The sequence below is a fragment of the Phoxinus phoxinus genome (assembly GCF_949152265.1).
Source record: "Phoxinus phoxinus genome assembly, chromosome: 25".
Taxonomy (NCBI): Eukaryota; Metazoa; Chordata; class Actinopteri; order Cypriniformes; family Leuciscidae; genus Phoxinus; species Phoxinus phoxinus.
In genome coordinates, this window is record NC_136900.1 from 15,746,616 (window position 1) to 16,323,331 (window position 576,716).

The 576,716-nt window shown below is 38.2% G+C and overlaps 22 protein-coding genes and 1 long non-coding RNA gene across 50 annotated transcripts; 9 read left to right on the forward strand and 14 right to left on the reverse strand.

Annotated features, from left to right (window-relative positions):
• Positions 1-66,573: 66,573 nt before the first annotated feature.
• LOC306993947 (putative polypeptide N-acetylgalactosaminyltransferase 8) lies at positions 66,574-75,259 on the reverse strand. 2 transcript variants are annotated; one of them, XM_079604162.1, is made up of 11 exons: positions 74,996-75,259; positions 74,247-74,475; positions 73,529-73,695; positions 73,122-73,233; positions 72,840-73,037; positions 71,321-71,435; positions 71,038-71,223; positions 70,789-70,926; positions 70,562-70,657; positions 70,317-70,484; positions 66,574-67,399 (listed from the first exon to the last, which is right to left on the reverse strand). In XM_079604162.1, exons 1-11 carry the CDS (start codon positions 75,177-75,179, stop codon positions 67,265-67,267), a joined length of 1,728 nt encoding a protein of 575 aa, XP_079460288.1. In that variant the 5' UTR covers positions 75,180-75,259; the 3' UTR covers positions 66,574-67,264. The 2 variants fall into 2 exon arrangements, with proteins under 2 accessions (XP_079460288.1, XP_079460287.1); XM_079604161.1 differs by having other exon boundaries at positions 73,122-73,305.
• Positions 75,260-76,185: 926 nt separating this feature from the next.
• On the reverse strand, positions 76,186-82,059 carry ndufa9a (NADH:ubiquinone oxidoreductase subunit A9a). Its single transcript, XM_079602870.1, has 11 exons — positions 80,933-82,059; positions 79,745-79,915; positions 79,551-79,648; positions 79,374-79,465; positions 78,663-78,804; positions 78,359-78,461; positions 77,998-78,068; positions 77,145-77,221; positions 76,944-77,039; positions 76,539-76,605; positions 76,186-76,456 (listed from the first exon to the last, which is right to left on the reverse strand). The coding sequence occupies exons 1-11, from the start codon at positions 81,066-81,068 to the stop codon at positions 76,286-76,288; spliced, it is 1,224 nt and encodes a 407-aa protein (XP_079458996.1). The 5' UTR covers positions 81,069-82,059; the 3' UTR covers positions 76,186-76,285.
• On the reverse strand, positions 82,051-107,715 carry dyrk4 (dual-specificity tyrosine-(Y)-phosphorylation regulated kinase 4). Of its 6 annotated transcripts, none has more exons than XM_079602861.1 (14): positions 107,505-107,715; positions 93,992-94,075; positions 92,086-92,229; positions 90,689-90,827; positions 90,343-90,506; positions 89,309-89,445; positions 88,531-88,671; positions 87,399-87,537; positions 86,069-86,150; positions 85,519-85,691; positions 85,172-85,232; positions 84,691-84,820; positions 84,445-84,605; positions 82,051-83,943 (listed from the first exon to the last, which is right to left on the reverse strand). In XM_079602861.1, exons 1-14 carry the CDS (start codon positions 107,556-107,558, stop codon positions 83,675-83,677), a joined length of 1,878 nt encoding a protein of 625 aa, XP_079458987.1. In that variant the 5' UTR covers positions 107,559-107,715; the 3' UTR covers positions 82,051-83,674. The 6 variants fall into 6 exon arrangements, with proteins under 6 accessions (XP_079458987.1, XP_079458986.1, XP_079458991.1 ...); XM_079602860.1 differs by lacking the exon at positions 107,505-107,715 and adding an exon at positions 97,264-97,929; XM_079602865.1 differs by lacking the exon at positions 107,505-107,715 and adding an exon at positions 97,650-97,903.
• A 27,470-nt stretch (positions 107,716-135,185) lies between these two features.
• On the forward strand, positions 135,186-148,538 carry ferry3 (FERRY endosomal RAB5 effector complex subunit 3). 3 transcript variants are annotated; one of them, XM_079602867.1, is made up of 14 exons: positions 135,186-135,253; positions 135,723-135,906; positions 136,034-136,179; positions 138,181-138,362; positions 139,062-139,161; positions 139,260-139,381; positions 139,795-139,901; positions 142,073-142,270; positions 142,363-142,491; positions 143,452-143,523; positions 143,596-143,798; positions 145,690-145,747; positions 146,805-146,872; positions 147,488-148,538. In XM_079602867.1, exons 2-14 carry the CDS (start codon positions 135,729-135,731, stop codon positions 147,578-147,580), a joined length of 1,656 nt encoding a protein of 551 aa, XP_079458993.1. In that variant the 5' UTR covers positions 135,186-135,253; positions 135,723-135,728; the 3' UTR covers positions 147,581-148,538. The 3 variants fall into 3 exon arrangements, with proteins under 3 accessions (XP_079458993.1, XP_079458994.1, XP_079458992.1); XM_079602868.1 differs by lacking the exon at positions 135,186-135,253 and adding an exon at positions 135,274-135,359; XM_079602866.1 differs by lacking the exon at positions 135,186-135,253 and having other exon boundaries at positions 135,581-135,906.
• Positions 148,539-150,601: 2,063 nt separating this feature from the next.
• Positions 150,602-174,891, forward strand: LOC306993224 (solute carrier family 45 member 3). Of its 2 annotated transcripts, none has more exons than XM_079602871.1 (6): positions 150,602-150,726; positions 164,701-165,044; positions 169,541-170,368; positions 172,086-172,351; positions 172,842-173,267; positions 174,142-174,891. In XM_079602871.1, exons 2-5 carry the CDS (start codon positions 164,897-164,899, stop codon positions 173,250-173,252), a joined length of 1,653 nt encoding a protein of 550 aa, XP_079458997.1. In that variant the 5' UTR covers positions 150,602-150,726; positions 164,701-164,896; the 3' UTR covers positions 173,253-173,267; positions 174,142-174,891. The 2 variants fall into 2 exon arrangements, with proteins under 2 accessions (XP_079458997.1, XP_079458998.1); XM_079602872.1 differs by having other exon boundaries at positions 174,179-174,308.
• A 458-nt stretch (positions 174,892-175,349) lies between these two features.
• Positions 175,350-182,027, forward strand: fgf6a (fibroblast growth factor 6a). The gene is made up of 3 exons (XM_079602873.1): positions 175,350-177,351; positions 177,900-178,003; positions 180,017-182,027. Exons 1-3 carry the CDS (start codon positions 177,015-177,017, stop codon positions 180,191-180,193), a joined length of 618 nt encoding a protein of 205 aa, XP_079458999.1. The 5' UTR covers positions 175,350-177,014; the 3' UTR covers positions 180,194-182,027.
• A 3,498-nt stretch (positions 182,028-185,525) lies between these two features.
• On the forward strand, positions 185,526-187,860 carry LOC306993933. Its single transcript, XR_013796575.1, has 3 exons — positions 185,526-185,818; positions 185,894-185,997; positions 186,414-187,860. It is a non-coding gene; the product is annotated as an uncharacterized lncRNA (long non-coding RNA).
• Positions 187,861-193,974: 6,114 nt separating this feature from the next.
• Positions 193,975-196,804, reverse strand: tigara (TP53 induced glycolysis regulatory phosphatase a). The gene is made up of 6 exons (XM_079603200.1): positions 196,591-196,804; positions 195,941-195,978; positions 195,698-195,819; positions 195,214-195,291; positions 195,014-195,124; positions 193,975-194,681 (listed from the first exon to the last, which is right to left on the reverse strand). Exons 1-6 carry the CDS (start codon positions 196,620-196,622, stop codon positions 194,292-194,294), a joined length of 771 nt encoding a protein of 256 aa, XP_079459326.1. The 5' UTR covers positions 196,623-196,804; the 3' UTR covers positions 193,975-194,291.
• Positions 196,805-197,201: 397 nt separating this feature from the next.
• On the reverse strand, positions 197,202-345,309 carry ccnd2a (cyclin D2, a). 6 transcript variants are annotated; one of them, XM_079603196.1, is made up of 7 exons: positions 345,050-345,296; positions 247,513-247,557; positions 230,009-230,045; positions 215,184-215,399; positions 210,430-210,589; positions 205,732-205,880; positions 197,431-201,323 (listed from the first exon to the last, which is right to left on the reverse strand). In XM_079603196.1, exons 1-7 carry the CDS (start codon positions 345,088-345,090, stop codon positions 201,147-201,149), a joined length of 825 nt encoding a protein of 274 aa, XP_079459322.1. In that variant the 5' UTR covers positions 345,091-345,296; the 3' UTR covers positions 197,431-201,146. The 6 variants fall into 6 exon arrangements, with proteins under 6 accessions (XP_079459323.1, XP_079459322.1, XP_079459325.1 ...); XM_079603197.1 differs by lacking the exons at positions 215,184-215,399; positions 230,009-230,045; positions 247,513-247,557 and adding exons at positions 276,128-276,211; positions 278,063-278,209 and having other exon boundaries at positions 197,202-201,323; positions 345,050-345,309; XM_079603199.1 differs by lacking the exon at positions 215,184-215,399 and having other exon boundaries at positions 345,050-345,307.
• Positions 345,310-347,694: 2,385 nt separating this feature from the next.
• kdm7ab (lysine (K)-specific demethylase 7Ab) lies at positions 347,695-374,792 on the forward strand. The gene is made up of 20 exons (XM_079603452.1): positions 347,695-347,853; positions 358,983-359,068; positions 359,335-359,452; positions 360,441-360,601; positions 363,429-363,570; positions 363,688-363,874; positions 364,371-364,533; positions 366,892-366,979; positions 368,071-368,177; positions 368,291-368,382; positions 368,794-368,880; positions 369,254-369,505; positions 369,590-369,714; positions 369,981-370,162; positions 370,963-371,060; positions 371,141-371,310; positions 371,404-371,552; positions 371,672-371,730; positions 372,445-372,712; positions 373,616-374,792. Exons 1-20 carry the CDS (start codon positions 347,756-347,758, stop codon positions 373,702-373,704), a joined length of 2,721 nt encoding a protein of 906 aa, XP_079459578.1. The 5' UTR covers positions 347,695-347,755; the 3' UTR covers positions 373,705-374,792.
• A 3,735-nt stretch (positions 374,793-378,527) lies between these two features.
• On the forward strand, positions 378,528-399,631 carry cnot1 (CCR4-NOT transcription complex, subunit 1). 8 transcript variants are annotated; one of them, XM_079603365.1, is made up of 49 exons: positions 378,528-378,665; positions 383,440-383,742; positions 384,291-384,398; positions 384,507-384,605; positions 384,718-384,786; positions 384,871-384,925; positions 385,026-385,229; positions 385,356-385,524; positions 385,758-385,884; positions 385,991-386,104; positions 386,558-386,728; positions 386,830-386,957; positions 387,056-387,296; positions 387,382-387,501; positions 387,622-387,744; positions 388,583-388,734; positions 388,829-388,979; positions 389,080-389,281; positions 389,409-389,531; positions 389,932-390,056; positions 390,170-390,456; positions 390,567-390,645; positions 390,779-391,030; positions 391,112-391,252; positions 391,349-391,528; positions 391,632-391,748; positions 391,862-391,972; positions 392,076-392,153; positions 392,241-392,418; positions 392,497-392,645; positions 392,737-393,033; positions 393,140-393,280; positions 393,373-393,477; positions 393,568-393,687; positions 393,771-393,965; positions 394,218-394,360; positions 394,451-394,559; positions 394,634-394,803; positions 394,894-395,125; positions 395,223-395,468; positions 395,939-396,102; positions 396,359-396,476; positions 396,741-396,842; positions 396,933-397,106; positions 397,226-397,420; positions 397,561-397,741; positions 397,825-397,957; positions 398,536-398,670; positions 398,756-399,631. In XM_079603365.1, exons 2-49 carry the CDS (start codon positions 383,641-383,643, stop codon positions 398,832-398,834), a joined length of 7,194 nt encoding a protein of 2,397 aa, XP_079459491.1. In that variant the 5' UTR covers positions 378,528-378,665; positions 383,440-383,640; the 3' UTR covers positions 398,835-399,631. The 8 variants fall into 8 exon arrangements, with proteins under 8 accessions (XP_079459491.1, XP_079459495.1, XP_079459492.1 ...); XM_079603369.1 differs by having other exon boundaries at positions 397,226-397,375; XM_079603366.1 differs by having other exon boundaries at positions 392,503-392,645.
• Positions 399,632-400,724: 1,093 nt separating this feature from the next.
• Positions 400,725-404,993, reverse strand: setd6 (SET domain containing 6, protein lysine methyltransferase). The gene is made up of 10 exons (XM_079603376.1): positions 404,760-404,993; positions 404,514-404,652; positions 404,277-404,360; positions 403,494-403,638; positions 403,263-403,404; positions 402,990-403,184; positions 402,022-402,148; positions 401,763-401,943; positions 401,536-401,678; positions 400,725-401,224 (listed from the first exon to the last, which is right to left on the reverse strand). Exons 2-10 carry the CDS (start codon positions 404,538-404,540, stop codon positions 400,898-400,900), a joined length of 1,371 nt encoding a protein of 456 aa, XP_079459502.1. The 5' UTR covers positions 404,541-404,652; positions 404,760-404,993; the 3' UTR covers positions 400,725-400,897.
• Positions 404,994-405,832: 839 nt separating this feature from the next.
• Positions 405,833-410,871, reverse strand: LOC306993525 (cytochrome P450 2F2-like). Its single transcript, XM_079603374.1, has 9 exons — positions 410,619-410,871; positions 410,365-410,527; positions 408,372-408,524; positions 408,079-408,239; positions 407,530-407,703; positions 407,259-407,397; positions 406,885-407,072; positions 406,673-406,814; positions 405,833-406,588 (listed from the first exon to the last, which is right to left on the reverse strand). The coding sequence occupies exons 1-9, from the start codon at positions 410,778-410,780 to the stop codon at positions 406,395-406,397; spliced, it is 1,476 nt and encodes a 491-aa protein (XP_079459500.1). The 5' UTR covers positions 410,781-410,871; the 3' UTR covers positions 405,833-406,394.
• A 502-nt stretch (positions 410,872-411,373) lies between these two features.
• cyp2x9 (cytochrome P450, family 2, subfamily X, polypeptide 9) lies at positions 411,374-414,900 on the reverse strand. The gene is made up of 9 exons (XM_079603375.1): positions 414,703-414,900; positions 414,379-414,541; positions 414,040-414,192; positions 413,794-413,954; positions 413,439-413,612; positions 412,289-412,427; positions 412,024-412,211; positions 411,811-411,952; positions 411,374-411,723 (listed from the first exon to the last, which is right to left on the reverse strand). The coding sequence occupies exons 1-9, from the start codon at positions 414,862-414,864 to the stop codon at positions 411,530-411,532; spliced, it is 1,476 nt and encodes a 491-aa protein (XP_079459501.1). The 5' UTR covers positions 414,865-414,900; the 3' UTR covers positions 411,374-411,529.
• Positions 414,901-416,671: 1,771 nt separating this feature from the next.
• Positions 416,672-425,588, forward strand: e2f4 (E2F transcription factor 4). Its single transcript, XM_079603377.1, has 10 exons — positions 416,672-417,269; positions 418,382-418,491; positions 419,272-419,433; positions 420,076-420,119; positions 420,258-420,322; positions 421,440-421,740; positions 422,170-422,319; positions 423,431-423,475; positions 423,619-423,663; positions 423,931-425,588. The coding sequence occupies exons 1-10, from the start codon at positions 417,114-417,116 to the stop codon at positions 424,044-424,046; spliced, it is 1,194 nt and encodes a 397-aa protein (XP_079459503.1). The 5' UTR covers positions 416,672-417,113; the 3' UTR covers positions 424,047-425,588.
• Positions 425,589-427,570: 1,982 nt separating this feature from the next.
• On the forward strand, positions 427,571-445,531 carry elmo3 (engulfment and cell motility 3). Its single transcript, XM_079603378.1, has 21 exons — positions 427,571-427,872; positions 430,700-430,801; positions 432,239-432,279; positions 432,388-432,460; positions 434,067-434,117; positions 434,279-434,448; positions 434,552-434,651; positions 434,916-435,067; positions 435,582-435,660; positions 436,573-436,623; positions 437,359-437,481; positions 437,570-437,692; positions 437,774-437,878; positions 437,988-438,096; positions 438,392-438,528; positions 442,147-442,310; positions 443,136-443,248; positions 443,335-443,439; positions 443,547-443,626; positions 443,768-443,848; positions 443,983-445,531. The coding sequence occupies exons 2-21, from the start codon at positions 430,724-430,726 to the stop codon at positions 444,193-444,195; spliced, it is 2,148 nt and encodes a 715-aa protein (XP_079459504.1). The 5' UTR covers positions 427,571-427,872; positions 430,700-430,723; the 3' UTR covers positions 444,196-445,531.
• A 270-nt stretch (positions 445,532-445,801) lies between these two features.
• Positions 445,802-451,624, reverse strand: fbxl9 (F-box and leucine rich repeat protein). 2 transcript variants are annotated; one of them, XM_079603379.1, is made up of 8 exons: positions 451,241-451,624; positions 450,505-450,606; positions 450,068-450,382; positions 448,850-449,521; positions 447,502-447,720; positions 447,194-447,406; positions 446,671-446,888; positions 445,802-446,594 (listed from the first exon to the last, which is right to left on the reverse strand). In XM_079603379.1, the coding sequence occupies exons 1-8, from the start codon at positions 451,265-451,267 to the stop codon at positions 446,426-446,428; spliced, it is 1,935 nt and encodes a 644-aa protein (XP_079459505.1). In that variant the 5' UTR covers positions 451,268-451,624; the 3' UTR covers positions 445,802-446,425. The 2 variants fall into 2 exon arrangements, with proteins under 2 accessions (XP_079459505.1, XP_079459506.1); XM_079603380.1 differs by having other exon boundaries at positions 445,804-446,594; positions 447,194-447,352; positions 451,241-451,607.
• A 2,537-nt stretch (positions 451,625-454,161) lies between these two features.
• On the reverse strand, positions 454,162-458,389 carry LOC306993894 (E3 ubiquitin-protein ligase TRIM35-like). Of its 2 annotated transcripts, XM_079604060.1 has the most exons (7): positions 457,803-458,389; positions 457,613-457,708; positions 456,103-456,333; positions 455,826-455,848; positions 455,353-455,471; positions 455,193-455,257; positions 454,281-455,092 (listed from the first exon to the last, which is right to left on the reverse strand). In XM_079604060.1, the coding sequence occupies exons 1-7, from the start codon at positions 458,187-458,189 to the stop codon at positions 455,042-455,044; spliced, it is 972 nt and encodes a 323-aa protein (XP_079460186.1). In that variant the 5' UTR covers positions 458,190-458,389; the 3' UTR covers positions 454,281-455,041. The 2 variants fall into 2 exon arrangements, with proteins under 2 accessions (XP_079460185.1, XP_079460186.1); XM_079604059.1 differs by having other exon boundaries at positions 454,162-455,257; positions 457,803-458,388.
• Positions 458,390-463,851: 5,462 nt separating this feature from the next.
• LOC306993895 (zinc-binding protein A33-like) lies at positions 463,852-468,586 on the reverse strand. Its single transcript, XM_079604061.1, has 6 exons — positions 467,894-468,586; positions 467,714-467,809; positions 465,506-465,736; positions 465,243-465,265; positions 464,818-464,936; positions 463,852-464,731 (listed from the first exon to the last, which is right to left on the reverse strand). Exons 1-6 carry the CDS (start codon positions 468,278-468,280, stop codon positions 464,196-464,198), a joined length of 1,392 nt encoding a protein of 463 aa, XP_079460187.1. The 5' UTR covers positions 468,281-468,586; the 3' UTR covers positions 463,852-464,195.
• A 346-nt stretch (positions 468,587-468,932) lies between these two features.
• On the reverse strand, positions 468,933-488,964 carry LOC306993980 (uncharacterized protein). Its single transcript, XM_079604239.1, is given in 37 exon segments — positions 468,933-470,473; positions 470,877-471,069; positions 471,225-471,371; positions 471,471-471,589; positions 471,720-471,803; positions 471,972-472,069; positions 472,183-472,342; positions 472,436-472,577; positions 473,089-473,211; positions 473,304-473,368; positions 473,462-473,548; positions 473,876-473,926; positions 474,015-474,223; positions 475,176-475,367; positions 476,026-476,180; positions 476,421-476,519; positions 477,933-478,086; positions 478,337-478,565; positions 478,567-479,147; positions 479,521-479,554; positions 479,878-480,142; positions 480,984-481,043; positions 481,783-481,923; positions 482,016-482,295; positions 484,087-484,111; positions 484,194-484,266; positions 484,365-484,425; positions 484,531-484,640; positions 485,188-485,278; positions 485,388-485,412; positions 486,088-486,193; positions 486,287-486,315; positions 486,431-486,533; positions 486,610-486,673; positions 486,828-486,849; positions 487,207-487,285; positions 488,834-488,964. Coding segments are annotated over 36 exon segments (4,665 nt in total). The 5' UTR covers position 487,285; positions 488,834-488,964; the 3' UTR covers positions 468,933-470,263.
• Positions 488,965-491,524: 2,560 nt separating this feature from the next.
• mmp15a (matrix metallopeptidase 15a) lies at positions 491,525-501,341 on the reverse strand. 2 transcript variants are annotated; one of them, XM_079604235.1, is made up of 11 exons: positions 500,995-501,341; positions 500,748-500,915; positions 499,367-499,515; positions 498,822-498,944; positions 498,441-498,745; positions 498,079-498,240; positions 495,562-495,821; positions 495,193-495,331; positions 494,332-494,479; positions 493,517-493,632; positions 491,525-493,158 (listed from the first exon to the last, which is right to left on the reverse strand). In XM_079604235.1, the coding sequence occupies exons 2-11, from the start codon at positions 500,862-500,864 to the stop codon at positions 492,719-492,721; spliced, it is 1,959 nt and encodes a 652-aa protein (XP_079460361.1). In that variant the 5' UTR covers positions 500,865-500,915; positions 500,995-501,341; the 3' UTR covers positions 491,525-492,718. The 2 variants fall into 2 exon arrangements, with proteins under 2 accessions (XP_079460361.1, XP_079460360.1); XM_079604234.1 differs by having other exon boundaries at positions 500,748-501,178.
• zpd (zona pellucida glycoprotein d) lies at positions 501,157-505,374 on the reverse strand. 3 transcript variants are annotated; one of them, XM_079604236.1, is made up of 9 exons: positions 505,060-505,374; positions 504,924-504,972; positions 504,749-504,853; positions 503,920-504,128; positions 503,683-503,840; positions 503,373-503,615; positions 502,152-502,335; positions 501,969-502,074; positions 501,157-501,881 (listed from the first exon to the last, which is right to left on the reverse strand). In XM_079604236.1, the coding sequence occupies exons 1-9, from the start codon at positions 505,081-505,083 to the stop codon at positions 501,769-501,771; spliced, it is 1,191 nt and encodes a 396-aa protein (XP_079460362.1). In that variant the 5' UTR covers positions 505,084-505,374; the 3' UTR covers positions 501,157-501,768. The 3 variants fall into 3 exon arrangements, with proteins under 3 accessions (XP_079460362.1, XP_079460364.1, XP_079460363.1); XM_079604238.1 differs by having other exon boundaries at positions 501,349-501,881; positions 505,218-505,279; XM_079604237.1 differs by having other exon boundaries at positions 501,375-501,881; positions 503,683-503,837; positions 505,060-505,227.
• vac14 (vac14 homolog) lies at positions 505,333-514,746 on the forward strand. Of its 2 annotated transcripts, none has more exons than XM_079604233.1 (19): positions 505,333-506,421; positions 506,797-506,947; positions 507,091-507,258; positions 508,656-508,718; positions 508,807-508,914; positions 509,015-509,124; positions 509,222-509,343; positions 509,418-509,555; positions 509,720-509,860; positions 510,737-510,800; positions 511,002-511,146; positions 512,249-512,314; positions 512,396-512,510; positions 512,648-512,780; positions 512,927-513,101; positions 513,199-513,317; positions 513,558-513,637; positions 513,703-513,853; positions 513,954-514,746. In XM_079604233.1, exons 1-19 carry the CDS (start codon positions 506,318-506,320, stop codon positions 514,114-514,116), a joined length of 2,316 nt encoding a protein of 771 aa, XP_079460359.1. In that variant the 5' UTR covers positions 505,333-506,317; the 3' UTR covers positions 514,117-514,746. The 2 variants fall into 2 exon arrangements, with proteins under 2 accessions (XP_079460359.1, XP_079460358.1); XM_079604232.1 differs by having other exon boundaries at positions 505,773-506,421; positions 512,396-512,543.
• Positions 514,747-576,716: the final 61,970 nt, after the last annotated feature.

The following is a 576,716-nucleotide window of genomic DNA, read 5'->3' on the forward strand; positions in this document are numbered from 1 at the left end:
TCACAGCGCAGCCAAGAAGGAGCTCCCACAGAGGTCCGACACTTTTTCACTTTATTTGCTGCTTTATAAAAGTTTGATAAAATTCCAGCAGGAAGAGCTGTCACAGCATAAGCCATGTTGATACCAAACCAGAGCCCAGATGAAGTTGTCGGAGGTAGCAACAGTAACTAAGGGGGCGGGGCTTAGCCAAAGGTGAATTCCCGCAGGGGAATTTGTAGCGAGCAAGGGTGTATGGAATTGCAGTAATAAAAAAAGTAGGTAAGGTCAAAGCAGAAGTTTTGAAATGTGTATCTTTACCTGTATATAGGCTACTGTTTAATTACATAATAAAAAAGTATCTGTGTGTGCACACAGTATACCTGTATATATACATTTTTATTATGTAATTAAACAGTAGCCTATATGATACCTCTGGTTTGGTATCAACATGGCTTATGCTGTGACACCATGGTGTCATTTTATTTTAGCTTTAATTTAACAGCAGTTGCTTGCATAAACCTATAGCCACCAAGTTGTCTTAAAAGGATAGTTCACCTAAAAATAATTTACTCACACTCATGTTCCAAACCTGTTTCACCTAAAAATTAAAATTAAGTTTCTTTCTTCTGCTGGACTAACGTTTGACACAAAAGAAGATAGTTTAAAGAATGTTGGTAACCAGCAGTTGACGGCATGACTTCCATGGTATTGTTTTTCCAACCATGGAAGTGAATGGCTACCGTCAACGGTTTGATTACCAGCATTCTTTAAAATATCTTATACTACAGGGCCGTTGAATGCTTGAATCTGATTGGTTGACATATTCAGGGAACCGCACGGCTAAAGTAGTTCCGGCAGGTCTTAACCATATTACAGTTCTATATCACTGCGCGTACTTAACTGTAATAACGGAAAAGAGGATACTGCCATCAGGGCCTCATTTATAACCGTTGCGTACGCACAAAACAGGCCCTGAAAGAGGCGTACGCCACTTCCGACGCATAAGTTGTGATTTATAAAAACAAACTTGACGGGAAAATGTGCGCACCTGCACGCAAACTCTGACCCATGCGTACGAACGTTTTGGAGACGGAGCAGTTTGGCGACACCGATGGAGAGCTGGAGTTAAATGTCTTTTTGGTCACTTTTAGACAGAAAATCTAAAAAAAATTATACATATACAGAAAGATAAAACAAATATAATTTCACTCACCAAGCCTATCACTTGAAGCAAATATCCACATCTTAAATGTCCGCGCCAGCGAGCGCGTTGGGCCGTTTAGTGAAACTGACGCATAGCCTATCTAACGGCAGATGAAGTAAAACTTTAAATCTTCATTATGAGTCCTAATCATACATAGGCTACAGTTTATATAAAACAATTATTTAAACTATGTTTTATTTCTGATATAAACATTTAGATTAAACATGCCATTCTCAATAACGGAGTTAAACACTTAAACTACATGACATTTACTAAAAAGTAAAAAAAAATAATATATATATATATAGGCTAGCCTATATATAGGCCTATATATAGCCCATAAATATTTGTTGTGGATGCAATGCTTTTGAACACTTTTCCTTTGGCATGCTGTGTTTCAATGTTTTAACTACAGAGATAATTGCTTATCATGATAATAGCAGATTGTGCAAATATAATGCACAACAAAGTCTATCTGTTTCCATTAAAAATATAAATCAATTAAAAAGACTATTTGGCCAGTGGAAAAGATAGAGAAAAACTTTCTCTGAAATGTATTTTACACTATTTTATTTATTTATTTTTTTAAAAAAGGCAAGGATAGGCTACTAAATGATCTTTATTAATGTAATGTGACGGCACATCCGTATTTCATATTTTCCTAATGTCTTGTACCGTTAAACATGTTATCACGTGGATGAATAATCATATGCAAATTATATGCAGATGAGGATATGCATAGTAAAACTAGGCGTTGTAAGCTCCATATATGGTTATTTCGGGGAGGAGACTCATGTGCGCACAATCTTCCGCTGATTAAATTTTTGTGTGGATGGAGCTTAACTGCCATCAGTTTAAAGAATATTATTTGCCTTTTAATCATGATAGGACAGTATGGGATAACATTTTTTTTTGTTTTTTTTTGGTGACCCGGGACCTGAACTCCCATTATGATAGTTGTTGATGTAGTGGCTTCATAAATGCATATTTTATTTTGTGTGGGATGGAGATTACCTGGCACCAGTGTAAAATAAATATATTTTAGAGTTTTTGCCTTTTATTGTGATAGGAAAATATGTGATTAAAAAAAGTCCACGAGTCGGGACTTGAACTTGTTTCACCTAAAAATCATCAGCTCTTAAAGTCAATGCATCGACCACTAGACTGTGGAGGTTTTTTTTTGCCGTCGGATTCTGTTCCCCCTGTAAAAAAAACATCTGTCGGAATCCGTTCCCCACTCCCATTATGAGAGATGTTGATGTAGTGGCCTAAAAAATGCTTATTTTATTTTTGTGTGGGGATGGAGCTTACCTGGGACCAGTCTAAAGAAATATATTTAGGAGTTTTTTACTTTTATTATGATAGGAAAATATGGGATTAAAAAAAGACCACGAGCTGGGACTTGAACTTGTGTCACAAATCACCAGCTCTATATGTCAGTGAATTGACCACTAGGCTATGGGGCCCAAAAAATGAGCTGGACTTTGATAGATATTAGAAGATCCTTCTCGTGTAAGAAATACAGGGGGAACGGATCTCGACGGCTGTTTTTTTGCCGTCGGATTCTGTTCCCCCTGTAAAAAAAACAGCTGTCGGAATCCGTTCCCCCACTCCCATTATGTGAGGTGTTGATGCAGTGGCCTAAAAAATGCTTATTTTATTTTGTGTGAGGATGGAACTTAACTGGGACCAGTCTAAAGAAATATATTTAGGAGTTTTTCACTTTTATTATGATAGGAAAATATGGGATTAAAAAAAGTCCACAAATCAGGACTTGAACTTGTGTCACATACAAATCACCAGCTCTATATGTCAGTGAATTGACCACTAGGCTATGAGGGCCTAAGGTTTAGCAATACTTTGATAGATATTAGAAGATCCTCTTTGTGTAAAAAAATACAGGGGGAACGGATCTCGACGGCTGTTTTTTTTTGCCGTCGGATTCTGTTCCCCCTGTAAGAAAAACATCTGTCGGAATCCGTTCCCCCACTCCCATTATGAGAGGGGTTGATGTAGTGCAGGGGTGTCCAAACTTTTTTTAGTGAGGGCCAAATACAGAAAAATAAACAAAGGGCCGGGCCACACACTATATTGACACATGAATACTGCATTTTTACGACCTGGCTTGTTACTCAAGGTCTCAACATAAAAAGGAACAGGAACAAACAATTTAGGTTTTAAAATTTAAAATGAATAAAGAACTGTTTATTATTAAAGTAAAAAGTGTGGTATGAATTAAATACAATGTCAGTTGTGTGTGTTTGCAAAGAGTCAGGTAGGTTAATAACTGGAACTGCACTGCTCGTGCACTGGAACGACAGGCCTGCAGGTGGCACATGAAAACATGAACATGTGTAAACTGTAAGGTTGACCATATTTAGCAGGACTTGTCAGACTAATAATCTGAGGCAATTTCAAGAGACTGCTAATTCGCCTAAAGAACAATTCTCACAAATAAAAAATACTTCAAAACTAACGCACACAATTCAAAAGCGAAAACGAGGAAGGTGCAGCAAGACTCGCGCAACAACCAACTCACAGCGCTCGCCCCCGGGGGGAAACGCGTTCATGTGGCAGATCTCTGTGCGGCGCCGATGTCCGTGGTACTAGGTCACACGCGCGCTGCTTTTAGCTTTATTGCTAACAGAGTTGAGCTCAAGCTTCTTGTGTGGGCCATATTCAATTATATTTTCAAAATTTGCCGCGGGCCAATAAAAACTGGACCGCGGGCCGCAGTTGGCCCGCGGGCCGTAGTTTGGACACCCCTGATGTAGTGGCTTAATAAATGCATATTTTATTTTGTGTGGGGATAGAGCTTACCTGGCACCAGTGTAAAATAAATATATTTTAGAGTTTTTGCCTTTTATTGTGATAGGAAAATATGGGATCAAAAAAAGTCAGTGAGCCGGGACTTGAACTTGTTTCACATAAAAATCATCAGCTTATAAAGTCAGTGCATTGACCACTAGGCTGTGGAAGCCTAATCGTTTTCAGCACTTTGATAGATATTAGAAGATCCTCCTCGTGTAAGAAATACAGGGGGAACGGATCTCGACGGCTGTTCTTTTGCCGTCGGATTCTGTTCCCCCTGTAAAAAAAACATCTGTCGGAATCCGTTCCCTCACTCCCATTATGATAGTTGTTGATGTATTGGCTTAATAAATGCATATTTTATTTTGTGTGGGGATAGAGCTTACCTGGCACCAGTGTAAAATAAATATATTTTAGAGTTTTTGCCTTTTATTATGATAGGAAAATATGGGATTAAAAAAAGTCCACGAATCAGGACTTGAACTTGTGTCACATACAAATCACCAGCTCTATATGTCAGTGAATTGACCACTAGGCTATGGGGGAATAAGATTTAGCAGCACTTTGATAGATATTAGAAGATCCTCTTTGTGTAAAAAAATACAGGGGGAACGGATCTCGACGGCTGTTTTTTTGCCGTCGGATTCTGTTCCACCTGTAAAAAAAAATCTGTCGGAATCCGTACCCCCACTCCCATTATGAAAGGTTTTGATGTAGTGGCGTTTAAAAATACATATTTTATTTTGTGTGGGTATGGAGCTTACCTGGCACCAGTCTATAGAAATATATTTAGGAGTTTTTTACTTTTATTATGATAGGAAAATATGGGATTAAAAAAAGTCCACGATCAGGGACTTGAACTTGTTTCACCTAACAATCACCAGCTCTATATGTCAGTGAATTGACCACTAGGCTATGGGGGCCTAAGATTTAGCAGCACTTTGATAGATATTAGAAGATCCTCTTTGTGTAAAAAAATACAGGGGGAACGGATCTCGACGGCTGTTTTTTTGCCGTCGGATTCTGTTCCCCCTGTAAAAAAAACATCTGTCGGAATCCGTTCCCCCACTCCCATTATGTGAGGTGTTGAAGTAGTGGCCTAAAAAATGCTTATTTTATTTTGTGTGGGGATGGAGCTTACCTGGCACCAGTCTAAAGAAATATATTTAGGAGTTTTTTACTTTTATTATGATAGGAAAATATGGGATTAAAAAAGGTCCACGAACTAGGACTTGAACTTGTGTCACATACAAACAACCAGCTCTATATGTCAGTGAATTGCCCACTAGGCTATGGGGGCCTAAGAATTAGCAGCACTTTGATAGATATTAGAAGATCCTCCTCGTGTAAGAAATAAAGGGGGAACGGATTCCGACGGCTGTTTTTTTGCCGTCGGATTCTGTTCCCCCTGTAAAAAAAACAGCTGTCGGAATCCGTTCCCCCACTCCCATTATGATAGGTGTTGATGTAGTGGCTTAAAAAATGCATATTTTATTTTGTGTGGGGATGGAGCTTACCTGGCACCAGTCTAAAGAAATATATTTAGGAGTTTTTTACTTTTATTATGATTGGAAAATATGGGATTAAAAAAAGGCCACGAGCCAGGACTTGAACTTGTGTCACCTACAAATCACCAGCTCTATATGTCAGTGATTTGACCACTAGGCCATGGGGGCATTACATTTAGCAGCACTTTGATAGATATTAGAAGATCCTCTTTGTGTAAAAAAATACAGGGGGAACGGATCTCGATGGCTGTTTTTTTGCCGTCGGATTCTGTTCCCCCTGTAAAAAAAAATCTGTCGGAATCCGTTCCCCCACTCTGGTTATGAAAGGTTTTGATGTAGTGGCGTTTAAAAATACATATTTTATTTTGTGTGGGTATGGAGCTTACCTGGCACCAGTCTATAGAAATATATTTAGGAGTTTTTTACTTTTATTATGATAGGAAAATATGGGATTAAAAAATCTCCTCGAGCCGGGACTTGAACTTGTTTCACCTAAAAATCACCAGCTCTATATGTCAGTGAATTGACCACTAGGCTATGGGGGCCTAAGAATTAGGAGGACTTTGATAGATATTAGAAGATCCTCCTTGTGTAAAAAAATACAGGGGGAACGGATTCCGACGGCTGTTTTTTTTGCCGTCGGATTCTGTTCCCCCTGTAAAAAAAAACAGCTGTCGGAATCCGTTCCCCCACTCCCATTATGATAGGTGTTGAAGTAGTGGCTTAAAAAAATGCATATTTTATTTTGTGTGGGGATGGAGCTTACCTGGCACCAGTGTAAAATAAATATATTTTAGAATTTTTGCCTTTTATTTTGATAGGAAAATATGGGATCAAAAAAAGTCCACAAGCCGGGACTTGAACTTGTTTCACCTAAAAATTATCAGCTCTTAAAGTCAGTGCATTGACCACTAGGCTGTGGAGGCCTAATCATTTTCAGCACTTTGATAGATATTAGAAGATCATCCTCGTGTAAGAAATACAGGGGGAACGGATTCCGACGGCTGTTTTTTTTGCCGTCGGATTCTGTTCCCCCTGTATAAAAAACAGCTGTCGGAATCCGTTCCCCCACTCCCATTATGATAGGTGTTGAAGTAGTGGCTTAAAAAATGCTTATTTTATTTTGTGTGGGGATGGAGCTTACCTGGGACCAGTCTAAAGAAATATATTTAGGAGTTTTTTACTTTTATTATGATTGGAAAATATGGGATTAAAAAAAGGCCACGATCCAGGACTTGAACTTGTGTCACCTACAAATCACCAGCTCTATATGTCAGTGATTTGACCACTAGGCCATGGGGGCATTAAATTTAGCAGCACTTTGATATATATTAGAAGATCCTCTTTGTGTAAGAAATACAGGGGGAACGGATTCCGACGTCTGTTTTTTTGCCGTCGAATTCTGTTCCCCCTGTAAAAAAAAACAGCTGTCGGAATCCGTTCCCCCACTCCCATTATGATAGCTGTTGAAGTAGTGGCTTAAAAAATGCATATTTTATTTTGTGTGGGGATGGAGCTTACCTGGCACCAGTTTAAAATAAATATATTTGAGAGTTTTTGCCTTTTTCTATGATATGAAAAAATGGGATAAAAAAAAGTCCACAAGCCAGGACTTGAACTTTTGTCACCTAAAAATCATCCGCTCTTGAAGCCAGTGCAATGACCACTAGGCTGTTGGGGCCTATTAAACAACAGCACTTTGATATATATAAGAAGATCCTCATTGTGCAAGAAATACAGGGGGAAAAGAATCCGACGGCAAAAAAACACATGTCGGAATCCGTTCCCATTATGAGAGGTGTTGATGTAGTGGTTTGAATAAAGGTTGATAGTATTTTGTTTGTGGATGAAGGTTAACTGTCATCGTTTACATTTAAGCATTTGGCAGATTTTTGATCCAGAGCGACGTAGATTGAATTTCATGGTACACATTTTGTATTCTTATCAGTTTCTGCTATTCCTGGAAATTGAACCTTGGCATTGCAAGCATCAATGCTCTACTGTTTGAGCTACAGGAAAGCTATTTAAATGAGTGCATCAGTTTAAGGAATAATTTTATGGAGTTTTTGCTGTTGATTATATAGCAGAGTACAGGATCAAGAAAAATCACAAAGTGGGACTTGAACTCGGGTCACCTATAGCCCTACACTTCTTAACAAAAGTGTACTGACCACTAGGCTATAGGTGTCAATATATCAACAACAGTTTAATAAATATTAGAACCTCATTGTGTATGAAATACAGGGGGAACAGAATCCGACGGCAAAATAACAGCTGTCGGAATCCGTTCCCCCACTCCCATTATTAGAGGTGTTGATGTAGTGGCCTAAAAAAGCTTATTTTATTTTGAGTGGGATGGAGCTTACCTGGCACCAGTTTAAATAAATATATTTTAGAGTTTTTGCCTTTTATTGTGATAGGAAAATATGGGATCAAAAAAAGTCCACAAGCCGGGACTTGATCTTGTTTCACCTAAAGATCATCAGCTCTTAAAGTCAGTGCATTGACCACTAGGCTGTGGAGGCTTAATCATTTTCAGCACTTTGATAGATATTAGAAGATCCACCTCGTGTAAGAAATACAGGGGGAACGGATTCCGACGGCTGTTTTTTTTCCGACGGATTCTGTTCCCCCTGTAAAAAAAACAGCGGTCGGAATCCGTTCCCCCACTCCCATTATGATAGGTGTTGAAGTAGTGGTTTAAAAAATGCATATTTTATTTTGTGTGGGGATGGAGCTTACCTGGCACCAGTGTAAAATAAATATATTTGAGAGTTTTTGACTTTTATTGTGATAGAAAAATATGGGATCAAAAAAAGTCCACAAGCCGGGACTTGAACTTGTTTCGACTAAAAATAACCAGCTCTCAAAGGCAGTGCATTGACCACTAGGCTGTGAAGGCCTATTCATTTTCAGCATTTTGATAGATATTAGAAGATCCTCCTCGTGTAAGAAATACAGGGGGAACGGATTCCGACGGCTGTTTTTTTGCCGTCGGATTCTGTTCCCCCTGTAAAAAAAACAGCTGTCGGAATCCGTTCCCCCACTCCCATTATGAAAGGTATTGATGTAGTGGCTTAAAAAATGCATATTTTATTTTGTGTGGGGACGGAGCTTACCTGGCACCAGTGTAAAATAAATATATTTGAGAGTTTTTGCCTTTTATTGTGATAGGAAAATATGGAATCAGAAAAGGTCAGCAAACCGGGAATTGAACTTTTTTCACCTATAAATCGTCAGCTCTTAAAGTCAGTGCATTGACCACTAGGCTGTGGAAGCCTAATCAGTTTCAGCACTTTGATAGATATTAGAAGATCCTCCTCGTGTAAGAAATACAGGGGGAACGGATTCCGACGGCTGTTTTTTTGCCGTCGGATTCTGTTCCCCCTGTAAAAAAAAACAGCTGTCGGAATCCGTTCCCCCACTCCCATTATGATAGGTGTTGAAGTAGTGGCTTAAAAAATGCATATTTTATTTTGTGTGGGGATGGAGCTTACCTGGCACTAGTGTAAAATAAATGTAGAATTTTTGCCTTTTATTGTGATAGGAAAGTATGGGATCAAAAAAAGTCCACAAGCCGGGACTTGAACTTGTTTCACCTAAAAATCATCAACTCTTAAAGTCAGTGCATTGACCACTAGGCTTTGGAGGCCTAATCATTTTCAGCACTTTGATAGATATTAGAAGATTCTCCTCATGTAAGAAATACAGGGGGAACGGATTCCGACGGCTGTTTTTTTGCCGTCGGATTCTGTTCCCCCTGTAAAAAAAACCAGCTGTCGGAATCCGTTCCCCCACTCCCATTATGATAGGTGTTGAAGTAGTGGCTTAAAAAAATCATATTTTATTTTGTGTGGGGATGGGGCTTACCTGGCACCAGTGTAAAATAAATATATTTGAGAGTTTTTGCCTTTTATTGTGATAGGAAAATATGGAATCAGAAAAGGTCAGCAAACCGGGAATTGAACTTTTTTCACCTATAAATCGTCAGCTCTTAAAGTCAGTGCATTGACCACTAGGCTGTGGAAGCCTAATCAGTTTCAGCACTTTGATAGATATTAGAAGATCCTCCTCGTGTAAGAAATACAGGGGGAACGGATTCCGACGGCTGTTTTTTTGCCGTCGGATTCTGTTCCCCCTGTAAAAAAAAACAGCTGTCGGAATCCGTTCCCCCACTCCCATTATGATAGGTGTTGAAGTAGTGGCTTAAAAAATGCATATTTTATTTTGTGTGGGGATGGAGCTTACCTGGCACTAGTGTAAAATAAATGTAGAATTTTTGCCTTTTATTGTGATAGGAAAGTATGGGATCAAAAAAAGTCCACAAGCCGGGACTTGAACTTGTTTCACCTAAAAATCATCAACTCTTAAAGTCAGTGCATTGACCACTAGGCTTTGGAGGCCTAATCATTTTCAGCACTTTGATAGATATTAGAAGATTCTCCTCATGTAAGAAATACAGGGGGAACGGATTCCGACGGCTGTTTTTTTGCCGTCGGATTCTGTTCCCCCTGTAAAAAAAAACAGCTGTCGGAATCTGTTCCCCCACTCCCATTATGAGAGTTGTTGATGTAGTGGCCTAAAAAAGCTTATTTTATTTTGTGTGGGATGGAGCTTACCTGGCACCAGTTTAAATAAATATATTTTAGAGTTTTTGCCTTTTATTGTGATAGGAAAATATGGGATCAAAAAAAGTCAGAGAGCCGGGACTTGAACTTGTTTCACCTAAAGATCATCAGCTCTTAAAGTCAGTGCATTGACCACTAGGCTGTGGAGGCCCAATCTTTTTCCGCACTTTGATAGATATTAGAAGATCATCCTCGTGTAAGAAATACAGGGGGAATGGATTCCGACGGCTGTTTTTTTGCCGTCGGATTCTGTTCCCCCTGTAAAAAAAAACAGCTGTCGGAATCCGTTCCCCCACTCTCATTATGATAAGTGTTGAAGTAGTGGCTTAAAAAATGAATATTTTATTTTGTGTGGGGATGGAGCTTACCTGGCACCAGTGTAAAATAAATATATTTTAGAGTTTTTGCCTTTTATTGTGATAGAAAAATATGGGATAAAAAAAATCAACAAGCCAGGACTTGAACTTGTTTCACCTAAATATCATCAGCTCTTGTAAAGTCAGTGCATTGACCACTAGGCTGTGGAGGCCTAATCTTTTTCAGCACTTTGATAGATATTAGAAGTTCCTCCTCGTGTAAGAAATACAGGGGGAACGGATTCCCACGGCTGTTTTTTTGCCGCCGGATTCTGTTCCCCCTGTAAAAAAAAACAGCTGTCGGAATCCGTTCCCCCACTCCCATTATGATAGGTGTTGAAGTAGTGGCTTAAAAAAAATGCATATTTTATTTTGTGTGGGGATGGAGCTTACCTGGCACCAGTGTAAAATAAATATATTTTAGAATTTTTGCCTTTTATTTTGATAGGAAAATATGGGATCAAAAAAAGTCCACAAGCCGGGACTTGAACTTGTTTCACCTAAAAATCATCAGCTCTTAAAGTCAGTGCATTGACCACTAGGCTGTGGAGGCCTAATCATTTTCAGCACTTTGATAGATATTAGAAGATCATCCTCGTGTAAGAAATACAGGGGGAACGGATTCCGACGGCTGTTTTTTTTGCCGTCGGATTCTGTTCCCCCTGTAAAAAAAACAGCTGTCGGAATCCGTTCCCCCACTCCCATTATGATAGGTGTTGAAGTAGTGGCTTAAAAAATGCTTATTTTATTTTGTGTGGGGATGGAGCTTACCTGGGACCAGTCTAAAGAAATATATTTAGGAGTTTTTTACTTTTATTATGATTGGAAAATATGGGATTAAAAAAAGGCCACGAGCCAGGACTTGAACTTGTGTCACCTACAAATCACCAGCTCTATATGTCAGTGATTTGACCACTAGGCCATGGGGGCATTACATTTAGCAGCACTTTGATAGATATTAGAAGATCCTCTTTGTGTAAAAAAATACAGGGGGAACTGATCTCGACGGCTGTTTTTTTGCCGTCGGATTCTGTTCCCCCTGTAAAAAAAAATCTGTCGGAATCCGTTCCCACACTCTGGTTATGAAAGGTTTTGATGTAGTGCCGTTTAAAAATACATATTTTATTTTTTGTGGGTATGGAGCTTACCTGGCACCAGTCTATAAAATATATATTTAGGAGTTTTTTACTTTTATTATGATAGGAAAATATGGGATTAAAAAAAGTACACGAGCAGGGACTTGAACTTGTGTCACCTACAAATCACCAGCTCTATATGTCAGTGATTTGACCACTAGGCCATGGGGGCATTAAATTTAGCAGCACTTTGATATATATTAGAAGATACTCCTTGTGTAAAAAAATACAGGGGGAACGGATCTCGACGGCTGTTTTTTTGCCGTCGGATTCTGTTCCCCCTGTAAGAAAAACATCTGTCGGAATCCGTTCCCCCACTCCCATTATGAGAAGTGTTGATGTAGTGGCCTAAAAAATGCTTATTTTATTTTGTGTGGGGATGGAGCTTACCTGGGACCAGTCTAAATAAATATATTTAAGAGTTTTTTACTTTTATTATGATAGGAAAATATGGGATTAAAAAAACTCCAAAAGCCGGGACTTGAACTTGTTTCACCTAAAAATCACCAGCTCTATATGTCAGTGAATTGACCACTAGGCTATGGGGGCCTTAGATTTAGCAGCACTTTGATAGATATTAGAAGATCCTCCTTGTGTAAAAAAATACAGGGGGAACGGATCTCGACGGCTGTTTTTTTGCCGTCGGATTCTGTTCCCCCTGTGAAAAAAACATCTGTCGGAATCCGTTCCCCCACTCCCATTATGAGAGGGGTTGATGCAGTGGCCTAAAAAATGCTTATTTTAATTTGTGTGAGGATGGAGCTTACCTGGGACCAGTCTAAAGAAATATATTTAGGAGTTTTTTACTTTTATTATGATAGGAAAATATGGGATTAAAAAAAGTCCACGAGCCAGGACTTGAACTTGTGTCACATACAAATCACCAGCTCTATATGTCAGTGAATTGACCACTAGGCTATGGGAGGCTATGGGAGCCTAAGGTTTCGCAGCACTTTGATAGATATTAGAAGATCCTCTTTGTGTAAAAAAATACAGGGGGAACGGATCTCGACGGCTGTTTTTTTGCCGTCGGATTCTGTTCCCCCTGTAAAAAAAAATCTGTCGGAATCCGTTCCCCCACTCCCATTATGAAAGGTTTTGATGTAGTGGCGTTTAAAAATACATATTTTATTTTGTGTGGGTATGGAGCTTACCTGGCACCAGTCTATAGAAATATATTTAGGAGTTTTTTACTTTTATTATGATAGGAAAATATGGGATTAAAAGATCTCCTCGAGCCGGGACTTGAACTTGTTTCACCTAAACATCACCAGCTCTATATGTCAGTGAATTGACCACTAGGCTAAGGGGGCATAAGAATTAGCAGGACTTTGATAGATATTAGAAGATCCTCCTTGTGTAAAAAAATACAGGGGGAACGGATCTCGACGGCTGTTTTTTTTGCCGTCGGATTCTGTTCCCCCTGTAAAAAAAACATCTGTCGTAATCCGTTCCCCCACTCCCATTACGAGAGGGGTTAATGCAGTGGCCTAAAAAATGCTTATTTATTTTGTGTGGGGATGGAGCTTACCTGGGACCAGTCTAAAGAAATATATTTAGGAGTTTTTTACTTTTATTATGATAGGAAAATATGGGATTAAAAAAAGTCCACGAGCCAGGACTTGAACTTGTGTCACATACAAATCACCAGCTCTATATGTCAGTGAATTGACCACTAGGCTATGGGAGCCTAAGGTTTAGCAGCACTTTGATAGATATTAGAAGATCCTCTTTGTGTAAAAAAATACAGGGGGAACGGATCTCGACGGCTGTTTTTTTGCCGTCGGATTCTGTTCCCCCTGTAAAAAAAAATCTGTCGGAATCCGTTCCCCCACTCCCATTATGAAAGGTTTTGATGTAGTGGCGTTTAAAAATACGTATTTTATTTTGTGTGGGTATGGAGCTTACCTGGCACCAGTCTATATAAATATATTTAGGAGTTTTTTACTTTTATTATGATAGGAAAGTATGGGATTAAAAAAAGTCCACGAACCAGGACTTGAACTTGTTTCACCTAAAAATCACCAGCTCTATATGTCAGTGAATTGACCACTAGGCTATGGGGGCCTAAGAAATAGCAGCACTTTGATAGATATTACAAGATCCTCCTTTTGTAAAAAAATACAGGGGGAACGGATCTCGACGGCTGTTTTTTTGCCGTCGGATTCTGTTCCCCCTGTAAAAAAAAACAGCTTTTGGAATCCGTTCCCCCACTCCCATTAGAGGTGTTGATGTAGTGGCTTAAAAAATGCATATTATATTTTGTGTGGGGATGGAGCTTACCTGGCACCAGTGTACAATACATATATTTTAGAGTTTTTGCCTTTTATTGTGATAGGAAAATATGGGATCAAAAAAAGTCCACAAGCCGGGACTTGAACTCGTGTCACCTAAAAATCATCCGCTCTTGAAGTCAGTGCACTGACCACTAGAATGTGGGGGCCTATAAATTAACAGCACTTTGATAGATATTAGAAGATCCTCATTGTGTAAGAAATACAGGGGGAAAAGAATCCGACGGCAAAGAAGCGTATGTCGGAATCCGTTCCCATTATTAGAGGTGTTGGTGTAGCGGCTTGAATAAAGGTTGATAGTGTTTTGTTTGTGGTTTGAGGTTAACTGTCATCGTTTACATTTCAGCATTTGGCAGATTTTTGATCCCGAGTGACATAGATTGAATTTCATTGTACACATTTTGTATTCTCATCAGTTTCTGGTTTCCCTGGGAATCGAACCTATGACCTTGGCATTGCAAGTACCAATGCTCTACTGTTTGAGCTACAGGAAAGCTCTTTAAACAAGTGCATCAGTTTAAGGGATCATTTTTATGGAGTTTTTGCTGTTTATTATGATAGCAGAGTACAGGATAAAAAAAAATCACAAACTGGGACTTGAACTCGGGTCACCCAAAGCCCTAAATTTCTTAACACCAGTGCACTGACAACTAGGCTATAGGGGTCAATACATCAGCAACAGTTTAATACATATTAGAACCTCATTGTGTAAGAAATACAGGGGGAACAGAATCCGACAGCAAAGCACAGCTGTCGAAATCCGTTCCCCCACTCCAACTATGAGAGGTGTTGGTGTAGTGGCTTAAAAAATGCTGATTATATATTTTTTTGTGTGGGGATGGGGCTTACCTGGCACCAGTGTAAAATAAATATAATTTAGAGTTTTTGCCTTTTATTGTGATAGGAAAATATGGAATCAGAAAAAGTCAGCAAACCGGGACATGAACTTGTTTCACCTAAAAATCGTCAGCTCTTAAAGTCAGTGCATTGACCACTAGGCTGTGGAAGCCTAATCATTTTCAGCACTTTGATAGATATTAGAAGATCCTCTTTGTGTAAAAAAATACAGGGGGAACGGATCTCGATGGCTGTTTTTTTGCCGTCGGATTCTGTTCCCCCTGTAAAAAAAAATCTGTCGGAATCCGTTCCCCCACTCTGGTTATGAAAGGTTTTGATGTAGTGGCGTTTAAAAATACATGTTTTATTTTGTGTGGGTATGGAGCTTACCTGGCACCAGTCTATATAAATATATTTAGGAGTTTTTTACTTTTATTATGATAGGAAAATATGGGATTAAAAAAAGTACACGAGCAGGGACTTGAACTCGTGTCACCTAAAGAACACCAGCTTTATATGTCAGTGAATAGACCACTAGGCTATGGGTGCCTAAGATTTAGCAGCACTTTGATAGATATTAGAAGATCCTCCTTGTGTAAAAAAATACAGGGGGAACGGATCTCGACGGCTGTTTTTTTGCCGTCGGATTCTGTTCCCCCTGTAAAAAAAACATCTGTCGGAATCCGTTCCCCCACTCCCATTATGAGAGGTGTTGATGTAGTGGCCTAAAAAATGCTTATTTTATTTTGTGTGGGGATGGAGCTTACCTGGGACCAGTCTAAAGAAATATATTTAGGAGTTTTTTACTTTTATTATGATAGGAAAATATGGGATTAAAAAAACTCCAAAAGCCGGGACTTGAACTTGTTTCACCTAAACATCACCAGCTCTTTATGTCAGTGAATTGACCACTAGGCTATGGGGGCATAAGAATTATCAGGACTTTGATAGATATTAGATGATCCTCCTTGTGTAAAAAAATACAGGGGGAACGGATCTCGACGGCTGTTTTTTTGCCGTCGGATTCTGTTCCCCCTGTAAGAAAAACATCTGTCGGAATCCGTTCCCCCACTCCCATTATGAGAAGTGTTGATGTAGTGGCCTAAAAAATGCTTATTTTATTTTGTGTGGGGATGGAGCTTACCTGGGACCAGTCTAAATAAATATATTTAGGAGTTTTTTACTTTTATTATGATAGGAAAATATGGGATTAAAAAAACTCCAAAAGCCGGGACTTGAACTTGTTTCACCTAAAAATCACCAGCTCTATATGTCAGTGAATTGACCACTAGGCTATGGGGGCCTTAGATTTAGCAGCACTTTGATAGATATTAGAAGATCCTCCTTGTGTAAAAAAATACAGGGGGAACGGATCTCGACGGCTGTTTTTTTGGCGTCGGATTCTGTTCCCCCTGTGAAAAAAACATCTGTCGGAATCCGTTCCCCCACTCCCATTATGAGAGGTGTTGATGTAGTGGCCTAAAAAATGCTTATTTTATTTTGTGTGGGGATGGAGCTTACCTGGGACCAGTCTAAAGAAATATATTTAGGAGTTTTTTACTTTTATTATGATAGGAAAATATGGGATTAAAAAAACTCCAAAAGCCAGGACTTGAACTTGTGTCACATACAAATCACCAGCTCTATATGTCAGTGAATTGACCACTAGGCTATGGGAGGCTATGGGAGCCTAAGGTTTCGCAGCACTTTGATAGATATTAGAAGATCCTCTTTGTGTAAAAAAATACAGGGGGAACGGATCTCGACGGCTGTTTTTTTGCCGTCGGATTCTGTTCCCCCTGTAAAAAAAAATCTGTCGGAATCCGTTCCCCCACTCCCATTATGAAAGGTTTTGATGTAGTGGCGTTTAAAAATACATATTTTATTTTGTGTGGGTATGGAGCTTACCTGGCACCAGTCTATAGAAATATATTTAGGAGTTTTTTACTTTTATTATGATAGGAAAATATGGGATTAAAAAATCTCCTCGAGCCGGGACTTGAACTTGTTTCACCTAAACATCACCAGCTCTATATGTCAGTGAATTGACCACTAGGCTAAGGGGGCATAAGAATTAGCAGGACTTTGATAGATATTAGAAGATCCTCCTTGTGTAAAAAAATACAGGGGGAACGGATCTCGACGGCTGTTTTTTTTGCCGTCGGATTCTGTTCCCCCTGTAAAAAAAACATCTGTCGGAATCCGTTCCCCCACTCCCATTACGAGAGGGGTTGATGCAGTGGCCTAAAAAATGCTTATTTATTTTGTGTGGGGATGGAGCTTACCTGGGACCAGTCTAAAGAAATATATTTAGGAGTTTTTTACTTTTATTATGATAGGAAAATATGGGATTAAAAAAAGTCCACGAGCCAGGACTTGAACTTGTGTCACATACAAATCACCAGCTCTATATGTCAGTGAATTGACCACTAGGCTATGGGAGCCTAAGGTTTAGCAGCACTTTGATAGATATTAGAAGATCCTCTTTGTGTAAAAAAATACAGGGGGAACGGATCTCGACGGCTGTTTTTTTGCCGTCGGATTCTGTTCCCCCTGTAAAAAAAAATCTGTCGGAATCCGTTCCCCCACTCCCATTATGAAAGGTTTTGATGTAGTGGCGTTTAAAAATACGTATTTTATTTTGTGTGGGTATGGAGCTTACCTGGCACCAGTCTATATAAATATATTTAGGAGTTTTTTACTTTTATTATGATAGGAAAGTATGGGATTAAAAAAAGTCCACGAACCAGGACTTGAACTTGTTTCACCTAAAAATCACCAGCTCTATATGTCAGTGAATTGACCACTAGGCTATGGGGGCCTAAGAAATAGCAGCACTTTGATAGATATTACAAGATCCTCCTTTTGTAAAAAAATACAGGGGGAACGGATCTCGACGGCTGTTTTTTTGCCGTCGGATTCTGTTCCCCCTGTAAAAAAAAAACAGCTTTTGGAATCCGTTCCCCCACTCCCATTAGAGGTGTTGATGTAGTGGCTTAAAAAATGCATATTATATTTTGTGTGGGGATGGAGCTTACCTGGCACCAGTGTACAATACATATATTTTAGAGTTTTTGCCTTTTATTGTGATAGGAAAATATGGGATCAAAAAAAGTCCACAAGCCGGGACTTGAACTCGTGTCACCTAAAAATCATCCGCTCTTGAAGTCAGTGCACTGACCACTAGAATGTGGGGGCCTATAAATTAACAGCACTTTGATAGATATTAGAAGATCCTCATTGTGTAAGAAATACAGGGGGAAAAGAATCCGACGGCAAAGAAGCGTATGTCGGAATCCGTTCCCATTATTAGAGGTGTTGGTGTAGCGGCTTGAATAAAGGTTGATAGTGTTTTGTTTGTGGTTTGAGGTTAACTGTCATCGTTTACATTTCAGCATTTGGCAGATTTTTGATCCCGAGTGACGTAGATTGAATTTCATTGTACACATTTTGTATTCTCATCAGTTTCTGGTTTCCCTGGGAATCGAACCTATGACCTTGGCATTGCAAGTACCAATGCTCTACTGTTTGAGCTACAGGAAAGCTCTTAAAACAAGTGCATCAGTTTAAGGGATCATTTTTATGGAGTTTTTGCTGTTTATTATGATAGCAGAGTACAGGATAAAAAAAAATCACAAACTGGGACTTGAACTCGGGTCACCCAAAGCCCTAAATTTCTTAACACCAGTGCACTGACAACTAGGCTATAGGGGTCAATACATCAGCAACAGTTTAATACATATTAGAACCTCATTGTGTAAGAAATACAGGGGGAACAGAATCCGACAGCAAAGCACAGCTGTCGAAATCCGTTCCCCCACTCCAACTATGAGAGGTGTTGGTGTAGTGGCTTAAAAAATGCTGATTATATATTTTTTTGTGTGGGGATGGGGCTTACCTGGCACCAGTGTAAAATAAATATAATTTAGAGTTTTTGCCTTTTATTGTGATAGGAAAATATGGAATCAGAAAAAGTCAGCAAACCGGGACATGAACTTGTTTCACCTAAAAATCGTCAGCTCTTAAAGTCAGTGCATTGACCACTAGGCTGTGGAAGCCTAATCATTTTCAGCACTTTGATAGATATTAGAAGATCCTCTTTGTGTAAAAAAATACAGGGGGAACGGATCTCGATGGCTGTTTTTTTGCCGTCGGATTCTGTTCCCCCTGTAAAAAAAAATCTGTCGGAATCCGTTCCCCCACTCTGGTTATGAAAGGTTTTGATGTAGTGGCGTTTAAAAATACATGTTTTATTTTGTGTGGGTATGGAGCTTACCTGGCACCAGTCTATAAAAATATATTTAGGAGTTTTTTACTTTTATTATGATAGGAAAATATGGGATTAAAAAAAGTACACGAGCAGGGACTTGAACTCGTGTCACCTAAAGAACACCAGCTTTATATGTCAGTGAATAGACCACTAGGCTATGGGTGCCTAAGATTTAGCAGCACTGTGATAGATATTAGAAGATCCTCCTTGTGTAAAAAAAATACAGGGGGAACGGATCTCGACGGCTGTTTTTTTGCCGTCGGATTCTGTTCCCCCTGTGAAAAAAACATCTGTCGGAATCCGTTCCCCCACTCCCATTATGAGAGGTGTTGATGTAGTGGCCTAAAAAATGCTTATTTTATTTTGTGTGGGGATGGAGCTTACCTGGGACCAGTCTAAAGAAATATATTTAGGAGTTTTTTTACTTTTATTATGATAGGAAAATATGGGATTAAAAAAACTCCAAAAGCCGGGACTTGAACTTGTTTCACCTAAACATCACCAGCTCTTTATGTCAGTGAATTGACCACTAGGCTATGGGGGCATAAGAATTATCAGGACTTTGATAGATATTAGATGATCCTCCTTGTGTAAAAAAATACAGGGGGAACGGATCTCGACGGCTGTTTTTTTGCCGTCGGATTCTGTTCCCCCTGTGAAAAAAACATCTGTCGGAATCCGTTCCCCCACTCCCATTATGAGAGGTGTTGATGTAGTGGCCTAAAAAATGCTTATTTTATTTTGTTACCTGGGACCAGTCTAAAGAAATATATTTAGGAGTTTTTTACTTTTATTATGATAGGAAAATATGGGATTAAAAAAACTCCACAAAGCGGGACTTGAACTTGTTTCACCTAAAAATCACCAGCTCTATATGTCAGTGAATTGACCACTAGGCTATGGGGGCCTTAGATTTAGCAGCACTTTGATAGATATTAGAAGATCCTCCTTGTGTAAAAAAATACAGGGGGAACGGATCTCGACGGCTGTTTTTTTGCCGTCGGATTCTGTTCCCCCTGTAAGAAAAACATCTGTCGGAATCCGTTCCCCCACTCCCATTATGAGAAGTGTTGATGTAGTGGCCTAAAAAATGCTTATTTTATTTTGTGTGGGGATGGAGCTTACCTGGGACCAGTCTAAATAAATATATTTAGGAGTTTTTTACTTTTATTATGATAGGAAAATATGGGATTAAAAAAACTCCAAAAGCCGGGACTTGAACTTGTTTCACCTAAAAATCACCAGCTCTATATGTCAGTGAATTGACCACTAGGCTATGGGGGCCTTAGATTTAGCAGCACTTTGATAGATATTAGAAGATCCTCCTTGTGTAAAAAAATACAGGGGGAACGGATCTCGACGGCTGTTTTTTTGCCGTCGGATTCTGTTCCCCCTGTGAAAAAAACATCTGTCGGAATCCGTTCCCCCACTCCCATTATGAGAGGTGTTGATGTAGTGGCCTAAAAAATGCTTATTTTATTTTGTGTGGGGATGGAGCTTACCTGGGACCAGTCTAAAGAAATATATTTAGGAGTTTTTTACTTTTATTATGATAGGAAAATATGGGATTAAAAAAACTCCAAAAGCCGGGACTTGAACTTGTTTCACCTAAAAATCACCAGCTCTATATGTCAGTGAATTGACCACTAGGCTATGGGGGCCTAAGAATTAGCAGCACTTTGATAGATATTAGAAGATCCTCCTTGTGTAAAAAAATACAGGGGGAACGGATCTCGACAGCTGTTTTTTTGCCGTCGGATTCTGTTCCCCCTGTAAGAAAAACATCTGTCGGAATCCGTTCCCCCACTCCCATTATGAGAGGGGTTGATGCAGTGGCCTAAAAAATGCTTATTTTAATTTGTGTGAGGATGGAGCTTACCTGGGACCAGTCTAAAGAAATATATTTAGGAGTTTTTTACTTTTATTATGATAGGAAAATATGGGATTAAAAAAAGTCCACGAGCCAGGACTTGAACTTGTGTCACATACAAATCACCAGCTCTATATGTCAGTGAATTGACCACTAGGCTATGGGAGGCTATGGGAGCCTAAGGTTTCGCAGCACTTTGATAGATATTAGAAGATCCTCTTTGTGTAAAAAAATACAGGGGGAACGGATCTCGACGGCTGTTTTTTTGCCGTCGGATTCTGTTCCCCCTGTAAAAAAAAATCTGTCGGAATCCGTTCCCCCACTCCCATTATGAAAGGTTTTGATGTAGTGGCGTTTAAAAATACATATTTTATTTTGTGTGGGTATGGAGCTTACCTGGCACCAGTCTATAGAAATATATTTAGGAGTTTTTTTACTTTTATTATGATAGGAAAATATGGGATTAAAAAATCTCCTCGAGCCGGGACTTGAACTTGTTTCACCTAAACATCACCAGCTCTATATGTCAGTGAATTGACCACTAGGCTAAGGGGGCATAAGAATTAGCAGGACTTTGATAGATATTAGAAGATCCTCCTTGTGTAAAAAAATACAGGGGGAACGGATCTCGACGGCTGTTTTTTTTGCCGTCGGATTCTGTTCCCCCTGTAAAAAAAACATCTGTCGGAATCCGTTCCCCCACTCCCATTACGAGAGGGGTTGATGCAGTGGCCTAAAAAATGCTTATTTATTTTGTGTGGGGATGGAGCTTACCTGGGACCAGTCTAAAGAAATATATTTAGGAGTTTTTTACTTTTATTATGATAGGAAAATATGGGATTAAAAAAAGTCCACGAGCCAGGACTTGAACTTGTGTCACATACAAATCACCAGCTCTATATGTCAGTGAATTGACCACTAGGCTATGGGAGCCTAAGGTTTAGCAGCACTTTGATAGATATTAGAAGATCCTCTTTGTGTAAAAAAATACAGGGGGAACGGATCTCGACGGCTGTTTTTTTGCCGTCGGATTCTGTTCCCCCTGTGAAAAAAACATCTGTCGGAATCCGTTCCCCCACTCCCATTATGAGAGGGGTTGATGCAGTGGCCTAAAAAATGCTTATTTTAATTTGTGTGAGGATGGAGCTTACCTGGGACCAGTCTAAAGAAATATATTTAGGAGTTTTTTACTTTTATTATGATAGGAAAATATGGGATTAAAAAAAGTCCACGAGCCAGGACTTGAACTTGTGTCACATTGTTACGAACCCATCAAATGAATTATGGATCAACATAACATATAAAAGACCACAGAGATTCGGTGACAGTGTTAATAAATTATTTTAATCAAGTAATACGTCTTGACGTAGGCAGAGCATGGTGGCAAAAATAAGCAAAACATAAACAAAAGAAAACCCTGACCCACACTACTCTTCTTAGCAGATGAAACTTGCCTGCCTCCCGTTCAAAACAAAAGACAGAGTTTGTGTGAGTCTTCCGGGTCCTCTTTCTCCTGCTCTTCACTAAACTCTACTAAATAATATGCAAAAACCCATCACCAGTTACCACCAGCTCTAAATAAATATAATAAACAAAAAGCAACAAACAGAACTCCCATATCGGGATCGTGCTTGTGAACCCAACATTAAATCAATCTCTATCAAATTCCAAAAGGAAAACAAAGGCCCAGCACGCAGCGGAGCTAGAGTGCTCCGTCTGCCACCAGGAGCGGATGGGAAGTGAGAGAGAGCCACGGTCTCCAGACTGGGCGTCTTTAAGGCAGTTGGCCCGCCCACAATCACAGCCGGCGGGAGCTCACGTGACCTGTATAGAAAATTATAAACAGTAACACGTAACACCCCCACCCTTAAAGAAAATAAATTGGTTTAAATAACAATATAGAAATATACAAACCATTAACGTTCAGCAGAAAAATAAACCTTGCTAAACTGAAACAGAGAAAAAAAATTAAAGGTGCAATCAATACACATTTGTTTTAAACAATTTATTTACCATAATTTCCATCAAGCACGGGACAATGCATCTGCAACTACATTGTCGCGTCCTCGGATGTGCCTAATCTGCAAGTTGTACCCTTGCAAAATCAAGCTCCACCGCATTAAGCGCTGGTTAGAATTGCGCATGCGATCGAGAAAAACCAGTGGGTTGTGGTCGGTGTATACCACAACCGGACATACGGCACCTCCGACATAGACCTCAAAGTGCTGAAAGGCAAGCACAAGAGCAAGGGCTTCCTTTTCTATGGTCGAATAAGCACGCTGATGTCGGTTAAACTTGCGCTCCCAGATCGCTCGCATCAACAGCGAGGGAAAAAGGCCGAGAAAAGTCAGGAGCGGCCAGCACAGGCGCAGTAGTCAGCAATGCTTTAACGGACTCGAAAGCCGCTTGGCTCCGTGAAGTCCAGTCGAAGGTTACTTTTGAACTGAGCAAATCAGTGAGGGGTGAGGCAAAAGCAGAGAAATTTTTGCAAAATGACCGGTAGTAACCTACCATGCCCAGAAAACGGCGGAGTTCGCGACGAGTGGTTGGAGGAGGATAATTCAAAATCGCCTCAATTTTTGACTGGACAGGACGCACCTGCCCACGGCCAACCACTTTACCCAAATACACCACGGTGGCTTGGCCAAACTCACATTTGGCTAAATTGATGGTTAAATTAGCTTCTGATAGCTTGCGAAACACAGTAGAAAGATGGGCCATATGCGAAGGCCAGGTGGCACTATAAATGACTAAATCGTCTAAATAGGCCTCGCAATTAGGCACACCATCAAGAACGCCATTGATAAGCCTTTGAAAGGTGGCGGGAGCGTTCCGAAGGCCGAAGGCCATGGCGGTGTACTGAAGGAAGTGATCAGGTGTCACAAAGGCTGAAATCTCTTTGGCACGGAGTGTCAGCGGAACTTGCCAGTAACCCTTCAATAGGTCGATTTTACTGACAAATACCGCTGAGCCCAAACGATCAACACAGTCGTCAATACGTGGTAATGGGTAGCTATCAGCCTTGGTAACGGCATTCACCCTCCTAAAATCCGTGCAAAAACGCATGGAACCATCACTCTTTGGAACAAGCAAACAAGGCGAACTCCATGGGCTATTACTAGTTTCTGCAATGCCATTTTTCAGCATGAATTTTACCTCATTTTGAAACAACAACCTTTTATGCGGATTTGTACGATACGGATGCTGTTTAATTGGACATGTAACCCCCACATCAATGTCATGTTCAATTGCCGTTGTTCGACGAGGCACATCAGGAAACAAACTCTCATTTTTTTTAATCAAGGAGATTAAATCGTTGCGTTCGAATGTTGATAAATTAGACAAAAATACATCTAAATCATTAAGAACTTCAGAATTCTTCATTCTCCCTTCAATAACCTCCATCGATGGAGTACGACCCTCATCTTCAAGGAAAGGACTCGCCACAGCACCGTGTTGTACTGACAGAGACGCATTTTCTCCTTGTCCCACAACCGCCAGTGAAGAAACAACTTCAGCACCACGCGCCTTGGACAGCGCCGGTTTAGTTGCGCAAGCATTTTCACGGACAGTTGAAGCGCAAGGCGGGGTGAGTTCCGAGATTGAATCTTCTCCTCGATCACAGTACAATTTTAAACGGTTAACGTGACACAGTGTGGTCCTTCTCCTTCGGTCTAGAGTAGAGATGACATAATTCAAATCATTCATTCTGCGAGCAACGCAATAAGGTCCACTATAACGAGCATGTAAAGCGGAACCCATTCCCGGAATCAGCACAAGAACTTTATCACCAGGACTGAAACTTCGGGAAACAGCCTTCTGATCAAACCTCTGTTTCATTCTCTTCTGACAAAGACCTAAATTGTCTCTAGCCAACTGACATGCACGGCTAAGCCTGTTACGCATGGTGGACACGTAATCAGTCAAACTGGAAAACTCTTTAGGCTCGGCGAGCCACGACTCTTTCAACAGTTTTAAAGGTCCACGAACCGTGTGTCCGAAAACCAGCTCTGAGGGGCTAAAACCCAAACTCTCCTGTACCACCTCACGTACAGCGAAAAGAGCAAGCGGTACACCTTCATCCCAATCACGCTGAAACTCAAGGCAAAAACACTTGAGTATACTTTTCAAAGTCTGATGGAACCTTTCAAGTGCGCCTTGAGTCTGTGGACGGTACGGGCTGGAGGTAACATGATGGACAGCGAGCTGACGCATAGCTTGCGCAAACGCACGGGACATAAAATTAGTACCGCGGTCGGTCTGAATGGTTTTCGGAAGCCCAAAAACAGAGAAGAAACCCATCAGGGCTTTAATAATGACAGGAGCTGTAATTTTACGGAGCGGTATGGCCTCTGGAAAACGAGTCAAGCTACACATTATGGTGAGTAACCACTGATTCCCAGATTTTGTTCGAGGCAATGGGCCAACACAGTCTAGTATAACGCGTTCAAAAGGCTCAGACGTAACCGGAATCGGCTGTAAAGGCGCAGGCGGGATCACCTGGTTAGGTTTACCAGTGACCTGACATAGATGACATGTTCGGCAGTATCTCACGACATCCCTTTTAATACCTGGCCAGAAAAAATGGCGTAAAACTCTGTCAGTAGTCTTATTTACGGCGAGATGACCCGCGAAGTGATGGTCATGAGCTATACTCAAAACTTTATCACGAAAAGAAACTGGGACAACAATTTGAAAGAGAACTCTCCACTCATCTTGCGCTGAGGCCATAAGAGGTCTCCACTTGCGCATTAAGACACCATCTCGTAAAAAATAGCCGTGCGGCGAATGCTCAATGTCTTCTTCAGACATCGCATCTGAAAGGAGAGAAGACAGAGACGGGTCAATTTTCTGTTCCTTAATAAGCTGCTCTCGACTCATAGAAAAATTAGGAACAGAGGAAAACGACAGTGAAGCAGAATTCAAAGATAAATCACTATCGCTAGAGAGTGAAGGTCGAGCAATAAAAGTATCACTAAGATCAAGTTGATCCTCAATTTCATCTTTTTTTATCTTCTTCGCCATCGCACGAGTAACCACGCTAGAGGTGAAAACCTCAGGGAAATTAATTGACAGGTCATCGGTACAAGATTTTGGTAATGCATGAGACACTATTGGACAAGGTAAAACTTTTCCACCACACAAATCGTTACCAAGCAGCACAGCTACTTTTTCAACAGGCAGGGAAGGGCGTACACCCATGGTAACTTTGCCAGTGACTAAGTCAGACATAAGAGAAATCTCATGCAGAGGGACATTAACATAACCCATTTCAAATCCACGTACAAGAATACTATCCCCAGTAAAAGTCTTCTCACTAAAAGGCAACACATCTTGTACGATAAAGCTCTGTGAAGCGCCAGTGTCACGCAGAATTTTTACAGGAATTTTTGAGCGTTCACCGGGCAAAGAGACAAAGCCATCCATTATAAAAGGCGCAAAACTGTGGTTATCAGTATCAGTGTCGTCCCTACTCACAGGCAAGTTCGAAACACACAACCCTACCTCTGATCTACCAGAAGCTGGTTGACTCGCTACCTTATTCTTACGTTTCAGAGAATAACACTCTGCCAGAACATGACCACGTTTCTTACAGTACGCGCAGGTCGGAGCTGTAACGTTAGACCCCGACGGACGCCAGTCTGAAGAGCGGCCAGAAACAGGCACGGTTTCTCTAGAAACCTTGGACACATTTGGATGACTAGAAACGTTTTGTGAAAATTTTGAATTAGAAGGAACACGCTTGTGTGTGAGTACATATTCATCCGCAAGTACAGCTGCACGAGCCGGAGTCAGATTCTGATGCTCACTAACATGGGTAGCGACTATTTGAGGGAGACCGTTTTTAAAATCTTCAAGAATAATTAAATCACGAAGAGATTGAAAAGTTGTCACTTCTTGCGAGCTAAGCCAGCGATCGAATAGCATTTCTTTTTCTCTAACATACTCGACATGTGTAAGAGCTTCAGGTCTATGATAATTACGAAATTTCTGTCGATACGCCTCAGGCACAAGAGCATAAATGCGCAAAACAGCATGCTTAACTTTCTCGTAATCTGCTGCGTCTTCCAGAGTTAACGAGGAATACGCTTCCTGCGCTTTCCCAGTAAAAACACACTGCAACGTCATGGTCCAAATTTCTTTGGGCCATTTAAATGTTGTTGCTACGCGCTCGAAATGTGCAAAAAACTTATCAACTTCGCTCTCATTAAAAGGTGGAACAAGGCGAATGTTACGAGTTATGTCAAATTGATCTTGCCTAACTGAAACACCAGCCTCACGAGCCTTCAGCTCGAGCTCTTTGATACGTAATGCTTGCGCAAACTCAAGATCTTTCAATCTAAATTCATGTTCTCTCTTCTCCCGTTCTCGTACTGTCTGTCTATCAGCCTCTAATCTAGTTTTTTCGCGTTCCCATTCAATTTCCTTCTCTCTTAACTGTAAACGTTTTAATTCTAGTGCTGCTTTACTAGGTGAAGGTGGAGGTTCAATAGGAAAACGCTTACCCTCAGGCAATGTAGATGCATCCGGAGACACTTTCAAAAATACTCCAAGTTCTCGCAAACCTTCAAGAAGCCTATCCTGAAGTTCAGCCTTGGAAGGGTTACCACTCACCTCAAGTTTATAGTGGCCAGCAATTCTTACAAGATCATCACGCGTAGCAGTTAAGAAAACCTCCTGTGAAGGAGCGAGAATGAAGGCATCTAAATTAAACATTGCGAAAAATACGGAATAGGTCCACCCTAAACGAAAAAAAATTAAATATACTATAGAAAAGTCACCGAAAATCCACGGCATAATTAACAAAGGGCGATCACAGCAAACTAATGCGCACTCACAGCACGCAGTGCGACCACCACAGAAAAAGATTTTCACTAAGAGAAAATCGAAATTACAAAAATGCCAAAAAAAACATTGACAAATATAGTTCAAAACCCGGCTAAGCGAGCCCCCATTTATATGTTACGAACCCATCAAATGAATTATGGATCAACATAACATATAAAAGACCACAGAGATTCGGTGACAGTGTTAATAAATAATTTTAATCAAGTAATACGTCTTGACGTAGGCAGAGCATGGTGGCAAAAATAAGCAAAACATAAACAAAAGAAAACCCTGACCCACACTACTCTTCTTAGCAGATGAAACTTGCCTGCCTCCCGTTCAAAACAAAAGACAGAGTTTGTGTGAGTCTTCCGGGTCCTCTTTCTCCTGCTCTTCACTAAACTCTACTAAATAATATGCAAAAACCCATCACCAGTTACCACCAGCTCTAAATAAATATAATAAACAAAAAGCAACAAACAGAACTCCCATATCGGGATCGTGCTTGTGAACCCAACATTAAATCAATCTCTATCAAATTCCAAAAGGAAAACAAAGGCCCAGCACGCAGCGGAGCTAGAGTGCTCCGTCTGCCACCAGGAGCGGATGGGAAGTGAGAGAGAGCCACGGTCTCCAGACTGGGCGTCTTTAAGGCAGTTGGCCCGCCCACAATCACAGCCGGCGGGAGCTCACGTGACCTGTATAGAAAATTATAAACAGTAACACGTAACACACATACAAATCACCAGCTCTATATGTCAGTGAATTGACCACTAGGCTATGGGAGGCTATGGGAGCCTAAGGTTTCGCAGCACTTTGATAGATATTAGAAGATCCTCTTTGTGTAAAAAAATACAGGGGGAACGGATCTCGACGGCTGTTTTTTTGCCGTTGGATTCTGTTCCCCCTGTAAAAAAAACATCTGTCGGAATCCGTTCCCCCACTCCCATTATGAGAGGTGTTGATGTAGTGGCCTAAAAAATGCTTATTTTATTTTGTGTGGGGATGGAGCTTACCTTGGACCAGTCTAAAGAAATATATTTAGGAGTTTTTTACTTTTATTATGATAGGAAAATATGGGATTAAAAAAACTCCAAAAGCCAGGACTTGAACTTGTTTCACCTAAAAATCACCAGCTTTATATGTCAGTGAATTGACCACTAGGCTATGGGGGCCTAAGAATTAGCAGCACTTTGATAGATATTAGAAGATCCTCCTTGTGTAAAAAAATACAGGGGGAACGGATCTCGACGGCTGTTTTTTTTGCCGTCGGATTCTGTTCCCCCTGTAAGAAAAACATCTGTCGGAATCCGTTCCCCCACTCCCATTATGAGAGGTGTTGATGTAGTGGCCTAAAAAATGCTTATTTTAATTTGTGTGAGGATGGAGCTTACCTGGGACCAGTCTAAAGAAATATATTTAGGAGTTTTTTACTTTTATTATGATAGGAAAATATGGGATTAAAAAAAGTCCACGAGCCAGGATTTGAACTTGTGCCACATACAAATCACCAGCTCTATATGTCAGTGAATTGACCACTAGGCTATGGGAGCCTAAGGTTTTGCAGCACTTTGATAGATATTAGAAGATCCTCTTTGTGTAAAAAAATACAGGGGAAACGGATCTCGATGGCTGTTTTTTTGCCGTCGGATTCTGTTCCCCCTGTAAAAAAAAATATGTCGGAATCCGTTCCCCCACTCTGGTTATGAAAGGTTTTGATGTAGTGGCGTTTAAAAATACATATTTTATTTTGTGTGGGTATGGAGCTTACCTGGCACCAGTCTATAGAAATATATTTAGGAGTTTTTTACTTTTATTATGATAGGAAAATATGGGATTAAAAAATCTCCTCGAGCCGGGACTTGAACTTGTTTCTCCTAAAAATCACCAGCTCTATATGTCAGTGAATTGACCACTAGGCTATGGGGGCATAAGAATTAGCAGGACTTTGATAGATATTAGAAGATCCTCCTTGTGTAAAAAAATACAGGGGGAACGGATCTCGACGGCTGTTTTTTTGCCGTCGGATTCTGTTCCTCCTGTAAAAAAAACATCTGTCGGAATCCGTTCCCCCACTCCCATTATGAGAGGTGTTGATGTAGTGGCCTAAAAAATGCTTATTTATTTTGTGTGAGGATGGAGCTTACCTGGGACCAGTCTAAATAAATATATTTAGGAGTTATTTACTTTTATTATGATAGGAAAATATGGGATTGAAAAAAGTCCACGAGCCGGGACTTGAACTTGTTTCACCTAAAAATCACCAGCTCTATATGTCAGTGAATTGACCACTAGGCTATGGGGGCCTTAGATTTAGCAGCACTTTGATAGATATTAGAAGATCCTCCTTGTGTAAAAAAATACAGGGGGAACGGATCTCGACGGCTGTTTTTTTGCCGTCGGATTCTGTTCCCCCTGTGAAAAAAACATCTGTCGGAATCCGTTCCCCCACTCCCATTATGAGAGGTGTTGATGTAGTGGCCTAAAAAATGCTTATTTTATTTTGTGTGGGGATGGAGCTTACCTGGGACCAGTCTAAATAAATATATTTAGGAGTTATTTACTTTTATTATGATAGGAAAATATGGGATTAAAAAAAGTCCACGAGCAGGGACTTGAACTTGTGTCACCTAAAGAACACCAGCTCTATATGTCAGTGAATAGACCACTAGGCTATGGGGGCCTAAGAATTAGCAGCACTTTGATAGATATTAGAAGATCCTCCTTGTGTAAAAAAATACAGGGGGAACGGATCTCGACGGCTGTTTTTTTGCCGTCGGATTCTGTTCCCCCTGTAAAAAAAAATCTGTCGGAATCCGTTCCCCCACTCCCATTATGAAAGGTTTTGATGTAGTGGCGTTTAAAAATACATATTTTATTTTGTGTGGGTATGGAGCTTACCTGGCACCAGTCTATAGAAATATATTTAGGAGTTTTTTACTTTTATTATGATAGGAAAATATGGGATTAAAAAAAGTCCACGAGCCAGGACTTGAACTTGTGTCACATACAAATCACCAGCTCTATATGTCAGTGAATTGACCACTAGGCTATGGGAGCCTAAGGATTCACAGCACTTTGATAGATATTAGAAGATCCTCTTTGTGTAAAAAAATACAGGGGGAACGGATCTCGACGGCTGTTTTTTTGCCGTCGGATTCTGTTCCCCCTGTAAAAAAAAATCTGTCGGAATCCGTTCCCCCACTCCCATTATGAAAGGTTTTGATGTAGTGGCGTTTAAAAATACATATTTTATTTTGTGTGGGTATGGAGCTTACCTGGCACCAGTCTATAGAAATATATTTAGGAGTTTTTTACTTTTATTATGATAGGAAAATATGGGATTAAAAAATCCCCTCGAGCCGGGACTTGAACTTGTTTCACCTAAACATCACCAGCTCTATATGTCAGTGAATTGACCACTAGGCTAAGGGGGCATAAGAATTAGCAGGACTTTGATAGATATTAGAAGATCCTCCTTGTGTAAAAAAATACAGGGGGAACGGATCTCGACGGCTGTTTTTTTGCCGTCGGATTCTGTTCCCCCTGTAAAAAAAACATCTGTCGGAATCCGTTCCCCCACTCCCATTATGAGAGGGGTTGATGCAGTGGCCTAAAAAATGCTTATTTATTTTGTGTGGGGATGGAGCTTACCTGGGACCAGTCTAAAGAAATATATTTAGGAGTTTTTTACTTTTATTATGATAGGAAAATATGGGATTAAAAAAAGTCCACGAGCCAGGACTTGAACTTGTGTCACATACAAATCACCAGCTCTATATGTCAGTGAATTGACCACTAGACTATGGGAGCCTAAAGTTTAGCAGCACTTTGATAGATATTAGAAGATCCTCTTTGTGTAAAAAAATACAGGGGGAACGGATCTCGACGGCTGTTTTTTTGCCTTCGGATTCTGTTCCCCCTGTAAAAAAAAAATCTGTCGGAATCCGTTCCCCCACTCCCATTATGAAAGGTTTTGATGTAGTGGCGTTTAAAAATACGTATTTTATTTTGTGTGGGTATGGAGCTTACCTGGCACCAGTCTATATAAATATATTTAGGAGTTTTTTACTTTTATTATGATAGGAAAGTATGGGATTAAAAAAAGTCCACGAACCAGGACTTGAACTTGTTTCACCTAAAAATCACCAGCTCTATATGTCAGTGAATTGACCACTAGGCTATGGGGGCCTAAGAAATAGGAGCACTTTGATAGATATTACAAGATCCTCCTTTTGTAAAAAAATACAGGGGGAACGGATCTCGACGGCTGTTTTTTTGCCGTCGGATTCTGTTCCCCCTGTAAAAAAAAAACAGCTTTTGGAATCCGTTCCCCCACTCCCATTAGAGGTGTTGATGTAGTGGCTTAAAAAATGCATATTATATTTTGTGTGGGGATGGAGCTTACCTGGCACCAGTGTACAATACATATATTTTAGAGTTTTTGCCTTTTATTGTGATAGGAAAATATGGGATCAAAAAAAGTCCACAAGCCGGGACTTGAACTCGTGTCACCTAAAAATCATCCGCTCTTGAAGTCAGTGCACTGACCACTAGAATGTGGGGGCCTATAAATTAACAGCACTTTGATAGATATTAGAAGATCCTCATTGTGTAAGAAATACAGGGGGAAAAGAATCCGACGGCAAAGAAGCGTATGTCGGAATCCGTTCCCATTATTAGAGGTGTTGGTGTAGCGGCTTGAATAAAGGTTGATAGTGTTTTGTTTGTGGTTTGAGGTTAACTGTCATCGTTTACATTTCAGCATTTGGCAGATTTTTGATCCCGAGTGACGTAGATTGAATTTCATTGTACACATTTTGTATTCTCATCAGTTTCTGGTTTCCCTGGGAATATGACCTTGGCATTGCAAGTACCAATGCTCTACTCTACTGTTTGAGCTACAGGAAAGCACTTTAAACAAGTGCATCAGTTTAAGGGATCATTTTTATGGAGTTTTTGCTGTTTATTATGATAGCAGAGTACAGGATAAAAAAAAATCACAAACTGGGACTTGAACTCGGGTCAACCAAAGCCCTAAATTTCTTAACACCAGTGCACTGACAACTAGGCTATAGGGGTCAATACATCAGCAACAGTTTAATACATATTAGAACCTCATTGTGTAAGAAATACAGGGGGAACAGAATCCGACAGCAAAGCACAGCTGTCGAAATCCGTTCCCCCACTCCAACTATGAGAGGTGTTGGTGTAGTGGCTTAAAAAATGCTGATTATATATTTTTTTGTGTGGGGATGGGGCTTACCTGGCACCAGTGTAAAATAAATATAATTTAAAGTTTTTGCCTTTTATTGTGATAGGAAAATATGGAATCAGAAAAAGTCAGCAAACCGGGACATGAACTTGTTTCACCTAAAAATCGTCAGCTCTTAAAGTCAGTGCATTGACCACTAGGCTGTGGAAGCCTAAACATTTTCAGCACTTTGATAGATATTAGAAGATCCTCTTTGTGTAAAAAAATACAGGGGGAATGGATCTCGATGGCTGTTTTTTTGCCGTCGGATTCTGTTCCCCCTGTAAAAAAAAATCTGTCGGAATCCGTTCCCCCACTCTGGTTATGAAAGGTTTTGATGTAGTGGCGTTTAAAAATACATGTTTTATTTTGTGTGGGTATGGAGCTTACCTGGCACCAGTCTATAAAAATATATTTAGGAGTTTTTTACTTTTATTATGATAGGAAAATATGGGATTAAAAAAAGTACACGAGCAGGGACTTGAACTTGTGTCACCTAAAGAACACCAGCTTTATATGTCAGTGAATAGACCACTAGGCTATGGGTGCCTAAGAATTAGCAGCACTTTGATAGATATTAGAAGATCCTCCTTGTGTAAAAAAATACAGGGGGAACGGATCTCGACGGCTGTTTTTTTGCCGTCGGATTCTGTTCCCCCTGTAAAAAAAACATCTGTCGGAATCCGTTCCCCCACTCCCATTATGAGAGGGGTTGATGTAGTGGCCTAAAAAATGCTTATTTTATTTTGTGTGGGGATGGAGCTTACCTGGGACCAGTCTAAATAAATATATTTAGGAGTTTTTTACTTTTATTATGATAGGAAAATATGGGATTAAAAAAACTCCACAAGCCGGGACTTGAACTTGTTTCACCTAAAAATCACCAGCTCTATATGTCAGTGAATTGACCACTAGGCTATGGGGCCCTAAAAATTAGCAGCACTTTGATAGATATTAGAAGATCCTCCTTGTGTAAAAAAATACAGGGGGAACGGATCTCAACGGCTGTTTTTTTGCCGTCGGATTCTGTTCCCCCTGTAAAAAAAAATATGTCGGAATCCGTTCCCCCACTCTGGTTATGAAAGGTTTTGATGTAGTGGCGTTTAAAAATACATATTTTATTTTGTGTGGGTATGGAGCTTACCTGGCACCAGTCTATAGAAATATATTTAGGAGTTTTTTACTTTTATTATGATAGGAAAATATGGGATTAAAAAATCTCCTCGAGCCGGGACTTGAACTTGTTTCTCCTAAAAATCACCAGCTCTATATGTCAGTGAATTGACCACTAGGCTATGGGGGCATAAGAATTAGCAGGACTTTGATAGATATTAGAAGATCCTCCTTGTGTAAAAAAATACAGGGGGAACGGATCTCGACGGCTGTTTTTTTGCCGTCGGATTCTGTTCCTCCTGTAAAAAAAACATCTGTCGGAATCCGTTCCCCCACTCCCATTATGAGAGGTGTTGATGTAGTGGCCTAAAAAATGCTTATTTATTTTGTGTGAGGATGGAGCTTACCTGGGACCAGTCTAAATAAATATATTTAGGAGTTATTTACTTTTATTATGATAGGAAAATATGGGATTGAAAAAAGTCCACGAGCCGGGACTTGAACTTGTGTCACCTAAAAATCACCTGCTCTATATGTCAGTGAATTGACCACTAGGCTATGGGGGCCTTAGATTTAGCAGCACTTAGATAGATATTAGAAGATCCTCCTTGTGTAAAAAAATACAGGGGGAACGGATCTTGACGGCTGTTTTTTTGCCGTCGGATTCTGTTCCCCCTGTGAAAAAAACATCTGTCGGAATCCGTTCCCCCACTCCCATTATGAGAGGTGTTGATGTAGTGGCCTAAAAAATGCTTATTTTATTTTGTGTGGGGATGGAGCTTACCTGGGACCAGTCTAAATAAATATATTTAGGAGTTATTTACTTTTATTATGATAGGAAAATATGGGATTAAAAAAAGTCCACGAGCAGGGACTTGAACTTGTGTCACCTAAAGAACACCAGCTCTATATGTTAGTGAATAGACCACTAGGCTATGGGGGCCTAAGAATTAGCAGCACTTTGATAGATATTAGAAGATCCTCCTTGTGTAAAAAAATACAGGGGGAACGGATCTCGACGGCTGTTTTTTTGCCGTCGGATTCTGTTCCCCCTGTAAAAAAAAATCTGTCGGAATCCGTTCCCCCACTCCCATTATGAAAGGTTTTGATGTAGTGGCGTTTAAAAATACATATTTTATTTTGTGTGGGTATGGAGCTTACCTGGCACCAGTCTATAGAAATATATTTAGGAGTTTTTTACTTTTATTATGATAGGAAAATATGGGATTAAAAAATCTCCTCGAGCCGGGACTTGAACTTGTTTCACCTAAACATCACCAGCTCTATATGTCAGTGAATTGACCACTAGGCTAAGGGGGCATAAGAATTAGCAGGACTTTGATAGATATTAGAAGATCCTCCTTGTGTAAAAAAATACAGGGGGAACGGATCTCGACGGCTGTTTTTTTGCCGTCGGATTCTGTTCCCCCTGTAAAAAAAACATCTGTCGGAATCCGTTCCCCCACTCCCATTATGAGAGGGGTTGATGCAGTGGCCTAAAAAATGCTTATTTATTTTGTGTGGGGATGGAGCTTACCTGGGACCAGTCTAAAGAAATATATTTAGGAGTTTTTTACTTTTATTATGATAGGAAAATATGGGATTAAAAAAAGTCCACGAGCCAGGACTTGAACTTGAGTCACATACAAATCACCAGCTCTATATGTCAGTGAATTGACCACTAGGCTATGGGAGCCTAAGAATTAGCAGCACTTTGATAGATATTAGAAGATCCTCTTTGTGTAAAAAAATACAGGGGGAACGGATCTCGACGGCTGTTTTTTTGCCGTCGGATTCTGTTCCCCCTGTAAAAAAAAACAGCTTTTGGAATCCGTTCCCCCACTCCCATTAGAGGTGTTGATGTAGTGGCTTAAAAAATGCATATTATATTTTGTGTGGGGATGGAGCTTACCTGGCACCAGTGTACAATACATATATTTTAGAGTTTTTGCCTTTTATTGTGATAGGAAAATATGGGATCAAAAAAAGTCCACAAGCCGGGACTTGAACTCGTGTCACCTAAAAATCATCCGCTCTTGAAGTCAGTGCACTGACCACTAGAATGTGGGGGCCTATAAATTAACAGCACTTTGATAGATATTAGAAGATCCTCATTGTGTAAGAAATACAGGGGGAAAAGAATCCGACGGCAAAGAAGCGTATGTCGGAATCCGTTCCCATTATTAGAGGTGTTGGTGTAGCGGCTTGAATAAAGGTTGATAGTGTTTTGTTTGTGGTTTGAGGTTAACTGTCATCGTTTACATTTCAGCATTTGGCAGATTTTTGATCCCGAGTGACATAGATTGAATTTCATTGTACACATTTTGTATTCTCATCAGTTTCTGGTTTCCCTGGGAATCGAACCTATGACCTTGGCATTGCAAGTACCAATGCTCTACTGTTTGAGCTACAGGAAAGCTCTTTAAACAAGTGCATCAGTTTAAGGGATCATTTTTATGGAGTTTTTGCTGTTTATTATGATAGCAGAGTACAGGATAAAAAAAAAACCACAAACTGGGACTTGAACTCGGGTCACCCAAAGCCCTAAATTTCTTAACACCAGTGCACTGACAACTAGGCTATAGGGGTCAATACGTCAGCAACAGTTTAATACATATTAGAACCTCATTGTGTAAGAAATACAGGGGGAACAGAATCCGACAGCAAAGCACAGCTGTCGAAATCCGTTCCCCCACTCCAACAATGAGAGGTGTTGGTGTAGTGGCTTAAAAAATGCTGATTATATATTTTTTTGTGTGGGGATGGGGCTTACCTGGCACCAGTGTAAAATAAATATAATTTAGAGTTTTTGCCTTTTATTGTGATAGGAAAATATGGAATCAGAAAAAGTCAGCAAACCGGGACATGAACTTGTTTCACCTAAAAATCGTCAGCTCTTAAAGTCAGTGCATTGACCACTAGGCTGTGGAAGCCTAATCATTTACAGCACTTTGATAGATATTAGAAGATCCTCTTTGTGTAAAAAAATACAGGGGGAACGGATCTCGATGGCTGTTTTTTTGCCGTCGGATTCTGTTCCCCCTGTAAAAAAAAATCTGTCGGAATCCGTTCCCCCACTCTGGTTATGAAAGGTTTTGATGTAGTGGCGTTTAAAAATACATATTTTATTTTGTGTGAGGATGGAGCTTACCTGGCACCAGTCTATAAAAATATATTTAGGAGTTTTTTACTTTTATTATGATAGGAAAATATGGGATTAAAAAAAGTACACAAACCGGGACTTGAACTTGTTTCACCTAAAAATCACCAGCTCTATATGTCAGTGAATTGACCACTAGGCTATGGGAGCCTAAGGTTTCGCAGCACTTTGATAGATATTAGAAGATCCTCTTTGTGTAAAAAAATACAGGGGGAACGGATCTCGACGGCTGTTTTTTTGCCGTCGGATTCTGTTCCCCCTGTAAAAAAAACATCTGTCGGAATCCGTTCCCCCACTCCCATTATGAGAGGTGTTGATGTAGTGGCCTAAAAAATGCTTATTTTATTTTGTGTGGGGATGGAGCTTACCTGGGACCAGTCTAAAGAAATATATTTAGGAGTTATTTACTTTTATTATGATAGGAAAATATGGGATTAAAAAAAGTCCACGAGCAGGGACTTGAACTTGTGTCACCTAAAGAACACCAGCTCTATATGTCAGTGAATAGACCACTAGGCTATGGGGGCCTAAGAATTAGCAGCACTTTGATAGATATTAGAAGAGCCTCCTCGTGTAAGAAATACAGGGGGAACGGATTCCGACGGCTGTTTTTTTGCCGTCGGATTCTGTTCCCCCTGTAAGAAAAACATCTGTCGGAATCCGTTCCCCCACTCCCATTATGAGAGGGGTTGATGCAGTGGCCTAAAAAATGCTTATTTTAATTTGTGTGAGGATGGAGCTTACCTGGGACCAGTCTAAAGAAATATATTTAGGAGTTTTTTACTTTTATTATGATAGGAAAATATGGGATTAAAAAAACTCCAAAAGCCGGGACTTGAACTTGTTTCACCTAAAAATCACCAGCTCTATATGTCAGTGAATTGACCACTAGGCTATGGGGGCCTTAGATTTAGCAGCACTTTGATAGATATTAGAAGATCCTCCTTGTGTAAAAAAATACAGGGGGAACGGATCTCGACGGCTGTTTTTTTGCCGTCGGATTCTGTTCCCCCTGTGAAAAAAACATCTGTCGGAATCCGTTCCCCCACTCCCATTATGAGAGGTGTTGATGTAGTGGCCTAAAAAATGCTTATTTTATTTTTTGTGGGGATGGAGCTTACCTGGGACCAGTCTAAAGAAATATATTTAGGAGTTTTTTACTTTTATTATGATAGGAAAATATGGGATTAAAAAAACTCCAAAAGCCGGGACTTGAACTTGTTTCACCTAAAAATCACCAGCTCTATATGTCAGTGAATTGACCACTAGGCTATGGGGGCCTAAGAATTAGCAGCACTTTGATAGATATTAGAAGATCCTCCTTGTGTAAAAAAATACAGGGGGAACGGATCTCGACGGCTGTTTTTTTGCCGTCGGATTCTGTTCCCCCTGTAAGAAAAACATCTGTCGGAATCCGTTCCCCCACTCCCATTATGAGAGGGGTTGATGCAGTGGCCTAAAAAATGCTTATTTTAATTTGTGTGAGGATGGAGCTTACCTGGGACCAGTCTAAAGAAATATATTTAGGAGTTTTTTACTTTTATTATGATAGGAAAATATGGGATTAAAAAAAGTCCACGAGCCAGGACTTGAACTTGTGTCACATACAAATCACCAGCTCTATATGTCAGTGAATTGACCACTAGGCTATGGGAGCCTAAGGTTTCGCAGCACTTTGATAGATATTAGAAGATCCTCTTTGTGTAAAAAAATACAGGGGGAACGGATCTCGACGGCTGTTTTTTTGCCGTCGCATTCTGTTCCCCCTGTAAAAAAAAACAGCTTTTGGAATCCGTTCCCCCACTCCCATTAGAGGTGTTGATGTAGTGGCTTAAAAAATGCATATTATATTTTGTGTGGGGATGGAGCTTACCTGGCACCAGTGTACAATACATATATTTTAGAGTTTTTGCCTTTTATTGTGATAGGAAAATATGGGATCAAAAAAAGTCCACAAGCCGGGACTTGAACTCGTGTCACCTAAAAATCATCCGCTCTTGAAGTCAGTGCACTGACCACTAGAATGTGGGGGCCTATAAATTAACAGCACTTTGATAGATATTAGAAGATCCTCATTGTGTAAGAAATACAGGGGGAAAAGAATCCGACGGCAAAGAAGCGTATGTCGGAATCCGTTCCCATTATTAGAGGTGTTGGTGTAGCGGCTTGAATAAAGGTTGATAGTGTTTTGTTTGTGGTTTGAGGTTAACTGTCATCGTTTACATTTCAGCATTTGGCAGATTTTTGATCCCGAGTGACATAGATTGAATTTCATTGTACACATTTTGTATTCTCATCAGTTTCTGGTTTCCCTGGGAATATGACCTTGGCATTGCAAGTACCAATGCTCTACTCTACTGTTTGAGCTACAGGAAAGCACTTTAAACAAGTGCATCAGTTTAAGGGATCATTTTTATGGAGTTTTTGCTGTTTATTATGATAGCAGAGTACAGGATAAAAAAAAATCACAAACTGGGACTTGAACTCAGGTCAACCAAAGCCCTAAATTTCTTAACACCAGTGCACTGACAACTAGGCTATAGGGGTCAATACATCAGCAACAGTTTAATACATATTAGAACCTCATTGTGTAAGAAATACAGGGGGAACAGAATCCGACAGCAAAGCACAGCTGTCGAAATCCGTTCCCCCACTCCAACTATGAGAGGTGTTGGTGTAGTGGCTTAAAAAATGCTGATTATATATTTTTTTGTGTGGGGATGGGGCTTACCTGGCACCAGTGTAAAATAAATATAATTTAAAGTTTTTGCCTTTTATTGTGATAGGAAAATATGGAATCAGAAAAAGTCAGCAAACCGGGACATGAACTTGTTTCACCTAAAAATCGTCAGCTCTTAAAGTCAGTGCATTGACCACTAGGCTGTGGAAGCCTAAACATTTTCAGCACTTTGATAGATATTAGAAGATCCTCTTTGTGTAAAAAAATACAGGGGGAATGGATCTCGATGGCTGTTTTTTTGCCGTCGGATTCTGTTCCCCCTGTAAAAAAAAATCTGTCGGAATCCGTTCCCCCACTCTGGTTATGAAAGGTTTTGATGTAGTGGCGTTTAAAAATACATGTTTTATTTTGTGTGGGTATGGAGCTTACCTAGCACCAGTCTATAAAAATATATTTAGGAGTTTTTTACTTTTATTATGATAGGAAAATATGGGATTAAAAAAAGTACACGAGCAGGGACTTGAACTTGTGTCACCTAAAGAACACCAGCTTTATATGTCAGTGAATAGACCACTAGGCTATGGGTGCCTAAGAATTAGCAGCACTTTGATAGATATTAGAAGATCCTCTTTGTGTAAAAAAATACAGGGGGAACGGATCTCGACGGCTGTTTTTTTGCCGTCGGATTCTGTTCCCCCTGTAAAAAAAAATATGTCGGAATCCGTTCCCCCACTCTGGTTATGAAAGGTTTTGATGTAGTGGCGTTTAAAAATACATATTTTATTTTGTGTGGGTATGGAGCTTACCTGGCACCAGTCTATAGAAATATATTTAGGAGTTTTTTACTTTTATTATGATAGGAAAATATGGGATTAAAAAATCTCCTCGAGCCGGGACTTGAACTTGTTTCTCCTAAAAATCACCAGCTCTATATGTCAGTGAATTGACCACTAGGCTATGGGGGCATAAGAATTAGCAGGACTTTGATAGATATTAGAAGATCCTCCTTGTGTAAAAAAATACAGGGGGAACGGATCTCGACGGCTGTTTTTTTGCCGTCGGATTCTGTTCCTCCTGTAAAAAAAACATCTGTCGGAATCCGTTCCCCCACTCCCATTATGAGAGGTGTTGATGTAGTGGCCTAAAAAATGCTTATTTATTTTGTGTGAGGATGGAGCTTACCTGGGACCAGTCTAAATAAATATATTTAGGAGTTATTTACTTTTATTATGATAGGAAAATATGGGATTGAAAAAAGTCCACGAGCCGGGACTTGAACTTGTGTCACCTAAAAATCACCAGCTCTATATGTCAGTGAATTGACCACTAGGCTATGGGGGCCTTAGATTTAGCAGCACTTAGATAGATATTAGAAGATCCTCCTTGTGTAAAAAAATACAGGGGGAACGGATCTTGACGGCTGTTTTTTTGCCGTCGGATTCTGTTCCCCCTGTGAAAAAAACATCTGTCGGAATCCGTTCCCCCACTCCCATTATGAGAGGTGTTGATGTAGTGGCCTAAAAAATGCTTATTTTATTTTGTGTGGGGATGGAGCTTACCTGGGACCAGTCTAAATAAATATATTTAGGAGTTATTTACTTTTATTATGATAGGAAAATATGGGATTAAAAAAAGTCCACGAGCAGGGACTTGAACTTGTGTCACCTAAAGAACACCAGCTCTATATGTCAGTGAATAGACCACTAGGCTATGGGGGCCTAAGAATTAGCAGCACTTTGATAGATATTAGAAGAGCCTCCTCGTGTAAGAAATACAGGGGGAACGGATTCCGACGGCTGTTTTTTTGCCGTCGGATTCTGTTCCCCCTGTAAGAAAAACATCTGTCGGAATCCGTTCCCCCACTCCCATTATGAGAGGGGTTGATGCAGTGGCCTAAAAAATGCTTATTTTAATTTGTGTGAGGATGGAGCTTACCTGGGACCAGTCTAAAGAAATATATTTAGGAGTTTTTTACTTTTATTATGATAGGAAAATATGGGATTAAAAAAACTCCAAAAGCCGGGACTTGAACTTGTTTCACCTAAAAATCACCAGCTCTATATGTTAGTGAATTGACCACTAGGCTATGGGGGCTTAAGAATTAGCAGCACTTTGATAGATATTAGAAGATCCTCCTTGTGTAAAAAAATACAGGGGGAACGGATCTCGACGGCTGTTTTTTTGCCGTCGGATTCTGTTCCCCCTGTAAAAAAAAATCTGTCGGAATCCGTTCCCCCACTCCCATTATGAAAGGTTTTGATGTAGTGGCGTTTAAAAATACATATTTTATTTTGTGTGGGTATGGAGCTTACCTGGCACCAGTCTATAGAAATATATTTAGGAGTTTTTTACTTTTATTATGATAGGAAAATATGGGATTAAAAAATCTCCTCGAGCCGGGACTTGAACTTGTTTCACCTAAACATCACCAGCTCTATATGTCAGTGAATTGACCACTAGGCTATGGGGGCCTAAGAAATAGCAGCACTTTGATAGATATTACAAGATCCTCCTTTTGTAAAAAAATACAGGGGGAACGGATCTCGACGGCTGTTTTTTTGCCGTCGGATTCTGTTCCCCCTGTAAAAAAAAAACAGCTTTTGGAATCCGTTCCCCCACTCCCATTAGAGGTGTTGATGTAGTGGCTTAAAAAATGCATATTATATTTTGTGTGGGGATGGAGCTTACCTGGCACCAGTGTACAATACATATATTTTAGAGTTTTTGCCTTTTATTGTGATAGGAAAATATGGGATCAAAAAAAGTCCACAAGCCGGGACTTGAACTCGTGTCACCTAAAAATCATCCGCTCTTGAAGTCAGTGCACTGACCACTAGAATGTGGGGGCCTATAAATTAACAGCACTTTGATAGATATTAGAAGATCCTCATTGTGTAAGAAATACAGGGGGAAAAGAATCCGACGGCAAAGAAGCGTATGTCGGAATCCGTTCCCATTATTAGAGGTGTTGGTGTAGCGGCTTGAATAAAGGTTGATAGTGTTTTGTTTGTGGTTTGAGGTTAACTGTCATCGTTTACATTTCAGCATTTGGCAGATTTTTGATCCCGAGTGACATAGATTGAATTTCATTGTACACATTTTGTATTCTCATCAGTTTCTGGTTTCCCTGGGAATCGAACCTATGACCTTGGCATTGCAAGTACCAATGCTCTACTGTTTGAGCTACAGGAAAGCTCTTTAAACAAGTGCATCAGTTTAAGGGATCATTTTTATGGAGTTTTTGCTGTTTATTATGATAGCAGAGTACAGGATAAAAAAATATCACAAACTGGGACTTGAACTCGGGTCACCCAAAGCCCTAAATTTCTTAACACCAGTGCACTGACAACTAGGCTATAGGGGTCAATACATCAGCAACAGTTTAATACATATTAGAACCTCATTGTGTAAGAAATACAGGGGGAACAGAATCCGACAGCAAAGCACAGCTGTCGAAATCCGTTCCCCCACTCCAACTATGAGAGGTGTTGGTGTAGTGGCTTAAAAAATGCTGATTATATATTTTTTTGTGTGGGGATGGGGCTTACCTGGCACCAGTGTAAAATAAATATAATTTAGAGTTTTTGCCTTTTATTGTGATAGGAAAATATGGAATCAGAAAAAGTCAGCAAACCGGGACATGAACTTGTTTCACCTAAAAATCGTCAGCTCTTAAAGTCAGTGCATTGACCACTAGGCTGTGGAAGCCTAATCATTTTCAGCACTTTGATAGATATTAGAAGATCCTCTTTGTGTAAAAAATACAGGGGGAACGGATCTCGATGGCTGTTTTTTTGCCGTCGGATTCTGTTCCCCCTGTAAAAAAAAATCTGTCGGAATCCGTTCCCCCACTCTGGTTATGAAAGGTTTTGATGTAGTGGCGTTTAAAAATACATGTTTTATTTTGTGTGGGTATGGAGCTTACCTGGCACCAGTCTATAAAAATATATTTAGAAGTTTTTTATGACCATAGGTGACTATGGTCATGAGCTTTGGGTCATGACCGAAAGGACAAGATCCCGGATACAGGCGGCCGAAATGAGCTTTCTCCGCAGGGTGGCTGGGCGATCCCTTAGAGATAGGGTGAGGAGCTCGGTCACTCGGGAGGAGCTCAGAGTAGAGCCGCTGCTCCTCCACATCGAGAGGGGTCAGCTGAGGTGGCTTGGGCATCTGTTCCGGATGCCTCCTGGACGCCTTCCCGGGAAGGTGTTCCGGGCACGTCCCACCGGGAGGAGACCCCGGGGAAGACCTAGGACACGCTGGAGAGACTATGTCTCTCGGCTGGCCTGGGAACGCCTCGGTGTCCCCCCGGAAGAGCTAGAGGAAGTGGCTAGGGAAAGGGAAGTCTGGGCATCTCTGCTTAGACTGCTGCCCCCGCGACCCGGCCCCGGATAAGCGGAAGAAGATGGATGGATGGATGGATGGAGTTTTTTACTTTTATTATGATAGGAAAATATGGGATTAAAAAAAGTACACGAGCAGGGACTTGAACTTGTGTCACCTAAAGAACACCAGCTTTATATGTCAGTGAATAGACCACTAGGCTATGGGTGCCTATGAATTAGCAGCACTTTGATAGATATTAGAAGATCCTCCTTGTGTAAAAAAATACAGGGGGAACGGATCTCGACGGCTGTTTTTTTGCCGTCGGATTCTGTTCCCCCTGTAAGAAAAACATCTGTCGGAATCCGTTCCCCCACTCCCATTATGAGAAGTGTTGATGTAGTGGCCTAAAAAATGCTTATTTTATTTTGTGTGGGGATGGAGCTTACCTGGGACCAGTCTAAAGAAATATATTTAGGAGTTTTTTACTTTTATTATGATAGGAAAATATGGGATTAAAAAAACTCCACAAGCCGGGACTTGAACTTGTTTCAACTAAAAATCACCAGCTCTATATGTCAGTGAATTGACCACTAGGCTATGGGGGCCTTAGATTTAGCAGCACTTTGATAGATATTAGAAGATCCTCCTTGTGTAACAAAATACAGGGGGAACGGATCTCGACGGCTGTTTTTTTGCCGTCGGATTCTGTTCCCCCTGTGAAAAAAACATCTGTCGGAATCCGTTCCCCCACTCCCATTATGAGAGGTGTTGATGTAGTGGCCTAAAAAATGCTTATTTTATTTTGTGTGGGGATGGAGCTTACCTGGGACCAGTCTAAAGAAATATATTTAGGAGTTTTTTACTTTTATTATGATAGGAAAATATGGGATTAAAAAAACTCCAAAAGCCGGGACTTGAACTTGTTTCACCTAAAAATCACCAGCTCTATATGTCAGTGAATTGACCACTAGGCTATGGGGGCCTAAGAATTAGCAGCACTTTGATAGATATTAGAAGATCCTCCTTGTGTAAAAAAATACAGGGGGAACGGATCTCGACGGCTGTTTTTTTGCCGTCGGATTCTGTTCCCCCTGTAAGAAAAACATCTGTCGGAATCCGTTCCCCCACTCCCATTATGAGAGGGGTTGATGCAGTGGCCTAAAAAATGCTTATTTTAATTTGTGTGAGGATGGAGCTTACCTGGGACCAGTCTAAATAAATATATTTAGGAGTTTTTTACTTTTATTATGATAGGAAAATATGGGATTAAAAAAAGTCCACGAGCCAGGACTTGAACTTGTGTCACATACAAATCACCAGCTCTATATGTCAGTGAATTGACCACTAGGCTATGGGAGCCTAAGGTTTCACAGCACTTTGATAGATATTAGAAGATCCTCTTTGTGTAAAAAAATACAGGGGGAACGGATCTCGACGGCTGTTTTTTTGCCGTCGGATTCTGTTCCCCCTGTAAAAAAAAATCTGTCGGAATCCGTTCCCCCACTCCCATTATGAAAGGTTTTGATGTAGTGGCGTTTAAAAATACATATTTTATTTTGTGTGGGTATGGAGCTTACCTGGCACCAGTCTATAGAAATATATTTAGGAGTTTTTTACTTTTATTATGATAGGAAAATATGGGATTAAAAAATCTCCTCGAGCCGGGACTTGAACTTGTTTCACCAGCTCTATATGTCAGTGAATTGACCACTAGGCTAAGGGGGCATAAGAATTAGCAGGACTTTGATAGATATTAGAAGATCCTCCTTGTGTAAAAAAATACAGGGGGAACGGATCTCGACGGCTGTTTTTTTGCCGTCGGATTCTGTTCCCCCTGTAAAAAAAAATCTGTCGGAATCCGTTCCCCCACTCCCATTATGAGAGGTGTTGATGTAGTGGCCTAAAAAATGCTTATTTTATTTTGTGTGGGGATGGAGCTTACCTGGGACCAGTCTAAAGAAATATATTTAGGAGTTTTTTACTTTTATTATGATAGGAAAATATGGGATTAAAAAAAGGCCACGAGCCAGGACTTGAACTTGTGTCACCTAAAAATCACCAGCTCTATATGTCAGTGAATTGACCACTAGGCTATGGGGGCATAAGAATTAGCAGGACTTTGATAGATATTAGAAGATCCTCCTTGTGTAAAAAAATACAGGGGGAACGGATCTCGACGGCTGTTTTTTTGCCGTCGGATTCTGTTCCCCCTGTAAGAAAAACATCTGTCGGAATCCGTTTCCCCACTCCCATTATGAGAGGGGTTGATGCAGTTGCCTAAAAAATGCTTATTTTAATTTGTGTGAGGATGGAGCTTACCTGGGACCAGTCTAAAGAAATATATTTAGGAGTTTTTTACTTTTATTATGATAGGAAAATATGGGATTAAAAAAACTCCAAAAGCCGGGACTTGAACTTGTTTCACCTAAAAATCACCAGCTCTATATGTCAGTGAATTGACCACTAGGCTATGGGGGCCTAAGAATTAGCAGCACTTTGATAGATATTAGAAGATCCTCCTTGTGTAAAAAAATACAGGGGGAACGGATCTCGACGGCTGTTTTTTTGCCGTCGGATTCTGTTCCCCCTGTAAGAAAAACATCTGTCGGAATCCGTTCCCCCACTCCCATTATGAGAGGGGTTGATGCAGTGGCCTAAAAAATGCTTATTTTAATTTGTGTGAGGATGGAGCTTACCTGGGACCAGTCTAAATAAATATATTTAGGAGTTTTTTACTTTTATTATGATAGGAAAATATGGGATTAAAAAAAGTCCACGAGCCAGGACTTGAACTTGTGTCACATACAAATCACCAGCTCTATATGTCAGTGAATTGACCACTAGGCTATGGGAGCCTAAGGTTTCGGAGAACTTTGATAGATATTAGAAGATCCTCTTTGTGTAAAAAAATACAGGGGGAACGGATCTCGACGGCTGTTTTTTTGCCGTCGGATTCTGTTCCCCCTGTAAAAAAAAATCTGTCGGAATCCGTTCCCCCACTCCCATTATGAAAGGTTTTGATGTAGTGGCGTTTAAAAATACATATTTTATTTTGTGTGGGTATGGAGCTTACCTGGCACCAGTCTATAGAAATATATTTAGGAGTTTTTTACTTTTATTATGATAGGAAAGAATGGGATTAAAAAAAGTCCACGAACCAGGACTTGAACTTGTTTCACCTAAAAATCACCAGCTCTATATGTCAGTGAATAGACCACTAGGCTATGGGGGCCTAAGAATTAGCAGCACTTTGATATATATTAGAAGATCCTCCTTGTGTAAAAAAATACAGGGGTAACGGATATCGATGGCTGTTTTTTTGCCGTCGGATTCTGTTCCCCCTGTAAAAAAAAATCTGTCGGAATCCGTTCCCCCACTCCCATTATGAAAGGTTTTGATGTAGTGGCGTTTAAAAATACATATTTTATTTTGTGTGGGTATGGAGCTTACCTGGCACCAGTCTATAGAAATATATTTAGGAGTTTTTTACTTTTATTATGATAGGAAAGTATGGGATTAAAAAAAGTCCACAAACCAGGACTTGAACTTGTTTCACCGAAAAATCACCAGCTCAATATGTCAGTGAATTGACCACTAGGCTATGGGGGCCTAAGAAATAGCAGCACTTTGATAGATATTACAAGATCCTCCTTTTGTTAAAAAAATACAGGGGGAACGGATCTCGACGGCTGTTTTTTTGCCGTCGGATTCTGTTCCCCCTGTAAAAAAAACATCTGTCGGAATCCGTTCCCCCACTCCCATTATGAGAGGTGTTGATGTAGTGGCCTAAAAAATTCTTATTTTATTTTGTGTGGGGATGGAGCTTACCTGGGACCAGTCTATAAAATATATATTTAGGAGTTTTTTTACTTTTATTATGATAGGAAAATATGGGATAAAAAAAGTCCAAAAGCCGGGACTTGAACTTGTTTCACCTAAAAATCACCAGCTCTATATGTCAGTGAATTGACCACTAGGCTATGGGGGCCTAAGAATTAGCAGCACTTTGATAGATATTAGAAGATCCTCCTTGTGTAAAAAAATACAGGGGGAACGGATCTCGACGGCTGTTTTTTTGCCGTCGGATTCTGTTCCCCCTGTAAGAAAAACATCTGTCGGAATCCGTTCCCCCACTCCCATTATGAGAGGGGTTGATGCAGTGGCCTAAAAAATGCTTATTTTAATTTGTGTGAGGATGGAGCTTACCTGGGACCAGTCTAAATAAATATATTTAGGAGTTTTTTACTTTTATTATGATAGGAAAATATGGGATTAAAAAAAGTCCACGAGCCAGGACTTGAACTTGTGTCACATACAAATCACCAGCTCTATATGTCAGTGAATTGACCACTAGGCTATGGGAGCCTAAGGTTTCGGAGAACTTTGATAGATATTAGAAGATCCTCTTTGTGTAAAAAAATACAGGGGGAACGGATCTCGACGGCTGTTTTTTTGCCGTCGGATTCTGTTCCCCCTGTCAGAAAAACATCTGTCGGAATCCGTTCCCCCACTCCCATTATGAGAGGTGTTGATGTAGTGGCCTAAAAAATGTTTTTTTTATTTTGTGTGGGGATGGAGTTCAAGGAGCCCTCCTTGAACTGCCACCTTAACGTGGTGGAGGGGTTTGAGTACCCGAATGACCCTAGGAGCTATGTTGTCCGGGGCTATATGCCCCTGGTAGGGTCTCCCAAGGCAAACAGGTCCTAGGTGACGGGTCAGACTAAGAGCGGTTCACACACCCCCTTATGATGAACAACAAATCGAGGACCGTGACGTCGCCCGGTATGGCGCAGCCGGGGCCCCACCCTGGAGCCAGGCCCGGGGTTGGGGCTCGTATGCGAGCGCCTGGTGGCCGGGCCTCCCCCCACGGGGTCCGGCCGGGCTCAGCCCGAAGGAGCGACGTGGGGCCGCCTTCCCGTGGGCTCACCACCTGCAGGAGGGGCCATAAGGGGCCGGTGCTGAGAGGATCGGGCGGCAGTCGAAGGCGGGGGCCTCGACAACCCGATCCCTGGACACGGAAACTAGCTCTAGGGACGTGGAACGTCACCTCGCTGGCGGGGAAGGAGCCTGAGGTTGTGCGTGAGGTTGAGAGGTTCCAACTAGAAATAGTTGGTATCACCTCTACGCACGGCTTAGGCTCTGGAACCACACTCCTTGATAGAGGATGGACTCTTCACCACTCTGGAGTTGCCCATGGTGAGAGGCGGCGGGCTGGTGTGGGTTTGCTTATAGCCCCCCAGCTCAGCCCCCATGTGTTGGAGTTTACCCCGGTGAACGAGAGGGTCGTTTCCCTGCGCCTACGGGTCGGGGATAGGTCTCTCACTGTTGTGTGTGCCTACGGGCCAAACGGCAGTGCAGAGTACCCGGCCTTCTTGGAGTCTTCTGTGCTAGTTACAGTTTGTCCATAACGAACACCATGTTCAAGCATAAGGGTGTCCATCAGTACACGTGGCACCAGGACACCCTAGGCCGTAGGTCGATGATCGACTTTGTGGTCGTTTCATCTGACCTGCGGCCGTATGTCTTGGACACTCGGGTAAAGAGAGGGGCGGAGCTGTCAACTGATCACCACCTGGTGGTGAGTTGGATCCGATGGCGGAAGAGGAAGCTGGACAGACTCGGCAGACCCAAGCGTACTGTAAGGGTCTGCTGGGAACGTTTGGCCGAGTCTCCTGTCAGAGAGATCTTCAACTCCCACCTCCGGCGGAGCTTCGACCGGATCCCGAGGGAGGCTGGAGATATTGAGTCCGAGTGGACCATGTTCTCCACCTCCATTGTCGAAGCGGCCACTCGGAGCTGTGGCCGTAAGGTCTCCGGTGCCTGTCGAGGCGGCAATCCCCGAACCCGGTGGTGGACACTGGAAGTAAGGGATGCCGTCAAGCTGAAGAAGGAGTCCTATCGGGCCTGGTTGGCTTGTGGGACTCCTGAGGCAGCTGACGGGTACCGGCAGGCCAAGCGAACTGCAGCCCGGGTGGTTGTGGAGGCAAAAACTCGGGCCTGGGAGGAGTTCGGAGAGGCCAAGGAAAATGACTATCGGCTGGCCTCGAAGAGATTCTGGCAAACCGTCCGGCGACTCAGGAGAGGGAAGCAGTGCCCCACCAACGCTGTTTACAGTGGAGGTGGGCAGCTGTTGACCTCAACTGGGGATGTCGTCGGACGGTGGAAGGAATACTTCGAGGATCTCCTCAATCCCGCCGTCACGTCTTCCATTGAGGAAGCAGAGGCTGAGGGCTCGGAGGTTGACTCGTTCATCTCCCAAGCTGAAGTCACCGAGGTAGTCAAGAAACTCCTCGGTGGCAAGGCACCGGGGGTGGATGAGATCCGCCCTGAGTACCTCAAGTCTCTGGATGTTGCGGGGCTGTCTTGGCTGACACGCCTCTGCAGCATCGCGTGGCGGTCGGGGACAGTACCTCTGGGATGGCAGACTGGGGTGGTGGTCCCTCTTTTTAAGAAGGGGGACCGGAGAGTGTGTTCCAACTACAGGGGGATCACACTTCTCAGCCTCCCCGGGAAAGTCTATGCTAGGGTACTGGAGAGGAGATTACGGCCGATAGTAGAACCTCGGATTCAGGAGGAACAGTGCGGTTTTCGTACCGGCCGTGGAACACTGGACCAGCTCTATACCCTCTACAGGGTGCTGGAGGGTTCATGGGAGTTTGCCCAACCAATCCACATGTGCTTTGTGGATTTGGAGAAGGCATTCGACTGTGTCCCTCGAGGCGGCCTGTGGAGGGTGCTCCGGGAGTATGGGGTCCGGGGTCCTTTGCTAAGGGCTGTCCGGTCCCTATACGACCGGAGCAGGAGCTTGGTTCGCATTGCCGGCAGTAAGTCAGACTTGTTCCCGGTGCATGTTGGACTTCGGCAGGGCTGCCCTTTGTCGCCGGTTCTGTTCATAATATTTATGGACAGAATTTCTAGGCGCAGCCAGGGGCCGGAGGGTGTCAGGTTCGGGGACCACACGATTTCGTCTCTGCTCTTTGCGGATGATGTTGTCGTGTTGGCCCCTACACACCAGGACCTTCAGCATGCACTGGGACGGTTTGCAGCCGAGTGTGAAGCGGCTGGGATGAGAATCAGCACCTCCAAATCCGAGGCCATGGTCCTCAGTCGGAAAAGGGTGGCTTGCTCACTTCAGGTTGGTGGAGAGTTCCTGCCTCAGGTGGAGGAGTTTAAGTATCTTGGGGTCTTGTTCACGAGTGAGGGAAGGATGGAACGGGAGATTGACAGACGGATCGGTGCAGCTGCAGCAGTAATGCGGTCGTTGTACCGGTCTGTCGTGGTGAAGAAAGAGCTGAGCCGCAAGGCGAAGCTCTCGATTTACCGGTCAATCTACGTTCCTACTCTCACCTATGGTCATGAGCTTTGGGTCATGACCGAAAGAACAAGATCCCGGATACAAGCGGCCGAAATGAGCTTTCTCCGTAGAGTGGCTGGGCGATCCCTTAGAGATAGGGTGAGGAGCTCGGTCACTCGGGAAGAGCTCAGAGTAGAGCCGCTGCTCCTCCACATCGAGAGGGGTCAGCTGAGGTGGCTCGGGCATCTGTTCCGGATGCCTCCTGAACGCCTTCCTGGGAAGGTGTTCCGGGCACGTCCCACCGGGAGGAGACCCCGAGGAACACCTAGGACACGCTGGAGAGACTATGTCTCCCGGCTGGCCTGGGAACGCCTTGGTGTCCCCCCGGAAGAGCTGGAGGAAGTGTCTAGGGAGAGGGAAGTCTGGGTGTCTCTGCTTAGACTGCTGCCCCCGCGACCCGGCCCCGGATAAGCGGAAGAAGATGGATGGATGGATGGATGGGATGGAGCTTACCTGGGACCAGTCTAAATAAATATATTTAGGAGTTTTTTACTTTTATTATGATAGTAAAATATGGGATTAAAAAAAGGCCACGAGCCAGGACTAGAACTTGTGTCACATACAAATCACCAGCTCTATATGTCAGTGAATTGACCACTAGGCTATGGGAGCCTAAGGTTTAGCAGCACTTTGATAGATATTAGAAGATCCTCCTCGTGTAAGAAATACAGGGGGAACGTATTCCGACGGCTGTTTTTTTGCCGTCGGATTCTGTTCCCCCTGTAAAAAAAAATCTGTCGGAATCCATTACCCCACTGCCATTATGAAAGGTTTTGATGTAATGGGGTTTAAAAATACATATTTAATTTTGTGTGGTTATGGAGCTTACCTGGCACCAGTCTATAGAAGTATATTTAGGAGTTTTTTACTTTTATCATGATAGGAAAATATGGGATTAAAAAATCTCCTCAAGCCGGGACTTGAACTTGTTTCAACTAAAAATCACCAGCTCTATATGTCAGTGAATTGACCACTAGGCTATGGGGGTATAAGAATTAGCAGGACTTTGATAGATATTAGAAGATCCTCCTTGTGTAAAAAAATACAGGGGGAACGGATCTCGACGGCTGTTTTTTTGCCGTCGGATTCTGTTCCCCCTGTAAGAAAAACATCTGTCGGAATCCGTTCCCCCACTCCCATTATGAGAGGTGTTGATGTAGTGGCCTAAAACATGCTTATTTTATTTTGTGTGGGGATGGAGCTTACCTGGGACCAGTCTAAATAAATATATTTAGGAGTTATTTACTTTTATTATGATAGGAAAATATGGGATTAAAAAAAGTACACGAGCAGGGACTTGAACTTGTGTCACCTAAAGAACACCAGCTTTATATGTCAGTGAATAGACCACTAGGCTATGGGTGCCTAAGAATTAGCAGCACTTTGATAGATATTAGAAGATCCTCCTTGTGTAAAAAAATACAGGGGGAACGGATCTCGACGGCTGTTTTTATGCCGTCGGATTCTGTTCCCCCTGTAAAAAAACATCTGTCGGAATCCGTTCCCCCACTCCCATTATGAGAGGTGTTGATGTAGTGGCCTAAAAAATACATTTTTTTATTTTGTGTGGGTATGGAGCTTACCTGGCACCAGTCTATAGAAATATATTTAGGAGTTTTTTACTTTTATTATGATAGGAAAGTATGGGATTAAAAAAAGTCCACGAACCAGGATTTGAACTTGTTTCACCTAAAAATCACCAGCTCTATATGTCAGTGAATTGACCACTAGGCTATGGGGGCCTAAGAAATAGCAGCACTTTGATAGATATTACAAGATCCTCCTTTTGTAAAAAAATACAGGGGGAACAGATTTCGACGGCTGTTTTTTTGCCGTCGGATTCTGTTCCCCCTGTAAAAAAAACATCTGTCGGAATCCGTTTCCCCACTGCCATTATGAGAGGTGTTGATGTGGTGGCCTAAAAAATGCTTATTTTATTTTGTGTGGGGATGGAGCTTACCTGGGACCAGTCTATAAAATATATATTTAGGAGTTTTTTACTTTTATTATGATAGTAAAATATGGGATTAAAAAAAGTCCACGAGCCAGGACTTGAACTTGTGTCACCTATAAATCACCAGCTCTATATGTCAGTGAATTGACCACTAGGCTATGGGGGCCCAAGAATTTGCAGCACTTTGATAGATATTAGAAGATCCTCCTTGTGTAAAAAATACAGGGGGAACGATCTCGACGGCTGATTTTTTGCCGTCGGATTCTGTTCCCCCTGTAAAAAAAAACAGCTGTCGGAATCCGTTCCCCCACTCCCATTAGAGGTGTTGATGTAGTGGCTTAAAAAATGCATATTATATTTTGTGTGGGGATGGAGCTTACCTGGCACCAGTGTACAATACATATATTTTAGAGTTTTTGCCTTTTATTGTGATAGTCAAGTCAAGTCAAGTCAAGAATATTTGTATAGCGCTTTTCACAATACAGATTGTATCAAAGCAGCTTCACAGTATTAAATTAAAATAATAATAAAACGTCCATGTTTGGCAATTCTAATCAATAGTAATATTGATTGATTCATTAAATTGAATATCCCCAACTGAGCAAGCCAAAGGCAACAGTGGCAAGGAAACGAAAAACTCCATCAGGTGACCCAATGGTGACCTAAAACTCCATCAGGTGACCTAATGGAGAGAAAAAAAAACCTTGGGAGAACCCAGGCTCAGTCGGGGGCCAGTTCTCCTCTGGCGGTTATGAACTAGAGGCCGGATTTAACTGTAAGATTAAAACATTTATATGAATGCCTGGTTAAAGAGATGCGTCTTTAATCTAGTTTTGAACTGGGAGAGCGAGTCTGAGCAACGAACAGTATCAGGAAGGCTATTCCAGAGTTTTGGAGCTAAATGTGAGAATGCTCTCCCTCCTTTGGTGGACTTAGATATCCTAGGTATAACCAAAAGCCTCGAATTTAGCGATCTTAAAGAGCGCGATGGATTATAGGGCGATAGAAGATCCGTTAAATAAACTGGAGCTAAGCCATTTAGGGCTTTATAAGTCAGTAACAATACCTTATAATTAATACGGAACTTTATAGGTAACCAGTGTAGAGATGATAAGATCGGTGTTATATGATCATATTTTCTTGATCTGGTAAGAACTCTAGCGGCTGCATTTTGGACTAACTGTAGCTTGTTTATTGAGGATGCAGGACAACCAGCTAATAGAGCATTACAGTAATCTAGTCTCGAGGTCATGAATGCATGAACTAACTTTTCTGCATCAGAAACTGATAGCATATTACGTAGCTTAGCAATTTTTCTAAGGTGGAAAAATGCCATTTTTGTAACATATGAAATATGATTTTTAAAAGACAGGTCGCAGTCTAGTATGACACCCAGGTCTTTTACTGTAGAGGATAAAGTAGCAGGACATCCTACTATGTTAAAGTTGTATTGTGAGAGGTTTTGTGGGCGTTTTTTTGAACCGACGAGTAGTACCTCCGTCTTGTCTGGATTTAATAGAAGAAAATTACGCGTCATCCAATCTTTTATATCTTTAACACACTCTGTCAATTTTGATAATTTAGCGTTTTCATCCGGCCGTGATGAAATATATAATTGAGTGTCATCAGCATAACAATGGAAACTAATTCCATGTTTCCTTATAATATTTCCAAGTGGCAGCATATATATTGAGAATAATAGAGGGCCTAGCACAGATCCCTGCGGCACTCCATAGTTTACTGAAGATATGATCGATAGGAAAATATGGGATCAAAAAAAGTCCACAAGCCGGGACTTGAACTTGTGTCACCTAAAAATCATCCGCTCTTGAAGTCAGTGCACTGACCACTAGGCTGTGGGGGCCTATAAATTAACAGCACTTTGATAGATATTAGAAGATCCTCATTGTGTAAGAAATACAGGGGGAAAAGAATCCGACGGCCAAAAAACATATGTCGGAACCCTAAATTTCTTAACACCAGTGCACTGACAACTAGGCTATAGGGGTCAATACATCAGCAACAGTTTAATACATATTAGAACCTCATTGTGTAAGAAATACAGGGGGAACAGAATCCGACAGCAAAGCACAGCTGTCGAAATCCGTTCCCCCACTACAACAATGAGAGGTGTTGGTGTAGTGGCTTAAAAAATGCTGATTATATATTTTTTTTGTGTGGGGATGGGGCTTACCTGGCACCAGTGTAAAATAAATATAATTTAGAGTTTTTGCCTTTTATTGTGATAGGAAAATATGGAATCAGAAAAAGTCAGCAAACCGGGACTTGAACTTGTTTCACCTAAAAATCGTCAGCTCTTAAAGTCAGTGCATTGACCACTAGGCTGTGGAAGCCTAATCATTTTCAGCACTTTGATAGATATTAGAAGATCCTCTTTGTGTAAAAAAATACAGGGGGAACGGATCTCGATGGCTGTTTTTTTGCCGTCGGATTCTGTTCCCCCTGTAAAAAAAAATCTGTCGGAATCCGTTCCCCCACTCTGGTTATGAAAGGTTTTGATGTAGTGCCGTTTAAAAATACATATTTTATTTTGTGTGGGTATGGAGCTTACCTGGCACCAGTCTATAAAAATATATTTAGGAATTTTTTACTTTTATTATGATAGGAAAATATGGGATTAAAAAAAGTACACGAGCAGGGACTTGAACTTGTGTCACCTAAAGAACACCAGCTTTATATGTCAGTGAATAGACCACTAGGCTATGGGTGCCTAACAATTAGCAGCACTTTGATAGATATTAGAAGATCCTCCTTGTGTAAAAAAATACAGGGGGAACGGATCTCGACGGCTGTTTTTTTGCCGTCGGATTCTGTTCCCCCTGTAAGAAAAACATCTGTCGGAATCCGTTCCCCCACTCCCATTATGAGAAGTGTTGATGTAGTGGCCTAAAAAATGCTTATTTTATTTTGTGTGGGGATGGAGCTTACCTGGGACCAGTCTAAAGAAATATATTTAGGAGTTTTTTACTTTTATTATGATAGGAAAATATGGGATTAAAAAAACTCCACAAGCCGGGACTTGAACTTGTTTCACCTAAAAATCACCAGCTCTATATGTCAGTGAATTGACCACTAGGCTATGGGGGCCTTAGATTTAGCAGCACTTTGATAGATATTAGAAGATCCTCCTTGTGTAAAAAAATACAGGGGGAACGGATCTCGACGGCTGTTTTTTTGCCGTCGGATTCTGTTCCCCCTGTGAAAAAAACATCTGTCGGAATCCGTTCCCCCACTCCCATTATGAGAGGTGTTGATGTAGTGGCCTAAAAAATGCTTATTTTATTTTGTGTGGGGATGGAGCTTACCTGGGACCAGTCTAAAGAAATATATTTAGGAGTTATTTACTTTTATTATGATAGGAAAATATGGGATTAAAAAAAGTCCACGAGCAGGGACTTGAACTTGTGTCACCTAAAGAACACCAGCTCTATATGTCAGTGAATAGACCACTAGGCTATGGGGGCCTAATAATTAGCAGCACTGTGATAGATATTAGAAGAGCCTCCTCGTGTAAGAAATACAGGGGGAACGGATTCCGACGGCTGTTTTTTTGCCGTCGGATTCTGTTCCCCCTGTAAGAAAAACATCTGTCGGAATCCGTTTCCCCACTCCCATTATGAGAGGGGTTGATGCAGTGGCCTAAAAAATGCTTATTTTAATTTGTGTGAGGATGGAGCTTACCTGGGACCAGTCTAAAGAAATATATTTAGGAGTTTTTTACTTTTATTATGATAGGAAAATATGGGATTAAAAAAACTCCAAAAGCCGGGACTTGAACTTGTTTCACCTAAAAATCACCAGCTCTATATGTCAGTGAATTGACCACTAGGCTATGGGGGCCTAAGAATTAGCAGCACTTTGATAGATATTAGAAGATCCTCCTTGTGTAAAAAAATACAGGGGGAACGGATCTCGACGGCTGTTTTTTTGCCGTCGGATTCTGTTCCCCCTGTAAGAAAAACATCTGTCGGAATCCGTTCCCCCACTCCCATTATGAGAGGGGTTGATGCAGTGGCCTAAAAAATGCTTATTTTAATTTGTGTGAGGATGGAGCTTACCTGGGACCAGTCTAAAGAAATATATTTAGGAGTTTTTTACTTTTATTATGATAGGAAAATATGGGATTAAAAAAAGTCCACGAGCCAGGACTTGAACTTGTGTCACATACAAATCACCAGCTCTATATGTCAGTGAATTGACCACTAGGCTATGGGAGCCTAAGGTTTCGCAGCACTTTGATAGATATTAGAAGATCCTCTTTGTGTAAAAAAATACAGGGGGAACGGATCTCGACGGCTGTTTTTTTGCCGTCGGATTCTGTTCCCCCTGTAAAAAAAAATCTGTCGGAATCCGTTCCCCCACTCCCATTATGAAAGGTTTTGATGTAGTGGCGTTTAAAAATACGTATTTTATTTTGTGTGGGTATGGAGCTTACCTGGCACCAGTCTATATAAATATATTTAGGAGTTTTTTACTTTTATTATGATAGGAAAGTATGGGATTAAAAAAAGTCCACGAACCAGGACTTGAACTTGTTTCACCTAAAAATCACCAGCTCTATATATCAGTGAATTGACCACTAGGCTATGGGGGCCTAAGAAATCGCAGCACTTTGATAGATATTACAAGATCCTCCTTTTGTAAAAAAATACAGGGGGAACGGATCTCGACGGCTGTTTTTTTGCCGTCGGATTCTGTTCCCCCTGTAAAAAAAAACAGCTTTTGGAATCCGTTCCCCCACTCCCATTAGAGGTGTTGATGTAGTGGCTTAAAAAATGCATATTATATTTTGTGTGGGGATGGAGCTTACCTGGCACCAGTGTACAATACATATATTTTAGAGTTTTTGCCTTTTATTGTGATAGGAAAATATGGGATCAAAAAAAGTCCACAAGCCGGGACTTGAACTCGTGTCACCTAAAAATCATCCGCTCTTGAAGTCAGTGCACTGACCACTAGAATGTGGGGGCCTATAAATTAACAGCACTTTGATAGATATTAGAAGATCCTCATTGTGTAAGAAATACAGGGGGAAAAGAATCCGACGGCAAAGAAGCGTATGTCGGAATCCGTTCCCATTATTAGAGGTGTTGGTGTAGCGGCTTGAATAAAGGTTGATAGTGTTTTGTTTGTGGTTTGAGGTTAACTGTCATCGTTTACATTTCAGCATTTGGCAGATTTTTGATCCCGAGTGACATAGATTGAATTTCATTGTACACATTTTGTATTCTCATCAGTTTCTGGTTTCCCTGGGAATCGAACCTATGACCTTGGCATTGCAAGTACCAATGCTCTACTGTTTGAGCTACAGGAAAGCTCTTTAAACAAGTGCATCAGTTTAAGGGATCATTTTTATGGAGTTTTTGCTGTTTATTATGATAGCAGAGTACAGGATAAAAAAAAATCACAAACTGGGACTTGAACTCGGGTCACCCAAAGCCCTAAATTTCTTAACACCAGTGCACTGACAACTAGGCTATAGGGGTCAATACATCAGCAACAGTTTAATACATATTAGAACCTCATTGTGTAAGAAATACAGGGGGAACAGAATCCGACAGCAAAGCACAGCTGTCGAAATCCGTTCCCCCACTCCAACTATGAGAGGTGTTGGTGTAGTGGCTTAAAAAATGCTGATTATATATTTTTTTGTGTGGGGATGGGGCTTACCTGGCACCAGTGTAAAATAAATATAATTTAGAGTTTTTGCCTTTTATTGTGATAGGAAAATATGGAATCAGAAAAAGTCAGCAAACCGGGACATGAACTTGTTTCACCTAAAAATCGTCAGCTCTTAAAGTCAGTGCATTGACCACTAGGCTGTGGAAGCCTAATCATTTTCAGCACTTTGATAGATATTAGAAGATCCTCTTTGTGTAAAAAAATACAGGGGGAACGGATCTCGATGGCTGTTTTTTTGCCGTCGGATTCTGTTCCCCCTGTAAAAAAAAATCTGTCGGAATCCGTTCCCCCACTCTGGTTATGAAAGGTTTTGATGTAGTGGCGTTTAAAAATACATGTTTTATTTTGTGTGGGTATGGAGCTTACCTGGCACCAGTCTATAAAAATATATTTAGGAGTTTTTTACTTTTATTATGATAGGAAAATATGGGATTAAAAAAAGTACACGAGCAGGGACTTGAACTTGTGTCACCTAAAGAACACCAGCTTTATATGTCAGTGAATAGACCACTAGGCTATGGGTGCCTAAGATTTAGCAGCACTTTGATAGATATTAGAAGATCCTCCTTGTGTAAAAAAATACAGGGGGAACGGATCTCGACGGCTGTTTTTTTGCCGTCGGATTCTGTTCCCCCTGTAAGAAAAACATCTGTCGGAATCCGTTCCCCCACTCCCATTATGAGAGGTGTTGATGTAGTGGCCTAAAAAATGCTTATTTTATTTTGTGTGGGGATGGAGCTTACCTGGGACCAGTCTAAAGAAATATATTTAGGAGTTTTTTTACTTTTATTATGATAGGAAAATATGGGATTAAAAAAACTCCAAAAGCCGGGACTTGAACTTGTTTCACCTAAACATCACCAGCTCTTTATGTCAGTGAATTGACCACTAGGCTATGGGGGCATAAGAATTATCAGGACTTTGATAGATATTAGATGATCCTCCTTGTGTAAAAAAATACAGGGGGAACGGATCTCGACGGCTGTTTTTTTGCCGTCGGATTCTGTTCCCCCTGTAAGAAAAACATCTGTCGGAATCCGTTCCCCCACTCCCATTATGAGAAGTGTTGATGTAGTGGCCTAAAAAATGCTTATTTTATTTTGTGTGGGGATGGAGCTTACCTGGGACCAGTCTAAAGAAATATATTTAGGAGTTTTTTACTTTTATTATGATAGGAAAATATGGGATTAAAAAAACTCCACAAACCGGGACTTGAACTTGTTTCACCTAAAAATCACCAGCTCTATATGTCAGTGAATTGACCACTAGGCTATGGGGGCCTTAGATTTAGCAGCACTTTGATAGATATTAGAAGATCCTCCTTGTGTAAAAAAATACAGGGGGAACGGATCTCGACGGCTGTTTTTTTGCCGTCGGATTCTGTTCCCCCTGTAAGAAAAACATCTGTCGGAATCCGTTCCCCCACTCCCATTATGAGAAGTGTTGATGTAGTGGCCTAAAAAATGCTTATTTTATTTTGTGTGGGGATGGAGCTTACCTGGGACCAGTCTAAATAAATATATTTAGGAGTTTTTTACTTTTATTATGATAGGAAAATATGGGATTAAAAAAACTCCAAAAGCCGGGACTTGAACTTGTTTCACCTAAAAATCACCAGCTCTATATGTCAGTGAATTGACCACTAGGCTATGGGGGCCTTCGATTTAGCAGCACTTTGATAGATATTAGAAGATCCTCCTTGTGTAAAAAAATACAGGGGGAACGGATCTCGACAGCTGTTTTTTTGCCGTCGGATTCTGTTCCCCCTGTAAGAAAAACATCTGTCGGAATCCGTTCCCCCACTCCCATTATGAGAGGGGTTGATGCAGTGGCCTAAAAAATGCTTATTTTAATTTGTGTGAGGATGGAGCTTACCTGGGACCAGTCTAAAGAAATATATTTAGGAGTTTTTTACTTTTATTATGATAGGAAAATATGGGATTAAAAAAACTCCAAAAGCCGGGACTTGAACTTGTTTCACCTAAAAATAACCAGCTCTATATGTGAGTGAATTGACCACTAGGCTATGGGGGCCTAAGAATTAGCAGCACTTTGATAGATATTAGAAGATCCTCCTTGTGTAAAAAAATACAGGGGGAACGGATCTCGACGGCTGTTTTTTTGCCGTCGGATTCTGTTCCCCCTGTAAGAAAAACATCTGTCGGAATCCGTTCCCCCACTCCCATTATGAGAGGGGTTGATGCAGTGGCCTAAAAAATGCTTATTTTAATTTGTGTGAGGATGGAGCTTACCTGGCACCAGTCTATAGAAATATATTTAGGAGTTTTTTACTTTTATTATGATAGGAAAATATGGGATTAAAAAATCTCCTCGAGCCGGGACTTGAACTTGTTTCACCTAAACATCACCAGCTCTATATGTCAGTGAATTGACCACTAGGCTAAGGGGGCATAAGAATTAGCAGGACTTTGATAGATATTAGAAGATCCTCCTTGTGTAAAAAAATACAGGGGGAACGGATCTCGACGGCTGTTTTTTTTGCCGTCGGATTCTGTTCCCCCTGTAAAAAAAACATCTGTCGGAATCCGTTCCCCCACTCCCATTACGAGAGGGGTTGATGCAGTGGCCTAAAAAATGCTTATTTATTTTGTGTGGGGATGGAGCTTACCTGGGACCAGTCTAAAGAAATATATTTAGGAGTTTTTTACTTTTATTATGATAGGAAAATATGGGATTAAAAAAAGTCCACGAGCCAGGACTTGAACTTGTGTCACATACAAATCACCAGCTCTATATGTCAGTGAATTGACCACTAGGCTATGGGAGCCTAAGGTTTAGCAGCACTTTGATAGATATTAGAAGATCCTCCTCGTGTAAGAAATACAGGGGGAATGGATTCTGACGGCTGTTTTTTTGCCGTCGGATTCTGTTCCCCCTGTAAAAAAAACATCTGTCAGAATCCGTTCCCCCACTCGCATTTTGATAAGTGTGGATATAGTGGCTCAAAAAATGCATATTTTATTTTGTGGGGGGATCGACCTTACCTGGCACCAGTGTAAAATAAATATGTTTTAGAGTTTTTGCCTTTTATTGTGATAGGAAAATATGGGATCAAAAAAAGTCAGCGAGCCGGGACTTGAACTCCTTTCACCAAAAGTCATCAGCTCTTAAAGTCAGTGCATTAACCACTAGGCTGTGGAGGCCTAATCATTTTCTGCACTTTGATAGTGTTGTAGCAAAAATTCATCAAACAAACATCACTGCGTAAGGGAGACTCAGAGTCAAATTATAAAAATAGAAGTATTTATTCTTGCAAGAATAGGAGCAGTCTAATACACAGCTGTTACCCTGTGCAGAAGAGAGACACACCCCCAGACAGACTGAACCACCTTTTATCTATAAGTTTCAAGGCCTTCTCCGCAGAGCCTTCCTCTCACAGTAGTTTTCCATCCAGTGGTTTTCCATAGACAAGGAAGCCATAACACTAGTTTAGATTCGTCAAACCCCCCCCCCCACACACACACACACCAAATGGCCTTCTGACATCTAGGTCAGAGGTCCTTGTTCGTCTGTTCTCTGGAGTGTCTCCCCCTTCTGCCTCCCCAGGTACATAAAAAGAATCTTCTCTCACTACAAGTGAGAGTCACACATGTGACATTCTGTTGAATCATCCATATTTTACTAAATATCAATGAATATCATGAAATCGCCACTACAACTCCTCACTTTTTATCATTATTAATCAAACATAATAATAATAATAACAATAATAATAAATGCAAGTTCAAGTCATTACATCACACATCATAAAAGATCACTCTCCTTGAACCTGTGAAGAAAAAGTTTAGAATGAAGAAGCATAAGGCTGTTTTTGTTGGGGAAAGCCCCTTAATTAATTAGCAAGCAAGTTAACAATTTACTAATGCCGGGCTGAACGGAAAATCTCTGTTTTCACGCTCTCGAAACTTCAAACCCTCAGTCACACTAGTAAGGAATAAATAGTTATAGCACAGTAGGAAAACAAACAGATAAAGTATAAAAAAATAAAAAATCCCTCAGTTTCAAACCCTGTCCTTGTACGCCATCTCGTAACACAGATGACTGCTGCTTTTAACCCTCTTTACATATCAATCGTTCTCAGAAAGAAAAAGAAAACATCAACACATTTAACTGTAATCTCTACTTGAATCATCTGCATAATTTTGTTCATCATCATCATCATTCAGATAGACTGTCATTTTCACCAATTGAACAGACATTCCAGTTTTCTCATTCACCCATGAATAACAAAATGATCAGAATAACACATACAATCATAACTCCTACACATTCAACATTTTCCCCATATACATTTCCCTAACCATATTTTGTTCTTTTACTTTTAATTCTTTTAATTCAATCAGGCAGTGGTTCTACGTAATAAGCTTCCATAATAATCCCTATAATTTACAATAATTAATAGATCTTCTTTTCCTGAAAACATTTTCCTTAAATATTTTCTGTATATCAATACTTAGCCCTATTTTGATATAATCAAATAAAATCCTCAAAATCATCACAAAACCACATTCTTAAACCATTAGATTGGCCAACATCCTCCTGGCTTGAATAAGTATTCTGTTTGTGGATGGAGGTTAACTGTCATCGTTTACATTTAAGCATTTGGCAGATTTTTGATCCAGAGCGACGTAGATTGAATTTCATGGTACACATTTTGTATTCTTTTCAGTTTCTGCTTTCCCTGGGAATCAAACCTATGACCTTGGCATTGCAAGTACCAATGCTCTACTGCTTGAGTTACAGGAAAGCTATTTATATAAGTGCATCAGTTTAAGGAATAATTTTTATGGAGTTTTATTATGATAGCAGAGTACAGGATCAAGAAAAATCACAAACTGGGACTTGAACTCGGGTCACCCAAAGCCCTACACTTCTTAACACCAGTGCACTGACCACTAGGCTATAGGGGTCAATATGTCAGCAACAGTTTAATAAATATAAGAACCTCATTGTGTATGAAATACAGGGGGAACAAAATCCGACGGCAAACAAACAGCTGTCTGAATCCGTTCCCCCACTCCCATTATGAGAGGTTTTGATGTAGTGGCTTAAAAATACATATTTTATTTTGTGTGTGGATGGAGCTTACCTGGTACCAGTTTAAAGAAATATATTTAGGAGTCATTGACTTTTATTATGATAGGAAAATATGGGATAAAAAAAGCCTGCGAGCTGGGACTTGAACTTGTGTCACCTAAAAATCGACCAAATTTCATATCAGAGTGCACTGACCAGGATGTGGTGGCTTGAGAACTAACAGCACTTTGAAAGATCTAAATAAAGACACTTTGACGTATCTAAATTACGTCATATGCTCTCAATGAATAATGCAGAACAATTAGTTCATGCGTTTATGACCTCAAGGCTAGAATAATACCTAGAATATCAAAATCGACTGCTGGCGGTAGATCCTTTTCCTACTTAGCACCAAAACTTTGGAACAGTCTTCCTACCATTGTCCGGGAAGCAGACACACTCTGTCAGTTCAAATCTAGACTAAAAACACATCTTTTCGGCCTAGCATACACATAACACATTTTAGACTTATATAATTCAATGTTAGGCTGCATAGTTTAGAACAGCCGGGACCGGGAACACTTCCCGTAAATCCTGATGTACTTGGTACATCATAAGAAGGATGGCGTCTACGCTAATATTAGTCTCTCTGTCTATACCGAGGTTTACCGCTGTCCACCGGAACCAGGCCGTATCCAGATCTGATGAAGGACCAGCGCCAGGACACGACGACGCCGCTGACCTGAAGTGTCAACCAGTCTCTCCTCCTCTCCACTCCGACTTCAACCAACCGGAACTGGACAAATACTCTGATTCATTCTGAACTTCATACACTGTTCACTCATTGGCCAGAGGAGAACTGGCCCCCGACTGAGCATCCTGGGTTCTCCCAAGGTTTTTTTCTCCATTCTGTCACCTGATGGAGTTTTGGTTCCTTGCCGCTGTTGCCTTACCTTCTGGCTTGCTTAGTTGGGGACATTTAATATTCAACAATATTATAGATCTGCCTTAAAGGTGGACGATGATGAAATTGTTTTTTGTATTATTTTCATGTTATCACTGTGAAGCTGCTTTGATACAATCTGTATTGTAAAAAGCGCTATATAAATAAAGGTGACTTGACTTGACTTGACTTAGGCCCTTGCTCAAGCGTCCAACTTGGGTTGTTACGCTTAACATAGCTCGGGGGGCTACGCACAGATTGGATCGCGCAGGTACGCCGCTCTGCCATAGGTTCGTGCAGTTACAACTGACCAGCCAATAGTGTGCGAATAGTCTCTGCACTGTTATGGCTGTGCAGTAGCACTGCGTTAAATACAAAAGGCTTCAGTATTCTGAGAAAAATTTGTTTTCCCGATATTGCTACGCAATATTCGTTCCCTTATTTCAGGGAACCAAGGTTACATTAGTAACCGAGTCATTATTGTTTGGGCTTTAACGAAGTTGTTATATGGGCGACTGTAGGGGGCTTCGTGGGTACTTTTTAATAGGGCTGTAACGATTAATCGCGATGAATTGAAATCCAAAATAAAAGTTTGTGTTTACATAATATATGTGTGTGTATTGTGTATAATTATTTTGTATATATAAATACACACACATGCATGTATATATTTAATAAAAATGTGTTATTTATATATAAAAGAGTTATATTTATATATAATATAAATCATGTAAAAATATATATGCAGTATATAAATGCAAATATTTCTCAAATATATACATGCATGTGTGTCTATTTATATATACAAAATAATTATACACAATACACACACATATATTATGTAAACACAAACTTTTATTTTGGATTTCGATTAATCACGATTAATCGCGATTAATCGTTACAGCCCTACTTTTTAACAATAGCAGCAAGCATGTGTGGCAGCATTGTTTAACTGCTTTAGCCATAACCTCTGGTTATCGATCAGACTGGAGAGTTTGTGACCGTGAGATAAACGGCCAGCGGCGAGACTCTCTGAGCGACAAAGATTCCTAATGAACGGGTAAAATAAAAAGTAAAGAGTGAAATAGAACAATCAACTGTATTGCTAAACTATTATATACATGACCATAGCCAATTGGCATTCTAACCTAAATTTGAGGTCGTGATAAAATGGAGTCAGATAAAAGCTTAGTTAGAATCAAATTACTTTGCCACGCGGAAAAGATAGTAATGTGCAGAGACCTTCACCCATTCTATACCGCCATTGGGCCGATTTAGAAGGGCTTATCCTGTTAAAAAACACAGACCTCACAGTAACAGCATAATATACATTCGGCATTAAGTTTTATTGTTTCAAAGTAATAAAATAACAGTCACATATCAGGTTAAACTGGCAGTTAATTTTAACTTGTTACAGGGTGACAAACACGCACACACACAAGAGGGAATCAGTACACAACCAGTACACAATGCCATAACCTTCAGACATTGGCTTTTTTGTGCATTTTTTATTTGTTTAGTAAATTACTGTAAAAAAAACACAAAATTACTTTATAATCTAGCATTTTTATTTATGTTACACACTAACAATGTTATTATATTGTAATAGTTGTATCAGTGTTTGAGGAAACCATTGAATTAATTTTTTTAATTAATGAAAACTTGTCACCTATCAGGTTAAACCAGTGGTTAACCGTTAAACTGGCAGATAATTTAAACTTGTTACAGGGTGTGAGAGAAACACACACACACACGCACACGCACACGCACACGCACACACACACACACACACACACACACACACACACACACACACACACACACACACACACGCACACACACAAAAGGGAATCAGTACACCATTTAATACATTTTTTTAATTAATAAAAACTTGTCACCTATCAGGTTAAACCAGTGATTAAACTGGCAGTTAATTTGTTACAGGGTGTGAGAGAAACACACACACACACATTTATTTTAAGGTTTGTTCTTCATTTATTCCCTTTACAATATTACCTTTTAAAAGTCTTTGATGACATGTTGTATTGTCCATTTTTGTCCTGAGCATGTCTGCAAAATGAGATGATAGTAGGAATCCTCTCCTTGGCCGATCTCGAGACAACGGTTTGTGTTTCGATTTCTGACTGCATTTCCCTAAATTTAAAACAAACACATGAAATTAAGTTTGACTGAGTATCTAAATTATTAAATTATATATATATATATATATATATATATATATATATATATATATATATATATATATATATATATATACATACACATAAAGAACACAGAATAACCACACACTTAAAAAGTTTTTATTTTAATTTTTTTATACACATTTCTCAATACTTAGGTCACATTTTCACAGCTTTCACACAACAGCAGCTCCGTATTACGGTGGCCGAGAGAGCGCAAGGCGCTGCAACTGAAGAAAACACATGCAAATAGAAAAAAAACACCCGCAAATTAAGAAAACATCTTCATCAGTTTCACAACAAACGTGTGCTCCAAATACTCACAACACAACCAAATACAGAAACGCGCTGCAAAAGTTCACAACACAACCAAATACAGAAACGCGCTGCAAATAACACAGACCACAACAGAAATGTTTCCAGGGGAACCAAATAAGTGACGAACCCGGCTGGGGCGTGCTTCAATATACGTTCTTTGTTACAGCTAAACATACAGAGATTACATTTTTATGACATACAACTATACAATATACACAACAATATGTTTAATGTCATCAAATACATGAGAAACGATCCATGAGCTGAAAATTTAAATAAATAAATAAAAAAGATAGAGAAAAAGAACACGAGGGAAAGATATTAATTACACTGTATAATTTTTTCATATTATATTTAAATTTTCATAAAGACAATTTTCATTAGAAATGTAAGGTAATGTAGGGTCTAAAGTTTTAAAGTTGAGACATTCACACAGATATATAAGGCATACAAGTTGTTTTGTAAAAATAAATAAATAAATTATTTGCAACCGTTATGTTAACGGCATTAAGAACAGCTATTCATCTGATAGACACACAATTGTCATGGGAACATCCCAGGTGAAAATAATGAGGAAATTCGCCTTTGGCTAAGCCACGCCCTAGAATGTAGATTGACCAATCACAGCGCAGCCAAGAACTAGCTCCCACAGAGGGTCTGACACTTTTTCACAGCGCTCCATTGACTTCAACGCAGGAGGCTCATATTTTTGGTCTCGGCACTGTCGGCAGGCTATTACGTCGTCGTTTTATAAAAAATATGGTTAAACGTTGTGCCTGGGGCATTTGTAACACAGATACGCGTTTCCCAGAGAGGTTGGAGGGGGGTGTCCGTTTTTTCCCCTTCCCAAAACCGAAGTTAAATACTGACAAGTGTCGTCTTTGGATTAAACTGTGTGGACGTCCTCAGTCAGCGAAACCCCTCAAGGATCAACAAGCTCACTTTTGCTCTAAGATACATTTACCTTTTAACCTTACTGTGAAGTTATACTAGTTAGACAGTTTTATGCTGTTTTATGTTATGATTTCGGTTCTCTGCCCTAATTGTTGATACGCTAGCACACGCTGCTAATAAATACAACTTTATACTCGTGTAGTCCGTTTGCTTTGTAAATAATAACGATTATAGAAGTGAATAGAGGCCTACCCAGCTTTGCATGAACAGTGTAGTCCCAGCCTCTGTCTCGATTAGGATATGCGGTGGTTCATTTTTTGACTGTGACCGTTATGCTTTTGCCTCTATTTGGATGCCTTGTTGTTGCTTGCGTTTCACCGTATGTCTTGAATAAAGCCTTCAAACGCACACTGCAGCCCCTTTTGCCTACTTCTATCGGACACTTTATTTGCTGCTTTATAAAAGTTTGATAAAATTTCATCAGGAAAAGCCGTCACAGCATAAGCCATGTTGATACCAAACCAGAGCGCAGATGAAGTTGTCGGAGGTAGCAACAGTAACTAAGGGGGGCGGGGCTTAGCCAAAAGTGAATTGCGTTGTCTAGCGTTGCTCCCTTCATCAAGTGCGTTCCCAACAGCTACATAATGGCACACTAGAGCCGTGCTCATTCCAAAGTCCCACTTCTAGGGCTCTGTCGTCTGCCCTTCGAAGGGAGTAGGGCATAGGGATGCTCATGAGCAATTAGCGCGCCCCATGCAGCCGAGTTCGTCACTTATTTGGTTCCCCTGGAAACATTTCCGTTGTGGTCTGTGTTATTAGCAGCACGTTTCTGTATTTGGTTGTGTTGAGTATTTGGAGCACACATGTGTTGTGAAACTGATTAAGATGTTTTCTTAATTTGCAGATGTTTTTTTCTATTTGCATGTGTTTTCTTCAGTTGCAGCGCCTTGAGCTCTCTCGGCCACCGTACTACGTGGGCTAAACAGTGGATCATTTATCATTGCTTTGGCACAAAATGCAAATTGACATCTTTCAATTTGCATGCATTTTTTTTCTCACAGACACAAACACCACCAAAACTTTAAGTAGCCTACTGGAAAGGCCAATTTGCACGTTAACATTCTCTTTTCTTTTCTTAAAACTGTTAAACTTAAGTTTTAACAAACAAAACCTAGCACAACACAAAACTAATAAGACATAAATCTGCACAATTTCTACAGTAATACGATATTGAAATATATTCTGAATCAATAAATCAAAGACAATCAAAGCAATTCGATGGAATTGAAGACATGCACAAGTCTTTCAATTTCATTAGCATCCACTAAAGTAAACATTGTACACTACCTGGATGCTAGTGTTTTATGATTGATAAAGTGTGTTTGTTGGCTGAAAACCTTTGCAAGTGCTTTGGAAGAATGAGTTGATTTGAGAAATGTATGAAGTGTTTTGGTCATTTTGGTAGTAAAAAAGAAAAAAAAAGACCTAAGTATTGAGAAATGTGTCCTAGCGATTGTATTATATATATATATATATATATATATATATATATATATATATATATATATATATTTTTTTTTTTTTAAGGGGTAAGCAATGTGGTGTGAAATATTCCATAAAAATAAAAAAAACGAATAAAATGCAGAGCAGGATCATACCTGAGTGAAGTCCCAGTATATATTCAGTTCTTTCTCCTTGGCTTGTTTACAGTCATGTAACCCTGGTGTGCTTCCACTACCGGGATCCGTTAGACAACGGTTGGAGTTATATGTGTGAGATTTGATTCCTCCAATGTATATCTCTCCATTACTGTTGTAGTAACAATGCTGTAAGAGATGTTGAAATGAAGAGTGCATTTTGGACGTAGCTATTCACAGCAAAGGTTTACGCTTGCATACAGTACCTGTGAGTCATAGTAATGACAGTCATACAGAATAGGTACACTTCCAGGAACAGGGCCTTCATCAACACAGTAGTCTTCATGAAGATCATTCTTCAACTGTCATGAAAATAAACAGCAGCAGTTTTGGAATAACTGGGTTAGATGGACCAACTATAAACTTGATTTATGTATTTATATCTCTTCTTGGGAGGGAAATGTTATATATTAGAAGACTTTGAGCAACTTACCACGCCATAACCTATTATGTCGTTCCATTTGTCTAGCAGAGGATATACGTTTTCCAGATACCATTTAAAGGGCTTACATTTGAGTTTCTCTCGTAACTGTTTTCTTTCAGTTACATCACCAATATCAATCCCATGACCCTAGAGGAAAAACGGTCATTTTATTAACCAGGTCCAGTGTGATGATATGAAGATCAATGAAATGAATAGTTCTAAACTAGACCTTGAAACAATGTTTGCTATTACTGTTACCTTTAGAGGGATATTCCAGGCAATATTCACATTTGATTTATATTCATCCAGCCAGATTTCAGCCACTCTCAGAGCATTTCGAATCATGGGTTTGTTGAGATCCAGTGAATAAGGCTTATGTGCTCTTTCAATGTGCGCAATCTTTGAACATGGCACCACTTCAATACTCCCGCCACAGAGCCAGACCTGATTTATTAATTAAATATCAGATATTGATCAAATTCAAGCATTTTTTACACATTATATGCATTTTTTGGTGCCACGATGTGCAGGAATAACTTACACGTATTGCTAGTTCAACATTTTCACCCCCATAAATTGTCATTCCTTCATCCAAAACTCCAATTTCTCCCAGGAATTGACGATCAGCGACAAGGATACCCATGATTGAGTAACTCCTAACAATACAGAAAAAGTAACTGACTATTTGTTCTACTTCAGTCAAATGATAAACTGCAAACTGTAGCCTATTTATTGAAGCCGGCATGAAATGGAAGTTGTGATAGTCCTTTTCCTATTGTGATGTATATCAGAGAGAAACGGCTCCTCAAACAAGAAAAAAAATTAGGGTGGGACTTGATTTTGCCCTTTGGGAATTGATTGGAAGGTTGTAATTTTAATTACAATTTTAATTTTAATATTGCTGTGATGTCATGTGAGTGACAGGTTGTCGCGCCAATAAACATCATCAGAGAAGGTAGAGATGTCGCTGACTCTATGCAAGAGGGAGGGAAATTTATTTTGATTAAAGATTATGAGGTCACATGAATTAAAGACATTTGAATTATATTAATAATTATTTTTAAACAAATAGCTACTGGAATTAAAAAAAACAGCAACAAAAAAACAAGAATTGTCCATTTAGATTTCATGGTGACTTTAAGTATGTTAGACATGTCCTGGGATTATTATATGGGAGTAAAAACTGCATTTTTTTTCTTTTAAAAATGTATCTGTCACATTGCAGGGACATTTAACTCTTTCCCCGCCAGAGTTTTTTAAGATGTCACCCACTGCCAGCATTTTCTGGATAAGATTGAGAATGATGATCAAAACACAGATGGGGTCCCAGACAGCGACGTAGTGTCGGCCCAGATCCAGGCCACATCATGTGGATTCCACACGTACCAGATGTGGGCCGGATCTGAGCTGACACTATGTTGCTGTCTGGGGTAGACCGAGTCCATCAACACCCCAAAGCTTCACAGTCCTGTACCTTATCCTTGGTTGACATTTCATTCAGTAATATATATTTTTTTTTTAATATGCTGTTTAATGTTTATGATTGCGTTATTTTACATATGCATATGCTTACATTTACATGTAATTTACATTTTAATTACATGTGTTTTGATCTGAAGATTCAGTACTCTTTCAGAAGATGTGTAATAGCGCCCCAACCGTATAACAGTGAAAACACGGAAAGGCGTAGATTTCCATCAATCACGGGGAAAGAGTTTTTAAAAAAAAGAGGAAATTAAAGTGGTGCGTCCCATCTGCACTATTCTATGCAGTTTTGTAGTATAGAGCGAGTAGCACACGTACATCACAGAGACGTCTATTTGATGTGGATGTTTTTATCTGGAATACTTTTTATGTTAAATAGACATTTAGAAAATGTTTTAAGAGGTTTATGATTTAGAATGCCGATTTCCATGCATAGTGGAGGGGGAGAGTCTGTCAGACTCCGATGTTAAATTACAAAATAACCTTATTAAAATTCATACACTACACGGTTGAGTGCAAAGTAATGTATCATGAAACTAAACTGTTTAAAATGGTGAAAAAGTTACACCACTTACTTCCCTGGTTCTGATGGGTCGTTCATTTTGTACCATTCTGGTCGGAAAGACTCGTACATACACCAAAGGTTCCAGTCAAACCCATGAGCAGAGGGTTCATATTCAGAAATCTCCAGGGTGTCAAAACACACTTTGTCAAACACTGGCGAAAGCACAATTGTCCTGTCGGCTTTGATTCTTGCAAGCAGTGGCTCTGCCCTAGAACAATAAGGCAGTCAAATATTTATTTGGCAAAGATAATACATCGCTCGATATTATAAAAATCAGACTGGTAGTATTTACCATTGCTTGTGAACCTCAATATGGGCATCCAGAATGGCCACCACCTGGCCTTTGGCCGCTTCCCAGCCTGACACTCTTGCCTTGGCAAGACCCATCTGCCTTTTGTGTCTCACTTTCTTGATTAAGCCAAGTTTGTCTTTATTAATTAGATTAATATATTCATCTAGAGCCATTTGCAGATCCTCTGTCGTAAATTAAAATATGCATTTTTAATTATAAATATTTATTATATAATCAATGATAATATTTAATAGAATAATTCATGCCATGTGTCAATATTTTTCTTAATCAGTGTTTTTGTCTTTTAGCAATTTTTCTAATCGTTATCTTTTTAGAAAATCTACTATCTTTAAATATTTGTTATATTTTATTTATTTGAGAAGTAAAATTATTTGAGTAAAACTAACCATTCGAGCTGTAGTCGTCCACCAGGATGATTTCTGTAAGTAGATGAGCAGGCGTTTTGTCAATGATGCTGCAGATTGCCCTTTTAATGACTGACAGAGCCTCATTTAAATAAATCAGAACCACACTAATAGATGGCAGGTCGTTTGGGTAGATCTTCAAAGCACATCTGTAAATATATAAATATATATATGCAAATGAGTTTATAAATACACTAGTACCAGCAAGTTTGGAGTAGAGTGATCAACAAGCCTGCATTTATTTGATCAAAAATTCTGGAGAAAAAAACAGTTTTATTGTGAAATATAAAAAATAATGGTTTTCTATTTTAATATAGGCTACATTAAAATATAATTTATTTTTGTGATATAGCGATAGAGATTTAAAAACAAATATTAAGCAGCACAACTTTTTTTGAAGGATATGTGACACTGAAGACTGGAGTAATGATGCTGAAAATTCAGCTTTGCATCACAGAAATAAATTATATTTTAAAGAAGCCTAAATTAAAATAGAAAACCGTTATTTTAAATTGTAATAATGTTTCACAATAGCACTGTTTTTTTCTGTATTTATTTTATCACGACTCGATGAGCACAAAAGACTTCTTTCAAAAAAAAAAATTATATTCCTGAAAAAAGCAGCGCAGCTGTTTTCAACAATAATAAGAAATGTTACAGGAATTTTTTTTTAAATGTCTTAAAGTTATGAAGGTGTTACCTGCGATCTCGAGTATCGGGAATTGTTCTGTTCACCGGTAATCTGTTACTGAGGAACACATTGTATCCGTACTCCTGAAACTGCCTCTCTGCTTCCATCTGTTCCTCTTCTGTGAGTTCAGCTCCCCATGAACTGAACAGAGGCGATTCTGGATACAACTTCTTAACCTCAGTTTTCTGCTCCACAACAGCCTCTTTGACTTTTTGGTTTTTGACCTCTATAAATTTGGCTGAAAATTAAAGTATATAACATTGGAGATAGTGCCACAAGATAATGAAAACCTTTCACGAGATCACACTTGCATGTAATTGAATGTAGTAGGCTATACTAAAGAGTATGCGTATTTAGCGTGCTTCCCGAACTCAAAATGTGTCTCGAACTCAGAGTGCTAGCCCCTTCTCTGGCTGGCATAGGAACAGATGAGAGTGGGCTATGAATTGGGGTGGAGGGATGCTGGATCATTAGGATCGGCTAATGATGTTTTATTCACAAAGTTCGGGAGTATTATTAACCTAATTACACGGGAGAAGCTCATCAAGTCAACTCAATAGCATCAGGAGGTATAATCAGCAGACTACCTTATATGACAGTTTACAGCATCCCCATCGCCTCACTTGTAGGCTACTCTGGGTTCGGGGCTAGTTCGAGCTCGGAGCCCTCCCCGGACAACACGCCAAATAGCCTACGCATAACCTTTAGCCTACTCTATTTGATTAAGTTTAAACTCGTGTGTATATGTATAAACTCACCTATTTTATCAACTTGATCTTCTATTCTCTTCAGTCTTCTAAGAGTCTCCAGATCTTCTGGTATTTGTAACCTGTTGCCATCATTAGGTAGCCTACTCCTCTCCTGTCTGATAAATGACATGTACATGCGACTGAAAACTATGACGCCAATAACTATCACACTAATTCTTGCAGGAACCCTCATGTTCAAAATGTCCTTGCCGTTTGGGATGGCTTGAGGGTAAGTATGAATGCCTATTCATGATTTCGCATGTATACAAGGTGTAGTTCTGGTTCTGACACCTCTGATAGGTAATGGGAGTGGTTAATGTTATTGCTGATTTTATCAGAAGCATGAAGTCAAAGTTCTTGCAGAGACACTGGGTTAGTGTCTGACGTATGATAGGGAGTTGTATATGATTTATATTTTATATGTCATTTTATTTATTTATATTTCACCGTGGGTTAATTAGTGAGAAACGCAATTTCGATTTCTTTGTATGTCTGGTATATGTCAAGAAATTGACAATAAAGTTGACCTTGATTATGCTCACAAGGCTGCATCTATTTCATAATTTTTTTTGTTAAAAGTATTTAAAAAAAGTAACTGAAAATGTTAAGACATTTGAAAATAATTATTTTAAAATGTTTATTTATGTGATCATGCAAAGCTGAATTTACATCATCATTACTCCGGTCTTCAGCGTCACGTGATCCTTCAGAAATCATTCTAATGCACTGATTTGCTGCTCAAGAAACATTTATTATCTATGTTGAAAACAGTTATGCTGCTTAATATTATTTTCAGCTGTCTTTGATAAATAGAAAGTTCAAGAGAACAGCATTTATTTCAAATAGTCTTTACTCTCAGTTTTGTATTAAAAGTATTAATTTCTTTAGTCTAAAATATTTTAAAATAAAATGTGGGGATGAGCAACACAATAAAACAAAACTTAAAGTATGATCTTCACCTCAGAATGACGTAAGCCAACATCAGTCAAGTGATCAATGCTAATTTCTATTGAAGTAAATCACCTACAATAATTTGGACAAGATCACAAGTCATTTTAAAAACATTGAATATTTAGTAGAAACAATTTTTCATAAAACTTTTCACATTTGTTATAATCACATCCCTTCCATCTGTAATGCGTTCTACATCAGGCAAATATGCTTCTCACTCCCCTCAAGAAAAAAACATGATCCAAAGCTATAGGTTGAATATCTTTATTTATGTACAGAAAAAAGTCAAACTAGACAAAGTGAGGACCAGCAGAGAGCTGACTGGACACAGGAGCGACCACCGCATGCTTAAAAGCTGACTGTTTTGGCGGGCTTGGTCTCTCCGAGCTCAGCATCCAGATAACGGAAACGGCGATGGCGACGCAAGGTTTCGATGGCCTTCTGCTCGATGGAGGAAGGTGTGATGCCCAAGTCTTCCAGTCCTGGGAGGTCGGAGCACTTCATGTCCGTTGTGTGGAACTACAAATGAGGGTTTAGATGACTTGGTAAGCTCTTTATAATAAACTAAATATATTCTGCTGTAATGCTCTGACACACATACCCGGTCGACTTTATCACGGGTTGTCCAGGGCTCGAAAGGGTTCATCTCAAAAAAGCTTGCGACAAGGCTAAAACCAGAGAACATGAAAGTGAATATGAGGCTGCCAAAGTAAACATCTGTAAAGGTTAAAGGGTTCACTCACGAATATAGTAAACAGACACTATGTGAATAAAAGTTTAAAATGAATCCATTCATCATATAAAACGATTGTGTCTCTTTAGAAGACTTGGATTAAATCACTTGATTCATTTGGATTTTTTTTCAATCGGTTTATGAACATTTTAATGCGTCAGAGTTTTGGGTGAATACATTTCCAATGGAGAGACATTTGTGCTCTGAAGTCTTATGGGTTTGGAATGACATGAGGGTGAGTAATATATAGTGAATTCTTTAGGAAATGCTTACTGATAGAGAGGACGAGGCAAGGGATAAGCCAAAAATGGTCTGTGTGCCAGTGCGTACACATACTCTACCAAGTCATGCAGTAGATACCGGTTGGGCCTGTGGAGCAAGAGATTCAAGTTTTCACAATAAATCAGATAATGGAAATACATAATTTTTTGAAAAATTAGAAGGCAGTGAAGGAGAAATGGGGCTGTTTCTTACCCAACTAATGCATACGTTTTCCCATTAGCATCGAGGTCTTTCACGACATTGACAATGGCTTTGGCCACATCCACCACCTTTAAAAAGTAAACAAGGGTCAAATATTTAACCTTTTAACCTGAAATAACAAGAGAACATGATCATGTAAATTTAAAGTGCCGCTATATTCCTAATTTTGTTTCGAAGGTCAGGTTTACATGCATCCAAGTTCGAAAAACTTTTAATTTTCTCATAATATACATTCCAGCATCACCTCTTTTCTCACAGTGTCTAAAATATTTTGATAAATGATTCAGTCTCTCTAAACCCCTCCTTTTTGAGAACCTGCTCTGCTCTGATTGGTCAGATGGCCCGGTCTGTTTTGATTGGTTCAGACATTGGTACCATACCTGAATTTCGACAGTGATACGAACAGTGATGATGCCGTCGGTTTTACCATATCAATTTGAGTCCTCATACCTTGGAAGCGCATGCAAAGTGGATTTGCTTTCGCAGCGCAGAAAACAAGATAATCTCGACAACACAAACCAAACTTCCAGGCCTACAACTAAAGTGTTTGAGTGCGAGTCAAAATAGAGGTTGTTCAAGGGCAGCCAATAAAGGTCATAGGTGGGCATCATACAAAATTGTTACAAACATTCGTAGGTTTGTGCAGGAAGTGAGACTGGAATAAGTGAGTTCAGAATCACTTGTTTCTTTTGGGAGACAATAACTTTGTGTGAACTTTGATATTTGAACACTTTGCACATTCACAAACAGCTCTATTCCACACTACATGAAAGGCAATGTCTGAAAAGGCATAATAGGTGCACTTTAAATAAGATGTGTTCTTGTGTTCAAGTTTGATACTTACATGAACAGGCTGCTTGACTGTCTTCTTGCCCATTCCAATTAGAGGTACAGCTTTGCCAAACCAACGCATGTCTAAACAGACAATTACAGGAAATATTATGGATTCAACAAAACAAGGTTGGGTTGGGTACAAATTTGCTATTTGTATTTGGCAGAAAATAGAATGTCTGGTTTTGTGCTAACTTTTTTTACATTTATATTGAGTTTATTGATAACAGAGCTTTGCAAAATAACAGAACTCTCATTTTGGGGTGAACTGTCTCTTTCAAACAGATCTACCACAAATTCTAGCACATAAAATGAAGGCAAATATTAAATTGTTACAATCAGTAACCGTTTTCAGGATGCCGTCAGATACCTACTAGCAAAGTGGTTCAAGAATCTATCTTCTCTTCCAAAGCACTCCGAGGGTTTCATAATGATGGCATTAGGGAACTCTTCCCGCACCGCTGCCTCTCCTACAGCCTGCAAGAGTTGAACTCATTACAACCAGTGATGACACAAGAACATTGTAATCATCATACTTTATCATTCAATCACCTATATTAGCAGCCTAAATAGCATTATGGTTATCGCTTAAGATGATTTTCCGCATAGGTTTTGTGCAGAAGTTACACTTTAACTCTATGCACACCCATTGGTTTTGAATAGGGATGTTACCGTTACCTTATTCCTTAGATACTTGGAGGGGCTGCGGATATCTGCATTAAGGTGGGACATGTGGATAAATTTTTTTATTCCGGCTTCACGAGCTGCCCTCGCGATCTGCTGGGGGATGGAGACGTAGATATCTTCAAACTTGTAGTTCCTTTAACAGAGAGATAAAACGTTTTACAGAAACAATCTACATAAATATATCTGTAGAACACATCGAGGTATCCAAGTTAGAATTTCGTTTAGCTTAGGCAGAATTTAGTTTAATAAAAGTGGCTGATGATCATTTCATTTTGAGATATAGAAAAACTCGTAAAAAGAGACGCTTTAGTGGCTCCCTGCCGTTTTTCATCAAAATAAAAGTTTCATGGTTTAACATTTGAGAATAAAGAATATTTGTAGACATCCATAAATATTAGCATTGAAATTTTACAGTTGTAATGTATTTTTTTATTTAAATACTCGATATTTCATTTTACAGTGAAATATTAAAACGGTCATATTGCTTTGTTTGTGTTTATTCATTTTATATAGTTTTTATAGTGTTGCAGTAATATTTTATTATTATTATAGACGTATTGATATACAATCAAAACATTTTGGCCAAATTATACAGTCCCACAAACCTAGTATAGACTGATAGTAAGTCAATATCACAATATTTATCAGAAAAAAAATAATATAGATTTCCCCCCCAAATCACAGAGCCTTATTTTCCTGTACCTGGTCTCCCACTCTCTTCCCACAAGGTTGATCACCACGTTGGAGTGAGCGATCGCTCTTTTGATCGATTCCTTATCTTTTGCATCCCATTCCTGTAAAAGCATATGCTTAGCCCACTTTCATTAGAAAGAAAACTCTTCCTCTAGAAATAACTCACATGGTTATGGGTGTACTCACCATAAAGATGATCTGGCCGAGATCGCCCATAGGTCTGAGGTACATAAGATCGTACTGGTCACATCGGTGAGGAATCACGATCTGGGAGCCCATACGTCCTAAAACAAACCCCAGCAACATTTCAAACGAATGAAAGGGCAAATAAGTGAATGAGGTTCATTCTGGCTTTTACGGTGAACGATATGTGGACTCACCGAGTCGGTTGACGACATATCTCCCAAGGAATCCAGTGGCTCCAAACACTGTCGCAGCAACTCCACTGGAGGACGAGCGGCCTCCTTTTCCTTTCGGCACCACGGCATGATGGATCTTCCTGTGCTGAACAGTCACAGGCCCAGCCGCCAGCAACACTGGAGAACAGGTGCCTGGCGAACAGAGGAAATAAACCATGCCAGAACAAATGTCTATTAAAATATTATAGACATAAAATGTTTATTGATTATTGAAATGATTATTGGAATAATTCAAATGCACAGATGAAACCCTATAAAGTCTACTGTATAACATATACATTATCAACATGATCAAAACTTTGCTGGAAGACCTTTTGTACACAATCCATGTCATGCTTTTTGTCATCTGATTGATAGCTTTTACTTTTATAGCAAGTAAAAAGCCTTTGAGTGTAATTCTAAAAGTGTCCACCTTCAGGTCAAGGTACATGATTTTTATAAAGTAAGTTATGCACGAATAACTTATATAAACTACAGAGTTTTGATAATATAACTAAGCATTTAAATATTATCTTACTAAGACATATTACTGGGAGATACAGAATGGCAATATATTTTGTCTACAGGTTCAATAAACTGTAATATATATTATATATATATATATGTGTGTGTATATGTATGATTTTTATAAACAGGGTTAAATGTGATAAAGGGCAGTACGACTTGATGCTTCAGAATAACAATATTTGCATAGAAATATAGCATGCTAAATGTTGCAGAAAGTATTAAATTATAGAAAATAATAAAAGATGCATTTCGGGCATCTTATGTGCGCCTGTAATGTAAATAAACAACATCTAGGTGGGGAGCTCACTGTGTTTTGAGACATACTCACGGATTATGCTAACGTTACACTGCATGCGACAACTGCATTAAGCTGAAAATTATCAAATTAAAAGTCCTGCAATAAAACGACTCGTTTATATAGTTTTAAATGACACAGTAGCACATTTATACTGCATACTGCATCTATTCTAGTGCACAAACGAGGCCTGATGTCTTCAGCCGGGGTCACAAAACAAAAGACAAAGATTTCCTTTAAACATGATCTAATCGCTATATTATTCGTCCTGTTAACAGCCTCAGCCATAACCGTGTTATATACAGTCACACTGTCTGTGTGGTAACGTAATCTAACGGTGAGCTCACCTGAAAGCTTGGGAAGGACACCGGCAGGACGGCAAAGCAGAGTGACAGCCGCCATGATTCTGGACGTCAGCGCGGAGGACGGAAGCTGAGGAGGGTCAAACGCAAAACTCGAATGTTGAGGGTACGGTAAGAACATGTAGAAAGCATTTTCTTTTCTTTAGGCATTTTAAGTACGTAAAAGAAGCAAAAACTAAGCTATAAATACATTAAACTAGGAAAACAGAAAGCTTCGGACGCTAATATAAAGGATTTTTCATTTGTAGTATTGGCATTACAAGTTGTTAGGCCTAGCTTAACGTTAGAGGTAACGTTAAACCTTTAAAGGCTAGCCTACATAACGTTATACAAATATGTCATAGTTATTTATTTATTTTTTTAAACTTATTTTGTTTAAACGTTTTATAAGTTAACTCTGTATGCCTTGTCTATAATAGCCTACATAATTGTGTGGTGACGATAAGACTCCACATATGGCCAGACAACTTCATACTTTAGTGAAAGTAGATACTAGCCTAACGTTACTCGTCAAATATTAGGGTAGGCTACTCCGTTACAAGTAAAAGTTGTAAAGACCGATTTTTACTTAAGTAAAAGTATATCAGTAGGCTACTTGTTTTTAAAAGTAGTCTACTTAAGTATCAAAAGTAAAAAGTAAAATTAAATGCATTGTTTTATTATTGTTGTATGTAAAGTTTACAGTAGCCTACCTTATGCCTCTGAATCTATGTCTGCCTACCTACCCTCATATCAATATCAAATTTATTTCTAGAACACATTTCCAGTAGTGTGGGATTGAATGTGAGATTGAATATGCTAAGTGCATTTAATAACGTCCACAATGGTTTCGGACACCCAAATGGCTGTTCCCTCAAATAGTCCCCTATTTATTAATTTTTTGGCTTTTAGTATGAATATGTTAGCCTTACTGTGTTATCTATATGATAGTGTGCTCAAAAATCAATGTAAAAATTTGCATTTAGAAGACCAAACACGTTGAAAATTGAAATCAGGTTGATGTGAGAATCCAACGCCAGATTGACAATAATCTTCTATCTACATTAGACAGACGTTGTATTGTGGCTGTAAATGAAAATCGGGTTGATCAGAAACAAACATCATTCGGGTTCTGACGTCAAACTGACTTTATTTTCCAAACGTACGTTACTACTTTCTACTCAAGGACCTTGACAGAATTGTAGTGGAGTAAAAGGTATACGATATTTTTCTTTCAAATGTAGTGAAGTTAAAGTAAAAAGTTATTTTTGCTTTAAATAAAATATAACTTAAAAAGTGTGGAAATATTCAATTTATCTGAATATCGTTATTTTAAGTAGTACACATCCCTTTGATACACATAAATGCCATGTTTGTTTGACTAAATAAATTAAACAGAATAAAATAAAGACAGATCATGTTGTGCATTTATACATTTCACAAACGGTATTACATATTTATTGTCATATATATGACAGTATATTACAGACATTATTGAGAAGACAACTTAGATGATTTAATTCTAATACTGAAAGGCACTACCTAACACCCTTGATCCAAGACTTTCTTCTAAAATCCCATAACCAAAATTGTCAAGAAACAACAAGGGGGAGAGATAGCATATGGTAGTAAAAATCTCTTTTTCAATTATGACAGATAAACAATACAAGAACAAGTAAAACCTTGTCTAATGTTTACATGACTTGGTGCCATCCACATAGGGTGGATAGTATTTACCTTGAGAATTCTATATACAGGAAAATAAACTATTACAATCCATAAAATGTTGTATTTTCATTCTGTATGAACATACAATGATGCACTCATTTTACTTTAAACAGCCACTTTAAAAACATCATTCTTGACCTTCCCTCTGAATCTAAATAATGATAATCATAACCGTCTTCATCAACAACAATATTGCCGTCATTATCAGTCATCATCAATACACTCACGCAAGTTTTGTGCACATTTTGATGATCTAGTGTGCTTTCCGTCTGATGATGTTTCTCTACAACAAAAATGAATATGATCAATCTCTTTGGCTCAGTAATAATTGCACAGCTTAAATAACTCATAGAAACAATAAAAAAAAACTGGCAAATGACAACAAAACATACAAACACTGTTAATTCATGCAGTAATATTGCACAATAAAGCAGCTTTGGGTTTCAAGGTTAGCTTGAGCTCTATTTTTGACATTGCTAATAGCTTTGATACTTTAAAAAAGCACACTAGACCCAATAAACATGCACATAGCATGATGCTCAGCAAAATATGCCAGTGTTTCACACAATTTCATAGCAAATATCCTTTCAAAATACAACACAAGCACCAAAATGATACCAAGTCATTCACTTTACTTATAAATCAACAAAACGTTTGAATAGACTATCGCTCTTTAACTACTAATCTAATTCCTCTAGACTGGAAAGTGAAGGTGAGGTTGCACTATAGACGATCTATTTTATTTTATCATTTGTGATTTATTTATTAATAAAAAACCGAAGCATTACAACATCACATCATCTTGCCAACATTTATCGCAAAATAATTTTGCACGCTCAAACTCTATTGTGACCGCACCTTTACAGACCACACAACAAAGGTTTTATTTGTTTGACATTTTACTTTTCTTGCCATACAACAAAGTCAAACTTAGTCTAAGCCGCTAGGTAAGTCCAGACCAAGCGGCTAAAGTAGAAATCAGACGCTATAAAGACGTTACTTGTGCTTTTCTTTGGGGTGTTAGACAATAGGGGGGAGGTACTGAGGCTCCTGTCCTTCCGAAGAATCGGAGCTTGATCCTTGTTCAGATTTGATGATGATCTGAACGGACCGCTCTCCACTAGAGTCCGACTTGCTGTCTTTGCTCACACTTTTGCCCGAATTTTCGCAGTTTTCTTCCTCGGCTGAGGCTCCTATAGGACGCAAACGCTCTTCTGATACCGTCTTGCCTCCTTTGCTTGAAGTGTCACTGACCCTCTTAAGTTTGTCGTCAGCTCCAGATTTATCGGCTATGGAAAGAGAAAAGACATAAATTATATTATGCAAAAGTTTAACAAAACATTTTTTTTCATTAAAAAATAAATAATTCATAAATAGATTTAATTATACTATTACACAATAATAATTTAATTCCATATAATAATATAAATATAAAATAAATAATTAAACATTGTATATTATAATTATCGCAAATGTTTTGCATTCCCTCGAGAAACTTTTCGCAAAACTTTTCAGGAAAACTTTTGTGTAAAAAAAAAAAAAAAGATTTGCTGTCGAAACCAAAGTTTCTTGGGGGAATGTAAATGTCCCTTTAGGGGCTCTGTAATATTTTAATTATATTATATAACATTTTATTTAAAATTCTAACTAGTAATAAATGTATTAATTCAAGACATTTACATTTTTAAGCATGATTACGTGTCGAAATATTTTTTAGGTCACTGTATATCATTATCAATTCAATTGTAATGATCAATCATTACTCTACAAGCACATATGTTGACCCTTGCCTGTCCTGTTTGAAGTCGCTTTGCGGTAAGTGAAGTCATAATTGTTGTCAGTGTCTTTCCGCATAGGTCGGGGTTTAGGATGGAGCCTGTTGAGACGGCCCTCTGTAATCCACTCGTGCTGCATCGCTTCATCAGGTGTCATCCGTTTTGTGGGATCCCACCTACAAGAACGCAATGGTACATGTTAAAAAAACAATTTATGTGTGTTGTGGTGATAACAAATAGTCATTTCATTACTTTACATACACAAGGCAACGTCGAATGAAGTCAAGAAATAGAGGATCGTTGGTCTTCAGCACACTGGCAAGATCTTTTGAGTTGGGTCGACGTTTTTTCCCTTTGCTGTTGGTGATATTCCTTGGGTTTCCTTTGGAATCTGATTGGAGCATTATAAAGGTAAGATGTCAATCAAAATGAAACCTCTAATGCATAAACAAAATGCCTTTGAAATCAGATGTTATTTTGGTAACACTTTACAATTAGACCCCATTAGGTAATGCATACCTAAAATTAATGAACAATGTGCAATTTATTTGTTACAGTATTTATTCATCTTTGTTAATATTTCATCAAATAATATTAACAGATACAACTTCTTTTAAAATAATGTATTAGTCAATGCTGAAATTAACATGAACTAAGATTAATAAATGCTTTAGAATTATTATGAACCTTATCATAAAGTGTTACCGTTATTTGTAAGAAATCATGTATTTAGTCATTTTACCAAAAAATAATCTTCGTCTTGATGCACTTTGAACAAAGTCATTTTGAGGAAGTCCCATGATCTACAAAATCAAAAGCAATTCTTTTCAGCAACCAATGCATTTCGAATAACTATCGAAGAATCATTAAACAACATGAAGTTATTTAAAGGACTTTCTTTCATCTATAGAACACAAGGGAGAACATTTCAAGACTTATTTACTATTTTGTTTTTTTCATGCAATAACAATGAACTGTGAATTAAGTTTTTACAATACTTTTATTCTATTTTGTATCCATTTTTGAAGTGAAGTGTTTCACAGAAGAAAGAAAGTCGAACTAATTCTAAGTACTAATAGAGTCTCTCACCTCCATGATACAGGCGATCTGCTCCACTTCACTCTCTCCTGGGAAGAGGGGATAGCCAGTGTACAGCTCTGCCAAAATGCAGCCCAGGCTCCACATGTCTATGGCCATGCTGTACGGGTGGCCCAGAATCACCTCTGGTGAGCGGTAGAAGCGGCTCTGAATGTAAGTGTAAACTGTAGATGGGAATACAAGCGGCCTATTAAAGCTACATAAATTCAACAGTATGAATTAGCTTAATGCATCAAATAGCACAATATCATTGTTTCTCAATTGATGGGTCACTCACAGGTCTGTTTTAATGGAGGGAAAACAATGCTAAATGCAAGTGATAAAATGCACGATAAGCACGCATAGTTAGAACAGCTAAATAAACAGCCATTATTAATACATTTTATAAAGAGAGCATTTAACGCTTCCCAAATTCTATGTCAAAGGTGTCTAATCAAACAATTGCAGATTTTGCTACACTAGTCTTACTCAGTGCAGAGTAACTGACAGAATCGGGATAAATCTGGGGGATGTGTTCATTACACAAGGGTTTGGTAATTACCTCTTTGTTGCTCATAGCAGCTTGATCCAAAGTCGACCACCTTGATGTTTCCTTGTCCCCTCTGGGACAGGAGTATGTTCTCCTATTAAGAGATAAATAATAACGCTTTGTCATGATGGTCGTTTCACTGGTGAATGCATTTGTATATCTTTGAACTGAAACTGAAGACAGCTAAAGGAGTTATCTGGCTGAATGTCCAAGCTGCAAAATTACTACTTTTCTATAACATTAAATAAATAATGAAGCATTTTATATAATATTATATATTTTATAATATTACATATTATATATATATATATATATATATATATATATATATATATATATGTGTGTGATGTTCACAATTCATAATTCACAATATTATTGTTGTGAGTTGTTTACATATCATAGTAGTATTTAATGTACCGATTTTAACAAAAAAAATTTAGAATAATACTAATAAATATAATTATTTTCTTATTTTCTTATTTTTCTGTATTTTTTTTTTCCTTATTATTTTCATAATGTTATATATTTTAATATGTACTACTGTTAAAAACACTTTGGGGTCAGTAAGGTTTTTGTTTTTGAAATAAGTCTAATGCATTTATTTAATAAAACTACAAATAACAATTACAATTTAAAATTTTAATAATTTTAATATATTTTAAAATGAAATTTATTCATGAATTTTCAGCATCATTACGCCAGTCTTCATTGTCACATGATCCTTTAGAAATCATTCTAATATGATGATTTGGTGCTCAAGAAACATTTATTATCTATCTATAAATTACAGGAACTGCTAGACAAAATGAGCGTTTTCTCAGAGTTCACTGTGTAGCCTGCTCCAGCCAAGGTCTGAACCTCCCCTGAATCGTCACGCTTATTCATTTGTGGATGTTAACTGAATCTATAAGTCAGCTTAACGTTATCGTTTTCTCAGAGTTTAGGCTACTGTGTAATAGTAGCCTAGGCTATTCAGCAACTCAAACATACCAAACTAACAATGACTAAAAACACACATTTTGCAGGGGCACTTTGCACTAGTTATTATCAATGTTGAAAACAGTTTTGCTGCTTAATATTTTTGTGGAAACTAATAAATTTTTTCATAATTCTTTGATGAATAGAAAGTCCAAATGAATAGCATTTATTTGAAATAGAAATCTTTTATAAATCTTTTGCATACTTTTTTTTTTTTTAGAAGTGAAATGTGCTGAACTGTCAATATAGTAATGTTGTAGTGGTCCTATAAAAAAAACTATTTTGTATTGCAAAACATTTTTCTTATATTTGCTTTTCATTTTGGGGTGATTAACATTTGACAAACTTCAGTGGTGGGGTTTACCGGTTTAAGGTCACAGTGGATGATCTTCTCCTTGTGCAGCATCTGGAGGCACTTGAGCAGTGAGTGAGCAAAACGCCGAATCAACCCCAGACTGAAGCCCTGGAAGTTGTTCTTCTTAATAAGCTCATAGAGGTTCACTCTGTATGGAGACAACATAGACAATTAACATATCTGTGACGATGTTACAGGGTGATGTTCATGGCTAATACCTTGTGAACTACTAGGATTAAAGTAGGGATAAAAAAACAGTATGACATGTATCTACATGCCTCTAGAGGGCAGCACATTAAATTTGGCCCTATACCTCACGCTGAACTTTCCACAAACACATTCACTCAACAACATTTACTCAACATGTCACTCAACAACCTCCTGTCTTTAAGCACGACCATAAAAACAAAATCTCACTATTAGTCTGTGTTAACCGCTAAGCATTATGCTAAAGAGCCCTTTGAGAGGGAAGCCATGAAAGTCATTATCTTTGGCAGTAAGGGGGCCTAAAACGGCAGCTGTGAACAGCCTAATGTAATCGGAGACTTCACACCATGAGTGGGCAAGGAAAAAGATAGGGGCCTAATCAAGGCATTAACTAAAGGATTCTGTGACGGTAACCGAAGACAGGGACGACGCATCTGATGTCCTCTAAAGGTCAGGCTGGCACAGATGAAGCTGCTTTTCCTGCAAAGTGTCTTTTAATTGATCACTTTACCCAGAGCCCAAAAGGTCTTGAGTGGGAAACTCTCACTTCACACCTCAATATGGCCACCGTTGGAACAAACCATCGCGCCGGTTGATAAATCAGAACTAATATGACATCTAACTAATGATTCATAACTAATATGATGATCTACACTAGTTAATGTCAACATGAAATCAAAAAGGACTATTAAATAAATAAATATTTGTAACAAATTAATTACAATTAATTATTAATTTAAAAAAATCTTGAATATCCTGTTCCACTCATAAATATGAAAGTAAAATGGGTTCATAATTACTTTAAATAGACGTCTATAATAAGCTGTGGTTACAGGGAAGTATTCTATTTAATTTCAGTCTGTGATGCCCATGTTTAACGTGAGTTACTATACAGGTTTATAAATTGAAAGCGCTCCAGTTTTTTTCCACGCACCCCAGCAGCTCGAAGGAGATGCACAGGTGGTTGCGGAAGTAGAAGTACTCCTTCATGTGAATGACGTTGTGGCAATTATCTCTGTCTCTTCTCCGCACAGCATCCAGGATCTTTAGCTCTACAAGAGCCTGATGATGGAACCTGGAGTTCAAAAGAAAAATAACTTACTTATGATCAACTTAATCATGCTGCTAGTTTGTACTCTTTTTCTATTGTACAGAGCAGCTTTACAGTATTCAGCACTGAGCTTTGCATTTTGAAAGAGTTTTAAGTTAAAGCATCAGTCAAAGTAGTGCGATGGCAGTGGAAGGGCATGAGATCAGTTCTGCCCAGACACGTAATGTGATACACAACAGACAACTTTTAACACCCTACAGTGTATCAGGTCCAGTGTAAACTATGACCTGATTGAGCACTAATTAAAGACCTTTTGATTGTATATTGTACACTGTAACTAAACAGTTGATGACTTGGGGGTATCAACTGTTTGGCTATCTCTATTCTTCAAAATTCTTCTTTTGTGTTAAGCAGAAGAGAGAAAATGATAAAGGTTTGGAACAACATAAGGTTGGGTAAATGATGACAGAATTTTCATTTTTGGGGGAACTCTCCCTTTAAGTTTAACTTGTACTTTTTGGTCTTCTACTTTATATACTCAAACAATAATTGACAGACACCTTGCAGTACCACCACGGACCCCCTAGGGGTCGCTGTCCGCAATTGTACTAAAGATTGCATGGGAATGAGAATGAACACATGGACTGGAGGTTCGTTTTACCTCTTCTTATTTCGAATGATCTTGATGGCCACCATCTCATTTGTCTTGTGATCCAAACATTTCAAGACTTGGCCAAACGATCCTTTCCCAATAACCTCCAGGACTTCATAGCGATAACCTATATGGTCATGCTGGACCTGCACAGAGTATTTAGAGGACAGAGTCAGCTGACAAACAGGTCAGCATAATTATTTACATCTCCTTTGCAGTGGCAGACTTCCTCTTACTTGGAGAAACACTGCAATGGTCATATTGAAATGCATAAACGCTCCTTATTTGTTTGTTTCCCAATGACCATTCAGGCACTTTTCTAGACTGTCAGACATGTGACATTGTTTACATGTTTTGACTGCAACTTTCAGCTGTATGACTCTTTAAATCGTCAAGCATGAAGGCATTCAGTCCAATGTCCAGTAATCCTGAGGAATGTCATTCTGAAAAGGCACATTTAAGGAAGATGGGTTGGGACAGCAGACATTAGGGTCTGGCAGCTTAAATCAGCTGAATTCGCCAGCCTCGTGCTGTAATGCAATTTCATCATTTATCGAGAAGTTGAAAATGAGGTCAATGTGTCACCCGGTAAGCTGTTTGCCAGAAGCCAAGTATGTATTTTTATTTATTCATATACACATGTGAATAAATAAATTGACAGATTTTAATACACACACACACACACACACACACACACACACACACACACACACACACACACACACACACACACACACAGTATATAATATATCAATATAATAATACATTTACACACAAATATTATGTAAAAGAAAAATAATTTGACAGCACTAATAATAATATATAATAAAATGTAATAAAATACTATATAGTAATATTTAAAAATATGAAAATATAAAAATACACCCAACAAAATTAAATAAAAATAAAAACATACAATATAAAAAAAGAAGCTAATTCAAAATTGAAATAAAACCTATAATATAATCTCAGTGATACTAAAATAACACTGCCAGGGAAAAGTAATGTAATCACAGAAAGATATATGATATGTCATATCTAACCTTTAAGTAGCTGCCATGCTCATCGTCATAGCCTGAATTCTGTGGGGATCCCTGGGAGCCCTCAATCTTCTTAGTGTCCAAGCCCAGATACCAGATCTCAGAGTAGTCCATGATCTCCTCCCTCTCATATTCTGTTAGCTGGTTCTGGAAGTGCTTTAGTGCCGCTGTTTAACAGATGAAGGAAGACACATAAATAGTGGACATATAATCCAATTAACCAGGGAAATATCAGACCATTAAAATTGCAATTTTTAGTTATTATTTACGATTCAGCTTGAAGAGCAAAAATCCATCTATTAATTTCTGAATATATGATATGCAAACAGAAATCCAGAGCACTTCATACTTGTTGGAGACATAGGCAGCCTCTGTCCTTCATATGTCCTGATCTTCTCAAACTTATTGATGATGCTCCTGGTTAAGGATTCGGAGAGGTTTTCCACCGACGAACCAAAGCGATTGGGAAACTGCCTCGGCCTCTCCTCCTGAGTTACAAGAAATGGACGTCAGACTGAAATAAGTTTTTATGTGGCCATTATATGAATTGTTCACTAAATTGTTTTATTTGTACTCGCCCTCATTTAATTCTAAACCCATATACTGTTGTTTTTTCTCAAAAAATAATACTATATAATTCACTATATTCCAATGCCCGGTTGCATAAAGCACCTTAAGTTTTTCCCTTAAGTATGACACTTAAGGGGCGATTTCCCCTTACCTAAGAGAATAACTTAAGGGTGTTGCATATAATCTCTTAAACGATTCTCTTAGGTAAGGGAAACATTTAAGTGTTTCACGACAGCGATCCTGGATTCACGTTATAAAAGTCTGTTGTTGCCATAGATACGCAAAACACTAACACAAGCGGGAAAGAGCCCCCGCAACCCGGTGAACCACTCTGCCGACAGACGATTTATGAACGTGGAAAACATCTCCCACTATCGTCTGAAAACTCCCAGTTGCAAAAAAACGCAGTGCTATAAGCAGTTGTAACACCGCAGGTAAAGAGTGGTTGCGATCTGTGACACGGTCAAGGTCGCCGTCTAGTTTGTTAGTGATGTCAAATATTGCGCGTCGATCAAATCGGTATTCATGCAACAATAGGGTTCTCCCTATCCCTACAAATTATTCTTGGCACATAATTATCTTCAGCTGGTTCCATAAATTCAGCCATGTCGTCTTATTTTTTGTCCGCGTTACTCTTAAGGTTACGATTTCCAAACCTTAAGTTATACTTAGGGAAATGACCGTTAAGGGGTTTTATGCAACACTTAACGCTTTTTAAGGGATTACTTAAGTGAAAAAACAGCATTTAATGGAAATTCTAAGTGTTTATGACGTTTCACTTAAAAAAAAACGTTAAGTAACACTTAAGGGTATTTTTCTGCAACACCCTTAGGTTTAAGGGAAACATAAGGGCGAACTTAAGGGAAAATTTCACTTAAGGTGCTTTATGCAACCGGGCACAAGTCTTTTGAGGAACAGACACTATTTCGGACACTATTCTAGTCCTCTGGGATATTTTTTTAATAGAATTTCTGATGGGCTATTAGTGGTTTTTGGAGATTGACAGACATGATTTCTGTTAACTGATGATATATGAAAAAAAGGATGCATCAAAGAGTCTCATTTTGTGTTCCACAGAAGAAAGAAAGTAATTTGGGATTGGATATACTGTACATGAGGGTGAGTAACCAATGAACGGATTAAAATTTTTGGCTACACTTAAGAGTGTTATCCCACCTGATTCCCTTGAGTGCTTTGCACCAACTGTTTGACGATACTGGGTAAGGTTCCATTCGAATGAAGAAGTTTGCCATTGGTCACCAAAACTTGCTTGACTGGAGCCTCTAGCTGGGGCAAAGTACCAACTCCCGTCCCACACTTCTAGAAAAGAAAAAAAAGACACAATACTATGAGTACCGTTCAACGTGAAAAACTCTACAAATCAGTAACAAGGGCCAAACAGGGGGAAAGATATGTGAGCTTCACACAAGCTGAGTGGCTAACGGCCCCATGTGAACCGGACCCCCTGCATAGAGGATGGAATTTCAGTGGTGGTTGAGACCGAGGTGGGGGAAAAAGCAGCGATAGGGCAGTCTTTTACAACCCATCAGACCAATGAACATGTACTAAATCTTACATTTTGGGTGTAATAACAGTGAATGATACAGATTTTCCCCAACGCGGTTCCTAGTTTTGTCAATATCTTCTCTTAGAAGGAACAAAAAGAAAGGTTCCCTTGCCATGAAACAAATGTAGGGCACTGCACACGGGAGGGGCTTGTTCATAGCTTACAGGTTTTCCCCCATCTCACGGTTCAAAGCCAGTGCTCGACAAACTTCTGGGCTGAAAAAAGAGCAAGTGCGTCTATAGATAGATGCGATATTCAATCTCATATGTTCTGGGGATACTGCGGCATCTGCCAACTTGATCATGACGCATAGAAACAGTAGCTAAATATAGCGTATAGGGGCACCTGAAGAGACCTGCAAGAATACAGTAGGCTGTGCGTAAACAACGTTCACCGTTCAGGTACCGCAGATACATTAAAACCCCGATTGAGTCTAGGGATTTTGACATTAAGAGGCACTATGCCAAGCACTTTATTATAAGCGGATGTTAACACCTGCGAAGAGATTGCTTTTAGTTAATGACAACTGTTAGGGGGTCATCTCATATTCAACATTAAAGATTTAACACAAGCGCTTTCCATAGGTGCTGGAGGGATCATGCATTGTCATCAGATAGCGGACACACAATAGAAGTGCCTACATATCTTGTAAATACTGGTGTTTATTACTAAGTCAAATGTTTAATGTTAAATTGACGCTAATGTCACAGAATTTATACATGCTTCACCTTTAAGATATCTAGATTGTCAAATGTTAGATTGATATAATTTAAAAAATGTTGTTAAAATTAGTTAAAAGGGAAATGTTCCCCATAATATCTATGGTGGTTACAATTCGTGTTAAGTCTACTTAGGATCCCTGGGGTAGCTGTTTGTAATGTACGATTAAAAAAAAGAAGTATAATGTGAAAAAAAGAGAGAAGTGTATAGGCTAAGCATATAGGCCAATCAGCTAGTGGTATTCTAAGCTACTATGCTGGGTTGCGTTTCTCAAAACCATTGTTAGCCAACTTTGGGAAACGTACACCTGTGCGGTTAGCTAGCAAAACATTAGCTAACTGAAAGAAAACAAAGAATTATAAATGTTCAATTTAACAATTTATTTGTATTTATATGCTGTTATATGTTACAATTAAAAGACATTAACAGTCGTAATAACAGTTCAATAGCACACACTTATGTATGTGTATCCTCGCTGAATAAATGTATTACATTCTTTCAAAAAAAAAAAATCATACTGATCCCAAAACTTTTGAACGTTAGTGTACAACACAAAGCTATTTTGTAGGATTTCTAGTCAGGCACTGAATTCAATACCCATTAAAAGTTCTTTCAGCCAATGAAACTGCTTTGCGTATTCCATTCAACTGGTGGACCGAAAGGTCCAAAACACCCTGCACCCATCTCCCAGACAGAGTTGCTCTTACAGTAGAGTGATTCACACACCCTTTGCGAATCAATTCGAATGAATCATCACTGTTAAGTAACCTGTTTTCTCTGTGAATAAGGGCTCACCTGTGAGTAGGTGCAGTTGGGTCCTATTTTTGTGTTCTCGGGCCGAGACATGTGTGGGTGAGGGAAAGCCTCGGATCTGGCTGACTGTGAAAGAGAGCGGAGGAAAGACGTCATGAGCGTGAGGAGTGGGCACACTCTTGCAGCCCACATCCACAGCCATACGTGTGGGATTCTGCGTATATAACTTCAGGCATCATCTCTGCTTGCGCGGTGTTATTCAACACAGCTGATGACTCATGTTCGATACACCAAGGTTGCTTGTTTTTCATTCAAAAGCACGTTAATAACATTTCGCTGATGCCCACCATGTCAGATGATGCAGTTTGACCTCATAGTAGAGGACAGTCAGTCGTGATGTGCAGACTCCTTCACTGGTACTTCACACTCACTGCAATCATCTCCCAACTGTCTTCCACTTCTGCACGAATGCTTAAGGGTATCAGGGGACCTTCGATGACCACAATCATTCATGATTGCGGACATATGAGGAAACGGGCCCTCATCCATCTTAATCAGGTGGAGCGTGCGTCAATAGTGGTGACAGACAGCATAAGGACAGATGAAAAGCTCTAGCTAAACTTAGAGCCTCTCGGGTGGGGGCGAGATACAAACTGGCGGGCAAACACGTGCCGGTAGCAGAAGTCAAACAGATTGGCCAAGAAACACACAGACAATGGGATGGTCTCACCCATACACACCTTGGAGATTTATGTGGCTCGCACAGCCTTAATCCACTGGCTGATTATTTGCAGAGTCTGAAACATATGGCGGTTTTTGGCCGAGCGCATCTTCCCATCGGGGGGGTTAAGCTATTCGGATGTGTTGGGTCTTAACTACTTTCATTCACAGTGCAGTGAAGAATATACAGGCTTATAGAGGGATCAGGGAGTACATGGACTTCAATGAGCCAGCAACAAAGAGATGCATTTAGAAAACAGGCAGTCAAAATTTGTTACACTTAGACTGCGGGCGGTCAGCTGTGCAATGTGAGCCCAGGGCTTTAAAAGACTCATTCAAATATTAACACCTTTGAGTTTCTATGTTCAAGGCTTTGTGTTACAATGTGGGTCAGTGTGCAATGCAAGAGTGAGAGATACGTTTCTTAAAGTCAACATGAAAAAAGGAAATCAAAATGGACAAATCTAGTTTTTTTTAAATAATGGAATATTGCAGTATTTATCATAAATGATTTATTTGTGCACATAATTATTATTAAATTAAATATTAATGTGAATGCCCTTGTAATATTTAATCGTTTTTAAGGCGAGTTTTTCGATGCGAGGGTGGGACAACCTGTCACTTACATGAAATTGCAGCAATGGCAAATGACAATGATCCAATCAATTCCCGTTGGACAACATCAAGTCCCGCCCTACATTTTTTCTTATTCGAGGAGCCGTTTCACTCAGATATACTAATCAGTCAGCTTCATTCGGTTGTAAAATTATCACATTAATTTCTTTAACTTAAGTGATGATTTTAAATTTTTCTGATCTATATTGATTAGGGATGCACAATATTTTGGTAGGATATCTGCAGATTTTTTTATTAATCTGTATAATTTTTCCTATTTTTATATTTAGATTACTTTTGCCATCATCGGACGTTCACTTAAACACTCACTTAATCTTAAAAACACTAATCATTTAACAACACTGAAATGTAATCCTTAGCTCATTTTCAAAATGAATATCCATTTTTCATACTTAAATTATGTTGTGATGCCTAAACTCACAATTGATTTTAGTTTTTAAATTGTAATTTATTTAAACCAAATAGTATAGAATTTTAATATTGGTATATTGCAAAAATGTATGAATGTACAGTATGTGAATCTCTAATATAGGCCCTATTGTGACAACTCTAGCTAAACAATAGGCTTTCACTCTACAATATACCAAAATATTATATCCTGTGCTACATATATATTGGTGTTTAAGCCCTAAACCAATGTTTTTTACACATTTTTTATCACATACACAGACAGACCAAAGGAGGATTTGGGTCACCTCAATTAAGTAGAAACTATGGTCATGGGCAAAACACAAACCACACCCGGGATCAAAAATACATCATATGCCGTTCTTAATACTCAGGACTGAATGCCTTTCATAGTAACTTTGAGCTCAGTACTGAATCATTTGCTGACAACCACCTTAAAGGATAGTTCATACTTAGACACTGGCTTGAGGATTTTTAAGCAACCTAACCATCACATGTTCAGGCCAAATATACTCGTGCACAGTTATAGGTTTAATGGGTGCTTTAACTAACATCAATCTTTGACAGAACAGACAGAGACAATGTATTCTGTCAAAATGCAATTCAGCAGTGGGAGAATTCTCATGAATATCGGATTGGGACTTACATAATTTATTGTAAACTTGAACTAAACATCACCTATAAAACCGAAAATACACAGAACGGAGCGCAATCAAATCTCTCGTGTTACTGTGAGTTACGATTCTTAGAAGGCAAAGAGCAATGAAACCTGAGCAAATAACCAAATAAAAAAAATGTGAGGATGTTATTTATAGTCCCTTACAATTATTACCATGGTAACCAGATTCTGCCTTTGAAAAGTAGGCTATATAATACTATGTTATATGCACACATATATTCTGAAATATATAGGTCTATTATATAGGCCTACATACAAACATTTGCTTTTGATAACAGTGAAAATAATGTCACATTATCATAACCAATCACTGTAGCCTATGATGCCTAACATTAAATGTTAGAATCTTTTATACCGGTAATTATGGGTAAGCATAGTTTGCGCAAAAATATTTTAATATTTAAAATATATTTTAATTTTAATAAAAATATTATTAATAGATGTAAGTTAACTTTTTCATAATATTTCTGCATTTTGTTTTAAGAAAAGTGGAGGCTGATACCCAGTTACCATGTTTAAAAGGCATACCTAAATAATAACATTAAATAAGTGCAAAATAACATTAAATAAGTGCAAAATATTGAACTAACTAAGAAAACCATTAGGCTACATTAGACAAATACGTTTTAAGTAGCCTAGGATATAATAAAGCCTATAGCCTATGCATCAATTATTTAATAGGTTATATAAAATCATTTTTAAAACCTTAATAATAATCATTGTAAACTTTAGTGCAACCAATAGAATCAAATATACATATAAAGCCTATGAATCTAAATATGCTTCAAAATATTATAAAGTTTTTAACAAGAGTTGGTATTCATAAGTGCATGCAAATTAATACATAGCCTAGCTACTCTTCATACATTACCTTGTTATTAATTTCAGGAAACATGTCGCTTTTTGACACGTGGATATTCAACACATCCAAGTCATAAGGCATAGGGCTTAAGAAAAAAAAAGAACGGACTCGCTATTAAATCCAGCAGGAAACTTGCATGTGCATCTTAAGAATCCTGTAAGACACCGGAACCCGTCCTGTCAGCACTGGAAAATACCAGGGAGAACTTCGCGAAATGAAGTGTTTCCCAATGAGGAGGAGAGAGGTTGAAAAGCTTTCGTCAGCAGGAGATTAACGGAAAGACGCAAGCTGTCCGTCTGCCCCACTTGACGTGTAGCCTATGTCCCGAGATATGCCACCTGTTCAGGTTTTCCAGCCTGACTGCACTCTATATAGATGTGTTTACGTGAGCTTACCTACTGAACCCATATTCCTTCCATCCTAGCACAGTGCATTTGTTTGCCAAGTCATGGCGATACTAAAGTGGAAATCCAGGGCAGTTATTGACACAATGTCCGAATGTGCAGCGGCACAAATCAGCCTCTAATAACACAGTTGTTTTGTCAGTACGTGCCGCGCGAGACGCGACTGCCTCCGCTCACTATATGTCCTCGCTTCGACACGAGCTTTGAGTATGCAACGGCACCGCCTTCGGCACTATCTGTTTACTGCCCTCTCTTTAAGTTTCCATCTGTCAACGAACGATGGGACCCCAATAAATAACGCCTATCAGTACATCGTCATTCGCAAAACCTCATTTCAAAATGTCAGAAGAGCAGTGGGCGAGCCAAGAGCCTCACTCAACCTTATTAACTCCGTGATTAATTGGGCTTTGATTTTGAATGGGAGATTGTGTATGTGCATAACAAAAATGTAACTTTTTACACCCCCAAGTCAAGATAAATAGTAGGCCTACTGGTGACAAATGTCTAGATGTTTAGATAAACAACAACAAAATAAGACTGTGTAAATAAAGCAGTTACATTCTACATAAAGGACAAAGGTGGTCTCCCTTGTGGCAGCCATGTTGAGATTATAAGGCCCCCTGCTATTTGCTTACAAAATAAATTATTCATTGGTTATAAATACATCTGTGAATAGGGTCATAGGTAAATTAAACTTAATTATGATGAATTACTAAACAATCATTTTAACAAAAGAAAAAAATAAGCACAATTATAGTAAGAGTAAAATCTATACTTAAATATTAAACTAAAATAATAATAAACATGCTCACTGACTGAGCCATGCATAGTATATATAAAGGGACTTTCCTACCAACAAAGCGCAGACTCCGCAGTGTACCAACTTCACGTTAAGTTTTTAATAATAACTGAGCTGTTTTTAAGTTGACGTGGCATCTTGGTGAGACGTTAGCACATAGTCTAAATGTTTCCGACGATTAAAAAATCTCACAGAGGGAAAGTGCAAATGTGTGAAGAGCCCCCAGGTCTACATTGGACAGATACATCTTGATTGCAAAATGGATTTCTGAGCTGTATACTAGTGATTTATGTTTAATATATATTAAACAAAACAATATACCATGCACTGACTTGAATTATTATCAAATGTCCAAAAGCCCAACATAAGTCCATTTTACTGGACTTAGTTTGACTTATTCTAGCTATACAAAACACTTTAAGCCTTCACAAATGGCAAATATAGAAGGTAGCAAGTTGACACTTTTTTTCACACCTATTCCCGACTGCACTGCTCACATAACAAGCACAGCAGAGGCGGAAGCTGTGCACTGTATCTCATACAACGTGACTCACCATGTAGGCTTATTATCAAACCACCTTTCAGATTGTCAGATTCAAACAGCCTACTAATTTAAGACAAATAGTGATCGTAGTTCTGAAAATGAGTGATAATATTAGGTAAAAAGTGGAGAGCATTTTGTTTTGATCGTGGTAATCTATTTCCATACATACTGTTATTTTTTCATTGTAAAAGTAGAATTTTGAAAGAGAAATTTTTAATAGATCCATATAACAGTTAAGCCCTGTATAAAAGCAGCCCATATAAAACAAAATATGGGTTTAAAAAGACATGAGGTTGAGTAAATAATGACAGAATGTTCATTTTTGGGTGAAGCTTTTCAACTACTCCCTTGAGAGAACAAACTAGACTGTCTACTAAAGCAAATACAGAGATACATAGACATAGAGACAAAGGTGTGTGAAAGAAGAACACTCTCACTATGGTGGGAGGAGGGGAAAGAGGCCTGATAATGATTAGTGTTTATGTTACATAACACGGAAGCACTCTAATAATCATGGTGAGCTATGGGGATGAACTATTCCTGATGGAGTGCTCGTTCAGCACAATGGGGCTCAGAGAGACATGTGCATGACAACTCTTTCCCAGCCCAATCCCCATCAGCCTGTCAGAATCTCTGGTCCATCCCATTCAAGGCTTCTTTATTAAAGAAAATAACAGCTCTGCATGACTGAAACCAGTTATGAAAACGTGTGAGGTAAATCCAACCACTCCCACATTCACTGTTATGGATGTAGTAATGATTAAAAGGTGATAGACTGCCATGCTTATTTACATTTTATAATCAGCCATTTGAAGAAGAATTTACTCACTTTGGTAAATAATTTCAGTCGCATAAGTATTTAATATATGACTATGAAGGCCTTTGCTAGCACAGGCAAATGCTACAGAGAACTTTTTTTTTTTTTAAAGGTGAGTGAGGAAACCTTGAATCATGATCCAAAATGTTTGTCTTTGAGAGATTCACCAAATGAAAACTCAGTCATCATCCACTTCCCTTGCTCAAAACATGTAGCCTTTTTTCATTGAACATAAAAGTAATTAGAAATAGTCAAGGCTGCTCTTTATGAAAGTGTGTGACTGCAGCTGTCAAGCTCCAAAAACTACAAAATTGTATCATAAAAAGCAGCCCATATGACTCCAGCACTATATTTCAAGTCTTCTGAAGACATACAATAACTTTGTGAGGAACAAATTGAAATGTAAGTCTTTATGGTACTTTTCTGGTGCTTGACATGCTTTTAAAAAATGTGGGAAAAAAATACAGTACAACAACTTGCCACAGGAGCAGTACCCTAAAAAGGGCATCTTTAAACCTTATTTAATTTAAAACACAAGTAGTACATTACTACTCTAAGGCACTAACATGGACCTTTTAGGAGTGCCTTTTAAGGGTACTGCCCCAGTGTACCTGTAAGGCAGGGTTCCTCAAATCTGGTCCTGGAGAGCCCCCCAAAGGTTATTTTCTAGTGATCCTGAAGACCTTGATTAACTTTTTCTAAACCCTTTTTGGGTTTGGAGCTAAACTCTGCAGGGCATTGGCCCTCAAGGGCAAGATTTGATTAACCCTGCCGTACAGGTTACATTTTTGCACACCTTTCCTCACAGTGCAGCAAACAGCCACTGTGGGCAAAAGAGCATAACAGGCATTTTGCAAGGTAATATTTTTTGTGCCTTGTGAAGAAAAATGTTTAATGTGTTTCATACTGAAGTAAAAGTAAAGACTGGACTAAAAATCTGGTATGTGAAAAAAGCATCTCCCCAAAGGTCTACTGCTATATTTACTGTTACAAATGCACTAAACCTGCAGAATTTCAATTTAGTTAATCTAGAGTTGTAGGTACACTTATCCATGATTCATTAACAGGGGATTGACATTTTAGGAGACACCACTTACTGTTGGCAGAACACCGCAAATCTTTACCTCGGGTTGAACTCTCCTGTTCCTGTGACTCTGTCGGGTGCCCCAGCAATTCTGGAGGATCTCAAAGCCACAGCAAGGTGGTGTGGTCCCTTTTCCACCCATAATGGGGTCTCCCCATGCTGCAGTAACCACAGGCCTCAGTCCCACCACATCATGTCCACCTGTCGGTAAGGTAACCCTGAATTTAACCAAAACAACTTTGGCCTTTGATGATCTTCTAGAGCTCCATGGTCCAGACTGAGCAACCCGATGGGATCCTTTCCTTTTAGACTTCTACAGACATGTGCTTGTCCAAAAGATACACAATCTCTGGTTCTAGGAGGATGTGGTCGCACTCATTTCTCTTCACTGGATCTAAGAGTCCATTTCACATGCCATCTCTGCTCGAGGAGATGTGTTTAGGCAGGGATAAATGGGTGGTAACGTGGAGTGCACAGGGAGAGGCTGTGACGTGTGGATGAGACTCCACAAGGGAGCCATCCTGAGCCGGAGGCTGAGCAGTGGGGGCTCTCAGTGCCATCTTCCTCTTCCTCAATGGAAAACATCAGGGGAGTGATCCCTGACAGTAGAGCTCCACTCAGGGGCAGCAGAAGCGGCTTCTGTTGGGACTATTGGTAACTCCTCCATCCCAGAGGCCGTCTCCTGGAGACAGTCGGATATATTTCCTCACCTCCGCTGCTTACATTCCCCCAGGACGCTGACAAACAGCAGCGAAGTGCAGAGAGGAAATCTTATCTCCCAGCATGCACACATAGGCTTTGGTTTCTCCTGCTATAGCACGGAGAGAGTGGGAAAGCTAGCCCTGCCCTTCATAGTGATACCTCCGCCATTTGCCTCCATGGATAATATTTCTGACTGTTTCATCCATGGGGACGTGGGATCTAATGTGTATACCCACATCTCTCACCGCCACTTAGGAGAGGACAAATTGGATCTTGAGCACCTGCCATCAACTGAGAATGGGAATGTGTTTACCAGCTTTGTGTTTACATTGTAACTGACATTTGGAAGACCTTAGACATATCACTTAAATCATGTCACTCAATGGTTATGTAACAGATGTTTCGCCTGCAATCACATGGCCGCTAGGGTTTTTAATGTGAAGTGAATGTGTTACAATCTACTATGACATTACAGGCCTTCTGGCAACAAATAGAACAACCGGGAACTGTCGTTAAATAAATTGACCTCTTCTATCGAATTTCTCCAAAGGTAACACAGATATATTTGGATTAGGATCAGCTTTTGTAAAAGATTTTAAAACCAATATACAGGGGTGTCCAATCTTGCTCACGGGGGCCACCATCCTGTAAAGTTTAGCTCTAACACACCTGCCTGAAAGTTTTGAGCGATCCTCAAGACTTTGACTAGCTGTTGGAATGTGGCCCTTCAGGAGCAGGAGCAGGATTGGACACCCCTGCAATACCCACATTCACAGTACATTTATGTCAGGGGTCACCAATCTTGGTCCTGGTGGCCAACTTTACCTGCAGAGTTTAGCTACAACTTGGTCCAACACACCTGCCTGGAAGTTTCGATTGATCCTGTTGCCCTTGATTAGCTGGTTCAGGTGTGTTTAATTAAGGTTGGAGATAAACTCTGTAGGGAGGTGGCCCTCCAGGAACAAGATTGGACACTCCTAGTTGTGAACACAGTTGGGAAATATCATATCTTAAAGTATATAGAAAATTCACCCAGACTGTATAATATTTAGTTCCAAGTTCTTATTCTAGAGGAATGTTATGGCAGTAAAAGAATAGAAGCAATTCCTGTGAACTGAAGAAAGACTATACTATAATAAGAAATTATTTTGGCTATATAGTCATGGAAGCAAAAGAGTGCTTTAGACTTACTGTGGCCCAAAAAAATTACATCTAAGCCACTCTTACAAAATCATGAATATTGGTACATAAGCTAATCAAATAGGATTAAAAATCCAGTGGCTTCAACAAATTATGCTAGACCTTACACTTTTCTAGCCTTGCTATTTCTGGCTCATCTAATGATGCGTATATTGTGCAAACTGGTTGTAGTTACTAAGTCAGTATCACCAATGATACTACAAATGTTTAACCATGTAAATTCATAAATGCAACAGACTGATGGCTAATGACCTAGCATGCAGATGTGCAATTTAAGCATATGTAGCGATCAAGAAGTGGATTTAAGTCGTTCAGGTGAGAAAAGGGTCATCCAATAGCAGGTGTTATAGAGTAATGGATTAACCACATGTGACACGTTTAAGAAGCCAAAAGATAAAGTAGAGGTAAAGTCTTCACCTTTGCTAAGACCTTATTTCTGCACATGACCATACATATGTGCGCCTTATTGAGACTACAGATGGCAGTCTATTTTAACCGGTTAAGTATGTTGATGACCAATTTAAGCCTGCACTTGCCCTAATAAAATTAAACAGTATAAGCAGTTATGTATGTAGCAGACAAATAGTTACTTAGGTCACCTAGTGTAGCACTGTCATTTTTAATAATATTACATAGAAAAAGCGAAATATTTAGGGAGATCTTAAGGAAGCCATGTATATATCTAATTTGGTTGGCTTATGAGACACACCTTTGAAAGTCTATTTTTATCTATTTTTAAAAAACGCAACACGATCAAAAAACAGCACAAGCCTTGGCACAAAGTCCAAAGATGTCAGCCTGAATATAGCCGCAACAGCACTCCAGTGAAGATGCATTTAAAGGCACAACTTTTGTGGGAGGGATTTGCCATGCAAACCATCTAAAGGCCCGTTAACACTAAGTACGCTAACTATATCGATACAGATATAGTCGTTCTAAATTTAAAAGGATTGCAGAGTCCACACCACAACTATAACGGAAACTGCACAGAGAAACTATATTGTTGTAATCACTTTCAAAAATATTTTTTCCTGCTGATGAATGATAAAAAAAAACATTGACATTAAAGAGCTGACAGATGTCCTACATTGTGCACTTATAGTAAACAGAACGTTATCGTCCATTGGTGTGGATACGAATATAGTTATCGTTAGTTTTCTTGATAGGTATCATTCTTGGTGTGAACAGGCCTTATTAGCTTAGGCTTTCAGCATGCTAATTAAATCATTCATTCTGTCCCTAAAAGTAACTTATAACCTGTACTATTGGTACACTTTTAAATATTCTATGTTCAAAAAAACTTGTGCTTATCAAGTTCTTAAATGTCTGTGCAAAACTTTCCGCCAAGATGCTGTGGGATGTTGTCTTGCCAGGGCATTGCTCTGTGGTTGCTAATCTGGAGTATTTTTTAGCATGTTGCTATGCGTTTGCCAGGGTGTTCTGGGTGGTTGCTTACCCCTATGATATTTGAGAAATGTCTTAGATCTCCCTTTAACTGTTTAAGTATATGGGACTTTTATCTCGTTTTATCATCTACTAGGCAAAAATAACATACCTATAAAAGTAATAACACACCTTTTGCTGTATCATTTACATTTGCTGCACTAACACCCAGGACAAGTTGCATGCTAAAACCTTGTCCTTAGGATTATGGGGTTTATTCTAAACCTTAGCAAGCACCATTGATGGAAATAAATGAATGAATAAGAACAACACTCCAATCTCTCACGAATACAGTTGGTATTTACTGATGCTAGAGATATACAGATGTCCATGTTCAACAGTAGAGTATAGTGCAATGAGTGGGCAGAGAGACAGACTGACAATGCCCCACTCACTTATGCCAGCATAAGCAGCATGAGTAACATTATCTATCAAGGTCAGCTGTCTGGGCCAGGCCTCACATGGGCTAATCCTTATCACACACACAAATACACAAACCCATATGCATACACACAGCGGATGGGACAGGATGGCAATGATAACATTCAACATCTATTCATGTTTAAATAAAAAATTCAGCTGACATCTAATTACTCTGAGAAGCTTTGCTTTTGTTGCCCGGGATTTCATTTTTGCTTTGACCAAACGTGCTGGATCTGAGCACAGATGCCCCGTGGCCGTGGGCTGTCTAGGCCAAGGATTGAGTCACAATGACCCTACTTTTAAATTTCAAGCTACTTTTAACTACAAGCTTGTACTTAACTTTTTTAAGTTACTAACATTGAAGATGTTAAAGGTATTACAAGTATATGGGTAGTATAGTAATCACTAATTGACAAGTTTTGATTTATAGACCTTTATTATTGATCACTTTACATATTATTTGATAATTACATTACATATTGTTTGTCTTGTTGATTCAGTGGCCACTCTCACAGATTTATTCAGGGAGTTAATCCAGTAAAAGTTTCAAGAGTCTGATACAAACCGGGAGCTGAGTTTGTACGTTTTTTCTTTAAAAGAACTGACTTGAAAAGAGTAATTTCTTTATAAATCGGACTACACTAGTCGCAATGCATACATTTTTGTTTTTGCGTGCAGTCATCGCTGACAAAAACTCAAGATGTGTTTTCTTTGCTATTTTGCGCTACAATCCCTTTGGAAAAAAAACTAAAAAAAATTTGACTGCAAGCTAATCAGGTAAAAATATAATTTAAATAGTTGAGAAACCTGTGAACTGTAGAGGATAAAGCGGTTTGATGAGCATCTTTTTACATGAGGCTTCTGATTGTTTTCTGCAATGAAAAGTTATGTAGTTGATTAGTGTATTTGTTTTATAGATATTGAAAGGGTGTGCTGAGCGTTGAATGTGGTTTTCTGTCCTCTGTTTGAAACTAATGAAACTAATCCAACTTTTTCAGCTGTCAGTCACCTTGAACTTGATCTTGAGCGTTAAATCAAGGATATAAATATGCAGATTCATTTCAAGGCTATGACACAACATTGAAGACATTTCCCATTACCAAAGGAGGTGGAATCTGATATCAACATAGGAACAACACTCACATTTGGCCGACACACTTTATTTTACAGTGTCAGTATTACATGTAGTTACTACAGTAATAACTATAAATTATGCATAATCACATTCAACTAACCCTAAACCAAACCAAACCTTAATCATAACCCTATAGTAACATTACTTAATTTCACTCAGTACGTCAATGTACAATTTCAGTGTAACAAAGACACCTTAAAATAGTAACCGCACTTTATTTTACAGTCCTGTTTCCTTGTACATACTATGTGCTTGTTACAGTAATTGCAATAACTGTGTAATAGGTATGTCATGATTCTGCCCTCGTGTCCTTGCTTTTTCTCTGGTCTTGAGGCAGGATCATGACAGAGCCATGTTTTGTGTGCAAGCACATGGCCTTGTGTTTGGGTTGTGTGCTTGCGTTGTCTCGTCACTTACCCCGCCCCCTTGTTCTCCTCGTTAGCCTTCATTGTTTTATCAGTTTCACCTGTTGCCATTTATTAGTTTCTCCCTATTTAATCCCCTTGTGTTTGCTGTCCTGTGCCGGTTCATTGTATATCATACATTGTCAAACTTTGTGTGAAACTACCTGTGAGTTACCTGTTGTAAGTCTTGTCTGGAAAGTAGTTTTTGATCTTGTCTTTACTGTTAGTTTAGTGTCTAGTTTATTTTCTGAGTCTTAGTCTTATGTTGTCTGTCTCAAGTAGTCTTTTGTTCCTGTCTATGTTTTGCCCCCTCGTGGGTTTTGTTTTCCCTGTTTTTGTCTTTAATTAAACATTGTGTGTTGCATACTGTCTGCGCTTGGGTTCATCTGCTATCCACATAACAAGGTACTAACCCTGAAACTAGGCTACTCCTAAACCTAACCTTAACCCATACTTTATATTGCCAGTATTTTCTTAGGAAAGTACAGTACACTGCAAGTACACATAAGTGCATGCACTGTAAAAAAAATTATTCTAGTGACTGATAACATCTACATTTTTCACTTAGTCTGACATATTATTTCTCATTGAGCCAATGTTAACAGACTATTGCAACAATTCATTCAATTTATTTTACAGAATTTCAATTGGGCCAATTAAAAAATTTAGATGTGACAGTCACTAGAATATTTTTACTTGGAGAGGTTAAATTTTTTTTACAGTGTGCACTTTAAAATAAAGTGCAACCATAATTCCTACAGTCTGCAGGTAAAGATGATTATCTTACAGGATTATGGGCATCAGTTAACTAAGCTCAAGAGACTAGTTACCTCAGTGTTCTCTGGTTGCCCGGTGAAGGGAGAAACCTCAAACCCTAGAGACACCAAGCAAGGGACTATCTTGTTATTGCAAAAAGAATATTCCCCCATGGTTTACCTTGGTTAGCTTAAACTGAATTACAAACGCATGAAATCAACACAACCCCCTTTCTTTAATAAATTCAATAAATGCCACTCAGTTTGGTGTGGCATATCCAAATATTTTGGGGCAACATTGTGAACTGCTCAGAGCTAAAGTCTACAACCCATGGGATAGACACTCTTTCACTCTTAATGCATAATAACGCTCTTTTTTTTTTACCTTGGTCTAAGACAGTTTAATAAATGACATACCGTTTTATCACAAGTTGAAAATTCACAGCCCTAAAGGAATTGCAATCTGACACCACAGCATCACATACCTTCTCATTACATAGCGTTCTTCCACATCTTTTATCATCCTGTTCAACATCTTACCTTCTCTCCTCTGTTTTCTCCTTCCCCTCTTTCTGATTCTGCCCTCGGGCCCATTTCTACTTCAGGCAAGGTAAGGGTAGAGCGTTCGGATGAATCCAGGGAGCAAATGAATTAAGAAATCCAGTTCTAGTATGGACAGCAGCTACAGCGTGGGCTACGATGGCGCTGTTTGGGTGCTGTGACACTTCAGCCAGTGAGCTTGCCGTCTAGTGCTGACATGCTTGGCCCGGACAGGGAAGCAACCTGACGATAAGGCATTGAGTGATGGAAGCAGATGCAGTCAGGCCACCACGCGCTCATCTGATGCCATCCGCCAGGTTCGGTTGTATTGCACTCGCATTCTTGTGCTCTTCAGAAACACATTGCATGTCAGTGTCACGTTCAGGTAAACATGGAGGTTATTTTATTGTAGACAAATTACTTTCTTGGCATGTACGTATAATAGCTGTGTTTTAATATGCTGCATGGATTTTTTTTTTTTTTTAAGTATTATGATTTTATATATACACATTTTATGTGATAATACGATTGATTAATTAATGAAAGGATTTTGAAGATTGTGTTATTAAAGACACTATACAGTGGTGCATCGTGGGTGGTTAAAGATATATCTGTTTACTAACCACTTTCTGTGCCACTCGACCATTGGCGACCAAAGGAGTTGTCTGTCACACAGGTAAGCTGAGAATTGTTATGTCACTGTCTGTGCATCCTTAACACAATCATACAGTACACACACGTAACAACATCAGTCAGAAGGCAAGGTGATCTTGCTTTGTAACAGACACAACACAGAATCTAAGCCTGTACACAAGTGGGCATTTCACTCAAAAACAGATGAATGCAAGTTTGCAGTTGAGTGTTGAGATGAGGGGTTGAAGCAAACTAAATATTGAGAAGTCCTGCATATTTCACCAGACAATTGAGTTATTACATCTTAATTTAACATTACAAGGTCAAATTTTTTATTAAAATGAAACATGCACAGATTAATTGTCCTCAATAAGATCTAGGCCTATATTTATTAGTAGATAGTGAATTTTCATTTCATTCCAGCTTTAAGTAAAAAAATATTGATATACACTTATTTAACTTGTTGCTGTTCAATAATACAGTTGTTGACTTTGACGGTTAAAAAAAATGTGTAACTATTTTACATTTTGGCAAATTGATATCGGATTTGTCTGACCTCAATCAAGCATTTTGTACAATCTACTTAAAGGACAAGTTCGGTATTTTACACTTAAAGCCCTGTTTACAGATCGTATCTGATGAAATAGAACGGTTAAGATAAAAATTTGGACACATGCTCCTGTCCCGAGAATTTTAGATTTATTTTGCCCCCCCCACCCCACCCCACCCCCACAATAGTTGTCTATGTGCACTGGAAGATTCCTTCCTAAAAACACATTAAACTTTCGTTTACAAAGACGTGAAACTCACTGAGTGGTCAGGGGTGTTCACTGATACGGTCCCAAAAACAATCGCTGAAAAATATGCATTCCAACAGGTTTTATCGTTTTATCGTCCAACTCCATTGACTTGTATTGAATGTGCTGTGTGAGGTACGGTATTACTCCGCCGCTTCTTCTTCTGCTTCTTCTGTGTATTCAATGAAATGCCAGCGGTTTGCTTGCAATTGGCAAAGGTGCATTATCGCCACCAACTGGGCTGGAGTGTCTATTATTCAAGCTCTCAACGGAAGAATCACGGGTGTGGCGCGTTTGGCAAAATAGGTCCACAAAAGCGAAATAAACCTAAAATTCTCGGGACAGCAGCATGTGTCCAAATTTGAATCTTAACCGTTCTATTTCATCAGATAGGCTACGATCTGTAAACAGGGCTTTACGTGTAAAATACCGAACTTGTCCTTTAAAGAGATAGCCTAGTTCACCCCAAAATTACAATTCTGTCATCATTATTCGACTCAAAAGAAGAATTCGTTAATGAATCAGACATTGCTATAGGCAAGTTAAACTTTTGAATTTTCCAAACAAAACTAGAGGTTCTGTTTAGCACCAAAAACCTGAATCAGGTGCTGTTTGGAACCATTTTAAGAGATCTGCGTTAACCAAACACAATCCTTTTTAAAACCACATTAGATCATCACCATTCAGTTGATGACATAACTAATACAACCTTTCACTGTTTCATCAAACAAGCTCCCATTTGTAACACTTTCAGGTGTGCGATATCCCAGTGGTACATCACATGGAAACACACACCTCTACGACAGCTTATCATAGTGACACATCTCAAGATTTAATCAACACACAATTAATCAGCACTGTTTGCGTGACAACGGCTCCATCACCAGTGTAGAACAGGTGATCCCATTATATATTAATCACCATCCTATGATGATGTAACTCCAATATTTGTTTATAAACAAACATCTCTGATAAACATAGTGAGATGGATTAGATGAGGCATTTCCATGAATAAAGAACTGGTAACAGCCTATTATGTAACAACATTCCTTGTTTGATTGTTAGACAGCGCAATTGTATTTGTTGTGTGCTTCTATAATTGTAGAGTTTGAGTGCGTCAACACTAGTGAAGTTTACTCTAACAAACACACAGCCTCATTAAGAGACTCTTGAGTCAGTAAATCCCCTACAAATCCAATTATGCCTTGTTAGGGTGAAGATGCAACCCAGCTGTCCAGAGCTTGTGTTAGCCCACTGAAACAATGGGATAGATAAAAGAAACACTGGTCACAGACAGGGCATCCTAGAAACAAGCCCATAGAATCTACTCAATAAAATAACAATTTGTACTCAATTTGTTTGAGGAGATTTCATCCCATGTGATTCTTGAACGAATCATTCTTTCAAGCCAGTAACTGGAATCGAACTGAATTGAACTTTAGTTTTGATGATGCAAGATGCACATCTTAAGGAGCTGCACGCTTTTTGCGCATAAACATGTCGATAAACATGTCCAGAAAAATGAACGAATCAATCCTACAGGCAAAGTTGAAAGTCAGCTTTTCGATCATGTGTGACTCAAAAAGAACCGCATAAGCCTGTTCTGTCGGCTCATTCATTTTTGTTGTTGTTGTTGTTGGTTCTTTATGATTCATTCATTTCTACAGGTTCTTTAGTTCAACAATCCGTCTGGTTCATTCGGTGCTGTGCAAGGAGCGTGTGTGCTACTTCGGATGTGTGACTTTCCTTAGCCAGCCCTATGCAAAGCATTCTGGCAGCTAAAAAATCCACTGCCCAGTTTCAGGTAATGCTACAGAAATACCGGTAGTCAAACTCAGTTCCTGGAGGGCCAATGTCGTGCAGATTTTAGCTCAAACCCCAAATTAAACACACCTAAGGTCTTCAGGATTATTAGGAACTTCCAGGCAGGTGTTTTGGAGCTGGTTGGAGCTAAAGCAATCTTAACTTCTTTTACATATTTAAGTAGATTAAACACAATTAAATTAAGAAGAAACAAAATGTTTAGCAATTGTGTTGCTTTAACTAATTTTTAATTCAAATTAACAAGCCTCAAAAATAATTTTTACAGCTTAAGCTGCATGCTGTACTGTTACAACCCTTGCAAAAACATCACCGCAGACAGGTGGACAAAAGAAAAAACAGGCTGTTGGCATGCTGTCCACATGGCTAGGGATGATCCAGAGGGCACCGGTAGATGCCAAATAAATTCATTCATAAACTGCCAGTCAATTATTCAGAGAGGCTGATACTAATACAATATGTTGGCTTGGAAAGAGAGGGGAAGCATAATTAAGAAATGGTGTCATATTTTGTATTATGCTGACTGTCTGTTAAAGACAGATATGCTTTCACACTTAAATATGCTAGCGTGAGTGTGTAAACACTGGCTGGTCTTGTCATGTAAATCAGGTGTGTAGGGTGAAACCCGCTGCTCTCTGACACATCGAGGTGAATTGCCTGGTTTAATTTGGAGTATCCAGTATCATCAGGAGCGCTGCAAGCTCCCGGCCATAAGAAACATTATCGGGTGAGAAGTTCATCTTGATAATGGCTAGGCCTATATCATCAACGCACACTCGGTTAGAGAGCCTTCCAACACTTAGTTTATCAGACACCAAATCCACACGAGTCAACAACATATTCCATATGAGACTAAAATGCATTTGAGATTGATATCTCAACAACAACATGGCTGTTTTGAATTCACTGCTTATTAGCATAAAATGTTAGCATAGTATATTGAAAATGAAGTCTGTGTTACTAGCAGCACTAAATAGAATTGCAAGCCGTCTGTTTATACTGAACTGTTTTCTGGAGATATATAGGCCTAGCTAACTTTAAACTACTGGAGGCTAAAGCTCAGGGCTGGTAACTGGAAGGTTGCTGGTTTGAAGGACATAAAGCACAATTGTCATGATCTATCACCTTTGTGCCCTTAAGCAAGGCACTTAACCACAAAGTGCTCCAGACGGATTGTAAGGGGTTAAGGTTAGGCTGGTTAGCATGATCCAGTAAGCTCCTGCTGATAGACCTTAATGGCTTTTACACAGAATGTGTTTTTTTTTTGGTAAACATCCGCTACACGGACGTGTTTGACCATTGCGCTTAAGTCTTGTGACTTTTGTAGTGCCTCGTGCAGGACACTTGAGTTCTAAAAATGCGGTGCTCAAGTTCAAAGTAGGTCAACTTTTTAAAAAACGCATCTCTAGACCATGCTTTTTAAAATTTATTTGCATCCCATTGCACTTATTTTCCATTGTTTTTCTATGTAAATATGCAATAAACGTACGTGTTTGAAATATGTTTTATTAAGCTCTTGTTTTTTTTACTCATTTAAAATTATTAATTCATAATATAAATACTATGTGGATTATTCAATTCAATTTGATAAAATTGTACTATTAATTGAAATGTGTAAATCTTGAAAAAAAAAAAAAAATTTTGAGTGTATGTCTCTCGTTTATAAACGCAATAAATGGCCCCAGAAGCATCTTTCTCCATTGAAGGATACTTAAAATTAGCCCTGCATTTGACTAAATAATGTTTTGCAAGCAACATATAAATCATTACATTTTAGCAGATGTTTTAGCAGTTTTATGGATGCCTTTTGAAATCGTTTGCTGCCTTGCATTTTGGATAGTTGCTATTAAAAGGATTGAGGCTATGTGCATTTGTGCTGACACTGCTGTTTAATATTCGCATACAGTCATAAAAATTCTTTAAACCTAATCTTAACAATACATATACAATTGCAAAAAAACTGCTTTTCACACAGTCTTTCATTAATAGCTTGCCATAAATCTTCCCAAGCTTAAATTAGAAAATATGTAGCAGTAAGTACAGATGGACGGTATGTTCCACGCACAAACTGGAGCTAATGATAGTACAGTGCCATGTCCAGATGGGCCACATTGAGTAAACCTCCCCTGCAGTCGAAGGAATGGTGGGAACGCAACACCTCCACTAAAAGAATTGAAACCAGCACCAGTCCACCGTTCCAAAGTAATACATTCAGTAGCACATTCAGTGCAACAGCTGTTTCCATGGCAGTGTGACTTGTTGAGCAGAAGTGGGCTCTTTCTCAGAGACTCGCCTCACAAGGTCTTTACTGCTTCTCACTCTTATTGAAACGAGCTTCTTCAGAAAACAAATGGTCTAGTTCTTCTGCCAGCTGACGTATTAAAGGGATGCGCTGTGAGAGTCTTGTGCAGATTTAAAGCACAGATGCACAGCTTCTAGTAATACTGTTTTACAGACAGATTTAACAAAAAAAAATCAGTCTAACACTAAATCCATGACTAATCTTAAGCAAATTCTAGTCTATTCTTCAAGCAAAGAAAGCAATAGTCACTCAAGACAAGAATATCTTCAAAAAATAATTGATTTCACATTTCAGGTTGGATCCTGGGCTCATGATTTCTGCAGTCTATTGTGTATTTTACATTAAAATAATAGTTCTTCCAGTTAATCAATCACTTGTTGGTGTAATAAAGTGCACAAAGGAGTGGAGAAACAAAAACAGCCTTTAATAAATTCAAAACAGAAAACTCCCAGGAGAATAAGTTAACGCAACCACATTAACATTGCCGTTACCGGACCATGAACTGAACAAAATAGGGAGAAGCAAACAAGTGAACTAAATGGGACACAGGTGTAATTAGTCAGGAAACAACAATGAATTAAACAACAAGGAAACAGCGTAAACCCAACTAAGAGTACGTTTACACGACAACGATATGCTTAAAACGGAAAAGTTTTTCCTGTAAGTTTTCCGCGTACAGAGGACACCATTGTCAAAACGATGCCCATTCTCACGGATCCGTGAAAACGACTAAAAGCGCTGTATTCTGCTGCCAGGCCTTTAGAAGGCAATGAAACACTATAGACTGAACACATGTAATACGCATGTGCATGACATCGTTTTCACAGATTCACGTTTTTGTTGTTTACACAAAGACCATTTTCAAAAACTTGCACTTTGAAACCCGTTTTTAGAAAGGTTGCGTTTTTTAGGCACTCAAAACGCAGTTGTCATGTAAATGAATGGCCAAAACGCATAAAGTCTTCCGTTTTTCGTTGAAAACGGTTCCGTGTAAACAGCCCATAAACAAACTAAAGATAATTGTGATATACACCCTCATGTCATTCCAGACCTGTTTAACTTTGTATTTCCACAAAATATGATGTTCTTTCTTCCATGGAACACAAAAGATTTTTAACAGGATGTTCATGCTGCTCTCTTTGGATATAAAGAAACTGAATGGTGACAAGGGGCTGTCAAGCTAAAAAAAAATAAAAACCTTAAATAAAGTTATATAATAACCTAGGATATTATAATAATATCCTTTGTTTCTTTCTTTTGTATAGAAAAGCTTGAACATTCTGCTAAACATCTTTTGTATTCCATTGAAGACAGAAAATCATACAGATTTGGAATGACATTTGGATGAGTAAAACATGCAGTGCTAAATCTGGAAACGGGAGGACATTATTCTCTCTAGCAGAACAGGTCAGCCATTAGCCAAAGTGCCCCCAGTGTTCCTGTTTTACAGATACATTACAATAATCTGAGGACAAATGTCACCAACCTGTCATCCATTAAAAAAAAAAAAAAAAACGAATGGCAGTTTTTTCAAAATAGATGCACGGGTAGTTGTAGTATGTCAGCAGAAACAGGCACCCACAGTTTCATAACTTCATGTTGTAACTGCTTTATGGGTTTACCGTTGCATCAGTGTTGTGGTATTGGCCACACCCACCCAATATTGGGTATTGGGTACCTATGCAAATTTTTTCATCTGCCATTGGTCAAACAAACAGATAGTTCTGCCCCAAACTTGAGTCAATGGTGCTTACCTAGGCTATATGTTATGAGTCATCCCTTTGAACAATGTAGCCTATTAAATTCACTTACCTTTTTCACCAAAGGAATAATGTTCTTCTCCTTTATGAGGGTTTCTAGTTTCTTCCTCGCAGCTTTTCTGTTCAAAGAAAAAAATATCTATGTTTTAGCAAACGCTACACTGAAACAAATGGTGCAGTTGAACTTCTTTTCATTCAGAAATGACTGGTATATTTCATAAATAATTACATAGAAACAGGAATTAACTAATTGATTTAAACGTGTAATTTTGAAGTAAAAAAGACTGAAATAGTATTTTCTTGTAAAACTTCAAATATCTTTGTTTTATTTTATTGATTCAAATGTCTTTCATTTTACAGTGTAGGCCTACACTACATGTAATATAAAAACTATATCTATATATCAAAACTATATAGAAAAATATGCATAACACTCATTTATAAAGGATATAGAATTATGTGCAGTTTAATGTCCAGTGTATCATTCAGTCTGAGGATATGAATAGTGCCGGAAGCTGCGAGCTACTAGTGACCCCAGCTGGTTAAAAAGGTATTTCATATAACGTTAGCCTATTTCTTTTCTCTAACGTTACAGATTTGTCCTCTATTCACTCTGTGTAGCATCATAAGCCTTAACATATTTTTGCAGATGTCATAAATCTTCTAAAAATGTATAGGCTAACTTGCACAACTTCATGCAACTAGGCTACAAAAACGAAAATTGGAAGAATGCTTTACAAACTATAAACGTTGTTGTCTACTAACGTTACTTACTTTTTGTCCATAGTCAGATGCCCTCGTTTAAAATGGTCTACGGAAATTCAAACATTTCTGTCCATCTTCTTCACATCGAGTAGCCTGTATTTGATGGATTACTGTAGTAAACGGCAGCGCGCAGAGTGAAACTGATGAGGGCGGCAGGCAGGTGGCGCGCCTCCCACGCGCGTGTTCCCTCTTGTTGTAGTGGCCGCCGTAACCATGGTGACAACGTTACAACGCAGAGATTATACAACGTCAAATACGATTGAAAGTTTTGTTTTCTGTTTAAAGGGAAGTAAAGCTACAGTTGGATGTTGCTTCAACTTTGGCCACTTTAGGTGTGTGTTTTAAAAAAAAAGAAAAATCTCTCTAATTTTTTATATTTTTATGATTTTTCATTTAAATAAATAATTATAGCCTAGTATATACATATTAATATGTTTATGATTCAAACAGTGAGTGCAAACCATTTCAATATTTATCACGTGAAAATGATTTAGACTGTAATTTTTTTAAGACTGTCCCTTTCAACACAACCAACAACGCCACTAAAAACTATTTCTCGAAAGTTGTTTACAACAGTCTCAATGAAAAGCTTTAGAACTAACGTTATATATTTGTAAAAAAAAAAAAAAAAAAACGTGTGAAGAAAACAATGAAAAATATTTACTGCATGCAATTTTGTCAAAACTTGCAAAAGGTGTGGAAAATATTATGTTAATATTATTTGTTGTATACTTTTTTTTTCTTTACTATTTATATTATTTAGGCTATGACACATAAAGTCAGCCATTTTTCCCCCAAAACTACTTAAAATGTAATTTCCATCACAGAATGTCCTTAACAAATCAAATGAGATGTTTAGGATATAGCCTAAGATATGGTGACGAATGTTCATGATTTTCAGAAAAGCTGACAAAATGGCAGAATTCTTCTGTGATGCCTCTATGTGCTAGTTTTATACAAGTAAAATGTTGATTATAATATCAAGAACACAAAATTAAATGAAAATGAAAATTACGTTACACTACGTATCTATTTTCTTTCAGTTCTATTTAGTCAAGCAGGCTTTTTTTAAAACTCAGGCCACATAATTAAGCGATGATGTCCTAATTTTTTCTTCGTGAGTAATTGAAAAGAGACAGTGTCGTGCGTGATTTAGGCTTCAAGAGACAAAGAGCTCAACAAATGTGTCACTCTACTGTAACTGATACACCATGCATCTTTAATAGAGGTCTTGTCTATGTAACAGAGAACAAATCCTGTATTCACACCTCATGCTTCTGTTCAATGACAACAGTGTCCCAACCTAAATGATACAGTGACACAAAATACTACTATTAATATTACACTATTGCAGCACGAAAGGAATTTATATTATTCAGTGGACCATTTAGTTCCTTGAGTGCCATTATAGGCCCACACAAAGGCTATTATATATATATACATTATTGAATTAATTATTATCTTAATTAAGATAGCCTATATTATATCTGATAAACATGATAAACACATGTCAAAGATTTCAGGTCTACATGTAGTCAAACATTTTCATATTGGCCTACAAGAATAATCAGATTTTGAGTGAATAATATGCAGCAATAAAAATAAAAAAAAATGCAGCAATTAACATTTTTCACAACAAATAGGCCTAATCGATTTTTGCTTACTGTGCAAGAGAGGACTCAAATATTTTATGTTTTAATTGGACTAAATGAGATCCAAAATAACAGTAATAACTTATATTGAGATATTTACACTACGCACTATAGAGATACAACCACTGATATAAATGATTTATGGATACAACCTTATGCTCGTGAATCGTGATCCAGCTTTAGTAGTTAAAACTATAACTAAACTACAGTTTGTGTTGAACGAAGCACTTTCAACAAATAATATTTGGGTAACTTTTGGCCAGTATGTTGGTCTGAAATATTAAATGATAATTATTGAGAAAGAAATAATTATAATAAATTAAAGCTGCAAGCAGCATTTGTCGGTGTTCAAGCTTTTAAGGCCTTTAAGGCCGTTAAGCACATTAACGTTAAAAGACATTATGATTTATTTAGCAAGCATTTAACCACTGACATCATAGATGGAAAAACACCATTTACAGCCAATACAGACAGTTTACCATAGGAAATATATGGTTTAAAAGCTTTTTAACAGTTATAGCGCCACCTATGGTCCGATCTCCATAAAATTTTGCATGCTTGTTAATGATGTTATTGCACATATGCTCACCAATTTTTGTGAAGTTTTGAGTTTTTATTTAGGATTTATAGGCTTTTGAGTGTATTTTGACACGCCCCTTTTCTTAATATACCCTCTTATAGCCATCCAAATGCAAAAGTTCAACTTTTTTTTAATAATTATTGATCTAGAGAGTCCAGAGAATTGTTCTAGACTGGTCTGGTTCCGATCGGGCGAAAAACCAGGGACTAGTTCGCAAAAGTAGGTTTTTAACGTAATTACGTATAATTAATGAACAATTCAATTGACAGCATTAGTTCTAGAGGCAAAGTTGTTCAGCATGAGGAGATCTATCAAATGATATGCATATTCTGACGATATTTGTAACACCACGTGATTACAGAGCCGTAAAACTCGTTAGCGCCACCTAGTGGCCGATTTCTTTCAAAACTCTTACAGACCTTTAGGGCCATGAGTTGAACATGGCCATCGAGTTTCGTTACGATTGGCCTCCGTTAACCATGTCTAATGGGTGCTTAAACTTCATTGGCCAATGGCGGCCATTTTTTTTTTAGATACGCCAATATCCTTCTAGACATAGATGGCCCCTTGGGCCAAGACACTTCATACCAAATTTCAAGTCAATCGGACTAACGGTCAGGTGTTTATACGTTTTTTCTGTGTTATAGCGCCACCATGTGGCCAATCGACGCGGTTTTTTTATCGTGACCTCAAATTGACCTCCTACACATGTGTACCAAGTTTGGTGAAGTTATCTCATTTACTACTTGAGTTATAGGCGTTTTAGTAATATAGGCTCCGCCCACAACGTTAATTTTACGCCCCCTAGCGACCGTTAATCGATAATTGAACTTTTTTTCAATAATTATTGATTATCAGACTCCAGAGAACATTTCTGCATTGGTTTGGTTCCGATCGGGCGAAAAACCAGGGACTAGTTCGCAAAAGTAGGTTTTTGACAAAATTCAAAATGGCGGAAAATCTATCATGGCGGAAATTAAATCGGAGATATACGTTTTTTACGTCAGGTGGTCAGCTTTCCAATGATATAAGACACTTGAGTCTACGACATACGGTCTAGGAGTTATGACCAGTTTTGCGCAATTGATCGTTATAGCGCCACCTATGGGCCAATCGGGGTCATAATTTGATAACCTCTCCTCGATTTTTGTACTACCATATGGCAAAGTTTCAAAGCTCCAGCACTTACGGTTTGGGCTGCACGATGCGTTTTACGGCAGAAGAAAAATAATAATAATAATAATAATTAAAGCTGCAAGCAGCATTTGTCGGTGTTCAAGCTTTTAAGGCCTTTAAGGCCTTTAATCACATTAGCTTTAAAATACATTAAGATTTATTTAGCAAGCATTTAACCACTGACATCATAGATGGAAAAACACCATTTACAGCCAATACAGGCAATTTACCATAGGAAATGTATGGTTTTAAAGCTTTTTAACAGTTATAGCGCCACCTATTGTCAGATCTCCATAAAATTTGGCATGCTTGTTAATGATGTTATTTCACATATGCTCACCAATTTTTGTGAAGTTATGAGTTTTAATTCGGGATTTATAGGCTTTTGAGTGGATTTTGCCACGCCCATTTTCTAAATGAGCCAATTATAGCCATCCAAAGGCAAAAATTACACTTTTTTTCGATAATTATTGATCTAGAGAGTCCAGAGAATTGTCCTAGACTGGTCTGATTCCGATTGGGCGAAAAACCAGGGACTAGTTCGCAAAAGTAGGTTTTTAACGTAATTGCGAATATTTAATGAACGATTCGATTGACAGCATTGGTTCTTGAGGCAAATATGTTCACCATGAGGAGATCTATCAAATGATATGCATATTGTGACGATATTTGTAACACCACGTGATTACAGAGCCGTAAAACTCGTTAGCGCCAACTAGTGGCCGATTTCTTTCAAAACTCTTACAGACCTTTAGGGCCATGAGTTGAACATGGCCATCGAGTTTCATTACGATTGGCCTCCGTTAACCATGTCTAATGGGTGCTTAAACTTCATTGGCCAATGGCGGCCATTTTTTTTTTAGATACGCCAATATCCTTCTAGACATAGATGGCCCCTTGGGCCAAGACACTGCATACCAAATTTTAAGTCAATCGGACAAACGGTCAGGTGTTTATACGTTTTTTCTGTGTTATAGCGCCACCATGTGGCCAATCGACGCGGTTTTTTTATCGTGACCTCAAATTGACCTCCTACACATGTGTACCAAGTTTGGTGAAGTTATCTCATTTACTACTTGAGTTATAGGCGTTTTAGTAATATAGGCTCCGCCTACAACGTTAATTTCACGCCCCCTAGCGACCGTTAATCGATAATTGAACTTTTTTTCAATAATTATTGATTATCAGACTCCAGAGAACATTTCTGCATTGGTTTGGTTCTGATCGGGCGAAAAACCAGGGACTAGTTCGCAAAAGTAGGTTTTTGACAAAATTCAAAATGGCGGAAAATCTATCATGGCGGAAATTAAATCGGAGATATACGTTTTTTACGTCAGGTGGTCAGCTTTCCAATGATATAAGACACTTGAGTCTACGACATACGGTCTAGGAGTTATGACCAGTTTTGCGCAATTGATTGCTATAGCGCCACCTATGGGCCAATGTGGCTCATAATTTGATAACCTCTCCTCGATTTTTGTACTACCATATGGCAAAGTTTCAAAGCTCCAGCACTTACGGTTTGGGCTGCACGATGCGTTTTACGGCGGAAGAATAATAATAATAATAATAATAATTAAAGCTGCAAGCAGCATTTATCGGTGTTCAAGCTTTTAAGGCCTTTAAGGCCTTTAAGCACATTAGCATCAAAAGACATTAAGATTTATTTAGCAAGCATTTAACCACTGACATCATAGATGGAAAAACACCATTTACAGCCAATACAGGCAATTTACCATAGGAAATGTATGGTTTTAAAGCTTTTTAACAGTTATAGCGCCACCTATTGTCAGATCTCCATAAAATTTGGCATGCTTGTTAATGATGTTATTTCACATATGCTCACCAATTTTTGTGAAGTTATGAGTTTTAATTCGGGATTTATAGGCTTTTGAGTGGATTTTGCCACGCCCATTTTCTAAATGAGCCAATTATAGCCATCCAAAGGCAAAAATTACACTTTTTTTCGATAATTATTGATCTAGAGCGTCCAGAGAATTGTCCTAGACTGGTCTGATTCCGATTGGGCGAAAAACCAGGGACTAGTTCGCAAAAGTAGGTTTTTAACGTAATTGCGAATATTTAATGAACGATTCGATTGACAGCATTGGTTCTTGAGGCAAATATGTTCACCATGAGGAGATCTATCAAATGATATGCATATTGTGACGATATTTGTAACACCACGTGATTACAGAGCCTTAAAACTCGTTAGCGCCAACTAGTGGCCGATTTCTTTCAAAACTCTTACAGACCTCTAGGGCCATGAGTTGAACATGCCCACTGAGTTTCGTTCTGATTGGCCATCGTTAACCTTGTCTAATAGGTGCTTACACTTCATTAGCCAATGGCGGCCATGTTTTTTGAGATACACCAATATCCTTTAACACATACATGGGGCCTTGGGCCAAGGCACTGCATACCAAATTTCAGGTCAATCGGACAAACGGTCAGGTGTTTATATGTTTTTTCTGTGTTATAGCGCCACCATGTGGCCAATCGACGCGGTTTTTTTATCGTGACCTCAGATTGACCTCCTACACATGTGTACCAAGTTTGGTGAAGCTATCTCATTTACTTCTCGAGTTATAGGCATTTTAGTAAAATAGGCTCCTCCCACAACGTCCATTTTGCGCCCCCTAGCGACCGTAAATCGAAATTTCAACTTTCTTTCGATAATTATTGATCTTCAGTCTCCAAAGAACATTTCTGCACTGGTTTGGTTCCGATCGGGCAAAAAACCAGGGACTAGTTCGCAAAAGTAGGTTTTTGACAAAATTCAAAATGGCGGAAAATCTATCATGGCGGAAATTAAATCGGAGATATACGTTTTTTACGTCAGGTGGTCAGCTTTCCAATGATATAAGACACTTGAGTCTACGACATACGGTCTAGGAGTTATGAGCAGTTGTGCGCAATTGATTGCTATAGCGCCACCTATAGGCCAATTTGGCTCATATTTTGATAACCTCTCCTCGATTTTTGTACTACCTACTGGCAAAGTTTCAAGTCTCCAGCACTTACGGTTTGGGCTGCACGATGCGTTTTACGGCAGAAGAATAACAATAACAAGACAAATTAAAGCTGCAAGCAGCATTTGTCGGTGTTCAAGCTTTTAAGGCCTTTAAGCATTTAAGACATTAAGTTTTATTTAGCAAGCATTTAACCACTGACATCATAGATGGAAAAGACTACGTTTTAGCATGATTTACCATGATATCCCACATTTTAGTGTGATTTTTCATGATTTACCATGTTCCAGTATGATTTACCATGAATCTAGCATGATTTACAATAGTTTACCATGATATACCAAGTTCTAGTATGATTCACCATGATTTACCCTGTTTTAGCATGGTTTACAACAATTGAACACATTCTATTATGATTTAATGATTCTAGCATGATTTACCATAGTTTACCATGATTTATCTTAGTTTACCTTGATTTACCATGTTACAGGATGATTTACCATGATATACCACATTCTAGAATGATTTACCAGGATTCTAGCATGATTTACCCTATTTACTATGATTTACCATGTTTCTAGAGTTATTTACCACGATTTACCACGTTGCTGGCAATTATGTGAAGCATCAGAACAAATGAAATGTTAAACTCTGACAAAATATGATTGTGTTATAATAGTAATTGTTATAGAAGGTATTTTTTAGTGTCTAAATATATGAATGCAAAAGCACATGTGAAAAGACTGTTAATAATTAATATGGCCAGCAGAGGGCAGTAGACGACCACTTATTGGCTCACTTTCATTTTGAACTACTTGGTTTCACCAGTAATCTGCATGCTTACAAACACAAACACACACACACAATTTTCATGCTTCTTTATCATGTTATTTCACATGTTCTGACCTGTTTTTAAGAAGATCTGAGCATTCATTGAAGATATATAGGCTTTCGGGGACACTTGGTCAAGGCTACATATTAAAGTGACCCTATTATAGCCATCCAAATACAGAAGTTCAACTTTTTCTGATAATCATTGATCTAGAGAGTCCAGATAATTATTCTGCACTGGTTTTGAACATTATGATATGAACATTATTTGATCATAGATGGAAAACACCATTTACAGCCAATACAGGCAATTTACCATAGGAAATATATGGTTTTTAACTGTTTTTAACTGTTATAGCGCCACCTATAGTCCGATCTCCATATAATTTTGCATACTTGTTAAGGATGTTATTTCACATATGCCCACCAATTTTCGTGAAGATCTGAGTTTTTTTTTAGGATTTATAGGCTTTTGAGTGTATTTTGACACGCCCCTTTTCTTAAATGACCCTCTTATAGCCACCCAAATGCAAAAGTTCAACTTTTTTTTAATAATTATTGATCTAAAGAGTCCAGAGAATTGTTCTAGACTGGTCTGGTTCTGATCGAGCGAAAAACCAGGGACTAGTTCGCAAAAGTAGGTTTTTAACGTAATTGCGTATAATTAATGAACGATTCGATTGACAGCATTACTTCTAGAGGCAAAGTTGTTCAGCATGAGGAGATCTATCAAATGATATGCATATTCTGACGATATTTGTAACACCACGTGATTACAGAGCCGTAAAACTCGTTAGCGCCAACTAGTGGCCGATTTCTTTCAAAACTCTTACAGACCTCTAGGGCCATGAGTTGAACATGCCCACTGAGTTTCGTTCTGATTGGCCTCCGTTAACCATGTCTAATGGGTGCTTAAACTTCATTGGCCAATGGCGGCCATTTTTTTTTAGATAAGCCAATATCCTTCTAGACATAGATGGCCCCTTGGGCCAAGACACTGCATACCAAATTTTAAGTCAATCGGACAAACGGTCAGGTGTTTATACGTTTTTTCTGTGTTATAGCGCCACCATGTGGCCAATCGACGCGGTTTTTTTATCGTGACCTCAAATTGACCGCCAACACATGTGTACCAAGTTTGGTGAAGTTATCTCATTTACTACTTGAGTTATAGGCGTTTTAGTAATATAGGCTCCGCCTACAACGTTAATTTTACGCCCCCTAGCGACCGTTAATCGATAATTGAACTTTTTTTCAATAATTATTGATTATCAGACTCCAGAGAACATTTCTGCATTGGTTTGGTTCCGATCGGGCGAAAAACCAGGGACTAGTTCGCAAAAGTAGGTTTTTGACAAAATTCAAAATGGCGGAAAATCTATCATGGCGGAAATTAAATCGGAGATATACGTTTTTTACGTCAGGTGGTCAGCTTTCCAATGATATAAGACACTTGAGTCTACGACATACGGTCTAGGAGTTATGACCAGTTTCGCGCAATTGATCGCTATAGCGCCACCTATGGGCCAATCGGGGTCATAATTTGATAACCTCTCCTCGATTTTTGTACTACCATATGGCAAAGTTTCAAAGCTCCAGCACTTACGGTTTGGGCTGCACGATGCGTTTTACGGCGGAAGAATAATAATAATAATAATAATAATAATAAAAATCAGTACAATTACAATAGGTTTTCAGCACTTCGTGCTTGAACACCTAATTAAAGCTGCAAGCAGCATTTGTCGGTGTTCAAGCTTTTAAGGCCTTTAAGGCCTTTAAGCACATTAACGTTAAAAGACATTAAGATTTATTTAGCAAGCATTTAATCACTGACATCATAGATGGAAAAACACCATTTACAGCCAATACAGTCAATTTACCATAGGAAATATATGGTTTAAAAGCTTTTTAACAGTTATAGCGCCACCTATGGTCCGATCTCCATAAAATTTTGCTTGCTTGTTAATGATGTTATTGCACATATGCTCACCAATTTTTGTGAAGTTTTGAGTTTTAATTTAGGATTTATAGGCTTTTGAGTGTATTTTGACACGCCCCTTTTCTTAAATTACCCTCTTATAGCCATCCAAATGCAAAAGTTCAACTTTTTTTAATAATTATTGATCTAGAGAGTCCAGAGAATTGTTCTAGACTGGTCTGGTTCCGATCGGGCGAAAAACCAGGGACTAGTTCGCAAAAGTAGGTTTTTAACGTAATTGCGAATAATTAATGAACAATTCAATTGACAGCATTAGTTCTAGAGGCAAAGTTGTTCAACATGAGGAGATCTATCTAATGATATGCATATTCTGACGATATTTGTTACACCACGTGATTACAGAGCCGTAAAACTCGTTAGCGCCAACTAGTGGCCGATTTCTTTCAAAACTCTTACAGACCTCTAGGGCCATGAGTTGAACATGTCCACTGAGTTTCGTTCTGATTGGCCATCGTTAACCTTGTCTTAAACTTAATTGGCCAATGGCGGCCATGTTTTTTTAGATACGCCAATATCCTTCTAGACATAGATGGCCCCTTGGGCCAAGACACTGCATACCAAATTTCAAGTCAATCGGACAAACGGTCAGGTGTTTATACGTTTTTTCTGTGTTATAGCGCCACCATGTGGCCAATCGACGCGGTTTTTTTATCGTGACCTCAGATTGACCTCCTACACATGTGTACCAAGTTTGGTAAAGTTATCTCATTTACTACTTGAGTTATAGGCATTTTAGTAAAATAGGCTCCGCCCATATTAACGTTTTGACGCCCCCTAGCAACCGTGAATCGAAATTTCAACTTTTTTTCAATAATTATTGATCTTCAGACTCCAGAGAACATTTCTGCACTGGTTTGGTTCCGATCGGGCAAAAAACCAGGGACTAGTTCGCAAAAGTAGGTTTTTGACAAAATTCAAAATGGCGGAAAATCTATCATGGCGGAAAAAAAAAACCTGCGCGATTTTTTGTTCGTCTTGAGCCAAGGATTCCAATGATATAAGACACTTGAGTCTAGGCCAAAGGGTTATTGAGATATAAGCAAAATAGTGAATTTTTTTTGTTTTTTGCGCTATAGCGCCACCTATGGGCCAATCGAGCTCATAATTTGATAACCTCTCCTCGATTTTTGTACTACCTACTGGCAAAGTTTCAAGTCTCTAGCTCTTACGGTTTGGGCTGCACGATGCGTTTTACGGCAGAATAATAATAATAATAATAAAAATCAGTACAATTACAATAGGTTTTCAGCACTTCGTGCTTGAACACCTAATTAAAGCTGCAAGCAGCATTTGTCGGTGTTCAAGCTTTTAAGGCCTTTAAGGCCGTTAAGCACATTAGCATCAAAAGACATTAAGATTTATTTAGCAAGCATTTAATCACTGACATCATAGATGGAAAAACACCATTTACAGCCAATACAGGCAATTTACCATAGGAAATATATGGTTTAAAAGCTTTTTAACAGTTATAGCGCCACCTATGGTCCGATCTCCATAAAATTTTGCATGCTTGTTAATGATGTTATTGCACATATTCTCACCAATTTTTGTGAAGTTTTGAGTTTTTATTTAGGATTTATAGGCTTTTGAGTGTATTTTGACACGCCCCTTTTCTTAAATTACCCTCTTATAGCCATCCAAATGCAAAAGTTCAACTTTTTTTAAATAATAATTGATCTAGAGAGTCCAGAGAATTGTTCTAGACTGGTCTGGTTCCGATCGGGCGAAAAACCAGGGACTAGTTTGCAAAAGTAGGTTTTTAACGTAATTGCGTATAATTAATGAACGATTCGATTGACAGCATTAGTTCTAGAGGCAAAGTTGTTCAGCATGAGGAGATCTATCAAATGATATGCATATTCTGACGATATTTGTAACACCACGTGATTACAGAGCCGTAAAACTCGTTAGCGCCAACTAGTGGCCGATTTCTTTCAAAACTCTTACAGACCTTTAGGGCCATGAGTTGAACATGGCCATCGAGTTTCGTTACGATTGGCCTCCGTTAACCATGTCTAATGGGTGCTTAAACTTCATTGGCCAATGGCGGCCATTTTTTTTTAGATACGCCAATATCCTTCTAGACATAGATGGCCCCTTGGGCCAAGACACTGCATACCAAATTTTAAGTCAATCGGACAAACGGTCAGGTGTTTATACGTTTTTTCTGTGTTATAGCGCCACCATGTGGCCAATCGACGCGGTTTTTTTATCGTGACCTCAAATTGACCTCCTACACATGTGTACCAAGTTTGGTGAAGTTATCTCATTTACTACTTGAGTTATAGGCGTTTTAGTAATATAGGCTCCGCCTACAACGTTAATTTTACGCCCCCTAGCGACCGTTAATCGATAATTGAACTTTTTTTCAATAATTATTGATTATCAGACTCCAGAGAACATTTCTGCATTGGTTTGGTTCCGATCGGGCGAAAAACCAGGGACTAGTTCGCAAAAGTAGGTTTTTGACAAAATTCAAAATGGCGGAAAATCTATCATGGCGGAAATTAAATCGGAGATATACGTTTTTTACGTCAGGTGGTCAGCTTTCCAATGATATAAGACACTTGAGTCTACGACATACGGTCTAGGAGTTATGACCAGTTTCGCGCAATTGATCGCTATAGCGCCACCTATGGGCCAATCGGGGTCATAATTTGATAACCTCTCCTCGATTTTTGTACTACCATATGGCAAAGTTTCAAAGCTCTAGCTCTTACGGTTTGGGCTGCACGATGCGTTTTACGGCAGAATAATAATAATAATAATAATAATAAAAATCAGTACAATTACAATAGGTTTTCAGCACTTCGTGCTTGAACACCTAATTAAAGCTGCAAGCAGCATTTGTCGGTGTTCAAGCTTTTAAGGCCTTTAAGCACATTAGCATCAAAAGACATTTAGATTTATTTAGCAAGCATTTAACCACTGACATCATAGATGGAAAAACACCATTTACAGCCAATACAGGCAATTTACCATAGGAAATATATGGTTTAAAAGCTTTTTAACAGTTCTAGCGCCACCTATGGTCCGATCTCCATAACATTTTGCATGCTTGTTAATAATGTTATTGCACATATGCTCAACAATTTTTGTGAAGTTTTGAGTTTTTATTTAGGATTTATAGGCTTTTTAGTGTATTTTGACACGCCCCTTTTCTTAAATTACCCGCTTATAGCCATCCAAATGCAAAAGTTCAACTTTTTTTAATAATTATTGATCTAGAGAGTCCAGAGAATTGTTCTAGACTGGTCTGGTTCCGATCGGGCGAAAAACCAGGGACTAGTTCGCAAAAGTAGCTTTTTAACGTAATTGCGTATAATTAATGAACAATTCGATTGACAGCATTAGTTCTAGAGGCAAAGTTGTTCAGCATGAGGAGATCTATCAAATGATATGCATATTCTGACGATATTTGTAACACCACGTGATTACAGGGCCGTAAAACTCGTTAGCGCCAACTAGTGGCCGATTTCTTTCAAAACTCTTACAGACCTTTAGGGCCATGAGTTGAACATGGCCATCGAGTTTCGTTACGGTTGGCCTCCGTTAACCATGTCTAATGGGTGCTTAAACTTCATTGGCCAATGGCGGCCATGTTTTTTTAGATACGCCAATATCCTTTTACACATACATGGGGCCTTGGGCCAAGACACTGCATACCAAATTTCAAGTCAATCGGACAAACGGTCAGGTGTTTATATGTTTTTTCTGTGTTATAGCACCACCATGTGGCCAATCGACGCGGTTTTTTTATCGTGACCTCAGATTGACCTCTTACACATGTGTACCAAGTTTGGTGAAGCTATCTCGTTTACTTCTTGAGTTATAGGCATTTTAGTAAAATAGGCTCCTCCCACAACGTCCATTTTGCGCCCCCTAGCGACCGTAAATCGAAATTTCAACTTTCTTTCGATAATTATTGATTATCAGACTCCAGAGAACATTTCTGCACTGGTTTGGTTCTGATTGGGCAAAAAACCAGGGACTAGTACGCAAAAGTAGGTTTTTGACAAAATTCAAAATGGCGGAAAATCTATCATGGCGGAAATGAAATCGGAGATATACGTTTTTTACGTCAGGTGGTCAGCTTTCCAATGATATAAGACACTTGAGTCTACGACATACGGTCTAGGAGTTATGACCAGTTTCGCGCAATTGATTGCTATAGCGCCACCTATGGGCCAATCGGGCTCATAATTTGATAACCTCTCCTCGATTTTTGTACTACCATATGGCAAAGTTTCAAAGCTCCAGCACTTACGGTTTGGGCTGCACGATGCGTTTTACGGCAGAAGAAAAATAATAATAATAATAATAATTAAAGCTGCAAGCAGCATTTATCGGTGTTCAAGCAGTTAAGGCCTTTAAGCACATTAACGTTAAAAGACATTAAGATTTATTTAGCAAGCATTTTACCACTGACATCATAGATGGAAAACACCATTTACAGCCAATACAGGCAATTTACCATAGGAAATATATGGTTTAAAAGTTTTTTAACAGTTATAGCGCCACCTGTTGTCCGATCTCCATGAAATTTTGCATGCTTGTTAATGATATTATTGTACATATGCTCACCAATTTTTGTGAAATTCCGAGTTTTTATTTAGGATTTATAGGCTTTTGAGTGTATTTTGACCCGCCCCTTTTCTAAACGAGCCAATTATAGCCATGCGCAAAATGCAAAAGTTGCACTTTTTTTTGATAATTATTGATCTAGAGAGTCCAGAGAATTGTCCCAGACTGGTCTGGTTCCGATCGGGCGAAAAACCAGGGACTAGTTCGCAAAAGTAGGTTTTTAACGTAATTGCGAATATTTAATGAACGATTCGATTGACAGCATTAGTTCTAGAGGCAAAGTTGTTCAGAATGAGGAGATCTATCAAATGATATGCATATTGTGGGGATGTGTGCAACACCACGTGATTACAGAGCCGTAAAACTCGTTAGCGCCAACTAGTGGCCGATTTCTTTCAAAACTCTTACAGACCTCTTTGGCCACGAGTTGAACATGCCCGACGACTTTTGTTTCGATTGGCCTCCGTTAACCTTGTCTAATAGGTGCTTAAACTTCATTGGCCAATGGCGGCCATTTTTTTTTTAGATACGCCAATATCCTTCTAGACATTCATGGGGCCTTGGGCCAAGACACTGCATACCAAATTTCAAGTCAATCGGACAAACGGTCATGTGTGTATTTGTTTTTTCTTGATTACAGCGCCACCATGTGGCCAATCGACGCGGTTTTTGTATCGTGACCTCAAATTGACCTCCTACACACGTGTACCAAGTTTGGTGAAGAAATCACATTTACTTCTTGAGTTATAGACATTTTAGAAAAATAGGCTCCTCCCACAACGTTCATTTAGCGCCCCCTAGCGAACGTGAATCAATAATTCAACTTTTTTTCGATAATTAATGATCTTCAGACTCCAGAGAACATTTCTGCACTGGTTTGGTTCAGATCAGGCAAAAAACCAGGGACTAGTTTGCAAAAGTAGGTTTTTGACAAAATTCAAAATGGCGGAAAATCTATCATGGCGGAAATGAAATCGGAGATATACGTTTTTTTCGTCAGGTGACCAGCTTTCCAATGATATAAGACACTTGAGTCTGCGACATACGGTCTTGGACTTATGACCAGTTTCGCGCTTTTGGTTGCTATAGCGCCACCTATGGGCCAATCGGGGTCATAATTTGATAACCTCTCCTCGATTTTTGTACTACCATCTGGCAAAGTTTCAAGTCTCTAGCACTTACGGTTTGGGCTGCACGACGCGTTTTACGGCAGAAGAAAAATAATAATAAAAATCAGTACAATTACAATAGGTTTTCAGCACTTCGTGCTTGAACACCTAATTAAAGCTGCAAGCAGCATTTGTCGGTGTTCAAGCTTTTAAGGCCTTTAAGGCCGTTAAGCACATTAACGTTAAAAGACATTAAGATTTATTTAGCAAGCATTTAACCACTGACATCATAGATGGAAAAACACCATTTACAGCCAATACAGGCAATTTACCATAGGAAATATATGGTTTAAAAGCTTTTTAACAGTTATAGCGCCACCTATGGTCCGATCTCCATAAAATTTGGCATGCTTGTTAATGATGTTATTGCACATATGCTCACCAATTTTTGTGAAGTTTTGAGTTTTTATTTAGGATTTATAGGCTTTTGAGTGTATTTTGACACGCCCCTTTTCTTAAATTACCCTCTTATAGCCATCCAAATGCAAAAGTTCAACTTTTTTTTAATAATTATTGATCTAGAGAGTCCAGAGAATTGTTCTAGACTGGTCTGGTTCCGATCGGGCGAAAAACCAGGGACTAGTTTGCAAAAGTAGGTTTTTAACGTAATTGCGTATAATTAATGAACAATTCAATTGACAGCATTAGTTCTAGAGGCAAAGTTGTTCAACATGAGGAGATCTATCAAACGATATGCATATTCTGACGATATTTGTAACACCACGTGATTACAGAGCCGTAAAACTCGTTAGCGCCAACTAGTGGCCGATTTCTTTCAAAACTCTTACAGACCTTTAGGGCCATGAGTTGAACATGGCAATCGAGTTTCGTTACGATTGGCCTCCGTTAACCATGTCTAATGGGTGCTTAAACTTCATTGGCCAATGGCGGCCATTTTTTTTTTAGATACGCCAATATCCTTCTAGACATAGATGGCCCCTTGGGCCAAGACACTGCATACCAAATTTTAAGTCAATCGGACAAACGGTCAGGTGTTTATACGTTTTTTCTGTGTTATAGCGCCACCATGTGGCCAATCGACGCGTTTTTTTTATCGTGACCTCAAATTAACCTCCTACACATGTGTACCAAGTTTGGTGAAGTTATCTCATTTACTACTTGAGTTATAGGCGTTTTAGTAATATAGGCTCCGCCTACAACGTTAATTTTACGCCCCCTAGCGACCGTTAATCAATAATTGAACTTTTTTTCAATAATTATTGATTATCAGACTCCAGAGAACATTTCTGCATTGGTTTGGTTCCAATCGGGCGAAAAACCAGGGACTAGTTCGCAAAAGTAGGTTTTTGACAAAATTCAAAATGGCGGAAAATCTATCATGGCGGAAATTAAATCGGAGATATACGTTTTTTACGTCAGGTGGTCAGCTTTCCAATGATATAAGACACTTGAGTCTACGACATACGGTCTAGGAGTTATGACCAGTTTCGCGCAATTGATCGCTATAGCGCCACCTATGGGCCAATCGGGGTCATAATTTGATAACCTCTCCTCGATTTTTGTACTACCATATGGCAAAGTTTCAAAGCTCCAGCACTTACGGTTTGGGCTGCACGATGCGTTTTACGGCGGAAGAATAATAATAATAATAATAATAATAATAATTAAAGCTGCTAGCAGCATTTAGCGGTGTTCAAGCTTTTAAGGCAGTCAAGGCAGTTAAGCATCAAAAGACATTAAGTTTTATGTAGCAAGCATTTAACCACTGACATCATAGATGGAATAGACCATGTTTTAGCATGATTTACCATGATATACCACATTTTAGTGTGATTTTTCATGATTTACCATGTTCCAGTATGATTTACCATAGTTTACCATGATTTATCTTAGTTTACCTTGGTTTACCATGATATACCACATTCTAGAATGATTTACCAGGATTCTAGCATGATTTACCCTATTTACTATGATTTTCCATGTTTCTAGCTTTAATAACTATGATTTACCACGTTGCTAGCAATTATGTGAAGCATCAGAACAAATGAAGTGATCAACTGACAAAATATGATTGTGTTATAATAGTAATTGTTATATCAGGGATCTAATATATAAGGGATATATTAGTGTCTAAATATATGAATGCAAAAGCACATGTGAAAAGACTATTAATAAGTCGAATGTCCAGCAGAGGGCAGTAGAAAACCACTTATTGGCTCACTTTCATTTTACAAGTCTTGATGTTTACCAGTATTTTGCACTAAAGAAAACCAGTTTTTCCATGTTAACTCCATTATGCATGCTTACACACATTACACGTCCATCAAAATAACAAATATATAGCTTTAAGCATTTGTTTGTTAGCAAATGCTGAAAGCTGATATAAAGATTACAAATATAATCCTGCTGCTCTCTCTAGTGGACAACAGTGGTACAGCCTCCATCTTATAGTTGAAGTGAATGAATGAATGAATGGAAATTTGGTTTTTCACTTATATTTCGGGAACGAGAAGGCGAAAAAATCTGAAACTCGGAGCTTAGATAGTGCTCGAGGAGCCCTGTGTAATGAGACCATCCTGGTGTTGGTGGGCGATTGGGGCCGGGAGTAATTCCCGTTCAAATGCAATCCTTTTTTGGCTTATATCTCGGGAATCCCCAGGCCAAATCGCACCAAAATCGAATCGGATCTAGATGAGGACGAGCCCTTTCCAACAAGCTATTGTACAAGAATCGGGGTGGTCTGATTCGGGAGTTACAGTCGATCAAAGGTCGGAGGTCTCGCGAATTTGACATTCGCGGGGGGGGCGTTCCCGAGCTCCGCGAAATAGATTTCGATTAAGAGCCTGAAGAGGACCTTACCATCAAAATTTGAGCGCGCAACGACTTTCCGTTTTCGAGATATGAGTGAATTTGTACTGGGGGGGCGTGGCCACCGTTATAGTTTCGCTTTCAGGCTTCCCATTTCTCAGTGTGACACAATAGTAATACAACAATAGATGAATTTTGATAAAATGTGATTGTAAATGTTAAAATACTGATTTTATAAAGTCTAAATATGAAATATATAACAATATTAGGGAGTAGTATGATGAAATGACAGCAGGGGGGCAGTAAAAGACCACTTATTGGTTTAATATGCTGTTGTTCATATCATTTTCATCTTTTTTAACTGTTATAGAGGCAAATTTCGTCCGATCTCCATGAAACTTTGCATGCTTCCTCACCATGTTAGGACACTTATGCTCGGCAATTTTTGTGAAGTTCTGAGTTTTCTTTTAGGATTTATAGGCTTTTGAGTGCTTTCTGACACACCCATTTTCTAAATGACCCACTTATAGCCAACCAAATGCAAAAATTCAACTTTTTTTCGATAATTATTGATCTAGAGAGTCCAGAGAATTGTCCTAGACTGGTTTGGTTCTGATTGGGCGAAAAACCAGGGACTAGTTCGCAAAAGTAGGTTTTTAACATATTCGTGAATATTTAATAAACGGTTTGATTGACAGCAGTGGTTCTTGAGGCAAATATGTTCAGCATGAGGAGATCTATCAAATGATATACATATTGTGACGATATTTGTGACACCACGTGATTACAGAGCCTTAAAACTCGTTAGCGCCAACTAGTGTCCGATTTCTTTCAAAACTCTTACAGACCTCTAGGGCCATGAGTTGAACATGCCCACTGAGTTTCATTCTGATTGGCCTCTGTTAACCTTGTCTAATAAGTGATTCAACTACATTGGTCAATGGCGGCCATGTTTTTTGAGGTACGCCAATATCCTTTTACACATACATGGGGCCTTGGGCCAAGACACTGCATACCAAATTTCAAGTCAATCGGACAAACGGTCAGGTGTTTATATGTTTTTTTCTGTATTATAGCGCCACCATGTGGCCAATCGACGCGATTTTTTTATCGTGACCTCAAATTGACCTCCTACACATGTTTACCAAGTTTGGTGAAGCTATCTCATTTACTTCTCGAGTTATAGGCATTTTAGTAAAATAGGCTCCTCCCACAACGTTAATTTTGCGCCCCTTAGCGACCGTGAATCGAAATTTCAACTTTTTTTCGATCATTATTGATTTTAAGATTCCAGAGAACATTTATGCACTGGTTTGGTTCCGATCGGGCAAAAAAACAGGGACTAGTTAGCAAAAGTAGGTTTTTGACAAAATTCAAAATGGCGGAAAATCTATCATGGCGGAAATTAAATCGGAGATATACGTTTTGTTCTCCAGGTGTCCAGCTTTCCAATGATATAAGACACTTGAGTCTAGGCCATACGATCAGGAGTTATGACCAGTTTCGCGCAATTGGTCGCTATAGCGCCACCTATGGGTCAATCGGGTTCATAATTTGATAACCTCTCCTCGATTTTTGTACTACCATCTGGCAAAGTTTCAAGTCTCTAGCTCTTACGGTTTGGGCTGCACGATGCGTTTTACAGGAGAATAATAATAATAATAATAATAATAATAAAAATCAGTACAATTACAATAGGTTTTCAGCACTTCGTGCTTGAACACCTAAAAATCAGTACAATTACAATAGGTTTTCAGCACTTCGTGCTTGAACACCTAAAAATCAGTACAATTACAATAGGTTTTCAGCACTTCGTGCTTGAACACCTAATTAGTTTAAACATTTATTTTACGACAAACCTCCTGTCGAGAAGAATCTGCTGTTACCAATTGCACACTAGCTGATCAGCTGACATCTAGCCGAGTACAAACAAGCGGAGGTAAGCCGGAAGTGTCTTGCAACCAAATAATATTGAAAAGTTTATTAAAAATGCACGAATAATAGCCGTGTATTTCAACCACACTTGATTTTAAAACATACTTGAGGTTGTATGTGTTTTTTTAGTCTTCTGGGACGAGCTCGTTTCCGAACACTGAATTTATGCGTGTGATGTTAGCTGTTGTTGAAAAGCATTTGTTATTTTTAAAAAAACTTAATTAAAACGATGTGCTTAGTTATGAACGGATATTTGCCTCCATATTTTCAGTATTTGTCAAACGAGAATTTCTGGCTACATCACGATGGCAGAGTTATTTGACGTGCTTATATTTCCAGTCCATCTCTGCAGAATCTATGGCTGTGTCTCAAAACCTAGGGAGCTGCCTAAGTTACCTAGACAGCATTCATTCGTCTGCATCTGTCGTCTATGCTGTAACTCCATTATTTGTTTGTCTGTCTTCTGAATGCAGGCTAAGATGAGGAAAAACAAAGGGAAAACCAATACAATTGAAAAGGAGTTTGTGTTTGAGTTTAAGGCAGGAAACCATCACTGTGTCCTCAAAGTACCACTTCAGTTTCCACTCAAAGAAAATGTCAGTGATCTTCATGGGCGGATCATGCTGCTTCATAAAATCCCCTGCTTTGTAGAAAATGGTAATGTATTAACATTTATTTGAGTATCAGATTCAATCCTCAGTTTATCAACACATTATTTTCAAGTCAATATGTCGTAAATATGAATTACTGTGTAAACCCTCTAACGCTTCTGAATTGATTTTAGACTTGAAAAACAGACTTGTTAGTTTCATAAAGAGGGAAATGTTAGCGGATTACGACCGAGAAGCAGAGGCAGCCCTGCAGAGACTCACTACTGGAGAGGTTGACGTCAACAAACTTACAAATATATGGGCCAAGGCCTATTCTGAGGTAAGAGCACAGTCTCAATCTAATAATTACATTATTTCATTATTATTACATTCCTTCTACATCTACACCAGCACCATTTTATTAATTGGCATGATTATTTGAAATTTTTAAGGCCTATTTATTTGTATTCAGATATTTTTTGGGAAACAACATACTTGTCTTATTTATAGTTTTCTCTGAAAATTAACATTAAGAAGATATTTTTACATGAAAACATACACACTTCAGCTTTTAATAGTCATTATTCAACTCAATACTGGTAAATGTTGATTCAGGTAAGTTTAATAACAGTGTGTATGTTGCAAAGTTAGTGTCTTGCCGCTAAACCGAAGTCGTAAAATGAATAATCAATTAATTAATCTGATTAATGTAATAATCAACACTCAAATAGCTAAAACTTGAGTTGTACAAACATTTAAATTACACTTAAGGTAGTTTTTATATCAGTATTTTATTAACAGAATTGTTTCTACTTAATTTTGTTGGTGAAATAAACCTTTAAACGACAATAAACTGTAATAACTTGTTTTCATGACAGATTTATTAAAACATACAATAAATAGGCTAATGAAGTCTTCATTAATAGGTTAAGTAAAAACTGAACACAAAACATGCAATCAGAGAAGTGATATGGAACTGTAATGCGGTCAAGACCTGCCTGGAACTACTTTAGCCCCGCGTTTCCCTGAAAATAATTGCATACCTTGGCTTAGAACGTTCATCAACCAATCAGATTCAAGCATTCAACTGCCCTGTAGTATAAATGTCTTTTTCGGTCACTGATTTCAATCCTCCAAATCCATTTCGGACTGAAACTGAAAATAGCTACTGAAAGTATTTTTTTTCTGGAACGACATTTTGCCAGCTGAACAATTATGTTTTATAAACAACAGTACAATACATTGAACGCACTGTAATTCTATCCCTTTCTTATTTTCATTCCTGTCAAAAATGAATGATGGCGCTATGCTGATTATTACTCAGCTCAATTATTTAATCCGATAGCATCAATGCAGTTAAATCAATTGAATTACTCGATATCAGTCGTCTTTTAATTTGCTAATTTGTCTTTTAAACCAATAAATCACACTGGTTCTGCCCACACAAATAATTCCTTTGAAACAGAATATCTGTCCTATTTCCGCATTTAAGAAGGTCAGCCTGACCATCTGCATTAGCACTTCAAAGTATTGCAGTTTAAATTCTGCTTCCACTTGCTCCAGCAAACTTATAAAAAGAAAGCAGAATCCGCCCCCCTCCCTTTTCTATGAAGCGCTGATGGCTCACAGCTATGCACACAGGATAACCATTAACATTTTACAGCAGCCATACACAAATACACATGGATGCTCTCCAATCTATTTCAAGCCCATCAAATGGCCTTTTAACGACCACCTGGTTGTTTGTGTAAAAATATTCTTATGGTTTTATTTGTAGCGGTTAATTAAGCTTCCAGGTCTTTCTGCGTATACAAGGTATGTAGGAAAAAGTTCATCTAATGTATAAAAATAGGTTAAACAACCTATTATTTTATTTAGGAAAACCATATGAACTATAAATATTAATAAAAACATCAAGATTCCCCCTGTGGGGAAAAAAAATCTAGTTTTTAATGTTGTTTGTATGTCTGTGGGTCGAGTGGATCAGGAAGTCTGAGCTGGTGTGATTGAGTCGAGATGGGGACTGATTTGCATATTCATGGATTCGCCCGCATATATTTATTGAATCGAGAGTGTAGAGTTACATTCAAGCTATTTTAAGGCATGAAAATATTATTTTCACAAAAAAAATTAATGTTTAGATTGGTCATTTTGATTATCTAAGATGAGTTTTAATGGATACAATTATTGACTGCAGGGACAAACAAAAGCATTTAGGGAAATAAATCAATTTATGTAGTTCCAGTAGGTGACTAGATGGTACAGAACAAGTACTCAGCAAGTCGATTACTCTTGTGCCACCCTGGTAAGTGTGTCTGTTCTGTATCATTTCTGTGTGTAGACTACACTGGAACATGCCCGTCCTGAAGAACCCAGCTGGGACGAGGATTTTGCGAGTGTCTATCATGAACTGATCCACTCTCCAGCCTCAGAGACCCTTCTCAACCTGGAACACAATTACTTTGTCAGTGTCTCTGAGCTCATCAGTGAGAGAGACATGGAGCTCAAGAAACTTCAGGAGAGGTTTGTGTGGGAGTTTGCAGCGAGATGGAATTCTGTTTTATGAGGCAAAATGCCAGGGAGTGCAATATGGATAATGAGCTCTGAACGTAAATGCAGAATGTCTCCATATTCAGTCAAAAATAAGGTTTGTTTAATTGCATAATAGTGCAGATGGACTACTTTTATATGTGTACTTTTTTGCATATTTTTTCTTGTAAAGATAATGATAATAAGAATTGTTTGAACAGAAACCTTTTGACTAAAATGCAAGTCAACATTTGGACACAACTTTATTCTTTATTATGACTATTTTTTTACAAAAATATAAAATTTGACTATTGAAAATGACTATTTTGTGTGTGTATATATATATATACAGTATATAATATATATATATATATATATATATATACAGTATATAATATTTATATGTATGCATACATACATGTATGTATACACACACACACACACACACACATACACACACACACTGTACATACAGCATATATATAATTGTATATAAATATAATAATATATATATACATACACATGTGTGTATATATATTATTATATGCAATAATTTTAGATTTTATTAGTCATAAACACAACTGAAAATACAGGAATACTTATCTACTACACTTGAGCTTCTTCATAAGAAACATCTCCAAAAGTCCAAAGCGAAATATGAAATAGATTAAATATTAGAATTTGTCTTTACAGACAGGCTGTTGAGATGAATAAAGTCATGCAGGAGCTGGGGAAGAGCTTGTGTGACCAGGATGTGAATACCGTGGCTGCCCAACACTTTGATGCACAGCAAGTAAGACCAAACTGTCAGTCAGATTGAAACAAACTATAATAATGCAAAACATATGAATGACTCCAGACTCTTCTGTTTGGTGTTTTTGTGATGGGAAGGTGCTTGAGAACAAGTGGGCCAGTGAACTAAAGCATGTCACAGGCATCCAGAAACACGAGTACCAGGAATGGGTGATGAAGCTTCACCGGGACCTACAGAACCCCAACAACAGCACAATAAAGTGAGTGAAAGAGAAGGATGTAAAAATACTGATAGCATTAAGATTATGAATCCTTGCAGAGGAGATCAATGATTGGGTCTGGTGGTGAAGTGAATATAAATCAGACACAGAGAAGTTGAAAGCTGCCCATGTGCGAGTAACATACTCAAAGCAATTCTTCTGGTTCTGCTTTAGGAAATTCTGTCTTAGACATTTCATTCAGTTTCATTGGCTGTGAATGTTTTTAACACCACTTTAGATGCGGTTTCATTTCTAACTGATTTTTACTGCATCCCCGCTTTGACACATTGACACCGTCTAGCACATGAGTGAATAGTGTTACACTTGAGCCAACGGCAAAACAGCTGTATTTATCATTGTGATTGATGGACGGCGAGGAACTTTAGAAGTTGAGCTTGTTATTTGTGTTTCAGCGAGGAGATCAAGGTGCAGCCCGGTCAGCTGGGGGAGGCAGGGGAAGCGGGGGCTCGGCTCTTCGAGGAGCAGCGACAGCTGGAGGAGAGCTTCACCATCCACTTAGGTATGGCGTTTCCTTGGAAACATTGGGCGCTACAAAACTGCACATAAAAATACCCACATACAACAAACCGGCTCGGGGATTTACGCCCACTTCCAATGTGTTTTCAGTCTGCCTCGGTTTTCGGTCATTATAAACAACGTTTTGTTCACATGTAGTGGACATGCTGAATTAATGCATTTTGTCTCGATTTAAAACGTATTTTTGTGAAATGTTTTGCTTGAAATATTATTTGCCTTTATGTTTGATAATTTAGTATCTAATATAATGACATTGATGCACATTCATGCAGTTTTAGTTGTGGCTTAACCAAATATTTTTCGGGCCACTCTACATAAGTTAAGGATGCACCCATTTTTTTAATTCTGGGAAAGAATGTAATCTGATAATTGAAATGTAAATTCATGGCCTTCAAATGAAAACTCATTTTAAATAAGTGTTTTATAGAGTTATAAAGTCAAATTGTGTTGTGAGATGGAAGCTCATTTTCTCGCCATGAGTTAATATCTCACAATTCTGAGTATATAATTAGCAATCGCGAGAAAAAAAAAGTCCTTTATATCTCGCAATTGTGAATTTATATCTCACAATTCTGACTTTATAACTCGCAAATGCAAGAAAAAAACATCAGATTTGTGATAACATTTTAGATAAAAAGTCGCAATTACCTTTTCAAATTTTTTATTCTGTGGTGGAAACAAGCTTCCATAGAATTTAGATGCCACAACACTATAAAGTACAGTATAAAAATGGACATACATTTTGAGATTAGCTAAAGATTACAGCGGACAGAGTACACAGCTTCATTACTTGAGTAAAAGTACAGATACCCCTTGCTAAATTTTACTCAAGTACAAGTAAAAGTACTACAGTCAGATGTCTACTCAAGTAAAAGTACTGAAGTACTTGTTTTTAAAAGTACTTGAGTATCAATAAGAGTACATTTTCTAAATATTGCATTACTACTGCCACAGTGCTTATATTTATGTACAGAAACGTCCTACATGGAGTTATGAAAAATGTTAATGTTAATACCTTGGAGAATGTAAAAGGAATTGAAAGTAAAATCAAGTCATCGATTTTCATCTTTTTACCATGTTGCTTTATTTAACATTAAAATAAAGGCAATACAAGCCAATAGCACAATGACAACGCTCTGACAAACCTCTGCTAGAGTTTTAATGGGTTTTTTGCACCCACATTTGAACCTGACTGTGTTAAACACACCGCATACTCAAGAACATCAAAGCAAATGCTCAGCTTACATTAATGTGTAATATCAGAAATGAAAATTCAGCTAACAATTGTGTGTACATGTGAGTTTCTCTGTTTTTTCATCAATCAAATCAATAAACCTAAACCATTGCAATATAGCAATGTTCTGACACACCTCTGAACCTGAAAGGTGATTGCTGATAGGCTGTCCCAATCAGTGACGCCTGCACAATCCAGTCACGTTTGAGAGGGAAACAACAAATTGAGGGTTTCCAAGATTTTTTTTTTTTTTTTTTTTTTTTTTAAAGAAGTACAGTAACGGGTACTCACGGTTATGGATAGAAATGTAGTGGAGTAAAGAGTACAATATTTGCCTCTCAAATGTACTTGAGTAAAGTCATGAGTACTCCCCAAAAATAATACTCATACAGATCCCTCAAAATTGTACTTAAGTACTGTACTCAAGTAAATGTACTGCGTTACTGTCCGCCTCTGCATTTAACAGTGTTATTAAAATATTAATGTAAATAAATATGAACTAAAATGTTAACTAAGTGAGCATTAGAAGACAGCAACATATAAAATATCATAAATATTTGATATCGACCAGTATACACTACTGTTCAAAAGTTCAGTCTTCAGGATTTTTATTTTATTTTTTAGAAATAGTAATACTTTTATTCAGCAATAGAGATATTTATGATGTTACGCAATATATTTATTTCCAATAAATGCTGTTCTATTAAACTTTCTATTCATCAAAGAATCCTGAAAAAGGATGTTGGAAACTGTTTTCAACATCGATATTCACTTCTTTCGAAAACATAAAAAAATCTTACCGACCCAAAACTTTTGAACTGGTAGAGTATATCCAATATTAACCGTACATCAAAACATTTATTTTTTAAATAAACATATACAAAAAGCCATGATGTGATGCGTATATTTCTGTTTTTCAGGGGCTCAGCTGAAGACCATGCACAATCTCCGTCTGCTGCGATCTGATGTCCTGGACTTTTGTAAGCACCGTCGGCACAGCAGCAGCGGGGTGAAGTTACGGCGACTGCAAACTGCCCTCTCGCTCTACTCCACATCGCTCTGCGGCCTGGTGCTGCTGGTCGACAACAGAGTCAACTCGTACAGTGGCATCAAGAGAGGTAGCGTTTCGTTGCAAAGTTAAACAAAAGTCAAAATTAAAGACAACTTGCATAAACAACAATAACATCTTCAATTGTTCCTATGGCCTCAGACTTCGCAACAGTGTCTAAGGAGTGCACAGACTTCCACTTCCCCAGAGTGGATGAGCAGCTGGACATCATCCAGCAGGTGGTGCTGTACGCTCGAGCTCAGCGCAGCAGCAAGCAGAGAGAGCAGCCCGGTGAGTGACACAACAACTGTGTGTGTGTGTGTTTATGTTTGTGTCGGTCCAAAACCAGCACCTCTGCATTGCACCATCGCATATCCAACTTCAGTCCCACCACGAGGAAGTGTTCGGTTTCATTCGACAGGGACTATGACAGGCTACAATGAAACTTGATACACATTTTTTTTCAAGATGCACAAATGTTTTGTCAGAAAGTGGAATGCACTGGTACGCACTTTTCATTTTGCTAACTGTTTGTAATAACTGTTGCATATTTAATTAACACAGTGACATAGCTTTGATTGAAAGAGAACTCTTATTACCATGATAATATCTTTTAGAGTTTTGTTAAGTCATTTGCAGTGAATTTAAACCACTGAGATTCAAGAAAAATTGTGTGGTAATTGGTACAATAAGAGGCTAATTTTAAAAACATTAAAAAAATCTAAATTATTCCAAACTTTTGACCAGTAATGTATATACATACAGGGGTTGAACATTGTACATATACATGACGTATATACATTTCACCCCAAAATCAAAAGGAAATAACATGAAACATAAATGTATTTACTTATTTAAATTAAGCACATCCTTCCACCCCAATTCATAGCAGCCTGCTTTTGTTTTATTAAAATAAATATTTACTTTTTTGTTGCCTTTTATTTTTTTTTGTAGAAATATTTTTTCTACAAATATATAGTATATGTAAACTAAGCACATTTTCTCCCAAATTCAATTACTATAATGCAAATAATTTTTTTATAATTTTTAAATTGTAAATTGTATTTATACATTATTTGTATGTATTTGTTGTACTGACTTTAATGTGTGATGATTAGAATGGAAAAAAAATTGTGTCCAATAAATCTAATAACAATCATTGTTTAAAATTATGATAATTACAAACTCAAGAGTGAAGTACAACATATTTGGATGCATTACACTAATACACATCTTGATTTTGTTTTCTAGAGATGACAAGAAATGGGGGAAGTGAAGACAAAAATAAGATCATAGATAGGAATTCCTCCAATATCCTCCCAGGTAATGCAAACATTTCCGTATGCTGTTAGCGCTCTGTTTGATTAGTCCTAACATGCTGTGGTTTTTCATAAGGTGAATTCTACATCTCTCGCCATTCCAACCTGTCTGAGGTTCATATTGTCTTCCACCTCTGTGTGGATGATAACGTGCGTTCGGGGAACATCACAGCCCGGGACCCGGCCATCATGGGCCTGAGGAACATCTTGAAGGTCTGCTGCACCCATGACATCACCACCATCACCATCCCACTGCTGCTGGTGCATGACATGTCTGAGGTAAGAGTAGATAGATGACATTTCATTTCATTAAAGACAACATTTTTATTGCTGAACTATTTTGTAAACATTTACAAACAATGTCTTGTTTTTACATTATTTAAGCATCTGTGAAGTGAATCATGGGAGTGAATTATAGTGTCCAAAGCCTGATTTTTTGAGCCGCTAGACACAATTTTGATTGGAACGTCTGTAATAATTGTAGTTTTGGACTTAAATATGGTAGGGTGTTCAAAAAGCCAACTGAGCCTCAACTTTTCTATTACTGGAATCTATAACAATCTGTGTGTTCCAGAGCATTCTGCTGCCAACTACCATCATTAAGATGTTTTTGTGGGAATGTTGGAGGCTTTGGCCCTTTACATTGGCATCTAGTTCTAGAACATGCAAACAAGAGGCCAAACAAAACAAAACATTCCAGTTCCATTTTAACCACCTGCGTCACGCTACATATATCTGATATATTTGCTCTCAAGAAGCAAAAAAGCATTTTTGTTCACTTATGATCGGTGTTCCTATTATTCAGCATGCATTTGTTTTCCTTGAAAATGTTGCTTCATTGTGCACGCTTAATTACTGTAATTTATTAACGAGCCAAAGCATGTGATCTGGCTTGCATTGATGTGTGGAAAATGAAAAAGGGTCCTATTGGGCCATGTCCTATTATGCAAAAAATTCCATTTTACTTAAAATATGAACACATAAATAAATAAATCATAATTTTTAATCCTAAAAGTGATTTAGGTAGTGAAGGGAAATGCTTAGCAAAATTTTACAGTGTAAATGCAATGAAAACCCATCCAAAACGTGGATAAAAACACATTTTACAAACCATTTCTACAAATAATTTAAAACCATTAAATATGAAGTGTCTGTATAATATAATATTTAATAAATTGTTGGGCTTTTATGGTGAGCTTGGTTAATCAGGCCAATAAGAGACTTTTAACTACAACTTTTCCTTATTATACAAATGTGTCATTAAAAATGTCTATAAATTCGTAAAACTATATAGACACTGGTTTATGTGTTCACAGAGATCATTGCCCCCTAGCGACAAACCATTGAAATTTCTTAATATTTCGAAACAGTTATGACATAACGAAGCCTCGTTAACTAAAATCCTGTTTCTTTAAACGTTTGAAACATGTTGCGAATCACTGGTTCAAAACAAATTATTTGCAAGGGTTTTGAAGCCTCACGAAGCGCCAATAACTAAGTTTAGACATCACAACATTAAAAATTGTTTTGGTTTTTTTGGAGATGTAACTTATTATTTAAAAAAAAAAAATTAACTGTGAGAGAACATAAGGTGACAGCAAAGGTAATTGACCATGTAAAAAAAGAGGAATATGCAATAAAATATCCAATATCAGCCATTATATATCCAATGTTGACATATAATTTAAATAATTAACGATAACCAATGTGGTACCGAGATTTTGTCCTGATTAAATTGAACTCTTTAACTTTAGGTTAAATTTTAACTTGGATGCTCAACCTCAAAACTCGTCTACTTTAGAAATAGTCTTTGGATCAGGCCGTCTGGATTGACCAGTGTAGTTCTGGGTAAACGGAGGCCTCAATCACAGCCTCTCTGACCACAGGCCGATGTTGAGGAATGTTCAGTGTTCAGGAAATGTTTTTCATCTGAACAGGATCTGTGTGTTCTCCCAGCCAAAGGCCAAGGATGCTTATAAGACTGAGGTCTTAAGCCCTTTTGGGACAGGATTCGTTTTTAGGACGTATATGTCTGTAAAGTAATTGTTACTTTGGACATCTGTAATGTTTATCGTCCACAAAGAGTGGTTTCGTACTTTTGCATCCCGGTTAAATATCATCTCAGTCCCTGATTTTATCCCTCTCTTCCTCTTCCTCCACTTCTGTACAGGAGATGACCATTCCCTGGTGTCTGAAACGAGCTGAGCTGGTCTTCAAGTGTGTGAAAGGTGGGCATGCAAAGAATGTGCAGAAACTGCCATTGATTATCAACATATTCTATCAATAGCCTATACTGTATATAATTGGTTTACATTCTGATTATTTTTGTCTGTAATGTTGGTTTTAAAGGCATATAATACTGGGTTGTAAAATATTTTAGTTGAAAAGATTCCCATCCCGTTTAGTTGCTTGTGTAAGACCAGCCTTAATGTGGATATTTTTCCCTACTAGTAACAAATATCTCTATTATGCTTTTTTACATTTTCAACTTTCTTTAATGTGTAATGTTGCTGTTTGAGCATTAAAAAGGTCTGCAAAGTTACAAAGCACAAAGTCCACTCCAAAGGGAGTTATTCTCTATATCAGCAAGCACTTGATCGCAGTCTTCAGTTTTCTTCTGGGAATGTAGACGTCACAATATTCCTCATTTAAATAACTCCCGCCGAAGGCATATGAGTTGTGTTAGTGTGTTGAAACATTTGGTTATTGGTATATTGGTATATATTGGTATATTTCCGTGATATTTCTGAAACCCGCTCAAAGTGGTTGACTAATCAAACACACTGGTCCAGCTGACCAATCAGAGCATATTGCGCTATTCGGAAGGATTGGCTTCATAGAGACAGGAACTAAACAGAACGTTACTGACAGACTGGGAAGAGAGGTGCTGCAACAATGTCAAATATCTGAAAAATAGTGTGTTTTTGAACATTCAAGCTTGAAAACCTATTCCTGTAGACCCTTAAAAAATATATATATATATATATTAAAATACTATATCTAAAATATTTTGCAAGACAGTACATTATTCTTTACCTATTATTTGGGAACAACGTATTAAAGTAATTTCCAAGGTCCACCCTTTAGAGGATAGAGCACAAAACAGACACACACACACACACACACACAAAATAAATTGGTTTACCTTTGAGGGCCAATAAGAGTTGTATAATCAATCAATTTAGTCGAGTATTGTTGTTCATATTTACTTATCTTCTGTGTGAAATAAGAAGTAATTTTCTCCATTATCTCTACTTGAAACAATATAATGCCTTTTTTATTTAGGTTTTATGATGGAAATGGCCTCCTGGGATGGAGGAATCTCACGGACTGTTCAGTTCCTTGTTCCACAGGTTAGTTTTAGCCTCATTGACAGTACAACAGTGTCTTTTTTATCTAATAAGTGACTATTCAGGAAATTTACTGGTAATAGAATAAATAAACCATAATATTCTAACTGTATTCTCAAACAATAGTGTCCATCGGTTGACAAATGCTTACAGGCTTAGTGGACTCTTCACATTCACAGCTGCCTGTTTTACTCTTTAACACCTTTTAAAATAACTCCTCTAAACTAAACCCTGTTGTCTAGATGCCAAACACACTGTATATATATGTTCACTATCATTCAAAAATATGAAATTTTATCAAAATATAGTAAAAACAGTAATATTGTGGATAATGTAAAAAAAAAATCTATTTGAAAATATTGTAAAATGGTGCGGCGACGCTGAATTTTCAGCATCATTACTCCAATCTTCAGTGTCACATGATCCTTTAGAAATCATTCTAATAGGCTGATTTGCTTCTCAAGAAACATTGTGAAAGTCTAACTTTTGGTCAATTGAATGCAAAAAACATACTGACCCTATAAGCCTCAAAGTCATTTACTAACAAAGTTACAGTGTTTAGCAATTTATTAAAGAATGTGGCATCAATCTGTCTTTCTGATTGTCTTTTACCATCAGAGTATCTCAGATGAGATGTTCTACCAGCTGAGCAACATGCTGCCTCAGATCTTCAGAGTCTCCTCGACGCTTACGCTAACGTCAAAACGCTGAACACACAGCGTATTACACCTCAGCTGGTGTCTTGTCACTTTAGGTTCTTAATTTTCAGAGACGCACAAACCGTAAGCTGTTTTGATATGCACTGTCATGTGATCAACACAATCCTGTCACAGGAGGCTTAGCACCATGGCCTGATTATTTCAGTCATGAATTTTCACTGGAATTCATAGATCTGTGCATTCTACATAAAAACACACGTTAAATATCAGAGGGAAGTGTTCCGAGTTTTAGCTGTCTTGCTGTGACTGCCGTTCACTTAATGCTTCATGGGAAACAGCAGGTAATGCCAAGACAAGCTGCGTGTTTGTGCTGCATTGCAGTCAACCACCTTTGGCCTCTTGTGTCATCATTCCTCTCCACAAACACAAGATGGCGCTTTATTCGGTAGCATTTACATGTAGTTTGAGGTAACCAAAGCTGCTGATTGCAAATGTCAAATGAAACCAACCTTCCAAGCATTCTAAGTGATTTACCATGTGTTTGTATATTAGGTGGCAGTTGTAAGCCCTGGCATGTGTGCAGTTATATTTGAACGGTGTAATCTTTGGAAAGTGGGTCATTTGAAAACGGTATCATCTGTTTTTATTGTAAATCTAACTTAACAGGATTCTAAAAACTGTATATCTACATAATATTAATCAGGCAAGCAGGAAAGATTTTTAGAGCTTTTACAAAGAAAATCTACATATTAACTGTTTTCTGTTAAGCCTTTTGTTGGATTTCCCCTAATGAGGATATTACCATATGAAGTAACAAAGTAGGGCTAATCTGAGGGTTAAAGTATTTGCATCCATATTAGCCTTTTGTCTGATACTACTGACGTGTTAATTATACGTTCATTGCTAAATGTGAATGCTTTGTAATTAAAGTACACTTCAATTTAACCCTGAATTTGACTATTTGATAATGCCAAAGTTGTATTAAAAATGTGTTGGTTTAGTTCAACTGCAGGTCTGCTTCCTCTATTGCTTACTATTATTTGATCATTAACGGATCATTTGCTCACCCTCATGTTGTTCCAAACCTGCATGAGTTTCTTTCTTCTGTTGGACACAAAAGAAGATATTTTAAAGAATGTTGGTAACCAGACAGTTGACGTAGCCAATGTAGGAAAAAAGACTACGGAAGTCAATGGCTGTTCCATCAACTGTCTGGTTACCAACATTAAATTATTCATTTTAGGACCATTGTGTGTTTTTGGTCAGCAGGGTTTCTTTCATTCTTGGCAAAACTGATGCAAATAAGTTATTTTAATTTGATGTATGAATCAAACAGGTCACGGAAGAAAGGGCAACAAAACTTCTAGACTGTTCTGCTGTCCCTGCCAAAGTGAACTCAATCAGTCTCTAATGGCCCAGCAGTCTCGCTGTCATTGGTGCTCAACTCAGAGAGCTTGTGCTAAGGAAATGTGTCACTAAATGTCTCACATTCTTAGTATCAGTTAGTGGCAGAATCTGGTCTCTGGTTACCCCTGTTTTGGGTATAGGGGACAGAGGTGCATGCTCAGCAGCGGCCCCTCCAGCACAACCACCTCCCCCCTCTTTGGCTTGCTGTTTTATCGGCCAGCTCTTTAGCCATCTGAGCCCTTATCATCCGACAACTGTGCCTGACAGAGCACTGTTTATTCAGCCCGGGTGAAACATTGAACGGCCTCCCCTGATGGACTGTCCTGTTTGTGTGATTGTGTGATCCTGAGTGTAGGATGTTCATTTTAATTGGAGCTCATCGTCTGCACTAGGGCTGTTAAGCGATTAATCACATCCAAAATAAAAGTTTGTGTTTACATAATAAATGTATGTGTACTATGTATAATTATTTTATATATTTAAATACACACACATGCTTGTATATATTTAAGAAATATTTGTATGTATACTGTATATAGATTTATATATAATTTATATTATGTATAAATTATAAATATTTTATATATAAATAACACATTTTCTTAAATATATACATGAACGTGTGTGTATTTATATATACAAAATAATTATACACAGTACACAAACATTTATTATGTATACACAAACTTTTATTTTGGATGAAACCTATATTTTATTTTTGCGATTAATCGTTTAAAAGCCCTACAGTGCACGCTGTCTACATGTGTCGTCGATACATAAAACCATAGAAACAATAATTGGAAAGTTGATTCTCCTCGTGATTTAAGTTTTAAAAAGAAGCTGTCACTCAATTTAATAACAGTTTTCTGCTATGTATCATTTGAACACCATAAGCCAGGCCCAGACATTCCTCATGGGATCAGAAAGTGGCACGGCCTGTTCTGTTAAAGTTGTGATATTCTTTCTTTCCTATTGTGACGTATCCGTGTGAAACGGCTTCTCAAACAAGAAAAAATGTAGGGCGGGATTTGATTTCGTCCGTCTGGAATTGATTGGATGATTGTGGTTTGCTCTTGCTGTGATCTCATGTGAATCACAGGTTGTTCCACCAGTAAACATTTTGAATTTAATTATTTTGATTAAAGATTACGGTACAAGATTTTTGTAATTTTCATTTTTCATTTTTTTCAAGATTTTCATTTTTACAAAATAATGACATGCACAGATAAATAATTTAGCCTATAATATATAGGCCTAGTGCAATATTCCATAAACATTTGTCCATTTTGATTTATGGTGAAGTATGCCAGATGGATGGATGGATGGATGGATGGATGGATGGATAGATAGATAGATACATTTACAACTGATATACAACTGTAATATAAATTTTACTAAATTAATTTACAATAGAAATGTCGGTTTGTTTTAAAAGGTCACATTAGAAACTTGTTTTTCAGATGCAAATTCAGGCATTTCCATCTATGTTGAGCCAAATAAGAAAATCAAGAACTTTTCCTTTTAAAAAACGGTCTTTAAAACCTAATGAAAATCACGGATCAGACTCTAAAACGAAGAAACGGAAATTCCATGCACTTTTTTTCTCTTCTTTGGTGGTTGACCTGAGCTCAATAGGAGGATTTAACCCATCCTCTACACCTCCCGGGTCCGTGCATTGATTCAAGCCTTTCCCCGGATAATTTCAGCACGTCACTGAGTCCTTCCCACAAAGTTGGGAAACAGTGGAGAGTCCGTGAATGCAAGCGGACACACGAGAGCCGCGTCTGGAAGGTAAGACCAGCATGTTCTGTTCTGTATATAAGTGATTATATGCTATATTAAAGCTTTACTTTGTGCCATTTATGCGGTCGAGCTGAGAGAGGTTTCTAAATGAGTGATAAACGCAAGAAACTTGTTCATTGAATTAAAATCACTTCCGCTTCCTGCATGATAAGCTCGCGCCGCATAAAATCACTAGAGGAGAACAGCAAACATGTTTGTACCGTTATACAAACACGTGAGACGCAAGACTAGCATTGTTCGCATGAGGTTGATATTTGCTTCATTTTTTCCCAGTAATGTCCACAACATAAACAGTGCGTTTCTTTAGAAGTAACGTATAAACTCTGACTCTCATTTAAACTCTGAAACTTCTTCTCTGCCTTTCCAATATAGTTGTATGGGGTCCCAAGTGCATGGTGTTAAACGATTAAACGACTGTTAAACGATTAGAGTTGATTATCTTTCCCCCCCCAAATGAAGCATTTGAGACCCCCGCTGTTTTGACACATGTCTGTGGGGGAGGCAAATACTTAAGTATTTTGAGACTTTGTTTAGTCTACCTCATGTTTTTGCTGTGTTTCAAAACACAGCGAGTTGCCTGCCTAGACAAATTTTGTTGCGTCATTTGGCATATTCTGCATTTTATGCGCGTTCGGAGTCCCGCTTCATAAACGAATCTCCTGTGTGGAGTCTACCTTTTTCTGAATTATAACTTACTGACTCTTTGAACCATGAACTGTCTCTTCAACCACGTTTGACTCGCAGTCATCCTCGTTTACAACTCGCCGACTCACCGAACCGAGAACTGTCTATCCGACTCAAAATTATCCAGATTAGCCCACCAACCCTTTATTGTAATTGAAATAGACTTTGGAACATTTTTAAGTATGTAATAAACTAAACAAACATGTAATTTAAAAGTCGATTATGTTATATTTTTAGGTTCAGTTGTTAATTTTTTTTTTTTTAACTGAATGAACTGAGGCTGCAAATTTGGTTCCATCCACCAGCACAGTTATTATGAGTCACTGCTGACAGCTAGACAATATTTATGGGGAGTCTAGACAAGTATTTATTTATAGCAGTCTCTCTTGACATTGTTCGCCTGAAATTTAATAAACAGAAAATGGCACATTTAAAAGCACATTGCTCAGTGGGAGGGTGGAGTGCATCCACTGTTTCTTTTATACCAGACAGACAAACATAATAGCCTACATTTAATAAGAAATATTTTTCCCCCATTAAGTTTAGCTAAGCATGAAGATGCTTTAGGGCTTAAGATCCAGCTCTCATCTGCTACTTCCTTGAGAAATGTTCCTCACCCGAAATTCCCTTGCTAGACCAGCTGCACTACACAAGATCATGCAACCTGCAGAGCCTCTTAAGCTAGGCAAGGTGTTTTGTTTTCTTATGCTCCTCTTTCAGCCCTCCAGACTGCATAAGCACCTTTACCACTAGATTTATTTTATTATTAATATTATTATTTAAGTAGGTAAAAAGTTATACAATTTTACTTTTATTGTTATAAAAATACTATTTTCAAATTGTATGTTATATATATTTTCCAAAACACATTTTACTCTAAAACTGTGAGAAAATCAAAGCCATAAATCTAAACAAGCTGTGTGTAATTTGAGGTTGATATCTCAAAAGATGAGATTTCAGTAAGATTTTGTTTGGTGGCAGTTCCAAACATTTCCAATAGATGAAATTCGTCTCCCATTCATTTTCAATGCGGTCATTTTTGACTGCAGACAATTCAAGTGTGACTATTGTTTTCAGGACCATTTAACCTTTTCGAATCATGTCCATGATTTTTTTGTGTTCACACAGCAAGTGCCAAAACCTTTACCAAGTTTCGTACTATTCCGATTAAGTAAAATAAAATAAAAGGTAATTTTTTTTCACTCAAAAATGACCAAACAGCTCCAGACGGTTATTGTTATTATGCATAATTATTAATATAAAGAGAGAGAGAGAGAGAGAATATTTATATTTAATTATTATTTCTATTATTTTTTTAACTCTTGGCTGGCCAAATAGACTGCTTCAGAAACAAGATTATTTATTGAGCCTTTTGCATATTTGTCTGTCCTCAGTATACTTAGCCAGTATTAGTTACCCCGTTCCAGTTACCCATTATTGTCACGAAATATATTTATAGACACGAAACGGTTGACATATGGAATTTAAGTTGCTGTCACTCACCTAGTAACTCAACTAGTTGGTGGTACTCAAATTGTCGTTAAAAGACACAAAAGCATGCCAGAAAGCCTCCCTTTGCCACAAGGTCAGCGTTTACACCGCTAACCTGTAATACTGAGCTATTGCCAGCTGGCTTAAGGTGAATGATGTCTCCACGTCTACACCGAAGGGCCAAGTTCGCAAGATTCGGATGGCTGCCAACCAGCTTTGGAAAGTCACCTTCCCTCCTCTTGGCTTGGTTTATTCCTTTCAAGTTGTTCATTCCTTTAATGTTTGCTGGACTGGATTTCAGTAAATAATTGGAGCTGCCAACTAAGACCAGACTGAGCAAGTGATGTCTGCTTGAGTTGGAAAATGAAATATATACTCCGATTGATGCGGTGTATTCTTAGGACTGCAAGACAATGGTGGTGAATGCAGATTTTGTGATGAAAACACTTTCTATTGCATGCCTGAGGCATTGGGTTTTATTTGCCTATCATCAAGATTGCCGACAAACCCATATTACCCATCTTGTGTAAAGAATCAAGAATGATTTAAAGGCCATTCATTCAGATTCATTAATATTTAGCTTTTTCCAGTCATGGCACCCTCACACTTGTAGAATAAGATGACAAAAGTGATAAAAAGCCACTGAGTATACCCACAGAGTATGTGGGAACACTGTGTTTCACTGCCGCTTTACCAGCTCTTTTTTTTTTTTTTTTTCTCTGCGTACGTGGTCTCAAAGAACTTTCATTACAAAGAACTGGGGAGTTGCAGCCTTGTAGATGGGATATTTTTGGCATCCTTTAAAAAGATGCTGTTTGGTGTAGTCGCAACAACTGACAAGAAAGTATGACTACTTTTTTGTATGTCCTTGAACAATTTGCCTTAAAGATGATAGTAATGCTTGACATTGTTTTTCAACAAAAGTGTGTGAATTTATATACACAAGAGTCAAGACAGACTGATATTCTTTAGGCACTCCAATCTAGGTCTTTCCATTGTCTCAACTGTTTATGTCTTTGGTTATGAAGAAAAATTAGCCGAGGTTTGCAAACCTATCATCATGAATGCTTTCCTAGGGCTTTTAAAAGCTGCATTTAAGGATTTGTTTGTAAGTTAGAACTGTTTAATGTGCCTCTGCCGCTCATCAGCAACGTGGCTGCTAGACATTCTGCATCTTAAACGTCCATTTTGTGCATAATTCAATTTAGAACCCTCTCAGAGTGTTTTCATGGAGGCCTCATTACCGGTAGCAAAAAAAGCAACCACAAATTTAATGTCTGCAGTGGAGGCTCCAAAGCTAAGCTTTTTTTCTAATAGCAAGAAATACTTTTATGCAGAGTATCAGGTCAAAATCACAATGGTGTACATGGGGCCCTGAGGACAGGATAAATGAGACTCGTCTTGAAGCATTTTCCCAGAGTGATAATGCCAGATGTTGGTAGAGAAAAGCCACATTGACTGAAGTGTGGGAGAACAGCCTCGTATATAAACACGGATGCTTCGGTTGAATAAACAGATTCTGTATTTGCCAGGAAACCCCAAGTTACGAAAAAGGAAGGGGATGAAATGAATGTTTATGATTTACTGTCCCTTCAAGTAAGTCAATGTCTGGGCGACAGTGAGAAATATGGGTTGGGGGAGAAGGTCTCTTTCATGTAGTGAAAAGGATAGAAGAGGACCTTTGATATTTGAGATGCACTGAACTCTTTGAAAGGATAAACTGTGATTTAAGTCAGTATGGCCATGCGCTTTGATGATCATTTCAGCTTGGCTATTGTTGCGTCATAAATGTTTTTAAAATGTCTCTGCGTTTTGTTGATTCAGTGAATGTTTGAGAGCCTTATGTGAGTCTTTTTGACTACACATCCACACCCAAAGTTATATTCCAGTGCCTTTTCATCTGGAAATTCTACATGAAAAGAACATTGCACTGTAAGTTCAGCTGTTTCCAAAACAATGACATTATCGTCTACAAGAATAGACCAGGTGAGTTTTAAGAGGTGCAGGCAGTAAAAAGTCAATCCCTGGTTATGCATGGGCACGTAAAAATAGAAAGAGCTCCTGAACGATTGTAATTTCCCTGTGTTTCCAAATTGCGTCTCCTGCATGACGGAATTTTCCACTCGGGAATGGCTGCAAGGCTGCGTCTGCTACTGTAGCACCATTTGTTCTATTCCCTGTTTAAACTTCATCTAATTTTGGGATTTTCTGATTATACAAATTCTTTTTGAAATAGGAGGAGCAACAAACTTTGGTTAGGCTACTGTACTGTCTACAGCATCTTGAAAGGTTTAGGTTAGGGTAAATTTTTTATACTCAATATATAAACTGTGACTCATTTGGTGAATGTCTATATCCTTACATGACTTGCATGGAACTTTAAATTATAGAGGTACTGACTATTGACCATGGTTACGTGGCTCTCTGGAATATTTCATTTTGATTGGCCAATCATTCTGTAGTCAGACTGACGGACAAATGACCAGTGACAAACAAGCGCAACCAGTGTAATTCTTGACTTGAACAAATGATTATAGTGAGCCGGTTCAGCCTGAAGGATGAATCCCAAACAAATGACTCTTATGAGTCTGTTCTTTTTCCAGTGTAGTCTGATTCCTGAGCAAACAACTCTAGTGAGCCGATTCTTTTTACTGAATCAAATACATACAACATGATTTGTGCAGCCAGATTTCCGAACGAATTAATCTAATGAGTCAGTTCTTTGTATCAATGAAACATACAGCTTACAACTTAGAGATCTTAATTAGTGTAGTTTACTAATATGTATCCCTTAAATGTACTAAAATAATTGTTAATGAATCTGTTAAAGAAAGGGAACCAGACTTGTTAATTTCTTTACTATTCCCATTCCTACTCTGTTTCTTTCTTTCCACATAATAAAATCATTTTAACTAAAATATTTATTTATTTTAGTTATTTAGTAAGCAGCCATATACTAATAACCAGGATAATCCAATATAACCCCCTTCAGGGTGATTTAAGGTGATACTGCTCTTTTAAGAAAGACTGACCAACAGTCACTGACTGTATTTATCCCTTACTTCTTTTATTCACACTTAATATACCCAACAGATCGAATGATTCATAGTCATAAACAGTCCTGAGGGCTGTTTTCTCAGGAACTGGGAGTGCGTGTTGTCTTCCTAGAAAATTTCATCATTCCTTCTGCTAACATAATCACTATTTAATGAACCAAAGATAGATGTCAATAAACGTAGTCATTGCAATAAGGAGTGATCCGTAGGGAGGAGTGTAGGCACTCAGCCAAAGATGTACAACAGACGATCCCAGTCACAGGTTTGCTTTAAGGTTCGCTTGATCAACAATACTGATGACATTTTACATTTGTTTCATATACCATACCACAATAACTGTAGCTGTTCGTTGTAGCGACGTTGATTCATACATCTTAGCTTAAAGACAGTCTAATGTCGTTCCAAACAACTTGTATGACTTTCTTCTGTGAAAAATGGCTCAGTATGTTTGTGTCTGTACAATAAATTGGGTCCATATTTGTTTTGGACTCAATTGACTTTCAATGTTCATACAAAAGCAGTTAACATTCAAAGTGCGTTAGGGTGCGGATTAGCATAGGGTACGTTTTGGTGTTGAGGTAATGTTGGGGGGGAGTTGTAGAATATTTTGGCCTCGGGGTTGGGAGGTAGAGGTGTGAGAAAGGTCTGTCCTTATGTGCAGTTTAACCTGATCTGGGCCATTATTGCAGGGTTTTTTGGCTGGGAAATGAGATGAATGGGGGTAGGTGGGTGGGCTGGACAAGAGGAGGGTATAGAGAGAATAAAGTCCTGAGGTGGAACTGATATGAATCTGTTCTTTGTTTTTCGTATCAGTGTTGGGCTGCTGTGCTGGGGGCCATGTTTAGTGTTGTTTGGGACCTGAGATAACTGGATTTTGATGTCTAAGAAGAGGATTTCTGCCCCAATCAGGGGGTTTAACATCACACACATGTCGGGGTAAAGAAGAAAGAGCTTTATAATGGGAGAATAAGGGTGAGAATGAGTTTAAAGGTAGCAGAAAGAATTGTGTACTGTTTGGTAAAGGCTTCTGAATTTTTATATGTCCAAAACACTTTTGTTATTCATATTGCCTTAGAGCAAATTGTGCATGCGGTGAGAGAAATGTGTGTAATCTGGCTGCTTTGAAAGTACAAAGGCGATGAATTCATGCTTTAGCTATACCTATAGAAGAATTCCAATCTTTGGTATTTGCTAAGGCTATGAATGTTGATGAACTCTGCAATGCTTCACATACTTCTACATTTTTCCTCTTTGTTTATATTTTAAATAATATGCACATTAGTACTATTTATTTAATAAGTACTGTGAAGAAATAACATAGTTGTGACATTGTAGTGATATTCCATTTCAAGTTTTGACTGAAGAAGTTACATTTAAAGATCAACACAAAATTTAGCTAGTCTGCCTAGTCTTCAGCTAGCTGATTTGAAGTCCTTCCTTTCCAGAACTTTCCGGTAATTTCATAGCACTCCATTAGAGAGGATCAGCGCTTGCATTATTGTGTCTCTCAGGTCATCGGCAGCCCACATTCCTCTCTCTTTTGACCTGATAAGTGTCTTTCTGTATCAGATAGCTGAGCGCTCCTCTCCCGGGAGCTGCATAAAGCCTGAGTGTGAACAGCCTCTACAGATTGTGTGTCTGCACCTGAACCTGATACCATTGGGTGAGAAAGTGTGGGATCTTACAGTTCAGAGAAGACAACTTCTCGCTTTTGCAATGCATTGCTAGCTGGGCGAAGTAGCACTGAAATTATATCCCGATATTATCAACCCTTTGATGACATAAAGTATATCTCTCTTATTTTGTTTGTAGGCCTACAGATTTGTTCTAAAATTAATTGATTTCAATTGATTCAAGAACCATTATTTTAGTGGATTCAACGCATTTCATTTAGAAAGTAAAAGTACAGTAAAAATCTATTTAAAATGAATTCTGCACTGTTTTCACTAAATTAACAAAAACAATTATACTTATTTTTTATTTTATATGCATAATGAATTGAAATAAACAGTAATATTTACTTATGTTTTACTAAAACATTTTACTACATAAAATGCTTCCTGGGGACTGAACACTTTTGAGTTGACCCTCATTGAATCAGATTTCAGAATTTATTATTTGAACGGAATCACGGAAGTGAATCATTGTGATATTCACATTGATACTTAATTTCATATAACCAGAAAATAGCTATACCATCAAAATAATTTTTGAGTAATTAATTTACTATTTTCTATTTCTATTAGGGGTCAGGGTGTAACAGTTTTCGGTAAAATATCTAACCAAACTGCAAAATCTCAAATCTGACGTAAAACAATGCAAATGAATGTTTCTGTCGATGGATGCGCTGTCCAATCAACTGTTAATATGTAAATCTATTTCTGACATAAAGGCCCAAGTACTTACGGTAATTTTCCTCATTCTGCTCCGTCTCATGCAATGTTGAGCACACAAGCTTTTCAAAGTATACTTTTGGCCATGAGCGCTGAAAGATGCTTTCTAGTGGACTTTGTTTTCAAGCGCTCAAGTTACTCGCACATGGGCTGTTGTATGTGCACCCTCCTAATTACATAAATTGCATATTAAGTATTATTATTACTAAAGTTACTTATAATTAAGTAACTGAACCTTGAGTATTTCAAACCATTACACCCATACCTTCTCATTTTAACAAATAACTACATTTCTGTGATATTTGATGTTTAATCCAGATGTTTTTCTTAAAACAACTTGAGAACAAACTGTCAAACTGCTCTGTGTCTTTGAGGGAAGGTTTATCACACGATCGGGCCGAGTGCCGACGTCAGGGATTGCTCTAACGGATGCTAGGAAAAGATTCCATGCCTTCAGGTCATGCCATTGTCATGTGATCTCAGTTAAGAGAAGAATTACGCCAAGACCATCCCTACGATCAAGACCAGGATTCTTCATGGTGGGAGTGCCAGATAAAGTCCGAGATTTTAAGTCGACTGCTAAATAGCTTGTGTACGTGGAATGTTAATTGTGGGATTAGAGCTCCAGCGTCGCCTCGGTCTCATCTCACTTTCAGCCAAACCACTGTTGAACATCATTTGAGGTTTTTGGTTGGACGTCCGCTGTTGCTTGTGGTTCTGATGTCACTCTGGAGAAATGTTCTCCTCGGCTTTAAGTTCAGACACTCGCGCTGTTGTTAAGAGTGTTTCTAAGACTCTTAAGACTTGATAAAAGCTTAACTGAAAGGGCTTGATTCCTCAGTATATCAAGTTACTAACATTGGCTCAATGTTCACAAAGCCTGTTTTGTATGGTAATAATGCCCTTCAGAGCCATTAAAGCTTATCTGCGGGGGCAGAGGGGGTTGCGGTATTGAATAGGTCTGGGATTGTGGTGTACGAGAGGAGCAATGGCGGTGTCAAAAGATCCTTAACCTGGTATGCAGTGCTCAAACCATTTCAGATCAGTTGGTTAGAGCATGTTAACAAGAAACGTGCATTTCGATGATCAGTAGACATGATGAAATGGTTTTGGAGATGTACAAATGGGGCCGTTATTCTGGCTGATTGACCCAGTGCCTTTGCTTAGCGTGATTCATGTCACGGTAAAGGCACGCCAGGTTTAAAGCAAACACATGTGGCTTTCATTTGACACATCATTTAAGGCACGTCAAACATGCTGCTAAATTCTATACGGTAGCTCTGCTTATAACTCCCAGCTTCCCCTGTGTCTCTGAACCATGATACCACTGGAACGATAACACTTTTAAAGCCCCTTGAGTGACACATCTCCTTGAATTGTCACTTTTCATTATGTCAAATTCTCCCCTTGGTAACAAGGGTCTGAAATTAACTCTGGTAACACAATCCTTCATGCTGTCCTTAGTTTGCATTGCTTAAAAGGAATGTTCCATGGCGAAGCCGAATGTTAATCACCAAAGCAAATAACTTGGACTCGTTCCATAATAATTTGAAGAAAATTAAATATTTTAAAGAACAATTGGTAAGACTTTACAATAAGGTTTCATTTGTTAACATTGGCTAACTAAATTTCATAAACTAAAAGTGTAAATTATTTCTAAAGCATAAATGTTCATTTCAACATTTTATTCAATGGACCTGAGCTAACATGAACTAACAATGAACACTTTTTTTAAATGAACTAACATTACCAAAGATTAACAGATACCGTAAAAAAAAAGTATTGCTTATTGTTTGTTTATATAACTTAAAGCATTAACTAATGTTAACTAATTGAACCTTATTGTCAAGTGTTACCGAAAATGTTTAAGTTAAAAGTAGAAATATGAAGCTCATATTTATGTTTCGGCTCTTGAATTAATTATTCAGTAAAAAGAGTTAGTTTTGGATTTATGTTGTCTAGATCATTCTTTTTGAGCTGAAAAATACTTTTAAAGTAAATGTATCTAGTTATGGATTACCAACATAATTAGCCTACTGTGAAGTATGCGTCAGTAATTTGTTGGATGGTTACATCACGTGTCCTGGTTTAACAGCTTTACATGGTTGTCGAAGTAGAATAATTGGATTTGGATACTCATACAAGGTCAGTCATAATGGTACATTAGTCTCGAGCTTTTTTTAACAATATCGAATGATGAGTGACTGTCTTTTTTAGAGAGTCGTTGAGTGATTTGTTCAAAAACATTGATTAATTTACACGTGATGTATTTTTGAGTGAGTCATTGAATCAACTCAGCTGATTCATTCAAGATACCAATTCATTCAGGAAAAAAATACCACTACTGTGCAGAACAAACAAGAACTATGTGCAGAACAATAGCGGAACAAACAAAATAACACAATGTTGTGCCTAAAGTTACTCAATTTAAAACTTCCCTTTTATTGATTTATTTTATGAAAACAACTGAGATTTTACTGTTTGTATCATATGTTTACATGTTCTAAACAGATTATCAATCTGCGTATTATTTGTAGGTTACATCGATTTTCATTCCCCCATTCAACAAGTGTCTTTGAATCATTTGATCAACCTATTTGTTTAAAAGCACAGATCCATTCAGAACCAAAGCAAGTGATGTCTTTGTGAGTTATTGAATCAAACTGATTTATTCGAAACTGATTCAATTAGGAAAGAAACTCCGCTACAACAATGGCGGGGTAACAAAATAACCTGCAAAAATGTTAGTTACATAATATAACTTAATGTTTACTGAATTGTTTAATAAAAACAGAACCAGACTTGATTAAATAATGCTTAATTATGTCTCAAATGCTGTTGGAGTTTAACTAGTTAAAAACAGAACTAAAGGAGATGGTGGGATAATTCAACCCATCTACATCAGAAAAGTCAATTAACTTCGACGACGGCATTAATGTGCCTCTCTTTTGTAATAAGTCGTCAATAAGGATGACCTTGAGGGCTAGAGGAGGGGGAAGTTGTAATGGGATGGGTGAAAAGCAGGGGGTTGTCTAGTCATTGGGACAGCAGGGTGGAGGTCCTACAGAGATGGACTGGGATAGACCCCTGATGGGCTCCTTTCAGGACTGAAGGAATGGGTGTGAAATGGTCGCGTCTGTGGAGCCCCATTTTGGCATATGCTTTGTGCTGAAGTATTGTGGTTGTTTTTTCTTTGACCATCCATTAATGGACCATATGATGAGATCGTTATGAAATATTTCACAAATTCACACAATCTTGAGCCATTAATTCAGAAATGGGCACTTTTTGGTGGTGCAAGATCTGTAGACTTCACTATATTTAGATTTAATTTCCTTGTTTATTTGAATGCTTAAAATAAGTCCACTATGAGGCATAATACAATAATGAAATACAGAATGCAAATTAAGTCCTTGTTATATATTTGGTTTGTTTTGGTCTCTTGACTATCGTCCTATTTAAAAACCTGTTTAATGAAGCTGTTTAATGCAAAAGGAACTCGTATATATGAATCATTTCAGCAAAGTTTCTTATATATTCTTCAAATGGAGATGATATGCTTTCTGTCTGCCAATGTTGAGCAGATGGCTCACATGGATGGAGGAATGTAACACTAAATATGAATTTAGCACCTGGTTGTTTTTCATCCTCCTGAAAGGTGGCGGGCGGCTGCTCTGAGTGTTCTCACACATGTCTCATAATCAGATGGCAGGGTGACAGTCATCTTTCAGAATCAGAGACTCAAAACTCGCCGCCGCTCATGCTTAATATCTGAGCTCAGGAAGAGCTTGATGTAATCTAGAGAGTCTCAGCACTTTAAACATTATCGAGAGCAATTTGGAAGCAAATCAAGTTACCTGAAGTGCTTAGAGAGAAGTAAGTGATAGAATATTATCTGTTCTTGTTGAAATAATGTTTTTAGTCTTTTTTTCTAGTGCCTCTTATTCAAGTTCTAACGACATTCATTTGCATTTGAAAAGCAAATAGCTTCTCTCTACAAGGTCAGAATGTGAAAAATCTTGTTGTTGGAAGTTTCTTGTCATTTTGATAGAAGACGTCCTTCACCTGATTGACATGTCGTGCCCAGGAGAGTTGTGGGAGGAAATGATATTCGGAGAGGGAGTGCGTTGGTGTTGTGTTTCGTATAGGAGATGCTTTGTTTGTACATGTATGGAGAAGAACGCCGGGTTGTGGATGAAGTAAATATTGAAGCTAGCTGACTGATTTGATTAAAGAAATGAACAGCTTGGCATAAAAGAAAGGGTTGCAACTAATGATTATTTTGATAATCAACTAATCTAATTAGAAGGATTTATTGACTATTCAGGTGATTAATGAAACAATTAATCAACAGCTTTTAATGTACTATTCAGTTTATGCCTTTTCCTCAGAGGTTGTGTGCTAAATCAAGATTACAAGATGAAGTATCCATATTTTGGAAATACTTTTAATAAACCTATTAATAATTATGGCCAACCTACTTCAACAAAAATTTTGAAGAATTTTTTTTTTCCACGTAAGTTTCCTTATAAAGGTTAAAATATGTATTCCTAAAATTGTTAAAATCTATAAAAGCAATATAAAAAATGTTTTTAAATAATTCAAATATTATTTAAGTATATATATATATATATATATATATATATATATATATATATATATATATACATATATATATATATATATATATATATATATATATACTTTTTATTTAAAATAGTGCTATCTTTATTATTGATTTTGCATCAGTAACTGTTTTGTATGGAAGCCCATTTCTGCCTACCGGTAATCATGTTTTGGGAAATCATGAAAAAGTCATATAATTATGACTTATAAGTAAAAATATGGCATACTAGGCCTAAGTTATAATTATGACGTAAAAGGTCAAATTTATGACAAAGTCAACATTGACAAAAACTCAAAATGAAATAAGTCATAATTGTGAGAAGTCGAAATTATGACAAAGTAATGACAAAAAGTCATAATTGTGACTTTTTATATATATATATCACTTAGTATTTCATAATTATGATTTCCTGAACAGAAAACTTTCCAATAACATATTGGTCTATTATTCTGTATTTTCACATAAATTGCTAATAGTATTTGACATTTAGAATGTAAATACATTTTGCCACTCCTATGTTTGGAAATGAGCAAATCTCAAGCTATAGATTAGTTTGCTGAGTATTATATTTGTTTGCTCAGTAGCTAATTAGCTGGATAGATTTTAACCTGAATCTACGTGTCACGACATGGATAGCTCTGTTAATTTGTTTTCTAATAATCAAATTTAGTTGAATTACTTGTAAACTTCAGTTCAGACTCAGAGACTTGAATATTGTGTGTCTCACTGGAATGTTCCAGAATAAGCTTGAGTGACCTGCTGAAGAAAACAAACCCTGATATTAGTCATACAAAATTCATAATTGCACAATCTCCCCCGGTGATTGAAAAGCAGCCACAGAGTAACGCTCTCAATGCTCGGTTCTCCACTGGAAGCAGTAAAATCTGACTCCTTAATGTTGCTTTTCATGAACAAAGGCTGCTAATTAGAGGTGGCAACTGCATTGAGGAACTGCGTGAACGAGCTAATGACTGAGAGCGTAGAGAAGGCGGGCTTCAGACTGGGTGACCTTAGTGTGGTCTGCGGTGAAGAATGGGGAGAAAAACCTCCGCAGGAATGCGTTTCATACTGTCCATCACACAAATGGTTCATGCACACCTTTTGTTTCGTTTAAATGACGCTTAAAATTCAGTAAGATTGTCGATTTGATGACACTGACTATATTGGATGAGAACAAAACTGACTCGAGCTGAAAAATTACACTATTGTCTTCTGTAGAGCTGCTTATAGCAGAATTTAACTTGTTTCATAATTGATGATGTTTACACAGTTATTGAACTGAACTGAATCAACAATGAACTGACTTGAGCTGAATAACGACACTATTGTCTTCTCTAGAGCTACTTATAGCAGAATTTAAATTATTTTATTATTGAACTTTACACAGTTATTGAACTGAATCAACAATGAACGGACCTGTGCTGAATAACACTTGTCTTCTGTAGAATTGCTTATAGCAGAATTTAACTTGTTTCGTAATTGAACTTTACAGATATTGAACTGAACTGAATCAACATCAACAATGAACTGACTTGAGCTCAATATTGACCCTATTGTCTTTTTAGAGCTGCTTTACAGCAGAATTTGAATTTGTCTCATATTTGATGAAGTTTGCATCATTTATTCTGTTTATTACTGTGAATCTGCTTTGAAACAATCTGTATTTTATAAAGAGCTATATAAATAAAGGTGACTTCACTCTTTCTTTTAGATCAAGAATGTTGAAGATACGATGGATCCCCTAGTTCATCTGAGCCCGTTGAGAGTCCGCATCTCTGCTCTCCCGCACCCCACGCGCCCTCCTCGTCCCTGGGCACCCAACCCTGCGCCGTTCTCCTTCTCCAGCAAGCTTCAGTAGACTTTTCACACCGACACACGGGAGAAAGGTAAACCCTTCCTGTGTAAATATGACTGGATGGAGGTCTCAGTGGCGTCTGGTCCTACTGAACTCGCTGACTTGTGGCCTGGAGATCTGCGTGGCAGCTGGGATCACCTACGTGCCGCCTCTGCTGCTGGAAGCTGGCGTGGAGGAACAGTATATGACGATGGTTTTAGGTAAGGCTTCATCTTGGCTTCAGTGTGGAATGTCAATCCAATGTTTAAACCAAGGGCTGCGCTGTAAACAGCAAGTCAAGGTTGTTTCCCATTATGGAGTTGATCCTATAATGGGGGTCATTATCATAATTACTGGCTAAATCACTCGCTGCCCCATCCAGGTGGTAATCAGGTGCTAATTGGAAGGCACCGGGCTGCAGGAAGGGGCCCAGAGGCTCCAGGGGTCAGCAGCTGTATGGAAGCTTGTATAGTTTTACTGCGTCCTGTTAAAATTCTGTAGGACTTTCAGCAGATAATATAGTCATCATGGGCTGCCTCAGAGTCAGTCGAAGGAGTTATTTAAATGCGCACATTTTCCATTTCTCCTCATTTTTTTTAGGGGTCTTGAGATGCATTTTAAAAAATGTCACTTCGATTGGAACCTTTAAAAACAGCGAGATGCAGCTCTACTCTTCAGTGGTCTTTTTTTTTTTTTTGAGTCATGCTTTTTAAATTTAAAAAAATATAATTTATTACTAAAAATAGAAATTACGGTATATATATATATATGATATAAATAATAATTATTAGTTTAAATCTTTATACACTACCATTCAAAAATTTGGGTCAGTAAATATTCTTTTAAGAAATGTATGCCTTTATTCAGCAAGAATGCATTCAATAGATCAAATGTGACCAAATACTTTATTCTGCATACCGGTATATACAGATTGTTTTCTCTTTTTGAAAGAAATTAATACTTTTATTATCAAGGACCTATCACTTGGTCAAAAGTGAGAACAAAGACATTTATAATATTATAAAAGATATACATTTAAAAAAAAATAGATTGGTTTCCAAAAATATTAAGAAACTGTTTTTAACATTGATAATAATAAGAAATGTTTCTTGAGCAGCAAATCAGCCTATTAGAATGATTTCTGAAGGACCATGTGACACTGAATACTGGGGTAACCTGCTATCAAAAAAGGAGTAAATTACATTTCAAAATAAATTAAACTAGATAACTGTTATCTTAACTGTTAATTAAATTAGATAACTGTTATATTAATTTGTAATATTTCACAATATTAATTTTTTTACTGTATTTTTGATCAAATAAATGCAGCCTTGATGAGTCTAAAAGATGTCTTTAAAAAACAATAAAAACATTTTGAGCAGTAATATATGTAATATATTAATTAAAAAACATTTTCATCTATTTTTATTATATATATATATATGTATGTATATATATGTGTGTATGTATGTATATATATATATATATATATATATATATATATATATATATATATATATATATATATTATATATACAATTTTTAGATGGCTTTTATGTACTACTAGGCCACGGCCTATTTAATTTGTGTCAAGAGAATCATGTGTTTTTGTCCACTAGAGACATTGTCCAGGAGAAATAAGTTTAAATACAGCGAGGTGCGTGATTGTTTTTGTTCTTTTTGTCCTAGAACAACCAGACCTACAACTCTAAATATTTGGCCTCTGTGTTTGAGATTTTTCAACGTGCCATATGCATTACAGATGCATTATTTTGTGCCCACAAATGGCTTCCACATGGCTTTTGCTGTAAATGAATCTCTCTCCAAGACTATTAGCCTTGCAACCAAAACAGAAGGAAAGCAGTTCACAAACGTGCATGTGGTCACTTCACACCAGATGGACGGAAGATATTTGGTGTGTTAATACATACTCCACACCGCTCTCTTTGTCAACAGCTGCAGTGGGAAAGCAAAGAAAAGATCCTTTGTGCTCATTTCCATTCACAAGCTTTATAAACTCTTAATGTCGTTGCCATTAAGTGCTTTCAAAACCACCAAAAGGCCATTGCTGCTCATTTGGAGAAATTTCATGTGTGGTTGTATGTGATTCCAGAGGTTTTGCTGAACTGTTTCTTAACGGAGTGGGTTTTGGAGGCATTTTATACATTTTTCTGTTATGGTGACCTGAGAAGTACATGCCTGGGTCTGAGCTTTTTGGACCAGTTTGATGGACATGTGTTCAGTTGTTTTGAGACCTCTTTTTGAACTAACAGTGCACATTTTTCTCTTGAAATTAAACCCATGACCTTGCTGTTGTTAAAGCCATGCTTTTCCATTTGAGCTACTGGAACAATTAGAAATGACTGTAATGAATTACACCGTGTAGTAGGCTATTTAAAAGAGTAAAATGATTAATTGTCTCAAACTGTCGCAAACAGCACAAAGGCACCTTTAAAAGGAAGCCCACTCGTCCTCCACTTTGGGAAAAACAGCATGTTGACTTACAGGCGCTGTTGACCGACATTGTTAAATAAAACATTTTATAGGCACTTTCCTTCCATGGTTTCTCTTCGACAGTATTCCTCACATGGTTTGTCAATACCTGCTCAATGCCTTAAAAAGTGGTTGCCTTAATATAGTTTTAGGTGTAATATTCCTCACCTGCTTCCACTTTCCGGTTTAAATGGAAAGGTTCTCTTGCGGAAATGTGACGTGTGTGTTTCATTTATTTGCAAACGTTATTATTTCTTACCATGATTCACCATTAAAATACACTGCCATTCAAAATTTTGAGGTCCGTAAGAAAAAAAGAAAAAAAAACTTTTTCGCACAAGAACACGTCGTTAAATTTATCAAATGTGACAGTAAATACATTTATAATGTTACAAAAGATTTCCATTTCAAATAAATGTTCTTTTCATCATGAAAAAATTATCATTGTTTCCATAAAAATGTTAAGCTGCACAATGCTTTTCAACATTGATAATAATAAGAAATGTTTCATGAGCAGAAAATCAGCATATTAGAATGATTTCTGAAGGACACTGAAGACTGGAGTAATGATGCTTGTTGACAAATTCAGCTTTGCATCACATGAATAAATTACATTTATATTCAAATAGAAACAGGTCAATTAAGTTGTGATAACATTTCATAATATTGCTGTTTATTTTGATCAAATAAATGCAGCCTTGGTGAGCATGAGACTTCTTTAAAAAAATCTTAAGGACCCCAAACTTTTGAACACTAGTGCCGTTGAATGTATTGTTTCAGGCATTTTGGTGTCTGTACACTGTACACGTATGTTAACATACACATAATAAAATATACAAAACACCATACAGATTATAACAATAACAAAAATAGTAAGAAACCAAACTATTTAGGCATAAATAAGGGATAACCGAATGCAAACCAGTATGCAAAGACTTCTGGGAATGTCCTTTTAGTTTTTTCATGAGTTATTCAAGTATCTGTTTTGTAAATTATAAGGTAATTTAACTTAATTTTAATTTACATAAATACTTTTATTTAATAATGCATTGTCCTGTTAAATGTAATATAATTTGTCAATTAGTTCATTGGTTTTTACAGCATTTTTACATTGCTTTATCATTAAACTAGCTAACATTTTTACAGTGTGCAGTGTGTAAATGAACTCTTACATTTTAATTACATTTTGAACATGTTCAAGGCATCTTTCCACCACGCACTTGAATAAAAATAGCTCCTGAAGATCTAGACATGAATCAAAATGGGAATCTGTGCCAAACCAGTGGACTGAGTCATCTTCTTTAATTAGAAAAGCTGTGGAGACGAGGAAACTGGGCCAGAGATTGGTCACCTTAAACTACAGGCAGCTTTACAGCAGGCTTAAGACCAAGCCAAGAGATGAAGGAATGGAGGCCACAGCTGTGATTCTCTGACATAGATGTTGTCTCCAGTGACTATTTCTCTTTTAGTTGAAGGCGAGAAACTACAGGCAAATCATTATTTTTTTCATGCACTGGTCAGTTGTGAGATTTTGGGCTATTTGGCTTTTCATAATGTTTTTTTTTTTTTCATAATGTTTTAAGTTTTTTCTCTCCAGTGATTCCATGGAAGAACCGTTTTAAGTTCCCCAATGAACCATTCAGATCACACTTCTTAAAAAACGTAATGTGAAGAACTTTTTAAAAATCTAAAACTTTTTCCACTAAAGAACCTTTTATGCATTAAAAAGGTCCATGGATGTTAAATGTTCTTAATGGAACAATCAATGCCAATTAAGAACCTTTATTTTTAAGAGTGTAATGGAAAGAAAAGGCACAAATTGACTTTAAAGTTTTTTTTTTAATTCTACTACATCTATTTTGCATCTATTTAAAAGCCATTTCTCATAAATAAGTTGTTTTTCTCACAGAGCCAGAAATCTCCAATTCAGTTGCACTTATACCAAACTTTTACTGTTGTATTCCTATCTACATTCTGAAGGTTTTACATATATAATTCCTGGACCTTTTATTTCTAAAAACATGGTTAAAATGTATTTGGTTTTGAACCTGGTTTTATCCAATGTTCAGATTTCTGTTCTGGAAATGTTTGCAAATGAGTGCTTATTTAATTATAAATATATATAATCAATCAACTGTGGAAGTATGGAGATGTCTGTTAGTTAATGCTTTACACTATTCACCTGGGGTGTCTTGCCTTAATATTCATGTGATATTTTTCTTAGGTATTGGACCTGTTCTGGGACTTCTCTTCATCCCCCTGATTGGCTCAGCCAGCGATCACTGCAACAGTAGCTATGGCCGGCGTCGACCCTTCATATGGCTGCTGTCGTTGGGAGTTCTCATAGCCCTCTTGATCATACCACATGCTGACGTGTTGGCCGCCAACCTGAGCTGGGGCAGCACCCGCCGCAACCAGGCTCTCCAGGTGGGCCTGCTCATCCTAGGCGTGGGCCTTTTAGACTTCTGCGGGCAGGTGTGCTTTACACCACTGGAGGCGTTACTCTCGGACCTCTACCGCGAACAGGACGACTGCGGTCAGGCTTTCGCCATGTTCTCTTTTATGGTTAGCCTTGGAGGTTGCGTGGGCTACCTGCTACCCGCCGTGGACTGGAGCGGCGGGCTCCTGTCCTTCTACCTGGGAGGTCAGGCTGAGTGCTTGTTCTCCCTCCTCATCCTCATCTTCGTGGTCAGCGTGTTAGTCACCATGAAAGTGTCCGAGGAACCCACGTCCACCACGGAACCGGGACCGTCGGAGCCTGGGCGGTGTTTTCCGCGCTCGTGCTGCTATCTGTTTCAGTGTAAGCTGCGGGTTCTAAAGTCTGGCCCGCTCATGTGCCTGCTGAGGACTTGCTGGTCCATGACACCGGTCATTTATCGCAGCTACTGCCACGTGCCGCGCGTCATGCGACAGCTGTGTTTGGCGCAGCTCTGCAGCTGGATGGGTGTCATGTCCTTCATGCTATTCTACACTGATTTCGTCGGCGAGGGACTGTACGAAGGAGTTCCCAGCGCTGCTCCGGGAACCGCTCTCCGGCAACGCTACGATGAAGGCGAGTAAGACTTAGTCAACATAACATTGACTTTCTTAAGGCACATTTCTGGTCTTTATTGTAAGCGATTCATTACTGTAGTTCATTTTTTTTCACTCATGTCGTTTAGCCAGGCTATTGTTATAGTTAGAAAAAAAAGAAATGATCCATGTTTAGTGTGCTTGTTTGTAGGGCTGCACATTTTGGCCAAAAATTGTGATTACCACATTGTTGAGAGAAAATTAGAAAATTAAAGAAATAATGTATACCATTAAATAAAATGAAACGTTTACAAACATTATAAACATGTTTAAGATGGTAAAAAATAACTATTTGTTTTGTCATAATGTTGCATTTCATGTTCATTTCTTGATTCCCCAAGAGATTAATGATTACTGATACTTATTTCAGATTGCTCTCCGTCTCATGCGTCATACATTCCTATTCAAGAGGCATTTCTGTTAAGGAACAATAATAATGAACATTAACAGACCTTCAACTCATTTCACTGTCTGTCTATGGCCAAAAAGCTTTTTCCCCCTAAGGAATCATTTTCACTGTCCATGAACTTGTTTTCCTGGTATTGGTGGCCTTTAATTTCCGTCTTCTAGCCAGATCGTCTGTCTCAAGACTGTGAACTTGTGTTCACCTCCACATGTGGCCTCCGTCAGCTTTGTGCTTAAGTTTCCAGCAATGTTCATAAACACGAATGCATGTCCTTAGCTAGTCAACAACGGGCTTACAAAATCTACACCCATCTGGATGCCTCCCACTGAGCTTTGACACCAGCAGAACGCTCCTTTAGCAAAACATTTTGACAGATGTGGTCAAGATCAGTGTGCAAACAAATGAAGTCTGTCAGTGCAGTCGACCGCAAACTGTGTTACTGCACCATGTAACGAAAAATGTTTGAGATACTTGCTCAGTGAACATCTCGGCCCTCTGCAATTGTGTTTAAATGATGAATTCCTACTGTGAGGAAAGTTCCTGGCTTGTTTGAAGTACAACGCCAAAGCCTGCAAACACATGCCTTAGTCAACATCACTCGTAGGATTTAGTCAAAGGAAGCATTCTCCATTATGCTCAAATGGTCAAAGCAAACCGTTTGAAATGACCTCATCTGTCAAATCCGCAAGGGCTGGGGAATGTTGTTTACCTGGACATGCAGTTGTTGAAAAGAATGGTGTACTCACTGAATTTAAAGTATAATAAGGTCAGTTAACAATATATGTAAGGAGTAATGATACACAATAACTAAAAATACATAATCATTTATAATGAATAATTGTATGTATGTATATATATATATATATACATACACAAAGTGGTTTTTTTAAGTACCGGTAGTCTCTAAAGCTCACCAAGTCTGCATTTATTTGATAAAAAAATGCTGTAAGAACAGTAACATTGTAAAATGTTATTACATTATAAAATAACCTTTTTATTTGAATATATTTTAAAATGCAATTTATTCCTGTAATGGCAAAGCTGAATTTTCAGCATCATTAATCCAGTCTTCAGTGTCACATGATCCTTCAGAAATCATTCTATAATATGCTGATTTAGTGCACAAATGACGTTTCAAGCATATTTAAGCGGCATTATTTAAAAAATGTGATTGTACAATGCTGCGATTCACCAGTTAGAATCAAGTGCTGATTGTGAATCAATACTTTATTGATTTTAAATCAGAATTAAGTAGTATCTCGTGTGAAATTCTCCATTGTCACCCCTACAGGTATCCGTATGGGCAGCCTGGGCCTGTTCCTGCAGTGCGCTACCTCAACCTTCTTCTCGCTGGCCATGAGCAGGCTGGTGCGCCTCTTCGGGTCCAGGACGGTCTATCTGAGCAGCATGGTGTGTTTCACCATCTCTGCTCTGGTCATCTGCTTGTCCAAGAGTGTGTTGTTGGTCACAGCTATGTCGGCCCTCACTGGCTTTGCCTATGCAACGCTGCAGACACTGCCTTACACGCTCACCTGCCACTACCACAAAGAGAAAGAGGTAGGCATTAAATGTTTATATATACTTATATATATATATATTCTCTCTTAGCTTGTATAGAAAATACATGTTCTGTATATAGAGTCAAAATATTTTTGTAAGTAGTTTTACCTTTAGAAAGGTCAGTTAGAATCCAACTTGCAACATTTACTGATATCATATTTAAAAAGTCCATGTAAATTATAAAAATAGTACAAATATATTTCTAAACTTTCTTTCAAAAACACTGTGAGCCTCTCTCTCTCTATATATATATATATATATATACACACACACACACACACACAGTACATACACACACACAGACACACACACAGTACATAATAGGTCTTTAATATGAATACAAACACAAATAAACTGTAAAACTAAGACATTTTCCTTATCATTTATTGTCATCCTTGTATGGTGCCTATAAAATTACAAGAAGCCCTAAAATAAAAGCTAGACATATTTGTCGTATATGTGATGTCTCACTTGCTTCTCATCGCAGGTGTACATGCAAAACAGCAAAACCAAAAAAACGCACACAAATGGATTTACCATCACAAGGGATTCTGTTTGTCTGACACTAGACAACGGCCCTGGAGATCTCAACCACAAGAGTGGCGTTTCCAACGGGCATGCTCCTCACAAGAGAGATAAACCAGAGTATTTCCCGCCTCTGCACAATCAGAACGGTCTGGAATCAGAGGACTTTGAGAAGCGTGGAGTGGGACTAGACTTTGCCATTCTGGACAGCACCTTCCTTCTGTCTCAGGTCTTCCCTACCCTCTTCATGGGCATGATCGTCCAGTTCACAGAGTCCGTCACCGCGTATATCGCCTCCTCTGCCATATTTGGTGCAATTGGCATCTATTTTGCCACCCACATCATCTTTGACCAAAAGGACCTCAGAAGCTGAAGAAGCAGTGATCATGTGAGTCATTTCACTGTCGACCTTGTACCAAGCATCATATTAAATGCTACTGAGTAATCTACGGAGCCCCTAAAGGGACAGGGTGATTGGAGGAAAGCTTAGCATTCTCTTGCAAAACATTTGCATTTCTGTTCGCTTGCTAAACATTTTCGTTCGCTTACAAAACATTTGTGTTTTCTTGCAAAAGTATTGTATTCCCCCAACTTTGGGTTCACTCGCAAATGGATTGTGTTCCCCTGAGAAACTTTGCATTATCTCACAAAACATTTGCATTCTCTCGCAAAAGTTTGTTTGCTCACAAAATGATTTTGTTCGCCCGAGAAGCTTTGCGTTCGCTCGCAAAACATGTGTTCGCTTGCTAAACATTTCTGTTCACTCGCAGAGGTTTGTGTTTGCTCACAAAAATATTTTGTTCACCTGAGAAGCTTTGCGTTCTTTCGCAAAACATTTGCGTTCTCTCGCAAAAGTTTGTTTGTTCACAAAATGGTTTCGTTCGCCCAAGAAGCTTTGTGTTCGCTCGCAAAACATGTGTTCGCTTGCTAAACATTTTCGTTCATTCACAAAACGTTTGAGTTTTCTTGCAAAAGTATTGCATTCCCCTTAGAAACCTTTGCATTCGGTCTCAAAAGCACCGAAATAGAAATATCTATTCTCGGAGGAACACCATACTTTTGCAAGAGAAACGTAAAGTGCCTCTGGGGGAACGCAATACTTTTGTGAAAGGGACTTGTGGGAATGCAGTATTTTTGCAAGAGAACTAAAAAATATTTCATGTCCTCTTAGGGGCTCCGTACCAGACCAACCTTAGACACGTTTTTGCTTTTTCTAATGCAAGTCCTTTGTATGTACTGACTGATTGTTATTTTCTTCATAGGTCATGTTTGATATGAGGATACATTTTGCTTTTTCAGATCTCTATAGGACCAATGGACACATGGACTTGATGTAATTCCTGTTGTGTTTTAAAGACTTTTTGTAAAGACCTATTTTGTTGTATATATATTTTTATATTGATAATATATACATATATTTATATCCCTATGGGAATTTTTATGCAACCTGTTCTGCCGAGGTCTGTATTTATGTAGTATTCTAACCTTGTTGTTCTAAACTTGAACAAATGTGGCTTAATTTTTTTTTTACCTGAAATTTGGTCAGTAACCAAGACTTACATTATATTCATGTATACAATCTTAGTCTGTTCAAAATGACAATCTGGGATACCTTTCTACAGGTGACTTTACACAGACCTAAGCTATTATGTGTCGCAAAGCATCATCAGCTATATTAAAATGACATTTCTATGGTGTGACTGAGTTACATAGGTTGCTTTTACAAAACTGTAACAGTTACTATTTAAGTTATTTATCTGTAGGTTCGCTCGCTGTTGGCCAGAGAGTGTGTATGTTGAGCCTTATTTGTGTTAGTGTTATGTGACATTGTAAAAAGCGGTAAGATTCTCAGGATGGACGTGTCGTCCAGTTGAAAAATCATCTGTTCAATCACAGCACAATTAAATAATAAAAGAGGTACTGATATTTTAATTGCTGAGAATGAGAATATTTTTTTATTCTATCCTGTTTCATTTTGGGTGAACTATTTTAAAAGTGGTGGATTCTCACATCTGATGCAGCAGCCTAGGCTTTTTCTTCTGCTCGACATGATCTTCATCAAACTAATGCCATGAACGATTTTGTTTACCGGTAATTTTCAGATGAGCATCAGTTCCTGCTTACAAATTTTTTCTCATTAAACAGTCTCATTAAAAGTGAATTGGAGTGCAAATGCTGTAACTTGCAAATTTCTCTGAATTTTGGATCTTGCTTTCTCCCTCATTGGATTTTTTCCCACCAGAGTTGAGTGGCTGACAAATCTATAAATAAATTCTGAAAAACAAAAAACACTACATCATACAACTTTAGTTGTAAGTGCCTAGAAAGCCACTGAATTAAATATTTGTCATTTTTGAGAAAAAAAATCAAGCACGCTCAAATGTTTTTCTGTCTGTTCCTGAATGGGTAAATGGTGTTTGGTTAATCTTATATGTAAACCGAGGATAAAACCTTCCAATTACTGCACTAATTGTACTGGTGTGATTGTCATGTTATAAAGTGGATGCAGTTTCAGCACTCAAGTGTCATGATGCCGCCTCGTGCAACTACTCCACATTCCCTTTTGTTCCTTAAATTAGACTTCTGAAGTGTTTTGACAATTAATGCTGTAGATAAATGGGTCAGGATTTTGCATTGAAAAAACAAACTGCATTGAGCTTTATCATGGCATCCTTAGGGATTATGTCTGACTCATTTTTAATTATGGTTTATTCATTACTTTATAGGCCAAGGCTGTAAATTCATAGAAATAATTATTTGTCTCCATTTAGAGATGATAAGCTTAACATCTTTAAAAAACAAATATAAAGAAGGGATTGAGCAATGATACCATAATGCTACTCATCTGGTCTTCTTCCCACTGTATTCCCCTTTTTATTACATATCATATTTAAAAATTAATGTTGATATTTTGGAAACTTATGTTCCCTGTAAGGTTGATTTAAATTGTACACCAATATTAACATAACGTAATATAACTTAACATTTTGACTGATTTAGGTTAATTAAATTTGAGAAGTGTTGTGAGTCTTAAATATCATTAATCCCCAAGGAAATTAAAACAAATTGCCTATTTCTTCCTTTAAAATAATCTTAAAGGTTATTAACAAATCTATTGCATTTGCCTCATATACTCTACAAAATGATTGTGCTATACAGAATTATGCATAAATGATCAAAATGATAGTAATAAATAGCCTAATATACAAAATATATATATATAAAAAAATACTTGACAAGCAGGGTGTAATTTCTTATAGGTTATTTGATTGTAACATTATGATAGAGCGCACCCTGGTGGACACATACTGTCTTTTATTTTTGTGTACCTGCCAGGTGTAAAAAATATCTATCTATCTATCTATCTATCTATCTATCTATCTATCTATCTATCTATCTATCTATCTATCTATCTATCTATCTCAATTAGGTTACGTAAGTGATCAAAGGAGTTCAGCTCGCGCTCGGACGTGCGTTGCGTCCAACTATGTGTTTTTACCCACATTAATAAATCACGGGGGCATATTCAAAATATATCTTAGTGAAAGCTTCCTGAGCAAACAGCGCAGGAAGTGTTTTGCGAGATTGACATGGCCCCGCGGTGACAACTGGTCTGTTTTTACACCTTCCTTCTAAATAAGGAAGCGGCCCGTCGGGCATATGACCACAGGTCCAATTTGGGAGCTGCCAACGAAGCCCATCGCGCACGCCCCGTGTTCTCCCGCGAGCTCTCGCGCTCACTGTCCCCGGGGCCGCTCGCGTGGATCGACAGCGATTGGGTTCTCGCGTTCGAACTGACCCCCGGTCGCGGTGAGGTCAGCGTGATGTCATCCTGAAGGTGAGTGATGTCATCCCGAAGATCTCCCAAGCAAGGTGAGCTTGCATTTTGGTGAGTGTGTGGTGCTTCCCATCCAGAGAGGTGAAACATGGTAATCATCATCTCCACCACCACCGCCACCAGCTCAAGCTCTGCCGCCCTGCTCTTCTCATCTACCGAGGGGCTTATTGTGTTACACGCGCGCAGCCCCGACCTGCCTTCCAAAAATAAGCCCCTGCCACCATGCCGAAAGAAGAAAAACAAGAGTGGTATTTTTAGGGGCATTAATTTTGACCACGTGCCCCGAGGGTAAACCGGATGGCCACTGCGCAAAGGTTCCTCATCAGTATGTGCGAGAGCAGCGGGCGCTGGACGTGGACTGCGGTTGTTCTGCTGGGCTTTCTGCTTGGGATCGTGTCCTCTTACCCCACCTCGAACAGGACTAATGCAACTCCACTGGAGAAAAGGTGGGAGACGCTCTTCTCCCGCTCCGTTTTGGGGATCTCGGTGGAGAAATCGGACCTGAACTGGGAGAGTGACTATTTGCTGGGCATTAAGAGAGTGCGGAGGCTGTACTGCAACGTGGGCATCGGGTTTCACCTGCAGGTCCTGCCAGGCGGAAAGATAAACGGTGTCCATAATGAGAACCCGTACAGTGAGTTGCATCCAGAAATGTCATGCATGACTCGTTATAGCAGAGATGCAGAAGGATTGAATGAACAGCTCAATTATTATTTTAATTTCAGAATATAGACCTATATATGGGCTATAATAATATAATATTATTTTATATTTATAATTATTATTATTATAAATTAGCCTATATTATTTTCTATATCATTTTATTATTTTTAAATATTATTATTTGTATTATTGCATGTGTCCTAAAGCAATGACATATCTGTTCAAATAAACCCTTAGTGTCAATCACTGCCGAGTTTCCCGAGGCTCAAACATGACACGAATGCATGGACGAATTTAGACGTCAACTAATTTTACACAGCGTCCATCTGCTTGTCGTACATGCCAGAACTGCAGGGCTTTTTTTTCCCTTTCATGTCACTGTAGCCTATATAAAAAAATTAATGTGCCAGCATGGGAGAAAATGCAGAACAAAGGCTTGTGCAGAACGCATCCCGCAGATAAATGAGCTGTCGTGTGCCACATTGTCATGTGTGTAACACTGATGTTCTGTTCAATCAGGTCTCATTGAAATCTCAGCGGTAGAGAGAGGAGTGGTTACTCTATACGGAGTGAAAAGCGAGATGTTTGTCGCAATGAACAGCCGCGGAAGGTTATACGGAACGGTAGGTATGCCTGTCGTTTGATTTCATTGTATTTGTGAAGAGAACGCCACTTCAGTTTTACTACGGTTTTAAATGGGTCAATGGCAAATAAGGATTCTGGTTTGAGGTGATAAAAATGCTGATCTTTTCACATTAGTGCCAAGTTCTTAGAATTAATAGGCTTGTCTTTGTAGGCCTATGTCATATTCTGACACATTCTGATTCTTAAAAAATAACAATACACATTTATTTGCTTGTTTTTCTTCTTAAATGTCAAGTGGTATAACCATTAAGTAAAAAGTAGGCTATACCTAAATATTTTCCTGGCACCCTGGATACATGAAACCCATTTTGAATGATTGTGTTCACAGCAAACAGGCCATCATAAATATCAGGACTTATATATAAATAACTGTGCACTGTAAAAAAAATGAATTATCAAAAAGTTAAGACAACATAATGTTTTACATTGCTTTATCTAATCAAAATAGCCTGAGACATTTTTAAGTTAGAGCCTAGCCTACAAGATTCGACTTATTTTATAAGTCCTTTTAATTTAATTTAAGTTGAAATTACTTAATCGTTCAAGTTGATTGTACTTAAAAAAAATAAGGCAGCAACTTTTATAGTGTGGTAGGCCTACTGGCGTTATGAAATCAGGATTAGAAGCGTAACCTTGCTTACGCAAGAGCTGGAGACTGCGTGAAACGCGTGATGCTGTAAACTTTAAAGCCATGCGAGCGTGCATCGGAGCGATCACCTTGTAGAAAAGTAAAAGTTACCAGACATTTACTGACATTAAATTAGGCTACATTAATAATACATACAGTACATTGATATATGATTCGCTGACGAGAAAAGCGTGTAGAAAATAGTTTTAGGTCAATATGCTAGAAAACCACAATCCAACCATCAAACTGAAGGTTTTGTAATCTTACCGTGCCGAAACGTGCACATATGGAAATGCAAATGTAGCAGTTCCTTACCGTGCTCAGAACGGTTCGGCCTAATGATTCAGAAGAGTGAAATAAAAAGCATTTATTGTAGGCTATATTTGAAAAACTTATGGATTCTGATGGAAAAAAGATCGTCATTGACCCACATGCATGAGTGAATGTGTTTGATTAATTTGAAGTTGACTCAAATATGAGCATCATTGCCTGGATGGAATATGTCATTTGCTTTGTTTTGTTTTTATGATTCCTCAGCTCTAGGCCTAGTTGATGATGCATTGAATACATTGGCTTGTCATTCATTTTTAATAACTGTTGGCTCTGAGCAGTGGAGTGTGATGTTGTGCATGGCTTAAATGTAATTTTGACCTACTTTCAACTCGCATTACTTAGATGCCAGATCTCACCATGAGTAACACATTATCTTTTGATGACATAGACAGAATCATCAAGCAAAAGTGCTTCTCAACCTTTGTAACTCCATGGTATTCTATTGTCAAAGTCAATATTCACACACATTCCGGTTAAAAAAAAAGATAAATAAAATAAAATAAGGATGAAACAAAGCTGTATTGTTGTAAGTTATCCCAACATAATACAAATTACCCATGTATACATTTGTTTACAATTCTAACTGTTTATTATTATTATTTATATATAATTTATTTATATATTTTTAACATTTTTATTTAATAGAATTCCTGTCCTAGTAAAAATGTTTAATTAGCTTCTTTCTTTTTTTTTCTTCAAACAAAAATTGTGAACAAAGCTTTGTTTAGCATACAGAATATGTGCATGTCATTGAAAATGAATCTAACCTTGAATTCACGTGTATGTTATGTGATGACTGTGAAAGTTTAAAAATTAATTCACATTGAGAAGTTTCGAAGCTTCTAAGAAAACTGGGAATGAGTTGCCTGGATTTTTAAAGCAAAGCTTTTGTCAGTTAGATCATTATTTATTTAAGATGAACCGGTGTGAGTTTCCCTCAGATGTATATTGAGAGTATGTGATGGAGAAGTGTTGGGTGGGGTTTAGGAGGAGGATATCAAACTAACTCTCTAATCCATACCGTTTGTAGAGGGCCTTCCATGACGAGTGCAAGTTCAAGGAGACGCTGCTGCCCAACAATTACAACGCATACGAGTCTTCCATTTACAAGGGATTTTATATTGGCCTCAGCAAACATGGCCGCTTGAAGCGAGGCTACAAGGCTTCCCCAGCAATGACTGTCACACATTTCCTCCCACGTTTATGAGCAAAACTGGCAATAACACAATAATTTGCACATGTTGGATGTTCTCGTAGGTAACCCAAACATGCTAAGAGGTGAACTGAAAAGAACTAAAATAACACTTACGGTATTTATTCTCATTGAAATAATAATAATAATAATAATATATGTATATTTCGGTAGCTTACTTTGTCTGAACTTTGTGTACATGCCATTCTTTGCTGCTTATGATTTCTATTATGAATATATGAGAGCTTTTTTTTTGCCCTCTCACTTTTTATGGGTGCTTGCCATAACTGGTGTAAACCATACCTGGCGTTGGACTAACATCCTCAGCTTTTTAGAAGTGAAATGGATACTTTTTATTACCTCAAAGAGCCACGTCCGCATTGGAAATATTAGGGAGGGAAAAATAAATATCAGTTTACTCTGATCTTCATCTGTTGCGCCATTTTACGAGGGAGATGAAAGCACTTATTTTTCGGGAGTTACTCCTTTTTCATGATTTGGTGGTGCCTTAGCCTCTGCTATTTTGCCTCCTTTTGTGCATGCAAGAAAGAGGTTTTTGTTCCTTTTTTAGATCAATAACTAAAAACTGATTGCATGCATACTTATTGGGAGTTAAACTCAGAGAAGGCCATTTTACGCCTCATGTAAGGTCAGAATTTGACTGGGACGGCTTGACCTGTAAGGTTTGTGTGCTTCCATTTGAACGGATAGTGAAAACTGGTCAAGCTAGTGAAATGCATTATGTGGCACGGTTATATGAAAGCATAGCTGTTGCTTAGTAATAAGGAAACCTCTCATTTTACTTATCAGATTAAATATAGCGTGCGATTAAACTTCTTTTGTTAAATCACAGATATGTGTTGATACTAGTCAGTGGTGTCTCTGTTTTACCTCTACAGTCAGTGATCTCCAGTGAGGGCTCATTCACCAACATGTTGACTGCATACTTGAACTCCTCCTTAAAAACGTCTTTGGAATGTAAAAACCAATACAACCGTCTTAATCTGTTCGAGATAACGTAATTTGCTCGTTACTTTATGTTTGAATACCAGACATAGACCCAAACACCTGTGCACACTCTTAAATTCCCAAGTCAGTTGACTTTGTCTAGAGAATTTGGTCGCACTTGAAATTGAATTGAACTTCGGTATTTAGGCATTCCCCTAGCTCTAGAATTAAAGGAATAGCAAACACTGTTAAAAAAAATATATATATGATCAATAAGTTATGACAACATGTTTTTACATTGCTTTAACTCATCAAAATAAGTTAAGCAATTTTTAGATTTAACTATTTTTTTTTACATTTAGTTTAATATGATAATATATCCAAGGTGATTGTACTTTAAAAATTTAAGGCAGCAACTTTTCTTTTTTTTTACAGTGTAGATTAAGAGAATCTGTTCATTTTCCATAGGTCGCAGCTCAGACTGCAACAATCAAGATCTGTTTATATCTTTGCTACAATACCCTTTTATCTGTTTGGTAATCACTGCAATACTAGTACACATAAACCTTTCTTTCTCTTGCATTAATGCTTCTACTTGACATTTTGAGACATGTTAATGCTACAAAGGAGAAGGATGTTATTTTTATAACAATTATGGCTGGGATGTTTGAGCCAGGTACACTGATATTTACACTGTACTATCATGGAGTGTGTGTGAGACTTTTTCCTTAAAGTTATATAGTTCACCCAAAAATGAAGATTTCTGACCCTTATGTCGTTCCAAATCTGTGTGACATTCTTTCTTCTGTGGAACATGAAAGAATACACTTTGAAGAATGTTTTTGTTCATACAATGAAAGTCAATGGGGTCCAAAATGTTGTTTTTGGACCCCATTGACTTCCAATGTAAAATGATGTTTCACAGGTTTGGAACAACACGAGGGTGAGTACAATGACAGAATCTTCATTTTATTTCGGGGTGAACTAAGCAAAACTGAAACAATATGGGTATGGTCATTTTTTTGTGTGTGTTTTGGGTATAAAGAGAGATTTTCAGCTGCGTTATGTTGATAATATGATCTATCTATCAGTAATGACAACTACAGATTTAAAATTCTTTGTACCCCAAAAATGGCATGCAATGTTATTGCTTTAATGAAACTGTCAAAATGACTGCTTTTTTATGTATGTGATGACTGATGTTAATTTATTGATATGTATCTTCACTGTACCCTGTCCTCTGTTACATTTCTGATCTCTTTATATTTAGGTGAATAGAATTTTGCATGGTTTTTAATGCAAAATGTGGGTTGGAAATGTTGTATCTAGAAGTTAGGCCCTCTAAACTAAGTGCTTATGCAGAAACCGCTATTTCTCATGTAAGTTCCACCAGTTTCTTTGTACTGTACTTTGTCTCCAGCTTTGAAATGGCCCCATTTGCAGCTTGCGAGATGATTGTAAGGGGTAGTGCATGTGTGCGTGTCCTTGTACGTATGCAGCCTTTGTTTTTCCTCAGTTTTGTATTCCTGCACTGAGGGGCAGACGTCCCCTCCAAATTCCCCTCCTATTTTCTAACATATACCTCACCTTCTGCCTTAGTTCCAATTTGTTGAAATGATTGTACGATTTGTTGGAGACAACAAACTTTTTGCCAATCATTTTGTTCTCTGAAAAAGAAAAATGTAAAAAGAAAAAAAAAATGAGTAAGAATTCTAATATATCAAGAAAATGTTTCCTTTTATTTTTATACGTATGTGCTGTGCACAGCAGCCAACTGTATTACTGAAATGAAAATAAAAGGTTGTTTTTTAGCCTCTGTTTTTGCAGTATACTTTAATTGTGTTTTAATAATGTGGTTTTATTTAGTCCTACATGTGAGATTTAGTTTGAGTTATCAATAAAAAAAAGTGGATGGTATTTGTTGGGTTAGAGCCTCCTCGTGTGGTCAAAATCCGAAATGCATGAGATTCCCATTTAATTGTGCTTTATATTTACGTAAAATTACCATCCTGTGTATTTAAAATGTTATTTCATATGCCTGATTATACGCACAGAGCACATGCAACTGGCAATGAGCAAACAAATAAATAGTAAATAAATAAAATAACAAGGCTGCATTAAGTCAACAAAATTGGGACACTTTTTGGTAAACTGTGTATTAAAAACATATAAAATTGTCTCTTGTATGAAAGTCAATGGGTGTTAAGTAACTTTAGATTTGATATAAAGGTGCAGGTCTTTTAAAATAACTATTTACATCACTATACCATTTACAACATCAGCTTTTTGTTTAGCTCTTACAAACTAAAAATGGTAATTTTATCTGAAATGCTGTTTTTCTTAAGAATTATTCTCACGTCTGTTAATATATAACATTACAGATTTTTGGCCATTGTTATTTTTTACATTTTTGTTTTTACATTCTTATGTAGGCCTATATTTAGATTCTTTTTTCTTTTTTTTCCAGTTTTTTTCTTCTTCTTTTTTACATTTTTAAAATTTTATTTTTTACCTCACAACAGATCTTGGATCCGTTTAGTAACTTTAGATTTGAGGAAAACAGGGCAGGTCTTGAAAAATATCTCCTTATATCACCACTATATTATCACTATTTACAGCATTAGCTTTCTACTCATTTTAGAGAATTCTGTTACAAACTCATCTATGTTCAGTTCATGTGTTATTGCTTTTTCAAGGTGGGCCAAGCTTCTGATTGGGTTGGCCCCCCGTGGAGCCGGGCCTGTTTGTGTGTGTGTGTGTGTGTGTGTGTGTGTGTGTGTGTGTGTGTGTGTGTGTGTGTGTGTGTGTGTGTGTGTGTGTGTGTGTGCGCGCGCGCAAGTGTGTGTGTGTGTGTGTATGTGTGTGTGCGTGCGTGCGTGTGTGTGTGTGTGTTTTTTTAATGATAGGCCTACATTTTTTTATTTATTCTACTGCCGTTTTCAGGTAAATTGGGACACATTTTCATCTAGTTTGTGCTTGGATAATACAATTACTTACAACAGGATATTGTACTTTTTTTCAATATGCAAACAGACAAAAACAGACACATTAGCGGATTGTGTTAATAATGATGATGATGTTTCTTGCTCAATTCTGGTTCCTATAAAAAAAAAAAAAAATGGTTTTGGAACCAGTTGTTTTTGGTTTTAGAAAACAATTTAATTCCACTAGCTTTTGCATATTCCAATTGTTGCACATATCTGCGAAAGAAGCTTTTGTTTGCCAGTTCCATGGTTTTCTGACAGAGGCATGACTACATCCACTCACAACTCTTCACTCTTTTTTTTAAAGGTGGATTTTGGAACACACTGTGCCCTGGCCAAATACGAAGTCTAGGTTCCTGGCCTTCCTCCACTCTTACCCTGTACTCATTGATTGCCCTTTTCATTCTTACTTCACCATTGATTATGTTTGTTTGGCTTTTTTTCCTTTCTGCCTATAGCTTTCTGCCATTTTCTGAAAACAATTTCTCACATTAAGCAATGCATTATCTTTTTTTTAATAGGATGTCCCACTTTAGCTGAATGCTACTGTCCCATTTTATCTAACACATAGGCTACAGGTAAATTGACAGTAACAAAACTTAATAAAAAATAGAACAAAGATGAATTATCACTTGAACATATGTAATACAAATTTATATTGCATATTGAAATACTGTTTGTATTAGAATTTACATTTAATGCATGAAAAAAAAAAGTATACACAAAAAGTTTATTTGTCCCATTTTAGCTGATGTCCCACTTTTGCTGAGGTGGTGAAGGATAAACATCGTCCCCCTCGAAAACGTTTCATTCACTTGCAAAACCCCAAATGTTTTGCGTTCCCCGAGAAACATTATGTTCCCTCGCAAATGTTTTGCGTTCCCCCGATAAACTTTGCATTCACTCGCAAAACTTTCTCGGGCGAACGCAAACATTTTGCGAGAAAACAAAAAAAGCATTGAAATATATTTTTTCCTCCCATCTCATATTCTTTTCCCTCATATTCTTTACCTGGTGAAGAGAAAAAAATATATGAGATGGAGGAAAAAATATTTGTCAATGCTTTTGCGTTATCTCGCAAACGTTTTGCGTTGCCACAAGAATCTTTGCATTCCCTCGCAAAGAGCTCAAAAGGTTTTACGAGAGATTATATATTAATATTGGCTATACTATGCTAATGTTTACAAATGAAACCTTATTGTAAAGTGTTAGCAAATAAATGACAATAAAAACTACAAAAAAGGACACAACTTGTGATATAGGCATTTTAGACTTTAATAACTTAAAAGATGTTGTAAAAATATGTAAAATTCCCAAATAATAATTTGGATACCCAGGATCACTTGACAGTAAAATAATCCGGTTACAACTGCCAGTTGCATGTGCTCAACAGTAGCCTAAAGTTCATAGTTGGCAAACATGACCTTTGAACTAATGTTCCCCCAGTTATATAAACCAGCAGTGAGATGCCTCACTGTATCCTGAGCTCTTGCCTGATCCAGACTGATCATGCACATGCTTCATCTTCTCTGTCTGGCAGCTCTAAGCATCTGCACACTAATAACTTGTCATCCTATACAAAAGGAAACAATCCAAACAGATTTAATATGTGGAAATCTGAGAGATATGGAGGCCAAGATCAGCAGCAAGTTCCTGATGATTACATTTAGCAATAGGATGAGGAAAGCCATTCATCAACAGTCAAAAGGTAAGATGATTTTTTACATAAACTGAATATTTTTTACTTATGATAATATTACTGACACTCTTTTATTTCATAAAGGTGACATTTTACTGAAGAAAAAAAGCAAGGACTGCTTTTCCGTACTTGATATTAAAAATAATAATATAATGTGTTTGGATACAACCAAAAAGCCACATATTTCAGTAAGTATGATTTTTTATTTATTTATTTTTTATCAATATTAATCACAAATAAATACCTTTTACAGCTATTGATATATACTTAGACATTTGCTATCATAATTACTATGTTATGGATTAATAGACAGATTTATTACGACTAAAAGCCCTAAATAAAAAATAATAATAACAACAATAAATTCCAATACCAAATACTTTTAATTACAGTACTGTTGGGGGTGAGTTTTTTTATTTTTTATTAATAAGAATTGGTTAGAAACTAACACTTTTATTCAGCAAGGATGCATTAAATTGATCAAAAGTGACAGCGAAGATATTATAATGGTTCAAAAGATTTCTTTTTCAAATAAATGCTGTTCTTTTGAACTTTCTGTTCATCAAAGAATCCTGAAAAATAAAATTTGGTGTGTTATCCTCAGGTTGATGTCATTAATAAGGACTGCTTTAAAACAATTGAAAGAAAGAATTCCTATCAATCTACACGGAAGAGTGATGCAATGATCAAGCTTTTGGGAGCTATGAGCCACACTGAGGCTTATGCAGAATTACCTCTGCAATCAAACAACCATAAAACACATCTCAGGCAGAGAAGAAGCCACAATATTGACCCATCTGATCCTTTGGGATTCGAGAACCCCAAGTCGAAAACCAGCAATTATCGAAGACTAAATCGAGAGCGAGAGCGCAGCAGTAATGTTTCTAAAGAGACCATCACTTCCTATGATGACCCTTTACACGTACTGCTTTCCAAGAGCCCAGTCAGTCCACATTTACAAAAAGAAAAGAAAAATAAGCAAGTTGCACCATCTGATCCATTCTGAACGAATTAGGTTCCTGAACGGTTTTACAGCCGCATGCCAAAGAAAACCATCCGTGAATTAAACTACATGGGATGGTTCCCTTTTTGGATGATAGCCCACCTAAAAACAAACAATACACCGATCTGAAGACCTTCTAATGTAAGGTTAAGAAAGCAAATGGTTCCATGGAAACAAATAACCATCAACTGATGCAATCCAGGGCCTCTTTTTCAGCTCAGTAAGTGAGGCTAGTTTAGGTCACTGCTTGTCAGTCCTTTCACCTTTTTAAGTCAGTTAAAATTTAAACTACTCTGCAATGCTGTGGCAATGACGTTGTTTTCATCAGAACTGCGCAAGAACCTTTTTCATTGATTGATGTGGGTAATATCATGAAATACTAAGAATCACGTGCATTTGGCAATTATTGTATTGCAATGTTTGGGGTCTGCAATTTGTATCATTACATTTCACGCCGAAAGTAGGCCTAAATATCATAGTTTCAAACATATATGAGATGGTGCTGGCCACCTCTGCTGAATTATTTATTGAAGAAGTATTGATACGTTTTTATTTATTACATTTTATATTGATGTCTTTAATCTAAATCGAAAAATGATCAAATTTCTATTTATCAAATGTGAAAGACATTTTTTAATTGTATGCTTTAGTTCAACAATACCCTTCAATTAAATCATCTTTGTAGGAAGTATTAAGAAAGTACAGGTTGAGAAAGTACATATTGATTATAATGTATAATTTATTGAGCAAAAATGTAAAACAAAAAATGAATTCAAACAATAAAATTATTGGGTTACATTTTTTTTGGTTCCTGTTCTTGTTAAAGTTTTATGTTATGAAATGAGTGTCACATATTTCCCTATTAAATCTCTTTAGTTTCTCACAAGTTTCTCAGCACATTATATAAAAACAATCATCGGTGTTATGTTTAAATTGTTTTTTTTGTCAGGTAATGATGCTTTTATATTTTTGAAACAAGATTTTCTAGATCTCACGATTAATGGTGGATGATGATGATAATCGAGTACAAGGACAATAAAAAATATCAATGATAAACGGATGTTTCGTTTGATTGTGTTTGAGGGGTCCTTCACACACTAACTTGTTTTGGCTGTTCATTTACACTACAACAGCGTGTTGGGGGCCTGAAAACACAAACTTTTGAAAACGGGTTTCAAAATGTACGTGTTTGAAAACGACACTGATATTCTCTCCGAGTAAACTACAAAAAAACAGGCAAATTTGTGAAAAATGACAGGTATTACACGTTCAGTCTATTGGCGCATAGTTTTTCTTTACAAAGTGGCATCGCCAACTACTGGCCTGGCAGCGTAATACAGCGTTTTTATTCGTTTTCGAGGATTCGTGTGAACGGGATTGTTTTCTCCAGTCAATTTTTTACCGGTCCAATCAGCGAACAGAGGGAGTGGCTGAGAACGATGACGTTGAGGTTGTGCGCTAGTTTGAGTCGTCACACGTCACGACCAAACGTTAGCGATTGGTTATGGCAGATCCAGAGTGGCTCTGGGCAGATCCAATAGTTTTAACTTCTACAGAGTACCCGTCTTCAAGGAAGTTAACGTTTGTCAATGGAGAGAGGCCAGACTCTCTGTACAAATGAAATGTACGAGAGTCTGGTAGAACCAAGCTAGTCGTCTGTATGTGAAAAACGCAAAGAAAAAGCTTTTCTGTTTTTAGTACATCGTTTTCATGTAAACTTGCTCTTAGTTTGGTTTTCCATGTTCTTGTTTGCCTGATTTCTAGTTCCTTGTTTGTTTCCATTGTTTTTTTTAAATTAAGTACCTGTTCCTCTGTTGATTATCTTCCCTTGTGTATTTAAGCCCTTGGTTTTCCTCAGTTCCTTGTTGTGTCCATAATACTTTATGGTTCTTATCTTAAAAGTTATTTGCTTGTTTGTTCTGTGTCACGCATCTCTCTTGGATTATCTACACACGACACCCCATAGGCCATTCTACAGAATTGGATCAAAGTCAGAGTTGGAAACGTCTTGAAAAAAAGGTGTATTTTTCCACAAATTTTGTATGGATCCAAATTGTATAATATCCAAGGTACACATTTCTAGTAATTGTGCAGTTAATTATCATATTGTATTTTCAGAAAGTTTTGGAATATTATTCCTCTCCCCACATTTGTCACTACCCAAACACAATTAATAATTTAAAAGGCTTATATTAACCTTTTTATATTTTGTTTACATCAACCTTGTAAATATATTTTTGTGCTATTTTTATAAAAAAAAGTTTTCACAGGTAAATCAATATTTCAAGTGTAATTTATATTTGTTGTATTTTGAACCCAATCTTTTTTTTGTAAAAGGCATTAAGTTTTCATACTGATATCAAAGTTAAGGATTCATTAGTTTGAATATACATTGAACCAAACACTATAATAACATCTTAGTTGATAATTCAAAAATAATACAAAAAATGCATGTTTTGGTCGTGACGGCACATTTTCCGTATAGTTACAGTAATGTTTTGGTAGCGACCACATCACATTACAGAATTTTAACTCGCATACTAAAACACTACTAAAACATACTAAGTTTAAGATACTAATGATTTGCATAACTGTACAACATTTTATTTTATTTCCCCCAAATAAATGATTATGTGTTCCCTTTTGTCACTACCAAAATAATGATGGCATGAATGTTTCGGTAGTGACAGTTTAAGATACTTGAGCCTAGTTCAAAGATGATAACCAGCACATGGTAACCTAGCACAGTTGTACACACATACAAACTAAATTTTATGGAATTACACCCAAAAAAGTTAGCTTAAAATTGCAGATAAAAGGTGTTTGGTAGTGACGTCCCTTAAAGTTACACACAGATTGTCAGACCTTTGAACACATTTCCTTCAAAATGATGGTAGGCTACACATCTACAATGAGAGAGAAGGACGGGAATATTTCCTGATCAAAAATGTAGGGGTGTGGTTAAAATCAGTCTCAGCCAATAGACTAAAACACTCACTGTTTTGGTAGTGACATGAAAATGCGGGACACTTTTTGACACGGGTCATCGTTTTTTTTTTTTTTTTTCAAACTTTCCTAGCATTGTTAAAAGGCAAAAGATATTCTTTAAACTGATGGCAGTTAAGCTCCATCCACAAAAAAACTGATTTCAAGTCCCGGGTCATGTTTTTTTTTTTTTTTTTTTTTTTTTTTTCATACTTTTGGGATTTTGATGACAGGTCCCGGGTCATCGTTTTTTTTTTTTTTTTTTTCATACTTTCCTATCATTGTTAAAAGGCAAAAGATATTCTTTAAACTGATGGCAGTTAAGCTCCATCCACAAAAAAATTGAGTTCAAGTCCCGGGTCATGTTTTTTTTTTTTTTCATACTTTTGGGATTTTGATGACAGGTCCCGGGTCATCTTTTTTTTTTTTTTTTTCATACTTTCCTATCATTGTTAAAAGGCAAAAGATATTCTTTAAACTGATGGCAGTTAAGCTCCATCCACAAAAAAACTGATTTCAAGTCCCGGGTCATGTTTTTTTGGGGGGGGTTTTTTTCCATACTTTTGGGATTTTGACGACAGGTCCCGGGTCATCGTTTTTTTTTTTTTTTCATACTTTCCTATCATGGTTAAAAGGCAAAAGATATTCTTTAAACTGATGGCAGTTAAGCTCCATCCACAAAAAAATTGAGTTCAAGTCCCGGGTCATGTTTTTTTTTTTCTTCATACTTTTGGGATTTTGACGACAGGTCCCGGGTCATCGTTTTTTTTTTTTTTTCATACTTTCCTATCATGGTTAAAAGGCAAAAGATATTCTTTAAACTGATGGCAGTTAAGCTCCATTCACAAAGAAATTGAGTTCAAGTCCCGGGTCATGTTTTTTTTTTGTTTTTTGTTTTTTTTCATACTTTTGGGATTTTGACGACAGGTCCCGGGTCATCGTTTTTTTTTTTTTTTTTCATACTTTCCTATCATTGTTAAAAGGCAAACGATATTCTTTAAACTGATGGCAGTTAAGCTCCATCCACAAAAAAATTGAGTTCAAGTCCCGGGTCATGTTTTTTTTTTTCTTCATACTTTTGGGATTTTGACGACAGGTCCCGGGGTCATCGTTTTTTTTTTTTTTTTCATACTGTCCTAGCATTGTTAAAAGGCAAAATATATTCTTTAAACTGATGGCAGTTAAGCTCCATCCACAAAAAAATTGAGTTCAAGTCCCGGGTCATGTTTTTTTTTTTTTTTTTCTCATACTTTTGGGATTTTGACGACAGGTCCCGGGTCATCGTTTTTTTTTTTTTTTTCATACTGTCCTAGCATTGTTAAAAGGCAAAATATATTCTTTAAACTGATGGCAGTTAAGCTCCATCCACAAAAAAATTGAGTTCAAGTCCCGGGTCATGTTTTTTTTTTTTTTCATACTTTTGGGATTTTGACGACAGGTCCCGGGTCATCGTTTTTTTTTTTTTTTTTTTTTTTTTTATACTTTCCTATCATTGTTAAAAGGCAAAATATATTCTTTAAACTGATGGCAGTTAAGCTCCATCCACAAAAAAATTGAGTTCAAGTCCCGGGTCATGTTTTTTTTTTTTTTTTTTTATACTTTTGGGATTTTGACGACAGGTCCCGGGTCATCGTTTTTTTTTTTTTTTCATACTTTCCTATCATTGTTAAAAGGCAAAAGATATTATTTAAACTGATGGCAGTTAAGCTCCATCCACAAAAAAATTGAGTTCAAGTCCCGGGTCATGTTTTTTTTTTTTTCATACTTTTGGGATTTTGATGACAGGTCCCGGTTCATCGTTTTTTTTTTTTTTTTCATACTTTCCTATCATGGTTAAAAGGCAAAAGATATTATTTAAACTGATGGCAGTTAAGCTCCATTGACAAAGAAATTGAGTTCAAGTCCCGGGTCATGTTTTTTTTTTTTTTTTTTCATACTTTTGGGATTTTGACGACAGGTCCCGGGTCATCGTTTTTTTTTTGTTTTTTGTTTTTTTTCATACTTTTGGGATTTTGACGACAGGTCCCGGGTCATCGTTTTTTTTTTTTTTTTCATACTTTCCTATCATTGTTAAAAGGCAAAAGATATTCTTTAAACTGATGGCAGTTAAGCTCCATCCACAAAAAAATTGAGTTCAAGTCCCGGGTCATGTTTTTTTTTTTTTTCATACTTTTGGGATTTTGATGACAGGTCCCGGGTCATCGTTTTTTTTTTTTTTTCATACTTTCCTAGCATTGTTAAAAGGCAAAAGATATTCTTTAAACTGATGGCAGTTATTCACAAAGAAATTGAGTTCAAGTCCCGGGTCATGTTTTTTTTTTTTTTTTCTTTTTCATACTTTTGGGATTTTGACGACAGGTCCCGGGTCATCGTTTTTTTTTTTTTTTTTCTTCATACTTTCCTATCATGGTTAAAAGGCAAAATATATTCTTTAAACTGATGGCAGTTAAGCTCCATCCACAAAAAAATTGAGTTCAAGTCCCGGGTCATGTTTTTTTTTTTTTTTTTTTTTTTTTTTTTTTTCATACTTTTGGGATTTTGACGACAGGTCCCGGGTCATCGTTTTTTTTTTTTTTTTTCATACTTTCCTATCATTGTTAAAAGGCAAAATATATTCTTTAAACTGATGGCAGTTAAGCTCCATCCACAAAAAAATTGAGTTCAAGTCCCGGGTCATGTTTTTTTTTTTTTCATACTTTTGGGATTTTGATGACAGGTCCCGGGTCATCGTTTTTTTTTTTTTTTCTTCATACTTTCCTATCATTGTTAAAAGGCAAAATATATTCTTTAAACTGATGGCAGTTAAGCTCCATCCACAAAGAAATTGAGTTCAAGTCCCGGGTCATGTTTTTTTTTTTTTTTTTTCATACTTTTGGGATTTTGACGACAGGTCCCGGGTCATCGTTTTTTTTTATTTTTTTCATACTTTCCTATCATTGTTAAAAGGCAAAAGATATTCTTTAAACTGATGGCAGTTAAGCTCCATCCACAAAGAAATTGAGTTCAAGTCCCGGGTCATGTTTTTTTTTTTTTTTTTCTCATACTTTTGGGATTTTGACGACAGGTCCCGGGTCATCGTTTTTTTTTTTCGTTTTTTTTTCTTCATACTTTCCTAACATTGTTAAAAGGCAAAATATATTTACAGTGTTTCATAATTAAAAAAAATGTAACAACTTTTTAAAAGAAAGAAATATATATATTTAAAAACAACAATGAAAAAACAAAACAAAAAAAAACATTTCAATATTTTCACAAGTTGAAATTTAGGGGTTAGGGTTCGGGACAGCCAACTCCCAGTTGAAAGTACCCAATAAATTATGATTTTATATATATATTAAGCTTACTTATATTTTAAATATTATTGTGGGATTCAATAGATAATAGAAGGATCTTAGTAAACATCTAATATTTCAATACTTAAATGCTTTTTAACTGTGTTTTTTGGTCGTCGGACAGCAGTTTGCACCAATTCTGTAGAATGGTATACTGATTACTGACAATCTGTTTAAAACTTGTTTCCATTTGCATTGGACTGGAATCAGCTGGACTTGTTGATGTTTGTTTTTACTGATTATGTAATTTTAAGAGGCAAGTAGGGCATAGAACCAACAATTTATCCTTTCTTTTGTCAACAGATTTGGGTGCATGAGTTAATTCAAACCTTCACTCAACAAACACCTTAAAACAAGGTCAGAGTAGCTGCATTTCTTCAATATTGACTGTTCTGTGCTGCTGAACATGTCAGGACACTCCACAACTCTTATGCAAATATGAGGCACAAAATGCATAAAAATATTGTGTTCTTGCATATAATTTTAAAAGTCTTTACACAAGCAATGCATGGTTTCGGGTTCAGTAATAACAGGTCATGACATCATCCTTTAAAGATGAAAACAGAAGTTCACCTAAATAACTTTAGTTGGAAGATATATTGGTAAGAAAATATTGCAGAATATTATGGCACATGCAGTGATTTCAATGAGAATAAAATAAAAATTTTCCAGTCGTATATTTTGTCATTGAAGATTTCTTAAAAATGGTTAAAATAGTCTCGTCCCATTCCCGAGAACCAAATATTGCGTATCATCTCGTCTCGTCTGCCAAGTGTTTCGTCATACCCCTAATAACATATAATTTCCCAACAGCAAAATTGTGGCTATATATAAACACAACAACATAGATGTATGACATATTTATTTAGTTAACATTTACACGTTTATACCATTCAAAAGTAACTCAATAACTTACATACACACATCTCCCTTGCAGAAAATGAATAATCTTCAAAAAACAATATTTAACACTGCCAGTGTCTGAATGGTATACAATATAGGATTCATGAGTTATATTGTAAAAATCAAATCAGATATTTGTAAAGGTTGTCTTTCCAAAAGTCGATATATCACAAAATTCTGTATGAAGAATCAGGGGTAAAGTGCTTGAACTTTGACATGCAAACATTTGATTGCCTTTTCTATTCATATATTGTTGTTCTTAATCAGCCTTGACGTGATCTCTTCTGTTGATGAACACACATTTCATGTCTGAAAGTTCAAAACCCGCATTACCACATTTCAAAGTGATAATAAAACGGCACATTCCGGTGTTCGGGCAGATGGAAAACTGTTGAGCTGGGTCTGAACAACGGCCCACGGGGCACTTTAGGTCCTCAAAAAAATGGCGCATCATTATGCTCATATAAGCCCCGTGGCCAACAACCAAGGCATGGACAGAAACATTCAAGACTCCGTCATCTGGGAGTCCTGCAGGAGCCCAACTGGTTTCATCAGATATGGATGTCTCATCATCTTGTACTTTGTCTTGATGGTCATTAGCTATTCGCTGCATCATAGCCTTGAGAAAATCCTTGATTCGCACCTTCACCTGAAAGGAATATAATCATATATATATATAGTAAAAATAACTAAATAAAATGTGCCTCATTTAACTCATTTAAAGACAGTAAACAGAAGTTTAGGATGACAATCAGATTTGTTGTTTTTTGTTGAAAATGTGAAGAACTAAAATGTTGATGTATTGATCATTTACATTTTAAAATATTATATTAAATACATGGGACACAGGACATGGACTGTTATATTCTATTCTATTAAAATATAAACTAAATATTGCCATTTAAAGTGGCTGTTTTCTTTCATCACAAACCAGCTATATTATTATTATTTATTTTTTTACATATGTGCCATAAATTTTACCTGCTCCACGGTTTCTCCCTCGGGTGGAGTGAACTCTGGTAAAGGCTGCCCGGCTGCTTTAGCCATGTTTTTCATTTCTATGACTCGACCTCCCTCAGCTATACCAAAACTCTGGAGAGAAAAATTGTTCTGTGATGCATATGAAAAGTTGCTCTTATCAGACATTTTTCTAATATTATCAAGCTGTACTCTGTACTTACTCGCTCTTTGAGTGATTGATCTGCTACTAGTTCTATATCATGGCAGGTTCTGTTGTTCCTCACAATAATCTCCGCAGTCTGTAATTTTACAAAATAACGTGATTATTCATCCTAACAAACGAATACACACAAGGAAAGTGATATCTGTAACACGAAACCAATAGGACACACTAGTTAGATATGATTATAACTTCAGTGGGCATGTGCAACATTATAACAATAACATGTGCATATTGCAAGTTAACAGATCTTGTCTGTTAACATATGGTTTCTTTATCATGTTCAAAATAGACTCACATAGGTATATATCGCTTTAATGCTTACTGACTCTTATCCAGGGAAACATGCATTTCCAGCTCAAATGACCCACATGAGCACTGAACAGAATAACCTAAAAAGAGTTCATTTTATTTTGGGGAGAAACATTTCCCTCTACCTGTGGCAAACGTGTATGTTTCTACTAGACTTGAACTATGTTACTTACCTGCTTGGCACGTTTCATGTCACTGACAAACACATTTGTGAATTTTACATCCCTGAGGTACTGGCCAGCGGCCTCAGATTGCCGTATCCCAATTTCAGAAAGCGGTGAGTCTATTTTCTGACCTAAAAGCAAAGAAATTATAGCTATAGTTTGTGGAGCATGTGCTGAGATGTCTGCTTAATGCCTGAAATAAATGCAGGGGTACTGATATGGATAAAAAAAAATTCCCCGTGAAAAAAATACCTTGTAAAAGGCCATCTTTGTTGCACTGCGTCTCACCACTGGTAAACCAAAACAGTAAAATGATCAATAAACACTTTATTACTAACCAGCACAGTTGTAACCAATAATTTGAATTCAAAGAAAACTAGTTGTAATTGTGACTAGAGGTGTTCCTGACTTCACACGTTTATTATTTTAGTTTGTATTGAAAAAGAAAGGAATTTTGCAAAACCTCTTTCAATGACGACAACATAACTTAAATGTCTAACTTATTTAACATGGACAGTGAGGGTAGGACTTTTTTTTTTTTTTGCCTCTGACCTTTCACTGGAAGAGGGATTCGTATTGCCCTTTAAACATAAGTTACAACAGACATTAGTAATATGATATGAGGAGCCCAGTAAAGTTTAAACTAAATTCCCACTAGCATATTTAAACTCTACTAAATGTCAGACAGCCCTCGTGTATTAATATCGTTCTATAACGCCATGACGTTCAGATACAGAGCTATATTTAGAACTACTTTAGCAAAGTATAATTAAAATATCAGGTCACTTTAATTTACTGAATCAATAATGCAGTGATTATCAGTTGGTAATGTAGAATGAATAGGTAACGTTATAATGAGATTTTTTTTTCATTGAGCAAACAAGACAGAAAAGCCAACTTACTGTCGGACTATCGTTAAACCAAAAGCGAGCATTGCTGCAGCTATTACGGTGCAGTTAACAGCGTCGTGAGGTTATAGATGTTCATCCATTGATCCAGGAGTCTGTCACGGCAATTGCGTTTTCAAATATGCGCTGCTGTGGTGACAGCACTTCCACTGACACCGTACTTGATTTAGCCGGAAGTTCGTACGCATGGCTGATAGGTCCGACTCAATTTCCAAAATGTAAGCAATATTTGCTATCCTTTTAAATGTTGTTTATAAGGGTGCTTATTGAAATTGAATTGATCCCAGTTTTAATTTTGATGTAGTTGAAACATTATTAAAATGTATTTTCTTGGCTGAAATGGTCGTTGCTTTTTTTAAATAAAAAGTTTGTTGATAAAGCTGTCATAGCTGATTAAGTCATATACATTTTTCCAGTGTGTTTAACATTCGATATTCGAGACATAAACAAATCGTTCAGATTTGTTTTGCACTTTTGTATGCACCAGCTCAACCGAATCCTTGAAAAGATCCGATTCAAAAGAATGATTCGTTAACGAATCGGACATCGGCTCACCCCTGACTGAAGCTTGCAGTGACTCATTGGCGCCAGTGGCGCGTGGCGGGATTTGAAATTGTATAAAGTCTGTCTGTCACGGTTTTCTTTTGGACTGTATCTCATTTGGCATTGGCTACATTGACTCGACATAGGCATTTTATTTTAATTATGATATTTTTAAGCACTAACCAGCTGTTCCTTAGTAGTAAGATATAAAAGTTGATAAAAAAAATTCACCACAGTAGGCTACAGTAGCCAACTGAAATAAGAAGAGGAGGCAGAATACTTTTTTCATGGTAAGTTTATTGACCTTAGCATACAGTATGTCCTCTCCTTTAACTTCATTCATGCTCTCAATGACAAATTATTTGAGTTCAACAGAAATCCAAAGAATATCCACAGAGTTGCCAAGCCCTAATGACTTTACCCTATAATTCATCTCTTATTCAGCTGTAACAATTTCCAACTTATTTAAGTTATAATTATTTAGCGGATAATTATGTAAGGAAACATGGTTGAATATACAAGTTCAACCTGTTCAAATGTGTAATTTTTACCCAGTCTGTGTGATTATCCACACTCAATCTTTACAGTCATTCTCTACCAGGTTATAACATGCTGGATAGATTCCCATTGTTATTTTCACCATTAACATTGCCAGTAAAAGGTTAAGAATAACATAGGACCAACATAGCACCACACTCTTTAAAGCAGATATTTATTGAACAGAGGTTGTGCAACAGACATAACTGAGGTACATGATATGGTTATAGTGGAGAGAGGAGGCCTTTACTCACTGTTGCTTATTTTATATTTACAGGTTTATATTCACTGAAATGGGCAGGGTACACAAGGCATTGTCAATCGTTTGTCACCTCCTCCATCCACTATTTCTGACGTCCAGGTGGGAGCCTTGTAAGCTTTCTATTAATCTACATCGAAATTCAACTGTATTTACTACATCAGACATATCATAACCTCTTCTATGTGGTGTCCTTTCCAGGTTCCCGAAAAAACTGTTGTGAGTTGTGTGAGGTAATGGAAAAAGTATTTTATGTCCAGTAAACCTGAGGTATAGAGATACCATACTTACAGAATGGGACAGAGAAAGAAGAGGAGGAAAAGACTAAAAGGTAAAGACACATGCCTTTATAAGAGCACACTGTACAAAGAGCATTTCCAGTCGAATACTCGTTTCATGTTTTTCTTTTACCCTCTACTTCTGTATTCTCAAAGTATTCTGTAAGCAGTAAAATAATTATAATACAATTGTTTATAAAATAGCAGCACACTGATGTGACATCACAACTATGTAATGTTATTTTTGTGTATAAGATGAAACAAACAAACAAACAAAAAAATCATAGCTTTTTAGCAGCGGAAAAAACAATAATAACTCAATAACAATATTGACACTAGATTGATGTCTTCACACCCTTTCCATCTCATCACTTTGGAATAAAGTATCATACCCCTTAATGAACGTAACTTCAGTCCATATTCAAAGTCAAACAACATAGCCACCCATACAATCTGTTAACAGTACTGTAATTCATTTTCAGAGCAGAGCTGTGAAAATATTAAGACAGACTAATTTAATACAATAAGATTGACAGGGGTTTTGGTGTGAGGATGGAGGAAACGTGACTTGTGAAACTCAAGCATCACTAAGAACTGTTTCTCGGCAAAGGAAACGTACGAGTACACGCAGAAATCTCCTTTACACACAGAAAGACATGCACACAAACACACACGCATATGTAGACGAACACAAACCTAAGCTTGACTGCCCCTTTTCAAGGTAAGCTATGAAAATTCAGCATATGAAATCCGTTTTGTGCCGATGATGCACCCTGTTTTTGGACACTGTGTAATGACTTTTGGAAGTTTTCAAATCCCATGCCAGTTCAACCTTTGGAAGCAGCATATTTTGGATGGCTTGGTAGTGGATCTTATGCTTAAGCTCTGCAAAACAGGGTGAAAGTCTACATCAGACTTAAGGCACTGTATAAAAAACAATGTTTCTGCAATGGCGCAGTTGCACAAGTAAATCTTTTCAAATTTCAAGAAAACTGCCCTCGGATCGTGCAAACCAACAAACAATTGATTTTCTTCCATTTTGATCTGTTTTCTGTCTTTTTGTTGTCTGGTTTTTGGTCTTTTTTATTTTGTTAAATTAACGTGCCTTATTATTTTGTTGCTGTTGTCATACATTGGTTTCCAATGCTTTAACACTATAATGAACCCAACATGCAATGATCAAAATATGGGAAACCAGCCCCCCCCCCTCCACAAAAAAAAAAAAAAAAGACTCCTTAATCATAACCATTTGTTATCCATGGCAAATACGCTCTCTAAACTGACACCGATGGAGTAACCTTCCCCAGTTATGAGCTGGCAGTATCAATGAAACTGGTGTAGATACTGGTCTGTAATTCAAACACGAGACAAAAAAAAAACAAATGAAAAAAAAAAAACCCTAAAGGACAAACAAATAGATTAAAGATCTTAAATATTAGGTGATTTATGGAAACCATAATAGCTGTTGTTTCTCCTTTGGCCTCCTTTCCTGCTTCTCCAAACTCCATATCATCATCCTCATCTCAGCAGCATGCTTCACACCTCAAACTAACCAAGCTTCATCATCATCATCCTCGATCATTCTTGCCTACACATTCCTTAACTGCTAATCAAATTTGCACACACTTGTTTCTCAATGACTCTTCTCTTGGTCCCTGGTTGGACCAAACACAAATCAGCCTAAGGCTCCTTCAACACACTCACAACAAAATACGTAAATACAATAAACTGTATACAATACAACTGTAATATTTAGTGGGAGGTTGCCCCAAAGGACAACCTTACCCACAAATTTTAAAAACAACTCTTCTTGCCTTTAGAAGAAATGAGGGAACGTAGCCGTCTCACTCCGCTCCCTTTTCTTGCCTCCTCTTGTTCTGTGCACTGGGTTGGGCTCAGCCCTCAAGCAGTTTCCAGGCCAGTAAATAAAAGCATTTAATATAAGGCACTGTTACAGGAGGCCCTCAAAGCATCGTGGAATCATTTGCTATCCCTGTCCAGACCATGTGCCTACCACTGAATCCGTCTCTATGACCAAACACTTGCAGATAGATGATTAAACAAAGCCCAAATGATTCACACAAGAGTGCCTGATAAAGGGTAACTTGTACACGCTTGCACATGAGCCAACATACACCACACGTAAATGCATGCACACAAGCAGCTTGACAAAAGCTTATTTGAAGTGTCTGTAACTTTAGCATCAAGAGACAATAACTTGCTTGTTTAACAGGAATAATAATAATAATCATATTAAAATTATATTAATAGTCTATTGTCGTGATATAAGCCCCTGTTGCCCTAGCAAAAGAGCTCTGCGTTCTTAGCATGAGACTTGTGTCTCACCGCTCCTTTTTAATCCCCCTTTTCTGGTCCTAATGCACCCTTAGTACACAGCCAAGTGAATGGGTGCGTTCATTCAGACTCATGGCACCTCAATGTGTGTTCAAGTTCAGGCATTCCAAAATGAACCAAAAAAAAATAAAATAAAAACATAACAACAAAACAGAAAAAAAAAACATAGCCCCACTTTTTGTACCCTTTCAAGCCAGTCTGATACAGTAGACTCTCTAGTTTGAAAAGCCCTTGACGCTATCACTTTTGCATTAAATATCATATTATTATGTTTACACAATCAAAAGAGTTTGCAAAATACTACACGCTTCCCTTCTAAGAGTCTGAGGCACCGTAGAGGTTTTTGCATCATTATCAAATCATTTAAAAAATATCTATTTTTTGTATCTAAAATAGCTTAGATTTTTTTCTTCTTTTTTTTGTCATTTACGGGAGTATTTTTTTATTGGAAAATGAAGATAAAACTCTACAAAGACTAGCAAGCACTTTTTGTTGGGGTTGTTTGTTTTTTTGTCATTTTTGTTTTTTGTTGTTTTTTTCTTTTCTTGAAGACTGATCACAGCATTCCTGCAGCAAGCTCACAAGTTGATGTCTCGTACATCGGTTGGGGTGCTGGACTGGTCCTGGTCATCAAGTGCTTTGCTGCGCGGGCCACCCTGTTCCTGCTGCTGCTGTTTCTGCTGCTGCCGGCGACCCTCCCTTAGGTTATTCATCAACACTCTCTCAATCTGCTCCTGGCATTCCTTTAACACATCCTGGAAAGCATCAGACACATAACGTTAGAAAAGCAGGTCACTTACATCGCTGCAATTTCTGTCCTTATCCAGAATCTCTTCATTAGTAGTAGTTAAAGCAAATGCACACTCAGTTAATGGATTAGGTCAAACAACAAGATTTAACCAAAATTCTAACCCAGATTTTTCTGTCTACTCCAAATATGCATCTAAAACAATAGAAGTCGCCCTGCAAGCAGAGAAAAAAAAGCTTTACCACAGTTTCCTATGTTAATTAGATCTATATCCCATGGATAAAACAAGGTAGTGTTTCACTTGTTGTTGTTTTTATACGCGTTCATCTTCACAACAGCATGTAATGACCTAAGGGAATCTCACTTGAGTCCACCAGAATCTTCTTCCTGCTCTGTATAACTAAGAACAAACTAAATCTTCTTCTTTTTTTTTCTTTTTGATAAAATATGAGAAATGCTCAATGCAACCCTGTGGGTGGCTCCAAAGAGCATAAGACATATTTAAAATGGCTTTCACACACTGTCACCAACATGAGCAATGATGCCCTCTAGTGCAACTAAATGGATACGGTGATCAAAGCTCTCCCTCCTATTTAGTGGGTATGTCTGAGACACAACAGGCATCTGTGGGAAGTTTGCTGTGAATGGCCCATGGGGAGGGCCTGTGGAGAATGTGTTGCTTGTGGAGAGGCTGCATTCCTTTGACATTTACTGCTAATTAAAAGCTGATGGGCCAAAGTCTGAAATTATGTTATGCATGGCTACTGGGCCAGGCTAGTGTTTCTTGCCTGTAGAAATCGCCTGTCTATCGTTTATCTTTTTAAAAATGTATTATTGTTGAAGAATAGCTTAGTGTCTCTAGGTTGTTTTCTTTCATCGTGGATGACAATGCCACCATCCTAGAGATCTCTTGTTTCCCACCACGATGAGCCATTATTAGTCATGAAAAATAAATTCCTTCTAGTAAATTAACTAAAGCATAAAACATGTAAAGGAACTGCCTGTGTCTTACCACAAGAATGCCAGGCCCGACTTCTTAAAAGACATTTCCCTGTGCGCTGGTCTTTATAGCTGCACAACCAAATTCATGCCAAGCCCCAAAGGCTTAATTCAGGCAACTCTAATAGCTTCAATGTGTGACTACTGGTAAAACCAGGACTTGCTCTAGAAGAGCTTCTCAATGATTAGATCCAGAGGAGGGTGGCACTTGGTGAGCTGCAGGATGGAGTGGGTGGTCCCTGCTTAATCCAACCTTGCCTTGATCAAGAACACCCTCTATCTCACTGGAGCATGGCTACGTTTGTCAAAGTCAAACAAATGAAAAAAAAATCGGTCGAAACCACAAGAAAGATGGTCTACTGAAGAAACAGCAGTTATTGTGACATCACTCACTGTTATGTGTGTGCCATCTTAGACAGAAGAAGCCTAGAAGCATAAAGGGGAGACTTAAGTAGCCAAAAAAAAAAAAAAAAAAAAATGGTGTCTGTTTTTTAATGGGAAGTGAAAGCAAGGATTGCCGGGTTCAGAGCAAGGCCATCACAGCATTGAGAAATGAAAGGGATTAAGATGTCCCAGAGGCCTAATGCAAGAGGCCAGGGGGCCTAACACATGATCTTATGTACCAAAAAAGCCTTGAAGTTCTTCTCTAAATAATTTGCAACTCTTCAGCTCCAAATAACATTTCGGTTGCAAATAACAACGTCCTTATGACATTATGACTTTAGGCAAAGGAGCATTCTCAGCATACCAGACCCAAAGTTTCTAACATTTCACCTACTTTTAGAAACTGCGGTATCTCAAAAGAGTTTTTACTGTGCACTTTCTCTTCCTGATTAATTTTTATAACTGCAGATCTTTAGCTTGTATAAAGCTTATATTATAAGTATTCTAGAGGAGCACAAGGACACAAATTAATGCCTCAACATAAACAAATCAGTCAAGGCCTCATTTAAAAGAACTGATAACTCTGAGACCCTGGATGCCTACAACATCCCAAAGAGCATCATTTACTGTATTTACTGTAGCTACAGTAACAAACTACTAACACCCAGTATCAGACACATATTTAGTGTCTTTTGCTTCTTTCTTAGAGAAACCTTTGGGTGTTTGTGGAAACTTCAAGCCAATTTATCAGCCCTCTTGGTTTGGCATGCATGTGTGTACCTTACTGCTGCACAGAGTATGCTTCACCAGGTGTGTCTTCAGCTACACACACATTCCAAGGACGACTGGAAGAGGCTGGCTGCCCCTATCATATGTCTACTGGAAACTACAGGCACTGGACACCACAAATGTCAGCAGGGTTCCTGGTTCCAGGCTGGCAGCATCGTTTGGCATTAGGTTGACTTTCCTTCATACTCTGTCTGACCGCTCACCTCCCAACCTCTGTCTCAATATGGAAGGTCCTCATACACTAAGTAAAAGTTTAGTACACAAAAACCTTGTTTATTGAAGACTAGGTTTTTCTACTTTACTTCTGCTATAGATATCTAGATAGGACCTCTAAGAGTCCTATTAATTAAAATAATGCAATAATGCCTAATAATAATGCCAAAACAATTCTAATTGGTAAAATTAGTTATTCGTCCCAAACAAATTCAGTTCTCAATTAAATATAAGGTTGCAATCACACATGGTTCAATTGCTTGGTCCGAACCCAAGTTCGATCCCCCCCACCTGCTCCCGCTAAATTGTGTACATTGTCCTGCGCGGTATGTTTGTCTTATCTGAAGCTGCAGCTGTTTACCCCTTGTTGCTAGGTAACGGCAATGCAAGAGAAGGCAGCAAAATGCATTATGTTGCCCGTCTCACTTTTATAGTTTGATTTTGTTTCTAAAGAACGGGGGAGTCTATGTTTGCAGTGCGGCAGTCCCGCTTGTCAGGAAAGTGTGTTAGAACATGATTCTGTAAAACTGTCTGTTTGTATTATATGTCATTAATAGCCTTTCACTTCCATGATTTACTATGATTACATTCATATCAGAAACATACCGTACTGGAGTTCACATGAACCATACCCCACTAAAGTGGACTCAGGTTCAGTTTGTGGGTGCGAAACCAAAAGTGCTAGTATGAAAGCACTTTAAGATATAGCAGACATACCTGTCGCACTGCTAGCAATAACCCTTACACACGTGATTCTATAATGTCACAAAAAACATACTGTTGAAGTCAATTTGCATCCTTGGCAAGACAAACTGTTTAATTGCCTTCCTTTAAGGGACAGTTCACCCAAACATTTTAGTTTTGTCATAATTTGCTCACTTTAATGTCATTCCAAACCTATATGTCTTTCTTCTGAGGAACACAAAAGAAGATATTTCGAAGAATGTTGGTAACCAAATAATTTAAGTATTTTTTTGGCAAATAATTTACCATTTACTTCCATAGGATAGATAAAAACACTGAGACATTTCTCAAAATATATTTTTTTATGTTCCACAGCAGAAAAACAGTCATATATGTTTGAGGGTCAGTAAATGATGAAAGAATGTTCATGTTGGGTGAACTATACCTTTAATTTTTCTTTAGGCTTTATAGCTCAGTGCGAGCAGGGTAGCGTGCATACACCCTACCTGCATGTTTTCAAAGGTATGGCTTGTTGGCATCCAGCAATGTGACGAGTTGTTCATGGAGCAGGCAGTTCATTCCTTCTGCCCTGGACCTCACACTCCTCAGACACTGAGCACCTTTACTGCTGTGGAGGACTATTTGTTTTTCCTCTGCTATGGTGCACGACTTCACACACCACATGCTGGGGCAGCAGTCATTCTACCAGCAGCAGTGCACTCTAGGGTATCTTGGGGAGGGTTGACCTCTTCAGGTCAGGACAGGAATTAAATGCGTTTCCTGGGTTATTCTCTTAATCCTAATTTTCGATTCGCTTTGGCTTTCACTTTCCTCCCTAAAGAGATACTAAAGGACCTAAAAGAAACTAAATGACCAAAAGGTGGTCCCTCGTGCTACAGTATGTGTGAATTTGTATGCAAATCATTTGCATAAAGCCATAGTATCCCTGACACATTCCCCTAGCCCTGTGGATTCTCTCTTTACAGTCTCTCAGTCAGGGTCAATCCCATTTCATTTCCAGTAATTCAGTGGCTGAATGTGAAATTGAATTGGAGCTGGACCCAAGCCCATTGAGTAAATAGGGGAAATGCACAGCCTCCTCTCACAGTCCTACAGGCACAGCAACACTTATCCCACAGATTACCAATTGGTAAAAAACAAGGAATCTTCTTATCATGGACGCTGTTTTAAATTAGATAGCATCCCTATATGATCACTCCACTTTAGAATATAAACAAACTGTGAGGTAATATGTATAAGCACACTGGCCTGCATGGAAGTGCCATGTATCATGACTCATTAAAAGATGCATTAGTAAAATGTATTGTCAAAGCAACAATACTCACAACTTCTGTGTTTGTGATCTTGGCGAGCAACTCTGTAAGGTTGTCTCCCCACAGTGAGCGGTTAGTGCTGTTGAGCTGCAGGCCACAGATAGCTGCTGCCACGCTGCCCGTTGCAATCATGGATGGAGGGGACATGGCAAAGTTGAAATCTGAGGAAAGAGCAAACCAGGCAAGATCGGTCAAACTTTGAGTTATTTTTTTTTTACTTTATCACACTTATACAGTATTTTGAATAGTAATGTCAGATATTATTAAATTGATACAAAAAAAAAAAATCATAAATACAGATGAATGAAGACCCTTTCCATTAGGTCTGTGCACAGTCCTTTGCTAATGACTGCAGCCCAGGATAATGAGGGTTCACTTGGCTTGAAAAGAATCTAAAAAGCACCCCACCCCCACCCCTCTCCTCCAGTCACCCTTTGCAGATCGGCCCCTTTTCTTCCAGCTCCTAAGTAAATCGTGTGCTCCCTGAAAAAAAAAGCCCTATAGCCTTTGGAAAGGATGGAATAAAGAGCCACAGTCCCCCTGCCAATGCTCACTGCTGTAGGTCCTTTTTCCACGTGTGGTCACAGGCGTACATCTCAAAGACCAATAACCTTGTTAGCTTTCTCACTGTCATTCATAATGCAAATAAGACAGCTTGTGAACGGGCCTGAAACCCCAAAAGACGACTGACTGCAAGAAGGGGGAGAAAGAAAGAGGAAAAGAAAGAACCAAACAACTTAGGCTGTCTGCCCCCTGCCTCATTGATTTCCATCTTTCTTCTTTTTCTACGGCTCCCCCTCTCCCTATGTTCAGACTGTTTTTCAACACTTTTTTACCCTCAGACACACACCCCTAAAGTTGAATAGCATACATGTCATTGTTGTAACAACAACTCGAGATTTGTGTCAGCGTTGCTTCTATCTTTTGGCATATTGAGTGTGGCCACTGGTGGACGTGGGTCTAGTGAGCAAGAGAGTGTGGCCTCATTGTCTGAAATCATCACCTCATCCAACTGAGAAATGCAACATCAAGTCCTCTCTGTGGATTCAAATTCAACCTGACAGCCGCACAAAAGATGGGTGTTGGGGGAGGGTGTAGTTGGGTTTTAGACAGCAGGGCCGGCTGAGGGGGGCACTAAGCATCATTCTTTAATCAGTGTCCAGACCTTCGTAAGGTTTTGGCAGAAGAAAAGACCCTCCTACCCACCTCATTCCCCCCATGCCATTCCTCTGATGCAGGGCCACCTCTGGGCTCATGGTCCCACACTCCCTGGCAGTCTTTACATTACCATATTGCCATATTCAATTGCAAAGCAAACTGTGTGTGATGGCTCTGAGGGTGATTTTTCTTCCCCTTTCTTTTTAGGAAAAAAAATTCAAAGCCCCGGGCCCTTTGATAACTGACGAGCATGCCTTCATTGCCTTTTTAACATTCAAAGCCAGTCATTTTCTCATTTTGCGGCTCAGTGTTGACAAATAAATGAACTTATTATACACTCTTCTCTTTGTAGTTTTTGCCGGGCCAGACAAAAAATGTATAAAAAGACAAGTTCTGGTCAAGCAGAAGAAGACAAAAAACGCATTGCAACTCTTAGGTCTTTTGGGGCAGGGAGAAAAAACAATGGAAAATAGATGCCCACACACCGCTTGCGTGTGCTGAGTGGGTTGCAATCTGACTTTTCACACTCTAGACAAGACAAGTTTGTCGGGGGAACAAGAGTATACGCGTGCTAGTGGCAGAGCTGGACGCTCTGGTTTGTGAGAGTGGTAAGGGAAGAATGGATGTATTCTGCACGCCTTCATTGATATTCATGCTGAGTATAAACAGTGTATGTAGCTGAGTGGTGACGCCTGTGATGGAAGGCTCCTAGTAAGCGGCGGCTGGCTGGCCTGGTATACCAGCCTCTCACCCCCTTCAATGGACCATTCTCCTGCCCTCGCCACACTGCATCCCCAGAACTGTGCCAACACAGCAAGCTCCTTGGTGGGTGCAATGTGCTGTGTACGCATTTAACTTGTAAATTAATTAAACGTCCGGAAAGTTGAGGAACGGCCAAAGAGACTGATGATTTGAGGGGCAATAAATCAAGTGCCAGGCTTTCATGCAGATGCACAGGTTTGCCTTTACAGAAAGTCTTGTTTTAAGCAGTCATGTTCGACCTCCCTGATAAAGATCAAACGTAAATACGAATTGGGTATCACAGTATAACGCTTAGATAAATGGTAAAGCATGTAAATGAAGAACTTAAAGACTGAGTTACTAAAAGAGTAGACATGTAACAAATATTAAAAGAAATGTGAATTCATTAGCACTTTTTTGTAGCAGGTTTTAAACCTACAAAACAGAATTTAAAATGTTTTTTTTTTTTTTTTTTTTCACTCCTAGCTATGTTGTGTCTCATTATGAGGCTTTAAGTAATTAGATATCAGCAGGTCATGTCTGGGACATTCGTGTATAACATTACTCCATAGAAATGTATTACATTATCTGTCTATTGTCTTTTTTTTTCTATCTGTCACAAATCTTCAACAAAGTAAATTCATAATCAAAAGTGGCGTGTTGGTCTGCCCTGTCAAACCATAGTAAACAGATTAATTAAAAACAGGAACACTCTTTGACTGTTAAAATCCTGTAACAACTTGTTTCAGTCTTGCTCCAGTGCTGAGTCTTTAGCAACAGCAGTCAAGCCAGTGTGGGAGGAAACAGAGCCTCTTGAATGAGAAATGACATGAATATGTTGTTAAATAGAATTAATTAATCTAGAATTAATTTTCAGCCCTACTGACCTCTCCACCAGTCACTGGTTATTTATTTTTCCTAAGGGATTTCTCTGATAAGTAACCATCTGAAGAGTGGCAAGATGATCTCTACCTACAAAACATATTTACTGCTAATATCATAGCATGTCTCAGGTCTGTTATTATACATCTACAGACAATCTACGATGGAGAAGTAAAGGGGGTGCTGGGTGTTTAACAGTAAAATGGGGTATAATCACGTTTAATGAGCTTGTTCCTGTGTAGGCCTTCGACAGACTGCCCTCCGGAGAAACGCTTTATCGTGTGCTCCTTCTGCACTGACCCTTACATGCCTCTGCATATGAAATGGAGGGTTGTTCCTTTTGTCTCCTTTCTTGCGGTCTCTAGCCAAGCCTTCCAGCTATTTGCATATCTCTGAAAGGCCCCTCCATGTTATTAATTAATACTGAACTGGTCTACTCTGCCTGACCAAATCTCACAGAGTGCTCTAAACGGAACTGTTTTATCAAAAGCAAAGAACCATTAAAAATTAGCTGTCGTCTTTCCACACTCTTCTCTCCTTTCTCATTCAGATACAGGGGCCTTGATTTATGCATGTCTCAGAAAGGAGGGGGACGCTGAATTCTCTGCAAAGAAAGCAAACTGTACAGAGAAAAGAAAAGCAGCCGTCAGGGCATCTGCCTGGCAATTAAAATCTTTTGGACACCCCTTGAATCTCTGTTGTTAAACTAGTAACTAATTTGTGTATTGCTTAAAACAAGAGATAACAAAAGAGGTATGTTGCACTGCATCTGCAATTTTTCGGCATCTAAAAACCAAGTTATTCTGTTAAACCATTCATATTATCCCAGCTATCATCAATGCTCATCCTGGCAATTCAAACCAGTTTATATAGATTCTGTTTATGCCAGAGCAGTTTCACAACAGATCTATATTTATTGCAAAAACCAACAGCAGAATCAAAAGCTCCATGTTTAAAAGACCAGCCAGCTCCTCCTCCTATTCCCTCTCCCATCGTCTGCCACTTTCCCAAAGTCAGAGTCACTCCTGAGGTGCATTGGGAGCTGAGCAACCCCAGGGAGGAAGAGAGAAGCCTAAGGGAACAAGGGTGGTGCACTGGATCCCATTACCGCCTATGGTGATGTTCGGTACAGGCTTGGCTGGGAGAACCAGCCCCACAAAGGCTCCTGATTATGGGAAAGTCGTCATGCCCTGGAGCATCTGGGAGGCGTGAGAAGAGGGGATAAGATATGAAAACATGACATGCTTCACTGTTTGGCTCGGCTGGAACAATACAGTCCTCACGTTTTCTCACCCTCCTCTCATCTCTATGTTTGATCTCCTAAAGGTGGTCCACCTCTAAGAGCAGGAACAGCATAACCAATGGCTCAACAGCACACAGGAATGCCCTTAACTATACAACTGCCTTTTGAAGTGTCACTGCATTCAGGGTTAGCCACTGATATGCCCACCAAACATACCAGGCAAACACATAAGGCTTCCAGTGAAATTCTCTCCATTACACGTCGCTATTTCAGTCCACATAGTTTCTCATGAATGTAATGAGATGGCATCTGATAATTTGCCTGCAACAAGAACCTGAATAAAGTTGCCATAGATACTAAAGCCACACAAGTCGGCTTTAATTTCAAGTTCTGCGAGGAACAAACATGGATATTGCAACACATCACTTAATGAAGTGATGATGCAAGGTATCAAGACCAACTTGACTAGGCAGTTGATATTTTATCACTCATACTTAACACCAATGGAAGACACATACAAGTTGACACTCTACTAAGTTAATGTACAAATGCATGTTGAGAAGATTTCATTTAAAACGAGTGGGATGAGTTCAATGGAGCGCTGTACAAATTAGGAGTTAAAAATGTGGGCATTATTTATTTCTAAACCAACATCAAACAATCAAACATCTACATGAATACACTACCTGTTGCACAAAGGGCGATGAAAGTCTGCACATGTTTACGGATCAGGTCCAGCTTATCCTCAGGCAGTGGAAGTTTCCTCATAATGTGTTCAATAAAGTCATTGGGAGTGACAGCAGCCAGGTTCCACTTCAATTTGCCCAGGACAACCAGCTCCCATTCCTGTAAAAAGGTTTGAGGAAAGAAGCAAAATTACTATGGATCCAAACCTCAATAATTGTGTGAACTGAATCCATTTGCTAAGATCTAAATGTCATTTTGTGAAGACACTGGATGTTGGGGTAAAATTCTATACCAATCATTCAGACAGAAGGTGTAAAAAAAATATTTAGACGAGGTACTTAATAGATTTGTACTATAGACCTTATGCGCCAGATGCTCATGCTCGTAGCCATCTTTAGAATTTTGTCTTTGAACTTCAGTTTTTGCGGTAGCTCTATATATTTCTAAGGCATTGGTGAAGTGGATTTACTTATTGTAGAGTTAACTCTGTTGTTCCCCATTCAAATGTTGTTGCTATACATTTAAACCAGATCACACAAAATCTAGCCTCAGTAAAGCTCTGGGACCTCCAGGACATGGTTTGGCCCTGGCGTGGCTAGGCAAAGCTACAAGAGGAAATCCTGAAAGCTAAAAGGCTGAATGCAGGCACACTTGAGTAGAAAAATGGGTCACTCAGATTGCCTAGTCACTTCACAGAGACTGTCCAGCATCAGGTACTTTCCTATTTAGCATATAAACATAATTCTGAGTTTGTTTTATAGTGATCTGTCCTGTCAGAAGAGGCCGAAGTAGACAGTTAAATATTGGACGTTTGGACCTGTCATTAGCCCATTTGCAACCACAAACACACTCATACATTTTTTTATTTGTAGCCTAGTTGTATTTAAAAGGCTTGTAATTAGATTTAGCTGTAACCTCAATGGAAAAAACAAGGCTCAATTATGACCTTGAATGCGACTGTTCATGATGATACTATTTCGTCATATGGGGGCACTCTTGATGCATAACATGAACTTGCTTTGACCTAACTCACCAATGACGAATGTAAATGTAAGATACTCAGTCATTTGGTTTCAGTCAAGAAGACAGCATCCTTCAAATAACCACTCCCCTTCCTATTTGAACTGAGTAACAGGGGACCAAATGACTAATTGGGGAAAACTTGCCTTTGCTGGGACAGTCCTTATGACTAAGCACTCGCTCAAATGCAGGTGGTTTTCACCAAAAAAAATGAACCACATACACTTTATTCATGAGATGGCCAAATATCATTGCCATTACATTCTGAGACATAAAGTATTGCCTTTACAATTGCTATAAAGCACAGACAAAAGATTACGCTGAACTTATACCCCTGCAACAGCTTTCTTAGTGAGCAAGAATACAATGGCAGCCATCCGCTGATGCATGATTTCTCCACTTCCTCTCTTTGCTGGATTTCACTGGTGAGTGACTCACCCAAAAGTACAAACAGTAACATGTTTCTGTCTGTTCTCTTCTCAGGGGAGGTGCCTGATGTGAACATGAAGCCATGATGACATGTTGGAGCCACAGTCGCTCAAAACCATTGACTCCTGGTACACCAAGAGGGGTATGATGGAATGTAAACTATGAGCAGAGGCGTTCTCCAAAAGAAAACCAATTACACGCTAATGTGAAAATGAGCCTCTGCGTTCTGTCACTATGGATCTGTAAAGTTTGTGTGGCAAAAATATGCATGCTCATTTTGGTATGTTGCTTTGTTCTTAAAGGGAAAGTTTACCTCAAAATGAAAATTGTGTCATCAACACAAAAAAAAGATATTTGGAAGAATGTCGGTTATTTTCATACAATGAATGTACACGTGGTCAAATCAATATTTTTTAACCCATTCACTTCGATTGGACAAAAACAGCTCAAACATTGTTCAAAATATCTTATTTTGTGTTCTGTAGAGGAAAGAAAGTCATATTTGCAACGAAATGAGAGTGAGTAAATGATGACAGAATTTTCATTTTTTGGTTACTGTACTAATTAAGTGGAGGGACAGTTTTGGCAACTATAGAAGGCTCAAAACTACATGTATTAGCAAACGATTGAGTACTGTATTTGTGTACATCTCCATTTTTGGTCTTATTCTGAGCACACTGTTGAACCTTTATAAAGAGGCCATAAATGACCACAAACACCAGTTTTAAATAAATTTAGGACAAGATATTGTCTTCTGTGGCTATCAACTCAACAGTCCAGTGTCACCTCACCAGTGCACTGAAGCCAGCCCTAAAAATTAATGTGACACTCTTGCAACACAGCCTTGATGCAGGAACCCACTTCCTCCTTTTGTGCCCTCCAGTCGTACCTCCAGGCACCCACTGCGGTTTCATTTACAAGAACTTCTTGCCAGCGAACGAGGACAAAAATGTAAATGTGACTGTGACAGCTGATATTAAGTTTCCTGCATCTGTTGGACTTTGCAGACCAGCAGAAGCTCCACAACAACAACAAAATAACACTAGGCCAGGGTGAAGAGAAAAAACAGGATGCCCACAGCAGCAATTCGCTGACAATTTATGAATAAATTATTTTTTATCTTTGGCCTGAGCTACTAAAAGACTGCCCATTCCTACCAGAAATACAATGTTGAATCAGTAAGAGCTGAGGAAAAACTCACAAAGTGCAGGTGTAACATAGTCAAATGCCTTTTTATGCCACACTGTAGCCTACTGTTATTTTCCCCTTGACACTGAATAATGAGTGATTTAAAGGGCACCTATTATGCCCCTTTTCACAAGATGTAAAATAAGTCTCTGATGTCCGTGTGTTTGTGAAGTTTTAGCTCAAAATACCCCACAGAATTTTTTTACAGCATGTTTAAATTGTCATATTTGGGGGCTGAGAAAAACACCGTTTTAGTGTGTCTCCTTTAAAGGTTAATGAGATGCGGTTCCACGCACAGGGGGCGGAGCCTAACCAGCTCGCCTCAGAGCCAGGACAATCTCATCTCACAGATGATAATATCAAAACAGAAACTCACATTAACGGTGTTCGAGTCAGACAATAATGCCCACAGAGCTATAAAATATATGCTGAATAGAGACAGAAAAGGTATGTTTATTTTAATTACGTTTATAACTTATATATATAACCATCTGCTCCACTATAAATATAAGCCTGCTGTAGTAGACCCCGTCTGAATGATGACCAAAATATACTGATGAGTTCAATTAAGTTTATTGTACATCACACAAAAGATGAAGCGTTAGTTTTACTGCAGAAAATCACAGTAAGAATAAACACAGTATAAGAAGTGCGCATTAAATCTTATCCATAAACTCTCTCTCTCCCTTTCATTATGGAACATAATGTATAATAAAGTACACAAAACACTCAATATAACACAAATATATAACGTTACACACCTTTTCAGTGGGTGCTTTATAAACTGGTAAACTGTATATCTGTAAAACGACTCGATGAGCTCGAGCTGTCAAAGTGCTCGCTCTCACTTTCATTTCTGCCGTGATCAGTAACGTTAGTCCTGTCGCTCCGGAGACTGGATCACGAGAGCAGTTGTAATGAGTAACAACGAGAGTAAATGAAGACTGCTATGTTTATTCTAACATCCAAAAAACAAAACACCTCAATCGCTTTCGGAGACATTCTATAGCTGCTCCAGCGTCGAAACAATGGCGGACTGTGTCCAGCTCACTTAGGGCCGGGTCTGTGCTCAAACTGCAGTGTCAGTCAACAGTCGTGGGCGGGGCTTATGCAATTCTACGTCACATTGCATTGATTCTGAGAACAGCTCGTTCTGAGACAGTGCTTATGATTTATGGGGATTTTAAAAAAAAAACACTGGTTGGATTTTTATCATTATAGGGTGGTTGTGTACACACATTGCCAACACACATTTATGTTCAAACACCATGTAAAAGTGAATTTTGCATAATAGGTGCCCTTTAACAGCATTTTTAGCTTTCATGTCTACAGTTTTTCCTCTAAATCAATCATTTACTCATATAGTTAACCTATGCAAATAGAAATTAGAAGAACATGAATGAGGATATTCCAAAGATGAAAAGTTAGTCAATAGACTGTATCTCTCATTTGACACTTAAGGTCATGGGGCAACTTTTTGAGCAATGTTGCTGGGCAATGTTGTCGTCAACTGGCAACCAGGTGAGACACAGGGCCCATGACCGATCTAAAGTATTCAGATCTGATTTGTTGCCCATTCTCAATGGGAAATTTCCCAAGCAACATCGCTCGGCAACATTGCTCAAAAAGTTTCCCCATGTATCATCACCTTAAGACTATATTCAAACAACATAATATACCTAGTGGAACAAGACCTCAGCCCTGATGTTGCTGTGGGTTGCATAGTTGCCACTAGATGGCGTAATAGCCCTGTGATGCATGGAAACGCACTCAAATACCCTTTAGTTGATATTTGCATGTGGAGAACATCCATCAGATGGCAAAATATTCTGTCAAACAGAACCTAGTCTTTGCTTTAGACTACTTTTAATTCTTATGTGGCTGATTTTTAAACATACACAATATGAAACATAATCCCATCAAATATTGCAGTGGGCTACATTCATTTTTAAATGAAAATTAAATAAGTGGGATGCATTAAAAAGATTTAGTGTACAACAGCAGTATGCAATTCATATTTGGGGAAAATTGTGGAGAAAGTATGTAAACAATTATCTAGTAGTTCCTACAGATAGGTAATAGGTTTTGGTGTGCAAAGAGTTTATTTGATGCTTACCAGCAGTTCCTGCGGTCTGATTGAGTTATCAGTATAGATGCACAGCTTCTCTGCAGTTAATGGACGCGTCTCTTTCAATTTAGACGCAAGAAACATGCACACTGCTCCGAGCAACTGCAAGTTACATTTTCTTGTTGGTACCACCGCTAAAAATCGGTCCAAGTAGTTCATAGCCAGTGGAAAAACTTCTTCCTCGCATTTCTGTTCCTCGCAGACCTGGAAAGGGCAGGGCATAACTTAATCAGTTCAGAGGAAAAGATGCACGTGGCGCAACAAAATTAGTCTAATTTATGACTCACACTGTCTATATATATATGTAAAATAATAATAATAAAAAACGAAATATGTCGTACTGTCCATCAGTGGCATAGATATGAGGTTGTAAATCGTTACGGTAACATTAAAGATTGATAAAAAAACGTGCAATTCCTGTCTTGTCGTAGGCTAGTTATAGGCAAAATGTATAGGATGAAAAGGGGACTCAAACATCTTTGTCAATAGGCACACATTCCTTTGGTTCATTCAGTAAGAAATGAATTCAAATCACAATCACCCGAGCCAAAAAAACACCCATGCTACACAGTACGGGATCTGTTTTTTAATTCGTCATATTTTCATAAAATATTTAAAAATATAAATAAATTGTCTACGTCCACTGTTCATACCTCTAAATATTCACCAATCCCTTTTACATCATTCCCGACAATTGACAAGTTATTCAATCGATGTTTTATATGATAAAAACGAGATTTTGTAAACGAAGAAGCATGCCGTCTTAGATGAGTGCGTCACCATCGGAGCGAAATGTTTTTCAAATATTTTTATAAATTCTCCTGCTCGATTCACCTGAAAATTTAAGACATGAAAATAAAGCTAAGGTCCTCATCTAACGTTTCCAACACTCAAAGATAAGAATTATGAAAGATTCCGACAAAAAACGAACTTAATTCCAAGGCTATAGACTTCGATCAGCATGGGTTAAAGCAGCACGGCCCTCACCCCTTCCGCAACCATATATTTCATTTTTTTTTTTACAAAATTATAGAAAAGTAATTCCCAATATATTCAACCATAATTATAAACCTTAGACGCTCATTTATCAAGTAATGCACATGTAAAGAGTTGTTATGATCATTTTGTTGCGATAAAGTTGTTGTGAAAGAAAACCAACATGGCGATGGTGTAGATGTAGCACAGCGGCAAGCATTGAAGTGCATACGTGTGCATGGAAATATTTATCCTAAAAATAAATAAATAACATTAAGCACGATTCTGTCCACTATGTTGACGGAACCAAAAACTTTAAGAAATATGCGCTTGTGATCACTGACATATGTCGATAACCTCCATCCCCCTGCAAATCTAATCGTGAACTTGGTCCAAAATCAGCGCTTATGACTGCAATAAAATAAATAACCCGACAAAATCGGATCTGCCCTTTCGGAAATATTAAAGTAGCTCGTTAAGTTGCATTCCACAATGCTTAGGCTACATGACAGAATAGAGGAGAAAACGCTTTGCAAGACGTTTTGAAGATACGGCGTAAGCACGGAAATGATCGTATGTAGGCTACAAACCTCCAACATCCAAGTTGCCACCATCCTCCGCATAAAGGGCTGAATGTCTTTCTGAATGCATTTAAAATATGAACACTGGGGAAGAAACCTCTCTTCGATGGTCAACAAGCTCTGTAGTACCCTGTCATCATATAGAAGATTCGGGTCAGGACGGGCTCTTACAATGGTGTCCATTTCGAGACAAAGCAGTTCCATGATTGTTAAAGTCCTTTTCGATCTCGAATATGCCTACCAACAGTAAAATATAATGGTTGCGAATGATCAAAAAGTGCAGAAAGGACTTTTCGGACATATAAAATCAGTCTACAAGGCTGTCCAGGTTAGTCCTGATCCCTTTGCAAACTTTTCCCCACTAGTCTCTTTCTCTGCTCTGCTCCTCTCGCTGCAACATTTGAGACTGCAGATGTAAGGCTGTGTCGTGACGCAAGTTTCACAAGCAAATCTTATTATTGGCCAGAGGCAACATGCTCGGTCTTCCTCTTCTTTTCCTCCCCTCTTTCTCTTGTTATCATATAGCTAATCAATAGACTCCACAAGATGGACAGAAAGACAATATTGTCTGGTATTATGGTTCATACAAGACGTTCATCCTTAGTTAACTCACCAATTCCTACATCCGCGACTATTTTAACGCCATTGGGTAAACATTAACATAAACACACTGCACCCAAGGAAATAGCCTACTCAACTTTTATATGATATCTCGAAGTGTTCTAAAACGTCATTGATGTTTGTGTGTGTGTGTGTGTGTGTGTGTGTGTGTGTGTGTGTGTGTGTGTGTGTGTGTGTGTGTATGCTATCAAACGATATGCATAGCCTATCCTTGATCAAAAGTGATGTCAGGCAGAAATTTGCGCAAATTAAACCAATACATGGTCAAAAACTTTTCTTTTTGACTTTAAGGACACCAAAACGTCACCTCGTCATCACAAAGTAGAAATAGAACTATCTTACATGAAGCAGCAACGCCTGTGGTCAACGAGATATGCTTTCTAGGAAATGCAGCGAAAGCATGAAGCAACGCTCTCTGGTTAGAGATAGCAGCTGAATGATAGTTATTCTCTTGAGCTGCCTCCAGTGTATTATATAAAGGATTAGTTATAGTCTCTATTTAGGACCGAAAAGCCAAGCCTCAAAAGGAGATGTGAGCATTCCAAAATTGTGTTATGCTATAACCTATACCTAACATGCAGGTGACGGATTTCAACAGCCCATAACGCACTCATTTAGAAAGTAATTTAAGTTGCAAATGAGACATAGCAATTTAACCTTTCGTATAATTGGGGGATTACAATTAAATGGCGCTAATGTGTTTTCAAATACCTTAAAGAGAACATCTATAGCCTAGTGAGTAGGCTAAGTTATTGATCGAGGTGCATCTCAAGGTTCTCGAGCCTGTTAGTGATTCCGAAGAACTCAACAGACCGCAGCTATGTAGGCTATGCAACAGTTGCTTCGTTTCAACACTTTTTAAACGTGATAGGAAATGTCTCTTTAAAATCTTTTTCTTCTTCTCGCTGTAGATTGTTTCCCTCCCCTTTGTTAATTTGCATATAGCCAATAGTTCTTCTGCGCGCTTTCGGATTGTTACTGGGCAGACTTTCTCGTTCACCTATAGCGCCAGAAAGAACCTAATCTATTTTACCGATCACCTGATGAATGTTGCTGCTTCACAGAGTCTGCCGCACGCAGATGCCATGAAGAAATGTATACAAATCTACAGCATTTACAGCAATACAATCCGAGTGATGCTGAGCAACTCATAGATCTATATCAGATCTATATTCTATCAGATAAACTGATTCTGATAACAATTCATGCAGGGCAAATAAAGCAATACAATTTAAATAATATATAGGTTATCATTTTCAAAAGTTAGTCAGCCCATAAGTTTATATTTTTTTATAATATAGCCTATAGCCTACTTTACCCTGACCAAACGCAATATAGGTATAGGCTATTATAAATTTAAATGAACAGAGCAAGCAAAAATAATGCATTTCAGCTACAACATCAAATGTTGGTATAATTAAGCAATTCCAGTGACTTAAATGCTGAAACATGAAGTCATTTAATTTCCTTCTTAAAACATCCGCGTTCATGTACACTGCAGGGTTGCCCATGCCCACACGCACCCGACACGTGAAATTTCAGTAATGCAGGGTATCATGAGTGGGTCTCATCGTTCCAAATGCCGCATTAATTGATTCGGGCTACGAGTCATTATAACATCAAAGATGCATCATTTTTTATTGAAAAAATATAAAGCTTTCTTTTTCTATCGCACTGAGTGGTTATCATTCAAATGTTCTTTAATAAAACCATAAGACGTTAGGATACTCAAATTATCCGGATTAGAAAGCTTTAGATAAAAAAAACGTTTTGTTTAAAAAATATGAAGAATTTTTCTTATTACCATGAAATATGCATATAGGGACATTTAGATACTGTAGCCTAAGTGTGCAACGTTTTGACTCATTAAGTGGTGTCTAATTCAAACCTTCCTCTAGCCTAAATCAACCATTTGAACTCATTTAAGACATTCAAACAGGCATTTATATATATATAAAGTCAAAAAGAGCTAACTAAATGTGATTCAAAAATGCCTGTCTGTGTGGTTCACGCCTCTATATTCTAACCTGACCATGCTGTTTTTTCGCGGAATAATGACGTCACTCAAACGCTTCTCTACTGGGTTAAGCAGTTCATGCTATTTCCCGGATGCCTGCAATTAACGCGATATCCGTGAAGACACACCCAAAGAAAGTTTGCTAAACCATCCAAATTTCATAGCTGATTATACATTTAAGTTTTTCACACATTAACTTGGTTGTTTTCATCCATGGAAACTCAAAGAGCTGAAGGTTTGAGTCTCCATAAATCAAGGAACCTATGTGTGGATAATAAGAAATTCATTTTAGGACAGAAATATTTGCTTATTTACAGTGGTCTTTTCATGTAAACTTATAAGATAACTCATGCACAAACACTTCCTTGATGTGAAACTATTGTTGAAAAAAAAAGGCAAAATTAAAAATTATATTAGTTTACTAAACATATATTTCTAGAAGAATATGTTAGCAAAACTGAATAATTAAAAAACCTATTTAAATGTATATTTCCGAAGGGGGATCTTCCTGTAAACATGTTTAAAACATGTTTGTTTTTTATTATCAGACACAAAATATTAAAACATAATCATAATATTACAAATATAATTTTGGACTTTTGTATGACACTACATTATTTACAAAATCATCCACAATCAGTTTTGTTTAATTGCATTTTGAATTACAAACATTTCTTTATTTAGAATATTGTTTAATTCACAATGAATTCTATTTAATCGAGCAATTAAACTATAGAGCGGACAATAATCAATAATCACAATTTTTAAGACTACAGATATTATCAAATTCCTCTAGCATTCTCTGAACAAAATTAATTAATTTCCAGGAGAATCAAGTTTTTGAATAAACAGGTGGCCGCACCTAACAGGCTTCTAACTGTTTATGAAGTATGTGCATTAAACAAAATCACTAAGCAGAAAATGTCTTTACAATAATAGCAAATTACAATTGAATTCTTAGTCAAAAGGCAAGAGAAGAGAATAACAAAATAACAGATTTCTCACAGTTATAATGCCATGCTTGAGCAACACCAGATGTCATTACTGAATGAAAACAAAAGCACTTAGCCATCCATCACAAAACAAATATTTGATATGCTTCATTAATTGACAGTTTACAATTTTTGTAAATGACAACTACTGGTTGAAACTGCCATTGACAAAAAAAGCAAACAAAAACAAAAGGAGTGAATATCTTCATATTTGGAAACAAAAAAGTACACAATTTACACAGAACTGAATTAAATTATCCTATTTTTTTAAACAAACAATATGAGGACAAATATAATTTTAATTGTCAACACTAATTTATCTTAATTCAAAAAGCACAAGCACATGAAACTTGTATTCAGATACATTCAAATATTAATTCAAAACTTATGGTTTTAAATGTTCTGAGGGGGAAAATGAAAAGAGACATACATATGATTATTTTAGATTAGTTCAATGACTTTGTATCACCTATTATTTAACATAGTTTTAGACTTAAATTAACAGTATTGTCCTGTAAAACATGAAATGTTTTATATTACGCATTTATTGGGATGAGACAAATTCTTTAAAACTCACTTTAATCTCATTAATAAAACAGGTCAGACAAACAAAGTCTTATTGTTATCTGGAAATGTCTTTGTTTAGCCAAATAAAGGTAAAAAGTGTCCAAAGATGAAAGAGATGCAGAGGAATTAAATTGACATGCTGGTTGGGACGTTGTAACACTGCTTCTCAATGTTATCTTATTTACTAGCACAAACCCACAACAGGTGCATCAGACCTGAGGAAATAACTGAACAGAATAATCAAGTATAGCAGCAGTCACAAAATAGCACCAGGCTTATCTCCTAATTGAAAAAAAAAGAGACTTTCTTTGCTTTACTTCAAAAATTACTAAAGGAATCTATGTTATTTTTACCCCATCATCATTACAGACATCAAACGCCAACCTAGACAATGTGTTGACAGACATTTTCTTCAGACATAGTCTGTCTAGTACAAAATGACAATGCAGATCCCTGCCAGCAGCACATGACCAACATTTCGGCATTCATACACCCCGACCCTAGATTCCTCATATAAACACGATAGACATCTGTCAAAATGGGGGCTCAGCGTGCACTAAAACACTGCAACTCACAAGTAAATATTACTGTGTCCAATATACCTCTAACAGGTAATGTCTTTTCTTTGTAACACACCAGCACATTTTATGTTGGACAGCAGAGCCACTGCTGTCTTCCTCTCCTCTGTGCCTCTCATATCACAAGCCCTTGAGTTTGTCACTCACGCAACAGCTGCTGGCTGATACTTTACCATTCCAGTGCCCATTTTTTCTTTCCCCCTTCAAGCAAAGAACCCACAAAGAGAAACAAAAGCCTTGTTGGAGAATGCAAGGACATTTCGGGGGCAGGTTATGTCCCTCAAGTATTTGTCAGCACAAAAAATGCCATTCCGACTTTGCATGGCTGACTCTTCCATTACTGGGAAAACATCCTGAGAAGTTCCACCTGGGAGCAAAGCATACTTCAGCTTTGTCAACAATGTAGCAGTCGAGATCAAACACCCTTTGAGCAGAAACACTCAATCTTGAAACCAACTTGAAACTAAATGAACTTTTGTGTTGTGCACAGACCTTTTCTATCAGCTAAAAACCACCTGCAAGCAAACTAGTGCTTGAGACTTCCTGATCCAAATGCAAGCTAAACACTTTCACTTTGCAGTTCTGTTAAGGTTCCTGTCATGTTCTCCTGTTATCCCACACTCACACCTGCACTGTACGCACAAGGTATGGCATCTTGAGGTGGGTTTGCACCTCGGTTGCTCTAGTCACCTATTTGTGTTCTTGGATAAGGACCTGTGGGTCCCCAGCAAAATCAGGTGGGGTTAAAGCATAGATGTGAGAGAGATCGTCTGCAAATTCTCACGTTCAACATGCTTCAGGTGTCACCTCATTTAGGGTGTTCTCAGTAATAGTACTAACCATATATAACTTAAAAAAAACACTTCAGAACAATAAATGAATACTTTAAATTAAAAACAAGTTAGCGTACCAAAAAAAGAAGAAGTATATACTTGACTGTGAAACTTTCACTTTAAAGGATAGTACACCTAAAAAGTACAGTTCAGTCATTATTTACTCACCCTCATGGCATTCCAAACCTGTTAGAATGAAATACTTCTGTGTAACACAAAAGAAGATATTCCGAAGACTGTGCTGATCACTCTTTTCCATGCAATTACATTGAACGGGGGACTGGACATTTTAAGCTTCAAAAAGGACACAAAAGCTAAGCACCATATAAAAGTGGTCCAAGTGTTCCGGAGTTTTATGATAGCTCTAGGTGAGAAACAGACAAAAATACATTATATTATACATTTATCATTTTAATGGTGTTAATGAGAGAGGTAGCACTGTTCAATTAATGAATAAATTATTCTTTTAAATGCAATCTTTGCAATGAATCATTTGATTTGTTTCATAAAACAAGTTCAACTCACTGACCCACTGATTCGGTTGCAACAGTTAACAGCTTTCTTACATTTTTATCTGTTGATCACACAAATTTGTTGTACAACTTCAAAAGATTTGTAATGCCATGCACAAATCATATGGACCGCTTTTTGAAGCCTTCAAGTGACTGTTTTAGTTCAACGGAGGGAAAAAAGGATACAGGTTTGGAACGACATGAGGGTGAATAAATGATGGCATAATTTTCATTTTTGCGTGAATTACTCCTTTATTACCACTAAGGGTCTTAAAGGTTCAATGATAGGCCCCCATTCAGGCCTCCCCATCAGCAAGGGGCATTACAAATCAAATAGCCCTCCATCACGATTACCCTACCACACATGAATTCAGAGCATAGCACTTAAGTCAGGCTGCAATAATCTTATCCTTTTGGGAAATTCTAGTGTCAGGTGTAATTTACGATCCGTATCTTTCAAGTTCCCCCTGCCCTGCTGCTGGCGTCAAACCCCGGGAGCCACTGTGTATGCGTTTGAAACATGTGTCGCTTGCTATCTCGCTCGCTGAAGCACACAAAGGTAAAGGGAAGCTTAACATCCTGGGAAAATCTCAAACTGAGTGAAATTACCTTGATCCAAAGATTCCTGCCGCATACCAGCTCGATGAACCCATAACACCACCACAGTAAAACAGCTGAGAGAGATAAAGGGCAGTACAGAGAACGATAGAGTAAAGTAAAAGAGAGAAGAAAAGATTGAAATACTGAAATAAAAATGCTAAGCTGACTACAAACTTTTCAAGCTTTACAAAGCTTTTCAAGTATTGTGAACCACATTCTAGACCGGGTCCCCCAATACAGGAGCCATGAAGTGAAATGGGGATCCAGCAGCACCTCCCCACAGAACAGGCCCATGATTCTGTTTGGGTTTATTTAAGAAGGGTGGAGGTTGTTTTGGCTGGGATGCTATTGTGTGAACAATACTAGAGGGAAAAATTCAGGGATTTGTGGAATTGCAGATTTAAATATCAGACACAACAGACACATACTGTCGGATGTTGCATTCTTTTAAGTTGGGGGAGTTTGAATCTTCTCCGTTTCAATTATGCATTCTGGGCTTTATGATACTGGTTGTTCACACCTTGTTAACCTACAATGAACCAGAGTTCTCGACACACTTCTGAGGTGAACAGAAGACTTTATGAGAGGTTCTATGCCTCCATTTCCTAAAACTAAAGATAAATCTGGACTGCTGAAGGTGTAATCAATCCTAGAAATGATTCTACAATCCTAGAATCTGCATGTAAAAAAGAGGAGAAAATATAAATAATTAGAGAATATGTTTAGAGAAACATAAACTTATGAAAAGAAAGAGTATATGCATATGTGGAGGGTGAACCAACTCCAGGAGATGCGCACCCTCTTTAAAAACACATTTAAACAGAATGTAATGAAACAGTTTCAAGCAGAGACGACTCTGGTTTCAAGTTACGTGTCGCATAGCAACAACCTACACATCCCAGGATAAACGTTCCTGCTAAATTATGTTATTAAAGTGGCTATGTTCACAAACCACTATAATTTGAACATAAAAGCAAGCAAACTGTATGTTTAGCATGGCAGGCAATTTGACTAATAAATGAACATTGGCTTACCAAAAAATGTTTACTAAAAAAGTTTTATTCAAATTCTGAACTGATTATATATCACCAAACTCACAGATGAAATTCAACCAAAAAACAATTTGCTATCTGGGTAGAAAGCGCACAAAGAGTGCCCCCTTTATAATCACTAAAAAGCTGTCACTCACATCAATTCATTGCGATCACACAAAGTTTCGCTATAATCAATGAATCTGACTGCACATTGAATTTCTTATTTAACACAAGGTCTACACTTTGTTTGTTATAAGTTAACTGTTTACACTTTATTTCGATAGTCCACTTTAGACATTCTACTAGCTATAAGTAACTTTTCAACTACATAATTAGAGTATTAGTAGGCTGTAGTAGACTGTCAGTAGACTGTTAGGTTAGGGTTAGGGGAATAAGTTGACTTGTAGTTGCCAAGTTACTTATAGTCTGTTTGGGGACCAACAAAATCAAGTGTTAGCAGATATTAAGCAGACAGTCTACTAATCCTCTAATGACAGTTGGTTGACATGTAGCTGCAAAGTTACTTAAAGTTAGTAGAATGTCTAAAGTGGACTATCGAAATAAAGTGTGAACTTATAACGAGAGGATTTGCTAGAATCCGATGTGGATTCTAACTTAGACACGTCTGATTGGCCATTACGTTCAAGAAATCAACAGACATGTTTGTGATTATGTAGCCAATGTGCTCAATGCTGCAAAACACGTTTTTTGAAACCTTTGATGCTCAAGAGAGCAAACACCAAATCTGTTTCACAAATATGCTATAATTACAAAGAAACCGATCCTAGACCAGCTGTTATGGCCAGCTTTTCCTTCTAAATGCAATCAGAAGCAGGAGCAGACAGTGGTTTGAGTGAGAAAATTTCACGCTAGTCTCAAGTCCGTGGCCAAAGAAAGGCTAATCCTAACACACGCTCCGCTTAATCAGACCATCTTAGAGGGTAAAAACTTTAAACCTGCGCTGTCCTGCACATGTACCCATGAACACGTTTTTATAAAAATGTATCCATAGTGAGAAGTCTTATGATATTGGTACAGAATGTATTATATGGCAAGCACTGAGGCTTCCAAGATTTATTTTTATTTCGAATGCACACCAATAAAAGATAATGATCATGCACTGATAACATTAAATCTATTTAGTCAGACTATGGTAGACATTCATTAGGCAACCTCCTGCATATTATTTAAAATTGACAGCACGCATGTGCCCATCAGCTAGATTTCAATAGAATGAACACTGAACAGAATGAACAAAAAAAAAATGAACAAAAAAACTGAGAGCGAGTCAAACTGGGTTTTCAAGTCATTTAGAGAAATGCAAGTTTCTCTAGCTGAATGCACCTGTTCGCGGAGTGCCACTTTGTGAAAAATTATCTGCTCTATCATAACCTCAACATCTTGCTCCTGCAAGACAATATGTGACACCGTTTGTAAGCAAGACATACATTCTTACATATTCTCCCATTGTGGCGACCGGTGAGAATCTTGTGCTTAAAATAAGCACAACACACACAGACATAAACACACAATGTCTGAAAGCAGGACCGCAGGGCATAACATTATCAGATCTGAGTGGTTCTATTCTGGCCTTAAACTGTTTGTTGAGTTTGGAGTGATTCCAAGTCATTTTAGATATTTATCAAATGATACCTCTATTCAAAGGGATTCGGTTCTTAATTTCCCCTTTCCGTTTCCTGAAAACATTCCCTACTTGTTGCTGAAAGCAGACGCCGATGTAGAGTGTGCTCACACCTGCTTACATTTCATGAAACTGACTCTTCATAACTAAAATATTTATTAAATATAACATTCACCTTAACCATAAGGCTCCACAATAGAAAATAAATCAAATGTGCAGAAAATAATACAATTAAAGAGAATGTTAAAAAATACATATATTTATTGTTTGTTATATTATTATATTCCATAAAGAAGAACATTCATAGTTTCAGAATTTATTTTAGGAAATCCTAAGGGTTTCCCTATGGGAAACTCAATAAAACCCTGATTTGTTATAAAAACATGTGTATTTTTCCATTCAGAGCTACCTGCATGGTGGCATTATTATACAAATATAATGAACTTACAATTTAATTTACTAGAGTAAATATAGGGATACAGAGCGTATACAATTACGCATCACTGCATGGTCATGCAACAAAGGAAGCACTTTCATTCACTATGTTTTTTGTATATTTTGAACATCTAGAGAACCCTGTCCCTGACCCACAAAAGGCCATTCACACTGGCAAAGTAACCTCAAGAGCAGCCAATTTGAGGTGATGATGAAACAACAGAGTTCAACAGAGTTTACTTTATGCAAACATGATGCGCAGACTAACAAAAGGTGTGCAGATCTGCCTCCTGATAACACTGACATTTTTTTTGGTGTAGAAACAATTTGTAGTAAGAAATTGCTATTAAATTTCACAAACAATTACAAAGAAATGGCAAGTAACACATTGAATTAAACATGAATTTTTAAAGAAAAACTGAATTTGTATTTTCTTGTAAAACATACTCCAATCATCTCTTTTTCAACAACTTTGAAAAGTTTACAGTGAAATGCCTACGAGCAACCAACAATACAGTAACTCGGCGACCTCTTTTCTTTTCATATATGGTATTTATATCAGGTTTTATATCAGTTTGGAAAGTTTTTACTATGATGGTCATGTAACAAAACTTATTTTATATAGCCTACTGTGTGTTAATAGAATCCCTAACTTTATGTCACAGCAACAGAATCCACATTATGCTGGTTTTAAAGTTAAACTTGAGAATGCAAAAATCCTATGTTAAATTTAACTTTAAAACTCTGAAGTGTATAAAAATACACTGAAAACATCTTGATCCCTGTTTTTTCCCCATTTCTCTGCACATTACCATGCTTACAGACATGCTTGCATAAAGCAGCAGAGGTAGACTCATTCTTAACTTTCTGCCCTGCTCCTGTCTACATTTAGAGAAAGCCATTCATGATCCATTACCTCAGGAATTCCTCCACATAGTTGAAGAGCCAGTCCACATCACAGGCCGGCACTCACCTTTCAATCACTCCTCTGCCCTAATCACGTTAGCTTGTTCATAATCGCATTGCAATTACTGACAGGACTGTGACCCCTTGCTTTCCGCACTCCCAATCTAATACATGTGTTTCGCTAAAGACAGAGGGATGCTTTGTGTCAGAGAAACAGGGGGAAATGAGGGGGAAAAGGAAAGAAAACAACACTGACATGCTGTGTCATGCAAAGGCTATAAAAAGGGATGCAGCCTTTTTCCTGAATCATTCCGGAGACGAGAGCACTATTTTTAGCGAGGCAGGGGAGTGTAAACAGCGACCGTGGCTGGAACCAGACCTGAAATATTCTCCCTAACAAGGGCTTCAGGAGTCCGAAGCCCCCGTTTCTTACATCTTCCCCCTTCCTTTCTCTCATTCTCTCTCTTTCTTCCTTTCACCCCCACCCCCTTCATCTCTCTGCCTGTCTCTCCAGGAAGGTAATCTCCATTACCCTCCCTCCATGCTGATTCAGGATTCAGAACTGTCCACTTCAATCTAGGGCTGTGAATGCTAAGAGGCCATTCAATGTGAGAAGAGAAACTCTGCTGGGGACGTGGGATGGAAATGCCTCGCTCCCCCCGTTAATTTCTCTAGGGCTCGACTTCCACTCTCCAGAGCTTCCCAGCATGTCAAGGGTCAGCCCCCCCCCACCCAGACCTCCTGACTGATGGGTCAACCCCCCCCTGACTTCCACAGAGCTCTCCATGAGAATGCCAGAAAGAGAGAATGGACAACAAGCTTCTAATGAACTGGGGAGGGACCAATCTGGACCCCAGTGCTCGGCCATAAAAGATGCCTCCTCAGAGAGACCAAAAGACCTTTAAAGCGATGTCCCCATCCACACTGCTTAGCTTGAGCAGTTCAGGAAGTTTGCCGACAGTGAATAGAAGCAGTTATGAACAAACGCGACGAGCCATGGCAGTGAGGTGACAGCAGTAAAGCTACCTCTGAATTCCTACGCAGGGCCTGGGAGCATGGGAACGCATTACGGGCTACGGCGGTCATGCCACCAGAGCTTGAATCGGTCGCCCTTAGTCAAGCCTTCATCTGCACAATAGTAGAATTGAGTCTGGGGTCCAAAAATGAGGTCAAATGGCGTGGTTCTTTAAACTCCTGTCACATGCTCCATCAAAACCATCATCTAGGTAATGTCGTTACATGTATCCAATTAGTGAAATGGAAACAGGGATAGTTACATCCCCGAGCTGATCCTGGGAGAAGCACGTAGACAAACAAGCACTTAAAAGTTTTGGTAAGCTTCAAAGGGTGCCTAAATGCTTATTGCATTAATAGGCATTTAACTCTTTCTCCCGCTAGCGTTTAAAAAAAAAAAAAAAAAAAAATGAAGAGTTGCCTCCTGCACCCTTTAGCATTTTTTATCCTTTTCACAAAAATTTCATGGCCCCCCAGAATATAAAAAACCTGTTTTATTTTAGCTTCATGCTTTTCTTTTTTATCAACATTGAATGCGGGTAAGTTTCATAAAAAAGCAACTGTAGCAAGGTTCATGAACATCAGGCCGTTTTGATTTATAATTTATATGCTGTTAAATGTAGATGATTGTGTTATTTTACATGATTAAATATGATATCACTGGTTTCTGCTTATGCTTCCCCTGTGTTTTGATCAGGAGATTCAGTACCCTTTCAGAAGATGCCTAATAGTGTCCCCTACCGTATAACGGTGAAAAAACGGAAAGCCAGAAATTTCCGTCAATGGCGGGGAAAGAGTTAAAGAATGTTTTCAGTATTCTTTTGCCCACACAATGCAATTCAGTGGGGGTCCAATGTAGTTTTTATTTGTTTCACTGAAAGAGAAAAAATCAGACACGTTTCGAGTGATATAGAGGGTGAATAAATGATGACAGGATTTTAATTTTTGGTTGAACTAGCCTATCCTTTAAAGGACTCAAACTAATTGTGTAAACCACATCCTAAGATGGTATCAGAAAGGGCAATGTTGGTGGTAGCTGCAAGCATGTAGACCATCTTCATTGCCAAGCCGTAATTATACCCAATAACACCTTTAACACAAGCAGGCTGTTGTTGCCGTCTCTCAGGGTGTGAGGTCAAGCATTTCCTGTGTCTATGAATGGTCGCCATCATTGGAATTGTCCTGCTGTGGCTGCTGCCCTCCCTCCACCATTCATTGAAGAGTCATATAAAGTTCGGCATCTCTTTTCCCCTCCCTTCTTCTCACTTTAATAGACCCACGCTTGCGTATACAGTACATGCCATTCATTGAACTTTGAGAGGAGCTCCAAAACAGAAATAAAAGTGCAGGCACATGAGTGTTTCTCAGCTTGACCTTCAAACACAAAAATTCACCTCAAATACATTTCTGTTGTCGAGGAACCTAAACCTAAAAAACGCCAAATCAGAACTCACAATGGGTCTGCTTAAAGGGACAGTTCACCCCAAAATTAAATAATTTACTCACCCTTATGTCATTCCAAACCTGTATGACTTTCTGTATTCTGTGGAGCACAAAAGAAGATATTTTGAGAAACTCATTTTTTTTTGGACCACGAGTCCAATGTTGTGTCGTGGACGCACTACTTTCATCGTATGGACAAAAACTGTTCTTCAAAATATCTTTGAGGGTGAGAAAACGATGAGAGAATTTAAATTTTTTGGTGAACTTTCCCTTTAATCCTTGATGTCGTCAAACTGCCACCCCCCTTTTCCCACTTCAAGAACATGATTGACTAGTTGAAACCGTGGTGTCGGGCATGGTGGGCCGGGGTAGCGTGAATCAGTAGTGTACCAACAGGTTTGGCTCCCACACCCTGTAGGAAAATAAATACTCCATAATGACTGCTTATTAAAACATGAAACGTGGGTATGACCGAAAGTGTGCATTCCATAGGAAATCCATAACAAGCAAATACATGTTCTCTCATCAGCCATGACATTTCAAACACACGGGGGAGAGATTAACTACATATTTACAGTAGGTCAGTGACCGCAATGAAAGATGGCAGAGTAAAAATGTCACTCCGAGCAAATTACCAGATTGTCATCTTCCTCGAAGGTCTGCATGTAAACTATAACCTGGATCTGATTATTGAAAAGCATAATATTAATAATAAGAAAGAATTGCAGACGGACGACAACAAGAACCAACGAGAAAAAAAGAGACCATAAATATCACAATGACAAACATATATTGTGCTAAGATGCATTTTTTTAAATAAGCCTGATAAAAACGAATATATAATTTAAAAGCATTCCACCAATGGGATACTCCAAGACAGCAGTGTTCATCTTTCTTTTAGGAAAGAAGAAAAGGCTTGTTAGCCCCCCCTGATAACCCCCTACACACACACACACACACACACACACTCGCCCACCCACTCATTGCTCAGACTCTGTCCAGGGCCCTGCAGTCTGCTGCGATATAGATTAGGTTTCAGCTCTGAACTTGCATTAGTGTTGCCAGAATGACAGGGGTGGAAATTTCGAAGAAAAGAAAGGACAAGAGGTAAAAAAAAAAAGAACAGGAAGAAAGGGGTGTTTTAAATGCTGAGTAGAGGAGTTCGGTTATTATTGGAAAAAATCTAAGAGGTCATTCATGAGCCTGAGCCAAGCTATGAGGAAACTGCTCTCGTGTCTCGAACAGTTGGGGGATCTGGCCAAGTCCTACTTCAGCTGTTGTTCCAGGCCTTGCATTTATCACAGAGGCATTTCCCCCAGAAATCGAGAGACTCTCAGAGGCCAGGCGATTTGTCCCTTGTCTTCTCAACCTCCAAAATTGCATGAAAAAGGACATTGTGTTGGAATTCCACTGTTTAAAACACCTTACGACAACAACCATAAAGCAAGAAAAACAATGTGACAACACCTTTGTACCAAAACAACATCCTGAAGCAGATCATGTGAAAACTTTAACTTTGGCGGAGAGAACCCTCAAGCTATTTCACATACTTTTTTCCTGCCCCGCCCCCCTAATTCCTCACCTTTAAAAAAATAAAAAAAGAACTTTGAGAGTGGGGGAGCTCTGTATTTGACATTTGAGGGGTTAATGATTATGAGAAAAAAAAATGTCTTTCCAGGTTTCTGCCATCTGTCAGTTTTATGGACAGCCAAGAAGGAAATTGGGTCTTTGGGTTGTTTGGCACTAGAATAATGAGCCACTGAAAATGATTGTTATAGATGACCCCTCAGCGCCGTCCTCATATGGATCAAATCCAGCTGCAATCGGCAAGCTTCAAACAATCAAGGATAAATCAATTGGATGTTATGAGGAGAGGGAGGGAGCCAGGCTGGGAGCAAGGTAATGACATCCGCTGTGCTACGGAATGGAGGTGCTGGGAACGCTTTCCCGAGCCTTGTGTCGGCAACAAGGTTTTAAGCTACCTCGGCTGCCTGCACAAGATTACCTGGGGAGGTGCTCGGCCCCTTTTCAGCACATGAGACTTGAGGAGTATGTATGTTTTGTGCCTTATGAGGGGGGGGGGGGGGGGGGGGGGCTGGATGTTCCTCAGACAAAGCAGCAGATAACATGGTGGGAAGGAAGCAAGTCTTGTAAGATACATTCCATGAGGAGTTATAATGTACAGCATGCTCAAAAAATTCACATGCACGACGCCAAAGGTGCATTTATGTATGATGGAAAGTTACAAATAAAATATTCCTTGTCCTTGTCGTGTGTGGCATGCTTCAACTATGTACTGTAACTATCAACTGTAAACTAATAAAAGATAGGATTATGACACACATCACACAGTATAGGTTAGATTCTATTGGAAATGATAAGGAACTCTGGAATGCATGTGCAAGGTGTCAGTTTAGCTTGGAAGCGTTGTTGCAAATCAATCCCCTGAAGTGTTTAGATACAAATTTCAATTCATCCTCATGAAATAATTCGCAATAAGATTGGCATGTGCATTCATTCCAAAGTCATATGACACATCTCCTGTGAATCTTCGTATTGAACGAGCATGCCGAATACCACAGTTATGCTTTGGGAATTCTAGCAACCACCTTAAAAATATTTAGCTTCCTTTAGACACTTGTTTTACTTCATGCTAGCTGTACATACATGCTCTGCAAGTACTGTCCGAAACTATTTATAGCCGCTGTGATGTTCTGCTGTATGTCAACACTTGTGACAACAGATGTTGCTGAATGAAAGTGAAAGCTCATGGCCAGAGTTTTAAATGACATCTGTGAGCCCTCCTGCTACATCATGCTAACACAGAGGCCCTTTGCCCTCGGACAGGAAGTGCGGGCTGCAGCCGCTGCATTGCCGGCGCTTCTCACAGCAGCCTGAGTTATGATGTGCCACCATCATCTGCCGTGTCCCAACAGCTGCTGGGACAGTTGTTGAGCAGTGGTATAGTTGGCTATAGCACAATTAAAATGGCCGGTAGGGCTCACTTTTCTGAAAGTGTGTGTGCAGGTTTTAGCAAACCAGTTTTGATGTTTACGACGTGATTTTTTTTACACACACATTAGCGTTAATGACAACAGGAATAATGTGAAGATTAGGAAAGCTCTGCATCTGCCAAAGTCTTTTAGAGTACAGTCGAAAAGACCTTCACCCATTGCCGCCTCATTTCTCCTATCCAGCAGGAACTGGGGACAGAAGGAAAAGGGAGAAAGGGAGGTGGGCTGTGGAGGGGGCTGCTTAGCACAAAGAAGAAGCCTGGATTAAGTCATGAGCAGCAAACGACATAGGTTGGATTTTTAACGGGTGAGATCACATCCTCTTCCCTCAGTGGCTGAGAGACTCATCCTCAGTCGGACAGCCGAGTGTTCGGCATGCCAAACGGGACATCCATTACTGGGACAGCAGCATGCGCTGGCGCACATACAATTAAATGTGCATTCACACATTAAAGTTAGCTACAGATTCAAATGCAAATTGTCATGCAAACATATAGAGTAGACTTCACACGCTACAAAGTTGCAAATATATAGGAAATTGCATGTAGACATACTGTACAGCCATCAGTCAAATCTACAACACATGCGCACGCCGGAACAGTCGGCACAAAGGGACAAGCAAGCAGAGTGTGTCTGAGCATGTGTGCGGGTAAGTAGCATGGGAGGGCCGCAAGGTTACATAACTGTGCTACAGCGGGGCCCCCTTGTTCTCTTCCATATGGGGGCACCAAAGGTTTTGCGAGACCCTAGTGTGGAGGGAGCTAGCACAAGCATTTGTTACAGCACTAGGTGAGACTATACATTTGATGTAAAACCAGATGGCAGATTTGTAGTCACAGTTCAGGCCTTTGAAAGGCACAAAGCTCACGCCGCGCTTCCAAAACCAGTTTGGAAGTAGATCAGTTCAGCGCTCAAATTGACAAATGGAGGTGCTCGTTAACACCACACGAAGCTCCAGGTTAAAACGCTCCCTCCCTGCTGCAGTCGGAACTAACCTTGACCCTCCGACAGAGGAAAGAGGAGTAGAGAGGATACGACGCTTGAGATGATGCACAGATGGAGATATTCTCTGCTTACGGTCTCGACACTATAAGGAAATCTAAGACAAGGGGAGAGGAAGAGAGAGAGAAGTAGAAAAAACGACCTCGGTGTATTGTGGGAATTTTCCTCCCTTCCTAAAATATTTCCTGTATGTCTTCGGCCGAGTTGCCTGTTTTTTATCCCCCCCCTACAATTCTTTCTCTCCGCAGACTGCCTTTCACTTTGGGGGGCCCACAGACCCCCTCAGCCGAGCGGGGAGCTTTCAGGGTACCCTGATGGATGCTAATGGGGGACTCTTTCAGATCATTTTACAGGGCCGGGCTTTGATCTGCCGACTGGCTTGCTCTCCACAGGCTGGATATCCAGAGAACATGCAAATCCCCCCCTTACACACACACACACACACACAAAAACACCTGTGAAAAAACTCCAAGAGCATGAGGGAAGAAAAGAAGAGCTGGCAGAAGAAAGACGAAAGTTCACGGACACGAAAGAAAAGAATGAGAATGAGACTCAGAAAAGACAAAGGAAAGAGCGGAGGGAGAGTATGTCAAAAAGGCAGGGACTGAGAAAGAAAAAGAGAGTGAGTGTGAGAGAGAGAGAGACGCTTTAGGGGGAGGGTGGTGGTCAGAGCCTGAGGCGGATGTATCTGCGCTGTTGAGAATTAGGAAGGAAGAACTGGAAAAGAAAGTCCGGTGAGGGAACCTCGTCAGTAGCACGCAGCAGCCACACTTTGAATGGTGGTTAAGTGTGGGGACAGCTGGAGGCAGTTGATTGGCTAAGAGGCTATGGAACTCGTGCTTCCTGTGGCCAGCTGCTATACCCATGGCCCCAAGTGACAAGGGTTATAATTGATTACTATTTGGCAGTTCAGCAGAGTGTATAGAGTGCATAGAGCCGCTGAAGTACAGTACAGCTGGCTACACAGTAAAATGAAAGAAAAGTTTTTTTTTCCTCACTCTGTCTCAATCTTTCTCCTTTAGGCCACTATAAGCATGGCACAGCACGTGGTCTGACACCATCTAGCTTTCTAAATCTGTCTTCTGTCTTGTCCTTTTTCTGCAGTCGAAGCTTCAGAAACCCATTCTGCATCCATCTTGAGAAGGAAATGGGCCCCATGTGAAAGCAGACCCCTCAAAATACCTGACTTCAAAGCTATACATTTAGGTGTGCGGATTGCTTGCAGACATTGCACGCCAAACTAGAGCTGTTCCCCCACGTTGCTGGAGACCTTCCTGTGAGCCATGAGCTCAACCCTGTGAGCTCCATATTGGGAGGAAAGACATAAAGGGCTCTTGTGCGCCGGTGCCCGGCTCAGGTCCTAATTCACTTTATTAGTTTCATTGCTTTATTAGATTCCATGCAAAGGGAAAGGAGAAGAAATTATGTACGTTTCTGAAATAAGAAGGATATTTTTGTAGCCTTTTGGAAACAGAAAACTTAGTCTGATCAAAGCCTTCTGAAAGTCTGGGGTCAGATTGAGCTACCATGCTTCAAAAAGGGAAGATAAGTATTTTCTATGGCTCTCAACCTTTTCTTTCTCCTCCTCCTCCTTCTCATCCTCTCCACCCCTTTTAGGTTTAATCTATGATGTCATGTTTTGGGGTTCTTTAAAGGAAGGAAGGATGAAGGCTTCTCTCTTCAGCACCTCTTTGTACTAATGGAAAGCCCTCCTCAGGACACATCCGCCCCTATGGCCTTGTGGCATCCAGGGGGCAGGAAACCGCTCCGGCCAGATGAAAAAGAGGAAGTGTGAGAGGAGAATCCTTGCTGGACATGATCCACTCCGACGGAGCCTTCTCACTGTAACAGAGCATGAATGGAGATGGGAAGAACTCTGGAGTCTGTCCATTAAACGCAGCAGACAGTGTAACCCGTTGTGTCACATACAGACTTGTTTTTTTGTGCACTGAGCTTAGGTAATTTCTTTGGTTCTAGTCTCTTTACCAGAAACAAGAATGAGCAATGCATACAGCTAAAATGTGCATGTGGTGTCACTTTCTGTGTCTCTGTATGAGTGCTGCTGACAGGATGGAGAATGTTCACCTCAGTGGAAACAAATTCTGAGTCACCTCTTTGAAACTGTGCTATGAGTAGCAGTTTCACACCCCTAAATCAAACTTCTCACTGGCCCGAACTTACAAAAAATGTTGGATCTGTTGCAGGATCTGTTAACAGCTTCATGGATTTTGCATGAATGCAGGAAGAGTAATTTAAGCTTTGATTTAAGCTATACATTTGCACACCATTGCATTTATAGATAGCCCCTTTACTTTTTGAAATTGCAAGGTTCATCTTTCTAGAAAATAAAAATTATATTTCAAAAATATTGTTTCGTTTGGCAAGAGTATGAAAAACAACACTGACAATCTTCATGCAAAAACTGAAAAATGTATTGTTTTATAATTGTGTCCCCCACACTTTTAAGATAGCATTGCCTAACTATTCAAGTGCCACTTTCATGAATTTTAAACAGTGAATAGTGAAAGAAAGGGAAAAGTCATTGTGATTTGTTCCTAACTCCCATGCTCCATTTCTAAACAGTCTAATGACTGTACAGTGTGAACGGGCTGGAAAAAGGCCTTTCCTGGAAGAAAGCAGGGAGACGTAGCGAAGAGAGCCTCATGATGACTACGGCATAAGCAGAAGCATCAAGACAGAGCCTCCACCTCGGCTTTGGGCCCAGACTCCCAGATGTGTGTCATCTTCTGGCTCCGACTGCAGCTGAAGGTAATTTTGCTGGAGAGGAACCAGGGAGGGAACACCCCGCTAAAGCTGAGGCTCACAGACACAGCAGACAGAGCAAAACTTCCTCCTTTCCTCAAAGACATTGTTGTCACTGACCGGGACACTTCGTACCAGCAGAGGGAGAGGCACATGGGTGGAGGGTTAGCGATGGATGATGTGATGACAACTGTGATCTCTCTTCAGACACCAACTCCTGTTCCCACACTACAATGGAAAGCAAGGCCATTACTAACTTCTCAAAACGCTTTCAAATGTGACATAAAAATGAGGGAAGGAATAAGGAAAACGTTTACTTCTTTACATGTAGTTTTGCAGCCCACTGTCACATGCTTCACTGCTCTGCTTTACTGTAGTCGGTGCATTGTTGTTTTGGTTTGTCTACGATTTTTCTTGTGAGTTATGGGCTTCTCTTGTGTCTGCTCTTAAGAGGCACCTAAAAATACCCAGTGAGGTAATGAGAAAGCCTCTGCACTATTTACATTTTGGCGAGTTGGGCTTTCAGAACAGAGTCTGCTGAGAGAGGCGAATCTTTGAGATGACTGAGGGGGGAAGTTGTTAAACGTTCTACATAGAATGGCACAGATGGCTGGGGCTGAGATAAAAGGGGCAGACATTAAGAAATAGAGAAGAGGCCAAGGCAGAGCAGTCATTCGGTGAAACAGTCAAAAGGAAAGAAGAGAGAGCGAGAGAGGAAGGTGCGCAAGACAGGAAGACAGAGACAAACACGAGAGACAAAAGTCAATAGACAGAGAGGATGAGAAAGACCATGGCCCTATCTGAAAACGGAAAATTTCCCCTCCTTTTCTGCTCTCGTTCATGAGTGCTGATATGCATGAGAGCTGGAAAGCAGAAAGGAAGATGGTGGCTGCGCAGTCTATACCAGTGCTTCCCAACCTTTGCTGTTGTATTTACCCCATCAAAAAGGCTCAAATTCTCTTTCATCAACACCAAACTAGAAATGTGTTCCTATTAACTCATATTAGTTCATTTAGCATCCATATGATTTTTTTAAGAACTGGTGCAGTTTGAGAAATACAGAATCTGAGATGGAAAAAGCAAGAACGCTGTACAGTTGTGAAGTGTGAGGCAAGAAAAGGTCGCTGTTCCATAAATCTACCTCTGTATATATATATATATATATATATATATATATATATATATATATATATACACACATGTTCCACTACAACTCTCACTCACAAATTGCAAAAACCTGAAACCCATATTATTTTCTCTCCTTAAAAATTAATTGTTAATTTCAAATAAATAAATACAAATACCACTACTACTAATAATAAGAATAATAATACCTGTATATTATATATTGTATAAATGGAATTGTATATATAAGAATCTTTAATTGATTAAATAAATAAGATAAAATCATGAAAAACATGTAAAGTGGTAATGTCCAGTCACCTTTATTTTTTAGAGCCTTTTATACAATACATATTGTTTTAAAGCAGCTTCGCAATAATAAACAGGAAAATAACAATCAATGATGTAAACTTTACCAAATATGAGACAAATTTAAATTCTGCTGTAAAGCAGCTATACAGAAAACAATAGTGTCAATATTTAGCTCAGTTCGGTGTTGATTCAGTTCTGTTTAATATCTGTGTACAGTTCATCAACTATGAAATGAGTTCAGTTCAGCCTGTACTGTACTGTACTGTACTGTTTATAATAGGCATTCCAATTCAACTACAGTATCAAAATCTATGAAGCGGTGGTTGCATAAGCTTCGCTATCTGCACTGCAATTGGTCGTTGTACATTTAAATATTGAGTATGCTTTGTTGCATCAAAACCAATTACCATTGCATACAATGTTATAAACAACCAACTATACCTTCAAATGAGTAACGTCCAGGCACTGTGAATCGTTGCCAGTGTACAGTAAGCGCTCCACAAGAGTGTTGACATGGAAGGCCATAAACTGAGAAAAGAGAGAGTGAGGCCAGATGAAAGCGGGCAGGGAGTGATGAACTGAGACAGAGCCAGTGGAAGAGAGAACAGTTAGGGCTTTCAGGTCTCCATCCCTCCGGACCATGACGCTATCTGGAGATGAGCCTGTGTGATGGTCTCTCATTCCAGCCTAATGGCCAAAGGCCTCCAGATAATGAACAGGATGGACAGACTTCCAAACCTCCCTGGGTGTGCAAATTTATGAATGATTGGGATCACGGCAGAGGCACGTGGAAGGAAATACCGTGTTTGTCCTCGTCTGATGAGCTTAATGTTTCACATTCATTGACACAACACACTTTCCTTTAAATTCCAACTGTGGGAATGCCAACAGCAAGGAACATGCTACTGAGGTCAAACAAAGTTAGATAAGGCAAAAATCGGAGTCATGGACTGGACTCTCTAGTCTAAACACAAAACCAAAAGAGAGAGAACAAGGACCAAATACGGCAAATTAAAATCGGCTTCCTATCAGGGCCTGCAAACGATCTTAACTGATTTTACTCAAAGCTGGAAACAATTTGCAGGGTCTTGGGTGACTAAAGTAATAGTGTAATACGGGCCTGATTAAGCTATTAAAGAGCTAGAGAGCCGAGTTACGTTATGTTTGAATGGAAAGGGGCTGAACACAACGTAGATAAGCGGCTATTCATAAAGCATGTACCTGTACACATACATTGGCAGATGAGCCTTATCTTAACACGTTGGAATACCGCTAGCTACAGATGATTCACATTCCTAATCAAAATCATGTCAATCAATCCTGCTCCCTCCCACCCTAAAAATAAGAAAAGAGGAGAAATGTTTGGTTCTTATCTGCAGGAAATAGCGTTTGATGAAATTACACTCCTGGGCCAGAGCTTGAAAGTGATGGCCGGGCCCCTGCACTCATAATCGTGTCCCCTGACGCGCGGCCTGCCCTTGATCCTCGGCCGGACCCCACCAGGAACGCGGAAGGTAGACTGCGGAGGGCCAACTGAACTGGGTGGGCTCGCTGCTTGGCCCTCGCTCTGGGACATGTTCAACTATCACTGTGGTATGTTGGTATGTACGCTGGTGCTTCTGTGCCCGTTGAGGGACCACAGGCCTGTCCTCAATGCTGGACAATCGCCACCCTGCCCAGAGGAGCTCATCTCAGGGAGATGATAGTTAGAAATGAGTTAGAAATACGGCCAGGATCTAGCTAAGAACTAATTTCTATACCCCATCCTTGACTTTACATAAAAAGACAAGTATTTGTGTTCTGTTATGTCACTGCAAATTCTTTTCTGATCTAATACAGTTAAAACAGCGTTAGGGACGGGCGATACCATTATTTTCTTTTCAATCTGACACCAAGTACTATCAACTCTACTATCACTGCAATTAATTAATTTGTTTGTTTGTTTATTTATTTATTTTCATAAAATGGTGATTACAGTATAGCCATTAAACATTAGATTTGAAAGTCTTAATCTAATTGAATTGAATTTAACATTTAATATTGTTTATATGTTATTACAACTATTACAGAATATGAGAAACTTTATATTTTTCTCCTTTCCCATAAACTCATTTTGTACTAGTATATTTTAGTTGTACACAATTAAATTGTAGTAAAGCTTAGCATAACTTTAAGTATATTTAGTGAACTTTTGTGTACTAAATTGGTAAGTAAAACTTAGTATACTTTAAGCATAGGGACTAATTACAAGCTTGATTAGTGATATTAAAGTGTTCTTTATTTGTGTAAGTATATTACAAATTCATTACGAGTGTCTTCAAAACATACCAGCAATATACCATAACTGTATTTATATTAAATATATATATTTTTATTTTATTTTTAGTTGTTGCCTTTTATTAGGATAGGACAGTAGCTAGACAGGAAGTGAGGTGGGAGAGAGAGAGGGAGGACGGGATTGGGAAAGGTCCACGAAGCATCGAAGATCTCCCGAAGCACAACTATAAAAAATGCACATTAATAGACAAATAATACTTAGCTATACTTAGTATACAAAATACTATTGTATACTAATGTATTTTGAAAGTATACTTTCAATGCATTGTTACAATGATAATTTCCAGTACACAGTTAAAATATGCCTAAAATATATTTTTAATAAAGTGCAAATAAATACACTTTAAAAAAAAAAAACGAAAATAATTGTACTTTAGTAAAAAGGTAGGTAAAATAGGTAAAAGCATGAAGCTAATATACTTTTAATATATTTAAAGACAGTACAATTTTTGTTAGTATATTTGCAATGTACTATTGAAAAAGGAATATATTTCAAATACAATAAAGTATACTTTTTTTCTCTCTCTCTGTTTTTCCCCCCATCATTTCTGCATGTTAAAAAAAGCAGAAGGTGAAATAATTCCTATCTTACACAATAAAGGGTTTCCTAATAAAGTAGTTTAACTTTTTTTAATTTAAAATATATACTAAATAAATAGTAAAATCATTATTCAAAAACAAATATATATGTATATTTAATGAAACACATTTTTAAAAATGAAAATATAAATATATTTTTAAAGGGGTCATGAACTGAGAAATCACATTTTCCTTCAGCTTTTGACAAATAAGAGGTCATCAGAGGATTCTTTGGTCGCAATTTGCAGAAATCGAATTGCAATAACGAGATCACTGCATTCATGTGCTCAACGTGTCTGTGATCGGCTACAATGCTCATCGCTGCAACCTTTCATGGCACAATATAAATGTAATGCTATAATCAACACTTCATGATTACTTAACCTTGAGAGCTGTTATACTAAAAATTTACAAAAAATTTCGAGAGTTTCACATGTAATATTTCATGTGCAAACATGTCAGCCAATCACAGCAGTGGGTGTTTACATTGAAGTCTCACAGCAGACACGGCCACGACAAACAGAGCGTTCAAATCAGTTGCTAAAATCACGGTAGAAAAATCACTTTTATTTCCAAATTAAGAAAAAATTATTTATGTACAAAACATACTAACATTAAGTGCACCCCTTGAAACATTATAAAACAATAAAACAAAGCAGTTTGTGATCCCTTTTAAAAAAAAAAGGATATCACAAGTAGCAGTCCTCTCAATACAGTATAACATTGGTATTGAGCACATTAATATTCCAGACAGATCTTCCCATTTCTAAATGCCTTTTATTTCTTCCCCAACATGCTCAACTGTTTCACACAAATGAAGAGTGTCAGTCTCGACATGTGATCCTTAATTGACATTCTCATGAATAGAGTCACGCATGCATACGCTGGGGCTTTCCCCATTAGTAGAGACCTGATGTCAGCAGCCCAGCACAGGCCATTGGGCAAAGCCACCGATCTATTTCCGATACTCGAGCACTTCTCATACTCGTGTATGGGATACCGATTTGCGGTGGCACACAAAGCCCAGGAACACTTCACCTGAGAAAAAGTCCCCCACTCCCTCGCTCAGGGCGCTGCACCCCGGGACAGACTTGTGGTTAATGCCTGACAATTCCAGAGCAATAGAAACCTGGACTGACACTTCAAAAGCTCAAATCTCAGGTTGCTGTCTTCAGCGCATTCATGTCACACACCTTCACTGCTCAACCATTGTGTGGAAGATACAAGATACTACACGCTCGTGGTTGGGAGATGCACTTTCCACATGATCCCTTGTTTGATTCATTGATGAGAAGTTCTCACAAGTTCTGCAAGCTTATCGAGAGGACTATAAATACGATAGACACCCCCGGGACCTGCGCTGTATCCTTAATCCTCAGAGACTCGGAAAAGAAAATCATCGATTTCTTCCCACCACTCGCTCTGGGAATGAGAGTGCCTGTGCTTTCCCCTTTTGCTAAACGGGATATTATTATTTCAACGTCCGATCGCGCCCTACCCACGCTAGGCTATTTGTGTGGTTGGGAGAGAGGACAGAAAGGGCCGGTGGAAGTCTGGACTTATGGAGCCACTGTGGAAGCCATCTCTTCTCAGACAAAGAGCCTCCTCTCTGGGGAACCTGATATTGACTTAGCTTCCTAACCTCCAGAAGGACTACACACAGCAGAGCAATATCCCAATGACCTTTCCCAATAATACAGTATATGTGGAAGTGGAAGTTGCAGGTGAAAAGTACCATGACATTGCACACATCAAGGTTATTTACCAAACCTGTGCTGAAAATGTAACACTATTGTATATGTCAATTAAAGAATGAAAGAATAATAAAAATTAACACTTTCAAGTTAGCTTTCTAGTCAAATGCATTTATAGAGCTTTACTAAAAATGGAAATAGCATTAAATTATCATAACTGGTCTCCTATCACATGTTATATTAATCACATGTATTTTTGGTCGCAGTAAATACATGATTTATCGTTTCACATGATTGTGCTTCCTATGAAAAATAAAATCATGGAATGCACATTTTCATGGCATATATGCTGCTTCAGTTTCTGCATGTGGAGAAAAATTATTTATTATTAATAAATGCTATGCTTGACTGGCAGATTTTTTTACTCAGTGGGGACATTTTAAGGTGACATTGTTACAGTGTAATTACATAAATAGGTACAGAGTAATATTACTTAACTACATGGACTTACTATAGGATTAAGGTTAGGGCTTTCTTTAGGGTTAGTTACTTGTAATTATGCATAATTTACTGTTATTACCTTTAGTATTAAAGGTTACCTTAAGCTTTAATTCTTTCAAAAAGTAATCAGTTTTTGACTCATATTACTTGTACCATGTTGCCACCAATGTTTGAAAATGTTGTGCCTTTAGAAAACTACATTTAAATGAGCAGATACACTGGTTTTATCCCTAAAACCACATCAGGTTAATTGATCCTAGTGGAGCTTCCTTGACACATGTCGTTTCTGTATCAGCTTTCAAACTTCTTGTAAGATCAGTTTGAATATGGGTGAAAGTGAGCCTTGATGAAAAACCTGTGTGGCTCTACACTGAGTGGCTCTGCACTCAGATCTGCTTAGTGTAACCCACTGCTTCTAAACAGGGTTACCACAGAGGAACTGTGAGCGTGTGTACGTCCACACACTCCAGATGAATACGGAACAGAGCTGATGGCCAGCGGTGAAGACCATGTTCCCAACTGGTGGATGAAAAGAGAAAGTATATGTGTTGACACACATACACAAACAGACACATGCACAGCTGCTGCGGAGTATGCTGGAGCAGAACTTCACGTTTGTGTGTGTGTGTGTGTGTGTGTGTGTGTGTGTGTGTGTGTGTGTGTGTGTGTGTGTGTGTGTGTGTAGCAGCAGCAGTTGCTCTGGCGATGTGGATGTGCCGTGCAGCAGTTCTCCCTCAATAGCCGGCTGTGGTGATCTGGTGCAGACGGTGCAAAACGCAGGCAGATGTTTCCTTCATTGAGTCGTTGTGCACCGCCAAACAAGGCGCTGAATAACAATACGTTAAAGCTAGCAGTAAAGGACCAACCTGACACCCCCATGGGATTGCATAATAAAAAGACAGGTCAATATTCCCTGTCAAATGTTTGTTAACAAAGGTTGTTTTTTTATTTAAAGGAATAGTTCAACCAAAAATGAAAATTATCCCATTATTTATTCACACTCAAGCCATCATATGACTTTCTTCTTTCAGCCAAACACAATCGGAGTAAAAAAATATATATCCTGGCTCTACCAAGCTTTATAATCAGAGTGAATTTGAAGCCCAAAAAAGTGCATCCGTCCATCATAAAAGTAGTCTATACGGCTCCAGGGGGTTAATAAAGTCCTTCTGAAGCAAAGTGATGCGTTTTTGTAAGAAAAATATCCATATTTATAACTTTACAAACTAGAATCACTGGCTTCAATACACAAGCCGAGTTCCGACAGACTTGACGCATTGACGAACCCGAAAGCGGAGAGGATAGAGCAAAATAAAACACTGGTCACCAATTAGAAGTCTAAAATGAGCATTTTTAAACAGAAATGGAGGAGCTTGAGTTTGTTGCCCAGCCCTATTAGTTTGAACCGCTAAAGCTTGGAAGAGCCAGCATATTTTGTAATATAACTCCGATTGTGTTTGGCTGAAAGAAGAAAGTCATATTCACCTAGCTAGAGGGTGAGTAAATTATGGGATAATTTTAATTTTTGGGTGAATTAACCCTTTAATCAATGATAATATAGACGAGATGGAAAATTACAATAATGGCAGAAGTTAAAGGACATGCTGTCGATGAAAATATGAGAATAAACAATGCCTCAGTATTAGCAACTCACTAACAATGTTCACTAACAAAGAAAACGATTGACCTTCTTTTGGCATTAAAAAGCTACTGTCAGGATTTACTAAAGACATGACAAAGGCTGACCTTGTTGTGTATGCATTTGTAGGAGTATTCCTTTCATACGCAAAATTAATGTGAGGAGAGTATTTAAATAAATCACACAACGTAATTTCACTAAGGTTTTGCAGTAGTTTACTGGGGGGGGAAATCTAGCCCTCGGACTCTTGCGATTGCCATTGCATGCACACGTCCTTGAGTTTATTACCTGGGCTAATCCTTGTGGAACACTTTATTTATAAAGTAAAGGTGGAAGGAAAATTTAAACCGAGAAAAAATGCAGTTGGATCACGAAATATCCCATATACCATCTAAAACTCTTAAGACCTGTAGGGAAATCATGCCAACCCCATTAAGAACCTGGCGTTTTCTCTAGCGTCTTTAATGGAAGAGGAAGTGATACGGGCTGGTCTCCAAATCTGACATTTAAAACAGTACCAGCAATGACACACAATCTAATGAGACAGATGGGTCCAATAAGCGGGAGATTGGGTGGCATGTCTGAACCGCAGGGAGAACAGACCGCAAGGAAAGACGCACTGAAACGTTCCAGGAGAACATACAGTAAAGTCGGGGTGCAGAGGGGTTTTAGAAACTGTGGCTCCAGTGCAAAACTCAGCTGCAAGCATGCAGCTGCACAGATCTGATCCCAGGAACTGAAAAGTGCAAATGTTTCATGTCAAAAGTGTCAAGTCATTCTCACCAGAGGTTTTTCTTATAAATGACACACATGCACCACCAATAGCGTACATACACACTGTTCTACTAGAAAATGAGATTTATAAATATTAATAAAGCATACATTTATTCTCCAAATTCACCTTACCCTTGTATAATGTGTTTATTCCCTATGATTGTGTATAAATCGCTGTTTTGCATTAGGAAAGCTACTTTAAATCATGAGTAGCCTGTAGCTTAGCAGATTAAAGTGGCACCATCTTTACTACAGTTCAAACAAGTCACTCTGGCCCAAGCAAAACTTTATACTGTTTCTCATTGGCATCCAGACAGAGGAACTGGCAAGCCGCTTTAAGCCATATGTTCCACTGTCCATAATTACCTCTGTGTCAATACTGAATTTATTTCATAAACTTACAGACAACCTCCATTTCAGGATTTACAGAGAATTATTGTATAAGTGAAGAGGCAAGAGTAAATGAAAGGAGGTTTAGTAATGAATGGGATTTATAAATAGCATGGAAACCCCTCATGAGAGCATTTACAGGAATTTAACTGTAATTCAGGTTTCAGTGGTTCAAGTATCAGATCATTTGTGATACCGAAAATCTTTGCTGCTGTTGCTAATGGTACGATGCTTGGCCAGTGTCTAGGTCAGAGTCTAAAGGTCGAAGAGTTGAAAAAGGAAATAGTTTCCTCATGTTGTTCGATGAATTGCAAAAAAATCAATTGTTTAAATGTTTTTTTGTTTTTTTTATCATGTTTTAAATATAAAAATAAAATTTCAGTATGCTTTAACTAAGAAAAATATTTTAAAAAACAACATAGTAAAAATTAAACAAGAAAATAAATTAAAATTAAAATGATATAAAAAATAAAAACAAAGGGAGTACGAATGAATAACATTCAGAATGCCTTAACTTGACTAAAAAAAGGCTAAAAAAACGATTTAAAAATAATCAAATCAAAATAAATGATTTCAGTATGCCTTAACTGTAAATGTATGCAAGTACTGACCAGTAAACATCTAGCATTGTCTGAATGTGCAATACATCTATTGTTGGAGATATGTGGCAGATATTAAAATGATGCAACATCTGAATCTAAATCACCACAACAAGCAGAATATTTGCAGACCTGACGTTCACAGCTCGTGCAGAGGAACAACTGAAAGAGCCATTGTCACCAACACCCGCTCCTGGTAAGACGTGTCCCTATACACACACATGCATTATCACTTTACTGAAATAATGAGCCCTTAAAACAACACCCACCTCCGTGCTGTTACATGAAACTATGTGTATTTAGATACTTGTGGGAAATGGAGAAAAACTAAAAATGAAGTCAGCATGATAGGATATGGCGAAATTGTCTGATGCCAGACACCGACAGAAGGAAACAACAAGAAAGTCAACACGACAAACAAACAAAACTAGAATGAAGTACAGTCAAATCTCAAACGTTAGCAAAAAGCCTACCATTCTCCAAATTCTTTGTTATAATAAATAAATCATCATTCACTTCATACTTTTGGTTACTGGTTACTACATAAACAAATTTACTTTAAGGTCAACATCCTATATAATTATTGGGCATGTTGGGGTTTTTTTGCCACAAAACTTGATCACGTTAACAGCAGGTATTTCCTGGTTCCTAGCAGAGAGCTTCCTATATGCCCTTATACAAACCTAAACCTTTCAACCCTTGATTGATGCCAAAAAATAGCCAAATTCTCAGACCAACGGCAGTCTTTTATCATAGTAGGACTTTTTTATAAAGACTACTTTGAAAAATCAGATACAGAAGCTATGGAAGCTGCAGTGTAAAACCTTCAACCAGCACTTACTTTAACGTCGGCACAAACTTTGGCTTATGTGAAATCCATGGCCACCTGCGAACCAAACAAAACAGAGAAACAAACAGTGATTAGGTCGTTCTATATGACTTATTTCACAATCTAAACATGCTTCTGATGTTCTCGGCTGGTGCATTGGGAGTCACGGTTTTGCCTATGGCACTGAACTGTTCAGCCCAATGGAGCGTAGAGAACATATCTTTTTTTTTGTGGAAAATCCATGTCCTCCTTGTACTGAAATTGGTGGAATTCCCCTAATGGTGGCCAGTTTTAGAGGAGAGAAACCCCACACTTTCAGACCATACGGGTTTTGTTACTATTAAGACTTTGGAAAGTGGAAAAACTAAAAAAGTTTCAGCACAGTTGAGAAACGTATTTCTGTATGAATTCAACACTGTGAATAAATAAGGACATGGAAAGAGTGTAGGTTGTTCAGAGTACAAGAAGAATGACTCAAAAATCAAAGTGTGACAAACTGTCTCCAAAAACTTAAAGACTTCATGCAGTCACAGATGCACAATTTTGCTTTTTTGTTTTAAAAAAGAAATAGCAAAGATTAATAATATGCATTTGAATCCTAAGCCATCGAAGGAGCCACACTATAAAGACAGACGGGTGATTTTACCGAACAGTTGCGCCACTTTAGCATTATAGGCCCATGTTAACTGCAGGTATTAAAATCAATCTTTGGTGATACAATCACAAGTTGACAGGTGAGATACAATGCTATTTATGACTGAGCATTTGTTATCAGCCCCACAGTAGAAAATTAAACCATATCCATTTCGACTGGAACGGTTAGGCAATAAGAACGGTTCGGCCCGACGGTAGCTGGCTTAAGTCTAAATGGAAACTTTCCATTGCACAAAAATGTATTTATAGTGGAAAAAGGTTCTCTAGATAATTCAATTGTTCTTCACACAAGAACTGTTCAATAAGGTTCAATGGTCAAATTTCTTTTTGTCTGAAATAGAAGAAGAAAATAATAATTTAGTTCTGGTTCGCATTCACACTGTCATTTTTAACACCAAGCCTAAAGACACAAAACAAAACAAAAACGGCTTTTATGAAGTATATTTTATACGCACCAGAGTTTAACGTTCACACTTATCCAAATGAACCGCACCAGGGTTCGTTTTAATCGAACCAAACATGCCAAAAGGTTTTTCTTTGGGGAACCAATAATGGCTCCCCTGCAAAAAAAAAACTTTTGAAATCTTGATTTTTAAGTGTTGACAGTTATTTTCTTTTATTGAAAACCTCTCTTCAGTACAGTGGCTGATTGACAGGTGAGTAGGCGGCCAATCAGCGGGTCAGAGACGCATCGAGATTGATTAGTCTGGCTCACCTGGCAAGAATGGAAAGTAAGTAGACAAGAAAGAGCAAATGTGACAATCCCAGCGCATGAGGAAGAAATAAGGGGGCGAGGGGGAAGCGGTTGCATCCCTAAAGCTACTGAGATGTGAAGTTGTCAAAACACATATTTCAATGTGAACAAAGTGAGCAAGGAGTATGCACACAAAAGCGTGTGAATGGGCAGATGTCTGGAGCAGATCCCGGGCTTCAGACTCTCAGGAAACCAGGAGATAAATGATGTGAGACTAAAGTTCTTCCATTGTTCCTCTTGCATTTAGAAGCAGCGCTATTATCGCCCCAAAAAATGTCTTTGAAACTTGAGCACTTAGTGTGTATGTGCCATTGAATTACGCTTCTAGGGTGCTTTCAATGAAAGCACCTGATTTGATAGTGAAAGAACAGATGAAGACAATTTCCTTTTTCATTTATACTTCACACAGGTGGTCAACAGTGAAAAGAGACTTATTATATACTGTTATTGAATCAGTAGTTACTGAATCAAGTTCAGGTGCAAATGCGGTTTAAAAAAACACTTCATGCACTTTTTTTCATGTACTGGTCAATTTAGAGATTTTGGGCTATTTGTGTTTTGAAGAAAACATACAAATACACTTATTTTATTGCACTTTATCTATTTGTGTCTGTAGATTTCAATATCTTTGACGGCCATTTTCTCAAAATGAGTTGTTTTTCTCATGCACTGAGCCAGAAATCACCAAACGTTACAATTTTATTCATTTCTATATTCTGAAGGGGGGTTTTTTTATAGAGGGGTTTGTTCATATATCATTTGCCTGATTTTATAAAGCATTTTATGTGGTGATAATCCCTTCAAAAAGCCCCTCTGTAAAAACCTTTGACTCTAATGTGTCAACAAAATGAAATAAGAATTTTGAATCTGACTTGATCCAATGAATTTACATTAATTCTACTGTTAAAATGTGAGTATTTTAGTTGAGCTGTGAAGCTCTTTAAATAATCATTTTACAGTCATTTTAGCGTTTATGGTATGGCAACAAATTTGTTCAATTGGAAATAACTTTAAACAGACCAGTTTTTTTTTCACAATTACTTCATGCTAACACGCATATTGATTAGCCTATGTCTTGAGGCTATACTATACTGAACCCCAGAATATTCCTTTAAAGCTAAACCAGCAAGCCACCCATAGGTCAACCGAATTCAAGCATGACTGTCCCTATTAGAAACTGTCACTGTCAACCGCAAAGAAGCATATATGTGTGGTTTGTGCTTGTCTTAGCACTGCCGTAGGTGTGGCGTATTGTGTGTTTCTGCCTGAGTGCTGACTTAGCACCGGAATATCCGCACCCTCACAGCAGATTACATGACATATGGGGTTCCCACAGTGTCTATCACAAGAGATGTCTTCGACCTTCTGAAAGATGTAAATGTTACGCATGCGTTCATGAAGATTTACTGGAGCTTATGAGACAACACATCATGTGGTTTCTTACTCCTTTTTACCATATTGGGGTGTGATGTGCATACGTGTGTGTGTGTGTGTGTGTGTGTGTGTGTGTGTGTGTGACTGCTGACTCATCCGCTTTGCTTGAGAAAAGCAGCATCAAGTCGCAGCAGCAGAGGAGGTTCTTACACAGCAAAGCTGGTCAACAAACTGTGTTTTGGATAACAACGGGAATCAATTCATGTTGTGATTCCGATTGCACTTTATGATTCTGGTTCATCATCAATTTCTTTAGTGGTGTTCACTGTAAACACTAATGCTCACAATAATTAATTGGTTTGAGTGGGGTGAACTTAAATTAAACAAATTAGGTTAAATCAAATGAACTTTTATTAATATTTACTGTAGAACTTTTTTATATTGAGTTCACAAAAAAACACATTTTAAGTGTTTTAAATCTGAAATCTAAATTGTTCCATTTTTGTTTTGTTTTAGAAACTTGTTTCTTTTAATTTAGACAAACTTAAATTGAAGTGAAACTGGACTGGAATTTCTATGTCAGCATGTTTTGCCATGACACTCGAAAGGGAGAGTTAATGCTAAAATGAAGTGTTACATATATGGTTTTGTGCAAGATTAATGTTAATTGGGAGATTTCTGTTATGTTTTTTTTTTGAGTGGAGCAAGAGCTTGATTTGAGAACAGAAATATGTTAAATGTTATTTATTGCAGCACTCATTCAGCAATAGATATGCCATGTTAAAGGGGTGGTTGATTATGATTTCACTTTTCTAACTTTAGTTAGTGTGTAATATTGCTGTTTGAGCATAAACAACATCTGCAAAGTTACAACGCTCAAAGTTCAAAGCAAAGGGAGATATTTGCTTTTAAAGAGATTGTTTTTTTACGGACTACAACAAACAGCTGGTAGGGACTACACAAAATTCCTCCCAGGTTAGTGACATCACAAACCCTAAAATTTACATAAACTCCACCCCCGGGAACACAATTTATAGATTATCATGACAGAATATGCTAATCACTGACAAGAAGATAACTACACATAAGATACATAAATTCATAAACTAACCATTCAGAAATCTCCTGTTGCATTCTACATCACTTCTTGTCACTTCTTCTTTAGTCTCTCCATTATTGTCTGACTCCGGTTTGAACATAAAAGGCTTCAGTGCATGTCTGTGTGAGGTAAAAGGACACAAGCTGTTGTAGCTCCGCCCCCTGTGCCAGCAGCAGCAGATCATTTGGATTTAAAGGGACAGACACAAAAACGCAATCGCATGTTCGCAATCTGGGTGTTACTTTTGACTCTGCTCTGACTTTTAACAAACAGATCAACAGTGTGGTCAAAAGTTGTTTTTATCAGTTGAAGAATATTGCGAAAATTAAGGCATTTTTAACACCCAGAGACATGGAGTCTGTGATACATGCTTTTATTTCATCAAGATTAGATTACTGTAATGTACTGTACTTGGGTGTCTCACAGTCCCTACTGTCACGTCTTAAACTAGTCCAAAATGCTGCTGCTAGATTGTTGACAGGAACAAGGAAAAGAGAACATATTTCGCCAGTATTGTTCTCTCTCCATTGGCTGCCAGTTAAACATCGTATTGAGTTCAAAACACTACTGTTCGTTTATAAGGGATTGCATGGACTGGCTCCTCCATACATCTCTGATCTCCTTTCATTCCACCATAATGTTTTTAGAAATCTCAGGTCAACCAGCAGTTTACAGCTGACTGTTCCAAGAACACGTCTAAAATTAAAAGGAGATCGTGCCTTTTCAGTGGCCGCTCCACAGCTTTGGAACAATCTGCCATCTCACATAAAGACCGCTCCAACATATATTGATTTTAAATCTTTGCTTAAAACCCACTTATTTACCGCTGCTTATGGTCATAAGTGGGCATAGTGGTATTGTATTGTATTGTATTGTGTATTGTTTATTTGTGGCTTTATGTTTATTCATTAGGATACTTGCTTACATGTTGTACAGCACTTTGGCCAACAGCTGTTGTTTTTAAATGTGCTCTATAAATAAATATGACTGACTGACTGACTGAAAAACGGTGTGTTTTTGCTCACCCTCAAAAAGTGGCAATTTTAACATGCTATATAAAAAATATCTGTGGTGTATTTTGAGCTAAAACTTCACATACACACTCTGGGGACATCAGAGACTTATTTTACATCTTGTGAAAAGGGCATTTTACCACAACTTTAATGCTATCAAAGCATTGTGTTACCAATTAGCAAGTTAACATTTATTAAATTAGCTAAAGCCAGCCAAGTTTCCACTACTAAAAATATTTAAGTTACATGATAGTTTTAATTAAAACATATGAATTTGCTTCCTCAAATATTTCTAGTTAAGAATAATTAAAATGTAGAAAAGCACATGGAGTACAAAATAAAAATCTGCCAGTTCTGAATTTCTAAACTTAAATTTTTTTATATAACTGATTACCTACATTTTGGGGGTTTGCCAACTTATTTGGTTGAAGAAACAATAAAAATTGTTCTTCAATAATGTAAACTAACTGAAATTGTCTCTTACCGGGTAAAAACACGGAACGCCATTGCTTGTGTGAACAGCATATTTGTGTATTTACCAGTAAAGTAATTCTGGCAATTTTACGTAATTTACCGGGATTGCTGTGTGAAAGGGGATAGTGAGTGATGTTTATGCATTTGGCTTTCTATCAAAACCGACTTACATTGCATTTCATGGTACACATTTTACATTCTTATCAGTTCTTGCTTTCCCTGGGAATCGAACCCATGACCATGGCGCGTTGCGCGTTTTTTTTTTGCATGAATTCAGATTTAACTTTTCAGACTGAGGTTGCATTGCAAACCATCAGACCAGTATCGGATTTAGGATCACATATGGAAGTAGCCCAAATCAGAATAAAAAAGTTTAGATTCCCTGTGGTCTCTGTCATGACAAAAACAGATCTGAATCACATATGAGCAACAAAACTAAAAACAAAACTAAAAACATTTACTTGCAGTCTGAACGTAGCCATGGTTTTGAATGCTGGTGTATAGGATGAGCTACTGGTGTACCCAAGAAGATAGCTTAACCAGCTGCAAACTATAACTGACTAGCATAATCCAGTCTGGAACAGCATGGCAATTCATGCTGGTCTAACCTGGTCTTTTTAGCAGGGTCATCAGTCTTGGAGGAGAAACTAGTAAAAGTGAAGACAAAAAGTCATTGCTCCTTTATAGTGTTCTTCTCTGATGCTTTCATCTTAATACTGTCTTTCTTTCCATCTGAAAAGAGAAAAGAGCTTTTACATAATGATCGGAATGCTGCTCTTTGTTTTGCGGGTGTGGTTAGAGCAGTTCACAAGTGTCATCCAGGTGGGCGTCAAAGACGAGAGCTGGCATCAAGTCCAAACGCACCTCTTCAATGCCTCCAATCTCCCTTTTTAAACAAACTGCTTTGATATATGTGTGGACAAAACAAAAGCTGAGTAAACAAGTATGCAATACTGGAAGGACGGACAAGGTCTGTTCCCGCTCTGCCAGCGGGACGGTTTACCTTCCCATTTAGAGAGTACATGGAGGATTAAGCCAGAATCACTTCCTCTCAGTGTCTTTGTCCGTGTCTCTGTTTGTATCCTGGGAGGACTTCAGAGCCATGTTTGTTCACAGCTGACAGTGTCACGCAGATGTTTCTTTGGCGGCAGCACATGCTGGGATTGCATTGATGGAACGTTTTCACCTTGTCATGGGGATGAAAAAGAGGGAGATAAAGAGAGATGCAGACAGAGACTGAATAGTCCATGAAAAGACATTCCTCTGCAGTTTTGTGGGGTTTCTTAAGAACTGAAAAACAGTGGAAACACAGCCGTCATGCACCTTTTTTTGAGCTTGGTGGCCAGGCGAGATAAGATAAATTCACTTTTTAAGTGTAAGTTTATAAAGTGTAAGGCAGGTTAGTCTAGATAGGAAGCAAATTCTTGGCAAATTCATCAGAACTTAGGATCGAGTAGATCGAGTCCATCAACAAAGCTGGAACAGTCGTTACCTTTTAGTGGGTTGGACATTTTTCTCTGTAATAGTTTGATTGATATGCCTTTGAATGCTTGAGGATCATGTTAAGGTATAGTTGTGCAAAAACAACTCCTATCCACTCCTTCTGGTTTACACAGAATTTTTTCTTAGCTTGTTTTTGTATCTGGAGAAGCTGTACTATTTCAGAAGATCAGAGAAAACATGGATTGCTGGAATAAATAATCAATGGCGGGAAAGCGCCGTGTCATATGATTTCTGTCATTTCTGTTTTAGACAAACAGTTTTTTAAACTACAATATTATGAAACTTAATTCACAAAGATCGTTTTTTTTTTTAGAAGTCACATTCAAAATCTACATGGCAGGGGACACCCGTATCTAGACACAAACACCTTTGTAGGATCCATGGTGATTATCCAAATAAGGTAAAAGGATGTGCGTGTAGAATCCATATTAGTTATTTGTCCTTGAGAGCACATGAAGGCATGAATACTTTCTGTTTCTATTTCTACTGAAGTCCCAACCTGTAACGCCTGTAAATTCCCAAGTTATTTTATCATTCATACAGGCTTAAAGCTTTCACTCATCCACCCACAGACACACAATCTCACAACCTGCAAAAACCAGGGGAGCGGCCCAATCAGAAGGCGACTGCATTCATGCCGTCTCCTCACTCAGAGCTCACACAACATGTGGCTTTGTGGCAATCGCCAGTTCTGTTTAAGAAGACTTAATGGGACATAGACCATGCACTTTTGTGTTATACACTTCTTTCGATATACCGGCACTGACAGCCAGGTTCAGGTTGGAAAAATGACCAGACAGGTCCGGGCAGGTCAGTGGAATCTGGACCCGGCACGTGAAAGTGTAGCTAGACAACAAAACTGGGACGGAGAGAAAAAGTTCCATAGATATATGAGGTGTAAATAAATGATCAACTTTTGTTTACTTTAGCGCATGTTCTCAACTGGTTTGGCCATGTGACCCACATTTTCCCATGGTCATTAAGTCGCGACTCAAATTTTTAGGAATTTTAACCAAGCAAACACACACACAAGCACTTTACTTAAAGGAGTAGGTCACTTTAAAATGAAAATTACCCCATGATTTACTCGCCTTCAAGCCATCCTAGGTGTATATGACTTTTTTCTTTCAGACGAATACAATCGGAGATGTGTTACAAAATATCCTGGCTCTTCCAAGCTTGATAATGGCACTGGCAGTGAATTGCAGCCAAAGCTTATGCGGAGTGATTTGCTCGCAGCACCTGCGAAGCCCTGTGGTGAGGAGCAGAGAGTTCGCTCAGTGTGTTGCGCTAATCACTCCGCCCAAGTAGCAGTGCTTCGCCTTCTGAGAATATAGTTCCCAGTATGTATACGGTTAGAAGATGGCGGTGTCTCATGTGACCTTGTTATTTGTACACGCTGTGACTATACAAATCACAATATGTAAATAGGAAAATACTGGCGTTATTTTGTCACTTATTGGGAGCAGTATGCTAGCTGGAGCTGTTTACCTCCAATCTTTGTGCTAAGCTAGGCTAGCGGTGGGTGCGTCAGACAGAGTTACGGCACGCACGGAGATGAAAAGTGTATATATGGACTTATCGAACTCTGGGGGATATGGTGAATAAGCTAAAGTCCCAAAAAGTCGGCGTGTTCCTTTAACATAGGCCTACGTATACATTGTAAAAATATCCCTAACACCGATAAATAAACTGTATACGGTAAGGCTATTAAATAGCAGTCCTAAACTAGCTTTTGTCAATACAATAAAGTTAGTAAGTTGGTATGAGCCACCACAGTTATACAAAATCATACAAAATGCACGTTAGTTTGTATTTAGTACTGTCCTGAATAAGATATTTTACTCAAAAGAAATCCTTCTAATATGCTGATTTGGAGCTAAAAAAAAACATTTGCTTTATATTTTTGCGGAAACCATTTTTTCAAGATTCTTTGATGAATTTCAAAAGACCAGCATTTATTTGAAAGTTAAATCTTTTGTAAAATGATATTGCTAATATACAGACTTTATCAATTTAATGCATCTATGCTCAATAAAAGTATCAATGTCTTAAAAAATATATATGAATGAATTAAAATATTACTGAATAATACTGAACTTATCAGATCTCTTGCACAAAGAGCACAGACTATAATGTATGAACCAAAAATTTTTACGAATTCAGATCAGCTAAATGTGGCATCTAGTTATTCAGATTTAAGAGATATGAGCAAAAATGCATTGTGGGACATTTTATTGATTTCTTGATTCGCAGGAAGTGTCATGTGACTACAACTTTTAAGTATTGGACACTCTCACTACAAAACAACTCTTTAAATAGGCTACTTTGCATTATTTGCATGAAGTCAGATCATCAATAAAGTATCTCCTCTCTATAAACAAAACCACAAACTGTGACACGAACGAACACACACATAGATGTACACGGAGCGCAGCGAATGAAGCTGCTGTCAGTGTTGAACAGCTGCATGGACTTCTCTGGACAGAGCCCAGCCACCTCTGTCCCACAAAGAGCTGCTTGTGCCCTCTCAGTTCGGCTTGAGTCGACATGAAACACACACTCACAGGGCCAGGGTCAGACCCTGTTCTTTGTAAAGGGAGCTGTTGTCAGACCTCATTGGCAGACGGAAGAGTGGAGGTCAAATGTCAGCGGTACGGGGGGTGAGGGCTGAGGTGAGGTGAGTCTGTCCTGGGTTGCTGCACCTCAGAGCAGTTGACATGCTAATGCTATCCCTGCGTACAGTGTGCAAATTAGACAATGGGTGCGTCTCAATGAGCTCCCTAGCTTCCTAGGTCGTGAATCAGAAATATACACAAATTCGGGCCTTGGCAAGGGTGCTCCCTGGTTTTCATGGTGCATTGTGGGACTTTTTAGGTAGTGAACGTTTCAGTGCACTGGAAGGATTCTGCGGTTGAGACAGCCATTAAAATGGCCGACTCCCTGATCAGTGCCCTGACTACTGAACTAGAGAGCTGATTGAGACGCACCCAATATAATTCTTGTTTTTTTAACGAGAATTATATTGGTAATTTTTGCCGCGGAATCTGCAAAGACACATATAGCATTTCTAGCACATTTAGCTGCTGAACATCAACTAGCTTCACCTGAAAAACTTTTTGTTATCAGTATTACTTTCATCTTGTTTTCCAGTTAAAGGAGTCATGACCTGTAATTTTCACTTTTCCACGAGAATCAATGTATGTTATGATTGCCTAACGATTATACACTGGCCGGGAAGCCGATATTTAAAAGTGAAGCGTTTGTTTACCCCAGGGTTCGTAAACCAGCCCACGTGCACGCGCACTCAAACACGAGATTTTAATTTCTCCCCCGTCTTGACGTCAAGAAAGACGGGGCCGGATACACCATATATGGACACCGCAGACCTATGCTGCAGGAAGCCCGCCCTGCCCCTCTCCCCCTCATATTCAGTCGCGAAAGATGCAGAAACGTAGTGCACACGTGAGTTGCTCTGTTGTTGACTGCCAGAATCAACATGTAACTTAAATGTGTTTTCTCTCCCGAGAACGGACCAAGCTGTCAGGGACCAGAGGATTAAATTCATTTTTAATGACGCGGTTCCTACAACCCTTCCCACTGGCTTAACGTTAGGTGTCTGTGCTAATCATTTTACGCCAGAATCGTTCACAAATTTGAATGTCTAAAAAACCACAACGTGAAACAAGTAGACTAAAAAAAGTAGACTACATCTCCGTTAATGTAATCTACATTAAATAAAAGGTATAATGTATGTCTCAGTCAAAATGATTGTCTTTACCATTCTGAGACATCTTGATCTAGACGTCCTTCCATCGACTCTACATCTCCCCTTTCCAGCTCAGGTTCAGAGTCCGGCTCGTGCACGGTTGAATCCCGTAGGTCGCGGCCAGGTCGGGTTCATACACAACTTGCGCCATGATGTCATTTTGGAATGATATGCTGAAGTTACCTGCGGTGTCAACCCCCCTCCTTCCTGCCACCAATCAACGCGCCCCTCATTTGCATTATTAAAATGACCGTCCACGACAGCCAAAATATCGCATCAGATCTCGCGAGACAATAATGCCTTCAGAAATAAGGGTCAGAGGAGCTCTGTGTTTATTTTTTTTTCCACTTTTCTTTTTTAGAAGGTCCTGTAAGACTATAATAGAGCGTGGGTATCCAAGGTAATACTAGGTTATGACTCCTTTAAAAATATCTGAACATCTTTCAAATTAGATTCATTTACTTAAGATGCACATTTGTGTATGAAAATATGACTGGTTTCAAAGAATTCCTATTTTTCAGCATACAGCTAACAACATTAAAATGACAACATTGAAACGGAGCCTCGGTTTACAAGCGTCATGTAAAAACAGGTACTTTGGCTAGCTTATAAACTACTACAAACATGTTGTTGAAACGTTTCTCATGTAATATGCTATGACAACTCAAATTTTGATGGACGGAGTCAAGCCATGAGCCAAGTTTGCAGACCGTATGATTATAGAGACACTGACAGCTGATCTGGGACCAAAAATTAGTTCAACTTTACGCAAATGAGAGGTGATGTGTGTACGAAAATCAAAAAGGTGTTGTATGTGACGCAAGAAAGGTTTATATATCACTTTCTAACAAATGTTTCTTAACACTGTAAGGTTTCTCAGGACTTGCGCACACATTTCGGCTTGTGTTAAACACAACACAGCGAGAGACATAAATTTCAAAATGCTAAGTATACAGTGCACGGTTTCAGTTTGACACTGTCCTTCAGCAGCGTTAGGGACAGTGGTTTGACATTTCTAGGTCACTGAGCCACTCGCTAAACAAGCAGCTCAGAGATGCTAGGTGTTTCCCAGCACAGTGACCATACAGCCTGAAACACACGGAGATCCGGGTCTGTGTAGAGTGGAACTTGTTGACAATGGTAAGGCAAACAGGACCTATAACCTTTCCCACGGATTCCCAGTAACCTGAAGATCATATAAAACACTCCAGGGTTTGCGAGTATGCTAACTAGCACATCCTTAGCTGCTGACTCACGATTGGCGCGCATCAACGCGTGTTCTCTTTTCTCTCACTGTACGAGTTTTTCTCACACTTTTGGATGGCGTGAATCAACTCTGCAACCTTTCTGCCGTTTTAAATATTTATGTCCGTTACGTCAACGGGGTGCGCGTCTCTCGGCCAGATGTGTTAGCTGCAGTGGTGGAGTGCTGCTCTCAGAACGAGGCCGCACACATCACACGCAGTTTATTTTAGTCATTTCCTCTCCATCCTTCAGCTGTCTGTTAAGCTGACCACTCGCCCCTGCAGCTGTGGCCAATCCATAATAACCCCCCGCCGCCCACTACTATTCTTCTTATCAGCACACTCCTGCCGACCCACAACTGTCCTCGGTGGGACGCCTCTTCCTGGGCCACCAGTACAGCGTCGGAGTGCTGCCAGTCGGTAGAAACCTAGCATCTTCGCCCATTCGATCTGCTCGGGTAATATGGCAGCGGTTTGCCAGGATGCACTGGCTCAAGGATCAGGCAGAAGCAAAAGATCAGGATAAAAAAAAAAGGGGTAACACTTTATTTGACAGTGTCCTTGTTACATATGTTACATGAACTTACCATGCAACTAACCCTCAAACAAAGGGTTACCCTAACCCTATAGTAAGTACATACATTTAGTTGCTTAATATTACTCAGTACTTCAATATATAATTACACTGTAACAATGACACCTTAAAATAAAGTGACAAAAATGGATGTCAGACTACACTACTGTTCAAACGTTTGGGGGTTTTAACCATCAAAGAATCATGAGCAAATTTATTCTTGGTTTCCATTAAAATATTAAGCTGCACAATTGTTGTTGACATTGACAATAATAAGAAATGTTTTTTGAGCTGCAAATCAGTATATTAGAATGATTTCTGAAGGGGACACAGAAGACTGGATGCATAATGCTGAAAATATGTCTTCAACTATGCCTTCATTCGATTTTTTTTATTTGAGTTTAAAAGATGTAATTAATAACACCTCAGAGTAAAAGATAAATGAAAACAAAAGGGTAATAGCAACTTTATTCCTCCTAGATGAGACTTTGGGCCCTATCTTGCACCCAGCGCAATTGACTTTGTACACCGACGCATGTATCATTCCTATTTTGCACAGCGGACTTTTCCCTCCACAGACGCACGTCGGTAAATTAGGGAATGAACTTGCGCTCGCGGGGGCGGTTCAGCGCAAAGAGGAGGCGTGTTCCGGCGCAAAACTCCCCTGGTGCTATTTTCCAGGTTTAGAAAGCAATTCCGCCACTGACCAGGAAAAAAACAGTCTAAAGACAGTGGCGTGTTGCGCGTTAGTGATATGGTATTTTAAGGGCGCGTGCTTGGCCATAATGTAGCCTAGTGTTAAAGCGCATCCACTTTGATTCTCTAATATAAACAGACGCAGCAGTTTTCATTTTTGCAAATCATACATTATTACAAGGAAAAATATTAACACACGAGGGAAATCATTGTTGTGTCCGTGAAGATGTGGAAAAAGATCTATCTAGATTTAAAAAAAAAAAAATCTAGATTAGGCTACACATTTACCCAAATTATACGCCTGTTTAACCGAAGCTAATTTGGGTGGGTTTCTCCCATCATCCCCAATGTCACTTCTCTGTGTTTTACGGTCCTGACGAGAACGTCGGTCTCCTCGGCTGTGAACTGCTCCTGCCGTGCGCTGGCAAATCCGCCATTATAATAGCAATCCGCCATGGAACAAGCGCGCCGGCTCTTAAAGGGAATGTGAGAGGACGCTCTGATTGGTTTATTTCACGTTACGCCCAAACCACACCTATGAATAATGAAGCTACTTCAGACCAACCCCTTTTAGATTTGCGCCAGGCGCGATCGTCATTTATCCCGCCGGGAAAATAGCAACAGCGCCGGGATCCGCCCACAAAGTTACTTGCGCTTTGCGCTTTGACACTTGCGTTTCAGATCGTTAAAATAGGGCCCAAAGTCACAATTGCACATTTCTTTCTTTGTAACTTTGTACATCAAAATTGCATCCACATTTCTCCTATTTATGAATTTGTATCTCACCATGTGACAATTTTTTTTTTTTTTTTTTTCCAATTACCTTTTTTATCTTTTACTTTGAAGCAGAAAGCAAAAAGCTTTCATATAGCCTATTATTTCAGAAGACAATAACATACGAATATGGATACCTCAAACATCTGTTTATGCAAATGAGCAGATGTCGCCGCTGAAGAATCTGCCATGCAATTCGTGACGCAAGCCGTGCCGTTATGCAGCGCTGTACACGCAAGAACTGAGCAAAGCATGTACACACTTACATGCATACAATCACTGCCTCATTCATCCGCCTGACAGTCAGAAGCATTGAAGCCCAGAGCTGCAGAGGAAGTGACTGGTATTTAAGCAGACATGCCAACCAGAACTGGTCCTGTCGTCCGTCCGGCTCATCCGTCAGTCCTTTCTTTTCTGCCCTTATAATCAGCATGTCATTTCAATATGCTGACTTCATTATATCTCAGCCTGATTTGCATGAAAAGCTCCTTTATGCTTCTTGGCTGTTGGTGTCATGTTACTGCTGAGATCATCAGCACAACTGTATTCCAGTCAGCATGGAAAGATTACGCTGTGCGTTTTATTAAAGCCTTATTGCTTTAATAAAACAGTACATTGCAATCCACTCAAACTAGGATACCTATGAATCCATTGCAGCGATTCAGTATCTAGGCGTGCGCCTTTATGTTGTATATTTTAGCACAACACGAATGCTGTATTGACCAATAAGCATCCAAGAACTATCGGTTTTATAATGTGCTATAAAAAGGCAATCTGACATCAAACAGCAACCGACGGTTTACAAACGCACAGTAAAACTGTTCCCCTGTTAATGAAGTAAATCGCTGGCATTCAGTTGCTCTTTAGTCAAACCTAATTTCCAGTGTCTTGGAATTCATTGCTACAATACTATTTCTGCAGTGGAATTTGCTTGATTTCCCCATGTTTAGACTCAAAATAGCCAAATCCATCTGATCTGACAAAACCATGCCAGTTAAAGGTCAGCTATGCCTCACAAGCCCTATGACCCACAAAAAAAAGAGAAGATCGTTCACATGACAGGAGAATTCCCTGGTGTATGATGGGTGGGAATTGCATGTTTGAGAAGGGGGAATAACTGCTTATAGCCCAGGGTGAACTTTGATTTGCATATGAAAACATGCAACGTGATGACATCACACATGCCGCTTCACTCAGGTGAGGCAGATGAACTACGGGTCACTTACACTGGGGTAATCTTTGAACCCATCTATGCTGTTGGGTCATATATATGCTAAATAAGATGTATCCTGAGTCTAATTCCCCTTCATACATTGAAAAATCGACTAATACTTGTGTATAATATGCACAGAATGTGAATTTTCTTTATTCACAGAATATGACCAACAGCTTTTAAAAATATATATATAAAAAATAACACTGTATATTGCAATCCACACAATATAATGGGAGACATATCAGTTCAAAAGAGGACAAATTGTTGGTACGTGTCTCGCTGGCTCATCTGTGACCAGGACAGCAGTATTTGTGTATGAGAGATATGGCATCCAGGGTAATGTCGGCATACCACCACGTAGGATGAACCACATCCAACAGGAGTAACTGTGGACTTGTCTGAGATGTCCAGGTACTAACCCAGGTTGTATCCAAAAAACATAAAACCACAGCTGCTCAACTCACTGCAGAAATAAATGCGCACCTCGACTCTCCTGTTTCCACCCAAACTGTTCGTCGGGAGCTCCACACCACAGTCAATATTCATGGTCAGGCTGCTATAGCCAAAACTTTGGTCACAGGGACCAATGTCAACCGTGGAGAAGCCCCAAAAAGGCTCAACACCAGGACTGTTGCTGGCCAGAGTGAAGCACGGGTGGATGAACCATTCTTGCATCTAGTGGTTCAAAATCGTACCCTGAAAGAGGTGCCGTGTATCAGCATGATAATGCATCTCAAACATCTCACATGGCCTCCAGAACAAAATATTTTTGAGCCACTTTGGGGTGTTTTGGAGGAGCAAACGTTTTCCTTCACCAGCATCACATAGTCACGTCTTCTGGAAGAGGAGTGGCTCAAAATCCATCTGGCCACTGTGAAGGACTAATATATACTAAAACCAGTATACACACACGTGTGCGTGTGTGTGTGTGTGTGTGTGTGTGTGTGTGTGTGTGTGTGTGTGTGTGTGTGTGTGTGTGTGTGTGTGTGTGTGTAGAAAGGAGTGACAAATGAAGAATAATCACTGGAAGATGAAACATAACCGTAAATGTTTGTGCATGAAGAGTTGAAGAAGAAATTTGTGTACAATACGGGTGAGTTCCCTTATTAGGTAATCACACGCTAATCATCATCATCCTCTTGTTATAAAATACAGTTAAAATGTCTATTTATAATTTATATATCTTGTTACAAGTAGGCTACAATTAAATCAATGTATTTATATACAGTACCGTTCCAACGTTTGGTGTCCATTTTCAAAGATTTTCTAAGATTTTTTTATGTTTTTGAAAGAAGTCTCTTATGCTCACCAAGGATTATCTGATTAAAGCTACAGCAAAAACAGTAATATTGTGAAATATTATAACCAATTTAAAATAACCGTTGTCTTTATTAATAATTTTTCTTTTAATTCCTGTGATGTCAAAGCTGAATTTTCAGCATCATTACTCCATTCTTTAGTGTCACGTTATCCTCCAGAAATCATTCTAATATGCTGATTTGCTGCTTAAGAAACATTTATTATTATTAATGTTAAAATCAGTCGTGCTGCTTAGTATTTTTGTGGAATCCAAATATACGGGATTTTTTCCCCTCAGGATTATTTGATGAATAGAAAGTTTAAAAAGAACATTTATTTGAAAAATCACATTTTGTAACATTATAAATGTCTTCACTGACTCTTTTAGGGCCAATTTAATATAATTTTGCAGAGTAAAAGTATTAATTTATTTTTAAGAAAATCATTCTGACCCCAAACTTTTGAATGAGAGAGTATATATATATAACTTCAAAACATCTAAAAATTATTTAATGTGTCTGTTTTTTAAAAAAAAGCACAATGTAGCATACAATTTATTGATGCATTTTAAACAGTAATGCAGTACTGTGCAGCTTTCAGTATAAAGTCATATAAATGCATAAATAGTAAGATTAGTGTGCAATTTTGTTATTTTAAATTCAGCCTCTGTCTCTCTATTGCTTGCAGCAGTATATAAGCACAGGAACGACAGACTCTGATTTGTTTGGTTTGCGTCCTCTATGGGCAGCATGAGGTACTGCACTGTCCATCATATGTTGTCTGTTATCAGTTAGAAGTTACTGTTTTATTGAATAAGGATGTATGAACATTTTTATTCAAGAGAAACAGGAAAAAGTGATTGAACGTGGAGGTGACAATCTCACTATGACACGAGAGGTGCACAAATGATTATCACTGGGTGTGTAAGTGTGACTAAAAGGAGGAAGGGGTGAGAGATCGGAAGGGAGTGTGTGTGTGTGTGTGTGTGTGTGTGTGTGTGTGTGTGTGTGTGTGTGTGTGTGTGTGTGTGTGTGTGTGTGTGTGTGTGTGTGTGTGTGTGTGTGTGTGTGTCTCAAACACAGAAAGAGTGACAAATGAAGAATAATCACTGGAAGATGAAACATAACCGTAAATGTTTGTGCATGAAGAGTTGAAGAATATATTTTTTTTTACATTACGGGTAAATTCCCTTATTAGATCATCATGATCATCATCTTGTTATAAAATACCGTTAATATGCCTATATATAATGTATATATCTTGTTACAAGTACAATTAGATCAATTAAAAGAATTTTAGCTGAACACATTTACAATTTATAATTTTATGGTGGGATAAAATAAAATAAAAACATTTTGAAACAGTATGATTCAACCATGCACACCAAGAACTGCAGTATAACCAGGGGACATTTTGAGACTGTGAGATCTGATTCCCACAGCTTCTGATACATAAATCACATGCATAAAGATCCAGTGAACACAAAAACAATACACTGTAAAAATGTATTGTTGGTTTAACTTAAAAAATGCAAGTTACCTGGTTGCCTTAACATTTTGAGTTCATTAAAATGAAAAAGATTGGTTTAATAAATAGAAACTCAAAAATGTTATGTTATCTGAACCACATTAATTATCTAGTTAATTCATAGTAAACTAGTAATCTAGTAATAATAATCTAATCTAATAATAATCTAGTAAACAAAAACAAAAAAAGTTTTGATAAATCATGATAAACATTTTTTACAGTGTAGGCTGATGATGCATCATCCTCCATTTCCCCAAATAAAATTTCAATACCATCCATGCTCAAATGACCCATAATTCCCATAGCTACTATCTGTCATCTCTCACGAGGGGTTTGTCTTCCCACAGCACACGGCTTCATGAACAGACGCTGCTGAGATCGCACTCATCGACCCCCCAGCGCTTTTCCCAGGCCTGTCTGATAAAGGTGAGGGTCATGTAATCTTATCGGCTGGACCGCTCGTGTTATTTCCGCTGGCACCCTTTCACACCGCTGTTTGTGCACAAACCACCCCTCCAGAGCCCGAGCCGCCTGCGGTAAGTCTTATCAGCATGAATAGAGAGCCGGGGACAGGGAACGTGACCACCTCAACAAGGAAATGCAACACTGGCAAACACTACAAACACATTCCCTCTCCTGAGACACTGTCGGATCCAAAACATGCCACATGCTGCATGTAGAGCCACTGTAAGCCAATGGAACAGGCGGGAAAAGATGGCCCCTATAGGCTAAGTCTACTGTAAACTATCAGTGAAATTCAAGTAGGTGAATTTCAGGTCGATTATTTCTGCGGAACTGAAAAGCATGCCTGACGGCTGTGGGATCTGCACACAGCTTATTTGAATTGACCTAATTGGATTTGTTTGGCAGGAACTAAAATGAGCTTTGCACTTAATTTGGCAGCAAATTAATTGGTAGTACATATACACACACACACATATCACTACCTTTCAAGTTTTAGTTTGGTAAGTTTTAGTTTTGTTAAATGTTTTTAAAAGAAGTCAACTTGTACCATGTGGCCGCTGCAGATTCATTTAGGCGTTAACAGTGTTGACAGTAGAACATTACAGTAAATACGACGGCGTGGAAGAAGCATAAGGTGCATTATGAGGCATATGTTGAAAACAGTTGCTTAATATTTTTGTGGGAAAATTAGCATTTTTTCAGGATGGAAAAAAAGAAGCTATATGTCATAATTACTGTACCGATACTTTCTCATCGTTCACCTCAGAGCTCGTAATTACTTTGTTGAATAGAAAGTTCAAAACTTTTTTAAATTAATGACTTTTGATTACCTTAATGTGCCCTTGCTAAATTATTCTATACTAAAGTATTGTCTTTCAAAGAAAAATAATACGTATTATATATTACTCAACATGTAAATGTGATTCATTGACAGATTAAATGAATATGGGGGAACTTTACTCTCTAAACTTCCCACTAAACACTGTTTTTCTAATGGACCTGAATCATAAAAAATGCCATATGTCATATCAGAAAGACTCCAGGAGGTGCAGATGAGATTTCACATCAAGCTTCAAGATTTACGCCAATGATTACTGTAGCAATAAGTATAACAAACTTTAATAAAGTCAAGGCAAATCAAGTATAGAAATCACATCATATTACTTTTACAACTTTTGTGCATTACTCTTCTATACATTTACTAATAATTATTATTTATTATAAATACTTATATACTAATATATATATATATATATATATAAAATTGAATCTTTTTTAAAAATATACATAGGCTAATAATTATTATTATATATAGGCTACTTAATTTGAAAATATCACTTGCCCACAACAATCATATGTTCCTATGTTGTGCGTTTGATCTATACGACACAACAAAACTCAATTATAAACATTATAATGCAAGATGCCAGGGAGAAAAAAAGGAAAACTAATCAGTATTTTTTAGGAGAAAACACTAATAAGTAGCTTGTTACTTTAAAGTTCAGTTCACATTGTGAAGCTGGTGAAATGTACAATGGCAGTTGCAAGATATAAATTTGCTTGTGAAACAAATAACAATGTGACTAAAAACTAATATCTCTCATAATTCAGCTTTCATTCCCCCACATCCTGTCATCTGATAATAGACCCCATCCTCTCTAACAGCGATCTCGCTACATTCGGCTAACGCATGTCTGATTCGTGCTCCCCCTTTACCACCGGCGGGGTTCGAACTCAAAGGAAAACAAGTGAGGTTTGTGCTGGTAACAGGTACCATCTGCGTCTGCTTACCTAGCCGGCAGTAGTGCATGGGAAAAAAGAGGCAGTGCTCCCCTAAAACGAGCTGGCCGGAAGTGGCCCCTGAGCCCCTCAAAGCTACACCAGAACACAATGTCTGGAGGTGTTACTGTCTCCCGTTTTGTGGTGTAAAAGCATGAAACGGGAGCTTTATTTTACACACATCCTGTAAAACGCAGCCCTTTTAATCTAGCAATGTTAAGACCAATGTATGTAATTGTAAAAAAAGCTTACATATGGAGACAGCGATGGACTGGAATCTTTGTGAAGTATACAGTTTATACCAACTAAACCATAAAAAAATAACAATCGTTAACTGAAAAAATATATAATATAAAAAAAAAATGTTACGTATAAAATAGCCCTGTCATTTAACATAAAAACATTGTAAATATGTGTGTGTGTGTATGTGTGTGTGTGTGTGTGTGTGTGTGTGTTATACACACACACAAACTTATTTTATATGTGATTAATTGTGATTAATCAGTTTGACAGCACTAGTATAAAGGTATTCGTAATGTACGTTATAATGCATTTTATCTTTTCATTAATAACTTTAGCCAAAGGTAAAATGCATTATAATATTTGCAGATTCCTTGTTCCATACAACTTGCAAGCTGGGAATATTCGGAGAGCTCCAACTTGTACCATGTGACCGCTGCAGATTCATTTAGGTGTTAACAGTGTTGACAATAGAACATTACAGTAAATACGACGGCGTGAAAGAAGCATAAGGTGCATTATGAGGCATAATGAGTTCATTAAAAATACTTTATAAAGTATTATATATAAAGGCTTTGAGTAAAGCGTTACCACACTTTTTTTTATATTTGATTAAATCCTGGTGCCAAAGCAACATTTTATTTTAATTTCATTAAGTTTATGTACTAAAATAACAAAAACTGAAATATTAATTTAAAAAAAAAGATGAAAATGAAAATGGAAAACATACTAATTAATTTCATCTCAATGACACTAAAACGACACTGATCTTATAGGAGGAAGTATAATACAGTTTCTTAAAATGCTCACTCTAGGTTTGGAACAGAGCAATATTGTACTTTGCCAAACCACTCTTATAACTTTCAATCAGCTTTAACTGTGCCAAAAGACACATACCGTCTTTCAATCAAATAGAAAAAAGAAAAAAAGAAATTTTCTTGGAGCCACTTATTGCTTTTTTAGGGAGTAATATCCCAACGCAATGCAATTGGGTAGAAAATAGCACTTCCTAGAGCACGTCTCCATTAAAAGCCATGACCAAAACCATGACTTCCTCTGCTCTAAATGAGTTCCATTCCTCTTTTTCCTTAGGATGCTCTTTTTGGAACGCATCTCGGAATTGGCCAGAGTCTGTGTTTTGGTTTTTGTTGTGCAATGCACTGGAGCTTGAAGGAAGTGTTGAAAATCACTTGATGACTGTAAGAGCTCCGCTTCAGAGCCGTTGCCAGCTCTTCCATCATGATTTGGGGAGGAACCTCAGGGATACGGATGCTTAAAGGAGGCTATTACATATTAAAAAGCCAAGACTACCTCTAAAAACTCACCCAATCATTATTTATTCCATTCTTGGTCAAATCTCAGTAGGATATTTTCAAGCACTGATGAAACGAATTAGAGATAATGATGAATTCTTTTGATTCAGTGGGGGTCCATGTGAGCAGGGGATGTTTAAAAAAATCTCAACCACAAAACTCTTTTCGCACAATTCTCGAATGGAATGAATTCATCAAAAGTGACAAATTGCATGTGAAGTCACTAAAGAGAAACAGAGGTTGCCATAGAGTCGCCTGCATGTAAGCTATCAAGAAAAGGGAACAAATTAGCAAAACAAAATAGCAAACTGCTATTCAGCCATATGTGTTGTCAGCTATAATTGTAATCAAAATGATTCAACCCCCATTGCAAATCAGATTTATTGGCACAATGTGCAGACTTGTAACTGTTTGCAATGATCAAATCAAACAAAAGTAGGCTAATTGAAATAGCTCAACACAATGTTTCCAGTGGTTTCCCCAAATTCAACTGAAAATGCAACTTTTAATAACTTCTGCTGTCTCAAAATGATTCCACCCCCTGAATAGAATCCCCCACAACAGTACAACAGTTGTCTCACACCTGATGCAAATAATCAAGGGCTTCATTTGTTGCACCAGGTGTGCTTGAGCTAGAACACATGAAATACCCGAACTGACTAGGTTTGTTAAGTGTCACGTTTGACTGCATGTTAGAAATATGGCTAAGTCAAAAGAATGGTCCAAAAGGTTAGGAGAAGATATCATCACCCTTCACAAACAAGGAACATGACACAAAAAGATAGCGAAGGTACTACATTTTTATTAAATAAATAGATTCAATAAAGTTGATTTTGGGGAAACCACTTGAAACATTTGTTGTGTTGAGCTATTTAAATTACTTTTGTTTGATTTGTTTATTGCAAACACCTGAAAGTCTGTACAATGAACACTTATGTCTCAAAAATCGAACAGGATTTTTTCACAAAAGTGACCTACTTTACATTAGGAAATGTGTGTTGTAATGTTTTGCTGTGGTCAGTTCTATAAGGAATGTCCCGTGGGGTAAAAATGAGATGATACAATGTTTCAATGCTTAAGTAATTTCCTTAAATACATCACATGAGCTGTGAATGAATGAACCCTGGTAACTCAACTTCCTGACAACTAGATAAAGAATTCCAGAGGCTAGAGAAAGAAAACTGGGGCATATTTTCAGAAACCATAAAATTGAACTATAAACCCGATGGCAGAGAGTGTGGAAGCTCTTGCAAAGGTGGCAAAAACTGACCTTTAGAAGTCAACAGGTCTTTTCAATTCACAGATGTTTTCAACCAAATAAATAATCTGTCAAAAAGCAGGTCTTTTTTTCACATTGGTTGTGCTTGTGGATTTATATACACTAACCGTCAGACGTTTAGCGGTGGGTACAATTTTTTGTCTGAAAGAAATTAATGCTTTAATGTACTTTTAGAAGTAACATTCCCCAAAACTGTTATTCAATATTGAATTAGTCACAATTAGTAGAATCAGTTCAGAAATGACATTTCATTGAAAGTATAGGCTAAGTGACAAAAGAGGTTTCTGCTCTATATTTGGTCAGAACCAATCCCTTTTCTCTTCAAAGTTTCCTCTTCAAGATAACGCCATGAATCTGAAACAGTTTTTAAAGACTTTTAAAGCTTTGATGTAATTCAGGTGAGATCTGGGACTGACCTGGTGCATAATCTGAACACCTGTAGTTTGTAAAATGGTAAAATGTGAAGGTGACAGGTTAATTAAATACATTTTTGTTTGATAAGTATAAAGATTACCGCTCTGAATCAAACAAGAGGCGTCAATCCTTGAAATAACTAAAAATAACCATTCCGGTTTGGAAAACAAACACAGTAATCATGTATAGTTAAAGTCATACAGTCACAGTGAAAGGTGCTGGACAGATCTGAGGCCAAAAATAGGACTTTCACATTAATGGCAATGAGTGCCAAGCCCTAAAACGGAGAATCTTCCGCATGTCATTTTCCCCCATCAGTTTAAGAGCTGTCATATTTGCCCTTTGCCCTGGGGTTACTGATTTGCAGTTTCTTTCTGGCAAGGACTACAAACAGCAAACTACCTCCATGACCTCTGAGGTGGGTCGCACATGTGGGTCAATTTCTTTTTATATTAAAACAGGGAGTTCACAGAAAAAAAACAAATGTTTTTTTTTTTTCTCGTAAAAAACGAAAATCATTTACTCACCATCATCTCATTCCAAACTCGAAAGACTTTCTTTCTTTTATGGACCGTAAAAGAAGATATTTTGGTAACACTTTACAATAAGGTTCATTAGTTAATGTATTAACTAACATTAACTAACCATGAGCAAGACATTTGTTACTGTATTTGTTAATCTTTGTTAACGTTAGTTAATAGAAATACAGCTGTTCATAGTGTGTTCATGTTAGTTCATAGTGCATTAACTAATGTTAACAAGATTTTAATAAAGTATTAGTAAATGTAAATTAACATGAACAAAGATTAATAAATGCTGTATATGTGCAGTTCATTATTAGTTCATGGTAACTAATTAACTAATGTTAACTAACGAACCTTATTGTAAAGTGTTACCGATATTTTGAAAATACAGATTTTTTAAATTATTTTTTAATCCATACAATGAAAGTCATTGGGTCCAATCAATGTTGTTTTGGCTCTCACTGATATTCATTACAAGGACAAAAACATAAAAATAATCTTTTTTATTTTTTTATTCCACAGAATAAAGAAAAGTGAGTAAATCATGAAAGTTTTTGGTGAACTATACACCTTTTATGGAGTTTTCAGTAATGTATAATGATTTACAAGTCAATTTTGTCTTCTTAAAATTACTTGACACAAAAGAAACAATTATTGACATACGATAATATTATACAGCTATATAACAAATAGATGGCTCATCTAAATCTTTATATGCCTCATCGTTCTTTATAGAATGATAAAACGATAGATAGAATGGTCGAGCACGATAGATAGATAGATAGATAGATAGATAGATAGATAGATAGATAGATAGATAGATAGATAGATAGATAGATAGATAGATAGATAGATAGATAGATAGATAGATAGATAGATAGATAGATATCTCTACATATTAATGTAGTTTAAGAGGACGTAATTTATCTAAAAAAACTAAAAAGTAGTGCTTCAAACTAAAAAGTTGAAAGCACTACAGTACAAATACTTCATCTCAGTGATATACTGTATATGGGGAAGTCTTTTGGTCATTATCAGTGTGTTGACTTGGATGAGTACATTAGACTTTAGTCTGGACAAACCATATGACAATCTGACCATAACTGTGGGTGGGATTCTGATACAGCTGTTGTCTGTAACTGGGTTTCCACCCGGCAACTGGATAAATCATGGACACCCAGGACTATCATCAAGAAAATCAGCCAGCTGATTTGAGGAGTGATTTAATGGCAGTATGGCACAGTGCACAGCTTGACACTGCAGGGTTCATCAAGTCCATTTCTGAAATGGATAAAACCCTCAAATCAAAAAAGAAATCCAGACTGCACAGACAACTCCCCTTTTGATGCGAAGCAGACGTGTAATCAGTTTTCTTTGGCGTACGTTAAATAAAGTCATAAAGTGGTACTAATGTTTTAATTTAGCACCATGTGTCTGCTGTGTGATGCTCATCCCTGCGTCCCGCTGACTCTCATCTTCAGAGACCAACAGTTGCTATATGGCTGGACCGGAGAGACCAAATAAAATGGAAGAGATGGTAGAAGAGATGGAAAAAATGAGAGGAAGGAGGGGTGGGAGACGGGGCAGGTGGCAGAAGCGAAGATGTGGACAAGAAAAGCGGACGATACTCTTCCTTAAAGAATTGCTAACAACATTTTTCTCTTTTAAACTCGCCACACTGTTCAACAAAGTACCCTAAATAATAAAAAGGAAGTAAAGGAGTGAGAGTGAAAGATAGAGAGTAAACGAGAGAATCAGCTCATCTGAGGCTGTGCTGGACTCAACAAGTTAGCGATTACTGATTAGCCAGTTCAGGCCAGCGGGGAGGCTTGTCTGTCCTTGGCTTGGGAAAACAACATGAAAGGATGCCGGCTGTTTTGTGCGGGTGACTTGAAAGCGCAGTGGCTATCAGAGACATTAGCCTTATCAATGGCTGGTGCTTTAGAGCTGAGCTATATGAAGCAACAAGGGCACGTCTCCAGCGAGGAGATAACTAGCACATACCTCCGGCCCTATTTGCACGCACCCGGGTAACAGGAGGGATGGGACAGGGAGGGAAGTGGTTTAAAATAATTATTTAATCAGACTTTGAATTTGAAAAATCAGCCAGACCTACGCACTGGTGCCAGACGTACCCCAAATGCCCATTTTGGTGGCATGGCCAGGGAGGTTGGCACGCAACTGGCAAAAGCTATGGCTTCCAGATCCATAACATCTGCTGGGCCGAGCTGTCCTTTGCTTGGGTGGGTCGGATCAAGAGAATTGCAACTTTTGAGGTCAATAAGTGTGAAATAAACTTGGGTGAGGAAGGCTATTAAAATAAGAGTTTGACTAGGCTTTATGAGCAAGAGAAGTCAATGTCTTTTTTTATTAACAGTCACTTTTAAACTTTTTTTTATGATGGCTGATTATGTTAAGTGTTAAAAGGTTAGTTCATTTAAAATTTTTAATTCGGTCATAATTTACTGAATTGAACCAAAACCAAAAGGGAACTGAAACTTTCACATTTGCAAAAAAAGTTCATTGTCAATAGCGTAGACTAAAGCACTGCTGCAAACCAATTCACATAACAACTTCAAACTTGAGGAGCGAAATCTGCATGGCAAGCTTTTTCCCCCTCACACGAAACATGGGTTCCCATTGGAATGACTAGATTTACCTTTTCGAATTTTTGCTGAGCAATGGTAAATGTGACCACACATTAAAGGAGCTGTATGTAATTTTTTCACTCTAATAAAGCATAAAAATACCATTTGTTTGCATATATTGAGGAAACATGCTAATTTCACATACTTGTTTCTCTGAAAAACATTTCTCTGAAATGTGCGTTTCCAGGCTGGAATGTTTCTTTGCCAATTTTCATTGTACATTGCAATCGTTCCTGTTGCATGTGCTCAAACTGGCAACCCGTGCGAGCGCCGTTGAGTCTGAGGAGGAGGGGATGGGAGAAACGACGATCTCCGATATTTTGAATCGGACTGCACTGCCTATTTCAACCCCTAGATGTCGTTCATACAGACTGCACCTTTAAGGCTTTCAAGCTTCAAAAAGGAAACAAAAGCAATATTAAAATACCATAAAAGTGTTACATATGACTTATGTGCTTTATAACAAGTCTTCTGAAGTCCTATATTTAAGGTGAAAATTTAAATCTGCCCCTCTGAGACTAGATCATTGCGATGAACTTGATTCATCCATAAACTAATCATTCAGGATGGGTTTGAGAAGTGGATTGACTAATTCAATGAAAACATCTGACTGAAAAGAAAGATTGGTTGTAGATGGTGCTTTTATGTCATTTTTGAAGTTGAAATCCCTTGACTAGTTTCATGGAAAATAGCAACCAGCACAGTCATTAAAATGCCTGTATTTGTGTTATACTAAAAAAATAATTCATACAGGTTTGGAATGACATGAGGGTGAGTAAAGAATTCATTAGAGTATTAGTAGACTGTTAGTTTAGGGTTAGGATAAGGGTTCGGGTTAGTAGAATGCGTTACATGTAACAAGTTACTCATAGTAGTATGGTTGTACAAAAAGTACCGACTTCGGTACCAAGTCGATAGTGAAATTTAAAAATTGTGACGCTTTGTGCGCTGTTGAGCGGAATCGTAAACACCTCTGATTGGCCATTGTGTTCATTGTACTCATGCGCTTATCAGATATGTCTGTGATTGGCTACAATGATCAATGCACGGGAGCGTTTGAGAGCACACGGAAGTGTTTGAAAGTGTTTTAAAAAACGGGAGTGGGAGCGGTTTGCTGATAGACGCCTGCTTTCAAACGTTCCCGTCTGTATCTGTGTAAGCGCTCGGTGAAGAGCATCATTGATGTAGATTTACAACATATTTTTGAAGAGGTGTTTACGATTTCGCTCAACAGTGCTCAAAGCGTCATATTTTTCACATTTCAGTACCGACTTGGTACCGAAGTCGGTACTTTTTGACAATTCTAAGAATGCCTGTTGGGGGACCATCAAAATAAAGTAGCAGATATTAAGCAGACAGTCTACTCTCCAATGACTGGCCATTGACATGTAGTTGCAAAGTTACTTATAATTAGTAGAATGTCTAAAGTGGACTATTGAAATAAAATGTTACCTTAAACAGCAACGAGTTATCAGAGGATTTCGGTCACCGACACCTTAACTCACCTGTGCACACTGACACACAAGAAGCTTTCATAAAACATTAGGCTGACTCCCAGTGGATGACTGGAGTTTGTACAAACATCTAGGGCAAAGTTTATCCTCTCTGTGTCCTACTACTCTTGGCCCTTTCGTACTTTTCCACAGGCTCAGCTGAAAGTCTGGCGCACCTTCAGAAGGACAAAGGTTTCCCACAAGAAAAACACACCGGGCCTTACAGTGTCACCCTCTCTTTCATTGTGCCTGGTTACATAACGCTAATCTAATCAATCTTAGGTCTGACTCCCGAAAAGCAAATACCCTGGTCTGGACTGACATCATTTTTGCCTATGGCACAACCAAAACACTACTTAGAAATAAAATAAACCACTCTTGTGAGATCTTCAATCCATCTTGTGTGAACTTTCACCTCCACTAGTCCAATTAATGCTCTGGAATATACTCGCTTGGAGCAATTTCGTTACTGATCGTGAGGGGTTAAGCACAGTTCACAAACCTTACATCGCGCTCTGAAGTGGAGCATCTGAATTGCGTTGTGGGATATGCTTCTGTGTGGTGGTACGGTAAGAATTACCAGTCTCTGAAAATATATAATAGTCATAGCAGGAAATTGTATTAGTTCAAAGTCCTCAGCCACAGCGTGGAAAAACCTCATCCCTGCATTTGTCCCTGTCATCGACACAAAGGGAACCACATTTTAAATGGTGATAGTGAGAACGCGAGCGTTCTGTCAGGTCTTATTTGTTCAAGACGCGCACGCTTTGTGTGCTTCGTGAGCATTGGCCGCACGTTAAATGGTTGCAAATGGAGCCCACATCAACTGCCATAGTCACATATGACTCCCATGCATCACGGTCAACAAGCTACAGAGGGTCCGGTCAATTAGGAACTAGCAAGGAAAATAAATTGTGGTTTGTGAAGGCATCCTCGCAGGACAACTTTAACAGATTGACTTAGTAAATGGATCCACACTCAACAAAAACAGCCATTCTCTAACTGCTGATAATAATCTGGCTTTATTTAAACTCGTAAGTGGTGGACTATGTGTGTATATGTGCAGGAGTGTGCGGAAGTAATTGAAAAGAGATTGTATTTTAAGGCAGACCAGGTCTTGACTCAATCATTCTAGTCTGATAATTCATGTTAGCATCGATCCACGTCTTTCAGACATGCTTGTGCATTCTATCAATCATGACCATATTCTACATCCCTTAATACAATACCTAAATCAGAATCAGAAAGATGAGATGTTTCTGATTCTAAACTTAACAACTCTACGGTAACAATTAAAAAGCAATCAGGAGTTTGAGGCAAAAGTCGTAGTTATAGTTAGTTAATAGTGAGAATTGGACCCTAATCTAAATTATGACCTAAATAATCAATATAATAATAAAGCATTTTATAAATAATACATTAATAAATTAAACAATTCTTGTTAAAGGCCTGTTTACACAGAGAGGTTTAATGGATTTTTAAAATGTGGCATGAATGCAAATCCAAGAATTGTCCTTAACTGGACTACAGTGGCTGTGTTGATCAATGAATGTTTTTGATTTACTAAAAAGAGCCAAATAATTTGAGTAATTTGTTCTGGAATCGGACTACATTGGTAGCGATGTATGTTTTTGATTCACGAAAAATAACCTAAATAATGAACCAAATTAAAATACTAATGTCCGCACCTAACCGTGATTGACCTTTCCGATTTTTCTGAGGACTATTAACCTGAATTCACAGGCTTCACTAGTCCCGTTTCTGACAGGCTGTAATGTGATACAGAGGTATTTCAGCCACGGGAGAAGCCTTCAAAGGTGGTTCACTCTGGCATCAACAAGTCATTTGGCTGCCTTTGTCACTTTATGAACAGAAACAGCTAATTTTATTTGGCACGTGAAAACTGTTAATAAGTAGCAGAGAAATTTGTTTTAAGATTTTCTCCTTAATGCAAAACAGACACTCCGCTACAGTGTCTATTTTTCATTTTCTTATACGGCATTATGACTTATGACAACAAAATAACTAACTCTTTCTCTTGCCAGGCTGTGCTAGCATTTTTGATAATTTTCACAAAACTTTCATGGGCCCCAGAGACAGTATATCTGAACATGCAAGAAACATGCAATAACACCCATTTTATTCTAGCTTCATGCGTTCTTTTTATCGACACTTGAATGTGGGTAAGTTTTATAAAAAATAGCAACATTTTGAACAAAAAGCTAAGAAAATCGTGTTTTTGTCAAAGACCAAATCCAGATTGGATTCAGAACAATGATCAAAACATAGATTGAGTAGATCGAGTCCATTAACACCCCAAAAACTTCAGTCCTATAACGTTACCTCATCCAGGGTCGACCTTTTATTTGGCAAAATTAGGCAGTTTTGATTTATAAGCCGTTAAATGTCTGATATTAATGTTATTTTCACATTTTACCTGTGCATAAGCAATGCTTCTGTCGCTTGTTTCTGCTTCTTCTTCGCCTGTTTTATCATCATCTTCTTCTTCATTTGTGTTTTTTTTGGCGGTTGGCAAAACAGCTTGAGGTGCATTTCCGCCACCTACTGGGATGTAGTGTGAAGCCTTGATGAACGAAATGAATAATTAAATAAGGAAGAAAAAAAAATGTGTTTTTATGTGGAGATTCTGTACTCTTCAAGAAGATGCCTAATAGCAGCACCCCCTACTGTATAACAGTGAAAACATGGATTGCTGGAAATTCTGTCAATGCATGGCGGGGAAACATTTAACATTCTGTTGTTGTTTATTTAACAGTATTTAAATATTATTGAACATTTTAAGACACCATATCAATATAAAATCTATCTCTGCGTGCATTTCTATTCTGTTCAAGTACAAAGTATAGGCTATGCGTCACATAGCCTTTCAAAGTATCCAATGCTGATGATCAAATTTTGTGCTGTTATACCCTAGTGTACAAAACCGAAGTATACTTTGGGCTTAACAAGGATATACACTGTACGTTTATTTTTCAAAGATGTAAATAAAGGCACAAAGATTATTGGAATATGTTTTACAAGAATCTTTTCTTACTTGTTTTTCAATTTTATGCAGCAATTTCTGAGTGAAAATAGTTATACACTATATTTTTCAGCATTTTTAAAAAATATTTTTATACATAAATTGTTCTGAAATGGTGTTTTTTATATCGTTTTTTCCCCATAATTAATAGCACTAAATTAACATTTTAAATGGAAAGGCCTATGAATAATAAGGACTAACTTCACAAGAGTTTTACCATATTTGAAACTTGAGGTGTCAACAAAAAGCGCAGCAGGCCCAACGTGTGCATCAAATATTTGCGTCTTTTTTAATATCATATTTTGGTTTAAAATTCCCTCATGCTTCTATATCTGCGCTGTGCATGTTTTTAGCTCATCCTATTTCCCATAGACCTGTAATTTGAAGGTACTTAAAATGCAGCCGCCACAAAGCAGATCGGCACTGTGGTTCACTGAGGCTTCAGATCCACTAGAGACGAAGCAGCATGGGAAGACAACAAGACCCATCAGCTCCAAATTATTGTAATTATCATATGCTTCGGGAATTTCCTGTACCAGATAATGGGGTATACGAATGTCATATGTAAAGCGTTATAAATGTGGAATTGTTTCATATAGTCTCTGATGGGCCCAAGGCAGACAAACTCTGTGCTCCAGAACTCTGAGCTGCAGTTAAATTCACACATGTCCTTGTGTGCTAACTATAGGAGTGGTGGTCATCGAAGGATTACAGAGCTGAGACTTCAAACGCTCTTTAAAAGGAAGAAAACTAACATGACTGCTACCATTAAAGGGCAGATGCTGAAGCTACTGTACAACTTTCCAAAACCAAACTCTAAAAAACTTTTAACTTATATATATTTATACATAACGGTACATACACATAAACATACAGTATATATTTCTATTTTCTATCATGACAACTCTCTGAAGATTTTTAGCATGGTATTGGATATGACGATGTTAATGTATTTGGTCTTGGCAGAATAGATCTGCTTCACTGCTGAATTGCTACTGTTGATTATTGCTTCTGCTGCAGAGCAAGTACAGGGACTTGCTAATGCCAATACATACGCCAATACGCTGCAGTGAGTAAGACATACTGCTGCTGCACAAATATCATATATCAATTACCCATAGCAGATATATACAGGTGGAGCTGGGGAAGGTGAAGGGTTTTAGATTAACTCTGAAAGCGTGCTGCAAACTGCTATACTGAATGGAAACCAGCCATCTGAATGGTGAGCAGTGAGCTCGTTGGATGCAGATGCGACATGAACCAATCAGCTTGCGATAAGGACACATCAGCTTGCGCCATCAAGTGTTTCATGACAGAACTAGGCATATGTGTATATACACACACACATTACTCTTGCTAGGGAATTTTTGGGAGAGAGATGATGATGATGGCATGGTTAGATTGTTAAAGGGATAGTTCGCCCTCATGTTGTTCCAAACCCGTAAGACTTTTGTTCATCTTTGGAACACAAATGAAGATTTGTAATGGAATCTGAGTGTTTTCTGTCCCTCCATTGACAGCTACGCAACTACCACTTTGACGCTTACAAAAAGTTCATAAAGAGAACGTAAAAAAACTTGAGCGGTTTAGACCAAATTTTCTGAAGAGACACGATCACTTTATATGATGAACAGATTGAATTTAGGGTTTTCACATGAGAAGTCTTGTGCACAAATTAAGCTAATAAGCTACTCTGAGCAAAAATCAATGCTAAAATAATTGTAGAAATCTTGTTGTGTAGGGTCATTTTCTTAGCGTATGAGAAACGTAATGGTTCTATACTGTCCGTTTAAAGATGTATATGGATCTTTGTACAGCAAAGGCTATGAACTATGCAAACATTCAAGATGCCTAGATTGGCCGATGAGGAATGAAGCGAAGGCAGTGTTTTACATTACAGGAGTCCTTGGAGGTAACTAAATATGTCTGCATTTATGCAGGAAGCATGAAAAGAAAACAGCAGCAATGCTCGCATACAATCCACAATTTTCAAAATGTCAACCCACACATGAAAATACTTTTCAACACGCATGACGTCAGATTATAAACGCTGACTTTTTGGCCTATAAGCAGCACCAGTCCCCCCTCCACGGCTCTGACAAGCACCCTGAAGTAGGTGAAGATCAAACACCCCAGCCTGGGGTAAATTATATCAGATTCCACTTTGTTACGAAGGCCTGCGTTCGCTTTCCGACATTTACAGTCGGGGCCGAACCTCGCGGAGGCCCCTCGGATCTTTTTCTCTCTAAATCCCGACAGCCGCTTACGCTTGAGTCAGGAGGGGGGGAAAGGAAGAAAGAAAACGCAGACCATCTGACTTCCATTGCTCAGCTCGGCGTGTGTGTTCCGTTCAGCCACTGGTATTTGGATGAGGCGTACAGCGCAGTTACCAGAGCCCTGCTCCGAAACGTGTATGATGTCATTGAGGTTCAATCATTACAGGCTGCAGATGAGGCTGTTCTGGATGGGCCGGGTCAGTTCCCACGCTTGTTTGGCAGAGATCAGCTCCTGCAGCCACAATGTGAAGAAGCTTCTGGACAAGATTAAAAATGGAAGCGAAAGACACACACACACACACAAAAAAAACAGAAAGAGTGAGGATCTCCCTCGTAAGACTTCCTTTTTTGTGTGCTCACTCGTTCTGAATGGCTCTTATGTTGCATTCCATATCAGTGAGTCTGCCCAAGAGGCCCCACTTGCGGGAGTCTCTTGTTCGATAAAGTCAAAGAAGTACAATAAAATACAGTACAGTCAAATGCACTAATGCCAGAAAGCAAGGTCTCTGCTAATTCTTCATTTTAAAGTATTAATGTTGATGGCATTTCAGCTGTTTATCTGTGAGGCATGCGTCTTCGTATGTGGTGATGATGCGACATGAAGAAACCTCAATATCAAATCAGCAATTCCTGTAGTTCCTATATATAAAGCATCACCCTAACAACATCAAAAATCTTTCCTTGCATCCAAATACGTTTACTTACATAGTATATAGTATGGGAAAGCAATTTGTCAAATAATCAGCCAGAATATGAAGTATTCATAAAACAGTAGCCAAAAAATGGCAGGGAACAGCAAGATTTTCAATGCCAACATGATGGATTTATAACACTGTAGGCTACTTTAACATGCTTTTTTAATGTATTCATTCAGAAGATGTTTTGATCCAAAAAGTCAGAAAATGGTAATTTTTACTAGAAAAGCAAATTTTGTTAAAATAAAATACAGTTATACAATTTAAAAAGCCTAGAAGGTAGAATGACAGAATGATAGAATATGATAGATAGAACGATAGATGGATAGAAGGAACGATGGATAGAAGGAACAATGGATAAAAGGAACGATGGATAGATGGAACGATGGATAGATGGAACGATGGATAGATGGAACGATATAGATAGATAGATAGATAGATAGACAGACAGACAGACAGACAGACAGACAGACAGACAGACAGACAGACAGACAGACAGACAGACAGACACCTACACTGACAGGCACATCAGTTTCAGGGCATCAGGGTCACCAAGCTGGCATCTCAGCCCTGGCACGAGCAGATACCCATCAGGGTGAAGCACTAGCACTGGTAGCGTAGGGGGTGGCAGACAGACAGGGGCCTACCAAACAGCTTGCGACCATGACCCACAGTGGCTGGAGAACAATGAATATAATTATTGAAAAGAACACAGTCCAATTCTGAGAGTCCCTCCCCATCAAGTCTGTTTACTCGCGAGGGGGTTCGTGGCAGGGCACTGACCTCCCTAACGCCAGCGGTCCTTTAGAAGCGGCCGGTTGTCATGGTTTTCCTCCATCATGGATGACAAGTGTCCAGCTGGAAGGGCTTTCTGGGCCATTGATTACTCGACTGTATTCTGCAGATCTGCCCAAGCAAGTCAGAACAGCGGGACGAGGGGGGCGCGACGTGAAAATAAACCCTAGAGTGTGACGGATAGGTCTTCTGAAGGTTACAATACTGAGGTAATATGGAAAGATTCTCCAGGGCTCGAACAATGATAAGTGGTGAATCACTGCTTTCATGAAGGAATTCCTTTTTTACTGCTTTTTTGGCTGCTGAGAACCTCAGACAACTGTTTGGGAGAGTGTCAGCGGGCCACCTTTCAGCAGGTATGGCGAGACTAGCGGCGCATTACCTGTGTAACCAAAACTCTTGCGGCTTCTTGCAGGTGCCGTGACGCTCCTGAGGGAAAGAAACTGCTATGGATTCCAGCTGAAGAAACAGCTTCAGTTCAGTGCCATATCTCGCATGGTAGTCATATTCAAAGGGCAAAGGGGGGACCGTTTCCGCTGTGCTGATACCCAGTACAGTACTCTTATTCTGCAGATGAATAGACCTTGAAGTGTGTTGAAGAGTCTCGCTACTAACAACAAATAATAGGCAGCTTATGTGAGAGTGGCTGTGTCAAGTGCCACACAGAGTCGAGGCGGGAACCGAGGGGCGCCTGCTGCACTTTTCCACCAGTTTTTGAATCACGTTTATTCGAGAGACTCGCTTGCTGTGTGTGCAGCAGGGGCATGGTGTGGGTGTACAGAAGCACAGAGCTCTTCTGTATTGTGTTGCGCAGAAGAAGGTGGAGCGGGAGGAGGCGGGGTGCGTGGTTCGGGCTTGATGTAGGGGGTGTGAGCGGTGCCAGAGAGCTCAGAAACTGCAGGGAACTCCCTCCAGATCCCAGCTGCCCAGGTCTGGCTGCAAGCTGCAAGCAAGTGCCAGGCTTCTTTCGGCCTTCCTGGAGGAGTTCCAGCCTGCATGGGAGGAGGAGAAGGAGGAGGCCGAGAAAATGCCAAAAATAATGTCTGGGCCTATATAAAGTTAATCCCATGGGTCAGACAATGCTGAGTCATAAAGAAAGGAAACACTCAGGGAAGTTTTTATAGAGGACCTGATTTCATTTGCCTTCAAGAGAAACAAAGATCATATTACAATGCATAATCTGCTATACCTGCTATTTTTCCAAATTAAGTCAGAATGGAAGGAAACTCCTACAGGTCTAGAGCATCAGCACTACATGTTCTCTAAATGAACTAGTCGGTGGGCTTCCTGAAGGTTTCCATAGGGGGATTTTTTACATCAAACACTATTCGTCGAAGAATACCGAAAAAATGCATCATGGTTTTCACAAAAATATTAAGCAGCACAACTGTTTTAACATTGGTAATATTAAGGAATGTTTCATGAGCACCAAATCAGCCTATTAGAGTGATTTCTGAAAGATCATGTGAGACTGAAGATTGGGATACTGATTAAGAACTAATCGACTACTCAACCATCATGACTCATCCCTATACGGGTCCATATTATAATGGTACGATTGAATCAGACGATTCTGGCTTTTCTACAACAGAGTAAAGTTTATCTAGAACAATTTAATGCATTATTTGTCTAACAATCATGGGATTGAGTTTATTTTGCAGATAATTATGGCTTTTGTTGAGCTGATGGTCAGGATAAGCACGTGTTCCGAGCCATTAACTCGGGCGCTTGTTCTGGCAGCGGCTGTACTTGTTTGGTGGAGCATACGTCAAAAACGGTGATAGTGCACAGTAAACTGTAACACAAGGGGATTCCATACATTGGCCAGAGACACCACACAGAACAGGGAAGGCACACAGAATGTTTTACAAATATGAAATCTAAATAAATTGTAACACTTTACAATAAAGATAAAGGAATAGGTCACCCCAAAATGAACTCTGTCCTCTTTTACTCACCTTAAATGTCATTGCAAACCTGTATAACTTAAATGTTTCTGTGGAAAACAAACAAAGACATCTTTCCTTTTTTTTGTTCATACAATGAAAGTCAGTGGGGTCCAATTTTGATTAATAGACAAAAACATACTTATTTTATATTCCACAGAGAAAAAAATAACATCATACAGTTTTGGAATAACATGGGGGTGAGTAAATGACTGTTATTTTTAGTTGAACGATCTCTTTAAAATTGTTAACATTAGTTAATACATGAACTATTATTCTTTTTTACAGTATTAATCATCTAGGTTAATTGATAAAACTGCTGTTGTTCACTGTTCATTCATATTTGTTCATAGTAAAATAACTCATGTTGATTTTGTCAACATGTTAAAATGTATATGTAGGAATTATGATGAAACAGATAAAAATGCTGTTATAAAATTGCTCATTGTTAGTGCACCCAGAACTGATGCTCAAGATTAGGCCTAATATCTATAATAATAATATATTTCTTGACTTCCTTTATGTCGGGTACAATACATTGACCGTTCATGCGAGTGATAATGGTGCATCATTTTAACAAGAAAAAAAATCCAGTCTCGCACGAGAACTCCTATCTCACACGTGATCTTACGTTATCTCCTGTATCAATTCTCACATGTTTTTGGTTATGAAACCTACTGTAGACTAGACAAAGATATTGAAATGTGTAATGTGTGACCCCCTTTTGTTGATCCGTCAATAATAATGTGCAACTAAATGCTGTGTGAAAAGTGAGAATGACTTTGACAATCGTGCAGTGTGTACCATGTGAATTGAGTGCAAAAAGCATTTGCAAATTGCATATCAAACACACTATTAGCAGAAGTGTTTGCTAATAGTCCAAACTCGAATCCAGAATCAAAGTATTTATTTCCCTTTCCTGAAGAGTTGCTATTTCTGACGGACAAGTTTCTTTCTTAGGCATGTGGCAAAGATATTGTTATTAAGATACCACCCTTTCCTTTTGTGTCTGAAATATATCTGATAAGAATAGCCCAGGCTGATGCCGCTGGAATCCCCCCATGACTCCGGAACGACCTGGGCGGTGATCGTGCCACTTGGCAGAATATATCACTTTCCCAGAGCTCCACAGAGGATGCCTTTCCTTTGGAAACCAGGTAATTCTCGCCTGGAATGAAACAATTGACCTGTGTGTCATCCAGGCGTGACCACACTTTAGCATTGTTCCTGAAATAAGATATATTTGTCCCTTTAGAATGCGCACGATCAGACTCAATTCTATTCTGCCTCGTGCGCTCTTGTTATTCTACATGCCACACACTTCCCCTCTATTGATGAACATGTTTCCACAATGTCTTCCTGACTCGTCTGTGGCGTTCAGGGACATTTAATGTACACCGTCAAACACCTGGATTACATTAATCATGTTCCAAATAGACCAAATGACGGATATAAATGCTGATGTAGCTCACTTAATAACAAACAGTGCTAAATATCAGTGGAAATGTTGACTTTTTCATTTGTCTCAATCTCTGACCTAATCGAGTATATCCAAATATGATTCTTTTTTTTTAACCCAGGCTCACTCTGTGCCAGTGGCATCATTCCTGCAAAATGTTTCACTTTCAAAGTGCACTAAAAGCGTGTTTTTATCCGAAACAGATGTATGTGAATCTGGTCGTTTTATTACATTGTTTGTTGTACGTATCACTGCAGTTGAGTAGCGCTAAAAGATTTAACACATTCTAAACCGATAGTGTTAACATTAGCAAATGCGAGATCATTTTTAGCTTGCTTTTAGGAATCTTTGACCTGCGTTTCATGGGACTCATACCCAAGCGTTCCACTTGGCAAATGCAATACTAGGTGAACTTCAGAGCAAGTTTACTACATAAGAGAAGTGTACATGGAGATGGTTATGTGATGCAAATGTAATAAAAGTGTTTGGAGGTCATATTATCATATTTTTGCACAGTTCCTTGCATAATACTAAGTATTTATTTCATCAATAATCTATGTAATCATAATTTGCATGAAAAGAAGTTATTAGTGTTTTACATGCCACAAAATTTCAGTTGGAAATGTACGTTTCTGGAGATTTGCAACAATGTAGAGGCACTTTTTTCTCTCTCTACATATGATGCAGATCTGTATTTTGCATGAAAAACATTTTCATTTGCAGCATGGGCGATGGGCAGACTTTGGTCCAAGTAAAATGGTATGTTAAACTCTTTGCTAGTTCACACGGTTAAACAGAAGGTTGCGATTTGACTGGTGATCAGAGGAGAGACTGAATACTTATGTACTTATATATCAAGGTTCTGGTCACACATCCTACACCAAGACCATTTTTTCTGTGCTGCAGTTCCTGGTGATGGTGGTGATAAATGTTCCGACACACAGGAGCATGGAAAAACTCATTTCCTCCTTGGCTCAAAAGCGCCAAGCCCCCAGAGACCCATCAAGGGCAGACCAGTGTGAACACAGGGGCACGAGAGGGAGACAGAAAAGATAACGTAATCTTTTTGCTCTTCCAGATGAAGCCATCATGAAACCATTCAATCACGTGCAAACGCCACCATATTGAAGGCATCAAAAACTTCTACAAGACACTATAAACTCTAAAATTAGCGCCTTCGGCGAACTGGAGCATGTTCCCAAGCTTTGTAGTCCTTGCTAGCAATTAGCAGAGCTGTGCTGTTAATGGCCTCTGAGGTGTACGCTCCCTTCAGACCCTGCTTTGTTTTCCCATTCACCACATTGTTCAAGAACGTTAACTCGCTACACCGGCCCCTTTGAGCAGGACTCACCAGAGAGAGCCCACCCTAATGCTGGCACTGATGCAGGAACGCTGACAAATAGCATTTACCTCAAGCTCTCCTGCTAACATGCTGAGAGCTGCTGTTTGTCTAGATAACATGACAGAGGAGGACGGAGAAACGGTAAGCATGCGAGCCAACTGGACATGAAGAAATATTCTAGTATTACTTTGTTAAAGTATCTCACATACGGTGGTCGAGAAGAGGACTTCTCTGCGTCTTATTTAATATGTAGTAGTTTTACAGATTATCTGATAAATGTATACATCTGTCATGTGCGTATTCTGATAATAAAAAGTTGTTTTTGTCATATTAAACTTAATGTAATACGATCAAATAAAAAATAGTGCCGATAAATAAATAAAACTGAAATATGAACTGAAAATCAATAAAATTAAATAAGGTATTATGGTATTCAAACATATATTATATGTTATATTATAATGTAAATAAAACTGATGTGCAAGAAAACTGACATAAAACCCCCAAAATAAAATAAAATAAAATAAAATAAAACAAATAAAACGTGGTATTATAATGGTATTCCAGTATAGTAAAGAATACATTGGTGCCATGGTAAATGTGAAAACAAAACATTGTGGTATCATGATGGAAATTAATATGTGCAAAAAACGTATATATATAAAATATATATATATTTAATACAAAAATAAAAAATATATTTATATTATGATATAAATAAAACATATGTGCAACACAATTAAATAAATAAATAAATAAAATAAAATTCAATTTAGTATTACTGTGGTACCATAGAAAATAAGGCAATTCCAAGATTAGTGTCGCTAGTTTTCCCCTTTATTTAAAGGTTAATCTAAGGTTAATCTAAAACATCACACGAACAGCCTGAACACGATCAAGGCATCTGAAAACCCAGAGAACTCCATTCACATTATTGGATAAACATTATGCTTCCAGAGGCGGTGAGTCACAGCAGCGTCCCCTTATGATGTGGTCTCCTTTCCTGTCCGCTCGTATCCCCAGTGCCGACTGCTGTGCCGTCCCTGGTGGTGTTTCTCGTAGGAGCTCAGCGTGCCGCACGTTTGTGACTCATCACAAATTGATGGTGTGGCGGGGCACAACAGAGCCCTGCGGGGTGTCATAAGTGGCCCGTGCGTATAACAAGCTTCAGATAATGATAGAGTTCACTGCAGTGTCGCACACATGGCCTCTTAACCTCTCCCGGTTATTTTGGATAAAGATCATGTTTAGCATTTTCTTCCTAAGCCACAAGCTCAATGGAGCTTTTAATACATGATATGACAGGATGTTGATGAGTTGTTAGTAACTCACGAGCAAGTGATTGTGAGGTTTCGTTTAAAGTACAATATTCACACTGTGTTAAAACTGATCCCTGGTTGTGAAAACTCAGTGACAGCATCTACAAACCAACACGGGGGGGACAACATCCACTGAGTTCCTCACAGGACTTCCCAGAGAGATTTCAGGGGGATATGGTTACAGAGTGGGGCGTAAACAGAGGAATGTTGGTCAGAAACAGCTGGAAAAGAGCATGAGAATAATGAAGAATCAGGGTCCAGTGCCCTGCGTAGGACGAGGTTCTCCATTAGAAGCCTTCCAAAAATAAGCTGAGCTCTTAGACACGCCGTATAAGCTCGAGATTGGCCAGAGTCTATAGCGAGCCTTTCCAAATAAGTGTTCTTTTCTTAATAATATCATGTGGCATTTGTAAAGCATTAACATTAATAAAATAAACCATTTTTTGAGCCAAAAAAAGATTATTTGTATTTTTGATTCTTAAGTTTCCAGATTGGAGCAAGTGAAAAAAGTGTTGGTGTAAAATGCTGAGGCAGGAATCACTCATTCACATGTCTACATTTGAGTCGCACCTCATTTAGATCATGCAATTTCAATGGAAAATTCTATCATTAAAACTCCCTTGTGATGCTCAAAACTTTTTACCAGTGGAACAAGGAGGTATCATCGAAATATCAAAAGCTGCTATTTTCCATACAGCTAAATATGCATGGTGATCACCGACTACATTTTTTTGTTTTGTTTACAAATTTATATGACAGTTCAGGATGATTTCAGGTCTACACAAATGAAAAACTAGTTTTAAAACTAGATTCAGAGCATGATGTCCTTGTTCTGATTTATATATTAAAAATAATAATAATAAAAAATCCATATATATCTTTTTTATCCACATCAAGATAGGTTTAAATGTAGATGAATGTTTTAGGGAAAGTTTGTGGGCACAACACTGTTTTCAACTAAAACCAGAAAACTTTTTATGTGTTTTGGCCGTTCATTTACACGACAACGGCATTTTTGTGGCCCTGAAAACTCAAACTTTTGAAACCTGGTTTAAAAGTGCAAGTTTTTTAAAACGATACCATTATCATCATCTCCGTGTAAACTACAAAAACATGAATCCGTGAAAAGGTGAGGTCATGCGCATGCCTATTACGTGTTCAGTAGACGCTACACGTTCAGTTCTGTTTTGACTGACTGACACTTTACTTAGTAGGTGATGATAAATGTCGTCGTACCAAGTGAGCTTCTTGTAATACTGTCTCTACCCAGAGACACGTCTGTCTGAAGTCATGGGGTTCAGCGGCACCAGACATCCTCCAGTCCAGAATGGGACCCTCAAACGGAGACCATGCCTAATCTGAAGCTGCCATTCTCCCTGCGCCGCAGACTTTTACAGTAAGCTGTTCGCCTCTGAGCTCTCCGCTATTCCACTCCATGACTGATGCACTTAAAACAAGAACAAAGCTAAATTTCTGTCCCACTCTCCCTCGCTGTCTTTGCTACCTTCCATCTTTTCCCCCCCTCTTTGAAATTGCTGAATGCCCTGAATATTCATAACTGTGGGTTTTTTTTCTGATAATGCAAAATGGATATCAGAGCGCCTTGGCTGCCTGACAACACCAGGCTCTCTGACAAAGAGAGACTGGAGAGGAAAATGAATGAAAAAGAGAAAAGGACAGCGAGAGTCAAGACGATGCCCCAGCCAGTTCAAAGGGTGCATTCCTAGCATTTGACAGAGGGTAAATGATGCATTTCAAACTCAAATCTATTTCCTCTGTTTTAACCAAGTCAACTGTGAATAACACCGACTCGCTAGAGATGTTTCTGGTCCCAAGACACTAAGACATAAAAGTTGAAAACATGCAAGTGAAATCTTCCAAGCTAGTATTGAAATCAAAATGGTTTTGCAAACAATTTATGCGGTTCAAACAATGAACAATTATCCTTGAACACAGCATTAAACATTCACAATACTGTACATTCTACTTCTGTAATGTGATAAGAGTCCCACAAAAAAGGGGACTTGATCATGAAAAATGGGCGTTACAAACCAAAATGGAGTGAGACCTTACAGACTTCCAGGCCATATTGGAGCCTGTACCTGCTGGAAACCAAGCGGGTGACTGGGACATGGAAGATGAAAATCATCTCAGTTTATACCAATGGTAACACTTCTTTTTCAAATCTATTTGCTACTGTAGCTATAAGTATTAGGAAAACTGGTGTTTAATTACTGTGCTTAATTACTATTGGAAAGGCATTACCAAAAAACAGTAGTCCGAAACGAAGCACATTTGGAAACCGAAGGATCAAGTAGCCTATTTATTTAAAAGGTACATGAATAGACAGGAAGAACAGCTGAAATATTGTTATTCATTGATATATCTTTAGAAACTGTTTTTCAAAAATCTTTAGAAGCAGATGTGTTGCCTTAAAAAAAACAATCCTGTTGTATTTCCTGTGCTTAAACCTATTTTTTTACAGTCTATGGCTTAAACACATGCGTGCAGGTGTTTATACTTGCACACACTAATACACATATTTAAATACATATTTTTGTAAGTCAGTAAAACAGATGTAGTTGCCAGATAGCGTTTAATAAATACAATGTAGTATTATTATTATTAATAAAAGTCTAAATAAAAAAACAACACAATAATAAAATAATATTATAATTAATTAATAATAATTATTATTATTATAAAATACTAAATAATGTTTAATAATAATAATAATAATTGCTGAAGCTTTTATCACGGTATATTGTATTATCATGATATTGAAATAAGTTGCAAAAAAAAAGTGTCGTCACTATAACAGGTTTAACAACTTTTTCTTATAATAAAAGGAACTCTGAACATACAATAAAAGCAATACACAAAAATGTATAAAGTAAACAAATGTTTCAAACAGATTGAAGTGCAAAAGCATTATAAAGATCAATGGGTAACGCTTTACAATAAGGTCACATTAGCTTATGTTAGTTAATGCATTAATGCTAATTGTAGTAGCTTTTACTCATTGTTAATGTTAATTAATTAATTAACATTAACAATGAGTAAAAGCTACTACAATTGTTACAGAAGTTATTATTCTTTGGTAACATTAGTTATACAACTAATACAACTGATCATTGTTTGTTCATGTTAGCACAGGTCAAATAAATAATACAGTTACAACTTTTGATTGATTTTAATGTATTATTAAATGTTAAAATTAACATTAACTAAGATTGATAAATGCTTTAGAAGTATTTTTCATTGTCCATTTATGTTAACTAATAGAGCCTTGTTGTAAAGTGTTACCGAACAATAATAAAGAATCATAACATTTTCCATCAATATCAAGAGCATGTTGTAGTCCAGATTAAAATATATATAAAAAAATAAGTTTGAAAATTAAAGCTGCAAGCAGCCTTACAGGGGACAAGCCTTCCAATGGTCCCATGGGTTCAAAAAGTAGTTAAAAATACTTTGCTTTCAAAACTTTAAAAGAAACTTTAATAACCAAAGTATTCTTAAGTCACAGAACAATTAGAAGCAACTTTTCCACCACTTAAGTCCACAGTACTTCTTGCGGTCTGTTCATGTGCCACACAGGATTCGAACCCACAAACGGAACGGTTCAGGATTCATGAGACGTGGTTTAGCAACTTGCGCCACTCAGAGGACGTAAACTACAAAGCTGCATAGGAGAGGCTTCAGTGTAAGAATAAGCACACAAAATCATGTTAACGAGATTAGCATGCTAAGCTAGCTTAATGCTAATGAAGCTTATGGTTATCCTGATAGCTAAAGACCTTATATCTCTGGAACACTAGGTGGCGATGTGTTCAATGTTCTCATGTACCTTCAGGACATTGTGTTGATGATTCATACAAAATTTTGTGAAGATATGTCAAATAGTTTAAAAGTTATTGCAAATTATGACAAAATTCAAAATGGCTATGATATGATTTTCTCACAAACTGTACAAAAGTTATTGGCCAAAATATCCATTTTCCATATCTCATGACCTGCAGGTGGCGCTGTTCTCGAATTTGCCATGGACCCTGAGATCATGGTTCCGATGAAGCAGACCAATTTTAGTTTCAATTGATCAAACTTTGGCCGAAATAGAGCCTCTGAACCAATATTGGGTCGACCTTGTTAAGTTTGCAACACCATAACTTTTGATCAAAGATGAATAAAAAAAATCTGTTCAGTCATTTCTGTGCGGTTCAGTCCAAAGATCCTCTGAGCCAATTTTCATAAGAATTGAACAAAGTTTGAATGAGGAGTAACAAAAAAACTTAACACTGTACTTTTCAAAATGGCAACTACTGTAATGGGCGGAGTCTTAATGTACGATATTGATTGCAATCACCATAATGAGTGGATTCAGGTGTACTAAGATTAATTTTTCTAGATCAAAGGGTTCAAAAGTTATAACTATTTAAATGTTCATTTTTTTAACTGGTGGTGGCGCTATAGAGTTGGTCCTAGAGGCTCAAAAATTGGTCCAACTACTATTCATTACCATCACTACAAGTGTACCAAATTTCATCATTTTCCTACTTACGGTTCATAGGGCTGCCATAGACTTACAGAGGAGGAAGAAGAAGAAGAAGAAAACTAACGGATACAATAGGTGCCTCAGCCCCTTCGGGGCTTGGCCCCTAATAAATAGCCTATTAGGCTATTAGTCTTTCAGTATTTAAGTATTTTGTGCTGAGATGAATACCACAGCGAATACAAAAATTTGAAGGGGTGGTTTTCACAAGATGTGAAATAAATCTCTGATGTCCTCAGAGTGTGTATGTGAAGTTTTAGCTCAAAATACCCCACAGATATTTTTATATAGCATGTTAAAGTTGTCACTCTTTCGAGGGTGAGCAAAAATGCATCGTTTTTGTGTCTGTCCCTTTAAATGCAAATAAGCTGCTGCTCCCGGCATAGGGGGTGGAGCTACAACAGCTTGTGTCCTTTTACCTCACACAGACACGCACTGAAAATGTCAAAAACTTTTAGCCTTTTATGTTCAAACCGGAGTCAGACAATAATGGAGAGACTCAAGAAGAAGTGATAACATGTAGAAGCAACAGGACATTTTTGAATGGTTAGTTGATGAATTTATGTAGTTTATGTGTAGTATCTTCTAGTCACTGAATAGCATATTCTGTCATGATAATCTATAAATCACGTTCCCGGGGGGCGGGGTTTATGTAAATTTTAGGGTTGGTGATGTCACTAACTCGGGAGGAATGTCGTGTAGTCCCTACCAGCCTTTTGTTGTAGTCCTTAAAAAACTATTTCTTTATAAGCAAATATCTTCCTTTGCTTTGAACTTTGCGCGTTGTAACTTTACAAATGTTGTTTATGCTCAAACAGCAATATTACACACTAACTAAAGTTAGAAAAGTGAAATCATAATCAACCACCCCTTTAAATACTGTTCAGAAACAGAAAGTAGCACAGCTACTTTGTTTACCAGGTTACTGAGGTAACGGCTGCATGTCTGATGTTCCATCAGTGCCATGCCTCTTTGACGAAAAATACAGAAGTGGGAAAGGTATTCTTAAAATGCGTTCTAAAAATCAGAATAATTTGTAATAAAAGATTATTCACAGTATTTTGAAGTGCCCAAGATAATATAGTGCATGTTCATTATCGTGATATAGCCTATCGCATTACAGTATGGCACATGTCTAAAAACTGAAAGCACAACAAAACACAAAGCCGATGCGCCCACTAACTATCCCAGAATTCCTTTTCCACTCCTCAAACCTAAGGAAATAATAGAAAGTTGCAGAAACCTGGAACCTGCTCTAAATCTATCTGGGCCACATTTATCTGTCTTTTGTTGCCAGTGTTGAGACTGCTGAATGGTGTTGGGTCACAAGGGTAAGACGTCTATTCCTGCTCGGGCTCAGGGGGGTAAAGAAAGCGCGGCGGGCTCACCGGACTGATATTTTTGGAGGAGCGAGGACCCCCTCCACTCCCCTTTTTCCTTTTCCTCTTCTCTAAAACCCAAATAAAGTATGTGATGGATGAGCGAACAGAGGCGACACCTCCCCCATCAATCAGACTGAGGTGAACCCCCTCAAGGCCTCTGGAGGACCGATCCGTGCGCCCCCCCCCCACATCACACACATGCAGCGCTCCGGCGTATCCCGAAACAAAATTATGTACAATTGCCATAACCCAGACAGGAAGGGGAGCGGGTGAAAACGGCCAGGAAGAAAGAAAGAAAACGAGAAAGGAGGAGACGCGGGGCAAGAAAAAACACGGCAGCAAATGGTCCTGGTTAGCAGCGGCAGAACAGAGGGGTCTTCTGAGTCCCTAGGCTGTGGGGGGACCCAACACCCCTTTATGTACGGGGGTGTGTGTCCGCACTGGTGCATGTGCACACACACACCAACTACAAGGAGGCAAATTCCTGCAGGGTGGCGTCATCAGGAGAAAAGCAACTGGTGCAGGAACAACATACCTCACACCAAGGAACCAAGACACTCGAACATGAAAAAGCAGCACAGAATTCGCACACACTCTTATTTTGAAGGGAAAAATGTAATCATTTCAGGCCTGCATGGCGCATGGGGTTTTCCCCGAACTGGCTAATACAATAACGACAAGGTTCTCGCCTGCCACATTGATTTTACACAAGTGTCCGTGAGCAAACCTCTAACTACCAGCATGTGCGAAGATGAAACGGCATTAGCTCCACAACAACAATAACCACGAAACATGACAGCGAAGAACAACAAACAAACCCCCAGCAGATCCAAAAGCCTGGTCTTTTTCTTGCAAGGCCTCTCGGAGCAGGCAAAGGCGGAGGTGCCCGCTGGAAAACTATTTCCAATAACTGTTTCCACACCTTGCTGTCATCCAAACTGTGGGGCTATTATAAACCACAGAGAACAGAGGAGGCATTGAACGATGAAAATAGATGGACTCGAGGTGAACTTCAGAATAAGTGGCTGGAGTACAATGACATTATGGTCGTGCCAAGTTCACCCAGCCAAGCTCTAAGGTTGGCATGTCAGTGAAAGCAGGTAGCATCTTCTTCAGGAATCCGTACCTAGAGTTTGCCAGAGGTCAAGTCAGGTGCTGTTGGGCCAACTAGAAGGCCAACATACTCAAAAAGAAGATGACTTAAGGTGCATCACATTAGCAAAATTGGGTGGACAAAAAGGGTCATTGTACCTGGACCTTTAACTGATCATGCTAGTCACGTCATCATTTACACACCCTCAGGTGGTTCCAAACCTGTGTGACATCCTTTGTTCTGTGCAAGACAAAAATAGATATTTTGAAGAAAATGCTCTGAAGAAAAGTTTGAAAGTCAATTGGTGTCTAAACCAACATTGATTTTACCATGCGTCAGGTGTGCTTTTTATTCAATGTAGGGCAACTTAGCTAGTTTTATTGTAAATGAAAAAATGAGCTCATAATTTACCATTAACTACAGACCATATTTTCACACTGACACCCCGAAATTGGAAACTTGTGATGGCATTGATGTGCATTCAACATAAATATACAATCATTCTAACTACCAGAGGTATTACCAAGATATCCGCCAAGTAAACTGACTTGCCTTAAAGTGTCCTGTAAAGGCCCTGATACACTTCAAGGGAAATAGAAGAATGAACTGGTTTGATGGAATTTTGAAGGTTAGGGTTCATTTGGAGTTTGTTTTGGTAGTTAGAAACAACTTGCCAAAGCGAACTTTCCAGAACAGTTCACTCCAACTGGTAAACACATCCCAAACTACCTTGGAGTTTATGTGATAGGTGGGTGTGGCTCTGGGGCTCCACCTTCTTTGACATGGAAATCTTCGGTTCCTCTCTCCAGTTCAGTTCATCGAGTTCAGAGATACGGGTAAAACATGATGCTTTATAGTAGAAGTTGTCATTCTAATTCAAAGCAACACTGATGCTATTTTTAATACTGTAAAGCTGCTTACTTTAAAGCAGTCTATTCTATAAAATGCTATCAAATAAACATGACATGACTTGACAGGAGTGCCAAATTGTAAACGTGGTGCAAACATATCCACATCGCTATGATCAGATGCTTTCTTAACTGCTGTTTTCTCACCGCTGTTACCGAGAGGAAAGCGTGCATCATATATTTACATATTCGGGATGTTCGCTAACAGTACACCGCTGCTCAAGTATTTCAAAATGTTCACCTCTAAGTGCAGAATGAAAAAGAACTTAAAGGGTCTTAAAGGAACACGGTAACTTTTGGGGACTTTAGCTTATTTATTGTATCCCCCCAAGTTAGATAAGTCCATACATACCCTTTTCATATTCGTGCGTGCCGTAACTCTGTTAGCCTAGCTAGGAACTATATTCTCAGAAGTCGAAGCACTGCTACTTGGGCGGAGTGATTAGCGCAACACTCTGAGCGAACTCTCTGCTCCTCACCACGGGGCTTCTCGGGTGCTGCGAGCAAATCACTCCGCAGAAGTAGCAGTGCTTTGCCTTCTGAGAATATAGTTCCCAGTATGTATACGGTTAGAAGATGGCTGTGTCTCATGTGACATTGTTATGTGTATACGCTGTGACTATACAAATCACAACATGTAAATAAGAAAACTGTTGGTGTTATTTTGTCACTTATTGGGAGCAGTATGCTAGCTGGAGCCGTTTACCTCCAGTCTTTGTGCTAAGCTAGTCTAGCGGTGGGTGCGTCAGACAGAGTTACGGCACGCACGGAGATGAGAAGGGTATGTAAGGACTTATCTAACTCTGGGGGATACGGTGAATAAGCTAAAATCCCAAAAAGTCTGCGTGTTCCTTTAAGTGTTACTAGATAACAGTGTCTGATGTTTTTCATATTCTTCATAAAGACCCAAACCATGATATCCTAAGAAGTCCAGGTGTCAACAGAACAGTCTGTTTGTTCAGAATCAGAGGGGATACCATATATACACAACATTAAACGATGGCGAACAGCTGCAAACATTTTCCATTTGAAGTGAAACATTCCTCCAGAAGGCCCTCTCTACTTCTGCAGGCTTCCTCTCGTTTCCATGTGGTATTTGTCCCCAGCTGAGCTCCAGATACTGCAAGAGCTGCAAACTTTCCCAAGAATACCATCCAACCGCATGGCGCTCCCTCATGTTTTCTCTCACTCTTTCTCTGTTCACCTCTATCTCTCTCCTTCTCTCGTTCACCCTCTCCTCCGACAGGACCAAGCCCAGCTCTCCTGGAACGCCGTTTCAGCACCAACACTTAGCATTTGTTTCGAAATGTCAAGTGACTGTTTGCATTTCCCATTGGAACTGCCCTATCCATTCTTGTACCTCATGCTTGTCCAAACCAGGAAACATACATCATCCTCTCACAGTCAGCATTCACTTTATCTTTTTTTTTCCGGATGGCAAAATATGATCGTGTTCAACAAAACCACTAATCATGTGAGAAGGGAGTAATTTCTCAACAATTTGAGTACAGTTTTAGGAAGAATGTACGGTGGCCGAGAGAGCTCAATGCGCTGCAACTGAAGAAAACGCATGCAAATAGAAAAACACCCGCGAATTAAGAAAACATCTTCATCAGTTTCACAACACATGTGTGGTCCAAATACTCAAAACACAACCAAATACAGAAACACGATGCAAATGCCACAGACCACAAAGGAAATGTTTCCAGGGGACCGCAATAAGTGACGGACTCGGCTGGGACGTGATTATTGCTCGTGAGCATCCCTATGCCCTACTCCCTTCAAAGGGCAGACGGCAGAGCCCTTGAAGTGGGGACTTTGGAGTGAGCAGGGCACTTGTGTGCCATTATGTAGCCGCTTGGGAACGGACTTGATGAAGGGAGCAACGAAAGACAACGTAATTTCCTCATTATTTTCACCTGGGATGTTCCCATGACAACGCAGCACGTTGCCCATCAGCTGAATAGCTGTTATTACCAGAAATATCTTATTATTGCTGTTAACATAACTGTTGCAAATAAATATACATTTTATACAAAAAAGCTTTTAAAATATGCGTTATATATCTGTGTGTGAGAGTCTCAACTTTAAAACGTGCCATCTCATCATTGGACCCTGCATAAACTCATTTAGACATAACTTGACAACATTTGTACAATGTAACTGATCTATAGATTAACATCTATCCCTTTTTATTCCATCTATTTATTTATTTTAGTTTTCAGCTCATTGTTATTTTCTCATTAGTATTCTGATGACATTGAACATATTAATACATTTTGTATTTTTTTATACAAAGTTGCATATCATAAACATGTCATCTCTGTATGTTTTGGAAAAACATAAAAAATAATAATAAAATAAAGTAGACTTTGAGGTGTAAGCACGTCACAGCCAGGTTCGTCACTTATTGCGGTCCCCGGGAAACATTTCCGTTGTGCAAGTTTTTGCAGCGCGTTTGTGTATTTGGTTGTGTTGTGAGTATTTGGACCACACATGTGTTGTGAAACTAATGAAGATGTTTTCTTAATTTGCGGGTGTTTTTCTATTTACATGTGTTTTCTTCAGTTGCAGCGCACTGAGCTCTCTCGGTCACCGTAAGAATGTCATTGTTAGTTGTAAAATTGTCATCGGAAAGGTGATACTCATACAAAGCATCATGAAGTCCTCCCGCCACTAGAGGGCGATGAAAATAATCCCCAAGATAGGGGTGAACACACCTGGCTTAAACAGTGCTGTCATCTCACTCAGAACCATTCATGTTCCTCTGGCTTGATGAGCCTTAAAATTTGTTAGGGAAATCAAATTAGGGGAATAAAAAAAAATCTTATTTTTCTTATTCTTAAATTTTTACATTATTGTACTAGACATATTTTCTAAAATAATAATCATTATTATTATGTTTATTTGTTTTATTTAAAACAAAGCTGTCTTTACTTAACATAATATTGTATTATTATTTAAATATTATAAAATAATAATAATATGTCATAAATAAATAAAAACTATGATGCAAAAGTTCCAAACTCTCTCAAATTGGCCAAGCGATCAGGATCCATATTATTGAGACCTAAATTTATAATACTTTACAAAAGCAGATGTTTTGGTCAACAGAATATCTCTAAGAAGACGTAAGCATAAAAACTGAAGTGCAGTGCATACAGGAAGTCCCTTTATCTGTACTGATGCACTGTAGAATGTGTGGGCGTGCATGAAGCCAAAACGAGGTTGTGTAGACCTGTGTGCTTTAAGCGTATTTATAGCCTCTCCTACTTAAGACAATTTGAAAAAGTGGGTGTTGTGGTGAGATGTTTATTTTTTCACATCTATGTAATGTCATATGGCATTACAGGAACCCATGTGGGAACACCTGGCAAAACTAGCCCTGAAAAAGCCATTTTTTATTAGGTTGTTGTCCTTTTTTGATCCTTAGATGATAGTCTTATGTTGGGAACTGACAGTCATATAAAAACAAGAACTAAAGTTTCTCATAACAGCATGAAATCCCCTCATATCTCTGCAAGGCCTTGCGATATGAGAGAGACAGAGCATTGCGACTGCTGGAGACATTTATCTCACCACCTTTAGAAAGTGAAAAGGAAAAGCAAATGAAGTTGTTTTCTTGCGTCAAGAGGGCTAATGAATGTGTCTGTGGCCATAAATAACCTTTGTGAGCTCATAAAAATAATGGTGGGGATGCTAACATCTATTGTAGACACGGAATCCACCTGCTTACTCAATGAAGCCACAAGGTATCCAGTGAAACCTTCTCATTGTGGAGATCTTCATGAATGTTCTTTGTTTATTGTCAGTATGGTGTGACATCACAATGCCAGTAGTTCTAATCTATTTTGATGTGCAGCTCCCAAAATGCCAGCCAACAATGAAGCAAATATCACTGCTGAATACTAAATTTTGTGTCCGCTGAGTTCTCATTGACAAATAATACAGCTCTTTGAGCGTTATTTTTCTTAATCTACACTCGATTACCTCATGGTGATTCGATATTAGATATTTTGGGGGGCACATTTATGAAACAGGACATTTAGTTGCTGCTTCAGAGAACATATTGTCCAGGGGACAGAAGGACCTTCAGAAAGTGTCAATCTCTCTGCCCCACTTTCCCTGACATTCTTCTTCTATAGGCTATTGTACTCTTCACCAAAAAAAAGCCTTCCCTCCCATAAGATTGCAGTGCACACCATGGGATCACCAACTATATTGATATAGGCTTTACATATATAACTAGCTATCTAGATTGAGACTCTAACACAATGCATCACCAGAGACATGTTGCATGAACAAGCTAGTTGAACAAACGTTGAGTTTCAGAGTTTTAGAGTTGACAAAACCATACAAATCCAACCTGGTTTAGATCAGGTTCAGCAGGAAAATAAATGTGAAAAATAATTATTCTAAATGTATTTGAAATATGGTATACTAAATTGATATACTTAAAGTCTGCTAAATTGGAACAGGAAAAGTAATTTTGTACGTAATGCACTTTGGTTACCCGGAAATAGAGGTCCAACTAAAGATATAGGCTACTTTAAGTATATTTGATTGTACAAAAATGGAACTATTGCAAGTATACTTTAGGTACACTTAAATTCAAAAATATTTTGAATTTAAAGAATGATATTATACAGTGATCATACTGTCCTTTAATAGTGATTATTAAAACACATTTTAAGCTTAATTTTAAGAAATGTACATTGTTCAATAAAGAAGCTGGCCTACTCCAAATAAATTCCTTATCATACTCCTTATAATATACTAATATAAAATACTACTAAACTCCTTATAATATTATTTATCAGTAAGTCTCAAGCAATATGTCAGTAAATATGTTAATGGATGTATACTTAGTATGAAATAAATGTATTTTAAATACATTTTGGTAAAGGTTTTTTGTCACTAGGGAAGTCTCACCATGTATTTCAAATCTGAGAATAATGAAATTATTTTAGATGAGACTTTCTTTTTGAGTAAACCAAAGATAATGTGAGGTATGAACTGAAACAGTTTGTTTCTGCTAGCAGGTGCCGTAAGGGGCAGAAAACGTTTGCCTACAATGCAAATGTAACAACGAGCAATTTGCAAATAAAACTATTTAATTTGTTAAATATTTAAGTACTACTTGAGTACTTCTATTTGACGTTGGATGTTGACGTCAATCTGACGTTGGGTTCTGACGTCAACTCGACTTTCATTTCCAACCAAAATCCAACTTCTGTCTGACGTTATAATGACGTCCAGTACCTGCAGGGCTCAGTTTGTTATCAGTATGATATTAATGTACGTTCAACACAACAGTGTGATTGAATCGCAACTGCAACGTCAATTGAAGTTAATGCTGAGTGAATTTCAGTGCGTAGATATTTAAAGTGCACTTAAGTATACTTGGAAAAGTTCCACATTAGCACAAGCAAGTATATTTAATACAACTTTAGTTGAACTTCAGCACTGTTTGGACAAGTAAAATGCATTTAGTACAAAATTAGTAGTTCCAATTTAACATACTTTAAGTATACCAATTTAAAATGTGCCACAAATGCAATTAGTTATACTAAAGTACATACGCATAAATTGTGCTTAAGTATACTTTTTCAGAAGGGTATACAAATTCCTGTCAACTCAGGTTTGATCCAGAGTTTGTGAATAACAAGCGTGTGCTGCGAACAGCCAATCACACGGAACACGGAGAGTGACAGTTTGATTCACTTCTCAGAATTTGCTTACAGGTGAGTCATGAATTTTTTTTGTTCATTCTGCAGATTAACTTTGAACATGTATGAACTGTATGAATGAAAAGCTAAAGTCACTCACAACCATTTTCTAGCTCAGATAATCATAGCGACAGTATCAAAGATGGCGATGTCCATAACAACGGAAAGTCACAACCGACAGCGTGTTATTATATAAATGGGTCCAATAGACATGCGAGTTCATCTATCTTTTTTTTTTTTTTTAAACAATGGCTTTCAATGCTTTTTAAAGTATGTACAGTATGTTTGAGCGATTACGTTGATCAATACAGCCTTGCTTAATATGCAATATAGAAAGCCCACAATACCCTTCAGTTGGAGTTCCCATCCAACCAATGGCGACTGATGGTAAAAGCACCATAGAAAGCCAACAGATGGACAAACTGACTGAAGCTGACTGAAGCTGGACAAACTGACACTACAGCAGCTGTTTGGCCGGTTTAAGATGTGGTTAGGCAAGGGGGCAGGTGACATGACAACATAACAACAGTACAGACACACATGAGTGGTAAACTTCAATTCAGAATTCCCCTAAAATTTCAGCCCCCAGGCAAATAAACACAGAAAAGGAAGTTAAAAACTAAATTCAAAAGGACACAAAATAATCATTTGCATTCGCTCACACGCCTGTTGAGCAGTGAACGGTTGAAGAAGAAGAAGGAGAAGAAGCAGCAGCATTGCCGGTCTCCAACAACATGACAGCATGACAGAAACGATCCAGAATTATTTGCGTTATGTAATTTGACAAATGTGAAGGAAATTAAATTACCTTAATGATAAACTGTTTAATTGATGCACTGATAATATGATGATGCAGTTATGACAATACATATTCAATAGCCATAATCTGAGTCATGCAAGTCATGCAAGTTTTGAGATATAGTCGATTTAGAAAGCATATTCCTCCAGTCGATTTAAAAAACATATTCCTCCAGTCGTTTGATCCGTCAACCTACACTTCAACAGTACCGGCTTGTATCTCCGAGGTCCATCTATGTATGAACTCATTTTAAATTGAATTTCATTCAAATGCATCCAACCTGTTGGCTGGAACTGTGCTATCTGGTTGGGCAATCAACAAGACTTCTTTATTTGCCTTTTTGATAATTGCAGGAATGTCTGGAATCGTTATCGTTAAAGCAACATGGTTTCCTCGACTACCCGGTAGGCTAATTGTCCGTGGCTCATGCTTATGTGGGTTATTGAGCCAAAAAGTGTAACGCAAACACAAAACAATACAGTTTCCATCTCTCTACTTGCTATGGACCGTTTCATTTGCACAAAGTGCTCAATTTGAACTTTACAGTGGATGATTATGAATCAATCAAAACAATTATTTTATAGACATTTACATTTTTTTTAATATTTAATTTAATTTACACACTATTTTATAGACATGTTAACTATTTAAAAAAAAAAAAAAAAAAATATATATATATATATATATATATATATATATATATATATATATATATATATATATATAACCAAAATATAAATATATATATACACACACACACATTCAGCTAATTCATATTCATGTACAACCAATATAATTGTTTTGACTTATGATTAACATTATAGTTATATACACTCACCAGCCACTTCATTAGATGCACCTGTTCAACTGCTCGTTAATGCAAATATATAATCAGCCAATAACATGGCAGCAATTCGTACATGTTCAAGTTCAAGTTCTGTTTATTTCTAAATAAAAGCAGGATAAATTACATGTTAAAAGCCGAGACAAACAGGTGAGTTTTAAGAGCAGCTTTAAACTCAGACAAAGTGGTCTGAGTTCACATGTATATGGTCAAGACGATCTGATCAGCTGAAGTTCAAACTGAGCATCAGAATGGGGAAGAAAGGTGATCTAAGTGTCTTTGAACATGGCGTGGTTGTTGATTATTTCAGAAACTGCTGATCTACTGGGATTTTCACATGAAACCATCTCTAGGTTTTACAGAAAATGGGTCGAAAAAGAGAAAATATCTAGTGAAAGGTAGTTCTGTGGGCGGAGAATGGCTAGACTGGTTTGAGAGGATGGAAAGGCAACAGTAACTCAAATATCCACTCGTTCCAACCGAGGTCAGAAGAGCATCTCTGAACGCACATCACGTCCAACCTTGAAGCAGAAGTGCTACAGCAGCAGAAGACACACTCCTGTCAGCCAAGAACAGAAAACTGAGGATACGATTCTCACAGGCTCACCAAAAATTGGTCAATAGAAGTTGGAAAAACTTTGCCTGGTCTGATGAGTCTCGACTTCTGCTACGACATTTAGATGGTTGGGTCAGAATTTGACGTAAACAACATAAAAGCATGGATCCATCCTGCATTGTATCAACGCTTCAGGCTGCTGGTGGTTTTATAATGGTGTAGGGAATTGTCTTGGCACACTTTGGGTCCCTTAGTACCAATTGACCGTTCGCAAAGACCCGCCCCCTTTAGTTACTGTCGCTATGTCCGACAAGCTACGCCGCTCTCACACCCCACCATGTTCTCACACAGTGAAAAATACATTGCGGAGCAGAGAGGACACTGACAATGCACCGACAGACCAGGTTACTTTTGGGGTACTTTTGATATTAAACAAAGTCTCACCTTTCAAATTTGGTCATTTTTTTAAAGAAATTTAAACAATAAATACCGTTTTGTGGCTCTTTCATGTGTCTGACAGATCGCTGTAGAGCATCAGTTAAAGCTTCTCGTGAACCGATCATCTCTTCCTTCTAGTTCATTTATACAGTAGCATCAATTTAACAAGAATGAACATAAGAAGGAATGTTGTTTTAACCGTGGAAAGGCGTCAGTACACACCGCTTTTCAAGTTCAAATCCTCCCATGTTAATCTACTAACTCTCCTGACTGCTTTGTCGGACAAAATGGCGGATAGCGAAGTATGATTGGTCAGATCGCCTGCTGACCATGTCCATCGCTTTATGACCACAGTGTACACATCTTCTGATGGATACTTCCAGCAGGATAACTCACCATGTCACAAAGCTCAAATCATCTCAAGATGTTTCTTGAACATGACAATGAGTTTACTAAACTAAAATGGCCTCCACAGTCACCAGATCTCAATCCAATAGAGCACATTTGGCATGAAGTGGAATGGAAGATTCTCATCATGGATACGTAACCGACAAATCTGCAGCAACTGAGTGATGCCATCATATCAATATGGACCAAAATCTCGGAGGAATGTTTCCAGCACCTTGTTGAATAAGCCACAAAGTATTAAGGCTGTTCCAAAGGCAAAAGGGGGTCCAACCCAGTACTACCAAGGTGTAGCCTACCTAATAAAGTGGTCTGTGAGTTTTTTGATTGGATACTTAATTCATAATAATACATATAATACTATATATAATCAACAGTTCTATTTTAAAACTGATGAGGGCAGAACATTTTGTTTGACAGGGGTTAAAACGCAAACGTTCCACACTGTTTTTTGAACCAATGACGAGAACCTCTAAACCACATGAAGACGTGCCTGGTTCCAATAATTCTGAGAAAATGCCTTTGCTCATTCTCCATGCAATCAAAAAAAAAGACTGTACAATGGTAGAGTGAAAGGGATTCTTTTCTTGTTTGGAGCAGTCAGTAGTGCATACTCTTGGCTGGGGTCTGACAGCAGGGCTGCCTGACTGCAGTTCTCATTAGACTGTAAATATGATGTGGTTTGGAAGAGAGAGCCAGTACATATGGAGCTGTATGTGTGCCGCTGTCTGATGTGCGTTCAAAAACCACCAATACACACAGAGCTTCATTATATAGTGGAGAGAGGAGGAGAGGAACATGCAGACATGGAATGGGTCTGTTTTGGAAGGTCCAGGTTGAGTTTGGAATAATTTAACGACGGAGAATCCTGGTCCCAAACGAACTGCAACAACAGATACTCTCCATACTGGGAATGGGTCACAATGGTCTAACTGACTACAAGAATATAAAGGAATAAGAATCTATTATAATATAATTGTATTTATATTATATTTATATTATTATAAAATAAATATTATATACCACTGCCATTCAAAGAGTTTTTATGTTTTTAAAAGAAGTCTCTTATGCTCACCAAGCCTGCATTTATCAAATAAATAAAAAACTGTAATATTGTTAAATATTATTAGAATTTCAAATAAGTGTTTATAATTTGAAAATATGTAATTTATTCCTGTGATGGCAAAGCTGAATTTTCAGCATCATTCTAATATACAAATTTGCTGTACATTGATAACAATAATAAATGTTTGCAAATCAGCGTATTAGAATGATTTCTGAAGGATCATGTGACACTGAAGACTGAAGTAATACATTTCATTTTAGAATATATTCAAATAGAAAACAGTTATTTTAAAATGTAATAACATTTCACAAAATGACTGTGTTTTTTTTGTTTTTTTTTATCAAATAAATACAGCCTTGGTAGGCATAAGATACTTTTTTTTTTAAATAATTCAAAATTTTACAGATCCAAACTATTGAATGACAGAGTATCTAATTACATTTTATATAATTCTATATAAAAATAAAACCAGCCTAATAATGAATGATAAATTATTCATATATTACTATAAATTATAAAGAAACTCACCGACAAACCAACAAAGGTACTCGCTGTACTCACCGATTTATAAAGGTACTCACCGACAAATACAGTATATACCACCAATCAGTTGCTTTTGAAAATATATTGTGTTGCTATAATGTAATTGGAACTCTGTTCACTTCCTGTCCCCAAGCATTACTTGTGAGCTGATTGTGGAGATGATACATAAACGATTTGAATTACAATTACTAGCAAGCTGATTTTACAAAAGCACAATGGCAGAAAGTGAACCACCCACTTCACATTTCCTTTACCTTTGGGCCTGTAACCAGGTGACTGTGCATATTTGACACAGTCGTGGCATCAGAGCCTTGAGCGGACAACGCGCGTTCAAATTACACAGCGTCTCATTCGCTGAACAACTCAGCAAGCGCGACCCGAGTTCTGAAAATAATGTGACAGGTACAAGACTATATGTCTGCAAAGAAAAGGAATCGATTGCGAACGTGAGTGTACGTTTCCCTTTTATCAACAAAACGTAACGCGTATCCGCCGCACTTGGGCATAATATGGACCCTGCAACCACAACAATTGTTTTGCTCCCTTAAGGTTTCTCACACAAAGGTACCTCTCGTATCAATATTGGTCAGGGGACCCTCCTGCGCCTCCAGAGGCTCAGTATTAAATTTGGGCTCTTTGTGCAGCCGGGGGATTTCCAGCCTGTGAAACGGTGAGATGGATGGGAATGGGCAATGCTCCTCTGGGCAGAGTTACTGTCGCTGTGTGGGAAAAGGTCTCTTATTCGCTCTCTCACACGAGTCAGGAATGACTGTCTCAGTCTTTCCGTTACCTTTAACTCAATCTGTCTCTCTATGCCTGTCTTGTCTTCCTCTTTGGGAATAGGTAGTGTAGATACAGTTGGCCGATCAAGTGAAGAGGCGATTGTTCTATAGTGACATCGGAAGTAGACGTCAGTCCTCTCTTGTCAACTTGGTTCTGTTTATGGATCAAACTGGGCAATGGACCCAAGACTTGTGCGCCAACGTTACATCATCTTTCTCTTGCTTCATTAGTTTAAAGCCACAAGCCGCTGGACAATTTTTTGAAAAACATCGAATAAGCAAAGCAAAAGAGCTGGATATCCACAAATATAAGAAAACTGCATGGATTGATTATGCTTAATTTATGTACCTACCTGCACTGTAAAAAAAAATGACTTTAAAGATATAAAGATTATTGAAGTAGCCTATGTTTTACAAGAAAATACTATTTCAGTCTTTCTACTTAGAATTAACACAATGAATTAAACAAGCAATTTATGAGTAAAAATGGTTTCAAAATAGTCTGAAAAACTGTATGACAAGATATTGGGTCAATAACATGTTTCAAATCGGCAATACAATCTGACAACAATTGTATATTTTTTTCCTTCTTATTCTCTCTCTGGTATCATCTACAAAAGCCTTTGCACACTCAACTTTTTCCATACAATGAAAGTAAGTGAGGACGTGCGCTATTGAGTTGCAGAAATGAGAAGTCAAAAAATACAATACCATACAATAGCTTTGACACAAAGGATATTTGGATGAACTAACCATTTAAGTGAAAGGAAATGGCAACTTTCTCATTTAGACAGGCTATGATTCATTCAAACTACAGTGCGTCATTCAACCCTATAGTCTGTCTATTAAATGGAATTTTACAACAAGAGCACATGTTTATTCAGCATTCATGAGCACCCAGACAAGGAGATAATTAGATATCCTCTCTCTCGCTCTCTCAAAAAAAAAAAAAAACATTCTTCTGACTGGATTCTGACTGATGTGGAAAGAATCTACAGTAACTGGTAAATCCAATTTCTCCGGTACCAAATCAAGCCTGAATGATGCTTATCTTGTCACTCAACCTGTTAGAGGCACTGACAAAGCAACATTACTTTGGGGGGACAAAATGTAATTATTTAAGAAAAGTCCCACGTTGATCAACCACTAATTTCAGTACTGGAAGTCTAGGGTGTAACTGTTTAAAACTTTATTTTTGAAAAAAGTCTCTTATGCTCACCAAAGCAAAAATACAGTAAAAACATGAATGCCTTGAAATATCATTGCAATTCAATATAAATGTTTTCCATTTTAATATATTTCAAAATATAATTTATTCCTGTGATGGCAAAGGAATTACTCCATTACTCTACATTGTCTTCAGTGTGGAGCCACATGATCCTTCAGAAATCATTCTAATATGCTGATTTGCTAATACGCTCAAGAAACATTTACTATTATCAATGTTGAAAACAGTGATTTTTCAGGATTCTTTGAAAGTTCAATTGAACAGCGTCCATTTTGGGTTATTGCATAAAAAAAAAACACACTGGATGGAAATGCGAAGATGACCATAAATATCCAATAAGAGGTCATGCACATAAACTACGTTGGAAACACATTTAACTAATAAATCCCTCGATGCGCAAAAATAATCTCACATGACTTTGCCTCAACAGCGGATGTGACTGGATAACTGGACAAACCAGCAGATCGATCTTATCGCACAGCATCTCAAATGTTGGTTTGGTCATTCTGAAATGCCTGAGCCAAAGTCTGTCATGATGTGGTTTAATTCCCTCCCAGAAGCATCTCACATGATTGCATTCCCAAACACCAGAATTCGAAAGCAAGATAACATGACTAAATTTAAGAGCCACAGTGCCTTCCCATGCAGCAACTTCCATTTTTATGACAGATATTTTGCTTCAATTTCTCAGGAAGTGACGATTTTATTCTCCTGAACACATGGGATGGAAATGTGGATGCTGCTTTATTCACAAATGTCTTATGCAATATTAGAATTTTGCGCATAAGTGAAACTTGCAACTTTGAGAGTTTCTAGACCCCTGGACTAAGTTTAAGGAAAGTGTTTGCTAAATGATAGCTAATAAAGTAACATCCTCCTGTCTATAGTGTCTCTATAATGTTGACTGCAGCTCCACCTGACATCACTGGCATGCACAGAACGCTGGTCCTGTTCCCATGACTTTCTCTGTTCCCACTCCTTTGCTCTAGCTCCCCAAACCTCAGTGTAAACGAAAGCTGCATTCCTGTGCAGCTCAGTTCAGATTACCTGCTTTCTCTAAAAAAGTATACCGATGTGCCCTTGTGATGCAGGCATTAAAAAAAATCCTCCAAAATGATTGTAGTTGTATATTTGGCTCAGTTTGAGGCATTTATGTGACATGTTTTGTAAAAACAGATTCTCTTCTTTGTGAAAGGATCGACAGTAAACTGAGCCTATAAGTGGGTAGCCGCTTTGATCTCATTGTCACAGCTCCATGGGAAGCCTTTTAACGTTTCCGACATATAGGCTTTATTCTGTTATGAATTTTTTTGATCCGCTCCCTTAATTTTGAGGAACAAAGCATGTATAGGATATTGTCATCATCACTATCCATTTCAAATAGTTTAACAGCTGGTAGTCTCATGTTTCTCATTTAAGACAATATCCTAAATTAAATGTTAAAACGTTTTTTATTTTAATAAATATAACCGCTTTGATCTCATTGTGGGAGCCTTTTGATGTTTCCGAAATACTTTATTTTGTAATGCAGAATATTTTTGATATGTTCCTTTTATTTTGAGGAACAAAGCACTTAGGATATTGTCATTGCTACCCATTTTAAACTAGTTTAACAGTTTGCGGTCTCATGTTTCAAATGGAAGTGACAACTGTTATTTACTGTACAGTCAGGTGACGGGTGAGTGGAAACCCGATCGATCCTATCAGATAGACAGCGGTTGGGTAGAACATGTCAGAACATCGCTCCGCGACGACACTTTGAACATCAACCTCGTCTCTTTGGTCAGAAGTTCATCCATTCCGCATTCTTGACTAAGGGATAAAGCTGCCCTAATCCCTTTTACCAGGTAGCCAAAGTTGGCAAGCGCTGCCTAAGAATTCCAGCAGCATTCCAGGTCAGGGAAGTTGCTAGGGGCCTGGCTGCACGGTCCCGCACAACAAAGGAGAAACTCCCATTCAAAGAAAAATAGGGTTTTAAAGTTCTGTGAGAAAGTCGGCTGCCACTGAGACGGGTGTCATGTGGAATGTGACACATTTGAGGAGGGCTTTGGGAGCCGTCGGCGCTCAGAGAGGCATGGGGCCGCATGGAGCCGGCCCTCGAGGCCAGACCGGCCAGGAATCATGATGTGACTGGACTGGGCTGTGCTTAATCCCATAATGAGCCAGGCTGCGGAGTGACACGAGTGCAGTGGCTTTGAGGTGAATGTCAGCTCACCTGCCGTAGAGAGCCGGTGGTGCCGGCGCATGGCCCGGCAGCCATCGCCTGACCTTATTAACAGATAATAATGCCATGCCATTAACCAAAGGTTCTTTTTAATGCAATACAATCGGGGAAAGTTGGTGTAAGTCACCCCATCCATCCGTCCATCTATCATTCATAAAATTTTAATTTGATTCGATCAATTTACTATTAATAATAATTAATTATAATAAGGAAGAAAACTTTGATGGTAAAACAAACAAAACATTTTTTTGATTTTACGTATATCCTCAGTTTGAAGAGAAATGCCTTTTCTTTTCATTTTTAAAAAGTTAAAATTTTAATATGAATTATAATATGAAATGATGGTGTAAAATTTACAAATGTGTGTAAAATGTATAGTTTTATTGCCAATTATCAGAATAGTTGTTTGTGGTGTATTGTTGCATTTATTTGTACTAATGTATGTTCAAATGTGATCAGTAAGATTTATCAAAATTAAAAATTAAATGTAGTTTTAGACATTGTCTTAGAAAGCTAAATAAAATAGTACTCAAAACGAATTATTATTATTATTATTATTAATAATAATAATAATAACAATATCTTGAAATTGATTAAAAGCTTAAAAGCAGATTAAAGATTAAAAGCATCTCTTTTTTTCTGCAAATTTCTTCTTTTTTTACTGATATAAATAGAAGATAAATATTTTCAGTTTAAATTCAATTCAATAAACTCAACTCCAAAACCAAAAAGGTGATGGGAAAATGTATCATTTATGATTTATTAACTCTTTTTGTTCCACCTTCAAAACCATGTTAAATTGGGTTTTCTATTATTTGACATTTCCAACCCAAACCAAATATAAAACCCGAAAAAATGTAGGTCATAAAGAAAAAAAATAGGGTTAGTTGTGAAGTCACCCATAAGTAAAAAGAAACTAAATTACCACAATTTCATATAAGGGCACTGATGCAACCAAAAGGTCATACATTCAGTGGCACGGCAGGTCTAGAAAAGCAAACGGCTGAGGCCTTTGGTGGTACAAGATGCTTTGCTGGAAGTCAAACTGGCCTTTCGCAGCAAACTCAGAAGAGAAGCTGCTCTGCAGCTCGAGCGAATGCAAACCACTTTCTTTGATTCTGCTTTATAAGGCAGAGGAAATATGAAAAGGTGGATTTCTCAGAAATTCTTGTGGGGCATAAAAGAGGAGGGAAAACAACAACACCACACCAAGCGCAGAGCAAGCGTCAATGTTGGTTGGGTGATAGGGGCTTTTTCCACCCTGCCAACCTGGGCTCTGGGCTCATACCACATGAGAGAAGGGTGGAGCAACACGCTCGCTAAAACCCCTCATCTGCACTATCAGAGTACTCAAGCGTTCAAGCTTCAAAAAGGATGCAAAGCTATCAAAAAACTGGTCCATGTGACTTGTGCACTATCTTGTGAGAAACAGACCCAAATTAAAATTGACTGTTTCCGCTCCAGAAGGCAATATGACTGAATCATTCAATCAATGAGTTGAACTTCAGAAGCATGTGAATCATTCATTTGGATTACAGTAAACTGCATCAACTGGTTCATTTGAAAAGATCCATATCAAAAGATACGCACACAACTATCAAATTAGTTAAATGGAATATAGCTCATACCGCTGCACTTATGAACCATGTAGGAAGACACATCATGGCCATATTCCAGGATGACAATGTCAAGATTCATCAGGCTCAAATTGTGAAAGAATGGTTGGGATGGAGCATGAAGAATCATTTTCACACATGAAGTCCAGACCTTAAATTCATTAAAAGTCTTTGGGATGTGCTGGAGAAGAGTGCTGGACACTTGCATTGCCAATACAAGATCTTGACCAAAAATGTATGCACCTCTTGATGGAAATATCATCAACATTTATTTCCATCAAGAGGTGCATACATTTTTGGTCAAGATCTTGATAAATACTGTTCCTTTGAATGTTATTATAAATCAAAGAATCCTGATTTTAAATATATATGAACTATTTCTAATTATTAATAATTGAGCACCAAAATAGCTGAGCATCAAATTAGCATATTAGAATGATTTGTAAAGGATCATGTGACACTGAAGACTGGAATAATGATGCTCAAAATTCACCATTGGGAATCAGCAATTCATGAATTTCTTATTCCATGTTTTGTTTTTTTAAGTTTGTGAAGAAAATGTGAGTGGTGCTTGTGCAAGGCGAAAGTGATGGTGTCCTTCACTGGGGACGTAGAGCACCTGTGGGTGGGATGCTGGGATCAGCCTTGCTCTCTGCCCTGCCTCCCAGCTGATGCGTCTCACAAGGCAAGAAGCCCAAGGTTAACACCAGTAATACATGCCAGAAGAGCACCACCTTAACCTTTACATGCATTCTTCCTGCGGAATCCAAAAGATGACCTCCACGGTGCATATCAAAGGCAACCTTCAGGAATCCGACAAATTAAAGAAACAATTCGTCCCAAAATGAATGGCATGTTCATGGACAAATCATCATTGTGTTCAATTAATCAGTTGATTCAGTTCACAAAACTGGTCTAAATTATTTATTTATGACTCACTGACTCAAACTCAATGAAGGGGAAGATTATCATTGAATAGCAATTTAAATTCAGTTTAAGGCATCAAAACATAGATCACTTTTATGTTGATACTTTTATGTTGCTTATGTCCTTTTTGAAGCTTGAAAGCATTGTAACTGCATTGACTAACACGTTCAAGTCTCACCCTTTTGTGTTCTGTAGAAGAAAGTCATACAGGTTTGAAACGACATAGGGGTGCATAATGACAAAATTAAAAAACTTGGGTGAACTATCCCTTTAAGTCTGTTTTTTTTAAAAGCCTTATGCTGAGCAGCTCCCAAAAGTGCTTGTGTTGTAAATATCTCTCTTCTTGCAGTACATAAACTTCCAACTCTCCTTCCATTCCATCTCCTCTCCCTGCGTGTCCCTCTGGCAATGTTTGTGCATATCCATGTCAGCATTGTCTGGAGGGAAAAACCCAGATGTTCCCTCGGCTGACAGCATTGTGCTCGGCTGATGTACAGCCTCGAGTATCCGCACCACCCCTCGGCTCTCTCTGTCCCTTCTCTTTCTGATCTAGACAAGACAGTCTTAGCACCAAGCATCGGATGTTCCTAGAAACCCTGAATGTAGGCCGGAAGCTATGCTACGCTAGCTCCAGAATGCAAAAACTTCTGGCTCTGAGGACCTCCGACGGATTCCTGAGGTCAGCCTGAACCCTGACATCACAACCTCCCAGATTCCAGACAAGCTCCTCTGGGAAAATTGTTGCAAGGAACCAACAAGAACTCCAGTATTACATTGCAAATTGTTTATCATGAATTACAGCTATATGAGCAGAGGATAGGAATTCTAAAAAAAGGTATTCAAACATCTGTGCCAATGACGTATAAGAGAGTCCATGATAAAAAAAATTAAAAGAAACTTTTACAAATCTAGTTTAAAACACGTGTCGAGTTCTTACAAATGTACTTTGATTTCATGTTGTTTTGGCACAGAAAAACTTTTATACCATTTTCATGAAAAGTTTACATATAATTGCTCAATTAATCAAGTGATGCAACCATCAAGTAAAAATGTATAACATATTTTCCCTTCAGGTCGGCCCAAATTGTTTTCATGGTGGTTTCATATGGTTTTGAAAAACTAAGTTTAAGTTTTTAATTTTCAAAAATACAGTAAAAACAGTAATATTGTGATGTATTATTATAATTTACAGTTTCCAACACTGATAATGCATCAAAACATAATTTTAGAATGATTTCTGAAGGATCATGTGACACTGAAGAATGGAGTAATGACGTTAAAAAAATCAGATTTTGGAATCAACAATTTGTTACTTTTTTTTAATTACCAAAAAAAAAAAAAAAAAAAAAAAATTAAAAAAAACTTTAATAAATATAGTTCTTACATCTTTATTTTCCAAAATTATAAAAAAAAAATTGTTAAAAATATTACAAATGATTAATTCAATAATTACAAATTAATAATCGTTAATATCAAAGTTTTTGGGGAGTCACACCACAATGGATTTCACAACATTTCCATAAAAAAGGTCAAATTATTTAATATTTAGATAGCCTATTTAAACAAAAGACTTATCAAATATAAAAAAATATTAATTCATAAATATTTCAATATTTAATCAATACTATATTTCATATAGTTTTGGGGGGGTCATACCACTTGACTTTTCACAGCATGAACTAACCTTGCCTTGTCATAAAAAGGTCAAATTATCTGATATTTAATATAATTCATATAAGTTTTAATTTATAGTGTAAATATCATAATTCATATACATTTTTGGAGAGTCACACCACATGACATTTTAAAGGTCAAATGATCTGCTATTTTAAGACTTATTGACCTTGACACACAGTCATGAGGGTCTGCAGGGGTCTTCTCTATAGGATATCCTTTCCTGTTATATGTTTTTCTCCTGCATGCTGGTCGCACCACATGACTGCAGCAGCTTTCACAACCTAGCACTCAAAACAACATGCAACACACCAAAACAACATTGTCATTTCTTTCTAGCCAAATTTTTCCCAGTAAACTAAAGTAGGGGAAAGGTAAAAAGTGACAACAGTGATTCCCTGCATGGGAAGCTTGGTATTCCCTCCCTGGGTGGTGGGAAGGGAGGCCAGGACAGACCTGTCCAGATGGACCCAGGCTTGGCGAGGACAGAGCAGGGTCAAAACAGAAACTGAAGTATCAAAGCTAAGTGGTCTGCTTCCCGAAACTTGGCACTTTGCAGCAGCACTAAGGGGGGATATCAGATAAACTCAACCCTGCTGTCGGAATGGCTGCGTGTAAGGAAATGAGGTGAAGGTCACGACCTGGAAAGCACAGGTCAAATGTGGCGGCCCACCATTGGAAAGCAACCCATGCGATCAGTGCTGCTAACCAGCAGATGGCCATAAAATCTGAGTCGAAGGTTGATGGAGAAGCAGGAGGGTCTCTGAAGGCCAATGTCCGGCCTTTCTGAAAGCAATGGATACATAAGTAACGGGGCAACTGTCACATCAGGACCACCCACCGCCCGGGCCGGCATTCCCCCCTTCATCTCTCGGCTAAAACCAAAGCCTCATAAATGTCAAGATTAGGAAAGGAGAAAAAAAAAAAAGCAAAAGTGTTTGGTTAACAGAGACATCTGTGCATGCTTTCCAACAGCCGAGAAAGATTTCGAGAGCTTTCCCGCAATTTTCTCTACTTTAAGTATTACTTTTTTAAGTTAAAACGTGAGCGTGTGTGAAATGTTTCGAGTCCAATCTCGTTTAAACCTGGCTGGAGATAGGAAAAGGAAAGCCTTCTTCCTTTGCTAATCCACAACTGATCCAGTCGTTCCACAAGGATAAACCTGGCAAACTGCTAGACAAGACCCTTCAGGTCGGCCCGGATTGTTTTCAGGCTGCTTAGACACTCGGATGCCGCGCACCTGATTAAAGCCGTGGCAAACCCAGAGCAGACAGATACAAGGTGGTCTTCCAGGATTGAAACTAATCACTGAGAAATGTATGACAGGGTCATCCGAGAGTTTAAATGCCATGTTTTGTACGAGTTACCTAGTTTGCAGAGCGCTTGAACCACTAAAAAATGCAAGGTTTGATGTTTCAAACAATCAGGGGAATTATACAGCCACTTCCTCTTTGGATCAAGGACCAAACATATTGAGAAGGTACATTAATGCTACGTTTACGTCATGTCGGAATTAGTTTGCAATTCGTAAAAAAACATTTACAGCTTTGTCCAACTAAATCTCTGACGTGACAACATGTGATGTCACATTGTAAACATAAGTAAACATTTTATGGGGTTGGAGCAACGCGTCGACATAACCGATTACATCGATTACGCACTGTTTATGTTCATACTGTACCAAGCAGATGCTAATGGCATTCAGGAGCAGTATCAAAAATGGCGATGTCCATAACATTGGGAAATTTGATCACAATTGACAGTGACAATTGACAATTAAACCAATTGTTTCCAATCATTAGATATTTTAAACAACCAAAAAGTTGTGTGCAGAGAGTTTGAGCTGCGCATCTCGCATACACTGTAGCTCCGGTGGATCTGCGGATGAACGCAAATCTGTCTCCATGAGTATACTATCTCTTCTCACATTATATGACGTGGCAGATAACTAGTTGTAATTTTGGTTGTCCAGAGCGGTTTGTTGAGAATGTGGTTGTATGTCCTGAAAATGTGCAGGTGTCAGTGCGTTTAGAGAATGGGGTTGTCAATGGGGTTGCTTTTGTATGAAAGCAACCGTATTAAACAGCGCTGCAATACTAGCCATTACCATCTGCTGTAAATTATGAACGTAAACGCGTCATTCCAGGCCTAATATTTTATATTTTATACAAATATTGTGTTGGGGAGCACACTGTAAAAAATTATATTATACATGTTTTTACACTGCTTTAACTCATTAAAAAAAAGTCTAAAATTGCTTAACTTATTTTGATAAGTTATACAAGATTCAACTAATTTTTTAAGTCAATTTACCAGTAATGTAATTTAAGTTGAAATTATTTATCTAAGTTTTACTTAAAGGCAGCAACTTTCATTTACAATGCATGCTTGAAATAAACAAGACATAATATGAAATATTAGAAATAGTATTTTTTATCAATTTGATAAATTGATCACATTTTTTATCAAACTGTAATTTTGGCAGATTAAGCAAAAAGTGAATAATTATTAGTTTAATAGTTTATTATATTTATTAAATAAATGCTATAAATTAGCCTTAAGACAAATGTGTCAGCAATTGTCTTTGCAAACAAATGTAATTTCAACCAAAAAAAAATTATGAAAGATTTTAGATATTTTTTGTTATAATATAATAATAATAATTTGATAATTTGAGATTCAGTGGAATTTGTTCATGGTTTAGGGAAAAAAAAGCAAATATTTAAAAAAAATAACTAATAATTATAATAATAGTGGATTCTATTAATTCACTCAGTGTTGATTATTGATTAGCATTGAACATTAAAAACTGTATTGTGGTACACGATGCTGCATTGAATCCCATAAAATCTCCTCAAGGCAGGAGAGGAGTCATTATCAACACAGTCGGCTGACAACCTCATTTCCGTCTCTGTACATGATCCCATGACTTTAGGTGCCTGTGGGTGGAAGACTAATCTAAGAAAGGGAGTCTAACCCTCCATTCAATTCATATTCTCAGTGACGTGTCCCCACAGTGTTTTAAAGCAATCTCATGAGGATATCCATTGTTTCTACTAATTTAAACAAATCATTTTGAATATTACATTAATAACTCTATTAACAAACAAAAAATGACAATGAAAAAAATTATAGTTTTAAAATATATTAATACTTTTAATTCTTTCATAAAATATATGAAGAGTCTTGAGTAGGAGTATAATTATTCTTGTAGGTCTATTTTCCAATAATGAAGGCTACCTATAAACCAAATATAAACATATTTGCTTATGTGAGAAGAAAGTGGTGGCAGAGCTAGAAAAAATGAAACTAGCACATCTATATAGGAAATCGGTTGCCATGACAACGAGCAAATACACAGACATTCACAGCATCATCAGATAACAGAATGGCCAATCAGAATCAAGAGAGTGGATTCCTAACATATTCTTTTTCCTATACCACTTAAACGTGATTAATTGAAAAATAAAGCGTTCATTTATAAAACATTTAAAGAATTAGGTTTCTTTAATCATTATCCTTTTAATCATTAATCATTTATTTAAGCACTCGATAACAATTAGACAAGATTGTGTAACATAAAAGGTAATTGAAGTCACATGACTAAATTCTGACCGTTTTAATGATGAAATGTTTGACTAAAATGTCATAAACAGGAACAACACTGGCAATCTTGTTGTTTCTAAACCATTTCCTGTGTAACGTTTCTCTACCTTTTTTAGTACAAATCACAAATAAAGCACAGAAAATAACCTTTTGTTTACGTTCAAATCTAATTCCCGCAGATGCGCCGTCGACTCTACAGTTACACAAAGTGCTCGGTCACCAGATGGTCATTTGGCTCCGACAGACACCTGGTATCAATGAACGGTAATTATTATATAATCAAACTAGCGTACCACCATGTTACTTTCCCCAACAGATGAGAAACCTCTAAATACATCCTTGCTTGTTTGATGGCAGTCTGTTACAATCATCATCAGTTGAACACACAGCTAATGTTTACAGTGCCACAAACCACGGGCAGGGGCCAGGTGAGGACATCTAACTGCTTATTCACGACTGTTGTGCGTCTGAAGGTACCATGGGGATGACATCGCCGCTGACATGTCAGCTGTTGTCTATTGTGCCATATTTGGTTCACCACCCATATAAATATTGAAGCAACAGTGGAGGAAACAAACGTGTGATACAATCGTAGCTTAACTACCTCGAATTCTGAGAAGCCTGTTAAAGAAATACTGCTAAGAACCGGACGCGGATGCTTTTGGTTGAACCCTTTTTAAAATGAAACGCTGCAAACAGGAAGACATGAGCAACGTGTTTTAATACAATATTCTGCTTTTATTTTGGTGCTTCAAGAAAGCATGAGATTTGTAAACATTCTCCGATGCCCAATGCCCACCCTGCTAGTATCCTCACATGATAAATGTTAAGCCGGAAAACCCAGCAAAACTGGCTGACCGGGATCAACTATTTACACATTTGACATCCAAACCCTTTGTAAGATAAAGCAAAGGCATTTTTTAGATGCGGTCGGGCCCAATCCGGGTTCCTGCTGACCATCGTGATAGTCTATTTTAAAGTTACTATGGTAATCTTCCAAGTATTCGCATGTTCATCGCTGGAAACAGCAGAACAAATGAGGTTAGAAGTTGACCGTGTGTTCTAGTGAAATGTGTGGTTATTGGTAGGAAGCATCTACGCATGTCATCGAGCTGAGGCATGCGAAGTAACATTTACGACAGGCCTGTGTAATACGTCAGTAGCAGTGACAAAAACTGAGAGCTATGGTAGTTGTCACCTTTTTTTTTTTTACTGCATTCAAATGTTTATTGTCCAGGAAAAAAAAAAGTGCAATAGCAGGGCATGTTGTCACACTGTGGGGCAAGTTGTCACAGTGGAATCTGCCATTAAACAGGATTTAATGGATACTTTAAACAGAAAAATAAATTATTAAACACAAAACAGCAAAAAAATTATTTAAAAGGCTAACATTTTTATTAGGCTAATAAATTGTAAACATTAAGAAACATCTTAATCATGTGATTTTAATTTTGAGAACAGAATTTACAATTATTATTCTAATTTTAGGACCATTTTGAACTTGATATTTGAAACCAATATACAAAACCACTGCTAGTGAAAACACACACTTGCGTAATTAGAAATCTTACTAAAATGTAGCCCTTGTGACAAATAGTCTCCCCTATTTGACGGATACAAATTTTCTTGCATCTGACCTCATGTGAATAAGAATCCCGTTTATACACGAAAGCGAGACGAGAGAGACCGAGAAAGAGCAGTCGAGGCGGCAGCAGAGCTCAGTGAGCACGGGGCCCCTTTGCCTGGGAAGTTGGTTCAACGGTTGGGGCCCAGATGGCTTCACACCTGCGAGAGACACCAGCTAAAAGACAAATTTCCCTCACAATATTATGTTCCTGAACAATAACCCAGCTTTCCTGGCTTAAAAAAAAAAAAACAATAATCCAAAAGAAAATGAGCAATTAGTGTAGTCAGTGAGTAAATTCAGTGCCGACTCTACACAATGTGAACTGATGACGCATATAAAAATGACAAAGACGTGTCAAAAAATGAGGCGATGGGGCAGATGTTAATGATGCGACATATGGCTACTCAAAACAGGCTTGTCCACGAAGATTAATGTAAATACTCCAGTTATTAACAATTACGCTTTTAGATTAACTTTCTAGGTCACAATGACTGTTACTGGAGTATAGGGCTTTTTAATATCAGTATCTTTGGAAACTTTCCCAATTCTTGGCTAACGGTATTACACTTTAGAACCAAAATATAGTGCTTTTCTTTTATTAAAAATATTTATGGGAACTCTAGGAAATATTGTTTTATAAACAATGTTTTTTGTTGAAATATGGTTAAACTGGCCTATAATTCAACTCAGAAACTTATTGACTTGCAAGTTTAATATAAAATGGTAACACTTTACAATAAGGTTCACTAGTTAACATTAGTTCATGTATTAACTAACATGAACTAACCATGAGCAATACATTTGTTACTGTATTTGTTAATCTTTTTTAATGTTAGTTAATACAAATATAGTTGTTCATGTTAGTTCACAGTGCATGAACTATTGTTAACAAGATTTTAATAAAGTATTAGTAAATGTTGAAATTAGCATTAACAAAGATTAAGAAATGCTCTATAAGTGCAGGTCATTATAGTTCATGCTAACTAATGTAGTTAACTAATGAACCTTATTGTAAAGTGTGACAAAAAAATAAACATTCTGTATGTTGATGCAAGTTCTCACATTAGATACAGAGACATATGTATATTCACTTAAAAATGTTATCATAACTGATTACTATTTATAGAAATAAGACACATCTACTGAACATTACACATGAGAAAAAAAATATATGCACATAAAGCATATATAAAAACTAACCTGTATTACTAACACAGACATTATTTAATAATTACAATTTTAATGAAATTATCATTAAAAAAAAAATGTTTTTGAAAGAAGTCTCTTATGCTCAGCAAGGCTGCATTTATATGAGTAAAAATATTTTAAAATATCTTTTTTCTATTTTAATATATTTTAAATGTGTATGTTTATTCCTGTGATGCAAAGCTGAATTTTTAGCATCATTAAACCAGTCTTCAGTGTCACATGATTTTAAGTGGTATTTTTTTTATATATTTTAAGAGATCATTTTAACTATATTACCATACAGATGTGCTGCATTAATCCCTATTATGAAAATAAATCTGATAAATATATGTAAAAGTATTTTGATGTGATTAAAGGCAGAAATCATTCTAATATGCTGATTTGCTTTTAATAAAACATTTATTTTATTATCAGTGCTAAAACAATTTCTGCTGCTTAATATTTTGTCTTGTGAGCACATGAATTTTTATTTTTTTTAAATCTTAAGTGCATTAAACAAAATATGAGTGCTGGTTGGTTTTTTTAAATGTTCAGTAATATAAACATAAAATGCCTTTAGCTATTTAACATATCTTTATCAGATTTGTTATTATAATAGGGATGCAGAACATCTGTATGGTAATATAGTTAAAATTATCTCATATAAAATATAATATTGAATAAAAATATCTCTAATAAATGGAAATAGGACTTTCAGAACCAATGGGTTTGTAAATATACTGTAAAAAGAAATTCTTCAAGATAGGACTTTCAAGGACTTTTCAAGCACATACTTTTTTGTTTTTTAAGAACTACAATCAGAGCTCGCACTTATCAAACAATATCTTTAGGATTTTCTAAGGATTTTTTAAAACTCAAATTAGAGATATAAGGTATCAAAATACAACTTACAACGTCTTTAATAGTATATATTAATACAAAGTTTATAATGGCTATAATATTCAATAAATAATATTTTATTTTATAATGTTGCGTACTTCGTATCGAGAAAAGTTCTGATGGAGGTTTAACAGACGGGTAGCAGTGTTCATTTTGCGTGAAACAATTGTATTTGTGTTTTTTTTTTAAATGTAATTTCATATATATTGTATTTAAATAAGTCAAGCACTTTTCAAGTACCTCTTCTGATTTCAAGAGTTTTCCAGGACTTAAATGTCAAAAAGTCAAATTCAAGTTCTTCAAGTATACTTTAAGCACCTTGTACAAACCCTGTGATATTGTGAATGTGCCCAATAAGAGCTTTTCACCACTTCTGCGGTGTATCATATCATATTGACTTTCACAAGTCACGTTTCATGAATGGGGAGGCATATAGCATCACCTTAAACATCACCTGTCGGAGGGCATCATAAACTCCACAGCACATGTAGAAACCGCAGGCATCAGGATGAATACGGCAAAGTATTCGCCCCATTCAGCCCGATATTACGAATGCAGCAGTTCCATCTAAAGGATGAAGCCAGTACTGCATTCCCCATTCAGATGCTTGTCTAACTGTACATTTCCTAACCATTATAATGAATTCCCTTTATTAAATCTACTTGTGACACTGAGTCAACTGGAATGAGAGTATAAAGCATGTCTAACATGCAGGGAAGCCCCTAGTCAATGACTGCGGGTATTCAGAGCGCTGTCCTCAAAGGAATTCGGGTATGACTGCATGTAATTGACCAGAGGTCCTGTGAATCCCGTGTGTTTGTTGTCAATGGAATTTTTCCGGCTAAGAAACATGCATTGTCTCAGATTGAAATAAAACACATTTGTCGCCTCACGTACACATAAACGCATATGGGCACGTATTTACGCTTACACTAGATCTCTTTACATCAGATGTTCAAAGGGTTTGGTACGTAATCGGTGTCTTTTTACCGTGAACAACAAAAAACAGGGCTGATTACAGTCGATAAAGTGACTCAATAGTGGCGAGCTCTGCGTAAAGAAAGTAAAACATTACAACAGAGGATTGTAATGCTTTAACCCCTGATAAACTCTAACGATTACACCTAAAACAGTCATGCATGGTATGCCATTAATAAAAATAGGGTGGTTTAATGTACAAGGTTGGCTAAAGTCCTAGAGATCAGCAAGTCAGGACAGCGCCGCATGGGAAAGTGCAGCCTTGCTATGCATGGCCTTCAACCGTAAAGAGAGTCAGGAGGCAATCTTTAAGAGTGGGCGCCACAGACGTGCACGGACTCATTCATGTCCACAGGAAGCATGCTGGAGGATGAGGTTTGACAAGGCAAGTTAGGCCATTCAGGGACTCTTTCCATTTTTAAAGGGACAGTTCACTTAAAATGATAATTATGTCATTGTTTACTTACCCATTTACCCTCGCCACTCTTTTTCAATACAACAAATGTGAATAGGACTTCTCCTAATGACAAAATACCTTTAGCAAAAATGATCCAAATGAGTCTTATGAAGTCATACAATAGCTTTGTGCGTAAAAAGTTAAAAGGAGCAGAATTTAAGTCGCTATTCACTGAAAATCCTGACATCTGCTCTGGAATGCTCATGAGAGAAGAAGCTATGTCTGATTTGTGAATGGATGAATCAGAATGATTCATTCACAAATCGGACTGAACTGGTTCTTGTGTTCACTCACTGATTAAATTATCCAGTCTTGGAGGTTAACAGCTCACTGGAGGGTATTTGTAGTAAATAACGACTTGGAATACGATACACAATTCACTTTTATGATACTTTTATGCTGCCATTTTTGAAGCTTGAAAACTTGGAATAGAGCGAGCAGATTATTTAAACTTTTTATTGTCCTCAAACGCAAAAAGTTGGAACGTCATGAGGGTGAGTAAATGATAACAGAATGTTCATTTCTAAGTGAATTATCCCTTGAAATTGTTCACTGACATAGAAGATTAACAAATAGCTATCCCAACAGAGAGGCATCCCTTGTGCATCCAGTATTTAATTCATTACGAGGTACTTATCATAACGGATGTCTGATTAACACTCCTAAATACCACTAGATTAAGTCACCAATGGGGTTTTTGCAACACGCGAGTCAAAGAGCCACCAGACTGCCCTCTTGTGCATTGTTCTGTAAATGCATAATAGACACACTTTTGGATCCAAAAAACCCACTCCAGTGCCCATGCAGCATGCATCTGTTCAGTAAAGCACGGATTTTGAGTTCCATTTACTGGAAAAGCAGCGACTGGAATAAGAACAATCTGGAACTTGAGAGACGTTCACCTCAGTATATCCCACCATTCCAGCAGCTGACAGCTTTATGGTTCACAACGCAAAGCAAGTAGAACAGAGCAGCTCTCCAAAACAGCTCAAAGTATGTTTTACATGCCACAGCTAGCATACAAAAACCTTCCGAAGCTCACTGACATTGAGACAAGCATGTGTTTTAGACCTGCTTCCAAGAAAGAAAGAAAGAAAGAAAGAACGAAAGAAAGGACTTTGTCCTGTTTTTTCATCTTAAGTAGAGTTTAGGAAGTTCAACTGGCCTGTTCTGAGGAGAGAATGTATCAAGACAACAGCTGGCCCGCTGATGGGGCCTTCTGTTCCCCGTTTCTGAGAAAGCTAGTAAGGACAAGATAGCTATGTCTGGCCAGAGGGAAATGACTGGAAGGAGAGATGAGACGAGGAGAAGGCAGGGGAGGGAAGGAAGCAGCTGGGAAGCTGATCACGTCTGCTTTGACAACGTACTGTAGTGGCCATGGTCTCTAAGCCGCTGGATGGAGGGTAGGCCTTGCACAAGAACAGAACGGGGAAATGTGCAGGAGCCCGTGCGCGCACACAGGAAACCCCAAATGAAGTCAAAATTTATAATAGTGGGATTATGTAACAGGAAGCCATATCTCCATCTGCTCAAGAGCCAAGCCCTGGGAGAAAGGGGGAAATTACAGAATAATGCACTTCAGACGTTAATTCAACGCATTTGGTTCTACGGTTCAGTGACGCCCAATTAGACGGCAGTGAAAGGACCACAGATAGCAGTCGAGCCTTGTGTAGACTGCGGCAACTGTATCACCTCAAACAATCTATCTGTACTACTTTTCCTTTTTCCATATCAAAAAACATTGCCCCTTTCCCTAAGGCTTATACTTGATTTATGGCAATGTCCAACTTTAATAACTGGCCTTTTACAAATACAATGGAGTGATGGAAAATGCCAAAGTTCACCTAAGTACTTTCCCACTATTTGCCAATATGTTACAAAGATGCTTTATGGCTATTTTTAAGGTGTTCCAATCTAGTTGGTTGCTAGATGATTGCTTACCAGTCCAAGTCAAAATAGCACACTCTCAAGACTCAATGATATTCTAGTCTCTAGATATGGTTTAGTTCACCAAAGCTTTTTCCCCACCTTCGTTTTATCATGCGGCAGGCAAAAAAGAATCCTGTTGTTTAGAAAAGCACCAGTCCTCAACAAGCCTTACCAATTGAAATGATCGTTAACAGCGTTAACATGCTATCAACGTATCCATTAGCAATCAGATTAATGGCTCTATCGGACCAAAAACATCGCAATCGAACCAACTGAGCTCGATCTGAATTAAATTTTGATCGGATTGAAAGGGGCATTGTAGACCTGAAATAATTTGATAACTAAGAAAACCATGTAAACAAACACTTGAATCAGACTATTTTCTCAATCTGATTCGAAAATACCTTGCGCACATGTGCAGTGCCATGATGCGCATGTTTAAATCTTTTGCGCGTTTTTTATTTACCTCTCACATCTTACAAACTGTTCAGTGGAGGAGAATGAAAACTTTGCTAAAAATGCTATTTTGATCGATATTACTGCTTTCTTTTTAGATTATGAAGGCAAAATCATAATTATACTCATAGAAGCTCTGGTGACATTAGCGAAGTGATTTTCACTGTGTTCTGAAATGTGCGAGACCACAATTTATAATGGTTGCATTCTGAGCATTAGCTCAATGGCGCTAGCATTAGCATAAACTGTCTTCATTCTACTCTTTCAGGTGAACTACTGTCAGCACTTTGAAGAAAATTCAATGAAGTTAATGTTCACAGCAACTTTAAAACTTAAAAGCACAATTGCTCTGCATTACCTATGAAGGTTATGAAACAACATACCACTCTGAGACAAAGTCAAGTTTCCAGGCGAGTTTATTTGCGCAATGGCTAGCCAGTTTGCAACTGTAAACAAACTGTAACAATGGTTGATACATTTAGTAAGAGAGAATAAAACTTCTGAGTGATATTCTCATGAGATGACAAACAAAAGAATGGTTCAAATTCATCGGGAACCGTAGCCAAGCACATGATTGAAGCAAGCTTCGTTTCTCATGCTTTGTAGGAGCACTGGCACAATATAGGAAATAGGACTAAATTAAGCAGCTACATATGCACTCTTGGATGTAGAGAAACCCAAAATTGCTGGCTGTAATGGAAATATAGCTTAATTCAAAGAGTAAAATCAAGGAAAGCATTCAATCAAAACCACCGTAGAGTTAATGTAACCAAATGACGTAGGCCGCCGTGAAAAGCTTTGTTGTTCATTTGGAGCCAAACAGTGTTAAGAGGGAGAGAGAAAAAGAATCATTACAGTTTTATTGGTGTTTGTTTTTTCTTGCTTTCTTCTGTGCTTTAGGGGTGTTGTCAAATGCATTAATTGGACACATATGATGCAAAGAGTTATGACAGATAAACGCATTCCAACTGGGGGTGTGAGCAATCGACCGAGAAGCCTGGAGACTTGCACAAAAAAACTCAACTGAAGTTAAACATTGTTTTTACATTTAGCTCCCATGTCTGTGGCCGTATCTAAGAGCGTTTCTCTTCAGATTAACCCAAAAAACACCTTTCAATAATTTAAAGAGCACAGTTTCTGTCCTGTGTTTACGTATTTCCTGTTACAGGAAGTTTTTCCTGCATATATCAAATGTACACCTTTTCAAAGTCAGCATTAAAAGAAAATTCACCATATCTATTGTCTAAATTCATGTTAATTCATGTGAAAAATAAAATCATCCATGTATGTTTTTTATATTCAGCTATTATTATTTGACCTTGTAATTTCTCCTCAAAATGTTATAAATCGTCCAGTAAAAGGACAGACGTCTCTCTTGTGACGTATGCCAGACTTATATCCAAGAATTTCGTTTGCTTAAATCCTGCCCTTTTCTTACAGTCGACCTAAAGTTTGCATTCAGATCTGCCTCCATCCAATCAACAACCGATGTTAAGACCCGCCCTACATTTTCAATATATTTGTTTCACTTAGATGTACGTAACAGTACAGAAGAACAGATCAGTCGCTACTTCTTTGCAACTTTAAATACCTAAAATACAAACGTGGAACAAGGGGAGGGGTACTTTTTCTAATCTAGAGAGCTTTTGATTGGACAAAAATCTGTGAAGTGCAGTATGAGTCATCAAAATATTTACTACATTTCCAGGAAGTATTTATTTATTTTTCTTTTCATTTTTACGGTGTGTTTCTGCTAAGACTGCTGCTATAAATTTAAGAGTACATTTGCTCATAGATAACCTTTAGCTAACTTGTTAACAAGACATGGGCTGTGTATTGCATAATCTCCTATTAGGTTTTGAATATGTAATTACTTGGTGATCGCTAAAAATTAGCGGGTGTACTACATTCACCAGTTTGTCAAATTTCATGTGACCAACTAGTGTCAGTTGCATCGTTTCACTGCCAGTCTGAAATCCTCTCCCATGTGATAGTAAAGTGGCCATTGTATGTGCACTTCGGAATCTCTCAGGAAGTAGTACACTTATATACACTCTTAGAAGAAAAGGTTCTATATAGAACCTTAAAAGGTTCTATAGGCGCTACCTATTTCGAACCCCTAAAAGGTTCTACACTCTTAGAAAAAAAGGGTTCATTGGGGTTCTATATAGAACCATATGGGTTCTTTACTCAACTCCAAAGAACCTTTTATGCTAAAAAGGTTCTATAATGACAAGAAAGAACCCTTTTGGTTCTTAAAAACCCTTAAAAAGGGTTCTGAATATAGAACCTTTTAGGGGTTCCAAATACGAAGCGCCTATAGAACCTTTTAAGATTCTATATAGAATCTTTTCTTCTAAGAGTGTATATAGTATAAATAGTATACTTTTTGCCAACTGTTTTATGAATATGTTGAATTCAGACATACTATGCTATATAGTAGAGAAGTACGTGATTTTGGATGCAGCCATGAACTCAAAGCCTTAACAACTCTAACTCTGACTTCACAAGGACTGTAATCCAACGTACTGCAAAGTGAATCTGCTTGCTTAAGCATTTGTTCAGCAAACGTTTTGTTAACATACTATGAGACTCTAGAAGGTCAGCCAAGGAGTCTGTTAGCATTTTTCAACGTGTAAACTCAGGAAAGTAGCAAGATCAGCACCAAGCACCGTACAAAAAAATTTGACCAGCGGCTAAGTGAGAAAGCATTCTAGCTATGCGCTGGATGGGACACAGGTGATGATTCATAGAGTTTCATCCCTCAAACAAAGCCGGGAGATACGCTACGGCTCGGGTTCCTGACGTGTTTCTGCAGCTGCCTGGCCGCAAACTTCATACACACCTCTTTCTGTTTACTATCCAGAAATACAATGTTTACATTAGTGGCTGATGTTCTTATGTAATCAGCGTCAGTGTCGCTAATATGACGGGGACCTGTACAGCGTTTAAACCATGATGCTCTACTAGATTAAACCCACATCACCTGAATAGGGTCAATGTTTAAAGCATGCACAAACAGATTTTAGCCAAGTAGCTATTTAATATTGTAGTCTAATGCACCTGCAAATGCAACCAGTGGCTTATAGGCCTATATGTGGTTAACACAGAGAAGGTTTTTCTTCAAAGATAAACAGAAGAACCAGACTAAATTTTCTCGTTCTGTGCTGCCATCACCTGTGAACGATACCGGTTTCCTCAAAGTTAATAAGGTATCCGATTTTAAACTTGTAGCTGTATATTCAAGTGATCGCTAGGCCAATGTGGCATAAATATAAGTTGTATATACAGTAAAGAGTGGGAGAGCGACCCCTTCAAAACGTGGATTACACCAGTGGTGGGAGATGACTTGAAGACTCTTTGTAATTAATATAACAAACTCTGAGAGCACAGTTGAATGACTTAATTGAAATCGAATATGGGACGAGTCCTGTCCATCGTCATGTGCACACTGGCCTTATCAGGACATCTGCAACTTTTAAACCGTCCAGGCACACTCTGGGATACTCGTCCCTGACAGCTGCTGAAATAGAATTGAATCCACGCCTAGTCAGTTCGGCATTATGTTCTACAATGTGTACTTTAAGTAAGACATTCTAGTTCTGTTTAAAGTTAAAGCGCAACACAACAGTAAGCACATTATTATTATTGTCGTTCATTTTTTTGAACACGAATGATACATTTTTAGCTTTAAGTGTGTGTGTGAGGGTTAAATTCTGTTAATTTCTAGACTGCCATTTGCTTTGGTATACTTTAATAGTTTCTACCTGTTTGGGTGGAAACATTTTTGTCATATTTGCTAATTTTCTTTTACTGTATAATTTGATATGTTTCCCTGTTGTATTGTTCTCTTGGCAGGGAAATGTATTAATTTATATAATTTTATTTTGTCATCTTTATTTTTAAGGAGGTAAAGGATCCTTATAAACCTTGGTTGTCATGACAATATCATTTTATCACTTTTTTTTGACAGTGAATGTTTTAGGCAGTTTTTGGAGAGCTTTTGGGCTGGAAATCGTCAACCCAATCTGGCAACACTGCTCCTGTCAAAAATTATATGATATTATATGATTATATAACAAGAAGCTATGACAACATGTGTTTTTACATTGCTTTAACTAGATTAGAAAAAGGAAGTGTCTTTTATGCCAATGTGAAATATAAGGAGAATTTTAAGCCAGATGAACCGCATCTGTGCCTAATTCACAAGAGTGAAAAGTGTTTCCCCATCGGGACAAGGAGAGGTGTGAAGACTTGCCTCTTCTGTCACCACCAGGTTAGTGTTTGGGTGGGACGCAGCTCTCTAGGTCTGGGCAGGATTTCACTGAAAACCTTCAACACTGTCATATGTGAGCGGTGGAGGAAAAGGCGTCTTGAGAAACGAAGACAGCTGGGCCAGCAGTTACGCAGTCAGAGTTCTCATCACTCTAGGAAGAGTTTGTCTTTGAATTCTGTGGGAAACACGAACCTGTAACACCAGATTTTGCCACTCATGCAGCCAATAAATACAAATGTAATACTTATAATTTAATTAAGTTTCACAAACATTGAGACACCTGCAACTTCACTGGTTGTGCTATACTGGTTTTATTGAGGTGGCTTATATTTATGACAATTCAGACTGGAAAATAATCAAACTGAGATCAAATTATATTACCTTTCAAAAATGTTTTTAATACTTGTAAAAAACATTTTTTGTATTTTATTTTGCCATGACTCTGCTGTTTTAGCACAGCAGTTCAGAATAGTTGTACAGGTACTCTTGGGCTGAGATTGATCAAATTTTAAAGATTACGTGGCCCGCAGTAAATAACATCTCTTTGAGTCCTTATAAACAATAGGATCTGAAAGAATGAGGTTCTACTCAGAACATTCAGGCATGTGTCTTTTTTTAATTTTGCATCTCATGACCCATCCAAGAATCATACAGCTTTGCCTAGTGACTGGTACAACACACAAACCCCATCCAAGAAACGTCAAATTTTACGAAAAACCACCCTCTGGAGAGACAGTAACTGTTCCTCACAGACAAACACATCTGTTAAAAATTAGCCTTTTTTGGATCCTTGACTTTATCTATAACTATGACTTATGACAACCATTGTAAGTGAATGTTTTTAGCATGACTAGCCTAGCTTCAAATTAATAGACACAATCAGGCATGAGCAAAGTTGTTTAAAATAGTTTAGTGTCAGTCTGGTGTTTCTTTTTCTTTGGCTTTGCAGACAAAAGAGGGGTTTTCTTACAATACATGAGAGTAATGCCAAAACCTAGAGTTTCCAAATTGTGTGAAGCCTATAGAAACACAAAGACGACAAATCAATCCTCATGAACACGTGTGCGTGCACAGGGGTTAGTTTGATGTCATGCAGTATGACATCTGCACTATTCTTCATTGCATTGTTACTGGGCAGCAGTGGCCCAAAATTAACCACGATGGAAGGAAACTAGACAAATTGAGAAAATTGTGCTTTGTTTGGCCAGTTTCCTTTGTGGTACCCATTTTACATAAGGTAGAACAATAAAACAGCATAACATCTGGGATTCTATTACGTTTACCTATGGGCGAAGAACCTTTAGGTTTTAAAAAGAACGATTATTTGAAAAATGTTCTGAAAAAAATGAGTGGTGCTTGCCCATGCTAGAATGATTGCCAGGGTGTTGATATGCAGTTGCTTAGTGTTATGAGCGATTTCTACAGCGTTTGATATCTCGTTAAAATAATTATGAAAATGTTAATTAATAAGAGTTTATTTCATCAACGATAGCAAAGACGAGACAAAAAAGACAATTTATTTATTGTAATTAAAACATACTGTGGACGAACATATGACAAGGAAAATACAACACTGCAAGATATTAACGCACTAACAGGCACGGACCTGAAAACCATATGAGGCCTGGGGAATCCAGTAAGGCCTTGAATCCCAACTTTTTTAATCCCACCGGTATGACAATGTCCTTTTCCATTCTCTTGACCTTTCCCCCAGTGTGGTCCGCCTCCGTAGTGCCCCTCAGGGTGACGAGGTGCTTTTAAATGCGATGGGAGGAATCTTCCTCAATTCACTCTGCCAAATGTCTGCTCTGCTATTCCTTCAAAAGAAGCCACCGAGCGGGAGTGTGTGTGTGTGTAAAGGCCTTCTTACGATAAAAGCGTATGGCCTTTAAGTATAAGCAGACTCCTTTGTCTGTCTGCCAGGAGTCATTTATATCTCCCGGATTAGTGGGAGCGAGAGCAAAGCCACGAGGCCCGATGTTTTCCAAACACATTGCAGTTAAAACAAGAGGGTCGTTCTGAAACGCTCACTTGGGGCCCGGTGCCCTCCAGAAAAGTGCTTAAATAGAGTGCGATGAGCAGAGACTAGAGCTAAATCATGCTCTAGCATCGTGCACACGAAGCGAGAGAGCGCTAAATAAGGCCAGGCTGCGCACGGCCCCGGCCCACACGTGAGAAGCGCGTTTGATGTTTCTCAGACATCTCTCGCTGGTGCCGGGCGCATTCGCTTGGCCCAAGCAACTTCACGAGACTCTTGTGCATTCAGGGTTGTTCACACGCTCACCGGAGGCTCATCACATGGCTTGACCTCCTTGCGGTGTACGGTTCCTTGTGAACGCAGGAAATGCGCCGATGTCAAGCGCGAGTGTGAATTATTAACCGGTGATGTAAGGAGCCGAAATGTCTGCGCCGATGTTATGACGCTCGCCGAGTAAAGTGAATGCTTTGTGCAGTCAACCCTACTGAACCGGGTCAGAAGCCATCAGCGCAACAAGGCTCCACACTCCACACGGGCATGTGGGATCTCTCTCTAAACCCATCACGAATTCCTCGCTCTTGGCAGCCGCTCAAGTCTTCGCCTTATAGCCTAGATCTCTCTCTCTATCTCAGCGTTTCTCCTGTCCGTTCTCTCTCTCTTTTCATCAGAGCTGGCAGTGGAACTGTAGGCTGCATTCTGCACTAATTAACAGCCTTCAGAAGAAGACCACCAAACTGGTGAACTGGCACACTCTAAGCACACTTTGTGTGTTTTTTTCTGCGGCAGTCAAATGCACAGACTCCATGTCAGCGTGTATCAGGCAGCGACGGGGCCTCTGGGGGGGCGCGACACGCTCCTTCTCTGGATACATTGAGAGTGTACCTTTTAAAATGTAAGCTGATATTCTTCCTTTCCTCGTCTTATGTTTCCCATACACTACACGTTATTAATCCTGATTTTCCACTCGCGGACAGTTAAGGGAGAATACAGAAAAAATGGCTGAAATAGGAATTTGTTCACATGAGTGACGATTGCTATGTTTGTTTGACTTATCAAAGACCCGATCTGAGAGAACTGTCTACGAAGTCCTGTAGTGTGAAATGTGTTTTTGACTGGAACTGACATTAGCGATGATAGACAGTTGTGTAGAGTGAAAAGAACAGCGATCCGACAAATTTAAAAAGTCTTTAACTTTAATAGTTCTCCCGCAAAATGTAATTTCTGTTTGTTTTTTTATAAAGTACATTGACTTGCATTATATAGGCTAGACAAAAACAGCTGAAGCATTCTTTTAGAAGAAAGTTAGTTATACAGGTTTGGAATGACAAGAGGGTGAGTAAATGATGACAGATTTTGTTTAAGGGGTGAACTTTAAAACCCAAAGTATACTTTACTTTTACATTTTTTTGTGTACGTTTGGGTGCGCATACAGTGTGCATGACAAATTTCAGTACGCGATAATTGGGTCCCACCAGCGCACCATTAAGAGGCTCCCAATTAGCTGACTAGGCAACCCACCACTGATTTAATTTTAAATTTAATTAAAACATTAAGTTTAACACTGGCAATGGCTCGTTTGGAACTAGTCTAGTACAGCTATGCTGTTCACTACAGAAAAAAAATGCTGGTCAACCAACGTAATCCTATTAGTGAAGCTGTTTGAGACAATTGCCAGTTAAAATAAATCTGGTGGGGACACCATCAAACCAGCATCCCATCCTGAGGCCAAGCATCCAAAAGAACAACATATGCAGGTTACCTGCAATTCTGGTAAATTACTTTCTTACTAGAAAGACCAAGTTCTAAGGCAGATCATTGATAACTGGAGTTTGGAGCTTATGCATTTATCCAAATTAACATATGCAAGAGTATTCATGGAACTTGGCATACATTCAATCTATACGATCAAGACTAAAGACAACGAGTTCATTTGAGCCTCAACAAGGAAGTAGCGGCATGCTGGAAAAGAGGCGCTCGGCATAACGGCACACAGCTGAACGCAGGCAGGGTGAATGACTCTGTTTCTGTGTGTGTTGGGCAGCAGGCCTCATTAGAGGCACATAGACACGTGGAGCCAGGGCGACAGAAGCCCTGCAGATGCAGCGAAGGCACCCCCGGCCCTGCTCTCAAAATCCAAAGCCCAGACAAAACCACATTGTGTGAGGATTTATGGGAAGGCTTATGGACTCCATGAAAACAAGGCACTCTCTGAAAGACACACACTGAGTCGGTGTGATGACAGTCCCTCAATGGTTTGGGGAGAACAGTAAGCAGTGTGGGTCTGTGAGAGAGAGAGAGACGGATGAGGACTGTGAATCAAACTGGAGGAAGATGACACTTGAAGGGTTCTGGTGGTGGCAGGAGGGGGGCTCGCAACCAAACAGCTGCGTGACGGGAAAGCGCAAGAGGAAGCAATCTGTGAACATACTGTTTGATATCTGAATGGGAGCGGGGCAGCTAGAAGGCGACCAGCTACATGCTAAAGACTCAGTAAAGAGTTATAGGAAATTACAAAGCGATTCACAGACAGGTCAATGATGTGATTCTCAGTTTTATGTAAACTAAAAAAATAAATCCTGAATAATTAGCAAAACTGAATATTAATTATTAATAAACGTATAATGTGTGTGTGTGTATGTGTGTGTGTGTGTGTGTGGAACAGAAAATTATAGCATAGAGGACCCCTTCAGACCGCATGACTCTCGCTTAAGACTCGTAAAATATCAGATAATTTGACCTTTAAAATGTCAAGTGGTGCAACATATTAAATGTAACAACAATGTATAAATGATAATAAATGAATAAACAAAAATAATTATTAAGATGTGTATGCTCACATGTATTTAAGGTGTAATGAAAATATGCATTGCTTTTTACTTAATGGTTACACCACATTACATTTTTAGAGTCAGCATGAATATAATAAGTACATTTAACTTGGCACATCTTTTACTAGATTTTAAAAGGCTTTTCCTTCTCTTTATCATCGGCAAAATACGTCATAGACCCAGATATCGATCCAAAAGAAGACAGAGAGATCTATAAAATGTTATATAATGAACCCCAGTAAGTGCTGCACCAGTAATTCATTTCAGGCAGCCCTCCCAAGTACTAGGCCTACTCCAAACAGATCCATTACCGCCACAACAAAGAAGGCACCCGCCCCTGCTCTGCAACCCTCCGACTAGTGTGCAACTGTGCATGCGTATCGGTCTGATGGCAGGAGAAGGGGGTGTCGAGGTTAAGGCTGGATCCCTGCATGGTCTCAATGGTGTTCTTGTGTTCGGCACCGCGGAGGTGACTAGCTATCAGGGCCCCGCTTTGCGCGCACAGCGCCCGCTTTTTCCATTCTGTCAGCGCCGAGCAGCACACTGGTTCCTTCCAAACTCAGCGCCACTTCATTAAATGACTTTAGACTCTTGGCAGAGGCAGTGGGAAAAGTCTATATTAACTGTGTGTGAGATCCATGGGGCGGCCAACAAAGGCTGTGGTTGTTCCCCCTGTAAGGGTTCGCTGTGCCGGGGAGGGGATTTGGGACCTTTAGGGGTACCTGCGGGTCTTGCAGTACACCGTGACTTTCTTTAACAAGCTAAGGAGTATCCATGCAAGTACCCAAAACTGCGTGATGACATCATACAAAGTGATGCATCTGATTGGCCTGTAGACATTGCTGAACTGATTATATGTAATCTGGATTACGTAATCAGATTCTAAAAAAAAAATTATTACATTTTAAAATACTTGTAATCAGACTACAATTAGTTTTTGATTAATTACACTGTCAGCAAACTAGTCAGAATTCATTGATTCTCTAAATTTCGAAATGTTCCTTTCTAAAAGAAGTCTGTTGCTTATAAATGTTCAGAAAGTCTTCGAGTTACGGGGAATTGCACACACAGGCTGGCCACTAGTCACGCAACTATAAACAAATTGTTATAAGCAAACTGTTATAACAAATTAGGTCAAAAGTAATCTAAAAGTAGTCGGATTATAATTTCGTAAAGTAATAGATTATGTTACGAACTACAATTTTCAAAATGTAATTTGTATCCAGTGATGGGTTAAAATTTGTAAGTAATCTACCCAGCATTGTCTGTATAGACTGGAGGACATACATGGGTAACACACAAAAAAAAAACTCCAATTAGATCTACTTGGCTGATGAATTGCAGCATTTGTGCTTATTCATTTCATGTCGTGAGGTCATTACTTTACATAGCTGAAGTAAAGCTGACCGACGACGTCGCCGTAACAGGCCTGTCCTTCAGAAATTAAGCTACAGTGATGGTGACGAACAAGCTGGCAGCGCCCTTAAAACAGAAAACCACAGATGGAGATTTTCAAAACCAGCGGTTCAGTTTTGACTGAACAGTCGCTTGCGGCCCCCCTCACATAGGGATCTATTGAGCGCCCTTGCCAGAGCTATTTACACAACTTATTGAGTGTTAAAGGCCTCTCGTCCATTCTCAGCTTCATTGAACTAGCTTTATTCTCAGCTTTATTGAAGCAATAGACACTTTAAAACACTCATTCACACAACTGACTATGGCGGAAAGTACAATTATTCAGCCGGGTGCACTTTTTGCTCCCCAGGCCAGTCCCGAGACCCATTCTCATTTAGCAGTAAAAACAGGCAAAAACTATTGCAGCCTATTGCGGAACAATAGCTGCCTTTTAGAGAGTCGTGAATGTCACACGCTGTTTTGAGTCCTGTGGCGGAGACTGGGAGAAGCAGTGATGTCAGGATTTACCGTTTGTTTGTGGGAGAGCTGGAATTAAAGTGAAATAAGGAGTGATGAGAGTGATGGGACAGTCTAGAAACAGCAGGATTGTGGGAGAGGGTCAGACATCCATCACGGCCGTTCTCAGTCGGCGTGCCCTGGGGTTCCCACACAAGTGCGCTCACTGCCTGCTATGTGTAAGAACGCACAAATAAAGACATTCACCCTGCTATCTAAATGAGGACATATGTTACCATAAAGTTGAACTCAAACAGTACAACTCAAATGAAGCCATGTTACTACACATTAATGCTAATTGCTAACACGAACCAAAAACGCCATGGCCATCCAAACATGCCACTTCAGATTTTTGAGCCAAGTAAGGCTGGCCACACACTTGGAAGATTTTAAGCCCGGTTTTGGGCCCGATTTGAATCCCCACAACGATCTGGGGTGTGTGGCCCGATTCAAGGCTTCTCGCAACTGATTTGTTGTCCAAAAAAAATCCTCAATTGCGTGGCGTTATTATGATTATTTTACTGCTCACGTTTGCGTTGGGACCTACACGTTCCCAAATCATCAAAAACAAACATGTTTGATATTTACGACTCTTGATCGGGCCTCTGACGTGATACCCAGGATAGCAAATGAGAGCGAGCAAGCTTCACCAACCGGATGTTGCGTGCTTCTGAAACTTGGCAAACATGCCACGAAAGTGGAGTATTGAGAAAGAAGATCACCTCTATTCTTTTTTTCTCTTTTATTTTTCTTCCCGTTAAACAAAACTCACACCAAGAGAACCAGCTGACGACGTTGAACGTCCTCCATTTGTTTTTCTTCTCAAGTCACGTTTGATCTTGCTTGTCTCACTGTGAAAATGTTACTACACATCGACAGCTGTGTGGTCTTGGGGTCCGGAAGAATCTTCTAGTGTGTGCATTCGGAGGATTATAATGCTAAAAATCGCTTGAAACTGCCCTTACGTCTGTGGTCTACAGCCGTTTTTAAATCGGTTAAGATTTGAAAATCAACTAATGCTACGTATACAAATACATATCCTTTTTTATCTTTGAGGATGTGTATGGATAGCCCAGACATGCACATTTATGAATTCAATGCTCAAGACTATAAGGCTACTCAAGAAGCGAATACAATACAATGCTTTGATTCACAAACACACACTTTATGAATGTGCCAGTGCCCCAGATTTCTCTATCTAAAGCCCGGGAAACACCAAGCCGACGATCAACGGCCGTTTCTTCTCGGAGTGTTCCGCACAGTTGGATCTAGTCGGAGGCGTCGGCGTTTTTCGTGAGAGAGAGAACTCTGATTGGCTGATCAGCTTTGTGAACGAGTGCACAAGAATAATAGCAAAACAGCGAGCAAAGAAGTCAAAACGGCACAGATAGAAGGCTGTTCCAATTTTACGTCATCTTACCTGGGTCTTCCTGGGAGAATATTTTAATTTGAACATGAGCGGAGTGGAAAAAAGAAAGTGATCAACAGGATTGATATTCAAAAATGTATAGCCACAAGTTATGCGCCTGTTGTTTATGGTTTGGGTGATGCAGGCAACAACACAGTCGGCTTCATAGACTGTAAAAAAAAGTCAACTTTCATCAGAGCTAGTTCTTTGGCGTCGGTTTGGTGTGTCCCTACCCTCTGAAACCACACACATTCCCTGAGGAAAACAGGCTTTGATAAAAGATGATGGTGACCAAACGGGTTAAAACCTGTGATGGAGAAAAAACAGCATGGTCTTTCTAAATTTGTTAAAACCAAGAGGCTTGCTTGATAGAAGCACACCGCCATCATCCATGGGGAGCAAGAAGGACAGAGTGATCTCACAAAGAAATCAATTAGGCCTACAATATTTGCGTCCTGTCGACAGGCACTCCTGTGTGATCACCGCGACTCTGGTTCATATATTTGTTCTAATTAAGAGAGTCTACAGTCGGCCGGGCCTGATTAAGCTGTTGATCCCGTGATAATTAAGAGCAGGCTAGTGCTTAAAGAAGGTGAGAAGGTCTACAGCGAAGTTTTCCTGCTGACCGCCCGTTTTTACATAGCCTACAGTCCTTTCACTCTAGCCACATTTACATCCGTAGCTTCTCATTTTCTGACACAAACCTCTCTCTATCTCGCACATCTCTCAGCTGCATCGGTCCCACACTTCGCCCAGATTTTGCGTGCGAGACGCCAGGGTCTGATTTCAAACGTCGAGTCACGCTAGCTCTTTCCCAATGTGCGTGCGTACAGTATGTCAATGAACTTTGGATGCTATGTGTCAATAATTACTCTTTATTCATTATTTTTCAGGCGTGGACCACAAACGGCTCGGGTTACTCAGTAGGTAGCCTAATATCCTGGCTGCTTCGTGTTAACGTGGCATATAAAAAGCTAGAATCCACTAGCGGTGAATATGACAGTGCCTCATACATTCTGCCAGCGGAAGCAGAGGATATCAAGTACTAAAGTTCACATTATTAGGGAAAATCCCTCTTTGAGAAGCATTAACCATCAGTAGTTACAAGTAGGACCCACAAGTAGCCTAGGTGTTTGCTGCCATCTACTGGAACACAAGTGATAGGCTACTCAAGTTTTATTATCCTCATATTTCAACACAGATTTAAAATGTGTCTGTCATTGTTACAACGAAAATAAAAGTAAAATATGATTCATATGGGTATAAATCTATTATTTAAAAGACATGTATTGTTTTACAGTGTTGTTATCAGTGATTTAATTGAATTCATTGAATATTAATATTAGAAGGAGATCGATAAATGTTGCCCTGGCAACTAACTGGAAAAAAAACCCTAAAAAATTCACTTCCTAAAATTAATAAACCAAAAATTTAATTTAAAATAAGCTAAGCAGAAATATAATATAATAATACATAACATAAAAAAATCCTTAAAACTTTAATTAAAATTAAAACAAAAAATAAAAGTAAATATTGATCTATACTAAAATAATACTGTTGATGTATCCATTATTTATATTATTCATATACAATACATATAGAAACATTGGTCTCACTTTATATTAATGGGCTTTAACTACTATGTACTAAAATTTAAATTAATATTTTGATACAATGGACTTATTGTGTACATGTATGTTTTTACATTGTACTTATATTTTAAAAATACCTGCTTGTAATTACAGCGGTAATTAATTTATGTAATTACATTTGTAATTACACTGTTGACCCGTCCCTTACACCTTAACTCACCCTTAAACTTACCCATACCAGCACACCTGTCCCTAACCTTACCACCTCACACCTCAATAGCAGAAAAAGTATTTTATAATACAACATGAACACAATAAGTACATTGTACTTATTTTTCTATGCAAGTACATAGTACTTAAAGCCACTTAAAATAAAGTGGGACCAAAACGGTCATATAGCCTACATATTATTCTTATACATGTATAAATAATATAAACCATAATATAGATAACAGCAATACATTTTAACAATGGTATAGCCTACTTTTTAAATATTTATAAAAATAATAAAAGAAAATAAATTGAGAAAAAGACAATAATGTGGTTCAAGCGAGCCACATTACATGTTTAGAAGCAAGATTTCATTTTTACAGTACCATAAACAGAAAATGTGTTACCAAACTGTCTCTGACCTTAATCTTCCATCCACTAGATGGCAGCATTTTCAAAGGAATGTATCATGTTTCCTTATTCCTTTGTGTTAGGTAAAGCTGTCTCGTGCTTTGTTGAGATTTAACACTCTGTTTTGTGCTAGGTAAACATGATTTCATAATTTTCTGTCATTTTTACAGCATAAACTGAATCAAACCAGTTTGAGGGACTTTACAAAAGGGATACGGTAAAAAAAATTCCCATGTACAATTTGAGCTATGGTCTTCCTGTTTACAATGCAAACCATTTACCATAAAGAACAAGTCATACAGAAGTTAGAGCTTTTATTGCTAAGCCACTTTGAGAAATGACTATATTTTTCTTACTAATATAAAAATTATTCACCTCGTGGTTCATTATCTAACCATCTTAACTCACTATTGTCGCTTTTGGCCTGCTTACCTGTAGCCTATGTTGTAAAATATTGTTTGTGTAAACTGTTTTCTTTTGTGAAAAGCTTTGTAAAAATGTAAATTTAACTGGCTTATATTACATAACATGTATTTTCACCTATAATATTTGTATTCCCTTAAACAGAAGCCATTCTCAACAATAGTAATTGTGCAATAACAATTACAATAGTAACAGTGATTAGGGAAAGAAAATAGTATAGATTTAGCTAGTATAGATATAGATATAGCTAGTATAGATATAGATATAGCTAGTATAGATATAGACCATATAGAAATAAGGCCTATATATGACAATAACATTCTTGTTTATGTCTCACAAATTCCGCTTTCTTTGTTTCCATTTGCATAGATGCCAGGAAACTATGACGTTGAGTCGACCCAGATGAGCATTTCACTGTCATGCTATCAGTCCCACAAACAGCTGCTCAGAAGACAACTACCGTCATTTCCGCTTCAGAAGCACAACAAACAAAACAAAGAACGCACGGTATGAGTGTAAGGATGCACACGTTGAACGAGCATTTTCAATACCACAATGAATAACCTACATTCTCTGTAGGTATATATACTTTGAAATATAGGTAATAATATTTGTGTGAGTGATATCACAGTGACTTGAAGGGATATTGTTAATATTGCGATTTTTTTAATTTATTTTTAAGCAACTGAATTAGATTTAGGCACACATCTAGTCAGATATACTTGATAGATAGATAGATAGATAGATAGATAGATAGATAGATAGATAGATAGATAGATAGATAGATAGATAGATAGATAGATAGATAGATAGATAGATAGATAGATAGATAGATAGATAGATAGATAGATAAATAGATAGATAGATATGCTCTAAAAATTTCAAAAACTTTTTGCCTTTTATGTTCAAACCGGAGTCAGACAATGATGGAGAGACTCAAGAAGAAGTGACAACATGTAGAATGCAACAGGACATTTCTGAATTTAGTTGATGAATGTATGTAGATGATGTGGAGTTAATGTATGTAGATGATGTGGAGTTAACTACCTTCTAGTCATTGATTAGCATATTCTGTCATGACAATCTATAAATTGTGTTCCGGGGGCGGGGTTTATGTAAATTCTAGGGTTGGTGATGTCACTAACCCGGGAGGAATGTAATGTAGTCCCTAACAGCTGTTTGTTGTAGTCCTTTTTTCTCTATTTTTTTTAAACGATAATTATTATTTTTTTATATATATATATATATATATATATATATATATATATTCCTTTGCTTTGAACTTTAAGCATTGCAACTTTGCAGATGTTGTTTATGCTCAAACAGCAACATTACACACAAACTAAAGTTAGAAAAGTGAAATCATAATTATCCACCTTTAAAACATTGAATCATTTTAGGTATATATATGTATATATATATATATATATATATACACACACACACACTGTATAGTCATTCTACATTCTTCTTAACTGAAACGCACTGATCTTGAAAGTCAGCAATGTCATTTCTCAGAAACCAAGTCTCTTTAAAAAAAAAAAAACCACAGCAGGTGACAGTATGCATGCGTAGGAGATAAATCAACCATAACGGCCACACGGAGATCCGCCATTTTGATTTTAAACTAAGAAGGGTGTTTTAAACACTCTTAATGCAAAGGATTATTGAGACATACAAGATGTCCAATCAATCAATCAATCAATCAATCAATCAATCAATCTTTCCTGACAAATACACTGCTATGAGGATTACTGAATGTTCAACCTGCTCTCTGAATGACAAAAATTTGAGTGCCTCTGTCTCAGGAGTCAGAGAAGATCGAGCCCCCGCTGCAGGAAGCTCCAATCCTCCACACCCCTTCTCCTCCCACCCCCCTCCTCTTCCTCCTCCTCCTCAGGAGAGAGGACTCTGGATGAACGCTGCGCGTGCAGTGCCGAGGCTCTGAGATGAAGGCTGTACCCACATCCTGTGTTCATGTTAAATGTCTTATACGAGCACCTGCCTTTCCTTGCCCTGCCCCTCGCCTTCTGCCATTACCCAAAAACTGAAACTACTGAGGCATTTTCTGTTTTGTTTTTAGGGTTTTGCATTCTGAAAAGCATCTGCTGGGCAGATTTCTCAAAGGAAGCACTGCATACATCACTAAAAGCAAACACACACTGTAAAAACACCGTGTTATTGAATGCCACTCCATCAACAAAGATTTTGAAACCAAATGGTGCACTTGAAGCATCCAGTGTGTTAGAACGGCAGCAATGACTCGCTGAGCATTACACCATCAAACTCTAGATTTGATCACTTAGGTTTTTGAAAGTAAAGTAAACAACTTCAATATCAATGTCAAAAATAACTTTTTGAAACCCATTTTAACTGTTTTTAGAAAAGATTGATCATTAATATCAAGAGTATGTAACCAAATTTCTTGACCTTAGAAAAAGTCTTTAAAAAATCATTTTCATAAAAATGTCAAAATGGTAAAAAATATATATACTTTTTAATAATGACAAGAAAATTGGTTGTTGTATTATTTGCATTAGGCTATGCCACTATGCATTATGCCACACTGACTTTACAAAGTTTTGCAGATACACATATTTAAAACAAAATTGCAAAAAATGTATGAATTAATTACCTAGATAACAACAAAATCTAAATTTTTATATAAAAAAAAAGGTTAATATGTAATAGCCTATGGGTTATGCCACACTGACTTGAATTTACAAAGTTTTACAAATATAAATCTTTAAAACAAAATTGCTCCTGCTTACTTTTTAATAGAAGAATTAATGTAATTTTAAGAATTTCAACCTATTAATTAGTTTTTAATGGTGCTTGCCTATGGCAAAGCAACAGTATTGTTATTGCTCATACTTATTATTTTGTATTATTATTTAAAATCTGTGGACAGTTACCTGGACATTATTGACGTCCGACCTTTAAAAAAAACCCATCAAAAACTACTTTTAATTCACACATGAAAATGTGTTAATAAAACAGTGTATTCAAAAACATTATTGTATGAATTGCATTTTAACGCATTTTGAAGAACTTCCGTACAAAACAAGCGTCACGTCACCAACCCATAGGCTATATAAAAAAGAGCGTCCATTTGCATACAACTGCACATTTTTTATCTTTCACATTTTTTAGTCACCCTCTCCCAAACGATTGAATACATATACACATAAGAGTCATGAAAGTGAGGACAACACATCTTGACCCCTGAACTTCACGATATAAAATATCTGAAAATAAAACCTCCCACCGATGCTCCCAAGGGCTCAATTGCGCAAGAGTTTATCACTTACGATAAGGATCTCATTACGCTTCATTCTTTTACGTAAGAAACACGAGACGAAAATTACCACCTTACTAACAATATTCCTGTAGTTACCCATAAAGCTACTCTTTGTGTCACAACAAAGAGATTTTGCCAAAGAAATACACCAAAAATCACTATTTTTCACCGACAAACGTCCCGGATGTCTGCCAACATCTTACTTGCGCTGGTTCTTTCAGAGATGAAAAAAGTGTTCGTATCATCGACGCGATAAAACAGTTAAACTCACACAACCTGTAGAAATCTTAAACATGCCCCTTACCGAATTAAGTGATTTTTCTGGCAGTCTTCGGCACGCGACATCCTCTCGTAGTAAAGTTTTCATACAGCGTGCGACTGTGTTGTTTACAAAGTATTGAGCAGAATCCCGATTGGTCCGGGTCGAGTCAAGGCGACGCCCCGAAGCTTAAAGCCCATCTGACGCGACGCGACAAACCTGTAATCAACGCCGCCTCGTTTCACCGCGTCGCAGATTCGTAATATTATATACTGGAATGGTTCTAGGTTGTCGAGTCGCTTGCAGTGTATATACGGTATTTAGTAAGTTAGAGAGTTGCGCTTTTACCTCAACTGTAATGATGAGTGTTTGCGGAAGGTGGCGCCATTGTCAACCTTCTCCTCGAAGTTTTAGGACTAGGAAACGGGCAGATTTACCATCCTTTATTTTTACATAGTGACATTATGCTTATGACCAGTAGGCACCCCTATACTATTAGCATAATATAATATAACTAAATCGAATAATACAATAATTATATATTATTTAAACATTTAAAAAACAGTTTTTTTTATTTATGTTCATTTAAATGTTAAAATATGGGCAAGCATAATTGTCATAAAAATTTAATTCACAATAACAAAAAGTAACAGTGGTCCTAAAAATGTGACCTGTGCAGATTTTTTTTTAATGGGATTCACTATATGAAGACTGAGTAACAAAATGTAAAAACAAAAACAAATTGATATTAACCAAATGTGCCTTTTCACAAAAGGTTGAAATATGTTACTTGTCACGTGACAACAAATTGACTTCATATTTAGGTCTATAAGTTCCAAATTTAAAACAAAATAGTTTCACTTATTAATTTGAGTTTTTACCAAATAAAGCATATGATTGAATCATTTCTACACTGAATCAAGTCACTGTAAAAAAAAATAATAATAATTGTTGGATGTTGGTTTAACTTAAGTTACATGGGGCCAGTTGCATAAACCTCTAAGACTATCTTACAAGTTATCAAAACATATACTTTAAGACTGTTCATAGCTTTTTTTAAATCAGTTGCTTAAAAAACGATTAGCCTAATTTGATACCGAAAACTAAGACTGACTGCCAACTGCTATGGGTCATACTAGAATTTAAGACACTGTCTTAACATATTGGCTATTTATGCAACTGGTTGCCTTAAAATTTTGAGTTCATTGAAATAATTTTTTTAGTTAATGCAATAAAGCAAATTGGTTTTATGAATAGACAGTCAAACCATTATGTTATCTGCACCACATTACTTATCTAAGTTGGTTTGACAAAAGATAACAAGTTGTGATAACAGTGTTTAACAGTGCACATTGTTCTTTTCTTAGACACCATTCAAGATGATTGCTTATTATTCACTATCTTTATTCATTTGTCATGTAGGCCTACACTGTAAAAAAAAAAAAGTTAAATAAGTTATTACAATATGTTTTTACATTGCTTTAACTCATCAAAATAAGTTATTCTCAACTTATTTTGTTATACAAGATTCAACTCTTTTTTGTCAGTTTGATGTAATTTAAGTTGATGTGACATCCAAGTTTATTACTTAAACATTTTAAGGCAGCAACTTTTTTTTTTACTTTTTTTTTTTTTTTGTCAGCTTCCCATCATGCACGGTGGCATTTAAAGAGTTCAATTTTGCAGAAATATATAGTCTTTTAGCCTTCTCGTCTCTAAATATGTTATCTTATTCCTATAATATCATTAAACCTCCTGGAATTAAACGGTAATTCACCTGATAGATCAAAATTAATTTTTAAGTTTAAAAATAGTAATCTGATGTAGGCTATAGTAAGATTTCAAATTTAAAAAGCTTTCACTTTCATATGTTCATATTTTTATATGTAAAAACTTTAGGAAATGTTAACATTTTCATACCTAAAACGCTTGTATATTGTATTCTTCAATAATATTAAACAAATCGAATGAAAGTAAGATATTATGCATGATATTAATGTTTTTAACGTTAAACTATATTTTATATTAACAAAAATAACAACTATTGGTCTCTGCTAAATGGATTTTGAAATCTTGAACTCGTTAACTCCTTTGCCTGATTTTTAAAATGTGGTTTTAAAGAATTACAACTACAGTCAGGGGGTACATTGAATAAACAAACAAACAAAACAAAAAAGACAAATACATAAACCGTCAAAAACGTAAAGGTTAAATAAAAATATGAAAATGTTTACAAATAGAGACATTTACATCTTTCTTATTTTTTAAACATGACATTGTATTTAGGTATTGTTGAACTTCTGATCATAAAATTAAAAACAAAGGCTTATTTCGCCCAAATTTACATTAATGAATACTAAATTTCGCTAAAAGCAGTAGCAGATTAGATAAGTAATATTCCTTATTATAAGATTTGTCATAGGAGAAAAAACAAAATATTTTTTTTAAAGCTCAGTGGAAAGCTGATGGGCATGATGTGAGCCTTAATAAAAGAAGAGAAATTTGACCAAAAACAAAATGAACGAGGACAACTCCAAAATTTGTTTGCCTCATCCAATGCTTTTTATTATCACGTATTACGTAATGATGAAGTGATTTGGCGTGCCTCGCGCTCAGTGTTTATGCATGACGTCACGGGATGCTCTCGACGCCCCTCCCCTCGCGTTCTCTCTGTGTTGTTTCCGCATAATTAGAGGAATCTCCGCCCAACCCGATTCCAGCTTGGCTGCGTTGTTTGGGGACAGTCCGAAGATGGCGACGGCCCAGCTGTATTGCGTCTGCCGGCAGCCATACGATGTGAGCCGGTTTATGATAGAATGCGATATTTGTAAGGACTGGTTTCACGGCAGGTAAGGAATGCAACCATTTCTTCGTCGTATGTTGTGTCAGAAAGGCAACAAAAACACCCGCGTATGAAATCCTATGGCACTTCGGATGTCAGTGAGCCGCGCGTTGAGCTCGCTCGCTCGCACTGAGACGATTTCACGCTCTGCTTTGTCAATATTTGCAGGCGTTAATCGCACCCGTTGCCATTTTCATGATGTAAACACTAGTGTTGCGCGACTGTTAATTCTTTCCTAGCTTCGTTGTTGTTTTGCAGTAACATTTGTCTGTTTTTCCATGGCTTCAGCGATCAGAGCAGCGAAAATGGGTTCACGTAGGGTTTTCTCAGTAGCTTTGTGGCTAGGATTTCAGAGCATCAGCTGACATGACCAACTCATGTAGTTTTTTGTCACATAAGGAAATAAATGACAGCATTGACATGGATGTTGACGTGCACGTGAGATTGTTTGGTGTCAGACCAGACACCAAGTGAAGGTTGATAATATTGTAAATTTAACTGCAGTTGGGTGCTGTACATGTCAAAAAGCAAACTATTAGAATGTAATATAAGATGAGATGTAACAAGCAGTAAAATAATATGCAGTAATGATGAAAAAAGAAAACTGTTAGAAAAGGAATATGAGCTAAAGCATCCTGAAACTTGCGAGCGAACTCGTGCATGATATTTTCCTCTTGATTAAGATTTTGTTTGTTATTGTGGGGAAGAAATATTATAAATCGTACAAAACTTAGTTTCTATCATAGAGTTGGGAACAGAAAATAAAACGAGCATTTTAATAGTTTAACATTGTTTGAAATTCACTTTCGCCATAATATTGATCGAACAACATCTGGATATTTTTGGTGACTTGGGGTTGCTTTATGTTTTATGCAGCCTATATTGGGACTTTTATTGTACTTAGCTCGTAAATTAAATGTATTTGACATCCAGGTTGTTTCTTTGTTGGGGTTTCTGCAGCAGTCAGTCTGCGAAGCGTGAAGAAACGTGGGGGGTTTCGATGAAAAGTTACACGGGGAATGGTGGGGGGGTGTAACTAAACAAAGACGTGTGGTTGAGTTTACGAGATCAGACCCTTGCCTATTTCTCTCGTTAAGTGCCTTAAATGTGCATTACAGATTGCTTGGAAAGTAGCTTCCAATTTTGGGGTTTAATGGCAGTATTAAATGTAAAAGGGAAAGACACGCTTGTAAAGGAGCACAGCCCCTAAGGTTTCTGTGATTGTTTGGTCTTTTTGATTGACAGCAGGGGTCGGGCATTTAAATCCCCCATTTATACAAATATGGGCATATGGTTCCGCCTCTTAAAGGGACGGGGACCGTTTGTGAAGCTGAAGCTGTGTGAAATGCTCAGGATGAAAAAAAAATAGCCGGAAGGCAGGCAAGAACGTCGTGCTGCTTGTTGGCTGGCACATTTATTTTTAGTTTACTTGTAAATCTTTACATAGCGGTCAAAAGTTTGTGAAAGTCTCTTCTGCTTACCAAGGCTGTATTTATTTAATCGAAATACAACAAAAACACTTAATATTGTGAAATACTACTACAATTGAAAATAACTGTTTTCTATGTTAATATATTTGTGATTTATTCATGTCATGCAAAGCTGGATTTTCAGCATCGTTACTCGTCAGTGTCACATGATCCTTAAGAAATCATTTGAATAGGCTGATTTTGTGCTCCAGAAACATTTCTTATTATTATCAGTGTTGAAAACAGTTTTTGCAGCATAATATTTTTGTGGAAAAGGTGATAAAAATGTAAAAGTTTTGTGTAAGATTTTTAAAAAAAATTCAGCAAGGATGCATTAAATTGGTAAAGTATTAGTGAAGACATTTATGATGTTACAAATATATCCTTGCACTTTATACATTTTGGGGGGAAATTTGCGTTTTCCGCCCAAATATTAAACAGCAAAAGCTTTTTTCAACATAGATTATTATAGGAACTATTATTAACAATTCAGTAACAATAATAATTGATGATAATTGAACACCAAATCAGTGTATTAATGACTTCTGAAGGATCATGTGACACTAAAGACTGGAGTGATGCTGCTGAAAATTCAGCTTTGCCATCACAGAGATAAATTGTATAATATGTATTAAAATAGAAAGCGCTTGAAGTTGGGTTGCATCTGTATTCTTAACGTATGACTGAATGCAATCAACATTTTAAAGGCCAATCATAAACCAGTCACAACCCAAATTTCCCACCCTTATTATAGAATATAAATATTTACCGTGGTTTTCAAGCATACTTGCATTATTAGGCCTCTGCATTTAAATTGCATGAGATGTTTAATTTTGCCAAGGGGCTTCTGTATCTCTGTATTAAAACATTGTGGTGCCCACTGGCACTGTTGATAACACGGGATAATCATATTTGTGGGGTGCGTGGTTGATGTGTTTTGTTCTGTTACTCAAAGGTTCAGTGTGTCACTGCTGCCTGCCACCAATGGGATTAAGCTGTCTAGCCGGTTGCCCGGGCCTGGCTGTTATCTGGCTCTGTGCACAGCCTGGTTTGGGAGGCAGGATCCGCTGGGGGCGAAGGCCTCCGAGAATTACAAAACTCCTGATATTCATGCCTGATTGTGACTATAGGCCCTGATGTACAGTTTCAATCTTGCAAAAAAACAAAAACAAACATGCCTTACTTGCCAGGTGCAGGCCAGTTTTGCAAGATTTACAGTGACCTTGGAATGTTATAATGACTTGTTTAAATGGTTAGTTTATCCTAAGCAAATCCACCTAAACTGGTTCTGAGATCTGTGATTCAGTGCGTCTGTCTTTTGAATAGTGTGTATTTGCATGCTTGATGCACGTGCGTGGGTGTGCTTGTGTGTTTGTAGGAGGAGAAAGATTGATGAAGGCTCCACTGCCCAGAGGCAAGTTCAAAGCCCCATTCATCAACGTCCCTCTGAGGTTGAAAACACTGAGGAGAGATAGATGATTTCTGTCTTGTCAGTCTAGGTTTTTAGCAGGATTGGCCCGGTCGAAAAGTCACCCCTGTTTTTGTATGTGACATTAGGGATTCTTAATGATGACAAGATGATCACGTGCTGCTTCACTAGAATATTAATTAGCATAAAATAAAATCTATTTTCATACATTGTTTTCTGAAAAAAAAAAGATTTGTATACAGTTACTAAGTTATAAAATATCTTGCATGAATATAAATGCATGATTCTAAACTCCATAGTCTTCGGTAACAATATTATTTGAGCCGTTTGTCAGATGGATTTTTCACAGGCCGGTTATGATTAACGGCCTTAAGTTGGCAACCTATTGATTTCATGACCATTATCCACTTTATGAATAGACTGAATGATCTCACTGGTCATCTGTCACATTTGCCATAACTAATACGGGCTGTTTCAGTATTTTAATGAATTGAAAAGGGAAAATAGTTTGAGCTGTGGGAATGTCGCCTCAAACCACAGGTTTGGTTTCACTCATCATAAAATACTAGACTCTTTTGTATATCATAAGACACTCCAGTTTGATAATATTCATCATTATGTGACGACATTGATTCAAAATGTACAGTTATTTTACAATTTATTTGTTTTATTGTTGTAGTGAAATGAGTGATTAGCAATGAACAACTAAAATCTGTTCTGCATGTTGGATAGTGGAAACTTGAAAATAATTAATATAAAAAACAATACAGTACCGTTCTAAAGTTTGTGGTCGATACGATTTTTAAAAAATGCTTTTGAAAGAAGTCGCTTATGCTCACCAAGGCTAGATTTATTTGATCAGAAATACACTAAAAACTGTTATATTGTGAAATATTATTATTGTAATTTAGAATTGTTACAATGTTTTCTATTTTAATATCTTTTTAAAGTGTAATTTATTCCTGTGATGGTAAAGCTGGATTTTCAGCATCGTTACTCCAGTTTTCAGTGTCACATGATCCTCCAGAAATCATTCTAATATGATGATGTGGTGCTTTGTGGAAACCGTGATAGATTTTTTTTCCAGAATTCTTTGAATAGAAAGTTCAACACAACAGAATTAATTTGAAATGGAAACCTTTAGTAATATTATAAATATCTTTACTGTCAATGGTGCACATCAATTTAATGTGTCCTTGTGGAATAAAAGTATTAAGTTCTTAAAAAAAAAAAACGTATTGACGCCAAACTTCTGAATGATAGTGTATCTCTAGTTTAAACGGTAATGCTCTATGCTATTTTTAATGGCAGTTGCAGTCTTGTTTATGTTTTGATCTCGAAACAAAGGTGAGAGTTTGCAGCACAGTTGCGTCTAGAGGAAGTGCCCTGCTCTTGTTGGGGTGATGGTCTTGGCCAAGGCCAAGCTTGTGGGTTTGAAGCAGTAAAGCCTAGTTTCCTATGTTAAATGCTGCTTCCTGTGCTCATTACTCTCAGGGGCTTGCCTGCGTTTAAAACAGACAGTCGGTTTCTTCACAAAGAGACATAAAGTAGGAGAGGGAAAGGCTTTAGTTTATCTTTCTTTGCCCTCATTTTATGTTATGTTTCCTGCTGCTTCACTGTCTGTTGGCTGAGCTTTTTTTTTTTTTGCACACAGTTTCCTCCCAGACTTGCCTCAGCCTGGCTTAATTTAGCAAATAAGTGCAGCCACACATCAAAACGGTGTTCTTTGCAGTGAGGATCTGCTTTGCTAGCACAAAGGGTGTAGGTTCACCTCACAATCCTGCTTAGCCACTTTATCTCACTGTTCTATCATTATGCCCTGAAGCAAAGCACTTAACCCTAGTTTATTCCAGGGAGTCTTTGCAATTAGAGTGTTGTAGGTCGCACAGGATGAAAAGTCTCTGCTAAATGACGAGTAACTCAAGCTTGGGACTGATGGATGCGGGAGTTCATTGTCAGGTTCTGCTTTGACACCCAACTCGGAAACCCTACACTTCCACATCATAATAGGGACTCTATCAATTCAAGTCAAGTGAATGAGCTAATTTGTGACTTGTTTACCCAGCCGCATGTCATTCCAAACTTGAATGACCTTTCGTTTCTTCCGTAGAATACAAAAGGAGATGTTTAGAAGTGTGTTCACGCTGCTCTTCCATACAATGATAGTAAATGGTGTCCATATGACTTGTGCTACTACTGAAACTTATGCAAACACATTTAAAAGAAATGCAGTCCTCTCAAAAAGAGTGTGCGATCTGGATTTTGCATGAGCTGAAACATTTTCCCATATCGATTTCACATCGTATTCAAATTTGTTAAACATTTAACATGCAAATTTGCTGAATTTAATAATAAAAAGCTACTTTGTTTGGAAGTGACCTGAGTAAGCGATGATAACGCACAATGGACCTTCTTTGTTCAAAGATTTTGCCTTTTTCACTGAAAAAAAACAAGTAAAATGTACTTCATTTTTAAGAAAGTTCACATATGGAATTAAGTACACTCTACTTAACTAAGTTAAGTGAAAGTAACAAAGAAAATACCGGTAAGTTTTTTTAACTTGGCTAGTAAAAGGTTGAGTAAAATCTATTTAGTTGAAGTTTCCTTTGTAATACATTTCACTCAAACAATATAACAGAATTAAACCACACTTTTAAAGTATATGCTTTACTTTAAAAACATCTAAGTAATTTATACAATGCATACTGTGTGTGAGACATATCTACATATCAGAAGTTACGTCATGTGTACGCAGAGACCTCAATGCTTGGTAGACAATAAACAATGACGGTAACATTTGATGGATCGTTTTTGTGTTAGAATGTGTCATTTTGAGTAGAAAATGAACTCCAAATGTCACAAAATGGCAAGTTACTAATCCTAAGAACAAAAGCAATGATTAAACAGTGTAAATACTGCTGGAAAACAGTGAACAATCAACCTCATTAATTATTCAAGGCCCAGTGCATGATGGGAACACCAGTATCAGAAAAGTTTAGTAATTTTACTTGCTTTTTTTTTATTCTTGCCTGAACTAACTTTTTCATGTAAATTACATTGTGTTTTTCTGTAGTATTTTTACTTTACCACGGAATCATTTCTATCAGTGTTCTGCTAATTATTAGAAGCATCAGTAATGGAATCATTGAAGTGATGGTTCACCCAAAATTAAAATTGTCGTCATTTACTCTCCATCATGTCTTTTCTATACTGTGTAACTCTTTCTTCTGTGGAACACAACAGAAGATATTTTTGAAATGGGCTCTAATGTGGTTTGGTTCCCAATGTCCTTCAAAATAACTTATTTTGTGTTCTTCAGAAGAAAGAAAGTCATACAGGTTTGGAACAGCATGAGGGTGAGTTAATGATGACAGAATATTCATTTGTGGTTGGACTATCCCTTTAAGAAGCATTAAGTGGAAAATTGGAATTGGAAAATTTTGAATGGTTAAATTCCTTGATTCCCATCCCTAATTCCTTAGTAGCACAAATCAAGAACAGTTGTGATGGACTGAATAGACATATTCCTTGAAATTCTCCACATTTCCATGCATGCTTTAGTCAGCAAGGAGGCCTCAGGCTCAAACCATAGTACAAAGTGGGATTCTGAGAGCGTAATGGGATCTATGGCTTACATACTGTGAATTCTGCCTGTGAACTTGCCATCACCATGGAGACTCTTTTTTTTTCATCTGCTTGCAGTCTAGGTGAACGATTGGTTAAGCCTTCAGGAGATCTCATTGGTCGTGTTGGGTTTATGCACTTATGATGACTCCTTCAAATGAGCCTTCAAGTATCTTCCATCGTTTTTCTACTAAATCCCTTGCTAGGATCTACATTAGACCTGACAAGCCACAAGAAACCAGTCCTCACCCATTATCCCAGGAACCATCAGAAATGCATTGCACTCTCATTGGGGGCCTATGGGTACTTCTCCAAAAACGTGGCATTGAGAAAAATGGCCACATCCTCTTTTTGTTTGCCTAGACTTGTTCCATCTCCTGATTTCCACTGAGTAATGACTATCTCCATTCAGGCTAAATGGCAGGTCAAAAGAGCTCAGTGAGGAACGTCTGTTGTCTGAACGTTCTTCAACCATGGCTGCTCAATGCGCTCTCATGTCTTTTGAGTCCAAATCCCGACATCTTTTTAGGGCTTAAAGGCTATTCCTTCCAGACAAGGACAACCCAGATTTATGATATTGATGGAATGGAGCCCAGAGTCTTGTTTGTCTTGTAATTTCTCCAGTCAATAAGCTTTTAGTTGAAGGATCATCCAGTATGGCCATCTAGTACATTATCTCTCAATGTTAATGTTGTTTTTGTTGTGACATGCGCCCTATTTAGACAAAAGATTTGGACAGATGCGGTGACATTCTGTTTCCCGTGAGGACCCCCCCCCCCCACACACACACACACACACACACACACACACACACACACACACACACACACTCCTCACAAAACAACATGCAATACTAGTGCAACAGCGTAACGTAAGCCTTGGCAATGAGTAAATGCTACAGCCTGGTAAGATTTAAATAAATAAAATAGCACTGAAACAAACAAGTCCAATACTGCGTCTCTCATACTTTAATGCTATTATCATATTTCACACCAAACCACCCACTGGAGGATGAATAGTGCGCGGTTTAACAAGTCTCATGAGGCTTTGTGGAATTTGTTTGTGACGATATTATGGTTGTTGGCTTGCTCATCTGTGTTAACAGGGAAAGTCTAATAGTGGAACACAAAGCTGAATGAGGGATTTATTCTCAGATATTTAAACCAGAATTAAAGGAAAGAAAAAAACATTCGCTTCATAGCGAGCTGCCAGCTAGGACCTCATATTTGACTGATTTGGCATGGAAATAATGCAATATGCACACAAATATTGAATAAATAATATTTCTCTTGTCTTGTCTGCCGTCTTTGTTTTTATTTTTTGAGCTTGTTCTGCTGGTCCCCTTCAAATATGTTTCTGGGGGAGTACAATTTAGAAAATACATTTTGAAACCGTATGGTAAACTATATTAGTAAATGCCATAAAACAAGTCCATTGTTAGTTCATGATACCTAATATAGTAGTTAATGATAACAAAGTTGAACTTTTTGTAAAGTGTTACGGTTTGTTTATGTTGTTGATTCATGTTTATATATAAATAAACAACAAGCATTGATTAAAAACATCAAGACTTAAAAAAAAACAATAGCACACTCTGTCTTATACTCATGTTTTAACTAATTTCAAAATGCTTTTAAGTAATCAATTGCTTGGTTTTATGTGAGTACTTGACAGCAACACTCGATTATTTCATCACCATTATTTCATCATTTAACTCTCCATAGCAGAAACTTGCCAATAATATTGCACTTCATATTTTCTTTGGCTGTTGCATCATGCTCTCTTTCTGCCTGAATCTTCTTGTTACGCTAGCAACCCGCCAGTCTCTCGTGATGTAAGCTCTCTTGTGGCCTGAACTCATTCAGATTCAGAACTCAAGCAGTCTTTTTTTGCTTTCTCCCTCCCAGTGCTGTTCTTTTCTCCCATCTTGCTTGGCAACAGATGAATGTTTTAGCATCTGTTATCGTGGCTCAAAAACTCCTGAGTCAAATCTGTTTTAGTGACACAGTGTTCTTCACCACAGATTATTCAGATAGAGTAGGAGTCAACCTTTCTCACCGATTTGAGGAGAGAGCCAGTGTGTCGTCCAACAGTAGGTCAAGAACTGAGGCGGTGTGACGTAATGATCTCCATGAGTCACTTCCTGCATGTCCTATTTGGTTGTCTCATCTCAGTCACAAGTGTGAGAGTCTGAAGGAAACCGAGGGAAGGAAAGTTCTTGGCTGGCATTTGTGGTGGCAGCTAGCTTTTTGTTTTGTGCTGGCTCCTTTGAGGAAAAAAACGTATGTAGATGTTGACGTGGTGCACTTGCTTCCGATTGATCCTTCATTTTCATTTTATAAAACGTCCCCTCATGCCACTCCAAACCAAGCTGGTGAGCATCCTGTTCATTTAATCCAAATCCTACTGGTACTTTCATGTAATCGAACGTGATGATTTTATCCAGACGTGCAAATGGGATTCGATAGCTTTTTGTGTAATGTAAACATTCTTCAAAATGTCTTTTTCTATTCCACAGAAAAAAAAACGCTTATACAGGTTTGAAACGACATGAGGGTGACTAGGCTAAATTATGTCAGATTTTTTTTTCATTTTATTTTATTCCATTTACTCCCTTTTTTTAATTTATTTTTTATTGTATGCCCAACATATTGCTGCAACGGCTGCCAAACAGAGCTACAGAAGTGTCACATTTCACTTAAACAGTACACATTTGCTTACATTCCCTAAAATAAGGAATAAGGATACAATAAAACACCAAGCCAAAAATCATATTGTACTAGAAGCGTAGAGGATTTCACAAATAAGTGTCCTGAACAACAATCCACTGACCCAATACATTCAACACTTTAAGTGATGCATAAATCATTGGAAACTAAAAAACAAAAAAAGCACTGAAAACATGTCATGTTACGAGTAGCTTTGTTTTGTCTGGCAGCTAATGTTATTAATGTGAGGGGGAAAAAAACAATAAAATCCAAATTTTCACAGTAGGAAGGCTAATTTCAATCTTTTTGATCTGGACACCACCATTGCCACTCAAATGCCACTGTTTCCCACACTGGTTTCCAACATAAACACACTCCCCTCCCCCGTTCACCTCATGTCTCGTGCCCCGGAGCCCAACCAAATGTAACCTCACATCTGGAGCTCTGGTTTAGTTGGGCTTGTCTGGGGTTAAACATAATCGACCGTAGATGACCCAGTCTGGTGTTACTCTCCGGTCACTGCAGAATCTGTTAAATCTTTGGGATTCATCGAGGTTGCTAATCAAGGCTACTAGGTTTGTTTTAAAAGCCATGGTGCACCACATGCAGATTGTTTGTTATATTGCAGTGTCAGACTATTTCGGGTTACTTTCAGCTAGTTTAGCGTTCTCCACATGAAGCCCTCATTGTTAGGAGCACTTTACTTTGGGTAACGTAACACTCAAACCATGGAGTTGGCGAAATTGCTTTCTTTGGCAACATTGAGCAAAACCTGAGCCAGAGAAGTGTGCAAGGCCTTATTACCTGCCTGGCTAATGAATCTCCACACGATGCCAAGAGCTAGCTTGTCATGTGACTTCCTGTGAAACAACATGCCTTTAAGCTAATTGGAGTGTGCGGCTGGAAGTGGAAAAATTAAGAAGTGGGCCAAAGGGGTTTTGAGCGATAAGATGCCTGTTGGCAAAGCTACCGAGCACATGTTTTAATAAGCTCCATCTGCAAGTGCGAGTCAGTTTGCATATTGTTATATAGCAAGAGTGTCATACAAGATCCTGTCCTCCTTTTCTCAAAGTAAATTTTTTTTTTTTTTAAAGCTGAAAATTGTTAAATGATCCATTTTGATTTCTGCATTAGCACTAGCTGGTAAAAAGAGATTTTTTTATTAGATAGATATAATAATGTGCAAGAAGTCTTCATTAGTATTAGCTAGACCCGCCTGAGAAATATTTTTGTTTTTACCATTATTTGCATTAAGAAGCAAGATATACACTGAAAAGTTTGGGGTCAGTAAGATTTATTTTTTAAAACCAATATTATATTGTTTTAAGTATTTATATTTTTATATTATATTGTAACAACATATTTATATTTCAAATCAATTCTGTTTATTTGAACTTTCTATTTTTCAAAGAATCCTGACCAAAATGTCATGGTTCCCATAAAAATATTAAGCAGCACAACTCTATTCAACATTGATAATAATTAGGTTTCTTTCTTGGGCACCAGATTAGCCTATTAGAATGATTTCTGAATGATCATGTGATACTGAAAACAGGAGTAATGATGATCAAAAATTCAGCTTTACCATCACAGGAATAAATCACAAATATATAAAAAATAGAAAACAGTTATTTTAAATTGTAATAGTATTTTACAATATCAGTGCTTTTTGTTGTATGTTGATCAAATGAAAACAGCCTTTAAAAATTCTTACTAACTCCAAACTTTTTGACAAGTGGTGTATACTGTTCTTGCATTTTGCATAGCTGTTGGAGGACAATGGGTGCATACTGACTTTGGCTTAACTTGCATCAAGGATTCATTAGTCATTCATTGCACATACAGTATCCCCAGAAAACAATTTTGTACATTCAAAGAATTCATTAGTTTGTTTGTTTTCTTGCAGCTGTGTTGAGGTAGAAGAGCACCATGCTGTGGACATTGACGTTTACCACTGTCCCAACTGTGACGTCCACCACGGACACTCCCTGAGTATGTATCCACTTTTTTGACTGTTATACCCTATTAGTTCACCCTTATCAGTAAATTGAAATTAAGCTCCTCAAATTTAAAATTTTTATGTTTGGAATATGTTACCAACCTATGGAGGCATTAACTGGTTTAAGAGGATGCTGTTCATGTCTGGTCACTGTGATCAACAAGCAGTGGTGCTCAACAGAAGGCATTGTGGTAATATAGTGACTGCTATTATTGTTCCGAGGCCAGACGTATTGAGTTCTCTCTGCCTGATTTTACAGTGAAGAAGCGAAGGAACTGGCACAGACACGACTACACTGAGCCAGATGACGGCAGTAAGCCAGTGCAGGCCGGCACCTCTGTGTTTGTGCGGGAGCTGCAGGCCAGGACCTTCCCTAGGTATGTGTGCCAATTGTGGGACGCCGACACAGTCACGACAAAGCACAGAGCTTGGTGCCACACGATTCACATGGGCACAGCTAATGCACTTCTTTGAAGGCCGCTCATTGTGGCAGTGGCCTGAAAAGTTTTATTGCAGAGTACAAGTCAGTACTTCAGCTAAAGTAATAGTGTCGTCCCCCCCCCCCCCAAAAAAAGGATATTTTAAAGACTGTGCTGGTCACTCTTTTCCATATAATTTAATGACAAGATTCACTAAGGTTGCAAAAGCACTAAAATTACACTACTTTTCAAAACTCTTATTCTCACCATGGCTGCATTTATTTGATTAAAAATACAGTAAAACAATAATATTGTGAAATAATCACAATAATTTAAAATGTTAAATTTAAAAAATGTCATTTTATTCTTCAGTGTCACATGATCCTTTGGAAATCATTTTAATATGCTGATTTGCTGATCAATGTTTTAAAAAGTTGTGGTGTTTTTGTAAGAACCATGATTTTAAAAAAAATGTATAACAAGTTCAAAAGAACAGCATTTATTTGATAGGGAAATCTTTTGTAACATTATAAATTCCTTTACTGTCACTTTTGATCAATTTAATGCTTAGTTGCGTAATAAAAGTATCAATTTCTTTAAAAAAAAACGAAATCTTACTGAACCCAAACTTTTAACTGTGTATATTCCAAGTCTTTCCACAACTTTTTGTAAGAAACAGACCAGCATTTTTTTTTTTCAGTCATTATTCAGTCACAAGCTTTGCACCTATGTAGTTGTAAACCACTGCAATTCAATTATTGAGTTAGTAACTTCAATCAGTTTGATTAATGATAATTTTTCAGACCTTTTCATGTAGACCAAATCGTTTTACTCATGCATTAGACATTAATACTTCTCTCGTCTCAATTTTTGTCTGAATAGTTTATACTTCATGTTACTCACGCCCGCACTCTAATCAATAATTATCCTGTGTTTTGTTCTGCAGTGGAGATGAGATCTTGCAGCAAATGCAGGGCGGTCAGGTCACCCAGAGGTATCTGGAGAGACATGGCTTTCGCTATCCCATCGCTGTAACCAAAATGGAAGGGCTTGGTCTCCAATTACCTCCGCCGGATTTCTCCGTCAAGGATGTAGAACGCTACGTCGGTAAGGAGGGAGATGAGTTACTATCATCCTCTTCACCCTTTTGCTCCACATTATAGCACTGAGCAGCAGCGCTTCATGGGTTTAAATATTAATTCCATTAAGAGTTGTCTTCATGTAATGGAGTTGCATTACAGTCCATCCACTGCGGGATCAGATGTTAATCTTAGGTGAGTCAAATGGGTCTAACCTTTTAGCAAACATTAATCAACCCATAATGAAGTAAGTGTGTAGATAAAAGTGGTGTACCTTACACCAGCCTAGAAGGCCTCATCTCATTGAGAGTCTGGTCTTTATAGTGTCCGATTACACAGCCACTATATCTTTCCCTCTGAGCTTTGTCCATAAAGTTTAGGTTACAGCTCACTCCTCTACCTCTCACGTTTGTGATAACATATTGTTATCATGATACACACAGCGATCAGCTGCTCCATTTGGGTCCTGGAGGGGTGCCTGTGGCCCACTGGGAATGAAAGTGTGATTATATTGCACTTACTGTGAGGCTACTGCCACACCTTCTGGTGTCTGTCGGGACACTGCTAATGTTTTAGCCCTTTACCAGCCTGCTAAGTTTCTTTCCCACAGACTTTCAGATGTTCGCCTCATTTACTTCCAGTTCACACTGAAGAATATGATTTGTAGTGTGACAAGTTTGGTTCAAACGTTTAGGCATTTCCTCTGCAAACACATACTAATTGTTGACATGTTCGCTCCTGTTCCTGCAAATGTTGATTTGCTGGAAAAATGAGCTGTTGAGATGCATGATGGGGAATTTGTGTGAAATGTCAGTGATGCTTGTTTATTTGATCAGCTCTTCAACCTTTTCTAAGCAAGGAGAAATGTGTGACATGTTTTTAGCAATGACCGTCAATAGGTGCAACATCTCTTAGCATTGTTTCAAGCTGATTTCTAAACAGCTGACTGATGCACAATTTTTTGCTGGAACAAAAAACAAAATTAACATTTTAATTTGAAAACTAGAACCAATAACAACATTTCGGTACCGGTAATTAAATTAAGGTAATTTTACTTTTTATGCTGTTTGGGGTGCTCAGGTGATTTATTAAACCGTATTTTTTTGGTAACCAGCTGGACAAATTTGACATTGCTACTCTAGCATCATTTTTGGTCGCGGTGAAATGCGTCCACTTTGCTGACTTGTTGGCGGCATTCAAAAGCTGAAAAATGCTGCCTTCGGAGGATGCTTTCTAAGGAAGGAAGGCATCAAGGCACATCCGAATCCAATGTTAGCCTCGCTTCCTGTCGTTTTTGAAGGCAGCATAAGATGTATCCTTTGCTGCCTATGATATCCTTCAATCCTGTGTGACAGTTGAGCTAAAAAAAAAAATCATATGGGATCTGATAGTTGTGGTTGTTGGCCAGTTTGTGCGTAAATGTATGTTTTTGACTTTTAATGTTATTTCTTGCAAGAAATTACTATTATAGTAATTAAATATTCGCTTTGTTGTCACCAAAGCTCGTTCTATTTTGTTATAGATCATTAAAACCGTTCCAGTGCCTTAGAAGTCTGTCCAAATTCGTGAGGTGCCTTCGTGAGCAAATGCTGCCTGCAAAATCATTGCCTGATAAGACTGCAAGGCAAGAAGGCAGCAGCCTTGGTTGGGCGCACAAAATAACAGTTCACCGGATTAAGTGCTAATTTCACTGTTTTACGCAATGATTTTAACCCTTCAAAACTATCACTAAACTTGCTGTACATATAAAAAAAAACGTCCTGGTCTATGTGCAAGAGATGTGCTTTTTAGCATTCGTAGCATAAAGCTAAAAACATTAAATTTGAGAAGTGTGAGAAAATCCGTAGAGTGACGCTATGCCAGCCATGTATGTATATATGTATGTATATAGTTGAATTGCTTGATTAATGTTCAAGTTAACCGCAGTGACGTTATGTCTGGGGCAATGCACTAAAAGCTCTAGCATTTGTCTTTAATGCACTTTTGACAGGATTGCTGCCCAGCTAATTCAGTTACTTCAGTGGGCAGCTTGTTTGCATGGCTCCCTACTAACCAGCAAAATCGAACATTGTGGGGTTTTTCCCATTGCCATTTGCTTGTAATGAAGATCCGCACTCTACGCCTGCTTTTGTGAAAGCCGCTTTTGTCCCACACTGCTTTGGGTACATTGTATGTCTCCATAACTATAAAAATGTTTGTTGTTACTGGTTAAAAGGAGTAAATAATAGCATAAATGTTTTAATGTATGCACATATAAACGCATATTACAGTCTTGGAGCTTGGAGTGTCTGGAATTTTTTTTAATCGAACCCGTATTTGTTGTAGCACCAGTGTGAATTTGGAACCATAAAGGATCCAATTGACATTTTTATTGGCAGTGTTGCAAGTCATGATCCCAGAACAGCAGTAAAGGATCTCTTTATGGTCTACTTTTTAGGATGAGTTTCTTTCTGGCTTGGTACACTAGGGTGCCGTTTGTGTACACAAGCACCAGCTGTCCTGCTCAGTGTTTGAGGTTTTTCCCAGCAGCTTTCTGGTGGGTTTTGATCTTCTGCCTGCCAGTTTCTCACAGTTATAAACATCAGCTGATTTCTTGTTAAGAAACATCAAACAAGATCTTTCATTGTAGCTTCGGTGGAGAGATGGCCTTATTTGAGGACAATGGGAAACTTTTTAGTACCAAGAGTCTGGTCATTTGACATGATGGTCATATAAAATATGATTTATGGCCATTTAATGATGTTGATTATTGCAATTTATCCCTGTTGAGTTTGTTTGGGTAATGATATTTGTAGTGTTCTGTTCCTTTGATGCCCACTCATGCACATCACTCAATTTGCTCCCTTTGCTTATAGGAGGTGACAAAGTGATTGATGTCATCGATGTGGCCAGGCAAGCGGACAGCAAGATGAAACTGAGCGCCTTTGTGAAGTATTACTACAGCCCTCAGCGGCCGAAAGTCCTGAACGTCATCAGTCTGGAGTTTTCAGACACCAAGTTAGTATTGTTTGAAAGCGACTAATTTGCAATTACTGACAGATAACACAAAGGTGCCTTTATTGAGTGCAGAAAATAAAACGTACATTTTAATGACAACAAATGTCTTGCACCCAGGATGTCAGAGCTGGTGGTGGTCCCCGATATCGCTCAGAAGATGTCTTGGGTGGAGAACTACTGGCCTGATGACTCTTACTTTCCCAAGCCGTTTGTGCAGAAGTACTGTTTAATGGGTGTGAAGGAAAGCTATACCGACTTCCATATTGATTTTGGAGGCACATCTGTGTGGTACCACGTCCTGTGGGTAAGTTTGCATCACAAGCCTTTGATCTTTCTATTCATTAAAGATTCCTGAAAAAAATTATCACAGATTCCACCAAATTAATGTTTCTTGTAAATCAGCATATTAGAATGATTTCTGAAGGATCATGTAACACTGAAGACTGGAGTAATGATGCTGAAAATTCAGATTTGCCATCACAGGAATGAATTGCATTTAATTACAATTAAACTGTATTAAAATAGAAAACAGTTGTTGTGAGTTATTTATGATTTCATAAATTTTTTTATGTATACAGGGTGGGGATTTTTTTTTATTTATTATAATAATGTCACAATATTATTATTTATTTATTTTTTTTATCAAATAAATGCAGCCTTGGTTCACATAAGAGACCAAAAACTTAAAATCTTACTAACCACAAACTTTTTAAAGATTTTTCAAAAACAAATTTGCTGAATTATATGACGACAACTAAAATGGGTGATGATCAATGACTTATTAATTGCCTTACCTGTAGGGGGAGAAGATCTTTTACTTGATAAAGCCGACCCCGGCCAACCTTGCACTATACGAGGAGTGGAGCTCATCCCCGAACCAGAGCGAAGTGTTCTTTGGGGAGAAAGTGGACAAGTGCTACAAGTGTGTCGTGCGGCAGGGAACAACACTTCTGATTCCAACGGGTTAGCATTATTATTTCTTTTTGGGCACATTAGTTTTTGTATTATTTTCATGTGTGTACCTTTTAAAGGAGTAGTTCACTTTAAAATTAAAATGACCCTATGATTTACTCACCCTCAAGCCATCCTAGGTGTATAACGTTCTTCTTTCAGACGAATACAATAGGAGTTATATCAATATAATGGCAGTGAATTGCAACCAATAGATTGAAGCTCAAAGGGCATCCATCCATCCATCCATAATAAACAAACTCCAACGGCTCCGGGGGATTAATAAAGGCCTTCTGAAGCAAAACAATTAGTTTAAGAAAGATGTTCATATATAACATGTTGAAAAGTAGAATTCCAGCTTCCGGCAGAAGTGTAAAGCGCAACTTATGGAAGTAATGCGACGTACTGCTGATATTTACACTAGCTATGATGCACTACGCTACTTCCAATGCCATAAGTTGCGCATTAGGCGCAAGTAGACTGTGTTTGGCCGGAAACTAGAATTTTACTTCGTAACGTGTTAGATATGAATATTTTTCTTGCACAATCTCATCGCTTTGCTTCAGAAGGCCTTTATTAACCCCTCGGAGCCGTGTGGAGTTTATGATGGATGGATGCACTTTTTTTTTTAGCTTCATATCGATGGTTTCAATCCACTCCCATTACAAAGCTTGGAAGAGCTAGGACATTTATTGATATAACTCCGATTGTATTCGTCTGAAAGAAGAAAGTCATATACACATAGGATGGCTTGAGGGTGAGTAAATCATGGGCTAATTTTCATTTTAAAGTGAACTACTCCTTTAAATCCAAAAAAGCTGACCCCTTTTCCAGAATAGGGCAGAGCCTTTACATATGCATACACATACATCATGCTTCAGATACTCTGCAACAAACAAAACTGGGGAATCTCACGCAGCTAAATTGTCAGTAGTGGTGTTCAGCCTTATATATGTTTGAACCGGAGTCGGACACATGAAGAGACTCCGGAAGAAGTTACAACGTTTCTGAAAGGTTGTTGTTTATTTTATGTAGTTATTGTGGAGTTCGCTTTATTCAACTTATCGATTAGCATCTTCCGACATGATCATCTATAAATTGTTGTACAGGTGCTCATGTGGAAACTGTAGTAGCATGTTAGTATCGACCCATCTTTGATAATTAACTTTTGTGCAAATCCAGCATTGAACTGAATCTCGTTTGCGAAGCAGTATGGCGTAAAATGATTTCCACAAACATAAGACTTTACCTAATTTCTTTGGCACATTTCATAAATGAAAATCATCCACTGTGTCCACAAAAAAAATTTTACTTTCTGGTCGTGCGAAAACTATACCTTTCACATTGAAGGAGAAAAATGAAATCTTATGTTTGTCTGAGGGTTTATTAGGGACACACGAATGTTGGAGCAAGAGGAACTGGTATTCCACTTACTGTGGAGCAGCTGTCTTTTAATGGTGGTTGCACAGGAAGGCCAGGGCTGATTTGTGTTTTTCGTTTCAGGTTCAGACGTAGCAGGAATGAGCAGCCACTCTTACCACCCAGAGAGCCACATGAATCTTAGCGACATCTTATTCAGTATATTGTTCATTAGTCAAGCTCCACGGCCTTTTTTAAATTTACAATACCAAACATCTAGTGTATCGTCATCATAACTTCGTATTATATATGAAGTCAAATGATAGGTTATATATGGGTGGCATCATAAATCTGAACATTTTATGAAACCTCACACTCAAAATGAGCAGGTCATGAGGATACGTGGTCTTAAATGAATCTGGTTCCCAGCTGTGTTGATGGCACTAGCAGACCGGTTTAAAACTTTAACATCCCCCTGCTGTGAGACAGACTTCAAAAGTCCTTCAAAAGCTACGATATGAAAGTTGCTCATTGTCGGGGCTCTGCCTCTGAATCTGATGTATATTTATGCTTTCCCACACTTTGCATGTGGCCTATATGCTGAAGCGTAGACAGGAAGTCGTGGATGTAGTTGACAGACTGGTTGTTTGGTGGGCTCTGTCTGCAGTGGTTTTGAAACACTCTGGGGGTTTGATTCACCTCAGAAGAACTCAGTTAGCCATATAATCATGGCCCACCCAGCAAACGTATGTGAACTTTTGCTTGCCATTTAAAGTCCTGTACATTTACTGCATTTGCACTGTTTGTTGTAGGAGCATGTTGGTAAAGTTTGAACTTAGAGGGACATATCAGTGGATTTTGTGAAATTGGTCTCTCAGTCCAGCTTTGCCGCACACCGGATATGAATGGCTTACTGTTGGCTAGAAAGGGACAGCTGCAGTTCAGACCAGATGTCTGAATGTGTCTGCATCTGTCGGTCAGCTGTTGACACACTCTTGACCTCTCTTGCAGGATGGATCCATGCAGTTCTCACCTCTCAGGATTGCATGGCTTTCGGTGGGAACTTTCTCCACAACCTCAACATAGGCATGCAGCTCAGGTGAGCGAGTGCTTTTACTCTTCTTCATAAATCAGAAGTGATGTTGCTTCTGTTAGTCTTGATGGTGTCTCTTAAAAATAGACAAATACATTTTCTTCGCTATATTGATTACATTGTCTAATATTTTTGTGTTCCCTTATCGAGTCGGTCCCTCAACATTACGTATGGGGAAATCCATTTTCCTCTAAATGCTGAAGCCTGATTTGAATAACTCTTTTGCTTGCAAATAGCCAATGGCGCCTCACCTGATTGGCTGACAGCCTCCAATATAGGTGACGTCGGGCGCCAAAAACCTCAGAATCTTTCTTCTTCACCTGGAGCCTGGTTTCGGCATAGATTCACGCAATTCACAGTGGACAATGTGGAATATCCCCACTCGCGTTCCGGCTCTCGGTTAAGACGGCCAGACTCATGGTCCGACTCGTACCCAGACGAGGCTACACACCGAAGGTGCTCTCAACGCCGTTCAGAGCCCAGCTGATTACAATTCAAGCATTTTGTCCCACTGAACTAGACACCAATTCAGTGTCACAGAAGCGCGCTTTGTGCCCTGTGCGCGCGCTACGTGCTTATGTGAACAGGACTAGCTAGTTTCGAGCTTCAGAGCAGCTTTTCGTCTGCTACGCGGGCGCCAAATAAGGCAGTCTAAGCAGAGGCTTGGGCAAAAGACATGTCTATTCAGGACATTTGTCTCGCAGCGGGCTGGTCATCTCACAATACGTTTGCAAGATTTTATAACCTGGACATTCCCTCGTTCGCACATGTTCTGTCAGTGCAGGAGGAGAGATTTGAGCAGCCATAGGGTGACTAGCCCTAAGCCCGATGTCACCTATATTGGAGGCTGTCAGTCAATCAGGTGAGGGTGCGGGCGCCATTGGCAATTTGCAAGCAAAAGAGTTATTAAAATCAGGCTTCAGCATTTTGAGAAATGGATTTCCCCATACGTAATGTCTCGTTCCCTCCTCTCAGGGAACTACGGTTACGTGAGTAACCAGAGACGTTTTTCATATCAGCATTCAGTATATTGGTTTCTGAGTTGTGTACGGGTACGTGTTGTGGCTCAAGTGTAACTACTTATGTCCTCATATTAGGTGCTATGAAATGGAGCGGCGTCTGAAGACTCCAGACCTCTTTAAGTTTCCTTATTTTGAGGCCATTTGCTGGTATGTAGCAAAGAATCTGCTGGAGACTCTCAAAGGTATGTCGTCTTAAATCACTCAGCATGTCAATACAGGGCACTTAAATCATTGGCGTGCTGCCACTCCGTTCCCTGGTGTCCATCCTAATCGTCTGTTTATTGTCTGTCGTCAGAATCACGAGAAGATAACTGCCTGCCTCCAGAATACCTGATCAAGGGAGTGAAAGCTTTGATAACTGCACTGAGGAACTGGCTAAAGAGAGAGGTGAAGGAAATTGTCCTACCACACAAGAAACTGCATCATGATATCAATTCCGTCATATCAGCAGCGAACCGTACCCCAGACTACCCTTTTTATGCGGACTCTGGGTACGGTTCGCAGGTGCGTACCCGAGTTCGAAAAACAGCTTTTACATCTTTTAAACCAATCAAAATCTGTTGTCAGTTGAACCCGTGTGCGCACCAAAAATGCTAGTGTGAAATCACCCTTAAAACAACTTAACTCTAAAACCACCTGCAATCATACCATTGTACATTGTAATCCCTGATGAAATAATGAGGGCAAGGGGCATCCCAAAAGGGTCGATATCTGGTGTCAGTGGTACTGGGTAAGAACCTGAGGTTTGTTCTGTGACACAAACCCCTTATTGTCTACCATGTGTGCCCATTTGCCCAGGTCACAGAGCCAGCCAGCGAGGTCCCTGACCATATCAGACCCAACCATCTCATTAAAATGCTCACTAAGGAAATCCAGTACCTTGAGGTAAGCCAGACGGCTTGAAACCATGGCCATACACAGGCTTTTAGAAATACAGATGTCTGAAAACTGAGCTTGCTCTGGGGGTTTGGGTTGGATTTCGATTCTCCTGATCTACATATGTGCATTTTAAGTAAACCTAAAATGTAAAGTGTAAAATGGTCTTATTACGAATCAGTTTGTGCCGTCTAGTGTTTTTCAGTTTGAGTTGTTTGAACTTGAGTTGTATTTGATCTCACTCATTATCTCATTATTTTTTGTATTATTTTCATGTTATCACTGTGAAGCTGCTTTGATACAATCTGTATTGTAAAAAGCGCTATATAAATAAAGATGACTTGACTTGACTTGACTCACAATGCTGTTTTAAACACTCAAGGAGTATCAGAATGGGAATTGTGGAAGCAAGCCAATGAAATTTCAAGGAAGCTCTGTGTGTCCTTCCACGCGGTCGGCACACGAGAGAGGGTCTCACGCGCGCAGGAATGCCAGACGTCTTCGTGACCACCACCACCATCATCATCACCACCATCATCATTCTCACAACCTTAAAGTTCCTTCCAACCTTGACATCTTCGAACAGCACACACAAGAAGTTTTAAAAAGACTTGAGATGGGTCCTTATGAGGAGGTAATTGTGATTTATGAATTCCATAAATGCCATTCAGGCTAATCAATCTATAGGGAATAATTTTCCTGAACAATTGTCTTTCAGGATACCACCTTTAACCAGAAGGTCAACGGCAAGTTCAACAAGGTCTCTACGGCCTCAGCTGCAATGGCAGAGCGGAGTTTGGACACTGACTTGCGACTGGTACTGTGCAATGGACGTATAGTCAGGTAAACCACATTAACCTATGAGGATTATCACACATTATTCAGTATTTGCAATCATTTTAGCACTTAAATCACCACATTACCAAATACAAATGATTCATACTGTCCTTCATGATGGTGTTTAATTTAGAAGGATTATGTAAGGTAATAGTCATGTTAGCACTCTACTTGCAGTTGCAATGTTTTTCTTGTCCTATTTTGGCTTTTTTTGGTCATAAAATATTGGGAACACCTTCAAGTCCTTTCCCCCCCTCTGATTGTCCACACAGAGATAACAGGCAGCATGTTGGTGAAAAAAGACCAGGGATAAAGGAAGAGGAGGACTTCAGAGATCTGAAGAGGGATTCACTCAAGATTAAACTAGTACCAAAAGAGGAGGAACAGCAAGTGGATATTCGAATGAATGAGGATAAGCATCATCATGTAGCCAGAGAAGTGACATCCTTTACAGGTACCCTCAAAAGTGTCAAATTCAACCCTGCCATTTTATTCACAATTCTTGTGAGAGAAAAAAATTCCAATATTTTTTTAGTAAATATTGTGTCCATAACTTTTTTCTTCAAGCAATTGTGTGTGCACTTAATAATGTAATTTGAATTAGTTTTTTATTATTATTATTATTTTGTAAATTATTATTAATTATATAATAATAATATTTTTGTTGTATTATCGGTTTTAATGTTTTTTATTTTAATTTTAGTAATTTTGTTATGTGCTTTTTGTCTTCTTCTTTTTTGGATATATATTTAGGTTTACATTTTTGTTTTGTTTTAATGCATCAACTTAAACTTATTTCAGACACTTTTTCAACTAATATTTATATTGTATTTTATTTCAGCTTTATTTCAATTTACAGAAATGTTTTTAAAAGTTTTAGATTTAGTTAATGATAATAAGCCTAGCTCTAATCACAAGCATCAGCCATGTTCAAACGGTTTGTATTACTTATTCTCTCAGCTAGTGCATGAAATCTCACTGTAAAAAAAAAATTAACCTCGAAGTCAAAATATTCTTTTGACTGGTCACATCTAAATTTTTAAATTGGCCCAAGTGAAATTCTGTAAAATAAATTGAATTAATTGTTGCAATAGTCTGTTAACATTGGCTCAATGAGAAATAATATGTCAGACTAATTACAATTTTTTAGATGTTATCAGTCACTAGAAAATTTTGACTTGGGGATGTAATTTTTTTTTTTACAGTGTCATTGATATTTTTGTCCCTGCCAGTAATGAGTTATATCTTCCACAGATCTTTGTAAACAAGAGAATCCAGATCTCAGGAACAGAGAAACGGTACATTCAGACATCTCATCAGACTCTGAATCCGAAGCGGAGTTCACTACACGGGTATGTTGCCATTTCCCTTCATGCACAGGAAGAGCATAAAGTCTTAGTTTAGGTTTAATCTGCTCTTCTTATCCATGCAGAAAAAGAACTGCTCTGAGGAGGAATCTGAAAGCTCTTCAGAGGAAGAGGAGGATGAAAAGATTAGGAGGAGTGGAGACAATCAAAATGAGGGCAAAAGTTGTTCTGGCTACACGACTGATACGCATGAGTCCAGGCAAAGACTTGACCGTTTTGAGAAATGTCTTAAAAGGTGAGAGCTGATGGGGTTTTTAGATGCCTGACAAAATGCTGGGGGAGATTTCAGCGTGCGTGTGTAAAACTAGATCTCAAATCACATTTGCAGGGAGTCTGCAACCTCGCCAAGCAAAGAAGAGGACGCTATCCAGGGAATGCTGTCTATGGCAGGGCTGTTGTATTCTCACCAATCAGAAGATCCCAGCAGTTCACAGGAATCCTGGTGGTCCCGGAGCAACCATCACTCCCCTGACTACAGTAAGACTTCATGAGTTTTTTTATCGTGTATTTATTTTTGTATTTGATTTTTTTCCCCCTATAATCTATAATCTAATCTATTTTGATGAATATTGCATGTGTTCTTTTTCAATTCTCAGGTAAAAAGGAGATTGCGTCAGGAGAGGAGAACCAGGATTCAGACAGCAATTCTTCACAGGTAACTTCTCAATGAGTTTTAATAAATATTTGCATACGTCTGTAAACCCAATCTTAATCTGGCATACTGTTTAGAGTGTATCAGTCATGTTCCAGAGGTAAAAACTGTAATTAAACCTTTAAAAACGGAGCTATTGTGAACTCAGGGGTTGTTAATCAATAGTTTAAGCCATCTGTTTGCATCATTTAACCACCTTTTTAAAATAATCGTGTTTAAAGCGGAATTCGTGGTGAAAACTACATTACCCGTGATGTTGTAAAAAATGTCACCAATCAGAGAGTTCCACCAATCAACAATATATATTTGGCAGTTAACTTAAAATAGTGTTTCTATAGGTGTAATCAACAACATAAAATTGATATTGTAATATTTTACCATAGTTTTATTCCTATTGTAATTTTCAGGGCTACATGGGGTTGTAGTTTTTCCCTCACTAAAGCCGTTAGTTGCACAGTCTTGTGCCTTTTGTCTTTTTGTCCAATTTGCCAATACATTTTTGCTTCAAATCAAAGTTTGTAATGTTGTGATATACCTGGTAGCTAATTGGTTTGGCTTGTGGCTTATAATGCTTTAACAAAGACTTTTATGCTTTAACAAATATTATTTATATTTTATTTGATACCAATTTATGCATTTATTCAAAATAGAAGGCACATAAATGTGGCCACCGTTTCAATCTCTTTTTTTTTTTTCTCTCTCTACTTTTTTTTTCAGGAGGGATTCCGGGAGCGGGAGCATTCAGAAGGAGGATATCAGGCCAAACTCATGCATAGGATCCAGGAACACTCGAACTTCATGGACAGCCAGGGCAGTGGCAGCAACAGCAGCAGTGAGGCGTGGAGCAGTCGCACACACTCGCCAGCCCATGGGGAAAGCCTTACATTGGGCTACCAATACTGTGAGACATCCCTGTCGCCACCCCTGCACCCGTCCAAGAGGCCTGCCCCAAATCCCCCACCAATCAGCAATCAGGCCACCAAAGGTACGCCATTACCATTTTCTCTGCACATATTAGGAAGTCTTTTTACTTCTGCTTTTGTATGTATTTATTTAGTCAGTAAGTTAGTAGGGGTGGGGAAAAAATCTATTTACATATGAATCGCGATTCTATCTTCTGCCGATTCTCAAATTTAAAAAATAGATTTTCTAAAGTGTTACATTTCCTAATTTGTTGTACACATTAGAGCGTTATTAATCACAATAAGCCGTGAAAAAGGACTCAAGGCGGTGCTCGTGCTGACAGACACACAGCTGCCTGAAGCTCGAGCACAGATGCATGCGATGCTGAATGCAGTTTTTTTTATTTTTTCTGTTGTATTATTCTCACTGGCACCTCAGCAGTGCCACGATAGCATCCATGCCACGCTGCATTGAGGCAGTAATTCATGCAAAAGGGGCCCAAACCAAATACTGAGTACATATGCATGATTATACTTTTCAGAGGGCAGACATTTCTGTATTTAAAATCCTTTTTTTATCGATTTCATGTGATATTCAAATTTTCTGAGATTTTGAATTTGGTGTTTTCATAAGCTATAAGCCATAATCATCAAAATTATAACAAAATAAAGGCTTGAAATATCTCACTTTGCATGTAATGAGTATAATATTAGTTTCACCTTTTAAGTTGAATTACTGAAATAATTTTTTTCACAATATTCTAATTTTTCGAGTTTCACCTGCACACACACACACACACACACACACACACACACACACACACACACACATATATATATATAATATTTCTGGTTTTGTTTATATTTGTTTTTCATTTCTGGTTTTTATTTTAAATTAAATAAATGTATTTTGTTTGTTTTTTAATTGTTTAATTTGTTGAATACAAATATATATAATTTAATAATTATTTGTATCTTTCTTGTAGGTAAACGTCCTAAGAAAGGCATGGCTACAGCTAAGCAGCGACTGGGCAAGATTCTCAAATTGAGCAGACACAACCCTTTCTTTGTGTAGTACTAGTGATGGGAGATTTGGGATGCTGAGTCTGCATGTTAAAGGTGACAGGGTATAAAGTGTGTTTGGTTCAACACATTTGGTCATGGACATTGTATTGGCTACCAATCAACCCGAAGCTTCAGAATGATCTGAAAAAGCGCTTTGCCCAACATGGTTTCCTAGTTTTGCTAATACGCATCCAAAGGATCAATGTGACTGAAAGGAAATAAGACAGAAAACATCACTTTTTAAGGCTTTTGGTTCTCAACGATTGCATCAAAATCAGGTTTTCGAAGCTGAAAGCAAAGACTAGCATGCTGCCACGCTGCTTCCCACAACTAAAAACACTTCACTTCAATGATGTACGCCTTAAACATGGCGGGAATTGAGTGATGAACTGATTTCGTAAAGGTGCTTGACTTTTTTTTTTTTAATGTCTTCTCATTTTGTGATTGCAACCGACTTTTCCTAACAAAGAAAATTTGCATTACTGCCTAAAGACAAAATTCACCAAGGTTGATCGCTTGAACTACCTGACCTGTCAATCAAAATGTTCTCGCGTTTTAAGAGAAATGAAAGAAAAAAAAATATTTTTGTCAGCATTTGTATTCATATTGGCATATTTTGTATTACAAGCTAAGTAGTGGGGGTAGTTTAACTACATTTGGTCCTCTGTTGCCACCTAGTGGGCATCCGGAGACTGACTGTTTGAAGCTATCATTTATATGAGGCACGTGACAACACATTTTCCCCTTAATTTATTCCTTATTTTTATGTTGGTGCTTGATTTTTCTCTATTTTTTTTTTCCTATACTGTTATTAAATGACATATTTATTACAGATGAAAGAGAACAATTTATTTCACTAAGCATTTAGGGAGATTTGCTGTTCTTTAGGGTCTTAATATGCATCTGTTTTGAAACCTGTTTAGATATTTGTGGCCGTACAGACATTTGTGCACGAGCTCAGCCATTTTTCACAATTTCAGCTGTATTTGTATTACATTGTGGGTAAGAACAAAATATGTTGTGTAATGGGAAGCTAATATTTAATCAAAAAACCTGCCCAATATAGTCCCATTATGTAAGTCTTTCTCTTTTTTTTTTTTTTTTCAAAATGTTTGAAAAAAATGAATCCGTACTGAACCAGTAATGTCACCTCCTGTTATTTGGCTGGTTTTTACTGTTATTCTAAAGATCTGGTTTCAGAGATGTGTTTTTGTTTCCAGCTGCCTCATCAATTTCTAAAGCATTGAAACACTGTTTGAACTGGTGCTGTGTATAGTGAGAAAACGAGACGTTTAAGACGGCCATGGAGCGTGGGAGAATGTTTACCTTTTTTACGTTGAAATGTATTTGGCTACACGTCTTTTTACAAAAGAAACTAAAAGAGTATTTATTTTTGTAAAATAAGTCTTAACAGAGAGATTTTTTTTTTTGCAATTGTACCAACAACGTCTATCGGAAAATGGCGACAGCCTGGCGTTTTGTAAGATGCGTGTGTGATTTGGAGGTAGTTTACTCTGGTTCTGTGTGAAAGACCTCAGGTAATTGTTCACACTCAAGGTTTTGGATTCCCTTTGATGAATGCCAAATAATGTCATTATAAAAGTCAGGTCTTGCTTTCAATTGTGGTGTCCCGACAGCAAAAAGAGCTGTTTTATCTGATCTTATATGAACATTTCTCTAAGTATCCCCATGAAAGAAAATCTCCTTTTGTATTCCCATTTTGTTTAAAACATTTACAGCAACTTCAACATAATCTGCAAAGCTCTTCAGGCAATAACACCCATTCCATAAGCTTCCAGGAACTTTTCTGATGGATTTCATTGGCTTGCTGAGTTACAGCGGCTCAGGGCTCACGTATGGACTGTGTTTGACTAATTATTCTAAGGGCTTCAGTCAACCCAAAGGTGGACTGAATTGAACAGGTGATTACAACCAGCACAGTATTGCTACTGTATATCATCTTCCAAGGTTTTTATGATGCTTTATTGTGGACTACGACACTCAAGCATTGTGTTTCGATCCAATTCGAAGATAAAGCCACAATGCCATTAATGTAGCACCTGTTGTTTTTCCCCTCGATAAGATCTTAGTTTGTTATGGTGCTATTTGTCTGACCAGGATTTGGGCCAAAGTGCAGTTTGGGGGATTGGAGGAGCTTCTGTGTCTATCAAAAAATGGCGCACTGCACTAACCATGTCCTGCATTAGCTATGTTACACTACACTGTTTGAGTTTTCTTTATTATTGTTGCTGTTTTCTTCAACACGATGATTATCTAAATGTGCTTGATAACTTGCTGGCCTGCAGGCAGGGTTTGTACCATGCAGTACTTGTACAGTATTTATTTGGCATTCTCGGTTGTGTTTTCCATTGGTCTTGCAATCAATTACTTGTTTGTTTATGGTGTGTCTTCTCTCATTTTCAATGCATTCAACTGTTTGAAAAATTTTATATGGTTGTATAATTTTGTTTAATATTTTGTGACACTGTAATCCACAGCTAAGTCTCTTTGAATTGAGATTTTCAGATTTACAATGTGGCCTGTACATATTAAAAGTTTTACGAATGAATATGATGTTTCTGGGTGTTTTGTTAACGTTGATTCACGCTCACATTGCTAACCAGCTGCATGAGATTATCAAAACCGATATTGATTACATTGTTTGGGTCCTTAAAATAGACCTTGAGAACTGATTAGAACTGTAAAGTTTTCTTTTGTAAGTTTTTGTTTGTTACATTTACAAATCACACCATATACACACATGCATACATACACACATATATTGCATACACTACATATTATGAAGGCCTATGTGTGTTCTGTAAACCTTAATAAGTTGGCAAAACACAAAACATTTAAGGCAATCAATATAAAGGTATCATTTGCTCTCAAATCAAGCGCATGCACCACTTGTCACCATGTGATGGTAACTATCCTAAATCCAACATTAACAGAAATTCTTCTAACTTAGCATAACAAAACATAATCACTAATCTCCCACTTAACATTAATCTTGCACAAAAAAACATATTACACTTAATTTTAGCATTTACTCTCCCTTTCAAGTACCATTGGCAAAGCATGCTGGGAAATAGACATCCCAGCCGTTTCAGTTAAACTTAAGTTTGTCTAAATTAAAAAATTATTTCATAAAACTCAAAATAACGAAACAGTTCAGTTTACTTAAAATATACCAGTTCTGTGAACTTGAAAGAAAAACAAAGTGCTAAGTATTCATAAAAATGTATTTGACTGAACTAATCAGTTTAATTTAAGTTTGTCCTACTCAAACCAATTCATTATTTTGAGCGTTAGGGTTTATAGTAGAGATCAAAATTAAAGAGCAATACTGTACAATTTCCCAAGTTCAAGGTCACTGCTTAGTCCTATTTAAAGTTATCCTAACAGGAGCAGAAGGGCAGTGTTTTTTTAGCATATATTTTGAAGTAAACAAGACCATTAAAAAATAGCTCTGGTCAAAATTAGAGAACTCATTCATGCAGATACCTTATTGATAATGTGGAACCTGGTGCTAATTTCCTTCATTATCTGGCAAACCCTATATTTAACTGGCAACAAACTTTCCAATTTCAACTGACTTTGCAATATGGCAAGCCGCTCTAAGGTGACTGAAACCCTACGACACCAGGTTGTCCAGATGAAGGCCATTTGGGTCCGATGGGAACATTATGTTCGGCGTCAAACTGGGGAAAGATTGAACCCAAAGTGCGTAAAGAAGTCAGTAAAAGGTGGAGGAGGAAGTGCCATGGTTTGGGAGATGTTTTCTGCAGCAGGAGTTGGGCCTATTATACAGTATGACAGGGTGAATGCAAATGTTTATCAGAACCTCCTTCAGCAACATGCGGTTCCTTCCCTGCAAGCATCTCCCAATCAACCCGCAATTTTCATGCAAGACAATGCCCCCCGTCACACTGCAAAACGGGTAAAGCAGTTCCTTGAAGCTGAGAACATTGAAATAATGGAATGGCCAGCCCAGAGTCCTGATCTAAACCTTATTGAAAATCTATGGAAAATCCTTGGCAACAAAGTTATGGCTAAGAAACCCGCTTACCGAACTGTGGAAGAGACTGGAAGAAGAGTGGACCAAGATCACCAGAGCAGTGTGAGAATTTAGTGATGTCCTGTAGCCGCAGATGTGCTCGGGTCATTCAAAGCAAGGGGTCATTCAAATACCTACTACAGCTAATATTCCTTCAAATTTCAATATTAACAATATTTCTGAAAATAATCAAGAGTGTTTCTAATTGTTCTCTAATTTTGATCTCTACTGTATGTGTGTGTAGTTTCACTTGAAAAGTTTTTCTTACCTTTTTTTTAAAACACTTTTTTTTTTGTATGCAAAATTGTTGTATGCAAAGCAATTCTGGCCTTTTAAAACTAATTTCCAGGACTGGAAATCACAGTTTGCTCCACAATTTATTAACTCCATTTTAATTTTAGAAGGTATTGTTGAAATACAATGTTTTCACTGTAATGGTTTACATTATTTCTTAAATTTTTGCATATTTTTTATGAACATTCATAAACGGATGTTTCATTAAAAAGGTGTTTTCAGAGATATTCAGAAGTTATTTAGAAAAAAAAATTAAACCACAATCTTGCACACACAAAAAACAACAGAGATCCAATCTAATCGTAATTGGCAATCCATTCACACAGCAACAAGTGTGCGTTTGCATCTGCGCGAAGCCTCCACTTTGCACAATTTGTGCGCGGGGGGCGGCGAGGGTCAGTGCGCGTCATTTAATATGTTGCGTAGTCGCGAGCTCGTGCGTCGTGCGCGAGCTCAATAAGCACCGCACTAGGTGCGCGCGCGTGCCGTGACAGTCGCCATTTTATTTTGAAAAACCCAAATCGAACCGAGGGAGAAAGCGACCTTTTATCAGTCAAGATCAGAACGAAGAAATACGACGAAAATGATCATCCGCTCGTAATTTTTCCAGGATCGAGGTAACGCGTCCTCTCGCTGCGATCGGGGTTTCGTTAAAATCTTACAAATAGCTGAATATGTGAATTGCTTATCATATGTTGTCTGCTCGGCTAATTTAACGTTAGCTCGTTAGCATGTTAGCTTACCTTGCTGGTGGTTTTAACGGCCTTAAAATCTTTTTTTTTTTAAGTCTTAAAATCCCAACCGGCTCTGCGCGCACTGGTACGATCACAGTTAACGGTCGTTAGTAGTTTGGTGGATGTGACCATTAATATGCATTTTTGAAAACATTATGAATATAAGTAAGGCTCTTGTGGTGCGCGCTATAGCTAACTACATGGTCACTGTAGTGATTTTAAACACCGAGTTTGTTGCCTTGCTCCGTTTCTCCAACCATACAAATGTTGAGTGAGGCCCGGACGACAGCAGTGTACGTTAGCTGTATGTAAACTGTATGACTGCTTATCACTTGCACTGATTTACATGCACTTACATCTATACCAAATTGTTTTTACGCAACTATCAGTGCATTTAATACGACTTTATACATGAGTAAGATATTTGGTTGCCATATTTTAGCAATATTCATGTTAGAACTGTATTACATGGAAGTATTTGCCAGTGTTTTACTTGTACTGGCAATCATAACTCTTGTCTGTTGTACATTTCTAACATTAATGCCGATAACAAACAAGCAGGCTTGTCCTGTCAGCTAAGTGATCTCGATGAGCATGTCGGGAACAGGCTAGTGCTCGTCACCGTTCGAAACAATGAGGGTTTAGGCTGTTAGCTTAGCCTAGCTGTTAGCTAGCTCTTGATTAGCACGACTGCTGTTGAATCTGACAGAACTGGCAGTTAAAAAGCTATCGGGAGTTAATTTCGGGATAATACAATTGAGAAGTGGATAAAACTCTATCCAAAGAGGCGTTTCGTGTCATAATTATGTAACGTATATTGATAAATAAGAAACAACTTGGATGAAAGATGAGTTAGCACTAGGAATGCTAACGGTGTTGTCCACAGCCAAGCTGGGAGTGTTTGATCGTTTGAAGTCAAATTGTTGTTGGGAGTTGTTTCGTGAGTGACTCAAGTTACTTTTTTGTAATACAGGTTAATTTCCATTTAAATTAATGAACTTTTTCGACAGTCATCTGTGTTGTTTTACGTGATTAGCGTTTGTAACTAAACCTATAATGTATTGCTTAATAACTGCCCTTAAGAATCGTTCGTTTTTTCTGTATTTTATTTCGATAGTTTAAACTCAATATTTTAAGAAGGTTCTTTAGAAGCTAAATGAGTTTAGAAAACATGTTGTTGTGGAAATAAGCCCTGTTTGTTTTAGGTTTCAAAACGTCACACTTCATACATCTATTTTCTCATAAATGTACTTGCAAGCCATTGGCAGCTTTAATGAAGCAGGAACCGAACATTCTAAAGGTTTATTTACTCTGTTTGTGCGACCCTTCAACTTTAGTCGAGGCCTGTGCGTCTGAGTGTGTATGACTTCCGGTTTTGCAGCTGTACCGTTCAGTTTCTCTCCGCGCGTTAAAAATAAAACAAAGTGACTGAAAATTTGGAACTGGAGTTCTGAAACCTTTTGAAATTTAAAGTGGTTCAATTTACTGTTACACTGTAAGGTTTAAATTAATTGGGTCTTAGAATCTTAGTACGTTGAACGTTTTAAAAGGGATAGTTCCCTCAAAAATGAAAATTCTGTTATTTGCTCACCCTCACACCTGTATAGAGGCATCCTAATTTGTATGCTTATGGACTATTCTATACCATTGTGTAATATAGATAGTTCAAACCTAAAAATGATCTTGTAATACATCGATGATGCTCTTAATTAAAGGGTTAGTTCACCCATAAATGACAATTGTGTCATTAATTACTCCCTCTCATGATGTTCCAAACCCGTAGGACTTTCATTCATCTTTGGAACACAAATGAAGATCTGTTTAAAGTGTGTATGTCAGGTTAAATTTTTTTTTTAGATATATTAAATAAGGGTTAGATGTCTGAGTGAAAATGTAATTAGCATTAAAATTATTACTGTAACTGCCCTGCAATAAGATTTATAGCCATTTCTGTCAAGATCATATTTTTAAAACAAGGGCTGAGCTGTGACGTCATACAAGGGAGTCGCGCCAACAAAGTTCTATTGAAGTATGGAGAGTTTTGAGTCTGAGGAGATCCAAAATCCCCCTCAAACCTATACGATGGCCCACAGCCATACAATTTTGAGCCTCCCAGGCGAGAGACAGATGAGGAGCCAAACAGAAATGTAAATAATTCATATCGAAGAAACATAAATATCTGGTGTGAAGAAGAACCAGTGGAGAGTTGGTCAGGTGTCTGGTAGTATAGGCATAACTTAGCGGTGGAACGGTACATGTATTCGTATTGAACCGAAACGGTACGGGCGTCACGGTTCGGTGCTTGAATATACACGGAGAATACACGGTATGAAAATAAATAAAACTCGCGTGCAAATTAATTCATGCGGAACTAACGTTGGCTTACTGTTATACGCGGGTTATTTAGGGACACCTAATCTGTAGCTCCGCCTTAGCTCTGAAGCTCCGTGGCTATAATGAACAGCCTGCGGTGTCAAGATTGCAATGCTGGAATATGTTGGTGTGTGTGTGTGTGTGTGTGTGTGAGAGAGAGAGAGAGAGAGAGAGAGAGAGAGAGAGAGAGAGAGAGAGAGGGGCGCGGGCGCGATCGACTGCTTCAGTAGCACCGTAGGCACCGCATCAGCTACCAGTCTCGGTTTTAAATCCCATTTTATAACTCATGAGATCTCCAACCGCGTAGTCCTTCTCAGTGAAATGGGCGCTGCAAATGACTGAAGTCTTGGATACCGAGGCAGCTCTGAAGTCAGCGCGTTTGGTCCGAACAAAGTTGACCCAGGCACGGAACACAGTGGACTCTGTGACCGGTTTTAACGGTGTTTTTGCACACAGCACAAACGCAGTAATTCACCATCGTGAAAATACGCCTGCGTATACTAACTACCTAACTTAAATAACTAAATAAATGTCCTAATCACTAATTCTCTCGCTCTATCACTCGTACAATTATCAACACAGCTCAGCGAGCTGGGGAGACGTCTCCCTGTTATGACGTCAAACGATTCGTTTGGGGGGATGGGCAGTTTTAAGTGAGGACTGAAAATAACGAACTTTTTCATCTTATATTCTGCCTTTAGGTATCGAAAAACATACAAAACAATACATCAACTTGTCAAACGTGTATTTCCCCGAACTATTTTGTGTCAATCAAAAATTAAAAATTTAACCTGACATACACACTTTAATGAAATCTGAGAGATTTTTGTCCCTCCATAGGGACAGAATGCAGTCCCTCGCAACTGTCATATCAAAGCTTCAAAAAATGATTAAAGAGATCGTAAAACTTATCCATATGAATTGAGCGGTTTAGTCCAAATTTTCTTAAGACACCCTCGCTTTGTGATTAACAGATTGAATGTAGTCTTTTATTCACACAAACATTGATAAGCTAACATAAACAGACCAAACCTGCTTGACGCATGTGAACAAACCTCTTGGAGAAGCTCAAACGTGCTGTTTAACACACGAGAGTGAACCTCATTGGTTCTCACGCTTCAAGCGAACATGCTTGAGCTTCCGTTTACCACAACTGTTGTGAGTAGATGAATATTTGTGAATAAAAGCCTAAATTCAATCTGTTCATCATTTAATGTGAGTCTCTTCGGAATATTTTAGACTAAACCGTTAATTCAAATGGATTAGTTTTATGATCTCTTTATGAACATTTTGAAGCGTCAAAGTGCCATTTGTGTAGCTGTCTATGGAGGGACAGAAAGCTCTCAGATTTCATCAAAAAGATCTTCATTTGTGTTCGGAAGGTGAACGAACGTCTTACAGGTTTGGAACCACATGAGGGTGAGTACTCCACATGAGGGGAACTCCACATGAGTAATTAATGAAAGAATTTTCTTTTTTGGGTGAACTATCCCTTTAACCAGGGGGGGATATTTAGCATGGAATGTTGGCTACTTCATGCAGTCAACTGTTGCAGCTTTCCTTGTATAGTGGAGGGACAATCAGACTCTGATGTCGGATGACAAAATAACCTTAAGACTAATACATTAGACAAGGGGTCGGCAACATCAAAGCACTCACTGCGCTCTCCTAGCTAATTAGGTGTTAAGACCGATGTATCCGTATATAAAAATGCAAAAAAGCTTGCCAACATTGGCACGCAAAGGGATAATAGCTTAAGAGGTGTATGTTCCGGTATTAAATTTAAATAAAAGCCCTCGAACTTGCATACACATGTACATTTTGAGGTAATCATTCCTCAAAGTCTCAGCCTGTTTTATGAAGTTAGGTGCTGCTATAAATACTATTAAAGCGTGAGAGTTTATCCTGTGCTAGCGGACTGATCTCTCTGCGTTCGTTAAGGTTCGCCGACTGCTGCATTAGACCGCGTGATGCATTGTATGTGTAGTACGTCATTTGAGTTCCACAGAAATGATTAAGTCCGGTCCCAAAATAAGATATTTCGATGAATGTTGACTTTCATAAGATATGGACCAAAAACAAGACTTTTCTCAAAATATCATCTTTTGCTTTCATACAGTCATACAGGTTTGGAACAAGTAAATGACAATTTGTTTTTGGGTGAATGGTCTCTTTAATGTGTTATGGACGTATTGTTGAATGTTTTAAACAGCACCTGAAGATCTGCTGTGCGTGCATTTTAATCTGCCCTTTCTAATTACTTTTTGTCTCATTGTTTGTCCAGATGTTACACTAAGAAGTGCACTGAAGGACATTACTTGGAATCAGCATCCACCCAGAGACTCTGCTTGTTGGAAACCAGACACTTTTCACACTTTTTGGGGGGGGGGGGGACCGACAGAAGTAACCTATCACTGAAGTGACTAAAGGGGAATAATGGTGATTTTGCGCCGGGCTCGGCCGCCTGCTTCCGCCCCAACCAGCAATGAATCTTGACTCGCTCTCGCTGGCTTTGTCTCAAATCAGCTACCTGGTGGACAATTTAACTAAGAAAAACTACAGAGCCAGCCAGCAAGAAATACAACATGTGAGTGCATTAGTGTTTTGGTGTCATAAATACACTTATGCTATGTTCAGACTGCAGGCAAATCGGATTTTTTCCCTCAAACCAGATCTACAGGCGGACTATCCGCTCTATTAATTGCAAGTCATCAAATAAGATTTGTGTGTCCAAACAAAACCAACCTATCTGCATGGTTGCTTTGGTAAAGATGTAGGCGTACCCATGTATGTGATGAGGCTTTCAAAAAGGATGCAGGAAAAATGTAGGTGCATCATCTCGCTCTCCAAATAAGCGCCCTATCGAGTTGCAGTGAAGAGCTCCTCCGTCGCACAGGAAAATGGCAAAATCTTTGGACATACTATTTAAATATCGTATGAATACCGGCGTTGCCGTCACCAGTTTTGATGTTATTGTTGTGTGTCGTGTCAAGAGTGATGCAAAAAATTGGGTTTTTGCTTGCAGTCTGAACATGGCTGTAGTTATCAGTTTTTAACCTGGAATATTAAGTCAACATTGTTAGTTCCATCAGTGAACTAAAGGTACTCACAACTTGATGCATCACTTTTTCCCAGATTGTGAATCGTCACGGCCCTGAGGCAGACCGGCATTTATTACGCTGTCTCTTTTCCCATGTGGATTTCAGTGGCGATGGTAAAAGCAGTGGCAAAGATTTCCACCAGGTAATATATGTAGCTTCTGCTTTGAAAATTGAGACTGTTTATCAAAAATAAAAGCATATTAGTTTCAATATTTGTTTAATGTTATATCCCATCTCTTATTTGCTTCAGACACAATTTCTGATCCAGGAGTGTGTCTCTCTTATTACGAAACCAAATTTTATTTCAACGCTTTGCTACGCCATTGACAATCCCCTGCACTATCAAAAGGTTTGTTCATCTACCTTTCAAATTTAACCTTTTATATTTAATGCCAGTCTTGTGATTAAGTGCTTGTTTATAATACTTTTTGTTCATTGGTTGCATGTCTGCTTGTTTGTAGAGTTTGAAACCGTCACCTCATTTATTTACTCAGCTGAGTAAAGTTCTCAAGCTAAGCAAGGTTCAAGAGGTAAGCAAAAAGCTTTCCAGTATATTTCAAAAATGGTAGTTTTCATCAAATTAATGTGAGTACTAAATCTGTCTCTTTCACCAGGTGATTTTTGGCCTTGCTCTGCTGAACTCCAGCAACGCAGACCTTCGAGGGTTTGGTAAGTGTTCACTTCCTGAATTATTTGTTTCAGTTTCGTTTCTGGGGCATTAGATGCGAAAGTGTTCGGCGCAACAAACCCTGGTTGCTTTCTTTCACAGCTGCTCAGTTTGTGAAGCAGAAGCTTCCTGACCTTCTCCGCTCGTACGTGGACGCGGACCTCGGAGGGAATCAGGAAGGTGGCTTCCAGGACATTGCCATAGAGGTTCTGCATCTGCTCCTCTCCCATCTTCTGTTCGGGCAAAAGGGCACGAGCGGAGTCGGACAAGAGCAGATTGACGCGTTCCTCAAAACACTGTGCAGAGGTTAGTGGAAAAATCTACTACGAGATGGCTTCTTACATGTTATATTTTGCTATTTCTCCAGATTGAAATCCGTTTTCATGCTGTGCTCTAGAGTCATTTAGTGTTGTGTTTTTGTTTGTGTCCCAGATTTCCCGCAGGAGCGCTGTCCTGTGGTGCTTGCACCACTGCTGTACCCTGACAAACGGGACATTCTCATGGACAGGATCCTGCCAGACTCTGGAGACTTAAACAAGACCATGATGGAGAGTTCCCTTGCTGACTTCATGCAAGAAGTTGGCTATGGCTTTTGTGCAAGGTATTAACAAACACCTGAACATTTTAGTCATTTGCACATTCCCATGTTATTCCAAACCTGTGCATTTGTTTTTTTTAAGGATTTTGGCATGTGGCATAAATGTGGTTAGTGTTTAGAAAAAGTTGTACGCTCCATTGGGGAAAATGTAAATGGATAGTATTTTTAATTGTAAAAACACCCAAAATGTGTTGACATTTAAAGGGATTCCCATGTATTGATTGATGTTTCCACAGTCTTGAAGAGTGCAGGAACATAATCCTGCAGTATGGGGTGCGAGAGGTCACAGCCAGTCAGGTGGCCAGAGTGCTGGGCATGATGGCCCGCACTCACTCCGGGCTGTCAGACGGCATTGGCCTACAGGTGGGTTCTGTTTGGGTGTGTTTTTTGGTTCTGCTGGAATTATATTGTAACAAAGCTTGATTAGGGAGTGTGAGCAGGTTTGAGTAACTGGTTTGTGTATCTGTAGTCCATTTCCAATCCAGTGGGCGGAGGGATCTGGAGTGATGGGAAGGACAAGAGTGATGGCTCTCAGGCCCACACCTGGAATGTTGAAGTTCTGATTGATGTGGTCAAAGAAGTGGTAAGGTTTTTTCCATTTAGGACTGCAGCTGCACAGTCTGGGGGGAAAATCCAATTGTTTTTATCCCTGATGAAAATTGTGATTGCAAGTTAAAATATTACCATTAAAAAAAGCTCCCATGTTTGCTGTGCTTGTTTGTAGGGCAACATATTTGGCTAAAAAATGGATTATATATCAATATGATATTTGTGGAAAACCAGCGCTTGTTCTTGTCCTAAATGCATGTTCTAAGCGACAAAAAAATCTGAGCAGAGTGCCTATATGCAATATATATTGCAGTGCATACATTTAATTAAATCAGTCTTTTGCGATTGGATCATCGCACTAAGCCATATGATTTTAATTAATCATGCAGCTCTCATTTTAAATGCTTTACCAGGTCAAATGTTAGTTATTATGCAGCTAAATTTCGCCATATTGTTAGCTGTATTTGACTATGCTTGTTCTCCTCAGAACCCCAATCTGAATTTCAAAGAGGTGACCTATGAGCTTGATCACCCAGGCTTTCTAATCCGGGACAGTAAGGGCCTTCAGATAGTGGTATATGGGGTCCAGAGGGGTCTGGGAATGGAGGTGTTCCCAGTGGATCTCATCTACAGACCATGGAAGCATGCAGAAGGACAGGTAAAGTTTTTAATTGATGTCAAATCATATTAAATTAGTCATCCAGAACTTTGCAAAGGAAATTAAGTAGCATATTGAATCCCTGCTGTCCTGTTCTCCAGTTATCGTTCATTCAGCACTCCCTGATGAGTCCTGAAGTGTTCTGCTTTGCTGACTACCCCTGTCATACGGTTGCTATTGACATCCTGAAGGCCCCACCTGAGGATGATAACAGAGAGATAGCTACATGGTTAGTGTTGAGCCATTTAAACAATCTAGTCTTTCCAAAGAGTGACTGTTTGGTCCATCTCTATGATTAATATCTTCTCCTTTCACTTTGATCAACAGGAAGAGCTTGGACCTTGTGGAGAGCCTCTTGCGCCTATCTGAAGTTGGGCATTATGAGCAGGTGAAGCAGCTCTTTAGCTTTCCCATCAAGCACTGTCCGGACATGCTGGTGCTGGCGCTGCTACAGATCAGCACCTCCTGGCACACCCTGCGTCATGAGCTCATCTCCACCCTCATGCCCATCTTCCTGGGCAACCACCCCAACTCCGCCATCATCTTGCACTATGCCTGGCATGGACAGGTGGGTGGATTTGACATCTGTTTGAACGGCACAAAGTTTCATTATTGTGTCACTGTGTACTAATGTGCCTGGTTTATGTTTCCAGGGCCAGTCCCCCTCAATCCGCCAGCTGATCATGCACTCTATGGCCGAGTGGTACATGAGAGGAGAGCAATACGACCAGGCCAAGCTATCTCGCATCCTGGATGTGGCTCAGGACTTGAAGGTACCAATCTCCTCAACTCCTGCACAACGTAGATAATAGGTTTGAGGACTGAGAAACGGTTCTTATGCAAAAGTGGTTCTGAAACATTTTTTTAAATTCTTATGTTTCTGTACATTGCAGTCTCTATCGATGCTGCTGAATGGTACTCCATTTGCCTTTGTAATTGACCTTGCTGCACTTGCCTCTCGCCGTGAATACCTCAAACTCGACAAATGGCTCACTGACAAAATACGAGAGCATGGGGTAAGTAAACATTCAAATTTACACTACTGTTCAAAAGTTTAGGGTCTAAGTATTTCTGGTCAAACTTTAGTTTGTTCAATTCTTACTGTTAACTAACTATTAACTATTTTTGCCTCAATAAACTCCTAATTACTGCTGCTTAATAATAGTTAGTAAGGTATGTTAAGTTTAGGTATTGGGTAGGAATGAGGGATGTAGAATATGGTCATGCTGAATAAGGCATTAATATGGGCTTTATAATTACTTTTAAACAGCCAATGTCCTAGTAATATGCATGCTAATAAGTAGCAAGTTAATTGTGAGATTTGCACCCTAAACTAATGTTACTGGATTTATTTATTTACACTGACCATGGCTGCATTTATTTGATCAAAAATACAGCAAAAGCAGTAATTGAGATTTTTGCCATTTAAAATAACTTTGCTATTATAGTAATATTTTATATAATTAATATAATATTTAATGTATTATTTAAAATGTATTCCTGTGGTAGCAAAGCTGAATTTTCAGCAGCTATTACTTCAGTCTTTAGTGTCTCATGCTCTTTTAGAAATCATTCTGATATGCTGGTTTTGTTTTCAAGAAATATTTTTTTTTATCACTGGTGAAAACAGTCATGCTGCTTAATTTTTTATTATCGAAATTTAGTAATCAAATCTGTTGTGACCTTATGAATGTCTTTACTATCACTTTTAATCAGTTTAATACATCCTTACTGGAATCTTTTTTTCTAAACAATTGATTTCTTTCCAAAAACTAAAAACTTTGGACCCCAAAACTTTTGACTGGCAATGTATTTGAAGTCACTAAAGACTGACGTGTTGTCTTCATCCATTAGGAGCCGTTCATCCAGGCGTGTGTCACGTTCCTGAAGAGACGATGTCCCTCTATCATGGGTGGTTTGACCCCAGAGAAAGACCAGCCGAAGAGTGCTCAACTTCCTCCTGAAACACTGGCTACAATGCTTGCATGTCTGCAGTCTTGTGCAGGGTCCGTATAGAGCCTTTACATGTTTCTAAGCATTTCAAGAAAATGTTTTGGTTGCAGTAAAAAACTTAGTTTTGTGTCTGGCTTCTTTGAGCAGGAGTGTTACTCAAGAGCTGTCAGAGACAATCTTGACCATGGTGGCCAACTGTAGCAATGTGATGAACAAGGCCCGGCAGCCGCCGCCAGGAGTCCTGCCAAAGGGACGAGCTCCCAGCACCAGCAGCTTAGATGCTATCTCACCTGTTCAAGTAACTGTGACCTTACTTACTAAAGATTGCTCTAAGTGTCAAGATTCCCTGAACTGCATTTTGATGGTGTTGTACTCAAATCTGTTCTGTTGTATTCCAGATGGACCCTCTCTCTGCGATGGGCTCTTTGAATCTAGGTGTCTCGTCCACCTCTCATACTCCGAGCATGCAAGGATTCCCCAGCCTGCAGGGCTCTGCCTTCAGTAACCCCCAGTCCCCAGCCAAAGCCTTCTCAAACCTACCAAACCCAAACCCCAGCACAGCTTTCCCAGGAATCAACCCCCTCTCTTCGCAGCTCCAAGGTACCATAAGAATACTTTGAATTTTATATACTCTGAAAATAAACTGATAAACAGTAGTTCAGCCTCAAGTTTGGACCAATTACAAATGAATTAGAATTTCAACAAATTTCTTGAACTACTTCTCAAGGTCCTCTGAGCTCAAGCTTGACTGGGATTGGCTCAGGTTTGGGCATGCCTGCCGTCAGCAGTGACCCCTTCGGCACCAGGAAGATGAGCACACCGGGGCTAAACCCTCCCACATTTCAGCAGAGTAAGATGAAGGCCTGTAAGTGGTGGTGTGGCTGAGAGTGCCATGTGCCTCAAACTGTATTTCCTCTCAAAACTGGTCCTCAGTTTCTCATAGTCCTTTTGACATCCATTTCAAAGTGTCTTTAAGCTGTGTAATTTTCCTCCCTGGGCCAAAAAAGTATGATTACAATCTAAGAGGAAATACAGGTCAGTCTACATTACTGCAAGATGTTTTTGGCAACTAGCTTGGATCCGTGTGAAAATATCATCCGTTTTCTTCCATTAGACCTATGAAGGAAAACAAGCTGTTTGCCAGGAACTTCTGTTTTTTTTTCTCTGAATTTGCTCTTTTGTAGATCTTTTAACATGTGACTTTTTTTTTTAATTCAAAAAGTGCGGTAACTGGGTTTTCTATGTTGTAGCTGACCTTTCTCAGGTGTGGCCCGAGGCAAACCAGCACTTTAGTAAGGAGATTGACGACGAGGCAAACAGCTATTTCCAGCGCATCTACAACCATCCGCCACACCCCACAATGTCTGTGGATGAGGTGAGATTGAATTAGAACTGAATGAGAGGAATGACACTTTTGCTCATTCCTAATACCTCAACTCTAATTTCCCAGGTGTAGCTTTCACATTCATAGTTATTCTTTTAATGTAGGTGCTGGAAATGCTGCAGAGATTTAAGGACTCGAACATCAAGCGGGAACGGGAAGTTTTTAACTGCATGCTGAGGAATCTGTTTGAGGAGTACAGATTCTTCCCTCAATATCCAGACAAAGAGCTGCACATCACCGCATGCCTCTTTGGGGGAATCATTGAGAAGGGCCTGGTCACATACATGGCGCTGGGCTTGGCCTTACGATACGTCCTGGAAGCCTTACGCAAACCTTTCGGATCAAAGATGTATTACTTTGGGATTGCTGCACTAGATAGATTTAAAAATAGGTACTGGCACTAGTCTTTCATGTTTTTCCAGTCAACATACAATAAAGATCTAATGTCTTGCTATATTGAGTTGTGCATTTGTTTTAAATCTGATCCACTCTCTTCCTCAGACTGAAGGACTATCCCCAGTACTGTCAGCACTTGGCGTCAATAGCCCATTTCCTGCAGTTCCCACACCATTTACAAGAGGTAACCTAGTTCAGTTTTATTTTGGTAGATGCCTACAGCTTCTTTCCATAATTTTTCACTCTGCACTAGTCTGTTAAACTTCCAGCTGAATAAGTTTCCAACCTTTTGTAAGTTGTCCATTTTCTGTGTGTAGTATATAGAGTATGGCCAGCAATCCAGAGACCCTCCTGTGAAGATGCAGGGCTCCATTACCACCCCAGGCAGCCTGGCTCTAGCCCAGGCTCAAGCTCAGTCTCAGACACCTAAAGTCCCCCTGCCTGTCCAAGCCAGCACCTTAGTGACCACCGCCACCACGACCACCACTGCTGCCAAAACCACCACCATCACGAGACCTACAGCTGTTGGACCGAAGAAGGATGTGCCAGTAAGTGAACACAGACCAATGGTAAATATAAGAAAAGGACATTTACGGAACAGTGACTAAGATTCACTCATCTGTTATTTGATGTTTTAATTTCTTCCCCAGCCTTCAATCAACACCACAAACATTGACACCTTGTTGGTGGCCACAGACCAGACTGAAAGGATCGTTGAGCCCCCAGAGAACGTTCAAGAGAAGATTGCGTTCATATTCAACAACTTGTCCCAATCAAACATGACCCAAAAGGTTTGTTTTTACAATTTATTTCATTGGCATGCTACATTTTATATAAAGACATTTGTGCTTTTAACCCCTAAACCATCTCTTGCTGTTTCTTTGAAGGTGGAGGAACTGAAAGAGACTGTGAAAGAAGAATTCATGCCCTGGGTCTCTCAGTACCTGGTCATGAAGCGCGTCAGCATTGAGCCCAATTTCCACAGCCTGTATTCTAACTTTCTGGACACACTGAAAAACCCAGAGTTTGTAAAGATGGTTCTCAATGAGACTTACAGAAACATCAAGGTAAACATAAAAAATAAAAATAAAAAATTAGCAAGTTCAATGACATACAACTGAGGTATAGCTATGTTATGGTGACTTCATATTGTCCCTTTTTGTTGCTCAGGTCCTTCTTACCTCTGATAAGGCAGCTGCTAACTTCTCAGATCGATCCCTGCTGAAGAATTTGGGTCACTGGCTTGGAATGATCACCCTTGCTAAAAACAAACCCATCCTATACACAGTGAGTTCATTATCAATCACCTGTGATTGAAACATTTATAGATGTTTAAAAAATGAATCAAATTAGTTTATACCTGCAGTGTGACTGCATTATTGTTTTGCTCTCTTCTATAGGATCTGGAGCTAAAGTCTCTCTTGCTGGAGGCTTATGTGAAAGGCCAGCAGGAGTTACTGTATGTTGTTCCCTTTGTGGCCAAAGTCTTGGAATCAAGTCTGCGGAGTGTGGTAACCATGCAATTTTCTCTCCCAATCTTGCTGTCAGGTGTTGTGTGGGCCAGTTTTGCAAATACCTGGACATAATAACCTTAATTTGTGTACTGTTTTGTAGATCTTCAGACCGCAGAACCCTTGGACCATGGGCATCATGAATGTACTGGCTGAGCTCCACCAAGAACATGACTTAAAGGTCAGTCACTTCTCATTGACGCTAAGGATATGGTGCATAAGCGCCTAGTGGTGTAGATTTCACAGTCCCACAATTCGTTTGTTACAGCTTAACCTCAAGTTTGAGATCGAGGTGCTCTGCAAGAATCTGTCTCTGGACATCAGTGATCTGAAGCCAGGAAACCTGCTGAGAGACAAAGAGAAGCTGAAGACTTTGGAGGAGCAGCTCTCTGCACCAAAGAAAGAGACCAAGCCTCCTGAAGAAATGCTGCCTATAGTTACAACAGGTATAACACTAAAACAAGCCCATTTAAAGTTGCATACTTTTTCTATAATTTTATATTTCCCGGTTTAACCATAAGTAGACTCAGTTTCATTTACAGTTGCTCCCTCGACTCCGGCCACCACCACAACCTGTACGGCCACTGGGCCACCCACGCCACAGTTCAGCTACCATGACATCAATGTATACGCCCTGGCTGGCCTTGCCCCGCACATCACCATCAATGTTAACGTTAGTCTCACACTATATATTCAATTTATCAACTTTTTATTTTTGAATGCTTTTAAATTGTACGCTACCTTTTCTTCACTGTTTTTTATAGATCCCATTGCTGCAGGCTCACCCTCAGCTGAAGCAGTGCGTGAGACCAGCAATTGAGCGTGCCGTACAGGAGCTTGTGCACCCAGTGGTGGACCGTTCAATCAAGATCGCCATGACCACCTGCGAGCAGATAGTCCGGAAGGACTTTGCGTTAGACTCCGAGGAGTCTCACATGCGCGTGGCTGCCCACCACATGATGCGCAACTTGACTGCCGGCATGGCCATGATCACCTGCAGAGAGCCGTTGCTCATGAGCATCGCCACCAACTTGAAGAACAGCTTTGCAGCAGCTCTTAGGGTACGGAATAACTTTGTTCTCTTATTCAAGATTGACACCCTCCCTAGCTCAAAATCAAGACTTCTAGCCGCTTTAAGAATTTTGACTGGATAAACATATATTTCAGGCTCCCACACCCCAGCAGAGAGAGATGATGGAAGAGGCGGCTGCTCGCATCGCACAGGACAACTGTGAGCTTGCTTGTTGCTTTATCCAAAAGACAGCAGTGGAGAAAGCTGGACCTGAGATGGACAAGAGACTGGCAACTGTAAGTCCCTGCTCTGTCCTATTTGTTACACCAGGCAAGCAACAGTTGCTTGTCACGTCTAGTGTAATCTGATTAATTTCTTTATCTTGTAGGAATTTGAGCTGAGGAAGCATGCTCGCCAAGAAGGCCGCCGCTACTGTGACCCCATGGTACTCACCTATCAGGCTGAGCGTATGCCAGAGCAGATCAGACTGAAGGTGAGAGCTCTTTGCAAACTTCTCAAAGGTCATTGAGTTGATGTACTGCTCTCTGACAGTGTTAGATTCTAACTTGCTGCTCCTCTCCAGGTTGGTGGAGTGGATCCTAAACAGCTGGCTGTTTATGAGGAGTTCGCCCGAAACGTTCCTGGCTTCCTACCAAGTAACGACCTGTCTCAGCCCACTGGTTTCCTTGCTCAACCAATGAAGGTACAGCCCCTGTCATTCTTGAAGAGATTTTGTATGGTCACATTGGGTAAGTAAATCACAGAGGTTATTTTTCTACATTGCAGCAACAGGCATGGCCCACTGATGATGTGGCTCACATCTACGATAAGTGCATCTCAGACCTTGAGCAGCACTTGCATGCTATTCCACCTGCGCTGGCCATGAACCCACAGACCCAGGCCATACGCAGCCTCCTGGAGGCAGTTGTCATGGCTAGGAACTCCCGTGATGGCATTGCTGCCCTGGGACTTTTGCAAAAGGTTAGATAAACTCTGGGGGTATAACTAGGGGAATAAGCCTATATGGCAGTGTTATCCAATCCTGCTCCTGTAAGGCCACTGATCTGCAGAGTTTCTGCATATCTGAAAGGTCTTCAGGATACCAGAAACTTCCAGGCAAATGTTTTGAAGCTAAACTCTGCAGGACTAGTGGTCCTCTAGGAGCAGGATTGGACACCCCTGCAATATGGTCTCAGCTTAAATCTAACTTCTCTTTTGCTTGCTTGCTCTCAGGCTGTGGAGGGTCTGCTGGATGCCACCAGTGGTGCTGATACTGATCTGTTGCTAAGCTACAGGGAGTGCCACCTGCTGGTGCTGAAAGCCCTACAGGATGGTCGTGCCTACGGTCCACAGTGGTGCAACAAACAAATCACCAGGCCAGTACCACAACTGTGACGTAAACTTGTTTGTCTCAGGCATAGATGAGTCTTAAAGGTCCTAACCCTATCTTCTATGCCCTCCTACAGATGCCTGATTGAGTGCAGAGATGAATACAAGTACAACGTTGAGGCTGTAGAGCTCCTCATCAGAAACCACCTGGTCAACATGCAGCAGTACGACTTACACCTGGCTCAGGTGAGGATAGTGTCTTGCGGACTTCAAAGGAAACCGATGTAAATGAGCAGAGTCTTACTCTTCTGTGTTTTCAGTCCATGGAGAACGGGCTGAACTACATGGCCGTGGCGTTCGCCATGCAGCTAGTGAAGCTACTTCTGGTTGATGAACGCAGCGGGAGCCACATCACTGAAGCAGATCTCTTTCACACCATTGAGACGCTGATGAGGACCAGTGCCCACTCCAGAGCCAATGCTCCTGAAGGGTAAGATGCCACTGGTTGAAGTGAATGTACTTTTTTCTTTTTTTTTACTGAATATTTAAGTAATCTGGACAACTTCTGTGTAACCAATAGTTTGCCCCAGCTGATGGATGTTGTCCGCTCCAACTACGAGGCCATGATCGATCGTCACCACGGTGGGCCAAACTTCATGATGCACTCTGGGATTTCTCAAGCCTCTGAGTATGATGACCCACCAGGTCTTCGAGAGAAGGCTGAGTACCTGCTGAGAGAATGGGTCAATCTGTACCACTCAGCAGCTGCAGGAAGGGACAGCACTAAGGCCTTTTCTGCGTTTGTTGGCCAGGTTAGCCAGGTTAAAGAGCACCCAAAATAAAAAAAATTCAAGGCTAGAATTGGCCTGCATTACTTCATTTTGTCACACCTGCATTGTTTTTTCACAGATGCACCAGCAGGGCATCCTGAAGACCGACGACCTCATCACTCGCTTCTTCCGGCTGTGCACAGAGATGTGCGTGGAGATCAGTTACCGTGCTCAAGCCGAACAGCAGCACCCGACCACCAGCCCTGCCATCATCAGGGCCAAGTGCTACCATAACCTGGATGCTTTTGTTCGGCTCATCGCCCTTCTGGTCAAACACTCCGGAGAGGCCACCAACACTGTTACCAAAATCAACCTGCTCAACAAGGTTGGAATGCTTACAGTGGTTTGTGGCTCAATGTTAACACTTTTTTTTTTTTTTTTTTTTTGGAGGTCTTGATTTAAAGTCGGCATGAAATCAAAATTGACCCTATTTACTTTGTTAGCGGATATTACTAGTCTTGTGGTGAACAATTAATCCGTGCAAGTTAATACACGGGAAAAAATTGTTTGCCGAAGTTATCTTTAATCAAAGTCTGAAAAGTTACTTCCGGGTCTGGAATGGTTCTTTTTCTGATGACATAGGCTTGACGGCTTGGGTTGGTTAATCGCTTAACCACTCCCCTCAAACCGTTACTCTGCTATGAGCAGAGATGGAGAGGAGGAGCGCTAAAGTAAAACCCTGCCCTCTGTTCAATATTCCGTTTCACTCGGAAATGCGTCACAACACTTGAGAAAAGTCGTTTGCAACTTCCGGTTCACGCAGACTTTAATGCTGCATTTCTTGTCTTGGTGCAGGTTCTGGGCATTGTGGTGGGTGTGTTGATCCAAGATCACGATGTGAGGCAGACAGAGTTCCAACAGCTTCCATACCACCGAATCTTCATTATGCTCCTGCTGGAGCTTAATGCACCAGAGCATGTGCTGGAGACCATCAACTTCCAGACCCTCACTGCCTTCTGGTAAGCACACGGTTTTAGACTTGGGATCTGGTTTAAAATGTCAATAGGAATCCATGAGGTTGGTAATTTGATATAGGTGAAAGATTTTTCCCACACAGATTTGGTAAATGTGATTTGTCGCATTTACCAACATGCTTGGTTTGAAAGTAACTTCTTTGTGAGCTAGACTTTATACATCTCTACACTAGTGACAATAGATAATGAAATTTTGCTAATGTGATCAGTCTGAGTATTAAAGGACCATTGTCTCTTTCAGCAACACCTTTCACATCCTGAGGCCGACTAAAGCACCTGGTTTTGTGTATGCTTGGCTGGAGCTCATCTCTCACCGCATCTTCATTGCCAGGATGCTTGCGCACACACCACAACAAAAGGTGTGTATTTCCTGTATGATATACATCAGGGGTGTTCAATCCTGCTCCAGGAGGACCACTGTCCTGCAAAGTTTCTCCGACTATAGTTAAACACACCTGAAACGGCTAATCAAGAGCTTCAGGGCGGTTGTGTTGGAGCTAAACTTTGCAGGAAAGTGGCCTTTCAGGGGCAGCATTGGGCACCTCTGATGTCCCTCCACATATTCATGCCAGTCAATCGCTGACTACCCTCTGTGCCTTAAACGTCTCTTTCCTCTCATGCAGGGTTGGCCAATGTATGCTCAGCTGCTGATAGATTTGTTCAAGTATCTTGCACCCTTCCTAAGGAATGTTGAACTCAACAAACCTATGCAAATTCTCTACAAGGTATTAATACAGTCTTTCCTCCAAAAGCCTGTCTGGTGGTTCACTGGGTCAGTTTGTGACCTTGCATTGTTTTTCTCTGTATTCTCCAAGGGAACACTTCGTGTGCTGCTTGTCCTGCTACACGACTTCCCAGAATTCCTGTGCGACTACCATTATGGCTTTTGCGATGTCATCCCGCCCAACTGCATCCAGCTGAGGAACCTGATCCTGAGTGCCTTCCCCCGCAACATGAGGCTTCCAGACCCCTTCACCCCTAATCTGAAGGTAGAGAGTTGCACATCACATTTGACATGTGATGCTTTGCGGTTTAGTATGTAGTCGTAACTTAAAGTTTACTTGTGGTTATATTGTGGCGTGTATAATAATCGGTGTGTTTCCACCAGGTGGATATGTTGAGTGAAATCAATATCGCTCCCCGCATCCTCACTAACTTCACCGGTGTGATGCCGTCCCAGTTTAAGAAGGATCTTGACTCATACCTCAAGACCCGCTCTCCTGTCACCTTCCTTTCTGAGCTGCGCAGCAACCTGCAGGTAGAGGGTGCCACTCTGAATCACAAAACCGTTCACAATCGACTCGTAAGTTAATCTTTTGTGGCGTTATTAGGCTCTTGACAGTAAAACATTAGTTCGCTGAGTCTAAACACAAACTTGACTTTCATAACCCTCAATTGTTTATTTTTAATGAATATTTGCATACAAATGCACTGTACCTCCAGGTGTCCAATGAGCCTGGAAACCGCTACAACATCCAGCTGATCAATGCTCTCGTGCTGTACGTTGGAACCCAGGCCATTGCCCACATCCACAACAAGGGTAGCACTCCTTCCATGAGCACCATCACGCACTCGGCACACATGGACATCTTCCAGAACCTCGCAGTCGATCTAGACACTGAAGGTAAGATGCAAAAAAGTTTTGTTTTTTTGTTCCCCCCTCTCTCTAGTTTTAGTTTACATTGTGACTTATTTTCCTCCTCCCAGGGCGCTATCTATTCCTGAATGCGATAGCCAATCAGCTGCGTTATCCAAACAGCCATACACACTACTTCAGTTGTACCATGCTGTATCTGTTTGCCGAGGCCAATGCTGAAGCCATTCAAGAGCAGATCACCAGGTATGACATTTAATGATTTATTTTTTAACAAATTATAATAGTTTAAAAAAAAATATTTGTAAGAACGAATGCAATTATTTGTATGGAGACAATACATTTTACGTTTTCAATCTCTCCCCAGCCAACACATAACAGGCTGCTTTAGATACATTTTGTTATAATCATCAAAGGGGTCATGAATTGCTAAAATACATTTTCCTTCAAGTTTTGACCAATTATCTTGTAAGTTTCAGAACTCAACTTTCTTAGTACAAAAACAGCTTTGAGTCCAAAGCTCAGGAAATGACTCGTTTCATTTAGTCACATTATTACATAATAGTGCAATGAAAGACACCTCAGCAAAAGAAAATAACATCACTGACTCTTTAGCCCCGCCCACCGATTCGCTCATGTTATTTTAGTTTCATTAACTGTTTAGATACAACTTTGGGTTTTAATAATGTATTAGTAAATAACTTCAGAATCTTTTTTTTTTGTTCATGAACTGTTAACAAATGGAACCATTTGTGTAAAGTGTTACCAAGAATTCTTATGACAAAATCTAATAAATGAAGTTAACTGAAGTGCTTGTCGTGCAGGGTCCTGCTGGAGAGGTTGATTGTGAACAGGCCGCACCCATGGGGTCTGCTCATCACCTTCATAGAGCTGATCAAGAACCCTGCCTTTAAGTTCTGGAGCCATGATTTTGTGCACTGCGCCCCAGAGATCGAGAAGTAAGGTGGCCAACATGACACAATCCATTCTTTCTGCATTTTTACAACAGAAGATCTGCAACGTTTCCCCTCTCTCTCTCTGCAGGTTGTTCCAGTCGGTAGCTCAGTGCTGCATGGGGCAGAAGCAGGCCCAGCAGGTGATGGAAGGAACCGGTGCCAGCTAGGCTGCAGGAACTGCTCCTGTGCCCAGAGAGAGAGAGAGAGCTCGTCCTCTCCCCAACCCTTCATTTGCCCCTCCAACACCCTGCACATCTGATCGACACACAGCCGGCACTGGATTACCGCTCTCCTTCCACCGGGCGGCATCTGACCGGAGGAGTTTCTTTTTTGGTTCTTTTTTTCCTCCCTCAACAATTAAGAATGTTCAATGTAAATATTAAAAAGGGACATTTAAGAGCAGATTTTGAGTATTTCTTTGTCAAAGGTGAGGCACACGCTTGAGCACATTTCACTCCTTGCTGTTTGGCTCCCCCAAACTCTCCATAAATTATTTTTTTGCCTTCAAGACGGATGGACTTTTGTTTGGAAGCTTGGTAGTGGCTAAGGAAGCTGTCTTGTATAATTTCTTTTTATTTTTTGAGGTTTGGTTTTTAAGGGGAGAGCTATCAGTGTGGTGAGCTGATGGGATCGGACCGATGTCCTGGACTGCAGGGTGGGGGGGTCACTAGTTTTGCACCTGTGAGGAAACAAATCTTGGGTTGGAGGTTCTCCCTGGCACTTGTACAATTGTGGAAATATTCAGAAATTTGTTGGTAAATTGGATCTTTGTGGTTTGTACAAAGATTCAACTTGCAGAACAAAAAAGGACCAATACAGCTCATTTTGTAAGGATTTCGAATGTTTTGTAAATGTATTGGTCCGCGTGTTGTATTTTGTAGTAATTTGTAGTTGCCTTTAGTTCCGCTACTTATTTCCTGTATGTATGCATTCTGTAGTTACTGCATTAAACACTTGAACTGCATCTTTGTTTGCCTGTCATTTTGATTGCATTGGGTTTGTTGAAACAAGTTGTCATTCTTTTGTTTCTGTTCACACTCATTTGTGATAACTTTTTTTTTTTTTACATTTAATTAATGTAATGCAGTATATAATGTTGTTTGGAGTTTTATGCATTTTTGACTTTGAAAAAAATGCATTAAAGTCCTTGTGGGAAGTGCGTACTAATGATTTTGGTTGGAGTAACTGAATTTTGCTGGACTGGATTTGTTTCAGTAATGACAAATGGAAAGCCATTTAAGCATGTAGTGGAAAGGAAGGGTTTAAATTAGGTGTATAATTGATTGAATTTAGAATTACCGTGACAAACTTATGATGAATTTCAAATAGAAATATGCAAATGTTTCATTGACATGCCTGAAAGTCAGGCTTAAAGTCCTCACTGGAAGGACATTACAGTAACCGTTTCCATCCACCTATTTTTATGCACATTTTTATATAACGCAAACGCAACAAAAAAAGGGTAGATGGAAATGCCAAGATGCGCATACACCTTAAAAATAAACATCTTTTTTTAAATCCGATAACTTGCAGATAAACTACTTGCTTCAACAATTGTGATTGTATATCTGGACTAAACAGCGGACAAATGTCATCAGTTTCTCAAATGTTGGTTTGATCACTTTGAAATCCCAGAGCCAAAGTCTGTTATGAAGTGGTTTAATTCCCTCCCAGAAGCATCTCACACGATGGCGTTCCCAACACCAGTATCCGAACAGAAGATAACATGACATGACGTTGATTGCAAAAAGTTGGGGAAAAGAGTTGCATTTATGATGTTGTGGGAAAACATTGGATTGAAACGCTGCTTTATTCGCTAATGTTTTATGCGATAGAAAGCGTTTTTTGAGACATTTAAAAAAAAAAGTTTAACTGAATTTACTTTTTTTTTATCGTTTTGAGTTTTTAGAATTCCGTATCATGCGTGAGACGTGAGCGCAGCGGTTATACGTCCGTCCAGCTTGTGTTTACATAGAGAAACGATGGAAAAGTAGTGCATTGCATGGAAAACGCCTTCCACCCCACAACAGCTCAGAATCAAAACACAATCTAAAACGTAAGATTCCAAATTATTTTACTGAAAGGGAAATGTACAGCATACAAAATGAAAAACCTACAAACTATACAGTGTTTGCAAATTCAGTTACACCATGTTGCCTGAGGACTACTTTCCTGTTTTGCCAACTACAGTGTTTCCCAGAATGCAGTGTCAGCAGCACTGTATAAGATGTTAAGACGGAGGTTTGGTGAGCTGTTGCAAGCGCTGTAGGATGCTCTTCTGACCGTAACGCACATGCAGAGCTCTCTTCTCTCTGCTGCCGAGTTCAGCCAGGGCTCCCTGATCCTCCAGCCGCCTCCTGTCCATCTCTACATCCTCAGAATAAGAGTCCAGCATCAAAGCAGATGCTGTGTGCAGGAGACACTTCCACTCCGCTGACAACCCTGTCAGTTTGCTGAAACTCAGAGCCTCCTCCATTTCATCATCATCCTCTTCGTCTTCCTCCCAGCCTTCGTTTTCACAGAAATCCTCGAAATCTTGCACTGGCATGCAGAGGACCTACTCGAGAAAAAAAATATATATACAGTACCAGTCAAAAGTCTGGAATCATTAAGATTTATTCATGTTTTTGAAAGAAGTCTCTTATGCTCACTGTATTTGATCAAAAATACAGTAAAAGTAGTAAAATTGTGAAATATTATGACCATTTACAAAACTGGTTTCTACTTTACTATATTTTAAAATGTAATTTATTTCTGTGATGGCAAAGCTGAATTTTAATGTGTCCTTGCTTAATAAAAGTATTAATTTCTTTAAAAAAAAAATCTATCGTTGACTTTTTGTCATGTGGATCAAACGGTTACCGGTACCTTCAGAGTAGTGTAGAGCTCATTGTAAGTGAGGGAGCCTAATTGTCCGAAGATAAAGACTCCTTTCTCCCCGACAATCTCCATCTCGCTCAACATGTTCCATTTGTCCACTAAGAGCCGTTGATCTGCTTCATTTTGTGCCACTGAAAATGCGATAAAAACGTCACGAAATGTATTTATATAAGCTAAATAAGTTCCTCTTTTTATAAACATCTATAAAGTCACACCTTGCACTGCTGCTTTGTACACACTGGACATCTGTATATCTGCGGTGTCATTGCTATTCATAGGAAACGGCTCTGCAAAGCCGTACATGTGGAGGAGCTGCCAGTTCGCCATCTGTCCGTAGGTGTTAAAGACCTCCTCGCCCTTTCCAATGTGCCGTACGGACACCATCTTTAGGCACTCCTGTTGGAACATGTGAGCTGTGAGATTTAGAAGCATAAATAAACAAATCAAAAAAAGCAATACGTCTGCTCCACGTACAGGTGTATATTCCAGATTGGCGTTGTGCTTGGAAACGTGATTCAGCATGTCAGCCATGGGCACCATCATTGGAGGGTTAGGCTGTTTTTCTTCTTCTTCATCCTCATCCTCTACAGGCTCTTGAAAACTGAGACAAGGAAATATTGAGAAACGCATGGAACCCCCTTTCTGTCACATCAGAGAAAAAATCATGCTTTGGTAAATCATAATTATGACATAAAAATTTGATTAAAAAGTTACAATTTTAACATACTAAAATAAAAAAATTATGAGATTATTATAGTCAAAATGATGTCATATGGCATAGTGAGATTAAAAAATTACAATTATGAGATAAAGTAAAAATTAAGAAAAAGTAAAAAATTATGACTTTCTGTCATAATTTTGATTTTTGGTCATAATTGTGTCTTTTTATGTAAGAATTGACTTAAAATCATAATTTCGACTTAGTGTGTCATAATTTTGACTTTTTATGTCATGATTATGATTTACAAAAGCATAATTTTTTTTTCTGATGTGATGTAAACGTGCTTCCACAGAAACGTTAGGAAATGTAACAAATAAAATGAGTGATAAACCATTAACATTCTGGCCGATATGATAAATATATATTTTATGTTATGACGGATCATCGATAAATGGCCAATATTAAAATTCTACTATATTGCCTAAACACTTTAGCCATCACAGCATTATAATGTACAGTATGAACTTTTTTTTGTTGAGATTTGCTAAAGATTACATTGATCAGTGTTATTTATTAGTCACTTTAGTGAGCATAGATAATGGCAAAGCTTATTTAAATGTATAGCATGCCAAATTAAATATCCAATTTGATCTATACCTATTTAATCTATAAATTTAAATATCGCCAACAACTGAATTGGTATGTATAGTGCATCGCTAAATAGAATCCTCATATTATTTAATTTAATTTAATCAAATTGAATAGCTCATTGATATCTCACCTATAGGCCATTACAAATGCTACCAGGCTCTTGTAGAGCTCCAGGTTGTGCTTCTCGGGGTCCCACAGGTCAGGATGGGACTTCATGAAGGGAAGGACTATGTTATTGTACTCATCCTGGAGTTTTTTCAGATCAGTGTTGACAGCCTCAGGAATTCCTGTGCCTTTCAAGACTTTATCACGCTCCTCCTCGGACCTTCAAATCAGAGACATCGTGACCATGAAGAACTGAAGGATATGTTGAAGATCTGCAGATATTCACTGCAAAACTTACCAGAACATGGGCTGATCCAGTGTCTTAAAGTCTGGCCAGAGAGACAAATATGGTTTCCAATGAGATTGTGAACATGTGTACTCATATAGGAGACCCAGAAGAAGCGGAACCCAGCCTGATGCGCTCTCCAACGTTTTCTTCCCTAGAAAACAACCATAAATTAATTCAAGCTAAGGTGGTTACAAGCCGGTTACAGGAGGTGGAATTGCAATAAACCTGAATGTTTCATACCTTCTTCAAGCACTCTTTTGACTTTAGTGGTGCCCTGATGCAGGAGTGTCTCTCTGGGAATGGAGAACAAGATGTGTCCTTCTTCAATGTCCTCTTTGGCAAGCATGCCATATTCAGCTACTGTACCCGCTTTACTTAAGTACACCTAAAGAAATGAATATCAACCGTGGTGAGTAAATATAAAAGTCCCTTTAAGGCAAGACTCGGGCCACTTGGCGGCCATCTTTGAAACGCCTCTCAGGCAGATATTTCATATTATCTCTTTGAATGAGGAAACATTAAATTCTCCAAAGCTGTTCACCAAGCTTATGATTAAATGTCAACCGTGATTTTATTCAACCGTGTTGCACTTTCTCCCATTCATAGTAATATGACAGCACATATTTGTAGGCTATATCTAAAAACATTGGTAAATATCTCAAAGGGTTTAATCGTCATGACAACAATTTCTATAACCATGTATTTGTACTTAAGGATGTCACAGAGCTCACTGAAATTAAATAAAAAATATTAGATGGGAATGGAAAACTTTGCCAACTAACTGAAGATACGTATGAGTTGAAGTACTAAAATTACTCAAAAATAAATAAATAAAAAACAGGACAAAAGCACAACAAAAGTACTAACACAAGGTCAAATTAAAACATAAACATAAAATATATAAAAATAAAAGCTAATTAAAAATATATATAATAACCGTGATTATTTTACATTAATATATTGTTGTTAAGCTTTTGTTATACATTTTATTTACAGTAGATTGATATTAAATGAACAGGTTACCTTATCGCTGAGCGTCAGATTCACACTATCACACCACAGCAGGAAGTTTTTCAGGGGGTCCAACACACAGACCTCATCATCTATCTGAAACCACACATGAGATTGCTATACTAAAGGCTCATCATGATTATACACAACAACTGTAAAACATCTGTGTTTCAAGCTAAAGGCAATATTTGATTCTAAATTAGGAATTAACCTGCGAATAATAATAACTTGAGGAAACGTTGTTATTACCTTTGGCCTTTTTGTGTCTGTCGCCATTTCATTAAAATGCAAGCTCGTCGGTGAGATATTAAAATATATATTGTTTTATAGTCACCACCACCATCCATGTGAGGAGCTTCGGTCACTTCTTCTTCTTCTTCCTGTACGTCTGGAGAAAGTAACACAATAATGTAAAATGGCGCCACCTACGATACTGTTAGGTGAACGACAGCATAAAATAATATAGAAATAATCAACATAATGTTATTATTATACGTAGGTATATAATCAATCCAAGGTTGAAGTCTGGTTCTCATGCATCCTCACAGGCCAGATAAACATTAAGGCTATCCTCACTCACTTAGACAAGTGTGAGGATATGGAAAGAATTCACTAAGCAAACAGACATAAATTTACTTTGACAATAAAGCGAAGCATATAAACAGAGACAATGTTATCTTTATCTGGCATAAGGCTTCAGATTTCTCAGGTCGACCCTCCTCATTCATTGAAGTCATGAGGAAATTTCCACTTGTCCTTTTCAAACAGCACAGACTCAGATAAAAAAACAGGGAACATTCTCAGAACTTTGGCTATTGTTCTGGCAAGGTTCTCTCATAAATATTAACAAACGTTCTTCCAGTAACATGAACAAAACATTCTTTCAAAGTTATCCAGTATTCAATAATGTTCTCAAAACATTAGCACAAAAACATTATTTATACATTGTTCGTGGTACAGTATTTTTCCTGTGAAATTTTAGTTGGATGTTCATGTTTGTTTGTTTGTTTGTTTTTATACAAATATTATAGGCTACTAGTTACTTTTGAATGTTCTCTGAACATTCTGAAATTGTAAAAACATTGTAAAAACTGGATGTTTTAAACATTTAGAAAACAGGCAAAAATAACTTTTTTTTAAACGTAATGGGTACGTTAGCAAAACATTCTTACATTCTTGTATTTTTGCTAGCTGAAGAGGAGAGGTTGGGAATGATGTAATTTGCCATAGTATCTAATTAGGATTTCACACAATGGATGGGTGGGTGTTATGGATTGATGGCTAAGTGGGTGGGTGGATGGATGGATGGATGGATGGATGGGTGGGTTGTATGTATGTATGGATGGATAACTGAGTGGGTGGATGTATGGATGGGTGGGTGGATGGATGTATGGATGGGTGGATGTATGGATGGGTGGGTGTATGGATGGGTGGGTGGATGGATGGATGGGTGGATGGATGGATGGATAACTGAGTGGGTGGTTGGGTGGAGGTGTTTTTCCCTTGCATTATTTCAGAATTTAGCTATTGAGATATAAACCTATTTCAAAATGAAAGCAGTGCAAAGGGAAGATTTATGCAAATAGTTTATTTCACACAACTGGGATATTTGCTAGGGATGTTTCAAAAGCAGACACAAAGGCCACATGTAACAACTTGAATAAACATTTGTTGTGGCATATATAAGACATCTTATGTCAATTATTGCAACATTAATTTTCTATCTACAGGTCGCAACAATTTTCCTTTTTCCAATTTCCGCCCACATTTTCACCCTTGGTTCCAGAAATATTTTTCCTATGAATTTTCTCCATAGGTATTTCAAAAATACCTGTAATGTTGTCAATGAATCACAACATTACACACTTTAATTTGACGCAAAATGCATAAATTCAAACAAACTAATGACTTATAACTTTATTCATACATGTATTTTAAATATAGTAGCCCATAGCCCATAGTTTCCAATAAAGTTTCAATTCCACTTTGGGATTATGGTGTAGATGAACAGGAATCACAAATTTATCACAAAGGTTTTGTAGATAATGCTATAATTAATATTAGATGTTCAAAGATAATATGTTTATCAAATTATATCCTATGCAGGGGAAAAAAATTTGGCGTTATGATTTATTGTTGGACTGTCTGTCTGCACTTGATGTTCATTCTGTAGGGTTTGGGAGTCATGGTGATCCCATACACTGGGGTGTAATCTGGTTCCCCGGCATCATCGGGCCACACAAACTGGAAACGGCGCAACAGAGTGACTATGACCAGGAAGAGCTCCATACGCGCAAGACCCTCACCGAGACACGCACGGGGACCTGTAAAACACATACGATGATAATCACAGAACAAGTCTGGAAAAGATAAAACACAAAAATATTTATACATTTCTAAATGGTTACCTGTAGAGAAGGGTATAAAGGCCTCAGGCTTCTCAAACTGGCCCTGCTCATTCAGAAAGTTGTCTGGGTTGAATTCATGAGGAAACTTCCACTGGCCTTCTTCTTTTAGTACAGAAGTGAGGTTGGGAATGATTACAGTTCCCTGACCGAGGAGAAACAGTTTAAATTTGATTTGAAGTAGAAAAAACTCTGGTTTCTGCAAGTTTCCTCACCTTCGGGATGTTGTAGCCCATCAGCTCAGTGTCTTTGGTGGTGCAGTGAAAAACACTTAGCGGTACAGTGTTAGCGACGCGCTGAACTTCATGAATCACGGCCTGTGTGTACGGCATCTCATGTCTGTCTTCATACGATGCGTGATCTTTACCCCGCAGAACATCATCAATCTCTTGCTGACATTTTGCTGGTGAGAAAACAATGTTTGTCTGTTTAAGTTCTCTGAAAGGAGTTAGCTAATATGTTAACAATAACATACACCCGAGTTGACATTAGCAAATTAGCAAATTTGGCATCTTTAGTTCAATTCAGACTTAAAAACTGTAATGCCTGTTCTAGCGTCGCTAGTCAAAAGCTTTTTTTAAACACAGACCTTGAACCTCTGGGTGGTTCATGAGGTACAGAAAAGCAGTTAGGATGGTGTTGGAAGTGGTATCAGTCCCTGCAAAGTGCAAATCCAAAATGTTCATGATGAGCTGGTATTCAGAAAAGGTGGAACCATCATTTTGTCTCTGGGGAATGTAAGATATCATTAATTTGAGTCTCAAACTATGGTGCATTTGTTCAAGAATAACGTGGTGACAGTCTAAGACCACCAGTGTAAACGCCTATGGACCCTTATTTATGTCAGAAGAAACTCTCACCTTATCAAGCTCATCCAGATAGCAGTCAATGAAATCTCTCGGCTCTCCTGGAACTCTTGTGCTCTTGTGTTCAGCGATCAGACTTTTATTTATATCTTTTATCTTCTTCACATGATCAAAAGCTTTTTTAAAAGGCAGGGGCAAGAATCTCAATAAAGGAAGTGTGTCATATATCTGTTAGGAAAGGACATATAATCTAATACAATTACTATAAAATGCAAGCCCAAATTTGAATGTCATTCACATTTAGTGAAATGAAAATATTATAAATATTATTTATTCTAAAAAACATAACATTAAAAACTCTAAATGTTGACAAAAATGACAAAAAAGAAAAAGACCAATTATACATTCATGACTCATCCTGCACTACACATATTTTTGTCCAATCAGGTGCTCTCTAGAATAAAAATGTCCCTCCCCCTATTAGCCAACTGTACTAACTTCCTCTGATTAGCAATAGCATGTAACATCATAGTTTAATCATTGGCTATAGAGAAAATTGCAATTGTCAAGCAATGTAATGGCGGTTTTGATCTAAAATCTTACCATGTTCCATGGTCCATTGAGGATCTTTGAAATGTCTGTAAAGAGCTGAACGAAGGACTGAAGGAATTCATTGTTGTAATCAAAACGGGAACCGAACAGAACCAGGCCGATAACATTTGATGCAAATTTGTGGAACATATTTTGAGGATTCACAGTTCCTCCTGTACAAATGTAAATCAATTAAAAAGATTGACATTTTCCTTGTCAGCTGATGTATAAAATAAATAAATAAATCACAATGTCTCCATCTTGTCGATCTAAACTTAAAAAAACAAACACATATAAATAAATACCATCATTTTTGTCTAGGTAAGCAACAATGTGTGAAATCTCTCCCAGAATTCTCTCCTCCATGGACTGCTTCCCCAGGCCAAAGTTCCTCATGGTCATCAAAGCAAAGCGTCGATGATCCTTCCAAAGGGGGCCATAGTTAGCCAATATAACACCTTTAGTAAAATGATGTTAGTTAAAAGTTGTGGGTTTCTAGCACTAAACAATATTCCAAGAGCTTTTATTTATCTCATATTATAAAATGCAGACCTGGTTACACAGACAGGGCTGATTATTCCAGGATTAGGCCTTAGTTTTCAATTAGAATATTTAAGTAGCTTTTATAAACATGCCTTAGAAAACATTACTGCATCTTGAGATAAAACAATGGCACTGACATATTTTAAGATATGCCAGTGCAAGTTGCTTTCAGTTAAAACAGTTAAAACATTCATTTTAGTCTGGGTCTAGTTCTGAAACCTGTCAGTGAAACCGGGGGATTGTGTTCCTGATCCTGACATAATACTGTATTATAAACTCAGTCCTGTTGTGCGCGTACGCGCGTAATACCTTATGGACCGACCGCTCAAATCACTCGTGCATGCTTACCCGACGCGGAGTGATACTGGAGCGGAAGGCGGAAAAGGGAAGTATACTTTCGGCTTTACGCCAGTAGGTGGCGACAAGTTACTGTCGTGACTCGTCGTCGTGGGCAGGGCCGGATTAAGAATTCAGAGGCCACTGGGCACAATGTTTTGTAGGTCCCCTCAGGCCAAATGTATAGTTTGTCCAAGGACATTTTAATTTGGCATTAACAGTTTTATTGACTTAAAAGGAACTTTGTTGTACTATGCTGGAGTAAAGTTCCTAAATTGTCGCTCTTTCCCATAGGATTTTGTAAAACTTTCCCTCTGTCTCTCTAGGGGGGTTCGGGGGCATGCTCCTCCGCAAGAAAATTGTGTACATTTTAAGGTCAAATGCATCAATCTGGTGCACTTTGAGAGCTCAAAATTAAGAGCTTCAACCAGCTTTTGAAAACCGCTTATAATCAGACTAAGTGATGTTTTTGGAAAATGTAAAAATGCGGAAAGTTTTCTGTGATGGGTAGGGTTAGTCAGATGGACTGATGGAAGTTTCAGTGCACTTAGGACACTGCAAACATGGCTCAGAGCAATGGTCACAAGTGACACTTGATAGTGTATTTCTGTGTTGTGTCCAACAGGACAAACTGGACAGTATTGATGTGAAACATATGCCAACAGTTAATTTCTGTTAAAGGGATAGTTCACTTATTTAAAAATTAAAATTCTGTCATCATTTACTCACTCTCAAGTTGTTTCAAACCAGTTTCTTTCTTCTGATGAACACAAGAGAAGATATTTTGAAGAATGTCAATAACCAAACAGTTGATGGTATTGAAAGTCAATGGGATCCATCCACTGTCTGGTTATTGGCATTCTTCAAAATATCTTCTTTTGTGTTCAGCAGAATAAAGAAATCTATACAGGATTGAAACAACTTTAGGGTGAGTACATTTTTGGTTGAACTATATCACTTAAATGAAAGATGCAGACACGTGTTTGGCTTCTTCAAAAAGCAAGTAACAAGACAGTATTGCACTATTGCATTGCACTATGTATATATAAATACCATGAGATAACTTGCCTCTTTAGTTTCTTTATTTCTTTTCTATTTCTATAAAATCAAGGATTTAATATACTGGCATTAACATTTTAATATAACATTATAGTCATTATTGGGCTTTAGAAAAATGTTTTTTTTGTGGAGGTGTGGTGCACTATAGGCCCCTGTGGCGTGGCCTATATTATCCTTAATGGCATTTTTTCCCTTACATTACTTTTATACTTTAAGTAGTTTTGAAACTTACACTTTTACTTGAGTAAAATGCTTGAGTTGATACTTCAACTTCTACAAAAGTATTTTTAAACCCTAGTATCTATACTTCTACCTGACTAATGAATGTGAATACTTTTGACACCTCTGAGTAGGAGTTACCTTTATTCTCCGAGATATGACTGATCATGAAGTCTTGAGGCCGTCCTGAGAAGTCTTGAGCCTTTGTCACCAGAGCTTCCTTGATAACCTCAAAACTATTCAGAAAAACTGCTGGTCTTGATCCAGTATACAGACTGAAAATATTCCCATATCGTTCTGCAAACTTAAAAAAAACAAAAACAAGGAAAATTATTGTACAAACAAGACAAAAAAAGAAACGTTTAAACTTAAGATAGCATAAAATAAAGCCATACTCTTTCAAAATCCTTCAAAGGATTGGCCATGTTCACATGAAGCAGATTCCCAAATACTGGCAAAGGACGAGGTCCTGGAGGAAAATTCTTCGGCCTTTGGATCCGGATTAAGAGGAAGATGAAAAAGATACATATCCACAGGAGAATCAAAGAGCCCAGCATGCTGACTGTCCCGCTGTTGTCTCTCTGTTACACTCAAGCAAAACAAGCTTGTTAACTCAAACCACTCAATCTCTTGGTAGGCTACGTCTCCTATCTAAACAGATATTGGCAATGTTCCAGAAAGATAAAACGACCCCAGACAAACAAGCACTGCTTAAAATTCTGCGTTTCTGTATTTACCTGAATTAAACTGGTTTGAACTCTGTAATTAAATACAAATCCCTTCACAGTATACTGGTGTCCATCTTGAGACAAAACAATGGCACTGACGGCATGTCAGTGCAAGTGTCTGTGAAACCAGGGGTACAAAAGATTTCTATTTCAAATAAATGCTGTTCTTTTGAACTTTATATTCATCAAAGAATCCTGAACAAATGTATCACGGTGTCCACAAAAACTTGTTTTCAACATTGAATGTTTCTTGAGAACAAATGAGCATATTAGAATGATTTCTGAAGAATCACGTGACACTGAAGACTGGAGTTCCAGTTTTTCATTTTTAGATTTCAACAATGATTATAACCCTACAAATGATAAGTGAACAGAATAAAACCACTCTGGCATACATTCAGACAAGACGAGCCAACTATTTTGTAAAAGCTTTTTATTTAAGGACTTTAGGATTTTATCTTAATGATGCATTGCGATTCTTTTTATGACCTTTTTTTTATAATTCACAGTATATGACCAGTCATAATACACACTGTTCTTAAAATAAACACATCAAACATCTTTTGCAACAGAAACAATTATAATTTGACTGTCTGTCTGCACTTGATGTGCATTCTGTAGGGTTTGGGGGTGAGGGTGACCCCGTACACTGGGGTGTAATCTGGTTCCCCGGCATCATCGGGCCACACAAACTGGAAACGGCGCAACAGAGTGACCATGACCAGGAAGAGCTCCATACGCGCAAGACCCTCACCGAGACACACACGGGGACCTGTACACCATATATGTGCGTATACGATTTACAACATGCACTCAAACAACTCAAAACTATACTTGTATCCTATTCTAAATCCTTTACCTGCAGAAAAAGGCATGAAGGCCTCAGGCTTCTCAAACTGGCCCTGCTCATTCAGGAAGTTGTCTGGGTTGAATTCATGTGGAAACTTCCACTGGCCTTCTTCTTTTAGTACAGAAGTGAGGTTAGGAATAACAAAAGTTCCCTAGAAAAAGAAAAGGAAACAAAGTTATGATTTTAAAGGGTTAAAACCCTCTTTATATATGGTTTCCTCACCTTCGGGATGTTGTAGCCCATCAGCTCAGTGTCTTTGGTGGTGCAGTGAAACACACTTAGCGGTACAGTGTTAGCGACGCGCTGAACTTCATGAATCACCGCCTGTGTGTACGGCATCTCATGTCTGTCTTCATACGATGCGTGATCTTTACCCCCCAGAACATCATCAATCTCTTGCTGACATTTTGCTGGTGAAATAAAAGCTATTTTAAGCTAAAGCAATGATCGAATTAATTAAAATGCGTCAGTTAACCAAAACACAAACCTTGAACCTCTGGGTGGGTCATGAGGTAGAGAAATCCAGTGAGGAGCGTGTTTGACGTGGTATCAGTCCCTGCAAAGTGCAAATCCAGAATGTACAGGATAAGTTGAGCTTCAGTGAACGAGGAACCATCGTTTCCTCTCTGGTGAAATTAAAATAACCACCGATTAGAGATTAATACAAACAAACAACTTTATCAATAGTGCTAGGCCTACTCGGTAATAATACTTTCTCAGGTAAAATAGGGATTAAAAGTCACCGTTTTCACAAATTGCCGTTTTTGTAGTTTACAACTTGCACTATGAAACATTTTCAGGCCCACAAAACGCCATTGTCATGTAAAAGAATGGCCAAAACCAAAACGCATATAAAGTTTTCCGTTTTTAGTTGAAAACGGTGTTGTGTAAAAGGCCCCTAACTACATTAATCCAGATACATTTGAGAACTGCACTTTTGTTTCAAAGCGCTCCCCATCCACACTCGCGTTTTCAACCGTTTTCTAAAGGTTTCTCGTCCAGACTGAAATGTCGGAAGATGCTTAAATCATCTTACTGCGTTAAACATTATAAAAGCTCACGAGATGATAACAAGAGACCAGACATAATAAAGTTCTCATGTTATTCTTCATGGCGAAACGCAATTGCCCTCATATTTTTCCACAGGACAGCAATTCCAACAGGAATGCAACATGAATATTTTACAAAGTACATGTATCTTTTGCAACATTGTGAAAGTGAATAGCACATTGCAGGCACATACCGATATAAACATATCTATTGGTACAATATGCGTCACATGACTGAACATGCATCCTCGTGTCCAAATATCTCTGTTTTCAGAGTCCTAATGAAAAAACTGCGTTTCATATTCCTCTTAGAAGAGCGTCTTCAAAAAGCATAGTTTTCGCAGATGTTTTCAAATGTATCCAGATTAGATGTAGCCTAAGTGATAATGGAAAATTGTGGTAATTAATTGCAAAGCCTTAGATAATGGCAAAGGTATTGTAAGTAAAAACAGAGTAAATGATGTACAATTAAATATCCAATATCGATCACTACTAATGAAAAAACAACAACTCTAATATCGGGGACAACCAATATGGTACCGATATATTGCGCATTCCTAATAAACACCATTACAGATGTGCAAGCACCTTATCAAGCTCATCCATATAGCAGTCAATGAAGTCTCTTGGCTCTCCAGGGACTCTTGTCTTTTTGTGTTCATTGACCAGTTGTGCAGACAGTTCTCTGGCCTTGTTGGCATTTGCGAAGGCCTTCTTGAAGGGTAGAGGCAGAAATCTCAGCATAGGAAATGTATCGTATATCTGCAATAAAATGGAGAAAATTCGTTCAATTTCTTTGTTGGTCAGTAGATAATCCTGAAACTCTTATTTAAACAATAAAAAATAAATAATAACAATAAAGTGAAATGTGGTTTCAGACTTTTGGCTGTCTCTGTATGTGTATTTTATTAGCTGTGAATATAGAAGTGATAAAACGCCTCACCATGGCCCATGGTCCATTGGCAATCTTTGCATTCTCTGTATAGAGGTGAATGAAAATCTTGAGGAATTCGTCGTCATAATCATAACGGGATCCAAACAGAACAATGCAAATGATATTTGATGCTGCATTGTGGAACATAGTCTGAGGGTCAAAGGAGTTTCCTGCAAGTACATTGATCTGAATGTCAAGCTCTTGTGTGAGTTTGTTTTGAGATACCGAAAATAAGATTAATGAGTAAATTATTACCAACTCTTTTTTCCAGTTTGGCAGTCACATGTGAAACCTCTCCCAGAATTCTCTCCTCCATTGACAGCTTCCCCAGGCCAAAGTTTCTCAGGGTCATCAAAGCAAAGCGTCTATGTTCTTTCCAACAGGGGCCATAGTCGGACAAAATTACACCTGCGATAATATGTAACTGTTATTTACGGGCCTAAATGGTACTAAGTGTAATCTTAGATAAGGCTGAGAATTGCTCTGTGGACTCTGTATAAAGAGGAGATTGAGTGAACAACCTCAAAAACATATTGATTAACCGTAGTCTGTACAGAGGTATTGAGTGAAGGTTGATTTTGGAAGTAGATTTACCGCTTCCCTTTGTAATATGGTTGACCATGAGGTCCTGAGGGCGTCCTGCAAAGTCCACAGCCTTAGTAACAAGAGCTTCCTTCAAAACCTCGAAGCCGTTAAGAACTATCCAAGGTTTTGATCCAAGGTACAGACTGTAAACTTTTCCATAGCGATCTGCCAGCTGAAAAGGTTTAGCGTTAAGACATCACACAGTGCTGCTCATTATGCAATACATTACCAGGTGTTTTAAACAGGTAACTCTTGAAAGTTGTATGGTTATTCTTATTTATTTATATTTAAAACTAATGAGAAAGGAAGTGTTCAAATAATGTAATACTGTACCCTCTCGAAATCCTTCAAAGGATTAGTGATGTTCAGCTCTAGCAAATTCCCAAATAATGGCAGAGGACGAGGTCCTGGAGGAAAGTTCTTTGGCCTCGGGATCTGGATGTAGAGGAACAGGATGAAGATGCATATCCACACCAGTATCAGAAAGCCCAGCATGCTGACTGATGTCCAGCTGTGAACTGCTCACGTTTCACATTTAAACTCACAGATAATAAAGCACCGAGCCCTCCCACTTCAAATACTGAACATTCCCATGGAGCATGTTGACTGAAGGCTAAAACATAATGTACATAATAACCAATCCAAGACAGAGCTTAATTATTTTCCCGCACAATGTAACAGAAAAAGAGTTTATGTTCCAGTCATAAAACTGAAATGTTTGTCTATCTATCTATCTATCTATCTATCTATCTATCTATCTATCTATCTATCTATCTATCTATCTATCTATCTATCTATCTATCTATCTATCTATCTATCTATCTATCTATCTATCTCTCTATCTATCTATCTATCTATCTATCTATCTATCTCCTAAACCTCATAAACTGAATCAATAATAAATTGTAAATGTGTTCAGAATTCTGCTAAAAGATATTTTTCTAATAAGTCGTTAAGTGAGCATATATATATATATATATATATATATATATATATATATATATAAACGTATGGCTTCTGTAGGCATGTATTACGATAGGCCTACATGATTATGAAAAATTGTACAGCAGCGCGCTCTATTTCAGAGGCATTGGGGCAGATTTCAGACTCCTCCGCTTATTGTCACCTTACCTTACGTAAACCTAGCTCTATAATATATTTTTGTTCAATATTTTTTCTTTTGTAATTTGAGAGGATGATGGTAGGCTACTTATTCATATTTAAATGCAAAATTATGGTCAATTTTTGCCATTGAAAAGAAAAATGTTTTCAAATTTTTTTACAGTAATTTTTTTTTTCAATTAATGCAGTATTTCAGATTAATAGCCTATAGAAATTTTTGGAAGTCAGACACCATTGTTAATGAAAGTATAAATCCTTAGTTTAAACGTGCTCATGTGAATATCCTTTATATAGAGTAGCCTAGTTCTGTTGTGTTTGTTTTATATTTGTTCTGAGAATAGCCTAGACATGACTTTCTTTTCCTCACTGGAATCCCTCCACAACTTGTAATATTTTAAAACAACATTCGGAGGCAATAAATAGCCTACTACTACATACGGCAATACTCCAATTCTAAGATGGAATTGTGTGTCGTATGTAAAGCCTGTCAATCAACATTAGAGCGCCACCCTCAGGCTGAATAACGCAAAAAAAGTGGCAAATAACAATAGCACATAGCCTACATATAACCTATGCATATTATGCATGGTACCAGAAATGTTCTGAGTGTGTTCAGCAGGTGAAACTCGAAAAATTTGAATATCGTGCAAAAGTTCATTTATTTCAGTAATTTAACTTTAAAGGTGAAACTAATTATATATAGCCTACTCATTACATGGAAAGTGAGATATTTCAAGCCTTTATTTGTTATAATTTTGATGATTATGGCTTACCATAATCATCAAAATTATTACAAATAGTAAAGGCTTAAAATATCTCACTTTGCATGTAATGAGTAGGCTATATATAATTAGTATATAAGTCTATATAGATATGGCTTTTCGAGTCTATAAGATATGGGTTTCACCTTTTAAGTTGAATTACTGAAATAAATTAACTTTTGCACGATATTCTAATTTTTCGAGTTTCACCTGTAAAGCTTACAAAATGTCTATCTATCTATCTATCTATCTATCTATCTATCTATCTATCTATCTATCTATCTATCTATCTATCTATCTATCTATCTATCTATCTATCTATCTATCTAGCACAAGTCAGAAAGTTAACAATTCCTAATGATAAAAAAAACATTCAATGGTTATTCAATCACATAAAAACTTGCATTTTTCAGCTCAGCACAGAAAAAAACGGTAGTATCTGTGGCCCACATGGTCGCTTCAGATCAATGTGCCGTTCTTATCGCCCCCTACAGGCCGTTCCACAGAGCCTTACCATTTTTAGCAGGTCATCCCATGATGCACCGCGCCATCAACGGCTTCAGTCATTCAAGCAGCTCAGCTCTGGTGCTTGTGAGAGCGCCTGTTCTTGTTAGGCCATCTGGGTTCGGGTAACCTGTGTCCTAAATCGGACCGGACCCTGAACGGGGGCTTAACTCTCTCAATTCGAGGTGAACTTCCCCGTCCATGCTAGAGGAATCACCAGCCGGTGACGGGAAGCGAGCGTTTGGGCGGCAGAAGCGGTGCTGTCAGCGATATAACAACAGAAAGCGTTCACTATACAAACATAAACCGACAGCAAGCAGAATTGTGGGGATTTATTAATACTTTAAAAGCAACTTGATGGATTTAGAGACCGGAAGAAACGAACTGGGAGCGATGGGAGATTCGCTGCAGCCGCAGACCCCCAGTCGCCACGAGAAAAGTCTCGGGCTGCTCACGACTAAATTTGTGACTCTGCTGCAGGAAGCGAAGGACGGAGTGCTGGATTTGAAAGCTGTAAGCACGAGACGAGCTCATCATCAACACTATCACCGTCATCAGCTAACGTTATATGTTTTCAGTATCGCATGCGGGATGCGCGAGACGGACAGCGCCTGCTGAAAATGCATCGTTTTTATTGTTTGCATCCAAACAGATGCACTCCAGGTCGTATAACAGAACAGAAAAGTTGATTAAAAGTTTCTTTGGTAAGGGAGGAGGGGGTCGCGTGCATTTACAACCCCTCTCTCAACTAGCCGAGAGCTCGGCTTAAATAAAGTAGTTCCTCCACTAAACCAGGCGAGCCAGCTAACAGGTTGCAAATGTAACGTCACTAACGTTACTTGTCTGCAAAGCAAACCCGCTCCTGTGGTGTTTGTTGTTGTATCCCGGAGGTTTCTTGCGGTTGAGAAGCTGATCCCACCCGGACTGAAAACTCAAACAAAAGCCTTCAAAACAAGCACGTGCTCTGGAGTTTAGGATAGTTTAGGCCTGTGCGACCAGGCGATGCGTTTATTTGCTTCCATTGGGGTTTAAACACGATATTATGCGTATTAAAATACTAGTTTGGTCATTTTAATGATCTTTGGTTGTGTATTCAGACGAGTATTGAATTCGTTTATAAATGAACAGGTCCTCCTGGAACTTGATTGCTTCAAGTTGTTTGCTTGTCAACTTTTCTGGGCTGTTTTTGTCTGTTTTGATAGTCGATACGTCTTAAAGGGACAGTTCAAAGAAAAATTAAAGTTCTGTCATTTATTCACCCTCATTTTGTTCCAAACCCGTATGACTTGCTTTCTTAAGTGGGAACACAAAAGGAGGTGTTAGGCTGTATGACAGCCTCAGTCACCATTTACTTTCATTGCATGGAATAAAGATGCAACGCAAGTGAATGGTGACCGATGCTGTCAGTCTCACATTTCTACATAATACATTTCCCACAGACAAAATAAAGTCATAAATAGTGAGTAAATGAGTTTATTTTTCAGTGAACTGCTCTTTTAAAGGCTTTGTATGCGATACATTTGTAATGTACAAAACACTTGTGTGTTTTGTGTAGTTAGTCCAGTTGCATGTGATGAGAATAATCAATAATCTGGTTTGGTTTCTTTTGTGTGAATGTGATTTAGGCTGCAGATACTTTGGCTGTAAGGCAGAAAAGGCGCATCTACGACATCACTAATGTTTTGGAAGGCATTGGACTCATTGAGAAGAAGTCCAAAAACAGCATCCAGTGGAAGTAAGGCAATTCTGTGGATGCTTACTGGTGTCTTTTTTATGTTGACATATACTCATTGTTCCCATTTTGATGGTCTCTGTCGGTGCATTATTAGTGTTTTGCATCAACACATTAAATATTTTAGTGGGTGAATCTAATTAGAAGGATGTAATCATAATGTTAATTATGCAAATATTTGGTATTAAGTAAGAGTACATAAGAGGTCCAATGGTTTTAATTCAAGTTAAATAATTTGATAATTCTTTATCAAATTAAGTTTTATTAAGCAAGGCTGTATTAAATGGTCAAAAGTGACAGTAAAGACATTGTTACAAAATATTTATATTTCAAATAAATCCAGTTCTTTGTGACTTTCTGTTCAAGTAAATATTAAGCAGCCTAACTGTTTTCAAATGTTTTTTGAGCAGCAAAAATACACACATTAGAATGATTTCTGAAGGATCATGTGACTGAAGACTGGAGTAATTAAATTAAATAAATGCAGTCATGCTAAGAGACTTCTTCCAAAAACATTAAACAATTCTTACAGACCCCAACATTTTGAACTATTTCTTGTTATAATTATTTGAAACAATGTATAGCAAGTGCCAATGAGCAAATTCTAAAAAGTTTATTTTAAGAAATAATCCAACCTAAACATAAAAATATAGCTAATTGCTCTTCTGAGACAACTGTTTAAATGATTAGGCTGTGGCTATTTATGTTTTAGAGAGCCGTCTGTTCAAGTATCATCTAATTCACTTGATCTAAATGTCTGTTTCTATTTTCGTTCATTTGAAGGGGTGTTGGTCCAGGTTGCAACACGCGTGAAATTGCAGACAAGCTGATAGATCTCAAGTTGGAATTGGAGGATCTTGACAGGAGGGAACATGAACTGGACCAGCAGAGAGTTTGGGTTCAGCAGAGCATCAAGAATGTGACAGACGACTCAATAAATAGCCCATATCCTTCTATCTACACCTTTGTCCACTTTTTTCACTTTACATGCTCTTATGATACTTAAGATTGATCCTCAAAGTAAGGTTTTTATTTGAAAGGTTGTGTTTGCCATAGTCGCGTGTAGACCTTCAGACTGATTGCAGAAGGTCTGGACTCCATAGCAGCTTTCATTGGACAAGGATCATCCAGAGGCACTGACATGTAAAGCAACCAATCATGTTTCGTTTTGTTCAGTGTCATGTTTAGAGGCGTGAAAATGTAATGTCGATGTCCCTACAATAGATCTGACTGGCGTGTAAAACTCTTGGGACATATTTTAGAGTATATGCCGCGAACTTCACATACTTTTAAAAATCCAGCATTTAGTTGATCCTGATAGTCGCTCAGTATCACGGTTGTAAACACGGCAGCTTTCTTCCACGAGGGAGTTTGGCGTCACGGCGGGTTTGTCTCCAGGTGGACCGCGACACACACGCCTCCTAGGAATCCTGTAAAAGTCAATCAGATGATGACTTTGAAACTCCTAAAGTGTTTCCAATTTTCTGAGAACCGCATACTAGTATACTACTCTTACTATTTTGGAAGTAAGAGTATGATGTGGTTCTGAATTCAACATGTTTGCTGTTTGTCCTTAACTTGACTCACTCTGGCATATGTAACGCATCAAGACCTCTGCAATTGCTTCAAAGGTTGGTTTTTCCCGTCAGACACCCAACAAAGCAGCATTCCAGTGTCACTGGAACAACAAATATTAGTCCTAAAGCTACATATTTATGCTTACGTTTCCTTATTGCAGTTTAACTCTATATATGTTTGTCTGCCACTAGGTGACACTCTTCTAGCAATCAGAGCTCCCTCAGGAACACAGTTGGAAGTCCCCGTGCCTGAATCTGTAAGTGCTGCTTGTATTTCCATTAAAATCCACTGGATATCTGATTGATAGTAATTAATTTAGTTAATTGTATAAATACACAAGGAGACTGATCCAATGCAGCAAAGATATTTAACGGCTAAAGCCTGCAGTATAGCCTATTGGCTATGTTGTATTCCCAGAATTCCGATCGGCGCACAGGGACAAAAATAAAGAAATATTTTCACATAGTAAAGTCTTCTCTACGAAATACAATGCAAGAGATCGCACGGGTGTCTCAACGTCCTGATTATTTATCTGCTATATTTGCTTCTTATTTATTAATTCCAGGCAATAGGTTGATGAAACATTGATTCAAATTAAGATACAATTTATACAAAACGAAATTCAATTTAAAGAAAGGCCTTCTACAAAACAAAACTTAATAAAGTGGTCAAAATAATCTCTGACCCATCTTATGATCCTATTCCTGCTGTTCATTTTTCATATACCGGTAATCAACATAGATTAAATTAAAATAATAAAATAACATTATATTATGTAAACATAAATATGGAATATAATTTAATTACTGCCTGATGAAAATTTGACTATTTCAAAGTGTGCACGTTTTTTTCTGAGGTAACATTTAACAAAGTCTGTCTAGCAAAAAATTTAAACCATAGCCTAGCCTATATTTCGTTTTGCCAGCACTTTTAGACATCATTACATTTCTGTTATAAATGTGAAATAATAAATGTAATAAACGTGTTATTATGTTTAATTGCCTTAGCCTCTGGTGTGTGCGCTGGTGTTTGCGTGAAATTCAGTTTTTGGGGGGGTTGGGGATTTAAAGCGGTTTATTTCTATACCATCTTCAACCATGGTAAGAAAAAAAATCCATACGTCCCAGCCCTAGTAGACTGTAATGTTTTCTCTTGGTTCATCTCAGTCAGTATGAATTAATTTTGATATATAAGTCGCACCTGACTATAAGTCGCAGGACCAGAAAAACTATGAAAAAAAGTGTGACTTATAGTCTGGAAAATACGGTAGTAGTACCATAATACTTTTTAGCACTGTTTTTTGACTTTCATATCATTTATGCTTAAGAAAAACGCCTACACGATCCAGAAGCTAAATACTCACTTTTTTGTAGCATGGCAATGGACAAAAGAAGTACCAGATTCACCTGAAGAGCTCTGCAGGTCCCATCGAGGTCCTCCTGGTGAATAAAGATCCCTGTAGTTCTTCTCCTGTGGTGCTGCCCGTGCCCCCGCCAGACGACATGCTTCAGAGCCTGTCCACCCCTGCTTCAACTACCTCTGCTGCTGTCGCACCCACCAAACCAGCAGCCAACAGTACGCCATCGCCCGCCTCCACCTGCCAGAGTCCTACCACCTCCTCCACCACCGTCCCTCCCAGCACAACCACTGTCTCTGCTGCCAGGGCAGCCACAGGTTGGGTGAAATTTATGATAATTTGTCATCAATTAATGAAATAATGTCTGAAAAGTGAAAACGCTTGTTTTTTTTACTAATTGTGTGTGTGTGTGTGTGTGTGTGTGTGTGAGAGAGTAAGAGCTGAAACACGGCAACTAAACCCAAAGAATTCAAACGTTTTATTACAATAATGTTATGTATATGATCGTCCCAATTATAGTTATTAATGTGCAATTCTGTTTGAGCTAGATGCGCTGAAGGCAAAGATGATCACCAGTAAACTGGAGCGCTTTACTAACGCTTTGATTAACTTAACCAAACACATCCTGTATGAGAAAATTATTTAAATCATATTTCAAGCAATTCAAAACCATATATAATTTCTCATGCTTTTTTATTATGTACTATTACTAAATATAATATATTTTTTCCCCTATGGGGTTGTAGATGTTTCAAGCACCACCTCCTCTGATACAACAGCCAATCCGGCGTCTTCAGCGGACACCCAGCAGCTGCAGTCATCTGCTTCATTGGACAGCTCTTCACTTCCTGATTCATCAACACTTTTTGAACCAATCAAAACAGACCCTTCTGATCGTAAGTGCCCATGCATTTGAAAATGAGATCACCGTTTTAATTTGAGAAGTTTCTTATTTTACCAGTTTTCATAATGTAGAGAGTGTTCTCATTTATATAAGTAGTCTAAAATTAATGAGAAAACTAGATAAGCACAAATCAAGAGAATGTCAACTCGTACATATTTGACCTCATGTAAGTGCAATAATTCTGATGAAATGTAAAAATAAATTTCACAAATAGCAACCAACATTGTGATTTATAATTTTGAGCAAAATAATTAAGATGATCGATTTAACCGTTTTGCAGCATGACAAAAATGTGAGTTTTCATTGACTAAAATTAGTCATTGACACTAGACTTAAGTTTTAAAGGAACCGTATGTAAGAAATGTATTTCAATTAATCATAAAATGGCCCTGATATGTCAGTAGACATTAAGAAATCATGTTCATTTCAAATACTTATATCACTGACAACAGTAGTCCGGCCAGGATATTGTCGTTTAAAAGTGAAGTTGCAGCCCTCAACTGATGTTGATGTTGTCATGTTGTGTTTTGGCCTGATGCGCCACCCTCCACATATCTACCAATCACGAAGTCAGTAGTGTTTCGGCATCCGGGTTGCCAGCTCTGCTCTAGTCTGCTCTAACCTACCCTAACTCTAGTCGGATAAAAAATGTCTAATGTCTATCTGGCAACCTCGAGTCAGGGGGGAGGGGATACACCGCTCTACAGTAATTTGAAAGTGATTGCAGTACCAGTTTTGGCCACAATCTTACATACGGTTCCTTTAAGATCTAGATTTAAAGCCAGGATTATGCCTTAATTCAATTAGGGCTTTTAAGTTGCTTTCATAAAAGTGACTTAGAAAAAAAACATTACTGGTGTTCATCTTGAGACAAAACAATGGCTGACATATTTTAACATATTGCTAACAAGTTGCTTTCAGTTAAAACAGCTCAAACATACATATTCTGTCTGGGACTAGCTTAAGCCTTGTCTGTGAAACCAGCGGTTAGTCAACTAACCTGAAATGTCTGAAATTTGGCAGTTCATGTTGGGAGATCTGAGTTTGAATCATTTGCCTTCAAATTGGCTTCTTTAAACAATTGTGACACTTATTTTTTCCAGTACTGGACTTCCCCAGAGAACTCTCAGAAATGTTTGACCCTAAAGGTGAGGACCTGCTTAACATGCTTGAGATCTGATCATTGTTGACGTTTATCACATTCGACTGCTAATGTGCTGGACTGAACCAGTGAAGTAGCACAAGGAATAACCTTTTCATATTTGACATGTTTCCTTCTTCCTCCATACAGAAATTATGAGTACAGATTTGCTTGAGGAGCTGATGTCATCAGAAGGTAAAGCCGATCATGAGTCAGCCCGCCTGTACATAGTCTATTACTAAACACGAAATGGAAGTTTGAATGTTTGTGTACATAACCAATCAAATGTCACATGAGCTATGTATTATATCATGTTTATATAATCAATAAAACTAATTTAAATTTGACCATCAACTGAAATATCCCGTTTTAGATGCTAACGTAAAAGATTCAGTGATATGTGGTGACAAATAAAATCACATGGCCACAGTATCACTCTTCTTCTGTCTTTCTCTCTCATAGTTTTCTCTCCGCTCCTCCGTCTATCCCCTCCTCCGGGTGACCACGACTACATCTATAACCTGGATGAGACGGAGGGCCTTTGTGACCTTTTTGATGTTCCCATTGCCAACCTTTGACCTCCAAACACACCGTACAACGAGAGTAGTGTACTTAAAATAACTTTTTTTTAACCCTTTTCAAAGAAGGAAAAAAGAAAGCGTGGCTCTGTGTCAGATCCATATGTATCATAAGCTGATTCTGTGTGTATATAAAGCTTTTTTATATGTGTATATTTACTCCAACCCCAAAGTGACAGATTGAAAATGAACTTTCCCTTCTAAATTCAACTGCTCCGATCTGATGAAGATATCAGACATCCATGCAAACCGTTTTTGTTAAGCAATTAGTCCCCAACTCAATATAAGGCTGTTGTTTTTATACTACTTTTGTATAGACACGTTTATAGACTAAATTCACCAGCAATGGTTCAATGAAAATACCAGCTGGATGTCTTTTTAAATGGTCTTCCTCTTCTAAAATGGCACGTTTTCTCCCAGCACGTTTCGTTTACTGATCTGGACGTAACTAGTATACAGATTATTCATGAAAAAGTGTATTGCTTCCATAATTATGCTTTTAAAGAATGCATAAAGTTTGAAGCAATTCAACCAATAAGAAACAGTTCGTTCTCATCTTACAGGAAATAGCAGCTCTCAGAAACAATGTGGAAGTTATTAAGTTACACTACTAACTGAAGAGGCTGCGACCGTAGTGGGGAAGAATCTTTACAGTTTGGTGCTACAAAGCAAAATATATTTATCATAGCGTAGATCCTCAGAAAAGTGAAGGAACATACTCAAAGTGTTGGATGAACTATTCCTACTTTGTCTATTTCAGGTGTGTATTGTTAATACTTTGTGTCTGACTCACAATATGGCTAGCTACAGTTTTGGCATGTGAATTTAACCTTGTTTAATGAAACGACTGCTGTGAAAAGGTCGCGCATAAAGCCCTGTACAAATGTTAAATTAGATGCCCATTGCTATTTTTGTATTTTAAAAAAGTCCCTCCTGTGTTTTCAGTCATACAGTACATTTGTTCTTAACCCGTTTATATATGTGTATAGATACTTTTGAAAGCAAGTGACGTCTTTATTATGTCTGTATATGAGAATAACTGTTTAAAGAAGGATGTGGGTTTTGGGGAAGTATAGAGAAAGGCACAATATGACAAATGGAGTATCAACATGCTGTTTAATGAGCGCTGTCTGAACAGAATGTCATTATGTGGGTTCCTCACGGTGTTGGTACTAATGGTTGGCCCCACACACACACAAAAAAATCTTGTTTTCTTAATGTTCCTACCTGCTAAATAATATTTTTATGCTTGTACACATTAAGCATTTACCATTTATTTTTGTATCAATAGATTTCCAACGGATCTGTTTTTCAGTAGATGAATAGTGCGCAAGTTTCCTCTATCTCCACATTGCACTTTAAAGCAGTTTATCACGCAGGTAACTTCCAGCCCTATGCATTGAATGGGTTGGGCGAATCAATTTTACAATATCCAGGGAATTTGAGCAGTTTTCAAATCCTCACTGTGTCATTGCAAAATACCGGAATCCTTGTTCTTTACTGGAATTGTCATCCCCATGAAATAAAAGACCTTTTTGTATTTGTGATGCCCTTTAATTTGTCTGATTTGAGGGTATTTGCTTCCTCTATTTCCTTCGCGTAATTCCTTATGAGTCTGTCATATTGCTTCTAGGTGCTTGAGTCATATCCTGCAGATCCAGGCATTTCTGTTCAAGTTTCACTTGAATAGGCCTATTGTAGTGTAGTGGTTAAAAACTTGGGTTGGTTACATAGTTTGAATGCTTGAATCCCTCAAGGAGTGATCCAAAGGTATTTACATTCTGCTTTGATAAAGGCACCAACCTTAGGTTTTTAGTGGCGAGGGGGAGGGGGACTTTCAGTTAAAGTAATTTTACCTGTTGGTAAACACCCTAACAACAGTGCTTGCTGCTGTTATCATTACTTCATTGTAGGTTTACATATCACAAAAACTTCAGCATTTTGTTTTATTTCAGCATTTATTTTACTTCGTATTGTCTGTTTTAGTTGTTAAATAGAAAAAATAACTGCATCAATTGTTAATTAAATAGAAAAAATATATATTTGTAGTAGTAATAATAAAATGTCTTTTTTATTGTTTTTCAACAAACCATTTAACTTATGATGCTGTTTTCCAATATGTAGGATATTAAACCAATAAATTACAGGATTACAATAAAGTGGCACGCAATATGTAAATACAGAAAAATGAACTGAAAAGGCATACATTAAGGTGTAATTATTGCACAAGAAAAACTCTTGTACTCTAAACTTTTGTATTAACTTTATTTATTATTATTGACAGTTGTGTTAATTAGCCTACAGTCAGAGGTGGACAGTAGCAAAGTACATTTACTTGAGTATTATTTTTTTTCTGGAAACTTTTAACTTCACTACATTTGAAAGACAAATATCATACTTTTTACTCTGTCAGAACCCAACGTTGGATGATGACGTCAGTCAGAAGTTGGATTTTGGTTGGAAATGAAAGTCATCTTCAGATTTTCATTTTCAACCACAATACAACGTCTGTCCAACGTTGGAGATTAACGTCAATCTGACATTGAATTCTGACATCAACCTGATTTTCATTTTCAAAGTTGGGTTTGGTCTTCTGCGAATTGTGTCATTGTTTTTGAGCACACTAGCTTATAGATAACAATAAGGTAAAAAGCCAAAAAACTTTAAATAGGGGACTATTTTTAGGGAACAGCCATTTGGGTGTCCGAAACCATTGTGGACGTTATTAAATGCACTTATTCAATCTCACATTCAATCCCACTACTGGAACTGTGTTCTAGAAATACATTTGATATTGACATGAGGGTGTATACATAGATTCAGAGGCATAGGTACTGTAAATATTACATAAAACAATTCATTGACTTTTACTTTTGATACATAAGTACTTTTGAAAACTAGTACTTCTGTACTTTTCTGTAAAAATCGGTCTTTACAACTTTTACTTGTAACGTAGTATTTGATAAGTAGTAGCCTATCTGTTTAACTCAAGTAAGGAAGTTGTGTAACTTTGTCCACCTCTGATTACTGTGTTGGGTAAGTTACACTATAAAAAGTAAATAATTACTACTAGACTACATCTTAAATAGTATACTGTACTAGCTCTCTTGTAAAAGTATTGGATTAATTATTACTAATTGCTTTCTAAATTCCATATCAACCTCGCCCAGATAAGCAATAGCCTATGAATAGACATAAAACTGCTCTTTTAATTCTTTCAAATAATGAATATAAAATTGCATTAATTATTCTTGAACTGACCAAAGGGAGAAAGCTATATTTAAAACATAAATTTTAACATTAGACATTATATTTAGATGTTAAATCCACTAGTGTTTCATACAAAATTATTCTATAGGTTATTAATGCAACTACATTAGGAGTAACTTAATAAATTACAGAAACATTTAGAGTATCCCTTACTTTTCTTTTGTAATAAATTACATTAATTAAATTACAGTTATTAATGACTTAGTCATGCATTACACCCAACACTACTAGGTTAATTATAACTGGAGCGTTTCAGTTCAGTGTAAAGTTTCTGGTCTCCTCTTTCAGTCCTTCAAAGAAAATCCCATCAACTTTTTTGGATAGCCGAGTGTCCGTCCGCTCCCTCCTCCAGGGGGCGGGAGGGACACTATTCAACCCGGAACTGTGAATGTGGTCAATTAGAACTCTCCGAAAACTTTCAACGAAATGTAACACCCAATCTTTCGAAAAGAATCAAATCACCGTCGCCGTGTTTCTCGCAACCAAAGCGCAAATGTTTACCCGCGTCGCTACTCGCAGAGTGTGATTTTTTCTCTCTCTCTCCCGCTTCAAACAGGTAAGACGAAACAAAATAACTTTTTTTCTTTACACTTTGGCTGCTACTTCTCTCTAACGTTAAACAAACCATAACAGATTTAATCTTGTAAATGTTTACGTTAATATGTTCGTTTTGTTCTGTAATCTGAACTATTGTTCTGAATAGAACAACAAAGCTTCTGTTGATACTTCAAGACTGTAAAACAGCGTTATATACCGTTTAAATGTAAATGCACTGTCTGGTTTATATGCAAACAAGTTTGAATTATATGTAAATGTCTCCCTATACATCCTTTATACCAGACGTCAAGTTATTACTGGATAATATGCACAGCCACGCGCACGAAAAATCTTCAAACATGTGACTAATAATCTTCCTAGAACTTTTGGATTTGCTAAAGGAGGGTGTGATTGAGAAATTTAAATCAAACCTGGCAGAAAAAGTGTGTGTGATTTCAGAGGGGGGCATGGATGAAATTCCAGGCAGCCTGAATTCCTCCATACACTCCCACTGGAGATCAGACTGTATCAGACATGCTCATGCTTCACAGGGCAAGGATCAGTTGGGAATGCTGACAGCAGACCCTACAGTAGTCGATGTTGCCCGTTATGACAATTTCTTTCTTGCTGCAGCATTTCTCAACCTCAAAAATAGTGTCTGGAGGGCTTTGCTGTCACAACTTCTCTCTGAGCGTGCTGAGGCATGCTGGGAATGGAGTCTGGGAAACACAAACATTCGGTCTGTGTCGGACTCAGTAGTTTTTATCCGAAGCCTATACGGATTGCCATGTCTTAAAAGTAGTTTAATCTGCTTGAAAAGAGCTCATTAAAGTGTGGAGGTTCTCAGTCATGTGGTTTAGATTATTATAAAACTGAGTTAAAGGGATAGTTCATCCGAAAATGAAAATTGTCATCATTTACTGAAACATTTACATCATTTCTTCCAAACCTGTGTGGATTTCTTTGTTATGTGGAACATAAAAGAAGATATTGAGGAATGTTTGAAACCAAACAGTTTTGGGGAACCATTGACTTCCATAGTATTTTTATTTCCATACTATGGAAGTCAGTGGGGTCCATCAACTGTTTGGTTACCGACATTCTTCAAAATATCTTCCTTTGTGTTCAACAGAAGAAAGAAACTCATACAACTTGAGTTTGGAACAACTTTAGGGTGAGTAAGTGATGACAGAATTATCATTTTTGGGTGAACTATCCCTTGAACAAGTGATCTTTCTGTGAGTAATCGGCACAAATCCTTATATGATAGAAGTTACAGCTGTTGGGTCCGTCTAGTGTATTTCACTCAACCTAGCTTCTCTTTCCATTGGGAAGTCTTCTGACACATATGGAAGTACTTGATTCTGTTTAACAATTCGGCAGCGGCTCCTTAATAAAGCAGCCGTGTTCATGTACATCTCAGCCTTAGATGGCACTTTCACGGGCCGCCCACAGTCTGTTCATAGACTACCGGATGCATATTACATGCAAAAATAGCAAGAGCTGGCTGAAATCACAAGCTTCATACTGATTGGCTGGCTTTAGTTGGTCTAGTTCACCACAAAATGAAAAATTTGTGATCATTTCCTCACTCATCTCATGTTGTTCCTTTTATGACTTTCTTTTTTCTTTGGAAAACTAAAGTGATTTAAAAAAATATCTCTGTTATTTGTCCATACAATGAAAATCATTGTTTTGGACCCCATTGACTTTCATTATTTTGACAGTAACAGTTGAAAGTTGAAACATTCTTCAAAATATGTTTTTGTGCTCCACAGAAGAAATTTGTACAGGTTTGGATGACATGAGGGTGTGTAAATGATCACAAAATGTTATTTTTTTGTCTCTAAGGGATAGTACACCCAAAAATGAATTTTTTTGTCATCATATTTACTCAAGTTGTTCCAAACCTAAATTAATTTTTCTCTTCTGCTGAACACAAATGCAGATATTTTGAAGAATATGGTTGGACCCCATTGACTTCCATAGAAGAATTTGCAAGGTTTTAATTGACGTCAAATCCTTGAAAGATATTCAGAGTTATTCAGTTTTTTTTTTGAAAGGCCAATCATACCAAGGATGAAAACTATGACAGTAGTTTCATTAAAAATGGTATAATCTTTCTAATTCTATGAGAATAGTGAAGTCCACAACAATAAAAACAATAAGATACTATTTTGCTTTAAAGAGCTTGGGTATTTAAAGTGGCCGACTTATAATATATAAACAGAATATTATCGTGTCTTTGTGTGAACACAAATATAGTTATCGTTCTTGGTGTAAAAAAAGCCTTTATTGCCCTTGGATCATTTTTGGATGGACCGAATTTCTGATCACAAAGTCTAATAAGACTCTTGTAGGATGGTGTGTAAAACTAACTATGGTTGGCCTTTTTTTGTTGTCTTAGTGGACATTTCTGGACCAGGATTATCTGACTGCAAAGTGGACTAGACTTAATGCTGATATTCAGAAATGTAGGAGTGACGTAAAAAACGAGAGCACATGCTAGTACACCTTTAATCCCAGTATGCTGATTTAAAGTAGAGACACACAAGTTCTCCTTTAAAAGAGGAAGAACAGAAAACACAGTCAACCTGAAAATAGAATTAATGACCTATTTAGCATCCTAGTGACTGTACATTTTACCCCAGTGGCATTTTGGTATGTTTTGAAATGTGACCGTATACTTGTGTTGTGTTAGGTTGGTACCGTTTCAAGTTTTACAAGACGAATGGTATATGTTAGTTAACATTAAACCACCAAGCACTACACAGAATGCGTTTGAATGCTTGTGCATTGGTTTTAGTGTTTATTACCTGTGTTTCTCCCCCTTATCTCTCTTTCAGGGTTGTAGACGCTCATCCCTCAAAATGCCGCAGCAAAAGGATATAGTAAAGATTGCCATTCAGATGCCGGGCGCATACCCGCAGCTCATTCAGCTAGACCAGGTGAGCCGCCACACACTTCCCGTCATAAAAGAGATGTTGGCCGATGCGCAAGTCCGAAACTGCTCAGTAGTCAGCATTTGAGGAATAACACCACTGTTCATTCAGTGTCATACTGAAGTTCACACAGATAAATTACATAAAGACCAAGGGTTTTATCCAAATGAGGAAGTTATATGTATACATACTGTGTGTTTGATTTTGCAATTTGCTTACAAGTGCAATATGTGTAAAGCGTTAAAACAGCAAGTTTAAGTCTTGTAATAGCAACTTTCATTTTGAATTTACTTGGAATTTGAATGCAGACATGATCACTATTTATTGTATCAGAATTATGACTCATTCTCACTCGTTACTCGTTACAATTGGTCTGAGTAATCAATACTAGATAAAAATGTATATTAAACTTGAGAAAATATGGATATGTAACAGAAATATAAACATGTATGCATTACTAAGTTCCGAGGAAGCCTATCAATTATATTTGATTCATTTTTAAATTATTTTATTAATTTATATTATGCGTGTATATATACTTATTATAAAAGTTTCTTATAATAAAGATGCAAAATATATTGTAACACATTTGTAACTTGATTTGGTCTATATGACAAGGGCTTTCTGTTTCTTACAAATCATAACCAATTAGTTCATTCTCAATTGTTTTGAATAAGCTATTATTGCCGTCTACCCGGTCGGACATTGGTGGACAAATGCTGAGCATATTCAGTATCTACAGAGGCTTTGATCCCATTGTTTGGGACGTCCTAACAGAATGTGTTATTGTCTTGAGGGCCCAGCCATTGTCAGAGAAACTCTCTTTTGGGTTTTCTAAACCATCAGATAACTAGTTTGAAATATGAATGAACCCGTTGTGTGACTCTGATTGGTACTTAAGGATTAGAAAGAACCTCAAACCCCCAATGACCTTCCCTTCTGCACTTCCTCGCCATTCCCAGCGCTTCCAGTCGCTGCCAGCCCGCTCACCACAAATTACAGGCCACCGATTGGTCTACCACCCAAACACTAAAATTTCTAATCGGTGAGCCACAGAAGCTGCCACAAATTATGAGATATTTCAGTTGTTGACTTTGGAGAAGCTTTGGCTTTGTTTTAGTTGTAAAGGCACTGTTTTTAATTAGTTTGTTTTTTAAGTTTACATTTTTCCTCTAACGCTTTATTTCAGCTTAACAAAAACAATAATTTGAGTGAGTGAAGTGTTAATTTCAATATCAAAAAGCCCAAATACCAAAATGTTTAATTCAGAAATGAACACAAGAGTTGTTCAAATCATTGCGTGTATGAATTGTGTTTTTAACATGTTTTAATAATCTAAGAGATCCAGACAAAAAAAGCATCACATAATTGACCCTTGCTCACATTTTGTCTTTTTACCTAGTGTACAGTAAATAAACATCATATTTTTCTATCTTATTTCAGAAAAAGCCCCTCACTGCCGTCATAAAAGAGGTTTGCGAAAAGTAAGTCTGTGTTTTTGACTCCAGAGGTGTTTGTGTGTTTCTCCATAGCTGAAATGTCCATGATGTAAAATACCTGGTTTTGTAAAGGGTGTTGGGTATTTTTTGAAGGTGGAATCTTCCGGGTCCTGACAACTATGCTCTCCAGTATGCAGATGGGATCCAGACGTACATCACCGAGTCTGTAGGTCATTTCCATCTGTGTGTGTGTGTGTGTGTGTGGACTTTAATCCGATGATGTCAGTTGCTCTGGTTATATATTTTTTGTTGATCTTGGGTGGGGTCAGACATGGACTTCATGTCGTTTGCTCTGTTTCTGTCTGTCTGTCTGTCTGTCTGTCTGTCTGTCTGTCTGTCTGTATTCTATGGATGTGACTCTGAGAGCTGATGATGCTGGGTTTTAATGTGCTCTCATTCATGTGTGTGTGTGTGCATTAAGTGAGAGTGTGGAAACAGTGAATTTCCAGACAAGTTGAGGCAATGGCTTGAATTCTGACTGCGCATAAACCAGCGAGCCTTGTGCTGCGCTCCAAATGGGCTTTTGAACACTCTAATAAGTAGATTCCAGCATCATAGAGCACCATAATAATGATGCAATACTGTAGGCAAAAACAACACAACATGAAGTTTCCCCTGACATATTTAATCTACACTGTACTTAAGACTTCCTTTCTTTCTCTTTCTGTAATTTTGTCCTTTTCTCTCTTTTTTACTGTCTTTTTTCTTTCTGTCTGTCTATATCTTAATTTCCTCTTCTGTCTTGCTTTCTTTCATTCTCTTTCTGTCTGTCTGTCTGTCTGTCTGTCTGTCTGTCTGTCTATCATCTATCTTCATCTGTATCTCTTTCTCTTATCCTCCTGGGACCTAGGAATATACTTTTGTCCACTGTAGTGAATTTTAGTATTTTAGTGAATTTCTCTGACATCATACATGTCACAGTTTTAAGTTTGGATGTCCTGTAAAGAGATACCAAATGTTTTCACCAGGACAATAACTCCTCCTTGGTCTTTAAAAATGACTGATATTAATTTAGTGATCAAATGTAGCACTCTTATGGAAATACGATCATACATGTAATTATCATTTAAATCTGACTAATTTTCAAATTGTATTTCATAGATCAACATCTCAGGAAAACGTTATGGGGTTTCAAATCAAAATATGACTTTCTGTTACAGAACAGGACATTGATTTCATACATGTCCACTGTAGAGGACACCATCATGTTTATCAGGCATTTTGGGAGACACAACAAGTGTATAGGGAAATAAATATTTAATCAATATTCTTATAATAATATTAGATATTATTATTAAAATGTTGCCAATTATTACTCCCATTATTACACTTCTTTTTTCATTACATGTTGTCCCAAGAACACATTAATATGCAAATTATATACAATGTATAGATGCATTGTATTGAATGGGTAAACCCATTGGTGAATGAAAATAATAATAATAATAATTTCTTGTCGTTTTATTTTTTAAACATCTGAGTCCTGGTGACCACTACAGAGGACATAACATATGAATAATAAAATATATATATATATATATATATATATTACCATTTGTTTCTTACGCTCTAAACAATGTGGTGACATAAAAAATACTAAATTAAAAATAACATAAATCTAGGTCTCAGGAGTTTTTTTTTATAGTTTCATGCGGTCTATCCGCCTGTCTCTACTACACACATACTATATGTGCAAGTTATAATGCAGTCTAATAATAGTAGTATCACTTCCTGTACACTGACTGTTGACTGCTTTATGACTTTTGTTCTAGAACCGCCTGGACATCAAAAACGGCAGCATCCTGCATTTAACCAAAGCGCCAGTGAGTGTCTATGAGATTTTGACAGCGACAGTATTTAACTACCTTGGTGTATCCAAACGCATCTGTTCACTCAGGCTTTGTGTTAGAATCAAAATGTACACAACCATAGTACCATGTAATAGCCATGTTTGCTTGATGATTTATAACATTGTGTTTGTCAGGGCCGTCACGCTGAAGATCTGTATAAAGGCATTCAAAGTTCAGACTCCGGTGTGCGCTGTGACTCTCTGAAGCTGCTGGCCACCGTCTCCACCGACATCACGTTCGCCCAAGAGTTTATCAGTCGTGATGGACACTCCCTGCTCGTCAAGATAGTGGAGGACTCGCATGAGTCAGTTTCCTGCCTGTCTTTGCCCCATTTCTCCAGCTTGAGTGTTTTATTGCGACCCAATATAAAGATCAAACAGGTGAAATTGTGATTTTTCTTTCTCCAGGGCTCCTCTGATAATGACACACACTCTCACTGCCTTCATGGAGCTCATGGATCATGGCATTGTGTCCTGGGAGAATCTGTCCAGTGTCTTTATCAAAAAGGTGCTAAGCTACTCCCTTCACGTCCATAATACTGTATGGACACTGTAACAAACCATCCGTCTGTCATTAGATGTCTTTATTACACAGCTTTCTAAATGCTGGATTCTGATTGGTCAGTTGGTCATACATGTCTGTGTTTATTTTGTGATACTAAAGGCTCACTGTGAACATCATACAAGCCTCTTACCAGATATCTTTCACAAAATGACGAACTCATTGGTTACCTTCTCAGTCGTTGCCTATTCAGTCCTGTTTGTTTTTCAGATTGCCAGTTTTGTGAATGCGAAGGTGCTGGACACATCTATCCAGCAGGTGTCGCTGGCTATCCTGGAGAGCATGGTGCTCAGCAGCAGTAGTCTGTTCAATGAGGTCAAACTAGAAGTCACCCTTGAGAGACTCCTCTCCCATCTCCAGGTGTAAGTACAGAAGAGTGCTTGATTTTTGGCGGTTTTAACTTTTTGCAGCATTGGCATGTTTACTTAATGGATGTGGAAGACAAATAGGCTCTTTAAACCGGGAAATGCACCAGATAAATGACAATGATGATGCTGTTCTTTTGAACAACTAAATTATTATTCTAATATTGTTTTGTATTGGGGGGTTTTTCTAGTTCGTTTTTTTAAATTAAGACCAAAATAAACCTTTTACTTCCTTTGTCATGCAAGTGAATGTTTTTTTCGTCATTCAGAAAATACATTTTGGTGTAGTTCATAATGTAGATATGTGTCATTTAAGATTAGCATGTGCTTTTAGCATTGTGATTTGTAAAGGTACACTATGTAACTTTTGGCCCTCTAGCGGTTATAAAACAACTGCATGCATTTTGCGGAAGAACATTACCATTAACACAGCAAGCCTATTTTGAACAAAAAATGTTTACCTTTAAATCAGTTCTTCTTTCTTTTTTCCCCCTGTCCAAATGTACTGTAGAACAAACCAGCAGCTGCAGACTAAGGCCATGGCTCTGCTGATGGCAATGCTGCAGGCTGGTAGAGAGGCAGACAGACAGGTGAGCGTTCTGTCTCTCTGATATCTTGGTTTTGCTGACACTGTCTGTTGGGATTACAATAGTGCAAGCAAAATAAAGAACCTGTTTTAGTCTAAGGCTGATTATTGGTGTCTTAAAAGCTTTAAGCTTTATTTTGGATTAAGCTTTAGAATCACATGAATATTTTTTATACAAATATATTCAAATAGAAAACAGCTATTTAAATTATGATATTTCACAATATTACTGTTTTTACCGTATATTTGTGACCCTGGACCACAAAACCAGTCACAATTTGTGGCAATAGCCAACAATACATTATAGGTCAAAATTATCGATTTATCTTTTATGGCAAAAATCAATAGGATAATTAGGAAAGATCATGTTCCATGAAGATATTTAGTAAATTTCCTACCGTAAATATATAAAACCTTTATTTTTGTGAGTGAATGCAGCACAATCGCCAACATAAATGGACAACTTTAAATGCGATTTTCTCAATGTTTCGATTTTTTCCACTCTCAGATTCCAAAATAGTTGTATCTCAGCCAAATATTGTCCTATCCTAACAAACCATATATCAATGGAAAGCTTATTGGTGTATAAATCTCAATTTCAAAAAAATTAACCATGTGACTGGTTTTGTGGTCCAGCGTCACATTTGATCAAATAAATTTGCCTTGATGAGCATGTGAGACTTGCAAAAATCATATGTCAAAAAATCGTACTGACCTCAAACAATCGAACAGTAGTGTATATTTTTGTGGCTGATGATAAAACATGGGCTGGTAGTTGATTTTTGGACTCTAGTTTAGATTCAGAAAATCAGAAAACTTGACCCTGATTTTCGTAATAAACCTGCTATATGGCTTGTTTTGAATGGTTAATGCACTTGAAAAATTATTCTGATTTTTCCATTTTTAAATGTTTCAGGAGCTCTTTGAATTCCTTGAGAAGAAGAACCTACGACAGTATATTCACAAGGTGAGAAAGTTTTGAAGCTCTCATCTATTTATGATGCTTCCTATTTTGTCCTGTTACAATAAACATTTTCCATTGCATCACAATCTGTACATGACTTTATGTTGACATGTTAAAGTGCCCCTGTTTATTTGAAAGGTTCCTAATCTTGTTTTAAAGAGCTCCTACAAATAGTTGTACATGCATCCAAGGTCAAAAACACTTTAATTTTCTCATAATATACTGTATATTGCAGCATCACCCTTTTCTCACAGTGTCTTAACAGTTCAATAAAATATTTGGTCTCTCTAAAACCCCTCGTTTCTGAGAACCTACTTCTGAGAACCTACTTAATGATAGGGTCGGTCTTACCTTATCAGTTCGAGCTCATGTCCTCATCTTTAGAAGTGCATGCAAAGAGCATTTGCTTTCGCAGTGCATAAAACAGTGTCTTCTCGACATGTTAACATCACAACCAAACTCTTCCAGGCCTCAGCTACAACTACAGTGTTTGAGGGCGAGTCGTTGTTCGTGGGCAGCCAATCAAGATCATAGGCGCGCATTATGCAAATTTGTTACAAACCTGCGGCAGTTTCAGGCAGTTCAGAATCGCTTCTTTCTTTTAGGAGACAATAACTCCATTTATAATGCACTTTGAAACTTTGCAGACCTTTCACATTCACACACAGCTATATTACACACTGCATTTCTGAAAAAGCATAACAGCAAATACGATGTAACAACTGTTGCTGTTTGCAGAACATCATCCACAGCTCTAGTTCAGTCGGAGATGAGATGGCCCACTACCTCTATGTGCTGCAGACGGTGCGTCTAAACCACCTGGAGCCCCGTATGAGGACGCCTCTGGACTCCTACAGCCAGGTTTACTTTCATTCTGTGTCTTCATTTGGTTTCTGAGTCGCTCAGTCACTTTTATTTCTCACACACACATTTCTCCCATATCCTTCAGGACCAGAGGGACAAGCTCCACGGGCTGCGGCAGGCCGCGTTTGAGACAGAAAGCGAGAGCGGTCTGAGTAATGAACGTAGACGGTCGCTCTGCGCTAAAGAGTTTAAGAAGCTCGGCTTCTCTGTGAGTTTCCAACAAGTTGTAGAAGTGTGAATACTGCACAACAAACCCTCAAAGCCTAATTTAGAGTACTTTGTTTGTCAGAATAACAGTAATCCTGGTCAGGACTTGAGCCGGTGTCCTCCGGGTCTCCTGGCGTTGGACACCATGGCGTATTTTGCATCCCGTTACCCTGATGCTTACAGCAGGGTGAGTGAGCCCACATGGATATTTTGTTATATAATGCAAGACAAAGACTTTTTGAGGCCAGTATACACTACTATATCAGTATGCATAAGTCTCTGTTTCACTGTCTCAGTTTGTGCTGGAGAACAGCAGCAGAGAGGACAAGCACGAGTGTCCGTTTGCTCGCAGCAGCATCCAGCTCACGCTCATCTTGTGTGAGATCTTGCGCATCGGAGAAGCCCGTGAGTGAACTGACACAGCTCTGGAGATGGTGGTGGCAATGATCAGATGAAGATGTTATAACTTAGGCTATAAATGTGTTTTTGAGGGCCAGTATGATTTTTCATCACTAGAATTTGTACACTGGGAATTTTTTGTACACTGGAACTTTACTTCTGTACTTCTGACTCTACTTCTATCCCATATAGCCATTTGATTTGCTTCAATTTAAAACTGTCTTCTTAAGCTTGTTCAGAGACGGTATTTTCAGATGTGAATTTTTTTTATAATATACTCTTTCTCACGTCTCTTTCGTAGCCTCTGAGACCGGCTCAGACTATCACCCCATCTTCTTCGCTCAGGACCGACTGCTGGAGGAGCTTTTCTGCATTTGCATTCAGCTCCTCAACAAGACGTGGAAGGAGATGAGAGCCACGCAGGAGGACTTTGATAAGGTAGATCATCACATTTACAATCTCTGTGCTTGTAGGGACTTTTCCCCACATCCTCTTTGATTTCAGTGTATAAAAGTATTGGTCTGCTGTTACTGAAACTAGTGTATTTTTACGGTATTCATAGCATTTTACTTTCTCGTTATTTTCACACTTAGAATATTTAGTTTCTTGCACCAAAGAATGTTGCACCTTTTTTTTTATAGGAGGCTTGGAGCATTTTCCACCTTCTCACTGTGCCTCAGAATTAAACTGGCTTTTTTGCTACTGTACCTTGAAGACTTTGATATGTAAATGGCCTCTTTTATGATTAATGTAATACTGTAGCTAACACTGTCATTTATCATGATGGGTCAAGTTTTTAAAAACTGAATATGTATAGATATACAAAGTGGGCATTGTGTTAAATCTGAATAACCTCCTAATTACCTGTATTTTTAGCACAGTTCCCAGAAAATATAAACAAGTCAACATTAAATTAAATTGGACCAAAATTACTTTTTAATACCTGTGTTGTTATCGTTTTATAAAAGTTTAAAATATATATATATATATATTTTTTCATTAAACGTATAGCTGAAATAAAATGTAAATATTAGGTTGCCTTGGCAACAAACTGAAATAAAGTAAGTTGAAGTACTAAAATTACTCAAATTAAAATAGTAATTAAATTAAAGCTAAATATTTGTGTTTAAAAAAATAATAAAAAATGACAAGAACATAAATTTATGAAAACTTACACTAAAATTAAAATGAAAACTGCAAAATATAAGAATAAATATTAAAATAGTATATAAATAATACTAAAATGATACTGCTTATTGGACAAAATAATTTTATTTTGTACACTTTCATCTTTTGGGTACTCAATAGAGGCTCCATTTCACAATCCAATCAATTCCTGTTGGATAAAATAAATGTCCCCTATCCGTCCATCTGTCCGTCACTGTTTCATGTTGACTTTAAACATCCAAACAAGTCATGAGAAAACTAGTGCATTTTTAAGGTTCATTGTTATTGCCTATCATTTTAAGATCAAAGTGTACTCTTGAAAGCTTTATAATTTGTCACTGAGTCACAATAGATGTATCTGAGAAGTGACCAGCTGCAGCAGTGATTTATAGTTTATAGAACAAACGGATATTGATCGGTTCGTCTGAGAAACGTCAAGCTGGTGGAATGACAAGCATGCTGCTCCTAGACCGAAGAGACAGACTCCTTCTTTAAGTGCCTTTGTGTATATCAACATTCCCTAAATTGCTACGTCTCCTTTTCTGATGTTAAAGAAAGCCTCCAACTATTCAGCGGTGCAACAAAACAGACCTCCGTTTAATAAACGCTTTCAGGCCGTAAACCTCGTGACCCGCGTGACCTTTGGGATGGAGCGAGTGTCCAGCTGACCGGCCTGTCTTTTGTTTTCCCTGACCGTCGCCCCCACCACACCGACCTCATGGGCAGATACTTTATAAAGGGGTATTAGAAGAACAAAAAGAATCCCGCTCCCCAGCAGAAATACAGATCAACAGTAAACCACATCCCCAAAATAGCTGTGTTTTAATGTCTAAATTGTGTTTTCAATGCATAACCGTCCCTTTTTTTCTCTGTGCTTTAAGTTTTTTTGAGGGGAAATTAATGTTCAGAAACAAGTGGCTCATATTTAACACTTCAACTGTTTTCTTGATGTCAGACATGAGAAAAGAAGCCAAAGTTAAGCTGTTATTTTGCCTCTAAGGGGAAATTACTCACACCGTGTGTGTTTTCTCATCAAACTTACTCAATTCACTGCTTTCCCCCCCTATCTGGACACCCTGACTGTGTCGATTCTCTTTAATGCCAGTTAATTGTTGCTGGCATAGTGCTATGAACTGGTTTGCTGAGGCCTGTGTGATGTGATGTGTGTGTGTGTGTGTGTGTGTGTGTTTTAAAGGGATGTGTATGAGTTTAATGGGGGGCATCTAGAGGGAGGGACCATACAATCTCTCTAACACATACACACACCCAAACACCTACACACACACAGTGTGACTGTGAAGGGACCACAGCTTCTGCTTTCACCAAGGCTGAGGTAGGATGAGTGTTTTGTCTGTGTTGTAGAACTATTGACAAAAAACATTTTCTTCTTTTATTTAAATAAATAAAACCAAGATATTGAGGAAGATGTAAATGACGTGAGGTGCTATCAGTATGTTGTGCATATATGTACGAGTTGTAATGTTGTTTATAATATTTAACTATTGCGTTGTTGATGACAAGCCCGTATTCTTTACATTGTAAGCATGTTATGCATAATTAGGTGGAAATGAAATGGTTAATAGTGAAGGGATGACCTTTTCTGGCATTTTTCAGCCCTCAGAAAATACCTCAGAAACTTGGTTTAAAAGTTGGTAAGTAAACTTTATATTAAACCATTAGTCATACAAAAAAAAAAAGTGTTATCATGCACAACATTTCTGAAATTAAATAAACTCATATTATAAAATATTTATTAAAAATATACCAAAAATGTGAGTGACATTAGGAGCAATAAAAAAAATCATGTTATGGACCAAGTGGGCAGTATTATTTGAGAGTCACTACTCCGACAGATATATATTGAGTAATCAGATCATTTTCAGTCACATACAATACTGTTCAAAAGTTTGAGAACATTTTATTCAGAAAGAACGCATTGATCAAACGTGACAGTAAAGACATTTATAATGTTAGAAAAGATTTTCATTTTCAAATAAAAGCTGTTCTTTGATCTTTCTATATTTATTAAAGAATGCATCACAGTTTCCACACAAATATTAAGCAGCACAGCTGTTTACAACATTGATAATAAAAAGAAATGTTTCTTGAGCAGCAAATCAGCATATTGGAATGATTTCTGATACTTGGATAATTGAATTGAATTTGAAAACTGATTCTGTGTTAGCTGTGTTGTGCTGATTTGTGAGATTGTGAGTTGTTGTTGTTGTTTTTACCAGATGGGGGCAGCAAATCCCACAATCTGATATTTTAAATTCAGTCATTTGCAGGACCAGAGATAATCAGTTTTTTTCCCCTGCTGTTTTTTTATATATTATTTTATTTTTGACATATTCTGCTAAATATATTTGACCAAATCTGCAGAATTAGACATGCAGTAACATACAAATACATCAAATTAATTGATTGCCATTTTCCAAAACATCAGTACTTGAGCAATACACTGACATTTTTTAAATATTGTTTTGTATCTCTCAGGACCATAACATGTAAAAGATATTAACATTGACCTCAGAGTCTAAAGTGAGCAGTGTTGTTGTCGGCTAACGCTCCCTCTCTTCCGGTTGACCGAGTGTGTCATCGCAGTTCTGTCTGTCTCGCAGCAGGACGCTCTCTTCAAGAGAGACCCATATTTTCATTGTCCGTTTCTCCTCCCCTGCTGTTTTATTTGAGTTTCCCCCCATCTCCCCTTTTTATTTTTCTTGACCTGAACCCCAGAGACATGTTGTTCAGGGGTGAGTGAGGCCAAGCAGCTTGGGTTTATTGGAGGAGATGGACACACTGTGGGACTTTTTCAGTCAATCGCACACATTGCAAATATAACATCAGATTTTCCAAATGATCACATTTTCTCTCGTTCTTTGTCTAAAGGTGATGCAGGTTGTCCGGGAGCAGATCACCAGGACTCTGTCCAGTAAACCCACGTCTCTGGAGCTCTTCAAGAATAAGGTGAACGCATTGAACTACAGTGAGATTCTCAAACTCAGACAGACGGAGAGACTCCACCAGGAGGAGACGCTCGCTCCACCTGTGCTGTAAGTAGAGATGGGAGAAACCAAGCTTTCAATCAATGAAATCAATTGCTCTGCTAAATGATTCACTGTGGTGAAGTGCTCAAGGGCAGACGCTGGTGACGCCTGCTGGTCAAAACCCAAACACACACCTTTTACAAACCAATTGCGTATGAAATGAAAAGATTGAACTTTCAACAAAACTTTGTTAATCATCCAATAAGAGATTATTAACCATTATTAACTTCCTTTTTATTATACAAATGTGCCATTAAAATGTTTACTGATCCAAGATCAGGCAAATGCCTTTTTGCTGAAACTTTGGCAGTTTGATACGGATGGTACCCTTTTTCTCACAGTTATCACAATTTTGATCTTTTCTTCAGAATTGTGAGATATAAACTATAAATGTAGCAATAACCTTTTTTTATTTTGTATTCCGTAGCAAAAAAGCTAAATTGCAAGACATAAAAAGATGTAATGTCAAAATTGGGATATTATGAGTTAAATTCGCAATTTCTAATTTAACTTGCAATTCTGAGGGAAAAAAGTCAGGATTGTAAGATCTAAACTCGCAATTATGGTTTATACAATGCAATTTTGAGAGGGAAAAAGGCAGAAATATGAGACAGTTGCAATTCACTTTTTTTTATTTGACTTTTGTTAGTCTGTGGGGAAAACAAGCTTCCATACGCTCTCCGAATCACTGGCTTGAAACAAATGATTCGCAAATGTTTTGAAACTCATGAAACAGTGTTTCAAAAGTGGCCATCACGCCACCAACGTTTACAGAGTGCTTGTGATTGCATGATCGCTCTGATATCGCTTCACCGCTGTCTTTGCGTTCAGTGAGCTGAAGGAACGTCTGAAGCCGGAGCTTCTGGAACTCATCAGACAGCAGAGACTGAACCGTCTGTGTCACGGGACGCTCTTCCGGAAGATCAGCAGCCGACGGAGGCAAGGTGAGACGCCAGGATCCTCTGAGGAAGACATCAGAAAAATATTATTAGGTCCTCGAGTCATTTTCGTTGTTTCTTTTATTTTTTAGACAAGCTGTGGTATTGTCGTCTCTCTCCTAATCACAAAGTCCTGCACTACGGAGATGTGGATGAGGAGACGGAAACGCCCTCCATCGAGGCTCTTCAGGAAAAGAGTAAGTGCGCTTGAGTCCAACTCCTCTAGAATGAGCATGTTCACAAGAGTAAATGACCTCTGACCCCTTTGTCAATACAAATTCTCTTCATTTGTATGTCCCCTCAGTTCCTGTCGCAGATATCAAAAGTGTGGTGACTGGAAAAGAGTGTCCTCAAATGAAGGAGAACAAGGGAAAACAAACCAAGGTATGATGCTAATGTTCATCAGTGGCTTCTATTCAATATTCAAACCATATTAATGTTCTTAATGCACATTCATGGTGTTATTGTGGAAGAACTGTACTGAACGGTAAAGCTGTAAGTCCTGGGTTGTGTTTGGTTTCGCAGGAGGTGTTGGACTTGGCTTTCAGCATCACGTATGACGTTGAGGAGTACAGCTTGAATTTCATCGCCTCTTCCAGAACAGATGTGAGTTTAATGTGTTTTTCCACCACTGAACTGCTGGAACTTATTGTAATGTTTACTCAGTTCAACTGGTATTAATTAAATTGACTTTAGTTGGGGGTGAAAACTATTATTTGTCCTGTTATTTGTCCACGCAGTTCTGTTTGTGGACGGACGGGCTCAACGTGCTTCTGGGGAAAGAGATGAGCAGCGAGAGCATGCGCAGTGAACTAGAGATTCTCCTTTCTATGGAAATCAAGCTCCGCCTCCTGGACCTGGAAAACGTCCCGATCCCAGACACGGCCCCGCCAATCCCCAAACCGCCCAGCAACTTCAACTTCTGCTACGACTTCAGCCAAGCTGAACAATAACACAAAATGGCCACGCGGTGGCAGCAGAGATGCAGGTTCTCAGATTGGGAGACATTGAATTCAAATTTCAGGGCTTGATATAAAAAAGCACTTTGAACAATCATAGAGAGGTTGCAGAGAGTTTGTCTGTGGTGCTGTGCTATAATATAAGTGCCTGCGGAGAAAATAATGCTCATGCATTGAGCGCTTTTTGACGTTTTGTATCTAACGTGCCTTTTTAGACCTGTGCGAAACTCTTAACACACTTTTTGCCTCCCCCACCCCCCCTTTCACATGTTTAGCATCTACCAAAATGATACTAAAAAAGGCATTCAATTACATTGAGCAGCTTATTAGGGAGGAAAAAAAAGATTAAAATATGTATGTTATAAAAAGTATGGTACTCAAGTGGTACGATGTTATAGAGCTTTTAAAACAATCGCTGATTGTGCTTCGTAGATTGAGCGTCAATATATGTAGGTACATATGCAGATACGCACAATGTGAAACTCATTTATACTGACGCATGGCATTATCGCTATGGCTGTATGTTTGTTTTCGTACCGGTTGCATTATTAGGTGCACATGAAAGGTCAGTGTGCTGGATTATAGTGGTGACAGATTGTTTCTGACAGGATTTGGTACTGAAGTGGGATTAAGCTGGTGTGTGTTGTTAGAGGAGTAGTTTGACCAAGCGTGCTTTGAAAACACTGCATGAGTATATTGGTGTGATTTGATACTTTCAGCCATGTCACATAATCATGTTTTCAACTTACACTTGATGTACATAACCTCACATTGTATTTTTTTGTTTAACTTCTCCTTTTTCCCATCGGTTAAAAATAGTTATCCCTGTAGGATTTTACATCAGTATTTCGTGTGGGTGATAATCATGTTTCCATTTTAAAAGATTTAGCATTTTATCAGGAGCCAGATTTCATCCACTGTTTCGGCTAAAGATCTAAATGTAGTTTTGTCTTTACATAACAAGCACTTCTTTGTATGTTGATTTAAAACAGTTTTGAGATCAAAAATATATAATTCAAACAATCTGTGGTTTCTTTGTACAATGCATTAACGGATCTGGCCACTTTGATTTGTGGAAAAGCATGCACGATTTGCTATAAACACTTGTGTAATCCAGTGATTTAGTGTTCTTTTTTTTTTGTGGTAGTCACAAATCTAATGTCATTGATCTAGCAAAAAAACAATCAATGTACTGTATTTGCTGTTTTGTATATAGCTTTCCTTGTTAAACTTCTGGTACTGTGTAACAATCTTGATCAATGATGTGGCCGTATTAATTCAAGATTTGTTTATTCTTTGTATGGAATAAAAGAATATATATATTATCATAAATCGTTTGTTGCAAATGTGAATTTTAAACGATACATGGAGAATCTTTTAGTAATGGAAGATTTTTATTTAATTTTTTTCTTAAAATCCGGCGTGTTTTTGATTCACTATAAAGGATTTTTTTTGTTCTTAAAATCCGGCGTGCTTTTTGTTCGTGATTTGGTCACGTTGTTTTCGAGAGTTAACCCGTCAGGACTTGAACAGAAATGTGTTTTTTTATTTCCGTCGTTTTATTTCCTCACTTCAAAACAGACTGAACAAACTCATTAACATCTGATGTAAACATAATATTTATTTTTGATGTGGCAGTACAGATTCACACTTGCACTTTCAATGCACTGTCACTTTAAAAGTTGTCAAATGTTTTAATTAAAACTGAATCAGAAGTCAGCCGGATGTATATAAAATGTTTTCAGGTTACATAGCAACAACTTATATCATAAAACTAATGACCTTTGAACATTACTATGTGTCATACAGCTTAAGTTCACCCTTATCTGGTGCTGAAGAAATACAGAAGTTGTAAGGTGTAGACTTATACTGTAAACGCAGCATATGCAAATCACAGTGAGACAGAACAATTTATGAAAAAGACAAAAATAAAGCATTCATTCTTATAATAATTTATTGACATATGCTACCTAGAATACAGACTGGACGTGGAGTTTTATATCTACTAATCAATAGCAGATCATATTTATACTGGAATAATTTGAAATGTGTGAACACAAGAGCTGAAACCCTTACATTCAAAAGCAGTGATTCACCACATAAATAATATAATTATAGTCCTATGCAAAAAAATAAAGCATTTAGGAATTTATTACTCTTATACCTGAGTAAAAAAGTGCTTTAAATATACTTTCGCATGATTCACTTACACTGTATTACAGAATCAGAGTACCATAGTGAAATCTGTGCCATTGGCAAAGCGACACTGGACTTTCTCAAGGAAGGGCAGGCGGGACTGGAGGAGGTCCACCTGGTGCACGCTTATGTCCTTGCACATGGACACATCGAGGGTCCTGAGTCTGTCGCAGTGCAGCGCAATTATGGAAAGAGTTCTGCGGGAACACATTAACCATGTTAAGCAGAGCTCAATAGATCAGTGTGAAAGCAGCACTGGATGAGGTCACTCACTCGTTGGTAACCGCGTCGCAGCAGGCCAGGAACAGATGCTGCAGTCTGTGGAGGAGCGGAAGGGCCCGCGCCATGCCTTGGTCACTGATCTGGGGACAGAGGTTGAGCGCCAGGCTCGTGAGGTTGCGGCAGTGAAGAGCTACGGACACCAAGCTGTCGTCGCTGATCTCAGGCAGCATGGAAAGCGAGAGACGCTGCAGGTCTTGGAAACGGAGTACCTGAGGAACATTTTGGTTATAAATATTCACTACCGATTACCCTAATAACAAAATAATAGTTGATAAAAAAAAAAATCTTTTTAATATGGTACAAGATTATCCTATTCAAATCAATGTTATACACACGTTAGGTCAAAAGTAATCTAAAAGTAATCAAAAAGTAGTCCGATTACATGACCTAATATGTGTAATGTAATAGATTATGGTACTAACTATAATGTTCATAATGTATTTTGTATTCAGTAATGGACTACAGTTTGTAAGTAATCTACCCAACACTAACACCGTTTCTATTATGCACTGACCTGTGTGATACTGGTGTCGGTTAACTTGGAGCAGGCCGACAGGTCCAGTTCCTGAAGACCCCTGAGGGCCAGCAGTGACGCTCCTTCCTGATCTCTAAACGCCCCCAGGTCCTCATCGGTTACGGGACGTGGCTTCTCATGGAAAGGCAGGCTGGGAGGCTGGAAAAAGCCCATGTTTCCAAATGTCCTAGTAAAGCTTGGGCCTTTATCATCCTTCACATTTGGGGCATTTATGAGCAAATTGTACATTTTGTGTGCACTGATTATCAAAACATTAGATAAGTCCTAAAAAAAAAAGGCAATCCCACCTCTTTGTCTCTTGGTTCACAGTTTTTGGTGGGCTCCACCATCCCCAGCAGCCCCCAGTCGGAGATCTCTTTGCACCAGCCGAGCCGCAGCACCTGCAGCGCAGGAAGGTAGTTTGCGATGGCGTGAACACTGAGGTCAGTGAGATAGACGCAGGAAGTGAGGTCCAGCTTTCTCAGGTTACTGCCCAGCAACTGCGTCAGGGAGAACATGACTGTGTCCTGCTTGAGGACAGAGGGTGTTAGCAAGAACAGGGACAATACACAAATCATTTTTGATGGGTCATTTGAGGAAAATATTCCAATTAAATTTTCCGAAACAAAAATGTTATATTCAAATTATCCTAAATATGCCAAGAATCATTTTTACATTTTAATACTGTTTGGTTAATTACAAATTAGAATTATTACCGGTATATATAAATAATAATATTAAAATGTATATACAATTCTAAAAAAATTATTAACATTTTTAACACAAACTAAAAATAAAACACTAAATACTAAAATCAATTACTGTAAATATGAATTTAGGCATCACAACATTATTATTTAAAGTATGAAAAATAGATATTCATTTTAAGATATTTTTATTAATACAATATATAAACACAGAAATTGTATGATATATTCATATCATCCTAAATATGGCAAATACTTGCTAAACATTAATTTTTATACTATTTTGTTAATTCTAGTAAGTATTAAACCATTATAATATTAAATATAATTATGACATTAAAATGTATATAACATTAGTTTATAATTTCTAAAAAATAATACTTTTTTTTTTAAATAACCGAAAAATAAAACACTAAAACTTAATTGTCATAACATTATAATTTACATTATACATATTTTTATTTTCAAAACAAAATGTCAAAACAAAAATAGGATGATATATTCATATTACCCTACATTTCTTTGCCAATATAATATTTTTCATAATATTTTCTATTTTTTAATACTATTTTGTTAATATATATATATATATATTTTTTTTTTTATGTTTTCTTATAAATTATAAAAGAAAATATTACAAATTAAATATTTTTGTTAATACATAATACAAAAAAATTATAATAATTGTTTTAATTGTGAATTTAGACATCACAGCATTATAATTTACAGTATGAAAATGGATATTCATTTTGGGATTTGTTTAAGATTGTCATTTAACAGTTATTGAATGTTTGTAGTAAAGGTTAGATATTGGCAAAGCTGAATGAATTGTAAAAGTAGAGGAAATGAGCCGGCACAATTAAACAATAGCAGCTGATATATTGGCTGATAACTGACATGGTACAAATGAGCTTTTATGTAAACGTGCCATTCAGCACTTTTGCCTCACCCGTATGTATGAGCAGTTTCTTAGACTAAGGGCCTGCAGCTGCGCCCTGGGCTGTGGACAGGACAGTCCCTTCACCAGGTCTGTCCCGCTGACATGCAGACACTCCGACAGATCCAGAGTCCTCAAACAGGGCAGCGCCATCAGCTCGGTCAGGCCTTTATCTGTTATCTTCCAGTCCTGTGAGAGGGTCAGCGACTGCAGCTCCTTCAGCTCACTGGACACCGCCAGCACCGTCCTACTGGTCAACTCCGTGCACGCGCCGAGGTCCAGCGTCTTCAGGCCGTTCTGGTGCTTGCAGAGGATTTCTATGGAGTAGTCGGTCAGCTCTTTACAGCCGCGGAGACTCAGATCCTCCAGACGGAGGCCGGGCACCTGAGCTATGGAGCGGAGGGATTCGGGGGTGATGCTGGTGCGACTCAAGTCCAGGCTGTGGAGCGTACAGGCCTGCTTCTGCAAGAGACTCAGGAGGTTACGGAGGGAAACTAGAGCCGAGGAGCCGGACCCAACAGGGCTGCCTCGGTATGGGTCAAACTCGAAAGCGATGTGGCATCCGGCCAGGGCCAGACCGCGCAACCGGGGCGTGCAACTCGTCAGCCGGTTGAAAGAGAGATCGGAGAGGTAGCGGAGATCAGACAAGTCCAGTTCCTCCAGGTTCCTCAAAGCGTTCTCCACCTAATATTGCACACAGATTAGATTGTACTTATTAATACAACATCATTTTGACAGATAAAGCGTTATTTGTTTTTTTACATTTATGTACTATTTTAATAATGATAAAAATATAGTTAAATTGTAATTTAAAATATTATAATTTATATATAATGAAAAATTATATTCTAAATTATACAAAATATTCTATTCTATTCTTGGTAATAAATATATACAAAATAAGTCAGTTGCATAAAGATTAGATGATACTTGATACAAAATCATTTTGACAGATAAAGCAATAATTATTTTAAAATGTTTATACTATTTTGTTAAATATAAATATATAATAAAATTATATCACTTAATTATAAATCATACAATAATACAAATATTTGTCTAAAATAATATACATTCAAATAAAATGTTACATTATATTATTAAATATATTATATTATGAATATAATTTTTGTTAATAAATAGATATTTATAAAAAATAAATGTTAACGTTTCAATTTAGGCATCACAACATTAAATATTGATTTTGAGATGTTTCTTTAAAGATGTAACCTGTCGACGGTGCTCCTGTCTTGACAGAAAAGCCCCAGACATGAAGAGGCTGTCCAGGCCGTGAAGGTCCAGCTTGCGGAGGCCGGTCAGGTGTGGAAGGAGGCCCAGCAGGGAAGACTCTGTGATGCTGCTGCCCGGTAGAGCCAAACTGTCCAAGTGAGGACCGAGGTGAAGTCCCACTTCCAAAAGTACTTGTCTTGACAGGCTGGATCCATCAAGATGACTGATGACTAGGCCACAGCGAGGGCGCCTTGCAAGTGCACGGATAAAATCCAGTGAAGATGTGGAAACATGGAACTTGAAGGTGGCATTTTTCTAGATTAAAGCACCCAAAAGGCAATTTAAACAACTGTGGAAGTGGACTAAACCAAAAAATGAATGTCTAAATTTAGTATAAATTTAGATCATCTTGATATTCGAATGAAAATTAGAAAAACCTGAAACTGGTGGTCTTGGCTTGCTTCGTACCAACTCCTACAGACCAGTGACGCCTCCTTTCGATCCGTCACATGAAGGTAACTCAATATGTAGGAGATAATCTGGAGCAGAATAGAGAAAATGTACAGGTTACACTCTCTCTGGAAAATATGAAGACAAGACTCAACTATATAATGAAAGTTGTCACATTTTGCTGTCACATGTTATATGTGTGTGTGTGTGTGGGGGGGTATTAATGAATATTTTATTTATATATGTATTATTATTTTATATATATATATATATATACATGTGTATATAATTAAAAATATATTTTATATATTGTTTATATATTTATATTAATATATGCGTGTTTATTAATCAAAATTATAATTATAAAATATATGTATTATAATTATATATATTGTTTTATTGTGACAACGTGCCCCATATAGAGAGGGGGAAAAACATATAAGTTACTATTATTAATATATCTACGCTAACCAATGTCTGTCCGTCAATCTAACTTATCTAACGTTATCGTTTTATATTCTCATTCTTAATATCCTTTCTGTGCTATGGTACAAAGTCAAAAACACAGTAAAACTATGGTACATTTCAATAAGGACATGCTGTCGAATAAACAGAAAGGTAATGAAAATACAAGTTGGGAACTCATGTTAGCCTACTTGTTATTTCAGCTCTGAAGCACTAACTAGCGGCTAGCCTATCCAGTGTATGGATGGACGGACTCACCTCAATAGGTAGGTGTGGACTCTCCATGACTGCGCTCACTTCAGATATCTGGTCTTATTAATTATCTTTAATATAAATGTAACATCAATATTAAATCGTTGACTCAGATCAACGATGTTTATCATTAAAGTGGCAGGTCGCGGACTGTCAACGTGCTAAACATTCAAGAGCACGGGACCATCTGATAACACCCTCTCGTTGTTCCTCCTCACAGTATTAAACGATGCACCAAACCCCAACATTATCCACAACACTTTCCGCTACACATCCTAAACCCCTCAGAAATGTGAGCAAGAAAACATTTTTCAAAGAATATAATAAAGAACTGTTACAAGAACAACACTGGACATCACGTGCAAGAGCGCGCAAAGTCACCTGGGAAACGTAGTTTAATAAAAGACAGAACCTGACTTTGGATTTGTGTCGACAGATGGCGCAGTAATTCATTTGAACGTGATGTGAGCACATACAAATGAGCCGTGTATACAGCTAAATGTTTTAGAAATATAATTACTTTATAATATAAAATAATGCATAATATTTTTATGCTATTTGCATAATTGTTCAAATTTTTTTGCATTGATGCAAAGTACATATGCAGCAATATAAAGCAATTTTGCATTAATGAGCAGTAGGCTATTTTTGTATCAATACACAGGTGTCTTTATCTTGGCCTGGTGTTGGTGCCACTCACTCTGTCATTCTAGAGCCAAGATTAAAAGTGCATGTAAACTAAAAACATGTTTTACCTGACAGAAGCAATTTATCGAACAATTGTATCTAATAAAACATTTATTAATTTGTCAAGGCCTTGTGTTCATGTAATTTTTCCAAATAATAAATAAATAAATAAATAAAAAGGAGGAAAAACCTACACAATTCATTCATTCAACCATTCATTCAAATGGCTGATTATTTCAGGAATAAAGTGAGACTGTGGCTGCATCTGAAATTGCTTAGGCTAAAAACACATGTGACGAAAGAAGAATTTCCGACTTCATAGTACTCATAAAAGAGTAGGCAAAAAGTACCGGGATGACCTACTACTTCAGTTGAGATTCTGAAGTGTGCATCCGATAAACACTTTACCATCCCATGAGGCCACAGGAGAGTATTTGTGAATGGCAGAGAGTGAAGTGACATAAGTGATGCTGGTAGGTCATGTGATAAGGGCAAGATGCTGAATGTAGTAGTCCAGATTAGATTCACTACACATGTGAAATGAGAGATTTTCTCTTTCAATAACTGTGTAAAATTCATCAGTTATGGAATGAGTTCGATTCATCTATAAAGCCTCTCTGGAGAAAACAGTGATTTCATCGTCCAGCTCAGTTCAGTTCTCATCAATAGTGTCAGTTCAGTCAAATCAAAATCAGTAATATTGCCGAATATCAAGTGTCCCCGACTGAGCAAGCCAAAAGGCGACTGTGGCAAGGAACCCAAACTCCATCTGTGACAGAATGGAGGGGAAAAAACTTGGGAGAAACCAGGCTCAGTCGGGGGCCAGTTCTCCTCTGGCCAGTTAAACAATGGTGTGGTTTAATTCCAGGCTGCATCACAACTCAAATTGTGGATTGATATAATTCAGAACATTTCATCAGTTCCGTCTGCTTGAAGATCGGGATAGTATGACGCCAGGATTTGGTGGGAGGGAGTTGAAGCTGGCCATAGGGTCTGTGCAGAGGACTTGTCTGGGTCTTGTGGTCGTCTATATGCGTCCAAAGTGCAAATCCTGGAACTGGGTTCACCTGTGGTGTGCACGGGGCCCGGGAGTTGGGGGGCTTGAGTGAACCCAGTGTCATCTTGACCTGCTTGATTTGTGATTTTTTTCACAGCAAAGCTCTTGTCCGTAAACCAATTGGTAAGTCCGCCAGACAGAAATGTGGTAAATAGCCGTTCTTCACTTTTAACATCAATTTACAATAAACACACAGACCGCTGGATTACAAAAACACTTGTTTTATATTGAGCTTGATTTGTGAAAACTTTCACAGTGCAGTATGGGTCAATTAAACCTTCCCTATTGCCAGCAGCCATTTCACCCTGTAGCCCAAGACTCGTTGCCCACTGAAGCTAAGCAGGGTTGAGCCTGGTCAGTACCTGGATGGGAGACCTCCAGAGAAAACCAGGTTGCTGCTGGAAGAGGTGTTAGTGGTCTGTGTGGGTCATAACGCCCCAGTATAGTGATGGGGACACTATCCTGTCAAAGAACACCGTCCTTCAGATGAGACGTTGTGGTCATTAAAAATCCCATGGCATTTCTCGTAAAGAGTAGGGGTGTAACCTCGGTGTCCTGGTCACATTCCCTTTGCCAATCATGGCCTCCTAATAATCCCCATCCACTGAATTGGCTCTATCACTCTCTCTCCTCTATAGCTGGTGTGTGGTGAGCGCACTGGCGCCGTTGTACTGTGGCTGCCGTCGTATCACCCAAGGGATGCTGCACACTGCGGTGGTTGAGGAGAGACCCCGACATCATTGTAAAGCGCTTTGGGTGTACAATAGTAATTATAAAATTGCTATATAAATACCTCATAATATTCTATTCTATTCTTTTCCCTTGCTGTTTAACTTCACCATTCTGATTTGTGAAAACGTTCACAGTTCAGTTTGGCACATCATTTGGTCAAGCACATCGTGACGTCATAGAATGTTCATAGCATTGGAATGTACGTTGCTCTTTGGTTTTAAAAAATGCTTATACATAAACAAGTAGCCTAACATTTCTTGTATATAAATGGGTGTATATAAATCATCTTTCTTTATTTATCTAATTCACTGAAGTAATAGGTTTAGTCATTATTTTTAAGTTTGATTTTGTTAATCTAACTATAGAAAATACCCATTTTTGACACACTTTTATTACTTCTTTTTTAAACAAATGTTTTATTTATTTTTTAACTGTTTACATGCCCCATTTTGAAAATGGGGTTGCAAAAATGGCAAACATCTTATAATTAAATTGAAGTGGTGGATTTACTTCCTTCTTAGCTTATTGAGGAGTTGATTCAATTTGCTAACATTTGCTATTATTGTGTAATCAATGATAAGTCTTCCTAGTCTAGTACTTAATAAAATATACGTGTATTTCTAACCCTACCAAAAACATGTTTTTGTTCAGTTTGAATTAATTTGTCATTAATCGAGAGTTACAATCAAGAGGCTGTAGAAAATTATTTTTTAATCTTATGCTGTTGACCTTATGAAAGTCACTAACATGCACCACACATTCATTAATACAATCTGAGCATTTCAGCATTTTAGTTCCACTTGCAAGATCTTATGTTTGTTCTAAACATACAACTGAGATTGCAGGAAGTGTTTTAGACTATACCAGTAACATTAACACTTAATCCACATTATCCTTGAACATTCCTCAAAGTAATTACAAACTAAAGAGACCATATCAATAACAGTAACACACAGCAATGTAAAATAAGGAAATCAAGAACACTTTATCTGACAGCCAACGTTCTTCTCTTCAGATCTCTTCAGGTTTGACCTCATGCAAAATAGTGATAGAGAAAGGGCTCTCTGTGTAGAAGAATGGGAAGACCATCTCAGTGAAATTGTGTGTGAAGGTGTGATAGACAGTCTCACAGAGGCGATCTGAGAATGACAGCTGTCCTGCACTCATGTCCAGTTTCACCCTCACTATCGCAGGTTTCTCAAATCCAAGTAGTGGGACGTGCGACTCCAGAGGATCTGTGACACTAAGATTTTCCCCTTCATGTCCGATACACCAGACTCCACTGGGCAAGCCGTTGGTTCCTTTTCTTTGGACAGACTCTGTGGCGACACCTACCATCCAGGACGTGTTGTCCTCCACCTCAACGGCCCATGTGTGTGTGCCTGTGGAAAAGCCCACAGAGCCCAGCACACAGGGACAATGACCAAATCTCTCCAGGTTATTGGGAAACTTATCATAACAATCATCGTAATGAAACCTCACACTCCTCAGATCAGCAGATACTATGAGGTCTAAGTTGGCTGTGTTAGGGTCCAGAACCACAGGACCTATCGATCGAGAGAGAGAGAGAGAGAGATTAAAAACAGAAAGGTTGTATTTTGCGCATTAACTAGTGTTTGAATTACTACATGGATTGACTCACTGTAACTGACAGATCGTCTGACTTTCCTCCAAACATTGAGATTTAAGTTGCCAACATACTTGGCAGAGTCAATAAGTTCTCCTGGAGTCCTCTCTGGACCCTGGAATTCACACTGGGCTCTGGGAAAACATTCAGCGGCGAGAAACTATGGAAGCTTGTTTCCACCACGGAAAAGGCAGAATTGCAAGTTATAAACTTGTGAGATAAAGTCACAATTACCTTTTTTTAATTGTCAGATAATTATATCTTACAATTCTGAGATAAAAACATCAGAATTTTGAGTTATAAATTTAGAACTGTGAAAAATAAAATCAGGATTGTGAGGTTATTTCTCGCAATTCTTACTTTTTTCTCAGAATTGTGAGATATAAACTTGTAATAGTGGAAAAAAAAAGTCAGTTGTGAAATTAAAAGTCCCAATGACCTTTTTTATTCCATGATGGAAACTAGCTTTCATAAGAAATTCTGCTTACCTCATCATTGTGTCCTTGAAGTTCTATTGAAAATGTAGGAAACAGTCAGGAACAGATTTTAGTTTTTTTTTTTTTTCTTCAGTTTAATACATTTTAAGGTTAGAATGATTGGAAAAAAAAAAATTTATTATTGTAAATATATTTGTAAATAGTAACATTGTTGTTATTATTATTTGTCTAATGTACTTGAAGTTGTTTTTACTGTATCTGTGCGGTAATAATCCTGCTTGTGGAGTAGGGTGTAAAATGGCAGAAGATTACAAAATGAAGGGCTAACCTGAATTATTCTGATGTTCCCACTATTTAACTCCCGTTCCAAGTCTTTAATTGTGGTTGTGACCTTGCCGATTTCTTCATCGATCTTCTCCCTTTTATCTTTCAGATTTTCCATTTTTTTCTCCTTTTCCAGTTTTAGTTCATTAAGCATGGCATTTTCTTCATCATCCAAAAGCTGGCGAAGACTCTTAAATGAAGCCTTGATCTGTTTTTCCAAATGGGTTGCTTCATCCTGAAAGGATTCACATTAAACAGCAACAAAAAAACATACAAAAACATGTGCAATAATATCTAGAGTAAATATTCATAATCATCACCATAGTTGATTATATTATTAAAGGTGCACCAACCAATTTCTGTTAGATTGACTGATCGATCATTACAAAAAATTACTTGTCACCCATTATCAAAGTCACCATGAAATCAAAACTGACAATTAAAACAAAAAAATTGCCCTCGTAATCTTTAATCAAAATAACTTCCCCTCCCTCTAGCAGTGACATCTCTTCTCTGATGATGTGTTTACTGGCACGAGGGCGGGGCAACCTGTCACTCACATGAGATCGACCAATAGCAAACCACAACCATCAAATCAATTCCCCATGGACAAAATCAAGTCCCACCGTACATTTCTTCTTGTTCATGGAGCCGTTTCACTCGGATATACATCACAGTAAAAAAAGACAGAAGAAAAGACTATAGCAACTTCCGTTTCATGCCGACTAATTTATTCCACAACCCAAAGAGTCCAATAATAGTGGTGCTCCAAAAATAACAATACAATCTCATGGCAATTTGTAATTAGGCCTATATTACATTTTGATGCATTTGTGGCTAATTCATATGGATGTGTATGATCTCATTTGTATGTTTTTGTATGATCTATTCTACTAATGCCTCAGTGATGGTTATGCAAGGGAGTAATCCATCCGCCGGAAACCGAAGCTTCCCCGGGGGCCGCCATTGGCTATCAAGCCATCACCTGCTGTTAGCATTCCATCGACTCCCATTCATTTTGGCGTCACTTTGACAGCGAATAACTTTACATCTAAAGCGTTTAAAGACTTAATTTGCCCATTATTTATTTCTAAAGAAACACGACAATGTATAAAAGGCTCTATTACCTTGTATCTTACGTTATGGCCCCGTAGAAGCAGTTTTTGTAAAAATAGGCTAACGATTGCATCATAACCCGACTCTCTGTCGCACAGTCGAGAAATTACCATGTAGACAGCAGACAACCACACTTGCAGATACCCACACTTGCAGATACCCACACTTGGACTGAATACTGGTTTACAGTTGGTTGTGAAGGATATTTTGCCCCACCCTGTGCCGAGAAACGTCACATTTGAATATTTTAGTAATAAACGAATGTAAAGACGTTTATCAGATGTTTGTCAGATCAAGCGCTCTTTAGCAGACACCATAGAGACGTAAAGTGCTATAATGACAGACTTTTGGGTAAACTATCCCTAAGAACATTTGTAAACTTCCAAATGCAATCTTACACATATCTTCATTTCTGTATAATCATACTCAAAATGGGCTCCTCTCATGCGACTCATCTGTTTCTTCAAGAAATCAAGTTTACCCCGCAGAACTCCCTAAATTGAAGAAATTTGACTTGTTTATTAGAATATTCAATATTCAAAAGTTTTCTTAACATCACGAAAGTGTTTTACATGTAACTTTACATACCTTGTGTTCCTCAGCGATCTCTTGGACAGGACGGCATGTGTGGTTTCTGTGCTCTTCACATTCTCTACAAATCTCACACAGCAACTGCTCATCATCACAACACACCACAGTCCGTTCCTCGTGGTGAACTTCACACAGCTCCTCTAGATAGCGCCTGTGATCCAGGAATGCTTGACATAGGTTTCTCAGAACCAAGTTAAGGGAAGGATTGTTACCAGATATTTGTCTGCACAGTGGACACTGTCTCGAGACACTGACTCTCCAGTACTGCTCAATACAGTTTTTGCAGCCACTGTGGCCGCACGGAAGCACCACTGGGTGATCAAAAAAATCGCGACAAACGGGACACAAAAAGTCTGCATCGCAAAACGGACGTTTCGACGCCATCTCTTGCACTTGTCTTGACCCCTAACCCACTCGTTCACTTCAGAGCTCGTGGTTAGACTCACGTCATTGACGTATGAACTACGGTCCGCTTGGAAGAAATGAACATCGATATCCGATTCTTTTCAGTGTTTCGAATCAACCCTTTCAGAGTAAACCAGCCTGAATTGATTGCTTCAACAATTAGATTTAGTCGGTTCAATCAAGTAGTTCTCGAGTCAATTCACCGAGTCATTTAACCTAGATAACAATTTCGTTCGATCCGCTACGAGTCTATTTATTCACAAACTGAAATGGGAAATAACAGTTTTATAAAAAATAAAATAATAATAATAATAATTACAAATAATTAAAAAACATTTGCCGCACTACGTGATGATGCCAGTATGACGTCAGAACCCGGAAGACTAATTTCGAAATTTTCTAATGTTTTTTATATACTGTCTATGTTTTTTTTCTCTCTTCAATTTGATTAAAATAAGTCTGTGGTAAATATAACTTGTAGCGTATTTAATAGCCTCACTATTTAAGACAAAATTCAAGATTGTTTTTTATTGCATAGGAATAGTTTGGAACTGAATTTGGTGATTAATATGTAATTATAATATTTCACTTAGTTTGTAATATATTAATTCGTTTGTAATATATGTATGGAAATATTGCTGTAATATATTGAGACTAAAAGATGCAAGAAAAAAAAAGTTTTCATTTTCAAACCTTCTGCCCATCTGCTCTTGGTTCTGAAAAGCTGTGAACCATTTGATTTGATTTTGTAATGGCAGCAAAATCTTTCAACATTGTAAATACATACAAAAAAACTTTTAGGCCTACATCTAGGTATCATAAAAAATGCTTGTATTTCACACTTTGAAATGATCACACCTATTATCTTCAGCACAGCAGACAGATGAATCCACATTATCCTTGAACATTCCTCAGAGTAATTACAAACTAAAGAGACCATATCAATAACAGTAACACACAGCAATGTAAAATAAGGAAATCAAGAACACTTTATCTGACAGCCAAAGTTCTTCTCTTCAGATCTCTTCAGGTTTGACCTCGTGCAAAATAGTGAGAGGGAAATGGCTCTCTGTGTAGAAGAATGGGAAGACCATCTCAGTGAAATTGTGTGTGAAGGTGTGATAGACAGTCTCACAGAGGCGATCTGAGAATGACAGCTGTCCTGCACTCATGTCCAGTTTCACCCTCACTATCGCAGGTTTCTCAAATCCAAGTAGTGGGACGTGCGACTCCAGAGGATCTGTGACACTAAGATTTTCCACTTCTATGGAAGCTTGTTTCCACCACGGAATAAACAATACAAAAAGACAGTTTTGACTCTCTCACACTCTGTGAGATACAGTTTTTTCTTGCAAATGTGAGTGTTTATATCTCACAATTCCTAGAAACAAGTCAGAATTACATGTTATAAACTTGTGAGATAGTCAAAATTACCTTTTTTTGAATTGTGAGATAATTATATCTCACAATTCTCAGAGATAAAAAGTCCCAATGACCTTTTTTATTCTGTGATGGAAACTAGCTTCCATAAGAAATTCTGCTTACCTCATCATTGTGTCCTTGAAGTTCTATTGAAAATGTAGGAAACAGTCAGGAACAGATTTTAGATTTTCTTTCTTTCTTCAGTTTAATACATTTTAAGGTTAGAATGATTGGAAAAATGTTTTTTAATTATTGTAAATACATTTGTAAATAGTAACATTGTTGTTATTAATGTATCTAATGTACTTTTCAAGTTGTTTTTACTGTATCTGTTCTGTAATAATCCTGCTTGTGGAGTAGGGTGTAAAATGGCAGAAGATTACAAAATGAAGGGCTAACCTGAATTATTCTGATGTTCCCACTATTTAACTCCCTTTCCAAGTCTTTAATTGTGGTTGTGAGCTTGCCGATTTCGTCATCGATCTTCTCCCTTTTATCTTTCAGATTTTAAATTTTTTTTCTCCTTTTCCAGTTTTAGTTTATTAAGCATGGCATTTTCTTCATCATCCAAAAGCTGGCGAAGACTCTTAAATGAAGCCTTGATCTGTTTTTCCAAATGGGTTGCTTCATCCTGAAAGGATTCACATTAAACAGCAACAAAAAAACATACAAAAACATGTGCAATAATATCTAGAGTAAATATTCATAATCATCACTAGTTGATTATATTAAAGGTGCACCAACCAATTTCTGTTAGATTTACTGATCGATCATTACAAAAATTTACTTGTCACCCATTATCAAAGTCACCATGAAATCAAAACGGACAGATATCCGACTTCATACTCAAACAAAAGTAGGTAAAAAGTAGCCGACCGGGATGACCTACTTCTTCAGTTGAGATTCTGAAGTGTGCATCCGATAAACACTTTACCATCCCATGAGGCCACGGGACAGGATTTGTGAATAGCAGAGAGTGAAATGATGTAATTGATGCTGGTAGGTCATGTGATAAGGGCAAAATGCTGAAGTCCAGATTACATTCACTACACGTGTGAAGTATGGTAAAGTAATTATTTATTCAAAATAAGTACCTATGGAGTATGCGATTTCACATACTTATTCTTGCAGCTTTATTTATAATTATTCATATTTTGTAAAACAACATTACTTAAAATCCTGTTGGTTGAGCTTAACTTTGAACATGGAATATTCCAGTAAATTGTTTATCTTTTGCACACACATTTTTGTGTGTGTGCAATACCGCATGCATGTTCTTGCACTATATCACATTTTCAGCTTTATACATTTTCTTGAATCATGTTTAATTATTGCACAAAGTAACAAAGTAATATTAGAAATATATAAATTAAATAAACTGCTTTAAAATGTTCAGACACCTGAATATGAATAATCAAATGTAAAGATAAAACTGCATAGTCTTCACTAAATGAATGAAATAAACACTGATTCTTATTAAAGCTACAAAATTTATTCAGTCAAGAGCAATGAGAGATTTTCTCTTTCAATAACTGTGTAAAATTCATCAGTTCTGGAATGAGTTCAATTCATCTATAAAGCCTCTCTGGAGAAAACAGTGATGTCATCGTCCAGCTCAGTTCAGTTCTCATCAATAGTGTCAGTTCAGTCAAATCAGTAATATTGCCGAATATCAAGTGTCCCCGACTGAGCAAGCCAAACGGCGACTGTGGCAAGGAACCCAAACTCCATCTGTGACAGAATGGAGAAAAAAAAACCTTGGGAGAAACCAGGCTCAGTCGGGGGGCCAGTTCTCCTCTGGCCAGTTAAACAATGGTGTGGTTTAATTCCAGGCTGCATCACAACTCAAATTGTGGATTGATATAATTCAGAACATTTCATCCAGTTCCGTCTGCTTGAAGATCGGGATAGTATGACGACAGGATTTGGTGGGAGGGAGTTGAAGCTGGCCATAGGGTCTGTGCAGAGGACTTGTCTGGGTCTTGTGATCCTCTATATGCGTCCAAAGTGCAAATCCTGGAACTGGGTTCACCTGTGGTGTGCATGGGGCCCGGGAGTTGGGGGGCTTGAGTGAACCCAGTGTCATCTTGACCTGCCCTTCGGGGCGTATTGCAGTGCCCCCCGAGAGATACCCCTAGCCCCCAGGAGGAGGCAATTTCGCTTCTGCCCCAGTGGAGATCTGTGCACGCAGCATGGAGTATTAGCCTACTGGTTACAATATGTCACTTTCCGTATGAATCACATCCTGCAAATTCATACAAACTTGCCTCGTAAAACGTTTTTTGTATTAAACGGTCTTGATATAAAAGCTTAATTTCAACTACTTTAACATAGTTATATGTAGTTGTAGTTGTTAAAAATAAGATTTTTTACATTAAATCAAGACATATTTGGCACGTCTGCTGACCGACAGAAACGTGTGCTCCACTTTTCTCCATTTTTTTTATGTTGGACACACCCACATTTTTTCGGCACTGACGCTGGTCCCTCTGGCAGCCGCAGCTCACCGCGGGATAGTTGTCACTGCAGCTCGCCGCGGGACACTGGTGCTCACCGCGGGACAGTTGCCCCTGCTGCTTACCGCGGGACAGTGGTGCTCACCGCAGGACAGTAGGCTAGTGCTCGCCGCGGGACAGTCGTGCTCACCGGGGGACAGTAGTGCTCGCCGTGGGACAGTTGTCCCTGCTGCTTACCGCGGGACAGAACCTGTCACTGCAGCTCGCTGGCGCTCTGAATGCTGCTGCTCAGCTATTCTGCACATCACTGCCCGCACTGATTCACTCACTGGAGGGAAATCGGCCACAGCCAGGAGTCTTACTGGCTTTTGCGGTTGGTCTCTACATGGCTGCTTCTTTTTAGAGCCGATGTTCTTTTGTATTGGACAAACAGGGCTCTGCTTTTCTGCACTGGCTAGTTTCCCCACACTGCTCCGGTTCACAGGTGCTATCCGGCGAGTCACAGGCTGTGGGAGACCAGTAGCAGCAGCAGCAGGGTGTCGAAGCGGAGCTCGAGCTGTCACTCGGGGGTTGTGCGTCTTGAAAGCAGCCGTACCGGCCAGTGGAGGCAGCCGCAGGACTGGAGATTTGTTCATTTCCCAGTGTGGCCTTTCAGTTGTAGTTAAAATTCTCGCCAGCGGTGTCTGGTTAGGTCGGGTCAGACCATTATTATTCCCTTTTCCAATCACCATGAGCGTGTGTGTCTGGCCATTGGGCTTCACAGACTCTCGGTGAATTGACGGCATCTGCTGCACACGGGGATGATGCCTGATGATTATTTGGTTAGGTGTAGTCAGATCATTTTTATGCCCGTTTCCAATCACCATGAGTTTTGTGTGCGTGGGTGTGTGGCCAGTGGGCTCCACAGACTCTCGGTGCATCGACGGCATCTGCATACGGTGATGCTGCCTTATAGTTGTCTGGTTAGGTCGGGTCAGATCATTTTTATGCCCATTTCCAATCACCATGTCCACGAGTGGTGTTTGCTTGGGTGTCTGGCCAGTGAACTCCACAGACTCTCGTTGAGTTGACGGCATCTGCACACAGTACTGATACTGTCTGATGGTTGCTGGCGGTGCCGAGCGAACGATAAGGGATGACCCTAAATTAGCTTGAAACATTTTCAAGACAAATATTGCTGGTCTCTGAGAAAATTCTTCTTTATAGCTGTCAATGTTCTCTGAACAATGATATTCACTCGAAATAGCATAGACAAGCACATCGTGACGTCATAGAGTGTTCGCGTTGGAATGTCGTACGTTGCTCTTTGCTATTTGGGTTTAAAAAATGCGTACCGGTATACATAAACAAGTAGCCTAACATTTCTTGTACATAAATCATCTTTATTTATCTAATTCACTTACCGTAAGTAATAGGTTTAGTCATTATTTTTAAGTTTGATTTGTGTTAATCTAACTAATTATAGAAAATACCCATTTTTGACACGTTTATTACTTCTTTTTAAATAAATGTGCTTTATTTTTAACTATAACTGTTTACATGCCCCATTTTGAAAATGGGGTTGCAAAAATGACAAATCTCTTATAATTAAATTGAAGTGGTGGATTTACTTCCTTCTTAGCTTATTGAGGAGTTGATTCAATTTGCTAACATTTGGTATTATTGTGTAATCAATGATGTCTCCCTAGTCTAGTGCTTAATAAAAGATATGTATTTCTAACCCTACCAAAAACATGTGTTTGTTCAGTTTGAATTAATTTGTCATTAATCGAGAGTTACAATCAAGAGGCTGTAGAAAGTTATTTTTTAATCTTATGCTGTTGACCTTATGAAAGTCACTAACATGCACCACACATTCATTAATACAATCTGAGCATTTCAGCATTTTAGTTCCACGTGCAAGATCTTATGTTTGTTCTAAACATACAATTGAGATTGCAGGAAGTGTTTTAGACTATACCAGTAACATTAACACTTAATCCACATTATCCTTGAACATTCCTCAAAGTAATTACAAACTAAAGAGACCATATCAATAACAGTAACACACAGCAATGTAAAATAAGGAAATCAAGAACACTTTATCTGACAGCCAACGTTCTTCTCTTCAGATCTCTTCAGGTTTGACCTCATGCAAAATAGTGAGAGGGAAATGGCTCTCTGTGTAGAAGAATGGGAAGACCATCTCAGTGAAATTGTGTGTGAAGGTGTGATAGACAGTCTCACAGAGGCGATCTGAGAATGATAGCTGTCCTGCACTCATGTCCAGTTTCACTCTCACTATCGCAGGTTTCTCAAATCCAAGTAGTGGGACGTGCGACTCCAGAGGATCTGTGACACTAAGATTTTCCCCTTCATGTCCGATACACCAGACTCCACTGGGCAAGCCGTTGGTTCCTTTTCTTTGGACAGACTCTGTGGCGACACCTACCATCCAGGACGTGTTGTCCTCCACCTCAACGGCCCATGTGTGTGTGCCTGTGGAAAAGCCCACAGAGCCCAGCACACAGGGACAATGACCAAATCTCTCCAGGTTATTGGGAAACTTATCACAATCCTCCTCTATTTTAAGCCACACACTCCTCAGATCAGCAGATACTACGAGGTCTAAGTTGGCTGTGTTAGGGTCCAGAACCACAGGACCTATCGATCGAGAGAGAGATTAAAAACAGAAAAGGTTGTATTTTGTGAATTAACTAGTGTTTGAATTGTTACATGGATTGACTCACTGTAACTGACAGATCGTCTGACTTTCCTCCAAACATTGAGATTTAAGTTGCCAACATACTTGGCAGAGCCAATAAGTTCTCCTGGAGTCCTCTCTGGACCCTGGAATTCACACTGGGCTCTGGGAAAACATTCAGCGGCGAGAAACTATGGAAGCTTGTTTCCACCACGGAAAAGTCAAAATTGTTATAAACTTGTGAGATGAAGTCACAATTACCTTTTTTTAATTGTGAGATAATTCTATCTTACAATTCTGAGATAAAAACATCAGAATTGTGAGTTTTAAATGTGCAATTCTTACTTTTTTCTGAGAATTCGGAGATATAAACTTGTAATAGTGGAAAAAAAGTCAGTTGTGGAATTAAAAGTCCCAATGACCTTTTTTATTCCATGATGGAAACTAGCTTTCATAAGAAATTCTGCTTACCTCATCATTATGTCCTTGAAGTTCTATTGAAAATGTAGGAAACAGTCAGGAACAGATTTTAGATGTTCTTTCTTTCTTCAGTTTAATACATTTTAAGGTTAGAATGATTGGAAAAATGTTTTTTAATTATTGTAAATAGTAACATTGTTGTTATTATTTGTCTAATGTACTTTTCAAGTTGTTTTTACTGTATCTGTGCGGTAATAATCCTGCTTGTGGAGTAGGGTGTAAAATGGCAGAAGATTACAAAATGAAGGGCTAACCTGAATTATTCTGATGTTCCCACTATTTAACTCCCGTTCCAAGTCTTTAATTGTGGTTGTGAGCTTGCCGATTTCTTCATCGATCTTCTCCCTTTTGTCTATCAGATTTTCAATTTTTGTCTCCTTTTCCAGTTTTAGTTCATTAAGCATGGCATTTTCTTCATCATCCAAAAGCTGGCGAAGACTCTTAAATGAAGCCTTGATCTGTTTTTCCAAATGGGTTGCTTCATCCTGAAAGGATTCACATTAAACAACAAAAAAAAAAAACATACAAAAACATGTACAATAATATCTAGAGTAAATATTCATAATCATCACCAGTTGATTATATTAAAGGTGCACCAACCAATTTCTGTTAGATTTACTGATCGATCATTACAAAAAATTACTTGTCACCCATTATCAGTCACCATGAAATCAAAACTGACAATTAAAACAAAAAAATTGCCCTCGTAATCTTTAATCAAAATAACTTCCCCTCCCTCTAGCAGTGACATCTCTTCTATGATGATGTGTTTACTGGCACGAGGGCGGGGCAACCTGTCACTCACATGAGATCGACCAATAGCAAACCACAACCATCAAATCAATTCCCCATGGACAAAATCAAGTCCCACCGTACATTACTTCTTGTTCATGGAGCCGTTTTACTCGGATATACATCACAGTAAAAAAAGAAGAAGAAAAGACTATAGCAACTTCCGTTTTACGCCGACTAATTTATTCCACAACCCAAAGAGTCCAATAATAGTGGTGCTCCAAAAATAACAACACAATCTCATGGCAATTTGTAATTATATTACATTTTGATGCATTTGTGGCTAATTCATATGGATCTGTATGATCTATTCTACTAATGCCTCAGTGATGGTTATGCAAGGGAGTAATCCATCCGCCGGAAACCGAAGCTTCCCTGGGGTCCGCCATTGGCTATCAAGCCATCACCTGCTGTTAGCATTCCATCGACTCCCATTCATGTTGGCATCACTTTGACAGCGAATAACTTTACATCTGAGGCGTTTAAAGACTTCATCTGTCCATTATTTATTTCTAAAGAAACACAACAATGTATAAAAGGCTCCACTACCTTGTATCTTACGTTATGGCCCCGTAGAAGCAGTTTTTGTAAAAATAGGCTAACGATTGCATCATAACCACTCGACTCTCTGTCGCACAGTCGAGAAATTACCGTGTAGACAGGCGGAGAAGCTCGCAAGCAATCAGGGGGAGTGGAGGCATAAAGTCCAGGGAGAAGCCCATAGAGAGTCATAAAGTTGATCCTGCTGCTAGCTCATGGACAGCTAATACTCACGCTCTCCGTCTCTCTGCGAGATTCGGAAGGGAATGATTCAGATTTCTCTCGGCACAGCTACTAGAAGACCTACAGCTGTCAGACAGGTTGCTCACGTCACATCTACGTCGTCAAGCTCAGTTTGAACCTGCGCACTACGCTCAGCCATCAGGAAGTGAGTGCTTCACTTTTCTCTGTCGAAACCTATGGGGTTGCTGTGTCCAGTTTATATACTGTCTATGTGATTATGTTTAGGGGTGGATCACATGGTATGAATTCATAACAAGTAATTGCCACCTCGTAAAATAGTTGTTTTCCCATGAGACCAGGTTGCTGTAGAGCAGAATTTGACTGGTTATGTGATCTAAAATCATTTAAAAAATCCAAAAACATTTCCCTACACAGATTACGTAATTGATACGCTGCATTGATCAATAGAAAGCTGCTTGGTTTAAAAGTGACTAAAGATTTTCTAGTTGACTACTAGTCGTTAATTTAAACCATTAGTCTTGTAGTCGCACATTTATTGTATTAATCGGCATAAAACGGATGTTGTGATAGTCTTTTCTTCCCTATTGTGACGTATATCCGAGCGAAACAGCTTCTGGAATGAGAAGAAAATTTGTTCTTTAAGAACTGATTGAACCATTACTCCAACCTGCAGTTACCCACACTTAGACTAACGTTATTTGAATGTTGGTTTACAGTTGTGGAGGATATTTTGCCCCACCCTGTGCCGAGAAACGTCACATTTGAATATTTTAGTAATAATAAACGAATGTAAAGACGTTTATCAGATGTTTGTCAGATCAAGCGCTCTTTAGCAGACACCATAGAGACGTAAAGTGCTATAATGACAGACTTTTGGGTAAACTATCCCTTTAAGAACATTTGTAAACTTCCAAATGCAATCTTACAAATATCTTATTTTCTGTATAATCACACTCAAAATGGGCTCCTCTCATGCGACTCATCTTTGTCTTCAAGAAATCAAGTTTACCCCGCAGAACTCCCTAAATTGAAGAAATTTGACTTGTTTATTAGAATATTCAATATTCAAAAGTTTTCTTAACATCACGAAAGTGTTTTACATCTACCTTGTGTTCCTCAGCGATCTCTTGGACAGGACGGTATGTGTGGTTTCTGTGCTCTTCACATTCTCTACAAATCTCACACAGCAACTGCTCATCATCACAACACACCACAGTCCGTTCCTCGTGGTGAACTTCACACAGCTCCTCTAGATAGCGCCTGTGATCCAGGAATGCTTGACATAGGTTTCTCAGAACCAAGTTAAGGGAAGGATTGTTACCAGATATTTGTCTGCACAGTGGACACTGTCTCGAGACACTGACTCTCCAGTACTGCTCAATACAGTTTTTGCAGCCACTGTGGCCGCACGGAAGCACCACTGGGTGATCGAAAAAATCGCGACAAATGGGACACATAAAGTCTGCATCGCAAAACGGACGTTTCGACGCCATCTCTAGTAAAGTTAGCACTTAACCCCTAACCCACTCGTTTACTTTAATCAATTGCCTCGCCACAGACTCACGTCAGTCCGCTTTGTAGAATGAACAGCGATATCAGATTATTTTGTGTTTCGATTCAACTGATTGCTTCAAGAATTGGATTTAATCGGTTCAAATGGTTCTCGAGTCAATTCACCGACTCATTTAACCGTTAGGTTTAGATGACCATTTCGTTCCATGTCTATTTATTCACAAACTGAACAGGGACATATGAAACAATTATAAACAAAGTAACACTCTTATTAATAAAAAAAGAAAATAAAAACATTTGCCGCGTCAGTCACAGAGTACGTGATGATGCAATAGCGTGGTGCCGGTAGACGTCAGAACCCGGAAAATAAAGTCTGTGGTAAATATAACTTTTAGCCTTTATATACTGTCTATGCTTTTAGCGTATTTAATAGCCTCGTTATACAAAATTCTAGATTGTTTACAATTGTTTTTACAAAAGATTTGTCTATTACTATTATTTTAACAGTAGTATACTGTAATATACTGTGTATGTTTTTGTTTAAGTGTTCTGGTTCTGTAATAAAAAAGGTAAAAGGAAAAAATAATTCTAAAGAACAGCAAATATTTGGACAGAGGAGCATCAAAGACGGATGAATAGACAGACAATAATTTTACTTTAATTATGTGGCAATTTTACAATAGTCATGCCATTCCAAATCACTCAACTTTGACCTACAGTACTATTATTTACAGTTATTGTATTATTTACAGAGTAGTTACTCAGGCCATAAAACGTTTAGCTGCTTAGAACGTACTAAACATGAAACATTCTGCAACAGCAATATAATACAATAAACAGATTCAGCATTTAACACAATTTGCACAAGTACAAAATAAATAAATAAATAAATACTAAAAATAAATAAAGCTTGTGCATTATTCAGCTGCTAGCTCTAAAGTATTTATTCTATTTTACATGTGATTGTCCAACAAGCATAACTAACTTCCCAGCGTTTGCTGTATTATACACCAAGGAAAACAAGTACCGGTAATCAGAGAAGGTTTATATAAAAAAGGCAGTTTTCATTTTCAAACCTTCTGCCCATCTGCTCTTGGTTCTGAAAAGCTGTTAACCATTTGATTTGAAAATCTTTCAACACTGTAAATAAAAAAAACTTTTAGGCCTACATCTAGATATCATAAAAAATGCTTGTATTTCACACTTTGAAATGATCACACCTATTATCTTCAGTACAGCAGACAGATGTTGCACAGAGAAACTAACCAACCTGATAAGAATAACAATAGTTCCAAAAGATGCTTTTTATTACATTCAGAGAAAATGTCTTACAGTGTAGTTGTGCATATCATATTAATCATCTTTAGTTTAGACCTCGAGTGTTTCAAACAGTCCACACTGCTAAAACCAGTACATTTATAAGTGAACTGTCAGGACACCGGGATATACTTTATATATACACCGGGACGTCTGGTCACCTTACAGAAATGCTACAAAATGCAAAAAAATATACATGAATCCGAACTCGTATAGAGCACTGCTGATTACTGTTTTAAAAGGTAGGCAGTGCTTGACAGTGATCAGGGTTTATTAAGGCACTTAAGTATTGGACAGCAGGAGCAAACGAAGGTAAACCTGAATATTTTCGTTCTATGTTATTAAATGTAACTAATGTATGTTATTTATTAAGATGAAAAGAATTGTATTAGACGACCGTTCTGTACAGTATTTTAGAAATGACATCCGACAAAAGCTGTAAGCATCCGGATGCCCCAGGTAGATATATAAAATAATTTATATTCTGCTTATTATTATATTCATGAGTATATATTCGGAAAGAGAAAACTTCCTGATGAGAAGACAGTTTTGTGCATTCCAGATGTTCACTTACGTGACCGTACCTGACCTCACGACCCGTTTCAGAGGTGAAACACTGAGCACAACGGTGTCCTGCAAATTACGGCTTATTTATTTGCCGCTGGATTACCTCTGTGCAATTTAGTTTCCTCCTCTGCTGGGCCCTCTTCAGCAAATACATTCCCCTCTCCAGTGCCGGTGGGGGTCGCGGGGATTTGAATTGAGCTGTCTGACATCTGAGACAGTGTGTCTGCGTCTTGCTCCGAGTGCGGTTCATGGACTGGTGAGTTGGGCGTCGCAGAAGAAGAAATCGAGCGCTACATGGGAAAAAAGTGAAATATGTTTGATAAATACATATTTAACAAATATATATAGCTTTTTTTTTAAAGCATTATTTTTTTATAAGCATAATTTTTATGCATTATTCAGAATCGTTCACATCAGCATCGCAATACATCATAAAAAAAGATTATATTCCGCAGCTCTAATGAATAGACATAAATCCCGTAGTAGATCTAGGCAGGTGGAGCTGGAGGATTTCAGAGGACTAGCCTACAGAAAACACTGAACCAGACTATTTAAATGTTGAGTATGCAATTTCATTGGCTGCAGGATCAGCAGAGGCCAATCAGGTAAAAATATGCTCACAATAAATAAATATACATCTAATTATATTATTATATAGACTTACATTATAGTAATTCAATTCAAGGTACGTACCTGCAAGGAGACACTTGATCTGTTGGTCCTGTCCTTCAGTTTGGACCATGTTCCTTTCATTCCTGTTTTCACCGTCATCTCCAGCGCTGCTTTTAACAGTTTGGGCGTCTCTGCACGAGGAGGAATAATTGGGATGGGCTCCTTCTCTTCCTCTTTCTTGTCAGCGGGCTTTTTATCCTTCATCAACATTTTCCTAAAGAGCAGATAGCAGCTGTCACACCTTATTCAAACAAAAGCTTAGTCTGGAAATGACCTAGTGAAATATCGTTGAATCATCATAGTGGAAAATGAAAGTAAAAAGGGGAAATATTTATCATTGATGATTTTCCTTTCAGCAGTTCCACTCACTTTGCTTTCTTGCGGAGCAGTTTCTGGGATTCTGGATAGTGCACAATGATATCATTCAGGTCCTTTTTGGTCAGGATGAGTAGGTTAGCAAAACCACGCGCTACAACGTTAGCTGTCCGTCGGTTTACTCCGCCTACAGCAAGCAAGCTTTATTTGGGGAAACAGACAGAAACTAAGATTACATTTGACAATGAGGGATTTAAGACAATGTGCAGTACCAACTAAATTAGATACAGCCGCCCTCACCTGACCTCTCCAAACACCGCTCCTGCTTTTAGGGTCACAAACACAGTCTTTCCATCGGGACCACCAACTACCTGGACTTCCCCTGCCTTTATGATGTACATCTCACGGCCCACTTCATCCTGTAACATGAGAGGTTGACATGATAAACACATTTCAGATTTATATTCCTTTGGTACAATGACTTGTCTTCACAAACACAAGTACGTATACAAGTTTGTTATGTAGGCTAAACATCTTTGTGTTTCTTGCCTTCTTGCAGACATAGTCTCCTGGAAGATACACCACTGATCGGAGCCTCTTTAACATGTCAAAGATCATCTGTCTATCGCAGCCCTGAGAAAGACACAAAAAAAAGTCAAGGCAGGTTAAAGAACTGTTCTGGGTTCCCTTAGTTAAAAAAAATCTAAATCTGCAGACTGGCTCTGACTTTGAGTAACTAGGAGTCTTCTGGAGATTGCAAATCAGGGCAAAAATGTTGTGTATTCCAGCCATAGCACTTGCCTGAAAGAGTGGCACTTTGCTGATAATGGAGTAGCTGACATCCACTGCTATATCCAGCCTCATCTTATCAGGAAGTTGATCTAGTAGCTCTTGTTCATCTGTGTGAAACCACAGAAGTTACATTTTTATCATATGATAATGGATGGCCTGTCGGATTGTGGATGAATGTCTGTAATGTATTTTGACGTTGATGTCTGTCTTACGGTCTTACCCAGCATGCCTTGGGACTGCCACGTGTAGCTGTACCAGGTTTTCACTCTGTTCTGCACGTCTTTAGGTATGCGGTAGGAGGCCATGTATTTCACTGTGTTATCCACACAGGCACGATAGTTTGTCTGAGCCGCCGTAGCTGCACCCACAACATCTCTCATCTGACAAAAGACAAGCCTCAATCAATGCTATTAAACACTAAAGAAAAACAGTCTTTTGATCCCTTTCACACCATGATATGATAATGGACTTACCTGACCAATCATGATGGAGAACACAAACACTCCAATAAAGTAATTGATGAGCTGAAACACAATCTCAAAAAGTGTTGTGGGTCCTGGCAGCCCGCCAATAGTCAGCAGAGTCTTCACAGCAAAGTAGTAGCAGCGAATGTAACTGAAAAGGTCACAAAGCAAACATAAATAGTAATTATTTATATCTCAAAACATAAACGTTGAAAATATTACGAAAAAATAATATAAATGATTTTCCTTTTAGAAATCGTTGCGATTATATCACATTCATAAACATGAAATAACATATTCCCACCCACATTTACATATTAACGCCTATCCAGCAGATTGGCCTACTATGATAAACAACAATATTGTGTCGATGCATCAATCCTAGTCAGTCACAACAGAGGTCATTTACATATACATTTCTTAAAAGTACAGGAGCAAAACCAATCAGTTTAATACTGTTCATCAGAGAGAAGGTGGAAAATTACCATGTAAAACCTGGACTAATATTGTAAGTGGAACGGAAAAATATTTTAACACTCACACGCATTTTAATAGTAGTAGAATCCTTTTTGAAGCTAAGAAAGTGTGACTTTGAATATAATGTGAAAGATCAATGGTAAGTTGATGTAAATGAAAGCTAATAACAAAATAGATTCACATACCTATTTCCTGTCCCATCATAGGCCCAATCTGAGAAACCCAGACCTTCGTATGAAGAGCCCCAGTAGTACAAACAGGCATTGCAGTGGACCGCATAAAGCAGGTAGGTGGTGGTTCGAATGACTCTGATAAACAAAATAAGAGATATGAACCAAGATAATAAATTATTCAGATAACAAATGCCCAATACAAAGGTTTATAGAAACTAACAGCTAACCTGTAAACGTAAGCGTTGGTCAGGATAGCTTCCAGACGCTTGTTGAACTCAAAGAAAGACATAAACTGCAAAAAGGAAAGACACATTAAAGAATTAACAAAGTTCATCATGGACTGATCTTGCTAAAGCCCAGTTAAACGGTGAGAGTTGCAGCTTGCCTTCAGGATCCTGGGTAAGCGGAGAAGTGGATTTATCCCTGTTTTGAAGTAGAGAAGCTCTAGAGGAAGTAGACTGACAACATCCAGCTGCAACACAGGAAATGAGACCCTTAGGAGCCGTTCACACAGAGCGCATTGTTTTTCAATGTAAACGCGCTAGACAGACGTCTTCAACCGTTGCTCTCACGTCTCGTGTCTTTTGCAGCATCTCGCGCATGACACGCCATTCTAAAAACACGGTGCTCAAGTTAACAGTTCAACTTTTAAAACGCGTCTCTAGACCTTTTTTTTTTTACCGTTTTTAACAACAAAAGCGCATTCAGTGTGAAACCACCCCTTAGATTAGAATACAGAATGTGGCCAGTACCTCAGAGCATAAACATGAAACAATAAATGGCATTAATGTCTTATTACCTTGAATCGTGCAGCTTTGATGTAATTGTCTCTCATTTCTTTCTTCCCGCTCTAAAAACAAATAGTTTGTAAAACACCGGGTGAAAAAAAGCATTTATTTTACTTTACATATTCTAATATTTTGCCTGACTATATTTACCACTATGTCCCCATGCTGCACAAACTGAAGTCGGGGTTGAAAGGCCAGGACGTCCAGAACATAGACGGTATCACATAAGTAGTCAATCAACAGCCACACATGGATGTTATCCGGTGTTTGATAAGGAAACGCCCAACGCACAGGAATCATCCATGCGCTCCAGTTAAACGCCAAAGACACGCAAAACAGCCAAAGTACGTAGATCAGATCTACAGAGAACACAGAGCAATGTGAGATTTCATCGTTTGTTTTACTCAAATGGTTCGTGGAAAATATTGTGATGCGCTAAAATTTTATTTAAAACTAAACTATTTTTTTTTTTAGTTGAAATGTTGAATACTGAATGTATTTATTTAGTTAAGTAAACTAATTTAAATGAATTAACAAATAGTATGACTCTTTAAAGGGGTGGTATAATGCCCTTTTCACAATATGTAAAATAAGTCTCTGATGTCCCCAGAGTGTGTATGTAAAGTTTTAGCTCAAAATACCCCACAGATATTTTTATATAGCATGTTAAAGTTCACTTTTTTGTGCCCGTTCCTTTAAATGCAAATGAGCTGCTGCTCCCGGCACAGGGGGCGGAGCTTCAACAGCTTGTGTCCTTTTACCACACACACACTCTGAAAATTTCCAAAACTTTTAGCCTTTTATGTTCAAACCGGAGTCAGAAAGATGGAGAGACTCAAGAAGAAGTGGCAACATGTAGACAACATTTCTGAATGGTTAGTTGGTGAATTTATGTAGTTTATGTGTAGTATCTTCTAGTCATTGATTAGCATATTCTGTCATGATAATGTATAAATCGCGTTCCCGGGGGTGTTTGGGGTTTATGTAAATTCTAGGGTTGGAGAAATCATATTCAACCACCCCTTTAAGTTCAATTCAATTAATTAAACGTGCACCAAATGTAAATTATGCAAAAAATATATAATTTATAAACTTGATGCCTAATTGCCAAATGCTATTAAAGTTTTAAAAAGAAAGAGGAATGTGAAGCTTAGGAAAAGGAAAAGAACAGAACCAATAATGAAGGAAAAACAGTAACTGATCGGATTTATGTGCAAGTATGGAATGTCAAGACAGCTAAAATGTAGACAGCTGTAGGCAAGTCTAGAGTCCACAGGATTACAAGGAAGAGAGGAGAGAAGGAGGGCTCACTAGTGAAGGGGTCGATGCTGGTTGGAAAACGGTACTGCAGAAGCCGAGCAATCCTGGACTGAGGTTTCATTTTACAGCACAGGAGCTTCGTTTTCTCCTCTTCTTTCTCGACAGGGGCCTCGGGCACCTCCTGCTCGGTTTTCTGCTCTGCTGGAGGTTCAGGAGGAGGAGCTGGAGCTTGCTTAGCTGGGGCTGTTCATAAAAGACCATATTATTTGCTACGTAGACTTAGATATTTGGACACTGAAGTCACTTAAAAAGTCACTTAAATTTAAAATGTATTACCTTAAAAATCAAATTAAATGGCATCTGCAAACAAACGATGCTACAGCATCCAATTACTTTTATCCCCCACATTAACTAGGAACTTAGTTTATTAACTAACCTTTGACGACCAGTGTTTAAATTCTGTACTTTTTGTCTTGATAAAGATCAGAATATATAAGGGCTGCATGATAATGATTCAACTAATAAATGAGAACCAACGATCGTGATAATAATCGTGATCGAGAAATTTCTGTCATCAGAATTATTGCACTTTCACATAAGCACAAATCAACAGATAATCAACTCTGCATTTATTATTTTTTCTCACTTACATTAACACACTCTCTACATCAATAACTCTTAAAACCTTAAAAATGTCAATTGAAACTTTTTTTTGTGAGGAAAAAAAAAACAGCGAGCCAATATCATAGATGATTATGCTTATTTCATTAAAAGAAGCAGAAATCGTAATCACAATTAAAATACGATTGATTGTGCAGCCTTAGTATATCTATTGTCTAGTCAACACATTCCTTTCTGAGAAACACTTTGCTTGAAAAGTGTTATTTTGGGCTTAACTCACAGCCAGGTGGTGTCTCATCGTCTGAATTGTCTGGATCAATCAGTTTCTCTTTGACCCGCTCTGTTCTCTCTTTGAACAGCTTGACCAGCTCCTGTAATCTCTCGTTTACTACGGTACTAGTCTGGCTGGCAGAAGAGGATGGCCGTTGATTAAGCCTTAAGACAGAACAAAATGAGTCAATTTAACATTTAAATAATTAGATAATTACTGCAACAACAAAAAACCCACCAAAGCAATCACGAATTTGTATATATCGTTGCTAGGTTTCCCAAAGCACATCATAGAACATGCATAATTTGCAACCAACGTATATCCATGATGTGTTTTTTTATAATATCAATATTTAATTTTTATGCATTCATTTTAATTTCACATTGTATGAGTTTATTTGTTACCCGTCATCTGCACTTGAGATGCTACTCTGGCTTGGCCAGGCCCGGACTGAGGTTTCTAACTCCTCCTCTTCCTCATCATCTTGTGAGTAAAGTCTCTTGCTGTAAGAGAAAGTTAAGAGCAAGTTATGATGGACCTCTACAGGACTGGAATTATAAAATAAAGGGCAACAAGTTACAATAAATGCTTTAAACAAATGACATTTGGATATGATAAGAAAGGAAATGATGAGTAGTCTTCACAAACTCAAATACGCACACAACTGTACAGAATGTAGTGGGGAATATGGAGTAGACTGAGATGAGTCCTGAAATAGACTTATTTAAAGATTCTTACATCTTGGTCCAAATTGTCTGTGGTTTTCGGTCTCTGCATACACCGTTTGCATCCAGAAAAATAAGTGTGTGTATGTGCGTAAGTAAGTGTGTTTGCAGACAACAGAACAGAAAAGAAACAAAACATGAATTGTATAGTTGGATGTCAATAGGGCTTTTCACAGTTGAACTTGTGAACTCAATGATATCGTCAACCATGTTTCACATTTTATGTCGAGGGTTTATAGATTTTCACATTGTACATTTTAAATCCCTGAATTAACATTCTAATTTGCATATTTATGAGATCAATAGCATTCGCTGCTTTTCCACCATCAGGCTGAACGGTTCTAAGAATGCTAAGGAACGGTTCCAGTTATATTTCCACTTGAGCTTGGTTTGGGTATACATAGGTTACAAGTACATGTATGCATACAATGCATGTGACAAATTTCCTCATCAGCATAGTGATGATCAAAGCCAGATTTTTCTGTACGCTCAGCTGGCACATGCGCCTTCAAATTTTTTTTACTTAGTTTGTCCACAAGATCATAACACTACCCAGGGACATTGTTTCACAGTCGAAAAAGAAACTAATGAGACGGAACAACAAACTCCTGGAGACATATCAACAATAGATGCACACATTGGCAAGCGCGTGTGTCTTGAGTCCAAAGACATTTTTATCTGTCAAAACTTCTGGAGAGATATAGCGTAGACACGGGACAATTATGAAACTTTCTAGTGTCCATGCGATGAGCACCTGTGTTCGCACGCGCTATACAAAAAAAAGTATACTTTGAAAGGATATATGTTCCGCTGTATTCATACACTAGTGTTCGAGTCAAAACTGAAGTATACTTTGGGCTTTAAGATAGCTCAGGTCAAGTGTAGTGCAAAAAAACATTTACTCTTTAGGTGCAGACACATTTACCATTGTTCAGCAAATTTCTACAGGCAAATCCAGTCCTTTCTATAAGAATCCACACGATCGTGAATTTTGCGTTTCAAGTTCAAGTTGGTCACATGAATTCACTGACCAACAGAAAGCTGCTTGATTTCAAAGTGACTTCTATGTAAACTTTGCTTCATACATTGCCACATAGCCAATAGCCAACTGACTTTTTTGCCTGCAAAATTTAGCATAAAACCGCACCTTTTCTACATTCAATGTGATTAATGAAAACAAGGCAGATTTACCTGGTTCGATTGGCTTTACGGACACCAGGCACAGTAAGGGTTTTGAGGTTGGGATCCTGTGGGTTTATTATAGGGGGTATAGGGCGAGATCTCCCTCGGTCGGAGTCAACATCTTCCACATTCACGGCTGGGTGCACACTCAGTCTGGAGCTCACTGAAGACATAAAGATTATACATAAAATAAACCTTGACACTGACACTTTCAGTAGCGTCCTCTTCAAGACTTACCTAGAGGTAACCGGGCCTTAGAGTTTGAGGTCAATGATTGGTACATGAAGAGGTCACTTTGGTCACTACAGGCAGCCACAATCTAATGTTCACTAAGTCACACTTGGTAGCAAGGCATAGTACAGCAAAGCATAGCACAGACTAATCTAACAGAAAAAGGCGACAATGTGGATCACCTGAGGGTCTAGCAGAGGTGGGGTCATCCTCAATGTGGAAGGCAGGGTTGGAGACGCCTGACAACTGCCTGGAAGGGGTGATGGGTGGCAGACGGGGGTAAGAGGGCACATTGGGCAGGTCTAGGATGGAGCATGGGGAAGAGGGCGAAGGGGTACGGGGGGAATTAAGCGGGGACTGGCGGACAAGGCGGTCCAACTCCAGATCCCTAATCTTCAGCGGTTGCTCCTTGGGCATCCTGTTCCGGCTTAAGTTTGTTGAGGCGGCTCTGAATGTTAGTGTAGCACTGCTGGGCACACTGTGGAATGTTGCTTATCTTTTGTGGAATGCTGGATATTTTTTGTGGAATGCTGGATATTTTTTGTGGAATGCTGGAGAGTTGTTGTGGAATGTTGGAGATCTGTTGCGGAAGGATGGAAAAGCGTGGAATGCTGGTGAACCTTTGTGGAAAGTTGGACAACTTTTGCGGGAGGTTTGATATTTGTTGCGGAATGTTGGACAGCTGTTGTGGGAGGCTGGATAACTGCACGGGGAAGCTGGGAAACTGAGAACTAAAAAGCGTCTGGTTGGGGAATTGTGGGGTGATTTTGGAGAATTGCTGGGAGATTTGTTGCGGAAGCTGTGCCAGTTGAGGAGGGAGCGACGGCAGCTGTTGGGTGATCTGAGACAGAGCAGGGGGCAGATTGGGCATGGAAGGCACTTTGGGCAGGGTGACTTCAATGTCTATCAGGAACTGGTTGAAGCCGTTGAGGGCTTGTGATGCATATGGTATACGCATGAAACAGCTCTTCAGCGCATCACATCTGGAAGGGACTGTGGGGAGAGTGGCACATAGTCCATTATTTTGTATGTTGCATGATAAAAAATTGTTTACAATTTTTGATGCTCAGTCATAAAGAATATTATGAATAACGTCCGGAAATGCCAATTACATTGGCCCCAAAAACTATTTCATTAGATAAATTATCAAACCAAATGGCATTTATTTTATTTTTTAAAATAATATAATATAATCACAAGCACATTATCATTTATTATTCAAAAAATAGTGTCCAAATACGTTCACGAATATTTCACAAAAATGTGAAGGAAATATGTAATTTGGGATGCCATTCTGTGGGTTTTTACCATGTTCGCATCAAGGTGTTTGCGTGATCTATTCCGAATGACTGAGACAAACACTCACCACTACTTTCCTCTTCAGTAAGTGTACTCTCCACCTACATAAAGCAAAATTACAGAATTATGAGACATTTATTTCAAACACTGTAACACGGAGAAGAAAAAAAGCAGCACTAGAACAAAGAAAAAATATGATCACTGCAGTACGGTGCTTATGAGCACAGTGTACTTTATTCAGTATACTTATTCATTTTATGTACTTGGTGTTTACAATGGATAATAATTACCTGTGAAAAGCCATTTACACAGAGGCAAAACAATCTATTTAAAATTACATCTGTTATGTAACAGATATAAATCCAGAGGACCAACATGATGATACTTGAAGTTTAAATTTAGATGGACAGTGTAAATACATTACCGGTGAATCAGTTGGTGAAACAGAGGAGCTGGTAATGGACTGAGGTTGCTGAGTGATCGGGTCAGGTTCTTCTTCGGCTTCACTGGAGTCTCTGGGCTCCTCCTCCTCATGAAGCTCCTCAGGTTCAGATTCAGGCTCTGGTTCCTCCTGGAGAGGTGAAGATGACTTAAACTCCTCCACAGGGGTTTCAACTGTAAACGCAGTGTCTACAGCTTCTGCCTCCTGTCCTTCTGGAACAAACTCCTTAACTGAAGGTACTTGACACCTGTGGATGCAAACAGCATGACGCATGTATCAGCTATTAACGTTACATAAACAACAGGCTAATCACATATGTAAGCAACTAACACATCTGTGTCAGCTATTAATAAACTCGCATAAGCACAATTTTCGCATGATGGAACAACACGAGGCGAGATGTGTCTGTTTTGTTTTCCAAAAACCTCCTTTAAAATAGTATGGTCATTTATTTGAAACATTCACAAAATAGTATAACCGAAAGCTATAAGCTAGCTTCACGCGTCATCGTCGTTTTATTATAATTAACTTACTTTGAAATCAGACCCGGTCTCTGAGCGCTTCAGGTGATGCAGTGTTCATATCCATCCATTTTTTTGTGGCGTTTGTTTATAAATGAGCGTGATACAAATTTGATATGTTGACGCGATTAATTAGAACGAGATAAATGTTCATTCTGGAAGTAAAGAACCTGCGCCATCCATCACTGCGACGAGGCAGAAAACAAGCATCTGAGGCGGGATTAGTAACTATAACAACCGAAGAGAGGGCACCGCGCGCCTCTAATATGGGATGCAAACATGCAATGCGGTTGCTAGGAAATGCGTGTATTGTAAATATGTGTATTGTAATTATGTGTGTGGCCATATTTAATATAAAACACAAATCTACAAATACGCAGAAGCTACTTTCAGTTCAATTTTGTATTGCAAACACAGACCAATGTGAAAAGCAGTTAAGAGTCAAACAACAATGAAAGCTTGACAACAGTTGATAGAAACTATGATAAAAAATGATTCTTCCCAGCTGAAAGAGACACCCCAGCTTGTTCACCATAATGTTTATTATACTATTTTCAGATGTCTTACTCTGCAATTTGACTCCGTGGGACTTCTATATCACTGTCCTCTTCCTGCAGCACTTGTAGTCTGTGACACAGAAACATTCAAGGTATTAGACTAGGCCTAAATGAAGGATGTTACAAAATATTTCAAGCCTATGTCGACAAAATGTAGAATTGGAAGAATCAGTAATTTAAATACCATACAAATGTACTGCTAATCTGAATATTGGGACGTGTCCCTAACATACAGTAGCCCTACAAAGTCACACTTAAAAGTGCATTAATTTAATTGCAGACGCCACTTGGCTTCATATTTTGTGTGTGTGTGTGTGTTTGTATATACACAAACACGCACATATTTTAATAAATAAATATATATAAATTAAAGATATATATATATTACAAACTGTTGTGTTAGATGTGATCAATTGCTATTGATCTATTTGACAGCACAATTTTTTAAATATAGATTTTTATATTCTGAAACCTAACAAGTTTCTTTTTGAGGAATGTTTTACTTGGAAAGTGCATCTGCGCCATATTTCTTTCAGATAAATGTCACTTTATAAATTATAATAAAAAGTTTAATTAATAAATTCAACAAATTAATTATTGTATTTTAAATATTACAATTAAAATATTATAATACAATTATTATAATAAATAATTATATATAATAAATAAATTATAATAAAATATTATAATACATGTATAAGTAATTGGTTTGGGCCCAAACCAATGCATATACAGTATGTTTGTCATACACAAAAAGAGTATAGGTCTGATCAATTTCTTGTTATTGTGCATGAGTTTGCATGAATTACTCTTGATCAACATCTTCTGGCTCTTCCGCAATGGTCTGAATGCCGTGCCGGGCCTGCGTTAACTCCCTGACAGCCATCTCTGCTGTGTGCCGTGCCACTTCTTCTGCCATGCGGGCCATTGCTAGACGCTCCTGTATCAACCTGCACCAGAGAACAGCACCACAAGTAAGCCTGTTTCTAAAGTTACTTCCATTATTCGATCAGCATGCTGCCACTGTGGTTTTAGTTATTACCGTTCCTCCATGATCAATATGGCGGTGTCCTCCGCCTCTCTCCTGATGCTCTCAATCATGGGCGTCCATCGTGCAGTCTGGGTCTCTGCGTCCTCCAGCTCTATGTGTCCTTGTGAGAGTGGAAGAGATTGTTCCGGTGACCAAGGCGTCTGTGGATAGGACTGATGTTGTGAATATGGAGGTGAGTTCGCTGTTGGACATGTTTCCTTTGCTTGAGCCTCATCTTCAGAGTCAACCTCCTCAAGAATGAGATCTGCAGGAACTGATCGAGCACTGCCTGCTGAGGACACAACCATGCTTGAGGACTGGGTTTACAACTTAAAATGTCACCACATGATTCTATGTGGGATGATTTTCATTACTGTGCTGGGTTTTGTTGCTTTAAATTGAGTGTGATAAGGCATTTTTGAACAGAACAGTCATTCAAGTCAATAATTTAAGCTTGGTTTGTTTTGACTTTACTTTTAACATTTCAAACATCAGGATACATTGACATTTGAGTGCAGAAAATGGGAAACATCTGTAAGATTAAATAAGACCCCCTATAAAAGGAGTTAAAATGTTCCTCTCAAATATTTTATTACTTATGGTTAATTACTTTGGTTGAGAGCAAAGTTATTTGCATGCGTTTTCCATGGAATTTAATTCTATCTATTATATTATTTTAGCCAATAGAGACTGAACCCTTTACACATGTGTGCAATCATGCATTTTCCTTTATTAATGCAATGGATTAATACAATATGAATAATTATTGACATGAAGTATATCAAATATTAATATACATTAAATACATAAAGATTAAATGACAATAAATAAAAACAAAGTGTGCAATACTGTTCAAATGTTTGGGGCTAGTAAGATTTTTTTTTTTTTAAGAAATAATACTTTTATTTAGCAATGATGCATTAAATTGACCAAAAGTGACACAAATATTTATGTTACAAAAGATTTCTCATTCAAACAAATAATGTTGCTTTGTATTCATAACTTTATACTCATCAATGAATTCTGAAAAACGATCATGGTTTCCACAAATGTATTTATAAGCACAATGTTTTCAACATTGACAATAATAATAAATATTTCCTTAGCAGCATATTCAGGGTTATTCGACACTAAAGACCGAATGGCTGTTGAAATGCTATTTTTTTCCATCAAAGAAATCAATTAAAATGTAAAATATATTAAAATAGAAAACATTTATTTTAATTTATAACAGTATTTCACAGTATTACTGTTTTTACTGTATTTTTTTTTATCAAATAAATGAAACCTTGGTGAGCAGAAGAGACTTCTTTAAAAAAATAACAAAAAAATCTTACCAACCCTAAACTTTAGTATATGACTTAAAAGCCGCCACAAATAGCCACATATACAAATCAAGGCAATTAAATATATTTTTAAATAGGTTTCTCACGACTCATTTCATTTAAGTACTTAAGAGTAAACATATAGTCAACTAATGAAACATGCAGTGAAATGAATAATAATTACATCTCATGGGGATTACAAATGTTTTAAGACATGTACAGTCAATCTAAACGTCAATTCAAAAAGATCACTGCAGCAACAACAAACACCCATCTGAGAGATGCCAGCCATTCATACAATATTTAGAGTCTAAAAACATAAATCTTGGTTAGTTGTACAGTACAGAGAATGTCAAGCATTACATTCAGTAGATTTTCATAGCTGCCTGGTCATTCAAAAGAGCTACAAAGCCACTATTTAACGCATCTGTCTCCACTGTCCATTTGTCTGTGACTTTGTGTAATGCTGTTGCGTGCTCTCTCTCCTTTTGTTTAAGGGGTTATCAGTGTCCTCCCCCCTGTAACAGAAGGAGAAGATGGACTGAGTTATGAGTTTGTCCTACACTGCAACAGAATCGCTCACCCTGAAGTCTTTCTTGTATTCTGATATCTCACAGAGTGGGTCATGTTGTTACGCATGCAATGATCTTTCTGTGTTTTCATATTTTACTGAAACCACACTAGAGTTTCCAGGAAACAAACTGCGTTTGTTATGAAAAACAGCGTAAACAGTGTTGAAGGAGGAACGTCTTACTCACCATTTTGCACAATCCTCCCGTCCTCCTGGTGGAAAGAAAGAGAGTCAGTGCGGAGAAAGAACTATTAAAACCGAGGTAATAACGTCAAAGCATTGCCCCTTACTTACCAAACATTCTTTGCTTTTAAGCACCGGCTGTGGCATTGAAAGTCCCAGGCCCTGAACAATCCAGCCCACCATACTGAAAACAAGAGAACGCACGGGACATCAAGTGGACATCTATGCCTGTAATCACTTGCAAAAGAATGAATCGAATTTGACATGAGTCACATGACTCACCTGGGAGTTTTTGGATCAATCTCCGTCATGCTGGTTACTGACTCTGGAGGAGGTGAATATACTGTTGATTTGAGAAATAGTGTTTTGTTTTTTTACCAAACATGAAGCTAAACAGGTACGGCCTTTAAAAATTGAGCTTTTTCCAATCATACAGTTGGAACAATACCTTTGTTTGAGCATTGTGATGACCTCGGTGTTGAAGAATTGGAATTTTGGGGTCTGGTCACATGGTGCGGTATAGCATTCTGGAAGCCGCTCTTTATCCAGCTCATTACACTGTTCACACATTGAAATAAGCAATAATGTTTCTTAAAATACTATTTGCAAGGGGCTTAAAGTCACTGTGAAATCAAAATGGACAATTATTATTTTATGTGTGCCCATCATTATAATTATTATTTTATTTTCAAATTAATGTTCCCTCATAATCTTTAATCAAAATTACTTCCCTCTTGAAAAAACATCTCTTCTCTTCTACTCTGATGATGTGTTTACTGGCACGAGGGCAGAGCACAACCTGTCACTCACATGAGATTGACCAATAGCAAACCTCAACCGTCCAATCAATTGACGATGGCCAAAATCAAGTCATTTTTTCTTATTCGACAAGCTGTTTCACTCACATATACGTCACAATAGGGAAGAAAAGACCATCGAAACTACCGTTTCATTCTGACTTTAAGTCTCTGTGAGATTCCCGACATGTGATTTTGTAATAATGAATGTAAAATTATGCTTGCCTTAGCAAAAAAACAACAACTTAAGGCACCTAATACACCAGTGTCACCATTTCCCCCCGTGTGCTTTACTGAATGACACTTACTTGGGAGGGAACTGAGCAGGGATTTCCACTTCAGACACCTCGTCTTCTGACACCAGCTCTACTACTGGTATATGTGGCAAAGGCTCTTGATCTGGTGGAAGAGATACACAAGCATGAACTCACTGATGCTTATTCAACCAGCTTATTCATTTAACTCATGCTTTCGCTGTTTTCCATAATGCAAACTGTCTGATACACACCTGGGAGGTCCTTGGCTTCATAAACCTAAATAGAAAAAAAACAATTATTTAAAAAGAAAATAAGACAAAAGGAAACAGGAGAACATTATTAATTTTGATTTGCACGAATTCAATGTTTTTTTTCCAAATGTATCATATAAAGTTACTATTCATACCTCTAATTAATAACTATATATATATCTAATAAAATATATAGCTTCAGACAAGTGAATAATCAAAGTTCCATTTGAGGTTTCCATTTCTAGAGATATTTTATTAAATAGATTTAGTTTACAAATGAATAATAATAACAACAATTGCATTAGGATTTTCTATTTACATTAATTAAATAGAACAATTACATTAATTTACATTATATTTAAATGCGTTCTTAATAACATTAAACTGAGAAACATAAATGAATCATTATTTTTGATAAATTTTAATCGAAGCTTTTAATTATGTGTCTACACTGCAAACATTTACATGATCAATAAGTTACGACAACATATTTTTACATTAATTTAACTCATCAAAATAAGTTAAGCAATTTAAAATAAAAAGAATAAGTTATACAAAATTAAACACATTTTTAAAGACATTTTAATGTAATATAAGTTGAAATGACTGAAATATCCAAGTTGATTGTGCTTAAAAATGTTTTTATGGTGTACATCATAGATCTGAAGTAAATGGAAAAAGAAAAAGAAAAGTCTTGCACCTCTGTGACTTCTTCAGATTCTGGAGTCTCTTCCTGTATGTATTTCTCATCAGGCTGTGGGACCACCTTTCCAATTCCCTGCGAGATCCAGCCAATAACTCTAGCCCTGGCGGACAGAGAGCACTCACTGTATGCACACTTCCTGCACAAGGATTCTTCACTGATGCTGGACTGATAAGAATATTGTTCATTGCCTTACCTGTCAGCAGAACCTTCCTCCTGCGGTGACTGAAAGACGGTTCAAAGAAGAGTTCATTTCCAAAGAAAAGATTTGCTTTAAATGCACACTAATATTCAATACCAAATGGTGTTAAATATCAATGATTTGAAATGAAATCAATACTTTAGCATCAGCGTTGGCTCTCGTAAGATGAGGACTCCCTGCAGGTTGTGGCAGCGCACTCGCAAAACCATTGGAAAGCCAGTTCAACATGCCATTCTGAACACTGGAACAGAGAAGCAGGTTTCAGGTTCAAACATTCACAGTGTCTTATTTTATGGATAAGATCAGTCAAGACTCACCTGCCCTGTGAGGTTTGGGATGATTGGTCCTCCTCCCTGCCCGGTTTGTATGAATTGAACTTATCTGCATGAGAACAAGATAGAAAGAGGCTCATTGTACATTAGTATACCATTTTGATTGATTTTATAGTTCTGTAGTATTATATTTTACATTAAACCCACACACAAAAAAAAAACATTCTAATACATTTAAAGCGGTAAGGGTGCTGTAAATGTACCTTGATTTGATGTTTTCCCATTCTTCAGAGACAATAAGATAAGATATAAGAGAATCAGAGATTTAATATATGAGAGGACATGACTTATTTCATGATTTGTTTTTTACGTGAAGGGGTCTGTGAAGTTAGAATTGGCCTTTTAGACATTTTTTAAGAGAAAAGGAAGACAAAAAACAATAGGGTAAAGAAGAGGGAATGGGCGAGCCAGATTTGAACCTGCATTACCATCATGAGCACCATGGGTCAATACAATATGTAAGAAAATATGCGCTAACCGCTAAGCCAGGGGTCTCTAACTACCGCACTGTTACTGTGAAATTCAGTCACAAATATTAGTGAGGTGTGTATTATGAGTGCAGGTTAATGGGCTTGGGTTTACCGTTGTGATCGGCTCGTCCCTCAGATCGTCCTGTGTATCAGGAGGATGTGGCACGACCTTTACCACCCAGTTAAACATCCTGAGAGAAGGGGATACAACTCTATTAAATAAACACATATACCGTGTCTGTAATGATGGAATAGACTATGGAATAAAGGCATAAACTTTCATTCTTTGAATCAACATGGAGTAAATATAGATCTTAACCTGAAACAAGTTACAGTTAATTATGTTTCATCCTCGTCAAGCTTAAGCTAAAACCCAGGACCCTCGATGAGAGCTAATGCTTGCTTCATATGTTTCTAGAACAAGGATTTCATCTTTGGGGAAAGTGAATGAACTTCTAAAAAAGATCCAAACCTACAGAGCATCTTTACAGGGAAACCCCACAAACGTTTTAAAACTAGATAAGCTTGTTAATGAACAATGAAAGTAGTTTTTCATGTGTCTAATTCTCACGACAGACTCGCTCTAAAATTCTCAGATAGATTTGGACACAGTTGTACCGCATAATTGAAGCAACCAAGATATTTAGTAAGATTGTTCAGGCCCATTATGGCAGCCATTAAATGATTAGCAGTCAGCAGTTGCACTGCAAGCGGTGACCAGGAAGTCAAGCAAAGGTAGTTACTCACTTCCTTTATCTTCACTCTGTCCATCTAAATGGACTCGACCTGTTTTTTTATCTACACAAATATTCTGCACAAAGAAAAATGAACAGTCCAATCAGGTTTAGCCTAGAAGACCAAGATGCTAACTATCTGTGAGCTTAGCATAGCATAGCTGATGTTTTACAATTACCTTGCAGGTTGTGGTTTTACGTGACACTGACGACTGGATGTGAAAATTCATCTTTGGCATCAGGTAAATTACATTTAAAAATATATTAAAATAGAAAACAATTTTTTTACATTTTACAAATATTTCACAATATTATTCCTTTTACTGTATATTTGAGCAAATAAATGCAGCTTCAGTGAGCATAATGTGCCTTTCATTGGTACGCATAACTTCCTCAAAAACACAGAAAAATCTTACAGACTCGAACGCTGCAATGGTAGTCAAGAAATTAACATTGAGCAAAATTAATAAATGTTGAAAACCTATTGTTTTGTTAGTTCATGTTACTATTGTGCTAAAAGTACAAGCCAAAATGGCAAATATATTATATATATATTTTTTAAAGATAACAATTTTAAATCACAAATCACTGGTCAGGAAATTAGCAAGAGTTGCATAAATACTGTAGATAAAGTAACTTAGCATGGAATAGCCTTCCCTATACTTTCAGGCAGATTTTCACAGGAAGAAGAGTCGGTGTTGTTCCACTCTCAATGTTAATGGCTTCAAACATTAAAAGCTTAGTGTTTAGCCCTTTTGGGCCTGTCCTTTTTTTTTTTTTTTTGCCCTGGGTATAGGCTAAAACCTTATCGGATATATAAAGTCCACTTTCTAAAACGTTTAGAAATTAAAAATTTCCTATGATAAAAAGGATTAATATATACAATTACTTGTCATAATCAGATCTAAATTACTGTTCCCTTCTAGATCTAGAGCAACATCAGGATACATTATTTGAGTGATTCTGGGGGGGAAAACAGGTATTATCAAATATCAATTTTCTTACCTGAATGCTCAGCAGTGGTTGGGCATTCCGTAAGGATTGACACCATCCAGAGCAGACTTCAGCAGTCTGTGAGGATTAGGATTGAGGCAGGACTGGGCAAACGGGATTAAATCTTGAAGGACGGTGCTACCCCACACAAGATTATACTTAAAAACAATGGTAGCTGTTAACCAGGTACAGTTAAAGTTACAGTCATTACCGAACCCAATGTAAGGTTTCGGTTAAGAATTTGTTTTGTCTACTCAAAATCATGTAAGTGTGCAAACCACAATCTTTCCCTTTGAAATGACAATAGATCTAAAACTATTGTTTTGCACATAAATTTGACTATGACAAAATGTCAATTTTTTAATTAGGCCTATTTGTCAAACTTGATGTGAAGGTGATTATCCTTACTTTCCCTGTTAAAAAATGGCAAAACATTAAACCATAAGTTTTTATTAGCACACACAGCTAAAATATAATATCATCAGCCAATATTAAGAATTTATTGAGTGGATCCAAGTAAACTATGATTTAGAAGGAGCTTTGAGTATAATAGTTAATTAGCTCTGTGTCAGTGGCTAACAGTTTTAGATGGTATTTAAACACACTGAAGCATAGCCTGCGTCATCAGTTCCCCTCTCTGAGATTAACCCTGTAGCTAAGCTACAAATAAAAGTTTGCAACATACAGAAAACATGTTCTCACACCCAATTGGTAAGATTTGGGTTTCATGTAATTAACTAATCAGAGCTGACAGCAAAAGAAATTAGCAGAAAGTAGCATCCAAAAAAACAAACAATTTCATGCTACATGCTAATTTTGTTAGCTTAAGAAGCCTCTCTTTATACTGCACCTGAACTATTTATTCCTGGTCCAATTAAGTGCTACACAAGTAACACAGTTTACTGCGATTCTTTGACTTTTGAGGGTGAGCGCATCTAACTTGTTGCTTTTGGAAGCCAATGCCATTGCTATGCCAGGTCTGAGCAGCTAAACAGCAGCAGATCCAATAATGAGATAAAGGCAGGATAAGCTCTGAACCAGTGATAGGCCAATGCAACTGATCAAGGGCAGGCTATTGCCTTGCAAACACAAACCACAGCCGTTTTCAGGCAAACCATGAACTGATCTCAGGTAAGCATCTAAAGCATATCTCTTATCAGCACCCACAGGCCAGTGTCACCACCGTGTCCTCGAATGTGATTGGAGGAAATGTAGAAGAGACATCTAATCCTCTAACAGGATACTGGTGGAGAGAGTGAAGCGAGGGGGGTCCTGTGAGTTTGTTTTGATAATTAAAATGAGAAATGAAAGGCGTAGCTTGTTTGGTCTGGTTGTTATAACTAATTGTGGTCTTTAAAGTAAATTATGAGTAAGATTAAGATACCCATAGATAGAGGAAAATACAAAATGTCTGAACTTATTGTGGTGATTATGCATTAGCCTCATTTGACAGGTTTGACGTCAAGAAAAAGGAACCAAAATGGCTGCAGCCTCGATCAACCGCTGATCCCGTTAGCCTCTGCTGGTAGATGTCGTAACTACACCATCTGACTCTAACAAGCATCTTTTCAGGATTGATGGCGTCATCATTAACAATTAGATGAACCATTAAGTCCACCTAAAACCCCTAAGGTTAGCCCTTTTTAATGTTGATCAAACAAAAATGTATAATACGTATAAAAATGTAAAATGAAACATTTCCGAAGGGTAAAAGCAAAACTAGCAGGATAATTAAATAGCAGTGTATTCAACCATTTCACTGAAAACGTCTATTCGTTTGTAAGGCCTGATCAAACAATATAAGTATAAAACTGTATAATTGAACATTTGCAAAGTATATAGGCTAGCAGACTAATTGGCTTGTGGTATGCTAAGCTAGTTCACTGAAAATGTAGCTAGCTAGGATAGCTGTTTGTAACGGCTGATCAAAAAAAAAAGTTAACAAATAAAAATGTATAATTGAACATTTGCGAAAGATAGGCTACAGGCTAAACTAGCAGACTAATTGGCTTGCAGTATGCTAAGCTAGTTCATGGAAAAGTTGCTAGGATAGCGTTTTTAATGCCTAATCAAACAAAACAGTATAATTTCTAAAACAATTACATTTGCAAAGGGTAACTGTTAAGCTAGCGGACTAATTGGTTACCGGAATGCTAAACTGCCATCCTGACTGGTTAGCTCTCAAAGTTTAAGCTAAAAATAACAAGAAATGTTTGATTACACAATATATAGTTTTGGTTATATATTATAATATTCTATTAATATAATGTAAAATACTTTTGTCCAGGTTCACAGACAAGGCTTAAGACTAGTCCCAGACTAAAATGCATGTTTGAGCTGGTTTAACTGAAAGCAACTTGTACTGATATATCTTATAATATAATAATAATTAAGGCACGTTAATAAAAGCTACTTAAATGTACTAATTTAACTAACATAATTTTGTTTTGTTTTAAGCCCTGTATGTGAAACCAGGCCATAATGGTCAGTTTATATGACATACATAACTCTAAACTGTAGTATTTAAAATATTTAGGCTTTTTCTAGAATTTGTTTCAATTGGTGGACACAGCTACATTTGGCACCTTCAGCACAATAGGAGGAAAATAACGTTGACACAACACTACCAATACGTAACTGATATTCTTAGAATTAAAAAAAAAGTTTTTAAAGTGTTATTGTACTCAAACCAAAACAAAGGAAGTACAAAATCAGTAGAGGAAGTTAAAAAAGGCATACTTACAGCCGTATACTCCATTTTATTGTAAGCAAGCTATATACCAGATAATATCTGTGAACAAAAGCAATACATGCCCTGCATGATTTACTCAACTGTTAATATAAAATAATGCAAATAAAAAAAAATCAAATAAAACATCAAATTAATAGTCAAGGGAGTTTTTCATTCGGCACTACAAAAAGCACAAAGACATTCATATTGACAAACTACAAAAATGACACAGGTTTAAAACACAGAAGGCCATGTGGACAAAGAAAAGCATTTGCGCTTTTCGCTCAAACTGTGCGGCTACTACGAAAAGCCTGTGGCGGTCAGTAAAAAAATTATATTTCCAACACAGTGGTGATGGTCTGCACTATTAAGGCACAGATTCAGCCTTGAAAGGCACTGACGGACACAATCCGAGGCCAGAATTGCCTCTCAAAAACAAAAAACCTCACAACTGGGGAGACTGGAAGTGTGGCGGGGAAAACAAAGGAAAGTCCCACAGGAAGACAAACTTTGAGGGGGGAAAAAGAAGTAGGGGCGCGCTAATGTAGGTCACGATGACAGTACAGACACGCCTCGAATCTCCTCAATTCCCCCTCCTCCTTGTCTTTGGCACGCTCACTGGAACTCAGGCAGAGGAAATGCTGGCAGGCTACAAGCCCCCATCCCCCTTTCTCTCCATAAAGTCCAAAATCAGCAACATCTGTGTAATGCAAGCCAGGCTCCACAGGGAAGAGACTATAAACCCTGCTAAATGTGCGTGAGACAATTTATTAAGCCTGGCTTTTCTTTTAACCCTGCACTTTCTGCAAGGCCTCGACACAGAGTTTGCGGTTTCCTCCATTATTGAGGCTGGTTAGCAGAGGATGTGAAAGAAATGTGCTGATCTGAGCTTGTTTTCATACATCCAATGTTTCCCACAGTGTACAACCGAACAGTTCGGGCTCAACAGGAAAACAGAAACCTCGCAGACGGACTACTCACTTGCAACATCACACACAACCGTAAAATGACCACAAAACAATCAAAATACTATCAAAAGTGCAAATTCTATGTTGGGAAGAGGGGTTTTGATTGGATGAGCACCATGAACAATCGAATGAAGAGGTGTGTGTGTGTGTGTGTGCAGAAATACTTGGCTATTGGGTAGCGAAAGTGTGTGAACTTTGTCAGACCCACTGCTGCAGGGACCTTTTGCAGTGAACTAACACTTTGGGTGTCTGTTTCCTCTGGAGTGTGGTGATTATGATGTATATCACTCCCAGAATGCACAGCACCAGAACCAGAGGCACCGTCACCAAGATGAGGGTCATGATGTGCTCATCAGTCTCATTCACTCTCAGAATAACATCTACTTCCTTTTTCTCATCCTCTTTGTTATCATTTCTGTCCTCTGTATCTTCTTCATCACCATTTCTGTCGTCAGGGTCTTGACTGTTGTTGGTTGTCTCTGGCGAACGGCTGTCTGGATTTACATTCGTTTCCACATCAAAGTGCACCCGGCAGCCCATGAAATCGTTTAAAATTGATCTCGGGTATCCAGCGTCAACCTTCATTCGCTTGTTATCGAACCTCCAGTACTTGGTGTCTTTGTAGAAGTAAGTGTACGCTGTATGGAAAAGAGTTCAAATGGGAATTAGTGTCAATAAATACACTAGTGACTAATGATGACATACAATTCCATGTCATGATCACCAAATGTTTGATCAAACGAGATGCTAGCCAATCGTAGGCAGGCTCCGAATTCCAAAGCTATAAAAAGATGTGCCAAAGACGATCATGAACAATGGCGTGAAATTAGAAGTGAGAGCAGAATATTTCCAAGTCAAAGGTCTTATTGCGCCCCAGTTTTTCAGCAATGAGGTCACATTTTCCCTCTCAGCTTTGGATTAATGGACTTGTTTCTCTTTTTTCTTGCATTCAGCTGTGACATTTTCTCGGGCAGCCGTCCCCCCAGCCTGACTCACCTCCATCATCGCTGAGGAAGGCCCCTTTTGGGGAGCCGGGAATGGAACCCCACACGCTCACTGGTTTAGGGTAATCTTTATCCATGATACGGGACTCTTCACTAAACCGCCAATATCTTCAAGAGAAAGAAATAATGGAAAAAAATTTGAACTTCTCATTTTGAATTCTCTCTCCATGCTAATGCATAAATTGTTAGTTCACCCCAAAAAAAAAAAAAATATATTAATGAACAAAATTTTAAATACAGCGCTTAAGTCATAAAGACAAATTTTATGGTACTTTGTCTGTCCAGATCATATCTCATTCCATAATCAAAAGAAAGAAACTAGAAATTAGATTTTGCTTACAGAAAATCAAGCTTGCTTTTAGGAGCATTAATAAGTTTGGCATTGTGGTATTATTGTTATGACAATCTTAATTTTTATCATCGTAAAGGAAAAAGCTCAAATGTATTAAATACATTTTATACATGTATAATTATATATTATACAGTACTGGCCAAAAGTAATGCATAGAAGGGATTGGTTTGGGGATTTGTTTTTAATGACCCAACAAGTTTGATTATTAAACGATTAAAATCTGAGGAAATTATGTTGTATTTTTAAATATTTTAAGTAAAAAGGAGGAACTAAACACTCAATTTGGTTAAGCTATTTATCTGACACAATTATTTGTTAAAAAAAGGGGTAAACAACAGCTACAGGTTTAGTTTTACTAAGAAAAAAAATCCATATAAAAACAAAACCAAAAACATATGTTCAGAATTTATTTGTATGAGAGCCTGGCCAAAAAATATATGTCCGCACAATTTTACCTGTCTCCTCTGAAGAAGTACGTATAGCCAGATGGTTCCCACCACACTGCCGTGTCCACTCTGTCAGGCATGCCTTGACCATAACGAAACAAGTCCTGAGGGTATCCAGGTTCCACGTCTGCTTCTCTGAAAAGCCAGTATTTACTTCCTGCAGGATTGATACAAAACACAAAGAGCCACATTAGTGGGAAAGGGAGGGGTTGCATGGCTGAGAGATGATATCACTGTGCTCTCTATTCAACTAGTGAGATTGCACATAAAGATGTTTTGTGTTGCATGAAAGCAAATTTCCTTTCAAGCAAATGCTCAAATGAAACATTCTGCATAAAAACAAGACAATAACTGTGGCTCTTTCCACTACACATTCCCTACAGCAACTCCAGGTTTCTTCTCTCAGAATGAAAACAGAGCAGTCAGCATCTGGAGTTGAAGCTGACGCAATGCAGACGAAGTCCTGTGATGCTGCCAGACTTTCCTTCTCTCCTCTCGGAGTGTTTTACAAGTGACATCATTTGACTTCAAGATGCTGTTACAGCAAGAACAGATGTTTAAAGGAGAAGAGGATTGATATCTAGGAAATATTTAATGATTTTGGTGTTGTCATTTTTGAAGATGTCATCACAGTCTATAATTCTCATACAAACAAGATGCACATTCTCTGCTTTTTGCTTATCATATCTTATCATAATCTGCAGCTTCACTGGGATAAAAATGTTTTTGTGTAAATCTGTAAACCTCATTAAAAAAGATAAATACTTGAGAAGCAAAACTGCATAAGATAGTAGGACTTGTTTTTGTGGGGTTTTTTTCAATAAACCTCTCAAAAATTAAGTTCTTAAATATTTAATTCATGACTCAGACCTTTAAAGAATACAAATTTCCCATCATGCCGTTCATAGGCAGCGTCTATGTTCTCTGGAAGCCCAATCCAGAAGAAGGAGATCGGCATTGGGTAATTATCCAAAACCCGGTTCCTTCTAACCCTCCAGAACCAGCGACCCTGAAAAAAAAAAAACATTCATTTAATCATAACACTCCACAGAAAGATGTGTGGATTTGTATGCTTTGTTGGAAAAGTTCAACCATCTTCTTGCAGACACCTGATCCAAATTGTTATCAAAAACAAACAAAAGACCTCGCTAATGTTTTACAATGTTCTTATGCAGTTGCTAAGATGGTTTTGATCAAGAACCACAATAACTGCATTTACTGAAGATCACTCTTTCTAACCTTGAACACAAACATCTCCCCTCTCAGCATAGTGACCGTGTCAAAGTTCCCCTCGCAGATGTCAGGTGCATCCTGATCCGAGCGTGCTGTGGGCCGGGGTCTCTGGGTGGGGTTGACCGGAGGCACCCAGGGCTTGGTGGGCTGCAGCGAGCGCCTGGTAGTTTTTGGTTGGGCCACTGTAGTGGTTGGCTCTGGCTCGGCAGTGGTTGTAAACAGGGTTGTGGTGGGAGTTGCTTGAGTGATGACAATCTCTGGAGGGCCTGTAAATACCAAACCATAATGCATTTTCACACTTAGCTAATCATACTCTTTTCCACACTGAATAGACTCAGAACGCGTCACACTTTTCCATCCAGCACCAGAAGGCCCATGAGGCTCATTCAGCCGGCAATGGAAGGCTTTCCAATGGAGAAAACAGACTCAAACAAAGACGCATACACTGAGAAATCCGTTGGTGCAGAACCCAATGAAACTGGACTGAAGTCTCAAGCTCATACAATAGAAAAATGTGGATAACTACATTTTGATCCACATTGAGAGAACTCACAGTTGCATCAGATACAACATTTTTGACTGCAAAAGTGTCATTTGGACTTTTGCATAAAAGGGGTGCTGACAGCAATTAAATCATTTACTTTCTTTACTGTCATTAATGTGGTGTTCCACATGTATCACTCTGGGACGCTTGTCTGTGTTAGTGGTGGGGATTTTTCAGTGGCTCTTTTTGCAGGTTTCACTGTTACACCAGACAAACGACACTAAATCTTCACTCAAATGATTCATTCAGAATTACTGAACAAAACAAGTGACTTTCATCATGAGTTAATAATTAAATCATTCAGTTTACCAATTCATTCAACCTTCTACAATTCAAGTAAATCACTCACATATGCGACCAAATTTCATGCTAGGCAACGACAAGAAAATCTTTAATTAGCCAATGGCTAGTAAATTGTACGATTTCACTCGCCTGTGATTCATTTAGGAAATTTAGCGCAGATATAATTTCATTGATACTGTTCCGATCGGACCAGTGCTGCATTGTCATGAAAGTTTATCATTGGCAAGGCTTAAAAACACATGCAAACATTAAAGCGCAAGAAGATGCAAAAAAGAGCTCAATTCGGCACTTGTGCACTCACTGTGTGAGAAGTTTTGTGTGCTTACACATGCGAAGTGAGTGCTCAGAAAGCCGCGTCTGACAGCACACGAATACTACATTTATTTTCCCGTCTTTCACATCTTCTTACGCTTGAAAGGACAATTTCATACAAAATGATGTCAACATGCCTGTCTTGGCTAGTATTCTAGTAAACATAATTGGTTATGTCTTAGGTGAACGAAAACAGTGGAAAAAGACCACGCATGTGTAACAGTATCAGTATATTCCGTGCATTGTCTTAAAGTGACAGCAGCCAAATATTCCTGCTGCTGTCTGTATTTTTAATGTTAATCAAACAACATTAGACTCACTGCAAAAAAAGAAATCACTCGCTGCTCTTGACTTAAAGGATAATTCCGGTATTTAACACCTTGAGTCTATATTGTAGTTTGTTTTGGATGAACAAGAGTGGTGGACAACATTTTTTTGACAATGGTTCCTCTCTCGAGTTTTTTACTATAAAAGAATTGGCCATGGACCCATTTAACATTGGAGTCAATGTGCATGTCCGAAAATGTCATTAAAACAACCTTTAACATTATTTTTCAAAACTGTGCAACTCACCGAGTGGTTAGTGATGTTAGTTGATGTTCCAGAAACAAAAAGTGTTGCGAAATACAGTTTCTGTCGTGTTTTATTCGTCATTTTGTAAAATCCCATTGTTGAAAAAATAGTTCCACTATAGCAAAATAAACGGATTGGAATCATATATTGCGACGATATATTGTTTATAATCATCAACGAACACCACTAACCACTCGGTGAGTTTAACAGTTTTGTAAACGAACATTATTGACTGTTTTAATGACATTTTCGGACATGCACATTGACTCCAATGTTAAATGGGTCCATGGCCAATTCTTTTATAGTCAAAAACTCGAGAGAGGAACCATTGTCAAAAAAATGTTGTCCACCACTCTTGTTCATCCAAAACAAACTACAATATAGACTCAAGGTGTTAAATACCGGAATTATCCTTTAATAACTTTTTTGGGTGACTCAAGAAAACAATGGCGACTCAAGCTTCAGAGTGTCTGTAGACTAGAGGGTCGTCATTAAAAACATTGATACATTTAGGTACAAAGCACATGACTACCTTTATAAGTGAATCCCTGCATATCTTAGTAAACCAAATATTTTAAAAAGCATTGATTAATTTTTGTCTTTTTGAGTAAATGATTGAATCATTCAAATAAAGAGACAAAGTAACTGTCGATATTGGTTCTCAAATATAAGTAACTCAATAATAACCTCTCGTTTATAGAACTGTTCTGTAAAAATGGATCTAACTGACCTAACTATAATGGATAGTAAGATAAATGAACTGAAACAGGAAGTATATTAGACTAGCTTACCATAGATCTGGTGAATGCCATTTATATCATCTTCAGCTAATGAGAAGCTTTCTGTGTCCATCCACTGGTAGAAAGGCGACATGATGGCGGAAAGGTTGTTGGAGTGCTCCAGCCCCAGTGCGTGACCCAACTCATGAACAGCGACCAGAAACAAGTCAACACCTACAACCACAAACAAAAACAGTACACCAAATTACTACACCATATACTAAGAAAAAACAACGGGTTAAATCTGTTGGTGAACATTTTAAGACATTTAAATGCTGCTAACATCTAAAGGTTCTGTGAGAATGTAAATGCTAAGCTAATATAAAGTACATTTTCTTTGAAGTAGGAAAATGACTGCAGAAAATTGTTCACACCTGAGCCCTCCCGTTGGTTCAAGGTCCATGGCTCGTCCATGTCAAAATGTGTGTCTCCTCCCATTCCGGGACCTGGGAAAAAAGCATGTGCCAGAGATCCTCCTTCCCCATCGAAGAGAGACATATCGCCATGGTACCCAGAGGCAAACAGCAGAATTATGTCAGGCCCCTCACTGCCATTCTTTATCTCATGATATGGGACCTCCTCGAACCGCAGAGGCGTTACTTTCTCCCATACCTGAAAGGCTTTGCGAATAGCCTCATAGGTCTGCTCCTGGCCAACTTTGGGTGAGTGGTTCTGAATACTTGAGCAGGAAAAATAAAAATTATTAACTAGATCAATGTAAGTTGAATTTGTTTTTGTGTTGATGTTTCATTCACCTGTAAGTCAGCTGGTCCTGATCCCACTTGTGGCCAGTAAGCGCGAACCGCTTATGCCGAGCACCTCGCTCCGTTGACTCCTCAAAACGATCAGGCACTCCACAGCGAGGTCTTTTCATGGCTCTGGAGGAAAAAAAGAAGAAGAATATATACATACACACTCACACATATTTTAACATAAGGTACATATAATTAAAAAAATTACTTTCATTTTTTTCCTAGTTTTTAGTTAGTTAACTATAACAACACTGGTATAAAATATTATTTTTTAATAACAACAACAATAAATATAAATTCATTTTTAAAATAAACTAAATTATTTTAATAATAATACAATTATTATTACTGTTGTTATTAAAAACATTCATTTTATTTATAATTATTAAGTAATACGTATTATGGATAATCTATATTCTACATGACCTAGTTGCACTGTAGGACAGTAACTCATGAGACTTTCAATTTGCTCAGTTAACTCCACACAATTAAAACAGACTGAGCTCTTGTTGTTGTTCCATGGGCAGTTGAATAAGAGGAAAACATACTTCAGAGTGGCCAAGTCCATGTGTCCGGTAACCTCCAGGCCATAGAAGCGCTGCATATCCTTGATGGCGCTAGAAAGGATATGGGCTGACTGCATGGTGGACATCTGTCTGCTAGCCTGGGACAGGTAGCCATATGTCCTCAGCCATGACTTTAGGGAACAACAGACACAGATAAAGTTGGAGAATGGACAATGTATTGAAATAACTACTACCAAGTAGTGTGGTGAGGATGGGATTACACAGCAACTATCCATTAGAATCCAAAGGGAAATGTTAAACTACATAAACAAACACTGTCTAAACTCAAACCCATATTTTAAAAAATGCACCAGACACATTTTGAATGTTTGGTTAAGCACTGCATATTAATAATCTGAATACGTACACAATTAAGACTTCTGCCACATGGTCAGGCTATGAGGGAGGACAGATGTAAACAATTTGGAGATGTTCACCAGGGGTTATATTGTTTGGTTAGTAAACAGACAGGATAAGATTCTGAGTTATTTCTGTAATACAACCCCAGATTTACATGTAAACCAATAAAAACCTATATGATCCTATGAGGAGATGTGATCCTACGTTAAAATGTGCTTTTATTTTAAAAACTAACAAAACAAAAAAAGCATAAAAGAGAGACAGGCTGAGATTGCTTTTTTTGACAGATACTGCTTATTTTTATGTATTGGTTATGTGTCCAATAACCAATATTTGGAACCATTTTATTGATGCTTTCTGATGCAATTATAGAATGATCAATAAACTATGCCAGAAAAAGCTATATCCATTATTCATATTTTTAATAATAATAAATACTATTGTTGTTATTTATACAGTATAATTTTTATTCAAAGTTGTTCTTATCTATATGACCATACATATATTTTCATCTTTGTTTTGGGATGTCTAATTGTAAATGGTCTGCATTTCTCACTTTACAGTGAATGGCTATTTCAACCTGATATTAAAGGACCAATTGAGAAGTGAAAAGTAGGAATGTCATTAAAAAAAAAACATCTCCAATTGTAAAGTTTTCTTATTGTGATGCTTTTCCCCCTAAACTGAACCTAAAACTCATTTTCTAACGCTGTCAAATAAATTAATCGCATCCAACATGAGTTATTGTTTACATAATATGTGTGTACATATAATACATTTATATATATTATGTGTATATATATGAATGTATAAATGTGTGTATACACATAGACACACATATATATTATGTAGCAAAACTTATTACCGGTAAATGCGATTAATCGATTTGACAGCACTATAATTTTCCAATCCTGAGCAGCCAAACAGAATAATAAAGCCAGTTTTTTTTCCCCGTGTATATTTTTGTACAACACTCAAAACGAGGTAACGTTAGTCTACAAACCTCTGCGTTGAAAGCTTCTTCTTCTGCAGCTGTTTCAGCAATGTTGACAAAGAGCAGGATGAAAATCATACTAATGGGTCTCAGCGAGCGATGCGACCTACTCCTGCGGGCTGACATCTCTCCACTCCCGGGACAGCAATGAGAAATGAACACACAACCTTCTCCCCGCTTAAATGGAAACCTGAGAGATTGTACGGTCTTTTACCACCAAAACAAGGTCATTGTTCTTCTCGGACTACAAACCCACCAATTTAGCGCACGTTTCTCTTCTCCAGTCAAGTTTTCCCTCGTGCAAACAGTTCGTAAAGGACTCCAGTGGCGCGCGCACGCTTGCAAACTACAACATTAGCATGAGCAGCAGCTATACCCATTCAATATTGAATAAAAGACTACTTGTTGATATTTGCATGGTCTATGTTGATGTAAGTGCCGCCTGGAAACCCATCTAGATATGTCGAGGACCAGGCGGCGCGTCCTCGGAGTGATCCTCAATTTCTTTTTTTTGCAGGACACCAAATATGAGCATGAAATCTCATCAGGATCTCATGCTGATCTGCACCACGCAGCCGCACCCGATTCCCTGCCCACTTTCTCGGTTTACCCCTGTGATGTTTTTGCTTTTATAATACACAAACCACATATTTAAAAAGATAAACCAGATGAAGGGAACGGTACAGAAATAGTTTATTTACAGAACGAAAAAATTAAGCAAATTTGTTCTAATTTAGGTTCTCACTGCCACCCGTTGGCCATATTCAGTACTGTAAAAAATAGATTTAAACGCAAAAAAAAAAAACTTATAGTATCCATGGCCTGATTGATCAAAATGCCTATCTCTGGAAATCACATTCAAGCTTATTTTAAGTCAAAAACTGAATTTTCTTGACAGAGCATATCAAATGTGTAAGGGGCCCATCATGAAGAGTTCACGCAGAACTAACATTCCAATAGCTAGCTTGTGTTCTTGGGGTAGCTTTTGTACCCAACACAAACCACTGTATTGGGTGATAATGAGTTTTATTTAGGTGTTTGTTATGTGTCGTCTTATTCCAGCTTTAGCGATGCTGATAAGGATGAGAAAGAAGATGCCCAGAGTCCAAATCACTCCCAATGGAAGCGCCAATGTGAGGAGATCTAAAAAGAGAATCCATACGGTTCAAACATGATATAAAGCATTGCTACATATGGTATTTATATATTAAACGCCACATCTAAACATACTTATCTTGGGTCGAAGTGGTAGCTCTCGTTTGATTGGTCCATAAGACAGTAGGCCTTGAGCCTGCTCCTCCATAACAACCTCTCTTTTGGATATAGTTTTACATTCCTAAAAAGGAATCAGATCAGGTTAAAAATGGAAAACGTAATTGTCCAAATCCTAACAGGTAAAAAAAAAATGCTTACAGGAATACAAGACCGTCCATCCTCAGGTGTGCAGAGATGCACAGTGCAGTGCAGGTAGAAACTGTGGGGCTCTTGTATAAACCGAAACATATCAAACGAGTAACGGACAGTCGACCCCTCACCGTTTCTTCCTGCAGGGTGCGGCGTACCGTTACCAAATGAAGTCGTTTTGTCATTTGCGCACCTTAAAGACAAATAGGAAAACGTCAGGGCATATTCTGAAGGGTGAAATATTTATTTGGAAATTATTGCAACTCAATCTCGTGAGAAAACGTAACTATTTTACAAGGTGGCGATTTCGAACAAAATTATTCAGACGCGGTTCGTATGGAAACGTACAATTATCAGACAAGCAAGCATGAAGGCAAGTAGTGCTCCCTGCAGAGCCAAATGACATCCAGCTCCCCCTCTCTGGATGTCATGGGTTGAGCGGACCAAGTCCAGCTAATCTATCTTTCTAATGGGTGGAGGGATAGAGTTAAGGATAGGTTGTAGCTGGACCTTCTCCACCCATTACACCCAAATTACACCTAACCATTCACAGGGACACAAGCAGATTATACAAAAAAACATACAAATTAGATGGTGTGAACTCATATGAATTAGAGTGCGGTAACATTTACCACTCTTTGGCGAATTTTCTTAGTTTTTTTATGCATAAGGGACAAGTGAGACAAAACATTTTCCTTCGCAGATCTCCCATTCGATTCAAGTTCGTTGAACTTTAAGCAAATTCGCCGTGTTTACCAATATAATTTGGAAGTGACCTCCAAGTAAAGGTCCAATCACACTTTTTGGCGATATTTCATATTCAATGTCCAGTCATTTAAATCAAAATTTGCATGATCTGGAGTTTTGTGTGACTGCAAAGAGATTGTGATCTTGCTTGCGTTCAAGTTGGTCACACAAATTTGACATGTTGAAAGTGACTTCTGAGTGAGCTGTGGTTCATGCAGCGCTACAATATTGACAATATACCCCCCCCCCCCTCCCCTTCCCCATTTACATTTTACTGAAATGTCACAGTTAAGTGGTGCTTCATGCATCGCTACACTGTTGATAATGGACTTTTCCTAATGAGTCTAGTCCACACCTTACCAATTCGTAAGTAATGAATCAAAAAAAGTTACGAACTGGCGTGAGAGTGTGTTGGTTATTGATGCTAGAGACACTTGGTCTTGGATTTAAAATTTAAAGATAAAACGATTTCCAATAGCTCACCCGTTTGCCAGCAGTGTGTGGCTAAAGCCTGACTTATCATTAGCTTGAGGAGTCTGCGAAGCCCAACACTCATTGACTTTCAGATGGAAGAAGTCTTCTGGCTCCGTCACTTGAATCTGCACGTAGATTTGATCCCCGAGCTTAATAGTAGGTGGGCTGGTGAACGCCTCAATGTATGTGTGATCTTTGAACAAACTCATCTCCACCTTGGCATCCACTTCATCCACCTTGAACATTCTTTCACTTTAAAAACAATCAAATCGGTTGAGTACACTTCCTTCATCAATGTAATTTAACATCAGAGCATTACCTAGAGAAAGAGATGATTGGAAACGCCAGGCTAACTCTGCGGATGTATGGATAGATGCACTTGTACTCAATCTGCACAACCGGATCTCTCACAATGTTTCCGTAGACAGGTGGATCAGACATCAGCGTTAAAGAGTAAACAATGTGTGTTATGTTCTTCTGTTAAGAAGAGTAGATGCCATTTAGGAATATGTAATATGTCAATTCTTTTTTTTTTAAGAGAAAAACTGTACTTTACCTCCAGAGGTTTACCTCCACAGGCAGTGTACTGGTCCATTGGTGTGTGCACTGTGAAGTAAGCTGATCCAGAGATCTCCTCTCTATGTGCACGGCAGCTGGCGTTATTCAAATGAACCGCTTCAACTCCCACATTGTAGTATTTGAAGAACTCTTCATCCACCAGGATGGAAATGAAGTCTTTGCCACACGTCACATTCATTGTTGCGACTTAAAAAGAAAATTGTCCAGTTAAAACAACATGACAAAGAAAACAGCTGGTTTAGTCAGTTGGCAGAGACTGGGGCCAGTTGCATAAACAGCCAAGACTATGTCTTAAACTAGTCTGACCAACTAGCAATAGTGAGGGCTAATCAGTCATACTTTTCAGATTCAAACTAGTCCAATCTACCTTTTTATGTAACTTTAAAAAGGGTTATGACCAGTTTCAGAAGATAAGTTAGATGACCAACCATGTTTATTCAACCGGCCACAGGGTCAGATTCACAAAACATAATAATACAATTCTTAACTGCCATTTTTTTTTGTATTCAAGTAAATACTTAGGCCTAATGTTGTTGTCTTTTTTCTTAAGACATTAAAAATCATTGTAAATAACTTCTACAAGTTAGGATTACCTCCAAGGTAGAGCCAGTCATTTTATATTTAATATTTTTATTAATATTAAAGGAAATATTTCAAAACTTAAGATGTGTTCAATAACTGCTCTTAGGATTATTCAAATGAACATTTTAGGATAAAAAAAAAAAAAAAATGTTTAAGAACAATTTTTCCTTAAGCTTTTCGAGAATCCAACCCCAGCCACTTTCAGCAAGGATGACTGTCCATACCCTGGTCACAGAGATCTCCGAAGTAGCCAACTGCACATTTACAAGTTTGCCTCTGCGACAAAATGCAGGTGGTCGGGTCAGAACATTGTGATATCTCACATTCACCTGGATGAAAAATGGCTTTAATAACTAGACTTCACTGAGATGACACCATTTCCATCGCATGTTACCTTACCAGAAACAGTCCCAACAGCACACAGTAATGCTGCAAGATGCAGAAACACCTGTTTGAGGAAAAAATACATGTTAAATCTTACACTAAAACACTTATTATATTTCACCCAAAATAAAATAAACGTACAAGTTCACACCTTTGATTTCTGATTGCGTGCCATTTGTGTGGCAAAATTTGCAAAAGAGATATTTCTTTTTTTGATAAGCGTTTGGAAAATTGTTTTAGAAAATAACAATGTTAATATTTAGTCTATATGTCAAAGGGCTCTTACTGAAGTAAACATGGATTAAATACTTAATTTGATAAGTGACACCTGCTGATCGGTGTGTAACATCAAAGTACCGCGAGAGCGATTCGAGAGCAGGCGGCTCCGTGTGCTTTTGAATCGCTCTCGCGGTACTTTGATGTCATACACCGATTGGTTTGCGCTTGCTCAGCGCCGCTTCAAGTCGAACGCACCTAACGTTAGTAGTTGTAAATAGTGCAGTGGCTGTCTGAGACCTTAAACCACCAATCACACTCGTTTGAGGTCGGTCCAGCTTTGCAAACAAACAAATAAAAAACTGGCGATTAATAAACAGATATACTTAAAAAAGACTACATAGACAGCCTATATAGGTCATTCTAATATGTACAAGTAGCCTATACACAACAGCATTTTTTTTAAAGAAATAAAACCTCAGCTATTTATATTACTATTTTTACCATATTTATGTGGCAAAAATAGTAAAAGTAGTATGCTAGCTATAGTATGCTGCTCCGAATTCAGCACCAGTCATGTGTTTTCAAATAACATGTGACTCTTTTGACGTAATCAAAACAAATCCATTAATCGGAGCTCGATTTACCAGGCGTTGATGTTTGTAGGAAGTCATGTGAGCCGGGATATATGGCGGCTGTGGTCAATTTCTTACATTGAAAAACACTGCGATCTGCTTCTGTCACCACTGGCGAGGAAATAATTATCTGGTTTATGTTCTGTATAGAAACAACCGCGTTTTCCCCGCATCATCGGCTCTAAATGATTTAAGTTATAGAGATGTTAAGGCTTTTATTCTGCTTTGGCTATAACTGCTCATCATCTGCTCTTCGTTTCAGTTCAGTGTCGCAGACAGCAGGTCCTGTTATTTTATAAGTGATGCTTGTGATGAGATTCTGCCTCGGAAACAGATTTTAGGGCGCCGTTTTTGTTTGTAACAATACAAGCGCGTGATGGCTAAAATCTCTTAACGTTAGATGAAATATTAACACATTCCGTCATACACTGACCGAACTGTCATCTAATGAGACTTTCTCTTTATTCACTCACTGAGCTGTATTCAAAGATCAGTTTTATCATTCATAGTTGTGTCTTATGCGTAAGTTAAGTATTTTTTCTCAAATACTTTGAAAAAATGAACACAGAAAAGGATTTTTCTCCACTGACACCAAACATTGTGAGAGCTCTCAACGACAAACTGTACGAGAAGAGGAAGGTTGCAGCTCTTGAGATTGAAAAGTGAGTCATAACCTATTGTTTGGTAGGTCAAAAAAAAAAAGAAAAGAGGATATGCTTTTAAATGGATATAAATATATTTATTTGCATAGTTCCTGTTAGACTTGTGTATTCTTTCTTATTGCACTGATACACATTCTACTGCATGCAGTTGTTTAACGTGTATAGTTAGTTTCTCTCTGTAATAAGTCATTGGTATTTGTTATTTTCTCCAATGGAGAGCTGGTCATCTGACATGCCACATGATCTCATTAGTCATGCTTATGATCAATAGCCCATAGTTCAAACAGCGTCTATTACATAAATACAAGTACTCTTGAAGCCCAGCCAGTATTTTCAAATGAATTATTAGAATGCTTTCCCCCAATTTTCTGCCAGGCTTGTACGGGAATTTGTAGCCCAGAACAACTCCGCACAGATCAGACATGTCATCCAGATATTGGCCACAGAGTTTGCGCTGTCCCAGCACCCTCACAGCCGAAAAGGAGGCCTCATTGGGCTGGCGGCGTGCTCCATTGCCCTGGGAAAAGTATGTGAACTAATTGTGCAAAACAGGAGGTTTTTGATTCATTGGTGCTTATTGAAATTGACTGCTAGACGTTCAGTGTGCATGAAATTCTTAAGCAAATATGGTGATTTTTGCTTGTTTATATGATCATTTGTGCTTCTCAGGATTCTGGATTGTACCTGAAGGAACTCATTGATCCGGTTCTTACCTGTTTCAATGACTCTGACAGCCGTCTGCGCTACTACGCCTGTGAGGCCCTTTACAATATAGTGAAGGTTGCCAGAGGAGCAGTGCTGCCCCACTTCAATGTGCTGTTTGATGGGCTTAGCAAGGTAAACTGATGCCCCTTCATGTCTAGATGCATGCATGAAAAGTAAAAAATGAAACGCGTGTGGTATTTCATGCTAGTTTTGAATAGTTTAGTAATCAGTACCAAAAAGTATTTAAATAGAAAGTACTATTTCTTAGGGGTAAAAAGCAGTGTTGTTGTCACCAAATAAAGGGTTATTTTAGTTAACTAAAACCATAAAACACATAGTTTGTTATTTGAATTAAAAATGTGAACTGATATAAAAAACTTAAACGACAACATTACTTATTTTCTTTTTGTTTACCGTAATGTACTAATTTAGTGTACCTGATGGTGTAACTAAAAATAAAACTGTACAGACATGTTTTTAAAAACAAACAAACTAAAAGAACACTCAATGAAACTCGTTTTTGGTCATTCAAATAAAGCTGAAATGAAATAAAATCTAAATATTAGGTCAAAAACGTAAAGAACTTAAAGGGTTATATGATATCACCCAAAAAGAAAAATTCTGTCATAACATGTAGTTCCAAACCTGTAATACTTTGTTCATCTCCGAAACACAAATGAAGATCTTTTTGATGAAATCGGAGAGCTTTCTGTCTCTCTAGGTATGGTGAAGGGTATGTGATGACGGCTATTTTAATTCCAAAGGCCAAGGGAACTTGAGGATGCATAGTATCCTGGATCCATGAAATAACTGGCCTTTAAAAAGAAAAATCTGCCTGCCTCTATGGGAATTTAACATAGGTGTGTCCTGACTTATGCATCCTGTATTTTAAGGAAGAACATTTATTTATTTACGATACATTATTCATTCACAAAGAAAATTGGTGTCCTTAAAGGTAGGATTTTTCCTCGTTTTTATAATTAAGGCATTAAGATCAATTTCCAAAAGATGATTTTTTTATTCCTCTTTTTAGGCAACTTTAGCATGGGTGTCTAAACTTATGCATAGCACTGCATGTTCGATGATCAATGTTTAAATGTGAATAAAAGCCTAAATTCAATCTGTTCATATAAAGTGATTGTGTCTCTTCAGAAAATTTGGATTAAACCGCTCAATTCATATGGATTACTTTTATGATCTCTTTATGAACTTGTTGAAGCCTCAAAGTGGTAGATGCTTAGTTGTAAATGGAGGGAAATAAAGCTCTCAGATTTCACCAAAAAAGATCTTCATTTGTGTTCCGAAGATGAAAAACTGAAATTATGAATAAATAACACTGGTAAAAACGTTTCTGTTATAATCTTTTCTAAAAGACAGTTAATAACTGAATGATAGGGAAAACTCGGTTTAATTGTGTTACTGACATTTTGAACATTTATTTATTCCTATTACAACTTTTCCTTGCTGTAAAGTCAGTTTTTTGTTGAGTGACCCACAGACTCCCCTCACATGTGATCTGCTCCTTATAGCTTGCTGCCGATCCTGATCCAAACGTAAAGAGTGGATCTGAGCTCCTGGATCGGCTTCTTAAGGTGAGTTTGATGAGAAACGTGTGGATTCAGCAGTTATCAGATGAAATAGTGACATAATCTGACTTGCATTCGTTTTTTATTGTTTAAGGACATCGTAACAGAGAGCAACAAATTTGACCTAGTGGCTTTTGTCCCTCTGTTGCGTGAGAGAATTTACTCGAACAACCAGTATGCCCGCCAATTCATTATCTCCTGGGTGAGTTGAGCACTCCAATAGCTTTAGTTCATGATAACAGCATTGATAATAGTTGCATTTTGCTCTTGTGACTTCCTGTGATGGTTTGACTCTGCTCTAGATCCACGTGTTGGAGTCAGTTCCTGATATCAACCTCCTGGATTATCTGCCAGAATTTCTCGACGGACTCTTCCAGATTCTTGGAGACAGCAGCAAAGAGATCAGGCGGATGTATGTCTCACCATCTCCACCTTTACCTGAGATTGTCTCTCCCTCTTCATCTTTTCTGTTTCCTTTTTAAAGAGCATTAACCGTTGCTGTTCAATAGGTGTGAGGTGGTTTTGGGGGAATTCCTGAAAGAAATTAAGAAGAATCCTTCCAGTGTCAAATTTGCAGAAATGGCCAACATCTTAGTCATCCACTGTCAAGTGTCTGATGAATCAAAGTCCAGTGAGTCAAATGTAAAAATATGTACAAGGAGTGTATAGGTAAGTAGAGTAATCATCTATTTTGTCTTTCTCCAGCTAACGATCTCATCCAGTTGACGTCTATGACATGGATGAGAGAATTCATCCAGCTTGCTGGGAGAGTTGTACTGCCGTATTCCTCTGGCATACTGACTGCAGTGCTGCCTTGCCTTTCATATGATGACCGCAAAAAGAGTATCCTACACTGCGTTTGCATACACTCTGTCTCAGAACTGCATTTTATGTTATATGTTTAGTGCGTAGTGCCATTTAGCTAAATGTTTTTGTGATATTGATGTGGTTCTGTTAATATTAGGTTGTCACTGCTCAGATCTATTTCCTCAATAAACCCTCTCCAGGTACTAAAGAGGCTGCCAGTGCATGTAATCATAGCCTGATGAAGCTTGTGACCCCTGAAGACGATGAAGATGATGAAGAATCACAGACCAAAACTTCTCCTCCAAGTGATGAGACTCCAAAGAAAGAGGGAGATCTGAATGGCATGTTTTTTATTATATATATATTTTTTACATTTTATTATATTTTGACATTTTATTTATATTTATGGAAGAAACTTGAGATGAAGGGGTAAGAAAAAAAAATTGACTGCATTGGCCGGGAATCGAACCCGGGCCTCCCGCGTGGCAGGCGAGAATTCTACCACTGAACCACCAATGCATATCTGTACAGACAATGTCGCCCCCTGGCTATCAATAATAGGAATGGAGGGATGTAAACCTAGTGCCACCTAGTGGATGTAAACCAACCTAGTGCCACCTAGTGGATGTAAACCTAATGCCACCTAGTGTTCAAATATGGTAATTGTCTGTGACAGGGGCCTCACTTTGGAAGCCAGAGGGCGACGTGGGGCTCTCAGGAAAGCATTGGTGGTTCAGTGGTAGAATTCTCGCCTGCCACGCGGGAGGCCCGGGTTCGATTCCCGGCCAATGCATCCAAACTTTTTCTTTTTGCACATGCTACTTCATATTTTCTAAATAAGCCTTTTATTTACACTGTTTGGGTCAGTTTTTATTTATTTATTTTTTAGCAAGAATGCATTAAATTGATTAAAATGCACATTTTACATTGTTACAAAAAATTATAGTTTCGAATGCTGTGCTTTTGAACTTCCTATTCATCAAAAAATCCTGAAAAAATGTATCGATTATCGAAAATTTATTGATCATTATAAGAAAATCGAATAAGTGAGTATTATGAGATCCTATGGTAGTGTAATTAATAAAATAACGTTTCCTTGATAGTGCCAGCAATTGTTTCCACATTGGTTTCCTAGTGTAAAAGAAATGTATAATGTTAAATTATTTATTTTTTTAACTTTGCCTGCTTTGATTTGATGTGTCCGTTTTTGATTTTAGATTCCCTAAATGAGTCTCAGGAGTCTGTAGGCATCAGCAACATCTCTTTCTTCACTCCAGCAAGGTACTTTTTGACATTCACTGACTAGAAAGCACTGTATGTCTTTCTGTTTTATGATGTAACACATTAAACATTGGAAATAATTAATTAATTAATACTAATTGTAATAGAAGAGTCAACCAGTAGCTTTAAACCTGAGTAGTTTACTCCTCGGAATAAATGCAACATCAAATTGTTTACAATTGTTTACTCTATGCTGTGTAGTTCTGACAGGTCTGTGGTAAATCTGGATCTGGATGGCATAGTGCAAGTACTGGACAGACATTTACACGATTCATCCACCGGAATGATGACTCGCATCGCTGTGTTGAAGTGGCTGTACCATTTGTACATCAAGACCCCTCGCAAGGTTTCTTTAAATGTCCTTTTAAAGGGATAGTTCACACAAAGATGAAAATTGTCATCATTTACTCAGCCTCATGTTGTTTTAAACCTGTATGAGTTTCTTTCTTCTATTGAACACAAAATATATTTTGAAGAATGTTGGTAAACAAACAGTTGTCGGCACCCATTGACTTCCATAGTAGGAAAAAAATACTATGGAAGTCAATAGCTGTGTCCGAAACCGCTCACACGTTCACTCATTCACTAATCCATATAGTGTATGGCATTTGAGTGCACTATATCTCCAAGGAGTGAACGAAATGAAGTGAGTGAATTCGGACGCAGACGTTTACACTGTGCATCGGAGAGCTGGAGCTGTCGCAGAAAAGGCTTCGTCACACGTAGTGATAAAACTCCTTTTATCTTACGTTACTTACTTTATAAAATAATATTAACAACAACAATCAAAATTACTTTATTTTGTAATTATATATACGTCCGTGCCAGCTTTGTAGTTTCATCGATTGAAATTGTTAGAAACTCTCACGCTCACAGATGACGTGGTCGTTGAGCGCCTCAGGCGACCATTATGATTTACATTCGAATTAATACACACAGATGATTAACGGATAATTGTTAAATCATCCACCAAATTATCATATATTCCTTACAGTTTAACGAGTCTCAATATTTTAATGTTTTATTCAAGTAATGATTAATAAAAAAAAGTAATGCTTTTATCCCGCATTACAGCGAATGTACATCTAATGTACACTCGAATTCAGAGAGGATTGTGGGTAAAAGTAGTGAACGAATGTAGGGAATGATGTCGTTCACTCAGAATTCGTAAACCACTACAAAATGGCCGATGCACTATATAGAGGAAAGGGAGCGGTTTCAGACACAGCCTACGGGTGCCGACAACTGTCTGGTAACCAACATTCTTCAAAATATCTCATTGTGTTCAGCAGAAGAAAGAAACTCCTACAGGTTTGAAATAACATGAGGCTGAGTAAATGATGACAGAATTTTCATTTTTGGGTGAAGTATCCCTATAAATCTGCAGTTTCAGGTAATACTAAAACATGCAATGCTAAGTGATTAATTCCTCTGTATGTCCATGGCAGATGTTCAAGCACACAGATAGTTTGTTCCCCATGTTACTGAAGACACTATCAGACGAGTCTGATGAAGTAAGTCAACATAACTTCCAATCCTCTCAGTGCCGATCTACCAAGGCGAAAGCTATTTTAAAGAACAAATATGTCTCACAGGTGATTTTAAAAGACTTGGAGGTTTTAGCAGAAATTGCATCATCACCTGCTGGGCAAACGGACACTTCTGGATCGTGCGACAACTCGGATAGCAAAACAGAGCTCCATATTCCAGGTGGGGTCCAAGATGGACAGCCAATGGTGGCTGGTGGGTAACCAATTCCTGGTACTATTTATATCTGGGTGTAAACCAGAAAAGCCAATTAATTCCAAAATCGTGATTTGTCAAACCAAAGTTTTTTTATTTGACAGGATCTAAGATGACAGACATATCTCCCTCAACTCCAAGCATGAACTCATACTTCTACAAGTTCATGATTAATTTGCTCAAGCGCTTCAGTTTAGAGCGGAAACTTCTAGAAATGAGAGGGGCCTTCATTATCAGGTAAAACCGTCCTAGTTCCTTTTAACAAAGACTAGTTCCTCAAAGATTTAAACCCGGGCGATTGTAGTAGTTCAAGAAGAGTGTATCACTAATCTTTAAAAGTCATAGAGTTTTTTTGTCAACGAGTTTCTTCTACTTCCTAACAGGCAGCTATGTCTCCTCCTGCACGCGGAGAACATATTTCACTCTATGGCGGACATCTTACTCAAAGAGGAAGATCTGAAGTTTGCCTCCACCATGGTGCAGACACTTAACACTATTCTGCTTACCTCAGCCGAACTGTTCCAGCTGCGGAACCAGCTCAAGGACTTGCACACACAGGTAACATTTGCTTTGAGGTCTAGAATCTAAAACCGATCCAACGCAGTCAAATTTGACTAATAATTATTGTTCTCCATTTCTACTTTTTACCCTTCAGGAAAGCTGTGCTCTTTTCTGCTGCCTCTATCGCTCTTGGTGTCACAATCCAGTGGCCACTGTGTCCCTCTGCTTCCTGACCCAGAACTATCGGCATGCCTACGACCTCATCCAGAAATTGTATCCTTGCTGTAGACAGTCTATGATACAGTATATACTCCATATTTAGTTTCTAGTTTATATATGCATTTATTTATACTCAAAAGTTAAGGTACGAATTTTTGTTTTTGAAAGTTTTTTAAGCTCCACAAGGCGTATTTTATTTGATGAAAAAGGATTGTGATTTTATTGTGAAAATCTTTTATTAGCATATTTACTGTCACTCAATTATGAAAAAACACCTTTACTTGAGCTGATCAGCGGAGATCTGGAGGTAACTGTGGACTTCCTCATGGAGGTGGATAAACTTGTGCAGCTAATCGAGAGCCCCATCTTCACCTGTGAGTGTTTCTCAAACTGTTTCTCATATATTGTCTCTCCACATTAACACTCATTCTCTTTGCAGACCTTCGTCTTCAGCTACTGGATGTAGAGCATAACCCATATCTCATCAAGGCTCTGTACGGCCTGTTGATGTTGCTTCCTCAGAGTCAGGCGTTCCAGCTGCTCTCGCATCGGCTCAGCTGCGTGCCAAACCCCGAACTCATGAGGACCGTGTAAGTACCAGAACAACTGAACAATCAGAGTCTGTCTGTTCTCATAGTACTTAGTAAAAAGTTTGAAGTCGGCCTGTTCTCACGCGTTTTAATTTTCCAGAGATCACCCAAAGGCACCCGTCAAGGACAAACGATTGGCCCAGCCGCACATCGACTACAGTGAACTGCTCCAGCACTTCGACCGAGTCCAGAGCAAACATCTGGAAGTGAGGCATCAGAGGGCGGGTCGCTCTGAGCACCCAGACAGGAAGCTGATGTTGTAAAGGGTCACAGACAGGATGAGGATACGTAGCCTTTGTCCAAAAACGATGGTACATGGGAGATTGGAGCCTCAGTAGGACCTGTAGTGGGCATTCATGTATCACCTTGTTCAGATTTTTATGTATTTGAGCTACTATAGGCATGAGGGACTTTGATGTGCTTTATTTTTAAGATACGTGAAGTGCTTTACGTTCAGGTGCTGGAGTTGTTGCTGTATGTACTACATACGCACTTGGACTTAATTTAACTTGGTAATCTGTTACAGATTAAGGGCCAATGGTTATATAATTCCCAAATCACTGGTTTAATGCAACCCTCCCCAGACCATTTGTACAGATCAGCTTGCACGTACCCCTGAGTGATTATTATTCAGAACTTTTAATCTCAAACATGACATGTACTCTAAATGAGTCTCCAATGGATAATGTCTTTTTTTGTATTGTGATTTTATCTCACACAATCCACATCCAATAATTTTCAATTTGTTTTCTTAGCATTCCCATTGGAGTCTGTTTGTTCATTTCATTGTTCTTTCCACATTAACACATTCACTCTTGGCCTTATGTAGACGTATGCAAGCCATTTCTCTGTAATGTGAAGACAAAGTACAATAAAGTGGAACATGATCATTATTTCGTTTTTGTTGTCTTTAATCGGACCCTTTTATTCATCACAAGAACCCCAGAAAATCTACATGTTTGCAATCCAGCAGGTGGCGCTTTTGTTTGACTTTTTCTAAGAAAAACCTTTCAACATCAGGCTGTAAGATTAACATAATTTTGCACCGAAAATCCGTAGACGACACTTCCTGGTTGATACAATTTAATTATAACGAATCCACAATCTGAGGTCGAAGTTATGAATTTATTTTATGAGGAATTTAATAATTTCACATTTCCAAACGTTGTTCCAACATTTTCTTTAAATGCCCATAAAAAATACGATACTCGCTCCTCGTTAGTGGTGAGTATCCCCGCCTGTCACGCGGGAGACCGGGGTTCGATTCCCCGACGGGGAGAGAGATTATTATTTATTTATTTTTGAAAAGGGATAATTCACCCAAATTTAATTTAGTAATTTACTCACCATCAAGTTGTTCCAACCCTCTTGAGATTCTCTCTTTTGTTGAACACAAAATAAGATATTTTAAAGAATGTTGGTAACCAGACAGTTGACGGCACCCATTGACTTCCATATAATTTATTTTCCTACTATGAAAATCAATGGGTATGACTAAGCTTGTTTATAGTTTAAACACTTTTTTGATTTCGAACTAAAACACAGTGGTTATTTTATTCAAACGAGAACAGGTCCTTCCGTGTGCAGGGCGGAGGATGATTTATGCGCTGCTGCTTAAAAAGTAAGAGACGCAGGAAAACCAACTCGAAACAGCGCCATGAAAATCATTTGTGGCCAAATATATATCGCATCGGTAGTGATTAGCAGCACTACCATAGGGAATGAATGTGATACGTTTAGGGAAGATAATCTGTTTTCAGATCCCAGACGGAGGTTCGACTCCCAGACGGGGAACATTTAAAATAATATTTTTTTTTTATGCATAGTATTCAGAACTGTTATATTTAAAATTGTCTCACTGTTTCATATGATTGAAACAGTATTGAAAAAATTGCCCATTGTGGGTGCGTGCGGAGGCTATGTCAGTGCCGGAGTCTTCTCTCCCAACTTTACTTTTTACAGAGTGTAAATCTATCGGCAAAATTGGAAGCTATAATTTTGTATTGAGAAATTCTTTGAGGATCTTGAAGCAGATAAATAAATTCTATAAATTACCAAAGGTCTCACTCAATACTCCAATATCATGCAATCCTTCATTTGAGCCCTCTCAGATTGATGGTGCTTTTGTAGGATGCGAGGAAAAAAGGTTTATGCTATATAGGAGACCTTTATATAGATGATAAATTTGCATATTTTTCACAACTTAAAAGTAGGTTTGCACTCCCACAGTCTCATTTCTTCCGTTACTTGCAGATTAGAAATGATGTAAAGGAAAATATTCCACAGTTTATAAATAAACCTGAAAACCATATTATTCACAATCTTTTATTTTCTAATCCTAAAACCAGACAATTACAGTTTTTTACGATCGCTATGACAGTTTTTTCAATACATTTAACAAGTTTCCTAAACTCTTAACGCACCAACACACCTAAAACACACAATTGGCAAAACGGTTAATTTCATGCACAAAATCACACACTGTAAACTAAACTCCAAAACTAATTTTCAAAATACAATAATACACTAACACAATACACATGTCTAACAAAACACTGCAAACATGTTTCAAAATCAAATAATTATTCAAAACACTAACACATGTTCTCTTCCAACAGGAACATTTAGTCAATCATAACACAATGACAGAAAGAACAGTAACATCAGCTGAATTACAGAAACTGCATTATGTTATGTGTCAGGTCTGCCCTTATACAATAGACAGTTTATTGTATTGATCATAGATTGTGTTCTGCACTGTAGTTTCTTTTGAAGCCTATCTACATTTTTTGTTTTGTTGGGTTTAGTAAATACATGCATTTTGTTGCAGAAATTCAATACAAAAAATGAATGACCATCTCAGAGTAGCTTTCTGTACAGTTTATGAAAAACAGAATTCCTGCAGTAAAGACTTTATTTGCAAAAAGACATTACCGCAAGACCTCTCCCTTGTCCTGGTCCTTGCCCCACTCCTCTCCCTTGTCCTGGTCCTTGCCCCACTCCTCTCCCTTGTCCTGGTCCTTGCCCCACTCCTCTCCCTTGTCCTGGTCCTTGCCCCACTCCTCTCCCTTGTCCTGGTCCTTGCCCCACTCCTCTCCCTTGTCCTGGTCCTTGCCCCACTCCTCTCCCTTGTCCTGGTCCTTGCCCCACTCCTCTCCCTTGTCCTGGTCCTTGCCCCACTCCTCTCCCTTGTCCTGGTCCTTGCCCCACTCCTCTCCCTTGTCCTGGTACTCGTCTTCCTCTCCCTCGTGTAGGCTTCTTTCTTTCTTTCTTTCTTTCTTTCTTTCTTTCTTTCTTTCTTTCTTTCTTTCTTTCTTTCTTTCTTTCTTTCTTTCTTTCTTTCTTTCTTTCTTTCTTTCTTTCTTTCTTTCTCTCTTTGTGTTGCTCCATATTGTTCCTTTTCCACACAAGATCAGCCTAGAGTCCTCTTTTAGAACATTTGATCATGCGATTGAAAGAACCTCAACACCCGAGTGTGCTTCTGGATGGGAATCAGCTGTAATTTATATATGTGCAAAACTTCAATAAGCTGTTTCTCAGTAGCAATGGAATACAATACAGGGCATATATTTGTGTTTCAATTCACAATATGCACAGCTGTTCACTTTGACTTTAGCCTATAAGTTATGTTTAGAACATGATGTTATCTGTTCTGACATACAGTGTGAAAGCATTTGTAAATTTGGCAGTAAAATTACATTGTTTTGGTATTTGTTGAGCTTGAGTGTAAAAGAAGTTCAAGCATTTTAAATTTGTGTTAACTGTATGCATTTTGTGTCAAAGCAACAAGAAATGTGTTAATTGTATAGCCTACAAAGACTGATGTTGTGCTAACCGTGTTAAGAGTTTAGGAAACTTGTTAAATGTATTGAAAAAACTGTCATAGCAATTGTAAAAAACTGTAGTATCTAGTTTTGTTCTGGCTTTTGCAACATCTATTTGGACCAACCACCTTAAAGCCGTCTGGTCTACTGAACTAAACGATGAAGTGTCTAATGAGATCTGGGAAGAAGGCCTATCGAGAATAAAGAGCTGTTCTGTAAATTCGAGATACAAATTAATCCACTTTAAAGTTATACACCGAATTCACTACTCCAAAACTAGATTAAGCAAAATGTTTCCCTCCATATCTTCTCAATGTGATAGATGCAAGATGGCAGAGTGGACGTTGGCACATTTATTTTGGTTTTGCCCTAATTTATATGATTTCTGGTCTAAGATCTTTGAATTGTTTTCAAGCGCGTACAGAATTAACATTCAGCCTGACCACAATCTGGCTATTTTTGGCTATTCTGATGTAATGGATACTATCCCCCATACTCTTCAGCATGTTCTAACGGTAGGCCTGATTGCGGGGAAAAAAGTAATACTCCTAATGTTTCCGGAGATGGTTAAATGAGATGCTTTATAATATCCAAATGGAACAGTTACATTTTGGGGAGTTCTGCTCAGAAAAAAGATTTGAAGCCACATGGGGACCTCTCTTGGGGCTTTTGGAAGTTTAGCATGTACTTTCCTCTCCTGTGGTGAACTTGCTGTATTATAAAACAATTGTGAATATTGTAATTTTTTTTTTTCCAATAATTATTTTGTATATATTTGCAGACTGAGGCAATCCAGATTTTTTGTTGTTGTTTTTTTGTCTTTGTTGTCCCGACTGTTTTATGTTTTTGTGTTTGTTCATATAACTTCAAAACTGTTAATAAAAATAATATAACAAGAAACAGTATTGAAACAATATCATATTATTAAAATTGTCTCACTGTTTCAAATATTATATTTTAATTAGACACAAAAATATACCCCATACAAAGAGTTACCATGGTTACTAGATTCCACCAAAATGCTTACTGCAGATCACAATAGGTTAATTTGATACCATTGATTTTTATACCATTGTAATTTTTTATAAGGTAGACTAAGCCTAAGGCTAATGTTATAAAATGCATTTAGTCTATTTAGTAGTATTTACAATCTTCTTCTTTTTTAGCATTTAAAACGAATATATGCTTGCACTATATTGACACGAGAACACGAAACTGCCCTGTTTGTCTGAAGTAGACATGAAGATCTGCTTTTGAAACTTCTCTTTTTTCTCTTGCCCTTTGATCATGGATTCTTTTGAACATTCTCCATTCCACAAAAAAAATCTAACTTCACATTAAACATAACACTTCTCTCAAGTCATTTTATTGCAGATTCGTCCACACACTGAACAACAATTTGGCCTGAATCGTTTTTTTTTTAGTTTTCACCCAATATGCTTCTATGATCAAATTAATTTCAATATTTTTAACCATAATATCCCGTGTAGACCTGGATATACCGGAGATAAGCTGTAATTCAGTGTGCATGATTTCTAGTGATTCACTCTCCACGTGTCGTGAACCTTAAATATGGGTGGAATTAGCAATGTGAACACACTGAGAGTCTTTGAATTATCTATAACTTACAATTATATTCAAAGTTATTTAGCTGCAGTAGGGTTTCTTATGTTTGCTTTTGAGGTAGGCTACAGTATGTAACTTTGGGTCCACTGACCAAAACTGCATGCATTTTGCGGAAGGACATCGCTTTGGTTGTGGTTCAGCTCTGCATGACTGTGCGGATGAATATATATTTTTTTAAAGATAAAAAAAATACAAGGCTTATAAGCAGTTTTTTGGAAAGGATCACATTAATAGACAATAACTTTACGTCCTTGAAAATAAATTCAAGCACAGCACGCTATAATAACCCATAATGACGTGATTCTTCACAGTATATAATGCTTTAGAACTCTGTTAGAGACAGCTACAGTAGCTACATATAGCTGTTCAGTAAAATACCGTGTCGCTTTTACAACATTTCAAATCCCTCAGTTCCCGCCATCTCCAAAAAAAATCCAAGCCAATGTTGATTCTTGTCTTATTACCCTGTCGCGTTCTCTTTTTGCCTGCAGACTCTCCTCTGTTCATGTGTGTTGTTGTTGTTTTTTAAACGGGCGATTCCACGGAGGTGTGCGATCTATGTCAACCTTCTCGCTCGTTGTGACAACTAACCTTTGGCAGGCACTCCCACACACATGGCAAAGTAGCTGGAACTTTTCTCCATTTACGGACATGACGAGGCAGAGACACGCAGAGACCCCATGCATGGGCAAGTGAGGCATGTGCCATTTTCTTTCGAAAACCATCTAAAATATTAAACACTTAAATAACAGGCTTAGCATAGGGAATCAGGATAAGACAAAAACACGTGTTGGAATAATAATTGATGATGTAGCCTATTTCATCATTTAAATTTTGTTAATTTAAATTAGTTATTTTTTAACAACAGAGAAAGTTACAGCCTATTGGTTACTCGATACCAAAACATATGAAACCCCACCAAAATAATCATAAAACAGCCCAGATTTGGTCCTCACTCAATAATTCAATCAACACTATCCGAATCAGGCAGCACACAAATGAAGGTTTAGCCTATACCTGTACGTCAGGAACCACTTATTATTTATGAACCAACAATTAAAACTTAGGGCAAGTAGGCTATAACATTTCTCTGCCTTCCAATGGTCAATGAATTGTCTTTCTACTTTACGAGCATGGCATAAAACAAGTTCAAGTTGACTTTTTCTTTAATATTCTGCTTGAGAGTACGCTGCTGAAAGATAAAGGTTAAAAACACCATTATAAACTTAATATATAAGATAAGAAACCATGTCACAGATCAACTTCAAGATTAGTGGCTCAGATGTTCAGAGCAATATTTTCAGTCTACGCAGACAGAATAGTAAATAGAAAAACAATGAAAAGTCCAGTAGGCTAGTGCAGAGAGAAAGTCTCTATAGAGAAAGACAGTGTGTAAATGGTTTGATAAAACATTTATTAGTTAACAGAAGTCATGCACTCCATGTTGAGATTGTTACCCATGCTATATTATGTTTGTTATTTTCTCTGTAAGGTTTAATTGGCTCGCTAGGGCTTTTTATCACACACTGATTCTCTCTAGGGACATTGTATGGGTAGAACGCACTCCATTACAAACTTCAAAAAGGAAGAGGAAAATACAGTGAACGAGGAAAATTTATCTTGACTGATTTTTAGCAAAACTTTGACTCATTTTGGCAGTGTTTGAACCTTGATTAAACTGTGGATAGAAGACAAATAGTAGAATGAGAAAATGCCTTTCTCCAGTGGGCTATCAGTGATATTGGATTAATAATAGATTGCAGGGCCCGGTTTTTCAAAAGGTTTAATCCGGATAAAATTGATCCGGATTTAGTAATCCTTTTTTTTGCGATCCGTGATCACGTAATCCAGTTTACTTTTGAGCCAGTTTTTTAAAGCAACATCGGATTGGATCAATCTGATCCGGATAGGAACTTTTCAGGATCACCAAATCTGGATAACCAGTGCTCAAACAGGATAGGAAATCACAATGTAGAACTATAGATAGGTAAAGAGCAACAAGTAGAATAGCCAGTGTGGGGTCAATATAAGTTTCTTTTTATTTGAAATGAAAACACACAAAAAAAGAAAAAAAAAAAAGAAAACCCCCACCCCATCCTCTTCCAGCTCCGCTCATCTGAGACAACACAAACACTGTACATTGTGGATATTTATAACAAGTTTAAAATATAGATGTATTGAATTAAAAAAAAAGACTTAATGGAGTTCTTAAGAGGTTGCTTTGCATGTCTTAACTACCTGAGAGTGGAACCACAGAAAGCATGCAACACAACCCTTGCCTGTATTGTCCTGCACAACATCGCTACTAAGTGCAATGTCCCTCTCTGTGCTGACAATGTTGCACCTGAGCCCCTTGGAGACCCTAACCAACCTTCCTGCATTCTGCCAGAATGAGCAAACAGGACGTGCAACAAGGGACGCAATAGTTAGACACTATTTCTGATTTGGATTTGTTTTGGATTTCAAAAATCAGTGATTGCCATTCTTTGCATTTTTTTGGTTATTCTGCAATCATTGCATGCATCACTAATAAATATTCTAAAAACAAAAATATTTTCGATTGTGATGAATATATATATTAATTAGTGACAATAAAATGTATTGTTTTTGGTCAATTTTGACAGCTGTTTGGGGGATTATTTTATGAGGCCAAACTCTTTCTACTTTGCTGTAGGCCTATACAGAAAGGCTGAATACGTTAAAGCCTACCTAATCACTGTAGCCTGACTGATGAACAAATAAAATTAAATTATCTTGTAAGATACTGCATGATCCAAATATAGTATTATTTGATACATTTTTAAAGTTTTCATTACATTTTGGGCATGAAATCCACGCTGAATCCACCCTTCTGATGGGATCAGTTTAATCCAGATTTTTTGGATCAAAGTTTTTGGATCCAAATCCTACAAAAAAGTTCTGAAAAACCCAAACTAAAGGTTTGATCCGGATCAAAACCAAGATTGGATTACGTGATCTAATCCGATTATGTAATATGTTTTTTCTTTTGAAAAACCCATTTTCAAGATTTGATCCAATCCGTTATCCAAAATCCTAGTGGATTACTTTTGAAAAACCGGGCCCAGGAGATGATCTTTGATATGCAGTGTGCAACTGTTCTTTGTCTGTGCCTTTGCTCGGTTCAGACTGCCTCCAGTGTTGCTGTTCTAGCGGAGCAGAAAACTTCAGTTATTCATAATTTCCCACTCCTCAGGCTGTCAGCTGCATCTTGTTTGAGTTTCAGCAACACTCTCAGACTGCATTTAATCCGATCTTGTGGTAAAAAGACTGGTATTGAAGACGATTAGACGAATGAAAAATGAATGAAATAGGATGTAGACTGATGTGAACAAGGTGTCTGAGTTTAGCTGCTTAACCCTACTGGTAAGATAATGCGAGAGAAAAAAAAAAGTATCCTCCAATGATGGCCATTCAAAAGTAGCCCTGTATTCTAAATGATAATTTTTAAAAACATATTTTAATTAAAATGGAATAGCTAAATGGCTCTACAAAATTATTAATTATTTCAAAATACAATACATAAAATATACGTTTAAATGCATGACAGAATGCAGCTGGGAAATGGGTGATCCGAAACATGATTGCCTAGACATACTGAAGATAAAATAGAGGATAGAGTCTATACATAGACGAAAATTGTTTATCATGTTTGAACTGGTTTTGTGAATGGCACATTTTGACAAACCAACTTAAAGGAACACGCCGACTTTTTGGGACTTTATCTTATTCACCATATCCCCAGAGTTAGATACAGTAAGTCCATACATACAGTTAGGTCCATATGTATTTGGACACAGGCACAATTTTTCTTTTTTTCAGGTATTTACCAACACATATTCAAGCTATAGTTATTTAATGGATATGGGCTGAAAGTGCACACTCTCAGGTTTAATTTGAGGGTATTTACATCCAAATTGGAGGAAGGGTTTAGGAATTACAGCTCTTGGGAGAGCCACCCCCCCTTTTTCAAGGGACCAAAAGTAATTGGACAATTGAATCAAAAGTGATTTCATGGACAGGTGTGGGCTATTCCTTCGTTATTTATTCATTAATTAAACAGGTAAAAGGTCTGGAGTTGATTCTAAGTGTAGTATTTGCATTTGGAATATATTGCTGTGAACCTACATCATGCGTTCAAAGGAGCTCTCCATGCAAGTAAAACAGGCCATCATTAGGCTTCAAAAACAAAATAAATCCATCCGAGAGATAGCAGGAATATTAGGAGTGGCCAAATCAACAGTTTGGTACATTCTGAGAAAAAAAGAATCCACTGGTGAGCTCAGCAACATAAAAAGGCCTGGACGTCCACGGAAGACAACAGTGGTAGATGATCGCAGGATCCTCTCCATGGTAAAGAAAAACCCATTCACAACATCCAGCCAAGTGAAGGACACTCTCCAGGAGGTAGGCGTGTCATTGTCAAAGTCTACAATCAAGAGAAGACTTCACGAGAACAAATACAGAGGGTTCACCACAAGGTGCAAACCATTCGTAAGCATCAAGAATAGAAAGGCCAGATTAGACTTTGCCAAAAAGCATCTAAAAAAGCCTGACCAGTTCTGGAAAAGCATTCTTTGGACGGATGAAACTAAAATCAACATGTACCAAAATGACGGGAAGAAAAAAGTATGGAGAAAGCTTGGAACAGCTCATGATCCAAAGAATACAACATCTTCTGTTAAACATGGTGGAGGCAGTGTGATGGCATGGGCATGCATGGCTTCCAGTGGCACTGGATCACTGGTGTTTATTGATGATGTAACAGAAGACAGAAGCAGCCGGATGAATTCTGAAGTGTATAGGAATATACTGTCTGCCCAGATTAAGCCAAATGCAGCAAAGTTGGTTGGACGGCGCTTCACAGTACAGATGGACAATGATCCAAAACACACTGCAAAAGCAACCCAGGAGTTTTTTAAGGAAAAGAAGTGGAATATTCTGCAATGGCCGAGTCAATCACCTGATCTCAACCCGATCGAGCATGCATTTCACTTGCTGAAGGTAAAACTAAAGGCAGAAAGACCTACAAACAAACAACAGCTGAAGACAGCTGCAGTTAAGGCCTGGCAAAGCATCACAAAGCAGGAAACCCAGTCTTTGGTGATGTCCATGAGTTCCAGACTTCAGGCAGTCATTGCCTGCAAAGGATTCTCAACAAAATATTAAAAATGAACATTTTATTTATGATTATATTAATTTGTCCAATTACATTTGAGCCCCTGAAAATAGGGGTACTGTGTATAAAAATGGTTGCAGTTCTTAAAATGTTTACTTGATATTTTTGTTCAACCCCTTTAATTAAAGCTGAAAGTCTGCACTTCAAATTCATATTGATTGTTTCATTTTAATTTTATTCTGGTGGTATACAGAACCAAAAGTATGAAAATTGTGCCTGTGTCCAAATATATATGGACCTAACTGTACACTTTTCATCTCCGTGCGTGCCGTAACTCTGTTTGACGCACCCACCGCTAGCCTAGCTTAGCACAAAGACTGGAGGTAAACAGCTCCAGCTAGCATACTGCTCCCAATAAGTGACAAAATCATAGACGGTATATAAACTGGACACAGCGACCCCATAGGTTTCAACGGAGAAAAATGAAGTCAATTAGAAGCACTCACTTCCTGATGGCCGGGCGAACTGCGCAGGCTCAAACTGAGCTTGACGACGTAGATGTGACGTGAGCAACCTGTCTGACAGCTGTAGGTCTTCTAGTAGCTGTGCCGAGAGGAATCGGAATCATTCCCTTCCGAATCTCGCAGAGAGACGGAGAGCGTGAGTATTAGCTGTCCATGAGCTAGCAGCAGGAGCAACTTTATCACTCTCTATGGGCTTCTCCCTTGACTTTATGCCTCCACGTCCCCCCGATTGCATGCGAGCTTCTCTGCCAGTCTATACGGTAATTTCTCGACGTGTGCGACAGAGTCGCGTGGTTATGACGCAATCGTTAGCCTATTTTTACAAAAACTGCTTCTACGGGGCCATAACGTAAGATACAAGATAATGGAGCTTTTTATACATTTTCGTGTTTCTTTAGAAATAAACAATGGACAAATGGAGTCTTTAAACGCCTCAGATGTAAAGTTATTCGCTGTCAAAGTGACGCCAAAATTAATGGGAGTCAATGGAATGCTAACAGCAGGTGGGGGTCCGCTAGCCAATGGCGGCGCCCGGGGATGCTTCAGTTTCCGGGGGATAGATTACCCCCTTGGACAAAATAGACACAGCCATCTTTTAACCGTATACTTGGGCGGAGTGATTAGCGCAACACTCTAAGCGAACTCTGTGCTCCTCACCACGGGGCTTCTCGGGTGCTGCTAGCAAATCACTCCGCAGAAGTAGCAGTGCTTCGCCTTCTGAGAATATAGTTCCCAGTATGTATGGTTAGAAGATGGCTTTGTCTCATGTGACCTTGTTATTTGTACACGCTGTGACTTTACAAATCACAACATGTAAATAGGAAAATGTTGGTGTTATTTTGTCACATATTGGGAGCAGTATGCTAGCTGAAGCCGTTTACCTCCAGTCTTTGTGCTAAGCTAGGCTTGCGGTGGGTGCGTCAGACAGAGTTACGGCACGCACGGAGATGAGATATGTATGGACTTATCTAACTCTGGGGGATATGGTGAAGCTAAAGTCCCAAAAAATCGGCGTGTTCCTTTAAAGAGCTTGCCTGAGCACAAGCAAGCAGGAGATGAAAGTGGTTGTACGGAAAACCCTTATGGACGTGCTAGCTCCGGACATGCGTAATTTATTTAAAATCATCCACATTAGAATGAAGGTAAAAACAAATGCTCATACTGTATGTTTCAAATCTGTGTGACAACTTTTTTCTGTGTACATAAATATGCATAGCCTATTAAACTGCTAGTGAATGAAGCCAAATGTTTTGCTCATGACTGAGATAATACCATAATAACATCAGTTCATTATAATTAAAATCAAGTAACCATGAAATAAAATGGAGAGTTCTCATTTTCTATGAAAAATTGCAAGACAATCGCATCTTCATACCGACATTAAACAAACTCAAACGAATTTAGACATGACATAAAATCAGTAGTTAGAAAAGATGCATACTCACTCCTAAATGAATATGAATAACACAATCCTGTGTCACTTCCGCTAACAATAATAATTTGAATAAATTTAATTTTGAGAAATTTTGGAGGCCTAGTCCACCCCAGCACCCTATAAATCCAACGCTGAATGGCCAACCCTGAATGGCCTGAACTTCATGTTCCCCACACACAGGCTCATAAGTTCTTGTTAAACCTCACCTTTGGAGGTGAGATCGTTCAGCTATAAAATGAGCGCAGGAAGTCATGACCCATTTCCTCCAAATCCCATAAAGAGGTTGACAATAGGAGACATGCTTAAAGAAAAGCTGCTGTTCTCTGTCCAGGCCTAAGATGATTAATAGGCGGCAATCTCTTGCATTGTCTGAAAGAGAATTGTTGTATATTGCTTTCCAGGATCCTCTCACTGTGAGCAAGTCCTTATATATGAGTGTGTCTCAGTATGAAGGTCCTGGGGGATTTTGCTTTGTACAGAGATGACAAATGACCCTGTAGCCAGTTCCCACTTTCCTTGCTGCCCTCAGGCAAACGGTTTGATTTTTCTGCTCAGAGTTATGCAATGTTTGTTTATTTCCAGATGAATAAAACTGTCTGAAAATACTGTGCCGTGCATCATTTTAATTAATACTGTTTGTATCATGTATTTTTGAATAGTCATGCACAGTTTGAGAGTAGGCCTATGCCTACACAATAAAACAATCAAGGTTAAATAAATCTGAACTTTCACAGAGTTAGTGTATATGTAAATATGCTATGTCTAAACATTACGTTCTAGATAGACACATTTAAAAATGTTTGTAACTTCTGGGAAACTGGATCAAAAATATTGGTGACTCATCCTGCACTACACAATATTTTGTCCAATCAAATGCTATAAAATGTGAATGCTCCCACCGACCCCCACCCGCGGTAATGTATCTACAGGCTATTGGCCATTTAAAGAAAGAAAGAAAGAAAGAAAGAAAGAAAGAAAGAAAGAAAGAAAGAAAGAAAGAAAGAAAGAAAGAAAGAAAGAAAGAAAGAAAGAGCAATTTGATATGCCATGGCCAATTTTCCTGTTTCAAAAAGAAAGGGCAGAAAACGATAAAACCTGTAGCACGTTTTTTATGCTCAATTCGTACAGTAGTATTTTAATAGATTCAAAAGATCAACTGTTAAAGGTAACACGAATAGTACTGAACCTGAACCTTTGTATATTGCGTTCAATAATTGCGCACTGATGCAGAAATAATCAAAAACTGCTCTTTTATTTATAGCAGATCAGAGTCGACATGACCACTCTAAACACTGACTGCTTTATCTCGGCTTCCTTTCACAGTTGAGAAGTCTGGGAAATTGAAATAACCACCTTTGAGTCACATCAATACAAGTAATATAACATTTCTGCCTCATAAAACATATTTCTTGATAAGGAAAACAACATGAGGGCAAGTAAATGTTTACTCAACCTAATGTTGTTTCAAACATGTATGACTTTCTTCCGTGGAACACAGAAGGTAGTGCAATACTTTTTTGTGCCATCTTTAATTAATTTTTTGACTTCCTCCCCTAATACGGTTCCTGCATAAAGCAGTCAAGGATCCTCTCGCAGCATCTCTTAAATCATGTGCCGAGTAAATGACAGAAAATGATTACATTTCTTGCCAGGCGTGGCACTGCATTTTCACCCTGCTCTAAAATACTAATCATAGTGACTCAATGATGGACGGTTTTGTCTAGGCTAGCAGTTTCATAAACCATAGTTCCTTCAATGATCAATAAATAATTATTTATAGCGATGTGGGAAAATACATTCACGGCAAACTGTGTATAGTTATGTTGCTTCCTGATGATCCAATAGAAGTATCTCGTGCCAGAGAGGGTTTGCAGACAGTTTTTCTCCTAACTGTTAGCAGTATGCACCTTGCCGTGGCAGACACTCTGTTATTTCAGACAAACACACCATCATTTGTTTGGCCTGCATTCTCAAGATTGGTTCCTGCCTCTCAGTGGAGACAAATTATTGTGTTCTTTTTTCTGACAAGCAGTCAATACTTCATTTTGTTACATCTCAGCTCGTTTTAGACGCACAAGGTTTGTTGGGTAAAAATCTGCAGTGGACCTAATTCAGCTAGTCTTTTCACCATTTAAAAAAAACAGTTGTTGTTAAAGTCTAAAAATAACTTAGCACAAGATAAACATTGCCAAATAAAGATTAGAAGTGAAATTCATACAGAACTCTTGCAGCATGTTGAATGAAGTTTGACAAAGAGAGTCTGTGTGGTTGATGTCGTCCAGTGTTGCACTTTCTCCTCAGCATAAAGGTTAAGAATTCCATGTTTTCCATGTTGGTATAATTCGTTTCTGGAGTAAATATATAGGCTATAATCTGTGTGTTTACATAGTTTTATTTTTTTTTAAATGGCGGGTGCGGGCGTTTCGCGTGCGTTCGGCCAATCCGCACACGTCACGATAGTTTATAGTGCTGGTTTAGACCCTATCTGAACTGAAGTGGGAGCTAAATTCGTAAAAGAGTTATATAAATAAAATCGTTCCTAGTTCCTGCGGTGCGAACGCGAACGCGCCGACATCCGGATACTTTCGGCATAGTTCTAGGTAGGAACTAAAGGTTTTTCGCTCCGGTGCGAAAGCCCCTATGATGCTAACTGCCGATTGGTTTACAAAGTAACATCATTTACCTGCACCACTCTTTGGTAAGTGTTTCCATCATAGTTTATGCACTTGTCTTCTTATCGGCTAAAACATTTATCAGCGTTAATTGACCTTCGTTTTTAATCCACAAATAGCCTATGCGTATCATGGCGTTTCCAGCAGTTGGATCTTATAGCCACAAGAGCGGATCCTGACCCCATGTGCCATCAGGTTGCGATTACAAAACTCAAAAGTCCCATGCTGAGGCAAGTTAATAGATTTCGAGGAGTTTCATTTCGAGGAAATTCAATCTACATCGCTCTGTATCCAAAAATCTGCCAAATGCTTAAATGTAAACGATGACAGTAAACCTCCATCCACACACAAAACACAGTAAGCCTCTTTTTAAGCCACTACATCAACACCTCTCATAATGGGAGTGGGGTAACGGATTCCGACATCTGTTTTTTTGCCGTCGGATTCTTTCCCCCCTGTATTTCTTACACAAGAGGATCTTCTAATATCTATCAAAGTGCAATGAATTAATAGGCCCCCACAGCCTAGTGGTCAGTGCACTGACTTCAAGAGCAGATGATATTAGGTGACTAAAGTTCAAGTCCTGGCTTGTGGTCTTTTTTTAATCCCATATTTTCCTATCATAATAAAAGTCAAAAACTCCTAAATATATTTATTTAGACTGATCCCAGGTAAGCTTCATCCCCACACAAAATAAAATAAGCATTTTTTAGGCCACTACATCAACACATCTCATAATGGGAGTTGGGGAATGGATTCCGACAGATGTTTTGTTTTATAGGGGGAACAGAATCCGACGGCAAAAAAACAGCCGTCGGAATCCGTTACCCCTGTATTTTTACCTCAAGGAGGATCTTCTAATATCTATCAAAAAGCTGTTAATTCTTAGTCCCCCATATCCTAGTGGTCAATTCACTGACATGTAAAGCTGGTGATTTTTAGGTGAAACAAGTTCAAGTCCCAGCTCGTGGACTTTTTTTAATCCCATATTTTCCTATCATAATATAAGTCAAAAACTCCTAAATATATTTCTTTAGACTGATCCCAGGTAAGCTTCATCCCCACACAAAATAAAAAAAGCATTTTTTAGGCCACTACATCAACACCTCTAATAATGGGAGTGGGGGAACGGATTCCGACAGATGTTTTTTTTTATAGGGGGAACAGAATCCGACGGCAAAAAAACAGCCGTCGAGATCCGTTCCCCCTGTATGTTTACCACAAGGAGGATCTTCTAATATCTATTAAAAAGTTGCTAATTATCAGTTCCCCATAGCCTAGTGGTCAATTCACTGACATATAAAGCTGGTGATTTTTAGGTGAAACAAGTTCAAGTCCCGGCTCGTGGACTTTTTTTAATCCCATATTTTCCTATCATAATAAAAGTCAAAAACTTTTAAATATATTTCTATAGACTGGTACCAGGTTAGCTCCATCCCCACACAAAATAAAATTTGTATTTTTAAATGCTACTACATCAACACATCTCATAATGGGAGTTGGGGATAGGATTCCGACAGATGTTTTTTTTTTATAGGGGGAACAGAATCCGACGGCAAAAAAACAGCCGTCGGAATCCGTTCCCCCTGTATTTTTACCTCAAGGAAGATCTTCTAATATCTATCAAAAAGCTGTTCATTCTTAGTCCCCCATAACCTAGTGTTCAATTCACTGACATGTAAAGCTGGTGATTTTTAGGTGAAACAAGTTCCAGTCCCGGGCTCGTGGACTTTTTTTAATCCCATATTTTCCTATCATAATAAAAGTCAAAAACTTTTAAATATATTTCTATAGACTGGTACCAGGTTAGCTCCATCCCCACACAAAATAAAATTTGTATTTTTAAATGCTACTACATCAACACATCTCATAATGGGAGTTGGGGATAGGATTCCGACAGATGTTTTTTTTTTATAGGGGGAACAGAATCCGACGGCAAAAAAACAGCCGTCGGAATCCGTTCCCCCTGTATTTTTACCTCAAGGAAGATCTTCTAATATCTATCAAAAAGCTGTTCATTCTTAGTCCCCCATAACCTAGTGGTCAATTCACTGACATGTAAAGCTGGTGATTTTTAGGTGAAACAAGTTCCAGTCCCGGGCTCGTGGACTTTTTTTAATCCCATATTTTCCTATCATAATAAAAGTCAAAAACTCCTGAATATATTTCTTTAGACTGATCCCAGGTAAGCTTCATCCCCACACAAAATAAAAAAAGCATTTTTTAGGCCACTACATCAACACCTCTAATAATGGGAGTGGGGGAACGGATTCCAACAGATGTTTTTTTTTATAGGGGGAACAGAATCCGACGGCAAAAAAACAGCCGTCGAGATCCTTTCCCCCTGTATTCAAGTCCCGAGCCGGGACTTGAACTTGTTTCACCTAAAAATCACCAGTTTTACATGTCAGTGAATTGACCACTAGTCCCCCATAGCCTAGTGGTCAATTCACTGACATGTAAAACTGGTGATTTTTAGGTGAAACAAGTTCAAGTCCCGGCTCGTGGACTTTTTTTAATCCCATATTTTCCTATCATAATATAAGTCAAAAACTCCTAAATATATTTCTTTAGACTGATCCCAGGTAAGCTTCATCCCCACACAAAATAAAAAAAGCATTTTTTAGGCCACTACATCAACACCTCTAATAATGGGAGTGGGGGAACGGATTCCGACAGATGTTTTTTTTTATAGGGGGAACAGAATCCGACGGCAAAAAAACAGCCGTCGAGATCTGTTCCCCCTGTATGTTTACTACAAGGAGGATCTTCTAATATCTATCAAAAAGCTGCTAATTATCAGTTCCCCATAGCCTAGTGGTCAATTCACTAACATATAAAGCTGGGTATATTTAGGTGAAACAAGTTCAAGTCCCGGCTCGTGGACTTTTTTTAATCCCATATTTTCCTATCATAATAAAAGTCAAAAACTCCTAAATATATTTCTATAGACTGGTACCAGGTTAGCTCCATCCCCACACAAAATAAAATATGTATTTTTAAACGCCACTACATCAACACATCTCATAATGGGAGTTGGGGAATGGATTCCGACAGATGTTTATTTTTATAGGGGGAACAGAATCCGACGGCAAAAAAACAGCCGTCGAAATCCGTTCCCCCTGTATTTTTTACACAAGGAGGATCTTCTAATATCTATCAAACTGCATCTAATTCGTAGTCCCCCATAGCCTAGTGGTCAATTCACTGACATGTAAAGCTGGTGATTTTTAGGTGAAACAAGTTCAAGTCCCGGCTCGTGGACTTTTTTTAATCCCATATTTTCCTATCATAATATAAGTCAAAAACTCCTAAATATATTTCTTTAGACTGATCCCAGGTAAGCTTCATCCCCACACAAAATAAAAAAATCATTTTTTAGGCCACTACATCAACACCTCTAATAATGGGAGTGGGGGAACGGATTCCAACAGTTTTTTTTTTTTATAGGGGGAACAGAATCCGACGGCAAAAAAACAGCCGTCGAGATCCGTTCCCCCTGTATTTTTACCACAAGGAGGATCTTCTAATATCTATCAAAAAGCTGTTAATTCTTAGTCCCCCATAGCCTAGTGGTCAATTCACTGACATATAAAGCTGGTGATTTTTAGGTGAAACAAGTTCAAGTCCCGGCTCGTGGACTTTTTTTAATCCCATATTTTCCTATCATAATATAAGTCAAAAACTCCTAAATATATTTCTTTAGACTGATCCCAGGTAAGCTTCATCCCCACACAAAATAAAAAAAGCATTTTTTAGGCCACTACATCAACACCTCTAATAATGGGAGTGGGGGAACGGATTCCGACAGATGTTTTTTTTTATAGGGGGAACAGAATCCGACGGCAAAAAAACAGCCGTCGAGATCCGTTCCCCCTGTATGTTTACCACAAGGAGGATCTTCTAATATCTATCAAAAAGCTGCTAATTATCAGTTCCCCATAGCCTAGTGGTCAATTCACTGACTCATAAAGCTGGGGATTTTTAGGTGAAACAAGTTCAAGTCCCGGCTCGTGGACTTTTTTTAATCCCATATTTTCCTAGCATAATAAAATTCAAAAACTCCTAAATATATTTCTATAGACTGGTACCAGGTTAGCTCCATTCCCACACAAAATAAAATATGGATTTTTAAACGCCACTACATCAACACATCTCATAATGGGAGTTGGGGAATGGATTCCGACAGATGTTTTTTTTTATAGGGGGAACAGAATCCGACGGCAAAAAAACAGCCGTCGAGATCCGTTCCCCCTGTATGTTTACCACAAGGAGGATCTTCTAATATCTATCAAAAAGCTGCTAAATATCAGTTCCCCATAGCCTAGTGGTCAATTCACTGACATATAAAGCTGGGGATTTTTAGGTGAAACAAGTTCAAGTCCCGGCTCGTGGACTTTTTTTAATCCCATATTTTCCTATCATAATATAAGTCAAAAACTCCTAAATATATTTCTTTAGACTGATCCCAGGTAAGCTTCATCCCCACACAAAATAAAAAAAGCATTTTTTAGGCCACTACATCAACACCTCTAATAATGGGAGTGGGGGAACGGATTCTGACAGATGTTTTATTTTTATAGGAGGAACAGAATCCGACGGCAAAAAAACAGCCGTCGAGATCCGTTCCCCCTGTATTTTTACCACATGGAGGATCTTCTAATATCTATCAAAAAGCTGCTAATTATCAGTTCCCCATAGCCTAGTGGTCAATTCACTGACACATAAAGCTGGGGATTTTTAGGTGAAACAAGTTCAAGTCCCGGCTCGTGGACTTTTTTTAATCCCATATTTTCCTAGCATAATAAAATTCAAAAACTCCTAAATATATTTCTATAGACTGGTACCAGGTTAGCTCCATTCCCACACAAAATAAAATATGTATTTTTAAACGCCACTACATCAACACATCTCATGGGAGTTGGGGAATGGATTCCGACAGATGTTTTTTTTTATAGGGGGAACAGAATCCGACGGCAAAAAAACAGCCGTCGAGATCCGTTCCCCCTGTATGTTTACCACAAGGAGGATCTTCTAATATCTATCAAAAAGTTGCTAATTATCAGTTCCCCATAGCCTAGTGGTCAATTCACTGACATATAAAGCTGGGGATTTTTAGGTGAAACAAGTTCAAGTCCCGGCTCGTGGACTTTTTTTAATCCCATATTTTCCTATCATAATAAAAGTCAAAAACTACTAAATATATTTCTATAGACTGGTACCAGGTTAGCTCCATCCCCACACAAAATAAAATATGTATTTTTAAACGCCACTACATCAACACATCTCATAATGGGAGTTGGGGAATGGATTCCGACAGATGTTTTTTTTTATAGGGGGAACAGAATCCGACGGCAAAAAAACAGCCTTCGAAATCCGTTCCCCCTGTATTTTTACCTCAAGGAGGATCTTCTAATATCTATCAAACTGCAGCTAATTCGTAGTCCCCCATAGCCTAGTGGTCAATTAACTGACATGTAAAGCTGGGGATTTTTAGGTGAAACAAGTTCAAGTCCCGTCTCGTGGACTTTTTTTAATCCCATATTTTCCTATCATAATATAAGTCAAAAACTCCTAAATATATTTCTTTAGACTGATCCCAGGTAAGCTTCATCCCCACACAAAATAAAAAAAGCATTTTTTAGGCCACTACATCAACACCTCTAATAATGGGAGTGGGGGAACGGATTCCGACAGATGTTTTTTTTTATAGGGGGAACAGAATCCGACGGCAAAAAAACAGCCGTCGAGATCCGTTCCCCCTGTATGTTTACCACAAGGAGGATCTTCTAATATCTATCAAAAAGTTGCTAATTATCAGTTCCCCATAGCCTAGTGGTCAATTCACTGACATATAAAGCTGGGGATTTTTAGGTGAAACAAGTTCAAGTCCCAGCTCGTGGACTTTTTTTAATCCCATATTTTCCTATCATAATAAAAGTCAAAAACTCCTAAATATATTTCTTTAGACTGGTCCCAGGTAAGCTTCATCCCCACACAAAATAAAAAAAGCATTTTTTAGGCCACTACATCAACACCTCTAATAATGGGAGTGGGGGAACGGATTCCGACAGATGTTTTTTTTTTTTATAGGGGGAACAGAATCCGACGGCAAAAAAACAGCCGTCGAGATCCCTTCCCCCTGTATGTTTACCACAAGGAGGATCTTCTAATATCTATCAAAAAGCTGTTAATTCTTAGTCCCCCATAGCCTAGTGGTCAATTCACTGAAATGTAAAGCTGGTGATTTTTAGGTGAAACAAGTTCAAGTCCCAGCTCGTGGACTTTTTTTAATCCCATATTTTCCTATCATAATAAAAGTCAAAAACTTTTAAATATATTTCTATAGACTGGTACCAGGTTAGCTCCATCCCCACACAAAATAAAATATGTATTTTTAAATGCTACTACATCAACACATCTCATAATGGGAGTTGGGGAATGGATTCCGACAGATTTTTTTTTTATAGGGGGAACAGAATCCGACGGCAAAAAAACAGCCGTCGGAATCCGTTCCCCCTGTATTTTTACCTCAAGGAGGATCTTCTAATATCTATCAAAAAGCTGTTCATTCTTAGTCCCCCATAGCCTAGTGGTCAATTCACTGACATGTAAAGCTGGTGATTTTTAGGTGAAACAAGTTCAAGTCCCGGGCTCGTGGACTTTTTTTAATCCCATATTTTCCTATCATAATAAAAGTAAAAAACTCCTAAATATATTTCTTTAGACTGGTCCCAGGTAAGCTTCATCCCCACACAAAATAAAATAAGCATTTTTTAGGCCACTACATCAAAACCTCTAATAATGGGAGTGGGGGAACGGATTCCGACAGATGGTTTTTTTATAGGGGGAACAGAATCCGACGGCAAAAAAACAGCCGTCGAGATCCGTTCCCCCTGTATGTTTACCACAAGGAGGATCTTCTAATATCTATCAAAAAGTTGCTAATTATCAGTTCCCCATAGCCTAGTGGTCAATTCACTGACATATAAAGCTGGGGATTTTTAGGTGAAACAAGTTCAAGTCCCGGCTCGTGGACTTTTTTTAATCCCATATTTTCCTATCATAATAAAAGTCAAAAACTCCTAAATATATTTCTTTAGACTGGTCCCAGGTAAGCTTCATCCCCCCACAAAAAAAAAAAAAAAGCATTTTTTAGGCCACTAACATCAACACCTCTAATAATGGGAGTGGGGGAACGGATTCCGACAGATGTTTTTTTTTTTTATAGGGGGAACAGAATCCGACGGCAAAAAAACAGCCGTCGAGATCCGTTCCCCCTGTATGTTTACCACAAGGAGGATCTTCTAATATCTATCAAAAAGCTGTTAATTCTTAGTCCCCCATAGCCTAGTGGTCAATTCACTGACATGTAAAGCTGGTGATTTTTAGGTGAAACAAGTTCAAGTCCCAGCTCGTGGACTTTTTTTAATCCCATATTTTCCTATCATAATATAAGTCAAAAACTCCTAAATATATTTCTTTAGACTGATCCCAGGTAAGCTTCATCCCCACACAAAATAAAATAAGCATTTTTTAGGCAACTACATCAACACCTCTAATAATGGGAGTGGGGGAACGGATTCTGACAGATGTTTTATTTTTATAGGAGGAACAGAATCCGACGGCAAAAAAACAGCCGTCGAGATCCGTTCCCCCTGTATTTTTACCACAAGGAGGATCTTCTAATATCTATCAAAAAACTGCTAATTATCAGTTCCCCATAGCCTAGTGGTCAATTCACTGACATATAAAGCTGTGGATTTTTAGGTGAAACAAGTTCAAGTCCCGGCTCGTGGACTTTTTTTAATCCCATATTTTCCTATCATAATATAAGTCAAAAACTCCTAAATATATTTCTTTAGACTGATCCCAGGTAAGCTTCATCCCCACACAAAATAAAAAAAGCATTTTTTAGGCCACTACATCAACACCTCTAATAATGGGAGTGGGGGAACGGATTCCGACAGATGTTTTTTTTTATAGGGGGAACAGAATCCGACGGCAAAAAAACAGCCGTCGAGATCCGTTCCCCCTGTATGTTTACCACAAGGAGGATCTTCTAATATCTATTAAAAAGTTGCTAATTATCAGTTTCCCATAGCCTAGTGGTCAATTCACTGACATATAAAGCTGGGGATTTTTAGGTGAAACAAGTTCAAGTCCCGGCTCGTGGACTTTTTTTAATCCCATATTTTCCTATCATAATAAAAGTCAAAAACTTTTAAATATATTTCTATAGACTGGTACCAGGTTAGCTCCATCCCCACACAAAATAAAATATGTATTTTTAAATGCTACTACATCAACACATCTCATAATGGGAGTTGGGGAATGGATTCCGACAGATTTTTTTTTTATAGGGGGAACAGAATCCGACGGCAAAAAAACAGCCGTCGGAATCCGTTCCCCCTGTATTTTTACCTCAAGGAGGATCTTCTAATATCTATCAAAAAGCTGTTCTTTCTTAGTCCCCCATAGCCTAGTGGTCAATTCACTGACATGTAAAGCTGGTGATTTTTAGGTGAAACAAGTTCAAGTCCCGGGCTCGTGGACTTTTTTTAATCCCATATTTTCCTATCATAATAAAAGTAAAAAACTCCTAAATATATTTCTTTAGACTGGTCCCAGGTAAGCTTCATCCCCACACAAAATAAAATAAGCATTTTTTAGGCCACTACATCAAAACCTCTAATAATGGGAGTGGGGGATAGGATTCCGACAGTTGTTTTTTTTATAGGGGGAACAGAATCCGACGGCAAAAAAACAGCCGTCGAGATCCGTTCCCCCTGTATTTTTACCTCAAGGAGGATCTTCTAATATCTATCAAAAAGCTGTTAATTCTTAGTCCTCCATAGCCTAGTGGTCAATTCACTGACATGTAAAGCTGGTGATTTTTAGGTGAAACAAGTTCAAGTCCCGGCTCGTGGACTTTTTTTAATCCCATATTTTCCTATCATAATATAAGTCAAAAACTCCTAAATATATTTATTTAGACTGATCCCAGGTAAGCTTCATCCCCACACAAAATAAAATAAGCATTTTTTAGGCCACTACATCAACACCTCTAATAATGGGAGTGGGGGATAGGATTCCGACAGTTGTTTTTTTTTATAGGGGGAACAGAATACGACGGCAAAGAAATAGCCGTCGAAATCCGTTCCCCCTGTATTTTTTACACAAGGAGAATCTTCTAATATCTATCAAACTGCAGCTAATTTGTAGTCCCCCATAGCCTAGTGGTCAATTCACTGACATGTAAAGCTGGTGATTTTTAGGTGAAACAAGTTCAAGTCCCGGCTCGTGGACTTTTTTTAATCCCATATTTTCCTATCATAATAAAAGTAAAAAACTCCTAAATATATTTCTTTAGACTGGTCCCAGGTAAGCTTCATCCCCCCACAAAAAAAAGCATTTTTTAGGCCACTAACATCAACACCTCTAATAATGGGAGTGGGGGAACGGATTCCAACAGTTTTTTTTTTTTAATAGGGGGAACAGAATCCGACGGCAAAAAAACAGCCGTCGAGATCCGTTCCCCCTGTATTTTTACCACAAGGAGGATCTTCTAATATCTATCAAAAAGCTGGTAATTATCAGTTCCCCATAGCCTAGTGGTCAATTCACTGACATATAAAGCTGGTGATTTTTAGGTGAAACAAGTTCAAGTCCCGGCTCGTGGACTTTTTTTAATCCCATATTTTCCTATCATAATAAAAGTCAAAAACTCCTAAATATATTTCTTTAGACTGGTCCCAGGTAAGCTTCATCCCCACACAAAATAAAAAAAGCATTTTTTAGGCCACTACTTCAACACCTCTAATAATGGGAGTGGGGGAACGGATTCCGACAGATGTTTTTTTTTATAGGGGGAACAGAATCCGACGGCAAAAAAACAGCCGTCGAGATCCGTTCCCCCTGTATGTTTACCACAAGGAGGATCTTCTAATATCTATCAAAAAGTTGCTAATTATCAGTTCCCCATAGCCTAGTGGTCAATTCACTGACATATAAAGCTGGGGATTTTTAGGTGAAACAAGTTCAAGTCCCGGCTCGTGGACTTTTTTTAATCCCATATTTTCCTATCATAATAAAAGTCAAAAACTCCTAAATATATTTCTTTAGACTGATCCCAGGTAAGCTTCATCCCCACACAAAATAAAATAAGCATTTTTTAGGCAACTACATCAACACCTCTAATAATGGGAGTGGGGGAACGGATTCTGACAGATGTCTTATTTTTATAGGAGGAACAGAATCCGACGGCAAAAAAACAGCCGTCGAGATCCGTTCCCCCTGTATTTTTACCACAAGGAGGATCTTCTAATATCTATCAAAAAACTGCTAATTATCAGTTCCCCATAGCCTAGTGGTCAATTCACTGACATATAAAGCTGGTGATTTTTAGGTGAAACAAGTTCAAGTCCCGGCTCGTGGACTTTTTTTAATCCCATATTTTCCTATCATAATATAAGTCAAAAACTCCTAAATATATTTCTTTAGACTGATCCCAGGTAAGCTTCATCCCCACACAAAATAAAAAAAGCATTTTTTAGGCCACTACATCAACACCTCTAATAATGGGAGTGGGGGAACGGATTCCGACAGATGTTTTTTTTTATAGGGGGAACAGAATCCGACGGCAAAAAAACAGCCGTCGAGATCCGTTCCCCCTGTATGTTTACCACAAGGAGGATCTTCTAATATCTATTAAAAAGTTGCTAATTATCAGTTTCCCATAGCCTAGTGGTCAATTCACTGACATATAAAGCTGGGGATTTTTAGGTGAAACAAGTTCAAGTCCCGGCTCGTGGACTTTTTTTAATCCCATATTTTCCTATCATAATAAAAGTCAAAAACTTTTAAATATATTTCTATAGACTGGTACCAGGTTAGCTCCATCCCCACACAAAATAAAATATGTATTTTTAAATGCTACTACATCAACACATCTCATAATGGGAGTTGGGGAATGGATTCCGACAGATTTTTTTTTTATAGGGGGAACAGAATCCGACGGCAAAAAAACAGCCGTCGGAATCCGTTCCCCCTGTATGTTTACCACAAGGAGGATCTTCTAATATCTATCAAAAAGCTGTTAATTCTTAGTCCCCCATAGCCTAGTGGTCAATTCACTGACATGTAAAGCTGGTGATTTTTAGGTGAAACAAGTTCAAGTCCCGGCTCGTGGACTTTTTTTAATCCCATATTTTCCTATCATAATATAAGTCAAAAACTCCTAAATATATTTATTTAGACTGATCCCAGGTAAGCTTCATCCCCACACAAAATAAAATAAGCATTTTTTAGGCCACTACATCAACACCTCTAATAATGGGAGTGGGGGATAGGATTCCGACAGTTGTTTTTTTTTATAGGGGGAACAGAATACGACGGCAAAAAAATAGCCGTCGAAATCCGTTCCCCCTGTATTTTTTACACAAGGAGAATCTTCTAATATCTATCAAACTGCAGCTAATTTGTAGTCCCCCATAGCCTAGTGGTCAATTCACTGACATGTAAAGCTGGTGATTTTTAGGTGAAACAAGTTCAAGTCCCGGCTCGTGGACTTTTTTTAATCCCATATTTTCCTATCATAATAAAAGTAAAAAACTCCTAAATATATTTCTTTAGACTGGTCCCAGGTAAGCTTCATCCCCCCACAAAAAAAAGCATTTTTTAGGCCACTAACATCAACACCTCTAATAATGGGAGTGGGGGAACGGATTCCAACAGTTTTTTTTTTTTAATAGGGGGAACAGAATCCGACGGCAAAAAAACAGCCGTCGAGATCCGTTCCCCCTGTATTTTTACCACAAGGAGGATCTTCTAATATCTATCAAAAAGCTGGTAATTATCAGTTCCCCATAGCCTAGTGGTCAATTCACTGACATATAAAGCTGGTGATTTTTAGGTGAAACAAGTTCAAGTCCCGGCTCGTGGACTTTTTTTAATCCCATATTTTCCTATCATAATAAAAGTCAAAAACTCCTAAATATATTTCTTTAGACTGGTCCCAGGTAAGCTTCATCCCCACACAAAATAAAAAAAGCATTTTTTAGGCCACTACTTCAACACCTCTAATAATGGGAGTGGGGGAACGGATTCCGACAGATGTTTTTTTTTATAGGGGGAACAGAATCCGACGGCAAAAAAACAGCCGTCGAGATCCGTTCCCCCTGTATGTTTACCACAAGGAGGATCTTCTAATATCTATCAAAAAGTTGCTAATTATCAGTTCCCCATAGCCTAGTGGTCAATTCACTGACATATAAAGCTGGGGATTTTTAGGTGAAACAAGTTCAAGTCCCGGCTCGTGGACTTTTTTTAATCCCATATTTTCCTATCATAATAAAAGTCAAAAACTCCTAAATATATTTCTTTAGACTGATCCCAGGTAAGCTTCATCCCCACACAAAATAAAATAAGCATTTTTTAGGCAACTACATCAACACCTCTAATAATGGGAGTGGGGGAACGGATTCTGACAGATGTTTTATTTTTATAGGAGGAACAGAATCCGACGGCAAAAAAACAGCCGTCGAGATCCGTTCCCCCTGTATTTTTACCACAAGGAGGATCTTCTAATATCTATCAAAAAACTGCTAATTATCAGTTCCCCATAGCCTAGTGGTCAATTCACTGACATATAAAGCTGTGGATTTTTAGGTGAAACAAGTTCAAGTCCCGGCTCGTGGACTTTTTTTAATCCCATATTTTCCTATCATAATATAAGTCAAAAACTCCTAAATATATTTCTTTAGACTGATCCCAGGTAAGCTTCATCCCCACACAAAATAAAAAAAGCATTTTTTAGGCCACTACATCAACACCTCTAATAATGGGAGTGGGGGAACGGATTCCGACAGATGTTTTTTTTTATAGGGGGAACAGAATCCGACGGCAAAAAAACAGCCGTCGAGATCCGTTCCCCCTGTATGTTTACCACAAGGAGGATCTTCTAATATCTATTAAAAAGTTGCTAATTATCAGTTTCCCATAGCCTAGTGGTCAATTCACTGACATATAAAGCTGGGGATTTTTAGGTGAAACAAGTTCAAGTCCCGGCTCGTGGACTTTTTTTAATCCCATATTTTCCTATCATAATAAAAGTCAAAAACTTTTAAATATATTTCTATAGACTGGTACCAGGTTAGCTCCATCCCCACACAAAATAAAATATGTATTTTTAAATGCTACTACATCAACACATCTCATAATGGGAGTTGGGGAATGGATTCCGACAGATTTTTTTTTTATAGGGGGAACAGAATCCGACGGCAAAAAAACAGCCGTCGGAATCCGTTCCCCCTGTATGTTTACCACAAGGAGGATCTTCTAATATCTATCAAAAAGCTGTTAATTCTTAGTCCCCCATAGCCTAGTGGTCAATTCACTGACATGTAAAGCTGGTGATTTTTAGGTGAAACAAGTTCAAGTCCCGGCTCGTGGACTTTTTTTAATCCCATATTTTCCTATCATAATATAAGTCAAAAACTCCTAAATATATTTATTTAGACTGATCCCAGGTAAGCTTCATCCCCACACAAAATAAAATAAGCATTTTTTAGGCCACTACATCAACACCTCTAATAATGGGAGTGGGGGATAGGATTCCGACAGTTTTTTTTTTTTATAGGGGGAACAGAATACGACGGCAAAAAAATAGCCGTCGAAATCCGTTCCCCCTGTATTTTTTACACAAGGAGAATCTTCTAATATCTATCAAACTGCAGCTAATTTGTAGTCCCCCATAGCCTAGTGGTCAATTCACTGACATGTAAAGCTGGTGATTTTTAGGTGAAACAAGTTCAAGTCCCGGCTCGTGGACTTTTTTTAATCCCATATTTTCCTATCATAATAAAAGTAAAAAACTCCTAAATATATTTCTTTAGACTGGTCCCAGGTAAGCTTCATCCCCCCACAAAAAAAAGCATTTTTTAGGCCACTAACATCAACACCTCTAATAATGGGAGTGGGGGAACGGATTCCAACAGTTTTTTTTTTTTAATAGGGGGAACAGAATCCGACGGCAAAAAAACAGCCGTCGAGATCCGTTCCCCCTGTATTTTTACCACAAGGAGGATCTTCTAATATCTATCAAAAAGCTGGTAATTATCAGTTCCCCATAGCCTAGTGGTCAATTCACTGACATATAAAGCTGGTGATTTTTAGGTGAAACAAGTTCAAGTCCCGGCTCGTGGACTTTTTTTAATCCCATATTTTCCTATCATAATAAAAGTCAAAAACTCCTAAATATATTTCTTTAGACTGGTCCCAGGTAAGCTTCATCCCCACACAAAATAAAAAAAGCATTTTTTAGGCCACTACTTCAACACCTCTAATAATGGGAGTGGGGGAACGGATTCCGACAGATGTTTTTTTTTATAGGGGGAACAGAATCCGACGGCAAAAAAACAGCCGTCGAGATCCGTTCCCCCTGTATGTTTACCACAAGGAGGATCTTCTAATATCTATCAAAAAGTTGCTAATTATCAGTTCCCCATAGCCTAGTGGTCAATTCACTGACATATAAAGCTGGGGATTTTTAGGTGAAACAAGTTCAAGTCCCGGCTCGTGGACTTTTTTTAATCCCATATTTTCCTATCATAATAAAAGTCAAAAACTCCTAAATATATTTCTTTAGACTGGTCCCAGGTAAGCTTCATCCCCCCACAAAAAAAAAAAAAAGCATTTTTTAGGCCACTAACATCAACACCTCTAATAATGGGAGTGGGGGAACGGATTCCGACAGATGTTTTTTTTTTTTTATAGGGGGAACAGAATCCGACGGCAAAAAAACAGCCGTCGAGATCCGTTCCCCCTGTATGTTTACCACAAGGAGGATCTTCTAATATCTATCAAAAAGCTGTTAATTCTTAGTCCCCCATAGCCTAGTGGTCAATTCACTGACATGTAAAGCTGGTGATTTTTAGGTGAAACAAGTTCAAGTCCCAGCTCGTGGACTTTTTTTAATCCCATATTTTCCTATCATAATATAAGTCAAAAACTCCTAAATATATTTCTTTAGACTGATCCCAGGTAAGCTTCATCCCCACACAAAATAAAAAAAGCATTTTTTAGGCAACTACATCAACACCTCTAATAATGGGAGTGGGGGAACGGATTCTGACAGATGTTTTATTTTTATAGGAGGAACAGAATCCGACGGCAAAAAAACAGCCGTCGAGATCCGTTCCCCCTGTATTTTTACCACAAGGAGGATCTTCTAATATCTATTAAAAAGTCGCTAATTATCAGTTTCCCATAGCCTAGTGGTCAATTCACTGACATATAAAGCTGGGGATTTTTAGGTGAAACAAGTTCAAGTCCCGGCTCGTGGACTTTTTTTAATCCCATATTTTCCTATCATAATAAAAGTAAAAAACTTTTAAATATATTTCTATAGACTGGTACCAGGTTAGCTCCATCCCCACACAAAATAAAATATGTATTTTTAAATGCTACTACATCAACACATCTCATAATGGGAGTTGGGGAATGGATTCCGACAGATTTTTTTTTTATAGGGGGAACAGAATCCGACGGCAAAAAAACAGCCGTCGAGATCCGTTCCCCCTGTATTTTTACCTCAAGGAGGATCTTCTAATATCTATCAAAAAGCTGTTCATTCTTAGTCCCCCATAGCCTAGTGGTCAATTCACTGACATGTAAAGCTGGTGATTTTTAGGTGAAACAAGTTCAAGTCCCGGGCTCGTGGACTTTTTTTAATCCCATATTTTCCTATCATAATAAAAGTCAAAAACTCCTGAATATATTTCTTTAGACTGATCCCAGGTAAGCTTCATCCCCACACAAAATAAAAAAAGCATTTTTTAGGCCACTACATCAACACCTCTAATAATGGGAGTGGGGGAACGGATTCCGACAGATGTTTTTTTTATAGGGGGAACAGAATCCGACGGCAAAAAAACAGCCGTCGAGATCCGTTCCCCCTGTATGTTTACCACAAGGAGGATCTTCTAATATCTATCAAAAAGTTGCTAATTATCAGTTCCCCATAGCCTAGTGGTCAATTCACTGACATATAAAGCTGTGGATTTTTAGGTGAAACAAGTTTAAGTCCCAGCTCGTGGACTTTTTTTAATCCCATATTTTCCTATCATAATATAAGTCAAAAACTCCTAAATATATTTATTTAGACTGAACCCAGGTAAGCTTCATCCCCACACAAAATAAAATAAGCATTTTTTAGGCCACTACATCAACACCTCTAATAATGGGAGTGGGGGATAGGATTCCGACAGTTGTTTTTTTTTATAGGGGGAACAGAATACGACGGCAAAAAAATAGCCGTCGAAATCCGTTCCCCCTGTATTTTTTACACAAGGAGAATCTTCTAATATCTATCAAACTGCAGCTAATTCGTAGTCCCCCATAGCCTAGTGGTCAATTCACTGACATATAAAGCTGGTGATTTTTAGGTGAAACAAGTTCAAGTCCCGGCTCGTGGGCTTTTTTTAATCCCATATTTTCCTATCATAATAAAAGTCAAAAACTCCTAAATATATTTCTTTAGACTGGTCCCAGGTAAGCTTCATCCCCCCCCACAAAAAAAAAAAGCATTTTTTAGGCCACTAACATCAACACCTCTAATAATGGGAGTGGGGGAACGGATTCCGACAGATGTTTTTTTTTTTTATAGGGGGAACAGAATCCGACGGCAAAAAAACAGCCGTCGAGATCCGTTCCCCCTGTATGTATACCACAAGGAGGATCTTCTAATATCTATCAAAAAGCTGTTAATTCTTAGTCCCCCATAGCCTAGTGGTCAATTCACTGACATATAAAGCTGTGGATTTTTAGGTGAAACAAGTTCAAGTCCCAGCTCGTGGACTTTTTTTAATCCCATATTTTCCTATCATAATATAAGTCAAAAACTCCTAAATATATTTCAATAGACTGGTCCCAGGTAAGCTTCATCCCCACACAAAATAAAATAAGCATTTTTTAGGCAACTACATCAACACCTCTAATAATGGGAGTGGGGGAACGGATTCTGACAGATGTTTTATTTTTATAGGAGGAACAGAATCCGACGGCAAAAAAACAGCCGTCGAGATCCGTTCCCCCTGTATTTTTACCACAAGGAGGATCTTCTAATATCTATCAAAAAACTGCTAATTATCAGTTCCCCATAGCCTAGTGGTCAATTCACTGACATATAAAGCTGTGGATTTTTAGGTGAAACAAGTTCAAGTCCCGGCTCGGGGACTTTTTTTAATCCCATATTTTCCTATCATAATAAAAGTAAAACACTCCTAAATATATTTCTTTAGACTGGTCCCAGGTTAGCTCCATCCCCACACAAAATAAAATATGTATTTTTAAATGCTACTACATCAACACATCTCATAATGGGAGTTGGGGAATGGATTCCGACAGATTTTTTTTTTATAGGGGGAACAGAATCCGACGGCAAAAAAACAGCCGTCGAGATCCGTTCCCCCTGTATTTTTACCTCAAGGAGGATCTTCTAATATCTATCAAAAAGCTGTTCATTCTTAGTCCCCCATAGCCTAGTGGTCAATTCACTGACATGTAAAGCTGGTGATTTTTAGGTGAAACAAGTTCAAGTCCCGGGCTCGTGGACTTTTTTTAATCCCATATTTTCCTATCATAATAAAAGTCAAAAACTCCTAAATATATTTCAATAGACTGGTCCCAGGTAAGCTTCATCCCCACACAAAATAAAATATGTATTTTTAAACGCCACTACATCAACACCTCTAATAATGGGAGTGGGGGAACGGATTCCGACAGATGTTTTTTTTTATAGGGGGAACAGAATCCGACGGCAAAAAAACAGCCGTCGAGATCCGTTCCCCCTGTATGTTTACCACAAGGAGGATCTTCTAATATCTATCAAAAAGCTGCTAATTATCAGTTCCCCATAGCCTAGTGGTCAATTCACTGACATATAAAGCTGGGGATTTTTAGGTGAAACAAGTTCAAGTCCCGGCTCGTGGACTTTTTTTAATCCCATATTTTCCTATCATAATAAAAGTAAAAAACTTTTAAATATATTTCTATAGACTGGTACCAGGTTAGCTCCATCCCCACACAAAATAAAATATGTATTTTTAAACGCCACTACATCAACACATCTCATAATGGGAGTTGGGGAATGGATTCCGACAGATGTTTTTTTTTATAGGGGGAACAGAATCCGACGGCAAAAAAACAGCCGTCGGAATCCGTTCCCCCTGTATGTTTACCACAAGGAGGATCTTCTAATATCTATCAAAAAGCTGTTAATTCTTAGTCCCCCATAGCCTAGTGGTCAATTCACTGACATGTAAAGCTGGTGATTTTTAGGTGAAACAAGTTCAAGTCCCGGCTCGTGGACTTTTTTTAATCCCATATTTTCCTATCATAATATAAGTCAAAAACTCCTAAATATATTTATTTAGACTGATCCCAGGTAAGCTTCATCCCCACACAAAATAAAATAAGCATTTTTTAGGCCACTACATCAACACCTCTAATAATGGGAGTGGGGGATAGGATTCCGACAGTTGTTTTTTTTTATAGGGGGAACAGAATACGACGGCAAAAAAATAGCCGTCGAAATCCGTTCCCCCTGTATTTTTTACACAAGGAGAATCTTCTAATGTCTATCAAACTGCAGCTAATTTGTAGTCCCCCATAGCCTAGTGGTCAATTCACTGACATGTAAAGCTGGTGATTTTTAGGTGAAACAAGTTCAAGTCCCGGGCTCGTGGACTTTTTTTAATCCCATATTTTCCTATCATAATAAAAGTCAAAAACTCCTAAATATATTTCTTTAGACTGGTCCCAGGTAAGCTTCATCCCCACACAAAATAAAATAAGCATTTTTTAGGCCACTACATCAAAACCTCTAATAATGGGAGTGGGGGATAGGATTCCGACAGTTGTTTTTTTTATAGGGGGAACAGAATCCGACGGCAAAAAAACAGCCGTCGAGATCCGTTCCCCCTGTATGTTTACCACAAGGAGGATCTTCTAATATCTATCAAAAAGCTGTTAATTCTTAGTCCTCCATAGCCTAGTGGTCAATTCACTGACATGTAAAGCTGGTGATTTTTAGGTGAAACAAGTTCAAGTCCCGGCTCGTGGACTTTTTTTAATCCCATATTTTCCTATCATAATATAAGTCAAAAACTCCTAAATATATTTATTTAGACTGATCCCAGGTAAGCTTCATCCCCACACAAAATAAAATAAGCATTTTTTAGGCCACTACATCAACACCTCTAATAATGGGAGTGGGGGATAGGATTCCGACAGTTGTTTTTTTTTATAGGGGGAACAGAATACGACGGCAAAGAAATAGCCGTCGAAATCCGTTCCCCCTGTATTTTTTACACAAGGAGAATCTTCTAATATCTATCAAACTGCAGCTAATTCGTAGTCCCCCATAGCCTAGTGGTCAATTCACTGACATGTAAAGCTGGTGATTTTTAGGTGAAACAAGTTCAAGTCCCGGCTCGTGGACTTTTTTTAATCCCATATTTTCCTATCATAATAAAAGTAAAAAACTCCTAAATATATTTCTTTAGACTGGTCCCAGGTAAGCTTCATCCCCCCACAAAAAAAAGCATTTTTTAGGCCACTAACATCAACACCTCTAATAATGGGAGTGGGGGAACGGATTCCAACAGTTTTTTTTTTTTAATAGGGGGAACAGAATCCGACGGCAAAAAAACAGCCGTCGAGATCCGTTCCCCCTGTATTTTTACCACAAGGAGGATCTTCTAATATCTATCAAAAAGCTGGTAATTATCAGTTCCCCATAGCCTAGTGGTCAATTCACTGACATATAAAGCTGGTGATTTTTAGGTGAAACAAGTTCAAGTCCCGGCTCGTGGACTTTTTTTAATCCCATATTTTCCTATCATAATAAAAGTCAAAAACTCCTAAATATATTTCTTTAGACTGGTCCCAGGTAAGCTTCATCCCCACACAAAATAAAAAAAGCATTTTTTAGGCCACTACTTCAACACCTCTAATAATGGGAGTGGGGGAACGGATTCCGACAGATGTTTTTTTTTATAGGGGGAACAGAATCCGACGGCAAAAAAACAGCCGTCGAGATCCGTTCCCCCTGTATGTTTACCACAAGGAGGATCTTCTAATATCTATCAAAAAGTTGCTAATTATCAGTTCCCCATAGCCTAGTGGTCAATTCACTGACATATAAAGCTGGGGATTTTTAGGTGAAACAAGTTCAAGTCCCGGCTCGTGGACTTTTTTTAATCCCATATTTTCCTATCATAATAAAAGTCAAAAACTCCTAAATATATTTCTTTAGACTGATCCCAGGTAAGCTTCATCCCCACACAAAATAAAATAAGCATTTTTTAGGCAACTACATCAACACCTCTAATAATGGGAGTGGGGGAACGGATTCTGACAGATGTCTTATTTTTATAGGAGGAACAGAATCCGACGGCAAAAAAACAGCCGTCGAGATCCGTTCCCCCTGTATTTTTACCACAAGGAGGATCTTCTAATATCTATCAAAAAACTGCTAATTATCAGTTCCCCATAGCCTAGTGGTCAATTCACTGACATATAAAGCTGTGGATTTTTAGGTGAAACAAGTTCAAGTCCCGGCTCGTGGACTTTTTTTAATCCCATATTTTCCTATCATAATATAAGTCAAAAACTCCTAAATATATTTCTTTAGACTGATCCCAGGTAAGCTTCATCCCCACACAAAATAAAAAAAGCATTTTTTAGGCCACTACATCAACACCTCTAATAATGGGAGTGGGGGAACGGATTCCGACAGATGTTTTTTTTTATAGGGGGAACAGAATCCGACGGCAAAAAAACAGCCGTCGAGATCCGTTCCCCCTGTATGTTTACCACAAGGAGGATCTTCTAATATCTATTAAAAAGTTGCTAATTATCAGTTTCCCATAGCCTAGTGGTCAATTCACTGACATATAAAGCTGGGGATTTTTAGGTGAAACAAGTTCAAGTCCCGGCTCGTGGACTTTTTTTAATCCCATATTTTCCTATCATAATAAAAGTCAAAAACTTTTAAATATATTTCTATAGACTGGTACCAGGTTAGCTCCATCCCCACACAAAATAAAATATGTATTTTTAAATGCTACTACATCAACACATCTCATAATGGGAGTTGGGGAATGGATTCCGACAGATTTTTTTTTTATAGGGGGAACAGAATCCGACGGCAAAAAAACAGCCGTCGGAATCCGTTCCCCCTGTATGTTTACCACAAGGAGGATCTTCTAATATCTATCAAAAAGCTGTTAATTCTTAGTCCCCCATAGCCTAGTGGTCAATTCACTGACATGTAAAGCTGGTGATTTTTAGGTGAAACAAGTTCAAGTCCCGGCTCGTGGACTTTTTTTAATCCCATATTTTCCTATCATAATATAAGTCAAAAACTCCTAAATATATTTATTTAGACTGATCCCAGGTAAGCTTCATCCCCACACAAAATAAAATAAGCATTTTTTAGGCCACTACATCAACACCTCTAATAATGGGAGTGGGGGATAGGATTCCGACAGTTGTTTTTTTTTATAGGGGGAACAGAATACGACGGCAAAAAAATAGCCGTCGAAATCCGTTCCCCCTGTATTTTTTACACAAGGAGAATCTTCTAATATCTATCAAACTGCAGCTAATTTGTAGTCCCCCATAGCCTAGTGGTCAATTCACTGACATGTAAAGCTGGTGATTTTTAGGTGAAACAAGTTCAAGTCCCGGCTCGTGGACTTTTTTTAATCCCATATTTTCCTATCATAATAAAAGTAAAAAACTCCTAAATATATTTCTTTAGACTGGTCCCAGGTAAGCTTCATCCCCCCACAAAAAAAAGCATTTTTTAGGCCACTAACATCAACACCTCTAATAATGGGAGTGGGGGAACGGATTCCAACAGTTTTTTTTTTTTAATAGGGGGAACAGAATCCGACGGCAAAAAAACAGCCGTCGAGATCCGTTCCCCCTGTATTTTTACCACAAGGAGGATCTTCTAATATCTATCAAAAAGCTGGTAATTATCAGTTCCCCATAGCCTAGTGGTCAATTCACTGACATATAAAGCTGGTGATTTTTAGGTGAAACAAGTTCAAGTCCCGGCTCGTGGACTTTTTTTAATCCCATATTTTCCTATCATAATAAAAGTCAAAAACTCCTAAATATATTTCTTTAGACTGGTCCCAGGTAAGCTTCATCCCCACACAAAATAAAAAAAGCATTTTTTAGGCCACTACTTCAACACCTCTAATAATGGGAGTGGGGGAACGGATTCCGACAGATGTTTTTTTTTATAGGGGGAACAGAATCCGACGGCAAAAAAACAGCCGTCGAGATCCGTTCCCCCTGTATGTTTACCACAAGGAGGATCTTCTAATATCTATCAAAAAGTTGATAATTATCAGTTCCCCATAGCCTAGTGGTCAATTCACTGACATATAAAGCTGGGGATTTTTAGGTGAAACAAGTTCAAGTCCCGGCTCGTGGACTTTTTTTAATCCCATATTTTCCTATCATAATAAAAGTCAAAAACTCCTAAATATATTTCTTTAGACTGGTCCCAGGTAAGCTTCATCCCCCCACAAAAAAAAAAAAAAGCATTTTTTAGGCCACTAACATCAACACCTCTAATAATGGGAGTGGGGGAACGGATTCCGACAGATGTTTTTTTTTTTTATAGGGGGAACAGAATCCGACGGCAAAAAAACAGCCGTCGAGATCCGTTCCCCCTGTATGTTTACCACAAGGAGGATCTTCTAATATCTATCAAAAAGCTGTTAATTCTTAGTCCCCCATAGCCTAGTGGTCAATTCACTGACATGTAAAGCTGGTGATTTTTAGGTGAAACAAGTTCAAGTCCCAGCTCGTGGACTTTTTTTAATCCCATATTTTCCTATCATAATATAAGTCAAAAACTCCTAAATATATTTCTTTAGACTGATCCCAGGTAAGCTTCATCCCCACACAAAATAAAAAAAGCATTTTTTAGGCAACTACATCAACACCTCTAATAATGGGAGTGGGGGAACGGATTCTGACAGATGTTTTATTTTTATAGGAGGAACAGAATCCGACGGCAAAAAAACAGCCGTCGAGATCCGTTCCCCCTGTATTTTTACCACAAGGAGGATCTTCTAATATCTATTAAAAAGTCGCTAATTATCAGTTTCCCATAGCCTAGTGGTCAATTCACTGACATATAAAGCTGGGGATTTTTAGGTGAAACAAGTTCAAGTCCCGGCTCGTGGACTTTTTTTAATCCCATATTTTCCTATCATAATAAAAGTAAAAAACTTTTAAATATATTTCTATAGACTGGTACCAGGTTAGCTCCATCCCCACACAAAATAAAATATGTATTTTTAAATGCTACTACATCAACACATCTCATAATGGGAGTTGGGGAATGGATTCCGACAGATTTTTTTTTTATAGGGGGAACAGAATCCGACGGCAAAAAAACAGCCGTCGAGATCCGTTCCCCCTGTATTTTTACCTCAAGGAGGATCTTCTAATATCTATCAAAAAGCTGTTCATTCTTAGTCCCCCATAGCCTAGTGGTCAATTCACTGATATGTAAAGCTGGTGATTTTTAGGTGAAACAAGTTCAAGTCCCGGGCTCGTGGACTTTTTTTAATCCCATATTTTCCTATCATAATAAAAGTCAAAAACTCCTGAATATATTTCTTTAGACTGATCCCAGGTAAGCTTCATCCCCACACAAAATAAAAAAAGCATTTTTTAGGCCACTACATCAACACCTCTAATAATGGGAGTGGGGGAACGGATTCCAACAGATGTTTTTTTTTATAGGGGGAACAGAATCCGACGGCAAAAAAACAGCCGTCGAGATCCGTTCCCCCTGTATTTTTACCACAAGGAGGATCTTCTAATATCTATCAAAAAGCTGCTAATTATCAGTTCCCCATAGCCTAGTGGTCAATTCACTGACATATAAAGCTGTGGATTTTTAGGTGAAACAAGTTTAAGTCCCAGCTCGTGGACTTTTTTTAATCCCATATTTTCCTATCATAATAAAAGTAAAAAACTCCTAAATATATTTCTTTAGACTGGTCCCAGGTAAGCTTCATCCCCACACAAAATAAAATAAGCATTTTTTAGGCCACTACATCAACACCTCTAATAATGGGAGTGGGGGAACGGATTCCGACAGATGTTTTTTTTATAGGGGGAACAGAATCCGACGGCAAAAAAACAGCCGTCGAGATCCGTTCCCCCTGTATGTTTACCACAAGGAGGATCTTCTAATATCTATCAAAAAGTTGCTAATTATCAGTTCCCCATAGCCTAGTGGTCAATTCACTGACATATAAAGCTGGGGATTTTTCGGTGAAACAAGTTCATGTCCCGGCTCGTGGACTTTTTTAAATCCCATATTTTCCTATCATAATAAAAGTCAAAAACTCCTAAATATATTTCTTTAGACTGGTCCCAGGTAAGCTTCATCCCCCCACAAAAAAAAGAAGCATTTTTTAGGCCACTAACATCAACACCTCTAATAATGGGAGTGGGGGAACGGATTCCGACAGATGTTTTTTTTTTTTATAGGGGGAACAGAATCCGACGGCAAAAAAACAGCCGTCGAGATCCCTTCCCCCTGTATGTTTACCACAAGGAGGATCTTCTAATATCTATCAAAAAGCTGTTAATTCTTAGTCCCCCATAGCCTAGTGGTCAATTCACTGAAATGTAAAGCTGGTGATTTTTAGGTGAAACAAGTTCAAGTCCCAGCTCGTGGACTTTTTTTAATCCCATATTTTCCTATCATAATAAAAGTCAAAAACTTTTAAATATATTTCTATAGACTGGTACCAGGTTAGCTCCATCCCCACACAAAATAAAATATGTATTTTTAAATGCTACTACATCAACACATCTCATAATGGGAGTTGGGGAATGGATTCCGACAGATTTTTTTTTTATAGGGGGAACAGAATCCGACGGCAAAAAAACAGCCGTCGGAATCCGTTCCCCCTGTATTTTTACCTCAAGGAGGATCTTCTAATATCTATCAAAAAGCTGTTCATTCTTAGTCCCCCATAGCCTAGTGGTCAATTCACTGACATGTAAAGCTGGTGATTTTTAGGTGAAACAAGTTCAAGTCCCGGGCTCGTGGACTTTTTTTAATCCCATATTTTCCTATCATAATAAAAGTAAAAAACTCCTAAATATATTTCTTTAGACTGGTCCCAGGTAAGCTTCATCCCCACACAAAATAAAATAAGCATTTTTTAGGCCACTACATCAAAACCTCTAATAATGGGAGTGGGGGAACGGATTCCGACAGATGGTTTTTTTATAGGGGGAACAGAATCCGACGGCAAAAAAACAGCCGTCGAGATCCGTTCCCCCTGTATGTTTACCACAAGGAGGATCTTCTAATATCTATCAAAAAGTTGCTAATTATCAGTTCCCCATAGCCTAGTGGTCAATTCACTGACATATAAAGCTGGGGATTTTTAGGTGAAACAAGTTCAAGTCCCGGCTCGTGGACTTTTTTTAATCCCATATTTTCCTATCATAATAAAAGTCAAAAACTCCTAAATATATTTCTTTAGACTGGTCCCAGGTAAGCTTCATCCCCCCACAAAAAAAAAAAAAAAGCATTTTTTAGGCCACTAACATCAACACCTCTAATAATGGGAGTGGGGGAACGGATTCCGACAGATGTTTTTTTTTTTTATAGGGGGAACAGAATCCGACGGCAAAAAAACAGCCGTCGAGATCCGTTCCCCCTGTATGTTTACCACAAGGAGGATCTTCTAATATCTATCAAAAAGCTGTTAATTCTTAGTCCCCCATAGCCTAGTGGTCAATTCACTGACATGTAAAGCTGGTGATTTTTAGGTGAAACAAGTTCAAGTCCCAGCTCGTGGACTTTTTTTAATCCCATATTTTCCTATCATAATATAAGTCAAAAACTCCTAAATATATTTCTTTAGACTGATCCCAGGTAAGCTTCATCCCCACACAAAATAAAATAAGCATTTTTTATGCAACTACATCAACACCTCTAATAATGGGAGTGGGGGAACGGATTCTGACAGATGTTTTATTTTTATAGGAGGAACAGAATCCGACGGCAAAAAAACAGCCGTCGAGATCCGTTCCCCCTGTATTTTTACCACAAGGAGGATCTTCTAATATCTATCAAAAAACTGCTAATTATCAGTTCCCCATAGCCTAGTGGTCAATTCACTGACATATAAAGCTGTGGATTTTTAGGTGAAACAAGTTCAAGTCCCGGCTCGTGGACTTTTTTTAATCCCATATTTTCCTATCATAATATAAGTCAAAAACTCCTAAATATATTTCTTTAGACTGATCCCAGGTAAGCTTCATCCCCACACAAAATAAAAAAAGCATTTTTTAGGCCACTACATCAACACCTCTAATAATGGGAGTGGGGGAACGGATTCCGACAGATGTTTTTTTTTATAGGGGGAACAGAATCCGACGGCAAAAAAACAGCCGTCGAGATCCGTTCCCCCTGTATGTTTACCACAAGGAGGATCTTCTAATATCTATTAAAAAGTTGCTAATTATCAGTTTCCCATAGCCTAGTGGTCAATTCACTGACATATAAAGCTGGGGATTTTTAGGTGAAACAAGTTCAAGTCCCGGCTCGTGGACTTTTTTTAATCCCATATTTTCCTATCATAATAAAAGTCAAAAACTTTTAAATATATTTCTATAGACTGGTACCAGGTTAGCTCCATCCCCACACAAAATAAAATATGTATTTTTAAATGCTACTACATCAACACATCTCATAATGGGAGTTGGGGAATGGATTCCGACAGATTTTTTTTTTATAGGGGGAACAGAATCCGACGGCAAAAAAACAGCCGTCGGAATCCGTTCCCCCTGTATTTTTACCTCAAGGAGGATCTTCTAATATCTATCAAAAAGCTGTTCTTTCTTAGTCCCCCATAGCCTAGTGGTCAATTCACTGACATGTAAAGCTGGTGATTTTTAGGTGAAACAAGTTCAAGTCCCGGGCTCGTGGACTTTTTTTAATCCCATATTTTCCTATCATAATAAAAGTAAAAAACTCCTAAATATATTTCTTTAGACTGGTCCCAGGTAAGCTTCATCCCCACACAAAATAAAATAAGCATTTTTTAGGCCACTACATCAAAACCTCTAATAATGGGAGTGGGGGATAGGATTCCGACAGTTGTTTTTTTTATAGGGGGAACAGAATCCGACGGCAAAAAAACAGCCGTCGAGATCCGTTCCCCCTGTATTTTTACCTCAAGGAGGATCTTCTAATATCTATCAAAAAGCTGTTCTTTCTTAGTCCCCCATAGCCTAGTGGTCAATTCACTGACATGTAAAGCTGGTGATTTTTAGGTGAAACAAGTTCAAGTCCCGGGCTCGTGGACTTTTTTTAATCCCATATTTTCCTATCATAATAAAAGTAAAAAACTCCTAAATATATTTCTTTAGACTGGTCCCAGGTAAGCTTCATCCCCACACAAAATAAAATAAGCATTTTTTAGGCCACTACATCAAAACCTCTAATAATGGGAGTGGGGGATAGGATTCCGACAGTTGTTTTTTTTATAGGGGGAACAGAATCCGACGGCAAAAAAACAGCCGTCGAGATCCGTTCCCCCTGTATGTTTACCACAAGGAGGATCTTCTAATATCTATCAAAAAGCTGTTAATTCTTAGTCCTCCATAGCCTAGTGGTCAATTCACTGACATGTAAAGCTGGTGATTTTTAGGTGAAACAAGTTCAAGTCCCGGCTCGTGGACTTTTTTTAATCCCATATTTTCCTATCATAATATAAGTCAAAAACTCCTAAATATATTTATTTAGACTGATCCCAGGTAAGCTTCATCCCCACACAAAATAAAATAAGCATTTTTTAGGCCACTACATCAACACCTCTAATAATGGGAGTGGGGGATAGGATTCCGACAGTTGTTTTTTTTTATAGGGGGAACAGAATACGACGGCAAAGAAATAGCCGTCGAAATCCGTTCCCCCTGTATTTTTTACACAAGGAGAATCTTCTAATATCTATCAAACTGCAGCTAATTCGTAGTCCCCCATAGCCTAGTGGTCAATTCACTGACATGTAAAGCTGGTGATTTTTAGGTGAAACAAGTTCAAGTCCCGGCTCGTGGACTTTTTTTAATCCCATATTTTCCTATCATAATAAAAGTCAAAAACTCCTAAATATATTTCTTTAGACTGATCCCAGGTAAGCTTCATCCCCACACAAAATAAAATAAGCATTTTTTAGGCAACTACATCAACACCTCTAATAATGGGAGTGGGGGAACGGATTCTGACAGATGTTTTATTTTTATAGGAGGAACAGAATCCGACGGCAAAAAAACAGCCGTCGAGATCCGTTCCCCCTGTATTTTTACCACAAGGAGGATCTTCTAATATCTATCAAAAAACTGCTAATTATCAGTTCCCCATAGCCTAGTGGTCAATTCACTGACATATAAAGCTGTGGATTTTTAGGTGAAACAAGTTCAAGTCCCGGCTCGTGGACTTTTTTTAATCCCATATTTTCCTATCATAATATAAGTCAAAAACTCCTAAATATATTTCTTTAGACTGATCCCAGGTAAGCTTCATCCCCACACAAAATAAAAAAAGCATTTTTTAGGCCACTACATCAACACCTCTAATAATGGGAGTGGGGGAACGGATTCCGACAGATGTTTTTTTTTATAGGGGGAACAGAATCCGACGGCAAAAAAACAGCCGTCGAGATCCGTTCCCCCTGTATGTTTACCACAAGGAGGATCTTCTAATATCTATTAAAAAGTTGCTAATTATCAGTTTCCCATAGCCTAGTGGTCAATTCACTGACATATAAAGCTGGGGATTTTTAGGTGAAACAAGTTCAAGTCCCGGCTCGTGGACTTTTTTTAATCCCATATTTTCCTATCATAATAAAAGTCAAAAACTTTTAAATATATTTCTATAGACTGGTACCAGGTTAGCTCCATCCCCACACAAAATAAAATATGTATTTTTAAATGCTACTACATCAACACATCTCATAATGGGAGTTGGGGAATGGATTCCGACAGATTTTTTTTTTATAGGGGGAACAGAATCCGACGGCAAAAAAACAGCCGTCGGAATCCGTTCCCCCTGTATGTTTACCACAAGGAGGATCTTCTAATATCTATCAAAAAGCTGTTAATTCTTAGTCCCCCATAGCCTAGTGGTCAATTCACTGACATGTAAAGCTGGTGATTTTTAGGTGAAACAAGTTCAAGTCCCGGCTCGTGGACTTTTTTTAATCCCATATTTTCCTATCATAATATAAGTCAAAAACTCCTAAATATATTTATTTAGACTGATCCCAGGTAAGCTTCATCCCCACACAAAATAAAATAAGCATTTTTTAGGCCACTACATCAACACCTCTAATAATGGGAGTGGGGGATAGGATTCCGACAGTTGTTTTTTTTTATAGGGGGAACAGAATACGACGGCAAAAAAATAGCCGTCGAAATCCGTTCCCCCTGTATTTTTTACACAAGGAGAATCTTCTAATGTCTATCAAACTGCAGCTAATTTGTAGTCCCCCATAGCCTAGTGGTCAATTCACTGACATGTAAAGCTGGTGATTTTTAGGTGAAACAAGTTCAAGTCCCGGCTCGTGGACTTTTTTTAATCCCATATTTTCCTATCATAATAAAAGTAAAAAACTCCTAAATATATTTCTTTAGACTGGTCCCAGGTAAGCTTCATCCCCCCACAAAAAAAAGCATTTTTTAGGCCACTAACATCAACACCTCTAATAATGGGAGTGGGGGAACGGATTCCAACAGTTTTTTTTTTTTAATAGGGGGAACAGAATCCGACGGCAAAAAAACAGCCGTCGAGATCCGTTCCCCCTGTATTTTTACCACAAGGAGGATCTTCTAATATCTATCAAAAAGCTGGTAATTATCAGTTCCCCATAGCCTAGTGGTCAATTCACTGACATATAAAGCTGGTGATTTTTAGGTGAAACAAGTTCAAGTCCCGGCTCGTGGACTTTTTTTAATCCCATATTTTCCTATCATAATAAAAGTCAAAAACTCCTAAATATATTTCTTTAGACTGGTCCCAGGTAAGCTTCATCCCCACACAAAATAAAAAAAGCATTTTTTAGGCCACTACTTCAACACCTCTAATAATGGGAGTGGGGGAACGGATTCCGACAGATGTTTTTTTTTATAGGGGGAACAGAATCCGACGGCAAAAAAACAGCCGTCGAGATCCGTTCCCCCTGTATGTTTACCACAAGGAGGATCTTCTAATATCTATCAAAAAGTTGCTAATTATCAGTTCCCCATAGCCTAGTGGTCAATTCACTGACATATAAAGCTGGGGATTTTTAGGTGAAACAAGTTCAAGTCCCGGCTCGTGGACTTTTTTTAATCCCATATTTTCCTATCATAATAAAAGTCAAAAACTCCTAAATATATTTCTTTAGACTGGTCCCAGGTAAGCTTCATCCCCCCACAAAAAAAAAAAAAAGCATTTTTTAGGCCACTAACATCAACACCTCTAATAATGGGAGTGGGGGAACGGATTCCGACAGATGTTTTTTTTTTTTATAGGGGGAACAGAATCCGACGGCAAAAAAACAGCCGTCGAGATCCGTTCCCCCTGTATGTTTACCACAAGGAGGATCTTCTAATATCTATCAAAAAGCTGTTAATTCTTAGTCCCCCATAGCCTAGTGGTCAATTCACTGACATGTAAAGCTGGTGATTTTTAGGTGAAACAAGTTCAAGTCCCAGCTCGTGGACTTTTTTTAATCCCATATTTTCCTATCATAATATAAGTCAAAAACTCCTAAATATATTTCTTTAGACTGATCCCAGGTAAGCTTCATCCCCACACAAAATAAAAAAAGCATTTTTTAGGCAACTACATCAACACCTCTAATAATGGGAGTGGGGGAACGGATTCTGACAGATGTTTTATTTTTATAGGAGGAACAGAATCCGACGGCAAAAAAACAGCCGTCGAGATCCGTTCCCCCTGTATTTTTACCACAAGGAGGATCTTCTAATATCTATTAAAAAGTCGCTAATTATCAGTTTCCCATAGCCTAGTGGTCAATTCACTGACATATAAAGCTGGGGATTTTTAGGTGAAACAAGTTCAAGTCCCGGCTCGTGGACTTTTTTTAATCCCATATTTTCCTATCATAATAAAAGTAAAAAACTTTTAAATATATTTCTATAGACTGGTACCAGGTTAGCTCCATCCCCACACAAAATAAAATATGTATTTTTAAATGCTACTACATCAACACATCTCATAATGGGAGTTGGGGAATGGATTCCGACAGATTTTTTTTTTATAGGGGGAACAGAATCCGACGGCAAAAAAACAGCCGTCGAGATCCGTTCCCCCTGTATTTTTACCTCAAGGAGGATCTTCTAATATCTATCAAAAAGCTGTTCATTCTTAGTCCCCCATAGCCTAGTGGTCAATTCACTGACATGTAAAGCTGGTGATTTTTAGGTGAAACAAGTTCAAGTCCCGGGCTCGTGGACTTTTTTTAATCCCATATTTTCCTATCATAATAAAAGTAAAAAACTCCTAAATATATTTCTTTAGACTGGTCCCAGGTAAGCTTCATCCCCACACAAAATAAAATAAGCATTTTTTAGGCCACTACATCAACACCTCTAATAATGGGAGTGGGGGAACGGATTCCGACAGATGTTTTTTTTATAGGGGGAACAGAATCCGACGGCAAAAAAACAGCCGTCGAGATCCGTTCCCCCTGTATGTTTACCACAAGGAGGATCTTCTAATATCTATCAAAAAGTTGCTAATTATCAGTTCCCCATAGCCTAGTGGTCAATTCACTGACATATAAAGCTGGGGATTTTTCGGTGAAACAAGTTCATGTCCCGGCTCGTGGACTTTTTTAAATCCCATATTTTCCTATCATAATAAAAGTCAAAAACTCCTAAATATATTTCTTTAGACTGGTCCCAGGTAAGCTTCATCCCCCCACAAAAAAAAGAAGCATTTTTTAGGCCACTAACATCAACACCTCTAATAATGGGAGTGGGGGAACGGATTCCGACAGATGTTTTTTTTTTTTATAGGGGGAACAGAATCCGACGGCAAAAAAACAGCCGTCGAGATCTGTTCCCCCTGTATGTTTACCACAAGGAGGATCTTCTAATATCTATCAAAAAGCTGTTAATTCTTAGTCCCCCATAGCCTAGTGGTCAATTCACTGACATGTAAAGCTGGTGATTTTTAGGTGAAACAAGTTCAAGTCCCGGCTCGTGGACTTTTTTTAATCCCATATTTTCCTATCATAATATAAGTCAAAAACTCCTAAATATATTTATTTAGACTGAACCCAGGTAAGCTTCATCCCCACACAAAATAAAATAAGCATTTTTTAGGCCACTACATCAACACCTCTAATAATGGGAGTGGGGGATAGGATTCCGACAGTTGTTTTTTTTTATAGGGGGAACAGAATACGACGGCAAAAAAATAGCCGTCGAAATCCGTTCCCCCTGTATTTTTTACACAAGGAGAATCTTCTAATATCTATCAAACTGCAGCTAATTCGTAGTCCCCCATAGCCTAGTGGTCAATTCACTGACATATAAAGCTGGTGATTTTTAGGTGAAACAAGTTCAAGTCCCGGCTCGTGGGCTTTTTTTAATCCCATATTTTCCTATCATAATAAAAGTCAAAAACTCCTAAATATATTTCTTTAGACTGGTCCCAGGTAAGCTTCATCCCCCCCCACAAAAAAAAAAAGCATTTTTTAGGCCACTAACATCAACACCTCTAATAATGGGAGTGGGGGAACGGATTCCGACAGATGTTTTTTTTTTTTATAGGGGGAACAGAATCCGACGGCAAAAAAACAGCCGTCGAGATCCGTTCCCCCTGTATGTATACCACAAGGAGGATCTTCTAATATCTATCAAAAAGCTGTTAATTCTTAGTCCCCCATAGCCTAGTGGTCAATTCACTGACATGTAAAGCTGGTGATTTTTAGGTGAAACAAGTTCAAGTCCCAGCTCGTGGACTTTTTTTAATCCCATATTTTCCTATCATAATATAAGTCAAAAACTCCTAAATATATTTCTTTAGACTGATCCCAGGTAAGCTTCATCCCCACACAAAATAAAATAAGCATTTTTTAGGCAACTACATCAACACCTCTAATAATGGGAGTGGGGGAACGGATTCTGACAGATGTTTTATTTTTATAGGAGGAACAGAATCCGACGGCAAAAAAACAGCCGTCGAGATCCGTTCCCCCTGTATTTTTACCACAAGGAGGATCTTCTAATATCTATCAAAAAACTGCTAATTATCAGTTCCCCATAGCCTAGTGGTCAATTCACTGACATATAAAGCTGTGGATTTTTAGGTGAAACAAGTTCAAGTCCCGGCTCGGGGACTTTTTTTAATCCCATATTTTCCTATCATAATAAAAGTAAAACACTCCTAAATATATTTCTTTAGACTGGTCCCAGGTTAGCTCCATCCCCACACAAAATAAAATATGTATTTTTAAATGCTACTACATCAACACATCTCATAATGGGAGTTGGGGAATGGATTCCGACAGATTTTTTTTTTATAGGGGGAACAGAATCCGACGGCAAAAAAACAGCCGTCGAGATCCGTTCCCCCTGTATTTTTACCTCAAGGAGGATCTTCTAATATCTATCAAAAAGCTGTTCATTCTTAGTCCCCCATAGCCTAGTGGTCAATTCACTGACATGTAAAGCTGGTGATTTTTAGGTGAAACAAGTTCAAGTCCCGGGCTCGTGGACTTTTTTTAATCCCATATTTTCCTATCATAATAAAAGTCAAAAACTCCTAAATATATTTCAATAGACTGGTCCCAGGTAAGCTTCATCCCCACACAAAATAAAATATGTATTTTTAAACGCCACTACATCAACACCTCTAATAATGGGAGTGGGGGAACGGATTCCGACAGATGTTTTTTTTTATAGGGGGAACAGAATCCGACGGCAAAAAAACAGCCGTCGAGATCCGTTCCCCCTGTATGTTTACCACAAGGAGGATCTTCTAATATCTATCAAAAAGCTGCTAATTATCAGTTCCCCATAGCCTAGTGGTCAATTCACTGACATATAAAGCTGGGGATTTTTAGGTGAAACAAGTTCAAGTCCCGGCTCGTGGACTTTTTTTAATCCCATATTTTCCTATCATAATAAAAGTAAAAAACTTTTAAATATATTTCTATAGACTGGTACCAGGTTAGCTCCATCCCCACACAAAATAAAATATGTATTTTTAAACGCCACTACATCAACACATCTCATAATGGGAGTTGGGGAATGGATTCCGACAGATGTTTTTTTTTATAGGGGGAACAGAATCCGACGGCAAAAAAACAGCCGTCGGAATCCGTTCCCCCTGTATGTTTACCACAAGGAGGATCTTCTAATATCTATCAAAAAGCTGTTAATTCTTAGTCCCCCATAGCCTAGTGGTCAATTCACTGACATGTAAAGCTGGTGATTTTTAGGTGAAACAAGTTCAAGTCCCGGCTCGTGGACTTTTTTTAATCCCATATTTTCCTATCATAATATAAGTCAAAAACTCCTAAATATATTTATTTAGACTGATCCCAGGTAAGCTTCATCCCCACACAAAATAAAATAAGCATTTTTTAGGCCACTACATCAACACCTCTAATAATGGGAGTGGGGGATAGGATTCCGACAGTTGTTTTTTTTTATAGGGGGAACAGAATACGACGGCAAAAAAATAGCCGTCGAAATCCGTTCCCCCTGTATTTTTTACACAAGGAGAATCTTCTAATGTCTATCAAACTGCAGCTAATTTGTAGTCCCCCATAGCCTAGTGGTCAATTCACTGACATGTAAAGCTGGTGATTTTTAGGTGAAACAAGTTCAAGTCCCGGCTCGTGGACTTTTTTTAATCCCATATTTTCCTATCATAATAAAAGTAAAAAACTCCTAAATATATTTCTTTAGACTGGTCCCAGGTAAGCTTCATCCCCCCACAAAAAAAAGCATTTTTTAGGCCACTAACATCAACACCTCTAATAATGGGAGTGGGGGAACGGATTCCAACAGTTTTTTTTTTTTAATAGGGGGAACAGAATCCGACGGCAAAAAAACAGCCGTCGTGATCCGTTCCCCCTGTATTTTTACCACAAGGAGGATCTTCTAATATCTATCAAAAAGCTGGTAATTATCAGTTCCCCATAGCCTAGTGGTCAATTCACTGACATATAAAGCTGGTGATTTTTAGGTGAAACAAGTTCAAGTCCCGGCTCGTGGACTTTTTTTAATCCCATATTTTCCTATCATAATAAAAGTCAAAAACTCCTAAATATATTTCTTTAGACTGGTCCCAGGTAAGCTTCATCCCCACACAAAATAAAAAAAGCATTTTTTAGGCCACTACTTCAACACCTCTAATAATGGGAGTGGGGGAACGGATTCCGACAGATGTTTTTTTTTATAGGGGGAACAGAATCCGACGGCAAAAAAACAGCCGTCGAGATCCGTTCCCCCTGTATGTTTACCACAAGGAGGATCTTCTAATATCTATCAAAAAGTTGCTAATTATCAGTTCCCCATAGCCTAGTGGTCAATTCACTGACATATAAAGCTGGGGATTTTTAGGTGAAACAAGTTCAAGTCCCGGCTCGTGGACTTTTTTTAATCCCATATTTTCCTATCATAATAAAAGTCAAAAACTCCTAAATATATTTCTTTAGACTGGTCCCAGGTAAGCTTCATCCCCCCACAAAAAAAAAAAAAAGCATTTTTTAGGCCACTAACATCAACACCTCTAATAATGGGAGTGGGGGAACGGATTCCGACAGATGTTTTTTTTTTTTATAGGGGGAACAGAATCCGACGGCAAAAAAACAGCCGTCGAGATCCGTTCCCCCTGTATGTTTACCACAAGGAGGATCTTCTAATATCTATCAAAAAGCTGTTAATTCTTAGTCCCCCATAGCCTAGTGGTCAATTCACTGACATGTAAAGCTGGTGATTTTTAGGTGAAACAAGTTCAAGTCCCAGCTCGTGGACTTTTTTTAATCCCATATTTTCCTATCATAATATAAGTCAAAAACTCCTAAATATATTTCTTTAGACTGATCCCAGGTAAGCTTCATCCCCACACAAAATAAAATAAGCATTTTTTAGGCAACTACATCAACACCTCTAATAATGGGAGTGGGGGAACGGATTCTGACAGATGTTTTATTTTTATAGGAGGAACAGAATCCGACGGCAAAAAAACAGCCGTCGAGATCCGTTCCCCCTGTATTTTTACCACAAGGAGGATCTTCTAATATCTATCAAAAAACTGCTAATTATCAGTTCCCCATAGCCTAGTGGTCAATTCACTGACATATAAAGCTGTGGATTTTTAGGTGAAACAAGTTCAAGTCCCGGCTCGTGGACTTTTTTTAATCCCATATTTTCCTATCATAATATAAGTCAAAAACTCCTAAATATATTTCTTTAGACTGATCCCAGGTAAGCTTCATCCCCACACAAAATAAAAAAAGCATTTTTTAGGCCACTACATCAACACCTCTAATAATGGGAGTGGGGGAACGGATTCCGACAGATGTTTTTTTTTATAGGGGGAACAGAATCCGACGGCAAAAAAACAGCCGTCGAGATCCGTTCCCCCTGTATGTTTACCACAAGGAGGATCTTCTAATATCTATTAAAAAGTTGCTAATTATCAGTTTCCCATAGCCTAGTGGTCAATTCACTGACATATAAAGCTGGGGATTTTTAGGTGAAACAAGTTCAAGTCCCGGCTCGTGGACTTTTTTTAATCCCATATTTTCCTATCATAATAAAAGTAAAAAACTTTTAAATATATTTCTATAGACTGGTACCAGGTTAGCTCCATCCCCACACAAAATAAAATATGTATTTTTAAATGCTACTACATCAACAAATCTCATAATGGGAGTTGGGGAATGGATTCCGACAGATTTTTTTTTTATAGGGGGAACAGAATCCGACGGCAAAAAAACAGCCGTCGAGATCCGTTCCCCCTGTATTTTTACCTCAAGGAGGATCTTCTAATATCTATCAAAAAGCTGTTAATTCTTAGTCCCCCATAGCCTAGTGGTCAATTCACTGACATGTAAAGCTGGTGATTTTTAGGTGAAACAAGTTCAAGTCCCGGGCTCGTGGACTTTTTTTAATCCCATATTTTCCTATCATAATAAAAGTCAAAAACTCCTGAATATATTTCTTTAGACTGATCCCAGGTAAGCTTCATCCCCACACAAAATAAAAAAAGCATTTTTTAGGCCACTACATCAACACCTCTAATAATGGGAGTGGGGGAACGGATTCCAACAGATGTTTTTTTTTATAGGGGGAACAGAATCCGACGGCAAAAAAACAGCCGTCGAGATCCGTTCCCCCTGTATTTTTACCACAAGGAGGATCTTCTAATATCTATCAAAAAGCTGCTAATTATCAGTTCCCCATAGCCTAGTGGTCAATTCACTGACATATAAAGCTGTGGATTTTTAGGTGAAACAAGTTTAAGTCCCAGCTCGTGGACTTTTTTTAATCCCATATTTTCCTATCATAATAAAAGTAAAAAACTCCTAAATATATTTCTTTAGACTGGTCCCAGGTAAGCTTCATCCCCACACAAAATAAAATAAGCATTTTTTAGGCCACTACATCAACACCTCTAATAATGGGAGTGGGGGAACGGATTCCGACAGATGTTTTTTTTATAGGGGGAACAGAATCCGACGGCAAAAAAACAGCCGTCGAGATCCGTTCCCCCTGTATGTTTACCACAAGGAGGATCTTCTAATATCTATCAAAAAGTTGCTAATTATCAGTTCCCCATAGCCTAGTGGTCAATTCACTGACATATAAAGCTGGGGATTTTTCGGTGAAACAAGTTCATGTCCCGGCTCGTGGACTTTTTTAAATCCCATATTTTCCTATCATAATAAAAGTCAAAAACTCCTAAATATATTTCTTTAGACTGGTCCCAGGTAAGCTTCATCCCCCCACAAAAAAAAGAAGCATTTTTTAGGCCACTAACATCAACACCTCTAATAATGGGAGTGGGGGAACGGATTCCGACAGATGTTTTTTTTTTTTATAGGGGGAACAGAATCCGACGGCAAAAAAACAGCCGTCGAGATCTGTTCCCCCTGTATGTTTACCACAAGGAGGATCTTCTAATATCTATCAAAAAGCTGTTAATTTTTAGTCCCCCATAGCCTAGTGGTCAATTCACTGACATGTAAAGCTGGTGATTTTTAGGTGAAACAAGTTCAAGTCCCGGCTCGTGGACTTTTTTTAATCCCATATTTTCCTATCATAATATAAGTCAAAAACTCCTAAATATATTTATTTAGACTGATCCCAGGTAAGCTTCATCCCCACACAAAATAAAATAATCATTTTTTAGGCCACTACATCAACACCTCTAATAATGGGAGTGGGGGATAGGATTCCGACAGTTGTTTTTTTTTATAGGGGGAACAGAATACGACGGCAAAAAAATAGCCGTCGAAATCCGTTCCCCCTGTATTTTTTACACAAGGAGAATCTTCTAATATCTATCAAACTGCAGCTAATTCGTAGTCCCCCATAGCCTAGTGGTCAATTCACTGACATGTAAAGCTGGTGATTTTTAGGTGAAACAAGTTCAAGTCCCGGCTCGTGGGCTTTTTTTAATCCCATATTTTCCTATCATAATAAAAGTAAAAAACTCCTAAATATATTTCTTTAGACTGGTCCCAGGTAAGCTTCATCCCCCCACAAAAAAAAGCATTTTTTAGGCCACTAACATCAACACCTCTAATAATGGGAGTGGGGGAACGGATTCCAACAGTTTTTTTTTTTAATAGGGGGAACAGAATCCGACGGCAAAAAAACAGCCGTCGAGATCCGTTCCCCCTGTATTTTTACCACAAGGAGGATCTTCTAATATCTATCAAAAAGCTGGTAATTATCAGTTCCCCATAGCCTAGTGGTCAATTCACTGACATATAAAGCTGGTGATTTTTAGGTGAAACAAGTTCAAGTCCCGGCTCGTGGACTTTTTTTAATCCCATATTTTCCTATCATAATAAAAGTCAAAAACTCCTAAATATATTTCTTTAGACTGGTCCCAGGTAAGCTTCATCCCCCCCCACAAAAAAAAAAAAGCATTTTTTAGGCCACTAACATCAACACCTCTAATAATGGGAGTGGGGGAACGGATTCCGACAGATGTTTTTTTTTTTTATAGGGGGAACAGAATCCGACGGCAAAAAAACAGCCGTCGAGATCCGTTCCCCCTGTATGTATACCACAAGGAGGATCTTCTAATATCTATCAAAAAGCTGTTAATTCTTAGTCCCCCATAGCCTAGTGGTCAATTCACTGACATATAAAGCTGTGGATTTTTAGGTGAAACAAGTTCAAGTCCCAGCTCGTGGACTTTTTTTAATCCCATATTTTCCTATCATAATATAAGTCAAAAACTCCTAAATATATTTCAATAGACTGGTCCCAGGTAAGCTTCATCCCCACACAAAATAAAATAAGCATTTTTTAGGCAACTATATCAACACCTCTAATAATGGGAGTGGGGGAACGGATTCTGACAGATGTTTTATTTTTATAGGAGGAACAGAATCCGACGGCAAAAAAACAGCCGTCGAGATCCGTTCCCCCTGTATTTTTACCACAAGGAGGATCTTCTAATATCTATCAAAAAACTGCTAATTATCAGTTCCCCATAGCCTAGTGGTCAATTCACTGACATATAAAGCTGTGGATTTTTAGGTGAAACAAGTTCAAGTCCCGGCTCGGGGACTTTTTTTAATCCCATATTTTCCTATCATAATAAAAGTAAAACACTCCTAAATATATTTCTTTAGACTGGTCCCAGGTTAGCTCCATCCCCACACAAAATAAAATATGTATTTTTAAATGCTACTACATCAACACATCTCATAATGGGAGTTGGGGAATGGATTCCGACAGATTTTTTTTTTATAGGGGGAACAGAATCCGACGGCAAAAAAACAGCCGTCGAGATCCGTTCCCCCTGTATTTTTACCTCAAGGAGGATCTTCTAATATCTATCAAAAAGCTGTTCATTCTTAGTCCCCCATAGCCTAGTGGTCAATTCACTGACATGTAAAGCTGGTGATTTTTAGGTGAAACAAGTTCAAGTCCCGGGCTCGTGGACTTTTTTTAATCCCATATTTTCCTATCATAATAAAAGTCAAAAACTCCTAAATATATTTCAATAGACTGGTCCCAGGTAAGCTTCATCCCCACACAAAATAAAATATGTATTTTTAAACGCCACTACATCAACACCTCTAATAATGGGAGTGGGGGAACGGATTCCGACAGATGTTTTTTTTTATAGGGGGAACAGAATCCGACGGCAAAAAAACAGCCGTCGAGATCCGTTCCCCCTGTATGTTTACCACAAGGAGGATCTTCTAATATCTATCAAAAAGCTGCTAATTATCAGTTCCCCATAGCCTAGTGGTCAATTCACTGACATATAAAGCTGGGGATTTTTAGGTGAAACAAGTTCAAGTCCCGGCTCGTGGACTTTTTTTAATCCCATATTTTCCTATCATAATAAAAGTAAAAAACTTTTAAATATATTTCTATAGACTGGTACCAGGTTAGCTCCATCCCCACACAAAATAAAATATGTATTTTTAAATGCTACTACATCAACACATCTCATAATGGGAGTTGGGGAATGGATTCCGACAGATTTTTTTTTTATAGGGGGAACAGAATCCGACGGCAAAAAAACAGCCGTCGAAATCCGTTCCCCCTGTATTTTTTACACAAGGAGGATCTTCTAATATCTATCAAACTGCAGCTAATTCGTAGTCCCCCATAGCCTAGTGGTCAATTCACTGACATGTAAAGCTGGGGATTTTTAGGTGAAACAAGTTCAAGTCCCGGCTCGTGGACTTTTTTTAATCCCATATTTTCCTATCATAATATAAGTCAAAAACTCCTAAATATATTTCTTTAGACTGATCCCAGGTAAGCATCATCCCCACACAAACTAAAAAAAGCATTTTTTAGGCCACTACATCAACACCTCTAATAATGGGAGTGGGGGAACGGATTCCGACAGATGTTTTTTTTTATAGGGGGAACAGAATCCGACGGCAAAAAAACAGCCGTCGAGATCCGTTCCCCCTGTATTTTTACCTCAAGGAGGATCTTCTAATATCTATCAAAAAGCTGTTAATTCTTAGTCCCCCATAGCCTAGTGGTCAATTCACTGACATGTAAAGCTGGTGATTTTTAGGTGAAACAAGTTCAAGTCCCGGGCTCGTGGACTTTTTTTAATCCCATATTTTCCTATCATAATAAAAGTCAAAAACTCCTGAATATATTTCTTTAGACTGATCCCAGGTAAGCTTCATCCCCACACAAAATAAAAAAAGCATTTTTTAGGCCACTACATCAACACCTCTAATAATGGGAGTGGGGGAACGGATTCCAACAGATGTTTTTTTTTATAGGGGGAACAGAATCCGACGGCAAAAAAACAGCCGTCGAGATCCGTTCCCCCTGTATTTTTACCACAAGGAGGATCTTCTAATATCTATCAAAAAGCTGCTAATTATCAGTTCCCCATAGCCTAGTGGTCAATTCACTGACATATAAAGCTGTGGATTTTTAGGTGAAACAAGTTTAAGTCCCAGCTCGTGGACTTTTTTTAATCCCATATTTTCCTATCATAATAAAAGTAAAAAACTCCTAAATATATTTCTTTAGACTGGTCCCAGGTAAGCTTCATCCCCACACAAAATAAAATAAGCATTTTTTAGGCCACTACATCAACACCTCTAATAATGGGAGTGGGGGAACGGATTCCGACAGATGTTTTTTTTATAGGGGGAACAGAATCCGACGGCAAAAAAACAGCCGTCGAGATCCGTTCCCCCTGTATGTTTACCACAAGGAGGATCTTCTAATATCTATCAAAAAGTTGCTAATTATCAGTTCCCCATAGCCTAGTGGTCAATTCACTGACATATAAAGCTGGGGATTTTTCGGTGAAACAAGTTCATGTCCCGGCTCGTGGACTTTTTTAAATCCCATATTTTCCTATCATAATAAAAGTCAAAAACTCCTAAATATATTTCTTTAGACTGGTCCCAGGTAAGCTTCATCCCCCCACAAAAAAAAGAAGCATTTTTTAGGCCACTAACATCAACACCTCTAATAATGGGAGTGGGGGAACGGATTCCGACAGATGTTTTTTTTTTTTATAGGGGGAACAGAATCCGACGGCAAAAAAACAGCCGTCGAGATCTGTTCCCCCTGTATGTTTACCACAAGGAGGATCTTCTAATATCTATCAAAAAGCTGTTAATTTTTAGTCCCCCATAGCCTAGTGGTCAATTCACTGACATGTAAAGCTGGTGATTTTTAGGTGAAACAAGTTCAAGTCCCGGCTCGTGGACTTTTTTTAATCCCATATTTTCCTATCATAATATAAGTCAAAAACTCCTAAATATATTTATTTAGACTGATCCCAGGTAAGCTTCATCCCCACACAAAATAAAATAATCATTTTTTAGGCCACTACATCAACACCTCTAATAATGGGAGTGGGGGATAGGATTCCGACAGTTGTTTTTTTTTATAGGGGGAACAGAATACGACGGCAAAAAAATAGCCGTCGAAATCCGTTCCCCCTGTATTTTTTACACAAGGAGAATCTTCTAATATCTATCAAACTGCAGCTAATTCGTAGTCCCCCATAGCCTAGTGGTCAATTCACTGACATGTAAAGCTGGTGATTTTTAGGTGAAACAAGTTCAAGTCCCGGCTCGTGGGCTTTTTTTAATCCCATATTTTCCTATCATAATAAAAGTAAAAAACTCCTAAATATATTTCTTTAGACTGGTCCCAGGTAAGCTTCATCCCCCCACAAAAAAAAGCATTTTTTAGGCCACTAACATCAACACCTCTAATAATGGGAGTGGGGGAACGGATTCCAACAGTTTTTTTTTTTAATAGGGGGAACAGAATCCGACGGCAAAAAAACAGCCGTCGAGATCCGTTCCCCCTGTATTTTTACCACAAGGAGGATCTTCTAATATCTATCAAAAAGCTGGTAATTATCAGTTCCCCATAGCCTAGTGGTCAATTCACTGACATATAAAGCTGGTGATTTTTAGGTGAAACAAGTTCAAGTCCCGGCTCGTGGACTTTTTTTAATCCCATATTTTCCTATCATAATAAAAGTCAAAAACTCCTAAATATATTTCTTTAGACTGGTCCCAGGTAAGCTTCATCCCCCCCCACAAAAAAAAAAAAGCATTTTTTAGGCCACTAACATCAACACCTCTAATAATGGGAGTGGGGGAACGGATTCCGACAGATGTTTTTTTTTTTTATAGGGGGAACAGAATCCGACGGCAAAAAAACAGCCGTCGAGATCCGTTCCCCCTGTATGTATACCACAAGGAGGATCTTCTAATATCTATCAAAAAGCTGTTAATTCTTAGTCCCCCATAGCCTAGTGGTCAATTCACTGACATATAAAGCTGTGGATTTTTAGGTGAAACAAGTTCAAGTCCCAGCTCGTGGACTTTTTTTAATCCCATATTTTCCTATCATAATATAAGTCAAAAACTCCTAAATATATTTCAATAGACTGGTCCCAGGTAAGCTTCATCCCCACACAAAATAAAATAAGCATTTTTTAGGCAACTATATCAACACCTCTAATAATGGGAGTGGGGGAACGGATTCTGACAGATGTTTTATTTTTATAGGAGGAACAGAATCCGACGGCAAAAAAACAGCCGTCGAGATCCGTTCCCCCTGTATTTTTACCACAAGGAGGATCTTCTAATATCTATCAAAAAACTGCTAATTATCAGTTCCCCATAGCCTAGTGGTCAATTCACTGACATATAAAGCTGTGGATTTTTAGGTGAAACAAGTTCAAGTCCCGGCTCGGGGACTTTTTTTAATCCCATATTTTCCTATCATAATAAAAGTAAAACACTCCTAAATATATTTCTTTAGACTGGTCCCAGGTTAGCTCCATCCCCACACAAAATAAAATATGTATTTTTAAATGCTACTACATCAACACATCTAATAATGGGAGTGGGGGAATGGATTCCGACAGATTTTTTTTTTATAGGGGGAACAGAATCCGACGGCAAAAAAACAGCCGTCGAGATCCGTTCCCCCTGTATTTTTACCTCAAGGAGGATCTTCTAATATCTATCAAAAAGCTGTTCATTCTTAGTCCCCCATAGCCTAGTGGTCAATTCACTGACATGTAAAGCTGGTGATTTTTAGGTGAAACAAGTTCAAGTCCCGGGCTCGTGGACTTTTTTTAATCCCATATTTTCCTATCATAATAAAAGTCAAAAACTCCTAAATATATTTCAATAGACTGGTCCCAGGTAAGCTTCATCCCCACACAAAATAAAATATGTATTTTTAAACGCCACTACATCAACACCTCTAATAATGGGAGTGGGGGAACGGATTCCGACAGATGTTTTTTTTTATAGGGGGAACAGAATCCGACGGCAAAAAAACAGCCGTCGAGATCCGTTCCCCCTGTATGTTTACCACAAGGAGGATCTTCTAATATCTATCAAAAAGCTGCTAATTATCAGTTCCCCATAGCCTAGTGGTCAATTCACTGACATATAAAGCTGGGGATTTTTAGGTGAAACAAGTTCAAGTCCCGGCTCGTGGACTTTTTTTAATCCCATATTTTCCTATCATAATAAAAGTAAAAAACTTTTAAATATATTTCTATAGACTGGTACCAGGTTAGCTCCATCCCCACACAAAATAAAATATGTATTTTTAAATGCTACTACATCAACACATCTCATAATGGGAGTTGGGGAATGGATTCCGACAGATTTTTTTTTTATAGGGGGAACAGAATCCGACGGCAAAAAAACAGCCGTCGAAATCCGTTCCCCCTGTATTTTTTACACAAGGAGGATCTTCTAATATCTATCAAACTGCAGCTAATTCGTAGTCCCCCATAGCCTAGTGGTCAATTCACTGACATGTAAAGCTGGGGATTTTTAGGTGAAACAAGTTCAAGTCCCGGCTCGTGGACTTTTTTTAATCCCATATTTTCCTATCATAATATAAGTCAAAAACTCCTAAATATATTTCTTTAGACTGATCCCAGGTAAGCATCATCCCCACACAAACTAAAAAAAGCATTTTTTAGGCCACTACATCAACACCTCTAATAATGGGAGTGGGGGAACGGATTCCGACAGATGTTTTTTTTTATAGGGGGAACAGAATCCGACAGCAAAAAAACAGCCGTCGAGATCCGTTCCCCATGTATGTTTACCACAAGGAGAATCTTCTAATATCTATCAAAAAGCTGCTAATTATCAGTTCCCCATAGCCTAGTGGTCAATTCACTGACACATAAAGCTGGGGATTTTTAGGTGAAACAAGTTCAAGTCCCGGCTCGTGGACTTTTTTTAATCCCATATTTTCCTAGCATAATAAAATTCAAAAACTCCTAAATATATTTTTATAGACTGGTACCAGGTTAGCTCCATTCCCACACAAAATAAAATATGTATTTTTAAACGCCACTACATCAACACCTCTAATAATGGTAGTGGGGGAACGGATTCCGACAGATGTTTTTTTTTATAGGGGGAACAGAATCCGACGGCAAAAAAACAGCCGTCGAGATCCGTTCCCCCTGTATGTTTACCACAAGGACGATCTTCTAATATCTATCAAAAATCGCCAATTATCAGTTCCCCATAGCCTAGTGGTCAATTCACTGACATATAAAGCTGGGGATTTTTAGGTGAAACAAGTTCAAGTCCCGGCTCGTGGACTTTTTTTAATCCCATATTTTCCTATCATAATAAAAGTCAAAAACTCCTAAATATATTTCTTTAGACTGGTCCCAGGTAAGCTTCATCCCCCCACAAAAAAAAAAGAAGCATTTTTTAGGCCACTAACATCAACACCTCTAATAATGGGAGTGGGGGAACGGATTCCGACAGATGTTTTTTTTTTTTATAGGGGGAACAGAATCCGACGGCAAAAAAACAGCCGTCGAGATCCGTTCCCCCTGTATGTATACCACAAGGAGGATCTTCTAATATCTATCAAAAAGCTGTTAATTCTTAGTCCCCCATAGCCTAGTGGTCAATTCACTGACATGTAAAGCTGGTGATTTTTAGGTGAAACAAGTTCAAGTCCCGGCTCGTGGACTTTTTTTAATCCCATATTTTCCTATCATAATATAAGTCAAAAACTCCTAAATATATTTATTTAGACTGATCCCAGGTAAGCTTCATCCCCACACAAAATAAAATAAGCATTTTTTAGGCCACTACATCAACACCTCTAATAATGGGAGTGGGGGAACGGATTCCAACAGTTTTTTTTTTTAATAGGGGGAACAGAATCCGACGGCAAAAAAACAGCCGTCGAGATCCGTTCCCCCTGTATTTTTTACACAAGGAGGATCTTCTAATATCTATCAAACTGCAGCTAATTCGTAGTCCCCCATAGCCTAGTGGTCAATTCACTGACATGTAAAGCTGGTGATCTTTAGGTGAAACAAGTTCAAGTCCCGGCTCGTGGACTTTTTTTAATCCCATATTTTCCTATCATAATATAAGTCAAAAACTCCTAAATATATTTCTTTAGACTGATCCCAGGTAAGCTTCATCCCCACACAAAATAAAAAAAGCATTTTTTAGGCCACTACATCAACACCTCTAATAATGGGAGTGGGGGAACGGATTCCGACAGATGTTTTTTTTTATAGGGGGAACAGAATCCGACGGCAAAAAAACAGCCGTCGAGATCCGTTCCCCCTGTATGTTTACCACAAGGAGGATCTTCTAATATCTATCAAAAAGCTGGTAATTATCAGTTCCCCATAGCCTAGTGGTCAATTCACTGACATGTAAAGCTGGGGATTTTTAGGTGAAACAAGTTCAAGTCCCGGCTCGTGGACTTTTTTTAATCCCATATTTTCCTATCATAATATAAGTCAAAAACTCCTAAATATATTTCTTTAGACTGATCCCAGGTAAGCTTCATCCCCACACAAAATAAAATAAGCATTTTTTAGGCAACTACATCAACACCTCTAATAATGGGAGTGGTTGAACGGATTCCGACAGATGTTTTTTTTTATAGGAGGAACAGAATCCGACGGCAAAAAAACAGCCGTCGAGATCCGTTCCCCCTGTATTTTTTACACAAGGAGGATCTTCTAATATCTATCAAACTGCAGCTAATTCGTAGTCCCCCATAGCCTAGTGGTCAATTCACTGACATGTAAAGCTGGTGATCTTTAGGTGAAACAAGTTCAAGTCCCGGCTCGTGGACTTTTTTTAATCCCATATTTTCCTATCATAATATAAGTCAAAAACTCCTAAATATATTTCTTTAGACTGATCCCAGGTAAGCTTCATCCCCACACAAAATAAAAAAAGCATTTTTTAGGCCACTACATCAAAACCTCTATGAAATGGGAGTGGGGGAACGGATTCCGACAGATGTTTTTTTTTATA

Excerpts from the sequence above, each read along its gene's own strand:
- LOC306993947 (XM_079604161.1), bottom strand. The coding sequence starts at position 75,179 with ATGAGGGTTCCTGCAAGAATTAGTGTGATAGTTATTGGCGTCATAGTT. Across the intron at positions 73,696-74,246 it reads CCCGATACTCGAGATCGCAG|ATGTGCTTTGAAGATCTACC; the intron begins GTAACACCTTCA and ends ATATATTTACAG. Across the intron at positions 73,038-73,121 it reads ATTGAGGTTCACAAGCAATG|GGCAGAGCCACTGCTTGCAA; the intron begins GTAAATACTACC and ends TTATTGTTCTAG.
- ndufa9a (XM_079602870.1), bottom strand. The coding sequence starts at position 81,068 with ATGTTCTTACCGTACCCTCAACATTCGAGTTTTGCGTTTGACCCTCCT. Across the intron at positions 78,462-78,662 it reads CCAAGTATCTAAGGAATAAG|GCTGTAGGAGAGGCAGCGGT; the intron begins GTAACGGTAACA and ends CAACTCTTGCAG. Across the intron at positions 78,069-78,358 it reads ATTCTTGAACCACTTTGCTA|ACATGCGTTGGTTTGGCAAA; the intron begins GTAGGTATCTGA and ends TTGTCTGTTTAG.
- dyrk4 (XM_079602860.1), bottom strand. The coding sequence starts at position 97,335 with ATGCCTTATGACTTGGATGTGTTGAATATCCACGTGTCAAAAAGCGAC. Across the intron at positions 85,233-85,518 it reads AGATCGCCTGTATCATGGAG|ATCATGGGACTTCCTCAAAA; the intron begins GTGAGAGACTCT and ends TTGATTTTGTAG. Across the intron at positions 84,821-85,171 it reads AAGACGAAGATTATTTTTTG|ATTCCAAAGGAAACCCAAGG; the intron begins GTAAAATGACTA and ends TGCTCCAATCAG.
- ferry3 (XM_079602866.1), top strand. The coding sequence starts at position 135,717 with ATGCAGGCTAAGATGAGGAAAAACAAAGGGAAAACCAATACAATTGAA. Across the intron at positions 135,907-136,033 it reads CCCCTGCTTTGTAGAAAATG|ACTTGAAAAACAGACTTGTT; the intron begins GTAATGTATTAA and ends AATTGATTTTAG. Across the intron at positions 146,873-147,487 it reads TTCAGTTCCTTGTTCCACAG|AGTATCTCAGATGAGATGTT; the intron begins GTTAGTTTTAGC and ends TTTTACCATCAG.
- LOC306993224 (XM_079602871.1), top strand. The coding sequence starts at position 164,897 with ATGACTGGATGGAGGTCTCAGTGGCGTCTGGTCCTACTGAACTCGCTG. Across the intron at positions 170,369-172,085 it reads CCGGCAACGCTACGATGAAG|GTATCCGTATGGGCAGCCTG; the intron begins GCGAGTAAGACT and ends TCACCCCTACAG. Across the intron at positions 172,352-172,841 it reads ACTACCACAAAGAGAAAGAG|GTGTACATGCAAAACAGCAA; the intron begins GTAGGCATTAAA and ends TTCTCATCGCAG.
- fgf6a (XM_079602873.1), top strand. The coding sequence starts at position 177,015 with ATGGCCACTGCGCAAAGGTTCCTCATCAGTATGTGCGAGAGCAGCGGG. Across the intron at positions 177,352-177,899 it reads CCATAATGAGAACCCGTACA|GTCTCATTGAAATCTCAGCG; the intron begins GTGAGTTGCATC and ends CTGTTCAATCAG. Across the intron at positions 178,004-180,016 it reads GCGGAAGGTTATACGGAACG|AGGGCCTTCCATGACGAGTG; the intron begins GTAGGTATGCCT and ends TACCGTTTGTAG.
- tigara (XM_079603200.1), bottom strand. The coding sequence starts at position 196,622 with ATGCTCGCTTTTGGTTTAACGATAGTCCGACA. Across the intron at positions 195,979-196,590 it reads GGTTTAACGATAGTCCGACA|TGGTGAGACGCAGTGCAACA; the intron begins GTAAGTTGGCTT and ends TTGGTTTACCAG. Across the intron at positions 195,820-195,940 it reads CAAAGATGGCCTTTTACAAG|GTCAGAAAATAGACTCACCG; the intron begins GTATTTTTTTCA and ends CTTTGCTTTTAG.
- ccnd2a (XM_079603195.1), bottom strand. The coding sequence starts at position 216,955 with ATGGAACTGCTTTGTCTCGAAATGGACACCATTGTAAGAGCCCGTCCT. Across the intron at positions 210,590-215,183 it reads TCAGACCGCAGGAACTGCTG|GAATGGGAGCTGGTTGTCCT; the intron begins GTAAGCATCAAA and ends ACCTTTTTACAG. Across the intron at positions 205,881-210,429 it reads CATCGCCCTTTGTGCAACAG|ATTTCAACTTTGCCATGTCC; the intron begins GTAGTGTATTCA and ends CTCTTTCCTCAG.
- kdm7ab (XM_079603452.1), top strand. The coding sequence starts at position 347,756 with ATGGCGACGGCCCAGCTGTATTGCGTCTGCCGGCAGCCATACGATGTG. Across the intron at positions 368,881-369,253 it reads AGGAAATCCAGTACCTTGAG|GAGTATCAGAATGGGAATTG; the intron begins GTAAGCCAGACG and ends TAAACACTCAAG. Across the intron at positions 371,731-372,444 it reads CAGACAGCAATTCTTCACAG|GAGGGATTCCGGGAGCGGGA; the intron begins GTAACTTCTCAA and ends TTTTTTTTTCAG.
- cnot1 (XM_079603365.1), top strand. The coding sequence starts at position 383,641 with ATGAATCTTGACTCGCTCTCGCTGGCTTTGTCTCAAATCAGCTACCTG. Across the intron at positions 384,787-384,870 it reads AGCTAAGCAAGGTTCAAGAG|GTGATTTTTGGCCTTGCTCT; the intron begins GTAAGCAAAAAG and ends CTCTTTCACCAG. Across the intron at positions 394,361-394,450 it reads TGCAACAAACAAATCACCAG|ATGCCTGATTGAGTGCAGAG; the intron begins GCCAGTACCACA and ends GCCCTCCTACAG.
- setd6 (XM_079603376.1), bottom strand. The coding sequence starts at position 404,540 with ATGGCGACAGACACAAAAAGGCCAAAG. Across the intron at positions 404,361-404,513 it reads CAGACACAAAAAGGCCAAAG|ATAGATGATGAGGTCTGTGT; the intron begins GTAATAACAACG and ends GTGTGGTTTCAG. Across the intron at positions 402,149-402,989 it reads GCATTTGTAATGGCCTATAG|TTTTCAAGAGCCTGTAGAGG; the intron begins GTGAGATATCAA and ends TCCTTGTCTCAG.
- LOC306993525 (XM_079603374.1), bottom strand. The coding sequence starts at position 410,780 with ATGCTGGGCTCTTTGATTCTCCTGTGGATATGTATCTTTTTCATCTTC. Across the intron at positions 407,704-408,078 it reads TCAATGGACCATGGAACATG|ATATATGACACACTTCCTTT; the intron begins GTAAGATTTTAG and ends CTTTCCTAACAG. Across the intron at positions 407,073-407,258 it reads GAACCACCCAGAGGTTCAAG|CAAAATGTCAGCAAGAGATT; the intron begins GTCTGTGTTTAA and ends TTTTCTCACCAG.
- cyp2x9 (XM_079603375.1), bottom strand. The coding sequence starts at position 414,864 with ATGCTGGGCTTTCTGATACTGGTGTGGATATGCATCTTCATCCTGTTC. Across the intron at positions 413,613-413,793 it reads CCAATGGACCATGGGCCATG|ATATACGATACATTTCCTAT; the intron begins GTGAGGCGTTTT and ends ATTTTATTGCAG. Across the intron at positions 412,212-412,288 it reads GACCCACCCAGAGGTTCAAG|CAAAATGTCAGCAAGAGATT; the intron begins GTTTGTGTTTTG and ends TTATTTCACCAG.
- e2f4 (XM_079603377.1), top strand. The coding sequence starts at position 417,114 with ATGGATTTAGAGACCGGAAGAAACGAACTGGGAGCGATGGGAGATTCG. Across the intron at positions 420,323-421,439 it reads AAGTCCCCGTGCCTGAATCT|CATGGCAATGGACAAAAGAA; the intron begins GTAAGTGCTGCT and ends ACTTTTTTGTAG. Across the intron at positions 422,320-423,430 it reads CAAAACAGACCCTTCTGATC|TACTGGACTTCCCCAGAGAA; the intron begins GTAAGTGCCCAT and ends TATTTTTTCCAG.
- elmo3 (XM_079603378.1), top strand. The coding sequence starts at position 430,724 with ATGCCGCAGCAAAAGGATATAGTAAAGATTGCCATTCAGATGCCGGGC. Across the intron at positions 432,461-434,066 it reads AGACGTACATCACCGAGTCT|AACCGCCTGGACATCAAAAA; the intron begins GTAGGTCATTTC and ends CTTTTGTTCTAG. Across the intron at positions 435,661-436,572 it reads GTAGAGAGGCAGACAGACAG|GAGCTCTTTGAATTCCTTGA; the intron begins GTGAGCGTTCTG and ends TAAATGTTTCAG.
- fbxl9 (XM_079603379.1), bottom strand. The coding sequence starts at position 451,267 with ATGGAGAGTCCACACCTACCTATTGAG. Across the intron at positions 449,522-450,067 it reads GACAGGAGCACCGTCGACAG|GTGGAGAACGCTTTGAGGAA; the intron begins GTTACATCTTTA and ends GTGCAATATTAG. Across the intron at positions 447,407-447,501 it reads GTGAACCAAGAGACAAAGAG|GATGATAAAGGCCCAAGCTT; the intron begins GTGGGATTGCCT and ends CCAAATGTGAAG.
- LOC306993894 (XM_079604059.1), bottom strand. The coding sequence starts at position 458,189 with ATGGCGTCGAAACGTCCGTTTTGCGATGCAGACTTTTTGTGTCCCGTT. Across the intron at positions 456,334-457,612 it reads ATACAGAAATGAAGATATGT|GATGAAGCAACCCATTTGGA; the intron begins GTAAGATTGCAT and ends GAATCCTTTCAG. Across the intron at positions 455,258-455,352 it reads CAGACGATCTGTCAGTTACA|GTCCTGTGGTTCTGGACCCT; the intron begins GTGAGTCAATCC and ends CTCGATCGATAG.
- LOC306993895 (XM_079604061.1), bottom strand. The coding sequence starts at position 468,280 with ATGGCGTCGAAACGTCCGTTTTGCGATGCAGACTTTATGTGTCCCATT. Across the intron at positions 467,810-467,893 it reads AGATCGCTGAGGAACACAAG|GGAGTTCTGCGGGGTAAACT; the intron begins GTAGATGTAAAA and ends TCTTCAATTTAG. Across the intron at positions 465,737-467,713 it reads ATACAGAAAATAAGATATTT|GATGAAGCAACCCATTTGGA; the intron begins GTAAGATTGCAT and ends GAATCCTTTCAG.
- mmp15a (XM_079604235.1), bottom strand. The coding sequence starts at position 500,864 with ATGTCAGCCCGCAGGAGTAGGTCGCATCGCTCGCTGAGACCCATTAGT. Across the intron at positions 499,516-500,747 it reads AAGAAGCTTTCAACGCAGAG|TCATGGCTGAGGACATATGG; the intron begins GTTTGTAGACTA and ends TGTTCCCTAAAG. Across the intron at positions 498,241-498,440 it reads GAACCAACGGGAGGGCTCAG|GTGTTGACTTGTTTCTGGTC; the intron begins GTGTGAACAATT and ends TTGTGGTTGTAG.
- zpd (XM_079604236.1), bottom strand. The coding sequence starts at position 505,083 with ATGGCACGCAATCAGAAATCAAAG. Across the intron at positions 504,973-505,059 it reads CACGCAATCAGAAATCAAAG|GTGTTTCTGCATCTTGCAGC; the intron begins GTGTGAACTTGT and ends TTCCTCAAACAG. Across the intron at positions 503,616-503,682 it reads CCAATCATCTCTTTCTCTAG|TGAAAGAATGTTCAAGGTGG; the intron begins GTAATGCTCTGA and ends TTGTTTTTAAAG.
- vac14 (XM_079604232.1), top strand. The coding sequence starts at position 506,318 with ATGAACACAGAAAAGGATTTTTCTCCACTGACACCAAACATTGTGAGA. Across the intron at positions 509,861-510,736 it reads GAAAGAGGGAGATCTGAATG|ATTCCCTAAATGAGTCTCAG; the intron begins GCATGTTTTTTA and ends TTTTGATTTTAG. Across the intron at positions 513,102-513,198 it reads TCAAGGACTTGCACACACAG|GAAAGCTGTGCTCTTTTCTG; the intron begins GTAACATTTGCT and ends TTTACCCTTCAG.